This window comes from Lissotriton vulgaris, chromosome 2_1, assembly GCF_964263255.1.
Source record: "Lissotriton vulgaris chromosome 2_1, aLisVul1.2, whole genome shotgun sequence".
NCBI lineage: Eukaryota > Metazoa > Chordata > Amphibia > Caudata > Salamandridae > Lissotriton > Lissotriton vulgaris.
The window spans coordinates 432571906-433148621 of NC_141687.1; the positions used below are offsets into that span (position 1 = coordinate 432571906).

A 576716-nucleotide genomic window follows, 5' to 3' on the forward strand; every position below is an offset into this window, starting at 1 on the left:
GTCTCCATGTACACGCTTAAAGTGCATGTAACTTCCCTCCTCGACCTGCTATGAAGACACAAATACATTTGCGTCCAACGTTAACATGTCCTCTTTCAGATCCACCGTGAATGGATTAATAATTCAGTTCCTAAGTATGCCGTGCCACCGTCTTTACATGGTGCACTTTCACGTTTTCCTAGCCCTGCAGAGCTAGGCCCTGATTTCTGCCATCGAGCTCTTTTCTGCTTTCTGCTCTCTGCCTCCTGAAAGCTGCAACGTGGGATACATCTCTGACCTCTGTCCTACTCCCTGCGCGGCGAGCGGTGCCCGTCTCGGCCTGTTTGCCTGCCAAAGACAGTATTTTGCCTTCAAGTTATCAGTATAGCCGAGCTCAGCTCCTCGAAAACACATTCCAGTCTAGTAGAGTAGATAAACAATCCCCGGCTGCAGAGCAAAGGGCCCGGCCTTTCTGTCTCCATGCAAGTAATTCATCGCTCCTGTTACCATGGTAGGCCCATGGCCCCTCGCATTACACGTAGACACGTAGTCGCATATGCACACATTAACAGTCAGTATAGAGTAGCCTTTGCCCAAGAGACCTTTCCTTCTAGATAATATAGTTCCCCAAACACAAGATATTAGATATGATTTAGGAACAAGTCGATCTGACATGCCAGACTTCTGTCTCTTTCCTCTAGTGCTAAATGTCAAGTCCCCTGCACCCACCAGCCTTACGTCAGTCACACGTCATGCTGCTGCGCGCGCATCCTTGCTACAGATTTCTGCTGACATTGCAAGATTTCCCTATGTATCCACCCACTTGTGACATTTTCATGTGACGTTTCTAGCACACACCTCTGTGTACGCCCTAGTGCACGCCTTCTGATTACGTATTGCTACGCACATGTGTTCTTATCTCGTTTTCCTCAGCTGTTACGCCTTCTGTATCCATCACCATTATGTGCATTAACTATAAAAGTTGTGTTCTGTCAATAAAGTATGCTCTATCCCTTCCTGATCCTTTATGGTGAAAGGAACATGATACCCTGTTTCGAACCATTCCATTTTATGGAATAAAACCCATTTTGAAACTCAGATGCCACGGACTTTGACTCTTATTTCCGATTGAGTTATTTTATTGAACTTTACTGCATAGAAATTCAGCCGGTAAATATTTATTTACCACATTAATTTGGCGCCCGAATAGGGACCCCTCCCCCACCCCACGCGCCGGTAGGTGCGTTGCAGGCTTTGCCCCCTGCCCCAGCCAAGACGGACAATTACGCGTACCCGCAGGATTTCCTGTATCTCCCTCAGGCCTACGGAGGTGACGGAGACTGCGATCAGCACCCAGACGAGGCGGTGAGGAGTGCGGAGGATCCCGACCAGAGCCCAGCCAAAGAGAACAAGGTCCGAGGTATCTAGAGGCCCTCCAGTTCCGAAGTATCTACGTCACGAGTCGAGTCGAGTCCAGCCCGGTCCAGTCCAGTCGAGTTTCCGAGGCCTTCCGTTCCGTGCTTCCCGGTGAGTACCGTTGCTGGGGACGCATCTAGACGGGTGCATTACTATGTATCCGGTCAAGACGGGTTTGGGTACACAGACCCGGTCTGCACTGTTTTAGCAGTGTATCTGTACTGTTTAGCAGTATATCAAGTATATTCAAGTAATTCATGTTTTCAAAGGTTCGATTTTGTTTTCGTTATAGAATTCAAGCATAGTCAATATGTGTTCAAAGTGTTTTTATGTGATTAATGTCGTGGTATGAGTGACTGTTTGATATACATTACTGTGTTTCTGTGTCAAAGGTGTGTTCAGGTTCAAGTAAGTATCAAGTACCGAATATCAAGATGCCACTGTTCAGCAAATTAAGACAGATAGGAACCAGGAAAGGGATACTAGAGGAAGCGATTCCTGTCCCACCTAGGGACACTCCCGGAAATTTTATGTACAATAAGCATGGCTTCGAGGCCATACTGTACCTGGATTTATGGACCGATTATACTAAGAACCTAGAAGAGAAATATAGATGGCCCGTTACAGGGACATGGGATGCAGATTGCATCATGAGAGTAGAAGAAGCCCTATCGAAAAAGAAAGCCAGACAATCTCAGAAAGATGCCATAGAATTGTGGCGTAAAGAATCGCATAGACGTACAGAGAAAGAATTCAGACAAGCAGAAAAACGTAGAGAAGATTCAGATAAAGCCCGAGAAAACATACTAGTTGAAGAAGGTATACAAGTTAAAGCAGAACAAGTAGACCGACAGCAAAACACTCTCGTAAATGGTATGTATCCTCTTTTGGCCGAGGGCTTACCTAAGGCCACTCCGGAAATACCAAAAGATCTGCCCCCTCCATTAGTTCCGACTAAAGTACGTCACAAGACCGCAAAGGACATATTCCTTTCTTCCTATTTAGACGATGTAGCTCCCGCATATACCGATGCACGTGCCCAGGTACCACCTGCTAATAACCACTTGCCACAAGATCATCAGCTCCCGGGTCCGCAACAGCAAACTCCTCCTCCCGTTCTACATCCTGCGCCTGTTCCCCCAGCCCTTCCTGCACCTATTATTCCTGGCATTAATCCACTAAATCCTTTTGGACCTGGCACCTCAGGAGGTGCGACAGGAGGTTTTCAAACACCGCCACCAACACATCGACTGACTTATAGGGATTTAGCAAAACAACGTACCCCTCAAACAGCGAGTTACGACATACTTAAAGAACCTCTCACAGACTGTAGATATGATCCAGTACCCGGTAAAGACGACAGAATGATGCTAGCATCAGTACGTCTACGGCGAGTTGCAAACTATTTAATGTTACTACCAGGAATGATTGATCATCTAGACAGAATATATCATTTTGTCCAAACGGGGGAAGGTCCTGAAAGTATTGGCGAGGCCATGGCATACCAGAAAGTGGACACTCAAAGTATGATATTACGCTTCTTCATAAACTGCCTGATAAGAGATCAAGATAGGCCTGGTGTAGACAAGGAAGAGATGAAAGCACTTAACAAATGGGGTCAGAATATAGCAGACGGAAAGCATGATAAACAGAGTTGTATAGACAACATGTACAGAAGGATCCGAAAAGCAGTAGTACAAATACATGAAAGAAGACAGCCTGAAAGAGAAATAGATACAGACAAGAATGAATCCTCAGAGGAGGACGAACAACCAGAGACCACAGCAGAAGCATTGCAATTACCAGCTAGAGAAATGATAGCATATGTAGGTAAGGGAAGACCATTTAATAATACAGTGCGTCCGATACGCCCAGATAGCAAGAGACTTTTTCAAGCTGCCATGTCAAATCCAAGGACCCCTGAACATTTGTTTCAGGCTACCGATAAAATACTTCAAGAACGAATGGGGTACCATGTACTCGATTCCATGGATGAACAAGAACTAGCCCGGTCCGCCGTACAATGGGCTGACAATTCTAGTACGTATAATGATGATGCAGTAGGTCAGACGTTTTTGAACCTTTCCCCTGATGAACAAAAATTAGCTAGTGTATACATGATTCAGCATCTCATTACGTTGTTTAAAAGCCAACATTCTGATCCAGGTCCCTTACCGGATATATTAATAGAATTGCTCTCTAATAGATGGAGAGGCCTAGGTACTGATTTAATTAAGGAAATTCTAGAACATAGACACAAGTATAGTACTTTTCTGAAACCACAGTTTATGTCAGTTCCACCACCCCCAGAAAGAAAAATGTTTTACTTTGATAGACAGAATCCCTTACGGGAAGTACATCCGGTCAGAAAGGACGACAACACACTAGAACGTGTATTTGTGTATACACCCCTCACTAAAATAGAATTGCTAGAAATGAAGAAACTAGTACCCTGTCACGATAAAGACCCTGCAGGTTTTCACCGAGAAATTAAAGATATGCTACTCATGGGTGACTACACGTACTCAGATATTATGAAGATGTTAAAAGTACTGCTGCCTGCAGGCATTTACGAGAAACTCAAAGAGAAAGAATGGGAGGTGGGAGATAAAAAGATTAATTGGACCGAAATAGAAGACGAGGAAAATGGTCGCACTCCAGGGTTAGGCCTTGAGGAAAAAGCTAAAGCATTACCAGGATTAATTGTACAGGTTTTGCCAAGATTATTGACAACGAAAAAGGAAGACTGGGACGCAATCTCAGCCTGTAAACAGAAACATGATGAAGACACTAGTGATTTTTATTCTAGATTCGAGAAATGTTTTATTATTAATAGTGGCCTGAAACCAAGTAGCGAGTCATACCCGCACCTTTTTGTAACCAAATTAGTCGAGAATTCTCTGCCCCAGGTCAAGAACCGTGTATATAAAGTCGAAAGCACATGGCAAGCAAATACGCCATCCCAAATGTTACAAATGTTACAGTATCACCAGAATAGAATTAGAGAAGAACAAGATCACGAACAAAGACGTATGAAAGATACGAAAATTAAAATATTAGTCGCTCAATCAGTCCCAGCTGACGGTCAGAAACGGGGTATGACACAGTCTAATAATTCGGCAGCTCCCGTTAAAGGGACATGCAACTATTGTAAACAGCCAGGTCACTATGTAAACGAATGTACAGTCCTGAAACACAACATAGCCACAGGTAAAACTAAAGAGAGACCCCGTCAGCCTAGACAGGATCAGATTCAACATCAGGTCCAGCAACATGTACCACAGAACACCCAGCCAATACATGCTCCCCAACAGACAGTACAGACAGTAGCGGTACCACAGCCACAGCCTATTGCCGCGACACAGCAAGTTTCACAGCAGATGTACCAGTATGCACAATCTGATTACCCCGATTATCAGCGATACACATGAAACAGCCTAGAGAGGGAGGTTGGCTTGCCTCTTATTGAAATACCTGTAGATCAAGAGGGTCCTTATGTACATAGTCAAGTGTTAGGAAAGGATAGAAAGTTTTTGATTGACACAGGGGCAAGTCGAACGACCATAAGTCACGACGAGGTTCCAGGGGCACCCCTCTCAGGCTCACAGAATATTTCCCTTGGTTTTTCAGGACAGCCTATTGTTAATGAAGTATCGAAACCTGTTCCCTTAGCAGTTGGTCCATTGTCACGCACTACAGACTTATTACTTACGAAATCATGTCCAGAAAACTTGTTAGGTATCAAGACGCTAAAAGCTCTAGGAGCTGTAATATGTTGCTCTCCGGAAGGAGTTAGACTTTTTTACGTGACTTCAAAGGTCACTATGTGTTACGAGATTTTGATGTCAGATTGAAAAGTGTACCAGAACATTTGTGGGCGAAAGGCCCAACTGATGTAGGTTGTATGCACATTACACCATATCGAGTTACAATCAAGCCAGGAGCTGTATTACCCCGCATCCGACAATACAAGTTACCACCTGATGCTGTAGCGGCTTTACTGGAAATCATTGAAGAGCTCATTGCACAAGGAGTGGTTGTCGAAACCGACTCTAATCTATGTAATTCCCCTATCATTCCGATTCTTAAACGTACTGACCCAAATGCGCCACCAGTTTATCGGTTGGTGATCGATTTGCGAGAATTAAATAAATGTATTGTACCACAGTATCCTGTGGTCCCAAACATCTCATCATTATTGACTGCTATTGATTCAGAGGCAACATTCTTTACTGTAATTGATCTTAAGAACACCTTCTTCAGTGTCCCCATTGATCCGGAAAGCCAATATCTTTTCGGATTCTGTTTAAATGGTCGTAGCTTCAAATTTGCACGCGCACCTCAAGGATTTACAGAAAGCCCCAGCATCTACAGCCAAGCATTGAAAAGACAACTTGACAGTATTCACATGCCAGTAAACACTGCCCTACTACAGTACGTCGATGATCTGTTGATCACCGCTCGTAGCGAACCTGAATGTGAACATGCATCACTGACGGTTTTGCATTTCTTAGCTGACAAAGGACACAAGGTGTCCCCTTCAAAGCTACAATTCTGTGTTCAGCAAGTAGTGTACCTTGGGCACTTGCTGAACAAATGGGGTAGGCAGCTAACACCTGACCGCATTCAGTTAATTGCACACTTACCGCAACCCAAAACACAAAAGGAAGTGCGGGCCTTCATTGGCCTCACCTCTTACTGCAGACAATGGATCCCCCAGTATGCATTTCTAGCCAAGCCACTTATACAGTTGACAACACAGGAGGCAGCGACTTCGACTGTCCTCCCTTGGACTCAGGAACATACACAGGCTTTTGATGAATTAAAGAAAGCATTATGTCAAGCACCAGTTTTAGCGACACCATGTTACAGTAAACCTTTTACACTCTTCGTTACAGAACGTGATGGCACAGCATTATCTGTCCTCACACAGGACCAAGCAGGTTCACATAAGCCGTGTGTTTATTTTTCAAGTACATTAGACCCAGTAGCCCAGGCCCTGCCTGCGTGCTTAAAATCAGTGGCAGCAACAGCCTTAGCAATCAGACAAAGTGATTCCATAGTGTTAGGACACCCATTGACAGTACAAGTTCCACACTCGGTGGAAGTTCTGTTAAACAGAACCCAGACTCAACACTTGACTATAGCACGATTGACAGGTTATGAATTGACATTGTTCCAACCACACATAGAAATCAGACGCTGTAACATACTCAATCCTGCCACATTGCTACCTTCGAACATTACAGATTCAGTTCCACATGACTGTATAGAGATCATTAATGCAGTAACAAAGCCCCGACGAGACTTAACAGATGTTGCACTGACTAACCCAGACCTGACACTTTACGTGGATGGTTCATGTATGAGAACAAGTACAGGAGAATTAGTGGCCGCATATGCAGTGACCACTGAAACTGAAGTTAAAGAAACACACCTCATTGATACGCTGTCTGCTCAAGCTGCAGAGCTCATCGCTCTGACCCAAGCCTGTATAGTAGCCAAGAACAAGAACGTTAACATATACACAGATTCACGTTATGCATTTGGAGTCGTACACGACTTCGGTGTACTCTGGCAAGAAAGAGGTTTCTTGACCTCTCACGGGGCCAAAATCCAACATGGTCCCCTCATTCAAGAACTATTGGAAGCAATACATCTGCCTTCAGCCATAGCCATCATGAAATGTAAAGCACATACTAAAGTCATAGACACTATTTCCCAGGGTAACGACCTGGCAGATCGGACTGCAAAACACACAGCTCTGACTCACACACATGCAGCTGATATGACAAAGACAATAGTTCCGACACCGACACATTGCATGACAGTTAAGGATCCCGCACTAGATGTAATTGACATACAGACACATGCTACTCCAGACGAAATAAAGAAATGGAATGAACTAGGAGGGATCCAGACAGATCAGGGATGGATGACGAAGGGAAAAGCCATATGGTTCCTCCCCGACTCTATGGTTCAAGTTATGATTAATACAGCACACAGTCCAGCACACTTAGGAGAGAAAGCCATGTTAGACAGTTTACAGAATCTCTGGCACAACAAACATTTACGAGCAGCAGCAAAACAGAAAGTGCGTACTTGCATGATCTGTTGTCAGTTCAACCCAGGTAAAAGCATTCCGGTAGAGCAAGGTGGATTCAATCCTCCCGATTACCCTTTTGAAGTCCTCCAGATGGATTATATCCAGATGGAATGATGTCGAGGATTTAAATATGTCCTCGTAGTTGTATGCGCACTTTCCCGTTGGACCGAAGCATATCCAGTCCCAGATTATACTGCTCCGACCACTGCCAAACAGCTGGTTCGTGAATTCTTCCCACGGTACGGTTTGCCTCGTGTCGTGTATTCAGATAACGGCCAGCCATTCTCATCCGAATTAATGAAGCAGGTTTCACTCCTGCTAGGATATCAGTGGAAATTTCACTGCGTCCGACATCCCGAGGCAGCAGGTCTCGTGGAACGCCACAATCAGACACTGAAAACACGCCTTGCCAAGATCTGTGCCGAGAAAGGGGTAGACTGGATAGTCGCCTTGCCAGTTGCATTGTTTTACATGAGAATGGTTGCACACTCTAGAACAGGGCTATCCCCGTACGAGGTGGTCTTTGGTAGGCCACCGAATATGTGGGGGACGCCTGTGCCTCATAAAATTACAGATGTTGATAGTAACATGTTGACATATTACCTTGCCTCCTTGATGTCTGCACTACAATCTTGTCGTTCACAGGTAGCTGCAGCCTTTCCCGACAATACCGAGGTGAAGCCGCACGAGATTACACCGGGGGACTTTGTTTTTGTGCGTAATTTCGACAGGAGAAGTCCGCTGGAGCCCCGCTGGCAGGAGCCGAAGCTCGTCTTATTGACCACGAGGACGGCTGTGAAGTTGGAGGACCGCAAGGGATGGGTCCACATGAGTCATGTTAAAAAACTTTATGGATCGCCGCCAGAGACTGACTCTTCCTCCCCCTCTAAGGACTGCCCAGATTTCAGTGACTCTAAACTTCCCCTATTAGAGAAAACTCCGTCTCAAGAATACAAAATGAAACTGAGGTCTAGCAAGTCAGACAGTTTAATTGTTTAAGTCCTCCCCTAGGTGAATCGGTTAGACAGTTTCTGACATGTACCCGTTAGACCCCACTAGAGAGAGAGATAGACAGAAACAGCTCAGGAAACGAGAATATTGCAAATCTCTTCGTAGTCACTGTATTGTGACATTATTGATTATGTTTTTTCTGAGTCTTACGATTATTGCTGCCAGTTTTCTGCTACACATGTATTTCCCTATTTCTATACATGCACATTTCTTTCCGAATAGCACTGTCGAGCATACTTTCAGTGAACTACCCCCGCATGAGTTGTCTTACAGACTTGCGCTGCGCAACAATACTTTTATCAGTATGTTACATCATTCTCATCAGACCAGCAATGCTACCAATTGTTGGATATGTGGCCGACTTCCTCCCTATCAGAAATACAAGGGAGTCTTGCCCCTCTTCCCGTACCCGTTCACGCATAATGGTTCCTGTGGTGCCTGGTTCAGCCTAATTAATTCTGTAAACACTGATTCCATAGTCTACAAAGGCAGTTGGGTATGGGGAAATCTGAACACAGTTCTGCATAAAGCATGTTACCCTAACAAGGAGGGTCTTCCACAAAGGACAGGGACCGACCTAGAAAATGAAGTATATGGATTAGGTAATTATACACTCAACCTCGTGATTCTAAATGTTCAGTCTGATACAGGACCAGACTTACCCTCTATGTCAGTGTTACCCATCAAAGGCGAACTATGTATCAGAAAGAATGGTTCAGTACCTTTAGGTCATAGTAAATGTACTACTGTGATCGAATTCAGTGATAAAGGAAAGTCTACATTCAAAGCTACCCGCCATTCCTATTTCATTTGTGGTCATACAGCCTATATACGTTTGCCACTAGATTGGGATGGGACATGTTACATTGCATTCCTTCTGCCACCTGTTTTTCTAGCTCCACCTGATTATCATAGAAACTCCCATCTAGTTCATAGACCCAAGAGAGATCTCCCGATTGTCGACTATACTGAAACGGCATGGGAGCGATACACAGATTTTAATAAAGGTTTCTTCCCCTATTTAGGTGCTGTCTTTAATAGTAAATCTATACGTCACTTAACCAGAACCCTCGAAGCAGTAGTGAATGAAACTACTTCCGCCCTAGGTAACTTGACCGAGGAACAGTCTGCTATGAGACTTGTCGTTCTTCAAAATCGTCTCGTCCTTGACGTCATCCTGGCCGATAGGGGCGGGGCCTGTAAAGTCCTCGGATCGAGCTGCTGTGTTTTCATTCCTAATAATGCACCGTCAGTATATAAAGCCATTACACGTCTCCATAAGATTGCAAGTCAGATACATCAGAATCCTGGTACCTGGACTTGGTCCGGTTGGTTCTGGAGCGTGTTGTCAGCCTGGGGTTGGAAAGCCCTATCCTTCCTCGGAATAGCCCTTCTCATAGTATTCAGTTGTTGCCTATGCATACAATGTGGGCCGGCGATTTGCGGCTTGTGCACCACATCCTGTTTTCCTCATCCAAGTCCACGTTCTAAATCCCGCCTGAGAAAGGATGAGCAAATGATGTTATATGAACAGATAGATGGATTAATGAAGATTGATATATCATGAAGGGTCCGTAGGGGACAAGGAGGGAATGAGGTAATATAAATTTTTATAGTCAATTGTGTCCCCTAGCGTGAACCCCACCGTCTCCATGTACACGCTTAAAGTGCATGTAACTTCCCTCCTCGACCTGCTATGAAGACGCAAATACATTTGCGTCCAACGTTAACATGTCCTCTTTCAGATCCACCGTGAATGGATTAATAATTCAGTTCCTAAGTATGCCGTGCCACTGTCTTTACATGGTGCACTTTCACGTTTTCCTAGCCCTGCAGAGCTAGGCCCTGATTTCTGCCATCGAGCTCTTTTCTGCTTTCTGCTCTCTGCCTCCTGAAAGCTGCAACGTGGGATACATCTCTGACCTCTGTCCTACTCCCTGCGCGGCGAGCGGTGCCCGGCTCGGCCTGTTTGCCTGCCAAAGACAGTATTTTGCCTTCAAGTTATCAGTATAGCCGAGCTCAGCTCCTCGAAAACACATTCCAGTCTAGTAGAGTAGATAAACAATCCCCGGCTGCAGAGCAAAGGGCCCGGCCTTTCTGTCTCCATGCAAGTAATTCATCGCTCCTGTTACCATGGTAGGCCCATGGCCCCTCGCATTACACGTAGACACGTAGTCGCATATGCACACATTAACAGTCAGTATAGAGTAGCCTTTGCCCAAGAGACCTTTCCTTCTAGATAATATAGTTCCCCAAACACAAGATATTAGATATGATTTAGGAACAAGTCGATCTGACATGCCAGACTTCTGTCTCTTTCCTCTAGTGCTAAATGTCAAGTCCCCTGCAGCCACCAGCCTTACGTCAGTCACACGTCATGCTGCTGCGCGCGCATCCTTGCTACAGATTTCTGCTGACATTGCAAGATTTCCCTATGTATCCACCCACTTGTGACATTTTCATGTGACGTTTCTAGCACACACCTCTGTGTACGCCCTAGTGCACGCCTTCTGATTACGTATTGCTACGCACATGTGTTCTTATCTCGTTTTCCTCCGCTGTTACGCCTTCTGTATCCATCACCATTATGTGCATTAACTATAAAAGTTGTGTTCTGTCAATAAAGTATGCTCTATCCCTTCCTGATCCTTTATGGTGAAAGGAACATGATACCCTGGTTCGAACCATTCCATTTTATGGAATAAAACCCATTTTGAAACTCAGATGCCACGGACTTTGACTCTTATTTCCGATTGAGTTATTTTATTGAACTTTACTGCATAGAAATTCAGCCGGTAAATATTTATTTACCACAAGACGCCGGTTGAACTGAAACCTCGGTAAGCTCACTCGCCGTTATGGCAATCCTCCTTATGTGGTAAATCATCCTTTACAAATCCGATTACGAGCATGCCACTTACTCGATGCTCCATTCTTTCTCCCCAGAGGGTGACTCTTGATTCACGCGCAGCGCCTGCCTGCTGCGTGGGGACGACCGAATATCATTCTAAACGCCCTGGTAAGCCGCTTTTGGCGTACTTCAAAATATATACTTATCTGGGTCTCCTTTATGACTATTAACAAAAGTCCCTTATACCTCTAGATAAATCGTCGGATTTCCAGTGTCCAGCGTCCCCGGGCCTGTTTTCGATTCCCGCCCTAACGCTAATGTCTACAATTAAGATGTAAGTTTCAATAAGTTTTGATCCTGTAAAAATGGCTTAGCTCTCAATGTAACTCAATCCGCATTTTGAGGACATTATTTTGAAATAATGTTGTTATTGTTTGTTAATACCCCGCAGGAATTCATGTTCTTCACACAGAGGTTTTCCAATATGATAATATGACGATGAGCACCGATCAATTAGGTATGCTCTCTCCAATTGTGTGCTTATTTTAATTATGTAACTACGGTATAACTTGAATGGGTTAGTAATCTGTACCCAATCATTGACATTATCAGGTTGCTAGTCCCCTACCTGTCCTGATGAAGACCCCGCCGCAAGGGTTCCACTAATTCCTGCACCATCTGTGGGTCGAAACGTCGACAACGTTCTTCCTTGCTCCAGCCCCCCATTTGCAATTGTTACATATAATGTATTACGTGGGGCATGTGTTTGCTTAAGTGATGCATTTGGATTCATGATCGTTTTGTACATTTGAATTGATTTATAAATGCGTCAGATACATGTCTGATTTTATTGTCACTATTCCCTACCTGCACTACCCTCACCTCATCACTTCTTCCTTACTCCCAGGGGCACTATTCAACCTTGTTCAAATGAGTAATGTAGGATACTATATCCTGGTTTGGTCTATAGTGTGAATAAAACATTGTAGACTCATTAAGTGTTTTATAATTTCATTTAACTTGTGGTAATTAGTCATTTCTCACTGGGACCCCTTCCCTCTCAGTAACATTATGACCCAGGTCCGAGTGACTATTCTTGGGTAAACCCCTCCTTGATACCCGACCACTATGGAAGGCAGGCTGGCTACAGGACCCATGCAGGGACCCCTGGAAAAGTACCTTGTACGGAGCAGGCATCTCTATCAAGGACTCCCTGTGTTGGTTCCGATTTACACAGTCGGGTCAATGCACCAGAGTCGAGTCTTGCAGTCAGTGTAGAAGGGCCGGCGCTGCGTCGGAGTCACGCTTCACAGCAGCGTCATCGGATCGGCACTGCGTTGTTCTTTGACATCGCCGTCGAGACCCGTGTAGGCGTCACATCAGCACTGTATTGGCACCAGAGGACACTGCATCAGTTCCAATAGCCGTAAAGTAGTCACGGCGTCAATATTTTCTGAAAGCAGATGGAGAGACCTCTTCTAAGGCCCAGGAATGGAGGAGGCACCTCAGGCAAGAGTACGGCTCACAGATGGCAGAGTCTAGCAGCACCAGCAGAGTTGCACAACATCCTTTCTGAACATGAGACTTCAGAGAACAGGAGGCAGGCCAACAAGCCCTTGGAGATACGTGGGTTGAAAGATATAAAGAGAAGGTCCAGTAACTCTCACTCCCAGGCAAGAAGTATAAGGCAGCATTTCTACAAAGCAGAGCATGTTACAAACTGGTAATCTCTCCTCCAGCACATAAGCTCTTCCTCCAGGCAGAATGTCCTTGGTTCCAGCAAAGTTCTGATTTGGTGGTGTCACAGGTTCATTACTGATACCGAAATGTGCCTTTGAAGTGGGGGAGACTTCAAGGAGGCCTTTGAAGATCACGAGGTTCCTGTCTTTCCTTCCCTGGCTGCAGACTCACTACAGCTCTTTGTCTGGGAACAGGCACAGCTCTATTCAGGTGCAAATGTCAGCTCCTTGAACCCAATCTACTTCAGGAAGGCCACTCAGCTGTCTAGAGGGTATACACACAGCCCAGCTGTCACCCAACCAGACACGTATTCAGAGGCAGGCAGAGGCACAGAATGGTGAAAGTAAGAAAATGCCAACTTCTGAATGTGGCTTTTCAGTCTAGCATTTTCAAATCTGACTTCACCATATTTGTGATTAATTTAAATTGTGTGTCCAGAGACATCAAACTCCAAATCTGTATCTTTTTCCAAATTTGAAATTACACTTAAAATTTGTTCTAAGGCAATCGGAATTTTAACTTATGGGAGAGATAAGCCTTGCAGTAGTGAAAAATGAATTCAGCAGTTTTTCACTACCTGGACATGTAAAACCCAAAAGTACACATATAACTTTTTAAATATAATGCACCTTGCCCATAGGGCTGGCTAGGGCCTACCTAACTTAGGGGTGACTTTTATGCAATAGAAAAGAAAGGTTTGAGCCTGGCAGGTAGGTGCAGTTCCACTAATAGAGTGTAATTTGTAGACATAGGGCACATATAATACACTTCACGAGGGACTTCTCAGTAAATTAAATATGTCAATTGTGGATAAGCCGATGTTACCATGTTTTGAGAGGGGGCACATGCACTTTAGCACTGGTTAGCAGTGGTAAAGTGCCCGGAATAGTAAACCCAACAAAAACGAATTCAAAGAAAAAGGGGAAGAGGAAGGCAGAAACTTTGGGGGTGACCCTGAAGAAAGGGCCATTTCTAGCACCAATCTATGTAGGCAGAACTGTGGTCTGATTCAAAATATGAATGAAACTTTGCGCAACAAATGGCTGAAGTGGACTCACCCAAGACCTTTCTCATTGTATTATTTTTTTCTTAATCTTTAGAGGTTAGCTGTTGTGCTAGGCGTAAAAATATGTGACTCCTCATGGTAGGCCTCATCAGAGGAGCTCAGATTTATCACAAGTCCTGCGCTAGCAAGTAAGGATGCTTCAACATTCAAACCATTGATTTAGAGGATTATAGCTGAAGATAGTAACCAATAGCAATGCCTCACATTAATGGCTGTGTGTAAAATCGTGATAAACGTGTTGGGCTGGATGGCCACACGGACCTTACTCTTTTATTTCAGCTCAACATGAATTTACTACAGACAAAATAAAGCTGCCTAGGGTAGTGGCAGCACTTCACATGCAACTGTTTTTCTGTGTTATCTAACTTAGAGACACTTTACATTCCAGGGTAATACAAATAAGTGGATAGCCATAGCAATCAAAATGTAATACAATTGCATATTTTAACTACTGACCAACCTTTATTATTTCCCTGATTTTCTCTTTTTAAAAAATATTTTTTTATCAGCTTTTTGTTATAAAAAATACACAACAGTCACTATCATGTCTCAGCAAAGTTGGGCAAGTAGTTAGGAAACCGTATTAGGTGCAATGACGAGGAGAAAGAACAGCTCACTGGCCACAACTTGCAGGGTTCATGAGTGAGCCCAAGAAACATAAATCTCACTCGTCCATATTCCACTTAACATGATCCCTAATTTGGGTCATCCCTATTGTTGTGTCGACAACCTGCCTTAAGACCTAAGCATTGTGTCTATAACTGAATAGTGAGGCCCAAATGGCTCGGGGTCAGGAGTGAGGGGAAGGGGGGGGGGCATGGAGGGCAGATGAAGTAACACGCATTGAATGGGGAAAAAGAAATAAAACAATGTGTCTCAGGGTGTGTAATTCCTTAACAGCAGGAGGATTGTCAGGGGAGGTGCAGTTAATTCAACATCAGAGGGCTGTGTGTCCTAGAATGCCTAAGGTTTGACTCGTCTTGCCTTTTTTAAAATATTTATTGTATGTACTGCTTTTAAGATATTTTAATGTATCGAAATAAAGCATATCAACCAACCAACCAACCAACCATGACTTGTCACATCCGGGAGGATTGGGAAGAAGAGGGACATGGGGCACATGGGGGGCACAGGAGTAGGCAGACGACCCAGCATGCGGGGGTTGTAAGTAGTCTGATGTCAAAGGTGTTTATACCCTTCAGTGAGTGCACTCCCTCACCCGTACCTGGGTCTTCACCTCTAGTTCCCTATCTCGTACCCACCTGTTTTCCCTGTTCTGATTCCTTGTCTCCCTCTGGGTGTTCCGAGCCCCTTCATTACGTCTGTCGTAAAGCCCACTATAGGGCTTCCCCTCTTCCTCCCTGCATCTTTCCTAAGCTGGACTCTTTCTTCGACTCTGACCCAAGTGGTGACATCTCTTATCCAGATCTCAAATACGGGCCCCTCACCGACTTCCATACCATTGCTATCCTTTACCAGTATAAGGGCTAGGTTCAAAAACCTGATGCCCACCTGCTGAGCCTTGGACCTGGAGAGCCCCCGCCTCCCCCCGAAGGCAGGTCTCAATCATGCATTGAAGAGTGCGATCAAGTGCAGTATTGAATCTGAGAAGGACTACTTTCAAAAACAGCTGAGGGATAGGGAAACCCCAACTCCTGTGTCAAAAGTCTGCATCTGGCTATTAACACCGGGGACATTCACGAGGTTCTCCCTCATAAATTACCTGCAGTCTATTCAGTGTGAGATAGCTCATGTTGTCAAAATCAATTTGGATATACTTCATTCTCGTAATCCGAGATACCTTCATAGGGCAGGCAGTATCTTACTCCATTCCCTGTCCGCAATTTCATGGTCTAGTATTCCATTCCACCTGGCCCTAAGTGCTATTAGTGGTCTTCACCCCATGTCATTCAGGGCCCCATAGAACCACTTCCCAAGGTGCTGCGCCAACTCCATTAAGAGCAATAACTGGAGTACTGCGCAGGGCGATAGTTCATTCCGACTCCCATTCCATAGTTCCACAAAGGTACTTACTAGAGCTTTGTAGGTCAGAAATTGACCCTGAAGCAGAGTGTGCTGCTCCGTCAGCTGTTCTAGTGAGGTGAGAGTGCCCAGCTGTAAGCAGTTGCCCAACAACCCCAGTCCCGTCTCTGTCCAGTACAAAAGCTGAGGGTCAGTGAAACAGGCAGAGGGTCGCCAATGGGGCTGTTCCATCAACGGAAAGGCAAGGGCATAGAGCCTTGACCTCCGGGTCTGCACTATACAACTTCACCAAAACTGCCGGGCCACTAACATCAGGATGCCTGGTTGCGGAATAACCACTGAAGGACAGAGGAGCAATGCTAGTAGCACGTTCTGACAGGGGGTGAGGCCCATAAGTTCCAATCAGTCCCAACAGGTTCCATGGAGTCAAAGGGCCAACCATTGGAGATGCATCCAAAGGAAGTACAGCTCAATGTCGGACCCCCAGTCCTCCCACCCCCGGTGGGTGTCAAAGAAACCAGAGTAACACTCTATGGTGCCCCCACCCCATATCACAGAGCAGGCCATCTAACTGGCAAAATCATGCAACCGGTATCCTAACAGGAAGATTTGTGAAGTAGAGCAAGGATGCATCACGTATTTGGAAACCGATATCCGGGCCATGAGAGGCAGCTTTAGGGACCGTCAGAAAGGGACACATGCTTAAAGAGTTCAGATTGTTCCCCCCCAGGTTACCCTCTCTCAAATCATCCAGGCAGTGTTCCACCTGAATGGCCAAATATTTAAAGGTCGTAGGTGACCATGTTAGACCAGGAGGAAGATTTGGGGCTGGTGAGTTCCCTCTTTGTTGGACCTGTTATCCTTAGGGTGGTCTTACCCCAACTTTCTACCTGCTTACCTCCACTTGTTGCTGTATCTTTTTGTTGGCCTTAGTACTGCGGGCTCTTTGGCAATGCTAACCAGTGCTAATGGGCATGTACCCCTAAACATGTTATCATTGGTGTATACCTGATTGGCCTATTTAGTTTACCTGTAAGTCCCTTATAAACTGGCATACCATGTCCCCAGTGCCTGTAATCTAAATACTACCTGTGGGCCTGCAGCACTGGTTGTGCCACCCACACACGTAGCATTTCAAACATGTTGCAGGCCTGTCATTGCAGGTCTTGTGTGTGCAGTTTACTGCCACTTTGACTTGGCATTCAAAAACACTTGCCAAGCCTTAAACTCCCCTTTCATTACACATAAGCCACCCCTAAGGTAGGTCCTACGTGACCCTAACAGCAGGGTGCTGTTTAACTAGAAGACAGAAGATGTTCTTTAAGTTTCACAACTCATAACAGCTAAATTAGTTTCTCACTGCTGTGAAGCCTACTCCTTCCATAGACTAACATTGAGGATTCCTTAAAACACCTTTTAAGTTGTAAATCCGGATTAGAAAGGAGTAGCTACTTCATGTTTAATGTCTTTCGAATGGTGATGATAAAAACTCTTTAATGGGAAAGCTGGATTTAACATTACCTTTTTAGAAATGCCACTTTTAGAAAGATTTCTCCGCCATGTGAGCCTTCAAGCCTGTCTCCAATACACATATTTGCAGGGTGATAGCTACACTTTGTGCATTCTGTTTAGGCGGCCACCACACAGCAGGGGCTGGGTATGACAGCAGATTCATCAGCATTCATCTGCATACTGATAGCCTTCATGGGCAAGAAGGGGGAGAGGTGGCTCACATTTTCAACTGAATAAGTTGCATCCTGCCCTCTCGCAAAGGACTGATGTACCCCGTATGGGTAGTCCAGAGCCAGGGCTTGGCTGTAAGGGATCCTTGTGTACTTCAGAGGGATCCTTTGAAGTCACCCCCTATATCAAAGGCACTCTTTGGTATAAGTACTAGGGCTCTGGCCCTAACAAAGTAGTACACTATAGGACTTGGGAAGAAGTCTGCACAAGTAAAGGCTGCTGTGCTGGAAGCATTGCCACTTTGCTGTGACTGACTATTCCAAGGTTCTGCTTCTCTGCTTTGCTGAGCTTCCTTGCTCAACCCAGAGTGACTCCAAGGGCTTGCTGGCTTGACTCCTGTTCAGGACCTCTCAGGGCCAACAAAGGTTTCACCTTATTGCCACTACAGTGAAACTCTGTCACTAGTGAGTCCGGTAGCTGGCTGTTGACAAGGATCGCCAACCCTATTGTGAGCAGAACAACTAATTTTTTACCTACTGCAGTCCTTTGCCGTGCAAACAGTGATCTGGCACTCTACTCAGTACTACATGTATTTATAACAGAAACATTTTCAGAGACTGATCAGCAGGTCGTTGTGTAACTTCTTTATTCAAGGTTCTTCTTTTTAAAAAAAATATATGACACGGAGTAGCCAACGCTTTTTTTCCAATCTCTAAATGGCATTTCATCCGAACGATAAAAGGCGTGGAAAATGCAATGGCGGGCGGACTTTGCCATCCTCACGGGGATTGGGACTGCCCGCCAAGTGCGGGGGTCCCGTGGTGGGGATTATGATTCGCCATGCCACAGTGGCGGGTGCATCGCTCATTTTTAACATTGTCGCGGGCGGTGCTCTCGGCATCTAACCAATCCCATTGTAATATGGCTGGCGGTGTCTAATAGACACCGCCACCATATTGATCCTTTTCTGCCCCAGCCGCAAGGCGACCGGGCGGAAAAGCGGCAGACAGTCTTTCCGTCCACCTTGGTCACCCCCGCCATGCTAATATTTAGGTGCGGATGGTGGGCGGCTTGCCCACGCCAGGGCGGCAGTGGCTACCGCCAGACTGGCGGGGGCAATCCGCCCGCCATTCTATTGGGCCCCAATGTGTCAATCGCTTCCAATAACCCTCTCAATAGGAATGATGTGATGAAAGAATCCAGTGCGCTATCTTGGTGAGCTCTACAGTGTCATCCATCAATGATATAGGTATAGTATTTATACCTATACCAATTTGTAAAACAACACCATTTCGGTCCTAAGCTGCGAACGTTCCGGACGTATTTCGCGTTCTCAAACTCTGAAAAAGTCCGTAAGGATGAAACGCGCTGGCTACTCCGTGTCATTGTTTTTTTTTTAAAGAAGAACCTCCAATAAAGAAGTTACACAACGACCTGCTGATCTGTCTCTGAAAATTTGTCTCTATTACTGAGTAGAGAGTTTTCATTGTGTTACTCTGTGTGTGTGTGTGTGTGTTGCACACATATTTTACACATTGCCGCTTAAGTTAAGCCTGACTCCTCTGCGCCAAGCTACCTAAGGGAGAGTACAGGTTATTCTAGGGTGGTGTTTCTTACTTACCCTGACTAGGGAGGTGGTCCTTACTTGTACAGGGTGCAAACCTCTGCTAACTAGAGACCCCATTTCTAATGCTCTGTAATCAGAAACATGCAAGTTGTAGCTCTATTGACCCGTAAGACTGAAAGTGTACCAAATTCCAGCCTTTGGAGTGCATATGGGGTGCCAGAAGGTCCATCAGACTAGTACAAAAGGAGGTCCTCTGCTTACAGTGAGATGACACGTTAAGACCATCCACCACAAACCGCTGCCTCTGCCTCCCATCTAAAGAGCTCCGCCAGAGGCTCAATGACCAAGGCAAACAAGAGGTGAGACAACGGACAATCCTGCTTCATGCCCCGAATTATAGCATATGAGTTAGAGATCAGACCCTGTCTTGACTCTCACCATCGGCCAGAGTATAGTAGTGAGTCCCATTTAATACAGCTCTCCCCAGTCCTATGCAATGCATGACTACTGTTAGAAAGTCACAACGAACCAAGTAGAAGGATTTTTCAAGGTCCACCTCCATGAGCATGGCCGCAACAAGGCCCGCACTGCCGGGTGATAAGGTACATGATATAGCCGTCTAAGATTGAGTGAGATACGGCAATTCAGGATGAAGCCATTTTGGTCTCTATGTATAAGCGCTGGCATGTGGGTCAGTAATCTAGTCGCAAGTACCTTACTGAGAATCTTGAAGTCCATGTTGAGCATAGACAGATGCCTGAACGAGGATGATAGGCGGACCGAGGTTTTGGTCTCCGGGAATGGTTGTTCAGATTCCATTCACCTGAAAAACAGGTACTGCAGCAATGGAGAATGTCTAACCTCTTCTTGAGTGTTTCGCCCTCAACGCTGACTGGAAAACAGCTGTGGGTGGAAAAACACCAGGGGTATGGAGGTAAACAGTGAAACAAGGGGAGGATTCTGAATGTTCAGAAAGCTGGAGTCGTGGATAGATGAAGTTTTCTGTGGCCACCGTTCTTTCATCTAAGAGGAGGTGATTAACATGGAACTCATAAAGAGAAAGACAAGAAAAACTTATATACATGAAAATAAGTACATTTTGTTTCATGGAAAATATTTGGAGAATAATGGACTGCTATCCCAAATGCTTTTTTTAGAACATTCACATGAAAATCAAAATACAAAAAGAAATTCCAAAAGTTCCAAATAAGGCAGATTCAAAAGATAGGTCTCTCTCTCTCTCTCTCTACCCAGACAGGAAAGACTGAGAGAAAATGGAATAAACACATCAAGGCTCAATGAATTCCACAGTAGTATGAAGAACAAAGGGAACAAAACAGTGCGCAGACCCCAAAAAGGAAAAAAGATATATACTTCCACAATAGTATCCCACAGCAAAAACTTGAGGAGACAAGTAATGGCAAAAAACAGTATTACATATCCTGTAGATGGAGAGCAAAGTGGGATGAGGCCACTGATGAGGAGGCGGAAGTAGCACCAATACTTCTAGGAAAAAGAGCACTAAAGACAAGGATCAACTGCGTTCAAGACCCCAGCATGGTGAAGAGTCTTCCCTGGATTATGACACATCCAGGCAAAGGAACAAGAGGACAGATAACCAGCAGGACCGCTTTTCACAAATTGCAAAGGAAATCATGTGCATAGTTACGAAGAGCTGCTTCTAAATAGTACCCACCTTTGCAACCACCATGCATCACCGGTCCCATGAGGTCGCTCCACCGTTCCACGAGTTTGTGACTCTCAAGCCCAGAAAAACCAGAGAGACGTGTGCATACCACTTAGCTAATTATTGAAGGAAAGGGGAAGTAAATGATGAACATTACAGAGAACAAGGTAAGTGTAAATGCGAAGGGCCGGGTGAAAAAACAAGGGTAATATCAGAAGGATTTTCTAACCATGAAACTCAGGAAACAATTTGAGGCAGAGCCTTCACCCAACTACTAGTTAGAGAAGACAGGAGACAGTAAAGATACTGTTCCATTGACTGATTGGTCCGGTCTGTTTGTTCATCTGACTGCGAATGACAGACAGAGGACAAACTCAGTACCATGTGCAGGGTAGAACATAACTCCCTCCAGAAACAGGACACAAATTGTGCCCCCCTGCCTGACACTATAGCAGATAGGATACCATGCAACTGAATAACCTGTTGAATAAACGTGTATGCCAATTCTTTTGCTGTAGGAATCTTTGGTAATGGAACAAAGTGAGCCATCTTAGTAAATAGCTCAACTACTACACGGATCGAGGTATACCCTGCATCTTTTGGAAGATCAGTGACAAAAATTCATACCAATGATGTGCCATGGAGAAGTTGGTGTAGCAAGCGGAAGGAGCAATCCGCAGGAGAAATATGTGAAGCTTTGTAGATTGCATACATGGGGCAAGAAGACTCAAATGGCTGTATATTAGGGGTGGGCAGAGCTCATGGAGTTGCACTATGTGGAATTCCGCAGAGTTGCATAACAACTTAGTGGAATTCAATGGAGTTATGTGAGCGGGCATAGTTGTTCCACTCACCCACCCCTAACCTGAATGCACTGGAATGAGTCATTGTTAGAAGACTATAGCACTGAGTTGTGCAGCACTAGAATGAGGCTTCATCAAAATACAGCTTTTGCTGGAAAAATGCAGCACTGGGGTAGCCTGCCCTAGAACAAGTGAGAGCTGGAATGAGACTGTAGAAAGACATGGCTGTTGTAATAAATAGCGACAGTGAGCAAGGTAGGTTGCAACAAACTGAGGAAGTAATGGAGGAAGACTGAAACGGAACTGCACAAACTGACGCTGAACTGGAAGGAGGCAGTGTTACAATAATGTACTACTGAGTAAACTGACACTCTAAAAAGACAACATTGGAAAGAAATCTTTTTGTAACATCCAGAAGACGCCCTAGTCCGAAGTCTGGTTGTCCCAACAAGGCAGCACTTGAAGAGTAAGCACAACAATGAGGCATCACCGAGAAGACTCAGGTCAGATCCATGCAGTACTAGAATAAGGCGACATTGGATGCAGCTGCAGCTGCAGCTGCTTGTGAATGATGCTTCCCTGGAAAAGGCTACATTATCAAAGCTGCACCATCCGTAAGGCTGCACTGAAAGGCACCACCTAAAGCAGACTCAGACTGAAACAGCATCAAATGAGACAGCACTGGATTACGATTGTACTGCAATGAGGCTACGTTAACTGAGGCAACAGTTTGCAACACTCACCTCATTGAATGCAAACAGCTCCTGCATAAGCCTCTCCCGCTGAATGTCCACTCCTCCTTCTCTTGTGAACTGCGCTCCACTATGCTTGCAGCCAGAGCAGAGGCCCATCAGTTTCTTTTTAGCCACTCTCTCTGTTTTTGGGCACTGCCATGTTTAGCTTCTCCCAAGATGCCGGCTCCCATGGCAGTTCCCTGAGTTTAATGGTAGAAGGTTGGTGCAAACTCCCCTAGTGGCGAAATTTGAGCTTTTTGCTGAACTCCATGCTCTCAGTGGAGCATGGAGTTGCAAAATTCCACAAAGTCAGTCTGTGGAGCAGAGTTAACTGCCTACCCCTAATGTATATTGTTGTAATGTTGTCCTTCTTTTCACCTCATCCTCTTGGTACATTCCACCACCTTTCCCCCCTCCCTGTTGGTATGTTCTGCCAGAGCTTGCCATGGAATGTTGGCATCCCTCTGGCAGTCTTGGAGAGTGGGTGACAGAATAAATACTGTTCTTACCTTCGCTTGCTTCAGAGTGACTTTTTTTTACAACATATATCTTATCCAATATTTTCCCACAAAAAAATCTTAGGCATATCTCTTGAGTTTTTGTCATACCAGGATGTCCAACCAATGCTGAGGAATTATACCACTTTAATACCTTGTCTCTGAGTTCTGGAGAAATAAAAAGCTGAGTATCATGATACAGCACCCCCTCCTGTTGTTTATACACTGGATTGGATAACCAAGGAGTCAAATTCATTGTTTTTATGATTTGCTTAACCTCAACTGGGAATTAATTAAAGGAGCAACCCCCTATGATCCGATCTTGAGATTTGATGGGTATATTGTCTGATGACGAGGTATGATGCAGATGGGAAACCTGCATACAAGATAGGGCATCTGGTTTTATTTGTTTAGCAGCAGGCCGGTAAGTGATAATGCAATCAAATTCATTAAAGAACAGAACCCATCTCATCTGTTGGTAGGTTAGAGCATGTGCTGAGCCAAATAACTCAAGGTTTTTGTGGTCCAAACAAATGGTAATGGGATGTCGAGCTGATTCATAGGTAATTTTCTCAATTTTTGGAATGCCAGTTTAATGGCCAATACTCCTTTCCAGCTCCAGTATAGTTTTTTTCTGCAGGGAGCAGTTTTTTGAAAAAATGGCTATGGGATGCATGAGTCCTGAGTCAACGTCTTGTTGAGACAAAACCCCTCCTATGGCATACTGAGAAGCACCTGCCTCTACATAAAATGGCGATGCAGGATTAGTTTGAATCAGAACCAAAGCAGGCATACTTTTAGGGATCAACAGATCAAAGGCTTGCTGGTCTTCAGTGGACCATTGAAAGGGTACACCTTTTTTGAAAAGTTTAGTGATAGGAGTTCTTATATCTGGTAAGTGCATGTTGAAATGGGGGTATAGGGCCTGTACATTTCTTACATGTGTGGGGCTAGGCCAAGAAGTTATGGCATTAGTCTTCTTGAGATGCATTTGGATGCCTTCAGAGGAGATGACGACTCTCAACAAACTCAACTCTGGAACTTAAAACATACATTTGTTACGTTTCACAAACAAGTTATTTTTTTCGTAGGGTATGTAACACTTGTCTGACATAGTGCTCATGTTCTGTTTGGGATTTGGAAAATATCAATATACCGTCAATGTAGACAATAACACTTACGTCAAGAAATTCCCTGAGTACTTCATTGCTAAAAAAGTGGAAAGCTGGGGGGCATTGCATAGACCGAAAGGCATGACACAGTATTTGAACAAAGCAAACTTTGTGCCCAAGGCAGTTTTCCACTCATCTCCCGCATGAACGCAGTCGCGAAGATAAGCCTCACAAAGATCCAATTTAGTGACTACTGTCATAACAATGTCATTTCTATCTCAGGGAGTGGAAATCCCCAAGGAGCTGGGCCAAGTAATGGGGAAGACCAGCAGGTACAGGGTGCACCCGCCCCTATAGAGCATCCACCGAGCACTGATGTGTGCTTCAAGCAGAAGGGGCAAACCAATAGTGCACACAAGGCTGCGGCCCTACCTCTGTGCTCCTCACCTGCACTGGTTGATGCCTGCAGGGCTAATGTCTATGGGGATGCAAACCCCTGTTCAGTATTCCCCCGCCTGTCAGGTGCTCTGCTTGGACAGCCCGCAACTCCGCCAAGGGCAGTCCACAGGCCCAACATCTTGTTGCATCAGGTGAAGCTGGCATCCAAGACTGGGTCTCATAAGCAAATGACTAGACCACGTCGGGTCCTCCAGGAATCTACAATGCTCAGCATTATCAGGAGTCCATCAAGTCCTCCTCGGGTGTCCCCATCCCAGTCCTGGAACAGGTGTCGGGCTTCAACTAAAGCTATAAGAGGGGGGCATCAAGGAGAAGCACCACCAGGAGGCATGCAGCAATTACCCCCACTAGCAGCCCCAGCAGCCACTGCTAACTGAAAGGGCCACAGCCCATGTCACCTGCTCTCACCAGCCAGACATCCGCTACCTTTGGCTTACAACCCATGTCCCTCTTTTCCCACTAGGGGTCTATGAACATTTGATTATGCTAACAAAGTCTCATGTAAATGGCAGATAGTGGCCTTTCCTTCTTTTCCTGCTTTAACAGGAGGGCACAGTGTATCTACTCATATGGGCAATATCTTTTTGCAAGTGCAAGTTGGAGCTTGAAATGGGTGCACCATATTCGCATAAGGTCACTTTAAACCATTTTCTTTGAGACAATGAAATTGTAGGAATACTTGCAGCATATTTCAAAGAATGCAACTAGATAAGGAATGTAAAAGTTTGCATTCTAACATAAACACCAACATGCAAAACATTTTGTGAGCTAGGTAAAGTGGTCATGTTATTCACAAAACCTCTGGAAAATGTGTGATATATAAAAACTTCAAAACATCACTCCCCTCTACATGCTACCCTGTGGCTGACCCTCATAAAACATTCCCCATTATCCACGTTTAATGGAAAGTTCTGTTGACAACCAATTGAACTACTGATGCTACATGGTAAAGGCAAAAGCGACTTATGCAACAGCTTAAAACGAAGGAAAAGGAAGAGAGATAGAAAATAAGAGATGATAAGTAGTGCATTAGCTTATTCAAGATCCATACATCTAATGGATATTGTTTTAGTGGGTTCACTGATAGAATATCGATGACAAAACAATATGTGTTTGAGCCCACCTCGTCCAAATCTTGGATTTGCCAGGTTCAGTAGAAGATATATCAGCATTATCCGACTAGGATCAGAAGAGTAGCAACTGGTAGTATCCCCTACTCTTACAATAAGGGCACCACCCCATTTTTTGTGCTGTACTGTTGATTTAGATTTCCGCCTGTCATTTCTCCCTAGGTGTTATATAAGCTTAAGATCTAATTCAGAAATGCCCATGATTAGGTTCTCTTAGAAGTTGAAAAAGTAACACTGCTTGTGCTGAATTTATTTTCTGATGTCCCAATCCAAACACTTGGAATCTTTTTTTTCCAATGTTTTAGTACCTATATTTTGGCGTCAGTTCTCTGGTCTGTGCCACATAGAAATAGGTTATTTGAACTCTAGCTCTGGTGGTTTACCTAGAACTAAAGTTAAGGCTTAAATCATCCATGTCAGTGGCTATTTCCTCAGTACTGGTGCTTGCATGTGAGAAATCAATGCTTGTCTCTGCCAAGTTCCACAATTCATTGATGGAGGTTCCCTAGGTAATGACTGATTGTTGCAAAAATGTATGTAATTGAGTTACAAGTTGAGCTAATTAAGCACTTTTCATAATTTTTTCTGATGGTAGCGTATCTACCTAAGTATCATACCATAGCGTTTCTACCTAAGTATCATACCATACTTCTATGTACCCCTTTTGTGTTGCTGAAAATATCCTGGGCACCGTTCTGTGGGTGGATCTTATACAAGTAGTTGTAATTCGTTACTATGCAATGGATCTGTTCAATAAAACTTTGAAGACAAATATTTAGAGGATCCCTCCATTACATTGCTTTATTTATCACTTTCTACATCTAAAGTCTCATTCCAAGGGAAAAACTAATTATTTTCCCCGGTGAAAATAGTAGGCAGATTGCCTTCAAGACTTCAAGGTGTGATTTCCACATTTTTCTTTACCTTTAAGGTATCATGAGAACATTTCTGGATATCTTTTTATTGGAACCTGAGTATACTGTTTGCCAAAATAGAGACAGATGTCTTGGATGGCCAATGGCTATTGCTCAATCCTCAAATTCTGCTGTAACTACCCCTGTATATTACGACCTTGTTCAGATCTTTACTCCTGCCACCTCCCATTCTATGCATTAACTAGGGTGAGAAGGAGGTCGGAAGTCGGTAGGATCATTTAGTTGGTTGAATTGAGATTTCTCATCCTTATTCGACAGAACAAGTACAGCAAATATTACAAGCACACACCCTAGCGAGATTTTGCAAAGCCTAGCTGCGGGTGTACCAACAGCAAGGATAAGAGAAGAAGTAGTCTTGCCTGCTGCTAGATATTGCTAGCCCCCTCTGCAATTCACTGGGTGTGTTGTAAATATCTATGAAACTATGTTTGACTATTTGTCAACAGGCCAGCCACAGGTCACGATCTTGCATTTTTCTTTTTATACTTTAAACTGAAATTAAATGGCAACATCTTCCATTGTCATTACGTTAGTTAATATTGTGATCAAAATATGTGTACCTCTTTCATACTCTACCAATACATGATGCTAAATAATTTTTTAGTAGTGAAAGATACATACTTCAAGGTTTATCTCGGGTATAGAAGAAATAGATGTGTGTGACAATATTTAATGCTCTCCCTCTTGAATAAGGGCGAAACCTTAGCAGATTTTGAAGACTGCAAAATATTAATGTTGCTTACCCAAACTATGGTTTTTGGCACTTGCTTCTTTGTTCCTAAAGAACTGTAATCTTGATCCCATCTGAGATATTGTAAGAGTGCATCATATTCATGTATTCAACATTCAAATATATTTCTGTTTAATTAACGTTACTAAAGTGAGTTGAGTATCTCATATTCCAAAATATTCCCCAAAGTATACTGTGTATTGTTATGTTCAACTTGTTAGGTTTTGTTGTATGGTATCCCTGGCAGCTTGGGGTCCCTAGCAACCATAGGCGACCACTACTGGAATGTGGGCTGTGGATTCCAGGAGAGAGTCTGAGGGAGTTGCAGGGAAGCCAGCTGCTGGGGATCATTTGTATTATCTTGAATAAAGCTACTCTTTAATTATTACTGAGACCTGGCATGTTAAAATTAGTGACGAGGATGGGATGCCCTTTTTGAAGAGGACCAGTGGACAGTGTCAGGAGTAGAACTCACAAGGAAAAGATTGTGCCAGTTGCAGTAACTTAGCAAAATTGCGAGGCAGATTGTGAGCGTGTGAATCGTCGAGGACCCCAGCCGCGAGCAGCACCGCGTTGATTTATCAAGACATTTGGGCATCAAGCGGTCTCAATATCAGCATATAGAATAAGAGATGTGGGAAAGGTTACATTTGACCTGGAGGCAAAGTCTACGTTAGAGTGTGACATCACAGTGAGTCGCATTCAAAGGATAACCACTTGAAGTGGTCATCTAAAGAGAAGTGCTTCAGTGAGATCGTTAGCCGGCATTGTTATGACCGAACCATTCTTATACGGAAGCGTTCCTAAGCTTCATTCTTCCTGACATCGTGTAGACTTCTGGTGTTGTGAAACCTCTGCATTATTAGAGAGTTCACCTGGGAGAATTTACGCGGCTGTACGTGCCGCCATCTTGTGTAAGTGGAGCAATCAGAGCACACTAATCCAATTAGTGCTGCTTAGTGTGTCAGTTGGCACATCCTTACTGGTGGCAACTAGGGAGAACATCGAGACATGATCTCCACCTGCCATCTACTCTGAAGGCTGCTGCAGAGAGACATCAGTGATGGGAATACAACCTGTCATCAGTGGGTATATAATTACATTTTTCTCTCCTACGCTTGTTTTCTTTGCTCTGAAATTATTTGAAATTCCAACATTAGGACACTGTGTTTATGGTTTGATTGTCGACTGTGATCTGCAGTAATTCCACCACATTGAGATTCCATATTGTTGGATCACAATTTACAATGATGACACAGTCTATTCATCCACCTCCTACGTTTTTACAAGAAGCAGGTCTGACTTGCAAGGACTGGGAAGACTGGAAGGAGTCATTTATCACATTCCTTGAAGCTATTGGAGGGATGTGTGCATAGAAAAGAGAAAACTTGGCATCCTTAAACACAGTCTGGGAGTGGAAGGTAGAAGAGTGATGAATAACCCCCCAAGCCATCCTTGGAAAGAAGAAATGCAGACGCAGGGTCAGATGATGAGGAAGAAGACGTGTATGAAAATGCAATTGCAGCATTAGCAGAAAACTATCGAAAAAAGTTGAGAATTGTGGTGGAAAGACATGAATTATTTTCTTACCACCCAACTGCAGGTAGAGAAAATTATAAAGATGCAAGAAAGGTTATTAGATCTAAAAGATTCTAAATTAGACAAAGGTATAGAAGAAACCAGGAGCATTGACAACACTTCTCAATATGTGAAGGAGTTAGCGGGTTCAGGATCTAAGATTGATTCAGACACACACAAAGTTTGTGAAATGTGTGTGTGGACGAAGGAAACAAAAGCATCAGCAAGAAACAAGAATAGGGTTTTAAGAGGGTGTGTTTCAGGTGCGGAAGTAATAGGCACATACCTGAAGCCGCTCATTGCCCTGCTGCAAAGAGCAGATGTTTCAAATGGAGGGTAGGCAAAGTTGATGGATTTCCCCGGGTAAAAAATCTGTAAATGTGATAAAGAATCTGATGGTAGCAAACTCAGAAGATGAGATTGATGTGGAAGTGCTAGTTGTTAGCGTTGCAGAAAATGTTTATTGTCCCCCCAAATGCAATATATGTATTGACAACAAATATGTACAATGTGAGCAGACTCATGTTCTCCATTTACTGTAATAAAAAAACTTGGGAGAGTTTAGGTGCAAGAAAGTTGAATATCTCTGACATAAAAATTGACCATCCTAGGTTATTTTACTTCCAATATTATATTTCAGAATAGAAATACTCCTGCCAAAATATATGTTGTGGAAAAGGGTAGATATTTGTTAGGTTGGAGGGAATAAAAAGCTTTTGTAATAGTTCTTTTTTATCAATCTTTTTATTAAAAAAATAAACCAAATAATATCACAAACAAAAACACAAAAAACTAAGCAGTCATGATATTACAAGATGAAGTTAAAGGAATGCGGCAGAAAAAAACCAATACTAAGTGATACAGAAAAAGGGGGGGATCTTGTGTAGAGCAGATTATTGTCGGGCATCGTCAGTGGAAATGCGGTCATAGAACGCCAGATTATAATGTTTCCGCATCTATCCCGAATGGGGAGGTATCACCAAAGGGGGTGCACAACCAACCTCCACTTTCATTGCTTGGGGCCCAGATGTTTGTCCACTTCCCCAGGCAGACCCACTCTCATACACCTCCCTCTAAGCCCTCATACACCAATCCAAATCAGATTCTAAATCCAAGCCTTTCAAATCAGTTCCACCTTTCCACGTCCTGGCAATATTGCGTTTGGCCACCATGCATCCCAAGGAGACCCACAGACGCTCCGGCTTTGTCAGGTCGCGGCTTCCCAAATATTCAGAAGGCAGAGTCTCGGAGAATTGTCAATTTCTTTCTTGCAAGTCTGGGACAGAGTCGTAAGAATCTCTCCCCAGTACTTCTGAAGGAGCGGGCAATCCCACCATTGATGTAAATAGGTGCCCACCTGGCAACAAACCCCGCAGGGAGATGGGGATATTCATAGGACCCATTTTCACCGGGACTGTGCTCATATAATAAATCCTATGAAGTAGTTTAAGCTGCACTAGCTTGAACAGGGAACGGATCGGAGCCTCTCGGGGTGAGCCGAGGGCCGCCCTCCAATCCTCATCATCAATCTCACCCACAATCAAACACCACTGTGCTCAAATCAAATCAGATACCATTTGTCAAAACTAGGCTGACGCCAAAGCAGACCAAGACGACCAGAATCCAACAAAGACGTCACCTGCATGAGCTCACCTCTCTAGCCGAGGGCTGCGTTCGCCATATGCCAAATGGAGACGCTGAAGTAAACCGAGGCTTCAACTTTGCCCCACCATAGAGCGCCCTCAGATAAGTGCTGGGCAACATATTTTGCCTGCCCATTCTGTACAATGGATCGGTACATTCAATAATTAAGAACCGCATGTTGTGAAACCCAATGATAATGCCGAATTGCCGGCAACACAATCCCACCATCGTACCAGCTCTTGGTTAATTTGACCAGTGCAATTCGGGGCGGACCATCATTCAACAGCAGACTACTCACCTCCGACTCAATGGACGTAAATAATGGGAGGGGACTGGGTGAGGCGTATTCTGCAGAGCATATCGGAAGCGGGGCAATGCCATCATTTTATAAAGGGCTGCCCTTCCCAAGAGTATAAGAGGGAGCGTCTTCCAATGTCGGACGTTGGCTCTGAGACGCAATAGGAGGGGGGCCACAGATTACATTGATATGTGTTGTGATATATTTACCAAGGTACCAAAAGCCCTCAACAACAACATTGGCCCGCAACCCGAGGGGAGCAGGGGCGGACGCCCACAAAGGACATTTATAAGGACTTATCAGTCAGTCAGTCAGTCAAAAGCTTTTATTATCGGTAAAAAAACATAAAAATAGATAAATACATAATTACAAAGAAAAAAAATACATAATTATAGCTAATAGAGATTTTAAAACGATCATACATTACAATCCTAGGGCAGAATAATTTCATAAAGGGTTAAAAAATGCAACATATTAGTTATTTGATGCATTAAGATAAAATGACACACCCTAGCCAAAGTGTTAACAGTGAGCCACATCCATTAGAATGCTGAAACTACTGCAATGTTTATAGTTTGTGGGCTTCCAGCTTTTAGTTTTGCACATCTTGTGTACCACATGGACAGGAGGAATCTTGCGGTTGCAAAGACTATCAAGGGCATGGTGTCATATTTAAGAATTCTGAATACCTCCCTATAATCCCCTGGACTTACAAAGTTGAATGATCCATTTAGTTCTTGCCTTAGAGTAGAGAGGGCAGAAGAGCAGAACGTGCAGGTCTGTCTCTCTGCTACTCGCACACCCAGGGCAAGAAATCACGGTTTGTGGGGCGTTTAACCACTTATGTGTTACGTCCCTAAGAGGCAATGAACCATGTCTAAACTGAATGTATAGTTTCTTAGCCAGGGGAGGTTGGATATCATCCAGAAATTTCTCAAAATGGGGATGGATCTTAATATCCAGGAAAGTATTAGTCAGCCTACCCATGTACGAATGTGTTGTTATAAGTTCCATTCGGTAGCGCTTAAGTGCCACACTTAGTATTTTCTTAGAGTACAGGGCACAGGTCTCCTCAGGGGACGACCACATATCCCCTCTTCCTGAGGCGTAACAGAGTTGCTTGATGTTGTTTAACCAAGGGATTTTCCCCACATTCCCCCTAGATAGAAGATCCATCCAGATCCTCCCTATAGCTCAAGAGCTCGGGGATCGACCAGAGGCGTCTCCAGTACAGGAGGGGACAATTTGATACAATCTCATGGATAGTTACCAAACTTAAATCCAGCCACAGGGGTATCAAGGGGGTACTCTTAGGGAGCCCCATAAGGCACATAAGAAAGCTATTTTCAGTCAGGGACAGGGAGGCAGCACTAACATGAGTCTGCACCATAAAGCGCTCCTCCTCTCACCTGCACTTTATAAATTTCCGAAGGTCGACCCAGCAGTTTAAACGAGGTGTCATTAAAAACTTTTAAAATCCCGCCAGATGATTGAGCCAGCTTCAGGTTAGCCGTAGCCATATGTGACCCCCAGTCCATTCTGTCATTAAGTGTGACCCCCAGATAATCAAAGGTGGACACTCGATCCAGTACCGTTCCATCCAATTGGGGGTGAGGGCAGTTGGCTTGTTTGGCATTATAAACCATGTACTTGGTTTTAGAGAGATTGATCTCCAAGTTCCTCAATTTACAGAAGGAGCAGTATGCCTCAAATGTGCTCTGTATGCCCATAGATGATTTTGACAATAGGAGGGTATCATCAGTGAACATTAGGGCAGGTATCTTATGCCTGCTAAGCTTGGGGAGTCCAGGTCTTTTGCTCCCAATAGATGATCTATCAGCCTGTTAAGAAAAAGGGAGAAGAGCGTGGGGGCCAAAAACGCACCCCTGCCTCACTCCCTTTTTCACCGGGAACGGGGCTGAAAACCCCCTCAGTCCTCCCATATCTCACCCTTGCGTATGTACCTTGGTGCATACGTTTAAATAGATGGCACAGGTTGGCCGGGGCACCCATCTCCAGCAGTATTGCCCAGAGCTTGTCCCTATGGACCAAGTCAAATGCGGAAAGGAGGTCCACAAAAATCAAGTACAAGCTACCTGCCCCAATAGAAACCGCCTTCCAATAGACCAACTGTAATCTAAACAGTTGGTCGATAGTAGAAACCTTTGCTCGAAAACCCACTTGCAGGGAGGTTAGGATGCGGTGTTCATCCATCCAGCTCTGCAACCTTGTTAGAAGAAAGCGGGCAAATAATTTCTGGAGGACGTCAATCAAACTAATAGGGCGGTAGTTGGCTGGGTCGGGTTATGAATAGGGATGATTTCTGCTCCCAATCATGTAGGGGGGATCTCCAGTCCCTGTAGGATGGCGTTGAAATAGACCCGAATGTAGGGGGCCCAAACCTTTTGCTCAATTCAATAAAGGTCACCAGAGACCCTATCTAAGCCCGGAGCTTTCCTCAACGTCAACCTTCTGAGGGCCTCCTGGACTTCCAGGAGGGTACACGGTGGGCAATCAAGGCCCAAGTCCTCCGGTGCACTGGTTCAAGGGTATTTATTTGGGCCACTAGATCTACTCGAGATTCGGGATTGCTAAGTGAATAGAGGGACTTAAAATGGTTTAGCCAGACCTCTTCACTAAGGTTGGGAATGATGGCAGGCGATCCTTCCACCGACCCAACACGAACAAGGTTCCAAAATGACCTGTAGTCTCCAGCTTCGAAGGCAGTTTTAATGCTTTCCCACCTTGAGGCCTCCCACTCAGACCTAGCCTCCTTGATCAGGCTTTTATAAGTATTCCAAGCATATCTAATGCTAGACTGGGACCCCAATATTACCTCCTTTATCAGGTTTTTTTTTGCCAGCCTGCAATTTTTATTGAACCAATGTTTACGCTTATTTTCCCTTGGCTTTTTGGTATTGGTAGTATAAAAAAAAACGGCCAGGGAGCAAAGAAGCTTATTGTGGATGTGCTGAAAACCCTGAAAATGGGGGCGGGGCAGGTCGCAATTAAAGCTCAAGAGGAGAAAAACCTCAGTTAAGGTGCGTGCGACATGGCAGTATACCTCGGCTAGCTTTTCAGGAGCTAATGCGACCTTCGCCCACCTAATTCGTCTACCACCTGCCGCTGTGACAAGATTCAAATTATCAATAATCTCCTCTCCCCCCAGAATATTTTGGTGGCCCAGGATATTTACTAGTTCTAATGACAGAAGATTGTGATCGTTGTCAAACCTGGGATTGACAGGAAAAGCTCTCAAACGGGCCCAGAATTCTACGTTTGCCATGACATAATCTATGGACGTACTTTTCCCTGGTCTATGAAAGGTGAATGCACCCGGGACGTCTGGGAGAAGTCTGCCATTACAGGCTCTAAGTGAGTGTGATACAAACAACTTGTTGATCGCAAGGGCCAAGGGCAGTAAGCGCTTTTCCGGGTACATATTACAATCCGGAATTAGCCAATTTTCATCCTCGTCCGAAGTTACCAAGGGGATTCCCCAGAGTGGTTCAAAGTGACAAATAAGGTCAGGGCCAATAATTTTATGATGCGACGAGGGGAACGAGTGGAGGAGAAACTCTAGGGCATCCAGGGTTGATAAACCCAACTGGTGTAATTGGGGACTTAAGTAAATATTAATCACTGCTAACGAGGGACCATCCGGGAATTAAAGTACAATACATAGGATGTCTGGGCCTCTCTGGCAGCAACAGCAATGTGGGACTGACTGCTACAAGCTATCACATTAGACTCCAATGTGGGGCTGACCTTCTCCAGACCCCCTGCTGGCCCTACTGCTTCTGTTTCTATTGTTTCTACTGAACCAGGACCTACCAGTGTTGATGCCACCAGCCACAAGCCACACAAAAAACCAGCCCCTCACGCCTCGCTCCCGTGTCTCAGGCGTCCGTGAGCTCCATGAACCTCGTGATCGGCAGACAGACTGGAGGTGTACCGGTCTCTATGCAGGTAATCCGTGTGCCAGATGGCCTCAACGGACCGAGTATGCATGCAATCCACAAGTCTCAATAACCTCGACTCCGAAGATAGCAGCGGATAACAGCGGCCCCCAGCTCGGGCCCAAAGTATTCTGAGTCAACGGTTTTCCCGCAGCACTCTGTGTTTCAAGTAAGCATGGGCGAATTTTGCGAATTCGCGATTCGCGAATTTGCATACTCACGAATTCGCAATCTGCAAAATCCGCGAACTTTCACGAATTTGCGCATTTTTTCTTTTTTTTGTGTTTGCAAGTGTTTCTGCCAGTTCGCGAGGGTTTTTTACCAGTTCGCAAACCCGAACTTACATATCGGGTCGCGACCAAGTTGTTTCTATGTCTGGTTCATCACAGCACCCTCTGTTTCACCACTGCCACCCTCTGTCTCACCCACGCCACCCTCTGGTACATCACTGCCACCCTCTGGTTCAATCACTGTAGATTATGGGGGGAAAAGCACACCTGCCCTGTCTCAACTGACATGAATGAATTAGGGTTTGATTAATGTGTCACTGAATTTGAACTTCCAGTCTGGTACCTGCTTCCTTATCTGTAATTGCTTTCTGTTGCAGTGTAATTTTTTTAACAGGACCTTTGTGGCATACTTGTAGCTATTCTCTGAGCCTGCTGTGAGGGTGAGAGCAGGGTCATAGAATAGTTGCAAGTAGGCAACTGAACTCTGGAGTGGGACCTCAGGAAGCACTACAGGGAATGGTTACTAATGATGAGCTTGAACTTTTGCACCTGCTGAGTGCTTTCAGTTTGGCAAAAAATCGTTTTTCTGCAATTTCGCGGGATTCATGGGGCCAAATTTGCACGAGATCGAATTCGGAAGCAGCGAATTTGTGCGAATATGCGATTTGTTTTTTTGCGGCAGTTAGTTCGCGTGGCTTTTTGCGTTTTCGCAAGCCGCTGGTAGCGCCTTAGCGGTCGTACATGGGTGCGGCCATCTTGTTTGCGTGATGTTTTTCCGTTTCCGGTCGCTATGTGTAATGTCGCAAAGTGTGCGGCTTGCTAGTACAAGTTTGCATGTGATCGCGAGGAAACTCTCGCGCAAACTTACCCGCGCGGTCGTGAACGGGCGCGGCCATCTTGTTTTTCATTCAATGGTTCTGGGCATGCTTTCTGTATCCTCTTTCAATCTCTGCCATCCTTTGCTTATTTTAAGTTTTTTTTAATCTATTTTACTTATGATCTATCCCTCTATTTTTTTAGCTCTATATTTTTGTGTTTTCTGCTACTTTTGGTTAATTTTAAACTACTTTTTTAAACTCTTTTCTTTTCTTCTTCCCTATTCTATTTCTTATTTCTTATTTACCTTCCTTTCTGCCCAGACCATGGTAAAGGGAGCCGGGAAGCAGCCAGAGAAGGGGAAGGGTCCCGCACCCCGTGACCGGCTCCCGTGCGGGCGTTTGAGGGGGGAGCTAGTGATGCCACTGGAGATCTTTAGCGCGGAGGAGGTGGCCGCACTAGTGTTTTATGTCCAGCATCGCCTCCCCAGGACCATCATGGCAGGCGGCAAGATCGCTAGCGGCTACGGGCTCCGGGAGCGCAGGCAGCGGTGGGAGAAGGTGTGCCGGGCCATGTATCAACACTCTCGGGTCCGGCGCACCTACAACGAGACCACCCACCGTTGGACGGATCTCCTGGACCCGGAACGCGACTTGCTCGAACTGCTCGGCATCGAGATCCCCGGGCTTGGTGAGTAGTAGTAGCTATTTCACCACTACTCTGTTTTCTCCTGCTCTGTGTGTAAATATATTGCATATTTTTGGTTTTTTCCAAGAGCAATAATGCTGCCGATTACATTGTAGGTAAATTATATTTTAAAATCTTCTGTGCATTTCAGGTGCACTGCTCTCCTTCTCAGTAGCGTTGTTACTATGGTTATTTGTTTTCGATTTTGTGTTCATTTCATTGGCCTGAGAAATTATGTATGAGTGTAGTTTAAAGAACTGCGTAATGCGAGACACTAAGGGGCAGATTTGCAATTACCGGCGCATCTCTGCAAAGTAGCAGGGATGAGCCAGTAATTGAGCGCCACGCCACCACCACCCATGGTGCGCCATATTTACAATGCGGCGCACCATGGGCCGAAAATGTCACCGAAGCGTTACGCATCTGTGCCGTAAAGGCGGCGCATTGCTGGAAATGCGTCGCGACGATGGCGCAGCTCCAGCAATGCTCTGGGGTGCCCTATCTCCCCAATGCTGCGTCAAGCCATACGTCTGCTTCAAGCAGGCGCAGGGTTTGAGTCACGCATCATTGTCCTAAAAGTGACTGATTGAAATCTTGTAGATTTTCCTCAGCCACTTTTAGGATGCGTTCCTGCGCAGGAACGCCCTCCCTTGTGCCAGAACGCCCCCTGATGGCGCAGGGCTTTACAACGTGATGCATCTCCCATATGCGTCACATTGTTAATACGTGCACCATGGCGCCTCTTTTGTTCTGCCGCTGCGTCACAAAAGTCATGCAACAATGGAGCATAAGAGCCGCAAGGGGCTTGTAAATCTGCCCCTACAGACTCAAGTCCAGTCCTTCCTTTGTACACCTGGCAATAAGAGGAAATAGTGGCGGTGGATTGATAGTTTGAGTATTTTAATGACTGGTTAATGTAGTAGGAAACTTTTTAGTGTTGTCGCTGATTTGCAATCACGATGGAGTTTGCCTGTCACTTTGCGTGCTGCGGACGGCTGCCTGCCAGTCCTAGGCGAACCTTTTTAGTAGTTTGTTTAGTGAGTTACATAACTTTCCAAATCGACGGTCCGCAAATCAAGCAATACTAATATCGTAGTAGACCTCATGAGATAGGTCAATTTATCCCTTGGAATAGTTGTCCATTTGCTATTTAGTCAAAATATTTTGTTATTGTTCTTTTGAAATGTTTGAATTGGTTGACAACAATCATCCATGTTTTCTGGTCTTTCTTTCTTTCATGTTGTACATCAGCTCCCCCCAGGGGCAAGACGACAGAGGAGGAGGGGTTATTGGCTGCTGCTGCTGTTCAAAGCCAGTATCGGTCCTTTGCTGGCCCCGGTAAGTTTTAATTTTAATGTAGAGTACCTATTTTTTCCTAGCGGTCCTCATTCAATTTTTTCTAAATCGTCTTTGATCTTCTTGTAGACTGTATCTAAATTCTTATCCTGCCTCTACTATGACTCCCTGTGGTATTACTAGATTATTCTTATTAGTCTGTCTGTGTAGCTAACTAAGATTGCACATTTGGCAAAAGGTGTTAAACGAAACTCCCATTCTAGTCAGCAATAGCTCTATGCACTGAGTGCAGTCATCTGGGATTGTCCATAATGTCTTTTCAAGTCTTCTAAATGTTTATGCTTTGACAATTACCAACAATAAAAAGGTGAATGACCACCAAAAAAGAATAAGATACTACTTTACTTTTGGTTTGGATAGGAGGACAATCCATTCTACCACTGTTGCAGGGACACATCTGCACAAACAGAACTATGGGCACTAAATAGTGCATTGTTTATCAATTATAATAGACACAGGTAGACTTTCCACATACCTCAGTGATATCAGACTTTGAAGAACCTCCAATCTCCTTACTGACTAGAAAGTGTGGCAGAGTCATTTAGCTCCCGAATTCATCGATGATTGATCCCCAATGATAATTATCCAACGCAGGACAAGAGTACGGAGTCAGAGTCCAGAAGTGTCAGAGGCATGGACTCATGCTTGCAACTTGCAAAACCTTTTGCTCATTCACTCTTGACCAAAAACCACAGTCTATTTAAGTTTTAAAGCTTTATTAAATGTAAAAATATTTATTAAAATCAAGCTTGTCATAAAACATAAACGGTTGATTAAAAATGGAAAAGTGCTTAGTGATTTACTTCACACATTTATTGTGGGCAAGCCGAGCCCTCACCTGGTTTGAGCTTTAATTTTTCTTTTTGGTGCTGAATCGTTGGTCACTCCGTCCTAGTGATGATGATTTGTTCATAGAAGTGAAGGTTCTGTCTGTCATGAGAAAAATGGTGCGTGTTAAAAAGCAAGCATTTATCAGTTGTGCCAAAAAGTGCAGCAAGACAACACCCTTCCCTGGAAAAAGGGACATTTTTACTTTAGAGTAGACAGTCACAAATTATTAGATTGGTTTCTGTATTCACATTTCTTCATTCCTATACAAAATACTAGTGAGTGGTGTATGTCTATGACATCTAACATTCTTAAATGTACTTTGTAGGTGGAACATCTGGTGCCGGGCCCAGCGCGGAGGTGGAGGAGGACACTTCTGGGGAGGAGGCGGTGCAAGTGCCGGACGAAACTGCTGTGCTGGTTGCCACGGTAGTGGCGGGCAGTGGTAAGCTCTTATATTCCTTACTTATTGACATTGCAGACTGCATAGTCTGCTCTCTGCACAGGTGTAGTATATATGTTCTACAGTTAAGTTACTATACTGTTAAGCAAACTTTCAAATGTAGAACAAAGTTTTTATCAACCAGGTAGTAGCCTCCTTTAAATTTACTTCAACTCAGCAGTGATTTTTTTTTCGAGAATCCAAATCAGATCTGAGATGAACTTGATGGATGGGATGAACGAAAAGCGAAAGAAGGGTGTAAGTAAGTGTGGAAGGACGAGCAAGTTAAAAGTAATGATGACTGACAAAGAAGAATGATACGTGTTTGATTGGTGCCTGAGGTGGCTGGGAAGGAATATGATGCACGGCTGGGTGAAGGATGAAGCAAGGATGGGTGGAAGGAGAATAGCCTGGGTGGGTGAAACAGAAACTGTATGTGTGTGCAATATATGCTTTGGTTGAAATTCAAATGCAAGTCAAGCACAGATGTATGGCTTTCGGTTTCCCAAATGAAATGAAAAGGTTTTTTTCCCGTGAGAAAATGTAAGGTTTGTCCAGATGAGAGACATGAAGAAGAATGATTGACTTATAGTTTGAATGGATGGATGCCTGGATCATGGTACTATCTTACTCTTATATAGCATATGTGTATCTAGAGAGAGTAGACGGTCACTGGATGAAATTTAAAGAGCATGTAACACCGCACCAGCACATCCGTCCCAGTGTAGGAAAGGCAAGGAAAAGAAGTTTTAATTTTGTCCGAATACTACCATGAATAGTAGCAATAGTTTGTATTGCAAGCACAGCATATATCCGGCTATTACGATGGCCAGTCACTACCTCTGTTAATAAGTTTAGTAGAACTCGGACATTCATGTGTGGATGTATCACTGTTCACTCAATAAAAAGCAAAGCACCTAAAGTCATCCCATATGTAAGCAAATATGTAACATGTGCAGTGATAGATAATCAGATTATTTATATTCTTCATTTTCCTTTTCTAGTATTCATTGGCACTGTAGGGTGAAAGTTAAATTAATTAAGCAGTAACCCTTGTAACAGAGTATTCTCAGTGCCACCCATAATAGAAAAGTAAGAGCATCACCACCTGCATATACTGGACTGGTACAGTAACGCAAGTCTGTCTCACTCATCATGGCGGGCGTCTGTTTTTCTCGGGTGCAAGTTGACTGCCCTGGCATTATGCCGGCTTGCAGAAGTTAACGTACCAATTTTGTTAAACAAGAGAGAAGAAGAAGAAGAAGACTGGTGTACTGTCATAGTCGACTCTTATGGAATGAGTCCGTAGTGCTTGTAGAATTGGTTCCTTAAACTCCCACTAATGTTAGAGCAAGGATGAAGAAGTGGGAGGTTAGATAGATACTGGCCACAATAGTTATGTACTGCGCTTGCAAGTTGCTAGTTCTACTGTGACACAACTTTCTGATGAATCATTTTGTGTTAATCTTAAAGATCATTGGTTACAGACTATGTCTTTCTTTCTTCATATAGATGCTCCTTCCAGAGTATGTCGACAACATCCACGGCGACACCTGAATCCTCCTCCGTGCTCCCTGGGTCAGCCAGTCAGAGCAGCAGGTCTCCAGCGGTACGGAGCCGGGGTACCGCAGCCACCCACCACCGCCGAGCAGCAAAGAAATCAGCTGCCCCCCACAGAAGGCGCAAGGCACGCGTGCACCGCCTTTCACTTAGGGTGTCCTACCTCGAGCAGGAGCTCCTCAACACCAAAACCCTGCTGGAGAGCCTCCGGAAGGAGCATGCCGACCTGGCCCGAAAAGTCAACAGCAGCCAGCAGTAGGAGGAGACTGTCCCTTGCCCCTTTTTTAAAGACTTCTGGGGGGTGGGAATTGGGAGTTGGGTTTTCTATTTTTTTGGACTTAGTTTTCACAGACATTCGTTGGGGTTCAGGAGGGGGGTTGGGTTGGGTCTTGCGGGAGAATATTTATGTTAGGGATATGTAAATATACTTTAAACTTTATCTTAGCATATGTGTTTTTTACTGCTTTTGAGGCTGGTGGGTGGGGGTTTAACAGTAAGTTTGTTTTCCTGTAACTTAAGTGGCATCTTGATTCAAGTTGTGTAAGTACTAATTGCCCAAATGTTTTCAAAACTAAGTGCCTCTCACAGAGTAAGTGAATTCAATAGTCCTAGGACCATCAGTCTCTTGTCTCTCTTAATACTCCATTATACTACCTCCCCCCAAACGCTTATCTTACCTGTAATTTGTGTTTGGAAATAGGGCTAGGCACAGGGCTGGCTGCACGGGAAATGGCGATTAAGGTTGGCAATCCTGGGCGGATGAAATGTCATCATTGCGGTGGTACTTGTGGTGTTACACAGTGGCAGTTGCAGCATCTGAAAAAAAAGAAAATGAAACCTTGTTTGTCCTTACTGTAGCATTATTTAGAACGGGACGATAGAGAATATAGCAGGTGACAGTACACTAGAACAGTGCCACAATGTAGCCTAACAAATGGTAAAGTATTGGAAGTATAACTAGTACTTGCGTTGAATTTCTTTGGCATTGGCTACTACTACAAGAAATAGTACTGAAGGTGAAGGACACAGCAGCGTAATAATTTGCCACGTCTAGGAGGAGGATGTTCTTGATGACCAATCAAGTTGATGGCGCACATGAAAATCTGCTTTCATTTGCCAATAGTGACTCAGTGTCAAGCTGAGTAAGAATATATCCTCGGATTCCTTCACCAGCCTGTTGCTATGACCTTATCCCCCCAGCAAGTGTGTGGAATTATTGCTGTCATTTAGTCACACATCAATCAAAACCACACAGCCCGGGGGAAGAGGGTTAGGGTTTGGAAAATGGATAGGAATGGGGGTTTTTGGGAAAGTTTTGTTGAGAGAACAAAAAAAAAGCACAGCATGGACAAACAATAATTGAAGATAAATACATCTTTGGGTACAAAGCTATCCATAAATCTTTTAAGTGACATAAAGGAAGTGCATGCACTACTGCATGCATGGTTACTGAAAAGTAAGTAGTACTTTCGACAACCGTGAATGAAAGAATGCGACAGTACAGGGCTGCAGTAATAATTATGCGTTTTCACTTGCCTATCTCTGCACTCAGAGAAACACTTCGTACATTAAATTAGGTTTGAAAAATAGCAGAAGTAAAACCTATACAATGGCTGTAGGGATGAATTTAGAAGCAGAGATCAAAGAAATGCAGTCACACTCATAGAAGTGACCGCTCTGAGATCCTCGAAGATGGTTTCTCCCCACGCTGCTCCCAGCCCTGACCTGGTATTGTAGCGCTGCTCGCACTGCTACTGCTGCACTCGTTTGGGTTAAGCTGCTCTGCTCTGTGACCTGGAGGCATCGCCCTCGCACTGCCATTGCCTAATTTGAGACTGTGCATTGTGTATTGATTAATTGTGCATTGCTGCCTCTGCCTTCGATTTCATAGTCCTGCTGTGCTGCTAGACTGCGCATTGTTTAATTATTTATTAATTGCACATTGCTGCCTGCTTGCCAATTTGTCCCTGATTGTGCTGATTTCACTGGTGTTTTGACCGCCATCAGCCTCACCTGTGCCCCAATCTCCTCCTGGTCGCCTTTTGGCTTGCAGCCATTTTGTTGTTGTTGTTGTGACCCCCAGCCCGGCTATCCGCCCGCTCCCGCCTCCCAGCTGATCCTCCCTACCACTGAAAGTATTGAGCCCGTTCCCTCACACTAAGCGTTGTGACCGCTCTGAGATCCTCGAAGGCGGTTTCTCCCCACGCTGCTCCCAACCCTGACCTGGTATCGTAGCGCTGCTCGCACTGCTACTGCTGCACTCGTGTGGGTTAAGCTGCTCTGCTCTGTGACCTGGAGGCATCGCCCTCGCACTGCCATTGCCTAATTCGAGACTGCGCATTGTTTATTGATTAATTGTGAATTGCTGCCTCTGCCTTCGATTTCATAGTCCCGCTGTGCCGCTAGACTGCGCATTGTTTAATTATTTGTTAATTGCACATTGCTGCCTGCTTGCCGATTTGTGCCTGATTGTGCCGATTTCACTGGTGTTTTGACCGCCATTAGCCTCACCTGTGCCCCAATCTCGTCCTGGTCGCCTTTTGGCTTGCAGCCATTTTGTTGTTGTTGTTGTGACCCCCAGCCCGGCTATCCGCCCCGCTCCCGCCTCCCAGCTGATCCTCCCTAGCCCCTCCTCTTCCCACTATCCACATATGACAGATGTCTTTCCGCGCAGCGTTCACGCGCAGCGGTCGCGCCCCATGTGCGCCAAAGGTAAGCCCGTCTTCGCCCGTCCGCGCCTGGACCGCGCCCAGCACCAGCCCCCCTGGTCCCCGCAAACTCCGCCGCATAATGTACGACACCGCTACCCTCTCTGCCCTTAACCCCGGATGCACACCACAATGCTACAAAGCTGCCCCAGGACACACCCATGGACCCTTCGCCTGCCACTCCTGAAAGTTCGCCTGCATCAAGACCTACACCAAACCCTCTAATTCCAAACACAGTTCCGACTCTAACAACCTTAAGTGTATTCTGCTGAACACCCGCTCGGTCCACAGACACGTCACTGAACTCTGGGACCTACTCGACACGGCATCTCCGGACGTCGCCTTCCTTACAGAAACCTGGATGAACGCCTCATCAGCGCCCGACATCGCCATAGCCATCCTGGACGCTTACAAGATCATCCGAAAGACCGCACCAACCAAACAAGAGGAGGCATCGCCATCGTCCATAAGAACACCATCCGAATCATGACCAGCTCCGACGATAACCTCGCTGCCGCCGAACACCTCCATTTCCAGATCCACACCGACCCCAGGACTACACTTAGAGGCACCCTCATCTATAGACCACCAGGAACCCGCACACAATTCAATGAAGACATCACTGACTTCATCAGCCCACATGCCCTCAACTCCGAGAACTACATCCTACTGGGAGACCTCAACTTCCACCTGGAAAAGAAAAACGACAGCAACACCACCACCCTTCTGGACAACCTGGCCAATCTCGGACTCAAACAACTAGTTGACACCCCCACCCACCTTGCCGGACACACACTGAGGTTCCGTGACAATTGTAAGTGGTGTTTTCGACTCGCCCGAATATGGTCGAGTCTGGTATCTATGAACCGCAAATGACGAGTTTAGTGGGTGTACGCGTTTTCGCTGTGCTAACCTAAACCGTTCGTCTGTTTCGTGGGTTTCTTCATCTGAACCCACGTGTTCCATTTTAGATACGGCATCCATTTTGTTTCTTGCCCTCAAGTAGCCAGCAAATGGACACTGTCCGCTTCGTGACCCTGGGATTCCCAAACTCTTGCAGAAGACAAGTGTTCCTTTGAGGGTGTCTTTATGACGAGGGGGATGACACTGCAAGGCAGATGGCCCCGCTCAAGGCTCATCTTGCCATGCCGGTCTATTGTTTTAGATGTGCATTCATTAGGCACGTCTCCTTTGATCCCTGCAATCGTGTTTTCTGATAGCACCCCCCCTTACACTCTTTTCAATCTGTTCGCTGTCCTCGTCTTCCTCTACACCTGTTTCTGACTCTTCCTTGATTCGTTTACTGCCGGAATGGAATGCACTAATGGTGAGAAGATGTACTTTTACAGTTGGGAACCGGCAATGCTACTGTAATTATGTTCCGGGACCCTGAATCCATGAAAGCGACCCCCTATGAAATTTACTGTGGGAACCAGGTTGTAACCTTTTGTTTGCCATGTTGTCGTATGACAAAAAACTGTATAAAAGGAGCGATCCACAGATACAATTCGAAGCAGTCTCCTTGAACCTACATGCTATGTACTTCTTGTGACTTCTGTGTTCCCTGCAGTAAATAAACCTCGAATCTTTGATGCGGAAGGAAGTGTCCCGTGTCTCTGTCATTTGTACGCCGGAACAGGTAACCCACAAAGGTTTCAGGTGTTGTCCCTGGCACTGCTGGGTCTTACGAAAACCCAGTCCTTCAGTTGGCGCCCAACGTTGGGCGGCATCAGCGGTACCGGTCCAAAGCCCGACGATCGTGAGGAACTTCGTGTGAAATCTCGGAGGGAAGGTGCACCCCGCTTCATCGATCCTGTTGTCGAAATAAGTGGCCCGAAGACTTTTCCCGCGAAGATCCCCGCCTCCTGACGGCTGCGACGGACTGATGCCCTGACTGTCGACCTGTTTTGGCGCCTGGCGTAGACCTTGGTACAGCGAGACGATTGACGGGCCTTCCTGGTGACGCCATTGACCTTTGAGTTAAGTATTTGTGGGTCGCTCCCAGAATCCTTAGTTGTTGTTGGTGCTTAGTTGTTGCATGGTTCCATTGCATTTGTGGTTCTTCGTATTTTGTTCTTAGTTGTTCTATTTGACGACTGCAGTCGCCAAAAACCGAGGGTTTTTGCATTTTGCGGGGACAGTGTAATCCAATAACCCTTGAAGTCCGTGAAACTCGGTTAGTGTGCACGATGCCTGGCCGTAGTACTTGGTTTAGTTGCTTTAGAGGTTGTGGTGCGGATTCCCAATTGGAGGACTCATGTCCGATACCTCCAGTTGGAACTCCAATCTATTAATTATATAGTCGCCATGGTGTGGGTCCTATCACATTTAATGATTGCTGGGTTCGCTACACTAAAGATGACGGTGTCCTTAGTTGGCCACCTCATGGTAGTTTTGAGACCCCTATTTTGGATAATCTTGAAGCTAAATTGTTTCAAAAGAAAGCAAGGCCGGCCATGTTTGATTCCTTTCGGTTATGGCGTAAAGAAGCCAAGCAGAAAGAAATCAAACAGCTAAAACGTAATAAGAGAGAAGGTATCGTTACAACGATGAGAAATGCAGAGCAGTTTCAGCGAGACAAAGAAGAGAAGGAAAAGGAAATTTTTGATAGATTACAACGTATGACAGTGGATAAATGTTATCCCGCTTTACCGACGGGTACTGATAAGAAAGGAGAGGAAGCAGTAGAGGACCCTTTGTTGTCCTATGTACTGAAGTCGCCACCTCCATATGCACAGGATACCACAGCCCCTGTGGTTCCCCCTGTTCCTCAACCTGCTGTTCCGGCAGCTGTTAATCAGCCTGTCGCTGGTCCTGTCTTTGCGAATCCTTCTGTCCCTATTCCTCTACCTGCTACTGTCCCTATTGCTCCACCGTCTATACCTTCTCAAGCTGTTGTTCCCGCTACCTCTGCTCTTGTGGCTACTCCTACTGCTCCTGCTGCTCCTGTATTTAGCTCTCATGTTGTTGCTCCTGTACTTTTTTCCTCTTCTCCGTCTGTTCGAAGACGCATTCCTAATGCTGTTGCTAATCTTTACTCTCCTTTTGGACCGATTCTTGGGTCCGATGATTCTGATGTTCCCCAACGACGAAGTCAGCTTCCTGGTGGTAGGGAACGTGATACGTTAATCAAAATGGCGCATAATTGGATTAGGTATCCCCTTAAAAATCCCCCGCGCATAATTGTTGAGACTTTCTCTCAATTCAATGAGCCAACGCAGAGATTCGTGTTTGATGAAATGTGCAAATTCTTACGTGAAGCGATATCAAATGATGAGGTAAACGAAGTACCGGTTGACATAGCTGAACTTCAGCTTCAGTTTTCGAGTGGTATACTTGTGGGTAGCAATGCTCGACGTGCTGTAGAACATCTTCTATCTTTTCGTCCCACTATAATACCTCGAGCATTGTTTAAAGATGAATCTGAGGAATGGATGGCAACGCCTGGTCAGTATTCCATGCGTGAAGTTCCACCAGTGTGGATGCCAGGTGATGCGAATGCTAATCCTGTTATTCCGCCACACTTCCAGAGAGTGTGGATACACCTCCCATGGAAGCGATCTGAAGTTTTGCAGGTGAAGCAAACTTTGCCTGACCCCCGTAAAAATCCTGCAGGATATTATAAGGAGTTATCCCAACTTGTGGATGCTACTATTATGAACCTTGCCGACATTGATATGTTGTTTGGTAACGTGGTTCCTCAACCGGTTTGGGCGAAAATTTGTCAAGAGAATCACGCAGCCGAGTTAGGCGGTGATTGGGCTGCTCTTGTGGCGGCTGACGTGCGACAAGTTGGTGGGGCTAAGCCTGAGCAGTTAATTACGGCTTTGCCTCAGAGAATAATTACATTAATGAAGACACTTATGCCAGCAATGAAAGTTAACTGGGATAAACTGTCTGCCTGTAAGCAAAAGAAGGACGAGAGTGTCTCTGATTTCTTTACGAGATTTGAGGAGGCATTCATCGACCACAGTGGTCAAGATATGAGCACTGAGGGAGATCAGAGGTTGTTTGTGGATAAATTTGTATCGAATTTGTTGCCTGAACTTAGCAACAAATTGAAAAATTCGGAGAGTTCGTGGGCCGTTTCTACCTCTGCACAGATATTGGCCACGGCTCAGTATTATGAAAGTAGAGAGAAGGAGGAAAATGATCGTGCAGATAAAAAGACGAAAGATCTCAAAACAAAAGTTCTGTTACAGCAAGCGTATCCTCCGCGCTCGAATCAAAATGATTCTCAACAGCGGAATAGATCACAATCGCAGTCCGCTAGGTCACAGTCGCGGAATGATTCTTCTTCGCAGAGATCTATGCTTGGGTACAATCAATGTGCCTATTGTAGAGGTGAGGGTCATTTGAAATTTGATTGTCCGGTTCTGCGCAATCGAAATAATGGCAATTCATCTAGAGGAGGTCGTAGTGGTCCTCAACAGGCTTCGCGAGGTAGAGGTCGTGGTGTTACTCAGAATCAAAATGAGCGTTCTAACAATTCATCTGATTCCAATAATTGTTTTGATCAGCGTGGTTCATCATCAGGTAGATCCGCGCAGTACCATGTGGACGATTTTTATATCGAGCAGGGTACCGAAGACGGTAATTACTAGGACAGCCATAGACAAAGAGAGGGAGTAGTATCAGTTCCGGTTGATCAGAGAGGGCCTTACGTCGCAGTTGCCACATCGGGCGTAGTTGAGCCTTTTCTGTTGGACACTGGTGCAGCGAAAAGTTCCATCATGCATTCGAAACTCCCTGGCGCACCTTTGTCTGGCTTAACAAATGTTTCTGTTGGATTCTCCGGCGCCCCTGTTAGCAATCCGGTTTCTCGCCCTTTGCCCCTTACAATTGGGCCTTGTGAGCTGAAAGCTCCTTTGATTTTGACTACTGGTTGTGGTGAAAATCTTTTGGGCCTGGATTTGCTGAAACGTTTGTATGCGACTTTGTATTGTTCTCCTGCGGGAGTAAAGCTTACATTGGGTGAGGGAGTGATCTCTCCTATGTACTTGTCATCTGATAAGCTCCCACCGGAATTGAGTTCTCTTCCTGCATCTTTGTGGGCAACAGGTCCCAATGACGTGGGCCTGCTTGACATCTCCCCTTATGTTGTCCAATTGAAATCAAATGTGCAATTACCACGTATCCCCCAGTATCGTATCTCCCTTGATGGTGAGCGAGCATTGTTAGCGATCATCTATGATCTGATCGAGAAAGATGTTATCGAGGAGACTCGGGGAAACGTGTGTAATAGTCCTGTGTTACCTATTTTGAAACGCACTGATCCATCTAAGCCTCCTGTTTACCGTTTTGTCATTGATTTACGGGAGGTGAACAAAATTGTGGTTCCTCAGTTCCCTGTGGTGCCTGATATTACGGCTTTACTGACTCTGATTCCAGCATCTGCTTCTTGGTTCTCAGTGATCGATCTGAAGAATGCTTTCTTTAGCATTCCGATTGCTCAGGAAAGCAGGGACCTATTCGGTTTCTCGTTAGGTGGTCGCAGCTTTAGGTTTAAACGCGCTCCTCAGGGCTATTGTGAGAGTCCATCGATATACAGTCAAGCCCTGAAGAGTCAACTTGATGCGTTTGTGTTACCGGCTGGTGCGGCCTTGATCCAATATGTTGATGATTTATTGGTGGCTGCGGACACACGAGAAATTTGCAAAAATGCTACAGTGTCTTTGTTGCAACATCTCCGTGACTTACATCACAAGGTGTCACCTTCTAAACTGCAATATTGTTGTCAAGAAGTTGACCCCAGAGAGAATTGCAGCGATCGCTCGAATGACTGTGCCAACAACTCAGAGAGATGTGCGTGCCTTTCTAGGTATCACGTCATACTGCAGGCAATGGATTCCAAATTTTTCATTGCTAGCGAAACCATTGGTAGCCCTCACGTGCAAGGATGTTCCAACTCCTTTACCATGGACGGAAGAGTGTCAGAAAAGTTTTTCTGAATTGCGTGATGCGTTGTGTTCGGCCCTTGTGTTAGGTACTCCTGACTACAGTAAGCCGTTTACACTATACGTTCACGAGAGGGAAGGCTGTGTGTTGAGTGTTTTGACGCAACAATTTGGCGGTAAGCAGCGTCCATGTGCATATTTTTCCTCGACCTTGGACCCAGTAGCTAGAGCATTGCCGAGTTGTCTAAGAGCGACAGCGGCAGCTGCGATGTCCATCCGACAATCTGCAGGATTGGTCATGGATAATATGCTTACGGTGATGGTTCTGCATGCAGTTGACACTCTCTTGAATAGTACGAAAACCCAACACTTGACGAGCGCAAGGTTGTCCGGTTATGAGTTGACGCTTTTGGCAAGTCACATTCAAATAAAGCGCTGCAATGTCCTAAATCCGGCGACGTTGTTGCCTATCAATATGGAATCAGATGAGGTATTACCATATGATTGTTATTTGCGAACTGAGGAAGAAACGAAGGGTCGTGTTGACCTGAAAAACACTCTATTGGAAGACCCCGATGGTACCTTGTATGTGGACGGTTCGTGTTTTAAGTTGCCGAATGGTGATGTGACGACTGCGTATGCTGTGGTAACGTTGAGTACGGTTGTGGAAACTGCGAGATTGAATCAGAATTCTGTGCAGGCGGCAGAATTAATTGCATTGACGAGAGCGTGTGTTTTGTCGAAGGGAAAGCGAGTGAATGTGTTTACTGACAGTCAGTATGCGTTTGGTGTTGCACATAGTTTTGGTCGATTGTGGCGAGAGAGGGGTTTTATGACATCGCATGGTACGAAGATCCAGCACGGACAGCTTGTGAATGATCTTTTGGACGCACTCACATTGCCTAAGCAGGTGGCGATTATTAAGTGCAGTGCGCACCGTAAGGTGACGGATGATGTTGGTCGTGGCAATGCGTTTGCGGATGAGATTGCTAAAGACACTGCTAGAAACCTTGCAACTAGAATGTATGTGACGAGTTCGGTAAGGTGGCCTCCAGAAACTGGTATGTGTGAGGATACTGTCGAAAGTGTGAAAGCGATTCAGAATGAGGCCACCGAAACTGAAAAAACTAAGTGGAAGGAGAGCACAGGAAAGTTGGATGCGAATGGATGTTGGATTGATTTGTCGGAGAATAAAAGATGGATGTTGCCGGATGCATATGTGCTAGCTGTTGTGACCATGGCACACGGTTTGTCACATATTAGCGCGAAAGGTATCTGCAAGTTGTTGTCCCCTGTATGGAAGAATGATGGTATCGCCAAGCGTGCTGAGAGATTGGTCAAGAATTGCATGGTATGTATGATGTACAATCCTGGCAAGGGCACTCCTACACCCCCTGGCCATTTTGCTCCTCCTACATGTCCCTTTGAGGTAATACAACTGGATTTCATCCATATGGAGCGATGTAATAACCTGAAATACGTTTTAGTTGTGGTTTGCGCATTCTCCCGATGGATCGAAGCTTATCCTCTCAAAGACAATACCGCCCTGTCCACAGCGAAAGTCCTACTGAAGGAATACTTCCCTCGGTATGGAATGCCACGAATTGTATGGTCTGATAACGGAAGTGAGTTTGTGGGGAGTGTGATGAAGAGTGTGTGTAAGGGCCTTGGAATTACACAAAAATTCCATAGCACCAATCATCCCCAGTCAGCAGGTTTGGTTGAGGGGTACAATGGTACTCTAAAACTAAAACTCGCAAAGATTCAGGCTACGACTGGTCTCTCGTGGCCCGATGCTTTGCCTCTGGCTCTTTTGTCGACTAGGGCGACTGTGCACTTTCGGGTAGGGCTCAGCCCATATGAGATTGTGTTCGGCCGTCCTGCAAATATTTGGGGGGTTCCTAGACCCAGTGCATTCACAAATCTTGAATATCCAATGCTGATTGATTACCTTCATGATCTGACTGCTAAACTGAGGCTAATTCATCAACAGGTCTTTGAAGCACTGCCGGCGCAGTCGGAGGGTCCAGGCCACTAGCTCCAACCCGGAGACTGGGTGGTTACCAGAAACTTTGGCCGGAAGCGAAATCTCAAGCCGAGGTTTGTTGGACCCTTCCAAGTGCTACTCGCCACGAGGACCGCTGTTCGTTTGGAAGGCCGTAAGCATTGGGTGCACGCCACCCACACCAAAAAGGTACCAATACCTTTACCAGCTGACTCGTGGGTGAGGACTGGCATCGCTGCAACAGAAACAGAAGCTTTGCCGAACTTTGTGCCGTTCAGTGACGCTCAGCCTGTGGGAGATACTTCAGTTCAGCCAGAGAACTTTGTTGAACCTTTGCCATTGGAGAATTCAAGATCTGAACTATCGTCTGACCGACAGGACTCTGTTCTACAATCCGACCAATTGTTTGAAGAGCAGACTCGTCCTGGAAGAAGCAGATATTTCCTTCGTTCCAATACCAGAGACAAATAAAATTATTTTTGCTTTTTTTTCCTTTTTGAAATCCACGTTACCCCCATTATCACTCTGAACATTTTTGAACAACTGTGCTTTTTATTAAATTCTGAGTTCTTTTCCACATATGTGTGTTTTTCCACAGCTAGGAGATTTTGTATATATTGTTTGATTACAAGAACCTTACATTCGGGTTGACCGTAGGGCCGTGCGGGTACTTCCTTCTGTTTAGTAGGTCCTGACACTAGGTCGGAGGCCGTCGATTCCTAGGAACTCCTGGGGATTGACCATTGCTACACAGAACGAAGTGCGTCAAGAACGTTGCGGACGGTTTTAGAGGATGGCATTCTCAAAGTTGTCGGAAATGGAGAAGGCTCAAGCACAAAGATTCGAACTGCATAGGGTTGTACGTACCAGATGTTTTATGTTTCAGGTGTTCCTACTGTTCCTAACTGTTTCCTCGTTACTGGTGGGTGGAGTATACTATGCGATACAATCATTATTGCCTTCTGCTTCACCTACCGCTTCCTCTGAACCCAAACCTACTTCCACTGTTTCCCCTCATTCCTTTCACATTTTACCCCAACACAAGCAGGTTAGACGTGCGGAATTCATGAACAATTCCTTCGTTCAGCTCCTTCATCAGCATCAGTTGGTGATGAACACTACCAACTGTTGGGTGTGTGGGTTAATGCCACATACCATGGATAGGGGAATTCCGTACATGGTCCTTCCTTACAGTTCCCAGGGTTCAGCTCGAGCATTCCAAACTATGTTTCGTAGCGCACTAGATTCCTACCCCCATCGAGAGCCACGCACTGCAGATCATGGTCCTGGCCCGTACCACAAGCCTTTGGCAAGAGCGATTGCCGATTTAGATAGGGATATCTTCCACGCATCGCTTATCCCAGAGGAAGAGGTGCGAGCATACAGAGATCTGAGTGAGGCTGAGTATAGCATGTCAGTGGGTGATCGGCAGCTTAAAAGCTCGTCTCCGATCTGGATCGTACCCAATCTCGGTAATTTCTGTCTGAAAGGCCTTGGCCGAAGCCCGCGAGCTCAGCTTGGGAGGAGTGCCTGTACCGAAACGTATGTTTTGCCGTCGGCCTCTTCCCCTGTTCTTCTGACTGCCAAGGTTACTTACTTTGTTTGTTACGACCACGCATATACATGGTTGCCTCGTGACTTCTCAGGCACATGTTATATTGCGAATTTGTTGCCACCGACCTTTACTGTTGGGTCGGATTATCACAAGACCAGAGTTGTGAGAGGCGTGATTAGCGAAGAGGACACTGCCGGTCAAGAAGCAGGAGACTTCTTCAAGGGTTTCTTGCCGTTTTGGGTACCTATGATCAATAGTAGGAACCTGAGACAGTTGACTCGAGTGGTGGAATCGACCGCTAATATCACTGCGAGCGCCCTTGGTAACATCACAGCAGAGCTTCAGGCTGACAGGCTTATGACGTTACAAAATCGTATGGTTTTAGACGTTGTCCTTGCAGACAGAGGTGGAGTATGTAAGGTGATCCATTCGAGTTGCTGCATTTTTATTCCCGACAACGCTCCAACTGTCTATCAAGCCATCTCGAAGTTGCATAAGATCTCTGAGTCCATACACGTGGACGTAGGTGATTGGACGCTACTAGGGTGGTTTTGGGGCTTGATGTTGACGTGGGGTTGGAAAATTCTGATGATCATTGGGGTTGTTGTAGCATTTCTGTTCACGTGTTGTCTTTGTGTGCAGTGTGGTCCTGCCTTATGTGGCTTCTGTGCTACGACGTGTATAAGACGGCCACCTGTTACCAAGGAAGCACTGATGGATAGAATAATGCTGAAGCGACATCTGGATGGTCTGATGAATATCGAGATCGATTCCGATTCCGACTAGTGCTTGCCTACATGAGGGCAAAAGGAGCGTCTGAGGTTCCGTGACAATTGTAAGTGGTGTTTTCGACTCGCCCGAATATGGTCGAGTCTGGTATCTATGAACCGCAAATGACGAGTTTAGTGGGTGTACGCGTTTTCGCTGTGCTAACCTAAACCGTTCGTCTGTTTCGTGGGTTTCTTCATCTGAACCCACGGGTTCCATTTTAGATACGGCATCCATTTTGTTTCTTGCCCTCAAGTAGCCAGCGAACGGACACTGTCCGCTTCGTGACGCTGGGATTCCCAAACTCTTGCGGAAGACACGTGTTCCTTTGAGGGTGTCTTTATGACGAGGGGGATGACACTGCAAGGCAGATGGCCCTGCTCGAGGCTCATCTTGCCATGCCGGTCTATTGTTTTAGTTGTGCATTCATTAGGCACGTCTCCTTTGATCCCTGCAATCGTGTTTTCTGATAGCACCCCCCTTATACTCTTTTCAATCTGTTCGCTGTCCTCGTCTTCCTCTACACCTGTTTCTGACTCCTCCTTGATTCGTTTACTGCCGGAATGGAATGCGTTAATGGTGAGAAGATGTACTTTTACAGTTGGGAACCGGCAATGCTACTGTAATTATGTTCCGGGACCCTGAATCCATGAAAGCGACCCCCTATGAAATTTACTGTGGGAACCGGGTTGTAACCTTTTGTTTGCCATGTTGTCGTATGACAAAAAACTGTATAAAAGGAGCGATCCACAGATACAATTTGAAGCAGTCTCCTTGAACCTACATGCTATGTACTTCTTGTGACTTCTGTGTTCCCTGCAGTAAATAAACCTCAAATCTTTGACGCCGAAGGAAGTGTCCCGTGTCTCTGTCATTTGTACGCCGGAACAGGTAACCCACGAAGGTTTCAGGTGTTGTCCCTGGCACCGCTGGGTCTTACGAAAACCCAGTCCTTCAACACTCGACCCCATCTTCACCTCCATCAAGCACATCTCCTTCGACCACACCACAGCTCTCCATTGGACGGACCACAGCTGCAGATCACTTCAACTACAAAAAGTCCTTGACCCTCAACCCCACCACAACATGTTCCTCGAAGAAACTGGAACAAAATCGCCGCCGAACAACTCTTCACATATCTTAACCAAAACCCTCCTGCTATATCATCGGATCCAAACCAGCTGCCTCCAAACTCACACAATGGATCACCCACAGCGCTCACGAACTAGCACCCTTGAAAAATCATCAAATCAAACTAGGCTGCAAAAAGGCCCCCTGGTTCAATGATGAACTCAAGAAATCCAAGAAGTTATGTCGTACTCTCGAGAAAACCTGGAGAAAAAACCCAACCACTAACAACCTGACCACCTTCAAGGCCGCCACCCGCAAACACCACCAATTGATCCGATCCACCAAGAAATCAGCATTCAAGGACCGACTCGACAACAACGCCCACAACAGCAAGGAACTATTCAACATCGTCAAAGAATTTACCAACCCCACCGCCGGCACGAACGACATCACTCCCTCCCAAGACCTCTGCGACTCCTTATCCTCTTTCTTCCACATCAAAATCACTGACATACATAACAGCTTTGAAAACTAGTCCGTAGAATAGTCCTCTCCACCCACCCCCGAACCAAAACAGAACTCTCACAACCTTCGCGCCTGGAACCCAATCAATACTGAAGACACCATCCGCCTGATGAACTCCATCCACACAGGATCGCCAACCGACCCATGCCCCCACTACATTTTCAACAAAGCAGACTCCATCATTGCACCCCATCTCCGGGATGTCATCAACTGCTCCTTCAACTCCGCCACCTTCCCAGAAAACTGGAAACATCCCAAACTCAGCGCCCTCCTGAAGAAACCCACAGCAGACCCCTCAGAACTTAAGAACTACCACCCCATCTCACTCCTCCCATTCCCTGCCAAAGTCATTGAGAAAGCCTTCAACAGTCAGCTCGCCACCTTCCTTGAATCCAACAATTCCCTCGACACCTCACAGTTCAGCTTCCGAGCTAAACACAGCACCGAAACAGCCCTCATCGCAGCTACAGACGACATCCGAACGCTACTGGACAACGGAGAAACAGTTGCCCTCATCCTTCGTGACCTCTCCGCCGCATTCGACACAGTCTGTCACAGCACCATTATACAACGCCTCAGAAACATCGGAATACATGGAAAAGCATTGGACTGGATCATTTCGTTCCTCGCCTGGAGAACCCAGAGAGTCCGCCTCCCCCTATTCAAATTAGAGGCCACCGAAGTCATCTGCGGAGTACCACAAGGATCATCACTCCGTCCCACCCTCTTCAACGTCTACATGAGTCCCCTCGCATCCATCGCACGACAACACAACCTCAACATCATCTCCTACGCAGACGACACCGAGCTGATCCTCTCCCTCACCAAACACCCTAACACCGCCAAAACCAATCTTCACTAAGGAATGAAAGAAGTAGCAGAATGGATGAAGAACAGCCGCTTAAAACTAAACTCGGACAAAACAGAAGTCCTCATCTTAGGATCATCCCCCTCTGCCTGGGACGACTTGTGATGGCCACCGGCCCTGGGTACAGCACCCACACCTACAGACCACGCACGTAACCTGGGCTTCATTCTAGATTCATCCATCTCGATGACCAAACAAGTCAACGCCGTCTCATCCTCATGCTTCAACGTACTTCGCATGCTCAAAAAAATCTTCCGATGGATCCTCACCGAAACAAGAAAGACTGTCACCCACGCACTAGTCACTAGCCGACTGGACTATAGAAACACCCTCTACCAAACTACAGAAAAAACTCCAACGCATCCAAAACGCCTCAGCCAGAATCATATTGGACATCCCCCGTCAAGCTCACATTCCCAATCACCTGAAAGACCTCCACTGGCTCCCCGTCAACAAGAGAATAACGTTCTGTCTCCTCACTCACGCACACAAGGCCCTCTACAACCTAGGTCCCGAATGCCTCAACACATGTCTGTCCTTCTACACACCCACCCGCCAACTACGATCATCCAATCAAGTCTTCGCCGCAAATCCACGCATCCACAGATCCACCATGGGAGGAAGATCCTTCTCCTACCTAGCGGCCAAAACCTGGAACTCCCTCCCCATTCACCTCTGCCTTACACAGAACCACCTTTCCTTCAGAAAGCAGCTCAAAACCTGGCTATTTGATAAGTAATGCACAACCCTCCCCCAAGCGCCTTGAGACCCTCTGGGTGAGGAGTGCGCTATACAAATTACTGAACTTGAACTAGAAGTTCACAGCAATAACATTACTTAAAAGATAATTAGAAAAGAACAGATACTGTATCTGTATGTTGTTGTAGTTGTCCTGTTGAATTTGGTAAATTGCATGCATCCAACCATTCCTCTTATCAGCGGGACTCCTCCATTCCATCTGACGCTCCGTCCATCAATGTTGGTGACCAGAAGACACCCTGTCCACTGCCTGCTTGGCGGATGCTGAATAGCGGCTCGCTAATGTGCAGTCTGACTTCATCCTTTTTTTTCCCATTGCACAGGCTGAAACCCGGCCTCTAATTATTGATGGAAAAACAGGAAGTGATATTAGAACATCACTGACAAATAAATATAAGGTGTGTACGCTGTGTAGTGCAAAAAATCTCAATTTGAGTTTCCTAATAGACAGTACAATATTTTTGAAAGTGCGTACTCTGTCTGAGTTCCCTTTTGAAGGATAAATAGGTATGGGCGAATTAATTTAGAGGATCTTTCCCCTCAAGCTAGGTGTACTGTAAACTGTGTTTTAGAACAAAATTAGACCTTCCCAGCAGTGCTCCCAGACCCTTACTAAACCCAGTCACAAAAATGTTGAAGACCCCCAATCAGATCTCCAAAAACGAGGCCTAGTAGAAATTGGTGACAAAACGTACTTTGAAAGTAAAGTAGGCCCAAATCCCCCCTTACCCACCATGGATTGTATTCAAACCACTTGCAAGCAAGCAAAAGTATCCATACCCAGCATTGCTCCAAGAACTCGCAAACCCCCCCCACAAACACCAGGAACCCCCACAAACAGCCCCCCAAAAACTGTAGAGTGAGCGAAATCTCAGAAAATGCAAAAACATTTTCCCCAGGGATTGTCTCCAAAACACTTTCTTTCGGGTATTTGACCTTCCCAGCAATGTCCCCAGAACTGTCAACCCGGGAGAAAACAAGTTTAACCCCCCCAACAAGCCAAAGGGCAAAACCCGGGAAAAGCCACACTTTGAAAACTTTGGGCCTACCTGGAATTCAGTCCAAATGCGCTGTGCAGCTTGGCCCAAACTCCCCTTTTCACCATGGATTTCCTGAAAAACAAATGCAATCAACATTAGACTGTGCCAGCCGTGCTCCCAGACCCCAAAACCCACCCACAAGCACCCAGAACCCCCCAAACAGCACCTCAAAGACAAGCAAGTCAGCAAAAACGCAAAAAATATTTTCACCTCCGATTTTGTCCAAACCACTTTTAACCGGTATTAGACATCCCCAGCAATGGCCCCAGACCCGTCAACCCAGGCAGAAAGAAGTAGAAGACCCTCAAACAGCCAAAAAGCAAAACTACAACAAGCATTGGAAATGCAATAGGGCTCGCATTAGGAAAGTTTGAGCTATTGGTGTTATAAATGATTTTTTTTTATTTATGTGTTTTTTTTAATAGCTAAATTAATAGCTTTGTCACTTACAATGCCAATAGTTATAACTTTCGCAAATGTGACACCTAAAGCATTTGTAATGCAACATGTTTTGCATTTACGTGACTTAGATGTATTGATATTACAAATAACAATGTCTTTTAATTTTTTCAAATAATTAATACTTAAATAATTTATTTAATTTGTAATGGCAATAGCTTAAACTTTTGTAAATAACATTTGTGAAGATTATGTTCAGTGTTTTTTATTGTGACGAAAATCCAAGAACAGAAGTGAAATATTAACATCTTTTTGTGATTTGTAATAAAGCGTGAAAGCTTGAAAACAACATTGAAAGAACATATTTGAACCAGTGATGCTGTGGTTGCGCTGAGTGATGCTGTGGTGGTGCTGAGTGATGCTGTAGTTGCACTGAGTGATGCTCTGGTTGCGCTGAGTGGTGTGTGCATCGGTGGAGCTGTTTGGTGGGTGCATTGGTGGAGCGTAATTGGAGCATCGGTGGAGCTGTGTGGTGGGTGCATCGGTGGAGCTTGGTGGGTGCATTGGTTGAGCTGTGTGGAGGGTGCATCGGTGGAGCTTAGTTGGTGCATCGGTGGAGCTGTGTGGTGGGTGCATCGGTGTAGCTGTGTCGGTGGAGCTGTGTTGTGGGTGCATCGGTGGAGCTGGGTGGTGGGTGCATCGGTGGAACTGTGTAGGTGGAGCTGTGTGGTGGGTGCATCGGTGGAGCTGTGTGGTGGGTGCCTCGGTGGAGCTGTATGGTGGGTGCCTCGGTGGAGCTGTGTGGTGGCTGCATCGCTGGAGCTGTGTGGTGGGTGCATCGGTGGAGCTGTGTGGTGGGTGCATCGGTGGAGCTGTGTGGTGGGTGCTTCGGTGGAGCTGTGTGGTGGGTGCTTCTGTGGAGCTGTGTGGTGGGTGCCTCTGTGGAGCTGTGTGGTGGGTGCCTCTGTGGAGCTGTGTGGTGGGTGCCTCTGTGGAGCTGTGTGGTGGGTGCATAGGTGGAGCTGTGTGGTGGGTGCATAGGTGGAGCTGTGTGGTGGGTGCATCAGTGGAGCTGTGTGGTGGGTACGTCGGTGGAGCTGTGCGGTGGGTGCATCGGTGGAGCTGTGTGGTGGGGGCATCTGTGGAGCTCTGTGGTGGGTGCATCGGTAGAGCTGTGTCGGTGGAGCTGTGTGGTGGTTGCATCAGTGGAGCTGTGTAGTGGGTGCATCTTTGGAGCTGTGTGGTGGGTGCCTCTGTGGAGCTGTGTGGTGGGTGCATCGATGGAGCTGTGTGGTGGGTGCATCGGTGGAGCTGTGTGGTGGGTGCATCGGTGGAGCTGTATGGTGGGTGCCTTGGTGGAGTTGTGTGCTGGGTGCATCGGTGGAGCTGTATGGTGGGTGCATTGGTGGAGCTGTGTCGGTGGAGCTGTGTGGTGGCTGCATTGCTTGAGCTGTGTGGTGGGTGTATCTGTGGAGCTGTGTGGTGGGTGCATCGGTGGAGCTGTGTGGTGGGTGCCTCTGTGGAGCTGTGTGGTGGGTGCATCGGTGGAACTGTGTGGTGGGTGCATCAGTGGAGCTGTGTGGTGGGTGCATCGGTGGAGCTGTTTGGTGGGTGCATCGGTGGAGCTGTGTAGGTGGAGCTGTGTGGTATGTGGCACTTTTTATAAATCATTAGTAAAAGAGATCAATAAAATTCAACTAAAACCCATATATAGCAGAAGAGTAGAAAGCTCTAGTAACGGGATGCAGGATGAATGTATTCCTTTGAAGCAAATCGCCAGCATGTGAAAGGTGTAAAATAGCAATCAGCATAAAACGAAAATGCCAGCAAAAGACTTTATAAAATTCTGTGTGGCTCTGAAAAAATAATTAGAGCGTTTAAATATATCATGACCAACAACAGTTATTGTTTCAAGAGCAGAGTGCGAGATGGTTAGGCTGCAATATAAACAATCCCTCGGCATTGCTGTGGTGAGAAGGGGGGGCGGGGAGAGGCAAGAAGGGAAGAATAGGGGCCGGGAGCAGCAGCCTTTGATTTGTTGGCCTGCGGGCCCTGCATTGCATAATTAAGGGAGGAGAAAGGCCGGATGGGGGAGGCTTGTGATGCCTGAGGAGGCTGGTGGCTTTGATGTGCACGCGCTTCGGGCACTGCAAAAAATCGCTGAGTTAGGTAAACTCTGTTTAAGCTGCAATATAGCTCCCAGCTATGCGCATGCGCATCAGCAGGCGAGCCCTAAATATGGGGACTTAGACATTTTCAGGCAAATTTCCAAAATCACTCCACGCGCGCTCTGCAGCTAGGCCCTAGCTCCCCTTTGCCACCATGGATTTGCTTCAAACCTCTTGCAATCAAAAGTATCCATACCCAGCAGTGCTCCCCGACCCCAAAACCCACCCACAAACACCCGGAACCCCCACAAACAGCACCTCAAAGACAAGCAAGTCAGCAAAAACGCAAAAAAAAATTGCCTCCGATTTTGCCCAATCCACTTTTATCCGGTATTAGACATTCCCAGCAATGGCCCCAGACCCATCAACCCAGGAGAAAACAAGTTTAACCCCCCCAACAAGCCAAAAGGCAAAACCCGGGAAAAGCCACACTTTGAAAACTTTGGGCCTACCTGGAATTCAGTCCAAAAGCGTTGTGTAGCTAGGCCCTAACTCCCCTTTTCCACCATGGATTTCCTGAAAAACAAATGCAATCAACATTAGACTGTGCCAGCAGTGCTCCCAGACCCTAAAACCCACCCACAAACACCCGGAACACCCCCAAACAGCACCTCAAAGACAAGCAAGTCAGCAAAAACGCAAAAAATATTTTCACCTTCGATTTTGTCCAAACCCCTTTTATCCGGTATTAGACATTCCCAGCAATGGCCCCAGACCCGTCAACCCAGGCGGAAAGAAGTAGAAGACCCCCAAACAGCCAAAAAGCAAAACTACAAAAATGGGGACTTAAAAATTTCCAAAATCACTCCACGCGCGCTCTGCAGCTAGGCCCTAACTCCCCTTTGCCACCATGGATTTGCTTCAAACCTCTTGCAATCAAAAGTATCCATACCCAGCAGTGCTCCCAGACCCCAAAACCCGCCCACAAACACCCGGAACCCCCCCAAACCACACCTCAAAGACAAGGAAGTCAGCAAAACCGCAAAAAAATTTTGCCTCCGATTTTGTCCAAACCACTTTTATTCGGTATTAGACATTCCCAGCAATGGCCCCAGACCCGTCAACCCAGGCGGAAAGAAGTAGAAGATCCCCAAACATACAAAAAGCAAAACTACAAAAACGGGGACTTCAAAATTTTCAGGCAAATTTCCAAAATCACTCCACGCGCTCTCTGCAGCTAGGCCCTAACTCCCCTTTGCCACCATGGATTTGCTTCAAACCTCTTGCAATCAAAAGTATCTATACCCAGCAGTGCTCCCAGACCCCAAAACCCACTCACAAACACCCGGAACACCCCCAAACACCACCTCAAAGATGAGCAAGTCAACAAAAACGCAAAAACAATTTGCCTCCGAGTTTGTCCAAACAACTTTTATCCGGTATTAGACATTCCCAGCAATGGTCCCAGACCCGTCAACCCAGGCGGAAAGAAGTAGAAGACTCCCAAACAGCCAAAAAGCAAAACTACAAAAATGGGGACTTAGAAATTTTCAGGCAAATTTTCAAAATCACTCCATGCGCGCTCTGCAGCTAGGCCCTAACTCCCCTTTGCCATCATGGATTTGCTTCAAACCTCTTGAAATCAAAAGTATCCATACCCAGCAGTGCTCCCAGACCCCAAAACCCACCCACAAATACCCGGAACCCCCCCAAACAGCACCTTAAAGACAAGCAAGTCCGCAAAAACGCAAAAAATATTTCACCTCCGATTTTGTCCAAACCACTTTTATCCTTTATTAGACATTCCCAGCAATGGCCCCAGACCCGTCAACTCACCAGGAAAGAAGTAGAACACCCCCACAAGTGCAGAGTCTTTCTTCATTGGGCGTAAGGCAGCCATCTGCTTTGAGGGAAATAGGAGTCTGGAGGAGGAGGATAGAGGAGCATGTTCTTGTGAACTTGTGAACCTGAGTAATGCAGACTGCGGCACCTTCAAATCAATAAGCAAATAAGTGAAGACAGTTCTGCTAATGGGCTTGTTTTTGTGATTATGTGATTAAAGTTTTTATTTTTTTTATATAGATTTTGCAAAACAAAGAAAGACAGACACACAGGAATAAAAGTGAATAAGGACGAAAAAGAAAGTTAGTGATTCATTGACTCAGGTGGCCTGGGTATCCTTTTTAGAGACACTTTTACTTGTAGTACTAAGCCTCTTTCTTTACCCTCTGACAAGTTTGAGGCTCTGTATTTCGCTATTAATTTCCTTCCCTCTGCCTCTTTCTCTGGTATTCTCTGTTACAGACCCCCTGGCACCAGAACAACCTTTGCCCATGACATCCTTAAACTGATAGCCCTACGTTGAAAAGCCTCACTTTAGCATTCTTGGCGATTTTAATTTTTATTTAGAGGCCATAGAATCGAAGGATACGGCAGTACTTGTAGATGGTCTAGGGGCATGTGGCTTGGGTCAACTGGTCAATGGCCCTACACATTTGGCCGGCCATACGCTGGATGGTATCTTTTCAAATGATTCAAGACTTTTGATGGGAACTCCCATTCCTCTTTCATGGTCCGACCATCTTAATGTTAATTCCTCTTTATCTAATAATCCCAAGAGCAGTGCATGGGAAATTAGAAGGAATTATAAGGCAATCAATGATGACACGATGTCACCGTTTCTGAATGCCCTTAGCTGCCCTCTCCAGGGTGATCCCAATAGGGCTGCCCTTCACCTTTCAAATGCCCTAGTCAGTGCTATAGACTTTCTGGCATCAGCAAAACGGTACCACTCAGCCCGCAAGAACCCTTCGCAACCCTGGTTCTCTGACCATTTAAGATCTATGCGTCAGCAATGTAGGAAATAAGAGAGGTCTTGGACTGCTCACCCAGATCTACTGGGGAAAGCCCAGCATAAATCTCTCAGAGATTATAAGAAGGCGATTATGGAGGCAAAAAGGGTTTATTTCACCAACCTTACATCTTCTCTTAAATCCCCCAGAGATCTTTTTAACATACTTGACTCTTTGTCAACACCTAGATCAGTTGATCCTACTATTGAAACCCAGAAACTGTGTAACAACATAGCAGGTTTCTTCCATTCTAAGATTGCCGATATATATAGGGCTCTTGAAATCAACAATCAAGAACTTGATGCTTATGTGGTAGGCTCCCCCTCTTCAACTCCTTGTACTGTTGAGAAGGCGGATGTCCCGCCTATACCGCAGCTCTTAGGTTTTCCCCTTCTGTCTTTAGAAGACCTCAATCTCCTTCTCGATGCTACCAAGGCTTGCTCGCCTCTTGACCCATGACCTTTAAAAACTTTGAAGACCTGCAGAGGCTCTGTTCTCCCTCCTTTATTAGAGGTTATGAACCTGGCAATTCGTGAAGGGATTTTTCCCTCCCCTTGGTAGACTGCCGTTGTCAGACCTTTGCTAAAAAAGCCCTCCCTGGACCCAGGAATACTAAAAAACTATTGTCCCATCTCTTAACTTCCGGCTCCAGCTAAGATCCTGGAGTCCTATATAAACCGTCATCTATCTGTTTTCATTGAGAGTTCTAACTATTAGACATCTCTCAGCATGGGTTGCGATCATCTCATAGCACTGAGTCGGCTCTCACGGTCGTGATTAATACAATCCGAGCTGAGGTTGACAGGGGACACCCATCGCTGCTAGTGTTATTAGATCTCACAGCAGCGTTTGACACATTGATCTCCCCGTCAATATTTATGTCTAGGCTCAGGGATATCGGAGTAGGGGGCTTGGCCCTCAGTTTACTCTCTTCCTTTCTCCATCATAGGGAGCAGAAAGTTAAAATGGGCAACTTCCTCTCCGATTCTCAAGAAGTGCAATGTGGGGTCCCTCAGGGCTCTTCATTGAGCCCTTTACTATTCAACATCTACGTCACCCCACTTGCCAAGGTGATAAGATCCTTTGGTCTGGATGTGTTATTGTACGCCGATGACACCCAGATCCTGGTATCTATCACCCAGCCAGCCAGTGAAATTGCCCCTAAGGTTAGAGCCTGTATGGAAGCAGTTGCAAACTGGAAGGTTCCTAATTTTCTAAAATTAAACGGTGACAAGACCGAAATCATGGTCTTTGGTGGGAGCCAGAATCTTTGGTCTAAGGAATGGTGGCCTCTGTCCCTGGGAGATTGTCCTCGCCCTACTTCTGTTGCTAGGAACCTGGGTGTCCAAATCGACCCGGCCTTATCTTTTGACTCTCAGGTAAACAGGACGGTGTCAACCTGTTGCGGCATCATCAGAATTCTTAAGAAGATAGCCCCCTTCTAATCCCTGGCAGTTCGGAAGCAAGCCACAGCTGCCTTGGTTCTATCAAGGCTTGATTACTGCAATGCCCTCTACGGTGGCATTAGCAAAGCCTCCATTTATCATCTCCAAATGGTACAGAATGCCGCGGACAGAATGGTTTTAACTCTCCCTATGCGAGCTTCTGCTACTATGGCAAGAAAGGACCTTCCTTGGCCTCTGATCCCCTCTAGGATTGCCTTTAAACTCCTCTGCTTAGCCCATGGTGCTTTTCACAGCGCAGGCTCAGAAGGTATCAGGGCCCTTCTGTGTGTTTATTCCCCCAGCAGAACCCTGCGGTCTTCCTCCAAGAATTTACTTGTGGTTCCCAAGTTCACAAAGGCAAAGTGGGGAGGCAGAGCTTTTTCTGTCTTAGCTCCCAAACTCTGGAACTCTCTCCATCTAGAGCTCACTAGCCAACCTTCCTTAGCGGTCTTCAAAAAACACCTGAAGACCTGGCTTTTCTCCCAGGCATATTAGGGAATACGCCTTTAGTGGCTTCCTGGTTCATCTATCTGGTAATGTGGACCTTCTGCTTGTTTGTTTGGCGCCTTGATGCCCCTTGGGGCTAAGTTTTGCGTGATATAAAAATGCTATTCATTCATTCATTTTCAGGGCTCAGTGTCAGGGAAGAAGAGCTCATCCTCAAACTCTGCGAATTCATGCGGGAGTAGGTCACCTAACAGAGAAGAACTTCCCTCATCTAAGTTGGTGTCCTCCTCGTCTTCTTCCTGCGTGCATTCTCGTATTTTGTAATCTGGTGGTATGAGGTGCTGACTCATCTTGATCATTGTTAACCTCTCCACATTTTTGGGTGAGAGGCGGGTCCTTTTGCAAGTTACAATACCACCAGCAGCAATGAAAACACATTCAGAAGACACGCTTGCGAGTGGGCAAGACAAGTAACTTATAGCCAGGTTGGTGATCTCTGGCCACAATTGTCTTTTACACGTCCAAAAGAAGGGGAGGTAGTGGATCAGGATATGATCCAAGGGCTCAAATTACCATTCACGGAAAATTGAGAATGGGAGGTCCAGCCACAGTCAAAGCCCCAAAGACAGCAACTGACAAAAGCGACTAGGCCGTTCCTAGAAGAGGAAAGCACTGTTACGAAAGGGTCACTTGTTGTCACTGATTTATGGTAATGATTTCTTTTGTCTTCCCCTAGGCAAGAGCAGTGCCATACAGGTAGTGCAACTGATAACATAAACTGATACTTTGTTAGGTCATGTTTGTTTGTGATAGTAGTTACTGATTAGGTCCTGAAGAATCACAGCCATTGTGCTTCAATCAATCAATCAATCAAAGCAGTTGTATAGCGCACTACTCACCGGGAGGGTCTCAAGGCGCTGGGGGGGGGTCCGCTACGGCTCGAACAGCCAGGTCTTGAGCTGCTTCCCGAAGGCGAGGTGGTCCTGGGTCAGGCGGAGGTGGGTCGGGAGGGAGTTCCAAGTCTTGGCGGCGAGGTAGGAGAAGGACCTACCCCCTGTGGTGGCTCTTCGGATGTAGGGGACGGCGGCGTGTGCGTGGCCGGTCGATCGAAGCTGGCGTTTGGGAGCGTAGAAGTTGAGGCTGCTGTTGAGGTATCCTGGGCCTTGGTTGTGCTGAGCTTTGTGTGCGTGGGTGAGGAGACGGAAGGTGATTCTCTTGTTGACCGGGAGCCAGTGCAGGTCTCTCAGGTGTCCGGAGATGTGGTTGCGACGGGGGATGTCCAGGATGAGTCGTGCTGAGGCGTTCTGGATCCGCTGGAGTCTCTTCTGGAGTTTGGCGGTGGTTCCGGCGTAGAGGGAGTTGCCGTAGTCCAGTTGGCTGGTGAGGAGGGCCTGGGTGACTGTCTTCCTGGTCTCGGTGGGGATCCACCGGAAGATCTTGCGTAGCATGAGTAGGATGTTGAAGCACAACGAGGACACGGCGTTGACTTGTCTGGTCATGGAGAGCGAGGAGTCCAGGATGAAGCCCAGGTTGCGTGCGTGGTCTGTTGGTTTGGGTGCGCTGACTAGGGCGTGGGGCCACCAGGAGTCGTCCCAGGTGGAGGGTGAGGATCCCAGGATGAGGACTTCCGTCTTGTCCGAGTTCAGTTTCAGGCGGCTGTTCTTCATCCATTCGGCTACCTCTTTCATCCCTTCGTGTAGGTTGGCTCTGGCGGTGGCGGGGTCGTTGGTGAGGGAGAGGATCAGCTGGGTGTCGTCAGCGTAGGAGATGATGTTGAGGTTGTTCTGGCGTGCGATGGCTGCGAGGGGACTCATGTAGACGTTGAAGAGGGTTGGGCTGAGCGAGGAGCCTTGAGGAACGCTGCAGATGACTTCGGTGGCTTCTGATCTGAACGGGGGGAGGCGGACTCTCTGTGTCCTTCCGGCGAGGAAGGAGATGATCCACTCCAGTGCCTTCTCCTGGATTCCGACGTTGCTGAGGCGCTGTACTAGGGTACGGTGGCAGACAGTGTCGAAGGCCGCGGAGAGGTCTAGGAGGATGAGGGCCGCTGTTTCTCCGTTGTCGAGCAGGGATCGGATGTCATCGGTTGCTGCGATCAGGGCGGTCTCGGTGCTGTGGTTGGCCCGGAAGCCAGACTGCGGAAGGTCGAGGGATCCGTTGGTCTCGAGGAAGGCGGCCAACTGCTTGTTGACGGTCTTCTCGATGACTTTTGCGGGAAACGGGAGCAGCGAGATGGGGCGGTAGTTCTTGAGGTCGTTGGGGTCGGCTGATGGTTTCTTTAGTAGGGCGCTGAGTTCGGCGTGCTTCCAGCTCTCCGGGAAGGTAGCGGTGTTGAAGGAGGTGTTGATGATGTCCCGCAGGTGGGGTGCGATGACAGCGTTGGCTTTGTTGAAGACGTGGTGAGGGCAAGGGTCAGTCGGAGATCCGGAGTGGATGGAGTTCATCGCGCGGATGGTGTCTTCTGTGCTGATCGGGGTCCAGGCGCGGAGGGTGGTGGTGGGGGGCGGTGGTTCAGTCGTGGCATGCGTCGGTTGAGTGCTGAAGCTGTTGTGTATGTCCGCGATCTTGTTGTGGAAGTAGGAGGCGAGGGAGTTGCAGAGGTCTTGCGAAGGGTTGATGTCGTTGTTTCCGGCGTTGGGGTTGGAGAGCTCTTTAACGATGTTGAAGAGTTCCTTGCAGTTGTGTGCGTTGTTGTCCAGTCTTTCCTTGAATGCAGTTTTCTTGGTGGTGTGGATCAGTTGGTGGTGCTTTCGGGTGGCGAGCTTGAGGGCAGTCATATTGTCCGGTGTTGGATCTCTGCGCCAGGCATTCTCAAGGGCTCTGCAGTTCTTCTTGGAGCTCTTGAGTTCGTCGGTGAACCATGGGGCTTTCTTGCTGGCGGGTCTGCTAGGCGGGGTCTTCAGAGGGGCGAGGTCGTCTGCGCAGTTGCTGATCCACTTCGTGAGGTTGGTGGCCACTTGGCTGGGGTTCGTTGCGTTGGTGGGTGGGTTCTTGCTCAGGGAAGTCGCGAGCTGGTCGGCTGTGATCTTGTTCCAGCTTCTGCGTGCAACCTGTTGCTGTTGTTGGTGGATCATGGTCCTTTTGAAGCTGAAGTGGACACAGCTGGGGTCCGTCCAATGGAGTCCGGTGGCGTGGCTGAAGGTGATGTCCTTGCTGGATGAGAAGACGGGGTCGAGTGTGTGTCCGGCGTAGTGGGCGGGGGTGGTCACCAGTTGCTTGAGTCCGAGGTTAGCGAGGTTGTCCAGCAGGGTGGTGGTGTTGCGGTCGTTGTTGTTCTCCAGGTGGAAGTTGAGGTCCCCGAGGAGGATGTAGTCAACGGAGGGGAGGGCATGCAGGCTGACGAAGTCAGCGATGTCCTCGCTGAATTGTATGCGTGGTCCCGGGGGTCTGTAGATGAGGGTGCCTTTGAGGGTGGTCTTGGGGTTGGTGTGGATCTGGAAGTGCAGGTGCTCGGCTGGTGCGAGGGTGTCGTCGGTGTTGGTCGTGATGCGGATGGAGTTCCTGTGGATGATGGCGATGCCTCCTCCTGTCTGGTTGACGCGGTCCCTCCGGATGATCTTGTAGCCGTCCGGGATGGCGATGGCGATGTCGGGCACTGAGGAGGCGTTCATCCAGGTTTCCGTGAGGAAGGCGACGTCTGGGGCTGTGGTGTCGAGCAGGTTCCAGAGCTCGACGGCGTTTCTGTGGACGGAGCGGGTGTTGAGCAGGATGCACTTCAGGTGGCTGCTGCTGTTGCTCGTTGAGGTCTTGGGCACTGCTGGAGTGGTGCAGGTGAGGCGAGAAACATGTTGACCACACGATATGCACTGTAGTCCTGGATCGTGACGTGGACCACCAGAATAAATTGATCTCCGGTACCTTGTGCCATATTTTAAACTCACTCACACTATCCCTTCTCTCCTGGCCCCTCACCCGTACTTCACCCATAGGCAGTTGGATAAAAGATCTCCGCCAAAGAGCCCCTCTTTGAGGTGAGCCCGTTGGGCATTGCACCGCCTGCCCAACGAGGAGCATTGCCGATGATGAAGCATGACACTCCCAAGGGTGTGTGAGGCCATTACATTCAACAAATTGGATACCCAGGGTAGCCCTCCACTGAGCACTATCCCTGCCCTTCCCGTGACCACTTTCTTTCCCTTCTTTTCTCTTCTAGGAACGGCCTAGTTGCTTTTGTCAGTCACAGTTGTCTTTTCCCATGCCAATACGCCAATGGGTCATCATGAACATAGACCTCTGTTGAACATTCATACAGTCCTACACCATCGATTCAAGGTTCTCCAGGGTTCCTCCACTTTGCTTACATTTTTGCTGGGACCTTTTGAGAAGCAAATCCAAGCTGAGTTAGCCAATCCTCTTCTTCACACAATGTTACTGTTGTGTCTGGTGCAGATGATATGGTTGCTGGTGTCTTTAACGGCTGAGAAGGAAAATCACTCACTTCTGCCACAGCCACAGATGCAGAAGTGTATTTTTTTTACTCCGGATGGCCTGCTGATGCTGATGTACTGCCTTTTCCTTCAGTTTCCTTCCGTTTTCTTTCAAACCGACTGGCTGCCACAGCTAGCCAATGATTGTACTTTGTAACATCTGCATCATCAAAAGGAAAGAATACTCTGCCTGCCAACGCCTTTTTGTACCGTGGATACAGAATAGTAGCACAAATGTAATGCTGTTCTGTGTGGATCTTTTGAAGACGTTAATCGCAAAGTAGGCGCTGTAATAACTTCTCCGCCAACTCTAATGCTTGTTCCTTTTTTTCCTCTTTTTGAAACGTAGAAGACACCGCCTTCAGTTGGTGCTCTAGCATGCGCAACAATGGGATAGCTTTTCCCAAATTACAGTCCTCCCTGCTGACTGCATGCGTGAAGACCTCAAAAGGACGAAGCATGTCTGTCAGGCTTTTAACTAGCTTCCATTGCTCCACCTGTATCCTCAGGTCCTTCATAGCTGAACCCTGTGTAAATAAATACTGATCGACTACCGCATACTGCTCAAACAGACGCTCAAGCATGTAGAAGGTTGAGTTTGAACGTGTTACCACCTCCTGGATGAGTGCTTTCACTGGCACTTTATATCCATATTGCAGGCACCTCAGCTGCTTCCGGGCCTTAAAAGAATGGTTGAAATGTGTGCACATTCTTCGGCAGGTGGTCAGTAACTCTCACACTGGACTTTCTTCACTCAAGAAGTTTTTTTAACAACCAGGTTTATACAGTGCGCCAAACACGGCACTCTGAAATAGTTACCCTTATCCATGGCCTTAACTACATTGGCGCATTATCCATGGAAATATAACCGATCATGCGTTTTCTTGGGGACAGCCATTGAAAGACCTTTGTGTTAAACTCATGCAAAATGTTTTCTCCTGTATGACTTTTCTCCATGGCAAACATGCCTTTTGTTGCATGTTTCCGAGCAGCTTTAAAAAAGTTGTCCGGGTCAACACCTGCGGTTAGTTTTGCATTAACCCCTGAAAAAGAGACCCAGTGTGCAGTGATGCACATGTAATCAACGGCTTGGCATCTGGTCCACATGTCTGTTGTCAGATGTATAGTGTGAACAGCACTCTTCTGCAAAGCTGCCCCAATCACCTCCAGCACATCTTCATGTAGTGCTGGAACCGCAACTCTGGCAAAATAGAACCGGCTAGGAACCTTCCATTTAGGGAAGAGCGTTGCCACTAATTCAAGAAAACCAACACCTTCCACAAAAGAAGAAGGGAGAAGGTCCAGCGCTAGCATTTTAGCCAGCTTAGTGTTATACAGACGCGTCATTGGGTGGTTGTGTTCAAATGGCGCATCTGAAAACAACATGCTTCTAATGGTGGGCTGGACCATTTTACGGGATGATGATGACTTCTTCGACCCAGTTACGCTCGGTGATGATGAACTTTTTCGCATTGGTGTCTCACTCTCTCCCACACTCTTAGTGTGGCTCATATATCTTGCAGGGGGTGTGCTGCTGACAGGGGTACTGGGTGTCAGTGAAGAAATGTTTGACGCTTCTTCCTCCTCATCATCATCAGATGAAACATCAACGGATACAGTTTGTTGACTTGCAATTCGGGCTTCCTTGATCTCCTTTAGGTGTGCATGCCATTTGACAGTGTGCTGTCTCTCAAGATGACCTCTCTGGCCTCCGGTACCATAGTTGGTACCAAGCTTACCACGACTAACTCGAAGCTTACAAATGGTACAAATGGCTATGTTTTCCCTTGTTGGGCTAACACTAAAGAAGTCCCAAACTGCGGACTTCAAATGTCTGTGGGGGGCGGAGGAGGCGATACTGGGAATGCTAATGCCAGATGAAGTGGAGGATGTGTGTTGCCGAACTTTACTATGTTGTGCACTTGCAGCACCACTAATTGAGGTCGAGGTGGATGGAGGTCCATTCTGGCGAGAAAATATGGAAGCGGTAGGTGGTGGTGTACTAGTTAACTGCATTGGTAGTGGTCCCATTCCCACGTCGCCAACATCACGCTCAGCAGCATTTCGGGCTAGGGAAAAAATGTCTGTTTGCTGCATGCCCGCTGAGCCTGGAGTGACGTTTATGATGACTGCGTTGTCATCGTCAGAGTCTTCATCAGCAGGAGTATACGCCACTTCTTGTTCAGCGTCATCATCACACTCCATAACTATGAGACTTTTGGGAACCTTCCTTTTACGCCTAGCTACCTTTGTCAGATCATGGTGTGCCTCACTCTCAGATGGCTGTGCTGGTTCCCAATTGTCATCCATATCATCAGAAGGAAGGATGCTTGAAGAAGATGTAGACACCATCCTTGATCTTTTCCTTGCTAGGGATCTGGAAGACAATGAATGAGCAGGAGGAGTGGCTTCCGCAATTATACCTCGGCTTGAATGTTGATTTCCTGATGTGCCCCTACTTCGGGAGGAGCAACTATTGTGGGCACTTGTGGGCTCCATGCACCTCTGCTTGCGCATCTCCTTGCGCCGCCTCTCCTTCCACATGTACTTGCGCTTGTACTTGCACATGTGGTTGTTGTTGCGGCTGTGGTTGTTGAACACTCGTCAGATGAGTTACAACAACCTGTGTTGATTGAGGGATGCTGCTACTTTCTTGCGATGAGCCAGCATCACTGGTCAATTGTGATTGAACAACTAGACTGGCTGCCTGTGCAGCACTCAAGGGCTTGGACTTAAGTTGGCGTGGTGGTGGTGGTACTGAGCCCAATGGAGCGGGGGTGCTGCTCCCAGCTTGGTCCCCAGCAGACCTCGCTGCTGCTGAAGGCGTACTTTTTTTTTCCCAAAAAAATGCGGCGGTCGGCACACCAGTCTCCTTGTTAAGTGGCACCACTTGCTTCTTCTGCTCCTTACTGGCAACTTTCTTGCTAGAGGAGCTACGGGCAACTTTTTTTGGGGCCATCTTCTTCAGATGTCAGAACAGCTGGCCGCAGTTGCACAAGTTGCAGAGTTGTCTGTGGCCACAAGTGACGTTGTGCTGCACACAGCGCAGCAGGACTTGTTCCTGGCACTGATGAGGAACGATGAGGCTGATGATTCGTCTTTCTGCACCTAAAAGCAAACGAAGCCAGAGGAACATCAGTTAAATAAATGTTGCATATGTAGCGCTTCAATTAATAGTTTGCAAGTAAGAATTTTTATTATACCCACCCCCCAAAATGGAAAGACCAATAAAATGCACCACTGACAGAGTACCCCTGGGCATAATGGATGAAAGCATGGCAGACTGGGTTCAGGCCTATGGCACAACAAAGCACACTACCTGTCTTCAAAATTGTCCCTAGACCCCTACCACATGGCCAGGCCCTGCCTATACAAGTCCTCAAAATGGCCCCCACCCACATGGACAGGCCCCATCAACACCCCAAAAAATCAAAAAACACACAAAAATTACCACAATCCATTGCCATCCATGTCCTCCATGATGTTTACATTAAAGAGACCCCACAGAAAGACTCAGTCCATGCACCACTGAGTACCCCTGGGCAAAAGGCCCCAACACCACCCCCAAAAATCGAAAAACACACAATAATCACCACAATCCAATGCCTCCCAAGCCCTCAATCATGTTCAAATGCAAGACACCCCACAGAAAGACTAGGCCCATGCACCACTGAGTACCCCTGGGCATAATGGATGAAAGCATGGCAGACTGGGTGCAGGCCTATGGCACAACAAACAACAATGCCAGGCTTCAAAATGGCCCATAGACCCCCACCACATGGCCAGGCCCTGCCTGTACCAGTCCACAAAATGGCCCCCACCCACATGGACAGGCCCCATCACCACCCCCAAAAATTGAAAAACACACAAAAATCACCACAATCCAATGCCATCCATGCCCTCAATCATGATCAAATTCAAGACACCCCACAGAAAGACCAGGCCCATGCACCACTGAGTACCCCTGGGCAAAAGGCACCAACAACAGCCCAAAAATCGAAAAACACACAAAAATCACCACAATCCAATGCCATCCATGTCCTCCATGATGTTTACATTAAAGAGACCCCACAGAAAAACTCAGTCCATGCACCACTGAGTACCCCTGGGCAAAAGGCCCCAACAACAGCCCAAAAATAAAAAAACACTCAAAAATCACCACAATCCAATGCCATCCATGCCCTCCATGATGTTTACATTAAAGAGACCCCACAGAAAGACTCAGTCCATGCACCACTGAGTACCCCTGGGCAAAAGGCCCCAACACCACCCCAATAAATCGAAAAACACACACAAATCACCACAATCCAATGCCATCCATGCCCTCAATCATGTTCAAATTCAAGACACCCCACAGAAAGACTAGGCCCATGCACCGCAGAGTACCCCTGGGCAAAAGGCCCCAACAACAGCCCAAAAATCGAAAAACACACACAAATCACCACAATCCAATGCCATCCATGTCCTCCATGATGTTTACATTAAAGAGACCCCACAGAAAGACTCAGTCCATGCACCACTGAGTACCCCCGGACAAAAGGCCCCAACAACAGCCCAAAAATCAAAAATTCCAAAATTGGAGTTTCAGCAACTGTAATGCCCCAAACAAACTTACTTGTGAAATTTCTAAACCAAAAGTGATCCAAAGAAAGTCAAAAAGGCCTCAAATCCAAATATCCAGCAGCAGCCACACAAAGTAATCCTTCCAGGTCAAGATCCAAATCAAAGTGACAAGGACATGAACAAAGCACTGGGAGGAGCCTGCTGGACAGGAAGAGGAAGTTAGACACTGTGGGTAAGCATGGGCGAATTTTGCCGATCTAGCGTTCGCGGATTTTGCGGATTTGCGAACTCGCAATCCGCAAAATCCGCGAATTCTCGCGAATTTGCGGATTTTTTTTTTTTATGTTCGCACGGGTTTCTGCAATTTCGCAAGGGTTTTGTACAATTTCGCAAATTGCGAAATTGTACAAAACGCGTGCGAACTTGCAGCATGCGAGTTCACATGCCTCTTGTGTGCATAAAAGGTCAGAGAAAGATCAGTTCAGCAGATGAAGACAAAAAGCTCCACAGGAAGGGTCACAGGAAGGGCATTTGTAAATATTTTAGGATGGCGCCGGCAAGCTGCCAGCGCCATCCTAAAATACTTACTAAATTAGCTTCAACAGGAAGCTCTAATAGATAAAATAAAGCAGTTGCAAGCACCTGCTTTATTTTATCTATTAGAGCTTCCTGTTGAAGCTAACTTAGTAACTATTTTAGGATGGCGCTGGCAGCTTGCCGGCGCCATCCTAAAATAGTTACAAGCAACAGGGCAGGCTTGAACTTTTGCCCCCGGAAAAATCCGCCGCTCGCGGATTTGCGGATTTTTGGTAAATTCGCGGGAGTTCGCGAATTTACCGAAAATCCGCAAAATCCGCGAGCGGAACGGATTTTCCGCCCATGCTTAACTGTGGGGCACTTCCCTCCCCCCACCCCCAAAATGGACTCCTTGCAATAAAAAGTGCAGGCAAATGTCAACCTGAGGAGTTATTCTGAAAAAAATCATCATTTTCAGAAGGTTTATGCTGCTTGCTTGTGGATTTCTTGTGCAGAATTGCAAATTTAGCAATTTCGCGAGTGCGAGATTGTTGCTGCCCGCCGCATCTACGTGTTCGCAATTGTTTACTCCCGCGAGGCATGATCACGGGCCTTCATGACGTACTCGCGTTGACAAACTCTCGCTGTGCAAGGTGGCAAGCCGCGATGACGTAACCGCGGTCGACAAACTCCCGCGGGATCCCGCTGCAAGATCCAAAATGGCGCAGCACACGCAAAACATGGAGAAAAACAACTGTGCAAACGCTGAATGACGGTAAGTGAACGCCGCTCGCCGCAATATTGTATCACCAAGCAAAAAAATCCGCTGCGTGGGAATTTGCAAATTTTCGGGAAATTTGCGAGAATTCGCGGATTGCGGATTTGCGGAAAATCCGCAAATTCCGCGAGCGGAACGGATTTTACGCCCATGCTTAGTTTCAAGCACCGCTCTGCTCGAACGTTTCACTGCTCCACTCTGCTCCCTGAATAATGTAACTGTTGCTCATGTAAAGCACTTCGATTAGGCCTAGCTTTGACTTATCCTAATTGATGGTATAGCTGGAATATTTTTGGAAAAGGGTGAAAACGTGAAGGACCTCATTATTTGAGTATCGGGGCTTTGCCAAATACAGCAGAATATCATTCACGTAGAGGGATAATAAGTCTCTCCAGTCTGGTGTCCAGTTAAGCGCTCGGATCGCAGGATCACCTGTGAGCCATATTGCATGGGGTTCAAGTGTGCGAGCAAAGAGCAGGGGGGACAATGGACACCCCTGTCTTGTGCCTGCCCCAACTCAAAAACCGCCGTCCTACCCCCTTTCACCGCGACGCGTGCCAATGGTGCGGAGTATAGAAGTCGCACCCAGGATAAAAACCGGGTCCTAAAGCCATACCTCTCTAGGGTCGCAAATAGGAAAGGCCACTCAATCATGTCAAATGCCATTTTAGCATCCAAGAACATCATAACTGCGTCTTCTTGAATTGTGGCGCTCCGCCCCAGTACCCCGAACAAGTGATGCAGGTCAAGCACCGTATTTTTGGTTGGCATAAAGCTATTTTGATCCAGTTGAATCAACTTTTGAAGATGGGGAGAAATTCGACGAGCCAGGATTTTTACCATAATTTTAACCCCCGGGTCCAGTAGTGAAATAGATCAGGGGGCTTTCCCGGGTCGTGGATAACCACTATGTGTGCCAATCACTGCGTGGTTGGTAGATCACTGACACCCACACTCTCATTGTACATACGCAGGAGAAAAGGGGTAATTTCTGAGGTCACTGCTTTATATAACTCGATTGGGAGTCCACTAGGCCCCATAGCCTTACCCAATTGTAACAAGGAAATGGCCTTAGAGATTTCTTCTACCGTAATTGTCCCCTCAAGATCCGCCATCTCTTGCAAGTCCAAGCTCGGCAATGGCAGTGTCGCTAACAGTTCACCTGCCTCCTCCTGAGTGGAGGCAGCAACTGGAGAATATATCTGGCGGTAGTAAGAGGCAAAGACATTGGCAATACCGACTCTATCATGATGCATTGTCTCATCAGCGTCCTCAATTCCGGCCACCCACCTATTTGCCAGTTTCCTCCTATCAAGCCAGGCCAGTAGTTTGCTTGCTTTATCACCAATGTTATGAATCCTATGTTTAGAGGCCGTATAGTAGGCCTTAGCCTCTTTGCCCGATTTGTTCCTATACTCCTTTTGCTTGATCACCAACTTATGTGAAGTATCTGGAGACCCGCTCAACACAAAGTCGTGTTCAAGGGCTGCAATCTCCGACTCAAGAGCCTCCAGCTGGAAATGCTTTTCTTTCTTATGGCCCGCTACGGCCACCACTCCAAACCCCCGAATCACCAGTTTAAAGGCCTCTCATAGTGTTTCATATGACTGCACCGACCCATCGTTTTCGACGAATTATTGTTTAGTAACCTCAATCAATTTAGAGCGAATTTCGGGAATTTCAAAATGCCATGGATTGAGGACCATAGAGCGCTGGATAGCGGTGGTAGTGCTGGCGTAATAGGCCAGAATAGATGAATGGCCCAAAATAAAGCTGGGCAGAAAGGACAGTGCAGAGAACAGGAGGAGCTGCTCTGCCTTACAGAAAAAATGTTCAATACAGGACAAGCTACGGTGCACACTGGAATGGAAGGTGTACTGTTTCTTAGTTGGGTTACAAACATGCCAAACGTTGATAATACCAAGGGCCCTCAATAACTCAGATAAGCTCTTCCCCACTTATTCAGTAGAACGGGGAGGCATAAGGTCCCACGACCCATCCAACGCTGCATTGCAGTCATCACCCAAAAGCATGTCCCCATCAGGCAGACCCAACAAATGCACACCCAATTTACTCAGGGCAGTGGAGTGGAGGCTCAGGGGAATATATAAGGACGTAACATTAAGTGACCTCCACTCCCAGGTCCCGGAAACGGACACAAATCAGCCCAATGGATCATGCACAGTGGTTTGGATCTGGAAAGGAAAGGTGCAACGGGTCAGGATTCCGACTCCTTTGGATCCCCAAGTATACCCAGCATGGACGACCAATTTATATCCCCATCTATTGAGCGCACAATAAGCATCGCCTCGAATGTGGGTCTCCTGAAGCAACACCAGATCAGGGGAATGGCGTTTTAGATATTGAGGTACAACACCCAGCTTAATCCTATCTCCCAAATCATTACCATTCTAGGAGAGGCCCTTAAGGACATTAGATGGTGGACCAACAGGATCAACCGCACTCATGCTGGAAAACTGGTTGGAGCCAACAGACCCCCATCGGCTTGGATGACAGAACAAACCATACAAAAGCACACCTTAGTCGAAAACTCAACACGGCTTTCAGCCAATGCAATATAAAGGAAACTAAGGCTCCCACCTCCACTGCACGACATACCCAAGTACAACCCCCACCGTAATATTCATACAAATAGGCCGCTAAGATAAGACTGCTAAAATTAAACAGAAAAACACAAATAACACACAAACACAATCCCCAAAACTACTGTGTCATACTTTTCTCCCTGCCTCCCTGCAACGTTGACTTAAAACTGCCCACACCCCAACTATGCAAAGTGCCTGTACACCCAAAAACAAAGAGACAATATATAGGGGAACGCTTCTCAGGCTAAACACCCAGGAGCATCGCCCATCATAGAGTCTCAATCTCCCCCCAAGTCAACCCCATATGTATGCTCCATAGCAGATGAATCTACAGGCTCCACCTCTTAACAGAACCACCACTACCACCAGGGTGGAGCAACCCCACCCCGCAGCCCAGTCACCCCGGAACCAACCCAACCATAATGAAAAAGGGAGAAGGTCATTAAATGTCGAATGAATCAAACAGTCCCACAAAACCACTGTAGTATACAGCAATGCTACCCCTTGCCAAAGCCCACCTCATTCCCATCCGGCACATTTCCCTTACACATACAGTTGCGTCTAAAGCACGTTGACAGTCAACCCAGAAGGTCATCCAAAGTTTCATTTCTCTTTGGTACGCCGACGGGGAGGAACGATTTCGCGCCTCCCTGACCTCCAACTCTCGAGCCAGTCCCAGGTGTCCTCCGGGGTTTGGAAGAACCAAGTCTTTCCAGCATCCTTCACTCAAGAGTTTCGCTGGAAACAGCATGGTATATTATGAGTTATGGCCCCTGAGAGCCCGCTTGACCTCCAAGAAGGACCGACATTGCACCTGTACTTTGCACTTAAAGTCCGGGAAAAAGGTGATTGTTGAATTGTCCCACTTAAGTGGCGCCACGGAATCGCACCTCTATCCCTAAAGTTGAAGATCTTAGTTAGGAAGGGATGCAGCAGGGCCCTCGTCTTCGGCGGCCCAACAAGGACTCTATGGGCCCACTCCATAGAGAAGAACTGTGACAGAGATTTTTGCTGCAAATGTTTCAGTACGAGGTTTTCCACAAAGAATTCTGCCGCCTGCACCTCCACACGTTCAGGGACCCCCAAAATGCAAACGTTATTCCATTGCGCCTGCCCCTCATACTCCTCCAGCTTCGCAGCCAAATCCGTGGTTTGTGTATGAAGGCATTTCATACCACTTTCTATCGATTTCGTGGACTGTAGAAGTGTGGTAATAGAAATCTCGTTTTGTTTGACCCTGTCACCCATATTCCGTAGATCAGCTCGGATCAAGATGATCTCAGTAGACACTGTGTTGATCTTCCCCTCCAGTGCAGTGCAGACTCCCTGGATTGCCGCCATAACATCAGCTAGAGTCAGGGCTTCATCCTCCAACCGCTGTTTTGCCTCTGGGGAGACCCACTGCCCTTCTGCTCCGTCTGTCTTAGTTTTGGCGAAACTAGCCAATCGCGCAGCAGGAGGCTGCTTGGTGCCCTTTCTCAGTGGCCATGGCGACCGGATACAGGCCTCTGATGGCTACAGTCTCTTTGCAACTTTCTCAACAAGGCTCAGCACCAATGTCGATGAGGACGGCCAAAGTACACCACAATGGACGAGGGGGGCTGAATCGGAAAGCGGGCAGAAAAACCTTCTGACTGCCCCGTTTCCGGTGTTAACTGCTGTCTCTGCGGCGGCCTCCACCAGAGTAGCCCCCACAAATCCGGGCTGTTTTGAACTATCACTTCAGGGGGCTGGAGGAGCTTTACAGGGCCCAGCGCGCCTCAGTGCAGGAAGGAGGGTACAAAATGGCGGCTGAACGTTACCGCAGCCCTTGGTGTCGCAGTGCATAAACACTGAGGGGGGTCGTGGGAGCCCAAGTCGTTCCCCCTGCCCCTACGCCCCCACGAATATCCAATTGCCAACTGACCAACAAGCTGGTGCGAAATTCGCCTAACGTACCGCACCATCCTCCAGCCACCACAAACGCCGGAGCTGCTCGTAAAACCCTTATGGCAGCTCTACCCGGGCCCCTCCATCCTCTCTACCACAGGGCACCTGGAAGTCACCGCCGATGCGGTTTCGGAGTGCCACCGAGCCTCAGGTCGCTGCTCGCTGCAGAGGTCCATGTGACCCCAAGGTCGATGCTATGCCTCCACCACAGCACGGGACGTTGGGACCAATATCTTCAGTTCCTGACCACCGATCGTCTTCAAACCAACACCGGGGGAGACCACGTGTCTCAGGGGTCTCAGATGCTCACACCAGAGCCTGAAACGGATATTTGTGACGAATGTGGGGATTATGGCTGTTGGGCCTGTCTGAGCTCTACTCAAAGGAGGCCATCCTGGATGCAGGCAAGCCACGCCCCCTTGGAATAGTTCTTAACTCTAACCATCCTCTACAGGTAGTATTAAGTAAGTATGAGCATAAAATTCATTCCGCTCGCGCAAATTGCGGATTTTCGGCAAATTCGCAATCCACGAATTCTCACAAATTTGACGACAATTCGCAAATTTGCGCGTAGCGGATTTTTTTGCTTGGTCGCGCTTGACAAATACAATATTGCGGCGCGCAGCGTTCACTTACCGTCATTCAGTGTTTGAAAAGTTATTTTTCTGCATGTTTGCGTGTGCTGCGCCATTTTGGATCTTGCTGCGTGATCCGGCGGGAGTTTGTCGACCGCAATTACGTTATCGCGGCTCGCCACCTTGCACAGCGAGAGTTTGTAATTGCGAGTACGTCATAAAGGCTCGTGATCACGTAACGCGGGAGTAAACAATTGCGAACTCGTAGATGCGGCGGGCAGCAACAATCTCTCACTCGCGAAATTGCAAAATTTGCAATTCTGCACAAGAAATCCACGAGCAGGCAGCATAAACCTTCTGAAAATGATGATTTTTATCAGAATAACTCCTCAGGTTGACATTTGTCTGCACTTTTTTTTGCAAGGAGTCCGTTTTGGGGGGGTGGGGGTGAGGAAGGAAATGCCCCACAGTCACCAACTTCCTGTTCCTGTCCAGCAGGCTCCTCCCAGTGCTTTGTTCATGTCCTGATCACTTTGATTTGGATCTTGACCTGGAAGGATTACTTTTTGTGGATGCTGCTGGATTTTGGGATTTGAGGCCTTTTTGACTTTCTTTGGATCATTTTTAGATTAGAAATTTCCCAAGTAAGTAGATGTTGTTTGTTTGGGGCATTACAGTTGCTGCTACTACAATTTTTGAACTTTTTCAGACCATTACATAAAATATATTGTGGGTAGCCACAGTATCCAGTAGGACCAGGGTTAGTTATGGGTGCATGATACAATTGTTTTGCTGAATTTTAACATCATTTAGGGCATGGATGGCATTGGATTGGGGTGATTTTTGTGTGTTTTTCGATTTTTGGGATGTTGTTGGAGCATTTTGCCCAGGAGTACTCAGTGGCGTATGGACTGAGTCTTTCTGTGGGGTCTCTTCAATGTAAACATCATGGAGGGCATGGATGGCATTGGATTGTGGTCATTTTTGTGTGTTTTTCGATTTTTTGGCTGTTGTTGGGGCCTTTTGCCCAGAGGTACTCAGTGGTGCATGGACTGAGTCTTTCTGTGGGGTCTCTTTAATGTAAGCATCATGGAGGGCAGGGATGGCATTGGATTGTGGTGATTTTTGTGCGTTTTTCGATTTTTTGGGGTGGTGTTGGGGCCTGTCCATGTGGGTGGGGGGCATTTTGAGGCCTGGTCCAGGCAGGGCCTGGCCATGTGGGTGGGGGTCTAGGGGCCATTTTGAAGCCAGGCAGTGTGCTTTGTTGTGCCATAGGCCTGCACCCAGTCTGCCATGCTTTCATCCATTATGCCCAGGGGTACTCAGTGGTGCATGGACCGAGTCTTTCTGTGGGGTGTCTTGAATTTCAAAATGATTGAGGGCATGGATGACTTTGGATTGGGGTGATTTCTGTGTGTTTTTCGATTTTTTGGCTTTTGTTGGGGCCTTTTGCCCAGGGGTACTCAGTGGTGCAAGGACTGAGTCTTTCTGTGGGGTCTCTTGAATGTAAACATCATGGAGGGCGTGGATGGCTTTGGAATAGGGTGATTTTTGTGTTTTTCGATTTTTTGGCTGTTGTTGGGGCCTTTTGCCCAGGGGTACTCAGTGGTGCATGGACTGAGTCTTTCTGTGGGGTCTCTTTAATGTAAACATCATGGAGGGTATGGATGGCATTGGATTGTGGTGATTTTTGTGTGTTTTTCGATTGTTTTGGCTGTTGCTGGGGCCTTTTGCCCAGGGGTACTCAGTGGTGCATGGACTGAGTCTTTCTGTGGGGTCTCTTGAATGTAAACACCATGGAGGGCATGGATGGCATTGGATTGGGGTGATTTTTGTGCGTTTTTCGATTTTTTGGTTGTTGTTGGGCCCTTTTGCCCAGGGGTACTCAATGGGGAAATGGACTGAGTCTTTCTGTGGGGTCTCTTTAAAGTAGACATCATGGAGGGCATGGATGGGATTGGATTGTGGTGATTTTTGTGTGTTTTTCGATTTTTTGGCTGTTGTTGGGGCCTGTCCATGTGGGTGGGGGCCATTTTGAGGCCTGGTCCAGGCAGGGCCTGGCCATGTGGGTGGGGGTCTAGGGGCCATTTTGAAGCCAGGCAGTGTGCTTTGTTGTGCCATAGGCCTGCACCCAGTCTGCCTTGCTGTCATCCATTATGCCCAGGGGTACTCTGTCAGTGGTGCATTTTATTGGTCTTTCCATTTTGGGGGTGGGTATAATAAAAATGCTTACTTTTAAACTATTAATTGAAGCGCTACATATGCAACATTTATTTAACTGATGTTCCTCTGGCTTCATTTTTCTTTTAGGTGCAGAAAGACGAATCATCAGCCTCATCGTTCCTCATCAGTGCCAGGAACAAGTCCTGCTGCGGTGTGTGCAGCACAACGTCACGTGTGGCCACAGACAACTCTGCAACTTGTGCAACTGCGGCCAGCTGTTCTGACATCTGCAGAAGATGGCCCCAAAAAAAGTTGCCCGTAGCTCCTCTAGCAAGAAAGTTGCCAGCAAGAAGCAGAAGAAGCAAGTGGCGCCACTTAACCAGGAGACTGGTGTGTCGACCGCCGCATTTTTCGGGAAAAAAAAGTACGCCTGGAGCAGCAGCTGGTTCTGCTGGGGACCAAGCTGAGAGCAGCACCTCCGCTCCATTGGGCTCAGTGCCACCACCACCATTTGGAGCTCATTTGGACTGAATTCCAGGTAGGCCCAAAGTTTTCTAAGTGTGACTTTTTCCGGGTTTTGCCTTTTGGCTTGTTGGGGGTGTTAAATTTGTTTTCGCCCGGGTTGACAGTTCTGGGGCCATTGCTGGGAAGATCTAATACCCGAAAGAAAGTGTTTTGGAGACAATCCCTGGGGGAAATGTTTTTGCATTTTCTGAGATTTCGCTCACTCTACCGTTTTCGGGGGGCTGTTTGTGGGGGTTCCTGGTGGTTGTGGGTATGGATACTTTTGCTTGCTTGCAAGTGGTTTGAATGCAATCCGTGGTGGGTAAGGGGGGATTTGGGCCTCCTTCACTTTCAAAGTACGTTTTGTCACCATTTTCTTCTAGGCCTCGTTTTTTGAGAGCTGATTGGTAGTCTTCTACATTGTTGCGACTGGGTTTAGTAAGGGTCTGGGAACACTGCAGGAAAGGTCTAATTTTGTTCTAAAACACAGTTTACAGTACACCTAGCTTGAGGGGAAAGATCCGCTAAATTAATTCGCCCATACATATTTATCCTTCAAAAGGAGACTCAGACAGAGTACGCACTTTCAAAAATATTGTACTGTCTATTAGGAAACTCAAAGTGTGACTTTTTGCACTACACAGCGTACATACCTTATATTTATTTGTCAGTGGTGTTCTAATATCACTTCCTGTTTTTCCATCAATAATTACACGCCGGGTTTCAGCCTGTGCAATGGGAAAAAAAGGATGAAGTCAGGCTTCACATTAGCGAGCCGCAATTCAGCACCTGCCAGGCAGGCAGTGGACAGGGTGTCTACTGGTCAGCGACATATCTTTAAGTAATGTTATTGCTGTGAACTTCTATAAGTGTGACTCTGCATTGCCTTGATCTCTGCTTCTAAATTCATCCCTACAGCCATTGTATAGGTTTTACTTCTACTATTTTTCAAACCTAATTTAATGTGCGAAGTGTTTCTCTGAGTGCAGTGATAGGCAAGTGAAAACGCATAATTATTACTGCAGCCCTGTACTGTCGCATTCTTACATTCACGGTTGTCGAAAGTACTACTTACTTTTCAGTAACCATGCATGCAGTAGTGCATGCACTTCCTTTATGTCACTTAAAAGATTTATGGATAGCTTTGTACCCAAAGATTTGTTTATCTTCAATTATTGTTTGTCCATGCTGTGCTTTTTTTCTTCTCTCAACAAAACTTTCCCAAAAAACCCCATTCCCATACATTTTCCAAACCCTAACCCTCTTCCCCCGGGCTGTGTGGTTTTGATTGATGTGTGACTAAATGACAGAAATAATTCCACACACTTGCTGGGGAGGATAAGGTCATAGCAACAGGCTGGTGAAGGAATCCGAGGATATATTCTTACTCAGCTTGACACAGACCCATGACTATTCGCAAATGAAAGCAGATTTTCATGTGCGCCATCAACTTGATTGATCATCAAGAACATCCTCCTCCTAGACGTGGTAAAGGATTACGCTGCTGTGTCCTTCACCTTCAGTACTATTTATTGTAGTAGTAGCCAATGTCAAAGACATTCAACGCAAGTAGTAGTTATACTTTCAATACTTTACCATTTGTTAGGCTACATTGTGGCACTGTTCTAGTGTACTGTCACCTGCTATATTCTCTATCGTACAGTTCTAATGCTACGGTAAGGACAAACAAGGTTTCATTTTCTTTTTTTTCATATGCTGCAACTGCCACTGTGTAACACCACTAGTACCACCGCAATGATGATATTTCATCCGCCCAGGATTCCCAAACTTAATCGCCATTTCCCGTGCAGCCAGCCCTGTGCCTAGCCCTATTTCCAAACACAAATTACAGGTAAGATAAGCGTTTGGGGGAGGTAGTACAATGGAGTATTAGGAGAGACGAGAGACTGACAGTAGTACTAGTAAAGTCCTAGGACTATTGAATTCACTTACTCTGTGAGAGGCGCTTAGTTTTGAAAACATTTGGGCAATTACTTACACAACTTGAAGATGCCACTTAAGTTTCAGGAAAACAAACTTACTGTTAAACTCCCACCCACCAGCCTCAAAAGCAGTAAAAAACACGTATGCTAAGATAAAGTTTAAAGTATATTTATATCCCTAACATAAATAATCTCTTCGGCAATACCCAACCCACCCCCACTCCCTAACCCCAACGAATGTCCGTGAAAAGTAAAAAAAAAACAACTCCCAATTCCCACCCCTAGAAGTCTTTAAAAAAGGGGCAAGGGACAGTCTCCTCCTACTGCTGGCTGCTGTTCACTTTTCGGCCAAGGTCGGCATGCTCCTTGTGGAGGGTCTCGAGCAGGGCTTTGGTGTTCAACAGCTCCTGCTCGAGGTAGGACACTCTGAGTGAAAGTCGGTGCAACCTTTTTTTGGTACTGCTGTGGGGGGCAGCTGATTTTTTTGCTGCTCGGCGGTGGCGGGTGGCTGCGGTACCCCGCTCCGTACCGCTGGAGACCAGCTGCGCTGACTGGGTGACTCAGGGAGCACGGGGGAGGATGCAGCTGTCCCGTTCGATGTTGTGGTCGACTGCTTGTCCCCCTCCTCCTGGGCCACCAGCCGCCGATATTCGGCGACAGTCGCCTCCAGCCTCTGTTGCCGGGCCCTTTTAGTCAGCTCCTTCCGTGTTGGTTTGGAAGGAGCATCTATGAAGAAAGAAAGACATCGTCTGTAGCCAATACTCTTGAAGATTAACACAAAATGATTCAGCAGAAAGTTGTGTCACAGTAGAACTAGCAACTTGCAAGCGCAGTACATAACTATTGTGGCCAGTATCTATCTAACCTCTCACTTCTTCATCCTTGCTCTAACATTAGTGGGAGTTTAAGGAATCAATTCTACGAAGCACTATGGACTCACTCCATTAGAGTTAACTATGACAGTACACCAGTCTTATTCTTCTTCTTCTCTCTTGTTTAGCAAAATTGGTACGTTAACTTCTGCAAGCCGGCAAAATGCCAGCGCAGTCAACTTGCACCCGAGAAAAACACCACCTGCATGTACCAGTCCAGTACATGCAGGTGGTGATGCTCTTACTTTTCTATTACGGGTGGCACTGAGAATACTCTGTTACAAGGGCTACTGCTTAATTAATTTAAATTTCACCCTACAGTGCCAATGAATACTAGAGAAGGAAAATGAAGAAGATAAATAATCTGATTATCTATCACTGCACATGGTATCTATTTGCTTACATATGGGATGACTTTAGGTGCCTTCCTTTTTATTGAGTGAACAGTGATACATCCACACATGAATGACAGAGTTCTACTAAACTTATTAACAGAGGTAGTGAGTGGCCATCGTAACAGACGGATATATGCTGTGCTTGCAATACAAACTACTGCTACTATTCATGGTAGTATTCGGGCAAAATTAAAACTTCTTTTCCTTGCCTTTCCTACACTGGGACGGACGTGCGGTTGCGGTGTTACATGCTCTTCAAAGTAACACTTAGTTCATCCAGTGACCGTCTACTCTCTCTAGATACACATATGCTATCTAAGAGTCAGATTGTACCATGATCCAGGCATCTATCCATTCAAACTATATGTCAATCATTCTTCTTCATGTCTCTCATCTGGACAAACCTTACGTTTTCTCACGGGAAAACAACCTTTTCATTTTATTTGGGAAACCGCAAGCCATACATCCGTGCTTGACTTGCATTTGAATTTCAACCAAAGGATATATTGTGCACACATACAGTTTCTGTTTCACCCACCCAGGCTGTTCTCCTTCCACCCATCCTTTTTAGCTCTTGCATGTGCTGCCCCCATTCCCATTGCCTGTCTTGCGTAGCCTTACATATGTCAGACCGAATTCTAAAAGACCAGTTATCCTTGTTTTGTGTTCCACTTTTTAGACCCTCGCTTAAAATGTTCTCTTTCAGGGTATAGGTCTTAAAGTTAATTAAAATTTTTCTTGGGGCTTTTCTGTCTTTACTCTTCCTGAAGGGGTCCCTGTGGACCCGTTGGATGTCCTCTGTCAGGTTGCAGTCTTTCGTCCATGGGAAAAACTCTTCAAAGAGGGAGACAATAAAAGTTTTTATATCTGCCCCTTCCAGGTTCTCGGGTACATTTAGCACCCTGAGGTTGTTTTTTCTTCCTTGATTCTCCAAAGACTCGAGTTTCTCTTTAATAGATCTCTCACTTTCTTTCAAGTGTCTTATTTCCTTTTGATTTATGTCAACCTTTTTGCTAAGGGTCCCAACTGCCATTTCCACTGCGGTGACCCTCTCGCCCAGGTTGTTTAGTTTTTGGTCCAGATTTTCACATACCTCACGTATCTTGCATTGTTTTCCCTCAGAGATAGAGAATTTTTCCCTCATTTCTCCCATTATTTTGTCCATAAATGTCTCCATCATTTTTCCCATTTGATTTTCTACCAAGGGATCATTGCTTGCTTGTTCTGATGGACGATCGGGAATTTCTATTTGAGGTAATGTAGGGGTACCTTCATTTGTGACTATAAGTGGCGTTGTAATTAGTGGGGCGGCTGGAGGTATAGTCGACATTTCACCTTCGTGCTTCTTTACTGATCCATTTGATGGTGTAAGTTCCGGTTCCAGTTCCCCTTCCGACGTGATAACTATGCTTTGGTTGTCAGGGTTTATGAGTGGAGAGTGGGTTTCGATCTGCGAAGAGGATTGACCTACTCTCACTTGTACTGATTGCTGAGCTTTGAAGTAAGACCTTAGAGAAGGAGTTACTTTGATTTTTTGCTTTAATCCACTTGACCCCTGTGCTTTTGGTTTCGTAGATCTTGATTTAATATTTTCAGATAGTTCCACTAAGTTGGGGAGCACCCTCTGTTTTCTTTTTGTGCTTCTTGGGGTCACATTCTTTTTCTGGGGAGGGATGAGGTTCTGTTTTGCTAGCTGGTGGTTTCTAAGACAATGTGAAGACCTACCTCCACTTCCCAGCGGTTTTTCTGGCTCTAGCTGGGTGACCTTATCCCCCTCAATTTTTCCGGACCTTGTGATGTAGAGATGTTTTTATACCTGTGAAAGGGTACCTCTTTCTCCCTCACCGCTGCCTGCTTGTGTTGCCGTGGGTTGTTGGTTGCAACCTCTATTTAAGTCTGGGGCTAATTTCACAATATCAATATCAAAGTCAATCCCCCCCGCATCGTACCTGTCTTTCATCTGCACTGTACCGCTCTCGCTCTCAGAACACTTCGATTTGTTGCCCAGGATGTGTCGATGCTTCTTCTGCCTCCAACTCAGCTTCCAACTCAGCCTCAAGTTCTAGGGTCAAGTGGGTTCCCCTCCCGCTACTCATCCGATTCGGGGATTCCGGGAAACTCATACCCAGTATTGCTTCTCTCTGCATCATACGCTAGCGCCTCCCCAGGTTCAGCATGCATCAACAACCGCTGTGCTGGCTTCTGTCCTGGGAGTGAAGTCAATCTCTCTGTTTTTAGCAGCACGTCTCCCTGACTGGAGGTTGAGCCGCTGACTCTGTCGCTCGTGCCCCGGAACAGGAAGGAAATCCTGCGGTACGCCCTATGGAAACTCCGTGTAGCGCCCAGCGCTTTTGCCCAGACTCTAGTGTATGGCGGCAGCGGCAGCGGACCTTCAGGTGCGTTTATGTTTCTCCCCCACAATATTACCTAAGCAATGTTTGTGCTTTGTCTAAGCTTTGTCTAAGCAGTCTTTTCGTAGGATCGGTAATCCGTTGTCCGCTGACGGCAATCAGGTCGGCAGGGAGTTGGAAGTAGCTCGTCGAGTTCTCGGATGGCGCTTTTTCAGGCTGGTTCGGGTCTATATTCCGACTCCGCAACCAAATGCAATATTATCTTTTATGCGAAATTCTTACTCTGCATTGTTTAATCCTGGGATTTAGTGCCTCAAATCCCCTGGAGAGTGATCAACATGCCTAATTGTGTGCTGGTGTATCGGAGCTCGCGACCGAGTGTCTCTGCCGGCCGCCATCTTCCTCCCAACCGGCGAACCCTCCTTCCACCCATCCTTGCTTCATCCTTCACCCAGCCATGCATCATATTCCTTCCCAGACACCTCGGGCACCAATCAAACACGTCACATTCTTCTTTGTCAGTCATCATTACTTTTAACTTGCTTGGCCTTCCACACTTACTTACACCCTTCTTTCGCTTTTCGTTTATCCCATCCATCAAGTTCATCTCAGATCTGATTTGGATTCTCAAAAAAAATTCACCGCTGAGTTGAAGTAAATTTAGAGGTGGCTACTACCTGGTTGATAAAAACTTTGTTCTAAATTTGAAAGTCTTCTTAACAGTATAGTAACTTAACTGTAGAACATATATACTACACCCGTGCAGAGAGCACACTCTGCAGTCTGCAATCTCGATAAGTAAGGAATATAAGAGCTTACCACTGCCCGCCACTACAGTGGCAACCCTCACAGCAGTTTCCTCCGGCACTTGCACCGCCTCCTCCCCAGAAGTGTCCTCCTCCACCTCCGCGCTGGGCCCGGCACCAGATGTTCCACCTACAAAGTACATTTAAGAATGTTAGATATCATAGACATACACCACTCACTAGTATTTTGTCTAGGAAGGAAGAAATGTGAATACAGAAACCAATCTAATAATTTGTGACTGTCTACTCTAAAGTAAAAATGTCCCTTTTTCCAGGGAAGGGTGTTGTCTTGCTGCACTTTTTGGCACAACTGATGAATGCTTGCTTTTTAACACACACCATTTTTCTCATAACAGACAGAAGCTTCACTTCTAAGAACAAGAGCAAGATCAGATCATCATCACTAGGACGGAGTGACCAACGATTCAGCACCAAAAAGAAAAATTAAAGTTCAAACCAGGTGAGGGCTCGGCTCGCCCACAATAAATGTGTGAAATAAATCACTAAGCACTTTTCCATCTTTAATCGATCGTTTATGTTTTATGACAAGCTTGATTTTAATAAATGTTTAACTTTTAATAAAGCTTTAAAACTTAAATACACTCTGTGATTTTTGGTCAAGAGTGACTGAGCAAAAGGTTTTGCAATTTGCAAGCATGAGTCCGTGCCTCTGATACTTCTGGACTCTGACTCCGTACTCTTGTCCTGCGTTGGATAATCATCATTGGGGATCAATCATCGATGAATTTGGGAGCTAAATGACTCTGCCACACTATCTAGTCAGAAAGGAGATTGGGGGTTCTTCAAAGTCTGATGTCACTGAGGTATGTGGAAAGTCTACCTGCGCCTATTATAATTGATAAACAATGCACTATTTAGTGTCCATAGTTCTGTTTGTGCAGATTTGTCCCTGCAACAGTAGTAGTATGGATTGTCCTCCTATCCAAACCAAAAGTAAAGTAGTATCTTATTCTTTCTTGGTGGTCATTCACATTTTATTGTTGGGAATTGTCAAAACATAAACATTTAGAAGACTTCAAAAGACATTATGGACAATTCCAGAGGACTGCACTCAGTGCATAGAGCTATTGCTGACTAGAATGGGAGTTTCGTTTAACACCTTTTGCCAAATGTGCAATCTTAGTTAGCTACACAGACAGACTAATAAGAATAATCTAGTAATACCACAGGGAGTCATAGTAGAGGCAAGAATAGAATTTAGATACAGTCTACAAGAAGATCAAAGACGATTTAGAAAAAATCGAATGAGGAACGCTAGGAAAAAATAGGTACTCTATATTAAAATTAAAACTTACCGGGGCCAGCAAAGGAGCCCTCGCCTGACCGATCCTGGCCTTATATAGCAGCAACAGCCGATACCACCGCCTCCTCTGTCCTCTTGCCCCTGGGGGGAGCTGATGTACAACATGAAAGAAAGAAAGACCCGAAAACATGGATGATTGTTGTCAACCAAATCAAACATTTCAAAAGAACAATTACAAAGTATTTTGACGAAATAGCAAATAGAGAACTATTCCATGGGATATATTGACCTATCTCATGTGGTCTACTATGATATTAGTATTGCTTGATTTGCGAACCGTCAACTTGGAAAGTTATGTAACTCACTAAACAAACTACTAAAAAGGTTCGTCTAGGGCTGGCAGGCAGCAGTCCGCAGCACGCGAAGTGACAGACAAACTCCATCGTGATTGCATATCAGTGACAACACTAAAAAGTTTCCTACTATATTAACCAGTCATTAAAATACTCAAACTATCAATCCACCACCACTATTTCTTCTTATTGCCAGGTGTACAAAGGAAGGACTGGACTTGAGTCTGTAGGGGCAGATTTACAAGACCCTTGCGGCTCTTTTCCTCCGTTGTTGCGTGACTTTTGTGACGCAGCGGCAGAACAAAAGAGGCGCCATGGTGCGGCGTAGATTAACAACGTGACGCATATGGGAGATGCATCAAGTTGTAAAGCCCTGCGCCATCAGGGGGCGTTCCGGCGCAAGGGAAGGTGTTCCTGTGCAGGAACGCATCCTAAAAGTGGCTGAGGGAAATCTACATGATTTCAATCAGTCACTTTTAGGACAATGATGCGTCACTCAAACCCTGCGCCTGCTTGAAGCAGATGTACGGCTTAACGCAGCATTGGGGAGATAGGGCACCCCAGAGCATTGCTGGAGCTGCACCATTGTTGCGACGCAACTCCAGCAATGCGCCACCTTTACGGCACAGATGCGTAATGCTTCAGTGACGTTTTGGGCCCATGGTGCGCCGCATTGTAAATACGGCGCACCATGGGTGGTTGTGGCGTGGCGCACAATTACTGGTGCATCCCTGCTTCTTTGCAGGGATGCACCAGTAATTGAAAATCTGCCCCTTAGTATCTAGCATTACGCAGTTCTGTAAACTACACTCATACATCATTTCTCAGGCCAATGAAATGAACACAAAATCGAAAACAAATAAGCCTAGTAGCAATGCTACTGAGAAGGAGAGCAGTGCACCTGAAATGCACAGAAGATTTTGAAATATAATTTACCTATAATGTAATCGGAAGCATTATTGCTCTTGGTAAAATGAAATAGCTACTACTACTCACCAAGCCCGGGGATCTCGACGCCGAGCAGGTCGAGCAGGTCGCATTCCCGGTCCAGGAGATCCGTCCAATGGTGGGTGGTCTGGTTGTAGGTGCGCCGGACCCGAGAGTGAGAATACATGGGCCGGCACACCTTCTCCCACCGCTTCCGGCGCTCCCAGAGCCCGTAGCCGCTTGCGATCTTGCCGCCTGCCATGATGGTCCTGGGGAGGCAGCGCTGTACATAGAACACTAGTGCGGCCACCTCCTCCGCGCTAAAGATCTCCCGTGGCATCACTAGCTCCCCCCTCAAACGCCCACACGGGAGCCGGGCAGGGGGGGGCGGGACCCTTCCCCTTCTTGGGCTGCTTCCTGGCTCCCTTTACCATGGTCTGGGCAGAAAGTAAGGTAAATAATAAATAAGAAATAGAATAGGGAGGAAGAAAAGAAAGGAGTTTAAAAAAGTAGTTTAAAATTAACCTAAAGTAGCAGAAAACAGAAAAATATAGAGCTAGAATAATAGAAGGGTAGATAATAAGTAAAATAGATCAAAAAAAACTTCAAATAAGCAAAGGATGGCAGAGATTGAGAGAGGATACAGAAAGCATGCCCAGAACCATAGCAATGAATGAAAAACAAGATGGCCGCAGGTAAGTTTGCGCAAGATTTTCCCCGCGATCACACGCGAACTTGTACTAGCGAGCCGCACACTTTGCGAGATTACACATAGCGGCCGGAAACGGAAATACGTCACGCAAATAAAATGGCCGCGCCCATGTATGACCGCTAGGGTAACTTCGCGTTGTTGCGCTACCAGCGGCTTGCGAAAACGCAAAAAAACACGCAAACTAACACGCCGCAAAAAAACAAATTGCATATTCGCACGAATTCGCGGCTTCCGAATTCAATCTTGCGCAAATTTGCACCCGCGAATCCCGCGAAATTGCAGAAAAACGATTTTTGCAAAACTGAAAGCACTCAGCAGGTGCAAAAGTTCAAGCTCATCATTAGTAACCATTCCCTGTAGTGCTTCCTGAGGGGCTGCTCCAGAGTTCAGTTGCCTACTTGCAACTATTCTATGACCCTGCTCTGACCCTCACAGCAGGCTCAGAGAATAGCTACAAGTATGCCACAAAGGTCCTGTTAAAAAAAATTACACTGCAACAGAAAGCAATTACAGATATGGAAGCAGGTGCCAGACTGGAAGTTTAAATTCAGTGACACATTAATCAACCCCTAATTCATTCATGTCAGTTGAGGCAGGGTAGGTGTGCTAACGAATTTTGCAAAACTGAAAGCACTTAGCAGGTGCAAAAGTTCAAGCTCATCATTAATCAGGAAGCACTTACAGCTAAGGAAGCAGGTGCCAGCTCAAATTCAGTGACACATTAATCAGCCCCAAATTAATTCATGTCAGTTGAGGCAGGGCAGGTGTGCTTTTCCCCCCATAATCTATAGTGATGAACCAGAGGGTGGCAGTGATGTACCAGAGGGTGGCATGGGTGAACCAGAGGGTGGCAGTGGAGAAACAGAGGGTGCTGTGATGAACCAGACGTAGAAACAACATGGTTGCGACCGTTGCGACCCAACAAGTAAGTTCGCGTTTGCGAACTGGTAAAAAACCCTTGCGAACTGGCAGAAACCCTTGCGAACACAAAATAAAGAAAAAATCTGCGAATTCGCAAAAGTTTGCGGATTTTGCGGATTGCGAATTCATGAATACGCAAATTTGCGTATCGCGAATTCACAAAATTCGCCCATGCTTAGTATTACCGGAATCACAAAGTGAAAATGAATGGTTCTCAATATTTCCTAATCTCTTCAGGAAAGAGATGGGGTGCTTTGAAAAATTCAAATATCATATTATTCTTAAAAAGGATCTTACACCCAAAGTACACAAAGTGCGAATTGTACCCATAGCTTTAATGGGTGAATTAAAAGATGAATTACAAAGGCAGTGCAAGGAGGGTTTTATAGAACTAACAGAGGCTTCAGAATGGTTAAGTCCCATAGTTATCACACGCAAACCCAACAGCAGCATCTGTGTGTGTATGGACTTGAGGGATTTGAATGAGTGCATTTGGGTAGATCTTCATCCTCTGCCCCGTATAAATGAGTTGTTGGCCAGTGTGGATGAAGGAAAATTCTTTACCACATTAGATCTATCCAGTGCTTATCATGAGGTGTCATTGCAACCTGAACCTAGGCATTTGGCATCCTTTATTACACTCTGAAGGAGCTTTTCAATGTATTTGCTTGCGCTTTGGACTGGCTTCTGCCTCAGCCATATTCCAAAGAGTAATGCAAGGTGTTCTAAAGGATCTGTCTAATGTGCTAGTATTCCAAGATAATGTTTTGGTTTGGGGAAAAGACAAGGGTCAACACAACAAGTTCCTGAAGGATGTACTAACCAAGTTAGAAGTAGCTGGGCTCACGATTAGTCAGCAAAAAAGCAAATTTTGTAAGTCAGAAGTAGATTATTTGGGGCATACCTTGTCTCGTGAAGGGAGTAACCACATTTTAATCTGGTGAATGATTTGGAGAAAGCCCCACATGATAAAGACTAGCTGAGGTCATTTCTTGTCTTAGCTGAATATTATGCCGAGTTTGTGCATCATTTTTCGGATTGAGTATATCCTTTGTGAGAGTTAATGAAGAAAAGTGTAACATTTCAGTGGACAGAATATTGGCAACAAGCTTTTGACGCAGTGAAGAAAGCCATAGTGGATGCAATTGCTTTGAGACCTTTCATTCCTAAAGTTAAAACCATTATTGTAACAGATGCTAGTGGTTATGGACTGGGAGCAGTGGTGATGCAAGAACATGAGGGAAAAGCAGTGGCTTTTGCTTCATACTTTTGCTCAAGGGTGCAGAACGATTCAGAAAAGGGGGTGGTGATGAACAGAAAGCACATATTCTACAATAGAATAATATGCTGGTGGGGTGTGCAACATTTTCATGTTTTTTTGTGGGGCACTCATTTTAGACTTCGTACAGACCATAAGCCTCTGGTCGATATATTTACCACGGTGCAAGCTCGTAGAGTGACTCCCCACATAGCAAAGTGGTTGTATCGGTTACAGAAATTTTCATTGACATTGAAATATGTGCCAGGAATTAATAATATAAATGCTGTTTGTTTATTTTGCTTCCCAGTGGGAAAACAAGAAAATAATGACTTGTCAATCAATAGGAGAAACTGAATGGAAAGAATCTATATTGGCTGACGTTGCATTAGTGAGATTGATGGAAAAGTTACCTGTAGTTGGTGGATGGAAATCAGATGATGATGTGTTACAACATAAGGATGTATGGGAGGAGCTGTCGGTGGGAAGAGGTATTTGGAGGAGAAGCAACAAATTGGTTGTTCCTTTTGGATTGAGAGTAAAATTATGGAACTATTACATGAGGGTCATGGTGGCATGTCAGCTATGAAAAGGAAAGCTAGAATGGATTTTTGGTGGCCAGGGATGGACAGACAAATCACAAGATTTGTCAGAGAATGTGTTGCTTGCATGTGCAGTGTCAAGTTGCATGTGTTACAAGATACTGCCATTGTGAATTGGCTACGAAAGCATGAGAAAGAGTTGCTATTGATATATGTGGGCCTTTTGAGATTCTAGGAGTGGGTGAAAAATAAGCATTAGTAATGATGGAATATTACTCCAAGCGGCCGGAGGTAGCTTTTGTGAAAGTAGTCATGACAAATAATGTGATTCCTTTTTTTGAAGAAATCCTGTGGAAATGTTGAATGGCAATGGTCCCCAGTTTGTTCTGGAAGAGTTTTGTGAATTCCTTAAGAAGTGGGACATCGGTTGCAGAACACCAATATATCACCCTAAGGGAAATGGTTTAATAGAGCGCTTCAACCGTGTTTTGTGAGAGACTGTCCAAATGGCAGTACAAAAAAAAGAGTGTTGGAAGAGTCACATAAAAAAAATAGTTGTGAAGTTACTGGACAATACCGCATTCAGTAATGGGTGAAACAACTTTTTGCTTGTTAAAGGGAAGAGTTCCATGTACGGTGGCTGTACCAGCCTGGATGGAAAGATGTGGAAAAAGATTATTCGATAAAAGTGAGTTGCAGAATAAGGTGGGGAGATTCCAGGACACTTATGCACAAAGGCATAATTATAAAATAAGTAAAAAGGTCAGAGTTTTTGAAGAAGGGATGTTTGTGAGAGAGTTCACAGGTGCAACCATAAGAAAAGGGAGTTCTAAGCTATCTGAGCTCAAGAGAATAATCATTGTCAAGGGTGATTTACTGAAGCTAACAGATGGCAAGTGGGGGAATGCCAGACGTGTAGCCAAGTGTAGTGATGTAGAAGCGCAAGAGTAGTTGAGATTTAGACCTCTGGAAACGTAGAAATTACAAAATGTATGTATGAGGGAGCCAAGCATCCATTTGAAATTGCAACCAAGGAAATTGCATGATTACATTTACACATAATGTGGTCATCTTAACATTATTTGATGTAATGGGATTTATGCATTTGTTCAGACTAAAATTATTTTGTTATTAAGGAAGGGGATAAGTTATGTTCTCCTTGTTATGTTTTGTTGTATGTATCCCTGGCAGCTTGGGGTCCTTCGCAACCACAGGCTTCCACTACTGGAATGCGGGCTGTGGATTTCAGGAGAGAGGCTGAAGGAGTTGCAGGGAGGCCAGCTGCTGGGGGTCATTTTTATGATCTTGAATAAACCTACTCTTTAAATATTACTGAGTCCTGGCATCTTAAAATGTATAGACCGTTATTAATAAAGGTTTATGTGACTTCCTCATATTAATGTAATCGGATAAGGTAGTATAAATGTGTGATATTGTGATGTTATTAAATTAGAATGTGTGTAAACTATTGTTTGAACATTTATACGTGTAACAAATTAATTTCATGCAGGTGCATTTAAAATGAGATCCTCGTAGGTCTTTACAATTTATACATGTAATAAGAAGTTGCATTTATTGTGTGTATAGTAATGTGCACATATTCTGTAAACATGTGAACTGCTAGCTTGACCAAAGTAGGCCTTGAGAATCCAAATCGATCCACTCACGTTTAGAGTTTAACTTGTAATTCACACTTAAACTTCAATGTAGAATGTAGTTTCCTTGTATTTTGTTTCCACTGCAGGTATGACGAAAGGCTCATCAGTTAGAACACAGGAGGGTTTTGTTTTTCTTAGATAGCAATGTATGAGAAGAGGAAGTTGGCAAAACAGATGCGAAGAAATGAGCGAAGAGCCTAGTTCTCATGGGAGAGGAGAGAAATGACCAATGACGAGTGAAGTTGCAACTTATCGATGTGGGAACGGTGGTGAAAGTATCCACTTATGCCAGAGCTATGAAAATTTACCCGTTAAGATCATGTGGAATTGTCTGCTCTGGCTGAAATTGATATTTTATCTGAGGTTTTTCACAGAGAGTAGACCTATGTTTCTGCTCGTGTAGCTTTATGCTACTTGACCTGTTGTTGGAGTGACCTCTACTGAAAACTCTGACAGTTGACACCTTTCTGATTTTACCCTTACAAAATGCTTCAGCTTAGGGTTGCCCTTTTAAGGTAGAGTAGGGAAAGATAGCTTGCTCGTGCTCATTAAGTAGAGTCAATTGATGCAATTTAATGCTCAATTCTTTCTCTTAATCATCTGCATCATCATCTTAAAGTTAGTCATCTGCTTTCTATTTTATAGGGTAAAGATCTTCGGGAGATTTATATTAGTCTTTCTTATTGCTAAATAGTAATACACAAATAGATTTACATCTATTTGTTTCTAAATTTATAATTACACCCTACTAAACTCAGAATAAGTTTTTGAGTGGATTATTGTGTGTCCACCTTGGTTGCACTTTATTGAGATGTTAGCCAGTGTTAGATTTCTCCCTTCACCCCTCATGCTTCTAGAAAAGTTGCCCCTTTGGAGATAATTTTTGAAATGGGCCCAAGCCCCAGCAGTCCAGATGTTAGTTCCATTTTAGATTTGCCAACCTCGTTTTTTTAAAGAAATTCAATTTCACATTTTTCGATGTCTAATAGTTTACCATGTCTGCAGTGAAATACTCCAGTATTTTGATTTTTTGTAGGTGCATTGGATACCAGCCTCGTTGCACCATTGTAACAGATGGAATTCAGTTTATTTCTATAGTGTGGCTCAATTGTACAGAGGAACTAAAATTCAAGTCAGTTTCACATATAGCCTTATAATTCTGAATTTCAAGTGTTGTTTTTTTAATGACCTTAAACGTTCATGTATTACTGACCAATCAAATTTTTTAATAATCCCACTTTTATCAAACTGATTATCAGGTCTAAAATCCTAATATATTTTCAGCTATGTTTTCCTCAAATGCAGACAGATTATATGGAGAAATTGTCATCTCAGAGAGGTGATCCTTTCACCGATGAGCTTCTTTGCCCCTCTTTGTCCAACATTGTCCCCCAAGTTGATATAAATATTTATTTAAGTTTTCTAATACCGCTAACCACATTTTCAAATTGGACAATCAGGGAAAGTGGGCGTGCTCCATCTTTACTGCATCTCATGTAGACAGAGAGAACGTTTTCATCAACTTCATATGTATCAGGAGTCCTGGGAAGCAATTTTCAAGTGCCTAAGAATGCTACACAGGGAATTGTGAGTTGAAATATGAGCTATATTTCACAGCTACAAATGCATGCCCACAGTAGGTACATTTTATGAATTGATTGGTGCCTGAATGGTACTTCTCTAAAAAATATGTACAAGCAATCCCCTTCACACTTTAAGTAATGAAATAAAATCAGAACTTTTTTGGCAAGAGTGTGTTGTATTGTCTGGGTGTCTCAATAGCTATCAAAAAGAGTTGGCCACATTTTACTAGGGTTTTTACGTTGGGCTTCATTTTTATTTTCTTATTTTATTTCATTGATGTTACTAAATTTGTAAAATTATATACCTATATATTAATTATGAAGAATCTAAATATTCTATTTTTGTATAATTTACTGATCCAAAGTGTGTTTTTTTAGCCAGAGTTCCATGTAAGCCACGTCTCTCTGAAAAGCAATAGAACTTTTTTTTGGGCGAATTCCAAGTATTAGTTGGATGTCTTTGAGGCTGGTTGGCCCCAAAGCAAATAGTGCAGCCACTCTCATAGGAAGTGTGATGAATCTTTGTCATCACTGTCGGACATGTTCAGCTGCATCACCAGCTTTCAGAAATGCTCGGCGTTGGCGATGCTTTTTGGGAGTGGTTTACCACCGGGTCCATATGCATCAACCATCCTGATGGAAATTGTGTTTTTATTACTATAGTTAACATCTAGAGGACATTGTAGATGAAAAAAAGTGGTGTTATCCTTGGACCCTTTTCCGCTATACATTTCCCTGGGCCTTAAGCTTTCAAAAATGTATTGTTGTTGATACAGTTCCAGTTGTGCAGCAGTCACAATGGATAATATTTTGAGAATTTCGAATTTTTTTGTTACAATAGTTTGAAGTTTGCAGGCCGTTATGGGTAGGAAGAAGTGGTGAAAGTCATGAATGCAAGACACACCTCCCTTGATTACCCATGTATTTTATTTTCAGAAGCATCAATAGTTAGTAGGGTTTCTTGTCTGCCAGTAGTTTCTGTAGCCAAATACTGCAGCTTTGCTACATGGGAATTCTGTGTACATTTTGTTTTTGTAGCTATTGTTTGATCTTTTCAGGGTATGCCTAGCAGTTAGATGCAGGGGAATCTATTTACGTCCCTGGATTTCTTTGGCCTCAAGAGTTCAATATTAACACCAAAACAGGAGCATTAGATAAGATTTAGAAAGGCAGAAATAAACTCTTCCTGCTGTGATGAAATAGAATATTTATATCTTTATAAAGTTTTATATAGCGCGAACAAGATCCCAAAGGATATCGGAGTGCTTTACAAAAATGATGGAAGGAAGGACATAAGAGCAATGACGATATTGATTAAAAATACATCAAAAAAACAAGGAATAATCACATAATTGTAAGGTTACAAGGCAGATAAGACAGGATGAGTAATACAATAAACAGGTATATAGCAGGCTACGCAGGAAGGCACATTATGCAGTAAAGAAGAACAGCATCAAATGTTTGTACAGTGAATGTAGGATCACTAGCTTCGAGCAGGAGAAACCTAGCCGAATTATGGTAAAAATGTATTCATTAGGACTCTTTTGGCTTCCAGTTTGAAAGTGGCCGTTGAGGAGATTCTGCGAATTTCCGTGGAAGAGAGTTCCATATTTTTGGGGCCGTGCCGGAGAAGGCTTGGTGACAAGTTCTCCTTTTGCTAAGGATGAGTGGTTCCAGGAGGAAAGTGATAGCGCTTCTTGAGGCTCTACCACCACATGATAATTTAAGCTTTTGCGCTAGGTATCTGGGAGTATTGAGATGCAGAACTTTGTGGACCAGAATGGCAATCTTTAACTGAATTCTAGCTTCCTAGGGCAGCCATTTAAGAGATGTTAGGACTGGGGATATGTGCTTATTTAGTTTGGTACCAGATACCAATCTAGCCGCAGTATTCAGTGATGCCCTTAGTGGAGCAAGAGTGTATTTGGGAATGCCACAGAGAGTAGCGCTGCGGTAGTCCAGCCTCGGCCAGAAAAGCACTTGGACCACCAGCTTGAAGTCAGATTGTGGGAGGAATGGTTTGATGTTTCTAAGTGTCCTCATCAAGTGATTAGCTCCCTTACACACATTGTTGATGTGATTTTTCATATTCAGGTGATTGTCCAGGGTGATTCCGAGGGATTTGGCAGATTCTATGATGAGAGGGGTGCAGTTGAAAGCAGTGAGGTGATTTAACCAAAGGTCTAGTTTGGGGATGTGGTTTGGAGGTGAAATAAGAAGGAATTCAGTTTTGGAGGGGTTAAGCTGGGGAGGGTTCTCCATTAACCAATTTTGCGTAGACATAAGAGTAGAATTTAGTGAGATGATGTCATCCGGAGATTAGATTTCCAGATAAAGTTGTGTATCGTCCGCATACATATGGAAAAAAATGTTCATGGAATTTAGAGAATAAGCTAATGGTTCCAAGAAAAGGTTGAAGAGGATAGGAGATAGGGCGGATCCTTGGGGGACACCCATGAGTACTGGAGAGGCATGGGAGAGGGAGTGGTTTGCCTTGACTCTTTGTGAACTGTGGTGGAGTAAGGACGAGAACAATTGTAGCAGCCGACCAGAGAAACCAATCCTATTCTTCAGAATGGATAGGAGGTTGTCACGATTACAAAACAACAAAAGAGTACCAGAGGGTCTGGAAGAGAGGTGGGTTTACAGTGTGCGAAGAACAGGCAAACAACAAAAGACCCTTAAACTGACCTCTAAAACATGGTATTCAATGACAACCTGATAGATGGCCAGAGATACCCATCAGTCACCACTCTGAACCGCCCTTCATCATTAGGGATTTTTCAAAACTATCTATACAGATATGTTTTCTTCAGACAGAAAGAGACCAATGTCAATAGATCTCTTCCACTGAACAAACAATAGAATGGTCTACCACTCCTTGAGACTGGTGAGTGGTCAAGTGTAGTTTGACTGGGGGAGTGCAGTGCAGAAAAAGCTTTTGCGTGAAAAAGTAAAAATAAAGAGGTGTGTTTAAAATTGGATGATGGAGCATAGAACAATCTTTATTCGGATAATGCTCACTCCGCCAATGTTAAAAATTTGTTTAAGACAGTTTGAGAAATGCGCTGTCTAGAAGTGGAACCAGGTCGACATGTTTCAGCAATAAGTGGACAAGTTGTCCTTGCTTTCTTCAAGACCTTACAACAAATAAACGCTACTGCATATATAAAATAAATATTAAGTGACAACTAAGAAACAAAGTTGTCAGACAAGTACAGAGATCACCTGCAGTCTCCAGGTGAAGAGTCTTGTCTTTTGCTTACAGCTTATGTCGTTCACTAAAAAGGTCAGAACAGAAAGGGTCAAATGTCAGACAGACTGACTACACACACAAAAACTCACATGAAAGCTAGGCCTAATAAATGTAGACCTTAGACTGAGCCAAACTAATAGTGCTGACTATGGACACTCATAGAAGTAGTGTGGTTGATATGCCATGTCTGTATATATAGGTTATATGCCAAATATATGAAAGTACATCTTACCATAGCTTGTAAGAAGTGAAGACCTCACCCCACCTGGCAGTGGCTCAGGAGTAGAGTGAAGCACCGCTCTATATAACACGTAAAAAATTGAGAACATGTTTTTCCAAAGTGTACAGAAACCTGCATGATAAAAAGCCTTCAATTGACTGAATGTGTAAAGGAAGTTTAAAAATACGGGATATGTAGAGTCGTATAACACAACTCCGCATCAGTATTGTGAGCCTCTCGAAGATAGTTACAAATTTAGCGTTACAGAATATCCCCAAAAGTATGGCCCGTGTATCGATAAAAAGGTGCACACTAGTAATCTATCACTTAATGTCTTATTCGCTATCGCATGAAAACGTGGCAATCTTACCTAACCGTTGGTACTTCGTAGCCGGCGTCTGAACCGACTTTTTGGTTGTCACGATTAACAATGTCGAATGCTGAGGAAAGGTCAAGGAGGATCAGGAGGCATGACTCATTTTGGTCAAGCATTTTAAAGATATCATCCATAACGTGAGCAAGAGCCGACTCGGTACTGTGTCCCTTCTGAAAACCAGATTGATGCTGATCTGAGTTGGAAGTTTTCTATATGAGCACAAAGTTGGGATTTCACACATTAGTCTAGGAGCTTATCTAGGGTGGGGATGTTGGAGATAGGGCAGTAGTTATTGAGGTCAGCTTTATCTGCGTTAATTTTTTTCAGTATAGGTGACACCTGAGCTGCTTCATCCTTGGTTTGCAGCCGTTCCATACAAACAGTTCAGATTGGGTCTGTTTGATCCAACCTACTGAAGGGAGAGGGGGGGAGTGGTATGGTATGGAATAGGATTGGAATCTGGGGCAGGATGGTCATCTTGATCACCGCTATTTTAGCAAGCCAGGCGAGTGGGAAGTACTTCCATTGGCTCAGTTCTATGCTTATCTTCTGCCACGGTCTTGTGTTGTTGGTGAGCACTGTACCTGCTAGGGACACAGACAGCTGAATCCCCAGGTATGTGATCGAGACAGGCACGAGTGGCAGGCAGGAGGGAGAGGTAAAGAGCAATCGATTTACCCTGAATGCCGATGCCAACGCAAACGCATCCAGCTCTGCGAGGCAGGCCGTTAATGTGAGGAGGGAGTTAGAGAGGGAGATCAGGACGTCTTCAGCATACAAGCTGACCATGTGAGTGTAGCCCCCCGAAACAAATCCCTGTGATTTTAGAATGTGTGCGGAGGCGGTGGGCCAGTGACTTCATATAGGAAGCAAAAAGGAGCTAGGATTATGTGTGGCCGTTGACCCGCACTGTAGCAGTTGGGAATTTATAGCATTGAGGATAACATCCAGAATTTCTCTTCCAGTCCCACCCAGGCCAGAACCTGTTCTAGGTAGGGCCAGTGGACCCAATCAAAGGCCTTTTCGGCGTCGATGGCAAGCAGCACATATTCCCTTTGTGTCCTAGAGGCCTTCTCAGTGAGTTGTAAGACCTGTTCTGTGTTGTCACTTGTCTGCCATTGAGGGATAAACCCGGCTTGGTCTGGGTCAATGAGCTCAGGCATATATGGCAAGAGACGGCCCGCAGTATCCCAGTGTATAACTTAAGATCAGTGTTGAGGAGGGAGATGGGTCGATAGGCCCAACAGGCCGTCCTGTCTTTTCCCGGTTTTGAATGACCACTATGGAGGCCTCGAGCATCTCCACAGGGATCGCACCGAGTTCAGGGAATGAGTTAAAAAACTTGGTAAGCACTGGGGCCAGCAAGGAACGAAATGTTTTATAAAATATGTCGGACAAATCATCGAGTCCTAGAGCCTTGGCGGGTTTGAGCCGCGACATAGCCGCAATGACCTCCTCTATCCTTATGTCGCGATCTAGGTGATCTGCCTGAACCTTTGTCAGGGTGGGCAAACTGTCTGGTGAGAGATAGGCGCACCGTCCTGGAGGGAGAGAGGAGAGCTGGTATAGAGCCGGGCATAGAAATCCTGGAACGTCTCCGCAATTTCCGAGTCTGCGGTGGCTCGCCTGCCGTCATCGCGTTGGATCTCATTCATCCACTGCTTTTGGCAGGTCTCTCTTAATTTCTGGGCGAGTAAGTGGCTGCACCTGTCTCTTCCTATGTAATAAGCGCGACTGCGTACTCCGCTCTGACCTGGTTTAGAGCGGCTAGCTGTTGCCACATAGCTTTAAGCTGGTGCCAGACGCGGGGCACGGGAAACAACCTTTGCAATGCAACTTTTAGAACGCACTACCTTTACAACTAAACTTTTACAACGCAACATCCATTACAACGCATGCTATTACAACGCAACCATTACAACGCATGACACTACAACGCATACCACTACAACGCATGTCATTACAACGCAGTCATTACAAAGCATAACATTACAACGCATAGCATTACAACACATAGTACCCTTACACTATGCAACACTTATCCCACTATTGCACCCCCTGGAGTTAGAATAGTAACTTTTACCCCTACACTATCCAACACTTACCCTACTGTTGCACCCCCCTGGAGTTAGTTAGAATAGTAATTTTTACCCCTACACTATCCAATACTTACCTTACATGCAATGTAATGTTATGCGTTGTAATGGTATGCGTTGTAAAGGTAGTAGGCAGTGTAATGGAATGCGTTGTAAAGGTAGTTTTTAAAAATTCGTTGACATGGCATGGGTTGTAATGGAATGCGTTGTAATGGATGTTGCGTTGTAAAAAATGCGTTGTAAAGGTATGCATTGTAAAAGTATGCGTTGTAACGTCATACATCCGCGGGGCACACCCGTCCAGTGATGTATTTGTTCCACTTCTTTCGTCTTTTGGGAAAGGTCGTCTCTCTTATGTCTGCGGTCTATGTTCTGCGCAGATGAGATGGCCACAAGTTCCCCTCGAAAGACTGCCTTAAGCGCCGACCACTGCATGGAGAGAGAGGTGTCGGTGTTCGTCTTATTGGCAAGGTAGTCTTTTATGGAGCAGAGTACCTTGTCAACCACTGTGGCTCGGTGCAATAGAGTGTCACGTAGGCGCCAAACCCTCGGAGGACACTGCAAGGGGGGAAATGTGAAGATGGCAATGAACGGTGTATGGTCCAATAGAGAGGCCACCCCTTTCTCCACAGTTGTCGTCAACGCCTGCAGAGGTGTGGATGCCAGCAGGTAATCCAATCTAGCATATGTTTTGTGGGCATTGGAGTAGTAGGAACATTCATGGCTGTGAGGGTGTGCGCAGTGCCAAAGGTCATTAAGGTCTAGTTCACGCAGTCGAGTCAGGCCTGTCGTGGATAAAACACCCGTCTGGTTAGTATGCTGCAAGATCTATCTGCAGTTTTATCAAAGACAATGTTTAGGTCACCCCCCAGGAGGATCCTATTCTCCAATTTGGTCGTTGCCTTAGTGAGTGCTGTGTGTAAACAACTTCTCAGTCCCTTCGTTGGGGCCGTATACTGAGCCAATAGTGAATGTGAGACCACCTAGGGCATAGCGGTAGGTAAGAAGTCACCCTTTTATTTCTGCTTCTCTATGGAGGACTTCTCCATGGAATCTCTGCGTGACCAAAATAGCCACCCTTGCTGTTGTAGTGGGGCCAGAAGAGAAAAGCTGTATCGGAAACCTGGGAGATTTGAGGCGATGGCAGTCCTTAGGTAGTAACTGCGTCTCCTGGGGTAGGCATATACCTGCTCCAGAGTTTTCCAGACAGGACCACCTTATGTTTAACGGGGTTGTTAAAACCCCGCACATTTAGGGTATCTTAAGTGTGGAAGGGGTCATACAATCAGGAGAGGGTGAATGGCCTTCGATGAGATCCAGTATCCCTTGTGCAGCGGGTTCATGACAGCTGTTCCACGAAGAGGCACTGCCTGAACAAGAGTGTGTAGCGGATTAAAAAAGGTGGACAAGGAACCCCAAATACCCCAAAGAAATGATAACCCCAACCAAATGTCAAATGAGCGTCCTTTCGTAAAATGTAAAACTGAAGAAGAAAAATTGGAAGAATTAACTCGTAGTCCATCATCTCTTGATGGTCGGAAGAAAGTTAACATGAGGGCAACATTGTGGACAAAGGTGGACCTACCCCCGCCAACAGCCCAAGGCACACAATGGACCAGCAAATCGAACTATCGGGGTCGTGAATGTCAACCAGGCTGTGACCTAGCGAATTCTGTGGAGACGGTCTCAAGGGCCGACTTCTGGCCGGGGGGTCCACTCCACGCAAATGGCAGGCTTCGGAAAGGGAGCATAGCTAAAACAGTTTGCCATCCATGCGAAATACCAGCCGGAAGGGGTGACCCCAGCTGTATGAAATGTTACGTTGCTGAAGATAGGTTGTGATAGGCTTGAAGGTTCTCAGTTTCTGTAAGTTGAGGGCTACCAGGTCCTGATAGAGGACAGGAGTCTGACTTCGGAAAGTCAGGGGGTTTAATTGTTGCGCTTTTTGTAGTATTTCTTCTTTGGTTCAGAAGTCTTGCATGCAGACGAGGATATCAGGTGGCGGGGCCGTCACAGCAGTGGCACGCCCACTCTATGTGCTCTGTCCAGGCGTAACTCAGTGTCCAGTGGTCTTCCCAGAATGTGGGTGAGGAGTTCCCTGGTGCACTTAAAGATGTCGCATGCTTCCTCGTCAGTTTTCACTACGCAAATCTGAATGTTGTGGCAGCGGGAGCGATTCTCCAGGTCCTAGAGATGAGACTGTACGTCTACCTGTTGTTCGTGAATTCTTGTTGGAGTGCCGCCATCTCCGTGTCCTTCCCATCGCATTTCTTCTCTAGTTCGGCAACTCTCTCTCCAATGCTGTCCATCTCTCTGCAGACGTCTTTGATTTCCCCGTGAGGTCTTGCAGATCTTCCCGCAGCGCGATGAAGAGAGACTCCAGGAATGCATTGGTGATCGGTTCTTTTCTGTCGGTCCCCAGGGGCACAACATGCTTGGGGCCCGTCTCCATGTCGCCTGTGTGTTGATCGGCCTGTGCCTTCGCAAAAAAGTCTTTGAGGGTTCTGTCTTTATGCCCTTGGGAGGAGGACATGTCGTACCCCAGTCAGTGCACTGACCAAAAGCTGATTGACCCTGCTTGGGCTCACCCTGGACTATGGTGGCAAGGCAAGGCAAGGCGCCCGTCAATGTGGTGCGTGGGCCGGTGCGCTGGTATTCGAGGTCTCCGTGGCCAAGAACTGGTGTTTACCCCAGCCGATGGGACGTGATGATGCAGCTTTGCAGCAACGTGTCTGCCTCAAGGCTTGCCTCTCAAGTTATGCCACTCAGCGAGACCACGCACTGGACGGCAGGGGGTGATGGGCTATGATGGCCGCTGAGAGGGGGCGGAACCACAAAGTCTCTCTGCTGCTCTCAGTTAATTCCAGGCCCCAGGTTCAACCTCCCTGCCGCCAGTTGTGAGTGACCAATCCAGCGCTACTGCGGTCCACCTCAGGAAGACTGAAAATGGCCTCTGGGGCCCACATGGTACCGGGGGCCACGCTGCAGAATGTCAGGTCGTGTCTTGCCTCACTGCCACTGAGTCAGCTGAGCTCGGATTCTCTGCGGCGCTCTGGGGGCCTTAGACCCAAATGCTATCTCTCCTCCATGTTGCGCTAGCTCCGTGCTAGCAGCCTGCCCCCATGCTCCTCCCTCAGGGCCCCGCTCTCTCATGGCCAGCTGCCACCCAGCTCCTAGTTCCTCCCGCCGATCTCTCTGCCTGCGCGTCATCACCCAGGGAGAGTCACTTGCTGGTGCTTGGGAGTCCCGGTTAGCTCACTGGGCCCTCAACCCACCCTGAACTCACCTGGTCCTAACTAGGCTAACCAAAGATTGCGGATGGTCCCCCCACCACTGTGGTCTCTACTTTGCCCCACATTGGGAGCAGTGTCTGCCGTGTTTAGGTGGGCAGGAACCTTGGTCCTTCACAAACCGCAGGTCGGCGTGTCAAACCAAGCCAGCAATTGGTTTCTCCTGGACCCCTCAGGCCGTTTCCCGATCTCAGCCGCTGCTGTCCTGCACTGCATCTCCTCGCTGTCCGGCTGCAGCACCACCGGGACCCCACTTTCAGCATGAGAACAAGCCTCGGCAGCCAGCAGCACACTGGGACACAACACCTGCGGGTTCCCCCTCTCGAGCTGGTCCGATGAGCCGTTGGCAGGAGCGACCGAGCAAGACGTCTGCTCACACCGCCATCTTGGCTTCGCCCGGATATTAATTTTTAAAGAATATACTGTAAAATAGTGTTTAGAAGCAATACACGCCTATTTAGAAAATCTGATCGCGCCGGACCAGGTCAAAATCAAAAGTTCACGCTGATCGTGGGGGAGTGCAGGCCAGATACAGGGACCCAGTGAGGCCAACTGAATAACAAATGCCTTGATCCGGGTTGTGTGGATGTCGAAGAAGATGTGAGCTGCAGTGTCCTGAAAAGCGACACAGCATTGATGCGTCATCTCCGATTGGTGTAGGAGCTGCGATGCAGAGCTCTCTCCATTGTCATTGAAGCCACAATTGAGTCAGATGCATTGTGCTGTTCTGTTCTGAAGGCAGAGAGGTGTCCCTGAGCCACAATGCGTTGGTTCTGGTTCTAGCAACAGAGGTGACTGCGCTGGTTCAGGTCACACAATCAGGGATGATGCACCAGTTCTGATCTACGCAACTCAGCTATGTGCCAGTTTGAGAGCCGATGCATGGTTTTGACTTGAGCAGGCACCTTAGGCCTCACTAACAAGGGTCCAGGAACAGAGGTGGCACCACTTGACAGGGCAGACACACAATTAGCAGAGTCCAGGTGCCTGTCAGGGCTCGGGTGGCCTGTGGTCTAGGGCCCGCCCCACTCAGCATTCGGGGGCACCCGTGTGGTAAAATGCATCAGTCATCTGTGGGAGGGCGTTGGTGGTTGTTGTGTTCTAAGCCTGCTTGTCCATCTGTCTTGCATCCTTCTTAGAATGGCTGTGCAGATTGCCTGTCCTTTACCTGCTGTCTACTGCCGTTCCGCCTAATGCGTGAGGTTTGGCATGTGGAAAGCGTCCGCCTAATGCGTGAGCTTTGGTAGCCTGCGTCCGCCTAATGCGTGAGCCTTGATAGCCTGGTCGCATACGTAAGCGCCGTAGGCACGTTAACTTGCGCGACCGCGCCCTGTCTCCTGTGCTCACTATTCTGGTCCTTTCTGGGGAGTGGCTGTGGTCTCTTCTTGCTCCCTCTCCAGATTCATGCAGACCCAGCTGTTTGGAGTAGAATTTCACCGGAGGCCTTTGGAGATCGTTCTCAGGGGGCGTGGCAGTTTCCAGCTTGCTCCGTGTTCAAGTTTCCTGGATAGAAGAGTCGTTTTGAGGATTCAGAGGGGACGTCTTGTCCTTCAGAGAAGTAGAGTAGGTCGTACTCTACAGGTAGGAAGTAACAAACCACAGCTCTTGGCGCAAAACGCTGAAGTTTACTTTCTTGGTTTAGAGGTGTTAAATCAGACTGCTAATTTAAAAAAGGAATATTTAAAAGCACAGAAAGTCTGAATCTTTAACGTATTTTTTCTTTTGAACTGTGAATAGCATCTCATTGCTGGCAAGGGATGTTTAATGTTTTCTGAGAAGCTCAAAACTAATGAAAGTGCGTGAGTGCATTTCTATCACAGATTATCTAGGCGCAATTCGTTCTTGTGATTGTTTTTTTGATGAAAAGGCCTAAAAGGGTTCTAGCTATAGCTCATTTGAAAGACAACAGTGTGATATCTAATTCGGTTGCTCTTCAACTTTGGTAAAGAAGTCTATTTATTAAAGTTTGGTGTTTTTTTTCTTTAAAAGGAGAATCTGTCGCAATTCACAAGAGAAAAGAGAATAACAATATTGTGAAAAGAATGTGTTTAATGACTTTGTATTTACTTACAAGAAGTTGATTGAATTAATAGAGAGTTTGATTAAGGGCTTGAGTTCTAGAGAATTCTCTGTCTTGGTTCTAAGGTCTATAGTCAACTTTGGATTACGGATTACTTGGTTACTAACTTTTCCTTTTCAGATCTCCTTCCCTGCTGTCCCCTTCCTAATTCCCTTTTCCCCCCCGCTTGATCACTCCAAGATTCTGTGTAATAATTACATTCGGAATTGGAGGTATCGAGAGGTGGGTCCTTATTACTTCACGACAGACCCTGAGGAAGACGTCGCCTTGACAGAATAGTGAGCCCACGAATTATTTTCCTCCTGGTCTGTACGTGAAGTCATAATGACCACCATCAATGATATAATGTCAGCAATCATGCGTATGCAAGCAGACTTAAAGGAAACCATGAGTGCAACCGCTTTGTTAGCAGCTAAGGTAGACAATATTCAATTACAGAGTACTCCTCTTCCTGAAGAGGTTCAAGAAACTGGTGCTAGCAGGGGAAATACGAATATAGCTGTTACAGTGCCCCCCCAGATTCCTTTAGCAGCTCCTGAACGTTTTTCTGGGGACCCCTCTAAGGTGCAAATCTTTTTGACTCAGATTGAATTGCATTTTGCTTGTAGACCAGCTGCGTTTCCAACCCCACAGTCTTCAATTGCCTTTTTAATTTCCTATTTGACCGGAGATGCCGCAAACTGGGCAGTTCCTTTGGTCAGACAAGATGACACCTTGTTATACAACTGGAAACGATTTGTGGAAGAATTTGAAAAGGTTTTCGATCGCCGAACTGTAACTTTATCTGCAGATCGAGAACTACTTCAGTTGAAACAAGGTAATAGGGACCTAGTTTCTTATTTGTCTCACTTCAACAGATTGATCGCTGAAACTTCTTGGCCAGAGGAAAAAAGAGCCGCTCTCTTTTATCAAGGTTTAAAAGATGATCTAAAAGATGTTTTGGCACAAATTGATCCTCAACCAGTAATTTGTTCTGAATTGATTAATCTGACGCTGCGTTTAGATCACAGACTCTCTGAACGAAGATCAGATAAAAAAAGAACAGACAAACCTAACTGGAGATCTGAAGCTAAATCCAGGCCTCAATTCACAAACCCTGAAACTGGTTCGGAGCCAATGGAAATAGGAACTTTAAGACAACCATTGTCAAAAGAGGAAAAAGACAATCGTCGAAAGAATGGACAATGCCTTTATTGTGGTCGAAAAGGTCACTTCGTGAAGGACTGTTTAACTAAGCCTAAAGGAAGATTTCCTAACTCTAGTAAGTCAGCAGCTCTGGAAAAAACAGATCAAAAATCGGAAAACTAACTGGCCCAAGATGTTTGAAGGGAGATCTCTTGGGAACCATTGCCTTCCCTTCGGTGAACTCATGTGTCTCTAACTACAAAGCACATTTTAGATTAGCCGTACAAATCAGGTTAATTCGTGAAACATGCCAAATGGAAGTTTTAGTTGATTCCGGAGCTACAGGAAATTTTGTAGAGTTAGAAACTGCCCAACGCCTAGGAATCATCTGCGAGCAAAAGGAGACTCCAGAAATTGTCCAAGCAGTGGATGGAAAAATTCTAGCTGGAGGGCCAGTAACCATGCAAACTTCTAAGGTTGTTATGTTCTGTGAAGACGCTAAGCAACAAGTACGTAAGGAGGAGCTTCAATTTGATGTTATCCAAGCACCTCCGTATGGTTTTATTCTTGGAATGCCTTGGCTTTGTTTACACAATCCAACCATAGATTGGCGGAAGAGAGAACTGGTTTTTCTGTCTGACTTTTGCCATTCTTCTTGTCTAAACGCCTCAAAACCAACTCTAGGTCATTTGGCCACAGCAGAAGAAAAAGAAACATTTTTGCCTAAAATTTACAAGGAATTCGCAGAGGTCTTCAGTGAAGCTAAGGCAGCCCTCCTACCTCCTCATCGTAGCTATGACTGCCAAATTGATCTTGTACCAGGTTCTAGTGTTCCGAACTGTCGCATCTATGCTCTGTCTGAAAAAGAGAACCAACATTTGAGACAGTATCTTGACCAATATTTAGAGAATGGGTTCATCCGCCCCTCCAAGTCTCCGGCAGCGTCTCCTTTGTTCTTCATTCCGAAAGCAAATGGGGAATTGAGGACTTGCATCGATTATAGGGCATTGAATAAAATCACTGTCAAAAATAAATACCCATTACCTCTCATCCCTGTTCTGTTGGATCAAGTTAAAAGGGCAGAAATTTACACTAAATTGGACCTTAGAGGGGCCTACCATTTGGTTCGTATCAGGCAAGGTGATGAATGGAAGACTGCTTTCAAAACTCGATATGGATTGTTTGAGTACTTGGTAATGCCATTCGGGTTGTGCAATGCACCAGCGGCTTTCCAGTTTTTTTTGAATGATGCCTTGAAAGAATTTTTGGATCTTTTTGTTATCGTCTATATAGACGATATTTTGATCTATTCCGATTCTGAAGCTGAACATGAAGGTCACGTCAAGAAGGTTTTGAGCACTCTTCAATCTCATAACTTGTACTGTAAACTATCCAAATGTGATTTTCATGTTCGTGAAGTTGAATTTTTGGGAGTGCTCCTCACTCCAACTGGGATGAAAATGACTGACAGAAAGATCAAAGCCGTTGCTGATTGGCCCACTCCGACATCAGTTCGAGACATACAATGCTTCTTGGGATTTGCGAATTTCTACCGTCGCTTCATTGATCACTTTTCTGCTGTGGTGGCTCCCATCACATGTTTGTTGAGGAAGAAGGTGAAATTTGAATGGTCCTCAGAAGCTGAACATGCATTCCAGAAGCTAAAAAGGGCCTTTACTGAAGCTCCCGTTCTCATGCATCCCAACGTAGAGGAACCTTTTATCATTGAAGCTGACGCCTCTGATGTAGCCATAGCAGCCATTCTTTCTCAAAGACATCACACTACTGGTCAAATGCATCCGGTTGCTTACATGTCTCGAAAATTAAATCCCGCAGAGCAAAACTATGTTATAGCTGAAAAAGAACTACTAGCTATACTAGAAGCCTTCAAAGAATGGAGACATTACATAATGGGAGCAAAATTTACTGTGACTGTGTATACTGATCATAGAAATCTTCAGTTCATGAGCTCAGCTAGAATGTTAACCCCGAGACAACTCAGGTGGATGATGTTCTTTGCCGAATATGACTTCATAATAACTTTTCGTCCAGGTCAAGACAACAAGAAAGCTGATGCCCTGTCCAGAAAAGACTCTTCTTTGCATCGCTTTGAAGGAACTCCTCAACCTATAATCGATCCTGGCAAAGTAATCAGTGTGCTCTCGGCAGATCAATTTTTGGAGAATATTCATGAAAGTTTTCCTTCTTCTGAGTGGAAATAATGGTTGAACTCCAATGTTAATCAAACCATCAAAGAAGGGATACCTTTCCATGGAAAACAAGTATATCTGCCCTCTTTGCAATTACAGGAAACTGTGTTCAACTGGTTACATTCACATCCTATGGCAGGACATCCAGGCCCCCGAAAAACTGTGGAGAAAATACAAAAGATGTTTTGGTGGCCAACGCTGCAAAAAGATGTAATGAAAATGGCTAATGATTGTGAAATCTGTGCAAGATTTAAATCCGATCACACTAAACCAAAAGGTTTTCTGCAGGTTCTACCTACACCAACTGAACCATGGAAACATATTTCGTTGGATTTCATTACTGATTTGCCACCAATCCATCAGCATACTGTGATTCTAGTAGTTGTGGACAGTTTAACCAAATATGCACATTTCATCCCTTGTAAGCAACTACCTTCTGCTGGACAATTAGCACAACTATTCTTGCAACATGTGGTGCGCTTACATGGCCTGCCTTCAGTTTTGCTTTCAGATCGTGGTTCTCAGTTCTCTTCCAAGTTCTGGCAACAATGGTGTAAAAATCTACACATCACTTCCAATATGTCCACCAGTTATCACCCTCAAACTGATGGGCAAACTGAAAGATTGAACCAAACTTTGAAACAATACTTGAGGTGTTATGTTACGGACTCTAAGAACTCTTGGTTAGATTTACTTTGGATTGCTGCATTTGCATACAACACTTCGCCTCATTCATCAACAGGATCTTCTCCGTTTGAGGCACTCTATGGCTATGAACCTAACACCATTCCGGTGACTTTGCCCAATGACGGGAGTGGTGTGCCGGCAGTTAGAGACTCTGTACAACTTATGCAAAATATCCATCGTCAGGTTCAAGATCGCTTGCTGCAGAGCAAGAGGAAATATAAAGAGCAGTATGATAAAAGGCATCGTTCAGGTCCTAAGTATGCCCCTGGTGACAAAGTTTGGCTGTCCACAAAGAACTTGAACTTTAAACACAAGAGTATGTTTCAACCTAAATTCATTGGTCCTTATCCAGTTCTGCGTCAAGTGAACCCTGTGACATTCAAGTTGTTGCTGCCCAGGTCTCTACGCATTCATCCAGTGTTTCATACTTCCCTTCTTAAACCTGCTAATCAAAATCTGGCTCCCCGTCCTGCACCGATTTTAGTTCATGGTAATTGGGAATATGAAGTGCAGAACATTTTAGATTCTAAACGTCGGGGCTCCAAGTTGTGGTATCTTGTCTCCTGGAAGGGATACGGTGCTGAAAGTGATTCCTGGGAGCCGGCTGACAATGTTCATGCCCCTCGCTTGGTACGCCGTTTCCACCTCCTCCACCCTCTAAAGCCGGGCCCTAGACCACTTTTGGGAGGGGGGAGTACTGTCAGGGCTCGGGTGGCCTGTGGTCTAGGGCCCGCCCCACTCAGCATTCGGGGGCACCCGTGTGGTAAAATGCATCAGTCATCTGTGGGAGGGCGTTGGTGGTTGTTGTGTTCTAAGCCTGCTTGTCCATCTGTCTTGCATCCTTGTTAGAATGGCTGTGCAGATTGCCTGTCCTTTACCTGCTGTCTACTGCCGTTCCGCCTAATGCGTGAGGTTTGGCATGTGGAAAGCGTCCGCCTAATGCATGAGCTTTGGTAGCCTGCGTCCGCCTAATGCGTGAGCCTTGATAGCCTGGTCGCATACGTAAGCGCCGTAGGCACGTTAACTTGCGCGACCGCGCCCTGTCTCCTGTGCTCACTATTCTGGTCCTTTCTGGGGAGTGGCTGTGGTCTCTTCTTGCTCCCTCTCCAGATTCATGCAGACCCAGCTGTTTGGAGTAGAATTTCACCGGAGGCCTTTGGAGATCGTTCTCAGGGGGCGTGGCAGTTTCCAGCTTGCTCCGTGTTCAAGTTTCCTGCATAGAAGAGTCGTTTTGAGGATTCAGAGGGGACGTCTTGTCCTTCAGAGAAGTAGAGTAGGTCGTACTCTACAGGTAGGAAGTAACAAACCACAGCTCTTGGCGCAAAACGCTGAAGTTTACTTTCTTGGTTTAGAGGTGTTAAATCAGACTGCTAATTTAAAAAAGGAATATTTAAAAGCACAGAAAGTCTGAATCTTTAACGTATTTTTTCTTTTGAACTGTGAATAGCATCTCATTGCTGGCAAGGGATGTTTAATGTTTTCTGAGAAGCTCAAAACTAATGAAAGTGCGTGAGTGCATTTCTATCACAGATTATCTAGGCGCAATTCATTCTTGTGATTGTTTTTTTGATGAAAAGGCCTAAAAGGGTTCTAGCTATAGCTCATTTGAAAGACAACAGTGTGATATCTTATTGGGTTGCTCTTCAACTTTGGTAAAGAAGTCTATTTATTAAAGTTTGGTGTTTTTTTTCTTTAAAAGGAGAATGTGTCGCAATTCACAAGAGAAAAGAGAATAACAATATTGTGAAAAGAATGTGTTTAATGACTTTGTATTTACTTACAAGAAGTTGATTGAATTAATAGAGAGTTTGATTAAGGGCTTGAGTTCTAGAGAATTCTCTGTCTTGGTTCTAAGGTCTATAGTCAACTTTGGATTACGGATTACTTGGTTACTAACTTTTCCTTTTCAGATCTCCTTCCCTGCTGTCCCCTTCCTAATTCCCTTTTCCCCCCCGCTTGATCACTCCAAGATTCTGTGTAATAATTACATTCGGAATTGGAGGTATCGAGAGGTGGGTCCTTATTACTTCACGACAGACCCTGAGGAAGACGTCGACTTGACAGTGCCGCAGCAGAAGCGTTGGAAGTCTTCTATGTCCCTCAGACTTCAGATCAAGACTCAAGCCAGCAAGCCTTTAGCATCACTCTCGGTTCAAGTGATGCCGGTCCAACCTTATTATCCAGGCTGGGGCACAGCAGGCAGCAGGGTAGCACAGCAAAGCAGAAGTTCAACAAAGCAGAAGTCCAGCAGAGTGGCAGTCCTTCAGCAGTGCTTCTTCCTGGCAGAACATTTACAGGTCCAGAAGTATACTGAAGTGGTGGTGTTAGAGGTCCAGTACTCAGTTGTGCCTTTGGAGTGGGAAGACTTCAGAGACAAGTTTTTGAAGTGCACCAAGGTCCTCTCTTCCTGCCCAGGCTCCATGCTCACTAAAAGGGTGTAAGTAGCCCTGTGTGTGTAGAGAGGACACAGCCAATTCAGGTGTAAGTGTGAGGCTGTGCCAGGCTACTCCCCCCATCTCAGGACAGCCACACACCTATTGTGTGTGGCTGTCTAGGCAGAATACACAAAGCCCAGCTGTAACCCTCACTAGATGTGTATCATAGACATGCGGCAGGCACCAAATGGCTAAAGTTAGAAAATGCCAATGTTCTAATAGTCAATGTATCTTAGGGCGCTTTTTCGCACCCCAACTGCCACACTGCGATATGGGAAACTTCCCCCTTTTATCTACATCTTCCAATTTTATCCAATATCCTCTTAAGACACCAATTTTACTCAATGTTTTAGACACTTTTCAATGTTCATTAAAACGGTAAACAGACAAAATATCGACTACAAAATATCGAATGGACATAATATCGAGTTCAAAATATAGGCTAGACAGAATATCGAATGGACAGAATATAGACATCAAAAATTTCGTTTTGAAGGTAAGTAATGTAATATCAAAATTTCAAATATAGATAGTCAAAATATCGAAGTACATAATATAGGTAATTTAAAATATCGAAAATGTAATAATATCGAAATTTTTTATAGTGTATTTTATGTGTTAAAAGTGTTTATTTATGTTATAATATATTTAAATTAACGAATGTAATGGTATTTAAATTTTGCATAATTTAATTCTGTAGCGGGTTGTGGGTTTATAAGGGAATAGGGTGGGAAGTAATTTAATTATAATTAATTAAATATGTAAATGTATTCATTGGTATTTGTTTATCAATAATTGTTAATTAATTTTTATTTTGTAATTAATTACATTTTAATTGCCAATTAATTTTATTTAATTGATTAATTGATAATTATGTTAATTTAATTAATGTAATTCTCGTAGCGTGTTGTGGGTTATAGGGGAATAGGGTGGGAAGTAATTTAATTATAAATAATTAAATATGTAGATTTATTTATTGGTATTCATTTATAATTAATTGTTAATTAATTTTTATTTTGTAATTAATTACATTTTAATTGCCAATTAATTTTATTAAATTGATTAATTGAAAATTATGTTAATTTAATTAATTTTATTTTTGTGGTGGGTTGTGGGTTGATAGAGGAGTAGGGTGGGAAGTAATAATTTATAATTACTTAAATATGTACATTTATTTATTGGTATTTGTTGCACTCTTCCGAGTGGGAATAGTAATTTTTACCCCTACTCTATCCAACGCTTTCCCTAATGTTGCACTCTTTGGAGTGGGAATAGTAATTTTAACCATACGCTATCCAACGCTTTCCCTACTGTTGCACTCTCTGGAGTGGGAATAGTAATTTTTACCCCTCCGCTATCCAACGCTTTCCCTACTGTTGCACTCTCTGGAGTGGGAATAGTAATTTTTACCCCAACGCTATCCAACCCTTTCCCTACTGTTGCACTCTTTGGAGTGGCAAAAGTAATTTTTACCCCTCCGCTATCCAACGCTTTCCCTACTGTTGCACTCTCTGGAGTGAGAATAGTAATTTTTACCCCTACGCTATCCAACCCTTTCCCTACTGTAGCACTCTCTGGAGTGGGAATAGTAATTTTTACCCCTACGCTATCCAACTCTTTCCCTACTGTTGCACTCTCTAGAGTGGGAATAGTAATTTTTACCCCTACGCTATCCAACGCTTTCCCTACTGTTGCACTGTCTGGAGTGGGAATAGTAATTTTTACCCCTATGCTATCCAACGCTTTCCCTACTGTTGCACTTTCTGGAGTGGGAATAGTAATTTTAACCCCTATGCTATCCAACGCTTTCCCTACTGTTGCACTCTCTGGAGTGGGAATAGTCATTTTTACTCCTACGCTATCCAACGCTTTCCCTACTGTTGCACTGTCTGGAGTGGGAATAGTAATTTTTACCCCTACGCTATCCAACGCTTTCCCTACTGTTGCACTCTCTGGAGTGGGAATAGTAAATTTTTACCCCTACGCTATCCAACGCTTTCTCTACTGTTGCACTCTCTGGAGTGGCAATAGTAATTTTTACCCCTACGCTATCCAACCCTTTCCCTACCGTTGCACTCTCTGGAGTGGGAATAGTAATTTTTAGCCCTCCGCTATCCAACGCTTTCCCTACTGTTGCACTCTCTGGAGTGGGAATAGTAATTTTTACCCCTACGCTATCCAACCCTTTCCCTACTGTAGCACTCTCTGGAGTGGGAATAGTAATTTTTACCCCTACGCTATCCAAAGCTTTCCCTACTGTTGCACTCTCCAGAGTGAGAATAGTAATTTGTACCCCTACGCTATCCAACGCTTTCCCTACTGTTGCACTGTCTGGAGTGGGAATAGTAATTTTTACCCCTATGCTATCCAACGCTTTCCCTACTGTTGCACTTTCTGGAGTGGGAATAGTAATTTTAACCCCTATGCTATCCAGCGCTTTCCCTACTGTTGCACTCTCTGGAGTGGGAATAGTAATTTTTACTCCTACGCTATCCAACGCTTTCCCTACTGTTGCACTCTCTGGAGTGGGAATACTAATTTTTACCCCTACGCTATCCAACGCTTTCCCTACTGTTGCACTCTCTGGAGTGGGAATAGTAATTTTTACCCCTACGCTATCCAACGCTTTCTCTACTGTTGCACTCTCTGGAGTGGCAATAGTAATTTTTACCCCTACGCTATCCAACCCTTTCCCTACCGTTGCACTCTCTGGAGTGGGAATAGTAATTTTTACACCTACGCTATCCAACGCCTTATCTACTGTTGCACTCTTTGGAGTGGGAATAGTAATTTTACACTTCCGCTATCCTACGGTAATAATATTGGACATTTTTTTAATTATAATATGTTACCATATATATATGTTTTAACAAATATGATTGTAAAAAATTTTTTTATAACTTTAATTCATTATTATAAATTAATTTAAGTATTTTTAAGTATATTATAGTAAATAATTGTTAATATTAATTTAATTTAACATTGTTTTTACTAAAGTCGATATTTTTACAAACTATATTTTAGTAAACGATATTTTTTACTCAACATTTTTGTACTTACCTGTTTGTAGATACAAAGTCGATATTCTGTCTGTCGATATTTTGTCAACGATATTTTAGGTAGTCGATATTATGTCCCTCAATATTATGTCAGTGATCCCATTAAAATACAGCAGAGACAGCATCTTTTCACATTCCTTCTTTATTTTAGCATCTTCAAATGTTTACTGAGTGCCCATCGAGGTTTTTTCACAGAAACACAGTAATCAAAGGTAAAGCAAAACAGAGTTGGCACATCACATAATGTACCCAATGCATTCTCTTCACGTTTTTCTAACTTTCTAATAGTGGGAAATACTCGCAATGGGAAATACTCTTACAAAATGTAATAAGGTAATCCTCATGTTAACCTAAAGGAAATTTAGGCCTTGCAGTAGTGAAAAACAAATTGGAGAGTTTTTCACTACCAGGACATGTAAAGCTAAAAGGTACATGCCCCGCATTTTAAATACTTTGCACCCTGCCTTCTGGGTTGCCAAGGGCCTACCTTACGGGTAGCTTATATGTACAGAAAGGGAAGATTTGGGCCTGGCAAGAAGCATATTGCCAGGTCGAGTGGCAGTGTAAACACACACAGGCTCTGCAATAGCAGGCCTCAGCCATGGTTAGAAGACCACTTAAATAAGTGGCACAATGAGTGATACAGGCCCACTAGTAACATTTAATTTACAGGCCCTGCTATTAGGGATTTTACAAGTGCATTAAATATGCCAGTTAGGATGAGTCAATATTATTATGTGTAGGGGAAAGACCACAAGCATGTTAGCACTGGTCAGCAGTGGTAAAGAGCAGAAAGCCCTAACCCCATCAAATACAAGATCAGAAAAGAGGAGAAGGTAGGCAAAAAGTTGGGAGGAAGGCCAACCTAAGACTGTCAGGTCTATCAATTTTTTACCCCATAAAGACAAGGAACAGGCAAATGTCCCACTCTCAGATCTCAGCTCTCAGGAGGAGGAGAAGCCTGCAACCCGCTTCCCCCGCGCTCAAAATCGCTGTTCATCTCCTGCGGCATGGGACGCTTGCAGCTGTTTGAAGTGCAGGATATTTCGGCCAGCTAGGGACTCTGTCTCCCAGAAATCCATGAGGCGAAGGAGGAGCCTGCATCCTACTTCCCTACGTCACTTGCTGAAAATCGCTATTCATCTCCTGTGGCGCAGGACACATGCGTACCCACATGGGCAAAGCTCAGCCCAAGAGCGGGCTCGTCCGTGCCCTTCAGAGACAGGAGGAGGCTAGGCTGAGCCCCACTCTTGGCCTCTTGGCTCCCTGATTTCCTGATCTTCCGGAATTTGGTCGGTAGACCCATGGTAGATGTGGCATCCAGAAAATCCTAACAGCAAGGACCTTGTGTGTTAATATTTGGACAGGCCAGCAATACCGGGTAGTAGGCCACTGTTTTACCCCCTGCTTTTTTTCTTGCTTATCTAAGCACTTTGGTGAAAGTCTGTTGTCACTTTAACATCTTCCTCGGCCTTGGAAATCCAGCTCACTGGTATGGTTAGTAGTTTGCTTTAACACATCTCATCACTGTAGTTTTTATTGTCATTGTTGGACAGTCATGGGGAAACGCTGGACAGCCGTGGCAGCCTCCATGGTCCTGTGGTAACCATGATTGGCTCTTTTTTACAGAGAGCAGCAGGGGTCTTAGATACAGAGATAGAATTGGTGGCTGGACGGCTCTCTTGCTCTCCAGTAAATCACCTATTCCCTAGTTCCCCAAGAGTTCCACCATCGCAGGTCTCCAAGCTGGATCTTGGATGCTCTGTCTTATCTATAGGGCAGGAAACAGGCGGAGAGGCAGGCCCACCTATTACTTTGGACAATGCTGCCAGGGATGAACCAGATCTTTCTTATGCTGGGAGTAAGGATACCATCAAGACAACGGTCACTCATCCCCTAACCTCATTAGGGGCACCAGAGTGTGAGTAGGGACAGGAAAAAAAAGAAAGTGTTCCCAGACTGGGGGTAAAGCAAAGCGCTTAAGGGTCAAGGACACATAGCACAGTGCACACAACATACAAGCCCTGACTAAGGAGGATATAATGGTCATGATGGAAGAGTTCTCGGGTTCCTTGCTGGCCAGAATGGACTCAAAACTGGTTCCAATCAAGCAACGTATAGCTACAATTGAACAGGAACTTCTCAAACTTAACCAGCATAATCTCATGGATGATATTGTACCTCATGATGGACTTGTGGCTTCACAAGGCAAAGAGGCAAAGAGGGTTGCAGCCGGGTTGGTCCATGTACAATGAGTCAGGAGCAGCCATCATCACCAACCTTTGTGCAGGAGAGTGCAACCCATCCTACACGGCCCCCATCGAAAATAGTCCATTCGGAAGCAAGACAAGGGGGGAGGGGGTGGGGGATCTTCAATGAGGAATCCCAGGTCATAGGACTGCCCGGGAATTGCCAAGTCCTCCACATGGAAGCCAATGAAAGGAGGGGATAATAGCTCAAGGTCCGGGGTATTGGGTACTCTGAGACAGGGACTTATCACTCTTCATCTGCCACCAAAAGCCACACCATGTGTAGTTATCTGAGGGAACGTACCTGTGCTCCTGTTGGATGTCTCAGAAAACTTCTGCCAACTAAAGAACAAAGTTTGGTATTAGTTGAACTCGAACACAGTATTGGGAATAAGGGTGGAGAGGTACATCAACATGGTGCGTATAGTTGCTTGGGTAGGGAGGTCTAGGAAGAAATGTGAAGGTGACTGTGTCATTATCAACTTCTATAGACCCTATGTGGCAGAGAAAATCCTTTCAGTGGTCACCTCGAGTACCCTCATAGGCCCCACCATGACCATCATGGCACTTCCTCTGGGTTATTTTTCATAGACCTTCAGGTATTGTAACATCTCTTAGCGAAAGGAACCCTAGGAGGTTCCCTGACCAAGTCCAGTATAGGCGGCAGATAGCAACTTCCAATATACCCCCTGTCAATGGTTTTGCACTTCTGGTTTCATTGGACAATTGGACAATTGTGATTGACACTCGGCGGCAGTCCCAGTGGAGTCAATAATTTCCACACACCTGGTTGTCCCTGGATACCCAGGTAGTAGGTCACTGGATGGCAAGGACTGTAAATCCATCTTGTGGAACATAGCTGGGTTGGCAAGCAAGTTTTGTTACCCAGGATGAACTTATTTCATAAAAAGGATTGACGTGATATACTTACACTAAACGTGGACTCTCAAGAACACCTTTTTCATAGATGGGTATAACTCCTTTTTTGTACCTGCCACCCGCTTGAGGGCAGGTAGACCCATGGGGGGTGTAGTTGTTTATGTTTCCTTAGCAGTAAAATGTAGATCAGTTGTGTTGCCCACAGATAATTTATGCTTATAAACCTTGTCACTTACTGACCAGGTTCCGGTTTACCTCTTTCATTTTCTTCTTGTCCACCCATGGGGGCAGAGCAAGGGTCAGACTTTGTCGCACTGGGGCTGAAATTGAAAGTCTCCACAAAACATGCTCCATTTTTTTAATGTTATGTAGTTTTTATGAGCTACCAAGGAAGACATATGCAATCCCTATCCTAAAAAGGGCAAACTTTAGGCAGTTGCATCCTGCTAGTTATCTGTTTATCAGCGCTCTCAGGTAATACTGTATTTTATGTTCTTAGCTTTTTAAAGTCCCCTCTTAGGTTCAGATCTAGCAGTTGAGGGTGTTTTATGGCTGGTTATGAGCTTGGTATCACTTTTTTATTCTGTATTTAGTTTCATGTACCTTTTTAATCGGAAAAAAAAATCAAATACGTACAGTTATAATATTCTTGCAGCACTTGATGTGGCAGATGTTTTATAGACTTGATTTATTGTATATTTTTGCCAATCTTACTTTTATGTTTTTATGCAAAAGTCGAATGAAGATGTGTTGTTGTTGTTCTTTGACACCCGATAGCAGTATTCGGTGAGCTGCTGGGCCCTCGCCTCAGTAAAAAATGTGTTGTATAAAAGCCAAAATATACACATTTTTTTTTTAACGTGTAAGTACTAATTGCATCAGTAGTCCATGTAAGAGAAGGTGGGACCTTATTGTGCAGATGTGCACAATGTGCAAGAGCAGAATGCCATCACTCACAGTCAGACAAAGCCAGTAACTAAAGTAGACTGGACTTGTGCCCCATACTGCATGCTGTGGTGGGTGGAAGCAACATTTGAATGACCCTGCAGCAGAACAATGGATGAAGAGGGCTTGCTGTTAAGTATATATATTTTTGCTAAAAATAAAATGTCTAGGATAACAGCAGACATAAAAATGCATCTGTCTAACTTGATTGTGCAACTAAATGTTAATGTAAACATAGCCTTTGCAGCTCACTAAATTGTTGGTGTTTTTCCTCATTCTGGTGACCATACACCTCGTCATGACGGATCGAGGTGCGAGCACAATGTCTTCAAAAAGAGACAGGAGCATAGGAGTGTGCAGCCCTGTATTTCTCCTCATAGTCAGTGCCAAAAGCAGAGGAAACATCCAAACATGATGCCCATCAGTCAAAATAGCTGCTGATTATTTATTGGGTTATTGCTTCATTGAATTCTTTCATGTCTGATCTTCATGTAAAAATTAGAGATTGAAATGAAAGACTTCCCAGTTATGTGTATGTGTACTGCCTATATAGTCTCAATTACATTTATAATACATGAGAGCCTGAAATCCTTGTATAAGAACCAGTCTCTAATTTCTTTATTATATTCAACTTGTGACATCTTTATTCACCTGTAATAACAAAATGATGCATTTGCTCAACTGATGTAGTTGAGTTGTGATGTCTAATACCTCCTGCCACCAGTCAAGGCCAAAGGCAGGTCACGGACCTTTATAACCGCTGCAGGTTAAACAATACAGAGAAAATGAAAACTGACTTTTCATTCAAGTTCTTTGTTTTACTAATTATGCGTCTCAGCACTTTTTAATCTGACTAACATTAAACTGATTCTAATATCTTAATCAAATTATTAATTGCTACCTGATTTGTTTATTTTCATAGTAGGTTCCTCTTTTATTCTTTATGGCTGGAGCTATACTACCTCTTTCACATGGGCATGTCACTAAGGATTTGTGCTTTACAGGAAGAGTGAAGGTGTGACCATGTATTATAAGGAATAAAAAACCCTGAGCAATCCATTTTAAGGATATTGCAAGTCATTGCAAAGTTCCATGACCTCTACATGGTCAAATAACACCTCAGTGACTTGCAATACCGTAATAATGTACAGCATGGGTGCTTTATCTTAGATATTATGGTTTTGTAACACCAAAAGTATTCATCTCACTTTGAGTGACTATATGCACAGAGGATATACTACAGAAGTGGACCAATATTTGTAGCATGAGAGAGGAACATGTTAAAATGTATGTGTTCCTGTCTGCCAAAATAGATGTCCTTGGATATGATATGGCTAGAACAGAAATATTGCACATTCTTATTAGTATGGAAGCAGGAATGCACACAAATGATATAGAGCAGGGGTTTCTAACCTTTTGTGTTCTTTGAAAATAATCCCAAGCCACTAATGTGATGATTGTTCTAAAGTGACCCTGGTAAACACGGCTACATCAGTGGCCAGGATTACCACCACCGTTCGCCTCAGTGCATCAGGCAGGGTTGTCAGCAGTAATACAAACAAGGCTGTATCAATATGGAATGCCTCTGCTTGGGTAATGAAAAAAAAGCCATAGCTGCCATGCCATTGGCACCCAGTTAATATTATTAGTAATTTCTCCCCATTGTGCATAATCTGTCACTTAAATATCAGCCCTAAAATTATTTTGAAAAACAATTTTTCTCCAATCAATCAGCATATGAATTTTGACAGTACACACGTTTTCTTCTCGAATGCTCACTTTTTTTTATTTCGGTTTATTCAATGTTAAATAAACCATGCAAAAGGTCTAATTGATAGCATTGGTTGCACACAGGAGAGCTATTTACATGCAGCTAGAGCTACTCGTTGGAGAAGCCTGTTATGGGCCATGTGTTGCTGCCTGTCCTTATCATAACTGTCCAGAGAAGTGAACTAAATGCCAAAGATAAAATGATGTGGGAGGCGTACTCATGTACCGAATGGACAGGAAGCACTTACTGGCGACCCTGAACTACTACAGCGGGTTTATTTCACAATATTTGGGGTCAGAAATATTGGTAAGATATATTGAGTGTATGACTACTTATTGAAAATAATATGGAGATATATTCTAAACTTACTGACAGCTATTGAAATAATTTTTTGAACTCATGAGACAGTTTATAAATGTTGTGTCTGGACATATAGTAATGGAGGTTTATCAGTAATAAGACAGAAGCAATGCTATGAATGAATACGTTTTATTAACAGTTCTTGGAAACAAATTTAAATCTTAGAAACTTTTGTGGAATTCCATTTTTCTAAGGGAGCCAACTTTGCTGCTCATGGATCCCCAGTCTAAGTATCTTCTGTACTCCCCGGGTCTAAGGAAGTACTGCCGCCCCCTGAAGTTTGGCTGCTCATAAAAGATCCAGTATCCCTCATGCACAGTGCAGGAGTGGATTTCATGGTATTTGAATTCTTCATGTAGATCAGGGCAATCCTCAGTAAACTCCATCATCTGCCCTCTGAAGTCCTCTCTCTCGTAGATCTGGATTCTGAACGTGCCTCGATACTGTGGGATGAAACAGTAAGGAACAGTGTTATGTTAAGTTATGTTATGTTATAGGAGATAGCTTCGATATCACGTAGAAGCCCCAGTGTACATTTTACATGGAGTGCATATTTGACCCCCAGCTGCTAGTTATAATTGCTGTAATAAACATTTTGGCAGAAAAAGAACCCAAGGTTGTGTTCTCTGAGAAACAGAATCCGAACTATGGATCATTAATTGTAAATAAATGAATTGAAAATAAAACACAGACAGAAACAATTGAGAAAGGTTCAGCGAAATGTATTATTAGGCTCAAGAGTGGACAAATCAGATAAGACTGAACACTCTAAACTGCCTTTACATTTGCTTGTTTCTACTGTTTATTTGCCTTTTTTCTAAACAGATGCTTAACCCAACGTATTGAACTCATATATAAAGTATACAATAAGACAGCAAAATAACTGTCATGATTTAATCTGCAGAGGAATCTAAGGAAAACCAGCAGGAAAGGGTTATTTTCAATTAGTTTGAATTGATTTTCATTATGCAAGAAAATGCAATTCATAAGCAGAGTTGTAAAATCATTGACTATTGCACAATACCTCAAGTGAAATACCATAACCAGGCAAAGTGCGTGTTGTACAGGTGCATTAGTAATAACAGACAGCCATAAACAATAGTCGTTTTTGGCGAACACAGTAACGTTAATGGAGGTTCAAAATGTTATTTCAAAAAATGGTCTGTCTGCGCAGATGTCAATGGCGTTTTGACCCTGTGGAAGTATAACAGGGTCTCATCAGGACTGGTGATAACCCGGGGAATTGCAAAGCGGATTACAAACAGAGAGGTTAGGTCCCTGTGAAAATTTAATCCGTGCCAGCATAAAAGTGCACAGCAAAATAAAGTAATACTCACAGGGCAGTTCCTGGTGGGTAACTCAAGTATTCTCAATGAGCAACAAACTCAAATGTAGGATTTGGAGGATTTCTGCGAGTGAATCCCAAAGCCACCAGAGGTGCGTAATAATTTGAATGCACTCACGGGTCAACGGTCCAATAGACCATCAGTGTCTCAGGGTTCTGAGACGCTGCCAGTCTATTGGACCAGTTGACGGTCCATCGGAGCGCTGTGAGTGAATCTCTCATTGAGGAGTTCACATCCTGATCCCACATCCGGCACTAAGCTGGTTATGAACAAGTTTTTGGTCTGTTTATACGACCTCCTCCCTGCCCCCCCACTGGGGTCCTACGTATATTCAGTGCGCTTTTCTTATTCGGCACAGCCTTGTAAGGAATTTCTCATTATTGCAGCAGTTTTGTCTGAAAAACCCCACAACCTGGAAGCTTTTCCCATTCACTTTTAAGGGCAGTGAATAGGTAGCTGTTTTTAGGTCCATTTGATTTTATTAAAATTATATGTATAAGATACTTAGATAAAGGGGTTTCAACCTTGTTTTTTCATCCAATGGTATATTCACATGTTGCTTCCTTTCACTACAGCATACAACATGATGCAATGGATCAACCTACTTCAGCCAAAGGCTTACATCACATCACTGCATTTAGGTGCCAGTGTTTTTGTTTTTACTATATTATTACTTTAGCCTTGGCTTTGTTTGCAGAGCCTGATGTGATAGCAGGACACCTACTGCCAGATGAGAATGCAGGGCATATTCCATATTTATATTTTCCTCTTTCCTTCCAATGCTGTACAGTTCTTTTAAAGTGGTCTTTTTTTCACCAGATTACTGTTTTTTTACGCCATACCAGCAGCTCGCATGGACTCTTTTTGTCCTTCTTCCTCTTTCTTTTTCTTCTTTCCTTCTATCTTTATTCTTACTTCTGTCATTTTTCCTTCTTTGCCTCTTTCTTTCTTTATTCCTTTCTTTCATCTTCCCTTCTTCCTTTCAGTTTCTTTCTTTCCTTGTTGGGGTGTTTCTGCTTCTTTTTATTTCTTTCCTTTTTTGCTTGTTTGTTTCTTCATCTTGTTCTTTCGTCCCTTCATTCTTCATTTCTTTCTTCCTCCTGTTTCCTTTTTTCCTACTTTCTTTTCTTCTATTTAATTATTTCCTTCTTTCTTTTTCACCATCTTTTCCAAATGTAAGAGGAATTTTTTCTTTGTCTGTGTGAACAGACTTAAAAAATCAAGACCTTTTGATTTTACTCTAATTAGGGGTATAACGTAGTTACCTACAGTGGTTCTCAACCAGATTTTGTCAATTAGTCTTTGGTTCTCTCACTCACATTTTCCTTCCACACACTTCAGAATTCATCAAGGTGCAATGTGTCAGCCCACTTCAGCCATTAGTTGATTTCTTTATAAGTTATGGGTTGCTGCCCTTTCACATCAACACACAAAGTAGTTCATTTCAGTGCCAGGCAGTACTATGCATATTGTTTTCGACCAAAAACAACACTTTTGCCTTTAGTCAATTGTTTTGATTACATTGATAAGTGCCCAGCAGCTTCCTGAATAATAAAGTTTGGCAAAAACATGACAAAACAAAACAAGAATTTCCAAAAGGCTGGAGGCCAACACCATAATTATTGGCTTTGCCATGTCATGGGAATTATGTCTTTTGCATCCTTATTTTGCTGTAGGACAGGTTTGGCAAAGATGAAACTGTCAGTGCAGACGCATATGGGAACAGTGTGTTTTTTTTAACCAAAATTGGCCTGCGTGCTGCATGTACAGTAACTGGGAAGATCTCCAAGTTAGTTGATTGGCCACAGACATCACAACTTGGAAAGTTGGAGCAGTAATAACCTCTTGGGCCATATCATGAACTGCACTGCTCCCTCACACAGTACACAGTGGTTATCTTGAATACTCTGTCTACAGTGTATATGTTTTACTAAAAATGTCTATGAATTAGAACATTAACAGTGGACAGCACTGCTTTTAATCAGAGAGAGGCAACCAAAAACAGCACTTCATGCATGCACTCAGAGAAATACAGAAATAAATGCACTTCCAGAAAACCAGTTGCAGATAATATAACCCTCAGTGTTTCCAAACTGTACTCTATGCAGTGCAGATATTAACTAAATGATTTTCAGAGATTATATATGTGCCACAAGTGCAGCACTATTGGTAAAAAACACAAATGGACAGATCCCCATTTGAGAACTGAATGGCATCATGATACAGCATATATTTAGATTGTTGTATGCAGAATGCACCACTTTTTGTCTCTGCATGGTGAATATACTGTGACCTAATTCTTACGTTTGGGGGTTTGACTAGTGTATTGGCAGTGTAAAAATCATTAAGCTCGTGTGATTATGCATTGTTTGTCAGTGTAAGTACCAAGGAGATGACTACATCTCCTACTGTTTAGATGATTTAAGTTCGGGTAAATCTGCCCCATTTGTAGTTGGGCTGGCAGAAGACATCATTTGCCCAACCAACACTGTTCAGATGGCAGTACAAGTGGTAGTACAAGTGCTGTCATCTGTCTTAAATGCGTATCAGTTTTCTGTGTTACTACCAACGAGGACTATGAACCAAAATCAGCCCTGGCAAAATGTTCAAAACAGCCCACTAACATTCCTACGGTGTCTCTGCCAAAATCTCTTTTCCATTCAACCACACTCTGTCTCCCACTCTATTTCTTTTCGCTATCCCACCTTCTCCCCTTCTGTTCTCTTTGGCTCATGTCTATTGATATGACCCACCTCTCTCTCTCTCTCTCTCTCTCTCTCTCTCTCTAAGGGGCTCATTTTGATGTTGTGACATTCGCCACCTCCGATCCGGCAATGGAAACTGTCCCGACATCGTAACAAGTGAAACCCACCCACCATATTACAATGGCGGGGGTTTCGCGGCAGATGCAAAGTGTGCCCACAGCTTTTCTTCGGTCGGCAAACGTTCCTATTGCCAGCCGGGCGGAATTGGCCCCTAATATGGTGGCGGTACCTAGCAGGCACCGCCATCCATATTAGGATAATGTGTTGTGAAAGGCTGGTGGAATGTTCTTTGAGGGCCCTATGTGGCATTTGGGGGGTACCCATCGTACCCCCCTCCATTTGCATGCACAAAGTGGTAGGCACCGCACAGTGACTGCCACTTTGTGCATGCAAATGCACTAAATGCCATTTTGGCATTGTGGCGGGTGCTGCTGTATGCAGCACCCGCCGCAATGTCAAATATGCAGGATGTGCCACCAGGGTTGTGGGCGCATCCTAAACAGGGCTGCGGCATGGCCGCATGTCTGTCGGCTGGTCCCATTTCCACTGGGATGGTGGGTGGACTAAAGTCCGCCCGCCATCCTAATAAGAACCCAAGTCTCTTTTTCTCTCCCTTGCACGTCTCATATGCTTGAGCAATGGACCCTGGAGAGCTGTGAAAAGTGACAGTGACTCCAGCCAGAGCAGTGAGTAATCGAAAACTGGTCTCCAATGGCTCCAGCCCCTGGCAAATGCCTAATGAGATAAATGGCTAATCCAGATCTTTTTCTACAGAAGAACTTACTGGTAAAATAAATCGGCAGGAACGAATAGTGTCGTTGTAACCCATCCACCGCTGGAAGTCAGGGTATTCTCCTCGTCTTAGAATGTACTGGTAGCCCATGTAATTGGGCCGCTCATATAGAACCCATGGTCCGCTTTCCACGCGGATGGAGTTGCACCGACTAAAGTAGGAGGAAAGGTCTGAAGAGTCAGTGCTGCACTCATAAGAGCGTCCCTGAAAGTTTCGATCCTCATAGAAGATAATCTGCAGTATAAAAAGGAAATGTGTAAGTGAGCTCATTGATTTTATACACCTATTGGCAAGATATATATGTCTACACTGTGGGCTTTTTTCAAAAACTGTATTTACAGTACCACTTACTTATTACATCATGCAATTCACAAATGGGTGTACAGAGAGGTTTAGAGAAAGATAAGGAGGGGTTTAGGGGTGGGCAGACACCCACCCACCAAAGGGAAAGCCCATTGCTATTCACAAACTTTACTTCTAAAGTTGTTACAGTCAAAAAGGACACACATCAGTGGTACATGTATTGCAACTCAGACCTGAAGAAAGTTCAGTACTACAAATGGCCAATCACTTATTTTATATATCTTCACAACTGCTCTCATATTCCAGTAGCCCTGTAGCAAATGTGTGTGTCTGGGTGAGGAGCACGCCAATCTCACCTCTCTGAACACCCAGGATTACCCGTGTTAAGGAAAGAATACTGAGTACTGCTTTAGCTATGAGGTCCTTATCTACTTTGGAAATCCCACAGTTAAGATATTATCAGACATGTCGGTGGCAATAGCCCGATGTAGAAAAGGGTTTGTTAAAATGATCAATTTATTCAAAGCGAAGGGGGCTCAAGCATTGATAGTACAATCAAAACTTAAAATGTTAGCCACAGGAAGCTTTCACATATTTACTGATATTCAGGATGCTCAATAGATGTTATCAAATTTGTCTGCAGGGGAAAAGTGTGGTTAGCTCACAGTGCTGCAATTTACTCAGTAAAAGTAACACATTGCTGAAGGCTGGAGGAGGGGTAGAGGGGTGCTTAGGGCATTAGTCGTCGATGGGGGAGCTGGAGTGCGCAAAGGATGCAATACAATGGCATCCAGTGTTAGAAGGGGAGAGGGAATAGTGGGTGATTCCATCTTACAGGGAGGGCACAAAGAGTTTGAGCTGTTTAGGGTGGTGGGGTGAGGCAAAACATAAAAGGAGAGTTCAAATCTAAGTGCTTAACAATTTCAGGGGCTGTATCAAATGTACTATATAGGTCATATCATCTGTTGTCATAAGAAACTAAAAATAGAAAGCATGGGGGAGAATAGAAATTGCACAGGACACTTTATCTTTAACAGAGCACTCGATGCACTTTAATACCTGCTAAATGCTTGCGTCACTTTACGTATATTTGCTGCACTTTTGATTTATATGGGCCATATTCTAGCTGCTACTAATCCTGAACGGATGGTATACAGTTATAATAGGAAGCAATGCACACTGCACTGATCAGTTATCTGCTATATTATCTGTTTATATTAGTACGAGTCACTTTAGTCATTTTAGGTAAAGAGGTTCTGAAAGTAATCTATTTTAATACTAATGGACTGAACAATAAACTAAAGGCCCAGACAATATAAAGCTGGCTGAGAAGCCATAGCCCCGATATCATACTCCTGCAGGAAACTCATTTTAAAAACACAAGCAAGCCGAGTAGGATTTCTCAACAATGGGCTGTTTTTTATTGTCTATCTAAGGCCAGCTGCGAACAGAAGGAGCTATTGATTTACATAGGTAAACATGTATAATTCCAGGTGAAAACCACACAGACAGATTTGAGGTGGAGTTGGGCCTTTGTAAATGGGAGTTTCAATCAATTCAATTTTACCATAGCAACAAATTACGCACCGGTCTTAGACAACCCGCTCCCTTTGCTCCAGCTCAAACAGGTTTTGACCAATATCCCTGGTTCCATCATATTGGGTGGAGACTTACATTTTCTCCAAGAGCCCCTAATCGATTCCTCCACTAAAGCTCGAAAACAAAAGAAGCCACAGATGGCTATTGCTGTAGCTAATTGCAAAAGAGATTTAGATCTGATAGATCCATAGAGCTCTCTGTTCCCTAGGAAAGAAGCTTTTTCATGTTTTTCAGCAAAATATAATAGCTCTAGAATAGACTACTTCTGGATCCCATATGGTCTGAAAATGGTCTCTTACGAGGATATATCAAAAAACGCTTTTTCAGATCATTTAGAGAGAGAGGAATGGTGTACAGAGGTAACAAATTACATTGATAGATTTTTTTTAACCTCTTTCCTGAGCTGCTAATTCTGCCGTGGCGTGGGGGAGCTAGAGGGTGGGAGTGGTGCTTCAGTGCTCATGGCGGCTCCACGCCGTCATGAGTCACGGGCGGCGTGACCCCTCCCGCTCATTAATTCACCCGCACAGGCAGGGAAATAGTGCTGCGTTGGCGGAGCGGCAGCGGCATGACAGCTCCATGCCATCATGAGCACACGCCTACAGTGACTCATGATGATGTGGAGCCATCATGAGCACCCAAGGGGTTAATAATGCAATGCCTGAGTAAGCATTGTTGGGATGCCTTTAAGGTGGTATTACCGTATTTTATCACATCAAAAGAATCCAACAGCAGATAAGTAAAAGGGAAATAAGATCCAAGCTCAAATTTAGGCTTGGGCAAGCACTTAGAGACCAGGCCAAAAATAGGAATTTAATTACAAAAAGTAACTTCCTCAGGCAAAGTTGGATATGCAGAAATATTACTATCTGCAGGGTAACATTGCTAACACTACCTACCTCCAGAGTGTATATGAGGAGAGTGAATACACGGGGAGATTACTGGTGTGGCAGGCAAAGAATAGACAAACTCAAAATAGAATACTTTCACTGATGGATATGGATTCTGACACACAGATAATGAGTTCCTTGGAGATTTGGAAGTCCTTTTTAAGTAATTATGAGATAATCTATCAGACGGATCCCCAAATAACAGCAGATCACATTATAAGGTTCTTAGATAAACTGCCATTTCCATCCCTATCCAGAGAGCAAAGCGAAATGGTAGCGGCTGAGTTCTCCCTTGAGGAGATAGATACAGTAGTAAAGTCAATGGCTAATAGCAAAAGAGCTGGGGAGAATGGACTACCAGTAGAAATATATCAGAGGTTTGCCCCAATTTTTTTAAATATGCCAGCACCCCCAGCATCCTTCCACACCTCTGTGATAGTTAGTATATTAAAAAAAGACAAAAATAAGCCTTTTTGACATTGATTACAAAATCTTTACAAAGCTACTTACCAATAGGCTCAATAAGATCATGGGATCAAGGTGGTTTTGTAGCAGGCAGGCAGCTCTCTTCAAATACAAAGTTTTTAATAGAAGCTTTGGACTATTTTACCCAGAACAAAATAGAGACACATGTTTTATTTTTTAGTCGCTGAAAAAGCTTTTGATTTGATGTCCTGGAAATGTATTTTTTTAATTCTTGGAAGATTTAGGTTCTTGGAAAAATTCATACATATAGTGAAACACCTATCGAGGACTCTTCAGCACAAATAATTATTAATTCTAGAAATATAGGTAGCTGTAGAATAAATGGGGAGACAAGGCAGGGATGTCCTCTAGCCCCAATTTTGTTCGCTTTATTCATAAAACCTATGGCAATAGCTATTAGACAAAAAGAACTACAAACAGCACCTTTGCAAGGCATGTCCAACATAAAATTATACGTCAATGTTATTGTTCTATTTCTATTTCTCAGGCCGGGGAGAGTATTCAAAAGAAAATTTTAGCAATTTTTGCAGAATTTCAAGTACTGGGAGGTTACAAAATAAATAATGCTAAGACGGAAATCTTACTCTGCAACTGTCCAGGTCACACACTAATACCTAATCTCCAGCAACTACATAATTTGAGGCCTAGGATATATTTAGGTGTATTTGTGTCAGAAAATGTGAACAAACTATATACATTGAACTATGTCCCCCTAGTCCAGAAATTCAAGCGTTTATTTGCTAAATGAACTCAACTCCCAATCTCAATAGTTGGAAGGGTAGCATTAATACGAATGTCTATTTTACCATTATTTAATTTTCTATGTGCAGCAATCTCCTGTGCATTACAAATGTCTTTAAAAAAAAAGAAATTGATGGTCTATTCTCATCCTTCATATGGCCAACAAGGTATCGAGGCCAGCACAAGTTACTTTAAGTAACCCACATGAGGAGGGAGGGTTAGCTCTTCCAATTTTTAGGGAATACTATTGTGCAAATTTTGCAGATAACACATATACATTTTTTTTAAACTACAGTAATCCTCCAAGTACAGATAACTTTTTTATAATAAAGAGTCAGAAAGAATAAAACATTTTAGATCCTATGAGGCTGGTGAAGAATCCCAAAAAAGTACGCTAAAAGGTCTTCTAGTGGATTTTAAAGCATTAAACTCAACTACTTAACTATTTTAAAATACCTAAGTTAAATGGCTCTGCACGTTCGGCGGACCTTCAGGGTGGGGAGTATAGGCTCATCCAATCTAACATATTAAAGAAATGGGAGGAGAACGCATATACTTATGTGGCAGATTTTCTCAGCTCTGGACAGAGATAGAATGCAGTCTGAGTCATTGTAAAGATATACTTAAATGGCCCTTTATCCAAATAGGCCACCTTTCAGAAAGTATTGATCCGTCCGCATTAAGCCAATAAGTAGTTGGGTAACAATTTTTAATAAACACAAGACTGTAAAATTGTAAGAAATGTATGAGAAAGAAGGTCTAGAGATTTCGAGGATGGTCTGGAATAGAATTAATAATTTCAACACTACATTATTAAGAGGTGCCAATTTCAGGAGAATGCAATTCTCCACTACACGGCTGATATATAGGAATCCATCCTTTCTCCATAGAGTATATCCTCAGATAGAGGATAGATGTTTTTGGTGCTTAGAAGCAGTGGGAGGTACCTGGACTCACATTGTTTGGGATTTCCCAAAGATTAAGGAATTTTGGGAAGAAATTGAGAAATAATGCAGAATGAAGCTTGGTCATCCACTAGTTATAGATAGATATATTGAAACTCTTGGGTGTTTCCCAAACATAACGGTATATATTATACAAGAAGATGTGCTTTATATACTGGCGACTAATCCTCCAGAACTGGCGAAGTGAGATCATACTTACTTTTCATTGTTGACAGGCTAAATAACATAGAGTAAGAGCGCTGGAGAGACTATGGGGCATATTACCAAGCAATAGCGATAATTATCGCTATTGCTTGGTTAGAGACAAAAATTTACCGCTGCGCTGCGACGATTTTTACCGCAAATAAACCTTGGTATTACCACGGTTTATCGCAAATGCGATAAAAATCGCCGCAATGCATGAATATCGCTGAAAAGTGAGCGATATTCATGCATTACCGAGCTAATGCTTTTAGCCATGTTATCCACCTCCCATTGGATAACATGGCTAAGAACTGCTCTGGGCAGGTGTTAGCTTTTGGAGATATTCACGCTTAGCGCGAATATCTCCAAAAGTTGGTAATAGGAGATAGCGATGTTAGCGACTGTTTTCAGGCGCTAACATCTTGGCACGCCATCTTTGCATATCATTAGTGATAAATATCACTGACATGCAAAGTGGGGCCCAAGATGGTCGCTATCTCCTACTAGCTGTCGCTAACTGGTGTTAGCGACAGCTAGGTAATAGGTAGATAATTTTATCTCCGCTTTCTTGGCTTTTAAAGCCAAAAAAGTGGAGATAAACCCCCTTGATAATATGCCCCTTTATGCCCTAAGGTCGGGCTCGTACACAAAGTTTGAGAAACGCTGGAAGTCCATAGGAAGCTAGCCAGTAGATTAGATAAGTTAAGTTATGAAGGACAAATGTGCAATATGTGTTTTCTATCGGTTTTTAAAGTATTACCCTCAGAGATACATCTGGAATATATACTTTATTGTATATTTATGCTTTGTGGATGAGATGGGCCAATCAAAATCGGGTACTGTAAGCACTTTATTTTTATACAAATAATTGTGTAATAAACTCTCAATAATTAAAATATAAATTTTTAGATATATAGATCATGTTATTTCATTCTGGGGTACACAATCCATACAATTGTCATAGTTACACTTGTGAAGGATTTGCATCAGATTTCACCGACTGCAAACTTTAGGTGCAAATACAATGTGATGACTTTCTGGGACAAACAACGTTTGTGCTCAAAGCAGGGTTATCAGACCCATCATAATTGGTGCCGAAATATTTGATAAAACAGGTTGAATTATTAGCAAGAGGATCTATTTCTTGTGTCAAGTACAGGCATGACGGCACCGAGTGCTGCACAAAGCGGTTGTTTTCCAGTATGTGCCAAATCTGCCCTGGAGTGACAGGTTAATTCAAAATATGTAGTCAAACAGCCTCGGGCCTCTCCCTCGAAACAGCTAATAAGGGTTGAAATCAGTGTTAGCTGTGGCAGTGTTGTGCACGTCATTGTACATGTAGCCAGACGAAACTGGTCTCAGAACTCAGCCTTTTCTTTTGTGGATGCTTCCGACTCCGAATCAAAGAGAGGATGCCTGACATCTGTGTGTCAAAAGGCAGGTTCTTTAATTTCCCGTTTAGTGTATACTTTCTACCCTACCCTTGTTACCGAGACCATTTTATGTAGATATACTTAGTCTTGGGTTTGAGGACAGATGGTTCACGATTAATGCTCTATAACACAAAAAGCGAATCTGTTACCCAAAATGCGAAAGACTAGTTCATCAAGCCCAAGTTTCAAAACCTCTAACTGTGACAAACATTCTGCAATTCAGGTCATAATTAATAAGAGGGTGGTAAATTTCAGTTTGAGATTATATTCATTGGGCAGCATTGGTTTAATCTTGCCTTGTAGTGACAGTACGCCCCTCGGCAGCACAATACTCGAAAAAAGAAAAACACTGCAGTTTGAAAAAACTATATGTGAAACAGATAATCAGCCTTACCTTCCCCATGGTGGCTTGTGTTACGTACGCAGTCGATGTATTTGCTTGTGCTCTCTGGCAGCAATCCATGTAGCTCTTATATACGTTCACCCGTGAAAACAGTTCAGGAACCCAAACAAAGGAACTTTTTGTGTGGAATCACAAAAGAATGTATTTCTCTTTCACTCTCCATTTAGCTGCCCTTTTCATTGTGAGTTTTTTCCTTTGTGGATTTAGATTGTCAGAATTGCTTACTGGAGGTCAATTTGCAGGGTAGTGAAAAATACTGATCTTCATACCACTGTGCTCTTCTCCATGTTTGTGTCTGTGCATCATGTGTTATGTGAAAATGTTTACTGCATTCCATACCTTTGAGGCATGTCACTGATTTTCGGTGACATCCCTCAAACGTATGGACCTAAAGCATCCAAACATGTCATATGGTAGATTCATAGGCCCCCCACATTCAGATGGGACACCATACCACTTAAGGAACTAGAAAGTCATTATATCACTTGCAATGGAAAGAAATAATAACAGTCTCTACTGCAAATTATGAAATGAATGGGCAAACAGTTAAGAAATGCATGGGTGTGGGATTCATAGTGTAAACTATCATATTGTGTAGGGTTATAGCTACAACTGCCAGAGAACCTTAATCTCAATACCACCTATTTATTGGTGGATGTCTCAAATAGTAATTTCTGATCACATTAATTTAAATCATTTTTCCACTACATGTGCTCATTTTGTGGGACAGCGACTCGGAGCTAAAGTAATGCCTTAATGATCTCATTAACCCATACTCCCTCCTGATTAAGGCCTCCGTGAATGACGTCAAAACAAAAACATCAATGTTTTGGATCTAGACTGTTTTTTATTTTGTCCTCCTTTGTCAGTTTATGTGAGGGTTTCAGAAAAGATCTAACCGTCTGGGGCAAAGAGTACCCGGTCTCTCCATGAAGGAGGGATGTAAAGAGCCAACCCGGGCCAAGCAATGACCTCCTGCCCAGTCGGAAGAACTGACTTCTCTGTACAGGTGCAAAGTAGGGGGCCACAAACCTGTGCAACCTGTATAGCATACTGCTAATCATTGGACCATGGGTTTTCCAGCATAAGAAGTAGAGATAGAAGAGAAGGGAGGAAGAGCAAATAAAAGAAGTATTAAAAACTTAGTGGATTAAATTAGTAACATATAACTAAACTCAGTCTTTCCAGACTTCCCAAAATTGTGTTCTCTTAACTAACTTGGTAGCTTGGTCGAGAGTCGCTATTTTTTGTACTGATCGGATCCATTCTATAGGGGGACAGGGAAGAATCCACTTAATACACAACACTTTGCGTGCAAGGAGAATTAAAACAAAAATTGGGTCTTTATGAATCTTAAGAAGGCCCCCATGTCCTCCCCTCCTGAAACCACCTCAAAAATTACCAAAAGACAGACTCACCTTAATCTCTTGAGCCAGGATTCCCGAGACAGCCTTGCCCACTTTGTGCCAAAAGATCTGGATTGAAGGGCACTGCCAGAACATGTGGACATTGTTTGCATTGTCTTCCCCACACTTAGGACACTTCTTCACTTTCCGACTTCCCAACTTTGATAATTTCCATGGCGTCCAATAGGTTGTATGAATTGTAAAAAGATGGGTCTTCCTCAGTGGAGCAGATTTCAAATATGACCACAAGTGATACATAGATACTTGCCAGAATGATACAAGATCTTAATCTGGTAAGTTCCTGCCTCTAGATCTCTGTCAGCACATTTTGCACTTCTTCTCCGGACTGGATTAACATCCAGTACCATACTGCAAACTTCTTTCTGCAAGAAAGGTCGTGAGCGTATCCTAGCCTCCAATTTTGGATTCCCTTCACCGTTCTTTCCAAAGGTATTTGCCCAGCTTGCTATTTGGTAATATTTGAATTGTGAGACAGAGCCCTCAGAGATCTCCAGCAGTCATTGCACTGAGGTTTCTTTAGTGTCTTCTATAAGCTGTCCCCAGCTGTGAATACCTCATCTCGCATGTGAGTCACTAGGGAATCTAGAAGGCAATCGGGGTACTAGGAGAGTCCCAGATAGGAGTTAGGTCACTGTGGTAAGGTATTTGTAGGGAGCGTTTTACTTGGTACCAGATCTTAGATGTACCTATAAGGATTTTAACCTGACTTTAAAAAAAATCTGGAATGGCCAAATTTAAGGAAGAGAAAGTCTGCCTGGTCATGGGGGCCTGCGTTGAGAGCCCAAAAAACAGGGACAGGCAATCACTACTCATTAGAAGCTGTCAAAAGTTCTTCAACTGGAAGGCATGATAATACTGATACGGATCTGGACTAGCAATACCGCCATGTTTTTTCTTTTACTAAGCTTCTTCCAGGTAATTTTAGGGCTTGTTTCCCAAAATAAAGCTAGAACGCTCCCCTTGCACTTTCGTGAACCAAACCCTCTTAAAAACTAATGTATTGGCATTAAACAGAAAGGTGAACTTCGGGAGGATTGACATTTTCAAGAGATAAGATCTACCTAGAAAGGACAATGGGAGTGCTCCCCATGCCTGTAGCTGTTTTTATCACCGGAGACTACCTTATCAAAGTTCACCTGGGCTGGCTTCTCCAAGTTGTGTACTATTTGGACCGCCTAATATTTTATTTCTTGTCTTGTTAGGTTACTCGTACACTGGGTGTTCCACTGCATCAACTCAGTTTTTTGATGATTAATTGAATACCCAGATACCTTTCCAAACCTTTTCAAAGTCTCCCGAATTGCAGAGAGGGAGTTAGGTAAGTCTCCTGTAAAGATCATCAGGTTGTCTGCGTACAAGCCTATTTTTTTTGACCAGCTATCCAAATAAAGGGGTAGATGTTCCGGCATGCCCTTAGTTTACAAGCCAATGGCTCAATGTAGATGTTAAAGATGAGGGGGGAAAGAGGGCATCCCTGTCTGGTCTGCCTACCAATGTTTATTAACTTAGTGAGGCACCCATTCACTAAGACCTTTGCTGATGGGTTTTTATGTAGTGCATTGATTGCTGCCAAGAAAACTTCTCCTAAATTGAAACGTTGGATCATCTTGTGCAGGAACTACCAGCTAACCCTGTGGAAGGCCTGGGCAGCATCAAACGTCATCACTGTTAATGGGTTCCCATATTCCCTTGCCAGGTCAATTGCATCTATTATTTCGAGGGTTAACTCATGTAGTTGTATCCCCTTCAGAAGGCTTTCTGAAGGGGATACAACTACAACTTCTTGGTCAGTGTGGATTAGAGTTCCCACCACCTTATCCAGACGTTTGTTATAATCTGGGTATATACTTTATAATCGCTGGTTAGAAGGGGGATGGGTCTATAGGACTCGCAGGCCCTTGGATTTTTATTTTGTTTAAGGAGTATAGTTATGGTGGCAACATCCCAGGAATACCGGAGACTATGTCTGCAAATAAAAGCAGAGTTAAATCCTTAAAACATGGTCAAATTTGGTCTACACCTGCTTTGCACATTTAATGTAATTATAAATCCCCAGCAAAGTGGTACAGCATGTACTCAGGGCATGCAAATGAAATGCTACTAGTGGGCCTATTCCTTGCACTACTTATATTTCTAAGGACCTGACTCAGCCATCCTGAAGTTCATTTCAGAGCCATCTGTGGAGAGGAAGGAGGGGGGGGATAGACTCTTCCACTTCAACACTTTAACACCAGCCCCAAATAAAAATAGTACCCACAGACCTACTCCTTCGTTCACTCTTGGACCTGCTGAGGACACTCAGAAGGCATGTGCTGTACTTCAGAGGACTTCCCTGTTGTTTGATGCCTGATTTGTACTTAAATGGAGTGCCCTGCTGCTCCCAAAGAACCGACCTGCTGCTTGAATCCCGAGTGGATCACCCTGATGCTTGAGGACTGCCTTGCTGCTGGGACCCAGGACTATCAGTGTGACTCAAATGGCTAGCTGGCTCGCCTCCTGTTGTGAGCAATAAGGACACACAAAACGCCAACTTGAGCCCTGCACTTGGACCCTGCCTGAAGTGAGTCCTTCCCTCTAAATGGTGCTCACCCAGTCCTGGACCTTGGAAGTGGTGCTAGAAGGCCCCAAACAGCCAAAACCCAAAACTTGGGCCTTACCTGTTCACGGTTCTGCCCAGGTGCATGTTCTGACCGGCTTTTTGTCTCCCTTTTTGAGTGAAGGTGACTTTAGCCTGCTATCATTCTAATAGGAGGATTAGAGCCTCAGACCTGACCTATTTACAAGGTGTTTGACATAATTCCCTATTCTTTTCTTTATTCTAGGGCCTATAAGTTTATGTTAGGGGATCGATTCCTTAGTATTAGTATTATTGCGTCCATTTGTAAGGCTACTAGTATATTTCTGATGGAGTTATGCTTATTTCGGGCCTTGTAGGCCTCGAACGAGAGAGACTCCATCTTTCTTTCTGCCTCGGCTGCTTGAGACGCTTTTAGGTCAAATGTAATGTTTTAGTTATAAGGTGTTGTTCGCTTGGAGAGAACTGGCTCGAGCTGGCCCTTATCGAAAGATTGTATTTTTCTTCGTGTCGAGGACATAACATCAGGCCGTCCGGCTGAGAACGTGTCCTTGGCACGGGGTGGTACAAGAATTTGGTGGGCGGCAGGTTACTGGCTGAAAATTTCCATGCATGAACAAGGTTCCATGTTAGCGAAAGTACAGAGAGGTCAGAGAGTCAGTTAGTAGACGGCAGCTAGTCGTTAGCATCATTGCAGTTAATCAACTTAAAGCAGACAGTCGCCATTTTGAAGTCTGAAAAAGACCGAAGGCTGATAACCTCTCAGAAAGATTGAAGTTACTTTAGTTGGAACAGCTGGTGAGCTTTGACCCTGAGATCAGAGCATGCAGAGTGAAAAAGTCAGCGGAGCGTACGAGTACTAGAGCAGCGGAAACTGATTTATAAGATCGAAGTTGGAAGGCAAAGATAGTCCATGGTCGAGAGTAGAGAAGAGTAGTGCAGAACAGCGAGAGTACAGCAGATGAAACAGAGAACAAGAGGGAGGTTCCAGTGACTTTGAGGGGAGCAGATGAGACAGAGCATAGCGGTGCAGACGTGTATCCGTAACTGCAGGGGTGACCCTGTGACGAGCCAAGGCACAGACGAGAAGGGAACCCAGATGACAACAGAGTCCAGACTTCGTACTCATAAGGTGACGTCGACCCTTTCTTATTAGCGTGCACACACATTCTAATTCTTTCCTTTGCTTTTCAGGCTATATATTATATTGCAGTATTATATTGTTGTTATAATTTGTTATTGCATAATAAAGGGACCCCAGTTCTTAGTGAACCATTGTGTAATTGTTATTTGCTTGAACAGTTAACCTTTCTTCTAGTCAGATGCTGTTATGTGGATGGATGCGTTTCCCGTCCGGATAAGTGGTAACTGAGCAAGGGAGCAGGGAGCACTTGAATCAGGAAATAACCTTTGCATATCGTAATTCGGCCATTCTTGTGTGAAAGGATTAAACTGTACATTTTCAGTAGTATATGATGAAACTTCCCAACAGAGAGAGAGAGAGCTGAAGGTATTCATAGGACAGAGATTGCCGCAAGAGATAGTGGCATTAGTGAGAACATTGATTGTGGTCAATGTGTATACTCACAGGATTGTGGCTTGTGAGAGCACCGGAAGGATACGGTGTGTAGTGCGATTGCCGCTAGAGAGAGTGGCATTAGTGAGAACATTGATTGTGGTCAATGTGTATACCCACAGAATTGTGGCTTGAGTGAGCACTGATTGTGGTCAGTGTGTAATGGTAAATAATCAGAACTGCCCCCTTCATTATGAGTAGGAGGGCAGCCTAGTCTGGGCCTGAGTTGCCGCAAGACTATGAGGTATGAGTGTGGAGTGGAATATGGAATTCCTTAGTAAATAGTGAGTATTCCTAGTAATCCTATAGATTTAGTGGTGTTTTTGATGATATGAGCTTGTATATTGCTAATTCCCCATCCTCAGGTAGGTACCCAGGTGCCTTGGTAAGTAGGTTCTGAGGAGGGAGGTGGTTATGTTTCGGCTGGGTTGGTGGTGTCTTGGTGAGCTGATTCTATCTGGTCAGAAAATCCGGTCATTAGATCTGGCGTCACGAACCGTTTACGTAAGCCTGTTTGCGCAGTGTTGTTTCTATCTTGTTGGTTTGCGCTTGGCGCGTACGGAGTACATTTTGTATATTATTTGTTTATAGTTGTATATATCTTTTTCTTTTGGCACAATGTTTTTGAGAAAGTCTAAATCTACTTTTAAATTGCCTGTTGAAATTCCCGGCTGGGATCAACGCCTTACGAGGCATTGGCCCGTGAGAGGGCTGATTCTACTGGTTTAAGTGAAAATTGGAGTTCTTGTTTGGAACTGGCGGACCCGACTAATGTGATTGCTTGTTTGCAGAAAGCGCCAGTTGTGAAGGGTGATGAGCTTCCTATTTTGGGTTGTAGAGGTTGGATTGTTTTATCTGCGTACAGTATTGTACATGAGAAGTTTTTGAAATTACAGAAATAATATGCTGAGATTGAAGAGAAGTTTGTTGAAGTGCAGAATGCTCACACTCTTTTGAGATGTCAGAATACATGCTTGCCGACAAACTCGAGACTTATCAGACAATTGCTGAACCAGCTGCTGTTCGTATAGCTAAATATAAATATAAGAATCGTCGTGGTCGAGTTTGCAAACGGAAAGTGTGTCTGGTCGTGGCGAAAGCCGGACTGGACTGGAATCCTGATGAATGGGACGGTAATATCTGGGACTCGAATGATTCTGGCTCCTCGGCTAAGGAGTCTGACAGACGCGAGTATTCTCGCACTGGACGTGACTGTAAATCTAATACTTTTGACAAACTTGATGATTCCGGCGACCATGGTCGGTGTTCTATGTCTGATGACATTTCTCAATCTAAATGTCCCTCTAATTCTACTGATCGAGCTTCTTCTGCTGCTCGTACTGAAATTTCTGCGCATCCGGTTTTATGGCGAAAATTACAGCAGGCTCCTGGTAATCCAAATGGTATTCCTTTGGATAGTTTAGAAGACTTTACACAACAGGAAGTTAGTGACATTTTGCAATGCTTTCGACAGTGGCCCGGTGAGGCCTTACTTACATGGATGGTACGTCTCTATGAACTGGGTGCTGCTAGCATCATGTTAGATGCGGGAGATGCTTTGACATTTTGTTCTTTGAGTTCTGATTCTACTGTTAAAGATCATTTCCGAAATTATAATGGTGCTGGTCAAATTAGTTTGCTTCAGTTAGCGACTGATGGTTGTAATCACAAATACCCTACTGAATCTGATTGGCCTCTGAATGATAAGCCATGGTATACGTTACGCGATGCGACACAAAGACTGAAAGAGGAGGTGATGAAAACCGCAATTTTTCTGAGTACTTCTGACAGATTGTTGGATGGCTTGTTGACATCTTCCGTGCGAAACCGCATTATCCGTTCTTCCCCTGTTGCTTATAAGCAAGTTATGATGACTTTGTTGATCAATCAGACTGGTAATGCGTTGTCCTTAGTGCTTGAATCTGTACGTCAGCTTGGTGAATTGGGCGAATGGCTTAAACCTGAAAGACAGTCCAGACCTGAGGGTCGTACTGCTGGAAATTATAAGTTTTCGAGACGTGATATGTTTCTTGCTTTGCTGGCTGACGGTGTGAAGAGAGAAGACATTGATAATGAACCTAATAATCGCTTGTGGGATATGTTTTGCAAGCATGGTTTGGATCGGAAGGAGGGTGCTCGACGTGTACGGAAGAATGAATGTGATCGTGAATATTCTGATGACAGTGGGGATGATAGACGTCGTAATGATTCTGATCGGCGTGATAGACGATGGAATGAGCGAGATGTGTCCCCTTGGCGTGAAAGAGAGAAGGGGAGAGAGGGGGAAATAAAGAGGGGGAGAGACAACCGTGTTGAAAGCAGATACAGAGATGAAAGGGATCAGTCCCCCGAGATGAGGAGAAGAGAGGATCGACATAGATTTTCTGAACGAAATTCACAATGCTATGTAGATGACAAAAATCCGTTTCGTAATGGGGATGGATATGAACAGGAAATTACATCGTCCAAAAAATTTGAGAGTATTTACCCTGATTTGTCTTGGTTGTCAGAACGCAAAAAAAATGACTCGGAAATAGGTCAAGCTCCAGTACGCAGTTGGGGTCACAAAGACAATAGACCCTATGTAGATATTGAAATTTTTTGGAGACATTGTAATATACAAAGGGCCCGAGCATTGGTAGATACAGGAGCGGAGGCCACTCTAATTCATGGGAAGTCAAAGAAATTTAAAGGACAATTTTTCACAATTACTGGTTTAGGTGGAAAGGAGACCCCCGCAGTACAAACAAATGTTGAGATGAAAATAGGTAGAATTCCCCGAAAAGAAAATTCTGTTTTAGTTGTGCCACTTTTGGAATTCATAATTGGAATCGATATCCTAAAAGGTATGACATTGCATTTAGATGATGGTTGTTATCAATTTGGAAGTAGAGGTTATATATCATCCAGATCTGTGCGAGTTGGCCGTTTGAGAATGCCTCCTATAAAGATTCCCCAGGCTACAAAAGTAATTTCCCAAAAACAGTACCGTATTCCAGGTGGTCACGAAGAAATCAGTGCTACAATTCAGGATCTAGTGAATGCAGAAGTTATAACTCTGGTTACTTCTGCTTGGAATAATCCCGGTTGGCCTGTGCATAAAAGTGATAATTCTTGGTGTATGATTGTTGATTACCGCGAATTGAATAAACTAACACCCCCTTTGACTGTTCAGTACCAGACATGATTACTTTAATTGAGAAAATCTAGAAGCATCCCGGAATGTGGTATGCGTCTATTGATATTGCCAATGCTTTCTTTTCAATTCCAATTGCCCCTGAGTGTCAGGAACAATTCAGTTTTACATGGAATGCACGTCAAATGGCGTTTAGAAGTCTTCCTTAAGGCTATGTACACAGTCCTATGATCTGTCACCGGCTGGTGGCGGAACATTTATCTGAAATACCCATAAATCCACAAATACAAATTTGCCATTATATTGACGACATTTTGATTCAAGGTGAGACACAGGATCAAGTTCAGACTCAATTAGATCAGGTTATCAATCATTTACGAGAAAAGGGTTGGGAAATCAATCCCGACAAGTTACAAGGTCTGTCACATAGTGTAAAATTTTTAGGCATCAATTGGCATAAAGGTAATAGAGAAGTGATTGCACACGTGAAGCAGAAAATTCTTGATTTTGCGGTTCCTCAGAACCGAAAAGAAGCCCAGAGATTTATTGGTTTATTTGGTTTTTGGCGTCAACACATCCCACATTTGAGTCAGATATTAGCCCCTTTGTACAGAGTCACTCGTAAAAAGAATGCGTTTGAATGGAGTAAACCGCAGTAAGATGCATTTGATTTGGCGAAAGAAGCGATCCAGTATGCTTTGGATCTGTGGCCCGTGCGTGATGGTGATGTGGATTTGAATGTGTCTGTGCAAGGTCCTTATGCAAATTGGAGTTTGTGGCAAAAACGAGGCAGAAATAAAGTACTGCTAGGTTTCTGCAATTAGAGTTACCGGATGCTGGTGATCGTTCAACACCTTTTGAGAAACAGTTATTTGCATGTTATTGGGCTCTGGTGGATACCGAGCAATTGACTTTGGGACATGATGTAATGTTGAGACCTGAAATTCCTATTATGAAGTGGGTTTTGAGTTCCCCGAAAACTCATCGAATTGGACATGCTCAAGAGGCGAGTGTGATTAAGTGGAAATGGTACATACAAGATAGGGCACGCGTGGGTCCGAAAGGTGTTGCGACGTTACATGAGCAAGTGGCACAGGTGCTATCGAATGAGACTGGGAGTGATTTCTCCGTACCTATAGTACAGGAATCCCCTGTTAAGTGGGGTAAGCCATTTGATGATCTGTCCGCGGAGGACAGAAACCATGTATGGTTTATGGATGGTTCAGCGAGGTACATAGGAGAGAAAAGGCATTGGAAGGCAGTGTCCCATAATCCTATCACAGAAAAATTGCTGAGTACAACTGGTGAAGGAAAAAGTAGTCAATTTGCTGAATTGTATGCTGTTTACCAAGTTTTAAAACAGGAACTACCTGGTACGTGTCACATTTTTACTGACTCCTGGTCCACTGCTAATGGACTGGCGGTCTGGTTACCAACATGGCATGCTCGTAATTGGGAATTGCATTCTATAGAACTTTGGGGTAAAGAGTTATGGCAGAAATTTGGGAACTGCTTCCGCAAAGTACTGTTACAATCTTTCATGTGGATGCTCATACACCAATAGACTCCCTTGACAAATTCTTTCACAACATTGCAGATGAGAAATCTAAAATTGCTGAGGCAATGGTGGACATGCAGGATTCTGATTTGGCGGGATTGGCAAAATGGGCCCACCAGAAAGCAGGACATTTTGGAGAAAGAGCCCCTAGCAGGTGGGCTGCTGATAGAGGAATTTATATTCCTCTAAATTTGATCAAAGATACTATAATGCATTGTCCTATCTGTCAACATTCCAGACATCGAAAAGTACCCCAAATTGTCAGAGGACAGTTACACCGAGGTAAATTACCTGCTCAGATTTGGCAGATTGATTATATTGGTCCACTACCTATGAGTAAAAATTGTCAATATTTATGCACCATTGTCGACACGTACAGTGGTCTGTTAGTGGCCTTTCCTTGTAAACGAGCTACCCAAGTAAATACCATTAAAACATTGGAATTGATTATGCTATATTATGGTGTCCCATTTCAAATTCAATCTGATAATGCATCCCACTTCAAAGGAAGATTGGTACAGGAATTTTGTGTGGAGAATAACATTGAATGGGTGTTTCACATACCGTACTACCCACAGGCAGAACGCCTTGTGGAGAGAATGAATGGTTTGCTAGAAGATCAATTGCGTAAATTAACTGATAATAAATATAAAAATTGGAGAGAATATTTGTTTCAGGCACTGTTGATTTTGAATAATCGTCCCTTTTTAAATGCTGATTCCTCATTAATGCGTTTATTTCCTCCAGCTGTTGATGCTAAACCAAACACAGTCAAAAATACTGTAATGTATTGGGAAATTTCCCCTGGAGCCCTGGCTCCATGCAGAGCAACCCCAGGTTCCGCAGGCTTAGACCTGCATGCCATGAATGACATTACTGTAAAAGGCAGAGATCGAGTTATCATTGAAACTCATTGGCGTCTGTATACCAATTGGAAATGTTGGCTTAATCGCCCCGAGATCAGGCCTGGCCTTAAAAGGCATTCAAGTGCTTGGAGGTGTCATTGACAGTGATTATCAGGGTGAGATTAAGGTACTCTTGCTAAATAGCAGTGAGATTGATTTACTGATTCATAAAACTGACCGAGTTGCTCAATTATTGATAATGCCTGTTTTCAGAGGTGAGATTCAAAAAGGCACCACCCCAACTTTGTTAACTGTTCGAGGACAAAAAGGTTTTGGCTCCACTGATAATCCAGGAGCAAGAGTGTGGGTGCAATCGCCTAAAAATCCCCCTGAACAAGCTGAGATTATTGCAACCGGTCATGATAATACAGTACTTGTCATGAGACCAGGGAAAGATAGCTGGGAAGCTGTCCCAGCTGACAAATGGTATCTACGAGAATGAATGATGCCTGTGTTTGATTTTCTTTCAGATCATTCTCTGGACTGCTGTTGCAGGATGTGCCGGCGTTGGACTCCTTTTGGCCTGCTACGTCGGGAGAGGAAGGAACCCCCAGACTCTGGTTGATTGGAGAATCAGAGTGCCACGTTCCTTCACTGCGTGGGATTCATCATCTAACTTTTGGTCTACCCTGGCACGAAGGGCGACAAACTCCCCACATTTCTGTTTAACACTGATGCGTTCGGTGACAGACATATTAGCAACCTGTTTGGTTGCCGTCCCGGCTTCTTTGGAGACCCTTGCCCATATTTTTAATATATCAAATGCCCGTCCTAATAATATTCTTGGGGATTTCGCGACCCATGAATACTGTCCGTATTGTGCTATTAGATCCAGTACCACCGATTCATTCTCAAATAACTACATATAATATCACGCAAGGTGATTTATGTTTCTTCCTTACCTGTGATCCAAGCGCCATAATTGAATGTGTTCGTTTAAAACTAAAAGGTGCTACTTCATTTACGGATCATAAAAGAACTTTATGTTCCCGGAGATCATTGAAGTCATGTATTTCCGTTAAAAATAACATGACCTGCAAAAGTATTATAGTTACCCCTAGTCACTATCGTACAATGCTATTACCTTCTGGATGGCTTTTCTCTTGTGGCAATACATCTTGGCCTTACATTCCTGCAAATATTACCGGAGGACCCTGTGCTATTACTAGATTAAGCTTGCTAATGTTTTCTTCTCATCCTAATGTGAATTCCCGTGTTGTCCGTGATGCAATATTGTTAAAGGACAATTGTGATTCTACACTACATTTATTTTCTGAATCTGAATATCTTAGTTTGGCTTTCTCTATTTTGGGTGTCCCTGCTCTAGCAGTATACAATGCTAAATCTATTGGAAAAATGGCCTGTTGGATGGTTAAATCCATCAATCACACTTCTACTATTCTATCTGACATGCTAATGGACTCCCAGGGTGAAAGTAGAGCAATTCTACAAAACAGAGTCGCTATTGACTACCTTTTACTTCAACATGGACATGATTGTTCTGACTTTGAAGGTCTTTGTTGTTTCAATTTATCAGACCACACTAGGTCCATTCAGGCTCACATTGACAAACTACACGACTTAACCAAAGAAGTTAGAAAACACATTGACCAGTGCTGGTTTGACTGACTCTTTAATTGGATACCAGATTTACATTCCTTACGTCAGCTATTAGGGGGTATCCTGCTTACTATTTGCATTTTAGTTGCTATTTGCTGTTTTATTCAGTGTATTCCTTCTTTACTTCAAACTTGCAGATGTAGTACCAGAAATAGATCTGTCAGTTTTGTTTCATATTATTCTTCGACAGATGTTAGTTCCATTTAGCGAATGATTAGTAGTCTAAAGTCAAGGGTGAAATGTTCTGACCGGGTTTTTGTCCCCCTTTTTGAGTGAAGGTGACTTTAGCCTGCTATCCTTCTAATAGGAGGATTAGAGCCTCAAACCTGGCCTATTTACAAGGTGTTTGACATAATTCCCTATTCTTTTCTTTATTCTACGGCCTATAAGTTTATGTTAGGGGATAGATTCCTTAGTATTAGTATTATTCCGTCCATTTGTAAAGCTACTAGTATATTTCTGATGGAGTTATGCTTATTTCGGGCCTTGTAGGCCTCGAACGAGAGAGACTCCATCTTTCTTTCTGCCTCGGCTGCTTGAGACGCTTTTAGGTCAAATGTAATGTTTTAGTTATAAGGTGTTGTTCGCTTGGAGAGAACCGGCTTGAGCTGGCCCTTATCGAAAGATTGTATTTTTCTTCGTGTCGAGGACATAACAATAGGCCTGCCGGCTGAGAACGTGTCCTTGGCACAGGGTGGGACAAGAATTTGGTGGGCGGCAGGTTACTGGCTGGAAATTTCCATGCATGAACAAGGTTCCATATTAGCGAAAGTACGGAGAGCTCAGAGAGTCAGTTAGTAGACGGCAGCTAGTCGTTAGAATCATTGCAGTTAATCAACTTAAAGCAGACAGTCGCCATTTTGAAGTCTGAAAAAGACTGAAGGCTGATAACCTCTCAGAAAGATTGAAGTTACTTTAGTTGGAACAGCTGGTGAGCTTTGACCCTGAGATCAGAGCACGCAGAGTGAAAAAGTCAGCTGAGCGAACGAGTACTAGAGCAGCGGAAACTGATTTATAAGATCGAAGTTGGAAGGTGAAGATAGTCCGTGGTCGAGAGGAGAGAAGAGTAGTGCAGAACAGCGAGAGTGCAGCAGACGAAACAGAGAACAAGAGGGAGGTTCCAGTGACTTGGAGAGGAGCAGAGGAGACAGAGCATAGTGGTGCAGACGTGTATCCGTAACTGCAGGGGTGATTCTATGACGAGCCAAGGCACAGACGAGAAGGGAACCCAGATGACAACTGAGTCCAGACTTCGTACTCATAAGGTGACGTCGACCCTTTCTTATTAGCGTGCACACACATTCTAATTCTTTCCTTTGCTTTTCAGGCTATATATTATATTACAGTATATATATTGTTGTTATAATTTGTTATTGCATAATAAAGGGATCCCAGTTCTTAGTGAAACATTGTGTAATTGTTATTTGCTTGAACAGTTAACCTTTCTTCTAGTCGGATGCTGTTATGTGGATAGATGCGTTTCCCGTCCGGATAAGTGGTAACTGAGCAAGGGAGCAGGGAGCACTTAAATCAGGAAATAACCTTTGCATATCGTAATTCGGCCATTCTTGTGTGAAAGGATTAAACTGTATATTTCCAGTAGTATATGATGAAACTTCCCAACAGAGAGAGAGAGAGCTGAAGGTATTCATAGGACAGAAATTGCCGCTACAGATAGTGGCATTAGTGAGAACATTGATTGTGGTCATTGTGTATACCCACAGGATTGTGGCTTGTGAGAGCACCAGAAGGATACGGTGTGTAGTGAGGTTGCCGCTAGAGAGCGTGGCATTAGTGAGAACATTGATTGTGGTCAATGTGTATACCCACAGAATTGTGGCTTGAGTGAGCCCTGATTGTGGTCAGTGTGTAATGGTAAATAATCAGAACTGCCCCCTTCATTATGAGTAGGAGGGTAGCCTAGTCTGGGCCTGAGTTGCCGCAAGACTATAAGATATGAGTGTGGAGTGGAATATGGAATTCCTTAGTAAATAGTGAGTATTCCTAGTAATCCTATAGATTTAGTGGTGTTTTTGATGATATGAGCTTGTAGATTGCTAATTCCCCATCCTCGGGTAGGTACCCAGGTGCCTTGGTAAGTAGGTTTCTTAGGAGGGAGGTGGTTACGTTTCGGCTGGGTTGGTGGTGTCTTGGTGAGCTGGTTCTATCTGGTCCGAAAATCCGGTTGTTACATCGCATCGCCGATCAGCCTCACTTCATAGCAACTTCCACTAAGTTCTATTCTGCAGCAGCAAATCTTGTTCAGGAGCTCGTTGTGGAAGGGGTTTCTTCCTCATGGACCCCTGGTCAGCTACAGCTGCAGTTTCATCTTGCTGAAGATTTTTGATTTCTAAAAAAGTAGCAAAGTCCAAACATAGAAATCTTTACCACAACTTCATCTCGAGGGTCCCGGATGATGGCGCCTCTTCCTTGGACACCACCAGATGCTTTGCCCCGCTGAACTTTACCTTCTCAGCCATTTGTCTTAAAAAAATGTCTAGGCCTAAAGGTAAGCAAACACTGAATCCAATCAACTCTGTGTATCTAAACTGTGCTCCGTTAAGGTTGGCCATAATGCCATAACTTTCAACTTTGTCCCAGTCTTGCACATCTAGATGCTTGCAATCGGCGCTTTGATTTATAGGTGAGAGTTTTTACTGAAACCTTTAAATATTCATAACTCTGGTTCTACTAGTTAGATTTTTGTCATGTTGGTGTCAACTAATCTATTCAAAGTTCCACTATTATTCTAAATGGGTGATGGATTTTACTTGTTTTGTGTATTCACTTTTCGTACCACTTATGGCCTAGATAAATACTTACACATTGTCCTAAATTAAGCCTGACTGCTTCTGCGCTGTGCTACCAGAAGGTTAAGCACAGGTTAATTCAGTGACGTTTGTGGATCAGCATGACAAGGATTGTAGTTCATTAAAATCTGACCCAATTACACACCTGCTGCCAAAAATGTTCTCATTAAAAGAAAAATAGACTGTTAGGTTTCCTTGACCTCACAAGTGTTCTACACCACCATCTAAAAGGTCAGTCTGTAAAAGTGGTGAACGGAATCACTCAACCTTTGTGAACAGAGGTTGATCCCTAACACACATCTAAGCAGGGCTGCTGGCACACCATAAAATAGTTCTCTATTAGGAAGATCCTTTCCTGACTGTCTAGGGAGAGCTAGGCTTGATTCACCAAAACAGGGAGTACAATGACTAGCTACCACTCTGGGTATGGAGAACTACACAGGGGGGCACTCTACAAGCATGCAGGACAGAGAAGGCAAGGAACCAGACCGCACGGATCAAAAAGCAACAGCAAGCAGGCCCCAGAACAGAAAGCAGCAAGCTGGTCTAAACACACCTAGACTGCCCAATGGACAGCCAAGAGTGAGAGGGAGCAAAAGCCAAACAGAGGAACCGAAGGAACAGAGGGCATCCCCACCACAGTGACCCAACAAAAAAACTACAGCAGAAAGGAGACGCAGCCCGACAGAAACACAGCAACACCGCACAGTGGACCACCAACCGCGAGAAAGCCGAAACCACCAGAGGAACAGAGCAGCTGAACCAGACGCAATCAAACAGACTGGCAGGAGCCGTAAGAATAGAGAGGGGTGCAAAAGGAACCCAGCACGCCAACCAAACAACCAAAACCACGAAGGTCACCACAACCCCACCCACAAGGAAAGAAACAGGTGGGACATGGACTCCAAGCACCAAAGGAACCCCCGGGAGGGAGCGCAACACCAAAGAGAGAACCCAGGCAGGCACAAGGTAAATTATCCCCAAGAAGGTGCCGGAAACGGCACCGAAGAAACCCGGCCACCAAGGGAACCCAACCGGCCAACAGCGAAAAGCCCATAAGGCTGCCCATGGAGCCCGATGAGCGGAAGGGACCAGGCCCAAGGCCAAACCACCAGATTAGAAGCAAAAGTCTACCAGAGGTCCTCAAGTAAAAGAAATCACATAGAGCCCGGCAGGGAAGAAATGTAGCACGGAAGTGCGAGACCGCCCCACTCAGGGACCAAGCAAACCGACACAGGAACGTACCACAAGAAAGAAGCAAGCTGCCAAAGCAGATTCAAACACTCCCAGGGAGCCAACTGAGCAAGCAGGCCCCAGGTTCAAAACCAGGGACAAAGAAGAAGAGGAGACAAAATACACACCGGAAGCACAAGGCCCTGCCTGGGAGAGGAGAACCGGGAATCCCAGCACCCCTGGACAACCAAAAGCACTGCTGAAAACAAATACCACCAAGGTAAAACCAGAAAGCAGGGGCAGGACACAAAAACAGGTGCCCACAGAGGCATAACACGGTCCAACAAGCAACAGTACCCAAGACCACCAACAGTACCAGGAGATCTCCCATCCAGGTACGTGGGAGGCTCGACCCTGCTTAACTACTGAGATCAAATGAGATCACGTGCTTTCAGGGTGGCATGGCCGTAGCCATAATAAAAGAGACCCATGCAAGGACAGCACCATCGTGACAAAAAATCAACATGGACGAGCACCGCAAGCCCCCTGGAGCACGAGGCAAGGGAGAAACCACCCAGGAGAGCAACAAGAAGCCCCCGCAGGGCCGGGGCAAATCGCCGAGAAGCCAAGGAACGGATGACAGAAGGCCGACCAACCGACCCAGCACCGACTGGGAACCTACGCACGCCCCAGAGGACAGCAAAGGCCACCAACACCCGGGAAGGGGAACCCAGAATAGAAAGACCACAGGCCCAAAAAAGAAGTGTCCGAAGACCCGGAGCCACAAGACACACAAGACATAGGCCCCACTGGAAAGGCAGCCAACATCACTAAATAGACCCAAGCAGACACCCATCAATGTGCTAACCAATCCAGACTCAACCCAATTTCTCAAACAGACGAGATCAGAAGCTCTCACGGTAGGAAGGACATAGGGCCCTGGAAGACCATGTGCAGGAGGCAGGAGGATCCATCCAAATGCCAAGGCGCAGCACTCCAATACTGCGGCAACAAGCCACACCTCAGTGTACAAATATACCAGAGAGGGGTGTCATAGAGAGGAAGGAAGGGTACACCCAACTACCCCACCAGATCACCCGAATGCAACCCAGTCAACAATGGGAGAAGGACACCCAACTCAACCAGAATCCCCCACAACCCCGTGAAGGGGACAGTAGAAAAGGATGTGAACACAAAACCAGTTGAGTAATAGACATCAACCACTAGGCCACAGCGACTCAAGGACAAGGGAAGGAACAACAAGGGCCCAGCATGAAAGCGAGCCCAGGGGAGCGCAAACAAAAGTCCAGACAACAGACACAGAGGCAGCACACCAGTGGCCACCACAATCCAGGCTTCCGAAACATACCCACAAAATGCCCAAAAACATACTCTGCCATACTGGAAGACAGAAGCACCCTCCGGGATGAAGGGTACCCCCTGAATCGGGGTCAAGGAGTCCAAGAATAAGCTGCACAGAGGAGAGCCACACTCCTGCCTCAATTTAAGCAGACGACGAGGAGGGCAGAAAAAACCACACAGCGCGACCTCCAAGGTACAAGGACACCCGACACTTACTTAAAGGGTGATCCCCAGCCCCAACCTGAAACCAGGGGACCAGAGGAAAAACCAATGAAGACTGCCAGGAACAGGAAGAGCCCCAAAACCCCGCCCGAACAGGCCTACCCAGATTGGAACCGGGAAGACCGACAACAAAGTGGCGCTGCAGCAGGCGGGAACCACAGAACCGCCACAGAGGCCACCCAAGATGCAAGGAGAGGCTACAAAACAGCCCCCCTCAGAGCCCCAAAGGCCAGGAGCTGAGGAGAAGCCCAACACGGACAAGAAGCAGAGCAGCCATATGCAGAGCCAAGAATCCGGACGAGAAAAGGGGGGTGCCAAGGCAGCTGACTCAAAGGAGCAGAAGAAGAAGCAAAAAACACACACGGAGAGGACTGAGGCAAAGGCCCCAAGCACACCTGCATCCACTAACAACCCCTCGAAATCCCCAGGAGGACACCCAACCAGGGCCCCACCAGGCCAGACCCCACACCCAAAGGAGATCAGGCGGGAACAGGGGTTCACCTGACGGAAGGACCATAGGCCAAAGCCAGGAAGGGAAGAAGGAGCCCGGGACAAACACAGTCAACAATAAAGCCGTGGCCCGCGAAACACCCCAACCGTCCCAGTAAAACACCAGGGCCGAAACATGCAACCGCAAGGGAATGCATGAACAGCAACCCTCTCGGGACACTAAGCAAGCAACGGCCGGACATCAACCCCGGACCCACGGTATCCCATGCACCTGAGGCACACAATGCACCAGCGAGTCATAGCCCCGGGTAGAAAGCACAAGGAGGAGCCAAGCGCGTGACATGCAGCACACGCAACAGAGCACACAACGCCCCAGGAAGCTGCAGAAAGAAAAACAGAACAGCGTGACCAGAACCACAGGAAGCCGAGCGTCAGCGCAGAGACCCGAACCGACCGCACCAGCTTAAAGGCCACATCCCCACAGCCCCCCACCTACACACTGTGAATAAGAGCAGGGCCGGACACACAAGTGACAATGGGGAAAACCTAGAATGTAACCATAATCCACTTATGAATGCAGTCAGGCAAACACCTACCAACCGGCAACCGCAGGAAATTTGGCTGTCGGGATGAATGCTGAGGCCGAGACGTGAACCCCAAACACCGGATCCCAAAGTCCTCAGTGCTGCTACCAGACAACATCTGCCTCCCAGAACAACAGGCTCACACGATTGTACTAGTGACCACAAAAGTATGAAGGAACCTCGCATATTAACAATGAGGTCCAGGAAAAACATATAAATACAGAAACAACACACTCACCCAGAGTACGATGATCCTGCATAACCAAGTTGCCCCCGCAGTGCTAGAGAGGCAGAGCCTGAAATGAAACAATGCCCACACAGTATCGCTGCAGGATATTAATGTAGCACGCATGCGCGTGTGAACACACCCAAAACACAAACAGAAGCCACAGGAAGGAAGGTGAGGATGCACGCCCTTGGCCCGAGGGACGGGTAAGTAATGCAGACCTAAAATTCAAACATTTCAGAATTCTACAGGAATAGCTACATGGCAGGCCTCGCTGTCTCTATATCATGTAGCCAGTGGGCTGTCAGCAGAGCCATCACAGACACCTCCCATCCCCCCTTTAGGGAACATCTGAGGCCACGGCCGCAGTGCGCGGCAATAGGGTAATGTAACTGCACGCGGCACCAGGCTATTCGCGCGCCCACTCCTGGAGGAAGCTTGCCCGGAACCAATTCATCTGAGAGACAATTCCCAGAAATCAGACCAACTTAGCAAGCCCAGAGTAAATGCACGATGGGTTAAAACTGCCCAACCGAGGCCCCCAGAGGAAGCAAATCCCAGCAGCAGACTGCGCCCCACCAGCCCCACAGGACAGCATAGTTCACAGCGAGGCCCCTTGTGGACCCTGAAAAATCAACAACCATGAGGCAGAGGTGCGCCTAGGGAACGCATAACAGGCCGCCGGGCGCCCCCACCCCCAACACACAAGCCCCAAGCTGTCCCTGTAATGGGAGACCGCGGGCATCAGAGTGCCACCAACAGAAGTGAGGGAGGGGGAGGGGGCCTGGGCTTAAGGATAAGCTAAAACACTGCGCCCGGACGGACAAGGGGAGAGTAAACATAAGGCTGCTAGGAAGAGCCCCAGACCTCCCCCTCCATCCTCCTGTACACCTTACGCTCGCTAAAGCAGAGCCTAACTAGCCCAGAACAGACACCGGGGGAAGGAAGGAGGATGGTCCCTGAGTCCTAGGCCCCGCTAGAGCAGGGCCACCAACCAGGGACCCCAGTTCGAGTTATACCAGGAACAACTTACTTGAAAGAAGCTTTGGAGAGAACTGCAGCGCAGAATCAAAAAAACAGGCTGATGGGTTGGGCCGGCCGACCTCTTATAGAGGTCAAGGGTGTAATAGGTCGGCCATATTGGTAAGGGATGGGAAGCATAGAAGGCTGACTTTTTTGCTGTGGAGGGTTCTGGTGTGGAGCTGAAGTTCACTTTGTTAGTCATGTGGCGAGGAAGACTAACGAGGAGGGAATGGCGGCTTTAGTTTCACTCTGCCTGTCTCCATTAATTTATGCACAAATAAATCACGTTTGCAGGTGTGTGAACTCCAAGCTCTGCTTAGGGAACTGCAGCAAAAAAGATGTTTGGGCCTAGAAGAAGCTATTCTCCCTACCTAGTGCTTAAATAACTCTGCCGACTTCTAGTGCTTCAGAGTATAAAGTTCATACGAATCTGCGTTCTTTTCTACACTCTTTACGGCCAGGACCCAAATGCTTCCCATCAGCTGTCCCTGCACGCCTGACCCTTAGAAACACGCAAGAGTAGAGCTAACATGACCTCACAAACCAGACACAATAGGACAACTGTTTGTTTATCTCAAGGCCTGAAGCGCGGGTGGCTGTGCACAGATGTAGAGCGACCTGGGGGCTCAGGTTCCAACCCAATCTCATCCTCCCGAGGTAGATACGAACCGCAGCCATGCGTGTGCATCAGCATGTTCCAGTTGTGGAAACCGGTAGAGACGTGTCTCCTGACGTTCTTGTTCATGCTTCAAGTTTCGGTAAGAAGAGAAATACAGAGCAATGGCGGCCCAGATTAAACTGCCATGTGGCAGCTCTGTCTGTTGTATAAACGCCCCTGCACTCTTTATACGCCTAAGACCCTCAAGCTCTGAATAAAATGCTGTGTTTGATCTTGTCATTACCACTTAGGGACCATTGATATATATTACTGTTAATCAATTTACACAACCTAAAATTAACCAGCATTAGTCAAGCATGAAACAGCTAAGCACAAAGGCCTGCAGGCAAAAGAGGCCCACACATTTATTTAAGTCAAGATGGATCCCAAGGCCCATCTGTTAATTTAAAGCTCACACAGGGGAAAACTGCCTTCCTTGAGCAGCAGTCTTCTCGAAAAACCTTTTGTAATACAGTTTCTGTGACTCCCATTTCATACCTCTAACCTGCCTTTCCAAGTTGGGCTCCTTTGTAGACAGATTATTCCCTGCCCTACTGGCCTATTTATAGAATCATATTTTCTCATTGTGGTTATTATCCCACAATAAATATGTTGTATACTGTGCCACACACCTTTTGACCACAAACTGCACATAAACTCCTACGTAGGTTTCTTTGGAGCCCTTGAACAGGTGGGTTGAAGGTCGGTGTGTTGGTGGGTGGCAGTGATTGATTTGTGAAAAAGTAAGAGGAAAAAAGTGATTACCATCCTGCTCCACCCATTGCCCTGTTGGCTCTGCCAATGAAGGTAACAACACAACTACTAACCATCACACAAGTGAGACAATTCAGACGTGAATGGAGAAGTGTGGCTCAATGGCTAGAGCGGCAGACCCTGATGCAGAGTTCGGGCCCGGGACCAGGGTTCAATTCCCCGCCTCGGCGGGTCTTGGGCTCAAAAATTCCACGGACCTGATAATTCTCGTCTCGGTGCCTATTCCAATCTTGGAGTCCCACTCTGCAACTCTGGGCAATAGCTTGCTTAATCCAGCCCCCACAATGCTAAGGATGCCTGGCCTCCACTTTGGGGGTGCTCAGGAGTGGACGCCTAACAGGGAAAGCCAGGATGGGTTCCACAGCGGTATTCGTACAAGCGTCTTGAGACCCTTGCGGGTGAGTAGTGCGCTATACAAGTATCAATTTACATTTACTGTTTCTAGGCCACTTAAAGCTATAATAAATATGATTTACAGGTATTTTTTTTAAATTGTATATTGATTTATTAAACATTGTTATGCTCATATCAGAATTAGACAGAGCGCGCCACCATGTGGGGAATGTCACTAGAGCCAGTGCAGACAATTAATTGCAGGTGCCGACTAGCGGAAACTACCGGCTCAAATTGAGCACTAGTGGGTTGGTTTCTGATGTCTGGCATAGATCTGGCTTGTGCTCCTTCATGGGAGTGTGGTTGTGGTGGTGCATTGTAGTTATCCGGACCTTAATCTTGCAGCATCTCAGGGTTTTCTGTTGCTGATGGGTAGATTTATTTTAAGCAGATTTAGATTTTATCTTGTCCCTTACTTGAGAAACACTCTCTGTTCATTCCTTGGCGGTGTTCTGAACCTTAGTACACCTACGTTATTGATTTGATTTACTTTTGGAATGTCCATAGAAAAACCTCAGGGGGGAGAATGCAAGAACATGCTTGAAACCAAGATGATTAATTAAGGGCAAATGAGAGATTCAAGCATAGACGTGGGTGCTGCTCACCCTTCTTCTTGCCCTGCTAATCCCAGGCCAGGTGCAAGTAGTTTTATGTTTCCAGGGCTGAATACTATTTTTGCGCCTCCCTACCTCTATCAGCAAGGCTTGTTTAAAGGCAGGTGCAATATGGCGCCCTCTTGTGGTCACTTCTGTAGCCAATGTTCCACATCAGTCCCGGAAAGGCATATCTCCTGTAAAAGCACTTGCTGCATCTCTACCTCACAGTGGCATACCTGCACGAGCTACTCACTCAAAACAAGCATTGACATAGCCAGTAGGTCTCGCCTTTGGGACCTTATAAGTGGTTAGCCATGCAACACTTGATGTTGTTGCACCAAGGATATTGTGCCGGATAACTAAACACTTATAAGGTACCAAAGGCAAGACCTATTGACTATGCCAATGCTTGTTTGTGGCTGATGAGGGAGTCCCTCATTATCATTTAAGACAAGCAAGTCCTTTTGTTGTGAAGCCTTGTGAGTGCAGCAGGTGTAGTCCTTATGAGTGCAGTCCTCTCTTGTGCAGTCCACGAGTCCACCAGAGCAGTGTTTCTTCTCTGGAAATTTCTTTTGGGTCTTTTAGGGCCCACAACACCAACTCAAGGTTCCAGAATCTCTGAGTTGCTCCATTGGGAAGTTGGGACTACAAGACCTACAATGCATCTGGCCAGATAAAAGTCCGCTGAATGCTGTCTAGCTAAGTTCCCCTCGTCGAGATGGAGCAAGTGGAGCTCTTTTAATCTGTTGCTTTCAGGAAGTCAATCCTATCAATAGTTGTACTATATTAAAGTATTCCCATGTTAGCCTATGTTGCCAATGTGCTACAATGGCAATTTGGCCATTCTTCCTTTATCAGGGCATATAAAACATATTTTAAAATGTTCCTGCTTATAGTTACAATGCACCCTACTGATGGAGCACTCAAGGGATACCTTAGGGGTGACATTTAAGACTTTGGAAGAACCTTTAATTCCAAAGTCAAATTTGCATATCATTTAATTTTAAATGCAGCTTGCAAAGCAGGGCTTCCTTTAAATTGACAGCAGGCAACACAACAGTGCACACTTAAGAGCATTAAATCTGCAGGCCTTAAACCAACATGCCCTACCATATACTTGGTACTTACAGTTAGGTTATCGGTACCAATTTTAACTATACCTAATTACCATGTGCCTTTAATCGGAGCACAGGCCCTGGGTATGGTTAGCAGAGCCTATGGCACAATCAGAGCCAGAAAAACTGCATCTAGTAGTCAAAATGGGGACAAAAAGTGGGAGGACACTGAAAAAAGCGCTGGTTTCTCACACTTAGCAAACTTGTGCTTTTTGTTAAAATTAGACAGTTGGGGGGACACCAGGAGCTCTCACCGGGTGTTTTTTTTACCCAGAATCCCTTGCAATCCTCAAACTTTGACTAAAAACACACATTTTCCTCACATTTCTATTATGGAAAGTTGTGGAATCTGTAGGGAGCCACAAATTTCCTTCCACCTGGAATTTCCCCGTGTCTCCTGATAATGGTACCTCACTTGTTTGTATAGGCCTAATGCCTGCCACAGGAAATAGGCCAGGATGCAATATGGACGCATCACAGTAACCCTCTGAAAACTGACCCTTTTTCACTTTGGGTAGCTGTAGATTTTTGACCCTAGCTCAGCCTGCACCTAGGTTAACTAATTCTAGACACCTAGGGGTATCCAGGCAGGGGTGCCTTGCATGGCTCTCACCAGTTCTTTTTACCCAGAATCCCTTGCAAACCTCTAACTGTGACTAACGTAATATACCTTCCTCACATTTCTGTGATGGAAAGCTCTGGGATGTGCAGTGAGCCACAAACTTCCTTCCACTCAGCATTCCCCCAATATCCAATATAAATGGTACCTCACTTGTGTGGGTAGGCCTTGGGTAGGCCAATGGCAGAGGTCGGAAATGGGCCAAAACACAACAAGGATACATCACATTTTTCTATTCAAAACGTACCCTTTTTTTCAAAATGGGTAGCTGTGGATTCTGGGCCCTAACTCAGCTAGCACCTAGGAAAACATAGCAAACTTGTGCATTTTTTAAAAACTAGCCATCTAGTGGTATCCAATGTTAGGTGACCTGTGTGGCTTGGACTGGGTATTTCTACCCGGAATCCCTTGAAAACCTCATACTTTGACTACAAAAAGCACATTTTCCTCACAATTCTGTAATGAAAAGTTTTGATATCTGTAGGGAGCCAGAAATCTTCCAATAAACATTTCGCTAAGTCTTCTGATAAAAATGGTACCTCACCTGTGTTGGTAGGCCTAGTGCCGGCAACTGGAAACAGACCAAAATGCCATATAGATACATCACATTTTCCAGTCAAAACAGACCATTTTGTTTGCAATGTGGGTAGCTGTTGATTGTGGACTGTAGCTCAGCCAGCACCAAGGAAAATCTGAACATTTCTGAAAATTAGACAAGCAGGGGCATCCAGGGGTGCATGACTTTCATGGCTCTCTCAAGGTAAATTTACCCAGAAGTCGTTGCAAATATAAAAATTTGATGAAACCACATTTGACTACCCTTTATGGGGGAACAGCATTTACAACGCAACTTTTACCACGCAGTACCATTACCACTCAACTTTTACAACGCAATTCGTTACAACAACTTGCGCTGGGGGGCGCTGTAGGATAGGGAATAGTTTAATTTACTATTCAAAATCTTTCCTACTATCCACGGGGACTGGAGTTGAAATAGTAAATTAAACTATTCACTATCCAGCGCCCCCCAACGCAAGTCGTTGTAACGACTTGCGTTGTAAAACCTGCGTGGTAAAAGCATTTTTTGGGACCGCCACTTATGTTTCCCCATCATACATTTCTCAAGAGCAAGAAAGGCAAAACACACAAAATGGAAAGACAGAGGAAGAAAAATACCCAAAAAATATTGCAAAGGAGGAAACTGTAGGATTAACTTCTCAGCAGAGCTTTAAGCACAAGCACTTCTTCTGCCAATTAGGTACTGAATGACTTAAGTATGTTGTGTCTAGGGGGAGGCGCTAGGTGGCGCACAGCGGAATGGCTGTGTGATCCGCAGCTCCGTCGGTCGACCGCCAACATCACATTCTGCGGCTGCCTAAAACCCGCCGATCTAACGTCAAAATACATCCAGTGGGCTGTGAAGTATTCGGGAACAATCGGATGTAAGATGAGGAGCCTAGAAGCACTACAAGAGCCTTAAATCGGCATCATGAGTCGGTGACGGGACTACGCGGCGGCAAAGATGGCGACGGACGCAGCCACTATCCCATAAAAAGCTTCATCGTCCTGTAAGTAAGTGACCTGAATACTCTATTTGCGCTGCCGAGTGTGGAGAGGCGAAATCACTGTGACATAGTCAGCAATCACGCTTATGCATGTCGTGCTACGTGCCCCGACCGATCAAACACCCCAGTGCATTGATGGGTATGTGGACAAGATGGCGGCGCCCAGTTACCGGAGCCCGTAAATCACTACGATTATCCCCGATCAACAGCAGCGCTGGGCGAGTGGAAGGAGGGATTACTGCTATTGTGTACACCCTGAAGAGCTCAGCCCTGGGAGATATTTAAGCTGCTTTTCTCCACGAGCACGTGTGTTATGACGCCCGATCAGTGGGGGCAAGACGGCTGGGGACTTGAAAGAGAAAAAGGCGCAAATTTGTGTGACATGCCCGCTGACATATACACGCATTTACTGAGATGGAGCTTAACACCAGAGGTGATTGAGGAGTGTGACACACAAGGTGGTCGCTAGCAGTCGCATGTCACTGAGACATTGAAAACACCTTCTTGAACACGGTTCGACTCCACTGCAGCATATCACGTGTATACAGATCACAGGAGTACACATCCAGTACAACTGATAGAGGCTGTTGTAAAACGCAGGCACACTGCGACCAGTTCGGGTGAGATCTGAGCGGGGTGAGTGTCTCGTAGTGTGGCTCGGAGCCTAAGCCAAGGAGGTAGAGACCCCCCTGAATAGCTGACCTAAGTGTGGATTCCAGACACATATCCCACCCCGGCGGTCAAGACAGCTACGCCAACTAGGACCACTAGGTCCTCAGTCAAAGTGCCGAAAAAACCAAACGCCACGGCCTCCAACGATGGTGAAACCTGATAAGCAACCACAGAAAATATCATTTGAAAGCAAAAAAGCACCCAAATCTACAGACATAATGGCGGAGGGTGGCGGCCAGGCTGACCCTGCGTCCGGCAGCAACATGGAAAAAATATTACTGGCTATACAAACAAATCTACAGGACATTAATGGCAAGTTGGACAATTTAACACGCAGGATGGGCAGCATGTCTGCCAAGCAGGAAAAACATGGTGAGAGGTTGGACACGGCCGAAACTCGCATATCGGCCGTAGAGGACGAATCGCGTGTGACCACCTCCAAATGCGCAGGCATGGAACGCGTCATGGAGGTGATCAAGGCGAAGGAGGAGGAATTGGAAGCGCGCTCAAGATGCAACAATGTACGCATCGCAGGCCTTCCAGAGTCGACCAACACTGGCAGAATGGAGGTATACATGGAGAAACTATGCAAGGACCTCTTTGGAGAAGAAGCGTTTCGCAAATCTTTATAGTGGAACGTGCACATAGGTCACTCGCGCCCGTTCTGCCACCGGGAGCAACACCTAGACCGATAGTGGCGAGAATACTCAATTACCGTGACAGAGGTACCATCTTACGACTTGCCCGCGAGAAAGAAAAGGTGACCTACCAAGGGAACACTCTGGAATTTTACCCGGACCACACCGTGGCAGTGCAACAGGTGAGAAAGGAATATACCTCCGTAAAGGCCAAGCTTAGGGACCTCAACGTCACTTATTCCATGCTGTATCCGGCCAGGCTACGCCTGATGTGGGAGGGCAAGCCTGTGCTGTTGACCTCTCCTAAAATGGCGCAGGACTTTGCGAAAAAAAGTTTTGAAGCACAATAGAACCAATGCTCAGGAGGAGAGACAACAGGACTCAGACTGAATACACTAGGGAGGACTTCTAGTTACATTCGGTAAGATGTCGAGTGGCTGGGTGATAACTGTAGCATACCTCAGGATTGAGAGATATCACTCCCTACATCGTAAGGTGAGAACAAACACTGCAACAAACATTGTGTTGTTATTATACCCAGTAATTGACACTCCTTCTACTGGAGTCCTGATGTGTTTCACATTATTAGTTACAAATGCTTATCACCGAATTGAACTGCCTGCTGCTTCACATTCATTACCCCGCGCAGGGGGCCGCTAACTCCCCACTCCCAGACTGCTTAACAGACACCTAATGTGATGTGCTGGACTCTGGGAGGGGGCTTCCACTCACTGCCCGTACTAATGGGGGTCACAAGTGAACACTGCCATGATTATGTAAGGTTCGAAATATTACGACACGATGATGGTGACCTTACTGCTGTAGCATACGACCTACATGTTTATCGTCCACAAATGTAACTTTCACATGTGTCTGCATGGTCTACGATTCGTAACCAGTTTAAGACGTGAAGCTAGACATTGGATGTTGGGAGCCGGGGGCGGGAATTGACTAACGTTGCTGCAGTATTTCAGATGTAATGCTGTGTTTTTGTCGGGAGATAGATATTATGGATCACAGTCTTTAACCAAATTGTTGTTGACGGCGGTTGGGTGATAGCAGACAGATGCACGAAACATGGTTGAGTATAATTGCTGTTAGAGTCGTCCGCATCCATTAAGTTGGATGATATGCTGCACCCCCAGTGGACCTTCAGAAGGGTATCCCCCGGAAAAGTTTTGTTCTGATGGGAGCTGTCCTGGAACTCTATGGTTTGCAGGGCACATATGTTAAGGGTAAATGGCTTTGGCAGAGTTGGGTTTCTGGAGTGGGTGGGGGGAGAGGGGGTTAGGGACTTGTTTATGTTAAGAGACCAGTAGATTTCGAAACCAGCAAGGTCCGGTATACAGGTTGGAAATGGACCAATCCATCGTATACGAACGCTCACATGACAGTGAGCCTGTATTCTGAACCTGTTCTTTATCTGCCATGGCCCAGTGTTGAGCACCCTTTCAGATGACACAGGGTAGTAGTAACCGTAGTAGAACACATCTAAACTTCCTGACGTGGAATATTAGAGGCTTCACACAACCGAAGAAAATACGACAAGTGTTTACTTTCCTGAACAGATGGGAAATTGATGTGGCTGTATTGCAGGAAACACACATGGCACCTAACTCACGGCAACATATAGGCAAACGGTGGGCGGAATCATCCTACATGGCCACGTACTCCTATTACTTGAGAGGGGTGATCACACTAGTCCGGAAGGGAGTGAACTACACGATCAATAAGGTGATCCAGGACCCAGGCGGGAGGTATGTTATAGTGTCGGGTACACTACGTGGACAACGGCTGACGCTCCTCAACATATATGGTCCAAATGTGGATGCACCCGAATTCTTCCAGGAAGTGTGGAGACATTTACAGCCCTTAACTGACACGCACATTATTTGTGGGGGGGACTGGAACGTGACGAGAGTAGACGGGGTAGATCGATCACCTCACTCATCAGAGCAACACCAATAGGCAAGGTCTAGTCTAGGGCATATGATGACAGACCTATCACTAACAGATATATGGAGACACAGACACACTCTCACGCCAGGCGCTACTCACATTTCAGCGATACACAACAGCTGGTCGCGCCTGGACTACTGGCTGGGCACAGATAGCATTGCTTTGTGGACTAAAGATATATCCGTTCTACCACAACCCTGTACTGTTGAAACTCACGATACCACATTACACTCCACCCCCATTTCATTGGAGATTTAACTCCCGTGCTCTAACGGATGCTGTCTACGCGGACACCATCCATAACTCAATTAAAGAATACTTTCAAATAAACGCACCAGTGGTTGAGGACCCGGGCCTACTATGGGAGGCCTTTAAGGCCACTATAAGAGGCATGTGCATGAGCACTACAATAGGAGTGCTGAAGGACATCAGGCAACAAATAAGACGCTGTGAAACACGCATGAAAGAGTTGGAGGTGGCCTATGAGGCCAATCAAGATACTACACTACTGGGTGAATTACGCCACATACATACTGAACACCAAACATATATTGAAGATGAAATAAAATACCTAGACCGAAAACACACGGCAGATCTTTCGGTGGGGGAGGCAGACCTGGCAGCGTACTTGCGAAAAAAATTTGTGAAGGCAAAGGGACTACGACTATATTGCGCGTCCAATCGGGGGAGGGCGTACTGCAGACACAGGCTGCGGGCATTCTGGACAGTTTTGTCACCTCATACGAGACACTATACAATGGGAATGCGACTTGTGCCCGACGGGTACCCAAACGAGTTTTACAAGCAGTACGTGGAGATTCTTGCCCCCTGGAAATGTATGGGGCATCTTTCGATCAGTCTGAGCTGCCCCCCACCCTCCGGGAGGAGGTGATAATTGGACTTTTAAAACCTTCTAAAGACCCGGAGATATGTGACTCTTACAGACCACTATCACTCATTAACGTGGATTCAAAAATACTCGCGAAATTACTGGCGATTCGGTTGACCCCGCTGATGACGCAGCTGGTCCTCCCAGACCAGGCAGGATTTATCCCTACAAGGACCACATCCCACAACACCAGGTCGCTGTTTGCCCTTTCACACTATCTCAAACCTTCCATGAAGGCAGTGGTAGTAATGCTCGATGCTGCCAAAGCCTTCGACTCCATTGAGTGGAGGTATCTAATTACCATTTTAAACAGAATGCGTTTCCCCAAGCGTTTCGTCCAATGGGTGTCATTGCTTTACACCAGACCGTGTGCCCGGGTTCGTGTGAATGGATACATGTCAAATGTCTTCTAGATAGAGCGAGGCACGAGACAGGGGTGCCCACTATCACCCTTATTTTTCGCGCTGGCACTCGAGCCACTTGCTTGCATAATAAGGCAGAACATCAAATCTTCAGCACTACAGTTCCGCTCCAGACCACTTCATATTTCGCTCTACGCAGGCGACATGTTATTATATGTTCGCGATCCTGACACCCACCTGTACAGTCTGCTCCGAGAGTGCATCAATTTGGTGGTCACACGGGCTTGGCCATAAACTGGTCCAAATCTTCCATTATCCCACTAACGGATACCACGATTCCCATTGATATCGAATACCCACTGGAAAGGCAGCGAGATCCCATACGATATCTGGGTGTGATGTATCACAGGGACCCTGCGGTAGTGATAAGGACAAACTACGGAACAGCGATCTCCAAACTAGAAGACAAGGTACAACGCTGGATACAACTGCCATTGTCTCTGGCCGATCGCATAGCGATAGTGAAAATGAATGTATTGGCTAAACTATTGTACCTATTTAATAACATTCCTATTACGCCCCCGGGACAGGTTTTCCGCCGCATCAAATCACTGGTACTGAAATTGATTTGGGCGGGCAAGCAGGCCCGAGTCGACCTCCAGACAATGACTCTTCCTTATACTCGAGGAGGTTTTGGGTTCCGGATTTTCTATTATACTATCTGTGTGCTCAGGCGCAATACGCGGCTTACTGGTATGACGAAATACCATATTTGACCCATACTGCTATTGAAGAAGGAGACGCGGAACCGATTCCAATAACAGCAATACTATCACATGTTAGACAGCCTCTGCATGCCCAAGATATCAATACCATTGACACAACGATCAAAGCCTGGCGAAAACTGGGTCAACTGGCATAAAACCCTGCTATACGCACCTGCTATGCCATTGAATCACCATCAAGACTTATCAGTCACAGGGGAAAAAGTGGGCATGTCACTACTGCAGCGAGCCGGCATCAATACCATGGGGGACCTGTTCCATGAGGGCACGTTTGTGGATGTAGGTCAATTGACATATGTCCACAATAAAACGCCCATGTTCTGTTTCACCTATTACAGACTAAAACACGCGTTGAGAAAACTCTATCCCACGTTCCCCGACGAGCCAGACAGTCTACACACACTTCAGATGATCATCACAACCCAAGACTTATCGCATTTAGTGTCCAGGCTCTACACCACAGCGCAGGCTGAAATCCCGCACACCACTGACAGGGCCAGAGCAAGATGGGACGCAGCACTAGTAGACCCATTGACAGAGCAAGAATGGCACCAGACATGCGCTCTAACACAGCTCCTAACTCCTAATGGCAACCTTAAACTCATACATTTTAAATTCATACATCAGATATACTACACACCTACGGGCATGCTTAAATTTGGCTTACAGGATGAAGATCGGTGCAAAAGATGTTGCAGAGAAGGCGCAGATTTCATACATCTGGCGTGGTCCTGTATTAGGTTGCAGGAATACTGGGGGGAAGTCAGCACCAAACTCTCTACTATGCTGCAGACGGAGGTAGAATGCACGATAAGAACATGCTTACTGAGTATCACACCACGACTCAAAGCCACCAAACGTAAATTTTGTGCGATAGCCCTGTTGCTGGCCAAGAGGCAAATTGCGCAGTGTTGGCACAGTAGGAAGGTTCCACAGACAACTAGGTGGCTGAGCGACATCTCCAGCTGCAGAGATAAATTAGTGACATTTGAGGAAGAGCTCCCAGCGAGATCTAGACCTAAAGATGTCTGGAGCTACTTCACCGACTACATGCTCATACTGCAAACTGTCACGGACGAATGACTTGGCGATTCTGCAAGAGATATACGTTCTGCTGTTGGGGGAGTGGGGCACTATATTGTCCAGTCGGGAAGGACAAGATAAGCCTTGCAGGATCCGTAATGCTAGATCTGAATATGTATACTAGTTTGCTTCCTAGGTCTCTAATTTGTACTTAAATGTTCATTGTTGCCAATTACGAAAAGTACAAAAATGTAAGACTTCATTTACATGATAATGCCGCCGGACCTAGTGTTGTCGGCTGAAGGGCTGTGTGACTACTATTCATACTCAAATTCATTCCTCGCAGCCAGCCCCAGGGTTGTAGGCCCATGGCCGTGTATAACTCATTGACAATACAATAAAGGTCTTACAAAAAAAAAAAAAAGTATGTTGTGTCTAGAAACTGGACTGGTGTTTCTATATTGGAGATATACATATATATTTTCTAGGAATTCAAAAGTGTCATAATAACATTTGTGGAAGATATCTGTGGGATCTTGAATTACCAAATCCTATTACCTCAGTTTAACATATTTGGTTATCGAATAAAAATGGTATGAAAACCTTTAATTTAGGGATTTAAGGATAGACTAACAAGGTATCAGACCTCGCTATGACAAAAAAATAAATGTTTCCCTTAAAGCTCTATGAACACATTCAAAATATGAAAGCGTTCTCCATGTGTTAGGCTTCCAGAAATATTTACCATTGTTTTGCTCAGGAGCTGACAAAATGTTTCCAGAAACCTGTATTCTACGCAGAGTGTCAGCAGTTAGGTTTAACCCACAATAAGCAAAAACAGAAAAAGAGAGTCTGAAAAAGAAGACTGTTCCCCTATTACAGTGCAACAATACAGAAAGCTATACATTCCCTTCCAGGGCTTGACCGAGGTCCATTGTTTCCAGACTTCCGCGTTTGTGCCCACGGTGTATAAAAGGGCTGGGGCCTCCGAGCACTGAGTACACAGCTTCTGACTGACACCAGCCAACATGGGAAAGGTAAGGCAACATGTCGGGCTTCAGCTTTAGAAATTCCACAAGTCTTATTTTCCCGGGTGTCGCTATAATATCAATTACTCATTTGTTAGGATCCCTCCAGAGTTTGACAAACAGAGTTAATTGTTACCTTATGTAGTAATACAGACGACTGAGATGGATTAATTTGCTTTGAACAGTTCATTTGTACACTTTTCTGATGTAGGTGCTCATAGCTCAAAGAAAAACGTATTTAGCCTTTCCTAGAGCACTGTGCCATAGTTGCATTATTTGTTACAAACGTATGGACAGGTGGAAGCAGGCCAGGATAGGCTGCAATGCTTGTGAGCGACAATTTTTCTAAATCACCAATGAGATTGACTGCATACGTTCCGGGAAAGATCGATCTTTGTATTTCTCCCAGTATCTCCTTTCATACCTGCCAAATACACAGGGCCCCATTTATGAGAAATGACGCATCGCTGTATGAAAGCAGCGATGCACCACTTCTCAGTGCGCACTCCTTGCGACATACCTGATGCATCATATTTAATGTATGACGCATCATGTCGCAAGGAGTTACAGATACGTCAGTATTTCTGACGTACCTGTAAGCGCAAAAGTGACGCATTGCTGGAGTGTGTCACAAAAGTGACGCAACTCCAGCAATGCGTCCTTTCACATGGGGCAAGCCCCATGTGAAAGGGCCTGCGTCAGTCTTACGCTTGCTGTGAGTCAGGCGTAAGATTTCACTGCGTCACTTCTACAAGGGTTTTTGCAGGGGAATGCCCCCCTGCATACATTATACCTGACGCAGGGGTTTACGAAGTGACGCATCTGCTTAGTGCGCAAAAGGAGGCATGTTTTACGCCGCTGATGCGTCACAAAAAGTGACGCACCGAAAGTGCAAAACTGACGCAAGGCCTCATAAATTAGGCCAACTGTTTTTAGAATTTTCCCCTCACAGTTTTCACCTTCCTGGCTCCTCAATCCCCCCTCCCAACCACCATCCCTTTCTTTGTCTTCAGGGAGATGTAGCTTTCTGAGTGACTGACTTAAGCGGTCAAAGAGTGCTTGATATTTTTGGCATGTCTTATTTTTCTGTACATTTAATTATTTAAATGTGGGTTGTAGATTATCTCATTCATTCTTTCAATAAAAAAGTATGGAAAAAACTAGCAAAAACAAAATTAAATCACACCATTTAACACTTTCCTTCAAACAAAAGTTCTACTGTGAGTATTTTGGAAAATCATTGCTGAGAGGGATCCATTTGTGTTCCACCGTTCTTGTAAATCCAACAGGTCTGGTTCAGATAGTGATTTATAAACCAAACTCACTGGAGTTACCAATGCTCTTTTGCAGCGGGCAGCAGCTGCTAGGATGTCTCAGTAGTAGCCGCTGGCAGGGGATAGAAGGCACCAGGTGAGGATTAAAGCAGTGCCGCGGGTACACAGTAAGGAAGCAGTGACCTGAGAGCATTCTGGTGGTAGGGTAGAAGGGTAGTCAGGTGCAATCACAATGTTAGCTGCGGCTCAGTGGCAGGGCAGATGTGTGATTGGTTACTGTGCTTATCAGAAATGGATAGTGAATGTATGATGAATGACCAAGCATTTTAGATGTACAATAGCCCCTCATGCATCCCATTAGAGGAGAGAGAATAGTTTCAAACAGCCAGTAGAAAGACGCTGAGACTAAAATACGCTTGTGGGATGATTGACAATGCCCCAGCCAATAGCCGAAGGGTCCTGAGTCTAAGAAGTCAAAGGATGACCTGTATTCCCCTATATATTTTTAGTTTGTTGACAGAAAAAAAGTCTTAGCTTACCAATGTGCTTAGCAACCGGCTGATCAACCCTAGAAATAGTCGTGTGGTAGGGTGTTGAGACACAACAGTAATTGATGCTTCATTATTAGGGATCGGCTGCGCTTTCTATAGTTAACATTGGCTGTGACTTCTAGTGCACTCTAGGCTATATACTATACATGTTAATTTCATTCACAATGTATTCACACATCTAAGTGATGCGTGAAGGACAGAGCATGCGACAATTTTTATTGTATTTCATGGTGACCCACTCACTAGGAGATGAGTTCCATCATCAGCTTTTCAATAATACCGAGCCTCAGAGCTATACACGACCACAATGCTGATGAACACAATTTTTAAGCAAAGTAATGCAGAAATATCAAAACTGGACAACACATTGTCTATTTAGAAATGTAGTTAAATAGATCTCAAAATATTTGGTGAAATTATGGAATGCATCGATGTACATGAATTATGTTTCATGTAAAAGATAGGTGCCTTTCAAGGTGTGTAATGGTGACAATATCACTTAAAAAAAATTGTGGTATGAAATTCTTATATAGAGATGCCTATGCCAGAAGAAGTGGCCTTTAGCTATGATCACTGGCTATTGCCATTTACCCACCTAAGCAAACATGAGAAAAAGAAGTCTTGTATATAATTTTGAAATGTAGCTCACCCCATAGATAACGGGTGAAGTCAGGCAGCCAGTACAGCTCAAAAGATTACTCTCATTTCCCTTCTACCACTGACTGAATAGGTGACCAGTGATGGACTTTACTACTACATCGTAGCATAGCCTCAGTTTACCAAGGATCTGAGACCAGGCTGATAAACGATGCCTTGTCCTTCAGAAGAGCAAAACCAACATGATGAACTTTGAAATCATTCCCCTCATTGCCAAGGTCATTGCGGTTAGTGCTCCCTTGCAGGGAAAAGTTCCCCTCAGCTCCAAGCCACCCAATCTCCCTCCAGAATGGTTTCTACTGATTCATTGCAGTAAGCCATGCGCCTGGGGCCTGCTGCTCGGGCACTGCTAATTGCACATCATAATAATTTTCCAAATGCTATGCAGTTAAGTGTTTAAGCACAAACGGACAATTCATCTTCACTTTGCACTTGGTATGAGTCACAAAACAGACACAAACTGGTGTGAAGTTTTGATTCGGGATTTGCTTTTCATCGAAAAGCAAGTTTTGTGATGGAAAGTAGCCTCGAAGTAACAAAAAGCAACAATTTGTGCTAATTGTGTCAACGGCGCGTATCATGGGTAGTGCATGGGTATTTGATGCAAGTGTTTTGATGAAAATCCCTACCCACTAACATTGATAGACAGTGTTTTGGCAAACATTTACACCTTCTTGAGGCTGACATGAATTTAGGAATAGGTTTTCACAAAACATATATACATTTGCATCTGTGATGTACTATGTCAAAGTTTTTATATTTTGTACTGAGAGGTTCTCCTTCCTGTACAAAATCTATTCTTCACATCAGAGATACACCCATGGTTCCCTGCTGAATTTTTTGGCGTAGGACCGCTGAATGTGTGCTAACACAGGGAGAACGAAAATCTGTGCCAAATTTGGGATATGGTGTTGTGCTGCTTTCACCTTTTCCCATAATGCAGTGCAGCACAGCACAGCACCTTTGGTTGGTGTACTGCATTGCATGAATATAAATTTACCCCAAAATGTCCTGGCTCACAATCCAAATAAATATATGTAAGAGTTTGGGTATAATACCTACTGTCATCTTGGCATGTGAAAAGAGATGTTTACTAGAGGATATGTTTAACCATCCTTTTTATGAAGAGGTGAGTGGATCTTGGGAAGTTTCACTCAGTGGAATGCTGCAGAGTTACATAAAAACCCTGTGAGATTTTGCAGAGTGTAAGTGTGGACAGGATTTGGCATGTTGCATTGATTTCACTGATTTTGTAGCACCAGGAGCTTGTTTGGTGCTTTACAATTAGCATTTTCGACACCACATGGCATGCCAGAGGGTACTGCTTCTTTCTGCCACTCGAGTAGATTTTCTACTCGAGTGGAAGCTTTATCAATGAGAACGGTCACGACCTGCCACTACTGCCAGTGTTGCTAAATCTCCCTGGGAGCCGTTTTAGAGCCCGAAATCCATGCTAGGGGATGCAAATTCTCACATGCAAGAACAAAACACTGACATGTGGTGGTTGGAGGAGTTTTGCCGGAAGTCCACATTCCAAGCGGAATCTGGTGTAGGCAAAACTCTGCAAACTCGGCAGGTGGAAGGGAATTATTCACCCACTCCTACTTTATGATGCATGCTCTCTTTGCTGTGAGCACAATCATCAGATTTAAATTTAACCCTTTCGATGCTCATGACGAGCTCAGCTCGTCATGATGCACAGTTGAGCTGTGCTGATGACGAGCTGAGCTCGTCATGAATAATGGGAAAACAAAGGATCAAGCATGGGAGGGGAAAACGCCTAGCAGCCAAGGTGTTAAGAAGCTCAGAAAAGCATTTATGTGTATGGGACTAGTGCAGAGGTATCTGTTCACTGTTGTGACATTGTAGTTGTGTGCAATGAATTTCCCTTAATCTACTGATGACAACAAGTACTTTCAGCCAGAAACTGTGTCTGTTGACTGCATTACATTACTTGCATCACTATAATCACAGGAACATGTGGACAGTGATTGCTCTTTGTAATGCATTCCACTGTGTGACTGGGTTTCTGACCGGAGGACTAATGGAGGCGGTGCCTGACGGCAGCGACTCAATCAGACTGACCACTGCCTAGCAATGCTTTATTTGCTTTTTTGAGGGGAAGGCAGATCTCTGATGAAGGTTGAGGAGTAAGCAATAAGACAGTTTATTTTTAATCTCTGGTGAGGACCTCTCAATCCGGGTTCAGAGCCAATTTCTCTACTGAAACTTCTCTGCTTGGGGTCACTTAGAAATTGTGCCAACATCTTGACCATGGGGAAACAGCGGCACTCAGTCAGTCAGTCAGTCAGTCAAAATACACTTTATTCGATTTTTGTTAAAATCATAAAAGGCAAGAGAAATACATACATTAAAAACATTTCAAAAATACCCACAATTCATTTTGTTTTTACACAGTGTCCGTAAAAGAGTCACTTAATTAATCACCATGATATATAAAATAAAGTTACAGTTAATATATTGGGTTTTAGTTTAAAACAGTACAGTTCTAGGGATTCTTTTGTTTCTTCCTCTATATGCGGCTGTTAGAAAACTTGCTACACAAAAAGTGACGTGTGCATCCGGTAATCTTTGAAGATAAAGCAAGGCTGGTCTCACTTGTATGAAGCCAAGAATTTTCAGGAGGGGAATTAGATATTTTCTCCTCTCCGTGTTATGAAATGCACAAAAAAACAGAAAATGGAGAGTGTCCTGATTAGAAAACTGGTCACACTCACACGGTGGTGCATGCTCCGGTTTACCCCACGTGGGGAAGGTGCCTAGTGAATAGTGGATCAGGTTCATTCTAAATCTGGTTAGCAAAAATCTGTGCAAGGGTTTAGAAACATATTGCAGGTATGGTTCCATCGAGGGGGAAGAGGACAAAACCAAGTGTGCTCTTACTAATGGTTTGTTAACTTCAGACTCCTCTCTCTCTAAGCGTGTCCTCCCCTGGAATTCCTTCTTGATCCATGCAATGTCTGCTTTCCTAATTATTGACGGTGTTGTATATAGGTCAGGTCTCCCGAGGGCAGTGAATGATGACTTTATGTATCTCAACCAGGGTATGTTCATTGCCCCCTCCCTTGCAGTCACGTCTTTAAGAATTGTATGGTTTAAAGACAACTCAGTATTTAACCAGGTATTGGCCCAAAAAAGTAAAGGGGCCAATTTCAATCCATCTATAATATAGGGTATGCCAACTTCTTCATGTATGGAGTAAGTAGGTGTGGAGTTTGGAACCGACAAGATTCTTCTAATAATCTTATTCTCTACCCTCTGCATACTGTCCAGGTTGGTGTAACCCCACAATGCTGCACCATATGAGGCTATAGAAATGCATTTACTTTTGTAAACTTTTAACACAGCTTCCATTGGTTTAGCCCCTAGTCTTTTAGTGAAATCCATCAGGGCTGCTGTGGACCGGGCTAAAGAAATATGCTTGGCCTTAATTTGCGGAACCCAGGAGCCCTTCTCATCAAACAGGACCCCTAAGTATGGAAAAACAGGGACCCTGGAGAGAACCTCGCCTTTACAGAAAAAAGTTTTTGTGTGTGATTTATTTTTCTGCGGACCCACGATCATTGTGTGCGATTTGGTCACATTGATTTTTAAATCTAATTTAGCCATAAAGGAACCAAAAAGCTCCAAAAGGGTCTGTAGACCAATGCCCGTGCGGGCGATGAGAACAGCATCATCCGCATATAGGAGAGCCGGAATCTGCTTCCCACCTACCCGCGGGACATCAGCGTTGCCTGCTAACAAGAACTTTCCTAGATCATTAATATAAATGGTGAATAAAAGTGGGGCCAAAATGCAGCCTTGTCGGACACCCTTATTTGACCTAAAGCTGTCGGAACATCGCCCATCCCTGGTTACCCGGACCTTCGCAGTAAGTCCTTGGTGCAAACTTGCTATGAGGGCCACCAAGGAATCCTCGATACCAAGCTCACGGAGTATAGCCCAGAGCTTGGCCCTATTAACCAAGTCGAAGGCCGAGGAGAGGTCCATAAAGGCTAAATATAGTGAGCCCTCCCCGGCCACCGTGTACTTAGATATTAGGAGATGTAAATTTGAGCATTGCTCTAAGGTTCCCCGTTTTTCCCTAAAGCCATATTGAATCTCTGCGAGGCCCCCACAGAGCTCCAGGTTTGATCTCAATTTAGTCAATAGTACTCTGCCCAGGATCTTAAAGGCAGAGTCTATTAAAGAAATTGGGCGGTAGCATCCCGGATTCTCCCTATCTCCTTTTTTAAAAATGGGTACTATGACAGATGTATTCCAAGTTTCTGGAAAACATCCATCATTTGTTGCCCTAAAAACATTTGTGAGGACTTTAGACCAGGTGGTTGGGGCGTATATAAAAAAGTCTACCGGGACTCCATCTGGTCCCGGAGCCTTATTCTTCGTGGAGTCCGTTATAGCTTTATATACCTCCTCCTCGCAGAATTCTACTGCCGCTAGCCCACTGGTCAGTCCTATATCGTTTCCATTCACAGAGTCATTACCGCCGTATATGTTTTTAAAATGATCAACCCATTTCTCATCACTGATAATGCAGTCCGAGATAGTGTTAATCTCCCCAGAGAAGAATTGGTTATTTATAATGTCCCAGAATCTCTTACTATTACGTAGTATATCCACGTCAAGCAAGTCATTCCAGGCATTTTTTTTAATTGTGTTTTTTCTATTTTTGATAGCCAATTTATACTCCCGTCTTAATTTAGAGATTAAGGTTTTATCCCTCGGCTTTGCTTTAAGTGCATTTTTCAGGTCTTTATGGGCTTTAGAGCAATTTCTGTCAAACCATTTATGAGGCTTGGGTGGCAAATTGGATTTGGGAACTGTGAGTTCTTTAGCTATTTGTGAGCAAATAGAGTTAAAAGCTAAAACAGTCTCTTTACTAGTGGCATTTTGGTCTAGACAAATACACATGGGTTCCTCTATCTTTGGGCACAGGGAAGCGATGAAGGTTTCCTGGACCACCTTACCCCACTTAAGCCGTCTGCCCTGGTCACTGGGCACCGTCGATGTGCAAGCCCTAGGAGTACCCAGGTGTTTGCTCCATAAGTCACTCCAGTGAACCTGTGCAGAGACTGGATTGTGGTCACTATGTGGGGAGGCAGTTACCTCATATATCCCCATCTTAGAGGTTAAGCCCTTAGAAACAAAAATGAAATCTATCACAGACCCACGTTCAGACCCTTTATAAGTGGGCAAAGATTCGTCACTACCAGTGCTGAGGGGTTCAAACATATTAAGGCTAGCAAGGAAAAATTCAAGCGCCTCCCCCGCTTTGGTGTGAGCAAAGTGCAGATTGCCACTTTCAGTCTGACCCTCCAGGTTGCCTAAGTTACATTTTAAAACACATTTTTGAATGTTAAAATCACCTAAAATTATGAGATCGAAATTAGTGCAAGATTTTTGACTGTAATCGTTAAGAACATTTTCCAAATGATCCACATGGGCTGTGTCTGTTTGTCTAACCCAGGAATTATAGAAATTTGAGACCACTAGGACCCGCCCTGGTGAGATAGTCCACTCTACCATTAAAATGTTTGGGGAACCAGACTCTAGTTGTTTAAACGTCCCAGCGGCACTCATTCTATTAGACCTGAGTGCCGCAATCAATACTGTGTCACATAACATCTTGCTTAATGCCCTCAGGTCACTTGGGCTCAATAGCATCGCCTTATCTTGGTTTGCCTCAATTCTCAGTGGTCGCACCTTTCAGGTCTTTTCTGCCAAGTCATCATCTAAGATCTGCGCATCAGCACACAGAGTCTCACAGTGGCCCGTTTTAAGCCCCTTGGTTTTTAACATCTACGTTAGACCCCTGGCTAAAATCGTGGAGGAGGCAGGATTATCCCTCTATTCGTATGCTGATGATACCCAGATTGTTTTTTCATTGTCCACCACCAAAGACACTACAACATCTGCCCTTCAGTGCGGCCTACGGCAAGTGACAGAGTGGATGCCCCTCAGTTATTGAAGTTGAATGGGGACAAGACGGAGGTTGTTATCCTAGGTAAGCATAAGGACCTATGGGGCCCTCACCATTGGCCTCACGAAATGGGTCCCTTTCCCGTTCCTGTCACTCATGTCAGCAATCTGGGCTTCATCATTGATGAAAATCTTTCCATGAGACAACAGGCGGCTAATGTGGCTGCCATCTGCTTTACGATCTTGAGATGGCTTCATAAGATCATCCGGATGCTCCCCGTCTCTACCCAACGCACGGTAGTCCAGGCACTTATCACCTCTTGCCTCGATTACAGCAACGTTCTTTACCTTGGTAGTTGTCAAACGGTACTGTGAAAGTTACAGGTAGTGCAGAACTCTGCAGCACGCCTTCTCTGCCAAGTTCCTAGACAGGCTTCCATCTAGCTTTATCTTTGTGACCTCCACTGGCTACTAATCAATCAAAGAATTAAATTTAAAACTTTGTGTTACATCTTTAAAATCAATAAGGGGGTTGCACCACCGTATCTGCAAGAGCTCATCCATCCATAAATTCTTTCTCGCCCCCAGTGCTCTACAGCTCATGGGGACTTTGTTATTCCCAGATTCAAATTAACAAGAATGGGAGGTTGCTCCTTCTCTTGTCTCGGCCCCAAAATCTGGAATTCTCTTCCTGTGTCTTTGAAAAATGACTTGTCTTATCTGAGCTTTCAAAGAAATCTTAAAACTTGGCTTTTTTAGCGGAAAATGTGCTTTTAACCACTCGCTTTCTAGCAACTTGCGTGCTACGTGCCGGGAAACACTTTTTGGGTATTTGCGCGCATTACAAATTTAATTTAATAATAATAATAATAATAATAATAATCATAATGACCTAAGTATTTTTTTGTTTTTGTGGAAAGAGAGCCAGAGAAAAGATGGCTGAAGAAGCACACAATAAGGTTAAGTTGAACTTATATAGATTTTTGGTTAAAATTCAGTACCCTATGTTATTCTGGTCTGTGGTATCTTCCTTTCACTATGTGTTTACTATTTGACTTTGTATTTTTCCTACCGTGCGGGCCTAGACATCTCAAGTACACTTGACAAGAGTTTGTTTTTGCAATTGCTCCTACTAGTGAAGTTGAGTACTCGGCTACACAATAGGGACCAAGAGTGCACTCACTGCTAATGTAGGGTGGTTAATATACATTTGTGAGTTTGATGATTGGTGGTAGCTAAAAAATAAGCACAGTGGCAAGTGCCTTTTCATTCCACACATAGTAACATTTGATAAGCCACTCAGAATGAGGCAATCTTCTGTTCTCTGAGTGCTGTGCATTTTGCATGTGGTGATTGTGAACCAAAGTGCAAATTCAGATGAGATGATATAAAGGCTAGTCCATTTCAACTCCCATTACACAATGCCCCTATAATAGTGATGTAATTAGCTGGATCCTCAGATACCCCGTTTTCTCTCCATGATTTCCTGTTCTTCTACTAGCCTGGATTCCCAATATAGATAGCCCAAAGCCTGTCCATCATATGCACACCTCGTATACTGAAACGTTCCTGTGCACTTCACTCTACCTATGGACATGAGAAGACCAGGAGCATCTGCCATGTAAAAGGTAGCTGGGAAAGTACTCACAGATTCTAGTGGCTGGGAACCATTTATAAGACCTGTGGTAGAGCCCCGAAAAATGCACTTTTTAGTGCTTTGACAGTCCTTTTAAGCAGTGTTATGATTAGACACTAGTATATAGCTGCAGCCTAAGCCTGCAGAAATATATTGCCCTCTACTGCCATCAGGAGAGAACCCATTTCACTTCGGACGAAGCTCTCTGTGCTTACATAGAAGAAGGCATGTTACTGTAATAAGGAAGAGGAGAGGCGCTGCCCTGGGAGAGAAAAGATGTGCACCTGCTTCTGTAAACCATACGTATAACCTGTGTAACAAAGACCTGCTGTGAGCTCCTGCTGGATGAGAAAAAGCACATCCAAGATCCCAGAATCATCTAACTAGCTGCCCAGTCAGACCAAAAGCAGGACCATTAGCAATTACAACAGAGACTTTCAGAACAGCTGCAGATGACAAAGCCTGTTTTGAGAGACACCACCCCTGCTCTGACCCTGAAATACACCATGGGGAAGAGTATATCTGAGCTTGTATCTGAACACTGAGTACAATGAACTAGTTTATGCTGGATTTCCTTAGCAGCCTCTACATATCTCCATTGGCGGAAAATTACATAGATTAAAGTCAAGGAACACTGGACATCAAAAATGTCACCCTCAACATTGCTCTAATGCCATTTTCTTACCAGACCTATTCCGCAGGAACGTCTTTATGAGTGTAATGTGTAGTCTGTAGTGAACTTCGGAGGACACTGTCACAGATATGTTACTAATGCATCAGTTTGTAGCACATTGTCACTAGCTTCAGACTGCATATTTACTATTGAAATTTCGAGTACATTTGCATAGACATGCATTTTGACAGATAAAACTATACAGCGCACAACCGATAATGTACGGGAATTCGGTTTCTGCATATTTTTATCATGTGCACATCACCAAGTAAAGTGTCTTGATTTGTTATGAGTATTAACATTTCTGTTACCATTACTCTTCAGAATTATAAAACGTGTATTTTCCCAACCGCTGATATATTTGAAATATTTGAAATATTCGTACAGTTCATTTACAGGTATTTAAAGGTTCTTCTGTGTTCGAAAGAAACGTGACATGCTACAGCCTTGCCGTTCACACTCACTGTTTCCCAGCAAGATTGTCACATAGTTCACTTTAGAAAGTCCTCAATCAGAGAAAGAAAAGTAAACACTAATCTCCATGTTAAAAGGATAGCACGCAATTTGTCTGAAGACATAGCCTGCCATTTGGACTCTCTCTTTGAACACAGAGCAAATGTGACAAGCTAAAAACATAATGTAAAGGAATCTTCATTATTGATTCACCTTCTGAACTCAAGCATGGACTTTGTTGGGGGTGCTGCAGTTTCCCCCACACCCATACTTCCCGCGCCATAAAGGATAAATTATGCCATGCAACCTTAAGTTGAGACTGTGGATTGCTTTACACCAAGACACTTTGAGAAGTTCCCATGTGAAGTCACGATTGTTAGGAAACATGAAACTCAGTTTCTCACGTGCACGGATTCTTCAAGAGAATAGCTGTGAGTAACAGATGTTTTGTCTGCCTGAGCTCAATCCTGTGCCACACAGCACTTCCTACTGAATGTTGCTTTTAATCATAATTCCTCTATAGTTAACATAATATATCTCACTCAGTGCTACAGTGTCTGTAGCATGTAGAGGTGGTAGCACTACAATAACATGTATCGTTTAATCATGGGCCTAGAAATTGTTAGGACCTTCGACTTTGCCTTGTTGATCACCATTTTACTCCTCTATTAATGCATTTTGTAAAGAAAAAGACAAGCATTCGTAGCTATATCTCTTTCCTGTGATTGGTGGGCCATTTTGAGTGTTATTTCATTGTGCCAGACTGTATCTGAGTCTCTGTTGCATAATCACCTCAAAGAGCAGGCCCGGAGTTCCTGACTTCACCAAGAAAGTGATGACCATGGTAGGAGCCCATGGTACTTTGGAGCAAAGCAACAGCGCTTAATTTGGAAAAGAATACGTGGTGTGCCTCAATGTTTTGCTCAGAAACCTGAGGATGGATCTATTGAAGGTCGGAGCGCTGAATACCAATGCTTTTTAGGCTTGATTGTTCTTGTTACCCCCTACAGTACGGTTCCAGTCGTCAGCGTACGGCACAGAGATTTCTCTCCCACCAGAAGTGGTCTGAGCACCATTTGGAATACCCCTTGCTGTTTCTGCATCCTGTATGTCTAGTAACTTTCATTCATCAAGTAAAGAGGCACCCGTAATTCATATTCGCGGACACTTATAAGGGATGCAATGCGATATGAGAAGCGCACGCACTTCTTTGCTGCTTTTTGTTCGTTGAGGTCTTTCGCTGTTTAAAGAAGTGCTGGAGTTCAGTTTCTATATGCAATGGTACCAAGTAATCAGATATATTTTGGTTGCGCTTCCACTCATGAACTTTTATGGTGTGTGCCCTGAGGAAGGTGCCCGGCCCTTCGGTCGCTTTGCACCGAAACGAGCGTCGGCACCTGCAAACACTTGTGCTTCATCAAGAAGAGTTGCCGGATAATTTAAGAGGTTGGATGTAATAGATATACATGAAGACTTCATATCTAGTAAAAAATCCTGAAAAAATCTTATAATGAATAGGATATTTGACTCTATGTTATAAAGGAATTTGATATTTGAACTCATTTTACGTGATTATATTTTTCAATCACATAAATATATGAGAAAAATAAATTTTTTACATATTTTGGTTACGAAATGTTGGAGTACAGTGTATTCAAAAAACGAATTTCAATAATAGTATTTGAGTGTATTTATTGTTTTACAGGGGGTATGGTAGTTCTATAATACATTGAGGGAAATTATATGAGGAACATTTTTTTTTGGGAGAAATATATATATACTGTTAGAAATGGGATTCCTGGCTGGCCAGGGCTTGCGCCAAAGTCAGTCAGAGACCACCACTCCTAAGTCAGGGCAAGGGAGTTACACGCCAAGATAACCCCTGCTCACCCTCTAAGTAACGTGGCGCGAGCAGCAAGGCTAAACTTGGAGGCGATGTGAGTTAAGTATTTGCGCACGCACCCCAGCAACAACACCCAAGGCCCACCACAAAGGAAACTCCACACAAGGTTATATATAAAAATAGCCTTTGTATTATACCAAACACATTACATAAAAACACACAGTTTACAATGTGCCAACAGGCACGGGCAGAATTTACAGGGGATCTGTACAAGACAGGGCCACCTGGACCACTGTCAGGAATCAGCACTTAGTAAAGAAATAGCACTTTTAGAACTTAGAATACAAATCACTGTAGCACAAAAATAGAACATAAAGTACACAACCAGTAACTACTGGTAACCAGGACCTCACTAGCACCACCTGTACTAGAAGAACAACCACCTAAGTATCATAATACAAGTAGGGGCATAGGCACATTACACATGATGCATCACTATACATTCAGCGGTGTAAGGGAGGAAAACACATGATGCAGAACCTACATTCAGCGGTGTAAGGACAAGGCACATGACGCATAAAAACACATTCAGAGGTGCAACACAGGAGAACACATGATGCCTAAAAACATTCAGAGGTGTAAGAGAAACACATGATGCATAAACACACATTCAGAGGTGTAAGGAACAAGGCACATGATGCATCTACAACACGTTCAGAGGTGCAGCAAAGAACACTTCACATAAATCACATTAACACAGAACTTACATCAAAAGTCCAGGGTCCAGGTTGCGCCACTGCGCCAAGACCTAAACGTGGCAGCTGCCCACTACATAATGGGCAGCTGTGTAAGGAATGAGAGGGCCAACGTAGGAGCCTTCCAGGCTATAAAGAAATTACTGCCCCACACGAGCCTCTCTGGGCTCTAAATACGATTGTGGGCTGGAAGCCTCTCGGGCTCAATCAACAACTTCGGCGCCTATGGAGTCCCTCCTGGACTCAAGAACGAAGGAAATGCTGCTTTGAGCCTCTCTCAGGACTGTAAGGGCAAATGCCGCCTTGAGCCTCGTGGGCTCTGCTTATATCAAAATGCCCCCTTGAGCCTTTCAGGCTCAAACACAAAATGCGGCCGTTGGAGTCCCTCCGCGACTCAAGAGAACAAATGGCCCGGGCGTTGGAGCTCCCCCCCTGGGGGCTCGAGCTCCAGGAAATGCCGCTGAAAGTTGGAGTCCCCCCCTCCTGGGGAACTCGTGGCACCACAATGCCGCCTTGTTGGAGTCCCTCCCGACGGACTCAACCTCTCAATTGTCCCCAGGTCACTGTTCAGCGGGAAGGGAGAAGGGGTCCCAGGTCGAGGGGGCGGCACCGAAAGCGTGCCCGACACCCCCCCCCAACTGCCTCACTCAGAGCCCCACTCACCGGTCTCTGGGGGGCGCTCCCTGGGTCTCCAGACTCCTTCTCTTAATCGGCAGCTGCGGGGCTCTCCCCACACCACGGGGGCCCCGCTGCTGGACAGAAGGCTTCTCTCTCCTGGGCGAGTGCACCGGGGCGTAGAGTAGGCTCCTGCCAGCCCCGGTGCTCGTGCAGCCGCGACTCTTCTGTGGGAGGCGGGGTAGGCTCCCGCCCTCCTACTTCCGGTTTCCGGTTGTCCCGCCCGGCCTGCCTGACTTCCTGGTCGCAGGTCGGCGGCGATGTTTGGTTTGTCCCGGGCTGCGCGGTGATGCGGGGGGAGACACGAGGGGTAGGCTCCCTCCAGAATTTAAATATAAAGCGAGGTGACACTCGCTATGGGGGCAAACCAACGGCACCAGGTCCCTGGCGGGGTGGGCACCTGCTAGGGGTGCAAAAATCAGCAAAAAGCGGCGTGGGCAGCAGCAAAAGGGAAAGTATCGCGCTCCCAGCGCTCAAGGACAATTTACAGTGCTCCCAGGTGCTAGGAACAGGATCACAGCGCTCCCAAGCGCTGGAGGGCAGGATCAAGCGCTCTCAAGCGCTATAAGGAAAATAAAAGCGCTACCAGGTCCTAAAAGTCCAGGCACCAGCACAGAGGTTCCTTTAAGCGGGCAGGGGGGCAAGGCTGGGCCCAGAGCCAGCTCACTGGGTCTCCAGGCAGGGAGACAGTCCAAGTGGCGGTCCTCTGGCCCAGCAACAGCAGCAGCCCCCTCAGGCAGGATCCTGGAAGAGAACAATTTCTGTGGGGACACAGCCCCATTTTTATACACCACATTCCTTTGTCTGTAGGCGCAGGGTGGGGGAGAAACCAGTCGCAGCTGGTTTTGGGGCACCCTTGATGTGCTCATCACCTCACTCTATTCACTGGCAGGGCTAGGGTCATCAGTCGCACCACAGGGGGCAGAGCCAGCATTGTCTGGGGAAAATCTAGCCTCATTCAGTACACAGGTACACTCCTCCCCAGCCATCAGCATGCTAATCTCCACACTCACCACCGGGCGGACCCATCATGACTCATGGAGCCTGGCATCCCAGCCAGCTCCAGCCAATCACACGCCAGCACCTTCACAGCACATACACAGCCATGTCTAGAAGTCACACTCATGCCACATACATCATTGCAAAGCATTCACTCTCACGAGTTCGCACATACCAAATTCGAGCATGCAGACCTCACGCATCAGGAACTACCAGGGACACCGACATTCCCCATGCATTCCTATGGGAGGGCAGGCCAACCTTACTCCACGCACTCAGAGTGCGCACGTACTTTCCACTGGGACACAGTGAAAGTGCGCAGAACCCAAAAATCACCATCACCAGGTCACCATTAAAAGCAAGAAGTTCAGGGGTGAACCTGCCAGAAGGGCCATTTATATGTTTATTTTTTAATAAAGAAAAATAATTTAGAGAGTATTTCATGCCAGAAGGATTGTCTGGTCCCGCAATCCAAAGTCATGTGCAGGAAGTCTGCGTCTTCCCGGCTGCATCTCGAGCATCCCCTCGGCCCTGCCCAAAAAGTGACAAATATCCTATGCGGTGTCAGGTATGTCTTATGCACATAATTGAATTGAACATATTTCAATCGTGTATTCCGTGATACTTTCTTAGGGGATTTCAGGACTCTGCTCCATTCCTTATCGGTCATTTCCCTTCTCAGATTCCTTTCCCATTTACCCCTCAGTTTCAGTTGTGGAGACAGCAGGGATGCTTAGAACCATTTAATTTGGTGTCTCCCTGTGACCCAGGGTGATCAGACCCCGCTCGTTCCCTGTTCCTCTCTACTTTGACCCCATAACTGCCCAAATGCTCATTGCAAAGTCTCATATATAAGGAACTGGCTGGGGGGAAGGCCACATCCCTCCACCAGTTCTGCAAAGGGGAGCAGCATTCCCTCTTGATGACAATCCCTCACGTTCTCAAGTCCCACCGCCGCCCATGGTGGCATCTGTTCCGCAGCTATGACACTCTGCGACTCCTCGTGTGGCAGCCCCACCAGGGGTAAACCCAGAGAGTACTTTGGGGTATCAGTTACTTTCTTGATGCAATGTTTCTAGCACCGTAGTGTTGTGGTCTGCAATATCGAGGTATAGGGAACTTTTATTGTATGGTCCAAGAGTTTGGCCAGCAGCAGCAGTGTGGGATTTTGACCGGGCTCCATTAAAAAGGTCCCTTCCGTATTTACTCCTTCCAGCCATTGGGACAGCCACTGCAGCTGGGCTCCTATTGATAGAGCTCAAAATGTGGCACTCCCAAGCCATCTGCCTCTACAGGATGCCTCAGAGTCTGGAGGGACACTCTATGTGTACCGTAGACTAAGTCTCGAGTTAAGGAGTCAAAAGTGTGTAACCATCCCGCAGGCATCATTACTGGCAAGTTTGCGAAATAGCATAATAAGCCGGGTAACTTGACCATTTTCACCAGGGAGAACGTAGCCATTATGGGAAGGACTAACGTACCCCAGAATTGAACGCTGGACCGGAGTGATCCAAGTGCTTTATGCAAGTTACCACCCCTTAGATCTTCCAATTACTAAAAGACCTGAATACCTAGCTATTTAAACATAACTGGTGCCCAGTTAACATCCGCAAGTAGATTGGGAGGGCGCTCTAATGGTCCAGCCACAGAGAACAAGTATGTTTTACATTTATTAACCCGTAGACCCAACAGCTCCTCAAATGTCTCCAAGCAATGTAGAGCTGTCGCCACACCCCTAGTAGCATGGCAGAGGTAGACCAGAAGGTCACCCGCATAAATGGACATGATATGTGTCCTCCCTTCTTTCGCCAGGCCCATGACTTCCCCTCTTTGTCAAAGTAGCTCAGCCAGGGGCTCTATCGCCTAGGCAAATAGAAGCGGCAACAGGGGGCATCCCTGTTGGGTACCTCGCTCTATTTGATATTGTGGTGAGATATTTTTACTAGTCTTGACTCTGGCTGTGGAGTGCGTCACACCCAAGCCACCCAGTCATCTCCCATACCGAAGCACCTCATAACCACTAGCAGTAAGTCGCACCACACCATATCAAAGGCCTTTTCCAGGTCGATGGACAGAATAGCGGCCTGTCAGAGGGAATGTGCCTCTGGGTGATACCGTACAAGTATCTGAGGTTGTAAGATATATTGCTGGAAGGCATAAATCCTTTCTCATCGGCATGGATTAGGTGCAGCATATATGGAAATAGTCTAAGCGCCAACACCTTGCTTAATATTTTAAAGTCAGTGTTGAGCGTGGAGAGGGGCCTGTAATCTTCAACCCCAGCATCAGGGGCTGCAGTCTTGGGGAGTGGGATCACCAGTGCATCACACATGCTCTCTGACAAATGACCCACCTCTGCATACAAGGTAACCAATCTTGGAGCCTATCGGTCCAAAACTTCTGATAAAACTCCGCCGGATGGCCATCTGGCCAGGAGTGTTTCCATTGGCCATAGTGGTGATGGCTCCCTGCACCTCCTGTAGGGTCCAATTCCTCTCTTGCCTCTGCATTTAAAATGTGGAGGTTCAACGGGCCAAGGAAAGCACTTATAAGCGCGCTGAGGGCCCCAGGGGGAGCGGCATAGAATGTCTTATAATAGTTCCTAAATTTCTTTCTTTCTTTCTTAAGACCATTGATCTCCTCCGGGTCATGTACAGTCAAGCCAGCAGCCGTCCGAACACGTATAACAGGGGACCCATTTATTTCCGGCCTAATTAACCAGGCCAACAATCGGCCAGCTTTTCCCTCCCTTGCACCCTGTCCATATATGTGTTATAGTCGTAAAACCTAAGCCTTTCCAAGGTGTCAGCGTATTGCTTGCGTCTATCCAGAAGACGAGTGTGGGCCTGCCCATATTGTCCCTGGAGGTTATCCAGTGCCCGGATTTTTCCTCCCTAGCCAAGAAGTCCTTGTGGAGGACCTTACACACTCCCACAGTTTGCCCCACACAGTGTCCTCCCACCACCACCTTATGCGCTTCCCACGCAGAGGAAGTGGATTGTTCATTTTCAGTGAAGAACTCTCCTACGAGGGAGTGCAAGGTGCTAGTAAACAGTGCATCTTCTAGAGACATAGGATTGAGGTGCTATGTAGGTATCGGAAGTCTATCTCCATGCGGCCTGTATTTCAGCAGCAATGGACTGTGATACGACAGGGTCCGCCCTAGATATTCCGTACCCATGATAAAACCGCTGAGGGAGGGGGAGAACCAAAAGGCGTTTAGTTGTGTGTGCAGTTGCTGCATTGGGGAGTAAAATGAGTATCCTCATGTCTCTCTATGTTGGATTTTCCAAATATCTTTCAATTCCCAATGTGACATCCACTCCTCAATCCAGTCGCCACTCGTCGGGTTTTAACCCACTGTAAGGGAGGGTGAGAACGGTCCAAGTCTACCTCTATCACTATATAAAAATCAGCCCCCATTATAACCCTACCTAGCATCATGTCCGCTATTTGAGTAGAAAGGTTGGCCATATAGCCTCCCCAGGAGAAAGACACATCTGCCCTCCTTATCTATTATGGACCTTGTCAGCTCAAAGGGTACCCTGGATCTAACCCAGACTAACACCCTTGTGCATATGCTGAGAAAGATGTAGCATGGACCTACCCTCCCCAAAGCCTACACATTCTTTCTACCTATGCTCAAACCAGATGTGCCTTCTGCAGGAGAGCTATCTGCACTCCCTGTCTCTTTAAATAATTATGTATGTTATGGCATTTGGACATGGACCCCATCCCCTTAATGTTCCACGTAAGGAACTACAGTGCTTGGCAGTGTGTTGACATCACAGGTGAGGCAGTCCATCCCCTTCCACCACCCTCCAACCCCCTCCCAATCCAGCTAAATGCAAAAGCAGTCAGTTATCCACCGTACAAATATGCCAAGCCTTGCACAACAAAAAATAACAGAAAAAAGGATCCCAACATGGAAAAAAGCCCCATTCCCCAACAGTGGGGCAACTGCTGTCCGCCCAAACCCTTCATATGACTATAAAAGACAATCAATGCCCAAACCAGCTACGGTAATGTCCTTCAGAGGGTCATGGCTTTATTCGATATCTCTCAAGAGCGTGTCAAATATCAGGGCCTTTGCCGTGCACGATCCTCAAAATTAGTCCAACCAGGGCGACATCGCCTCCTCGGGCTCAAGGAGAGTCCGCTGCTACTGCAGCGGCAAGGCACTGAGCCAGTGCAATTCCTCAGTACAGGCTCAGCTATATGATATTATATGCAGTTTTGGGGTTACTTGTGGAATGTTGAGGCTGTCTCCATTAGAGGAGTCTGAGTCCGAACCCCAAGTGCCCTTCTGGGAGCATGACCCCACTTCAGAGTGGGACTTATCTTCCCACAAAATCTCAGCCCCTGCCTGGTGTGACGCTGCCCTTTCTCGCTCTGTCTGTGAGGAACACTTTCCAGCCCACCTATTCTGGCGGATCAGCGCCTGTTTTTGCGCCACCCGAGGGGTTTCGGTTTGATACTCTTCCAATCAGTCCCATGCAGTTGAAGCGTCTTCACAGAAATGTGTATTACCATCCACTACTATGCGAAGTTGGGCAGGAAAAATAAGAGTGCTGGAAGCCTTCTGATCTCAGTGCCTTCTTAACTTCCAAGAAGCAGGCTCAATTTTGTTGCACTTCAAGGGTATAGTCCGGGAATATGGAGACAAGACTGTAAATTACGTCAAATTGGCTATTTGATCATGCCTAGTGCAGTAAGATGTAATGTAATAACCAGGCCACTACTGGTCTCGGGGGTCGGCCCCGCACCAGCAGGCGTGCTGGGTTCCGGTGCCCTCTACAGGGTGTAGAACTGCGTTAGCCCTCCGGTGCAACCACTGTGCAGAGCCATTGTTCCAAATAGGCCATCATGTTGCCATTTTCAACCTCCTCTGGAAGGCCGAAAATGCGGATGTTGTTTCGTCGGCTATGCCCTTAACTATGTTCTGCCCCGCGTCCAGTGTTTTAACCCTGTCCTGCCACTCTGCTACCTGTTTGACCATAGCCTGGTGGGCCGGGGACAGCTACTCAAGTCTTAATATCAACACTTTCACCTTTTCGTTGAGCTTCTGGTGCTCTGCATGGAGTAGGCCAAACCACACCGAAACTGTGCTTATATCTTGAAGCAGTGTCTCTCTTGAGTCTAAGATTGCCTCTAGAATCTTAGCCAGTTGTTGTTGTATGAGGTCTTCAAGCTTCTGCGCCCCGCATTGCTCTGCACATGCTCCCATTGTCCCTCCTTTTGTTCTGTGGCAGTCTCCACTGGTTTTGCCCTATGTTTGCCCATCTGTCCCGCTCGGTTATGATATTGTCCTGAGGTGTCCCTGATGTCGCCTCTGCTCGGCCCTCACAAGGGTGCCCTCCACCATACCGCCAGAATGCAGTACTCTGCTGTCGAGATGTGCATGCGGGGGGGACCCCTCTGGTCTGCAACACTTAAGGGTTCAGCACAGTGCACCGCAGTTCCCACAGTATTAACTGGCCCCTCTCTCCTGTGGCTCCCGCGTCCCAGGTGGCAGGCCTCAGTCAGGCAATGGCCAGGTCTACCAGCTCTGTGCTGTGGGATTAGAGGTAGTGAGGGGGTAGTAAATCCCCAGTGCTGGGAATTAAGTGGCTCTCACCTGCTTGGCACCAGTCGTGTGCTGGATCAAAGTTTAAAAGAAATAACTCATTGTCCTCAGAATAGAGCTACCACAGGTTCAAATTAACCACTGATAGTGTTCAAAGCCCACAGACAACAATTGGAAACAAGAGAGAATCTCTTGAGAACTTTTTGGTGACCCCTACCCTCGCCTTGTGAAAAGTCCTGCAAATGGTACACAATTAATTCCCTGGCATACCACTTATCAACATCGTTTTAGAAGGGGCAGTTCTGGGGTTGTGTGAGGCGAATAAAGATACACAACCCTAACAACTGTATGAAGTCACCATCCACATGTAGGTGCTTTAGGTTTTTATTTTCTGATGTTACTGCACAGATTTAGAACCACTCTATGTACAGCAGTTCTTTTATAGATGGTAGATTATCTAGACATTGGTAGAATATTCTAACATGTGTCCTCCTATTCAGGATTAAAAGAAACGGCTGAAAAAGTGTGATAAAAAGAGTGATTGGCTCAATACTTTTCTAAAGTTGGATCTCTCAACAGCCAGTTGGAAAACTGGATGTGTCATAGGTCAATTTACCCATTCTAAGGTCTTGAAAAATGCTGCATTTAGGAATGATTCACCTGGTCACTTTTTAGTATTAAGGTATGTGATTTTAACAGAAAGTGTAAATATGAGATTTGATAGCAAGTTTGAGGATTATGACAAAAGTCTATCTTTCATCGAGGTCAATGAGAACAGAGTTATCTGCTACGGGTGCAGCACAGCATAGCCAATAGCTTATATAATGTTTCATTTTATCATCCTTTTTACAGATTATTTTCTACGAGGACAGAAACTTTGGTGGCCGCTCCTATGAGTGCAATTCTGATAGTGCAGACCTGCACTCCTACATCAGTCGCTGCAACTCCCTCCGTGTTCAAAATGGAAACTGGATGCTTTATGAGCACCCCAACTACAGGGGGCGCCAGTACTATCTGAGGATGGGGGAGTACCCCGAGTACCAGCGGTGGATGGGATACAATGACACTATCAAGTCCTGTCGAATGATCCCTGAAGTAAGACCAGGTTCATCCCATATGCTTTCAGCTTTTTAAACAACTTTATTTTGGTTTTTAAAGACACAAATATTGAAAATGTATACTTTATGCTTCTGTCTAAAATAGGTTACTAATGCAACAAGTGCTTTTCTAGAGCATCCACATTTCTATGTCTCTCTCCAAACAGTTTTAATAATTAAAGCCCTGCCCATCCTTTTTAGTATGGGGGGAGACGTATCAAAATCCATTGATCAACCATGACACCCTGTTCTTTTATGTATGTACATATGTATGTAGTATTTATATAGTGTGCCCGTAGCTGAAAAGCAGAGGAGCGCTGTATATGGTATAAAGCAAAGACTCAGTCAACGTGTGGGATGGAGGAGTAGTAGTTGGTTTCAAGAGGCAAATCGGACTGTTGCTGCATCATGAGTCACACACACAATGCTGATGGGACTCCACGTCGACTCCGAGTGTACGCTCACCAGGCACTCCTTTCTGCAGTCTCAGTTGGCACCAAGAAACGCACACCGCGCTGCATGACACTGTGAGTTCATACATACTAAACTTCACCTCTGCATTTTAAACTTATAGGAAACTAGGCTAACAAAACACAATACCCAGCCTCCCCCATTCTGTCCTATGGGCAGGATGGCCTTTCACCAGTGAAAAATGAAATGGAGTGTTTTATAGCACAAACCTCATTAAATGTCCTGCCTTTTACTTACACTGCACCCTGCCCAGGGGTTACCGGGACCTACCACAGGGTTGCCTACTGTGTATGCAAAAGAGAAAGTAAGGCCTGAGAAGTGGTTGCACTGATCAGGACAACATGCTAACTTAGCGAACTGCACGCAGGCCCTACACTGCAGGCCGGAGTTTCCTTCTCCGCGCGCCTTTGCATTACTAGCCCTGGCACACACACTGCACATCACTAGGGACTTTACTAGTAAGGCAAACAAACTAATCAACCAATTACCATTACAATTTACACAGGGAACTCTTGTACTTTGACACTGATCAGCAGTGGCAAGGTACCCAAAGCATCTAAATTGGCAACTCTGTCAGAAAAACGGTCCAGGGGGGGAGCAAAATGTTTAGGGAACTTTAGCCAAAAAGGCCAAGTCCCACAGAGTTGCACTATAGAACAGCATTACATTGTTAATTTTTTATAATATGATCAGACCTGAGTCTATTTACAGTGTGTTGGGCAGGTATTATCTACTACAGGTTGGATTTTGTGAGTAAATAAATCATAGCAATTATTTATGAAAAACCTATGAAAGCATGCAGGAATAAATTGTAGAGATTGTGTATGATACACATGACTTGTCCTTGTGTATCCAACAAGGCACATATATACTGAGAGGTTTGTATTCTGACTGTGCTAACATGATCTTTAAATATTCAGCAAACAAATTGATGGCATATATTTGCCTCTCTGACTCTTTCCTGTCCAGTCTCAAGTGTGAAGTGCTCCCTAGTAGAATGGAAAGAGTAGCTGGGCTAGGACACCTTTAGCTGTTACAGCAACTTGTATGGGCATTGAAGGCTGTATTTCCTTCCTACAAGACACAATATTGTCCTCCTTCCTGGAATGAGGTGCAAGTTTAATACTTAACACTGCTAAGGCATGGTTTAAATTGACTGTGAACTTGACTCTTGGTGTGATCAACAGCATGGCATGTATTTAGAGTTTGACAGATGGGATACTCAATCACAAACATACAGCTATCCCATCCATCATATTACAAGTGCATTACAGCCTATGACACTTCCAATACAGTGGATGGAATATCTGCATCATTAGTATCATCTCAGAATAGGCTGGATTACATCACTTAGGGCAACATTACATCCCTTTCTCTTGACTAGCAACATTATTTATAGGTCTGTCATCATTTTCACCAATATTCCGTTTACCATCATTTTAACTATATGGATGTTGTTTGCTAAATGAAAGTCATGTGTGATTGTCTTGCATTTAATTTTGTGTGGGTCAGAGTTATATTGTAAGGTAGCAGAGAGCAAAGAAGCAACACCACACTAGGCAGTTTGGATGGTCTAGATCATCATATTGTAAGGCCACACATTTTAAATGCAGTGCTTAATTTACAATGCAGGGTCTCTATCACCAGAACCCAGTGTTCAGAATAGTCAATGAATCTAAATAATTCTCAGCATAGTCCATATAATGATTTGTAACACCGTGGAAACCTTGAAAAAGTAGTTTAGACATACCTACAATCATTGGGGTGCAGGTATCCTACCTGATGTGATGTGTCCCCTTGTTATCCATTCTTAATTTATCTGCTTTTGGTAATGGAAGACCTAACTCCAGTTAGATAATCCACCTTCTGGTAAAACATATCTTTATAGTGTTTGCTGTCAAGCTATCTTTCTGTTTGATGAAAAGAAAATAATACAGTTTCCTTTTCAGAATGAGACGTGAAATAACATTTTGTATAAATATATACAGGGTGAGTCAATACCATTTTAGTCAAAAACACCTGTTTTGTTAGTGGATCAGTTGTATGTCAGAATATTGAGTAAAAAAATATATTGATGTGTGGAAATATCTTGGCCTGAATATTGGGAACCCAAATGTCATGAATATAAGGTACATAGATGTACAATTCTTAACTTTACCTCTATGTTATCTTTAAGGTAACATATATTGTCAAATTACATATGTGTGAATCAAAGAGTAGCTAATCTATGCTTACTGATATATACTTACCTTCATACTTTCACAATAATTTAATAGCAGTTATTTAGGACCTGATATTTTGCCATCATGATATTTTAAAACTCGATATTCCAGTGGTATGCCATGTTGATCTAAAAATTGATCTTTTGCATCCCTTCTTTTCTTTTCACTTTCACAGTACCGTGGCACCTTCCGGATCAGGCTGTATGAGGAAAGTGACTTTGAAGGGCAGATGATGGACTTCACAGATGACTGCCCAAATGTCTTTGACCGATTCCACTTCAATGACATCCACTCCTGTAATGTGTTTGAGGGGCACTGGATTTTTTATGAAGAGCCCAACTATAAAGGACGTCAATACTACCTGAGGCCTGGGGAGTACAGGAGATACACTGACTGGGGAGCCATGAGCCCCAGGGTTGGTTCCTTCAGAAGAATGGGATATTTGTAAACTACTGTAGGTAGTAACTTTGTTTAGACTGTATTAATAAAAAAAAATTAAAATACCTTGATTTCAAAGTGTATTTTTCCTCCCCTCAACAGTTGAAAATAAAGATCCTCACTGCTTTTCTTAAAACATATGGAATCTATATAGTTGCTTTTGAAAGGTGGTTACTTATTAGATGTAGGTAGGCACCTACCCCAGTAAAAAGGCCATAATCAAAATATAAGGTCCAGTCACGATCTCAATAAATTATTCCCTTGCTCAGCCCTTGGTAGCTGGCTGCGAATAGGCAGGCTTAACTTAGGAGACAAGGGTTTAAAGCAATTAAAAAACAGCAATACGTTACATACCTGAGACACAATAGAAATCCAACAGCAATTCATAAAAATTGGAAATATTTTTATGATTTAAATAACACCAAAATGGAAAAAAGTCTACTGTAGGAAACCAGAGATGTGAATTTTTGAAAAATAAACACTTTTTAGTGACTAAGGGCCATATGTATCATTCAAAATTGCGATCACAAATGCCAACATTCGAGAACAGCCTCGCAAAATAAGGAATCGCATATTTGCGATTCCCTATTTTGCGATTGCATCTAAGGAATCGCAAATTGCGATTCTTTAAATGTAATGTAAGAGGCCCAGAAAAAGTGCAATTTGGCCATAAGGAATCGCAAATTACCACCAACTTCAAAATTCTTTCAAAAATGCACTTTCTTGCATTTTTCAAAATGCCATGTGGCAACATACATCCCCTTGGTGAATGTATGTGTGCACATGTGCACACATGCACATTTCAGGGATGCAACACAGTGTCCTTTTGACACCCTGGCCCCCTTGAAATTGCATTCTCAATTTGCAATTCTCTAATTGAGAATCGCAAATTGAGAATGTCTTCCATTAATTCCTATGGGCCTCATTCCTATGGGCCTCTAGGCCCATAGGAATGAATGGGGAGGTATTCCTTAATTTCGATTCGCAATTAAGGAATATGTAGGATTCACAAACTTATTTGCAAATCCTACATACATGGTGTTTTGCGGTTCTTAAATAGCGATTCAAAAGTGCCACTTTGTGGCATCTGGACATGCTGGACCCAGGATTTTCCATTGCTGTTTCACTGCACATTCTCACATTTCTCCTAATTAGCATCTCTGAAGATAAAGTTGTTACCTGTTGCATGACACCTTGGTCCTTCAGCTCCTTTCCCCATTTAAACAAATGCCAGCAGTTCAGAATACCTTTTTCTATTTCTTATACATACTGTAAAAAAAAGCTTAATATTAGGAAGTGAGCAACATGATGCACACACGCAGGATTGTCCTGTTATTTCCTTGTAAAGATGATGGGGTTGTGTTCTTGATAAGTCATTTCTAGTTCGTAGTCTTTTTGAACCATTCAACGTGTGAGTGGTCTGTGTGATACATTTCATTGAGCACTCACCCCTCAGTCACAGATTTGGGTTGAATCTATCATCATTCTTTATCGCACTTCCCCACCCCCGTTCAGACCCAGTCATATGCAAATCAGTCTTGACCCTGTTCCTTTTGGGAGCAGTCCTGCCCGAATTGACAATCCAGGTTTTGCCTGGACTTCAAACAAGCATCCCGAGACCTGTTTTGAAGTAAGTTTGAATCCAGTGGAAAAGTTAGCAAGGAACCCATGTCTGGGCATACCCTGCAAATTTAGGATGAACAAAGCTAACACAAGGAGATGAAGGACAGAGCGTTAAAACTTTCAGACACTCACCTTCAGTCACAGATCTTGGTTGAATCCACCATCGTTCTTTAGCTCACTTCACCACCCCAGTTCAGACCAGCCATATTCAAGTAAGTCTTGACCCTGTTCCTTATGGTAAAAGTCCATCCCGAACTGAAAAGCCAGGTCTTCACTGGACCGGAAACAAGCATCCTGAGACCGGCTTTGGGGTAACACCCCTCATCAGCCAGGCTAGCTTTGAATCCAGTGGCAAAGTGTGCAAGGGACTCACGTCTGGGCATACCTTGCCAACTAAGGGTGAACAAAGAAATCACAAGGAGATGATGAACAGAGCACTGAAACATTCCAGACACTCACCCCTATTGACAGATCTGGGTTGAATCCATCATTGTTCTTTAGCTCACTTAGAGAACACCAGTTAAGACCCAGCCATATGAAAATCAGTCTTGACCCTGTTCCTCATGAGAGCAGTCCAGCCTGATCTGCTAAGCGAGGTCTTCCCTGGACCAAAAACAAGCATCCTTGGACCGGCAAAGTGAGCAAGGGACTCATGTCTGGGCATACCCTGCCAACTTCGGGTGAACGAGGCAAACACAAGGAGATTATGGACGATGCGCTGAAAATTTTCAGACACTCACCCCAGTCATAGATCTGGGTTGTATCCATCATTGTTCTTTAGCTCACTTCACCTCTCCAGTTCACACCCAGCCATATGCAAATCATTCTTGATCAGTTTGCGCTGGACTGTTCCCATGAGGGACAGGGTTAAGACTGAATTGTGTATGGCTGGGTCATAACTGGGTTGGCATAGTGAGCAAAAGAACAATGGATTCTGTGACTGTGGGTGAGTGGTTCAAATGTTTCAGCACTCCATTCATCTTCTTGGTGTGTTTACCAAATAAACACCACAGCTTTTTATTTGCTACTCTCTCGCCTACATGCAACTGTGTCTGGTGCTTTTCACCACCATGGGACTCTCATAATATTTCTTGTCTTGATTCTGAAGTCCAAGCCAAAGTTAAACCCTGTAACTGCACAAGGGCACATTAGCTGCCCAGACACGTCAGATATTCCTCTGTATTCACATACTTAAACACAGCTGATTTATAATTTTCCTTCAGCTGAGCAGAAAAAATTAGTTCAGATTAGCGCAGGTTCAAAAATATTAGCTGCCCAAACTAGAAGTATCAGTTTAATGAAATAGAGACTGGAAAGCAGCTGTTGTTTCCCAAGCATGCCTGATGTACACACACAATCATAGGATAGGACTGCTTGAGTGTTCTTGAGTCACCACCCCATATACTTTTGAAGGGTCTGTCCTGGAGTCAGTGAGTATATAAGGTAGCCTGAGCAAGAATGAGTGCAAGAGACTTTGTGCATTTATACTGAGGCACTAAAAATAGCATCAATCTACCGAAATGAATGTCATTTTAATTTTCAAAGAAACACATGTATTTACAAGAAAATAGATCTGGAAAGCAAATACTGTCTAGTATCTTGAGAACAACTGCCAACTCTTTTTAGGTTAAACAAAGAATTGTTTGCACTGTAATACTTTTGACTTTTAAAATGTGAATAACCACTCAAATGTTACCACCTTTCTAAACATAGTTACGTGTTATATCCATAGGAAACCATTTATAGGAGGGGTTAGATTTGGGGGTCTCTAGTTGGCATAGGTAGGTACCTGTGACTAATAGGGACCCTTGCATCTAGTTAGGGTAAGGGGGAACACTCCTAAAATTACCTCTGCTCACCCCCATGGTAGCTAGGCACAAGCAGACAGGCTTATCTCATAGGCAGTGTGTAAAGCATTTGTGAACACATACAGTAACCCAGTGACAACACTACAGATGGACATCACACAAGTTATAGTATAAAAATAAGTATTCTTTATATAGATTTAACACAAGACCATAAACGACAAAAATCCACAATACTGTACTTAAAATGGTAGAATTAGCTTAGTTCTCTTTAGTTGTTAAAATGCGACACTCTGAGTCAATGTACCTTGGGATGCGTAACACGATACAACAAAAGTGTTGCAGGGAAGGTGATGCGTCAGTCCCTTACCCGTAGTGACAGTGATGCATCGGTTTCTTACTGCTCTTTCGTGGCGATGCGGCTCGCAACACCATGTTGCGATGAAGATCCGGTGCAATGAAAATGATTATGGCGTCTTCTCCTTGATGCGACACGATGCATGCACGCCTGACGGCCATGTGGTGACTCAACGATTCTTCTGAGCCGCAACAGGCCCTGCGACACGCTTCTCTGGTGATGCGGGACGCTCTGGCGAGGGGATGCACCAACTGCAGGGGCGACACCCTTGTTCAGTGATGCAATGACTCCGGCTGCGGCACATTCTCCGGTGATGCGAGACGCTTCTGCGATGCGATGCGACAGCTACAGCGGCGTCATCCTTGTTCAGTGATGCGACAACAGTGGCTGCGGCGGCGACACTCTTTTCTGGTACTTTCTAAAAGTGGTATTTTCTAACACAGAATGTTAAAATCAACTTCACTAAAATATGTATTTTATCATTCTGAGTTCAGGCATACTAAACTCGAAGTTCTACCTCCTTCCTTGAGTCAGTAGAATGTTAAAATGTAATAATCAAACTACCCATTCTGGCCCATGGGGAACAGGTTGCCTTGCAATAGTGAAAAACGAAAATGGCTGTAATTCACTATTAGGACATGCCACACACATCATGGCGTGTCCTACCTTACCCTTATAATGCACCCTGCCCATGGGCCTACCATAGGGGTGTCTGATATGAAGAAAATGGAATGTTTAGGGACTGCCAAGTGGGTGCACTTGCCCAGTCAGCATGGCAGTACCAGACTGCATACAGGCTCTGCAATGGCAAACCTGAGACACATTTTACAAGGCTGCTTCTGTGGGTGGCACAACCAGTGCTTCAAGCCCACCAGCAGCATTTGGATTTTGCAAGGCCTGGGCATAATCAGTGCACTGTACTAGGGTCTGACAAGTAAACCAAACCAGTCAATCATGGAGTCACTAATCCATATATCAATTTACAGTAGGGAGAGCATATGCACTTAGCACTGATCAGCAGTAGTAATGTGATCAGAGTCATAAAACCAACAAAAACAGGTCAGACAAAATACAGGAGGAAGGTAAAAAGTTCAGGGATGACCCTGCAAAAAGGGCCAAGTCCAACAGTAGGGTAGCAGGAAACAAAGAAATCATCGTTTCAGCATGTTAGTACTGAAGGGAATATACCACCGAATGGATTGTGGTAGGATCGGGTGCTTTACTTGAAAATACTGCTTTTCTTTGTTTTGTGTATGACACCCATGTGGAAGCCACAGTCTCTTTCCCCTGCTCATGAATACTGGCCTAACATCAGTCCAAATTACCGGAAAGCCACATAAACCATCTTGCAACAGGCAACATAGCTATATAATCATCCCTCTTTCGTTTTCTGTCCCTATGAGGGCTCTTTAGGTGTTATGTGGGAAATAGCTGTTGACTGCTTCAGGGTGTAGGAGAGTAAAAGAGCTGTTTGAGTTGAATTTCTGGTGTCAGCATATGTTCATGCACTGAGTACTCGCTGTCCCCTGCATACACCATTATTTTAAGGCTCATGTTGTAATGTTGTAATGTAGTACCTCAGTACGACATACTGAGCGTTCTGGGGGGGAAAGTTTTTAGTAGCATGATAAGACCGGAGTCAGTTGTCCCACGGCTGGTGAAGGGAGAATCAGGCCATTTAATATTGAAGAGTAAATTAGGGTTTCAGCTTGATATCATGCTGATTTTGGTGACGATCGCCAGCCGCCTGTCGTGACACCGGTAACAGCAATTGACGTGAGGAGCATAGGCAGTTACGAGAGCCCTGTGTTGTGGCTCGGTATATGGCGCATGACGGCACTGCTCTTTGTGTGGAAGGTATCTGTGTTCCCCACCCAATGCAGGGGCAGGAGATGTCTGCCAGTGTGAGTCCTATGACTTAATTCTGTAGTGTTGCTATCGTTTAAAGAGACTGATGTTGGAGGAATGGATCATGTGCACACAGTGGAATCTGGCGCGCTCGTGGCTGGGCTCTAGTCTAAGACAGTCTCACAACACCTGATAGCCTTCCAAGCGCACTTTCTGTTTGAAAGGATCGGAGGGTAAGTGCACATTCTTTTGAAGGCACCACGTTGTGGCAGAAATATCTTGCCCTTTCTGTGACACAGAAACAATTACAGCAGTAAACCCGAGGACCCAGGTGAGACCGGGCAAAGTTTGCACCATACAACAATGTCTCAGCTGGAAATCATTGACTAGGGCAATAAAACAGTGAGATAACATAACATAACATAATATAGGGTAGGAGAACAAAAGGAAGGGGACCACAACAGAAAGGACAAGGTGAAGGAGTTATTATTTGTAAGTAGTTATGACAGCACTACAGCACAATTCAATATACTGTATACACAACATAACACACAAGTGGGCACTGGGCGTGCTACTGATAGTGAGCGGCACAGTGACACAGGGGTGAAAAATAACGGCGTGAACCATGCAAGGCGTCAGGAAAATTACAATGTGGTCAAAAATACAAGCTAAATATATACAATATTAGTATGTAGAATTCGGGATAAATTAATTGACCACAACAGTAGCAAAGTTCTATGCTGGGTAGTCGAATGCGATTCAACCTGAATTTTTTTTTTGGGTCCTCAGTTTCTACCCCGGTCGTGCCATTAGAATATAAAGAGAGCAACATACTGTCTCAGAAATCTGGATAGGAAGGCTTGTTTTTTCAAACGGCCTTACCAATCAGTGCTGTCACAGTTTCAAAGACCCACATTCAGAGACCATAGGGGCAATATTTTGCTGCACAGGTATACCTGCAACCTGGACAAGGTCTAACAAGTCTGGGTATGCCAGCAGAGGAAAGGAAAACCGAAGGCAGCGTAATCATTGGACCGAGGGGGAAAAAAACCAAGAGAAAAAAACAAAAAAATCATACGGTTCAAAGTTGGTCCCACTTCAAAAGGTACCAAAAGTCTCTTTTGTTTGGATCACCTAATCTCATTAAGTCAAGCTTTGAGACCTGCAATATTGATGCCCGCCAATCAGAAAAAGAGGCTGGTGTTGAGTCCTTCCATTTTTTTGCAAATGTCTCTCCTGGCCAGGAGGATGGAATAAAAAAGAGGATGTTTAGAGGGGCCCATAACCCCCTCCATAATGCCGAAAATTACGAGTGCAGGATTTATCATGATTTGGCAGCCCATAGAAGTTGAAAGTGAAGTACTTATTGAGTCCCAAAATAGAGATAAAAGTTGACATTCATAAAACATATGTAAGTCCGAGGCAGCTATTGCCCCACACTTCGCACAAGCTACCGGTAGGTCTTTGGAGAATTTTGAGAGCCTTTGTTGTGAGTAATAAGCCCTATGCAAAGTAAAGAGATGGTTTCTTCGGAGCCATGCTGGTTTAACAATATCCCACAATAGCTTGAAAGAATTAAGCCAAAGGCTACCAACATCACGGTCTAGAAAGGAGCTCCCCCAAAGTTTCTAGGCCAGTTAAAATTCACTGTCAATCTCCTCTAGAATTGAGGGGTACCAGAATGATATCTCCTTTTTGGCCTGAATTTTATTGAGAAGTTGAAACTCCAGGTGGTTACCTCCCCCTAGTGGGAATCTACTCTTAATGGTAGCCTGTGCGTGAGCCCAGATGGCTATCTGTAGGTATTTAAATCTCGAAAGGTTAGGGTCAGTTCTAAAGCTGAGGGATTCCCATGGTATCAATAATCCCTCAACAAACAGATCCCCCCAAACTACCAACAAAGCTTCTCTCAGGGCAAGGCAAAGCTATCCTCAAGCCAACTTGGGCCCCCAGGTGAATCCCACAGAGGTGCCTTACTTGAGAAGTAACCTAATTGTATGGAGCTGCTAACCCTGGCCCATGTTCTAGCCATACCCTGCAAGACCTTCAGTTTTTTAATTTTTTTTATTTGGCATCTCCAAATTTGAACAAAAAACCCTCCTGTGCTAAACTTGCCCCACTAAGCATGGCCCTAAATATGCAGCCAATCCCGATGTTGGTGGGTGTCTTCAATAGCATGCGGGAGTGGGTGAGTTGAAACGCCCAATCATACAATTGAAGATCCGGGGCTGCTAGCCCTCCCTTTTCTCTTCGGTGCCTTAGTTTTTTCCAGGCTGAGCCCAGATGAATGAATTAATGTCACTCTGTAGTTTAACTACAAATAAAGGTTCAACATAAAGAAGAATAGTATTAAACAAAAAAAGTGATCTTTGGTAAAATAGACATCTTTATAAGGTTAACCCTTCCCAGGATGGACAGTGGCAGCGACGACCATGATCTCATGAGTTTACGACAATCTTTCGCTATAACGGAAAAATTTGTCTCAACAGTTTTGTTAACATCTTGGACGATGTCTATACCCAAGTATCGCATTCTTAAACTGGGCTGGACCCCTGCAACTAACTCCTTATGGTTCCAGGTCATGATCTTTGTTTTTGAGGCATTAACCTCATAGCCAGAGATTTCTCCAAAATTATGGACCAATTTGATTACAGAAGGAAGGGCTGAGCTTAGTTCTGAAGAAAAGATCAAGATGTCATCCACGTACAGGGCAACCCTCTTCTCCCATCCCCCATACCTAAAAGGCTTGATGTTATTATCGTCCCTCAGCCGTTGGGCAGAGGGGAGAGAGGGCAGCCCTGACGTGTTACCCTTGTGATGTTAAATGGGTCTGTCAGTGATCCATTCACCAGAAGGCAGGCTGAAGGATTCCGGTATAACAATCTCACCGCTCGGTGAAATCCATCTCCGATGTTAAATTTACCCAAGACCCCCGACAGGTATGACCAGTTCACCCTGTCGAAGGCATTGGGGGCGTCGAGCGTGAAAACAGCCAAGGGTAAGCAAGCAGAGGATGCAATATCAATAGCCCCTATAAGATCATAAGTCACCTCAAAGAGTTGACGGCCCTTTGTTAAAAGTTAGGCCGCAAACGTCAACATTATCGGCGCCATCTTGCCCTTTTCGAGCCCACTCGTGCGCGTAAGCGGCAACCATTTTGAGCACCACGGCCTCATTGCCCCTCCCTGATAGCCAGCGCGTCTCTCTCTCTCCCTCCTGACCTTGCAAAGCATCCCCCCCGCACGCTGACAGCCCCCGCTCTCACATGTCTTGGGTCATAAACCCCTCTACCACGCTGCCTCGGAACCCCGTTCTGTCCCCAGCGCAACACCTCCCTCCATTCCTTTCGTGGTCCCGGATCCTTTTGATAACACCCCCCCTTCCCTTTTGTGCCCGTTTGTCTCACTCGTTCCCAGGCCGCCACCTGGCCCTGCGGATACTGTTATTGCCCCCCCTCCTGTACAGTAGGAAGCTTCCCTCATCAAAGGATCCATGAGTTGATCAAAGCCCACACCCCACGAGATCCGATCAACCTCACACATTCCGTGAATCAGCGGAATGTCCAGCTGCGCGATAATCATCACCTGTTGCGACCGGGGTGGGAACTTCAACTGTAAATGTGTGTGGGAACGGGCCTGAAGCGGGGATTCCGAGGATGTCTTTCCGTACATCAGAGGGTTGACAGAGATGTGTTTTATGCAATAAAGTAATAAACTCGTGTATAAGAGGCCGGGCCTCAGAGATGCGGGTAGAGCACCTCGAGAAGATACCATGTTGTCTGATTTGATGTGTTCTGCTCCGTCGGAAGAAACCTTCTGTTTCCTGCCTTCCAGTCTCCAGCGCCTGCCTCTTTGTTTGGTAACTTGAGTGGGTATAGAGGCGGTTACGCCGGGCAACTGCGGAAAAAGGTCTTCTGCCCGTACCTTTTTTCTACAATTGGCGTCCCAAACGTGGGGCCCATCAGCGACTCGTGGATCCAGTGGGAGAGGTCCTGACGACAGAGTGAACGACTGCAACGATCGGGAGTGCACCTGTCCGATAGACCCTCGTCTGACAGCCGATCATCCGAACTTCACTGGTTCCGAACAGACCTCTCTCGAGCGATCTACAGTCCTGACTGGGAACCATCAGGAGTGCCGCGAAGACTACGAAGAATAGAGGACGATCGGGCGCTGGATTCGGAAGACAAGAAACTGTCCATGCGGTCCGGGTAAGGTCGTGTAAACACGACGAATTGCGAAATGATTGTTTGATTGTTTAGAAAATACTAGTATTACTCTTTGTTGATTTGTTTTGGAGATTCGCTGTCTGCAAACGGAGAAAAAACAGGCTCTCTCTTTGCAAGCAGTGAAGGATAGGTAACGCAGACTTTTTTCTCTCTTTTTCCCCATTGTAGTCCGTCGTGCCTATTTTTTTCTCCCCCACTGATTGATTGTTTTGGACCCGAACTACTGTTCGCGGATCGTTTTTTTTTGGAGATTCTCTGTCTGCAAACAGGAAAGAACAGGTTCCCTCTTTGTAGATAGTGAAAGGGTAGGTAACGCAGACCTTTGCGGGCCTACTTATTCTCCCCACTGATCGTTTTGATTGACCGAACATTGACTGTTTGGTATTGGTTCATGAGGTATTCACTGCCTGCAAACAACGTAGAATAGAAATATTCTGTCTAGTCTTTGCACACAGTGATAAGATAGGTAGTGCTGACTCTTGTCCCCATTTCCGTCATGCCTGTCTTCTCCCCACTGATTGGTAGCCTGTTTAGCCCGGACCGCTTATTAGAGATGAACCATCCGGCTCCGCTGGAAGGCACCCCTAATAAGGACATGTTCATGAAGCATGGATTGACCGCTATAGCTTATAGCAAGCTGTGGCATAAATATACGAAAAAGGATCGAGAAAGTCAGTGGCCACTGATAGGATCCTTCGATGATGATAAAATGAGCGCGCTAGAAACAGCCCTTGGTAAAAACAAGACAACGCCCACTATGCTCGATAGTTTCGGCATGTGGCGCAAAGAAACCGAACAGCGTAAGAAGAGAAATGAGAATAGGTTGGGAAAAGAGCTGCGAAAGGCAGCCCACCTATCTGCTAAGAAACTAGAAGAAGAGATCAAGGAAAGAGAGGAAGCCAATCAGAAACCAGAGATAGAAACATCAAACCAGTGTCCGGTTAGAACGCCCTCCACGCTCTACCCTGAATTACCCTCGAAACAGCGAGCCAACGATGATCTGTTGTTAGGTCCCCCGATCATCTACATGCCCCCTCCATATGCCCCTTCCCAACCCTTAGCACAGCACCCACCATCCCCAGGCGCAAACGAGAGTAGCGCCACAGTTTCGGCCCCCATGGCCTCTGTGCCGGCCGAACTCCTTGTATTAGATACTACGCAAACGACACCGTTAGGCGACCCTGAGACCCGAAGGGCTGGTTCTGCAAGAACAAACAGATTAAGCAAAGATGAGCGGGCAGGGATTGACCAGATAGCAAGAACACTGGTAGAAAGAAAGGAAGATGAAGAGTATATCACGGATATGTTTAGCTCGTATACAGGAAGTCACAGACGACATTTTACCGTTCGACTGTGTTACCATACCTTGAACGCATACGAGGACCGATATCGAGACAAAGGTCCCGAGAGCCTAACGACTCTATACCGGAAGGTCGATATCGGGGATGAGGGCGAGTGCGATGTGACGGCCCTCCTTATGCGAACGCTTGAGGTTTTCCGCCACCTCACTGAACAAGGATCGGGAGCTAAACCCACGACATCCGAAGCAACCGAACCACAAACTGAGCAATCTAACGCCATGATGCCGATACGAGAAGCTGCCCCTTACTGGGTTCCTCCACGAGGTGAAGGGACTAACGACGATGCAAACCACAAAGATGCAAAAGGAAGGGTAGTGTACAACTGGGTCTACCAGCCGTGGGACCGGCAAGAGATTCTGACTTTTCGGAAATCTCTGCCTGACCTACGTAAAAACCCCACTGCCTTCTATACTGAATTAGGTACAGCCCTAGGTTCAACGATTATGACCCTGGCTGACATCGATTAGTTCTTCGGGTTATGTCTACCAGCTGATGTGTGGAAGCAAATCCGGAAAGTCGACCACCTTGAGCTGTTTGGACATACCTGGTCACAACTCGATGGCGTTGATAAGCAACGAGAACCTGGACAAAAACCTTTGAAATCCATTTTAGACTTCCCAGACAAAATCGTACACAAATTAAAAACCCTGATTCCAGAAAAGAAAGTGGACTGGTCGATAGTAACGGCCTGTCGCCAGAAACCCCAAGAGGATGTATCGGATTACTTCTCCCGGTTTGAAACGGTGTTCTCCGACTACAGCGGGCGAAGAGTCTGGAACCCCGGTGGACGGGCCGCTGGCAAGTATTGCTCACCACCCGGACGGCTCTTCGTGTGGAAGGGAAACGGCACTGGCTGCACGCACACCACTGCAAGAGGATCTCCTCGACTTTGGCCACAACAGAAAGCATCAACAACCAAGAAGAGCTCCTGAACAAGGACCGACCGTCACTAACCTGCTATCCTGATACCGAAACCCTTGAACTTTCAAAATTCTCAGATCCCACTGTGCCATCCAGAGAAGGGTATTTCCTGCGTCGAAAGGAGGGAGCTTCGGCTAAGTAGACCACGGACTAAGTTAAATCTCAGAACAGTGACCTAAACACCACCAAGGGTCATCTGGAGAGAAGCTAAACGAAGTCTGTGGTTCTGCCTGCTACCGAGCACCTTGAAGATGATGGAAGCGCCAAATAAGAAGATGATGGAAGCGCCAAATAAGAAGATGATGGAAGCAACAGGAAATACCCACTACAGAAACCCAAAAACAGACAGACTCCACAGCTCAAAGACAATTGCACTTTTCATCACAATCCTTTTCTGCTTTCTCCTCATGACCACACTCTGGATTGTGGAAGAAAGTGCCCCTGCTCATCAGATACTGTTAACCACTGCTCAGCCTACGACCGTGAAAGAACATTATTTGATCTCACTATCTCCTCAACTCAGAGAAAGGCGAAAGGAGTTCTGGAACAACTCTTTTGTGCAGCTACTCCACCAGCACAATCTCGCCACCAATGCCACCAACTGCTGGATCTGTGGGTTGCTACCCCATGCCACTGGACACTCGATACCTTTCATCCCTTCACCCTTCTCAGTTCACGGCTCCTGCCTCGCTTGGCTGATCCTCCTGCAAGAAAGCTATAAGGACAATGCCACCTCCGACAAAACCATGGCACACTTCTATCATGGGGTCTGGCGAAACCAAACAAAGACACACTTCTGCCCGCAGACCTCCAGCGATTCAATCCACATGGACATCCCTGCTAAGGAACAAATTGAAATGCAGGTGTTCAACAATCCAACCAGACCCGCCTTCTCTTACCTGCGGAAACGAACGGCCGCCACTCTGACGGTGGCCCTGTCAGTCATCAACGTCACGGGCCACATGTGCATAGAAGGGCTTGGGACACAGCTGGTAGGCCGCAGCGCCTGCCGTTTCACCAGAACTTTGGACTCCACCGATCCACCTCCCTTTGTATCCTCTCCAAATATGTATTTCGTTTGTGGCACAAAGGCTTACACCTGGCTCCCCAAAGGCTGGGGGGGCACTTGTTTCATCTCCTTCATCCTTCCTCCGACGTATGTGGCTCCAGCGAATCATCACAGACAAAAACGAGCCAAGGACATTGAACAAGCCGACTCAACAGGAGCACAGTTCCTCGATGCTATGAAGGGACTCGTTCCACTCTGGGGCCCGATGGCAAACAGCCGTGCCATCCGACATCTGACTCAGGCAGTTGAGACAACAATGAACATCACAGCTGGTATCCTTGCTAACAACACTGCCGAGCTTCAAGCGGTCCGCTTGGTGGCACTTCAGAACCGCCTTGTACTATATGTGGTTCTTGCGGACCGTGGTGGAGCATGCCGCATTATTGGGTCCAGCTGCTGTACATACATACCGGACACTTCACCCTCAGTATATAAAGCCATCGAGCACCTCCACCGACTCTCGTCAGAAGTCCACCAGGAGCAGGAAGAATGGTCACTAGGTGGATGGTTCTGGAGCACCGTTAAGAACTGGGGCTGGAGACTGTTTACCATTATCTTGATTCCTGTAGTAGCAATATGTGGTCTATGCTTAGGAATTCAATGCCTGCCACCTCTATGTTCATTATGTACAAATTGTATTTGCCCTAAGACTGTGGACTTTGGAAACGAACGCATGAGAGCATTATATGATGCCGAGGTTAGAAATTTGATGAAGATTGACATTGAGTAGGCAAGTTGGCTAGATATGTTGAAAAGGGAGGACTGTTAAAAGTTAGGCCGCAAACATCAACATTATCGGCGCCATCTTGCCCTTTTCGAGCCCACTCGTGCGCGTAAGCGGCAACCATTTTGAGCACCACGGCCTCCCTGCCCCTCCCTGATAGCCAGCGCGTCTCTCTCTCTCCCTCCTGACCTTGCAAAGCATCCCCCCCGCACGCTGACAGCCCCCGCTCTCACATGTCTTGGGTCATAAACCCCTCTACCACGCTGCCTCGGAACCCCGTCCTGTCCCCAGCGCAACACCTCCCTCCATTCCTTTCGTGGTCCCGGATCCTTTTGATAACACCCCCCCTTCCCTTTTGTGCCCGTTTGTCTCACTCGTTCCCAGGCCGCCACCTGGCTCTGCGGATACTGTTATTGCCCCCCCTCCTGTACAGTAGGAAGCTTCCCTCATCAAAGGATCCATGAGTTGATCAAAGCCCCCACCCCACGAGATCCGATCAACCTCACACATTCCGTGAATCAGCGGAATGTCCAGCTGCGCGATAATCATCACCTGTTGCGACCGGGGTGGGAACTTCAACTGTAAATGTGTGTGGGAACGGGCCTGAAGCGGGGATTCCGAGGATGTCTTTCCGTACATCAAAGGGTTGACAGAGATGTGTTTTATGCAATAAAGTAATAAACTCGTGTATAAGAGGCCGGGCCTCAGAGATGCGGGTAGAGCACCTCGAGAAGATACCCTGTTGTCTGATTTGATGTGTTCTGCTCCGTCGGAATAAACCTTCTGTTTCCTGCCTTCCAGTCTCCAGCGCCTGCCTCTTTGTTTGGTAACTTGAGTGGGTATAGAGGCGGTTACGCCGGGCAACTGCGGAAAAAGGTCTTCTGCCCGTACCTTTTTTCTACACCTTAACAAAACCTTTCTGGTCTTGGTGCAGGATGCCTCCTGCAACCGACCCCAACCTGTTAGCCAAAATAGAGGCAAATATTTTATAGGCAGCGTTTAGAATGGAAATTGGACGATATGACCCACAAGATGATTCTGGTTTACCCGGTTTTAAAATTAAAGTTATTGACGCCTTATCCCAAGAGACTGGCAGTGACATCCCTTCCTGGAGAATCTGGTTAAATAAGGAAGTGAAGAAGGGGATATTCGCCTGCTCCAAGACCCTGTAAATCACAGCTGGGAGGTCGTACGGGCCCGCCGCCTTCCCCGACTTACTACTCAAAATAGCTTTTTTGACCTCGTCCTGTGTAATCTCTTGATCTAAAGAGGCTGATTGTACTGAAGTCAGTGATGGCAAATATATCTCATTCAGCCACTCTTCAATAGAATCCTGATTAATACACTTATCCTCATTATAGATACCTTGAAAGAATAACCAAAAGATTGTTCTTATGTCTTCATCTGAAGAGTAAACCACGTTATCATGGGTAATTGAACTAATATTGTTCCGAACCTGTTCGGTCCTAGATTTCCAGGCTAAAAGTCTCCCTGCACCCTCACCATATTGAAAGAGGGCGATTTTTATTGGCTTCCCACCTTTGTAGAACACGTGCAGTCAGCACTGAGTCCAAGTGCCTGTTTACTCGCACCAACTTATTTTGTAGTTCTTGCAAAAGGTTAGGCGAGGCGGCTGATTGCAAGTCGATTTCCCTTTGTAGAATACCAATTTCAGCCTCACTTGAAGATACCTCCTCTCTATATATCTTCCTCCTGTAGGCAACCCTACTAATAATTTGGAATCTAAGAAAGGCCTTGAAGGAGTCCCAGACACATCCTGGTGTGGCAGAGCCAATATTAAGATTCATAAAGCACTTGCTTTCCTTTGCCAGAAAATAAATCTCATCTTGTGCTGAAAGCAGTGAACAATCAAACAACCAGCTTCTAGGAGCTGATTTGGGGAAACCTGCCATTACCATCGATACAGCTGAGTAATCTGGTTTTTACTAAGCTTTTCAGTGTCTGTCAAATCAAAACTAAGTCCTTGATTGATGGTGATATTTATAATTTCTGAATGAGACACTCAGTTGTTGCCCAGACATTATTCTCCAAATATCTAAATAGCCATACTGTTTCATGTTGGCCAATAAAAGAGCCCTAGTTTTAGAAGGAGTTCATCATCATCATCAAAGGATCTTTATCAGTGATTAAAAAACACCATAAAAGCACATAAAAGCACATATATATATATACACAATTTAAAACATAATTAGATGTTATCTAGACCCCGACTAATGTTTATACAAATGAATTAAAAAGCTTTACAAAGTCCACCATCAGGCGGACCTTCTTGTTTTCCCTAATCTAAAAGAAACTTTCAAGAAATTAATTACACAGCACAATGTACGAGGGTCATTCGCCCTTGGCAAGAAGAGTAGAGCGGCTTCAGCATGTCTCAACTTGGCCTGTTTTAAGATGTCCACCAGAAATCTACGCCTAGGTGTTACATAAACAGAACACAAAAGTACAAAATTAAGGGTGTCCTGCGGAGACCTATTGTCGCAGCCGCAGGCACCCTTCTGCTCAACTAATGAGGTAAAACCTGATGGATCAGCTAATAAATTAGGTAAAAGGTTGAGCCTAAAGCGAAACATTAAAAACCTCACCTGGGCATTGTACATGAGATAAAGGTAGGGTTCCATTCCCTCCGTGCACTTAACAAAGCCATGGGCAGTTACTGACCGTTTGGTCCCTTCAATTGCTGCTCTACAGGTGGTTCTCCAGTCCAAAAACGCTCTCTTAATTTTAGGTTTGTCCAGTGGTAAAATTACTGTAGGGTTTATAAAAAAGATCCTTCTGGTCTAGGTCTTCCAAGGTGGTCTTCACATATTTCAGCCACGGTATTTCCAGGCCTTTATCCCTATCCAAGCAGACTCTTAAAATTTGTCGGCTCAAAACTGCCTCGGGATTTGCCCAGATTTTTATCCATGCCATAATCGGTCTGAGTTTAACCAGGTCCTCAATATATGGCCTCCCTAGTTCCCTGTGAGCAATTATAGCAGGGGTACTCCGAGGTATTTTGAAAATCGATCGCAAGTATTTATTTTCCTCCCGCTGCAATTGGTCAAGATTTACAAAACCCCACACTTCGAAACCATACGTAGCTTTGGAGCAGCATATAGAACTATTCAAATTCATAATTTTTTCAGGGGACCAACGACCCAGCCTACGCTCATAGCCTGCTATAGCACCATTTGAGGATACCAATCTGCTACATCGTTCTTCCACCAGGGAATCAAATTTTAATGACCCGTCATATAACAGACCGAGATAGGAAAAAGACTGCACCCGTTCTAATGTGTGGTTCCCTATTCTATAAGAAAACCTTTTGCATGGTTTTGTGCCAGCCAGCATTACATAGGACTTACTTAGGTTCACAGAGAGATCTAATGTTTCCATGAATTTGGCAAATCCGTCAATTAGGGTCTGTAAGCTCTTCGGGGTGCCGGCCAGTAGGACCGCGTCATCCGCGTACAAAAACACCGGGATGTGGTGCGTTCCTACTCTCTGGCAATCTGTCTTCAAAGTAACCAAAGCCTGCTCTAAGTTGTTAATATAGAGCAAGAAAAAAAGGGGGCAAGAATACAACCCTGCCTCACCCCGCTAGTGCACGGGAAGGGTTCAGTATTCTCCCCCTCCATGTTATAGCGGACCTTGGCGGTGGTATCCCGATGTAGTTCTCTGAGGATATTGATCAGGCCTGGGTCGATTCCCAGATTATTCATCAGGGCCCATAGTTTTTCCCTATTAACATGGTCAAAAGCGGCTGCCAAGTCCATAAACCCCAAGTAAATCGCTTTGTTGCTGGTTTTAGTGCATTTTGCCACCAGCAAATAAAGGTTTAAGCATTGATCACTTGTGGACCTCCCTGTCCTAAAGCCGTACTGAGTGTCTGAGATGATGTCATGTTCTTCGGTCCACTCTGTAAGACGATTAAGGATTACCCGACCCAGAACTTTGGCGGAGACATCAATTAATGAAATAGGCCGATAACACTGGGGGTTGTCCCTATTGCCCTTTTTAAAAATAGGGACGATTATTGCCGTGGATCAAGAGCGGGGTAAACCCCACCTAATAGCCGCATTCAGCACTCTAGTAAGAATAGGGGCCCATAGGTCTACATCACTCAAGTACAAATCTGGAGGTGTGCCGTCAGGACCTGGTGCTTTATTTCTTGTCAAGCCGTGGATTCCCACAGTAATTTCCTCTAAGGAGAATTCCACTACTTGGCCCTGCCGGCCCACCCATTCCCCCTCCAGTGTAATGTCCTGGCTGTGATTATACAAGCCCCTAAAGTGTGTGAGCCATTGTTCTGGTAGGATATTTGTCCTGGAAAAATGGTTTGTTAATTATTCTCCAGAATTCTGTCATGTCCCTTCTATCTGCGTCCTCCCTTAAATCTGCCCATGCATCTGCTTGGAGGGATCATTTCCTCTTCTTTATTGCGCTCTTATATGCCTGTCTGCACTGCACTACACTACTCTTTGTTTGTCCCTAGGATTGTTTTTTGAACTAATTTTTAACTCCTTCAGGGCACGCAAACATTCCCTGTCAAACCATCGTGGGTGGGTGATATTTTTCCTGGGGGAACTTGTCTTCATAAGCCCCTCAATTGAACTAGTTACTAGCCCAAATGCCCTAACCACCAATGGCCCCTCAACCGCAAGATCAAGACACTCGCCAATATGTACTTTCCCAGTGACCATTAGTGATTTATAGAAAGCCTCACCATCAATTTTTGACCACCTGAGCCGTCTTCCCTGATCCGTTACCCTCACAGAGGTCCCAACCATGGGTCTTATCATAGGTCGACCCAGGTACTTGAGCTCTAAAACCAGAAGATTGTGGTCACTGAATGGGCTCCTCTCAATTCCCACCGATCTAATCATGTTTTGTGATAGCCTGGACGCTAAAATATAGTCAATATATGACGAGCACCCTCTCCCTTTAAAAGTTGGGGCGAGGGTTCCCTCTTTCTCCAGTCTAATCATATTGATGGTATGTTCCAGGACATGTGTCATTTACTAAAGGCCATTCCCTTTGTTGTGTGTTCAAAATGGGGGCCTTTCTCTACTGGACAACAGGACCATTCTGCATTCAGGGGGAACAACGTTGGACATAAGTGGCAATTACAATCACCCATGAAAAAAACTGTGGGTTCCAAGGCCCCTTTCCTTTCGGCTAGTTCCTGGTTAAGTCTATGGTCTAATTCCTGGGGTGTGGGATTATTTTCTCCGAGGACTCCTTCGTTACATACATTAAACAGGATCAGCCTTAGCCCGCTACCCCTAAACCCCAATGCCTGGAGATTATGAGATATCCAGGATGGGCTTTTCCATGTTCCTTCCTGGTTTAAATCTACATATACGGATAGTCCTCCCATTGATCTCCCAGGTCTTAAAAGATCTGCGGGCACGAAAAAACATTTGTACCCTGTCTTATGGAAAAGGCTATTATCCACCACCCAGGTCTCTTGTAAACTAATTATCTGGAACTTGTATATGTATTGCCGCAATTCAATATTATCAAATTTACTCGCTAGGCCGGCTACATTCTATGAGATTAAATTTTAACCCCTTTTCTAGTAACTGATCACAAGCTGGTCCTTGAGCACTTAGGCTTCCAGTATCAGACCCGTCATCTGCCCTTAAAGACATTGCTTGAGCCCCCCGGCACTGTAGTGAGAGCAGGGATAAATCATCCCTTAACTCACCTCACAGCTAATAGCTCCCGATGCGGGCCCGATCTTGTGTTCTGGCGTACTGACTGGTTTCACCCCAAAAGCTCCTTTTACTATATGAACCTCTTCTATAGGGGAATAATTTGTGGGGGCAACCTGTGGCACCCTCGGCCCCACACCTTCGTGTTCGTGTTCCCATCTCCTCATGTTACTGCCTTCTCTGCTGTGAGGGGGAGCCTTATCAGTCAATCATTTTCCTCTAGGGATATCAAGGGGCTAAATCTATTGGTCCATTTAGATAGTTCCCAATCTCTTGCTACAGACCCACACAAAGTGTGGTACCGAGCCTTATTTGTATTTGGACCTTCCCTGGATTTCCCAAAGAGGTAGGCTGGATCATAGGGGGCTATTTGTCTGGGGTAAAAATAACCTAAAGGCAGAGATCTTATGCTACTTGCTTGGTTGACCGTCCCACAAGTTAAAATGTGCTGCACTACACTTGCGTCCCTGAAATTCCCATTATTACAATTCCCCACTTTATCTTTACATCTGGTGCCAATCCAGCTCACCCTTCTAACGTGGAGAATTTCCCAGTTTTTTCCTACCTACAAGAGGCCTGTTCTGATTCAGCCAGTGTGTGGTCTTATTTCTCAGTTCAGTGTATGACTCACTCTGTTCTTTCTTTAGGTCTGGGACCCCCGCAAGTACTACTACGTAGGGGCACGCTTCAGGTGGTAAATTTATGATTGGTAGGGTTTCACTAGTTGATATATTGGCCACACCCCCAGTCTGGTTGGCCACTACTACTTCAGGTTTGGGGGGATGATTACTTGGTCGTTCTATTGATGGCTCGGGAAGTCCCGCCCCTGGCAGTAATACCCCCACTCCAGAAGCCATGCCCCTATCCGAATGCAGGGGAATACCTAGTAGACTAGGGGCCTGTGTGACTGTAGGTATCACACTCGACATCCTGCTTGATTGTATAACCGTCTGTTGATCTTGACAAGTATCAATAATAATCGGGTTATTCGTGGTACCAGTATCCAGGGATATACCCTGCGCCCTACCCCTATTCTTTAGTTCATTTAAAATGTTATCCAGCCTACTGGCTAATGGCTTTTTCTGACTGACAATAAATACTTCTAAGTGGTTTTGTAAGTCTAAGACTATTTGGGCCATCAAGCTCGGGGGTGAGGGGGCTACCGGCTGAGGTGCCTGCTCAGCCCTAGTTCCTTCCAACGAACTTCCTGGTTCAGAAGGGGGAAGGCTAATTTTAGTTTTCTTAATTCTTGGTTTCTTTGGGCAAACTCTTCTTTTCCTACTAGTTACAGCTTTTTTGCCGGGCATAGGGTCCACCCTATCTTCAGCGGTACCCCGCTGCGAACAGGTGATATCCTGATCAGAGGGCTCTAAGGAGGTGAGTGGGGAGGTGGCCATAACCTCATTCTCTAGTTCCTGGGGCAGAGTGGGACGGTCGAATATTGGTGTGAGTAACAAGCATCTTTCCGTGCGCTCTATTTCACTTGATAATACCCCAATGGCTTTCCGCAACATACGATCAATTGTGGTGGGCTGTGCAGTAAAAAGGTGCGGTATACTTTTGTCATGTGGGTCCACCCGAAGGGTGGGAGGGAAGTTCAGCTTTGCTTTAGTTGAGCGGGTTTTTACTTTACTGGCCATACTGGGAGAAACCAATACAAAATACCCAGGATGAGACTTATTTAACAAAGTCCACACACTCAGATTGATTCTCCTCCCCTACCAGAATACAATCCAACATGAGAGAGAAAAAATAAAGAGCACAATCCGACCCCCCAACACAGTCCCTCTCAGTCAACTTGCGTTTCGCTGGGCCCAGTGCCACTATACAGTCTGCCTCACCTCTGGTCTTTCTTCTTTCTCAGTCACCGATTGTCCACTTACTCCGATGCCAGTTACCAAAACCACGAGGGGGGGCCCAGCCTGGCCTCCCATGACCCCTGACGGCCACAGATGGCCCGCCCTTTGCCCGGGCTTTGCCCGGCACGTCCTGCGCAAGTCCCGCGACACAGGGCTCTCGCTACCTTTTCACTGCCTCCTGTGGCGTCCTAGCGTGGTAGCGTGACACATGCCACCAGGGACGCTGGGAAAAAATAGTTGACTCCTGGCGGTGACGGCTTCCAGCAAACAAGCCCCCGGTAACTGTAATGCTCCCTCTCAGATGAGGGATTCAGCAGTGCGTGCCCTCCGTTTTTGAGGATAGTGTGCAAGAGTCTCCCCCTCCTGCTGGGGCTCTTGCTGCCTTTTCACTACCTCCTGTGGTGTCCTGGTGCGGTAGCGTGACACGCGCCGCTAGGGTCGCTCGGAAATATAGTTGACTCCTGATGGTGGCGGCTTCCAGCAAACAAACCCCCGGTAACTGTAATGCTCTCTCTCAGATAAGGGATTTAGCAGTGCGTGCCCTCCGTTTTTGAGGATAGTGTGCAAGAGTCTTTAACAAGGAGTTAAAGCCAGACTATTTGGTGACTTATCTAGCAGGGAATCAAAAACTATATTGAAATCACCTGCAAAAATAGTGGGTTCTGGAAAAGAAAGTAGGTGAGAGAAAACAGATTCCAAAACCGAAGGGTCATCCTGATTTGGACCACAGTATCCTACTGTAGTAAGTTGTGCCCCTGCAATATTAACTATAGCAATAACCCATCTGCCACCTGGGTCTGTTAACTTAGATATAAGACAGGCCTTTACAGATTTTTTAAACAGTATTGTGACTCCCCTATTGTTCATAGATTGTGTTGTAGTAATACAAAAATTGATCCATGTATTTATTTAACAAAGGAGAGCAACTCTGGTTCTGTCAAATGCGTCTCCTGGAAAACAATGACCTACACATCAAAATCACGGAGATATTGCAAAATCTTGTCCCTTCTCGGACTGGTGCGGAGGCCATTGATATTCGAGGAGAGGATCCGCAAGCTATTCACGGAAGGGTTGCCTCTCTCCTACAACTGCCCAAAGAGACCAGTCTCAGCTGGCAGTATAATCATACCAAAGATCACTTTAATAAAAAATAGAACAAGCACTGCCAAGAAGGAAATAAGGAACTTTTTTGATTTTTTCCCTTGCAACACCCACTCACTTACCTGTGCCCTGTTCTACCTCCCCCCCCCCTTGGGAAACCCTTGCCCTATCTATCCGGAACATGTCCAGAAATAGTGCCCCCCTCCGGGCTCCCGTAATGATACCTACATTTTACGAAGATCCCAAGATGCCTAAGAGTTTAAAGGTTTACCCGCTGAATTGTTTAAAATTTAGAGTATGCAAACCCTTTTTTTTAATAAGTTTTTCTCTTTCTCTTTTTTTATTATTTATAAAGTTTATTCCCTTATGTCTTTCTATGTTTTTTTTAAAGAATATAGAGAGACAGCATTTTATTCATTTAAAGAGATGTGAATATCAACCTAGTCACGGGGCTAATTTCCCCAATACAAGTTTTAATGAATGGAATAAGAGACTCTATTCAATGGCCAAAATCAAATCAAAACAAGGCAAAAGTGGAACCACGGCTAACATAATGGACCCTCCTTATTACCCAAAGCCAACAGCAATTCGTTTGCTGCCTGAACAGATCTAATGTTGTACATTTTATTGTTATGCATTATCTTTAATGCGGCAGGAAACTTGAGTTGGGCGGGTGCCCCTGGATGCCTAAAGGCGTCTAGTCTCATCCCCAACTCCCATTGTTTATCCAGGGTTACCTGAATAAATCTCATCTTATCTGGAAAGTGAAGCCCTTGCCGCTCAAAGATTTCTGTTTAAGGGCTTCATTAAGAATAAACTCTTTAAGGGAGTAAGTAGGGAAATTAACTAGAATTTTTCTAGGTTTAGACCTTTGTGGATTTTTCCTAAAGGGATCCCTATGAATTCTTTGGATGTCATTACCCAGGTTTTCCGCTGACTGCTCAAGCTCTAAAGAATCTCTTAAAATCAGTGCCCTCACTCCCCTCGGGGACGTTAAGGATTCGGAGGTTACTGCGCCGGGCATTGTTCTCCAAGTCTCCATTCTTTTAAAACGGGCAATATCTTCTTTTCTAAGGTTCACAATGTCAACCTTGGCCTGATCCATGTGTAATGAGAGTCCCGCCACCGTTTCTTCTAATACCCCTGTTATGGAGTTCAGTCCATCAATTTTACCATCTAGATTCGCAAAAGTTCCTTATTTCTTACTGGGTAGCAGCAGAGACCTCGAAACCCTTTTTTATATCTAACGACAGAGATGAAAACATCGATTTCAATGAGGTTTCTGCCAGACTGCCGCTAGTATCTCCCTGCGAGCTATTTGCCATAGTCTCCTGCAGAGCCTCTCCCGGCCTTGACACCTCTAGTTTCATCAATGCCTCTAATACCTGCAATGGTTGTTGCTGTAGATCAATGCTTTGATCATCTGGACTACTTGTATGTATGTATGTATGTATAGGCATTTATATAGCGCACTACTTACCCGGAGGGTCCCAAGGCGCTTCGACCGCTGCGAAACCCTTCCTGGCTTCCCTGAGAGATGGTCCCTTAATGGGTATCTCCAGGGTGAGACCAGGCATCCCCGGCGGTCTGGTGGGGCCGTTAGTGAAGATGAGGCAAGCTAATGCCCAGAGTTGCCGAGTGTGATCACTGATCAGAGTGGGCACCGAGGCGAGAGAATTTTCGAGTCCGCTGACCCTGGTCCAGAAACCTGCCGCGCCGGGAATCGAACCCTGGTCCCAGGCCGTCCTCTGCTCTCGGGTCTGCCGCCTCTAACCAGTGAGCCACACTACTTCACTGGCTTCTAATCCATTGTCAACAACCTCCATCAGAGCTATGTTACTAGAAAGCTTGCTGTTAGTACCAGCCTTCTTACCCTCCAATGAAGAGCCCTCTAAATCCATTAAGGAAAGAGGGACAGGAATTAAAGGAATAGTGAGCTCAGACACCGGTGCCTCTTTAGCCGGGCCTAAGATTTGCGGGACCCTTTAAAATACGATCTTAAAGAAGGTGTTACTCTAAAACTCGAACTCAAACCAAAAATAGTAGCCTTAGTAGCTTTTGCCGATTTACACCCTTTTGAGGGCTTGGCTTTAACCTCAGCGCATAGAAACGTGGAAGATTTACTTATTTTACTAGCCCCGATGGAACTATGGCTCAGACCTTGTGTCTGAACATTTACACCTTATGTTGGTTAATGAGGGGTCATTCTCACAAAACACTTCTTGTTTCCTGGTTTGTGCTTTAGCCCCTCTCTTTCCTTTTTTCTTTACTACAAATGGTCCCGCAACGATTCAACCTGATTGATTTCAAGTCATCATCAGGACAATGGTCACAAGTTTCAAAATAGTGCTGCATAAGGGGGGAAGGGAGAGGAAAATAGAGTGAGCAGGAAAGTGGCCCAACTACATGAGAAATTAAAGAAAGGAGAGGGTCCAAGTGATAGACAATTACCAGAGATAAGCAAGATCAATGCATGCGTAAAGGCGAGAAAGATCAATCTGGTTGTTTCACTAGGCCCGAAGATGTGAGACGTCAAGGAGAAGTTAATCCATAACTGGAAGAAACAGGGGACAATTTGCGCATAAGTAGGGTGCCAATTGTGGTGCCAGGAGTAGGTATGTGGGCGGCGCTAGGTAAGAGCTCAGTATAATTACTCATTCGGAAGGCGGTCCGTTTATCCACCTGATTTTAAGGAGCAGCGCACAAATGTGGAGATCTGTAATGCCGAGATAATTAAATAAAAGGCATTAGGAATTGAGCAGACCTTAGGGGTAGCCTCTATAGTGGGTGTACGGTGGCCACAACATACCTAAATGAACCTCACTTGATTGTTCAGTGCCTCAGTAAATAAATGCAGGAGCGCCTGTTGGAAGCAAAAAAATCCATAAATGAATGATTCCATTGCAAAGGTTGATGAGAAATCCGAGAGATGCATGAAAGAGTTAGGCACAAAGGAGATGGTGGATGGCCAGGGTGACGCAGTATGCAAAAAAAAAGGCATGTCTAAAGGATAATCCAACAAGGTTTCGACGAGACCTCAGAGAGGGGGTAGATCAAAGGGCTGTTCACTCTGTGGTAGTGATTTCCACACCAGTGATTCAAAATGGTGTTTTGCGTCTAACAGGGAGTGCAGAAGGTTTGGGCGCCTTTGCTATTATGTTTGTGTGTTCAAGGATTTTTCTAAGTCACATGTGGCTGGCACTGGGGAAACCTTATGGGAAGGTGATAACCTGGATCAAGTATGGCTCAATGGTTAGAGCGGCAGACCCTGATGCAGAGGTCTAGCCCGGGACCAGGATTCAATTCCCTGCCTCGGTGGGTCTTGGGCTCAAAAATTCCACGGACCTGATAATTCTCGTCTCGGTGCCTATTCCAATCATGGAGTCGCACTTCGCAACTTTGGGCAATGGCTTGCTTAATCTACACAACGCTAAGGATGCCTGGCCTCCACCTTGGGGGTGCCCAGGAGTGGACGCCTCACAGGGAAAGCCAGGATGGGTTCCACAGCGGTATTCGTACAAGCGCCTTGAGATCCTTGCTGGTGAGTAGTGCGCTATACAAGTATCAATTTACATTTTTTTACATTTTTGATGGTTTGGCCTGAGGTGAAGGAAGGAAACTAGAGAGACGCACCTAAAGCCTGGTTTGGGACTCGGGGCAAACAAGTCCAACTCATGGTGGACTCTGGCTCATTGTAGAATGATTGGCCGCTAGAGTCTCTTCTACCTAAAGACATCAATAGAAGGGGCTACCAGGGATAACATATTGATGTTTTGAGGTATTTTTCTTCTCCCATTGTGTTCAAATGTTAACCGGTCGAAGGGAAAGTCAATGTGGTGGAGGATGGGCCACCTATTTTGGGGTAGGAGCATCAATGTGATTTGTATTTTATAATTGATCGCCATGCTCCAGGTCAAGTGTTGCCAGTCACGGATGTTAGCACTGAAGAGGTGTTGCTGGAAATTAAGGATGTATTCTATGAGAAGCTGAGTGAGATGAAGGGCTATGTGAAATTGTGTTGGAGGAAGATGCCATTCCTGTTAAACACAAATTGAGGAGGGTGCCGATTGTACTGAGGGGTGAGGTCAAGAAACTTTTAGATAACATGCTCAATGAGGGAGTCATAGAGACTGTTGAGGCTTTGGGATGGGTCTCTCTAGTAGTTATTGCAAAGAAGGTGGATCTATGAAGCTTAAACCAGCATGTGGTGACAGATATTTTCCCCTCCCAATTATAAATGAGTTGTTCTTGCTCAAGCGTGGTAAGTACTTTCATAAGCTTGACTTGAAAAGTGCTTACCACCAGATCAGGTTATATGAAGATTCACAGAATATATGGAGGGAAATTTTAGAATTACAAGTATGCCATTCAGGTTATCCTCAGCTTCTAGCATTTTCCAGCGGATCATGTCTGAGGTGTTCAGGGGATTGCATAATGTAAAATTATTTCAAGATGATATCTCGGTTTTTGGTGTGTCAGTCCAGGAGCATAACAACATCTTGAGGTCTGTGTTGAGTAGGCTTAGTGAGGCGGGGCTCACTTTGAGGAGGAAAAAATGTAGGTTCTTGGTGGAAGAAGTTGAATACCTTGGCAATACTTTATCCGGACAAGGGGTTCATCCCAAGGTGGACTTGTTGAAAGTTATCAGGTCTGTACCAGTTCCCCATGATAAGGGTCAGTTATGGTCATTCATGGGTTTTAACGAATATTATGCTAAGCTTGTGAAAAAACTTTGCAGGCAAGACTAAATATCTGAGGATATTGCTACAGAAGGGGTATACGTTCGTATTTGGTGAGGGTCAACAGAGAGCATTTGAAGTGGTGAAGAAGGACATTTGTGAGATGGGTGTCCTTGCACCATTTGAAATCCAACTCAAAACATTTTTAATTGTGGATCCAAGTGCATGTGGTCTGAGGGCTGTTCTTTCGCAGGTACATTATGGTTCAGAGAAAACTAGCATTTCCCTCACGTTCTCTGATGAATTGTGAGAGCAACTATTCAGTCATAGAGCTTGAAGCTTTTGCAGCTGCTTGGTCAGTAGAACATTTTAGGACCTTCTTATGGGGTCTCAGTTTTTGCATTCATAAAGATCATAAACCTTTGCTCAAACATTTGAGTCCTGCTGGAGCAGGCAAGGTGTCGGTTAGGCTGGTTAGGCTGGTTAGGCTAGCTTCCAGGCTTCAGGACTATAGATATCAAATTGGACACATACCAGGATCAAAAACGCACAAGCTGATTGACTCTCATTCTTATCTTTGGAGTGGTCAGAGGGGGATAGACATGGTACTTTAGCTTGGGAAAAGGAAGGGGCTGTGACATCATTGTGTGATGTCAAAAAGTGTGTTGGAGATTCATTCGCAGCTGAGGAGTGGCGTAAGTGTATGGATTTTGATCTTGTTCTCCAAAAAGTAGGTGAATGGGGGTGTGTGGGGGCATAGCGAGAGTACTGTCGCTCCGTCTTTTAGGCCAATTGTGAAAATTCTGGATTAATTTACTTTGACTGACAAGGATGTTCTGATGAGCAATTACAGATTTGCGCCACCTGAAGGGTTGAGGGAAAGAATTTTTAAGGTGGCTCACAAGGGTCACTTAAGACAAACTATGACCAAAAATGCTTAGGTGGCCATGAATGGACTAGCAAATCATTTCTCGGGTAGAAAACTGTGAGGTGTGCAGAGAGAGTGAGAAGAGGCTTAAGACAGATGAACACACAGCCCAAAGGCATATTGAGGACCCAGGGTGTCCATGGGGTATAGTGTGCTTAAATTTTATTGGACCAATGCAATAGCAGGATGAGGAAATGAGAAATACTCTGGCTTTGGTGGCTGTGCATTCCAAATGGTTGGTGGTAAAATTCTTACCTGATGTAACCACCAGAATGAGTGCGGAGACTATGAAGAGTGTCTTTTCGGAGGAAGGGCTACTTCGTATGCCTATCACTGATAATGGACCTCAACTAGTTTTTCACGACATAAAACGTTTTCTAGAAATAATTTGGCATTAAACATCATCATACTGCACTGTACAACCCCCAGGTCAATTACATGGTGAATCGGGCTTACCAGTTGGTTAAGGGTGCCATATCTATACTATCCAAAGTGGAAAAGATGTCAGAGCGATGGTGGATTATATGGTATGGGCTCATTGCACCACAATTCAATGTGTGATCAATGTTTCTCCTTTGAGAAAATGTGTGAATGAAAGCTGGGAACTAAAATTACTGTGGCTCATTAGTACTTGTTGAGAGGAGAGTAGTGGGGTGAGTGGTGTCAGGAGAGAGAGAGTGAGTGCTGGTGACTGGGTCGAAATAAGGCATGGAATGTTATGCAAGGGATTGAGTACATTTTGGGGCCCATTCAATGTCAAGGAGATTTGTGACAGGTATGTGGTGTTGGAAAATGGTAACAAGTGGAACAGACGCAAAGTGCCATTGTACCAGAAACGGCAGTTTGGGGACAGGAAAGAGTGTACTGTGTAGGGACCTCAATGGCTTCATGCTTCATGAAATACCATAACTCATGATGACTGACATTACAACAACAAATGGATGTACTGTGGGATATTGCAAATTCCACCCTTCATAAATAAATGATTGAGTAAAGCTGAACTATTACACTAATTGTTAGAAATTGGGTCTCTTGTTGGCCGAGGTTATCACCACAATCCTAGGCAGGATAAGTCAGATACAAAACCTGAATTAACCTGTGCTCATCCTCTGATATCTTGGCACAAATCAGTCAGGCTTAACTTAAGAGGTAATGTGTAAAGTATTTTTGCAGCACTTAAATGAAAGTAACACAGTGAAAACACCACAAAAAAACTCTGCAGAAGATTTGAATAAAAGAGAATATTTATCTAAGTAAAACAAGACTGAAATAACAAATATCCTATAAGTAGTTCTCAAAATATTATTTTTAAAGATTAAATTCCAAAATAGCACTAGAATGTTACTTGAGGTCGTGCTAGAACGGGTAAATCTAAAACTCAAGCCAACCACAATGGAGGATGTTGAACTTGGCCCTTTTTGCACGGTCATCCCTGAACTTTTTGCCTTCCTCCTCTATTTTTTCTGACCTGTTTTTCGATATTTTAAGACTCTGGGTACTTTACCACTGCTGATCAGTGCATTTGCTCACCCTATTGTAAATTGATGTATGAATTGGTGATTCAATGATTGGCTGATTTGGTTTACTGGTCAGACCCTAGTACAATGCACTGAGTGTGCCCAGGGCTTGCAAACCAAATGCTGCTAGTGGGCTTGCAGCACTGGTTGTGCCACCCACAGAAGCAGCCTGTAAAAGTGTGTCTAAGGTCTGCCATTGCAGAGCCTGTGTGCCATCTGGTACTGCCATGCTGAATGGGCAAGTGCACCCACTTGCCAATCCCTAAACCTTCCCTTTTATTCACATCAGATACCCCTATGGTAGGCCCAAGGGCAGGGTGCATTGTAAGTATAAGGTAGGACATGCCCTGGTGTGTGTGGCATGTCCTAATAGTGAATTACATCCAGTTTCGATGTTCCCTATTACAAGGCAACCTGTACTCCATAGGCCAGAATGGGCAGTTGAATTATCACATCTTATAATCCTAACTGACTCAGGGAACATGGTAGAAATTCGAGTTTAGAATGCCTGAACTCAGAATGATAAAATACATATTTTAGTAAAGTTGATTTTAACATTCTGTGTTTGAAAATAGCACTTTTAGAAAGTAGGCATTTTCCTGTCTAACTATCCAAGCCAGCCTCTGATAGGTTGTGTATTCCTTGTCTGGAGCTTGAGTGACAGGGCTGGGGGATTCCAAGAGACAGGATGAATCAGCCCAGTGGTGAATATAGAAATCTGCATCTAGATGGGAGGGAGGAGTTGCACCTGGGACCTGAATAGGGCTGTGCCTTCCCTCACAATGCTGGCTCCACCTCCTGTGGTGCGTCTGATGCCTCTGCCTCTGTGGAAGGAGAGAAGGAATCATGTCAACAGAGTGCTCCAGGGCTGTGCCTTTCCTCCACAAAGCTCGCTCCACCTCCTGTGGGGCATCTGATGTTTCTGCCCTGCACTGTGAAAGGAAAGAAGGAGTCATGTAAACAGAGTGCTCCAGAACTGGTTTGGACTAGGCAAAGGCCCCTCTGCCTCCGAGGATGAAGGATTTTGGGGTATAAATATTGGTACCATGATCCCAGGAAATTAGATCACTTTTGGACTACAAGAAGAAACCTTTGCTGAGGAGAGGAACCTGAAGAAACTGAGGAGAGACTATCCCTAAGATGAAGTGCTGATTGGGGGATTGGCCTGCAGTGGTTTCCTGACTGCCAAAGAAAGGAGAAAGGACTTTGTGTGCACTTTATTCAACTTGTGAAGGATTTCCATGGGCTTGAGAAAAGAGCTTGCATCCTGCTGAAGACTCAGGGACAACAGACTTCAACGCCCAGCTCCCCAAGAGTTCTTTGGAAGTGCCTGCATCTGTTTTGGGTCTTCTTAGTGTCACAAGGAACTGGAAGCACGACTCAAGAGGAAGAAGCGTGTCACCGTCGCAGTCGCTGCCGTCGCATCTCTAAACAAGGGTGTCGCTGCTGTAGCTGACGCATTGTACTGCATCGAGAGAAACGTTTTGCACCGCAGAAGCGTTTTGCACCGCAGAAGAAGCGTTTGGCCGTCGCAGCCGCTACCGTCGCATCTCTGAACAAGGATGTCGCCGCTGTAGCTGACGCATTGCACCGCATCGAGAAAAGCGCCTCGCATCCACGGAGAAGCGTGCCGCCGTCGGAGCCGCTGCCGTTGCATCTCTGAACAAGGGTGTTGCAGCTGCTGCATTCAGTGGAAGCGTCTCGAATCGAGGGAGAAGAGTGTCGCCGCCAAACATGCTGTCATCGCATCCCTGTACAAGTGTGTCGCCGATGCAGCTGATGCATCGAGTTGAGACTTCTCGCAACATTGTAGAAGCATTTCGCATCATGAAGAACTTGACATCTTTATTTCTTTGCACCGGATTGTGCCGCATTTCCATCATTGCGACACTTTCGTTGCCCTGAGTGTCGCATCTTAAGGTACATTGACTCAAAGTGTCGCATTTTAAGAACTAAAGAGAACTAAGTTAAAACTACCATTTTAAGTACAGTATTGTGGATTTTTGACGTTTGTGGTCTTGTGAATGGTCTATATAAAGTATACTTATTTTTGATATAAAACCTTTGTGGTGTCCATCTGTAGTGTTGTCACTTGATTACTGCATGTGTTTACAAATGCTTTACACATTGCCTCTGAGATCAGCCTGTCCGCTCGTGCCAAGCTACCAAGGGGGTGAGCAAGGGTTATTTTAGGAGTGTACCCCCTTACCCTGACTAGAGGCAAGGGTCCCTATTTGTCACAAGTACCTACCTGTGCCAACTAGAGACCCCCAAATCTAACAGAGGGCAGGCCGGCTACAGGACCCATGCAGGGACCCCTTGTATGAAGCAGGCATCTCCATCAAGGACTCCCTGCATCACTCCCTGCGTCGGTTCCGATTTACACAGTCGGGTCAATGCATCACAGTTGAGTCTTGCAGTCAGTGTCGAAGGGCCGGTGCAGCGTCGGAGTCGAGCCTCACAGCAGCGTCATCGGATCGGCACTGCGTCGTTATCTGACATCGCCGTCGAGACCATTGTAGTTGTCTCATCAGCACCGTGTTGGCACCAGAGGACACTGCATCAGTTATAATAGCCGCAAAGTAGTCAGTGCATCAATATTTTCTGGAAACAGATGCACAACCTGCTTCTAAGGCCCAGGACTGGAGGAGGCATCTCAGGCAAGAGCACGGCTCACAGATGGCAGAGTCTAGTAACACCAGCAGAATTGCATGAGATCCTTTGTGACCATGAGACTTCAGAGAACAGGAGGAAGGCCAACAAGCCCTTGGAGAAACGTGGGTTCAAAGATGTATAGAAAAGGTCCAGTCCCTCTAACTCCCAGGCAAGAAGCATAAGGCAGCAGTTCAACAAAGCAGAACATGCTGCAAATTTGTATTCCATCCTACAGTACAGTAATCAGAAGGCAGCAGTCCAGTACAGCAATGCAGGTAGCAAAGTGGCAGTCCCTCTTACAGCACAGTAGCTTTTCTTCCAGACAGAATGTTCTTGGTTCCAGCAAAGTTCTGATTTGGTGGTTTTAGGGGATCAGCACTGATACTGAAATGTGCCTTTGAAGTGGGGGAGACTTCAAGGAGGCCTTTGAAGATCACAAGGTTCCTGTCTTTCCTTCCCTGGCTCCAGACTCACTACAGGGGGGTATGCAGCTCTTTGTGTGCAACAGGCACAGCTCTATTCAGGTGCAAGTGTCAGCTCCTCAATCCCAATCTACCTCAGGAAGGCCCCTCAGTCTGTCTAGAGGGAATACACACAGCCCAGCTGTCACCCAACCCAGACACGTATTCAGAGGCAGACAGAGGCACAGAATGGTGAAAGTAAGGAAATGCCAACTTCTAAAAGTGGCATTTTCAGACTAGCCTTTTAAAATCCGACTTCACCATGATTTGTGATTAATTTAAATTGTGTGTCCAGAGACATCAAACTCCAAATCTCTATCTTTTTCCAATTAGAAATTACACTTAAAAGATGTTTTAAGGCAATCCGAATTTGAACTTATGGGAGAGATAAGCCTTGCAGTAGTGAAAAACGAATTCAGCAGTTTTTCACTACCTGGACATGTAAAACTCATAAGTACACATCCTACCTTTTAAATATAATGCACCCTGTCCATAGGGCTGTCTAGGGCCTACCTAACTTAGAGGTGACTTTTATGCAATAAAAAAGGAAGGTTTGGGCCTGGCAAGTAGGTGCAGCCTCATTAGTAGAGTGTAATTTGTAGGCATAGGGCACAAATAGTACACTTTATGAGGGACTTCTAAGTAAATTAAATATGCCAATTTTGGATAAGCCAATGTTACCATGTTTTGAGAGGGGGCATTTGCACTTTGGCACTGGTTAGCAGTGGTAAAGTGCCCGGAGTAGTAAACCCAACAAAAATGAATTCAAAGAAAAAGGGGAGGAGGAAGTCAGAAAGTTTGGGAGTGAGCCTGCAGAAAGGGCCATTTACAGCACCAATCTATGTAGGCTGTGCTGTGGTCTTATTCAAAATATGAATGAAACTTTGAGCAACAAATGGCTGAAGTGGACTCACCCAAGATCTTTCTCATTTAATTATTTTTTTCTTCATTGCATAATCCTTAGAGGTTTACTAACGCTGTTGTGCTAGGCGTAAAAATATGTGACTTCTCATTGGTAGGCCTCATCAGAGGAGCTTAGATTTATCACAAGTCCCGCGCTAGCAAGTAAGGATGCTTCAACATTGAGACCATTGATTCAGAGGATTATAGCTGAAGATAGTAACCTATAGCAATGCCTCACATTTAGGCTGTGTGTAAAATCGTGATAAACGTGTTGGGCTGTATGGCCACGCGGACCTTACTCTTTTATTTTAGCTCAACATGAATTTACTACAGGCAAAGTAAAGTCTAGGGCAGTGGCAGGACTTCACATGCAACTGTTTTTCTGTTTTATCTAACTTAGAGACACTTTACATTCCAGGGAAAAACAAATAAGTGGATAGCCATAGAAATACAAATTTAAAACAATTGCCTATTTTAACTACTGATCAACCTTTATTTCTCTGATTTTCTCTTCCCACTCTTTTTTAAAATAGTTTTTAATCAGCATTTTGTTATAAAAAATATACAACAGTCACAATCATGTCACAGCAAAGGTGGGCAAGTAGTTAGTAAACCGTATTATTCACAATGACAAGGAGAACGAACAGCTCATTGGCCACAGGGTTCATGAGCGAGCCCAAGACCATAAATCTCACTCATCCATATTCCACTTAACGTGCTCCCTAATTTGTGTCATCCCTATTGTGGTGTCACCAACCTGCCCTAGGACCTAAGCATTGTGCCTATAACTGAATAGTGAGGCCCAAATGGCTCTGGGTCAGGAGTGAGGGGAAAGGGATATCCTCTCAGTAATCTACTCAGTGCAGTGTCACCAGCGCTTGGAGTCCCTTGCAGAATTGACACCCCCATCATTAAGATATAGTGGGTAGCGGGGGCCACAAAGATGCCCGTAGCCTGCTGGTGTGAGATTGTGAGCGACTGAACTTGGCTAAGTATTCCAGTCTCCACAGACACCTCGCCATGTTCTTCTGTTCTGGCTAACTGGGCGAAAGATTATTTCACGATCCCTGGTGGGGATCCTTTGTCAGATACCCTGGTCTAGGGTCACTGTACCTAGCCCACTAGGTGCCAGTGCCATGCTAGCACTGGGTTAAGGTCTAACTTTGAACTCATATATCTTGCACAGTGTACCTTAGATTTTTATCCTTTTTCAACTGAACTCCCTAAATGGAAAGTATACATTTTATTTTGTATTGTTGGCAATAATGGATTTATAATATAATAACCTATTTTTATATAAATCGGTGAGGAATCTTTTTGTGGTGTTTTCATTGTGTTACTGTGTGTGTGTGTGTTGCACACATATTTTACACATTGCCGATTAAGTTAAGCCTGACTGCTCTGTGCCAAGCTACCAGAGGGAGAGTACAGGTTAATCTAGGGGGTGTTTCTGACTTACCATGACAACGGAGGTGGTCCTTACTTGGACAGAGTGCAAACCTTTGCTAACTAGAGACCCAATTTCTAATGCTCTGTAATCAGAAACATACTAGTTGTAGCTCTAATAACGCGTAAGACTGAAAGTGTCCCAAATTCCTCCAGCCTTTGGAGTGCATATGGGGCGCCACAAGGTTCATCAGACTAGTACAAAAGGAGGTCCTCTTCTTACAGTGAGATGACATGTTAAGACCATCCACCACAATACCACTCCCTCTGCCTCCCATCTAAAGAGCTCCGCCAGAGGCTTAATGACCAAGGCAAACAGGAGGTGAGACAACGGACAATCTTGCCTCGTGCACTGAAATATAGCATATGCGTTAGAGATCGTAGACCCTGTCTTGACTCTCAACATCCGGAAAGAGTTTAGTTGTAAGTCCTATTTAATACAGCTCTCCCCAATGCCATGCAATGCATGACCACTGTTAGAAAGTCCCAGCGAACCAAGTAGAAGGATTTTTCAAGGTCCACTAACATGAGCATGGCCTCAACAAGGCCAGCACTGTCAGTTGATAAGGGACATGATATAGCCGTCTAAGATTAAGTGAGATACGGCAATTCAGTATGAAGCCATTTTGGTCCCTATGTACCAGCGCTGGCATATGGGTCAGTAATCTAGTCGCAAGTACCTTACTGAGAATCTTCAAGTCCATGTTGAGCATAGCATGATTTCCGAACATGGATGATAGACGGACTGAAGTTTTGGTCTTGGGGAATGGCTGTTCCGACTCCATTCACCTGAAAAACAGGCATTGCAGCAATGGAGAATGTCTAACCTCTTCCTGAGTATTTCACCTTCAACGCTGACTGGAAAACAGCCGTGGGTGGAAAAACACACAGGGAATGGGGGTAAACAGTGAAACAAGGGAAGGATTCTGGATGTTCAGAAAGCTGCGGTCATGGATAGATGAGGTTTTCTGTGGCCACCCTTCTAGCATCTAAGAGGAGGTGATTAATATGGAACTCATAAAGAGAAGAACAAGAAAAACATATATACATGAAAATAAGTAAATTTTGTTTCATGGAAAATATTTGGAGAATAATGGACCGATGCTATCCCAAATGCTTTTTTTTAGAACATTCACATGAAGATCAAAATACAAAAAGTTTCATGTTGCGCACACACATGCCTTAGGGCATGTGTGTGCGCAACATGAAACTTTGAAAAATGCACTTTTTTTTTTTTGCAAATTACCATGCAGTTGTACGTCATGGTAATTTGCGTGCCCTATTAGCGAATTCGCTATTTTTGAAACTTTCATCCACTGCATTTAAGGAATCTCAATTTGAGATTCCTTAAATGCCAAAAATCGCAATTTAGCGATTTCTCAATTTGCGATATTTGCATTTGGGATGATGCATCCCAAATGCAAAAATATCTGAGAATCTGCCCCTTTGCGAGCGGATTTTTGTTTGATGCATCTAGCTGTATAGCACTGAGTTGTGCAGCACTAGAATGAGACTTCACCAAAATACAGCTTTGCTGGAAAAATGCAGTACTGGGGAAGCCTGCCCTAGAACACGTGAGCGCTGGAATGAGACTGTAAAAAGACACAGCTGTTGTAATAAATACCGACAGTGAGCAAGGTAGGTTGTAACAAACTGAGGAAGCAATGGAGGAAGACTGAAACGGAAATGCACAAACTGAGGCTTAACTGGAATGAGGCAGTGTTACAATTATGTACTATTGAGTAAACTGATACTCTAAAAAGACAACATTGGAAAGAAATCTTTTTGTAACATCCAGAAGAAGCACTAGTCCAAAATCTGGTTGTCCCAACAAGACAGCACTTAAAGAGTATGTGCAACAATGAGGCATCACTGAGAAGACTCAGGTCAGATCCAAGCAGTACTAGAATAAGGCAACATTGAATGCAGCTGCTTGTGAATGATGCTTCCCTGGAAAAGCTGCACCATCCCTAAGGCTGCACTGAAAGGCATCACCTAAAGGAGTCACAGACTGAAACAGCAGCGAAATGATACAGCACTGGATTACGACTGTACTGCAATGAAGCTACGTTAACTGAGGCAACAGTTTGCAACACTCACCTCATTGAATGCCAACAGGTCCTGCTTAAGCCTCTCCCGCTGTATGTCCACTCCCCATTCTCTTGTGAACTGCGCTCCTCTATGCTTGCAGCCAGAGCAGAGACCCCTCCTTTTTTTGGCCAATCACTCTGTTTTGCGGCACCACCATGTTTCGCTTCTCCCAAAATGCCGTCTCCCATGGCAGTCACCTGAGTTTAATGGTGGGAGGTGGGTGCAAGCTCCCATACGTGGTGAAATTTGCAGCTTTTTGCTGTACTCCACGCTCTCAGTGGAGCACGGAGTTGCAAAATTCCACAAACTCAGTCCGCGGAGCAGAGTTAACCGCCCACCCCTACTGTATATCGTATCCAATATCTTCCCCAAAAAAACTTCTAAGGCATATCTCTTGAGTTTTTATCATACCCAGATGTCCAACCAATGCAGAGGAATTATACCACTTTAATACCTTGTCTCTGAGTTCTGGAGAAATACAAAGTTGAGTATCATGATACAGAACCCCCTCCTGTAGTTTATACACAGGATTGGATAACCAAGGAGCCAAATTCATTGTTTTTATCATTTTCTTAACCTCAACTAGGAATTAATCAAAGGAGCAACCCCCTAATGATCCGATCTTGAGATGTGATGGGTATATTGTCTGATGTAGAGGTATGATGCAGATGGGAAACCTGCATAAAAGATAGGGCATCTGATTTTATTTGTTTAGCAGCAGTCCGGAAAGTGATAATGAAACCATATTCATTAAAGAACAGTACCCATCTCATCTGTTGCTGGGTTAGAGCGTGTGCTGAGCCAAATAACTCAAGATTTTTGTGGTCCAAAAAAAATGGTAATCAAAATCAAATCAAATAAGGTGTTTGTTAAGTGTGACTACTCACCCGTAAGGGTGTCAATGCGCTGGGGGTTTGAGGGGGGTTTGCCGGTTCCAGTCCATCAAGAAGGGGGTCCGTCGAAGAGCCAGGTTTTGAGTTTTTTTGCGAAGATGGGAAGCGATGTTCTCTGTCTGAGGTGGAGCGGAAGGTCGTTCCAGGCACTGGCCGCGCGGAAGGAGAAGGAGCGCCTCCCAATCTGGTCTTTCTGGTGCAGGGGACTACGGCGTAGGAGAGCTGGGCTGGTCATAGGGTCCTTTGGGCTACGTGGAATTTGAGTCGGCTGTTCAGGTTTGCTGGTCCGGTGTCGTGGAGGGCCTTGTGAGTGTGGGTTAGCTTCTTGAAGGTGACTCTAACTTTGATGGGGAGCCAGTGGAGTGTGTACAGGTGCTAGGAGTTGTGGCAGTGGCTTGGCAGGTTGAGGACCAGTCTTGCGGCAGCGTTTTGGATGTTCTGTAACTTGCAGGTGAGGTTTTTGTTTATTCTGGCATAGAGTGCGTTCCCGTAGTCGAGCCTGCTGGTGACCAGGGCGTGATTGATGGTCTTTCTGTGTTCGAGGGGGATCCATTTGAAGGTCTTACGTAGGAGGCGGAGGGTGCGGAAGCAGGAGGACGAGACGGAGTTCATCTGGCAGTCCATTTTGAGATCTGAGTCCAGGATGATTCCCAGGCTGCGTGCGTGGTCCATGGGGGTGGGCGAGCTTCAGAGGGCGAGGGACCACCAGTTGTCGTTCCAGGCATCTGGGTTTGGGCCATGATGAGTACTTCCGTTTTGTTTGTGTTTAGTTGTAGGCAGCTGTTTTTCATCCATTTGGCGACACTTCCATGCCTTCTCGAAAGTTGTGTCTGACGGTGGTGGGTTCGTTGGATAGGGAAAGGATGAGTTGGGTGCCGTCTACGTATGACACAATGTTGAGTCCGTAGGTTCTGACGATGGGGGCGAGTGGAGCCATGTAGACGTTGAAGAGCATAGGGCTGAGGGAGGACCACTGGGAGTCTCTGCAGGTGGTAGGTGTAGGGTCTGAGAGGAAAGAGAGGAAAGAGAAGAGTCTGACCTGCTGCGTTCTGCTGGAGAGGAAGGAGCGGATCCAGTCGAGGGCCGTCTCTTGGATCCCTGTGTTGTGGAGTCTGCGTATTAGGGTGCATTGAGAGACTGTGTAGAACGCCGCTGAGAGGTCGAGGAGGATGAGGGCGGCTGTTTCTCCTTTGTCCAGTAAGGTACGGATCTCGTCTCTTGCGGCAAGGAGGGCGGGTTCCGTACTGTGTTTTTTTCTGAAGCCGGATTGGGAGGAGTCGAGGATGTTGTGCTCTACGATGAATGTGGCAAATTGGCTGTTGATGGCTTTCTTGTTGACTTTAGCTGGGAACGGGAGCAGGGAGATGGGTCTGTAGTTTTTGAGGTCGGTGGGATCAGCCAAGGGTTTCTTCAGGAGGGGTTGATTTTGGCATGTTTAAAGTCGTCAGGGAATGAGGCGGTTGCGAGGGAGCAGCTGATGGTGTGGCAGAGCATGGGTGTGATGGTGTTGGCCGCTCTGTTGAAAATGTGGTGGGGACAGGGGTCCGTGGGGACCCCGGAGAGGATTGACTTCATCGTCTTCAGTGTGTATTCGGTGGTGAGGGCTGTCCAGTTGTCGATCGCTGGCTTAAGGGTGTCGGGGTGGTTGGTGAGGGTTGAGTGTGTTGGTTGTCTTCGTCGAACTTGTCCTAGATGCTCTTGATTTTGTGGTGGAATAAGGTGCTGAGTTTGTCGCGATGTCTTGTGAGGGAGGGATGTCGGTGGACTCGCTGGTGGGTTGGGCGAACTCCTTGATGATGTTGAAGAGTTCTTTGCTGTTGTGTGCATGAGTGGAGATTCTGTCTTCAATCGCTTTTCTCCTCGTTTTTCTGATGACTTGTTGGTGGGCGTTGGAGGCGGCTCTGAAGTTGTTGTGGGCTTCTGTGGATTTGGTGTTCCTCAGGCCTTTTTGAGGCAGCGGCAAGTGTGTCTGGACTCCTGAAGTTCGGTGGTGAACCATCTAGCTTTCTTGGCGTGGGTGTTGTTGTTTTTCTTTAGGGGGGCGATGGTATTGGTGTTGTTATGTTGTCTGTGCAGGGTTCGGGCTGCGGTGTTATGTTATGTTAAAATGTTTATAAAGCGCTCGAATACCCGTAGGTGTCTTGCCGCTGTTTGAGTGGAGGTCAGGTGAGGGTGTTGGCGTCGTCGTTTTCTGCTTGGGGTGGAGTTGCTGAGTGATGAGGTTAGCTGGTCGACAGTGATTCTGGTCCAGATTCTTCGTGGACGCATCGATGGTCAGTCCTTGGGAGTTCGGTGGTGTGGCTAAAGGTGATGGATTTTCCTGTGGTGAAGAGGGGGTCGAGGGTGTGTCCTGCTGAGTGCATGGGTTCGGTCATGATCTGGCGGTGTCCAATGTTGTGGAGAATGTCCAGGAGGGATGTGGTGCCCGGGTCCAGTTGGTTGTCGAGGTGGAAGTTGAGATCTCCCCGTAGGGTATAGTTGGTGGACGCGATGGCAGGCAGGGAGATAATGTCTTGATGGAGTTGGCAAAAAGTCAGCGGGGTCCAGGGGGTCGATAGATGGCGGCTCCACGGAGAGTGGAAGTAGGGCTGGCCAGTATCTTGAAGAGGGCCGTTCGTACTGGTCGTGCTGGGGGAGGGGTCACGGGGCAGTAGCAGCAGGGAAAAACAGGTTAAAAAAGCCAAAAAAGAGAGAGAAAAGTAAAAATAAGGCAGCAAACGTGCAAGAAAGAGGGGGGCGTGGCTTGCCCAGCAACGATGGCGGTCGAGTAGAGCGAGAGCTCCGACCAGCCGATCATTATCCTGATATAATATCCTGGCCCTAGGCATCCAAAGTGCCGTGGCTCATCCTACCGAGATCGCCTGCCCCGGGTGGATCCTCCAGTGTTGGTTGTGGCAGAGTATCGGCTCCAGTGAGGCACGTGGAGACCTGGTGCCGTGGAGAGGCCTGCTGGGAGCTGGCAGAGTGTAAGCCCAGGCCTCTAGTACCTCGCCAGTCCGGCGAGGTGCGCTTGTTGATCGGCGTGGAGGGGGAGGTGAGGCCGGTACGGAGGGAGCGACGCTCGATCCAGTGCCCCAGAGGTTGAGTGGCCCCCTTGGCCCGGCGGACTACAGGGAGGCTTTGCTGCGGCAGCCGATCAGCGAGTGTTGTGGCGTCTGAAGGGGTCGAGCCGAGTGACTCTCTGGAGCGGCCCGGCGGGAGTGGCCGCCATTTTGGGGCATATCAAGCACCCTGAGGAGGCGGTGGAAGAAGAGTGCCCGCCATACTACTGACCGGGGCTGTGTGACTCTTGGCGGCGGCGTGGAGCTGGGTGGCACCCCCGTGAGTTCTGGTGGTGGCGGATCAGTCGGACTTACCGATCTTGCCCAGTGAGGTATGGGACTGCGGGGACCTGCTGGGGGAGCCCTGAGAGGCGAAGGAGCTTGGCCTGGACCATGGTGCAGTGCGGTGAACTGAATAGGGCCTAACTTGGACGATGAAAGCACCCCGGCCTTCCCTCCCCCTGCCTCCCCTCCTTGGCTGACCTATCGTTGTGGCTGCTGTTGGCGGCAGTGGGGAGGATCGGTGGACGGAGGGGCTCCGTGGTCTAGCAGAGAGGTACCTGAGCAGAGACGCATCGGCGGCGGTGTTCCGGGCCTGACGGCCGTGTCCTTCTTGTGAGGGAACCCCTGTGGCCTTCGGCTGGTGCGGTATTCACACTTGGTGGTCTTAAATGGAGTGGGGCTTGGACGCACGACCCCTGCATGGCAGCGACTGGGGGACCGCTCCCGCGACCCCCCACCCTGGACACGGTGTAACAGTCGTTCTGCCTGGCCTCGGTGTTGCTGGTTGCGGCTGACCCGGTGAGGAGGAGTACTATCGCTCGGGGGGACCCGCTGCGCCACGATGACACGGGAACGCACATTTGGCGGCCACACCAAGCAGGGAACTATTGATAAATTCACAGAGGCGGGCCTTTCAGCCGGAGCTGCGGGGTCGCAGAACCAGGCACCTGACAAAGCAGCGCTATTGGCGGCGATAACCTAGTCCAGGGACATGTTGGGCGCTAAGATCGGGGCGGTGGGATTGGACGTTATGTTGCTCCATCAGGACCTGAGGAACGCAGTTGAGCGCATTACTGGCACGGAGACCCGAATCTCGGAGTTGGAGGATGATGTGTCCATCCTAAAAAAGAAGGTTGCGGACATGGAGAAAATACAGAAGGGCCTGGCGATTTGTGTCGAGGATGCCAAAGGGCGGGCTCGGCAGAGCAACCTACGCTTCGTGGGTTTTTCAGAGGGCTGTGAGGGGGACAACGTGGAGCGCTTCCTTACCCAGTGGCTGGAGGGCTGGCTCCCCCTGGACGTGCTGTCTCACTGCTTTGTGGTGGAGCGGGCTCACAGAGCTCTGAGGCAGAAGCCCCCTCCAGGGGCACGCCCCGGCCGATCATCGCCAAATATCTGAATTACTCGGATCGCGACACCATTCTGCGGCAGGCGAGGGTCAAGGCCTCCCTCACATGTGGCAACACCACCATCCTCATCTTCCCGGACTATACACGCTTAGTGCAACAGCAGCGACAATCCTTTCTTGCTGCAAAGGCCCGCCTGCGAGGCCTTAAGCTTCAGTATGCCCTGCTGTACCCGGCTCGGCTGAGAGTCATCTTCCAGTCCCACACTCTATTCTTCGACTTCCCAGAGGAAGTGTTTAAATGGACAGACGAAACAGTAAAACTTCAAGTCAACATGCCGCCGGGTAGAGACTCGGACTCTTCCTCGAGTGGAATGGCCCGCTAGGGCCTCAGGAGCCAGCAGCGACACAACATGAGATCGCGGTCCAGGCGCACCTCTCGTTCTGGCTCCGCGCTCCCGCAGAAGGATCCGTCACCGGAGCAGCAACCTGGGGGGCAATAACACGTGGGACTTCCGAACTGATCCCAAAGTTTGGTATGATTGGACGTCTAGATGGGCTAGTTTCTTCAGGGCTGGGAGCCTGGCCCTGCAGGAGTGGGTGGGTGGGAGTGAAGTCCTTAAGTTGTGGGTTGGCAGTTGAGGATTCATTGGAGGGGGTGGTTTTTGTTCCCCTGTTGGGGAATAGGCTACGGTCCGACCACAACAGGTGCTTCCATGTTGGTGAGGTATGGGGTTGGGGGTGGTGGGGGGGTTTGGCTTGGGGGTTGGGGGGATTGTTTGCTCATGTTTTGATGCTGCATATATGCCACACAGTTTGCGCGCTGAGTTGCAGAGACACCTACAGCTTACATAGAGTACTTCCATAATGTCTAATGCAGAGGGGGAGGGTGGGTATCCCCCGGCTCCCTGTGCATAGGTAGCTGGAATGTTCGTGGGGTGTTGGATAAGGTGAAACAGGGGCGGTTCTTCCGTTTGACAAAAGAGCCGGGCTGATGTACTCCTGCTCCAGGAGATCCATTTGCTCAGTACAAAGGCGCTATGCCTTCAACATTTTGGGGCCCATCTACTAAACTTTGTGCCCTGGCCACAGGATTCGACTGGACGGATGTCTGGAGATAGGGAGTATACCTACTTTTCCATGGTACATGACTCATTCTCCAGACTGGACTATATTTTTGTCCCCAGGGGACTGACACATAGGATACTATTGGCCACTATTCTGCCGAGAGCCCTGTCCGACCATTCGCTAGTGGCCCTCACATTCAGAATAGGCCCAGGCAGGCAGCCTTTTAGGTGCCGTATGTCGGGGTGGCATCTGCTGAATGACGAGTACAGGGAGCACTTGACCAAAGAAATAGATCATTACCTAGTTTCTAACTCAGGTTCTGTAGAATCCACAGCTACCCTTTAGGAAGCTTTAAAACCCACGTTGCGGGGTGTCGATATATCCTGGTGTGCGGCGGCGCGTAGGGAGCGGCAGCTGGACGTGGTGCAAAGGGAGGCGGATTGGAGGCGCTGGAGCGTAGGGGTCGTGAAGTGGGCGGCGGACCTGCCAGATGACAGCTCATGCTGGCTCAGCATCAGTACACTGCGATATTGATAGAGGAGGCACGGCAGGCCTGGCTAGCCACGCGTAGTCCGGTGTATCAGTGGGGTGACAAATCTAGCAAGATGTTGCACCGCTTGTGTCAGGGCACGCTCCACGCCCAGCCGTTTCCCCAAATATTGGATCCGGAGGGGTGGCTATTCTTGAGCCTCCGGGCATTGCTGAGAGCTTCACGGCATACTATGAGGAGCTGTATGTGCCCAGGGAATGCCTGGCGGAAGATGTTATCCAGAGGTTCATTGACGATCTTCCCCCACGGTCGGTCTCAGACGAAGTGTGGGAGCAATCCGATGACGAATTGGGCGCAGCCCTGGGAGAGCTGAACCTCAGAAAGGCTCCTGGCCCCAATGGCTTTCCGTGCAAATTTTTTAGGCGGTTTTATGTGCAGCTGGGCCCACATCTTCGTCCGGTTGTGGGGGAGGCGTGTGGTGATTGCCTGCTTCCCCCATTTTGGAGGCATGAGGAAGTAGTGGTCTTCTTGAAACCGGGTAGACCCCCGAGAGCTGCGCTTCCCACCGCCCTATCTCCCTACTCAATACTGAGGCTAAGGTACTGGCTAAGGCTTTGGCTAATAGGCTCAAGCCCCACATTGCGGACTTAGTCCACCCCGATCAGGCGGGGTTTATGCCTCGGAAGGCGACTCGCCACAATATTAGACGCCCCCATATCGCGATATCGGCTTGGGAGAATTTGGGAGAGCAGGCGGCGCTATTTCTAGCAGACATGGACAGGGTCTTCGATTCCCTGACCTGGGTATATCTGTTTGCCCTGCTGAGGCGCCTCAATTTTGGCCCGCGCTTCATGGCTTATTTACAGTTACTATATACAGACCTCACGGCGTCCGTACGAGTGGGGGGAGCAATCTCTCACTCCTTTCAGGTCTGGCGGGGCACGCAACAGGGCTGTCTCCTCTCTCCCTTCTATTCGCGCTTGCCATGGAACCCTTGGCAGCGTGGGTGCGTCTAGACGCCCAGCTCAAGGGCTTTAAGTGGTCGCCGGACCTTACCGACAAAATATCATTATATGCTGATGACGTCTTGTTCTTTCTTACTGATCTGGATCGGTCGGGACTGCGGCTGCTACATATTCTGCAGATCTTTGCTTAAACCTCCGGCCTCTATATGAACCCGGGCAAATCGATGTTGTGGGTACTGGGTGGACAGCGGCGGGTGGGAACATGAGCCTCTGGTCTTCAGCTGGCGTCTGGAGGGATGAAATACCTGGGGGTGTACCTGTCGTAGGAGGCGGCTGCCTCCCGAGATCGCATCCTCACTCCAGTTTGGGACCCCACGCACGAGGATTTGAAGGTTTGGGCCCGTATACCTCTAACGATATATGGCAGGTCGGCCATCTTTAAAATGGTGGCGCTCCCCCACCTATTATACCAACTACAAAATCATCCATACCGGATACCGCCTCGCTGGTTTCAACAGGTCAATGCGGCGCTGGGTGGTTTCCTGTGGGAGGGGGGATCACACGGGTGACTTTGCAAACTTGTTTTTTATCCTCCTACACTATGGGGCTTGCTACATCGGATGTTCTCTCCTACTATCAGGCGGCGCACTTGCTAGCGCTCAACGAGTGGTGGTATGGTGATAGGGGAGACCCGGCCTACACAGTAGAGCGGCACCTAATGGGCTCAGCGTCTTTGCATACACTGCTGTACTCCGCATCGCTTTGAAAGTGCCTTCCTTCCGCTAGGAAGGTGGTATTCTGTGACTGGAGGCAAACACTGGGCAGGATGGGGTGGTGGAATGTGCTCACCCGAGAAATGGTCGTCTTTTCCGTCGAGACACTTTGCAGGGTTTTCGGGGTTGGTACGCAATAGGAATCTCCTCCCTGGGGGATGTAATGTTGGGTTGTACCCTGAAGTCTTTTCAGAACCTGCAAGACGAATATGGGATGCCACGATCCCAGTTCTTTAAATACCTACAGTTTAGGCATGCATTGATGCTATACCTAACCGACTTACGGCCGCTGCCCGATTTTAGTCCGCTAGAGGCCAAAGTGTTTATGGGCGAATTACCAGATAAGAAAATTTCACGTATCTACCAAATGTTAGTTTGCCATTGCTCCACTGACCTACACAGACTTAGGACAGCGTGGGGGGGGGATGTAGGGGACCTGGAGGAAGAGGACTGGGCAGAGGCCTTGGCAAGTCCAAGGGGGCGGCTATTTCCACACGCCTAAGCCTAGTACAGTTTAAATATCTACCTCGCACATATTTTAACCGGGAGCGCCTATGGAGGGCGGGCATGATTAGCTCCCCTGATTGTCTCCGCTGCAGAACAGAGGAGGGTACACTTTTGCATACTGTCTGGGGGTGTTTGGCGTTGCATAGATTCTGAAGCGGGGTGTTTCCCTGTTTGTCCGAGGTGTTGGCATGGGAGCTCCCGCGCACGCCGAAATTGGCTTTGTTGCATGTGATGGACGGGATTGGGGGCAATAGGTACAAGCGCCACCTGTTATTGTTGGGCCTTACACTGGAAAAGAGGGACATTGCCAAGGCGTGGAAGGCACCTCAAGCTCCGCCATTGACTGCTTGGAAAAAATGGCATGGATTTTTCTATGGGACTTGAGCAACGTATATTTATGGCTAGGGGGTGCCCCCGTAAGCACGTTAAGATCTGGAAGAGGTGGGCGGACTACCGTGGACTGGACTTGGGCCCGCCGCCAGAGAGGGACGCCCTCCTGATGATTTGACAGGTGGTTCATTGGTGGAAAGGATGAGTGTCTCAATGGACTTGGTATGCTATTTTAAGATTTTATACTGTAAATAAGTGGCAGCATCAGTGCAAACGGAGGGTGGGGGGTTTGTTAGTTTCTCGATAAAAAGTCTACGTTGGTATTGCTGATTTATTGATGTGTGCAGCAGACTCCGGAGCTATGCAATATATGTGAACTATAACAAACAAAATCTGTTTTAAAAAAAAGAAAAGTTCAAGAAAGAGTGGAGGAAAGACACAGGGACACATGAGAGTGAAAGGGGGAGATTGAGATGAGGGTAAAAAACTAGTGAAAAACAGAGAAAAGACACAGGAGAGTGAAGGGGGAGCTTGAAATAAGGGGAAAACGATAGAAAATGGAGGTTAAGACCCAGAAGGAGAGTGAAGGGGGAGATAAAAGTGAGGGAAAGAAACGTGTAAAAAAGACAGAGGTCCACTGGACCACCAGGGGTGGAGGGGGGCCTCGACCACCAACAATCGAGAGTGCAGGGGCTCAGGGAAAGGCCTCAATTAATGGTGGAGCTGCTAAGGGTGGAGGGAGAGCAATTTCACTGACAATGAGTCAGTGGTCTTGCCCGCCTGTCCCCGCATTGGCCGCCATTTAGTAGGGGTCGGGGAGGGCTGGACAGCTGGGAGGCGGGAGCGGTGAGTGGAGCTGGATTGGGCCGGTCGCACTGGTCGTGCTGGGGGGGAGGGGTCGCGGGGGCAGGAGCGGCAGGGAGAAACGGGCTAAAAAATGAAAAAGGAAAAAGGCAAAACGAAAGAGAAAGAGAAAAGTGCAAATAAGGTATCAAAAGTGCACGAAAGAGTGGAGGAAAGACACAGAGGACACAAGAGAGCGAAAGGGGGAGATTGAGATGAGGGTAAAAAATGAGTGAAAAACGAAGGAAAGACACAGGATAGTGAAGGGGGGCTTGAAATGAGGAGAAAACAACAGAAAATTGAGGTTAAGACATAGAAGGAGAGTGAAGGGGGAGATAAAAGTGAGGGAAAAAACGAGTAGAAAAGGAGCTAAAAAGTGGCGCAAGAGCTGGAGACAGAGGTCCACTGGACCACCAGGGATGAGGCGCCGGTGAAACCTGCAGGTGGAGGAGGGCCTCAAACACCAACACTTGAGAGTACAGGGGCTCAGGGAAAGGCCTCGCTTAATGATGGAGGTTCTAAGGGGGGAGGGAGAGCCCACCTGTCCCCGCAGCAGCTGCCATTTAGTAGGGGATGGGAGGTGTGGACAGCGGGGAGGCGAGAGTGGGGAGGGGAGCTGGATTGGGCCGGTTGCACTGGTCGTGCTGGGAGAGGGGCCGCGGGGACAGCAGCGGCGGGGAAAAAACAAGCTTAGAAAGGAAAAAGGAAAAAGGCAAAAAGAGAGAGAAAATTGCAAATAAGGCAGCAAAAGTGCTAGAAAGTGTGGAGCAAAGACACAGAGGACACAAGAGAGTGAAAGGGGGAGATTGAGATGAGGGTAACAAACGAGTGAAAAACGGAGGAAAGACACAGGATAGTGAAGGGGGGAGCTTGAAAAGAGGGGAAACAACAGAAAATGGAGGAAAAGTGAAGGGGGGAAATGAAACTGAGGGAAAAACGATTAAAAAAGGAGCTAAAAAGTGGCACAAGAGAATGGAGACAGAGGTCCACTGGACCACCAGGGATGAGGTGCAGGTGAAACCTGCAGGTGGAGGAGGGTCTCGAACACCAACACTTGAGAGTGCAGGGGCTCAGGGGAAGGCCTCACTTAATGGTGGAGCTGCGAGGGAGGGAGAGCAATTTCACTGACAATAAGTCAATAGTCTTGCTCGCCTGTCCCCGCAGTGGCCGTTATTTAGTAGAGGTAGGGGAGGGCTGGACAGCTGGGAGCCGGGAGCGGGGAGGGGAGCTGGATTGGGCCAATTGCCCTGGTCGTGCTGGGGGAGGTGCCGCGGGTATAGCAGCAGCGGGGAAAACCGGGCTAAAAAAGGAAAAAGGAAAAAGGCAAAAAGAAAGAGAAAAGTGCAAATAAGGCAGCAAAAGTGCAAGAAAGAGTGGAGGAAAGACACAGGGGACACATGAGAGTGAAAGAGGGAGATTGAGATGAGGGTAAAAACTAGTGAAAAACGGAGGGAAGACACAGGAGAGTGCAGGGGGGGAAAACGACAGAAAATGGAGGTTAATACCCAGAAGGAAAGTGAAGGGGGAGATAAAAGTGAGGGAAAAAAAGAATAAAAAAGGAGCTAAAAAGTGGCGCAAGAGAATGGAGACAGAGGTCCACTGGACCACCAGGGATGAGGCACAGGTGAAACCTGCAGGTGGACGAGGGCCTCGAACACCAAACACTTGACACTGCAGGGGCTCAGGGAAAGGCCTCACTTAATGGTGGAACTGCTAAGGGGGAGGGAGAGCAATTTCAGTGACAATGAGTCAGTGGTCTTGCCCGCCTGTCCCCGCAGTGGCCACCATTTAGTAGGGGTCGGTGAGGGCTGGAAAGCTGAGAGGCGAGAGCGGGGAGGGGAGCTGGATTGGGCCGGTTACACTGGTTGTGCTGGAGAAGGGCCTGGGGACAGCAGCGGCAGAGAAAAAACAAGCTTAGAAAGAAAAAAGGAAAAAAGCAAAAAGAGTGAGAAAATTACAAATGAGGCAGCAAAAGTGCAAGAAAGTGTGGTGAAAAGGCACAGAGGACACAAGAAAGTGAAAGGGGGAGATTGAGATGAGGGTAACAAACAAGTGAAAACGGAGGAAAGACACAGGATAGTGAAGGGGGGAGCTTGAAATGAGGGGGAAACAACAGAAAATGGAGGTTAAGGCCCAGAAGGAGAGTGAAGGGGGGAGATAGAAGTGAGGGAAAAAGCGAGTAAAAAAGGAGAGAAAAAGCAGAGCAAGAGAATGGAGACAGAGGTCCACTGGACCACCAGGGATGAGGTGCAGGTGAAACCTGTGGGTGGAGGAGGTCATCACACACCAACACTCCCGAGTGCAGGGGCTCAGGGGAAGGCTTCACTTAATGGTGGAGCTGTGAGGGAGGGAGAGCAATTTTACTGTCAATGAGTCAGTGGTCTTGCTCGCCTGTCTCCACAGTGGCTGCCATTAAGTAGAGGTCGGGGAGGGCTGGACAGCTGGGAGGCGGGAGCGGGGAGGGGATCTGGATTGGGCCTGTCGCACTGGTTGTGCTGGGGGAGGGGCTGCGGGGGCAGCAGCGGCTGGGAGAAACAGGCTAAAAAATTGAAAACAGAAAAAGGCAAAAAGAGAGAGAAAAGTGAAAATAAGGCTTCAAATGTGCAAGAAAGAGTGGAGGAAAGACACGGGGACACACGATAGTGAAAGGGGGAGATTGAGATGAGGGTAAAAAACGAGTGAAAAAAAAGAGGAAAGATACAGGAGAGTGAAGGGGGGGCTTGAAATGAGGGGAAAACAACTGAAAATGGAGGTTAAGACCCAGAAGGAGAGTGAAGGGGGAAATAAAAGTGAGGGAAAAACGAGTTAAAAAGGAGCTAAAAAGTGGAAAAAGAGAACGGAGACAGAGGTCCACTGGACCATCAGGGATGAGGCGCAGGTGATACCTGCAGGTGGAGGAGGGCCTCGAACACCAACACTTGAGAGTGCAGGGGCTCAGGGAAAGGCCTCACTTAAAGGTGGAGCTGCTAAAGGGGGAGGGAGAGCAATTTCACTGACAATGAGTCAGTGGTCTTGCCCGCCTGTGCCCGCAGTGGCCGCCATTTAGTAGGGATTGGGGAGGGCTGGACAGCTGGGAGGCGAGAGCGGGGAGGGGAGCTGGATTGGGCCGGTCGCACTGGTCGTGCTGGGGGGCGGAGCTGCGGGGACAGCAGCGGCAGGGAAAAAAAGGCTTAGAAAGGAAAAAGGAAAAAGGCAAAAAGAGAGAGAAAATTGCAAATAAGGCAACAAAAGTGCACGAAAGAGTGGAGAAAAGACACCGAGGACACCAGAGAGTGAAAGGGGGAGATTTAGATGAGGGTTACAAATGAGTGAAAAACAGAGGAAAGAAACAAGATAGTCGAGTGGGGGCTTGAAATGAGGGGAAAACAACAGAAAATGGAGGTTAAGACCCAGAAGGAGAGTGAAGGGGGGGAGATAGAAGTCAGGGAAATAGCAAGTAAAAAAGGAGAGAAAAAGCGGAGCAAGAGAATGGAGACAGAGGTCCACTGGACCACCAGGGATGAGGTGCAGGTGAAACCTGCGGGTGGAGGAGGGCCTCGACCACCAACACTTGAGAGTGCAGGGGCTCAGGGGAAGGCCTCACTTAATGGTACAGCTGCGAGGGAGGGAGAGCAATTTCACTGACAATGAGTCAGTCGTCTTGCTCGCCTGTCCCAGCAGTGTCTGCCATTAAGTAGCGGTCAGGGAGGGCTGGACAGCTGGGAGGCGGGAGCGGGAGGGGAGCTGGATTGGGCCGGTCTCACTGGTCGTGCTGGAGCGGAGGGGCTGCGGGGGCAGCTCCGGCGGTGAAAAACAGGTTAAAAAAGGAAAAAGGAAAAAGGTAAAAAGAGAGAGAAAAGTGCAAATAAGGCAGCAAAAGTGCAAGAAAGAGTGGAGGAAAGACACAGTGGACACAGGAGAGTGAAAGGGGGAGATTGAGATGAGGGTAACAAATGAGTGAAAAATGGAGGAAAGACACAGCAGAGTGAAGGAGGAGCTTGAAATGAGGGGAGAACGACAGGAAATGGAGGTTAAGAACTAGAAGGAGAGTGAAGGGGGAGATAGAAGTGAGGGAAAAAACAAGTAAAAAAGAAGAGAAAAAGTGGTGCAAGAGAATGGAGACAGAGGACAACAAGGGATGAGACGCAGGTGAAACCTGCGGGTGGAGGAGGGCCTCGAACACCAACCCTCAAGAGTGCAGGGGCTCAGGGGAAGGCCTCACTTGATAGTGTAGCTGCATGGGAGGGAGAGCAATTTCACTGACAATGAGTCAGTGGTCGTGCTCGCCTGTCCCCGCAGTGGCTGTCATTAAGTAGAGGTCGGGGAGGGCTGGACAGCTTGGAGACGGGAGCGGGGAGGGGAGCTGGATTGGGCCGGGCGCACTGGTTGTGCTGGGCGGAGGGTCCGCGGGGGCCGCAGCGGCGGGGAGAAACGGCTGAAAAAGGAAAAAGGCAAAAAGAGAGAGAAAGGTGCAAATAAGGAAGCAAAAGTGCAAGAAAGAGTGGAGGAAAGACCAAGGGGACAAATGAGAGTGAAAGGGGGAGATTGAGATGAGGGTAAAAAACGAGTGAAAAACGGAGAAAAGACACAGGGGAGTGAAGGGGGAGCTTGAAATAAGGGAAAAACGACAGAAAATGGAGGTTAAGACCCAGAAGGAGAGTGAAGGGGGAGATAAAAGTGAGGGAAAAAACATGTAAAAGAGGAGCTAAAAAGTGACGCAAGAGAATGGAGACAGAGGTCCACTGGACCACCAGGGATGAGGCACAGGTGAAACCTGCAGGTGGAGGAGGGCCTCGAACACCAACACTTGAGAGTGCAGGGGCTCAGGGAAAGGCCTCACTTAATGGTGGAGCTGCTAAGGGCGGAGGGAGAGCAATTTCACTGACAATGAGTCAGTGGTCTTGCCCGCCTGTCCCCGCAGTGACCGCCATTTAGTAGGGGTCGGGAAAGGTTGGACAGCTGGGAGGCGAGGTCGGGGGGGGAGCTGGATTGGGCCGGTCGCACTGGTCGTGCTGGGAGGCGGAGCCGTGGGGACAGCAGTGGCGGGGAAAAACAGGCTTAGAAAGGAAAAAGGAAAAAAGGCAAAAAGAGAGAGAAGATTGCAAATAAGACAGCAAAAGTGAATGAAAGAGTGGAGAAAAGACACAGAGGACACAAGAGAGTGAAAGGGGGAGATTGAGATGGGGGAAAAACAACAGAAAATGGAGGTTAAGACCCAGAAGGAGAGTGAAGGGGGGAGATAGAAGTGATGGAAATAGCGAGTAAAAAAGGAGAGAAAAAGCGGAGCAAGAGAATGGAGACAGAGGTCCACTGGACCACCAGGGATGAGGCGTAGGTGAAACCTGCGGGTGGAGGGGGGCCTCGAACACCAACACTCGAGAGTGCAGGGATTCGTGGGAATGCCTCACTTATTAGTGGAGCAGCGAGAGAGGGATAGCAATTTCACTGACAATGAGTCAGTGGTCTTGCTCGCCTGCCCCTCAGTGGGCGCCATTAAGTAGGGGTCGGGGAGGGCTGGACAGCTGGGAGGCGGTAGCAGGGAGAGGAGCTGGATTGGGCCGGTTGCACTGGTCTTGCTATGGGGGAGGGGCCACGCGGGCAGCAGCGGCATGGAAAAAAGGGGTAAAAAAGGAAAAAGGCAAAAAGAGAGAGAAAAGTGCAAATAAGGCAGCAAAAGTGCAAGAAGGAGTGGAGAGAAGACACAGAGGACACAAGAGCGTGAAAGGGGGAGATTGCGATGAGGGTACAAAATGAGTTAAAAATGGAGGAAAGACACAGGAGAGTGAAGGGGGAGCTTGAAATGAGGGGCAAACGACAGAAAATGGGATAAGGCGCAGGTGAAACGTGCAGGTTGAAGTGTCCCTTGAACACCAACACTCGAGAGTGCAGGGGCTCAGGGGAAGGCCTCACTTGATAGTGGAGCTGCGAGGGAGGGAGAGCAATTTCACTTACAATGAGTTAGTGGTCTTGCTCACCTGTCCCCGCAGTGGCTACCATTAAGTAAGGGTCGAGAGGCTGGACAGCTTGGAGGCTGTAGCGGGGAGGGGAGCTGGATTGGGCCTATTGCCCTGGTCGTCCTGGGGATGAGGGGCCATGGGGGCCGCAGCAGCGTGGAAAAATGGGCTAAAAAGGCAAAAGGAAAAAAGCAAAAAGAGAGAGGAAAGAGCAAATAAGTCAGCAAATGTGCAAGAAAGAGTGGAGGAAAGACACAGTGGAAGGCCTCACTTAATGGTGGAGCTGCGAGGGAGGGAGAGCAATTTCGCTGACAATGAGTCAGTGGTCTTGCTCAATGTCGGGATGTCGAGCTGATCATAAATAATTTCTCAATTCTTGGAATGCTAGTTTAATGGCCAAGAGTCCCTTCCAGCTACAGTATTGTTTTGTTCTGCATCGAGCAGTTTTTTGAGAAAATGGCTATGGGATGCATGAGTCCTGAGCAAACATCTTGTTGAGACAAAACCTCTCCTATGGCATACTTATAAGCATCTGCCTCTACATAAAATGGCAATGCAGGATCAGTGTGAATCAGAACCAAAGCAGGAGTACTTTTAGGGATCAACTGATCAAAGGCTTCCTGGTCTTCAGTGGCCCATTAAAAGGGTACACCTTTTTTGAAAAGTTTAGTGATCGGAGTTCTATATCTAAGAAGTGCATGTTAAAATGACAGTTAAAATTGTCAAGACCCTATAGGACCTGTACATTTCTTACGTGTGGGGCTAGGCCAAGAAGTTATAATATAACCTTGGAGGAGAAAAAAGCACTGTTTACCTTAAAATCAAACTCTGACTTAATCATTAAGTCTGCAGATAAAGGCGGCGGAATTGTGTTGCAAAATCTTGACACGTATAAAGCAGAAGTTCTCCGTCAATTGAACAATCCCTCACACTATGTCAAACTTCTGAGGAACCCGATAGTTGAGATACAAAATTTGATACAGATGGTCACTAAGGAAGGCCTAGATTCAGGCTTTCTAAGCAAAAAAGAATATCTTTTCCTTAATGCCAAATCTCCACGTACCCCGGTTATTTACACGCTACCGAAGGTGCATAAACATGTAGAACATCCCCCCGGTAAGCCCATCGTGTCAGGCTGCGGGTCAGCCTTAGAGCCTTTGGGCCTTTTTGTGGACCATTTCATTAAAGATTTTGTGCCGGCCACCCAATGCTACATACGTGACAGCACACATATGATTAATATGATAGAGGAACATCCATTTGACTCCACGTCCAATGTACTTTGTACTTTGGACATGGAGTCGCTATACACAAACATACCTCAAAATGACTCTATGTTAGTCATTGAAAGAGTTCTCAACAGCCGCCCAAGACCCCATTTTATACCAACATTATTCATTCTTCAGCTTTTGGAAATTTGTCTTTCCAAGAACTATTTTTTGTTTGATGGCCAATATTATGGCCAGATCAAAGGTACATCCATGGGGGCTGTTTTTGCTCCGAATCTGGCAGTATTGTACATGGATAACCTAGAATGTGGGCGTATTTTGACCCCGTCTAACCGTTTCCATAGTGGCATTGCCCTATGGAAAAGGTACATTGATGACATTTTTATGATCTGGAATGAATGCGAAGACCTACTACCCCCATTCTTACACTGGCTTAATTGTAACTGTAGTGGTTTGACTTACATCCTAACCACCAGTCGCACAAACATTTCCTTCTTAGATCTAAACATACAGGAGAAGGAAGGTGTTCTCATTACTAGCCTCTATAGGAAACCTACTGAGCGCAATACTTTATTGTGTTACAAGAGTAATCACCCAAGAGCACTCCGTGATTCTCTACCGTATTCACAATTCCTAAGGCTTAGGAGAAATTGTTATCTAAAAGAAGATTACTTCAGAGAAGCTCATTTACTTAGTGCTAAACTCAGTGCCCGTGGCTACCCTCGCAGATTGATAACAATTTCGTTAAAAAGAGCGTGGTTTTGTCCAAGGGAAGTATTATTGGAATCCAAACCTAAAAAGACACAGAACCGGTTGGTCTGTGTTACCACCTCACTAAGAGCATTAAAAACATTGGTCCGTGTTGAATGCTGACCAACTACAACTAGAAAAACCTATGTTTGCCTTTAAAAAGTCCAAGAACTTAAAAGACCATCTGGTGCGGGCAGCATTACCCACCTCTGCAGAAATGACCACCATTGATACACCCTGGGGACTGCCAAGACTCACTGGGCATGTCAGATGTGGTAATTGTTCCATGTGTGATAGCACTGTAGAAGGCAAGGAGTTCATGTACAAAGATATCAAATATGAACGTGGAGAATTTTCTAACTGTAACAGCTCAAATGCCATCTATGCAATTTTCTGCCCTTGCTCTATGATTTATATAGGACAAACAACACAAAAGACACAAATGAGGATGTGCCAACATCGGAGCAGGATACGTTGCAGAACTGCGAATGCCCCCCTTGTACAGCATTTCACTGAACAGGCCCACACAGAAATGGACTTCAAATGGACTATCATCTGCTTGGCCAAACTCCCTAGCCGTGGTGGCAACCTACAACAACTTCTGAATAAAGAGGAACTACGTTGCATTTTGAAGACAAAAAGTCTTCATACTGGTCTTAATCGGACTGAAGATTGGACCTCTTTGATCTAACTGCCTTGAACTGACTCTAAGGTCTGAAACTGATTTTTCCTTCAGATACTCTGACTGGCGCCTACAAACACAATTGTCTTTCCCTTTTTGTTCATATGCAAATAATTCAAATTATTATTGCTAGAAATTGTGAACATATGGTATAAATTTATTAATTATGTTTGCACCCTGTCACTGCATGTCTAAAGTGATATGAACGTACCGGCATGCATTTCCCCGTCCTTCACTCGGCTAAATATTAATGCACTCCCATTTCGCCCTGCTTTTCCCAGTATTGCAGCCCTTTCTATGGTTCCTTTTCCCATTCCAAAATGGCTGATAGCTTTTCCGTATGCCGATTGGCTCACAGTACCCATGTGACACCTTTTGCTCACTACATCGCGTCCTGCCTTTGTAGTTGACGCCGCGCAGATTCCCCCTGCCAGCAAGAACCCCAATTGTGGACTTGCGTTCTGTATTACCAGGTGAGACCGAGCACCACTCGCTGTTTGCTCCCATTCCATGTGGCTAAGAGATACCGTCACTCACGCCGTCGGCTTATTTGTTTACTTTTTCAGACCCGGATATCGAGAACTACTTACTTCGGGTAAGCTTTATTCTCTTGTCAGCGTTATCTTTAACGCTATCACCTTATCATCACCCTAATTATAATTCGTCCTCTTCACTCATAGATCCTATTCTACCCTGGACATTTTTCAAAGGTAGGATTCGTTCTCATCGACCTGCAACATTTGCAACAGTCCGAGTCATTTCAGTTTCTTTTTTCCCCCTCATTAGATTAATTACGGTTTTTGCCCTGGAGCAAAATAAAACCTGTTCTCTCAAATTGAGTGCAACACAATTGGTAAGCAGCTCTTTTTTGAGACCTCACCCCATTCCTTCACATCCTAGTGTTTGCACTTAACGGCACTCCTATTCTGTCGCCGATTCACCATCCGTACGATTATTCACCACCACTGCACCCCGGTTTGTACCACCCAGAGTTATCCACAATCACTGTTGATACGCCGTGCCACTAGCCTTGCTCCTTCCGTTGTTTACACTGCCTGCACCTAGCATGTACTACACTCCGCTGCCGTCAGCACTTTGGCATGGTATGAGTCATGCAATCTATGCCACAGTTTTAACAATGCTCTAATAACATGTCTTTATCTTTTTTATGTCTCCCTTCTCTTCCTATGGTATGGCATACTTATCTTTACATTAGTGATATTTTTACAAATGTGTTTTCTTAAGGCAATTACCCTCTGTCCTGAGGATGAACCTATATTGTTTGTGGTTCGAAACGTCGTTGACACTATTACACTAAATGCATAAGTTGATTTACACTTTTTCTTGCATATGTGTATGTTACAGATTGTCTGGTTTATGATTTACCCTAATCAGATGTCCTGCTATTGCCTGCTATTTTCTTCATTTTGTATGTTTTCTTAGTGTGTTAGTCGGACACCGGCTGGTGTCCGCTTCTATCACACTCAGTGTTTTACTGTTTTATGATTATTCTTGTATCAGGGTAATAAATTGTCCGGCTGGACATTCCCCCCAAAAAAATATAGTTCCATTTGGTCTATATTTATTTCTCTTTATAGTTTCTTTTTCTAAGGACCCCTGTTCTTGATAATAAAGGCCAAGAAGTTATGGCATTAGTCTTCTTGAGATCCATTTTGATGCCTTGAGAGGAGATGACGGCTCCCAAAAAACTCAACCCTGGAACTTGAAACATACATTTGTTACATTTCACAAACAAGTTATTTTTTTCGTAGGGTATGTAACACTTGACTGACATAGTGCTCATGTTCTGTTTGGGATTTGGAAAATATCAATATACTTTCAAAGTAGACAATAACATTTACGTCAAGAAATTCCCTGAGTACTTCATTGCTAAAAAATTGGAATGCTAGGGGGCATTGCACAGACCGAAAAGGCAAGACACAGTATTTGAACAAACCAAACTTTGTGCCAATGGCAGTTTTCCACTCATCTCCCTCATGAACACAGATGAGATGATAAGCCCCACAAAGATCCAATTTACTGACTACTGTCATAACAATGTTATTGCTGCCTCAGGGAGTGGAAATCACCAGGGAGCTGGCCAAGTAATGGAGAAGACCAGCAGGTACAGGGTGCACCCGCCCCTAAAGAGCACGCACCAGCACTGATGTGTGCTTCAAGCAGCATGGCCAAACCTATAGTGCACACAAGGCTGCGGCCGTACCTCTGTGCTCCTCACCTGCACTGGTTGATGCCTGCAGGGCTAATGTCTATGGGAATTCAAACCCCTGTTCAGTAGCCCCCCGGTCAGGTGCTCTGCTTACTCAGCCCGCAACCCCGTCAAGGGCAGTCCACAGGCCAACTTCATAGTATACTATTCACTTATTGTTATCAACTATAGGTTTTGTGCCCAACATCTTGTCGTATCAGGTGGAGCTGGCATCCAAGACTGGGTCTCATAAGCAAATGACTAGGCCCCATCGGGTCCTCCAGGAATCTACGATGCTCAGCATAATCAGGGGTCCACCAAGTCCTCCTCGGTTGTCCCCATTCCAGTCCCGGGACAGGTGCCAGGCTTCCACCAAAGCTATAAGAGGGGGGGAGTCAAGGAGAAGCACAGCCAGGAGGCTTGCTGTAATTACCCCAAATAGCAGCCCCAACAGCCACCGCTAACTGCAAGGGTCACAGCCCATGTCACCCGCTCTCACCAGCCAGGCAGCCATTATCTTTGACTTACAACCCACGTCCCTCTCTTCCCACTTTTACAACTGTAACTAGGAGTCTATGAACATTTGATTATGCTACCAAAGTCTCATGTAAATGGCAGATAGTGGCCTACCCTAGCCAAAGACTTTGCTTCTTTTCCTGCTTTAACAGGAGGGCACAGTGTTTCTACTCATACAGGCAATATCTTTTTGCAAGTGCAAGTTGGAGCTTGAAATCGGTGCGCCTTATTTGCATGAGGTTACTTTAAACCATTTTCTTTGAGACAATGAAACTGTATGAATACTTGCAACATATTTCAGAGAATGCAACTAGATAAGGAATATAAAAGTTTGCATTCTAACATAAAAACAAACAAGCGAAACATGTTGTGAGCTAGGTAAAGTGGTCATGTTATTCACAAAAATTCTGGAAAATTTGTGATATATAAAAACTTCAAAACATCACTCCACTCTACTTGCTACCCTGTGGCCGACCCTCACAAAACATTCCCCATTGCCGACATTTAATGGAAAATTCTGTTGATAACCAATTGAACTACTGATGCTACATGGTAAAGCCAAAAGTGACTTATGCAACAGCTGTGTAACCATTAACCTAAACATAAAATGAAGGAAAAAGAAGAGAGGTAGAAAATAAGAGATGAGAAGTAGTGCATAGGCGCAATCAAGATCCATACATCTATTGGATATCTTTTCAGTGGGTTTACTGATAGAATATCGATGGCAAAAACATTGATATTAAAAATAGCGAGAAAAAAATATAGAACACAAAAATATTGACTCCCATACCTACACAGGTAAGTACAAAAATATTGAATCAAAAATATTGATGTAAAACATATTGATTTAAATATATATATATATATATATATATATATATATATATATATATATATATATATATATATATATATATATATATGTATATATATATATATATATATATATATATATATATATATATATATATATATATATATATATATATGTTTTACATCAATCTTCTGTGGTAATTTAAGCTGAGCGCTCGATGGGACTCCGTTTGCTTTGTGATATATATATATATATATATATATATATATATATATATATATATTATATATATATATATATATATATAGATCTATATATATATATATATATATATATATATAGATCTATATATATATATATATATATATATATATTGAAAGCTCTGCAGGTCTGCGACCGGCAACCGGCAACAGATCAACAACAAAACGGCACTCGCAGCAGAGATTTAAACCACGTACGGTTTCTTTTGCGCAAAAAACAATCCAAACAGACGCGTTTCAGCACTTGCCTTCGTCAGTGTCAGCTGGCGACGGCAAGGCGGAAGTTGATAAGGCTCATTTCATTGAAACAAAAAACGGATCATAACACAAATGAAAGCGCCATCTTAAAGAGATGAAATAACGCTATTTACAATACAAAATGATAAACTTACTCGAGCAATGAATGTAAGCTGTACAATTAATCATCCTTAATCCTGTAAACTCTCCAGAATATATGTTTCAAAACATCAAGCCCTTGATGGGCAATTGCTCTAACAAATTAAACTTGAAATCACAAACCAGCTTACAGCTCACTGCTCGACTGGTCATATTAACATGTTGGTGTACAGTTCAAGTATCCCAATCCCCATGATCTCCAGAAAGATTGGCAATGATTGAGGCCTGTATGGCCATAAACATAAATGCCACAATTTACATTGCCTCACTAAAATAAACCCTAAATCTATGGAATAGACAAAGGGGGTAGGGTAGGAGGGGGGCGGGGGGGTTGTTACTGTAAACCAAATAATATCAAAGCATTTCAGTATAAGGTAGATGTACTACAGACAGTGACGTAGTTCAGGAAATGGGGATTGTGTTTATAAGTGTGATAGTAGCTCTTCCCCTGCGTTGAGTCCTCCTGGTGACTTGGTTTGGAGGTCGATAATATATCGTGACTCCAAACGTCTAAGTCGCCTTTTGAGATCTCCACCCCTAATGTCTTGAGGGATGCAGTCTAAGCTGAAGAAGCTGAGTAGTGTCCTGTCGCTATTGTGGTGGCTTGCAAAATGCCGGGCCATCGGATAATTTTCATCTTTGTTTGCAATGGCCCGTTGGTGCTCTAAGATCCTAAGCTTAACTGCTTTCGTAGTGCTTCCTACGTACATCCGTCCACAGGGGCACTTCAAGCAGTATACCACAAATGTGGTTGAACAGGTGATGAACTTGTTGATTTCGATCTTAGAGTTCCTATGTGGCACCTGATAGCTCAGTACCCTCTGGCTGTTACTGCAGGCCTTGCATTTCCCGCATGGGTACGAGCCATGCATTGTCTGCAGTTCTCCTTTGGACTTCCCCTTCTGTAGGTGGCTAGTGACCAGTCTGTCTTTTAGTGATCTTATTCTTCTAAAAGTTATCATGGGATGTTGTTGTAGGTCCTTCCCAATTACATTGTCAGATTGGAGGATCCCCAATTTTTAACCATGATGGCTCTCACTTTGTTAGCTGCCACTGAATAGTTGGTAATGAGTCTTATAATGCCACTCCCACCTTTGGGAATGTCAACCTTCTTATCCTGTAGGAGGGTATGTCTTACGACTTTCTCTGCCTTCTTCTCAGCTTGTTGGAGGGTAAATGTAGAGTAGCCGCGAGATTTAAAGCGTTTCACGCTTTGTTGCGCGGCCTCTGCATAATCTCTCTCCAGAGAACTGTTGCGCTTGATCCTCAACAGTTCCCCGTAGGGGATGCTTTTGATCAGGGAGGTCGGATGGCTGCTGCGTCCGTGGAGGACAGAGTTACCCGCCGTCTCTTTTCTAAAGAGGGCGGTTTGGATTGTGCCTGAGTCAACGAAAACCCTGAGATCTAAATAGTTAACCTCTGTCTTACTCATTGTACAGGTGAAATGCAGGTTAAGATCCTTTTCATTGAGAATCCCAATATACTCTAATGCTGAGAGCTCGGACCCCCTCCAGATAAGGAAGAGGTCATCGATATACCTCCTCCAGCATATCACCTTGTCCACCCAAGGGGTTTTGTCATCTGCCCAGGCCACCTGCTTCTCCCACCAGCCCACGAAAAGGTTCGCGTAGCTGGGGGCGAAGCAGGTGCCCATCGCAGTCCCCCTTACTTGCCTGTAGCGCTGATTCTGGAAAATGAAAATATTGTTATTTAAACAAAAAGATATAAAGTCCAAAATCATTTGACTGTGCTCGGGCGGGTCGTAGATTCAAAAAAGTCTTAACTGCTGCAATTCCGTCATGGTGTCTAATACTCGTATAGAGGCTCGAGATGTCCATAGTGATCATTAATAAATCCTCCTCCCACTCCACGTCTTGTATTTGCCTCAAAAAGTCTTTGGAGTCCTTAGTGTAGGAGCTCAGCTGTGTGACCCATGGTGCCAGAAATGAATCGATGAATTTCGACATTTTTTCAGTTAGGCCACCGATGGATGACACGATGGGTCTCCCTGGTGGTTGCGTGGAGTGTTTGTGAATCTTCGGGAGGTGATAAAAACTTGGTAGTCTCGGTTGTTTATTCTGTAGGAATGAGTATTCCTCCCTGCTTAGTATGCCTTTTCCATACCATTTTTCAACAAGGGAGTGGTAGTTCCGGATACTCTCCTGATACTCACGTTCCGTTGTAGGCATGTAATTGTTACAGTCTTGTAGTTGACAAAGGGCTTCCTTGCAATACTGTTCGCGACTCTGAATAACAACGTTCCCGCCCTTGTCGGAGGGCTTGATCACTATAGAGTCGTCTTGTTGTAAGCTAGTGATTGCTTTTCGTTGTTTAAAGGAAAGATTCCAATGGATGTTCTTTTTCTGTGATTCCTCAAGTTTTGAAAGCCTCTGTAAGTCCTGGTTCACAGCTTCTGAAAAAACATCCAATGCATCCATTGGTGTCTGTGGGAGAAGGCGGGAGGGTGGCTTGAAGTTACTTGCTTCACCAGTCTGGATTATGCCTATGGACGTGCCCCTTCCAGCTGTATCAATTGCCGGTACGGCTTGACTCAGTCCTTCTTCCAGCAGGTCTTCAAGCACAGCTAAGCTCTCCAGATCACTGATGCTCATCTCAGTAGGATCAATGTGAGTTGTGTCGGTCCCCCTCAGTGTGCCTTGTGCTTTCTCCTTAAGCGCTTTCTGTTTAAAATATTTCCAAAGTTTTAATTTGCGAATGAATAGGAACAGATCTATTCGTGTCTGTGCATACTCATAACGGCCTGTAGGGCAGAAAGAGAGTCCTAGCTTTAGGCAATTCTCTTCATCCTTAGTGAGTACTCTTTCTGAAAGATTGATGATGTTTAAATCTTCCATTAATTCCTCTTGGACCTGGTCTGTCGGTTCCTCTGTTTTCTGATTTCTCCTTCTCCGCTTCCTCCCGCCGCGTCTCGTGATACGTCTCCGCTTCTGCCTTCGGTAGATTCCGGGGGACGCTTCTTCCCTCCCCTCAGCCAGTTGCTGCAGATTAGATCGCATTCCTCGTGAAAAGAAGGCGTTTCACTTGCTTGTGCGCTCAGTTGCGCTCTGTTTTGTGCCTCGTTCTGTTGATAACCAATTGAACTACTGATGCTACATGGTAAAGCCAAAAGTGACTTATGCAACAGCTGTGTAACCATTAACCTAAACATAAAATGAAGGAAAAAGAAGAGAGGTAGAAAATAAGAGATGATAAGTAGTGGATAGGCGCAATAAAGATCCATACATCTATTGGATATCTTTTCAGTGGGTTTACTGATAGAATATCGATGGCAAAAACATTGATATTAAAAATATCGAGAAAAAAATATAGAACACAAAAATATCGACTCCCATACCTACACAGGTAAGTACAAAAATATTGAATCAAAAATATTGATGTAAAACATATTGATTTAAATATATATATATATATATATATATATATATATATATATATATATATATATATATATATGTTTTACATCAATCTTCTGTGGTAATTTAAGCTGAGCGCCCGATGGGACTCCGTTTGCTTTGTGATATATATATATATATATATATATATATATATATATATATATATATATATATATATATATATATATATATATATATATGTATAGATTATATATATATATATATAGATCTATATATATATATATATATATATATATATATATATATATATATCGATACACGCTCACTTTTTTAGAAGAAAGCAGACGGCACTCCAAGCTGATGGTATTTCGTTGTTTTTATTGACAGACCCCCTACCCCATAAAAAGACAAACGCGTTTCGCCGTGAAACGGCTTCCTCAGTGTCAAAGTGCATAACAAAACACGCCATTTTATCTCCACCTCCTCATTGCCATAAAAAGAGGACTGTGCCAAAAACTAGTTAGAATTGTGGCAGACATCTTATAATGTGCAAATATACGTTATCTTTCAGTAATATGCGGAGAATGGCGATAATAAAGTGCTCGTGCAATTAAAAACAACGGGTGAAACCCATGTAATTCTTTCGTGTCATGTATGACTTGTTCAGAAATTGGAAAAGTTTGCATATGATCTCAGTAATAAGTTCATATATATACACATAGACCCGGTGCAAACATTTTTCAAGTAGTCTCAGACTTATTACAATGTCAGGAGTTAGCTTATAGTGCATATATTTAGCAAAAATTCACGTAACTCTCTATGTTCTATACAAGAAAAATTAGACATTTGTATGCAGTTTGTATACATGGACATACTATTTATGTGCACCGTGTGTGTTGGATCACTTTTTCTACGTTATTTATACGTGTTTCGAGCAAGTCATTTTTCTTGTAGCCCTGAATGGGCGTATTTACTTGTTTTTCTGCTCTTGCCCTGTATGGGCTTAGGCCTCCCTAATCCAAATATATCGATTACATAATCAATCAGACACAGCGTGTGAGGGAGAGTTTTACAGATGATGGTATCTCATTTATGTTTCAGATGTTACATGTTTACTAGTTTACAGTTAACTCCACTATGATGTTAATCCAGATGTACCCAAAGTTCTTCATCATTGTTTAAACCTTCCGGCTTCATGGTTTGGAGGTCGATGATATATCTCGACTCCATTGCCCTGAGAGTTCTGATTTTGTCCCCACCTCTCTCCTGCCTTTCCAATTGATCTATCAGGTAAAAGGACAGTAAGTCTCTGTTGCTGTTATGGTGGGTTTCGAAGTGGCGTGCCACCGGGTAATTTTTGTCCCTGTTGGTGATGGCACGCATGTGCTCCAAGATACGCTTTTTTGCTGGATTGATCGTACTTCCAACGTACCTCTTGGAGCACGGACAGACAAGACAATATATCACAAATTCCGAATTGCAATTTACGAATTTGTTGATGGTTCTTATAGGCCGGGGGTCATTGGGTCTACCCTCATATTTGATCTTCTTCTGACTATATTTGCATGCTTTGCAATGCATGCAGGGGTAGAAACCCTGGATGGGCTTGGATCTGGATTGTTTTGGGGGGTCCCTGTAATGACTCCTAGTTAGGTGGTCACCTAAGGATTGACAACGCCTATAGGTAATCATTGGTCTAGGCGATATTCTGTTCTTTAGGACACTGTCAGTTTTCAGAATATGCCAATTGTTGTTAGAAATCTGGACCAACTCCCTTGATCTCATGTTGTAGGTCGTGATCATTCTTGTCACTGGTTTTGTCTCTATTCTTTTACTCAGGTTTTTGTTCACAAGGAGATCTTTTCTATTTTTAAGTTCCACTTTTTTTTAGGCCTCTAGTAGTGATGATTTTGAATAGCCTCGCTCTTGGAATCTAGAGATTGCTGCTTCCTGTGCCTGTACGAAATCGCTGTGTTCTGAGCAATTACGTTTCAGGCGCAGGAGTTCGCCATAGGGTATATTTTTAACCATAGATCTGGGGTGGTGGCTAGCAGCGTGCAAGACGGCATTTCCTGCCGTCGGCTTGCGGTAGAGTTTGGTTTGAATAGTGCCCCTTGCCGCAAATACCTCGAAGTCTAGATAGTAGACCGATTTATCGCTTATCTCACTGGTGAATCTCAAATTGAGATTGTTGTCGTCTAGTGTTGCCACAAACCTCTCGGCCGAGGGTCTGTCACCCCGCCAGACGACGAACAAATCGTCAATATACCTGGTCCAGACCATAATGTGGTCTAGCCAGTGTTCGTTGGTCCCCCCCCAGGCCACGTGCTTCTCCCACCAGCCTACGAAAAGGTTCGCATAGCTGGGGGCGAAGCACGTGCCCATGGCGGTCCCCCTGATTTGACGATACAATGTACCTGAGAAGAGAAAGATATTATTGTAGAGACAAAACTCAGTCATTTTCAATAGCATGCAATTGTGTTGATGAAATTGCATGCTTTTCTTTTTTAGGAACCAATCAATAGCTTGGAGTCCATCTTGGTGCCCAATGCAGGTGTACAAGTTGGCGACATCGAGAGTGATAAGGAGCATATCATTGTCCCAATGTATGTCGTCAATAATCCTAAGGAAGTCCTGAGTGTCTCTTACAAAAGAGGGAAGATCTTTGACATAGGGAGATAGATAGTTATCAATAAATCTGGAGGTTGCTTCTAGGAGGCTTCCGATGGATGAGACGATTGGTCTCCCTGGTGGGTGCTTGATGTCTTTATGCACCTTTGGCAGGTGGTAAAAAGTAGGGATAATTGGATGCTCGCAATGCAGGTACTCATGTTCGCTTTTGCTCAGCATGCCTTCATCCAACCAATCTTTTAACAATCCATGGTATTCTGAGATGCATTTTTCAAAGTCAGTTCTGCTTATCACCTCATAGCATTCTTTGTCCTCTAGTTGTCTTAACGCTTCCAGTTTATATTGTTCCTTGTCAAAAATCACTATATTTCCCCCCTTGTCTGAGCATTTGATCTCTATCGAATTGTCTTCCTTAAGTGATCTTCTGGCTTGCCATTCCATGCTGGAGATATTGGAATTGTTTTTGGTGATTTCCACTTTTCTGGTGGTGAGTTTGTCTAGATCTTGTAAAATTGCATTGTTGAAGACATCAATGGCGTCATGTGTTGCATGCAGTAGGAATCTAGATTTTCTTTTTAGGTTGCTTGGGTCTCTCTTCTGTGTGATTTCTTCTCTCCTGAGTACTTCACTTGAGCTGGGCAAATCTTCTGTGCCAGCTAAGGAGTGCGTGTTTTGAAGGAGAGGTAAGTCATCATCAATGAGATCGTTGGTCATTTCATTGATTGTTCCAGTATTCATTGCCATTTCTGGTTGGGGGTGGTTAGCAAAGATTTTATCCAATTTTAGTTTCCGTACAAACTTGAAGATGTCGATTCTTGTTTCCACAGGATCAAATTTGGCTGAAGGGCAGAAAGTCAAACCTCTTTTCAGTACTTGTTCCTCATGGGTTGAAAGTTTTCTCTGAGAGAGGTTGATGATGGTATTTTCTTGTTTTATCGTCTCCCCCTCCTGCCCTTGCTCCGGGTAACCATTGTTGTTGTGTTTTGTGCGGCCCCTTCTGCCGCGCCTGGTTTTCCTCCTTTTTTTGTGGCTTTTTTCGCCATCTGGGACTGTGGGCGTTGTCGTGTTTCTTGCATTACTTGAAATTCGTCTAAAAAAGGCTCAGTTATGCTGGGTTCCACGTTTGGTCTTCCATTTGATCTGGTCGACTCATCTTCTGATGTTGAGACTTCTGATTCTGAGGTAACGTTGGTATTAGCTCGTTGGGAACCCTGAGCGAGCCTTTTTCTTGTAGCGTCAAATTTCTTCGCGAAGGTGAGTATTCTACCCGTTAGATAATCTTGCTCGTCCCTCTGGAACTTCGTTTGCTTCCTTTTCTTGATTCCGTTTTTGTATTCCTTGAGTCGTTTCTGCATGTTAACACGTAGATCGTCAGTGGTCTTCGTGTCTTTTTCTTTTGCAATTAGATCTTCCAATCTTTGAATCTCAGAGAGGGCTTTGTCCCTATCACTCCATGCGTATTTTATGAGCAGTAATAGCATGCCCTTACTCGAATCAGCTGTATATGCTGCCCAGTCTTTTAACAATTGCGGATCCGGGTTTTCGTACGATGGAACGGTGAAAATACGCAAACCTCTGGGGACTCTGTTGCAGTCCACGTATTTTTGGAGTGATGTGGCCTCCCACCACTTCCTTATCTCTCGTTCTTGGATTTTCTCTAATTGGTGAATTAGAGTCTGCAAGTTGCTCATGGCTGTTTGTGGCAAGGCCAAAGTCTCTGTTCTTTTTGTCACTGTATTAAGGCTTTTAAATACATCATCCGCCTCTCTCTCCCTCTCTGCAATTAGGGACATTTTGTCAAGGGAGTCCGTGGCACCAGCGTTGACCACTGTGACGATCTCAGCGATTACTTAAAACGGGGTAACAAAAGGTTGTGTGGGGGTCTGTCAGGTTAGCTTATGACCGGACAGAGGTAAAGTTATTGTAAAGCGTATTGCCGGGTACTTGTGCATGCAGCGCTTACCCTCTCCAGACGTCCACAGTAGCCGACGTCTGGAGAGGGTAAGCGTAAAAAAGCGTAAAAAAAAAAAAAAAAAAAAAAAAAAATATATATATATATATATATATATATATATATATATATTCACTGAAAAAACCATAGGTTATACACTATATATAGTTAGGAATTAGCCTTTAAAAAACCTTGGAAATTCACTGAAAAAACCATAGGTTTTAGGCCTTATATAGTTAGGAATTAACATATAAAAAACCATTGAAATTCCTCCTATATAGTTAGCTGGACATTTAGTGATATAAAACCAATAAAATTCGACATATAGTTAGTTGCACTAACTATATATTTCGCGCATCCGCAATCCAATGCTGATGATGCCACATATTACATCATTCATGACATGGTCAGTGACATCACTGATGACATCACTGATGACAGCTCATTTAACATCAATAATCACACCACTGATGATATACTTCATGTGTAATACAATGCACCTCCTTACACTCTAATATAACCTCTGTTACACCTAGTGTAAAATACAGAGTATCATTTTTGAAACTATTGACACACCAATACCATTTACTACATACCCACTCACTGATTCCTACGTCTACATGCACATTCATTCATTCACCCATAAGGTCAACCGTACATACTGTCACTCATCATTGCAACACTATCATATGCACGCATACACCTATGCAGACACTCACACACTGCCACTTATCCATGGAGTTACTCACACACCTACTCAGTCCTGTAAAGAATCAATCACACTTTGATTTCTTCATCTATACAGTTAAACACAGAACAGCTTACATTTTCACAGATATACTAACACATACTTACTCACTTATACAATCAAATCCTTCATCCATACTCTTATACATCCTCTCATTCTTCAATATGTAAAACATATTTGAACTTTACAAAAACATACAGACACTGGATGATGTCATCAGTGATGTCATCAGTGATGTCACTGACCATGTCATGAATGATGTAATATGTGACATCATCAGCATTGGATTGCGGCTGCGCGAAATATATAGTAAGTGCAACTAACTATATGTCGAATTTCATTGGTTTTATATCACTAAATGTTCAGCTAACTATATAGGAGGAATTTCAATGGTTTTTTATATGTTAATTCCTAACTACATAAGGCCTAAAACCTATGTTTTTTTCAGTGAATTTACAAGGTTTTTTAAAGGCTAATTCCTAACTATATATAGTGTATAACCTATGGTTTTTTCAGTGAATTTCATTGGTTTTTTAAAAGCTAATATATATATATATATATATATATATATGTAAATGTAAATGTACATGTATTTATATAGCGCAAATCACCCACATCGCAGGCATCTATGCGCTTGCTTAGGGAACCCGCCCTGGTATTCCCCTGTGAGATAACCCCGGCAGGGTCTCCACAAGGTGAAAGCCAGGCATCCCGCCACGAGGGGCCGTTGTGGAGATTAAGCAAGCTATTGCCCAGAGTCGCAGAGTGTGAACCCGTGAGTCGAGTAGGCACCGGGGCGAGAATTATCGAGTCCGTGGAATTATTGAGTCCAACCCCTGTCGAGGCGGGGAATTGAACCCTGGTCCAGGGCTGATCTCAGCTTCCGGGTCTGCCGCCTCTAACCCCTGAGCCACACTTCTCCACATATATATATTACCAGGGGCGACTAGGTTAAAAAGCAGACTTTGTGAACATGTCATGTTAAATATTGGAAGTTAAATATATATCAGATTTCACACAATGTAATTCAAACTAGGTAATGATGTATTTAGCTGTACATTTAAAGACATATTTTTCTTTAGCAAGTGTATGTTAGGAAACCTGACACAGCCAATTAACCACGTTTCTAGACAGAGATTTCCTGGATCTTGTCTCATTCTTACGTGGATTTTCCCCTTTACACCGTTTGCAGAGCGGCCAGAATCCCACTCTGAATACCTGTGCACTCCCCTAAAGACCTGAAGCTTTGGCCTTTTCAAACCATTGTAATGTAGTAAGCCATCATACTTGTTTAGAGTGTAGTCTTCAAGAGTTACAGCTTCTTAGCACATGGACACGTGCATTGCCTGTAATATGAGACTTTGAATGCAACCTGTTAACCTAAAATCCCCCAACTCGAAAATGTCTTTATTCTTGTCATGGCATGAACAGAAACTCTGGTCTATCTTTGAAACATCCCATTAAAATGTGTTTTAGATATTTTGCAGCCTAGAGCAGCAGGTACCCTAATTAGTGCTGGCATCGGGTTTCTAGGTGTATGAATCGGGAGGCGGGAGACTAGCCTTCAAATCGGTAGTCTCCCGCCTGAATCGGGAGGTTGGCATGTCTGGGCGCTTCCCGCGGCTCCTCGGCCTCCGGCTGAGACCTGCGGGGCTTCCTGTCCGAGATCAGGGACTCCACGCTGAACGAGAGGCTGGCAGTCGGGGGTTTGCGCTTGGTCAGCGGAGAGGTCTCCGGTTCCTCTTCCCTGCCTCGTGGTCCGAGGAAAGGTCCCGGAGAAAAATTCATGGTGAGCGAAGAGGGGGCCATAAAGGTGCCCTGTCGCACAGTCCCCCAATTTGTGCCGGAGCCCTCCAGGGCCCTACAGGAGTGTTGGGGCTACCCAGGGACCCGAGCAGGCTCGGGGAGAGTAGGAACTGCTGACCCAGAGGTTCCTGCAAACTTTATGAGAGCTGTTGCTGCTTCCTGACCAAATGACTCTCGCAAGCGGGTAAGAGTAGGAGTTGCTCCTGGCCAATGGTCCTGCAGGCTGGAGGAGAGTAGAAACTATTAATGACTCAGTGGCTCCTGCAGGATGGTGTTGGGGGGGGGGGGAGAAACTATTAATGACTCAGTGGCTCCTGCAGGCTGGAGAAGAGTAGGAACTGTCAATGACTCTGCGTTCCTGCAGGCTAGAGGAGAGTAGAAACTATAGATGACTCAGTAGCTCCTGCAGGCTGGAGAAGAGTAGGAACTGTCAATAACTCTGTTCCTGCAGGCTCGAGGAGAATAGAAACTATTTATGACTCAGTGGCTCCTGCAGGCTGGAGGGGAGTAGGAACTGTCGCCGATCCATAGTTCTTGCGGGCTGGAGGAAAATTGTAACGATCACTGATCCAGTGTTCCTGCAGACTAGAGGAAGGTAGAAGCCGTCACTGTTCCTGATGCTCCTGCAAACTGGAGTGGAATAAAAACGGGCACCCAGTGGCTCCCACAGGCTGAAGGAGAGTTCCAATTGCTCTGTAAAAGTGGATTGGAGTGGAAACTATAATCTGGTGGCGTCTGGAGACTGGGGTCTGAGCCTGGCTAGTATGCAGACTGGGGAGAGAGCTGCTCCGGTTCCAGTAGCTTCTGCAGACTGGAGAACAGGATTACCTGCTAACCCACTGGCCACTCAACACTTCTCTCACTCGTGTCACTGCCCCCGGAGTCCTATCAACAGCTATTAAACTTCTGCCCAGTGCCCTTTCATGTCCCCGTCTGCCAATGGGAGATCCGGCTACCCCAAGACATCAGAGGATGAAAACACGCCCACCCTAGCCCCTCCTAACCCTCCCTGTTCCTGAAAGGCACCACGGTTCTGATTTGGGTTGAAATGAGCAGTTAATCACAGTCATCCTGCTGGCGCGGGTCTGTCGGCCACTGAACCCAGAGCCAGCACAGCCATCTCAGGGTAATTTACACAGTGGGGCAGCTCTTTGGGAAAAGAAATCCCTCGCAATTACTGCCTAAATGATTGGTAGTAGAACAAAAGAGGGCCCTCTCCTCCATACAGATGATGTTGGGATAAAACGTAACTATAGAAATGGTGCCCTCTCTCCGCAGGCCTGGCTGTGGTTAATATTTATATAACTGGACTTTTCAAGACGCGTACTTCCGTGAAAAGAAAGGCAGTTTTTAAGTGCATTTTAACTTCTCCAATGTTAGGATTTTTTTTTAGTGTTATTTTCCTTCCACTCTTGACGAAAACTCCCTGTGCCCACCACTGCGTTTCCTAGTAAATGGCACGAGATCTCCGGCTGATCGGAGTAATTACTAATTTTGTGGTGGGCGGGTGGGGGATGGGGTTGGTCCTCGCTGGCTCCAGCTTCAGCGCCCACTCTGCCATTCCCCTCCACCAGCGGTCGCTCAGTTCAGGCGCTGCCTTTAATAAGCAGACGAGCTATGCGGGGCGAGGCGCCAGCCCGGCGGATCAAACGGGAGCCAGCCCCCGCCGTGGGCTGAGGAGCAGACGGGAGGCAGGGCGGGAGAGAATTGGGTTGGAGGCTACTCTTAGATGCTGTAAAGATGCTGGGAGGAGCCTGCCTGCGCACTGTGGCACGGACAGAAATGATATGAAGGGGCTAAACTAGCACTAGGACAATAAATAGACTCGGGCACCTAAGTAAAAGTGGCCCCATTCGCAAACCAGAGCACTAAAAAAGTGGCCCAGATTTGCAATTCAAGCCAGTTTTGAACTTGTAAAGACCTAAAAGATGAGTTAGTTTTTATTTTTATTTATATTTAAAGTTTTATACAGCGCTAGCTTGACCGGCAGGTATCAGAGCGCTTTACATACACACTGTCGCGGGGGAACAAGGCAACTCTGGAAGGCTTCTCCGGTTGGCGGCGCGGGCTCCTCTTCCACAACGGAGCCCCGCCTGCACCTTCAGGCGCCGGGCCCCTCGTCTCTCCTCAGACTGCGGGGCGGGACTTCTGGCCACCTCTCCTAGGGCCGCGCTATGATTGGCCGGCGGGCCTGAACACTTCCGGGTCGTCGCGGGCAGCGCGGCGGCCCGTTCCAGGCACTCATAGGCGGGGGATAAGCAGCAAATGCCGGGTGGGCACCGGCTCTTTTAAAAAGACAATAAATCGAGGTGGGCACTCGATCTTAGAGCGGCCATGTCCCTGGCAGGGTGGGCACCTGCCAGGGGACTTCAAAATCGTCCTCCCTGCCCCGGCCACAACCAGGCGGCGGCCATCTTAAGGCAGCTCGGGCGGCGGCGGTGATCTCGGGGTGCAAAACGAGGGGTGGGCACCCTCGAAATTAAATTAAAAACATTGAAATGAAAGAGAGAAGCCCCCCAAGCCCCCCCCCACCAAGCCCCCCCCCCAAAAAAATCGCGAAAAATCGCGGGGTGCGCGCACCCGTGCGCGCTTATAGATATATCATTGATTTCTCTTCTAATTTTCTCAGGAACCACTGGAGGGATTTACACTATTTTACCGAAAGCGTGATCTGCATACCAGACACTACCATTTTGACAAGTTTGGTGTAATTCCCTTCAGTGGTTCAAGCTGTAGCTGAGTCTAAAGGTCCTATGGAAATTAACATGGGGAAAACACGTTTTGGGACCCCCCTTTTTTCTCAGCCCCCACTTGACGAATCCCCCCCAAACTTTCAGGGAAGGAGCGGAGCGAGCCATCTTCTTTGAGAAATTTGCGAAGATTCATCAACCAGGGCCAAAGTTTTTCCCAATAGAATGTTGGGGATTTCCTATGGAAACAGGTCCTAACTATATATACCTACTGGCTACCCCAGTAGGTAATATATATATATATATATATATATATATATATATATATATATATATATATATATATATATATATATATATATATATATATATATATATATATATATATCAAACATCAAGGTTGCCCATGTGGGGAGATACACACCTCAGATTCACACCACAGCGAAGCATGAACAGCAGACGCTCCGCATTTCTCTTCGCCATACGCGTTTCAAGCAACAGCTCTTGGTCACTGGCACAGAGGGGCAGGGATCAGGTTTGGAAGAACACTTTATTTAAATGATATGAGTCCCGCCCCAGTGGGCGTTGTCAATAAGGCATGTTGGTCATCGTAGTCCATCTTTTTGCCCAGGACTCACAACAGTTCTCTTTCCAAGTGGCCCCCGTCCTGCCACTCATTATGATAAAATTTCCCTGTTGGGTAAAATGTTCGAAGCGCCCCTGTTGCACGCCTCCAATATCTCCACGTGCGAGGCTCTGTAGGTCCCAAGGAGCGCCGGTGATTTCCTGCACTCAGGATCCGCCTTGCAGCGTCGGACCTCCCCGCGGCCGAGCGAGCCGCTTTTAACATCAAACATCAAGGTTGCCCATGTGGGGAAATACACACCTCAGATTCACACCACAGCGTGGGTGGGAGCATGAACAGCAGACGCTCCGCATTTCTCTTCGCCATACGCGTTTCGAGCAACAGCTCTTGGTCACTGGCACAGAGGGGCAGGGATCAGGTTTGGAAGAACACTTTATCTAAATGATATGAGTCCCGTCCCAGTGGGCATTGTCAATAAGGCATGTTGGTCATCGTAGTCCATCTTTCTGCCCAGGACTCACAACAGTTCTCTTTCCAAGTGGCCCCCGTCCTGCCACTCATTACTCATAGAGCTTCCTGCTTCTTTCCACGCCAGTGACCAAGGCCTCATGGGAGCCCGAAACGCGTATGGCTGCAAGAGAAGGGAGGCAGCCTGCTTTCGACTTTGCTACCTGCGGTGCCGAGTGCAGTAACCCTGATGTATGCAGCATCCTCACTAAGGGCAACCTTGTTTTTTGTATAATATGCGGCCATGCCTGGTCGCGAGGATGCTCTGACGCTAATGGCGGATCCTGGCGCTTGTTAATTACAGGTGCTGTTTGGACATCGGGGGCCTGAGCCGCAGGAAAACAGTGGCAATGAGAAGCGGTGCCGCCGTAACTTTTCTCCTGACTAGGAACATTTATTGACTGAAGTTGCAGAAGCGGTTTCCACTTGGTGAAAGGAACGGCGAGTTCTAGGGTAGCAATTTGAACTACCATGTCCAGCATGCCCTTGGCCCATATGGGCGGAACTCTATTTGTGAATAAATAACCAAATTCAATGGTTCCTGTTTCCGCTTCCTGCTTCTTTCCACGCCAGTGACCAAGGGCTCATGGGAGCCCGAAACGCGTATGGCTGCAAGAGAAGGGAGGCAGCCTGCTTTCGACTTTGCTACCTGCGGTGCCGAGTGCAGTAACCCTGATGTATGCAGCATCCTCACTAAGGGCAACCTTGTTTTTTGTATAATATGCGGCCATGCCTGGTCGCGAGGATGCTCTGACGCTAATGGCGGATCCTGGCGCTTGTTAATTACAGGTGCTGTTTGGACATCGGGGGCCTGAGCCGCAGGAAAACAGTGGCAATGAGAAGCGGTGCCGCCGTAACTTTTCTCCTGACTAGGAACATTGATTGACTGAAGTTGCAGAAGCGGTTTCCACTTGGTGAAAGGAACGGCGAGTTCTAGGGTAGCAATTTGAACTACCATGTCCAGCATGCCCTTGGCCCATATGGGCGGAACTCTATTTGTGAATAAATAACCAAATTCAATGGTTCCTGTTTCCGCTTCCTGCTTCTTTCCACGCCAGTGACCAAGGGCTCATGGGAGCCCGAAACGCGTATGGCTGCAAGAGAAGGGAGGCAGCCTGCTTTCGACTTTGCTACCTGCGGTGCCGAGTGCAGTAACCCTGATGTATGCAGCATCCTCACTAAGGGCAACCTTGTTTTTTGTATAATATGCGGCCATGCCTGGTCGCGAGGATGCTCTGACGCTAATGGCGGATCCTGGCGCTTGTTAATTACAGGTGCTGTTTGGACATCGGGGGCCTGAGCCGCAGGAAAACAGTGGCAATGAGAAGCGGTGCTGCCGTAACTTTTCCCCTGACTAGGAACATTTATTGACTGAAGTTGCAGAAGCGGTTTCCACTTGGTGAAAGGAACGGCGAGTTCTAGGGTAGCAATTTGAACTACCATGTCCAGCATGCCCTTGGCCCATATGGGCGGAACTCTATTTGTGAATAAATAACCAAATTCAATGGTTCCTGTTTCCGCTTCCTGCTTCTTTCCACGCCAGTGACCAAGGGCTCATGGGAGCCCGAAACGCATATGGCTGCAAGAGAAGGGAGGCAGCCTGCTTTCGACTTTGCTACCTGCGGTGCCGAGTGCAGTAACCCTGATGTATGCAGCATCCTCACTAAGGGCAACCTTGTTTTTTATATATATATATATATATATATATATATATATATATATATATATATATATATATATATATATATATATATATATATATATATATATATATATATATATCACAAAGCAAACGGAGTCCCATCGAGCGCTCAGCTTAAATTACCACAGAAGTCCAGGTTCTATGCCAAAGAAAAGAGGTTTATTAAACTCATAAACCTTTGTGACGCGTTTCGCGCTTAAAAAGTGCTTGTTCACACAAAGTTTTGTTGAAAATAATCATGCTTTATGAACACAGACATTTCCCGAAATCCGGAAACATAGAAAGTGGACTGTTTATGTATCGGCCATATTTGAGTATCATACTGTTGTTTACGTTCACTAAACAAATATCACAATCAAAATTCGTTCAGATAAAACAGATAAATTGCATAGTTCAGACATGTACAGCGATGCTGTTACTATCATGTTCAGGCATATTCAGATATAATCGCATATGTCAAATCATATATCAACAAAAACCCACAGTGGTGCATTCTGGTATTGGTATTAAATGAGTCTAAATAGTGCAAAAGAACGTTATTATCATTGCGTCTAATTAGAAGTTCGACAAAGTTGGCGCAAGAACTTCAGATTTCAACTAAATTTATCAGTGGCTGGTTAGTGCTCAACACATCTATATCAATTCTTATGTATTAAATACCAAATCACAGCTCGCGCTCCAGGTAACTTATACATCTCAGAAAGCATTAATTCATCGGTAGTTAGTGTGTGATGATTATCGTCCAACTTCATAGTATACTATTCACTTATTGTTATCAACTATAGGTTTTGTGCCTCAAAAGTATCACAGCCAAAAGACAGTCCAAATCCTAGCTTGTCCATATAATAGCAGCACTTCATAAACCTCATGTAATCAGAGTTACAAGATCCAAACTTGCAAATATAAACAGTGCTTCAGTTAAAAACATGAAATCGTACAGTACATTTTGTGGAAGATAATAGATGAAACACGGAGAAAGGATTAGGGTATCTCTTGTCACAGGCCTGCGGCAAGGTCCCTCCCTTCCTTCCTGTGAGAGAGCAAGAGAGATAGACAGAAAATTAGATGGAATAGGGGTTATCTCATAAGCAACGAATACAACATTCTTGTACTAATACAGGAACAGAAATATTTCAATCTAATCTGCATATAAATGTCTAACCATTTCTTCGTCCATATTATGTCCTTTCGGGTAGCGTGTACATAAGTTAATAATATACTTGGATTCTCTTTGTCTTCATTTTAGAACACGGTTGCCACCTCTTGGACCCAGTATCACCTGTTCTACAATGATACAGGACAATTTTGTGGGATCCGAAAAATGATGACTTTCAAAGTGGCGGGCAACGGGATACTGTTTGTCGTTTTTATTTATGGCTCTCAGGTGTTCTAAGATTCTTTTTTGGCCATATGTGTTGTGTTCCCTACGTATTTTAGGTCACAGGGGCAGACTAGTACGTAGATAACAAACATACTGGTACACGTTAGAAATTGTTTGATCTCCATCATCTTCTTGGAGATTGGGCACCAGTATTCTTTTACCATGTGGCTTTTATTACAGGCGTTACAGTGCCCACATTGGTAAAATCCACATAGGTCTATACCTCTTTTGGTTTTCATGCTACCTATGTCATTATGTACTAGTAGGTCTTTGAGATTTTTCCCTCGTCTGTATGTGATAATAGGTCTTTCCGGTAAACTGGATCCTATGATGGGATCCCCCTTCACTATGTTCCAGTTTTTAACCAGGATCTTGCGGATCATATCAGAATTCCCACTGTAATTGAAGATGATGCGGGTCTCATTTTCTTTGCCATCATCTGAATATTGTGGTTCAATGGTATTCAGTAATTTTTCATGTTTGACCTGTTTGACCTTATCACTCGCTCTTTGGATAACCCATTTAGGGTATACCCGAGCCTCACATTGTTTGGACATGATTTTTTCTTCCAAAAGGTAATCAGTTTCAGAGCTACAGTTCCTTTTGGCCCTGAGTATCTCACCATAAGGAATGCTCCATTTTAGATTTTCCGGGTGGCTACTCAGTCCATGAAGTAGGCTATTCCCTACCGTACTTTTTCGATAAAAAACTGTGTATATGGTTTTTTCTCTGATTTGTACGTTGGTGTCCAAATAATCTACCTCCTTGTCGCTTATATTGGAAGTCAGGGAGATATTGAGACTGTTGTTGTTCAGTTTGGTGATAAAATCTAAGGCTTGATCTTTCGAACCTTTCCAGACGATAAAAATATCGTCTATATATCGCAGCCAGACTTTCACCCTGGGTAAGTCATCAGTCAACCTGCTGTCATTCTGTATGTTATTTTCTCAGGCCCCCATGAACAAATTAGCGAAATTCGGGGCAAAACATGTTCCCATTGCGGTGCCATGCAACTGTACAAAGATTTCATCATTGAAAAGGAAAAAATTGTTAGTCAGACAATGCATCATCATGTCCAAGATCATAGCTGTATGATCTAAGAAACACAGATTCCGTTTCTTTAAGAATCTGGCGCATGCTTCTATTCTATTTTCTAATACGCTTCCAATGGATGAAATTATTGGTCTTCCGGGGGAATCTATTCGGCATTTATGGATCTTGGGTAGTAGATATAGGATAGGTAGCATGGGGTGATCTCTTTTGAGGAAACAGTACTCCTCCAATTCAATAAGTCCTCTATCCTTCCATTCACCTAGCTTATCCCATATCTCATTAATACTGAGATTGTATTCAGTTCGATTAGATCTTTTGTATGTCTTATTGCATCCCAATTGTCGATTGGCTTCTTTTATGTGTAGTTCCCTTGGTAGAATAACAATGTTTCCTCCTTTATCGGCGGGTCTGATTAGCACAATTTCATCTGCTGCTAATTCGCACATGGCAGTTTTTTGTGCCAAAGTCAAATTGTGTGTGAACTTTTTCATTCTTTTGGGCCAGTTCTTACTTCTTAGTTCCAATAGTTCATTCCCCACAACGTCCTGAAAAGTGTCGATATTATCGTGATTCATCTTGGGCATGAACGTGGATTTCATGCGAAAGGCAGTGCCGGCAGATAGATCTTGCCTTATTTCCATTGCATCTAAGATGCGTAGTAATTCCAAGTTGCCATCTATGTAATCATTCTCGTTGCCCAACATATCTAGTACCATCATGGCATCGATGTATCCTATAATTAATTCATCATCGTTAGCTCCTCTATTGGCAGAGGTAGGAGATTTATTTTTTGTAGGTTTCAGTTTGTGCCATTTCTTCAATTTTGGTTTCCTACAGAATCTAAAAATATCAATTTTATTGTCAGCATAATTCATAGGTGTAGCAGGGCAAAAGGATAAGCCTAGGCATAATGTTTTTTTATCCTTATCACTTATTTCTTTCATAGATAGTGTAACTATGGTTTGGTTTACCTGTTCATCATCCATAATTATTTCTTCTTGGTTTGAGCTTTTTTGTATCCCACTTGCTCTTGTCCTTTGCCTCTGTTGTTTTCTCCTCTTCTGTTTGAGTTTCTTCCTCCTCTTGAGTTGGTACCCCTTGGTCTTCCTCTGCGGTTGTTGCCCATGTTGTCCTGTTTCTTCCTTAGGCTTGATGATGACCGCGTTGCTTGCCTGCTTTCCTTCAGCATACGGTATTCGTCTAAAGAAGTACATCGCCTAGTCTGGTTTTCTGCATCGGAGTTAGAGATTTCAGATGATCTTGTTAGTTCTGATACCAGTGAGGTAGGACTGATTTTCTCATCACTATCTTCATCATCCAGCATTTGTACAGTGAGTACATTGGAACCGGAGGTGCTTGCACTTGCGAACAGATGGTCATACTTGCGACTGTGGGTTAGGATGCGTCCTGTCTCGTGATCTCCACAATCCCGGTGCAGTTTGTATAGTTTGCGTTTTTTATCTCTTCTTCTGTTATTTTAGGTCTTAGTTTCATTTCCTCAATGAATTTACTGATTAGTTCTTGTTCCATATCTTTATCCAGTTCTTCTGCCAGTGTTTCTATTTCTTTTTCGATGTTACTTTGATCTGACCAAGCGTATTTCAACAGAATCTGTAGCATATTTTTTGAACTTGTTGCAAAGTTTTCAGACCACTCTTCAAGCATTTTTGGGTCAGGAGAATCATATGATGGCATGATATAGATTCTTAGACCTCTTGGGACCATGTTTTTGTCCACGTAGTTCTGCAATGATGTTGCTTCCCACCATTTCGAAATTTCTAGTTTGTGCAGATTCTCATATCTTCTTAACCTTTCCATAATGGTTTTATCTGTTTGTGCTGTTGTTTTTACGATTTTACCTTTGCCTGGCGCTCTAGCAAAGAGCAATTGCGCTGCTTCTCTTCTCTCCTGATCATCTTCCATATTAAACTTGGACCTCTCACTCGGATCCCTTTGGCAATCGAACCTTTCCCTTCGTGCGAAAAAGCCCCTTGAAAATTTCAAAGTTCCTCTATAGATGTGGGTGAGTAAGCGTCTCTTGTTCAAATATCCACCCTCATAGGGTGTATGTTAGATTTAAAGCAGTATTTCCAGTTCGTACTCGAAAAACAATCCCACAATGTTCTTACCTTCACGCTGTACCCCACCTGGGGAATGGTGAAGTTCGATACCCTCGTTGGGATGTTTCTTCTTTCAAATCCGAAAAAATCACTACATCTCCCACATCTGCATAGATTGCCTCGTGTAATATTTCCAATGAGTTACTCCCTCTGGCAATCCATCGCGTCTCAAGAGGTGGCTCAAATCCGGCGGAGCAGCCGGAAATAAATATCACAAAGCAAACGTAGTCCCATCGAGCGCTCAGCTTAAATTACCACAGAAGTCCAGGTTCTATGCCAACGAAAAGAGGTTTATTAAACTCATAAACCTTTGCGACGCGTTTTGCGCTTAAAAAGCGCTTGTTTACACAAAGTTTTGTTTAAAATAATCGTGCTTTATGGACACAGACATTTCCCGAATTCCGGAAACATAGAAAGTGGACTGTTTATGTATCGGCCGTATTAGAGTATCATACTGTTGTTTACCATTGATCCACAATGGTATAGACTCAAGATGTAATTCTAAGAAGTTGAAAAGGTAACACTGCGTGTGCTGAATTTCTTTCCCGATGTCCCAATCCAAACACTCAGAATCTTTTTTTTCCAATGTTTTAGTACCTATATTTTGGCGTCAGTTCTCTGCTCTGTGCCACATAGCAATAGGTTATTTGAACTCTAGCTCTGGTAGTTTACCTAGTACTAAAGTTTAAGGCTTAAATCGTCCATGTTAGCGGCTATTTCCTCAGTACTGGTGCTTGCATGTGAGAAATCAATGCTTGTCTCTGCCAAGTTCCACAATTCATTGATTGAAGTCCCCTAGGTATTGACTGATTGTTGCAAAAATAAATGTAATTGAGTTACAAGTTGAGCAAATTAAACACTTTTCATACTTTTTTTCTGATGGAAGCGTATCTACCTAAGTATCATACCATAGCGTATCTACCTAAGTATCATACCATAATTGTATGTACCCCTTTTGTGTTGCTGAAAATATCATGGGCACCGTTCTGTGAGTGGATCTTATACAAGTAGTTCTACTTCGTTACTAGGCAATGGATCTGTTCAATAAAACTTTGAAGACACAAATTTAGAGGATCCCTCCTCTACATCGCTTTCGTTATCACTTTCTTCATCGAAAGTCTCAATTCCAAGGGAAAAAAGACTTACTTTCTCTGGTGAAAATAGTAGGCATATTGCCTTAAAGACTTCAAGGTGTGATTTCCACCTTTTTTCTTTACCTTTGAGGTATCATGAGAATCATGAGTACAAGAGTGTAGTCTATATATAGATTTCTTTCTATTGGAACCTGAGTATACTGTTTTCCAAAATAGAGGCAGGTGTCTTGGATGGCCTATGGATATTGCTCAATCCTCTAATTCAGCTGTAACTACCCCTGGATATAACAACATTGTTCAGATCTTTACTCCTGTCACCTCCCATGCTATGCAATAATTAGGGTGAGGAGGAGGTGGAAAGGCGGCAGGATCATTTAGTTGGTTGAATTGAGTTATATCATCCTTATTCGACAGAACAAGTACAGCAAATATTACAAGCAGACACCCTACGGAGATTTTGCAAAGCCTAGCTGCAGGAGTTCCTCCCCATGCTATTGACATTGACATTGTTAGTGAGACAAATAATTCCATTCACAAACTTGATACAGTGTGTTCCTTTATTATCTGAGACCAACAGCAAGGATAAGAGAAGAAGTAGTCTTGCCTGCTGCTAGATATTGCTAGCCCCCTCTGCAATTCCTTGGGTGAGTTGTATATATCCACTAATTGTCAACAGGGCAGCCACAGGTCATGATCTTGCAGCTATTTTTGAATACTTTAAACTGAAATTTAAAAGGCAACATCTTCCATTTTCATTGCGTTCGTTAATATTGTGACCAAAATATGTGTACCTCTTTCATACTCTACCAATACATGATGCTAAGTAATTTTTTAGTAGTGAAAGGTTTATCTCGGGCATAGAAGAAATAGATGTGTTTGATAATATCTAACGCTTTTGCTCTTGAATGAGGGTCAAACCTTCGCAGAATTTGCAGCCTGTAAAATATTCATGTTGCTTACCCAAACTATGGTTTTTAGAACTTGCTTCTTTGATCCTAAAGAACTATAATCTTGATCTCATCTGAGATATTGTAAGAGTGCATCATATTCATCTATAGTCAACATTCAAATATATATTCTGTGTAATTAACGTTACTAAAGTGAGTTGAGTATCGCATATATCAAAATATTCCACAAAATATATTGTGTATTGTTATGTTCAACTTGTTATGCTTTGTTGTATGGTATCCCTGGCAGCTTGGGTTCCTTAGCAACAATGGGCTTTCACCCCCTGGAATGTGGGCTGTGGATTCCAGGAGAGAGGCTGAAGGAGTTGCAGGGAGGCCAGCTGCTGGGGGTCATTTGTATCATCTTGAATAAAGCTACTCTCTAAATATTACTGAGTCCTGGCATCTTAAAATTGGCGATGAGGATGGGATGTCCTTTTTGAAGAGGACCAGTGGACAGTGTCAGGAGTAGAACTCACAAGGAAAAGATTGTGTCAGTTGCAGTAACTCAGCAAAAATGCGAGGCAAATTGTGAGTGTGTGAATCGTCAGGGACCCCCAGGCGTGAGCAGCACCGCGTTGATTCATCAAGATATTTGGAGATCAAGAGGGCTCAATATCAGCAAATGGAATAAGAGATGTGGGAAAGCTTACATTTGAACTGGAGGCAACGTCTACATTACAGTGTGACATCACAGTGAGTCCCATTCAAAGGATTACCACTTGAAGTGGTCATCCAAAGAGAAGTGCTCCAGTGAGATCGTTAGCCGGCATTGTTATGGCCGAAGCATTCTTGTGCGGAAGCGTTCCTGAGCTTCATTCTTCCTGACGGCATGTAGCCTTCTGGTGTTGTGTGACCTCTTCATTCTTAGAGAGTTCACCTTGGAGAATTTACGTGGCTGTGCGTGCCGCCATCTTGTGTAAGTGGCGATCGGCTGACCAAAAGCCGAAGGATTGCAGGTGTTGCAATTAGAGCACGCTAATCCAATTAGTACTGCTTAGTGTGTCAGTTGGCACATCCTCACTGGTGGTGACTAGGAAGAGACATCGAGACAGGCTCTCCACCTGTCATCTACTCTGAAGGCTGCTGCAGAGAGACATCGGTGATGGGCACACCATCTGTCAGCAGTGGGTAACTAATTGCATTTTACTCTCCTACATTTATTTTCTTTGCTCTGAAATTGGTTCAAATTTCAACATTAGGACACTGTGTTTATGGTTTGCTTGTTGTCTGTGATCTGCAGTAATTCCACCACATTGAGATTCCATATTGTTGGATCACAATTTACAATGGCAACACAGTCTATTTCTCCACCTCCTACGTTTTTACAAGAATCAGGTCCGACTTGCAAGGACTGGGAAGACTGGAAGGAGTCATTTATGACATACCTTGAAGCCATTGGCGGGAATGTGTACATAGCAAAGAGAAAACTTGCCATCCTTAAAAACAGTCTGGGAGTGGAAGGTAGAAGAGTGCTGAATAACCCCCTCAAGCCATCCTTGGAAGGAAGAAATGCAGACGCAGGGTCAGATGATGAGGAAGAAGAAGTGTATGAAAATGCAATAGGAGCATTGGCAGAAAATTATGGAAAAAAGTTGAGCATTGTGGTGGAAAGACATAAATTATTTTCTCGCACCCACCTGCAGGGAGAGAAAAATGAACAATATGTAGCAGCTTTGAAGAGGTTAGCTGTTACATGCAGTTTCAGGGATGAAAATATTAGGGACCAGCTAATAAACAGAACTAATATTTTAAAGATGCAAGAAAGGTTATTAGATCTAACAGATCCTAAATTAGACAAATGTATTGAAGAAACCAGGAGCATTGACAACACTTCTCAATATGTGAAGGAGTTAGCGGGTGCAGGATCTAAATTGATTCAGACACACACAAAGTTTGTGAAGTGAGTAATGCTAAGAAAATGTGTGTGTGGAAGAAAGAAACAAAAGCATCAGCAAAAAAACAAGAATGGGGTTTTAAGAGGGTGTGTTTCAGGTGCGGAAGTAATAGGCACCCACCTGAAGCCGCTCATTGCCCTGCGGCAAAGAGCAGATGTTTCAAATGTAAGAAACTGGGCCATTTTTGGAGGGTAGACAAAGTGGATGAATTTCCCTGGGTTAAACAAACTGTAAATGTGATAAAGAATCCAATGGTAGCAAACTCAAAAGATGAGATTGATGTGGAAGTGCTAGTTGTTAGTGGCGTAAATGACAAATCTGAAGATGCAGACAATGTTTATTGTCCCCCCAAATGCAATATATGTATTGACAACAAAGATGTACAAATGTTACCAGACTCATGTGCCCCATTTACTATAATAAACAAATTTGGGAGAGTTTAGGTGCAAGAAAGTTGAATATCTCTGACATAAAACCAGGTTATTATGGCAAAAAAATGCCCATCCTAGATTATTTTACTGCCAACATTACATTTCAGAATAGAAATACTCTTGCCAAAATATATGTTGTGGAAAAGGGTAGATCTTTATTAGGTTGGAGGGAACAAAAAACATTTTGGAATAGTTCTTTTTTTTATAATTTTTTTTATTAAAGAAACAAACCAAATAATATCACAAACAAAAACGCAAAAAAGAAAGCAGTCGTGATATTAAAAGATAAGTTAAAGGAATGTGGCAGAAAAAAACAATACAAAGCGATACAGAAAAACGGGGGGATCTTGTGTAGAGCAGATCATTGTCAGGCATCGTCAGTGGAAATGCGGTCGCAGGACGCCAGATTATAATGTTCCTGCACTTATCCCGAATGGGGAGGTATCACCAAAGGGGGTGCACAACCAACCTCCACTTTCATTCCTTGGGGCCCAGATTTTGGTCCACTTCCCCGTGCAGCCCCTACTCTCATACACCACCCTCTCAGCCTACATACACCAATCCATATTGGATTCTCAATCTGAGCCTTTCAATTCAGTTCCACCTTTCCACGTCCTGGCAATATTGTGTTTGGTCACCATCCATCCCAAGGTGACCCACAGACGCTCCGGCCTTGTCAGGCCAATGCCTTCCCAAATATTCAGAAGGCAGAGTCTCAGAGAATTGTTAATTTCTTTCTCGCAAGTCTGGGACAGAGTCATAAGAAGCTCTCCCCAGTACTTCTGAAGGAGCGGGCAATCCCACCATTCATGTTCAAGTTCAAGTTTAAAATTTGTATAGCGCACTACTCACCCAGAGGGTCTCAAGGCGCTTGAGGGAGGGGGGGTACTTAACTTATCGAATATCCAAGTTTTTAGTTGTTTTCTGAAGGAGAGGTGGTTTTGTGTAAGGCGGAGGTAGGTGGGGAGAGAATTCCAGGTCTTGGCCGCTAAGTAGGAGAAGGATCTTCCTCCCATGGTGGATCTTTGGATGCGTGGAATATCGGCGAGGGCTTGATTGGACGAACCTAGTTGGCGGGTGGGGGTGTAAAAGGACAGGCGCGTGTTGAGGTATTCGGGTCCTAGGTCGTAGAGGGCTTTGTGTGCGTGGGTGAGGAGACGGAACGTTATTCTCTTGTTTACGGGGAGCCAGTGGAGGTCTTTCAGGTGACCGGAAATGTGAGCATGGCGGGGAATGTCTAGGATGAGTCTGGCTGAGGCGTTCTTGATGCGTTGGAGTTTTTTCTGTTGTTTGGCTGTGGTTCCGGCGTAAAGGGTGTTTCCGTAGTCCAGTCGGCTTGTGACCAGTGCATGGGTGACCGTCTTTCTTGTTTCGGTGGGGATCCAACGGAAGATTTTTTTGAGCATACGTAGGATGTTGAAGCATGATGATGAGACGGCGTTGACTTGTCTGGTCATCGAGAGGGAGGAGTCCAGGATGAAGCCCAGGTTACGCGTGTGGTCCGTTGGTAAGGGTGCTTTTCCCAGGGCCGGTGGCCACCATGAATCGTCCCAGGCAGAGGGGGATGATCCTAAGATGAGGACTTCCGTTTTGTCCAAATTCAGTTTTAAACAGCTGTTCTTCATCCACTCGGCTACTTCTTTCATCCCTTCATGTAGGTTGGATTTGGCGGTGTTTGGGTCTTTGGTAAGGGAGAGGATCAGCTGGGTGTCGTCTGTGTAGGAGATGATGTTGAGGTGGTGTTGGCGCGCTATGGATGCGAGGGGACTCATGTATACGTTGAAGAGGATTGGACTGAGTGATGATCCTTGTGGTACACCGCAGATGACTTCGGTGGCCTCTGATCTGAAAGGGGGGAGACGGACTCTCTGGGTTCTTCCGGCGAGGAACGATATGAACCTGTCCAATGCTTTTCCTTGTATTCCGACGTTGCTGAGGCGTTGTATAAGGGTGCTATGACAGACTGTGTCGAAGGCTGCGGAGAGGTCAAGTAGGATGAGGGCAGCTGTTTCTCCATTGTCCAGTAGAGTTCGAATGTCGTCTGTTGCTGCGATGAGGGCGGTCTCGGTGCTGTGTTTGGCTCGGAAGCCGGACTGTGAAGGGTCGAGGGATTGGTTGGATTCGAGGAAGGCGGCAAGCTGACTGTTGACAGCTTTCTCAATGACTTTGGCAGGGAATGGGAGGAGCGAAATGGGGCGGTAGTTCTTAAGTTCAGTGGGGTCTGCTGTGGGTTTCTTCAGGAGGGCGCTGAGTTTGGCATGTTTCCAGCTTTCCGGGAAGGTAGCAGTGTTGAGGGAGCAGTTGATGACGTCTCGGAGATGGGGTGCGATAACGGAGTCTGCTTTGTTGAAAATGTGGTGAGAACAAGGGTCGGTTGGCGATCCTGAGTGGATGGAGTTCATCAGGCGGATGGTGTCTTCAGTGGTGATTGGGTTCCAGGCGCAAAGGTTGTTGGAGGGGTGTTTTAGTTCGGAGGTGGGTGGGGTGGACTGGTCTCCGAAGCTGTTATGTATGTCAGCGATTTTGTTGTGGAAGAACGAGGCTAGGGAGTCGCAGAGGTTTTGTGAGGGAGTGATGTCGTTGGTGCCGGCGGTGGGGTTGGTAAACTCTTTGACGATGTTGAATAGTTCCTTGCTGTTGTGGGCGTTGTTGTCGAGTCGATCCTTGAATGCAGATTTCTTGGTGGATCGGATCAGTTGGTGGTGTTTGCGGGTGGCGTTCTTGAAGGTGGTCATGTTGTTAGTGGTTGGGTTTTTTCGCCAGGCTTTCTCGAGAGTGCGACAGATCTTCTTGGATTTCCTAAGGTCATCATTGAACCAGGGGGCTTTTTTTCTACCTTGCTTGATTTGATGTTTTATCAAGGGTGCTAATTCATTAGCGCTGTGGGTGATCCATTGTGTGAGGTTGGTGGCTGCTAGGTTTGGGTCCGATGATTTGGCAGGAGGGTTTTGGTGAAGCGATATGAAGAGCTGGTCGGTGGTAATTTTGTTCCAGTTTCTGCGGGGAATTGGTTGTGGGTCATGGTCTTTTTGTAGTTGAAGTGAACGCAGCTGTGGTCTGTCCAATGGAGAGCTGTGGTGTGATTGAAGGAGATGTGCTTGCTGGAGGTGAAGATTGGGTCGAGCGTGTGCCCGGCATAGTGGGTGGGGGTCTCAACAAGTTGTTTGAGTCCGAGATTGGCAAGGTTGTCCAGAAGGGTGGTGGTGTTGCTGTCTTTGTTCTTTTCCAGGTGGAAGTTGAGGTCTCCCAGTAGAATGTAGTCCTCGGAGGGGAGGGCGTGTGTGCTGATGAAGTCCGTGATGTCTTCGCTGAATTGTGTGCAGGGTCCTGGTGGCCTGTAGATGAGGGTGCCTCCGAGTGTGGTCTTGGGGTCGGTGTGGATCTGGAAGTGAAGGTGTTCGGCGGCTGCAAAGTTTTCGTCGGAACTGGTCGTGATGCGGATGATGTTCTTATGGACGATGGCGATGCCTCCTCCTGTTTGGTTGATGCGGTCCTTTTGGATGATCTTGTAGCCGACCGGGATGGCTATGGCAATGTCGGGCGTTGATGAGGCGTTCATTCAGGTTTCTGTAGGAAAGGCGACGTCCGGCGATGTGGTGTCGAGTAGGTTCCAAAGTTCAATGGCGTGTCTGTGGACCGAGCGGGTCTTGAGCAGGATGAACTTCAGGTGGTTAGTGTTGGAGCTCTGTTTGGAGTTTGTGGATTTGGTGTGGATCCTGATGCAGTCGAATTTGCAGGAGTGGCAGGTGAAGGGTCCATGGGTGTGTCCTGGGGCGGCTTGGTGGCAGTTTGAGAGTCGGCCGGGGTTAAGTCCGGAGAGGACTGCGGCGTCGTACGTTATGCGGGTGGAGTGGGTTTTACGGGTGGCAGGGGGTCAGGCCCTGGGCACGGTCCAGGCGCGGACGGGCGTAGACGGCCTTACCTTTGGCGCACCTTCGGCGCGCATAGGGCGCGCCCGCTGCACGTGAACACTGCGCGCAAGTGCATCTGTCATAATTAGAGAGTGGAGGGGGGGGAGCGAGGGAGGAGCAGCTGGGAGGCGGGAGCGGGGTGGAGAGGACAGGTTCCGAGGCACAACAACAAAATGGCAGCAAAAGCAAAACCGAAACAGGTTGGGGCACAAATTGGAATTACGCTGTGGGCAGTGGCACCGGCACAATCAGGCACTAATAATTAATTTCTATCATGCAATGCGAGTGCTACGATACAAACTGGCCCAGACACTCTTGAAGGCAATTCGAGCAATGTACAGAATAGCAAAAATACCCCAAGAGGCAATGCAAGCAATGCACAAATGAGCAATAGAACGCTACGGAACACAAGCAGGCACCAATTCTTTAAAAAGCAACAAAGCAATGCGAGCAAAGCACAACGATACGCAGGAGAGACCAGGGAGCGTGGGGAGCGACCGCTTCTGATGGAGTCAGGACGGTCACAGCGCTTCTGAAGACGGGGCGAGCCTTAGCAGTCAGTGGGAGGAAGGAGCAGCTGGGAGGCAGGAGCGGGGTGGAGAGGACGGGCTCCGAGGCACAACAACAAAATGGCAGCAAAAGTAAAACCGAAACAGGTTGGGGCACAAATTGGAATTACGCTGTGGGCAGTGGCACCGGCACAATCAGGCACTAATAATTAATTTCTATCATGCAATGCGAGCGCTACGATACAAACAGGCCCAGACACTCTTGAAGGCATTGCAAGCAATGTACAGAATGGCAAAAATACCCCAAGAGGCAATGCACAAATGAGCAACAAACCCCGCAGGCAGACTGGGGAATTCATGTGTGCCATTTTCGATAGGACTGTGCTCATATAATAAATCCTATGAAGTAGTTTAAACTGGACCAGCTTGAACCGGGACCGGATTGCAGTCTCTCGGAGCGAGGCGAGGTCCACCCCCCAATCCGCATAATCAATATCACCCACATCGAAACACCACTGTGCCCGAACTTTGACCATAAGGTCAGGCGCGTTATTCTGGAGCTTATGGTAAGTTAGCGAGATGGCCTTCTTATGGATATAGTAGTCAAGAAGCCTGTCTTCCAAAGGAGAAGACACCAGTAGAACCTCGCACCTGGAGAGCACTCTAGACAGTGCACTACACACTTGAAGATAACGGAAGGTTTTGTTTTTGTGCAAATCAAATTTTCGCTGCAGGTTGCCAAACAGAATGTCTGCGTCTCCCACCCAAATATCTCCCAACTTCGATAATCAAATCAGATCCCATTTGTCAAAACCAGGCTGATGCCAAAGCAGACCCAGACAACCAGAATCCAACAAAGGCGTCACCTGCGTGAGCTTACCTCTCCAGCCGAGGGCTGAATTCGCAGTATGCCAAATGGAGACAATCGTAGAGGGCAGAGCAAACCGAGGCTTCAACTTTTCCCCACCATATAGTGCCCTCAGATAAGTGCCGGGCAACATATTGTGCCTGCCCATTCTGTACAATGGATCATTAGATCCAATAATTGAGAACCGCATGCTGTGAAACCCAATGATAATGCCGAATGGCCGGCAACACAATCCCACCATCGTACCGTCTCTTGGTTAATTTTGCCAGTGCAATTCGGGGTGGACCATCATTCCACAGTAGACTACTCACCTCCGACTCAATGGACGTAGCTAATGGAAGGGGACTGGGTGAGGCATATTCTGCAGAGCATATAGGAAGCAGGGTAATGCCATCAGTTTATAAAGGGCAGCCCTTCCCAAGAGTGTAAGAGGGAGCATCTTCCAATGTCGTACTTCGGCGGTGAGACGCAATAGGGGGGCAACAGATTACATTGATATCTATCATGATATATTTACCAAGTTACCGAAAGCCCTCAACCACAACCTTGGACCCCCAACCCGAGGAGAGCAGGGGCGGATGGCCACTAAGGACATATATAAGGGACATATCCCAATTGATGAGATAGACGGAATACTTTGGGAAAAGGGTGAACACGTGAAGGACCTCAATAATTGAGAATCGGGGCTTCGCCAAATACAGCAGAATATCATCAAGCCTTAGTGGCGTCGGGCTGATTGAGGGTGCTCACAGGCGGAGGACTTATTCACACCGAGGGGTGAAAAACAGCAAAGCCTTATTAACAAGTAAAAGCTCTTTTAAAGCCCTGTGAAGTACTCGGTGTGGTGCGGCTTTGTGTGTGTCCCTGAAGGTGTTTCAGCCGGGCTCACACACACGAGGGGGGGAGATCTGGGGGGCAGCGGAGGGTGGCTAGGGGAGGAGGCTGTAGCCCTTTGAGTTCCATGGACTTTGCGCGCCTGGAGCTGAGGGTCCGGCCTGTAAAGCACAAAAGCACGAACCCTCATACCTGGCGCCTGTGCAGGAGAAATGTACCTGAGAGTCTGTTCTTCATAGTGAGATGTTGTTATAGCCGGTCTGCCACCCTCCAACCCCTGCCCTCAGCAGGGAGGCACAGAGATGCCCTCCCATGAGAGAGGAAGAAGAAGGAAGAAGAGGCAGAGAGATACTGACCCCCCCCCCCCATGAGAGAGGCACAGAAAAGGTGGGTGGATGAATGGATGAAAGGGTGAATGGACGAAGGATGAATGTATGGATGTAAGGATGAAAGGGTGGATGGATGTATGGATGGAAGGATGAAAGGGTAGATGGATGAATGGTGGATGTATGGATGGATAAAAGGTTGCATGGATCATGATGGATGGATGGATGTGTGAAAAGGTGGGTGGATGAATGATGGGTGGATGGATGGATGAAAGGGTGGGTAGATGATGTATGGATGGATGGATGAAAGGGTGGATGGATGAAGGATGGATGTATGGATGGAAGGATGAAAGGGTGGATGGATAAAAGGTTGCATGGATGAATGAATGATGGATGGATGTGTGAAAAGGTGGGTGGATGAATGATTTATGGATGGACTCGGTCTCTTCCCTAGCGTGTATAACACCGAATTTCACGATATTGGGAGATTTAAATCTCCATCTCGACGACTCCTCCAGCAAACCGGCGATGGATCTCAAAGCCGACCTTTGCTCACTCAGCCTCGAATTGCTTAACAACGTCCCCACTCACATCAAAGGGCATCTGTTGGATCCCGTGTTCTCCAACCTCCCGCGTCTCACAGCTAAGCCCCCCATCCCCCTTCCATGGTCGGACCACTTCTTGGTCCCCTTCGAGCTACAGCTATCCACCAAGCCTCTTGGTAAACCTCCCACCCAACCCCCTGATCGCCCATGGAAAAAACTGGATAACATCGCCTGGGCCCAGGCTCTATCCTCCACCTCCCCCCTCCTGGATGATGACCCTTCAATTGCAGAAACTCAGCTACAGGATTGGATCCATCAATCCTTATAAACCACTTTGCCACTCAAACAACTCCCTAGCAGGAACAAAACGACCAAATCTCCCTGGTTCACCCAGGAACTCCGCACCCTAAAAAAGAGTTGTAAAAAACTCGAACGCGCCTGGAGGAAAACCTGGTCGACAGCCTCCAAAAACTAATATAGAGCCGCTATCAAGCTCTATAAAAATGCAATTAAATCTACTCAGGCCACCTTCTTCGAAGGAAAGATTGCTGCAGCGGCTAACTCCGCGAAGGAAACATACCGGATAGTACGGCTCCTTACCAAAATCCAGGACCCCCCCCCCCAGACCCCGAAAGCGTGAGATGCAATTAAATGGCCAACTTCTTCTCCGCAAAAATTGATAAAATACTTATTTCACTCCCCGTACCCTCCGCTTCTCTCCACTCCATGCCACTTCCCCTTCATCCGGAGGCTCCGTACTTGCGAGCCTTTGACCAGATCTCCACGGAGACATTCTTAGACACCCTGCAAACTGTAAAAAGTGGCTCACCCGCGGATCCCGCTCCCATCAGCAAGCTGAAACTGGTCGCCCCTACTGTAGCTCAACCCTTCACCAATCTCATAAATGCCTCCTTTAGAAAGGGCGCCGTTCCAGCCAATTGGAAAAAGGCTACTGTCAAAGCCCTCCTGAAAAAACCTCACCTGGACCCATCGGACCCCTCCAACTTCAGGCCGATTTCACTCCTACCAGGGATCAGTAAAGTGGCTGAACGAATAGCTAACCAGCAGCTATCCACCTTTCTGGAGTCAAATCACTTATTGCGAGACTCCCAGACCGGCTTCAGACCGGGGCAAGGCACCGAAACCGCCCTGCTAGCAGTTGTCAAAGAGGCTAGAGCCATCATAGACGCAGGAGGATCAGTGGCAGTGATCCTCCTCGATCTAAGTGCCGCCTTTGACACGGTGGACCACGCCATCTTGGTCCCCGGCTGAGTCAAGTGGGAATCACTGACTCAGCCCTCGCGTGGATTAAATCCTTCCTTGAGGGAAGATCTTTTCAGGTGTCAGACGGCTTTTCCACGTCCAAACCCCTGACCATGCAGTGTGGGGTCCCCCAGGGCTCCTCCCTCAGCCCCACACTTTTTAATGTTTATATGTCTCCCCTCGAAGACATTATCACTCCCTTTGGTTTCAAGACAGTGATGTACGCTGATGACACCCAGCTGGTGGTGTCCATCAACCACTCAAACAGTAGCCTAGGAAACCTGGCCAGTTGTCTCGAAGGGATCTCACAATGGATGTCGGACTCAAGGCTTAAGCTCAACGGCGATAAATCCGAGATCCTCTTCCTGGGCAACCAAAACAAATTACCTGCAAACCTTTCCTGGCCACCATGTATGGGCACCTACCCTACTCCGAAAACCGAGGTTAAGAGTCTAGGTATCTGGCTCGACCAGGACCTTAACTTCAAAACCCAGGCCAGGAAAACATCAGGGACCTGCTTCGGCCTAATCCGTATGGCCCGTAAGATCCTCCACTTGATCCCTTTCCATTCCAGAAAGCTACTGATGCAGGGACTGGTCAACTCAAGACTGGATTATGGTAACATCCTGTACCTGGGAGCCCCTGCATCAGTCATTCAAAAACTTCAGGTGGCTCAAAACGCCGCAGCTAGAGTCCTCATGGGAACCAAAGCACGGAGCTTGGCTAAACCTGCCCTCAAAAGCCTACACTGGCTCCCAGTGAAGGAGCGCATCACATTCAAGACGCTCTGCACAGCGCACAAAATCCTGCATGACAAAGGCCCCCCAATACTCAGATCCCTGATGAAACCACACCAATCTAACAAACACCTTAGATCGGATTCACTTGCCCTGGCCTCCATCCCTAGAATAAAAAAGGCAAGATCTGGCGGCCGCAGGTTCGCCTACAACGGGCCAAAGCTCTGGAACTCCCTCCCACTAGCCATGAGGAATGATCATAATCTACTATCCTTCCGTAAAAAATTAAAAACTTGGCTCTTTCCTTAAATTACCCTCCTGCACTGACCCCTTTTGGAATAAACTAGGTCCTCTTAGCGCTGGGATGCCCAAGGGTAGCTATGCGCTCTATAAATCCACTTCCAAATTCCAAATTCCAAATGGATGGGTAAAGGATGTATGGATGCAAGGATGAAAGGGTGGATGGATGAAGGATGGATGTATGGATGAAAGGGTGGATGAATGAAGGATGGATGGATGTGTGAAATTGTGGGTGGATGAATGATGGATGGATGGATGGATGTGATGAGGTCTAACAGCACATTTATGGTTGTCGATAGTTGTTGATGATGAGGAGTACCAGTTTCTGGAAACTTTTGTTGGAAGGGGGTCCTTAAGCCTAAAAAGGTTTTACAAGGGGGTCTCGGCATCAAAAAGTTTGAAGACCTCTGACGTAGAGGGATATTAAGTCTCTCCGGTCTGGTGCCCAGTTAAGACCTCGGATTGCGGGATTGCCTCTGAGCCATATCGCGTGGGGTTCAAGTGCGAGAGCGAAGAGCAAGGGGGACGATGGGCACCCCTGTCTTGTGCCCCGCACCTACTCAAAAACCGCTGACCTACCCCCATTCACCGTGACGCTTGTCAATGGTGTGGAGTATAGAAGTCGCACCCAGGATAAAAACGGGGTCCCGAAGCCATACCTGTCCAGGGACGCAAATAGGAAAGGCCACTCAATCATGTCAAACGCTATTTTAGGGTCCAAGGACATAATAAGTGCGTCTTCTTGAATTGTGGCGCTCCTCCCCAGCACCCGAAACAAGTGATGCAGGTTAAGCGCCGTATTTTTGGTTGGCATGAAGCTATTTTGATCTGGGTAAATCAACTTTTGAGGATGGGGAGAAATTCGATGAGCCAGGATTTTCATCCAAAATTTTAACCTCCGGGTCCAGAAGTGAAAAAGGTCACTATGAAGAGCATCTTTCAGGGGGCTTTCCCACCTCATGGATAACCACTGCAGGTGCCAATCGCTGCGTGGCCGTGAGAACGCCCTCACCCACAATCTCATTGTACATACGCAGGAGAAAAGGGGCAATGTGTGAGGTCACTGCTTTATATAACTTGATCTGGAGCCCACTAGGCCCCATAGCCTTACCCGGTTGTAACAATGAAATAGCCTTAGAGATTTCTTCTACCGTAATCGCCCCCTCAAGATCCGCCATCTCTTGCAAGTCCAAGCTCTGCAATGGCAGTGTTGCTAACAGTTCCTCTGCCTCCTCCTGAGTGGAGGCAGCCACCGGAGAATATATCTGGCGGTAAGAGGCGAAGACATGGGCAATACCGAATCTATCATGACGCACTGTCTCATCATCGTCCACAATTCTGGTCACCCACCTATTTACTAGTTCCCTCCTATCAAGCCAGGCCAGCAGTTTGCTAGCTTTAGCACCAATGTCATGAATCCTATGTTGAGAGGCCCTATAGTAGGCCTTAGTATCCTCGCCCGATATGTCCCTATACTCCTGTAGCTTGATCGCCAACTTTTGTGAAGTATCTGGAGACCCGCCCAACACGAAGTCGTGTTCAAGGGCCGCATTCTCTGACTCAAGAGCCTCCAGTTGGCGATGCTTTTCTTTCTTATGGCCCGCTACGGCCACCACCCCATACACCTGAATCACTGTTTTAAAGGCCTGCCATAGTTTTACATATGACTGCACCGACCCATCGTTTTCGATGAAGTATTGTTTAGTAATCTCGATCAATTTAGAGCGAATTTCGAGATGCCAAGGATTGAAGACCATAGAGACGCTGGATAGCAGGGGTAGTGCCGCCATAATAGGTCACAATGGGTGAATGGTCCGAAATACCGCAGGGCAGAAAGGACAGTACGGAGAACAGGGGGAGCTGCTCTGCCTTACAGAAAAAATATTTAATACAGGACAAGCTACAGTGCCCATCAGAGTGGAAGGTGTACTGTTTCTTAGTTGGGTTACAAACATGCCAGACGTTAATAATACTAAGGGCCCTCAAGAACTCAGACATGCTCTTCCCCGCTCATTCAGTCGAACAAGGAGGCATACGGCCCCACAACCCATCCAACGCTGCATTACAGTCACCACCCAAAAGCATGTCCCCGTCAGGCAGACCCAACAAATGCGTACCCAAAAGACTCAGGGCAGTGGAGTGGAGGTTCAGGGGAATGTATGAGGACATAACATTGAGTGACCTCCCCTCTTTAGGTCCCGGAAACGGACACAAATCAGCCCAATGGATCATGCACAGTGGTTCGGATCTGGAAAGGAAAGGTGCAACGGGTCTGGATGCTGACCCCTTTGGAGCCCCAAGTATACCCAGCATGGTCGACCAATTTATATCCCCATCTATTTAGCGCACAATAAGTATCGCCTTGAATGTGGGTCTCCTGAAGCAACACCAGATCAGGGGAATGGTGTTTTAGATATTGCAGTACAACACCCCGCTTAATCCTATCTCCCAAACCATTGACATTCCAAGAGAGGAGCTTTAGGCAATTAGATGGTGGACCAACAGGATCAACCGCACTCATACTGGAAAACTGGTTTGAGCCAACAGACCCCCACTGGCTTGGATGACAGTACACACCATACAAAAGCACACCCAGTCCAAAACTCAACATGGCTATCAGCCAATGCAATATAAAGGAAACTAAGGCTCCCACCTACACTGCACAACACAACCAAGGACGACCTCCACAGTAATATTTTATTTATTGATTTATTTATATGTCAGCGCAACAGCTACCCAAAAAGGGTTTCCCGGCGCCATTCACACAAATAGGCGGCTAAGGTAAGACTGCTAAAATTAAACAGAAAAACACAAAAAACACACAAACACAATTCCCAAAACTACTGTGTCCTACCCCCCTCCCTGCCTCCCTGCAACGTGGACTTAAACCTGCCCACCCCAGAGTGCCTGTATACCCAAAAACAAAGAGACTATATATAGGGGAACGTTTCTCAGCCTAAACAACCCAGGAGCACCGCCCATCATAGAGTCTTGATCTCCCCCCAAGTCAACCCCATATGTATGCTCCATAGCAGATGAATATACAGGCTCCACCTCCTAACAGAACCACCACTACCACCATGGTGGAGCAACCCCACCCGGCAGCCCAGTCACCCCATGAACCAACCCAACCGTAATGAAAAAGGGAGAAGGTCATTAAATGTCAAATGAATCAAACAGTCGCATAAAACCACTGTAGTATACAGCAATGCTACCCCTTGCCAAAGCCCACCTCATTCCCATCCGGCACATTTCCCTTACACATACAGTTGTGCCTAAAGCACGTTAACAGTCATCCCAGAAGGTCATCCAAAGTTTCATTTTTCTTCGGTAGTAAGGTCCGCTGACGAGGAGGAACGATTTCGCACCTCCGTAGACCTCCAACTCTCGAGCCAGTCCCAGGTGTCCTCCGGGGTTTGGAAAAACCAAGGGGCATATTATCAAGGGGGTTTATCTCCACTTTTTTGGCTTTAAAAGCCAAGAAAGCAGAGATAACATTATCTCCCTATTACCTAGCTGTCGCTAACACCAGTTAGCGACAGCTAGTAGGAGATAGCGACCATCTTGGGCCCCACTTAGCATGTCAGTGATATTTATCACTAATGACATACAAAGTGGGCGTACCAAGATGTTAGTGACTGAAAACAGTCGCTAACATCGCTATCTCCTATTACCAACTTTTGGAGATATTCGCGCTAAGCTCTCACCATCAGTAGAATCGCATCTCTATCCCTAAAATTGAAGATAATAGCTAGGAGGGGGCGTGGCAGGGCCCCGGGCTTATGGGCCCATTCCACGGAGAATAATTGCGACGGAGATTTTGGCTGCAAATGTTTCAGTACGAGGTTTTCCACAAAGAAGTCTGCCGCCTGCCCTTCCACACGTTCAGGGACCCCAAAAATGCAACATTATTCCATCGCGCCCGCCCCTCATACTCACTCTTCCAGCTTTGCAGCCAAATCCGTGGTTTGTGTCTGAAGACATTTCATAGCACTTTCCATCGCTTTCGTGGACTGTAGAAGGGTGGTTATAGAAATCTCGTTTTGCTTGACCCTGTGACCCATATTCCGCAGATCAGCTCGGATCAAGGTGATCTCAGTAGACACTGTGTCGATCTTCCCCTCCAGTGCAGTGAGGACTTCCTGGATCACCACCATAACATCAGCTAGAGTCAGGGCCTCATCCTCCGACCGCTGTTTCGCCTCTGGGGAGCTCTGCTGCCCTTCTGCTCCATCTGTGTTGGCGAAACTAGCCAATTGTGCCACAGGGGGCTGCTTGGTGCTATTCGCAGTGGCCATGGCGACCTCATCTAGGCCTACGATGGCTACAGTCTCTTCGCAACTTTCTCAACAAGGCTCAGCACCAACGTCGATGAGGACGGCCAAAGTGCGCCACGATGGACGAGGGGGGCTGAATCGGAAAGCGGGCAGAAAAACCTCCTGACTGCCCCGTTTCCGGTGTTAACTGCTGTCTCTGCGGGGACCCCCACCAGAGTAGCCTCCTCAGACCCGGGCTGTTTCAGATTACCAGTCAGGGGGCCAGAGGAGCTTTTCAGGGCCCAGCGTGTCTCAGGGCAGGAAGGAGAGTACAAAATGGCAGCTGAGCATCGGCGCAGCCCTTCATGTCCCAGTGCATAAACACTGAGGGGGGGGTCGCGGGAGCCCAGGTCGTTCCCCCAGCCCCTATCCCCCCACGAATGGCCAACTGACCAACAAGGTGGTGCGAAATTCACAGTACGTACCGCACCATTCTCCAGCCACCACAAACGCTGGAGCAGCGCGTAAAACACTTATGGCAGCTCCGCCGGGACCCCCTCCAGCCTCTCTACCACAGGGCACCTGAAAGTCACCACCAATGCAGTTTCGGAGTGCCACCGACCCTCAGGTCGCTGCTCGCCGCCGAGGTCCATGTGATGCCAAGGTCGATACTATGCCTCCACCACTGCGCGGACGTCATTACCAATATCTTCGGTTCCTGACCACCGATCATCTTCCAACCAACACCGGAGGAGACCGGGTGTCTCAGCGGTCTCCGACACTCACACCGGAACCTGAAATGGATATTTGTGACGTATGTGGGGTATTATAGCTGTAGCGTCTGTCGGAGCTCTACTCAAAATATTTAACAACAAGGGGTGGTGCTGGACAGAGTTTCTGAATTAAGCAGAATACTCTCACCCAGTCAAGAGATCAGGGCTAGATCCAACACCGTTTTTTAGCTCACTGCACCATCCCAGCTCAGAACCTGGCTATATGCAAATTAGTCTGTTCCTGTCCCAGTGCATTATGGGAACAGGGCAAACCAAACTACCAAGCCAATTCTTACACTGGGAAGGAAACAAGCTTCCGGGGACCGGTATCTGGCATTTCAGCCGTCGTCGGCCCGGCTTGCTTGAATCCTGATGGTGCAATGAGCAAGGGACTCACATCTGAGTATACCCTTCCACGCTTATGGTGGACAAAATATTTAACAACAAGGGATGGTGCTGGACAGAGTTTCTGAATTAAGCAGAATACTCTCACCCAGTCAAGAGATCAGGGCTAGATCCAACACCGTTTTTTAGCTCACTGCACCATCCCAGCTCAGAACCTGGCTATATGCAAATTAGTCTGTTCCTGTCCCAGTGCATGATGGGAACAGGGCAAACCAAACTACCAAGCCAATTCTTACACTGGGAAGGTAACAAGCTTCCGGGGACCGGTTTCTGGCATTTCAGCCGTCGTTGTCCCGGCTTGCTTGAATCCTGATGGTGCAATGAGCAAGGGACTCACATCTGAGTATACCCTTCCACGCTTATGGTGGACAAAATATTTAACAACAAGGGGTGGTGCTGGACAGAGTTTCTGAATTAAGCAGAATACTCTCACCCAGTCAAGAGATCAGGGCTAGATCCAACACCGTTTTTTAGCTCACTGCACCATCCCAGCTCAGAACCTGGCTATATGCAAATTAGTCTGTTCCTGTCCCAGTGCATGATGGGAACAGGGCAAACCAAACTACCAAGCCAATTCTTACACTGGGAAGGAAACAAGCTTCCGGGGACCGGTTTCTGGAGCTCTACTCAAAGGCGGCCATCCTGGATGCAGGCAAGCCACGCCCCCTTGGAATAGTTCTTAACCCTAACCATCCTCTACAGGTAGTATTAGCAGAATCACAAAGTGAAAATGAATGGGTCTCAATATTTCCTAATCTCTTCAGGAAAGAGATGGGGTGCTTTAAAAAATTCAAACATCATCATGTTATTCTTAAGAAAGATGTTACACCCAAATTGCACAATGTGCGAAATGTACCCATAGCTTTGAGGGGTATATTAAAAGATGAATTACAAAGGCTGTGTAAGGAGGGTTTTATAGAATCAATAGATGCTTCAGAATGGTTAAGTCCTATAGTTATCACATGTGAACCCAACAGCAGCATCTGCGTGTGTATGGACTTGAGGGATTTGAATGAGTGCATTTGGGTAGATCGTCACCTTCTGCCCCGTATAAATGAAATGTTGGCCAGTGTGAATGAAGGAAATTTCTTTACCATCTTAGACCTATCCAGTGCTTATCATCAGGTGTCATTGCAACCTGAATCTAGGCATTTGACATCCTATTTTACACCTGAAGGAGAGTTTCAATTTATTTGCATGCCCTTTGGACTGGCTTCTGCCTCAGCCATATTCTAAAGAGTAATGCAAGGTGTTCTAAAGGATCTGTCTAATGTGCTAGTATTCCAAGATAATGTTTTGGTCTGGGAAAAAGACAAGGGTCAACACAACAAGGTCCTGAAGGATGTACTAACCAAGTTAGAAGAAGCTGGACTCATGATTAGTGAGCAAAAATGCAAATTTTGTAAGTCAGAAGTAGTTTATTTGGGGCATACCCTGTCTAGTGAAGGGATTAACCAAATATAAATCCGGTGAATGATTTGGAGAAAGCTCCACATGATAAAGACTAGCTGAGGTCATTTCATGGTTTAGCTGAATATTAAGCCGAGTTCGTGCATCATTTTTCAGATTGAGTATATCCTTTGTGAGAGTTAAAGAGTTAATGAAGAAAAGTGTAATATTGCAGTGAACAGAATATTGTCAACAAACCTTTCATTCCTAAAGTTAAAACCATTATTGTAACAGATGCTAGTGGTTATGGACTGGGAGCTGTGCTGATGCAAGAATATGAGCAAAAAGTACTGGCTTTTGCGCCATGCTTTTGCTCAAGGGTGCAGAAAGCACATATTCTACAATACAATAATATGCTTTAGCATGAAGGTGGGGTGTGCAACATTTTCATGTTTTTTTGTGGGGTATTCATTTTAAACTTCGTACAGACCATAAGCCTCTGATCGATATATTTTCCACGGCGCGAGCTGGTAGATTGACTCACCGCATAGCGAAGTGGTTGTATCGGTTACAAAAATTTTATTCACATTGAAATATGTGCCAGGAATAAAAAATATAAATGCTGACTGTTTATCTTGCCTTCCAGTGGAAAAACAAGAAGATAATGACTTGTCAATCAATAGGAGAAGCTGAATGGAAAAAATTTATATTGGCTGACGTTGCATTAGTGTAATTGATGGAAAAGTTACCTGTAGTAGGTGGATGAAAATCGTATGATGAAGTGTTACAACATAAGGATGTGTGGGAGGAGCTGTCGGTGGGAGGAGGTATTTTAAGGAGAAGCAACATATTGGTTGTTCCGGTTGGATTGAGAGTAAAATTATGAGGGTCATGGTGGCATATCAGCTATGAAAAGGAAAGCTAGAATGAATTTTTGGTGGCCAGAGATGGACAGACAAATCAAAATATTGAATAGAAAAAGAGAATGTGTTGTGTGCACATGCAGTGCCAAGTCGCATGTCTTACAAGAAACTGCCATTAGTCCTGTGAAATGGCCACGAAAGCGTGGGAAAGAGTTGCTATTGATATATGTGGGCCTTTTGAGATTCTAGGAGTGGATGAAATTTATATGCATTAGTAATGATGGATTATTACTCCAAGTGGCTAGAGATAGCTTTTGGGAAAGAAGTCAAGACATGTAATGTGATTCATTTTTGTGAAGAAATCTTTCTCTGAGAAGGATGTCCTGCGGAAATGTTGACTGCCAATGCTCCCCAGTTTGTTTTGGAAGAGTTTTGTAAATTCCTTAAGAAGTGGGACATCAAACATTGCATAATGCCAGTATATCACCCTAGGGGAAATGGTTTAATCGAGCGTTTCAACCGTATTTTGGGAGAGAGTGTCCAAATAGCAGTGCAAAGAAAAGAGTGTTGGAAGAGTCACAGAAAAATTGTTGTGAACTTACAGGACAATACCGCATTCAGTAACGGGGGAAACAACTTTTTGCTTGTTAAAGGGAAGAGTTCCATGTACGGTGGCTGTACCAGCATTAATGCTTCAGCTTAGGGTTGCCCTTTTAAGGTAGAGCAGGGAAATATAGCTTGTTCGTGCTCATTAAGGTGAGTCAATTGATGCCACTTAATGCTCAATTCTTTCTTTTAATCGTCTGCATTATCATCATAAAGTTAGTCATCTGCTTTCTATTATATAGGGTAAAGCTCTTTGGGAGATTTATATTGGTCTTTCTTATTGCTACATAGCCATGCACAAATAGGTTTACATCTATTTGTTTCTAAATGTATTAATATACCCGACTAAACTCAGATTAAGTTGTTGAGTGGATTATTGGGTGTCCACCTTGGTTGCACTTTATTGAGATGTTAACCAGTGTTAGATTTCTCCCTTCACCACTCATGCTTCTAGAAAAGCTGCCCCTTTGGAGATAATTTTTGGAATGGGCCAAAGCTCTAGCAGTCCAGATGTTAGTTCCATTTCAGATTTGCCAACCTCTGTTTTTTTAAAGAATTTCAATTTCACATTTTTCGATGTCTAATAGTTTACCATGTCAGCAGTGAAATACTGCAGTATTTAGACCCTCCATCTTGTTTACGTGTTCCCTGGCCTGCCCCTCCTCCCCGCTACCGCCTCCCAGCTGCTGCCCCTCCCACGCTCCGCCCCCTCCTATCTCCATTTATGTCAGATGTCTGCACGCGTAGCGTTCACGCGCAGCGATCGCGCCCCAGTCGCGCCGAAGGTGCGCCAAAGGTAAGCCCGCCTACGCCCGTCCGCGCCTGGACCGTGCCCAGCGCCAGACCCCCTGGCCCCCTTCCCTCCCACCCACCCCGCATTACTTACGATGCCACCACCCTCCTAGCCCTTAACCCCGGCCGACTCTCCAACTGCGCCCAAGCCGCCCCTGGCCAAACCCATGGACCCTTCTCTTGCAATTCCTGCAAGTTCGACGGCACCAAGACCAACTCCTCATCCACGAACACCAAACAGAGCTCCGACACTAACCACCTTAAATGCATCCTGCTCAACACCCGATCGGTCCACAGGCACGCCATCGACCTCTGGAATTTACTTGACACCATTTCTCCCGACGTCGCCTTCCTAACAGAAACATGGATGAACGCCTCATCAGCCCCAGACATCACCATTGCCATCCCGGAAGGATACAAGATCATCCGTAAGGACCGCATCGACCAAACAGGAGGAGGCATCGCCATCGTCCACAAGAACTCCATCCGCATCTCAACCAGCTCAGACGTCAACCTTACCAGCGCCGAACACCTTCACTTCCAGATCCACACCGACCCCAAGACCACACTCAGAGGCACACTCCTCTACCGACCTCCAGGACCCCGCGCACAATTCAGCGACGTTATCACTGACTTTATAACCCCACACGCCCTCCCCTCCGTGGAATACATTCTGCTGGGAGACCTCAACTTTCACCTGGAAAAGAGCAATGACAGCAACGCCACCTCCCTCTTGGACAATCTCGCCAACCTCGGACTCAAACAACTTGTCTCTACGCCCACCGACACCGCAGGTCACACACTCGACCCTATCTTCACCTCCAGCAAACATGTTTCCTTCAGTCACACCACTACTCTCCACTGGACGGACCACAGCTGCGTACACTTTTTCTACAACAAGACCACAACTCACAACCATCCTCAACCTACTCTGCGAAGAAACTGGAACAAAATCACTATCGACCAGATCTCCTCATCGCTTCTTCAAAACCCCCCTACCCACTCCTCAAACCCCGACCAAGCAGCCATTAACCTCACCCAATGGCTATCCAACAGCGCCGACATCCTAGCACCACTGAAAAAATGTCAAATCAAACTAGGCAGCAAAAACGCCTCCTGGTTCAACGATGATCTTAAGAAATCGAAGAAACTCTGTCGCTCCCTCGAGAAGGCCTGGAAAAAAGACCCAAACACCAGCACTAGGGACGCCTTCAAAAATGCCACCCGCATACACCACCAACTAATCCGATCTGCCAAGAAAACCGCATTCAAAGACCGACTAGACAACAACGCCCACAACAGCAAGGAATTATTCAACATCGTCAAAGAATTTACCAACCCCTCAGCCAACTCCAACGACATCACCCCCTCTCAAGCCCTCTGCGACTCCCTAGCTTCGTTCTTCCACAACAAAATCGCAGACATCCACAACAGCTTCGACAACCGACCCGGAGACCAACCCACCCAACCTTCTGCAGGACCTTAACCCCCCTTGAACATCCTTAATGACTGGAACCCAATCTCCACTGAGGACACCATCCGTTTGATGAACTCTATCCACTCAGGATCCCCCACAGACCCATGCCCTCACCACATCTTCAACAAAGCAGACTCCATCATAGCACCACACCTCCGAGACGTCATCAACTGCTCCCTCAACTCCGCCACCTTCCCGGATAGCTGGAAACACGCCGAACTCAGCGCCCTTCTGAAAAAACCCACAGCTGACCCCACCGAACTCAAAAACTACCGCCCCATCTCACTCCTTCCATTCCCGGCCAAAGTCATCGAGAAAGCCGTCAACAACCAGCTCGCCGCCTTCCTCGAAACCAACAAATCACTCGACTCCTCACAGTCCGGCTTCCGAGCCAAACACAGCACGGAGACCGCCCTCATCGCAGCAACAGATGACATTCGAACTCTACTGGACAATGGAGACACAGTCGCCCTCATCCTCCTCGACCTCTCCGCGGCCTTCGACACAGTCTGCCATAGCACCCTTCTACAGCGCCTCAGTAACATCGGAATCCAAGGAAAAGCACTGGAATGGATCACCTCGTTCCTCACCGGAAGAACCCAGAGAGTCCGCCTCCCACCATTCAACTCAGAGGCCACTGAAGTCATCTGCGGCGTACCCCAAGGGTCCTCACTCAGTCCCACCCTCTTCAACGTATACATGAGCCCCCTCGCGGTCATCGCTCGCCAACACAACCTCAACATCATCTCCTACGCGGATGACACTCAACTGATCCTATCACTCACCAAAGAACCTAACACCGCCAAAACCAACCTACATGAAGGAATGAAAGAAGTAGCCGAGTGGATGAAGCACAGCCGTCTGAAACTGAACTCAGACAAAACAGAAGTCCTTATCTTAGGTACCTCCCCCTCTGCATGGGACGACTCTTGGTGGCCAGAGGCCCTTGGAAAAGCACCCATCCCGACGGACCACGCACGGAACCTGGGCGTCATCCTGGACTCCTCACTCTCTATGAACAGACAAGTCAACGCCGTTTCATCATCTTGCTTCAACATTCTTCGCATGCTCAAAAAAACATTTCGCTGGATCCCCACCGACACCAGAAAAACGGTCACCCGTGCTCTGGTTATCAGCCGCCTGGACTACGGAAACACCCTATACGCCGGTATCACCGCAAAACTCCAGAAAAAACTCCAACGCATCCAGAACGCATCAGCTAGACTCATACTAGACATCCCGCGTAAAGACCACATCTCTAGTCACCTGAAAAACCTCCACTGGCTCCCCGTCAATAAGAGGATTACTTTCCGCCTCCTAACCCACGCACACAAAGCACTCTACGTACTTGGACCCAAATGCCTCAACACACGACTTTCCTTCTACACCCCCTCCCGCCAGCTACGATCCTCCAACCAAGCCTTTGCTACCGTACCTCGCATCAATAAAACCACCATGGGAGGTAGATCCTTCTCCTACCTCGCAGCTAAAACCTGGAACTCACTCCCCACTCACCTTCGTCTCACTCAGAACCACCTAGCATTCAGAAAGCAACTTAAAACTTGGATATTCGACAAGTAACTCCCCACCCTTCTTCAAGCGCCTTGAGACCCTCCGGGTATGTAGCGCGCTATATAAATTCTTTGACTTGACTTGACTCGACTAAGTGCATTGGATACCAGCCTTGTTGCACCATTGTAACAGATGGAATTCAGTTTATTTCTATAGTGCAACTCAATTGTACAAAGGAAATACATTTCAAGTCAGTTTCACAAATAACCTCAGAATTCTGAATTCCAAGTGTTGGATTTTTTTAATGACCATAAACGTTCATGTTTTATCGACCAATCTCATGGATGGAAAGATGTGGAAAAAGAATAGTGGATGAAAGTGATTTGCAGAATAGGGTGGGGAGATTCCAGGAAACTTATGGACAAAGGAATAATGACAAAATAAGTAAAAAGGTCAGAGTATTTGATGAAGGGATGTTTGTGAAAGTGTTGACTGGTGCAACCATAAGAAAAGGGAGTTCTAAGCTATCTGAGCACAAGAGAATAATCGTTGTCAATGGTGATTTACTGAAGCTATCAGATGGCAAGAGGGGGAATGCCATACGTGTAGCCAAGTGTAGTGATGTAGAAGTGCTAGAGTGGTTGAGATTAGGACCTCTGGAAAGAGAGAAATTACAAAATGTATGTATGAGGGAGCCAAGCATCCATTTGAAAATGCAACCAAGGAAATTGCATGATTACATTTACACATGATGTGGTCATCTTAACATTATTTGATGTAATGGGATTTATACATTTGTTCAGACTAAACATTTTTTGTTATTAAGGAAGGGGATATGTTATGTTCTCCTTGTTATGTTTTGCTGTATGGTATCCCTGACAGCTTGGATTCCTTAGCAGCCACAGGCTTCCACTACTGGAATGCGGGCTGTGGATTTCAGGAGAGAGCCTGAAGGAGTTGGAGGGAGGCCAGCTGCTTGGGGTCATTTGTATAATCTTGAATAAACCTACTCTTTAAATATTACTGAGTCCTGGCATCTTAAAATGTATAGAATTTGATTAATAAAGGTTTATGTGACTTCTTCATATTAATGTAATCGGATAAGGCAGTATAAATGTTTGATATTGTGAGGTTATTAAATTAGAATGTGTGTAAACTAATGTTTGAACATTTATACGTGTAACAAGAATTAATTTCATGCATGTGCATTTAAAATGACATCCTCTTAAGTCTTTACAATTTATACATGTAATAAGAAGTTGCATTTATTGTGTGTGTAGTAATGCGCACATATTCTGTAACCATGTGAACTGCTATCTTGACCAAAGTAGGCCTTGAGAATTCAGTTTGATCCACTCACACTTAGAGTTTAACTTGTAATTCACACTTAACCTTCAATGTAGAATGTAGTTTGCTTGTATTTTGTTTCCACTGCAGGTATGAAGAGAGAAATTCTCATCAGTTAGAACACAGGAGGGTTTTGTTTTCCTTAGATAGTAAGGTATGAGAAGACGAAGTTGGCAAAACAGATGCTCAGTAATGAGCGAAGAGTCTAGTTCTCATGGGCGAGGAGAGAAATGACCAATGACGAGTGAAGTTGCAACTTATCGATGTGGGAACGGTGGTAAAAGTATTTACTTATGCCAGATGATGTCACCAGTTAAGATCGCATGGGATTGTCTGCTCTGGCAGAAATTGATATTTTATCTGAGGTTTTTCACAGTGAGCAGACCTATGCTTCTGCTTGTGTAGCTTTATGCTACTTGGCCTGTTGTTGGAGTGACTTCTACTGAAAACTCTGACAGTTGACACCTTTCTGATTTCACCCTTACCAAATGCTTCAGCTTAGGGTTGCCCTTTTAAGGTAGAGTAGGGAAAGATAGCTTGTTCGTGCTCATTAAGGTGAGTCAATTGATGCCACTTAATGCTCAATTCTTTCTCTTAATCGTCTGCATTATCATCATAAAGTTAGTCATCTGCTTTCTATTATATAGGGTAAAGCTCTTTGGGAGATTTATATTGGTCTTTCTTATTGCTACATAGCCATGCACAAATAGGTTTACATCTATTTGTTTCTAAATGTATTAATATACCCGACTAAACTCAGATTAAGTTGTTGAGTGGATTATTGGGTGTCCACCTTGGTTGCACGTTATTGAGATGTTAACCAGTGTTAGATTTCTCCCTTCACCACTCATGCTTCTAGAAAAGCTGCCCCTTTGGAGATAATTTTTGGAATGGGCCAAAGCTCTAGCAGTCCAGATGTTAGTGCCATTTCAGATTTGCCAACCTCTGTTTTTTTAAAGAATTTCAATTTCACATTTTTCGATGTCTAATAGTTTACCATGTCAGCAGTGAAATACTGCAGTATTTAGATTTTTTGTAAGTGCATTGGATACCAGCCTTTTTGCACCATTGTAACAGATGGAATTCAGTTTATTTCTATAGTGCAGCTCAATTGTACAAAGGAAATAAATTTCAAGTCAGTTTCACAAATAACCTCAGAATTCTGAATTCCAAGTGTTGGATTTTTTTAATGACCATAAACGTTCATGTTTTATCGCCCAATCTCATTTTTTTTCAATCCTACTTTTATCAAACTCATTATCGGGTCTAAAATCCTAATATATTTTCAGCTATGTTTTCCTCAATTGCAGACATATTATATGGAGAAATTGTCATCTTAGAGAAGTGATCCTTTCACGGATGAGCTTCTTTGTCCCTCGTTGTCCAACATCGTCCCCCGAGTTGATATATAAATATTTATTTAAGTTTTTTAATAACCCTTAAAGCATTTTCAAATTGGATATCGGGAAAGTGGGCTTACTCCAGCTTTACTGCATCTCATGTAGACTGAGAGAATTTTTTCATCAACTTCATATGTATCAGGAGTCCTGGGAAGGAATTCTCAAGTGCCTAAGAATGCTAGACAGGGAATTGTCAGTTGAAATATGAGCTATATTTCACGGCTACAGATGCATGCCCACAGTAGGTACATTTGATTATTTGATTGGTGCACGACGAATGGTACTTCTCAACAAAATGATGTACAAACAATCACCTTCACACTTGGAGTGGTGAAATAAAAGCAGAACTTTTTTTGGCACGAGTGTGTTGTATTGTCTGGGTGTCTCAATAGCTATCAAAAAGAGTTGGCCACATGTTACTAGGGTTTTTGCGTTGAGCTGTTATGTTAAAGGTGGGCTTCATTTTATTTTCTCATTTTATTTCATTGACGTTACCAAATTGGTAAAATTATATACATATATATTAATTATGAAGAATCTAAATATTCTATTTTTGTATTATTTACTGATCCAAAGTGTGTTTTTTAGCCAGAGTACCATGTAAGCCACGTCTCTCTGAAAAGCAACAGAACTTTTTTTTGCGAATTCCAAGTATCAGTTGGATGTCTTAGGGGCTGGTTGGCCCCAAAGCAAATAGTGCATTGACTCTCACAGGAAGTGTGATTAATCTTTGTCATCACTGTCTGACATGTTCAGCTGCATCACCAGCTTTCTGAAATGCTCAGAGTTGGCAATGGTTTTTGGGAGTGGTTTACCCCCGGGTCCATATGCATCAGCCATCCTGATGAAAATTGTGTTTTTATTACTATAGTTTAACATCTGGAGGACATTGTAGATGAAAGAAAAGTGGTGTTATCCTTGGACTCTTTACTACTATACATTTCCCTGGGACTTAAGCTTTCAGAAATGTATTGTTTATACAGTTCTGCTTAAAATGCAGCAGTCACAATGAATATTATTTAGAGGAAATTTTTTGTTGCAATAGTTTGAAGTTTTCAGGGCCATTATGGGTTGGAAGAAGTGGTAAAAGTCATGAATGCAAGACACACCTCCCTTGATTACCCATGTGTTTTATTTTCAGAAGCATCAACCGTTAGTAGGCTTTCTTGTGTACCAGTAGTTACTGTAGCCAAATACTGCAGCTTTGCTGCATGGGAATTCTGAGTACATTTTGTTTTTGTAGCTATTGTTTGATCTTTTCAGGGTATGCTCAGCAGTTAGATGCAGGGGAATCTATTTACGTCCCTGGATTTCTTTGGCCTCAAGAGTTCAATATTAACACCAAAACCGGAGCAACAGGTAAGCTTTAGAAAGGCAGAAATAAACTCTTCCTGTGTGATAAAAGAGAATATTTATTTATTTATAAAGTTTTATATAGCACAAACATGATCCTGAAGGATATCAGAGCGCTAAACAAAAATGATGGAAGGAAGGACATAAGAGCAATGATGACATCGAGATCGAGTAAGAATACAAAAAACAAGGAATAATCACATATTTACGAGGTTACAAGGCAGATAAGACAGGATGAGTAATACAATAAACAGGTATATAGCAGGCTACGCCGGAAGGCACATTATGAGGTATGGAAGAACAGCATCAAATGTTTGTACAGTGAATGTAGGATCACTAGCTTCGAGCAGGAGAAACCTATCCCAATTATGGTAAAAATGTATTCATTAGGACTCTTTTGGCTTCTAGTTTGAAAGTGGCCGTTCAGGAGATTCAGCGAATTTCCGGAGGAAGAGAGTTCCACATCTTTAGGGCCGCGCCGGAGAAGGCTTGGTGACAAGTTCTCCTTTTGCTGAGGAGGAGTGGTTCCAGGATAAAGTGTTAGCGCTTCTTGAGGCTCTACCACAACATGATAATTCAAGCTTTTGCACTAGGTATGTGGGAGTATTGAGATGCATAGCTTTGTGCACCAGAAAAGCAATCTTTAACTGAATTCTAGCTTCGTAGGGCAACCATTTAAGAGATTTTAGGACTGGGGATATATGCTCCTTTCGTTTGGTACCAGACACCAATCTAGTCGCAGTGTTCAGTGATGCCCTTAGTGGAGCCAGAGTGTATTTGGGAAGGCCACAGAGAGCAGCGCTGCCGTAGTCAAGCCTCAGCCAGAAAAGCGATTGGACCACCCGCTTGAAGTCGGAATGTGGGAGGAATGGTTTGATGTTTCTAAGTGTCCTCATCAAGTGATTACACACATTGCTGATTTGATTTTTCATATTCAGGTGATTGTCCAGGGTGATTCCGAGAGATTTTGCAGAGTCTACGATTAGAGGGGTGCAGTTGAAAGCAGTGACGTGATTTAACCAGAGGTCTGGTTTGAGGATGTGGCTTGGAGGCGAAATAACAGGGAATTCAGTTTTGGAGGTGTTGAGCTGGAGATGGTTCTCCGTTAACCAATTTTGCATAGAAATAAGGGTAGAAGTAAGTGAGATGATGTCATCAGGAGATTAGATTTCCAGATAAATTTGCGAATCGTCTGCATACATATGGAAAAGAATCTTCATGGAATTTAGAGAATAAGCTAATGGTTCCAAGAAAAGGTTGAAGAGGAAAGGAGATAGGGCTGATCCTTGGGGGACACCCATGTGTACTGAAGAGGCCTGGGAGAGGGAGTGGTTTGCCTTGACTCTTTGTGATCTGTGGTGGAGTAAGGACGAGAACCATTGTAGCACCCGACTTGAGAAACCCATCATATTCTTCAGAACAGATAGGAGGTTGTCATGATTAACCGAGTCGAATGCTGAGGAAAGGTTAAGGAGGATCAGGAGGCATAACTCATTTTGAGCAAGCATTTTTAAGATATCATCTATAACGTGAACGAGAGCCGACTCAGTACTGTGCCCCTTCCGAAAGCCAGATTGATGCTGATATAGGAGTTGGAAGTTTTCTATACGAGCACAAAGTTTGGATTGTACGTATTTCTCTAGGTGTTTAGCTAGGGTGGGGATGTTGGAGATAGGGCAGAAGTTATTGAGGTCAGCTTTATCTGTGTTAGTTTTTTTTAGTATAGGTGACACCTGAGCTGCTTTTAGGCAGTCAAGGATCATGCCTTGTGATAGAGAAGCATTTACAATTCTTATCCAGGTGGGGATGAGTTCATTCTTGATTTCTTTGAAAATAGCAGGAGGCAGTGAGTCATTGAAGTTGTTAGATTGGTTGATATTCTGAAGAATCTTGTAGATGTCTTTTTCACTGAAAGGAGTAAAGGTAACCCATGAAGCGTTGTTCTTAGTGCTCGGGCTAGTAGGTATGCATTTTTCTAATAGGGCAAGGTGTGATGAGGATCCTGAGGATGGCAGGAGATCCTTCTTAGAGGTGAGATCAATGGATATGAGTCTTTATTTTTCAATGAAGAAAGCAGCAAGGTTTTGACCTACTACTGATTGCTGTTTGAACAATTCAAAAAGTTTCTTGGGGCGGTTTGCAGCTTGATCAAGTTGGTGTCTGAAGTAGTCAGCTTTAGCGCAATTGATTTGTTTGTTGTAGAGATTCCTAACTTCTCTAAGGAGTTTTAGTTGTTCCAAGGGTTTGGATCTCCAGGAACGTTCAAATGCCTTGAGGTTGCGGCGTTCCGTGTTTAGATTGTTATTGTACCACGGTTTGGATATTTTTGTTGAGGCATTTTTTTGTTGGAGTGGTGCAATGTCATCCATGATGTTGGAGATGGTCGAGTTGTAGGAGTCGGTGAGTAGCTGCACTTTAACCAGGTCAGCTTGGAGGAAAGAGTATATTTACAATTGACTGCTAGTTCAACTGAGTTTATTATCTGAGGTCAGTTTTTCCAGATCTTTGATTTTGTTGGTTGACCCTTTGCTATCGATACCTCCCTGTTGATTTAAAAGAGGATGCAGTGGTAGTCGGACTAATCGCAAGAGGTAATGGAATCAAGAGTGATGGTCTGCCCTTTCGAGATAATGAGGTCTAGAGTTTCTCCTTTATTATGAGTGGGTTGGTTACAGTGCTGAATCAGGTCTTGAACATTTAGGAATGATTTAAGGCAATTTACCACTAGGTCCTTGAGGTTGGATCAGTGAAGGTTGAAGTCATCTAGGAAGATTTGCAACACAGCTGAGTCGACATTACCAGAGATGATTTCCATTAGTTGCTCGATGAAAGGGAGATTGTCTCCTAGGGTGTGACAAAAAGTGTGGAGTTTGCAAACTGGCAAGTTATTACTTGAGATGCTGAGACAAAGGTATTCACAGGCGGAGGGCGACGAGGACTCCGTGTGAGAAATCAAGAGTATGTTCCTGTGGATACAAGCTAGGCCATCACCAAGCTTCTGAGGTCTGTCAAGTCTAATTATGTGGTGCGTTGGAGGCACTAGGAGGTCTAAGATAGGAGTGGTGGCAGGATTTAGTCAAGTTTCAGTGAGGATGATAATGTATAAGTAATTGTGTTGGATGCAGTCGAAGAACGAAGATATCGGAGGCGTGTTTATTGACTGACCTGAAATTGAGTAGAACACAATTAAGTCGTAACAGATTTATACAGGAAGGTGACTGGATGACTTTCACTCTTGTGAGGTTGTCTTTATCAATGACTCTAATCTTGTGGGGAGGTTCTCGGTTCGGATTAGAATGGATGGTTTGCATTAGTTTCGGGAGAATGTTGGGGTTTGAGCTGTTAAGGTATGATTTGTGAAGGTCGTTGAGATCATTGGATGTCAGGTAGGTCTCAAATCTTCTTGGGAGAAAGGGTGCATTAGATAGGGGTATGGTTTTTGTGACCGGGTAGGTTAAAGGCTGGCCCATACAATCACTACTCCTAGGGGGGACTCTGGGCAGATTTGCAGGGGTGAGGAAGGAACTGATCATGGGTAAAAGATCAATTGAGAGGGCTTTCAAGTCATGTAGTTCAGTAGAGAGATGGTGCAACTGGAGAGATATATCATCCAGGCATGCAATCACATCTGAAAGGGGTAAGGGTTGTGTTAAGAAAGCAAGCGGAGAGGGGGGCCTCGGTGTGAGCCTGTGGGGTCCATGGTGATGGTGAGTAGTTCCTGGGGAGGGAGTTGATCATTTGGGACTAGCTGAGCTTCGTGGCCGTTGGACATCAACGCAGAATACATTCCCAATTATTAGAGCCTCTTTATTCTTGTTAATGACGTGAATTAAGCATGCCTAGCATGAATGATGGAATGGCTGCCGCTGTTTGACTGCCCATGTATCAGTAAACAGACATCAAACCGTCTAGCTGAATGCTTTTTTGCTTGTGTGGGTCACAGTGAATATTCCACCTTTCTGTGCGAATCACCTTTGAACTAGTGAGACCACCTCTCTACACTAACCTTGTCTGCTCTATTTTGCAAATCTATATGCAAGCTAAGTTGCTTACCCAGATCTGTGCCAGATGGTCAAAGGTGGACTTCGATTATGATCTATGAATGTATAGCAGAGTTTGTTAAAATTGATACCTCCTGCACACACTGTGTAGCAGGTACATGAAGAAAACGTAGTCATTTACATTAACATTCCTTGCTCTAAAAATATTAGCATTTTGCTAAATTCTCATATGCTTAAAAGATCTCTTATTAAGTGCTTTAAAGAGAACTTTGAAATAGGTACATTGAAGAGATCTTCCCCATCTAAAACCTCATATTTCAGCTCATGCAGATGTATGACATCACAAGCATGCTTTTACAATGCATGCTTTTACATCGCATGCTTTTACATCGCAAGTTTTTCAACGCATGCCTTTACAACGCATAGTGTTAAGGAGTGCTGGATAGTGAATAGTTTAATTTACTATTCCTACTCCAGTCCCCGTGGATAGTAGGGAAGGTGTTGGATAGTAAATTAAATCTATTCCCTATCCTAGAGCGCCCCCCAGCGCAATGCGTTGTAATGGTTTGCGTTGTAAAAGTTGTGATGTAAAGGCACTGCGTGGTAAAAGTTGCATTGTAAAGGATGTTTCCCGCTCATGCAGTTGTAACAAGGATTGACAAAACCAAATGTCTGGCAATGGCTGTCAAACATTTAGCTTTGCCAATTCCTATTGTGCTTGTGAATGTTTGTTAGAAATTAGGTTGTTGGTTGACTAGGGTATGAGCCCAAGACAGCCAGAAACAAAGATCCTAGTCAGGGTAAGAAGCAGGCAAACCCTACATTATCTTGTGCTCACCCTTTGGTAGCTCAGCACAGAGCAGTTTGGCTTAACTTAGAGGCAATGTGTAAAGTATTTGTGCCATACTGTAAAAAGCACACAAAGAGATTCCACACCAGATCAGAAAAATAGAAGTTAATACAATGAATAAAACAATACCAACATGATAAGAATCCTAATAGTAGAACTCGAGATTTGAATTTATTATGGTTTATATATTTTATTGCATTTTCCAACAAACAATACATTCCACAATGTCAGGCTGAGACACGGCCCTCGGAAGATGTACTACAAGCCTAATCAGCAGGCCGATGCAAGTAAGGCAAGGAATGCATGAAAAGGATACAGAACAGAACTCATATTATGTGGGTAACATGTCACCCCCTTCCAACCCTCCCCCCACCCCGTCCCTTGTCCACCAAAGAAAGAAAAGTGTTCAGTTTTAAGATCTCATGTTGAAACTCAGGCCTCCCCCCTGTCTCGCTGGGGTCAGATATCCGTAAAAGACAAAGATACCTTGGACAGGTGACTCCCCTAAACTTGGAGGAAAGAAGGGTCAAAAAGGCTCGCCACAGCTCTCAAACGAGGAGCCCATCCCCGCCAAAGTCAGTGTCAGCTTCTCCATCCCCAGTACATACCATAGTCGATGCAGCTAGCCTGTGAAGGAGGGGATCTGGGAGGTGCACCAGTGTAGTAAGACGTTTTTCTCTGCCGAACCCAACGCTATTGCCTTGAGCGGGCTCCAGTAGGATTTCAGTGGGAAGGTCACTGGATTTGTGAGGCACAAAAGAACATAAGTGGAATTTGCGTGTCCAAGTGGTGTCTACCTCATCAAGAATTTGAGTCCAATATTCCTGGATGGGCCTGCAGTCCCAGAGCAAATGTACCATCGTCCCCGCTCCCTCACCAGCAGGTAGCCTCCTGAGAGGGGTGTATAAAGTGAAGTCTTTCAGGGGTATCGTACCAATAAGTGACGAGTTTAGTAAGGGTTTACATCAATCCCATGTGGTCGGCCGAATGGCAAGCTCTGTAAAATATCCCTTCCCATTCTTTATGGGTGTGTGTTCTGACCAAGTCCCTTTCCCACCTCGCACGGCTAGCATTGTACATGTGGGTATTCCGGGCTAGGAGCATTTTATAAAGGTCCGAAGTAAGCTTCTTGTCCGAGGTACACGTGACGGGCCATTTTTCATATGTGGTGAGGAGCCTACTGATGGAAGGCTTCATATGGGAGTGCAGGACCCAGTGACGAATCTGACAGTACCGGAGTCTCTCAGACTTGGGAAGCCCATAGTCTAATTTAAGCCTGTGAAACTGTATAATTCCCTCCAGATCGAATAAGTGCCCTGCCGAGCAGCAGCCTGAGGACCTCCATCGAGCAGCGATCGCAGCGACTGCCAAACTCGGCTTGATCTGGGTCATTGAGCTCGGGCATATATGGCAAGAGATGGGCCGCCAGTATCCCAGTGTATAACATAAGATCAGTGCTAAGGATGGGGGATGGGGTGATACGCCCCACAGGCCGTGCTGTCTTTTCCTGGTTTCCGGATGTCCACTATGGAGGCCTCACGCATCTCCGCAGGGATCTTAACCGGTTCAGCAAATTCGTTAAAAAGCTTGGTAAGCACTGGGGCCAGCAAGGAACAAAATGTTTTATAAAATATGGTGGAAAAACTGCGGGTCGCAGAGCCTTGACGAGTTTGAGCTGCAATATAGCAGTAATGACCTCCACTACCCTTATGTCGCGGTCTAGGTGATCTGCCCGAGTCTTCTTCAGGGTGGGTAAACCATATGGTGCGAGATAGGCGGCATCATCCTCAAGGGAGAGAGGGGAGCTGATTTAGAGACTGGCATAAAAATCCCGAAACGCCTCCACAATTTCCGAGTCTGCGGTGGCTCTCCTTCCTTCATCGCGTTGGATCTCCTTTATACCCTGCTTTTGGTGGGTCTCTCTTAATTTCTAGGCGAGCCAGTGTATGCACCTGTCTCCTCCTACATAATAAGCGTGACGCAGCCAAATGACTGCGTACTCCGCTCTGTCCTGATCTAGAGTGGCTAGCTGTTGCCGCATAGCCTTAAGCTGGTGCCAGCTAGAGGACTTACACCGTGTCCTCGCCGCGGAGCCTTTAGAACCTTTGGTCGACGTTGACACAGGCTACGATAGGTTCTGCTCCTGGATCTCCAAGGCGCTTGACGCTCTTATTCCCATCACCGCTCGTAAGATCAGCTCCAGGGACTCAAGTCCGTGGTACGATGGCGCCTTACATACACTCAACGGTAGTTGTCGGCGTGCAGAGAGGGCTTGGCGGAAGGTGTACGATAACGGTAAAAAAGCTATATATCTCGCCGCCGTCAAAACTTACCATCGGGCTTTTTGTCGAGCGCGGGCAGCCTACTATGCCGCTGAATTCGGCAACAGCTCTAACCCCTCCAAAACCATCTTTAAAGTGATGAAAGATCTTCTAGCTAAGCGAGCCTGTGCCCCAACGACTGGCTCGACCACTCACTGTGAGGCTCTTGCTACGTTTTTCCAGGAGAAGGTCCAGAACATCTACAAGACATTCCCTTACACAGGGCCTCCAGTTGAGTCTCCGATTAACATCTATGGAGGTACCTCGTTGCACGTGCTGCCCTCATTGACATTCGAGGGGTTTGACCTCCTGGCTCAACAGGTTAAATCAGGGTCCCCCGCTGATCCGCTCAGACCGACTGTTTTCAGAGATCAGGAGTTCGTGGGCCGGACTGCGGTACACTCTTTGATTAATATCTCACTGGAGTCAGGTATGGTACCTGCTAGTTGGAAGCGGGCGGTGGTTTCTCCCATCTTAAAGAAACCCTCCCTGGATCCAGAGAAACCCGAAAATAATCGGCCCATCTCCCTGCTCCCGTGGCCGACCAAGGTGTTGGAGGCCCACGTCAACAAAGTTCTTTCAGCCCACCTCATCCATGCTAACATCTTGGATCCCACCCAGAACGGGTTCCGTGCTGGGCACAGCACGGAGACCGCCCTTCTCTCCATGGCCGAACACCTTCGCATGGTGATGGATGCGGGGCAGACAGCGGCGCTTGTTTTATTAGATCTGAGCGCCGCGTTTGATACTGTCTCGCATCCCATCCTATTGCATCGCCTGGAGGAGATTGGTCTGAGTGGTTTGGCTCTCCAATGGTTCCGGTCCTTCTTAGACGATCGTTTCTTTAGCGTTGCCATCCCACCGTTCCAGTCCCAATTCCATCCTCTGAAACAGGGGGTGCCGCAAGGCTCCTCGCTGAGTCCCACGTTGTTTAATCTTTACGTGAGACCGCTGGCTGAGGTCGTCAAGCATTGGGGCATGACTATGGTCTCATATGCCAACGACACTCAGCTAGCGGTTACGATCAGCGGGGATGCGGACCAGGATGCCCCCAGGTTTCAGAGCGGACTCAGGGCGGTGGCGAGCTGGATGAAGAACAACTGTCTCCAGCTCAACGCAAAGAAAACGGAGATCATGATCGTCGGTAGGAGGCCGGAACTCTGGGGGGACAGATGGTGGCCAGTGGAGCTGGGCCCAGCCCCCATTCCGGTTACAGAACTGAAGAACCTTGGAGTATGGATGGATCCCTCTCTCAGCTTTGTGGGCCATACAAAGAAAACCGCGGCCTGTTGCTTTGGCATTCTACGGTCGCTGCGCCCGGTTTTGAAGTTTTTTGACCATCACACTAGGCAGCTGATAGTCCAGGCTACAGTGCTATCTCGCCTGGACTATGCCAGCTCGCTCCTGGTAGGGGCTAACGTGGCGGAGGTCACTCGCCTCCAACGCGTTCAGAATGCCGCGGTGAGAGCCATTGTTGGCCTACCTCGAGCCTGTTCCGTCTCCAGCACATTGAGATCCCTGCACTGGTTGCCCATCAGGGCAAGAATTCAGTTTAAAGTGCTGTGTCTGGCGTTCAAGATTCTGAGGGGTGGGAGCCCTCAAATTCTTGTGAATCTTCTGTCTTGGTATGTGCCTACCCGGTCCTTGAGATCCCTGGGCCAAGCTCTTACGGTGATTCCCCGATACAGGCTGTGTCGGGTTGGCGGCCGCTCTTTCAGGGTTAGAGCGGCCGAGCTTTGGAATTCTCTTCCTGTTGAGATGCGGTTGCTCGTTGATCTTTTAGCCTTCCGCAAAGCTTTAAAAACTTTTCTGTTTGAATAAATTTTGCCTCCGTCCCTTTCCTTGTTATGTTCCCTGTAGGTGTTGCTTGTTTCTTGCCATGCGCCAGGACGCCCCTTAGCTGGGACAGCTGTGCACAATACAAAAGCCTATAACATAACATAAACATAACCAGACGCGGGGCTCACCCATCCGGTGATGTATTTGTTCCAATTCTTTCATCTTTTGGGAAAGGTTGTCTCTCTTATGTCTGTGTTCTATGTTCTCCACAGAGGAGATGGCCATTAGTTCCCCTCGAATGACTGATTAAGCGCTGCCCACTGTCTGGAGAGTGAGGTGTAGATGTTCGTGTTATGGGAAAGGTAGTCTTTTATGGAGCACTGTATCTGGTCAACCACTGTGGCGCAGTGCAATAGAGTGTCACTGTGGCGCCAAACCCTCGGGGGACGCTGCAAGGGGAAAATTGTGAAGGTAACAATGACCGGGGCATGGTCCGATAGAGAGGCCACCCCTATCTCAACAGTCGTTGTCAACACCTGCATAGGTGTGGATGCCAGCAGGTAATCCAATCTAGCATATATTTTGTGAGCATTGGAGTAGTAGGAAAATTCACGGCTGTGAGGGTGAGCGCAGCGCCAAAGGTCATTAAGGTCTAGTTTGCGCAGTCGCATCAGGCCTCTCGCGGATAAAACCCTTGTCTGCTTAATACGCTGACAAGATCAATATGCAGTGTTATCAAAGACAATGTTTAGATCACCCCCCAGGAGGATCCTATGCTCCATTGTGACCGTTGCCTCAGTGATTGCGGTGTGTAAACAATTCCCAGACCCTTCGTTGGGGTCGTATACTGAACCAATAGTGAATGTAGACCAACTAGGGTAAAGCGGTAGGTAAGAAGTCACCCTTTTATTTCTGCTTCTCTATGGAGGACTTCTTCACGGAACCTCTGCGTGACCAAAATAGCCATCCTTGATGTTGTAGTGGGGCCAGAGGAGAAAAGCTGCGTCAGAAACCAGGCAGATTTGAGGCTACAGCAGTCCTTAGAAAGTGAGTGTGTCTCCTGGAGTAGGCATATATCTGCTCCAGAGTTTTCCAAACAGGACAGGACCACCTTACGTTTAACAGGGTTGTTTAAACCCCACACATTTAGGGTAAGTATCTTAAGTGTGGAGTCATACAATCAGGAGAGGGTGAATCGCCTTAGATGGGATCCAGGATCCGTTGCGCAGCGGGTGCATGACAGCTGTTGCGTGAAGAGGCACTGCCTGAACAAGAATGTGAAGCGAATTAAAAAAGTTGGACATGGAATCCCAAATACACCAAAGAAATGATAACCCCAACCAAATGTCAAATGAACGTCCTTACGCAAAATGTAGAACCGAAGAAGAAAAAAGGGAAGAATTAACTCGTAGTCCATCATCTCTTGATGGTCGGAAGAAAATTAACATGAGGGAAACATTGTGGACAAAGGTGGACCCACCCCCGCCAACAGCCCAAGGCACACAATGGACATAGCATATCGAACTATCGGGGTCGTGAATGTCAACCAGGCTGTGACCTTGCCAATTCTGATGAGATGGTATCAAGGGCCGACTTCTGGCCGGGGGGTCCACTCCGAGCAAACGGTAGGCTTCAGAAAGGGAGCGTGGCTGAAACAGTTTACCATCCATGCGAAATTTCAGCCGGAAGGGGTGACCCCAGCTGTATGAAATGTTACGTTGCTGAAGATAGGTTGTGATAGGCTTGAAGGTTCTCCGTTTCTGTAAGGTGAGGGCTGCCAGGTCCTGGTAGAGGACAGGAGTCTGACCTCGGAAAGTCAGGGGGTACAATTGTTGCGCTTTTTGGAGTATTTCTTCTTTGGTTCAGAAGTCTTGCATGCAGACCAGAATATCAGGTGGCGGGGCCATCGCAGCCCGCAGTGTGCCCACTCTGTGTGCTCTATCCAGGCATAACTCAGTGTCCAGTGGTCTACCCAGAATGTGGTTGAAGAGTTCCCTGGTGTACTTAAAGATGTCGCCTGGTTCCTCGTCAGTTTTCACTACGCGAATATGAACATTGTGGCGGCGGGAGCGTTTCTCTAGGTCTTCTAGATGAGACTGTAGGTCTGCCTGTGGATCGTGAATTCTTGTTGGAGTGCCGCCATCTCTGTGTCCCTCCCATCGCATTTCTTCTCTAGTTCGGCAACTTTCTCTCCATTGCTGTCCATCTCTCTGCGGAGGTCTTTGATTTCCACCGTGAGGTCTTGCTTAAGGGTTTGCCCATCTTCCCACAGCGCGATGAAGAGGGACTCCAGGAATGCTTTGGTGATCGGTTCTCCGCTGTCGCCGCCCAGGGGCACAGCATGCTCGGGGCCCGCCGCCTTGTCGCCTGTGTGTTGACCGGCCTGTGCCTTCGCGAACAAGTCTTTGAGGGTTCTGTCTTTATGCCCTCGGGAGGAGGACATGTAGGACCCCAGCCAGCGCACCGACCAAAAGATGCCTGACCCTGCCTGGGCTCACCCATGACCAGGGTGACAAGGCATGGCAAGCTCCTTAGGCCTCACTTACAAGGGTCCAGGAATGGAGGTGGCACCACTTGACAGGGCAGACGCACAATTAGCAGAGTCCAGATGCAGCAGCAGAAGCGTTAGAAGTCTTTTATGTCCCTCAGACTTCAGATCAAGAGGCAAGCAAGCAAGCCCTTAGATAACTCTTGGTTCAAGTGATGCAGGTCCAACCTTCTTATCCAGGCAGGGCAAAGCAGGCAGCAGGGCTGCACAGCAAAGCAGAAGTCCAACAAAGCAGACGTCCAGAAGAGTGGCAGTCCTTTAACAGCAGAGCAGTGCTTCTTCCTGGCAGAACATTTGCATGTCCCAAAGTATACTGAAGTGGTGGTGTTAGAGGTCCAGTACTTATACTCAGTTGTGCCTTTGAAGTGGGGAGACTTCAAAGACAAGTCTTTGAGGTGCACCAAGATCCTCTCTTCCTGCCCTGGCTCCATGCTCACTAAAAGGGTGTATGTAGCCCTGTGTGTGCGGACAGGACACAACCAATTCAAGTGTAAGTGTAAGGCTGTGCCAGGCTCCTCCCCCATCCCAGGAGGGCCCATCAAGTCACACCTCAGCGCCTATTGTGTGTGGCTGTCTAGGCGGAATACACAAAACCCAGCTGTAATCCTCACCAGATGTGTATCATAGACATGCAGCAGGCACCAAAGGACTAAAGTTAGAAAGTGCCAACGTTCTAATAGTCAATGTATCTTAGGGCGCTTTTACGCGCCCCAAATGCCACACTACGATATGGGAAACTTCCCCCTTTAATCCATATCTTCCAATTGTATCCGATATCATCTTAAGACACCAATTTTACTCAATGTTTTAGACACTTTTCAATGTTCAATAAAACTCTGCGGAGACAGCATCCTTTCATCTTCCTTCATCATTTTAGCATCTTCAAATTTTTACTGAGTGCCCATCGAGGCTTTTTCACAGCAACACAGTAATCAAAGGTGAAGCAAAACAGAGTAGGCTCGTCACGTAATGTAACCAATGCATTCTTTACACATATTTCTAAATTTCAGATAGTGCCAATTTCAGAATTGCAATGTAAAATTCAACTAGATCGTAAGTTGTAATTTTAAATTGTGATTCCAGAGACACCAAACTCAATACGTCTCTCGCTTTGCAATGGGGAAATACACTAATAAAATGTAATAAGGTAATCTCCATGTTAACCTGAGGGAAATTAAGCCTTGCAGTAGTGAAAAACAAATTTGAGAGTTTTTCACTACCAGGACATGTAAAGCTTAAAAGTACATGCCCCACATTTTAAATACATTGCAACTTGCCTTCTGGGTTGTCCAGGGCCTACTTTAGGGGTAGCTTAACTGTACAGAAAGGGGAGATTTGGGCCTGGCAAGATGTATATTGCCAGGTCGAGTGGCGGTGTAAACACACACAGGCTCTGCAATATCCGGCCTCAGCCATGGTTAGGGGACCACTTAAATGGGTGGCACAATGAGTAATACAGGTCCACTAGTAACATTTAATTTACAGGCCCTGGGCAGAGGTAGAGCACGTTATTAGGAATTTATAAGTGCATTAAATATGCCAGTTGGGGATGACTCAATATTATCATGTGTAGGGGAAAGAGCACAAGCATGTTAGCACTGGTCAGCATTGGTAAAGTGCAGAAAGTCCTAACACCAGCAAATACAAGGTCAGAAAAGAGGAGAAGGTAGGCAAAAAGTTGTGAGGAAGACCAACCTAAGACTTTCAGGTCTATCAATTATTTTCCCATTCCCACTCTCAGCTCTCAGGGGGAGGAGAAGCCTGCAACCTGCTTCATCCCGCACTCAAAATCGTTGTTCATCTACCGCGGCGTGGGACGCTTGCAGCTGTTTGAAGTGCAGGATATTTCTGCCAGCCAGGGACTCTGTCTGCCAGAAATCCATGAGGCGGAGGAGGAGCCTGCATCCCACTTCCCTATGTCACTCGCTGAAAAGCGCTTTTCCTCTCCTGTGGCGCAGGCCGCATGCCTACTCCCCTGGGCAAAGCTCAGCCCAAGGGTGGGCTCGTCTGCACCCTGCAGAGACAGAAGGAGGCTAGGCTGAGCCCCCACTCTTGGTTTCCTGATCTTCGGGAGCTGGGTAGGTAGACCCATGGTAGATGTAGCATCAAGAAAATCATAACAGCAAGGACCTTGGGAATATTTGGACAGGCCAGCAAGATCAAGTAGTAGGCCACTGTTTTACCTCCTGCTTTTTTCTTGTTTATCTAGCCACTTAGGTTCAATACTGTTGTCACTTTAACATCTTCCTCGGCCTTGAAAATACAGCTTACTGGTACGGTTAGTAGTTTGCTCTACACAGCTCATCACTGTAGTTCTTAGTGTCATTGTTGGTCAGTCATGGGGAAATGCTAGACAGCCGTGGCAGCCTCCATGGTCCTGTGGAAATCATGATGGGCTCTTTTTTTACAGAGAGCAGCAGGGTCTTAGATACAGAGATAGACTTGGTGGCTGGACGGCTCTCTTGCTCCCCTGTAAATCACCCATTCCCTAGTTCCCCAAGAGTTCAACCATCTCAGGTCTCCAAGCTAGATCTTGGATCCTCTGTCTAATCTATAGGGCAGGAAACAGGCGGAGAGGCAGGCCCATCTATTACTTTGGACAATGCTGCCAGGGATGAACCAGATCTTTCTTATGCTGGGAGTAAGGATACCATCAAGACAACGGTCACTCATCCCCTAACCTTATTAGGGGGTACCAGAGTGTGAGGAGGGACAGGAAAAACAAGATAGTGTTCCAAGACTGGGGGTAAAGCAAAGCGCTTAAGGGTCGAGGGCACATAGCACAGTGCACACAACATACAAGCCCTGACCAAGGAGGATATAACAGTCATGATGAAAGAGTTCTTGGGTTCCGTGCTGTTCAGAATGGACTCAAAACTGTATCCAATCAAGCAATGTCTAGCTACAATAGAACAGGAACTTCTCAAGCTTAACCAGCATAATCTCATGGAAAATATTGTACTTCATGATGGACTTGTGGCTTCACCAGGCAAAGAGGCAAAGAGCGTCAGGAGCAGCCATCATCACCAACTTTTGTGCAGGAGAGTGCAACCCATCCTACACGGCCCCCATCGAACCTAGTCCATTTGGAAGCAAGGACAAAGGGGGGGGGGAATCTTCAATGAAGAATCCCAGGTCCTCGGACTGCCCGTGAATTGCCAAGTCCTCCACATGAAAGCCAATGAAAGGAGGGGATGATAGCTCAATGTATTGGGGTATCGGGTACTCTGAGACAGGGACTCATTACTCTTCATCGTCCACCAAAAACCACACCATGTGTAGTGGTCTTAGGGAATGCACCCGTGCTCCTGTTGTATGTCTCAGAAGACTTCTGCCAACTGAAGAACAAAGTTCTGTATTGGTTGAACTCCAACACGGTATTGGGAATAAGGGTGGAGAGGTACATCAACATGGTGCGTATAGTTGCTTAGGTAGGGAGGTCTAAGAAGAATTGAAAAGGTGACTGTGTCATTATCAACTTCAATAAACCCCATGTGGCAGAGAGAATCCTTTCAGTGGTCACCTCGAGTACCCCACACGCCCCACCATGACCATCGTGGCACTTCCTCTGGGTTATTTTTTATAGACCTTCAAGTATTTTAAAATCTCTTATGTAAAGGAACCCTAGGAGGTTCCCTGACCAAGTCCAGTATGGGCCGCAGATAGAAACTCCCAATATACCCCTTGTCAATGGTTTTGCACTTCTGGTTTCGTTGGACAATTGGACAATCGTGATTGACTCTCGGCTGCAGTCCCCGTGGAGTCAATATTTCCACACACCTGGTTGTCCCTGGATACCCAGGCAGTAGGTCATTGTATGGCAAGGACTGTAAATCCATCTTGTGGAACATAGCTGGTTTGGCAAGCACGTTTTCTTACCCAGGATGGACTTCTTTCATAAAAAGGTTTGACGTGATATACTTATAGGAAATGTGGGCTCTCAAGAACACCTTTTTTTATGGATTGGTATAAGTCCTTTTTAGGTTTCGACCTGGCCGTAGCACTGCGAAGCAGTGCTCTGCCCAGGCGAAAACTTTTGTTTACAGTATGGAGGAATTGAATCCGTCCCTTCTTCCATTGGCTAGCTCCATAAATGGAGGCTAGCCATTGGAAGAGATTGGCTGTCAATCACGCTTTCCCCGTGAAAACGCGATTCAGGGGCGTTTCCGTGTCTTTTTTTAAGTCCTGCCCTCTCCTCTTCCCATTGGCTGGAATTTTACCTTCCAGCCAATGGGAAGGGGATAGCACGAAAAACATGCCCACAAGGAGTTGTTGTGCCTTGTTTATCCCCCGCCCTCCCTCCAGTTGTCCGTGCCTTCTTATGTTTTTATAAAATTGTTTGCCCTGATGGTTCGGCTAAGGCTTATAAGACAGACGGCTGGCTCAGCTCTTCCCAAATGTGTCTAAACATCCTACCACCCCCCTCCACCGAAATTGAATGTTTCCTACGCACATGGATTTCGTATTTCTCCTACTTGTAAAGAGCGCAGTGATTAGCGTAGGTTTTCTTTGATGTATTGCCATTTGTGTATCAATTAGTGTACATTTCTCCTGTTTTCAAAACAATTGAAAGTCACCTGTACCGGCCGGGGTGGAAGCTTTCCGTCCCGTTCTGTCTTGGGATTTGTAATTTCGCTGTGACGCCACTAGCCCAGGCAGCGTGATTAGTAAACTACAATTCCCAAAGGATGCTAGCGAGAGACACCGCTCAATGGTAACTAGACGCACAGCGATTGGCCGGCTGAGATGCAGTCAGAACTTTGCTGACCAGCGAAAACCGAGCGTCTGAAGGTGCGAGGAGGCTGCTGGATCGCGGGGAGACCGGTAAAGACGCCGTGAGTTTTAGAGCTGCTTTCGAGGTGAGTGAGGGTGCTGTGGCAACGTCCACTGTACAGGAATCAGTCGGAGGGAGTTAATATTGGGTGATCACGCTTGTGGTTTTTGTGAGTCCCCGGACAACCCGAAGAGGTCTTTAGTCGCAGTGCAGGCGATGGAGGAATAGGTGGTTATGTGGATTTGCTTCCATGTATGACACGTGCATCTGAATGTTCACGTGCTTACCCCGAAAGACTCCCTCCACCCCACACCTTTATATTGGTTTTTAGGGGTTTGTAATCACTTCGAGGGATTGAGGACCCCGCCAGGAAGTTCTTTAGTCACTGTAAATTTGTCACGTATATTTATGTTTTTGTTTGTACAGTCTGTGCTTGCTGTACTTAAGATTGTGCTTTTTGCCTGCATCGCTTTGATTCTATGGCATGCTATTTTTGTTTTACCATTCCTGTAACAGTTCTCTCATCAAGGTAACTGGTTCTATTGTACAGTGCTCGGACACCTTCGGATAAAGTCCGCGCTTTATAAAAATGCATTAAATAAAATAAGGATCAACTCCCCGTTCAAGCACAAATTCTTCCCACAAATCCCTAATTGCATGCTCGTTGTTTTAGGAGACCATAATCTTCCGGTCTGCCTCGAAAACGTGTATGTCTGCTTGACCTATTGTTGCCGATTCCTAACCGTATAAATATTGGGCCTTGACTCCACCCCTCGAAGTATTTTTGTCGCACCTAATGCTATTGGCTTCTGGTGTACCAGGCCAACTGCCCTCGTGTGTTGCCACAGCAGGGCACGGGGTCTATTTTGCATCTCAAAAGTACACTGAATCTTCACAAATTGAATGTTTTTGTTTTTTTCTTCGTTTCTTTATTTTCAGAAAGTAAACAATTATCTCGCTGCTGCACACTTTTCAAACACATTAGTGTAGAATCTATGCTAAGCCTCGGCTATTTGCTTTGTGTGTGTGTGGGGGGTCTCTTCTCTCCCCCCCTCTTTATATTTTTTTCCCCCATTCTGACCGGACCGCAAAGGGTATATCTTCTGCAGTGTGGGACTGCAGATGACACATCACTGTTACAGTCCTTGTTATCTACTGCTTCTCTGTGGAAAGGAACCTGCTTGGGTTTGTTGCACTGGCCATATTAGCAAATCATGCAAGTGCGAGACCCGTATGAGCTAATGATGCCCACTTGTACTACTAATCCTCTTAAAAATACTGTGGGTCAGATTCCTCAAGCATCGTACTGGTAAAAAAAGATGAAACCTATTACTCTTTGGCTATTGACCTTTTCTGCAAGAAGATTGTTTTATAAGGTACTAAAACCTTTGTCTCGAACCACAAAATAGAGTACAAAGGGTGGGCTGGATGGAGTTTTGCCAGCCTATCCGCGGTCAATCTGTAAGAACAGTAGTTCCATTTTCACACTATCTCAAAATTGTCCTGGTCTGGAGAACCCCCAGCACCCCTGTGGACCAACCAGCTTGCCACCACTGGAACCAACGGCTGCCAGCATCTCTCAGCAGTTCCCTCATTAGTAGCACTTGCCCCAAAAATGACTATGAAGTGGCTGGGCGAGCTCTGGAGATGAATGGGAGTAATCTGACCCCTCCCTTAACACGAGATTCTTCAGTTTCTCTTCTACTGCAATACGCCTACAATCTGTACCAGTAAGTTCCTGGGCTGACAGTAGACATTTGGTTGAGGAATGAATATGCCAGAGTTTCTAGGTGTAATCTGGTATCCTCTTGCATGATGAGAATGGACAGGGAATGGGGTACTTAATACCATTAGAGCAACTTTGCAGTTGAACCCAAGGTACTGTAGCTCATTTACTTTGTATCTAGGCATTGGAGAGTGACGCTTTTAATGGGTATCTGCTCCTATGGAGACAGTGTTTCTATGAAAGTCCACAAGTTCTGAAGTGGGCTCGGATGAGGATGAAGTCACGTCATGATAGTCAACTTCCTTGACAATAAATGCAGGACAAGAGAGCATCAAAACACCTTTGGTCTTATACTAAGTCAGACAGGTCCTATTTCCTTCCTTTAAGTACAGGTCATGCACAGCATTGGTGTAGCAGTAGCTTAATTCAAGCCACAAATGTTCAGACTTACTGATTCTTTCTCCTGTGCCTTAACGTAATCCTGTTATTGATGCCAAGCTGCAAGCTTAAAGTAGAAGCCCATGCTTCCAGTGGTGACCCCAGGTCTTCGTTCCTCTCCCTTGGTTGAGGCTGAAACGAACCAAAGACTGCTATATTTCAGGTACCATCAATTCTTGCCAATAAGTTAGATGTATCACTTTTCACTGATGGTGTCAAAATTGGCTGGTATCTGTAACCACTATCCAAAACCTCTTGTCTGTTGTGAACCTTGTATATTCCACCTGAGGTTCCTACAGGATAAGAGCCACCCCTAACCTCCATGGGGCCTAATGTAATACTGCGTCCTTATAGTTATCCAAAAGTCATGTGGCATGACTGTTCAAGCACCACATCCTCTCACAACAGGCTCTAGAAGACTGGCTCAACAGTTGCTAACCAGCCTGAAACCCTTGTGTAACCCCCTCGTCGACCATTTCTGCAAAGGATTCACTTCAAAGGCAGACGCACAAACCTAAACAAGGGTTGGTGAAAACTATTTGTTTTCAACTGCTGACTTCACACATGAAACTTGATTACTAGGATTTCTCTCACACAAGCTTGCTTCCCTGCCCCCTCGCTGTGCTTGCTCTCCTGAGTGTGTGGCTCTGGGTGGGTGTGTGTGGCTCTGGGTGGGTGTGGGTGGCTCTGGGTGGGTGGGGCTGTGGGTGTGTGTGTGGCTGTGGGTTGGTGTGTGTGTGTGTGTGTGCGTGTGTGGCTCTGGGTGTGTGTGTGTGGTAGTAATTGCGGTCTGCTGAGCTCGTCCGTAGGGTACAATAGGTCTCACATTTGCGAGAGATTAAGCTAATGGCAATGTAAATGACAATGCCATTTATTTATCTGTTTTCAAAATCAACACAAATACAAATTTTTGTCATTTACAATGCCAATAGCTCTAACTTTTCCAAAGGCGAAACCATTGCATTGTAAATGCTTGTTTGTACCTGAGACCCACTTGAGGGCAGGTAGACCCAAGGGGGGTTTGGTGGTTTATGTTTCCTTAGCATTAAAATGTAGATCAGTTGTGTTGTGCACAGATAATTTATGCTTGTAAACTTTGTCAATTATCAAGTTCTTATGATCGTTTCCAACTGACCAGGTTCCGGTTTGACCTCTTTCATCTTCTTCTGGTCCGCCCATGGGGGCGGAGCAAGGGTCAGAGTTTGTCGCACTGGGGCTGGAATGGAAAGTCTCCACAACACATGCTCCGTTTTTTTATGTTCTGTAGTTTTTATGAGCTACCGAAGAAGAAAAATGTCATCCCTATCTTAAACAAATTTTAGGCAGGTGCGTCCTGCTTTTATCTGTTTATCAGCGCTCTCAGGTAAAACTGTATTGTATGTTCTTAGCTTTTTAAAGTCCACTCTTAGGTTCAGATCTAGCAGTGATTAGCAGTTGAGGGTGTATCATGGCTGGATGTGAGCTTGGTATCCCTTTTTTATTCTGTATTTAGTTTCATGTACTTTTTTAATCAGAATTTTGCCAATCTGACTTTTATGTTTTTTTGCACAAGTCGAATAAAGTTGTGTTGTTGTTATTGTTGTTGTTCATTGACACATGGCCCAATAGCAGTATCAGTGACCTGCTGGGTCCTTGCCTTAGTAAAAAATGTATTGTATAAAAGCCAAAATATACACATATTTTTAGAATGCGTAAGTACTAATTGCATCAGTAGTCCCTGTAAGAGAAGGGGAGACCTTATTGTGCAGATGTACACAATGTGCAAGAGCAGAATGTCATCACTCACATTCAGGAAAGCCAGTAACTAAAGTGTACTTGTGCCCCATTCTTCATGCTGTATTGGATGGAAGCAAAATTTGAATGACCCTGCAGCAGAACAATGGATGAAGAGGGCTTGCTGTTAAGTATATATATTTTTACTAAAAACAAAATGCCTGGACCAACAGCAGACATAAACATGCATCTGTCTAACATGATCTTGCAACTAAATGCTAATATAAACTTAGCCTTTGCTGCTCACGAAATTGTTGGTGTTTTTCCTCACTTTGGTGATCATACACTGATTTTATGGCACAACACGATGGCCAATATTATGTAATACTCCTTTATTGCCACAGCTCAGTAGCAACAATTGAAGAACATGGAACTTCAATCAACATTCTAAAGAAGTATAAAGTCCCTTGGAGACCATCCATCATCTTTCTTTGTTGCTGCTGCTCAGAAAGATAAGTATCTCTTCGACATCCCTTTGATCTTCTTTATTTATTTCACACTTATATGTGTGTGAATAGCATGTTATCTCTTATGGGAGGTTCTTATGTGTTTCTAACGTGGCAGACTTTCTTTACAGGGCATGAAAAGGACATTTTTGAAATGTAATGTTAGATTGAGTTTGTTTTTAATTTTTTGTGTGCTCTTAATAATGCCTATGCTCTTGATAGTGCATGTCTCGCGCTGGTGATCGGCCCCCACGTCTTTCACCCTAAAACGCTCACCTCCGATTCTATTTTGGACCTGATTAGGACCTCGGTTTACTTTTGAAATCCGGCGCGAGGATTGCGCTCACACGCTCCTACCTTAGCGCCTTTACACTCGCCTTTACCGCCGGCTCAATTCCGTCGATTAAACGCTTGCAACACCCGACGACACGGTGTGGCCCCACATCGCATCTTTGGACAGCTTCTCTGGCCCCCTCAGCGTGCATGGCTACGCTCGGAGGGGGCCAGATTAGAGGATTTGACCTTAATAGCAGCCGACACGCGTCGTTTGCGTGCGTGGCGGCCATTTTGGGAGCTTGGGCACTCCCCATTGCTTAACATTGAGCGTCCATTTTAGGAAGTTGGGTTTAGTTTTCTGTGACTAATCCCACGATCGGAGTGACGGTTGGGTCGTCTTTCACCAGGACACCGCCAAATTGCAGCGTTTCGAGTCACTGGCCCAACTTTATTGTATTTTGTAGCAATAACCACTACTCTTGTGGAAAATATCATTCTGATATCATAGCTCATAGATAACAACAGAAGTAGGCTCCAAATATCATTTTAAAATCTTAGCTCATCGATAGCTTTAGAAGCAGGTTCCAAAATATCTGAACCTGTGTCTAATATTGAAGGACACCTGGAGAAACTGGTTAATAAGGTCTTTGAGGAGGTCCTTGGTTCAAATGATGAAACAATTAACAAGAGACTAGAATCCTTAACATCCCCACGCCCTTCTACAAGTAACTATCAATCAGGAGCAGTTAAGGCTCCAAAGAAACGGGCACTTGGAGGAAAGGAGCACAAGGACTCTATGAGGACTAAGACCTCCTACGCCCCTTCTCGCCCTCGTGGCGGTGATAAAAACGGTGCCTTTTGCACCCCATATGGGCAAGGTGAAGGCTCAGAGCCCCCTATCGACATTGCTAGTGATAATAGCTCAGACCAGGAAATCGATTTATCCAATTCCTCTGATTTTAATACTGATGAAGAAGAGGCACAAGCAAGGGGAACGGGGAGCTCAGAAGGAGCATCCAAGGCCCCAGATAAAAGCATGGGTCTACTGGACCCTTTTGGAAACCTTATGTTTGACCCCCTGATGATCAAACACCCTTTGTCGCCGGAGTGGACCCCCTCCCAGCATGTGGGAGATTACCTTTCCTTCTGGTTAGGAAGGGAAATACCACAAGAGGTCAGAGCTAGGCTTCGCTCTGAATGTCCCAGGCCCTCCCTCCCTAATAAGATAGCTGTGACACCTGAGCTTGACCCCAAAGTAGTAGCCTTTATATCCAAGACATCACAAGACCCAAGAAAGGGCTTAGACAAGGGCTTGAGATCCTGTCAGGACCGCCTCCTTGACACAGTGGGTTCTATTACAAAGATATTTGAGATGGAATCAGTTTACTTAGAGGACCGCCAAGTCGACCCAAAGGAACTCAGGGAGTGGGTCCAAAGGGCCATATGCCTTATCGGCAATGCTAATACAGCCTTGTCTATAGAAAAGAGGAAAGGGGTCCTGTTTAAGATCAATCCCAAGTTGATTGAGTTTGCAAAGAATGATGGTGGTCAAAATACTCAGGGATTCCTCTTTGGTGAGGAATTTATTAAAGATATGGCCAGATATATCGGCGCATTTAGTTCTATACAGAAATCCCAGAAGGATATTAAAAGAGTTTTCCAAGATCGTGATTTTACTCGGGCCGGGATAATGTGGGCTTGTTTCCCCGGCCATGGAAACTCAAATACGAGACCCTTCATGTCCCGTGAAGGCGGGAGATTCGGCAACACCTCAAGCGGCTTCAATCAGTTCTATCCCTAGAGACAGAGGACCCGTGGTCGTCCCTTCCGAGACGAACAGAGACAACAATCTTTTTCAACAGGTAAGAACTTCGTCAGACCCTTTAGCTATCCCCCAATGGTGGGGGGAGGCTACTCCAATTCGCTGGAAACTGGAATTTGGTGACCATAGATCCTTGGGTTCTCAATACAGTGAAAGGGGACCGAATAGATTTTATCGACACTCCTCTTCAGACGAGATCCCCCTTAGAAATCACCTTCTCTGTCAAGGACAGGGCACTGGTATCTCGAGAGGTTCAAGAACTTCTCAAAAAAAAGGTGCGATCATAGAGAGTACTCATGTGGGCTTCCTCAGCAATATATTCCTTGTAGAAAAGAAAAACAAAGAATAAAGGCCAGTCATAAACCTGAAGGAATTAAAACAATGGGTGGTCTACCAACATTTCAAAATCATTACTGATCGAGGCACAGTGTCTTCAAAAGGAGATAGGATCATAGGAGTGTGCAGCCCTGTACTTCTCCTCAATGATCACAACTTCGTCGCTTCCTCTGTGCTCATAGTCAGCGGCAAAAGCAGAGGAAAAAGCTAAACATGATGCCCATCAATCACAATAACTGCTGATTATTTATTGGGTTATTGCTTCATTTAAATCTTTCATGTCTGATCTTCACGTAAAAATGAGACATTGAAATGAAAAACTTCCCAGTTATGTGTATGTGTACTGCCTTTATAGTCTCAATTAAATTTATAATACATGGGAGCTTGATATCCTTGTATAAGAACCAGTCTCTAATTTCTTTATTATAGGCAACTTGTGACATCTTTATTCACCTGTAATAACAAAATGATGTATTTGCTCAACTGCTGCAGTTGAGTTGTGACGTCTAATACGTCCTGCCACCTGTCAAGGCCAAAGGCAGGTCACAGACCTTTATTACTGCGGCAGGTTAAACAATGCAAAGAAAATGAAAACGGACTTTTCATTCATATTCTTTGTTTTACTAATTATGTGTCTCATCTGACTTACATTAAACTGATTCTAATATCTTAATCAAATTATTAATTGCTACCTTATTTGTTTATTTTCATACTAGGTTCCTCTTTTATTCTTTATGGCTGGAGCTATACTACCTCTTTCACGTGGGCATTCTACTAAGGATTTAAGTGCTTTGCAGGAAGGGTGAAGGTGTGACCATGTAGTATAAGGAATAAAAAACCCTGAGCAATCCATTTTAAGGATATTGCAAGTCATTGCAAAGTTCCATGACCTCTACATGGTCACATAACACCTCAGTGAGTTGCCATACCCTTCTAATGTACAGCATGGGTGCTTTATCTTTGATATTATGATGTAACATCTAGATGTAGGTAATTCTATTTTACCACTTCTAAAATACCGAATTTTACCGATTCGGTATTTAAGAAGTTGTAAAATAGAAGGGGGCACATGTAGGTATTTCAGAATCGGTAAATACCGAATCAGTAAGATTCGGTATTTACCGATTCGGTAAATACAGAATCGGTATTCCCCATTGATTCCTATGGGCCTTGAAGCCCATAGGAATCAATGGTGAATACCGAATCGGTATTTACCGATTTGGTAAATTCCGATTTTTGCAAGGGTGCAGGGGGTGTCACTTTGACACCCTCTGGCACCCCAATTCTGGACTTGTGTGCCATGTGGCACACAGACATGCTCTAAGGGCATGTCTGTGTGTCACATTGCACAGGTGTGTATGCACAGATGTGCATGCACACCTGGATTCGGTATTTTACCACCTAATTGGATTGGGTGGTAAAATACCGAATCTGAAAGGCCTGCGGCACTCAAAGATGTGCTACCTACATGTGCTATTACAGAATCGGTATTATTGCCAAGTCTGTATTTACCGATTCGGTAATTTTACCGAATCTGTAAATACAGATTCGGTAAAATACCGATTCTGTAAAGCATGCTCCTACATTAGAAAACCCTAATACCGGTCGGAAACGGCCGAAATCGGCCGTTTCCGACCGGTATTAGGGCTCCTACATCGGGCCCCAAATGTATTAATCTCACTTTGAGTGACTATATGCACAGAGGATATATTACAGAAGTGGACCAATATTTGTAGCATGAGAGAGGAACATGTTAAAATGTATGTGTTCCTGTCTGCCAAAATAGATGTCCTTGAACATGATATGGCTAGAACAGAAATATTGCACATTCTTATTAGTATGGAAGCAGGAATGCACACAAATGTTATAGAGCAGGGGTTTCCAACCTTTGGTGTTCTTTGAAGATAATCCCGAGCTACTAATATGATGATTGTTCTAAAGTGACCCTGGTAAACACGGCTACATCAGTGGCCAGGATTACCACCACCGTTCACCTCAGTGCATCAGGCAGGGTTGTCAGCAGTAATACAAAAAAGGCTATATCAATATGGAATACCTCTGCTTGGGTAATGCAAAAAAAGCCATAGCTACCATGCCATTGGCACCCAGTTAATATTATTAGTAATTTTTCCCCAATGTGCATAATCTGTCACTCAAATATCAGCCCTAAAATTATTTTCAAAATTCAACAATTTTTCTCCAATCAATCAGCATATGAATTTTGACGGTACACACGTTTTCTTCTCGAATGCTCACTTTTTTTATTTTGGTTTATTCAATGTTAAATGAACCATGCAAAAGGTCTAATTGATAGCATTGGCTGCAGATTGGAGAAGCCTGTTATGGGCCATGTGTTGTTGCCTGTCCTTATCATAACTGTCCAGAGAAGTGAACTGAATGCCAAAGATAAAATGATGTGGGAGGCGTACTCATGAACCGAATGGACAGGAAGCACTTGCTGGCGACCCTGAACTACTATAGCGGGTGTATTTCACAATAATTTGGCGTCAGAAATATTGGTAAGATATATTGAGTGTTTGACTACTTATTGAAAATAATATGGAGATATACTCTAAACTTACTGACAGCTATTGAAATAATTTTTTTAACTCATGAGACAGTTTACAAATGTTGTGTCTGAACATATAGTAATGGAGGTTTATCAGTAATAAGAAAGAAGCAATACTATGAATGAATACATTTTATTAACAGTTCTTGGAAACAAATTTAAATCTTAGAAACTTTTGTGGAATTCCATTTTTCTAAGGGAGCCAACTTTGCTGCTCATGGATCCCCAGTCTAAGTATGTTCTGTACTCCCCGGGTCTAAGGAAGTACTGTCGCCCCCTGAAGTTTGGCTGTTCATAAAAGATCCAGTATCCCTCATGCACAGTGCAGGAGTGGATGTCATGGTATTTGAATTCTTCATGTAGATCAGGGCAATCCTCAGTAAACTCCATCATCTGCCCTCTGAAGTCCTCTCTCTCGTAGATCCGGATTCTGAACGTGCCTCGATACTGTGGGATGAAACAGCAAGGAACAGTGTTATGTTAAGTTATGTTATGTTATATGAGATAGCTTGGATAGCACGTAGAAACCCCAATGTAGATTTTACATGGAGTGCATATTTGACCCCCAGTTGCTAGTTATAATTGCTATAATAAACATTTTGGCAGAAAAAGAACCCAAGGTTGTGTTCTCTGAGAAACAGAATCCGAACTATGGATCATTGATTGTAAATAAATTAGATTGAAAATAAAACACAGACAGAAACAATGGAGAAAGGTACCGCGAAATGTATTATTAGGGCTCACGACTGGACAAATCAGATAAGACTGAACACTCTAAACTGCCCTTACATTTCCTTGTTTCTACTGTTTATATTGCCTTTTTTCTTATCAGATGCTTAACCCAATTTATTGAACTCACATATAAAGTATACAATAAGACAGAAAAATAAGTATCATGATTTAATGTGCAGAGGAATCTAAGGAAAACCAGGATGAAAGGGTTATTTTCAATTAGTTTTGATTGATTTTAATTATGCAAGAAAATGCAATTCTTAAGCAGAGTCATAAAAATCATTGACAATTGCACAATACCTCAAGTGCAATACCATAACCGGGCAAAGTGCGTGTTGTACAGGTGCATTAGTAATAACAGACAGCCATAAACAATAGTCGTTTTTGGCGAACACAGTAACGTTAATGAAGGTTCACCAGGGCCGGACTGGCTACCGGGCGTTTTGGTGTGCTGCCGAGCTGGGGGCTGATTTCGTTGATTGGGACCTGCGTGTGCTGAACAAAATTTGTTTTGCTTATTTCAAAACACACGCAGGTCCCCATCAACGAAATTAGCCCCCACTGCAGTGAAATAAGCTCCCAGCTCGGCAGCACACCAAAACGCCCAGTAGCCAGTCCATTCCCGAGGTTTACGAAATTTTATTTCAAAAAATGGTCTGTCTGCACAGATGTCAATGGCGTTTCGACCCTGTGGAAGAATAACAGGGTCTCATCAGGACTGGTGATAACCAGGGGAATTGCAAAGCGGATTACAAACAGAGAGGTGAGTCCCTGTGAAAAATTAATCCGTGCCAACATAAAAGTGCACCGCAAAATAAAGTAATATTCACAGGGCAGTTCCTGGTGGGTACCTCAAGTATTCTCAATGAGCAACAAACTCAAATGTAGGATTTGGAGGATTTCTGCGAGTGAATCTCAATGCCACCAGAGGTGCATAATAATTTGAATGCACTCACAGGGTTCTGAGACACTGGCAGTCTATTGGACCAGTTGACGGTCCATCGGACCGCTGTGAGCGAATCTCTCATTGAGGAGTTCACATCCTGATCCCACATCCGGCACTAGGCTGGATATGAAACAAGTTTTTGGTCTGTTTATGTGACCTCCTCCCTCCCCAGGTCTGGACTGGGAACCGAAACCGGCCCTGGCAAAGTGCTCGGCCGGCCTCCCCCTCCCCCACCAGTGGGGGGTATTGGGGTGCGACCGTGCTCTTTTCCATGGCCGGTTTTCGGCCGATTTTGTTACAGGTCCGTTTTTGCAGCTATCCTGCAAAAAACAGCCCTGTAACAAAAACGGCCCCCTGGGGCCCAAAACCGGCCCCCACCCATGCGGCCGACTGGGGGATTGCCCGGTGCCCGCAACGGCCAGTACGGGCCTGTCCCTCCCCCACCACTGGGGCCCTACGTATATTCAGTGTGCTTTTCTTACTCAGCATGGCCTTGAAAGGAAATTCTCATTATTACAGCACTTTTGTCTGATAAACCCCACAACCTTGAAGCTTTTCCCATTCACTTTCAAGGGCAGAAATTAGGTAGCTGTTTTTAGGTCCATTTGATTTTATTAAAATTATATGTATAAGATACTTAAATAAAGGGGGTTCAACCTTGTTTCTTCATCCAATGGTATATTCATATGTTGCTTTCTTTTCACTACAGCATACAACATGACGCAATGGATCAACCTACTTCAGCCAAAGGCTTACATCACATGTGATAGCAGGACACCTACTACCAGATGAGAGTGCAGGGCAAATTTCATCTTTATATTTTCCTCTCTCCTTCCAATGCTGTACAGTTCTTTTGAAGTGGTCTTTTTGTCACCTGACTGCTGTTTTTTTACGCCATACCAGCAGCTCGCATGGACTCTTTTTGTCCTTCTTCCTCTTTCTTTTTCTTCTTTCCTTCTATCTTTATTCTTACTTCTGTCATTTTTTCTTCTTTACCTCTTTCTTTCTTCATTCCTTTCTTTCATCTTCCCTTCTTTCTTTCAGTTTCTTTCTTTCCTTGTTGGGGTGTTTCTGCCTCTTTTTATTTTTTTCCTTCTTTGCTTGTTTATTTCTTCCTCGTGTTCTTTCTTCCCTTCATTCTTCGTTTCTTTCTTCCTCCTGTTTCCTTTTTTCCTACTTTCTTTTTTTCTTTTTGCTTTGTCTGTGTGAACTGACTTAACAAATCAAGACCTTTTGATTCTACTCAAATTATCTGTATAACATAGTTACCTACTGTGGTTGTCAACCAGATTTTGTCAATTAGTCTGTGGTTGTGTCACTCACATTTTCCTTCCACACACTTCAGCATTCATCAAGGTGCAATGTGTTCGCCCACTTCACCCATTAGCTGATTTCACTATAAATTATGGGTTGCTGCCCTTTCACATCAACACACAAAGTAGTTCCTTTCAGTGCCAGGCAGTACATTCCATATTGTTTTCGACTAAAAACAACACTTTTGCCTTTAGTCAATTGTTTTGATTAAATTTATAAGTGCCCAGCAGCTTCCTGAATAATAAAGTTTGGGAAAAACATGACAAAACAAAACAAGAATTTCCAAAAGGCTGGAGGCCAACACCATATCTATCGACTTTGCCAATGCTTGTTTTTCCAAGTCAAGGGAATTATCAGCCTGATTCATGTACGGGCCGTTTTGCGTGTCCCTAATAGCGAATCATAGCGATTCGCTATTGAGGACACGCAAAACGGCATTCATGTAGGAATTGCTACTTAAATAGCGATTCCTACATGTTCTTTATTTGCGAGTAGCAATTTGCTACTCGCAAATACTCCCCATTCATTCCTATGGGCCAAGAGGCCCATTGGAATGAATGGGGATTTGTGAGTAGCAATTTGCTACTCGCAACTGAGATAGCGATTTTAAGGGTGACAGGGGTGTCCAAAGGACGCCCTGTAGCACCCCTAAAATGCACTTTTGGACAGGTGTTGCGCACACACATGTCCAAAGGACATGTGTGTGTGCTACATGCAACTTTGAAAAATGCTTTTAAAAGCATTTTTCTGAGTTTTTGCTATTTACCGACAGGTCTGACCTGTCGGTAAATAGCGGCCCCAAAAGTCCAATATCGCTATTTTGTTGTGTGTCATGAATAGCATTTAAGGAATCTCTATTAGAGATTCCTTAAATGCCATTCCACGCAAATATGCGAATTCTTAAATAGCGATTTTTGCATTTGGTATCATGAATACCAAATGCAAAAATTGCGCTCGCAAAGGGCCAGATTCTGAGAATCTGGCCCTTTGCGAGTGCAATTTAGCTACATGAATCAGGCTGTATGTCTTTTGCCTCCTTATTTTGTTGTGGGACAGGTTTGGCAAAGATGAAACTGGTCAGTGAAGACGCAAATGGGAACCGTGTGTTTGTTTTGACCAAAATTGGCCCGCATGCTGCACGTACAATAACTAGGAAGATCTCCAAGTTAGTGGATTAGCCACAGACATCACAACTTGGAAAGTTGGAGCAGTAGTAACCTCTTGGGCCATATCATGAACTGCACTGCTCCCTAACACAGTACACAGTGGTTTTCTTGAGTATTCTGTCTACAGTGTATATGTTGTATTCAAAATGTCTATGAATTAGAACATTAACTGCGTACAGCACTTCTTGTAATCGGAGAGAGGCAACCAAAAACAGCACTGCATGCACTCACTCAGAGAAATACAGAAATAAATGTGCTTTGAACAATGCATTGCCAGAAAACCAGTTGCACATAATATAACCCTCAGTGTTTCCAAACTGTACTGTATGCAGTGCAGATAATAACAAAATTATTTTCAGAGATTATATATGTGCCACAAGTACAGCACTATTGGGGAAAAACACAAATGGACAGATCCCCGTTTGCGCACTGAATGGCATCATGATACAGCATATATTTAGATTGTTGTATGCAGAATGCACCACTTTTTGCCTCTGCATGGTGAATATACTGTGACCTAATTCTTACGTTTAGGGGTTTGCCTAGTTTATTGGCAGTGGAAAAATCATTAAGCTCATGTGATTATGCATTGTTTGTCAGTGTAAGTACCAAGGAGATGACTACAGCTCCTACTGTTTAGATGATTTGAGTTAGGGTAAATCTGCCCCATTTGTAGGTGGGCTGGCAGAAGACATCCTTTGCCCAACCAACACTGTTCAGATGGCAGTACAAGTGGTAGTACAAGTGTTGTCATCTGTTTTAGATGCGTATCAGTTGTCTGTGTTACTACCAACGTGGACTAGGAACCAAAAGCAGCCCTGGCAAAATGTTCAAAACAGCCCACTAACATTCCTCCGGTGTCTCTGCCAAAATCTGTTTTCCATTCAACCACACTCTGTCTCCCACTCTATTTCTTTTCTCTATCCCACCTTCTCCCCTTATGTTCTCTTTGTCTCATCTCTATTGATATGACCCACCTCTCTCTCTATCTCTCTCTCTCTAAGGGGCTCATTTTGATGTCGTGACATTCGCCACCTCCGATCCGGCAATGGCGACCGTCACGACATCGTAACTAGTGAAACCCCCCCGCCATATTACAATGGTGGGGGGTGTCGCGGCAGATGCAAAGTGCGCCCGCAGCTTTTCCTCCGGTCAGCAATAGTTCCAATTGCCGACCGGGCGGAATTGGCCCCTAATATGGTGGCAGTGCCTAGCAGGCACGGCCATCCATATTAGGATAGTGTGTTGTGAAAGGCTGGCCGGATGTTCTTTGAAGGCTCTATGTGGCCCGGGGGCATGGGGGGTGCACTTGGGGGGTACCCATCGTACCCCCCTCCATTTGCATGCACAAAGTGGCAGGCACAGTGCCTGCCACTTTGTGCATGCAAATGCACAAAATGCCATTTTTGCATTGCGGTGGGTGCTGCTGTATGCATCACCAGGCGATATGTCAAATATGCAGGATGTGATCGCCAGGGTGGCGGGCGCATCCTAATCAGGGCTGCGGCACTGCCGCATGTCTTTCAGCTGGTCCCGTTTCCACTGGGATGGCGGGTGGACTTAAGTCCGTCCGCCATCCTAATAAGACCCCAAGTCTCTTTTTCGCTCCCTTGCACATCTCCTATGCTTGAGCAATGGACCCTGGAGAGCTGTGAAAAGTGACAGTGACTCCAGCCAGAGCAGTGAGTGTTCCAGCCCCCTGGCAAATGCCTAATGAGATAAATGGCTAATCCAGCTCATTTTTTACAAAGGAACTTACTGGTAAAATAAATCGGCAGGAACGAATAGTGTCGTTGTACCCCATCCACCGCTGGAAGTCAGGGTATTCTCCTCGTCTTAGAATGTACTGGTAGCCCATATAATTAGGCCGCTCATATAGAACCCATGGTCCGCTTTCCACACGGATGGAGTTGCACCGACTGAAGTAGGAGGAAAGGTCTGAAGAGTCAGTGCTGCACTCATGAGAACGTCCCTGAAAGTTGCGGTCCTCATAGAAGATAATCTGCAGTATAAAAAAGAAATGTGTAAGTGAGCTCATTGAGTTTATACACCTATTGGCAAGATATATATGTCTACACAGTGGGCTTTTTTCAAAGACTGTGTTTACAGTACCACTTACTTATTACATCATACAATTCACAAATGGGCGTACGGAGAGGTTTAGAGAAAGATAAGGAGGGGTTTGGGGTGGACAGACACCCACCCACCAAAGAGTAAGCCCATTGCTATTCACAAACTTTACTAAAGTTGTTGCAGTCAAAAAGGACACACATCAGTGGTTTATGTATTCTAACTCAGACCTGAAGAAAGTTCTGTACTACAAATGGCCAATCACTTATTTTATATATCATCATAACTGCTCTCATATTCCAGTAGCCCTGCAGCAAATGTGTATGTCTGGGTGAGGAGCACGCCAATCTCACCTCTCTGAACACCCAACTAAGAGAGACATACACTCTGCAAATGAATGCTGCATTTAATTCACATTTCGTGTGGAAAGCACCATGCAGTACAAAACACCCAATGCATTTGGGCATTAATAACTAATTGGTCACAGGTAAATATCGTTTCCCAGAAAAATAAATAAATACACCTCAGTGTGGATAAAATCAAAGAAGGACAAACGTACCAACATTGATCATCTCATATTTCGGCCATCTTGGAGTGTAACAAAGGTATTATGTGTGTAAAGTCGAATAGCTTTTTAATCTTGCCTAAATGTTAATGGGCATGGCAAATCCTCATCCAATGGTCTTATACTTGAAAGCTATAATTCATGACTCATGCAAACTGCAATTCCATGAATGGCCAATATGCAAGAAAAATATAATCAATACATGATAAGTACATCATCCTTCTTATACCTCCTATTCACAAAAAAAGCTAAATCAACAAAAGGGCAAATTAAACCTACTTCAAACAACATAAAGCCCAAGGGAACTTGCCCATACTAGAATAGGTAATCACGTGTTATCAAACAATATTTGACCCTATACTATCTTAATTATAACACAGTAACATTATTTATAGCCAATGCCGCATTCCATATTCAGGACATCATTAACTGAGCAACAACTGAGTACTTGTCTCTCTTGACTAGATGTTAAGGGAAGTGAATTGGAAGCTGGTGATTCAGGCTACGGTTATTTCCCGGCTTGATTACGCCAGCTCCCTCCTGGTGGGGGCCAACCAGGCAGAAATCATCCGCCTGCAGCGTGTCCAAAATGCTGCAGCTAGAGCGATAGTCGGCCTGCCCAGATTCTGTCCCGTTTCCAACGTTCTTCGCTCCTTGCATTGGTTACCGGTGAGGATGAGAATTCATTTTAAGGTCCTATGTTTGGCCTTTAAAATCCTGAAAGGCACTGCCCCTCAGATTCTGTCCAATCTTTTGTCCTTCTATGTTCCGACACGCTCTCTCCGATCCTTGCGCCAGGCCCTCGCCGTGGTCCCCCGGTTCAAGCTTTGTCATGCCGGTGGCCGATCCTTTCGTGTGAAAACCGCGGGTATCTGGAACTCTCTCCCGGTGGAGATTCGTTTGTTGGAGGATCTCATGCAGTTTCGAAAAGCCATTAAAACCTTCTTGTTTTAGTTTTGCCTTTTAGCTGCTCCTTTCTGTTTTTGTCTTTAGTTGTGTTATGTTCTACCTTGTCGGGCGCCAGGACTCTCCTTTGCAGGAGCAGCTGTGCGCACAATAAATAACTATAACATAACATTACATAACATAACATAACATATAAATAATTTAACTTTTAAAGTACATAGATACAAATAAATATTTTATGATAACATATTTTAATAACATTTTAGATAAAAAATAATTACAACTTCAATGTACTAATAATTACATTGATCTTAATAAATTATATACATATTTCTTGTAATTTTTATTATGTACAAAATAAATATGAAGTAATCTAGTGACAAAAAAGTAAAATTGATATGTGAGTAGATCTACACAAGTCTATGACATTTTGGATGTCAGCGCAAGCTAAAATAGCCTTATCAATGAATTGGGTTGGGTAAAGAAGATAGAGAACCAGCTGTGTGATATGGATAATATATTATAAATTCATAATTACAATGTTTAATACCCCATAGCCTCCTCAAAAAGGGAATTGTCTGAATGGGGTTTGATGATTGGGAGAGAAAAACATTTCCGATACCTGAGGCAAAAGCAAGCAACAGCAGATCTGTGTGGATCATGGGAAATATTTCTTCCTTCCAGTATTTATATGCCCTTTCTAATCATCTAATGTGGAACAAAATCAAATGTTTAGACTAGGACGCCATCCTCTCTGGAGAATCTTCCTTTAGGAAGTAAGATGGGCTGGGTGGATATGGATTGAAGATACAGTGTACAATGGCTCATATTGTATTATATTGTTTTTATTTTTTAATGTGTGCTGCAAAATCCTAAACGATTGAAAAATATATATAATATCATATAAGTATCTGTGGAAATACAATTCCTATTTATTTATGCAATATATGGATGTAACCTGTGCAATGGCAAGATTTTTATTGGTTTTCAATGATTTTGTACTCTGATCATGGATATTTTCTGTATTTTGATTATCTATTGTTTTAGTCTATTGTACATTTTAATGGGTCTTTTTAAAATTGATATTGTGGTGTTTAAGAGACATTTCTCAAACAAACTTAAGTTTTTGACCTTATACGGAACATTAACAAAAGTAAATTTACTCTTAAACGTAGGGACTGATTACGATGTGGGGTGGACAATACGTTCTTGTAAACAGGACCAACCAACCTCCGGTCAGTGGTCCTTATCACCTGATTTGGATGCGACGTTGGATGTTTGGTTGCATTCAGACATTCTAGCAGGTGTTACGGCCGGAAACCGACCATAGTACATGCTCCCAAAGGGAAACTAAAGGCCACGCACACAAGGGTGCCCTTCTAGGGCCCCCCAAACATGCTTTCCGATGAATAATGGCATGAAAACCCTGCCTGAAACCATGTATCTTCATCCCAAGGGCGAAATGACCGCTCTTTGCGATTACAGGCCGGCATTCGACTGGCTGATGAGCTCCTTGAATGACCGATGAGTTTTCATAATCAGCTGGTTGGAATTGAAACCGATGATGACGGTCGGAAAGCCTCTGATGTTTGGTCAGAGCTTTCCGACAGCAATCGTAATAAGCCCCTTTGTAGTAAATGTTCAGCTTTTGTCTGTTTACCATTTCGGAGTATAAATTTACTATGAGGTGCAGACTTAAATGTCTCTTTCCCCTGTATGTGTGCTTTAAGCAATTTAAGTCAGTAAAGTCAGGTTAAAGTTGACATTCCTTATTTAAAATATCTGGGGCCAGATGTAGGTAAATCATACTTACCGACTCTTAAATACCGAATTTTACTGATTCGGTATTTAAGAGTCGGTAAATATGAAGGGGGGAGATGTAGGTAATTCCAAATTGAGAATTACAGAATCGGTAGGATTCGTTGTTTACCGATTCGGTAAATACCGAATCGGTATTGCCCATTGATTCCTATGGGCCATGAAGCCCATAGGAATTAATGGGCAATACCGATTCGTTATTTACCGAATTGGTAAATACCTTATCCTGCAAGGGTGAACGGGGTGTCACTTTGACACCCTCTAGCACCCCAATTCCGAACTTGTGTGCCATGTGGCACACAGACATGCCCTAAGGGCATGTCTGTGTGTCACATTGCACAGGTGTGCATGCACACCTGAATTCGGTATTTTACCACCCAATTGGATTGGGTGGTAAAATACCGAATCTGTAAGGCCTTTGGGACTCAGAAGAGTCCCACCTACATCTGGGTTTTACCGAATCGGTAAAATTAACGATTCGGTAGTTTACAGAATCAGTAAATTTACCGATTCAGTAAATTTACCGAATCTGTAAAATGATGCCCCTACATCCCAATCACCAAATACCAGTCGGTAACGGCCGAATTCGGCCGTTACCGACTGGTATTTGGGCTCCTACATCTGGCCCCTGATGTCTGTGCTGTGCTTTAATGCACTTCAGCTTGAGGTCTATGCTATTTGACAGGTACTTTATTTCTATTGTCAACCTGCTTCGGAATATAGAGGGCAAGTTAGTGTATTTGCCTTCGATTTATTTTCTATGGTGTGATACTACTGTTAAATGTATCTTCTTCTTACGTGAAATGGGGAATAGTGTCCAATCATGATCGGACTGCAAAATATGGGTGTAAATTGTGCACCTGCCACTTTACATTATTGCATACTGCACAAAATAAAAGGTGCTTAATTTACTTACGTTTCCAAGTTTCACTCATCGGAATGAGGAAAGAGCACATATAGGTCATGTTATTTAGTTGACTTTACGGATTAGCAGGCATTGCCCACACAGGTAGCTGCTAGCACGACAGCTCCCCCCCTCCCTCTGCCCACTTCCTTTCTCGCTGAGACGCTGCTGAGATGCTCTGGAGGAACGAGATACGGAACCATGGCAGCCCAGGCACGGATAGATGTGCCAATTCCCTGTGGTTGGTTCGAGCAAGGGCAGCGCTGAAGTGGGGAAAGATACCCGCTATTCCTGGACTTTGAAAACGGTTCTGGCGGCCGGTCTGAAGCGGTAACAGCACTTGAATCGTGGATCCTGCAACCACTCTGTGTTTTATATGGTGGAAAACACCCTACAGAGCTCAGGGGCTGAATTAGGGGAGGCTACGGCTGTGTTTCACATAACCCCGCTGAAGAGGCTTCTTATTTGTACATTCAGGAGGAGGATGACTTTCAGCTGCCTCCTCCTGCTTTGGCTTGTTTTCCTGAGGGGTTGAGATATCAGAATGGGCACAACCAATCTGAAACAGCGAAGAAAGATAATAGTGAAATGCCAGACCACCCCTTCACCAGCCCCCAGGTCGATACGCAAGGCCCAAAAAACACCCAACACAGGGTGGAGCTTAAAACTAATGCACTTTTTGAGTCAGACAGGCAAGCTTGATGACCCCTCAGACACTGAGAGAACGCCTGAGATAGAGAATAATAAAGATCTCTCTGACCCTTTGTTGGACCTGCAGCTGGATACAACCTGCAATGCGGAATCTGAGGCCAAGTTCTAAAAAGAACAGAGATGCAGGGAGCTAACACTGGTACAAGCAGGAGCCCCAGCCCTCCTAAACCATACCTCATCTTCCAATAATATTAGAAGCAACAGAACACAACCCTGTCTGTTCCAGACAAGGCTAGGCTCACTAGAGAACTGGCTAGGTCTCAGCCTTTGGCACAACCACAAGAAAATATTCAGCCGGGGCTGTCTCTAAATACCTCCAATAGCCCTCTATCTCCTCAGGGCATTTAACTACTAGCTAGGACCTCACAGGTTTCAGTCAGTGAAAATGAAGACCCACCAGTCGCTTTACCTGCTGTCCGTTGTGGTGTGGCAGCTCTTTCCTTGCGGATTGTGTCAACTTCTTGCCGGACCCGCTCCGCGGGTCCCGCTTCGCTGTTTGGCCCAGAGGAGCATTGAAGATAGACTGTGCAGGAGCTAAGGGCGCTGGTAAGTCTTGCAGGGCTGCGAGCAGTGTAGTCAGGGACTCGATATCCCAGGAGTCCCTGATAACCCGCCAGCAAACACCTGGGCCGCTCTCCCTGCAAGCCACGCCCCCTCACTCACGAAGTCAAAAGCCCTTGCTTTCACCGCCTCCGTGGGACCCACCAGTCGCTTTACCTGCTGTCCGTTGTGGTGTGGCAGCTCTTTCCTTGCGGATTGTGTCAACTTCTTGCCGGACCCGCTCCGCGGGTCCCGCTTCGCTGTTTGGCCCAGAGGAGCATTGAAGATAGACTGTGCAGGAGCTAAGGGCGCTGGTAAGTCTTGCAGGGCTGCGAGCAGTGTAGTCAGGGACTCGATATCCCAGGAGTCCCTGATAGCCCGCCAGCAAACACCTGGGCCGCTCTCCCTGCAAGCCACGCCCCCTCACCAATTACTCTCTCTTAAAAGAACGCTTGCTCCACCGCTGCGCGGGAGCGCGCAGGAGCGACCGGGAGAAGCCCGGGACAAGGGCGGGACCGTCTGTGGCCGTCAGGGGCCGAAGGAGGCTGGGCTGAGCCACTCCCCTGATATTTGTTTGACGGCATACCTCTAAGTAAGTGATATTCAATCACTGTACTTCTGTTGGTGTATATCAGCGCAATGTCTGCCTCCACTAGTAGTATCAGTCCGCCAATTCCTCCTGTTGAGACTGGCCCTTTGGCAATTGGACCATTGGATAAGTTTTTCTTCAATCGTTCATCTTTATCCATAGACAAAGAAATAACACTGGCTGAGAAGCGCGCTGAGCGCAGACTTTCGATTGAACTACTGAAAAACATTCCAGACAAGCATTCAATCCAAACATATCCCACTTTGGTAACACCATTATCCTCGGTAAACCTCCCATCTGTAAACGAGCAATTCGAGGTATCCGCAAATGTTGTGGAGAAAGACAATGTTACTGAATTGGTCTTACCCGGTAGGAGTGATATTAACACTACGCTGCTCCTTGGTTCAGGTGCCCAGGCTGTCCTGGGTCAATCTAAGCATGGTTCTAAGCGGAAAAGACCTACTACACCGAGAAAATGTAAACTTGTTGTGAAACCCCTTCAAAAGCATAGGAAATTACATAAATCTATGTGTACTAGAGAGGTTAACATTGAAGCAAGTTGTAGCACTGAAAGCGTATCGAATGGGAATGCTGTTCTATTGGATAGTCCTGTACCCGCTAGGGACATTGTTTCTGAGCCAGGCCCCACAACTGAGGATAAGCTTTCACCGCTTTCAAATCTGATCCCTGAGTTGGAAAAGCTGCTGAGAACAATTCTTTCCCCAATAGAGGATAGAATTGCTAAGCTTTCAGACCGTCTAGACCATTTCGAGCAGGCAACGCTAGACAACTTTTTTTCCACAAAATCATTGATAAAAACGACCGCTAGGATGGACGTAAGTGCCAAGCATCAGGGCAATACCAACATTATAACACAAGATAAGGGAAAAAAGCCACAAACAAACCCCCAATTACCATCTAAGTCAGGTAGTGCACCTGTAAATAGAACCTCCAATCCTATTGAATTGGTACATCTAGGGATTACCCAAACTACTGTGAATTCTGCCCAGTCTGTGGTGCTCCAACCAACAACAATATCAGTCCCTCCTTCTACAGCAGGGTCAGGGGCTAAGGCATGTTCCACAGTGGGTAAAACTATTGCACCTACACAATCAACAAACACCCAGGTGGTTCTAAGTGATGCAGTAGTAGGGCCAGGGGTTAATGCATGTTCATCAACGGGCAAAGTTATAGTACCTGCCCAACCTACTAACAACCAGTTGATATTAAACAAACCTGTACCCCGCCCTGTTTTTTCAGTTCCCAAACCGATCCCTCCACCGTTGACAAAGCCACCGCACAGGAAACCCCCAGTGAACCTTACTCCAGACTCTTTCCCCTACGTAGCTGTTCTCATAAATGTTCCACCTTTATCTGTAGGACAGAGAGAAACCTTCCAGATGCTTAAAAATAAGATCATGCACTGGTTAAGGGAGAATCGTCCTCTTCCCGGAGACGTTGATGGGCTAATCATAGGGGTTAGAAGAATAGATTGGTTAGGGTACACAACTTAAAGTCTGGGAGTGGATTGTATTGTGGTGAATTTCCAAGACCCAAGGGTGGCTGGATGGATAACTAGACAGGGATGGGGCACATCTAAGGGAGGCATTGGAATCGTCGATCTGACCTTTTTCTACCCTCGCCCTACCAGTGTATTGACTAGCCTGCTCAATGAACCCATTCTACCTTTGCATACCATCCCTACAACAGCTCCCCCTCCACTGTTCCATAATTATACTGCATGTACGAACTATAACCCTCCTGTCGGATGGCAGGATCTGAGCTGGGGTTGTTGACAAACTGTGTATGACTCGTACAGTTGTATTGGAAGATGTATCAACGAATCTATAGGGAGTTGTGACGATTACGATGATATTGCGGGTACAAACACATTTGTTGAGAAAACTGGAAATGGGAGTTCCAATGTGGCAGGAGGTGATGGGATGGTGAATACAAATGCCAGTGCTGGGGAATTAACTATACCAACAGCAAATGCCTTTTGTGTGAACGCTGCCAATACTGTCGAAAATCTAATGGCCCCCCAATCAAGTTCCAAAACTAGCAATTCTGGTGGGATTGTGGGTAGTTCTGGTATGTTTTTATCTTGGAATGTTGCTGGGTTGGGTAGTAAGCTAGCCTCACCATCCTGGGTAGAATTCATCAATGGGTTCGACGTATGTTGTTTTCAAGAAACCTGGGCTTGTGAACCCGTCTTTTTCTGTGGCTATTTAAACTTTTCTATACCAGCCACCAAAGGCGGAAGAGGTCGACCCATGGGAGGTCTTACTGTCTGGATAAGTCAGAACCTGTGCATCTCTGTTAAAACACTGGATTTGGGAATTGGTGACCTGCAACAGTTAAGAATTTCACCAGTAAAGGGGGCTTCAATTGACTTGTATAATGTTTATGCAAGAGGGAGTAATTCAAGCAACTCCTCCACTTTAGAGGCGTTGTCTGCTGCCTTAGAAACCAAGTTGCAAGATAACAGGGTAATAGTAGCCGGGGATCTTAATAGGACCTTTGAACCCCTTGACTGTACAAATGACCCCCTAGGGAGGGAAGAGGATAATCTTTGGGGAGTACCGCTTTTAACTCTAAATTCTATTACAAGGTGGACAAAGGATATCCTGTTAATAAATGCTATTTGTATGGAGCATGGTTTAAGGGCCCTGAACGGGAGAACCCCAGGGGACAGAGAGGGTGGCTGTACTTTTGACAATGGCACTAGTAGGAGCAGGATTGATTACGTAATATGTAGTCTCCAACTGTGGCAGGGGGTTATTGACATGGCAATTAATCCTAGAATTGAAAGTGACCACAATCCCCTCTGTGTGACCCATAGGTGGTGGAATGCTGGACCTGAAAATTTGCATTCAAGGAACGTCCAGACCCCAGTTATGACTAATGATGGACGTAGGCTAAAATGGCCAAGGGTACTGGCAAACAATGAAACAATGACCTATATTAACCTAGCGGTGGATAATGCAATTTCTGCCATGGAGGTGGTAGATTCAATAATCCCAGGGGCTAGGGACATCACAGACATCCACAATAAACTATTTTCCCTCCTAAAACCATGTTTTCTGACTAAGACCAACAAAGGGAGGAAAAATTTGGACGTTGGTAGATGGTATAATTGCCAGTGTAGATCCGCACGACTGCATTTAGGCCAAGCTATCAGAAATAGGGATAATGTTGCAATCAGAGCGGCAAGGAAAGCGTACAAATTAGCTATTTTTCGGGCAAAGAGGAAGTGGGACGAATACCACTGGGCTGAGCTTAAAGGGGCTTCTAATAGCAAGGATTCCAGGCTGTTCTGGAAAATTATCAAGTGGGGCAGAGGAGGTTGCCCCGCAAGACCTGATAACAACGTAGCTGAAGAAGCATGGGTTGAGTACTTCAGACCACAATATTCTGAAGTTATGCAACCCGGGGTAGGGGAGGGCATAATGCCAGTTTTTGCGACTGACAATTTGTTTACTCACAAAGAAGTTGAGAATGCTATTAGTTCGGTAAAATGTGGGAGAGCGCCAGGGTTAGACGGGATTCCCTCGGATATTTTTAAACATGACACGAAGAGGTGGGCGAAATATATCCTTCTGTTAGGAAATGCCCTAGCCAAGGGAGGGGTGGTTCCAGAGTTATGGAAGGGAGCAATTATTATTCCTATTCATAAAAAGGGAGACCGTTTACTCCCCGCGAACTACAGGCCCATAAGTTTGATAGCAACCGTGCAAAAAGTAATGGGGAGGATGGTTACGAATCAACTCATGGACTGGGTGGAAGACAACAATGCTCTCTCACCATTTCTAGCAGGATTCAGGCGAGCGACCAGTACTATAGACCAGGTCTTCCGCTTTACTATATTACGGTGGAAGACGGTCTTGCTTAGTAAGGGCTGCCTGTACGTCGCATTTGTCGACCTACGGGCGGCGTTTGATTTGGTCCCCAGGTTTAAGTTATGGCTGGTCTTGCAAAAATTGGGGATTCCTCCTGAACTTCTTACCCTGATCATGCGCTTGCATGAATCTAACTTTGCAAGAGTACAGTGGGGTGGGAATGGTGAGTCAACTATGGACTTCCCAGTGGAAAGGGGGGTCCGACAAGGCTGTGCCATGGCACCCTTACTGTTTTCATTATTTATCAATGGGATTGTTGAGCAAATGTTGAAAGCATGCGTAGACGCTCCATCGTTAGCGGACACCAGGGTCCCCATCCTGATGTTCGCTGATGACACCCTGATTATGTCAAAAACTCCCGCGGGGTTACAACGTGCACTAAATATATTTGATGCTTTCTGCAAAGAGCACGGCCTGGAAGTAAACGTGGGGAAAACGAAACTAATGGCTTTTACCCCTCGCTGAAAAATCTATCCTAAGGTATCCCTGAATAATAGTAAGTTAGAGATTGTTAAAGAGTTTGTATATTTAGGGGTACAGATAGCAGAGGGCTCTGGTTGGTCACGTCACTTGGAAAAAGCGGCCCTGAAACATCAACAACTATCAGGAGCTTTGCGGGTGGAGCATCGCAAATCCAAGACGAAACCGATCAAACCCGCTCTCATGGTATATGACGCAAAGGTCTTAGGCGCGACCTTATACGGTGCAGAGTTATGGGCCTGGGACAATCTCTCGACTTTACAGATATCTGAGAACAAGTTTCTCAGAGGGATTACAGGACTCCCACAAAGTACCCCCTTATTGCCACTGTTCCTCGAGTTGGGTAGACGTCCCATTGGTGATAGAGTGAGGTTGCGTCCTGTTCTCTACTGGAGACGTCTATGGACAACTCCGGAGATTAGGCAATATGCGGAGGGATTCCTCTCAATAATTAGGGAAGACAACTTCCACAAGATAAAGTGGTTAAAAAACTTAAGGTCCATGCTATTTAATCTTGGGTTTTCCAATCTGTGGACCAATCCTCTTGGGGAGGTCTTCCCTAGCAAGGAAGCCCTCAAATTACAATATTGGGACTGGGTGGACAGTAATCTGATGAGAGGCGTTAGGTCTGACTCTATGGCGGGTCGCTTCTTGGAGACTAAAATCCATCCTATTCTGGAAGACTACTGGGATACCATTACGGTCCCACTGTCTAGGAAGCTGGTCTTTCAGGTTAGATCTGGCTCTATTCCCCTAAAAAAACTAACCGCTGGGTGGCAAAGGTCGACCAACACGCTATGCCCGGCATGCGAAACAGCTGAGGAAAGTCTAGGCCATTTTCTATTTGCTTGTAAAGCCTATTCTTCACCCAGGAGGGTATGGCTTACTCCTGTATGCAAGAACCTCGGGACAGGTGATAGTGCTGTGGCACTGAGAATTTTGTGCACTTCAACCCAAGAGCCTATAGTTATTGGGGTGGCCAAATATTTGGGGTGGGCCTGGGCAATCAGGCGGCAATTTCTGTGTGGGTCCTCTTAAACATGTTTTTTAGACTGTTTTATAACATTTAAATTTATTGTGATATATATGTAAATCTTTTATAGAGGTATTGTATGAGCTTGCACAAATGTTATATGAACTTGTATTTGCCAATTGATATGTTTTTTTATTGTCATGTTCAATTTTATTCTGTGCTTTTATGAGAATTTATCTCGAATAAAGCTTGTACAAACGAAAATGAAGAGAGGAATGAAACATTAAGCCTGAAACTGTTACCAAGAAGGATGCCGGAAGATGGAGAGTTATTCATTCAAAATATCCTGGCTACCATACTGAGCGAAATCGGGGATCTAAAATAGTCCCAGGCTCTAGAGATTGGTTCACTGCATGAACAGCTGTTCAAGTTGGAGGAGAGTATATCCAATACACCCAAAAGAATTGGTGAGGCAGAGAGTCGCATCTCAGAACTGGAGGATAAACAAGAACCAGATAGAGCTGAAACTCCAAGATTTAGAGAACTACAATAGGCACTCAAACCTTCACCTAGTGGGAATCCCGGAAAGGTGTGGAGATGCTCAGGTATCAAAATGGGCGGCATCGTTACTGAAAAAATAAATACCGGAACTAGAAGGGGATTTAACAATTACAAGAGCTCTCAGAGTCCCCACACAGCCAAACGCAAGATTCCCATGGACAATATTATTGAACTTCGTGGACTACGTGTTAAGGAAAGAATACTTAGTACTGCTACTGCTAAGAGGTCCTTCTCTACTTTGGAAATCCCACAGTTTAAGATATTCTCAGACATGTCGATGGCCACAGCCGTCCATAGAAAAAATGATCAATTTATTCAAAGAGAAGGGGGCTCAGGCATCGATAGTACATTCAAAACCTAAAATGTTAGCCAAAGGACACTTTCACATATTTACTGATATTCAGGATGCTCAATTGATGTTATCAAATTTGTCTGGAGGGGAAAAGTGTGGTTAGCTCACACTGCTGCAATTTACTCAGTTAGTCTCACAGTAACGCATTGCTGAAGGCGGGAGGAGGGGTGGAATGGGTGCTTAGAGCTCTAGTCGTCAATGGGGGAGCTGGAGTGCGCAAAGGATGCAATACAATGGCATCCAGTGTTAGAAGGGGGAAAGGGAATAGTGGGTGATACCATCTTACAGGGAGGGCACAACAAGTTTGAGGCGTTTAGGGTGGTGGGGTGAGGCAAAACATAAAAGGAGAGCTCAAATCTAAGTGCTTAACAATTTCAGGGGCTGTATCACATATACTATATAGGTCATATCATCTGTTGTCAGAAGAAACTGAAAATAGAAAGCATGGGGGAGAATAGAAATTGCACAGGACATTTTATCTTTATCAGAGCACTCGATTCACTTTAATACCTGCTAAATGCTTGCGTCACTTTACGTATATTTGATGCACTTTTGATTTATATGGGCCACATTCTAACTGCTACTAATCCTGAACGGATAGTATACAGTTATAATAGGAAGCAATGCACACTGCACTGACCAGCTATCTGTTATATTATCTGTTTACTTTAGTACGAGTCACTTTAGTCATTTTAGGTAAAGAGGTTCTGAAAGTAATCTCTTTTAATACTAATGGACTATACAATAAACGAAAGGCCCAAACAATGGAAAGCCGGCAGAGAAGCCACAGCTCCGATATCATACTCCTGCAGGAAAACTCATTTTAGGAACACAAGCAAGGCGAGTTGGATTTTTCAACAATGGGCTGTTTTTTATTGTCTATCTAACGCCAGCTACGCACAGAAGGAGGTATTGATTTGCATAGGTAAACATGTATCATTCCAGGTGAAAACCACACAGACAGATTCCTGGTGTAGTTGGGCTTTTGTAAATGGTAGTTTCAATCAATTCAATTTTACCATAGCAACAAATTACACACCGGTCTTAGAGAACCCGCTCCCTTTGCTCCAGCTCAAACTGGTTTTAGCCAATATCCCTGGTTCCATCATATTGGGTGGAGACTTTAATTTACTCCAAGAACCCCTAATCGATTCCTCCACTAAAGCTCGAAAACAAAAGAAGCCACAGATGGCTATTGCTGTAGCAAATTGCAAAAGAGATTTAGATCTGATAGATCCATAGCGCTCTCTGTTCCCTAGGAAACAAGCTTTTTCATTTTTTTCAGCAAAATATAATAGATCTAAAATAGACTACTTTTGGATTTTACATGGTCTGAAAATGATCTCTTATGAGGATATATCAAAAAACACTTTTTCAAATTATTTAGAGAAGGAGGAATGGTATCCAGGCTAACAAATGACATTGATAGTTTTTTTTAACCCCTTCCCTGAGCCGCTAATTCTGCCGTGGCGTGGGGGAGCTAGGGGGTAGGCGTGGCGCTTCAGCGCTCGTGATGGCTCCACGCCGTCATGAGTAACGGGCGGCGTGTGCTCCTGACGGCACCACGCCGACGCCGACACCTCCCGCTCATTAATTCACCCGCACAGGCGGGGAAATAGTGCTGCGTCGGTGGAGCGGCAACGGCATGACAGCTCCATGCCATCATGAGCACACGCCTACAGTGACTCATGATGGTGTGGAGCCGTCATGAGCACCCAAGGGGTTAATAATGCAATGCCTGAGTAAGCATTGTTGGGTTGCCTTTAAGGTGGTATTACCGGACTTTATCACATCGAAAGAATCCAACAGCAGATGAGTAAAAGGGAAATAAGATCGGAGCTCAAATTTAGGCTTGAGCAAGCACTTAGAGACCATGACAAAAATAGGAATTTAATTACAAAAAGATGCTTCCTCACGCAAAGTTGGATATGCAGGAATATTACTATCTGCAGGGTAACATTGCTAACACTGCCTACCTCCAGAGTGTATATGAGGAGAGTGAATACACGGGGAGATTACTGGTGTGGCAGGCAAAGGATAGACAAACTCAAAATGGAATACTTTCACTGATGGATATGGATTCTGACACAAAGATAATGAGTTTCTTGGAGATTTGGAAGTCCTTTTTAAGTAATTATGAGAAAATCTATCAGACAGATCCCCAAATAACAGCAGATCACATTAAGGTTCTTGAATAAACTGCCATTTCCATCCCTTTCCAGAGAGCAAAGCGAAATGGTAGCGGCTGAGTTCTCTCTTGAGGAGATAGATACAGTAGTAAAGTCAATGGCTAACAGCAAAAGAGCTGGGGAGAATGGACTACCGGTAGAAATAGAGGATCGCCCCAATTTTAAATATGCCACTACTAATGCTTTCCAACCACATAGTAAAAGGAGGAGAACCGCCAGCATCCTTCCAAACCTCTGTGGTAGTTAGTATTTTTTTTAAAGACAAAAATAAGGAAAACATCACTTCCTATAGGCCTTTCAGCCTTTTTATCATCGATTACAAAATCTTTACAAAACTACTTACCAATAGGCTCAATAAGATCATGGGATCAAGGTGGTTTTGTAGCAGGCAGGCAGATCTCTTCAAATACAAAGTTTTTAATAGAAGCTTTGGATTATTTTACCCAGTACAAACTAGAGGCACAGGTGTTATTTTTTAGACGCTGAAAAAGATGTCCTGGAAATGTCTTTTTTTAATTCTTGGAAGATTTGGGTTCTTGGAAACATTCATACATATAGTGAAACCGCTATCGAGGACTCTTCAGCACAAATAATTAATAATTCTAGAAATATAGGTAGCTATAGAATGAATAGGAGGGACAAGGCAGGGATGTCCACTAGCCCCAATTTTGTTTGCTTTATTCATAAAACCTATGGCAATAGCTATTAGACTAAAAGCAGTTATTAGGTAGTACCAGGACAATTCTCGGGGTTGCTAGCTTCCTGGTCGCTGCCATGCGTACAAGGATCAGGATGCTATTCCCGAGACAATTGGAAGGGTGATTTTATCACCCTGTTTTCCTGCTATTGATCTTTTAACCATTTTTTACTTTTTAACTTTTTGCACTGTGTAAGATTTATACTAACATGAACCCTCATATGTATGTACAGTGGACACCTTGACAGATTTGAACCCCTGATTGCTTGCTTTCTTAACCTCCATGAATTTTACTAAATTGTTTGCTTTTGTAACTCTAACGAATCTTATCAAATTGTAATTAACTTTTAAATATATGCTGTTTTGTTGCTTTTATGATTTTAAATGTAATCGAATAAAGCTTGTTTTGACTTGACTTGACTTGACTAAAAGCACTACAAACAGCACCTTTGCAGGGCATGTCCAACATAAAAAAATACGTCAATGTTATTGTTCTATTTTTCAGGCCAGGGGAGAGTATTCAAAAGGAAATTTTAGCAATTTTTGCAGAATTTCAAGCACTGGGAGGATACAAAATAAATAATGCTAAAACGGAAATCTTACTCTGCAACTGTCCAGGTCACACACTAATACCTGATTTCCAGCAACTACATAATTTGAGGCCTGGGATATATTTAGGTATATTTGTGTCAGAAAATGTGAACAAACTGTATACATTGAACTATGTGCCCCTAGTCCAGAAATTCAAAGCGTTTATATGCTAAATGGATTCAACTCCCAATCTCAATAGTTGGAAGGGTAGCATTAATACGAATGTCTATTTTACCATTATTTAATTTTCTATGCACAGCAATCTCCTTTGCATTACGAATGGCTTTTTAAAAAAAAAAAGAAATAGATGGTCTATTCTCATCCTTAATATGGCTAACAAGGTATTGAGGCCAGCACAAGTAACTTTAAGTAACCGACAAGAGGAGGGAGGGTTAGCCCTTCCAAACTTCAGGGAATACTATTGTGCAAATTTTGTAGATAACACATACAGATTTTTTTAAACTACAGTAATCCTCCAAGTACAGATAACTTTTTTATAATAAAGAGTCCGAAAGAATACAACATTTTAGATCCTATAAGGCTGTTGAAGAATCCCAAAAAAAGTCGCAATAAGGTCTTCTAGTGGATTTTAAAGCATAAAGCTCAACTACTTAAGTATTTTAAAATACCTAAGATAAATGGCTCTGCACGTTTGGCCGACCTTCAGGTTGGGGAGTATAGGCTTATCCAATCTAACATATTAAGGAAATGGGAGGAGAACGCATATACTTATGTGGCAGATTTTCTCAGCTCTGGACAGACATTGAATGCGGTCTGAGTCAGTGTAAAGATATACTTAAATGGCTATTTATCCAAATAGGCCACCTTTTTGGAAGTATTGATCCGTCCACATTAAGTGCAAGACCAGAATTCACTGAGGCTCTATTAGAAACAGCTAGACGCAGACCAATAAGTAGTTGGGTAACATTTTTTAATAAACACAAGACTGTAAAATTGTAAGAAATGTATGAGAAAGAAGGCCTACAGAGTGCCAATTTCAGGAGAATGCAATTCTACACTACATGGCTGATATATAGGAATCCATCCTTTCTCCATAGAGTATATCCTCAGATAGAGGATAGATGTTTTTGGTGCTTAGAAGCAGTGGGAGGTACATGGACTCACATTGTTTGGGATTTCCTAAAGATTAAGGAATTTTGGGAAGAAATTGAGAAATAATGCAGAATGAAGCTAGGTCATCCACTAGTTATAGATAGAAACTCTTGGATGTTCCCCAAACATAACGGTATACATTATACAAGAAGAAGGGCTTTATATACTGGCGACTAATCCTCCAGAACTGGCAAAGTGAGATCATACTTACTTTTCATTGTTGGCAGACTAAATTACATAGAGTAAGAGCGCTGGAGAGACTATGGGCCAGATGTAGGTGGCCGTTTGAGGCCATTTACCGAGCGGTAACGGCCGATTTTGGCCGTTACCGATCGGTAAATGGGTGACAGGTATGTAGGGGGCATTATTTTACCGAATCGGTTAAATTACCGATTCTGTAATTTTACCGATTCGGTAAAATAAAAATTCGGTAATTTTACCGATTCTGAGGCACCCAGATGTAGGTGGGACTCTTCAGAGTCCCAGAGGCCTTACCGAATCTGTATTTTACCATAAAATCCAATTTGATGGTAAAATACCGATTCTGGTGTGCATGCACATGTGTGCATGCACACCTATGCCACGTGACAGGCAGACCTGCCCTTAGGACATGTATGCCTGCCACATGGCACCAGAGCCTGTTTTGGGGGTGCCAGAGGGTGTCAAAGTGACACCCCCTGCACCCTTGTGAAAATCGGTATTTACCGACTCGGTAAATACCGAATCGGTAATGCCCATTCATTCCTATGAGCTTCAAAGCCCATAGGAATGAATGGGCATTACCGATTCGGTATTTACTGAATCGGTAAATACCGAATTCTTCCGAATCGGTATTCCAGCACATCTGGAATACCTACATATCTACCCCTTAGATTTACCGATTTTTAATTACCGAATCGGTAAAATTCGGTAATTAAAAATCGGTAAATCTATTTTACCTACATCTGGCCCTATATGCCCTAAGGTCGGGCTCGTACACAAAGTTTGAGAAACGCTGGAAGTCCATAGGAAGCTAGCCAGTAGATTAGATTAGTTATTAAGGGACAAATGTGCAATATGTGATTTCTCTGTGTTTTTAAAGTATTACCCTCAGCGATACATCTGGAATATATATCTTTTATTGTATATTTATGCTTTGTGATGATATGGGCCTATCAAAATCGGGTACTCTAAGCACTTTATTTTTATACCAATAATTGTGTAATAAACTCTCAATAATAAAAAAATATATATTTAAATATATAGATCATGTTATCTCATATTCTGGGGTGCACAATCCATACAATTGTCATATTTACACTTGTGAAGGATTTGCATCAGATTTCACCAGCTGCAAACTTTAGGTGCAAATACAATGTGATGACTTTCTGGGACCAAACAACGTTTGTGCTTAAAGCAGGGTTACCAGACCCATCATAATTGGTGCCAAAATATTTGATAAAACAGGATGAATTATTAGCAAGAGGATCTTGTAACAAGTACAGGCATGACGGTACCGAGTGCTGCACAAAGCGGTTGTTTTCCAGTATGTACCAAATCTGCCCTGGAGTGAGGTTAATTCAAAATATGTAGTCAAACAGCCCTGCGCCTCTCCCTCGAAACAGCTAATAAGGGTTGAAATCAGTGTTAGCTGTGGCAGTGTTGTGCAAGTCATTGTACATGTAGCCATACATGGTCTCAGAACACAGCCTTTTCTTTTGTGGATGCTTCCGACTCCGAATCAAAGAGAGGATGCCTGACAAGTGTGTGTCAAAAGGCAGGTTCTTTTATTTCCCTTTTAGTGTATACTTTCTACAGTACACCTGTTACCTAGACCATTTTATTTAGATATACATAGTTTTGGGTTTGAGGACAGATGCTTCAAGATTAATGCTCTATAACAAAAAAAGGGAATCTGTTACCCAAAATGCGAGAAAACCCAAGTTTCAAAACCTCTAACTGTGACAAACATTCTGCAATTCAGGTCTTTAAATAATGAAGGGGTGGCAAATTTCAGGGTTTTTTTCTTCTTTTTTTTTGTTCAATAAGTTTATTAAATTTTAAGAAGCGTAAAAATAGTTAAATTCAATACAGAATGATACATTCGATGGAGAAAAAGAAAAATCCCGAAATACAGTATAATATTTAGTTTAATGACAGACCAATTTTCTCAAATAATATATAGAAAAATTATGAAGAAATACCAGGGGGGTTATGTAAATGAACCACAAAAACCATCAAAGGTATCATCATCGGAAAAGAAAGAAATATAGAGAAAGAAGAAGGAAACTAGGAAAGAAGAAGAGAGCGGAAGTGAGGACAGTAAGAAAGAGAAAGAGAAAGAGAGAAGAATGAAAGAAGTACAAGGGGAGAGGGGAAAGAGGTGGACGGAGGAAGAGGAAAGGAAGGATCTGCTGTAGTGCTACAAAAACACAACACAAACAAACAACAATCAGTTAGACGACACAAAGGAATACTGGTCAACCAACCCCTTTGAGGCCAAATCCATATACGTGTCCAAAGCTCTCCAGACATTACTAGAGATAGCGGGGGTAAGATGACCTGCATCAACAGAAGTGTGTGCACTTCTTAAAAAAGAGACCCATGCCAGCCATGTATGATATGATACGGAAGAAAAAGACTTTCCATAAGAATCACCTTAAAAGCAACAGTCAATAAAAGATCCAACAGTTGCAAATCTAAGGCATCCAACGGTACAGGCTCTCGGGAAGCTAATGGCCCCAACATAATCATGGGAAAGGAAAGCTGGAAATGAGTTTGGAAGATTAACATAAGATGTTTATGTATGAGACCCCAGAAGGGTTGCAAAAGTGAACAATGAAGGAACATATGTGGATAATCCCCAGACGCCAGGCCACAACACCAACAAAGATCATCATCCTTTAAATTCAGAGAGTGCAAACGCACAGGAGTCCAATGAAGAAGATTGATGGAGAAGAATTTAGATTGAAACAAAGAAGGAGCAATTTTATCACGAAGAGAAAGCTTGCCAATCAACTGCCATGTTTCTGGAGAGATATGCTCAGTAAATCCCTTATCAAAGTGATGTAGGCAAATTCCAGTTTGAGATTATATTCATTGGGTAGCATTGGTTTAATCTTGCCTTGTATTAACAGTACGCCCCTCGGGCAGCACAATATAAGAAAAAAGAAAAACACTGCAGTTTAAAAAACTATATGTGAAACAGATAATCAGGCTTACCTTCCCCATGTTGGCTTGTGTTACGCAGTCGATGTATTTGCTTGTGCTCTCTGGCAGCAATCCATGTAGCTCTTATATACGTTCAGCCGTAAAAACAGTTCAGGAACCCAAACAAAGGAACTTTTTGTGTGGAATGACAAAAGAATGTATAGCTCTTTCACTCTCCATTTAGCTGCCCTTTTCATTGTGAGTTTTTTCCTTTGTGGATTTAGATTGTTAGATGTGCTTACTAGAGGTCAATTTTCAGGTTAGCGAAAGCTACTGATCTTCATACCACTGTGCTCCTCTCCACGTTTGTGTCTGTGCATCATGTGTTATGTTAGAATGTTTACTGCATTCCATACGTTTGAGGTATTTCACTGATTTTCGGTGACATCCCTCAAACGTATTGACCGAAAGCATCCAAATATGTCATATGGTAGATTCATAGCCCCCCACATTCAGATGGGACACCATACCACTTAAGGAACTAGATAGTCATTATATCACTTGCAATGGAAAGAAATACAAACAGTCTCTACTGCAAATTATGAAGTGAATGGACAAACAGTTAAGAAAAGCATGGGCGTGGGATTCATAGTGTAAACTATCATATTGTGTAGGGTTATAGATGCAACTGCCAAAGAACCTTAATCTCAATACCACCTATTTATTGGTGGATGCCTCAACTAGTCATTTCTGATCACCTTAATTTAAATCATTTTTCCACTACATGTGCTCATTTTGAAGCACAGCAACTCAGAGCTAAAGTAATGCCTTAATGATCTCATTAACCCTTACTCCCTCCTGATTAAGGCCTCTGTGAATGACGTCAACACAAAAACATCAATGTTTTGGATCTAGACTGTTTTTTATTTTCTCCTCCTTTGTCAGTTTATGTGAGAGTTTCAGAAAAGATCTAACCGTCTGTGGCAAAGAGTACCCGGTCTCTCCACGTGGGAGGGATATAAAGAGCCAACCTGGGCCAACCAATGACCTACTGCCCAGTCTAAAGAACTGACATCTCTGTACAGGTGCAAAGTAGGGGGCCACAAACCTGTGCAATCTGTATAGAATATTGCTAATCATTGGACCATGGGTTTTCCAGCATTAGAAGAAGGAGAAAGAAGAGAAGGGAAGAAGAGCAAAGAAAAGAAGTATTCAAAAAATGAGTGGATTGAATTAGTAACATATAACTTAAACCAGTCTTTCCAAACTTCCCGAAATTGTGTTCTCTTAACTAGCTTGGTAGCTCGGTCGAGATTCGCTATTTTTTGTACTAATCGGATCCATTCTGCCTCTATAGGGGGACAGGTAAGAATCCACGTAATACACAACACTCTGTGTGCAAGGAGAATTAAAACAAAAATTGGGGCTTTATGAATCTTAAGAAGGCCCCCATTTTTCTCCCCTCCCGAAACCACCTCAAAGATTACAAAAAGACAGACTCGCCTTAATCTCTTGAGCCAGGATTCTCGAGATAGCCTTGCCCACTTTGTGCCGAAAGTTCTGGATTGAAGGGCACAGCCAGAACATGTGGCGATTGTTCGCATTGTCTTCTCCACACTTAGGACACTTCTTCACTTTCCGCCTTCCCAACTTTGATAATTTCCATGGCGTCCAATAGGCCTTATGAAGTGTAAAAAGACGGGTCTTCCTCATTGGAGCAGATTTCAAATATGACCACAAGTGATACATAGATACTTGCCAGAATGATTCAAGATCTTGATGTGGCAAGTTCCGGCCTCTAGATCTCTGTCAGCACATTTTGCACTTCTTCTCTGGACTGGATTAACATCCAGTACCATACTGCAACTTCTTTCCGCAAGAAAGGTTGTGAGCGTATCCTAGCCTCCAATTTCGGATTCCCTTCACCGTCCTTTCCTAGGGTATTTGCCCAGCTTGCTATTTGGTAATATTTGAATTTTAAGACAGAACCCTCAGAGATCTCCAGCAGTCATTGCTCTGAGGTTTCTTTAGAGTCTTCTTTAAGCTGCCCCAGCTGTGAATACGTCACTCTTGCATGGGAGACACTAGGGAATCTAAAAGGCTATCAGGGTACCAGGAGAGTCCCAGATAGGAGTTAGGCCATTGTAGTAAGGTATTTGTAAGGAGAGTCTTACTTGGTACCAGATCTTAGATGTACCTATGAGAATATTTAACCTGACTTTAAATTTTTTTTATAATGGCCACATTTAAGGAAGAGAAAGTCTGCCTGGTCTTGGGGGCCTGCTGTAAGAGCCCTAAAAAACTGGGGCAGGCAAGCACTACTGTTTAGAAGCTGTCAAAAGTTCTTTAACTGGAAGGTATGGTAGTACTGATACAGATCTGGACTAGCAATACCACCATGTTCTTTCTTTTACTAAGCTTCTTACAGGTCATTCTAGGGCTTTCGTTTCCCCAAATAAAGCTAGAAAACTCCCCTTGCACTTTCGTGAACCAAACCCTCTTAAAAACCAATGTAATAGCATTAAACAGAAAGGGTTGTATGACATGACAACTCGGGCTTTTACCCCACATGCCATTGCGACGCTGTTTTTACAACGCAAGTCCTTACAACGACTTGCACTGTAAGCGCTGGATAGTGGAATAGTTTAATTTTTTATTCCAACTGCAGCCCACGTTACAGTAGGGAAGGTGTTTGAATAGCAAAATGAACTATTCCTTTTCCAACAGCGCCCTCCAGCGCAAGTCGTTGAAACGACTTGCGTTGTAAAAGCAGCGTCGTAATGGCAGCGCATGGTAATGCCCGCGTTGTGATGGCTGCTCACGACAGAAAGGTGAACTTCGGGAGGATTGACATTTTCAAGAGATTAGATCTACCTAGAAAGGATAATGGGAGTGCTCCCCAGGCCTATAGCTGTTTTTAACACCGGAGACTACCTTATCAAAGTTCACCTCGGCTGGCTTCTCCAAGTTGTGTACTATATGGACCACCAAATATTTTATTTCTTGTCTTTTTAGGTTACTCGTATACTGGGTGTTCCACTGCTTCAACTCAGTTTTTTGCTGATTAATTGAATACCCAGATACCTTTCCAAAACTCTCCAAAGTCTCCCAAATTGCAGAGAGGGAGTTAGGTAAGTCTCCTGTAAAGATCATTAGGTTGTCTGTGTACAACCCTATTTTTTTTGACCAGCCATCCAAATAAAGGGGTAGATGTTCAGGCATGCCCTTAGTTTACAAGCCAATGGCTCAATGTAGATGTTAAAGAGGAGGGAGAAAGAGGGCATCCCTGTCTGGTCCCCCTACCAATGTTTATTAACTTAGTGAGGCTCCCATTCACTAAGACCTTTGCCGATGGGTTTTTATGTAGGACATTGATTGCTGACAAGAAAACTTCTCTTAAATTGAAACGTTGGATCCTCTTGTACAGCAACTGCCAGCTAACCCTGTGGAAGGCCTTGGCAGCATCAAAAGTCATCACTGTTAATGGGTTCCCATATTCCCTCGCCAGGTCAATTGCATCCTTTAATTTGCGGGTTAACTCATGTAGTTGTCTCCCCTTCAGAAAGCCTTCTTGGGTCAGTGTGGATCAGAGTTCCCACCACCTTATCCAGTCGTTTGTTAGAATCTGGGTATATACTTTATAATCGCTGGTTAGGAGGGAGATGGGTCTATTGGATTCGCAGGCCCTTGGATTTATTTTTTTGTTTAAGGAGTATAGTTATGGTGGCCACATCCCAGGAAAACGGGAGACTATGTCTGCAAATAAAAGCAGAGTTAAATCCTTAAAACATGGTAAAATTTGGTCTACACCTGCTTGGCACATTTAAAGTACTTATAAATCCCCAGCAAAGTGGTACAGCATGTACTCAGGGCATGCAAATTAGATGCTACTAGTGGGCCTATTCCTTGCACTACTTATATTTCAAAGGACCTGACCCAGCCAACCTGAAGGACATTTTCAGAGCCATCTGTGGGAAAGAAGGGGGGGAGAGACTCTTCCATTTCAACACTTTAACACCAGCACCAAATAATAATAGTAGCCACAGACCCACTCCTTCGTTCACTCTTGGACCTGCTGAGGACACTCAGAATTTTTTAGTATGAAGGAGTTCGGTCCTTAAAGTGGGAAGGCTGGACCTGAAATCACAATTTTACATCAAAAAATGCCACCCACTGTTCATTTGAACCAGCTTTTAGTTATAAGCCACACATCTACTTGGGTTAGAAGTGTTTGGTATATTTATTTGTACCTTATATTCATCATATAGTCAAAATGTTCAAAGATTTACATGTCAGACAAAAAACACTACAAATATAACACATACATATATCAGTATGAACACAGTTTTACAAATGAAACAATGAGACAAATCAACAAATCAATATGTGCATGTACTATACACAACCAAGCGTTCACATCTAAGTGCAGCCTATTGAAAATTACAGTAACCAGTAATGAAAAACTTGTAATTGGGACAATAATGGACAAAATCACACATGAAAGGAGATATCACGACAATTGAATTATAATATTCATTACAAAACGATAGTTCCTGGTCGTGTTAGTTATTTTTTGTAAATGAAAATGATTTCTATCCCCTTCCTTGCCGACGCGTTTCGAACTTCATACATGAATTACGAGTTCTCTTCAGGGCCTTGTCAATACTATCTTCAAAGCCTTGCCATTGCTATCTGCCTGTGTATAGAGTAAAAAAGATTCTGTCAATGTCGAATAGTGTGCCTCATCTCTTACGATCTCTCGCATTTTTAACAAAAAGTACCTGAGTGTTAGCCAGAATTATTATTATTGAGAAAATTCTGGCTAACACTCAGGTACTTTTTGTTAAAAATGCGAGAGATCGTAAGAGATGAGGCACACTATTCGACATTGACAGAATCTTTTTTACTCTATACACAGGCAGATAGCAATGGCAAGGTTTTGAAGATAGTATTGACAAGGCCCTGAAGAGAACTCGTAATTCATGTATGAAGTTCGAAACGCGTCGGCAAGGAAGGGGATAGAAATCATTTTCATTTACAAAAAATAACTAACACGACCAGGAACTATCGTTTTGTAATGAATATTATAATTCAATTGTCGTGATATCTCCTTTCATGTGTGATTTTGTCCATTATTGTCCCAATTACAAGTTTTTCATTACTGGTTACTGTAATTTTCAATAGGCTGCACTTAGATGTGAACGCTTGGTTGTGTATAGTACATGCACATATTGATTTGTTGATTTGTCTCATTGTTTCATTTGTAAAACTGTGTTCATACTGATATATGTATGTGTTATATTTGTAGTGTTTTTTGTCTGACATGTAAATCTTTGAACATTTTGACTATATGATGAATATAAGGTACAAATAAATATACCAAACACTTCTAACCCAAGTAGATGTGTGGCTTATAACTAAAAGCTGGTTCAAATGAACAGTGGGTGGCATTTTTTGATGTAAAATTGAGGACACTCAGAAGGCATGTGCTGTACTTCAGAGGACTGCCCTGTTGTTTGATGCCTGATTTGTACTTCAATGGAGTGCCCTGCTGCTCCCAAAGAACCTCCCTGCTGCTTGAATCCTGAACGGATCACCCAGATGCTTGAGGACTGCCTTGCTGCTGGGACCCAGGACTATTAGTGTTACTCAAATGGCTAGCTGGTTCGCATCCTGTTCTGATCAATAAGACACACAACGCTCCAACTTGAGCCCTGCACTTGGACCCTGCCTGAAGTGAGTCCTTCTCTCTAAATGGTGCTCACCCAGTCCTGGACCTTGAAAGTGGTGCTAGAAGTACACAAACAGCCAAAACCCAAAACTTGAGACTTACCTGTTCACGGTTCTGCCCAGGTGCATCGCCGATCAGCCTCACTTCACAGTAACTTCCACTAAGTTCTATTCTGCAGCAGCAAATCTTGTTCAGGAGCTCGTTGTGGAAGGGGTTTCTACCTCATGGACCCCTGGTCAGCTACAGCCTGCAGTTTCATCTTGCTGAAGATTTTTGACTTCTAAAAAAGTGGCAAAGTCCAAACATAGAAATCTTTACCGCAACTTCATCCTGAGGGATCCGGACAATGCCACCTCTTCCTTGGACACTACCAGATGCTTTGCCCCGCTGCACTTTACCTTCTCAGACATTTCTCTTAAAAAAATGTCCAGGCCCAAAGGTAAGCAAACACTGAATCCAATCAACTCTGTGTATCTAAACTGTGCTCCGTTAAGGTTGGCCATAATGCCATAGCTTTCAACTTTGTCCCAGTCTTGCAAATCTAGATGCTTGCATTTGGCGCTTTGATTTTTAGGTGAGAGTTTTTACTAAAACCTTTAAATATTCATAACTCTGGTTCTACTAGTTAGATTTTTGTCATTTTTTTGGTGTCAACTAATATATTAAAAGTTCCACTACTATTCTAAATGGGTGTTGGGTTTTTCTTGTTTTGTGTATTCACTTTTCGTACCACATATGGCCTAGATAATTACTTTACACATTTCCCTAAATTAAGCCTGACTGCTTCAGCGCCGTGCTACCAGAAGGTTAAGCACAGGTTAATTCAGTGACGTTTGTGGATCAGCATGACAAGGATTGTAGTTCATTTAAATCTGACCCAATTACACACCTGCTGCCAAGAATGTTCTCATTAAAAGAAAAATAGACTGTTAGGTTTCCTTGACCTCACAAGTGTTCTACACCACCATCTAAAAGGTCAGCCAGTTAAAGTGGTGAAGGGAATCACTCAACTTTTGTGAACAGAGGTTGATCCCTAACACACATCTAAGCAGGGCTGATGGCACACCATAAAATAGTTCTCTATTAGGCAGACCATTTCCTGACTCTCTAGGAAGAGCTAGACTTGATTCACCAAAACAGGGAGTACAATGACCAGCTACCACTCTGGGTGTGGAGAACTACACAGGGGGGCACTCTATAAGCATGCACTTGTGTTGCTGCCCGGGGCACTGCATTTTTATTATGCCGATACTGTTCAATTTATTGGAGCCAAAGCGAAAATGATCATAGACAACTGCATTGTAATAAGTGTGTAATACCTGCTACAATTCACAGACAATCAAACATTAATTCTAACAAATCCAAAAGTAAACTACTAAAATCATTGCTCATTTTACAGAAGGCCTAAATACTCAGTAGAAAGAAATGCTCTGAAGGAAAGCTGGGGGTACTTGGGCACTCCAAGGGGTTAATGCCCCGGTTACTTATCAGTACTCTCATTACTCCGAGTATAGTCTTCCTCACCACATGACTAACAATGTGAGCTTCAGCTCCAAACCAGAACCCTCCAAAGCAAAAAAGTCAGCCTCCCATCCCTTCCCAATATGGCCGACCCATTACACCCTTGACCTCTAAAGAGGCGGACAGGCCCAACCCATCAGCCTGAAACTACCAAGCACAAACATGAAGCCGAAAGTCAAACAGGGAGGGAGGGATGGGAACTCATGTGGCGAGATAGACTAAACTCGGAGTAATGAATATTACCAGTAAGTAACCAGGGCATTACCTCCTCGTTAGTCTTCCTCCCCACATGACTAACAAAGTGAGCACATACCAAAGCCAAGCGGCTTCATGGATATTCACAAGAAACCAACGGACCAGAATGGGACGCCGATGAAAGAGGGCAAACCCAACAGACCAGACGAGTGGAAGAGCCACCCAAGAGAGAGGCAACCACGAGAAGGAAGAACCAGTCTGGGACAGAAAGACCCCGGGAGGGCCGAAAACACGGACCCTGAGACACAAAGTGCAGCCAAAAAATCTGCTCTATCCAAAAGTCGAAGGAGGACAGAGAAGGCATGGAACCAGACCGCACGGAGCAAAAAGCAACAGCAAACAGGCCCGAGAACAGAAAGCAGCAAGCTGGTCTAAACACCCCTAGGCTGCCCAATGGACAGCCAAAAGTGAGAGGGGAGCAAAAGCCCAAACAGAGGAACTGAAGAAACAGAGGGCATCCCCACCTCAGTGACACAACAAAAAAACCACAGCAGAAAGGAGATGCAGCCCGACAGAAACACAGCAACACCGCACGGTGGACCACCAACCGCGAGAGAGCCAAAACCACCAGAGGAATAGGGCAGCGGAACCAGACACAATCAAACAGACTGGCAGAAGCCGTAAGAATGGAGAGGGCTGCAAAAGGAACTCAGCATGCCAACCGAACAACCAAAACCACGAAGGTCACCACAACCCCACACACAAGGAAAGAAACAGGTGGGACACGGACCCCAAGTGCACAAGGAACCCCCGGGGAGGGAGCGCAACACCAAAGAGAGAACCCAGGCAGGCACAAGGTAAAATAGCCCCAGGAAGGTGCCGGAAACGACACCGAAGAAACCTGGCCACCAAGGGAACCCAACCGGCCAACAGCGAAAAGCCCATAAAGCTGCCCATGGAGCCCGATGAGCGGAAGGGACCAGGCCAAGGCCAAACCACCAGAAAAGAAGCAAAAGTCTACCAGAGGTCCCCAAGCAGATGAAAACACATAGAGCCCGGCAGGGAGGGAATGTAGCATGGAAGTGCAAGACCGCCCCACACAGGGACCAAGCAAACCGACACAGGAACGTACCACAAGAAGGAAGCAAGCCGCCGAAGCGGATGCAAACACTCCCAGGGAGCCAACCGAGCCAGCAGGCCCCAGGTTCAATACCAGGGACAAAGAAGAAGAGGAGACAAAATCCACACCGGAAGCACATGGCCCTGCCTGGGAGAGTAGAACCATGAATCCCAGCACCCCTGGACAACCAAAAGCACTGCTGGAAACAAACACCACCAAGGTAAAACCAGAATGCAGAGGCAGGACACAAAAACCGGCACCCACAGAGGCATAACAGGGTCCAACGGGCAACAGTACCCAAGACCACCAACCGCACCAGGAGATCTCCCATCCAGGTACGTGAGAGGCTCGACCCTGCTTAACTACTGAGATTAAATGAGATCATGTGCTTTCAGGGTGGCATGGCCGTAGCCAGAATAAAAGAGACCCATGCAAAGACAGCACCATCGTGACAAAAAATCAACATGGGCGAGCACCGCAAACCCCCTGGAGCACGAGGCCAGGGAGAAACCACCCAGGAGAGAAACAAGAAGCCCCCGCAGGGCTGAGCAAATGCCAGAGAAGCCAAGGAACGGACGACAGAAGGCCGACCAACTGACCAAGCACCGACCGGGAACCTATGCACGCCCCAAAGGACAGCAAAGGCTGCCTACACCCAGGAAGGGGTAACCAGAATAAAAAGACCACAGGCCCAAAAAAGAAGTGTCCGAAGACTCGTAGCCACACACCGACAAGACATGGGGCCCAGAGGAAAGGCAGCCCACAGCACTAAATACTAGACCCAGGCAGACACCCATCAATGTGCTAACCAATCCAGACCCGGCCAAATTTCTCAAACAGACAAGATCAGAAGCTCTCAGGGTAGGAAGAACATAGGGCCCTGGAAGACCATGTGCAGGCGGCAGGAGGATACATCCAAATGCCAAGGCGCAGCACTCCAATACTGTGGCAGCAAGCCACACCTCAGTGTACAAATATACCGGAGAGGGTGTCACAGAGAGGAAGGAAGAGTACACCCAGCTACCCCACCAGATCACCCGAATGCAACCCAGTCAACAATGGGAGAAGGACACCCAACTCAACCAGAATCCTCCACAAACCCGTGAAGGGGACAGTAGAAAAGGATGTGAACACAAAACCAGTGGAGTAATTAACATCAACCACTAGGCCACAGCGACTCATGGACAAGCATGAAAAAAAGCCCAGGGGAGCGCAAACAAATGTCCAGACAACAGAGAGGCTTCACGCCAGAGGCCAACACAATCCAGGCTCCTGAAACATACCCACAAAATGCCCAAAAACATACTCTGCCATACTGGCAGACGGAAGCACCCTCCAGGATGAAGGGGACCCCCCTGAATCGGGGTCAAGGAGTCCAAGAATAAGCTGCACAGAGGAGAGCCACATTCCACTCGCAATTTAAGCAGACGACGAGGAGGGCAAAAAAAAACCACACAGCGCCACCTCCAAGGTACAAGGACACCCGGCACATACTTCGAGGGTGAACCCGACCCCTACCCAAAACCAGGGGACCACAGGAAAAATCAATGCGGACTGCCAGGAAAAGGAAGAGCCCCAAAACCCCACCCGAACAAGCCTCCCCAGATTGGAACCGGGAAGACCGACAACAAAGTGGAGCAGCAGCAGGCGGGAACCACAGAACAGCCACAGAGGCCACCCAAGACGCAAGGAGAGGCCACAAAACAGCCCCCCACAGAGCCCTAAAGGCAAGGAGCTGAGGAGAAGCCCAACACAGACAAGAGGCAGAGCAGCCGCATGCAGAGCCAAGAATCCGGATGAGAAAAGGGGGGTGCCAAGGCAGCGGACTCAAAGGAGAAGAAGAAGACACAAAAAAGCAACACGGAGAGGACAGAGGCAAAGGCCCCCAGCACACCCGCATCCGCTAACAACCCCTGAAATCCCCAGGAGGACACCCAATCAGGGACCCACCAGGCCGGACCGCAAACCCCAAGGAGATCAGGCGGGAACAGGAGTTCACCTGACGGAAGGACCATAGGCCCAAAGCCCGGAAGGGAAGAAGGAGCCTGGGAAAAACACAGTCAACAATGAAGCTGTGGTCCCGCGAAACACCCCAACTGTCCCAGTAAAACACCAGGACCAAAACATGCAACCGCAAGGGAATGCATGAACAGCAACCCTCTCGGGATATTAAGCAAGCAATGGCAGGACATCAACCCCGGACCCATAGGATACCATGCACCTGAGGCACACGATGCACCAGCGAGTCATAGCCCCCAGTAAGAAAGCACAAGGAGGAGCTAAACGCCATGACAAGCAGCACACGCAACAGAGCACACAAGGCCCCAGGAAGGTTCAGAAAGAAAAACAGAACAGCGTGGCCAGAGCCACAGGAAACCGAGCGTCGGCGCAGAGACCCGAACCGACCGCACCAGCTTAAAGGCCACATCCCTACAGCCCCCCACCTACACACTGTGAATAAGAGCAGGCCCGGAAACACAAGTGACAATGGGGAAAACATAGAATGTAACCATAATCCACTTATGAAAGCAGTCAGGCAAATACCTACCAACCGGCAACCGCAGGATATGTGGCTGTCGGGTCGAATGCAGAGGCCGAGACATGAACCCCAAACACCGGGTCCCAAAGACAGCAGTACTGCTACCAGACAACATCTGCCCCCCAGAGCAACACGCTCACACGAATGAACTAGTGACCACAAAGTATGAAGGAACCTTGCATATTAACAAGGAGGTCCAGGAAAAACATATAAATACAGAAACAACACACTCACCCAGAGTACGATGATCCAGCATAACCAAGTTGCCCCCGCAGTGCTAGAGAGGCAGAGCATGAAATGAAACACTGCCCTCACAGTATCGCTGCGGGAGAGTAATGTACCACGCATGTGCGTGTGAACACACCCGAAACACAAACAGAAGCCACAGGAAGGAAGGTGAGGTCGCACGCCCTTGACCCGAGGGACGGGTAAGGAGTGCAGACCTAAAATTCAAACATATCAGAATTCTACAGGAATAGCTCCATGGCAGGCCTCGCTGTCTCTATATCATGTAGCCAGTGGGCAGTCATCAGAGCCATCACAGACACCTCCCAGTCGCCCTTTAGGGAACGTCCGAGGCCAAGGCCGCAGTGCGCGGCACCAGGGGAATGTAACTGCACGCGGCACCCGACGACTAGCGCACCAACTCCTGGAGAAAGCTATCCCGGAACTAATTCATTTTAGAGACAATTCCCAGAAAGCAGACCAACGTAGCAAACCCAGAGTAAATGCACGACGGGTTGACACTGCCCAACCGAGGCCCCCAGAGGAAGCAAATCCCCCGCAGCAGACTGCGCCCCACCAGCCCCACAGGACAGCATGAGGCAGAGGTGCGCCTGGGGAACGCATAATGGCTGCCGGGCATTCCCACCCCCAACACACAAGCCCCAAGCCGTCCCAGTAATGGGAGACCGGGGGCATCAGAGCGCCACCAACAGAAGGAGCACTCCCAGGGAGGGAGGGGGAGGCGACCTGGGCACAAGGATAAGCCAAAACAACGCGCCTGCACGGACAAGCGGAGAGGAAAAATAAGGCTGCTAGGAAGAGCACAGACCTCCCCGTCCGTCCTCCTGTACACCTTGGGCTTACTAAAGAAGAGCCTAGCCAGCCCAGAACAGACACCGGGGGAAGGAAGGAGGATGGTCCCAGAGTCCTAGGGCCTCCTAGAGCTGGGCCACCAACCAGGGACTCCAGTTTCAGCTTTACCTGGAACAACTTACTTGAAAGAAGCTCCGGAGAGAACAGCAGCGCAGAACCAAAAAAAAAGGCTGATGGGTTGGGCTGGCCCGCCTCTTATAGAGGTCAAGGGTGTAATAGGTAAGCCATATTGGGAAGGGATGGGAAGCATGGAAGGCTGACTTTTTTGCTGTGGAGGGTTCTGGTGTGGAGCTGAAGCTCACTTTGTTAGTCATGTGGAGAGGAAGATTAACGAGGAGGGAATGGCGGCTTTAGTTTCTCTTCGCCTGTCTCCATTAATTTATGCACAAATAAATCACGTTTGCAGGTGTGTGGACTCCAAACTCTGCTGAGGGAACCGCAGCAAAAAAGATATTTGGCCTAGAGGAAGCTACTCTCCCTACCTAGGGCCTTATTTATGAAGGACTTGCGCCGCCGGTGCGTCACTTTTTCCCATGTTAAAAGTGACGCACCGGCGGCGCAAGTCCTTCATAAATAAGGCCCCTAGTGCTTAAATAACGCCGCCGACTTCTAGTGCTCCAGAGCATAAAGTTCCTACCAATCTGCGTTCTTTTCTACACTCTTTATGGCCAGGACCCAAATGCTTCCCATCAGCTATCCCTGCACGCCTGACCGTTAGAAACACGCAAGAGTAGAGCTAGCATGACCTCACAAACAAAACACAATAAGTCAACTGTTTGTGTATCTCAAGGCCTGAAGCGCGAGTGGCTGTGCACAGATGTAGCACAACCTGGGGGCTCAGGTTACAACCCAGCCTCATCCTCCCGAGGTAGATACGAACCGCAGCCATGCGTGTGCATCAGCATGTTCCAGTTGTGGAAACCGGTAGAGACGTGTCTCCTGACGTTCTCATTCATGATTCAAGTTTCGGTAAGAAGAGAAATACAGAGCAATGTCGGCCCAGATTAAACCACCACGTGGCAGCTCCGTCTGTTGTATAAACGCCCCTGCACTCTTTATACACCGAAGACCCTCGAGCTCTGAATAAAATGATGTGTTTGATCTTGTCATTACCACTTAGGGACCATTGATATATATCACTGTTAATCAATTTACATAACCTAAAAATAACCAGCATTAGTCAAGCATGAAAGCAGCCGAGCACGAAGGCCTGCAGGCAAAAGAGGCCCACACATTTATTTAAGTCAAGATGGATCCCAAGGCCCATCTGTTAATTTAAAGCTCAAACAGGGGAAAACTGCCTTCCATGAGCAGCAGTCTTCACGAAAAACCTTTTGTAATACAGTTTCTGTGACTCCCATTTCATACCTCCAACCTGCCTTTCCAAGTTGGGCTCCTTTGTAGGCAGATTATTCCCCGCCCTGCTGGCCTATTTATAGAATCATATTTTCTCATTTTGGTTATTATCCCACAATTAATAAGTTGTATACTGTGCCACACACCTTTTTACAGCAAACTGCACAAAAACTCCTACGTAGGTTTCTTTGAAGCCCTTGCACAGGTGGGGTGAAGGTCGGTGTGTTGGTGGGTGGCAGTGATTGATTTGTAAAAAAGTAAGGGGAAAAAAGTGATTGTCATCCTGCTCCACCCATTGCCCTGTCGGCTCTGCCAATGAAACTAACAATACAACTACTAACCACCACACAAGTGAGACAATTCAGACTGTTTCTAGGCCACTTAAAGCTATAATAGATATGATTTGAAGGATTTTTTTTTTAAATTGTATATTGATTTTTTAAACATTGTTATCCTCATATCAGAATAAGAGAGACCGCGCCACCATGTGGGGGCGGTCACTAGAGCCAGTGCAGACAATTAATTGCTGGTGCCGACTAGCGGAAACTACCCTTAGTAATAATGGGGTGGCCTGTGACCCTCAGAACCTGGGTTCTAAGTTAGTGTATGCGACAGTGGTTCTTTTGGGAGGATAGGATTACTTCATTTGTCCCAAGCACAGATTATTCTCATATGACATTTGTAATATTATTTAGAAAATACAAATATCCAATAAAAATTGAGCAAACACACCATTTTTGAATTCAATCCTGTGTATTCATTATTTCATAAACCATAAACTGTATCAAAAACCGTGCTATACATTTATCAATGGTTGTCCTAAATAAACCTTTTACAAAAACATCGAATAGACTTACATGGAATATAGTGAATGGAAGTGAAACAATGACATATAAAACAATTCATACAAGGACATACATGCTGGGGGGTCGCGTAACTAGTAATAATATTACAAATGTCATATGAGATTAATCTGTCCTTGGGACAAATGAAGTAATCTTTTCCTCCCAACAGAACCACTGTCGTATACACTAGCGGAAACTACCAGCTCAAATTGAGCTCTGGTGGGTTGGTTTCTGATTTCTGGCATAGATGTGGCTTGTGCTCCTTCGTGGGAGTGTGGTTGTGGTGGTGCATTGTAGTTATCTGGGCCTTAATCTCGCAGCATCTCAGGCTATTCTGTTGCTGATGGGTAGATTTATTTTAAGCAGATTTAGATGTTATCTTGTCCCTTACTTGAGAAACACTCTCTGTTCATTCCTTGGCGGTGTTCCGAACCGTAGTACACCTACGTTATTGATTTGATTACATTTTAGAATATCCATAGAAAAACCTCAGGGGGGAGAATGCAAGAAAATTCTTGAAAGCAAGATGATTAATTAAGGGCAAATGAGAGATGCAAGCATAGACGTGGGTGCTGTTCACCCTTCTTCTTGCCCTGCTAATCCCAGGCCAGGTGCAAGTAGTTTTATGTTTCCAGGGCTGAATACTATTTTTGCGCCTCGCTACCTCTATCAGCAAGGCTTGTTTAAAGGCAGGTGCAATATGGCGCCCTCTTGTGGTCACTTCTGTAGCCAAGGTTCTGCATCAGTCCCGGAAAGGCATATCTCCTGTAAAAGCACTCGCTGCATCTCTACCTGGCATACCTGCACGAGCCACTGACTCAAAACAAGCATTGGCATAACCAATAGGTCTCGCCTTTGGGACCTTTTAAGTGTTTACCCATGCAACACTTGATGTTGTTGCACCAAGGATATTGTGCTGGATACCTAAACACTTATAAGGTACCAAAGGCGAGACCTATTGGCTATGCCAATGCTTGTTTGTGGCTGATGAAGGAGTCCCTCATTATCATTTAAGACAAGCAAGTCCTTTTGTTGTGAAGCTTTGTGAATGCAGCAGGTGTAGTCCTTATGAGTGCAGACCTCTCTTGTGCAGTCCACAGGTCCAGCAGCGCAGTGTTTCTTCTCTGGACATTTATTTGGGTCTTTTAGGGCCCACAACACCAAATCAAGGTTCCAGAATCTCTGAGTTGCTTCATTGGGAAGCTGGGACTACAAGACCCACAATGCATCAGGTCAGATAAAAGTCCGCTGAATGCTGCCTAGCTGAGTTCCCCTCAGACGAGATGGAGCAGATGGAGCTCTTTTAATCTGTTGCTTTCAGGAAGTCAATCCTATCAATAGTTGTACTATATTAAAGTATTACAATGTTAGCCTATGTTGCCAATGTGCTACAATGGCAAATTGGCAATTTTTCCCTTATCAGGGCATATAAAACATATTTTAAAATGTTCGTGCTTATAGTTACAATGCACCCTACTGATGGAGCACTCAAGGGATACCTTAGGGGTGACGTATAAGTATGACGTTTAAGACTTTCGAAGAACCTTTAATTCCAAAGTCAAATTTGCATATCATTTAATTTTAAATGCAGCTTTCAAAGCAGGGCTTCCTTTAAATTGACAGCATGCAACACAACAGTGCACACTTAAGAGCATTAAATATGCTGGCCTCTAAACGAACATGCCCTACCATATACTAGGGGGCAGATTTATGATGCCCTTGCGCCGCAATTGTGTCACTTTATTTGACGCAACTGCAGCGCAAACAATGCGCCCTATTTACAACGTGACGCATCTAGGAGATGCGTCACGTTGTAAAGCCCTGCGCCACAAGGAGGCGTTCCTGCGCAGGGGGGGGCGTTCCTGCGCAGGAACGCCTCCTGAAAGTGGCTGAGTGAAATCTATGAGATGTCACTCAGTCACTTTCAGGCCAATGCTGCGTCAAAACCTTGCGCCTGCTTGAAGCAGGCGTAGGTCTTGATGCAGCATTGTGTAGATGCGGCACCCCTGAGCCTTGCTGGAGCTGCGTCGTGCTTGCGACGCAACTCCAGCAATGCGCCACATTTCCGGCACAGATGCGTCACACATCTGTGCCGTTTTTGCACCATGGTGCGCCGCATTATAAATGCGGCGCACCATGGGTGGCGGAGCTGTGGCGCACTGTTGCGCACGTTAACTGGCGCATCCCTGGGGATGCGCCAGTTAACATAAATCTGCCCTTAGTACTTACAGTTAAGTTTTCAGTACCAATTTTAACTATACCTAATTACCATGTACCTTTAATCAGAGCACGGGCCCTGGGCCTGATTAGCAGAGCCGATGGCACAATCAGAGCCAGAAAACCTAGTAGTCAACATGGGGACAAAAGGTAGGAGGACACTGAAAAAAGTGCTGGTTCCTCACACTTATCAAACTTGTGCTTTTTTGTTAAAATCAGACAGTTGGGGGGACACCAGGGGCTCTCACCAGGTGTTTTTTTTACCCAGAATCCCTTGCAATCCTCAAACTTTGACTAAAAACACACATTTTCCTCACATTTCTATTATGGAAGGTTCTGGAATCTCTAGGGAGACACAAATTTCCTTCCACTTGGAAATTTCCACGTCTCCTGATAGAAATGGTACCTCAGTTTTTTAGATAGGTCTAGTGCCTGCCACAGGAAATAGGCCAGGATGCAACATGGACGCATCACATTAACCCTCTGAAAACTGACCCTTTTTTTTCACTGTGGGTAGTTGTAGATTTTGGACCCTAGCTCAGCCTCACCTAGGTCAATGTGTGGGTGAACAAGGCCCCAAGGACTCATGTTGGATTCCCTACCTGTTTGAGGTTGACAAGATAGCTGTTACTGGATCATCTTCGCTAACATCCTATTTCCATTTGCTCAACAATATTCTGATCGGACCCATTGCATCAGGATAGTGTGCACACACATTTCAAATGGGACTCAAATATCCCATAGAATGACATGAATTGCTTTTTATCTTGAGGATGTGGTGCCTCAACTATTACCTTTACAGAGGATTCCTGAATGGGCAGGCTGCTTAGGGCCTGCAAAGCCATGTTATTTCTGGGCGGACCCAACATAAATCAAAAGCCTTGCCAGTGGAGCAAACCAGTAGGCTTTCTGCATTGAAGGTTTGCACCTCTGCTCCAGAGAGTTGAAAATACTGTATTTATACTATTTCTAAAACCCTTGCTGAGAAACTAACCTAGTGATTCATGATTCAGTGTTGATAGAAAATCCTGGGAATTTCATATTTCATGCTGGGGACAGCTAGGCCTAAGCTAAACTCTTCACTCATATGAGTACGTGGAACTCAAGATCTCATAGCTCTGGATGTAAAAATGAATAAACCACTGATTAAGCTTTCCTAAACATCCACCTTTAAGCAAAGGTCATTTTTAATACCTGTAGTGTCCTGCCAACCCCCAGGTGTTCGCAAATAATCAAGCCACAGATAGAGAGCAATTTTACACATCGTTATTTTGCTGGGTGTAAGTCAGAACTCAACATTCAAAGCCTGCCTTTAACTTATCTTTCCAAACACTTACGTCACAGGCCTACAGTGTACAGTGGGGGCCAAAAGAGTTCCAGCATTCTCTTATTTACAAGACACTACATTCCCCACAAACAGTTTTGTTACATGTGGAAAGACTTCAGTGCATAATGTGAGTTGGTGGTTGCCAGTCATTTTTTTATGTTTCCCCATCATACATTTCCCAAGAGCAAGAAAGGGAAAACACACAAAATGGAAAGACAGAGGAAGAGAAATATCCAGAAAATTTTGCGCAGGAAGAAACTGTAAGAGTGAAATAAAAAGGCAGGGATTGTTTGGTGGTGGATTAAAGAGGCATGAGGTGTATTCCAGACAACCAACCTTCACATTCAAGAGTCAGTGCCAGCTGTTGGCTTCTGAGCACAGCTTTAAGCACACGCACTTCTTCTGCCAATTAAGTACTGAAAGACTTAAGTATGTTGTGTCTAGAAACTGGACTGGTGTTTCTATTTTGGAGATATACATATATATTTTCTAGGAATTCAAAAGTGTCATAATAACATTTGTGGAAGATATCTGTGGGATCTTGAATGACCAAATCCTCTTATCTTAGTTTAACATATTTGGTTATCGAATAAAAATGGTATGAAAACCTTTAATTTAGGGATGTAAGGATAGACTAACAAAGTATCAGACCTCGCTATGACAAAACAATAAATGTTTCCCTTAAAGCTCTATGAACACATTCAAAATATGAAAGCATTCTCCATGTGTTAGGTTTCCAGAAATATTTAACATTGTTTTGCTCAGGAGCTGACAAAATGGTTCCAGAAACCTGTATTCCACGCAAAGTGTCAGCAGTTAGGTTTAACCCACAATAAGCAAAAACAGAAAAAGAGAGTCTGAAAAAGAAGACTGTTCCCCTGTTCCCCTATTACAGTGCAACAATACAGAAAGCTATACATTCCCTTCCAGGGCTTGACCGAGGTCCATTGTTTCCAGACTTCCGTTTGTGCCCACGGTGTATAAAAGGGCTGGGGCCTCCGAGCACTGAGTACACAGCTTCTGACTGACACCAGCCAACATGGGAAAGGTAAAGCAACATGTCGGGCTTCAGCTTTAGAAATTCCTCAAGTCTTATTGTCCCGGATGTCGCTATAATATCAATTACTCATTTGTTAGGATCCCTCAAGGGTTTGATAAACAGAGTTAATTGTTACCTTATGTTGTAATACAGACGGCTGAGATAGATTAATTTGCTTTGAACAGTTCATTTGTACACTTTTCTGATATAGGTGCTCATAGCTCAAAGAAAAACGTATTAAGCCTTTCCTAGAGCACTGTGCCATAATTGCAATATTTGTTACAAACGTATGAACAGGTGGAAGCAGGCCAGGATAGGTTGCAATGCTTGTGAGAGACAATTTTTCTAAATCACCAATGAGATTGACTGCATACGTTCCGGAAAAGATCGATCGTTGTATTTCTCCCTGTGCTCACCCTTATATCTCCTTTCGTACCTGCTAAATACACAGCGCCTCATTTATGAGAAATGACGCATCGCTGTATGAAAGCAGTGATGCGCCACTTCTCAGTGCGCACTCCTTGCGACATACCTGATGCGCCATGTTTAATGTATGACGCATCATGTCGCAAGGAGTTACTGATACGTCAGTTTTCCTGATGTATCAGTAAGCGCAAAAGTGACGCATTGCTGAAGTGTGTCACAAAAGTGACGCAACTCCAGCAATGCGTCCTTTCACATGGGGCAAGCCCCATGTGAAAGAGCCTGTGTCAGTCTTACGCCTGCTGTGAGTCAGGCGCAAGATTTCACTGTGTCACTTCTACAAGGGTTTTTGCGGGGGAATGCCCCCCCTGCATACATTATACCTGACGCAGGTATAATGTAGCGCACAGGTTTACAAAGTGACGCATCTGCTTAAGGCGCAACAGGAGGCATGTTTTACGCCGCCGATGCGTCACAAAAAGTGACGCATCGAAAGCGCAAAACTGACGCAAGGCCTCATAAATGAGGCCTACTGTTTTTAGTCTTTCCCCTCACAGTTTACATCTTCCTGGCTCCTCTATCCCCCCTCCGACCCACCATCCCTTTCTTTGTCTTTAGGAAGATGTAGCTTTCTGAGTGACTGATTTAAGCGGTCAAAGAGTGTTTGATATTTTTGGCATGTCTATTGTTTTTCTTTACATTTAATTATTTAAATGTGGGTTGTAGATTATCTCATTCATTCTTTCAATAAAAAAGTATGCAAAAAATAGCAAAAACAAAATTAAATCACACCATTTAAAACTTTCCTTCAAACAAAAGTTCTACTGTGAGTATTTTGGGAGGGGATAGAAGGCACCAGGTGAGGATTAAAGCAGTGCCGCGGGGACACAGTAAGGAAGCAGTGACCTGAGAGCATTCTGGTGGTAGGGTAGAAGGGTAGTCAGGTGCAATCACAATGTTAGCTGCGGTTCAGCAGCAGGACAGATGTGTGATTGGTTACTGTGCTTATCAGAAATGGATAGTGAATGTATGATGAATGACCAAGCATTTTAGATGTACAATAGCCCCTTATGCATCCCATTAGAGGAGAGAGAATAGCTTCAAACAGCCAGTAGAAAGACGCTGAGACTAAAGTACGCTTTTGGGCTGATTGACAATGCCCCAGCCATTAGCCGAAGGGTCCTGAGTCTAAGAAGTCAAAAGATGACCTTTTTTTCCCCTATATATTCTTAGTTTGTTGACAGAAAAAAAGTCTTCGCTTACCAATGTGCTTAGAAACCGGCTGATGAACCCTAGCAATAGTCGTGTGGTAGGGTGTTGAGACACAACAGTAATTGATGCTCCATTATTAGGGATCGGCTGCCCTTTCTATAGCTAACATTGGCTGTGACTTCTAGTGCACTCTATGCTATATACTATGCATGTTAATTTCATTAACAATGTATTCACACGTCTCAGTGATGCGTGAAGGACAGAGCATGCAACAATTTTTACTGTATTTCATGGTAACCCACTCACTAGGAGATGAGTTCCATCATCAGATTTTCAATAATACCGAGCCTCAGAGCTATACACGACCACAATGCTGATATACACAATTTTTAAGCAAAGTAATGCAGAAATGTCACATTGTTTATTTAGAAATGTAGTTAAATAGATCTCAAAATATTTGGTAAAAATATGGAATGCATCGATGTACATGATTTATGTTTCATGTAAAAGATAGGTGCCTTTCAAGGTGTGTAATGGTGACAATATCACTTTAAAAAATTAGTGGTATGAAATTCTTATATAGAGATGCCTATGCCAGAAGAAGTGGCCTTTAGCTATGATCACTGGCTATTGCCATTTACCCACCTAAGCAAACATGAGAAAAAGAAGTCTTGTATATAATTTTGAAATGTAGCTCACCCCATAGATAACGGGTGTAGTCAAGCAGCCAGTACAGCTCAATAGATTACTCTCATTTCCCTTCTACCACTGACTGAATAGGTGACCAGTGATGGACTTTACTACTACATCGTAGCATAGCCTCAGTTTACCAAGGATCTGAGACCAGGCTGATAAACGATGCCTTGTCCTTCAGAAGAGCAAAACCAACCGGATGAACTTCGAAATCATTCCCCTCATTGCCAAGGTCGTTGCGGTCAGTGCTCCCTTGCAGTGAAAAGTTCCCCTCAGCTCCAAGCCACCCAATCTCCCTCCAGAATGATTTCTACTGATTCATTGCAGTAAGCCATGCGCCTGGGGCCTGCTGCTCGGGCACTGCTAATTGCACATTGTAATAATTTTCCAAATGCTATGCAGTTAAGTGTTTAAGCACAAACGGACAATTCATCTTCACTTTGCACTTGGTATGAGTCACAAAACAGACACAAACTGGTGTGAAGTTTTGATTCGGGATTTGCTTTTTATCGAAAAGCAAGTTTTGTGATGGAAAGTAGCCTCGAAGTAACAAAAAGCAACCATTTGTGCTAATTGTGTCAACGGAGCGTATCATGGGTAGTGCATGGGCATTTGATGCAAGTGTTTTGATGAAAATCCCTACCCACTAACATTGATAGACAGTGTTTTGGCAAACAATTACACCTTCTCGAGGCTGACATGAATTTAGAAATAGGTTTTCACAAAACATATATAAATTTGCATCTGTGCTCAAAGCTTTGTATTTTGTACTGGGAGGTTCGCCTTCCTGTACAAAATCTATTCTTCACATCACAGATACACCCATGGTTCCCTGCTGAATATTTTGGCGTAGGACCGCTTAATGTGTGCTAACACAGGGAGACAGAAAATCTGTGCCAAATTTGGAATATGGTGCTGTGCTGCTCTCACCTTTTCCCATAATGCAGCACAGCACAGCACCTTTTGTTGGTGTACTGTATTGCATGAATATAATTTTACCCCAAAATGTCCTGGTTCACATTCCTAATAAATATAGTTAAGAGTTTGGGTATAATACCTACTGTCATCTTGGCATGTGAATAGAGATGTTTACTAGAGGATATGTTTAACCATGCTTTTTATGAAGAGGTGAGTGGATCTTGGGGAGTTTCACTCAGTGGAATGCTGCAGAGTTACATAAAAACCCTGTGAGATTTTGCAGAGTTTGAGAGTGGACAGGATTTGGCATGTTGCGTTGATTTCACTGATTTTATAGCACCAGGAGCTTGTTTGGTGCTTTAAAATTAGCACATACAACACCACATGGCATGCCAGAGGGTACTGCTTCTTTCTGCCACTCGAGTAGATTTTCTACTCGAGTGGTAGCTTTATCAATGAGAACGGTCACGACCTTCCACTACTGCCCGTGTTGCTAAATCTCCCTGGGAGCCGTTCTAGAGCCTGAAAATCATGCTAGGGGATGCAAATTCTCACATGCAAGAACAAAACACTGACATGTGGTGGTTGGTGGAGTTTTGCCGGAAGCCCACATTCAAAGCGAAATGTGGTGTGGGCAAAACTCTGCAAACTCTACAGGTGGAAGGGAATTATTCACCCACTCCTACTTTAAGATGCATGCTCTCTTTGCTGTGAGCACAATCATCAGATTTAAATTTAAGAAGCTCAGAAAAGCATGCAGAGGTATCTGTTCACTGTTGTGACATTGTAGTTGTGTGCAATGAATTTCCCTTAATCTACTGATGACAACAAGTACTTTCAGCCAGAAACTGTGTCTGTTGACTAAATTACATTACTTGCATCACTATAATCACAGGAACATGTGGGCAGTGATTACTCCTTATAATGCATTCCACTGTGTGACGGGGTTTCTGACCAGAGGACTAATGGAGGCGGTGCATAGACATGCATTTTGACTGATAAAACTATACAGCGCACAACCGATAATGTACGGGAATTCGGTTTCAGCATATTTTTATCATGTGCACATCACCAATTAAATTGTCTTGATTTGTTATGAGTATTAACATTTCTGTTACCATTACTCTTCAGAATTATAAAACGTGTGTTTTCCCAACCGCTGATATATAATATTTGAAATATTCGTACAGTTCATTTACAGGTATTTAAAGGTTCTTCTGTGTTCGAAAGAAACGTGACATGCTACAGCCTTTGCCGTTCACACTCACTGTTTCCCAGCAAGATTGTCACATAGTTCACTTTAGAAAGTCCTCTAACTTTCCAATCAGAGAAAGAAAAGTAAACACTAATCTCCATGTTAAAAGGATAGCCTGCAATTTGTCTGAAGACATAGCCTGCCATATGGACTCTCTCTTTGAACACAGAGCAAATGTGACAAGCTAAAAACTTAATATAAAGGAATCTTCATTATTGATTCACCTTCTGAAATCAAGCATGGACTTTGTTGGGGGTGCTGTAGTTTCCCTCACACCCATTTTTCCAGCGCCATAAGGAAATGGCATCAGTGATTTGTTTAGGTGGCCAGCACAATATTGAGATTTGTGATGGTTGGATAAATTATGCCATGCAACTTTAAGTTGAGACTGTGGATTGTTTTGCACAGAAACACTTTGTAGAAGTTCCCATGAGAACTCACAGTTGTTAGGAAACATTAAACCTGCACGGATTCTGCAAGAGAAAAGCTGTGAGTAACAGATGTTTTGTGTGCCTGAGCTTAATCCTGTGCCACACAGCACTTCCAACTAAATGTTGCTTTTAATCATAATTCCTCCATAGTTAACATAATATAGCTAACTCAGTGCTACAGTGTCTGTTGCATGTAGAGGTAGTAGCACTACAATAACATGTATCGTTAAATCATGGGCCTAGAAATTGAAAGGACCTTCGACTTTGCCTTGCTGATCACCATTTTACTCCTCTATTAATGCATTATGTAAAGAAAAAGTCAAGCATTCGTAGCTATAGCTCTTTCCTGTGATTGGTGGGCCATTTTGAATGTTATTTCATTGTGCCAGACTGTATCTGAGTCTCTGTTGCATAATCACCTCAGGGAGCAAGCCAGAGTTCTTGACTTCACCAAGAAAGTGATGAAAATGGTAGGAGCCCATGGTACTTTGGAGCAAAGCAACAGTGATTAATTTGTAAAATAATACATGGTGTGCCTCAATGTTTTGCTCAGAAGCCTGAGGATGGATCTATTGAAGGTCTGATTGCTGAATATCAATGCTTTTTAGGCTTGATTGCTCTTGTTACCACTTACAGTACGGTTCCAGTCGTTCCAGTCATCAACGTACGGCACAGAGATTTCTCTCCCATCAGAAGTGGTCTGAGCACCATTTGGAATACCCCTTGCTGTTTCTGCATCCTGTATAACTAGTAACTTTCATTCATCTAGTAAAGAGGCACCCGTAATTTATATTCGCGGACACTTATAAGGGATGCAATGCGATATGAGAAGCGCATACACTTCTTTGCTGCTTTTTGTTTATTGAGGACTTTCGCATCTTTAAAGAAGTGCTGGAGTTCAGTTTCTATTTGAAATGGTACCAAGTAATCAGATATATTTTGGTTGCCCTTCCACTCGTGAACTCATTGTTTTATAGGGGGTATGGGAGTTCTGTAATACATTGAGGGAAAGTATATGAGGAAAAAAATGTGTTTGTGAGAAATATATATACCCATTTATATGTTTATTTTCGAGTAAAGAAAAACATAATTTAGAGAGTACTTCATGCCAGAAGGATTTTATGGTCATTTCCTTTCTCAGATTCCTCTCCAATTTACCCCTCAGTTTCAGTTGTGGAGACAGCAGGGATGCTTAGAACCATATACTTTGGTGTCTCGCTGTGCCCAGGGTGATCAGACCCGCTCGTTCCCAGCTCCTCTCTACTTCGACCCCATAACTGCCCAAATGCTTTTTGAAAAGTCTCATATTTACGGAACTGGCTGGGGGGCAGGCCACATCCCTCCACCAGTTCTGCAAAGGGAAGCAACATTACCTCTTGATAACAATCCCCCACGTTCTCAAGTCACACCGCCGCCCATGGTGGCATCTGTTCCGCAGCTATGACACTCTGCGACTCCTCGTGTGGCAGCCCCACCAGGGGTAAACCCGGAGAGTATTTTAGGGTATCAGGTACTTTCTTGATGCAAAGTTTCCAGCACTGTAGTGTCTGCGATATCGAGGTATAGGGAACTTTTATTGTATGGTCCAAGAGTTTGGCTATCAGCAGCAGCCTGGGATTTTGACCAGGCTCCATTAAATGGTCCATTCCGTATTTACTCCTTCCAGCCATTGGGCCAGCCACTGCAGCTTGGCTGCCAGTTGATAGAGCTCAAAATGTGGCACTTCCAAGCCCCCTGCCTAAACAGGATGCCTCAGAGTCTGGAGGGACACTCTATGTATACTGTTTCCCCAGACTAAGCCTCGAGTTAAGGAGTCAAAAGTGTGAAACCATCCCGCAGGCATCATCTCGGATATCAAACCTAATAACCACTATAATGACCCACTCCCCTCTAAATGTCTTAAAAAATCAACCACATCGTCATCCCTATATGGACTAGAATAATAAATGTCTCACTATCACAAGGGATCCTGCCGAATTGCCTAAAAACAGGCCAAGTCATCCCCATAATCATAAAACCTACAGCGGACCCAGCAGATCCTAATAACTTTCACCCAGTTACCAATATTCCAGTACTTGCCAAATTAATTGAGAAATGTGTGCAAAATAAATGGAGCCAACACACCGCTAACGTTATGCTACTGGACGACTGCCAATCGGGATTCAGAACAGGCCACAGCACGAAACAGCGATCCTACATATTGTCGATGATGCGTTACAGGCCCTAGATAGCAATAGAACATGTCTATGAATCCTTCTCGACCTATCATCTGCTTTCGACACAGTTCATCACGCAAAGATTTCTGGTCAACCAGACACTATCCCCATCGTGTCCTAACTCAATTGGAGTCCCTCAAGGGTCTACCGTATCTCCATCTCTTTTCAACCTTTATGTCGAACCACTGACAGAAATTCTCCGAGACGCAAACATATCCTATTACATGTACGCAGATGATACGCAGATTTACATGAAGATCGCATCCCTGGAAGACATCAAGGTAATGAATAAGGCCCTAAAACTGTGACTTTGCTGGTTAAGTACCATTCATCTGAAACTAAACGAACAAAAAACAGAATTCATTTAATTTCACCACCAAAGAACCACACAGAAGTGAAGGAATGGACCAAAAAGATCACAGCACTAAACTGCACCCCTACGCTAGTGGATTCAGCAACATCGCTAGGAATCACGCTAGATAAGAAACTAGACATGAAAGCCCACATCAAATCAATGGAAAAAAGTGCCTGTTTTCACCTGAACTACATTAGGAGAGTGAAACCATTCATTTCTATGGTGGACCTCAAACTGGCAGTACAATCATTAGTAGTCTCAAGGATTGAATATGGATACACAACCTTAGCAAGCCTACCAAAAATTTCCACAGCTCCACTAAAAGCATGCCTCAATGCAGCTGCAAGACTCATCACCGGAGCGAGGAAATTCAATCATATCTCTCCACATCTGAAATCTTTAAACTGGCTACCGTACAAAGCCAGAATCCAACTGAAGATGGCATGTATTACCCACAAAGCGCTCCACTATAAAACACCAAGATACCTGGCCCAGAAAATTGAGTTATCTGGAAGAGGCAGACCAGCCAGGAGTGACAAGGAGCTGCTGCTGAGACCACCCATGTTCCTGAAGAAGAAAACGTATAACAGAGCTTTCTCCGGAGCAGCCCACAGAATTTGGAACTCACTCCCCTCAAATATTAGGAAAATCACAAACACTGCTACATTCAAGAGGTAAGCTAAGATTTTCCTAATGAGTAAGTTCCTCAAATAGACAGGACAGGGCATCATCACCACCGGAACATAGATGTTCCAAAATAGTTCAACAAATGGAAAAGAAGAGAAAATCCCATTCTATGCTAAGGATAACCAATGTCGATACAATACTAATCCAGAACTACGGATGCAGAATGCACAGAATAAGACAACTCAAAACTATTGATACTGGAGTCACAATACACCAAGTACAGCTCAGTAGACTAGTCCAAGAACCTCCATTGAAACTTTTAAGTCAGACATTTACAGGAATTATACAGACAAATGTTATTTCCAAACCTTAGTAAGATATATGTAATTTCTGAAACTACCTCATACCATGTGAAATTCTTATTATATTGCTTTGCACAAAACTTACCTCATGCCAGATAAAATGTACATGTATATCGAACCTACCTCCTGTGAATGTGAAGAGCTCTGATACCCAAGGGTCACGTTCTCACTGTATAAAACTCTCTAAATAAATAAATAAAAATAAGTAAATAAATTACAGGCAAGTTTGAGAAATAGCATAATAAGCCGGGTAACTTGACCATTTTCGCCAGGGAGATCGTAGCCATTATGGGAAGGAGTAACGTGCCCCAGAACTGAACTTTGGACTGGAGTGATCTAAGTGCTTTATGCAAGTTACCACCCCTTAGATCTTCCAATTACTGAAAGACCTGAATACCTAGGTATTAAAACATAACTGGTGCCCAGTTAACATCCGCAGGTAGATCGGGAGGGCGCCCTAATGGTCCAGCCACATAGAACTGGAATGTTTTACATTTATTAACCCGTAGACCTAACAGCTCCCCAAATGTCTCCAAGCAATGTAGGGCTGTCGCCACACCCCTAGTAGCATGGCAGAGGTAGACCAGAAGGTCATCCGCATGAAGGGAGATGATATGTGTCCTCCCTTCTATCGCCTGGCCCATGATTTCTCCTCTTTGTCAAAGTAGCTCAGTCAGGGGCTCTATCGCCTAGGCAAATAGAAGCGGCAACAGGGGGCATCCCTTTTGGGTACCTCGCTCTATTTGATATTGAGGTGAGATATGTTTACTAGTCTTGACTCTGGCTGTGGGGTGTGTGAACAATAGTCACACCCACACCACCCAGTCATCTCCCATACCGAAGCACCTCATAACCGCTAGCAGGAAGTCCGACCCCACCATATCAAAGGCCTTTTCCAGGTTGATGGACAGAATAGCGGCCTGTTGGAGGGATTGTGCCTCTGGGTGGTACAGTACAAGTATCTGAGGTTGTAAGATATATTGCTGGAAGGCATAAATCCATTCTCGTCTGCATGGATTAGGTTCAGCATATATGGAAGTAGTCTAAGCGCAAACACCTTGTTTAATATTTTGAAGTCAGTGTTGAGCATGGAGAGGGTTCTGTAATCTTTTACCCCAGCATCAGGGGCTGCAGTCTTGGGGAGTGGGATCACCAGTGCATCACACGTGTCTCTCTGACAAATGGCCCACCTGGAGCGACTCTGCATACAAGGTAACCAATCTTGGAGCCAGTTCGGTCCCAAACTTCCGATAAAACTCTGCCGGATGGCCATCCAGGCCAGGAGTTTTCCCATTGGCCATAGTGGCGATGTCTCCCTGCAACTCCTGCAGGGTCATAGATCCTCCCAATTCATCTCTTGCCTCTGCATTGAAAATGCGAAGGTTTAACGGGTCAAGGAAAGCACTGATAAGCGCACTGGGGGCCACCGGGGGAGCGGCATGGAGTGTCTTATAATATTTCCTAAACAGACCACTGATCTCCTCCGGGTCATGTACAGTCAAGCCAGCAGCAGTCCGAACACGTAGAACTGGGGACCCATGTATTTCCGGCCTAATTAACTAGGCCAACAATCGGCCAGCTTTCCCCTCCCTCTTTGCACCCTTTCCATATCTGTGTTATAGTTGTAAGACCTGAGTCTTTCCAAGGTGTCAGTGTATTGCTTGCGTCTATCCAGAAGACGAGTGTGGGCCTGCCCATATTGTCCCTGGAGGTTGTCCAGTGCCCGGATTTCTTTCTCCCTAGCCAACAAGTCCTTGTGGAGGACCTTACACATTCCCACAGTTTGCTCCACACAGTGTCCTCCCACCACCACCTTAAAACTTCCCTGTCTATTATTGCAGAGGGAGTGGTGTGTTCATTTTCAGTAAAGAACTCTCCTACGAGGGAGTGCAAGGTGCTAGTAAACAGTGCATCTTTTAGAGACATAGGATTGAGGTGCCATGTAGGTCTGGGAAGTCTATCTCCATGCGGCCTGTATGTCAGCAGCAATGTACTGTGATACGATTGGGTCCGCCAAAAGGTGTCTAGTCATGTGTGCTGTTGGTGCATTGGGGAGTAAAATGAGTATTCTCATGTCTCTCCATGTTGGATTCTCCAAATATCTTTCAATTCCCAATGTGACATCCACTCCCCAATCCAGTCGCCACTCGTCGGGTTTTAGTCCCGTGTAAGGGAGGGTGAGAACGGTCCAAGTCTACCTCTATCACTATATAAAAATCACCCCCAATTATAACCTGTCCTAGCATCATGTCCGCTATTTGAGTAGAAAGGTTGGCCATATAGCCTCCCTATGAGAAAGACATATCTGCCCTCCTTATCTATAATGGACCATGTCAGCTCAAAGGGTACCCTGGATCTAACCCAGACTAACACCCCTGTGCATACGCTGAGAAAGATGTAGCATGGACCTGCCCTCTCCAAAGCCTACACATTCTTTCTAGCTATGCTTGAAGCAGATGTGTTTCCTGCAGGAGGACTATCTGCACTCCCAGTCTCTTTAAATAATTATGTATGTTATGGCGTTTGGACATCGACCCCATCCTCTTAATGTTCCACGTAAGGAACTACAGTGTTTGGCAGTGTGTTGACATCACAGGTGAGGCAGTCCATCCCCTTCCACCACCCTCCAACCCCCCTCCCAATCCAACTAAACGGAAAAGCAGTCAGTTATCCACTCTACAAATATGCCAAGCCTCGCACAACAAAAAAAAACAGAAAAAAGGATCCCAACATGGACCAAATCCCCATTCCCCGAGCAGTGGGGCAATTGCTGTCAGCCCAAACCCTTCGAATGACTATAAAAGACAATCAAGGCCCAAACCAGCTACGGTAATGTACTTCAGAGGGTTGTGGCTTCATTCGATATCTCTCAAGAGCGTGTCATATATCAGGGTCTTTGCCGTGCACCATCCTCAATAATAGTCCAACGAGGGCCATATCGCCACCTCAGGCTCAAGGACAGTCTGCTGCCACCGCAGCGGCAAGGCACTGAGCCAGTGCCATTCCTCAGTACAGGCTCAGCTATATCATCTCATATGCAGTTTTTGGGGTTACTTGTGGCATGTTTAGGCTGTCTCCAGTAGAGGAGTCTGAGTCCGAACCCCAAGTGTCCCTCTGGGAGCATGACCCCGCTTCAGAGTGGGACTTATCTTCCCACACAATCTCAGCCACTGACTGGTGTGCCGCTGCCCTTTCTCGCTCTGTCTGTGAGGAACACTTTCCAGCCCGCCTATTCTGGCAGGTCAGCGCCTGTTTTTGCACAACCCGAGGGGTCTCTGTTTTATTCTCTTCCAACCAGTCCCATGCAGTTGAAGCGTCTTCACAGAAATGTGTCTTTCCATCCACTACTATGCGAAGTTGGGCAGGAAAAATAAGAGAGTAGTGGAAGCCTTCTGATCTCGGTGCCTTCTTAACTTCCAAGAAGCAGGCGCGATTTTGTTGCACTTCAAGGGAATAGTCCGGGAATATGGAGACAAGACTGTAAATTACTTCAAATTGGCTATCTGATCATGCCTAGTGCAGTAAGATGTAATGCAATAACGAGGCCACTACTGGTCTCGGGGATCGCCCCGGCACCAGCGGGCATCCTGGTATCCGGTGCCCTCTCCAGGGTGTAGAACTGTGTTAGCCCCTCCGGTGCAACCACTGAGCAGAGCCATGGTTCCAAATAGGCCATCATGTTGCCATTTTCAACCTCCTCTGGAAGGCCCAAAATGTGGATGTTGTTTCTTCGGCTACGCCCTTCACTGTGTTCTGCCCCGCGCCCCAGTGTTTTAACCCTGTCCTGCCGCTCTGCCACCTGTTTGACCATCGCCTGGTGGGCCGGGGACAGCTCCTCAAGGCTCGATACCACCACTTTCACCTTTTCATTGAGCTTCTGGTGCTCCGCACGGAGTAGGCCAAACCCCACCGACACTGTGCTTATATCTAGAAGCAGTGTCTCTTTTGAGTCTGAGATTGCCTCTAGAATCTTAGCCAGTTGTTGTTGTATGAGGCCTTCAAGCTGCTGCTCCCCGCATTGCTCTGCACCTGCTCCCATCGTCTCTCCTCTTGTTCGGTGGCAGTCTCCACTGGTTTTGCCCTATGTTTGCCTATCTTTGCCGCTCGGGTATGATATTGTCCTGGGGTGTCCCTGATGTCGCCTCTGCTCGGCCCTCACAAGGGTGCCCTCCACCATACCTCAGGAATGCAGTATTCTGCTGTTGATTGGTGAATACAGAGGGGACCTCGCTGGTCTGCAAAACTTAAGGGTTCAGCACAGTGCGCCGCAGTCCCCAAAGTATTAACTGGCCCCTCTTTCCTGTGGCTCCCGCGTCCCAGGTGGCAGGCCTCAGTCAGGCAATGGCCAGGTCCACCAGCTCTGTGCTGCAGTATCCGAGGTAGTGAGGGGGGTAGTAAATCCCCAGTGCTGGAAATTAAGTGGCTCTCACCTGCTTCGCACCAGTCACTTTTACGTGGCTCAGGGCCTCCTCTTTACCCAGTCCAGGTGGTCTCAGGGCATTGTACCATCCTCCCCAGGTGTCTCAATGGGGCTCCACCAAGGTGCCACCCACCGAGTCTCAATATCATAGATCGTCCCACTGCAGCTGCCCGGTCCAGGGGGCACAGTCAAGAAGGGCCCCACCCCAAAGCAGGGCACCTCGCCGCACTAAACTATGGCCAGCTGCACAGATCAGGCCTCTCAAGCCCAGGACCCAGACCGGGTGCCAACGCCAGCTGTCTTGCAGCTCTACATCAAGCCATCACACCACTTGGTTCACAGTAACTCTTGCCTCCACATGTCTTTTCAATTCTCGGGCAGGATAAGGCTGGATGGAGGCTGCGGGCACAAATCAGGCACACTGCTCCTTAGATTTGTCCCAGGCCTGCCCTTGGGTCAGCGATCTCCCAGGTCTGGGCCCAAAGTTCTTTTGCATTCGTGGTCCAACTGCCTAGCTTTGTCCCCCAGGGGGACCACAGTGCCACCGATCTCGCCTGGCCTGCGCCGCCTCCACAGCAACTGGCTCAAGCCCCCAGTGGGTACGCGGTCACCCGTCCAGGGCCAGAATCCACCTCTGCAGTCCGTTCATCTCTCTCTGCATTGGTAGGCTCCGGGACCGACTCGTCCCAGCCCCCAGACCAACGTCCAATGCAGCAAGCTCTTTCTAGCAGGGCCCGTCAGAGTCATGCGCAGGGTCAGAGCATTCTATCAAAACTCGATCTCCGGGATGCTGTGGTTCCCCTCCAGCAGCGGCAGACCCCCAGGCAGCAGCTTGGCGTTTGGTACAGCGTCAGGCCACCCGTTGCAGTGTCTTAAGTGAATAATTGCCAGGTCAGTGCAGAGCCTCTCACTCATGTGTCTGCCATTGCTGGCTGCTAAGCCACGCCCCTAATATTTCACTTGTTTTGAGCACTGGAGAAGGTGAATTTATGTTTGCTTTAGCCCTGATTCCACTACAAGCCCCTTCGTCCACCACCAGACAATCCCTGTCCTTTCCTCTCACTCTTCCAGGTTCCAACTTTCTCCCTTTGTCAGTTTTTTTTTCTTCAACTTCTACCTTATTTCCTCCCTTTTGTGTGCTCCTCTCTCTCGTGTGCTAGATCAAAGTTTAAGAGAAATAACTCATTGTCCTCAGAATAGAGTGCTGGTGAGTCCCACATTCTACCACTGGTTCAAATTAACCACTGATAGTGTTCAAAGCCCACAGACACCAATTGGAAACAAGAGAGAATCACTTGAGAACTTTTTGGTGACCCCAACCCTCGCCTTGTGAAAAGTCCTGCAAATGTTGCACAATTAATTCCCTGGCCCACCACTTATCAACATCGTTTTAGAAGGGGTCGTTCTGGGATTGTGTGAGGCGAATAAAGATACACAACCCTAACAACTGTATGAAGTCACCATCCACATGTAGGTGCTTTAGGTTTTTATTTTGTAATGTTACTGCACAGATTTAGAACCACTCTATGTACAGCAGTACTTTTATAGATGGTAGATTATCTATATTCTTACATGTGTCCTCCAATTCAAGATTTAAAAAAACGGCTAAAAAAGTGTGATAAAAAGAGTGATAGGCTCAATACTTTTCTAAAGTTGGATCTCCCAGTTGGAAAGCTGGATGTGTCATAGGTCAATTTACCCATTCTAAGGTCTTGAAAAATGCTACATTTAGGAATGATTCACCAGGTCACTTTTTAGTAATAAGGTATGTGATTTCAACAGAAAGTATAAATATGAGATTAGATAGCAAGTTTGAGGATTATGACAAAAGTCTATCTTTCATTGAGGTCAATGAGAACAGAGTTATCTGCTATGGGTGCAACACAGCATATCCAATAACTTATATAATGTTTCATTTTATCATCCTTTTTACAGATTATTTTCTACGAGGACAGAAACTTTGGTGGCCGCTCCTATGAGTGCAAGTCTGATAATGCAGACCTGCACTCCCACCTCAGTCGCTGCAACTCCCTCCGTGTTCAAAATGGAAACTGGATGCTTTATGAGCACCCCAACTACAGGGGGCGCCAGTACTATCTGAGGATGGGAGAGTACCCCGAGTACCAGCGGTGGATGGGATACAATGACTCTATCAGGTCCTGTCGAATGATCCCTGAAGTAAGTCCAGGTTCATCCCATACGCTTTCAGCTTTTTAAAAACTTTATTTTGGTTTTTAAAGAAAAAAATATTGGAAATGTATATTTTATGCTTTGGTCTATAATAGGTCACTAATGCAATAAGTGCTTTTCTAGAGCATCCACATTTCTATGTCTCTCTCTAAACAGTTTTGATAATTAAAGCCCTGCACATACTTTTTAGTATGGAGGGAGACGTATCAAAATCCATTGATCAACCATGACACCCTGTTCTTTTATGTATGCACGTATGTATGTGGTATTTATATAGTGTGCCCGTAGCTGAAAAGCAGAGGAGCGCTGTATATGGTATAAAGCAAAGACTCAGTCAACGTGTGGGATGGAGGGGTAGCAGTTGGTTTCAAGAGGCAAATCGGACTGTTGCTGCATCATGAAGGGGCGCTCTTTAAATAGGTGTACCTAAAGCTGTTTCCCAAACCTAAGCAGGATTGGACAGTTCTGATGCTAATGAGGTTGCTGGTTCAAATGCTGGCCTGAATCATATATTTTTGGGAGATTGTTGGAAGCCGGAGTCCCCGCCCCGCACCACTGTCACCAAATGCGAGACCTGGGACTCCTCACTCAACGTTAGGCCAAGTAAGGACACCGTTTGAGATAGTCCTGCTCACCCCCTTAGTAGCTTGGCACAAGCAGCCAGGCCCATCTACAAGGCACGAGTATACAGTATGTGTAACCACACCCAGAGTAACCCCCTGCTGACACCACAAATGGACTCCACAAAAGTTTGATAAAAACGAGTATGAACTTTATATAAAAAGACATACGATCAGACCACACAATACAAAAAACAACATACAATAAAGGGTAATATTCGTTCCGGCTGGCTGGTAGGTTTCATCTCCAACCATCGCTTTCAAAATGCTACTCTGGTCGCAATGCTGGTGAGTGTGCATATACAGGGTCTTTCAATACCATTTTAGTCAAAAACACGTGTTTTGTAAGTGGATCAGTTGGATGTCAGAATATTGAGTAAAAAAATATATTGATGTGTGGAAATATCTTGGCCTGAATATTGGGAACCTAAACGTCATGAATATAAGGTACATAGATGTACAATTCTTAACTTTACATCTATGTTATCTTTACGGTAACATATATTGTCAAAATACATATGTGTGAATCAAAGAGTAGCTAATCAATGCTTACTGATATATACTTACCTTCATACTTTCACAATAATTTTATAGCAGTTACTTAGGACCTGATATTTTGCCATCAAATTTTAAAAACTCGATATTCCAGTGGTATGCCATGTTGATCTAAAAATTGATCTTTTGCATCTCTTCTTTTCTTTTCACTTTCACAGTACCGTGGCACCTTCCGGATCAGGCTGTATGAGGAAAGTGACTTCGAAGGGCAGATGATGGACTTCAAAGATGACTGCCCAAATGTCTATGAGCAATTCCACTTCAATGACATCCACTCCTGTAATGTGTTTGAAGGGCACTGGATTTTTTATGAAGAGCCCAACTATAGAGGACGTCAATACTACCTGAGGCCTGGGGAGTACAGGAGATACACTGACTGGGGAGCCATGAGCCCCAGGGTTGGTTCCTTCAGAAGAATGGGATATTTGTAAACTACTGTAGGTAGTAACTTTGTTTAGATTGTATTAATAAAACTTAAAATACCTTGATTTCAGAGTGTATTTTTCCTCCCCTCAACAGTTGAAAATAAAGATCCTCACTGCTTTTCCTAAAACATATGGAATCTATATAGTTGCTTTTGAAAGGTGGTTACTTATTAGTGTAGGTAGGTACCTACCACTAGTAAAAAAGGCCATAATCACAATATAAGGTCCAGTCACGGTCTCAATACATTATTCCCTTGCTCAGCCCTTGGTAGCTGGCTGCGAATAGGCAGGCTTAACTTAGGAGACAAGGGTTTAAAGCAATTAAAAAACAGCAATACATTACATATGTAAGACACAACACACAATAGAAATCCAACAGCAATTCATACAAATTGGAAATATTTTAAGATTTAAATGACACTAAAATTGAAAAAAGTCCACTTTTGAAAACCAGAGATGGGAATTTTTAAATAAACACTTTTTGGTGACTAAGGGCCATATGTATCATGGGGCGTGGCTTAAGCACCACCGGGCATGGATGCGTGAGTGAAGGGCTCTGTGTCGGCCTCATCCATTATCTTGTTTTGGAGACCCCTCTGGTGGCGTTGGCGGCTCTGAACGGGCCCCCCCGGCGTTGTGGGGCACATGTGTTTGCCTTTCCTGAATTACGGGGGCTCTGACGGCTGCCCCGCAGACGATCGTGGTGGCTCCGCCGAGAGGGAGCTCGCCATCTTGCCCACGGCCTGCACTAGGCCTCACAACCCCTGCCTTGCGTGACCGGCAGGCCTTCGAAGCGGAGCGACTGCCCTGGGACGGCGGAATTCGGCGCTACGGTGAGGCGCGGGCCTACCTGAGCCGGGAGCAATGATACCGGCGGGAGTGGACCAATAAGATAGCTGGTGTCCTCTGGAGGAGACACTGCGATGCAGTGAACAGGTGGCGAATTCCCGACGGGGCAAGGAGAGCAGCCCAGACTTCGCCGTTGCAGTGGGCGGCCACCCCTACTCCTGAACGCCGGCAGCGCCAGGGGCCGAAGAGTGCAAGGAGGCCTGCGCCCTACTCCCGGTCCTGGCGGTGAAGATCGCGGAGACCCTCCCGACGCTAGCAGTAAGCCCTCGCTCCCTGGGTGACTGCTCTGTGAGGGGCCTGGGTCACGGCGGTCCAACGCAGAATGAGGCTGCCATTTCCGTTTCTGCAATCTGGACAGTGTTGGAGAGGCCCGGGAGTGCTAGCAGCAGCAGTACGGTGGAAGGGTGAGCACTGTAGAGACGGCGCTTCCTCCCCCGCGTCATAGGGCACCTTCTCTAGTACTGACTTAATTCAGAAGAGTGGGGACTGGCTGGTCCGCCTAGAGGTGGGTACGAAACCCCAGCAGGGATGGACTTGGTGCGTCTGGCGCAGAATTTGGAGAAGGAGGGATCGCAGTGGTGGTAGCATCCCGGTGATGTTTGCCCTGGCTGGGAAGCAGACGGCCACAGTGACGTGGACGCCGGTGCAACAGGGGGACATCAAACCTTGAGGTACCCCGAACGATGACTGGTGGGGTCGCGACCCTGGCCGACAGTGACGGGCAGCTCTAGCTCGCAGTTTGCACCCAGCGGGCTGGAGGATCATCCTATGGGGACGTTGATCGTCCACGACTGTGGAGCCAGTTGAGGATACTCGGCGCCACTATCCTTGTGCCTGGAGAACGGGACTGAAGGTGACTAAATCTTGCTCTTAGAGCTGGAGGCCTGCCTTGGGTCTGGACTATGGGGAAACCACGCCAGAAACCGGGGACAACACCATCTGACCCAGCTGAGGACTCGCTCGAGAAGCAGGAACAGGTCGCAACTGGGGGTCCACCCTCAGGGCTGCAACAACAACAGCTTGACCAGATACTACAAGCCATCTCAGACACGAAAGAGGCACTGCGCAACGATATCGCACAAGTGTCGACGAGTCTAGGATTACTGCAGGCGGATCATGGCAAGCTCGCCGACCGTGTCAAAAGTGCGGAGCTGGCACTTGAGGAGCTGGGACCGGCCCAGAAGGCGGCGGATGCCACAGTGGGCGACCTATTGCGCAGAGTGCAGAAGCTGGAAAAGAGGGCCGAAGATGCGGAAGGACACAATAGGCGCAACAACATACGGGTAGTGGGCCTACCCGAAAAAATCGAGAGGGACAATATGGTCTCTTATCTGGAAACATGGCTGCGCGATGTGGGGGGCCGGTTAGGGGGGGCCCCTGTGGGGCGGGATGCTGCTAGGGGGGGAAGCTGTGTGCGAGGCTTAACCAACACGCAGAGACGCTGAGATTGTTGTTCGGCTCGGTTGGTGTAGAGCCACCTCCTCTACCTCACAATAACTGTGAGACTCTGGTTGCTATCAGGGTGTTCCCCGTTAGTTGGGATTGCGATTTGGATGGGTAACAATGGTTTGGCACCTGTTCTGGGGAAGGGTGGGTTGAGAGTATGTTGGGGATGTTTTGCATTTTTTGCTTGGGGATGTTTGGGATCTGATAGCGCTGCCAGCATGCCTCCTTGGAGGAGGAGACAATTGTGTCTTTGTGGATTCAAATATGGGGACACGCCTTGAACTGAAATGCATCACCTGGAATGTGCGGGGGAAGCGATACAAGGTCCATGCGTATTTGGTGCGCAGAGGGGTTCAGGTGGCCTTTTTGCAAGAGACCCATATTGTTCAGGCTGAGGGACGGGCGTTGCAGCGTAGATGGAGGGGCCAATTGTTTTATACTACTTATTCTGCATATGTGTGAGGTGTTTTAATCTGCATACGGGCGGGTGTTCTTTTCCAGCGTTTGACTACAATGATTGACCCAGAGGGACAATTTGTGGCGGTGCAGGGGAGATTGGATGGAAGAGATGTGGCCCTGTGCAGTGTGTATGCCCCGAATGTTGAACAATCGGCCTTTTTCTCGCCTTTGTCTGGAAAGCTGGCGTACCTCCTGACTGGCACAGTGTTCTTGGGGGGTGATTTCAACTCTGTCAACGATGTGGATTTGGACCGTTCGCAACCTCCGTTGGCCGAATCAGTGGTATGTCGTAGAGCGAAGGTGAGGAAAGATTGGCAGACCACCTGGACCTGGTTGATACTTGGCGGTCGCACCATCCGACTGATAGGGACTACTCGTTTTATTCCGTATCACATGATCTGCATGTGCGTATTGATAGTATCCTCTGTTCCCCGGAAGCCCAGGGGATGACCTACCATAGTGAATATCTAGCAAGGACGATCTCGGACCACAGCCATTGTCTGATTGCGGTGTGTGGATGGCGCAACTTCAGGTGATCCCCACATGGCGTTTGAACCCTCTGACTCTGGAGGACCCCGTCTTTAGCACCGAGGTCCAAGATAGTATAGAACACTACTTCACTGAAAATGCGGGCACGGCGTTCAGTAGGGCCCATGAGTGGGACGCATTCAAAGCCGTGGTGAGAGTCGTGTGTATCTCCTCTACGACGGGCGTCCGCAAGACTTTACTGCAGGATATTGGCTGGGAGGAGGATCGGTTATGCCAGGCGGAGAAGGCGAGCAATGCCGATGCAGCGGACAACGGAGCAGTCACACAGGCGCGTGAGGCGGTGGCCACTCAGGTTGAGCGGTTACGCTGTCTTGGTTATAAGGAGTATTTGGTGCGGGCTCATTCGGAGAGGGACAAGGTGGGGTCTTTACTAGTGTGGCTGGCGAACCCGGCGGCCCGGGGTACGCCGATCTTATCTCTGTACACAGCAACTGGGGGCCTAGTGTATTCCCAGAAAGAGATTAATGAGCAATTCCTTAATTACTATACTTCACTGTACCAGAGCACGATGCCGGACCTGCCGGAGGGGCTTCATGATTTCCTTTCAGCAGCCCAGCTTCCCCACTTGGACCCAATACAGAGAGACAAGTTAGGCGAGGCTGTCTCCCTGAGTGAAATTAGGGCCGCGATTAAAACCATGGCGCGGCGTAAGACGCCGGGAGCCGATGGTCTCCCGGTAGAGTTTTATGCGAAGTACGTCGATCTCCTAGCGCCGCGGCTGCAATTGATATACCAGGAGGCATGGGAATTGGGCAGGCTGCCTACAACTACCAGAGAAGCGATTATTATACCGCTGTTGAAGAGGGGTGGGGATGCCTGCTTACGATCCGCATACCGGCAGCTCTTGATGCTTACCGTAGACTACAAGATTCTCAGTAAGATCCTTCCGACCCGGCTCTTAGAACATATGACGACCCTGGTGCATCCGGACCAGGTGGGCTTCATTCCCACTAGGAACACGGCGATGTGTATACGGCGGCTGCTCAGGGTTATGGAGGGAGGCTACGATACTGCCCTGAGCGCGGCAGTGCTTTCGGTTGACATAGAACAGGCCTTTGATAGCGTAGAGTGGCCCTATCTGTTCCGGTTCCTGAAGGAGTTTGGCCTGGGAGACCAGTTTATACGATAGACCACGCTGTTGTATAGCTCTGCTACAGCCAGGGTCAGGACGGGATCGACCATATCGACAGCTTATCTGGTGGGAAGGGGCACCCGGCAGGGCTGTTCTTTATCCCCGTTGTTGTTTGCTCTGGCGATTGAGCCGCTGGCCACACATGCTCGACTGGGGAGGTCATACGAGGGGCTGTCGCTGCGGGGATCAATTATATTTCCCTGTATGCTGATGATCTACTGATGTTCTTATCGGGAGTGGGCGAGTCACTGCGAGGTTCCAGAGCGCTGCTTCAGAGGTTTGGGGACCTGTCGGGCTTGCGCGTCAATTGGAGTAAAACTTGCCTAGTCCCATTGGCCCCAGACAACCGGGAACCTCCAGAGGAAGACTGTTTCCGATTAGGAACCCCATTGTCTACCTTACTTGGGCACGCGTATTCACCACACACAGTCTTATCTAGTGGAGGGTAGCGTGGGCAAGGCGATAAGAGGCCTCCAGGGGAACATGGACTTTTGGAGGGCCCTCCTCTTGTTGCTGGACGGGTAGCACTCTTGAAAATGGTGGCGCTGCCGCGCTTGCTTTACTTCCTCTGTACTTTACCTGTGTGGATTCCAACCTCGGTCTTCCGGACGCTCAGGACCTTGATCACAGGTTTTATCTGGGGCTCGGGCAGGCGGCGAGTGGCACTGAACACCCTAACGCGATCGCGGGCGGACGGGGGGTTGGCGGTACCTGACTTCCTTCCAGTGGTATTATTTGGCGGCGCAGCTGCAATGGCTCACACACGCAATAGCTCGGGAGTTCCGAGGTCCCGAAGGTCCGTGTGGCAGGGCGATTCCTCGACATGTCTTGTCATTTATAGTCCTTCAGCAGAAGCTCGATCTTAACTAACTCACCCTTGAAGAGCGCACTCTTCGCTTGTGCTGGAGTCAGAAGCGGGTGGGTTGCTCTCAGCCGTACGCCCCGGAGATACCTCTAGGCATGTGCACGGCCCTTCCTCATGGGGGAGATTGGTCCACGCTAATGGTTTGGGAGGACCCCGGACTCCATATGGTGGTAGATTTGTACAGAGATGGTTCCTTGTTGTCCTTTCGGGAATTGCAGGAACTATTTGAGCTCCTGAGGGGAGATTATTTATTGCACGACGCGTTGGTGGGGAGACTGCAGCGCCACTGGAAGATGGGGCTACAGGAGCCGCTGACTTCGCCGGGTTGTCAATATATCACAATGGTGGAGGGTACCTTTAAGGCTGTTATGTGCCTCTATCGACGCCTGTCGAGTGTACAGCTTCTGCCCCTGGATACCCTGAAAGGCAAATGGGAGGCGGACATCGGCAGACCCATACCCGAGACGATGTGGCCTCAACTGTTGCATCGCGCCTGGAAGGGTACGCGCAATGCCCGGTTCCAGTTGGTACAGTTTTTTACGCTATATAGGGCATACTTGACCCCGGCCAAGATCTTGCAGTATTTTGGTGCATCCCACTCAACGTGCCCGCGGTGTGCCACAGACGGCGCTGATTTTATGCACATGTTCTGGTCGTGTACTGAGTTGGGATCCTACTGGGAGGAGGTGGTGACGTGCCTGAATCGAGCGACAGGGCGGACATTAGAGGTGGAGATGGCGACTTGCCTGTTGCTCTAGTTCCCGCACACTCCTGCAACTAAGGTCACTAGTAAGTTCTATGACCTGGGACTAATCATGGCAAAAAGGGAACTTACCATGCATTGGAAATCAAAGCCGGGCCTAGCTATCGGAGATGGCGGATGAGTTTTTTGGCCTGGGCGAGCAGCGAAGGGACGCTCCGCCTGCAACTCGCTAGGCGCTCCGCTAATGAAAAAGCGCTGGAAACAGCTAGGGCATGGGAAGCTCTGGTGGTCGAGCTCCACGCTCCTTCTGCAGAGTCTAAGGAGGAGGGGGGGGGAGAGCACACGGAGCCTAGTCAGGGGGACTAAGCGCCAGCACCAGACGGATAGAGAATGTATGATGCAAGGCTGTGACGTACGGATGAGTGGATAGGGCATTCTGCCACGAACCAGGGCTGGTGCTGTTTGTGGATTGCACTGTGAATTTGTGGACCCATCTGTCTTCACGGAGACACTCCGATTTGTTCCTTCACCTACATCTTCTTTGTGTAGCGGGATGTGCGACAGGATAGTCGGCTGCACTTATTGAGATCTACCGAAGGGGGGCACGCTGGCAGGGGGTGGAGGTGTGGGGGAGGGATTGTTGGACTGAAGGGAGGGAGGGCCAATCATTTGCTACTAGTTTATTATCCTATGACAGCATGAGCCATCTGCGAAATGGCGGTCCTGGGACGATTACCTCAAGTGGTTTAACTGCGAAGAAAACTAATAAAAACGTTTTTAAAAAAAAGGGACATATGTATCATTCAAAATTGCAATCACAAACGCCAACATTTGCAGAATTATGGCTTTTGCGATCGCAATTTAGCTAAGTTGAATGTATGAATAGAGAACAGACTCGGAAAATAAGGAATCGCAAATTTGCGATTCCCTATTTTGGGATTGCATTTAGGGAATCACAAATTGCGATTCTTTAAATGTAATGTAAGAGGCCCACAAAAAGTGCAATTTGGCCATAAGGAATCGCAAATTACCACCAACTTCAAGTTAGTGGTAATTTGCGATTTCTTTAAAAAATGTACTCTCTTGCATTTTTCAAAGTGCCATGTGGCGCACATACATGCCCTTGGTGAATGCATGTGTGCCACATGTGCACACATGCACATTTCAGGGATGCAACACGGTGTCCTTTTGACACCCTGGCACACTTGAAATTGCATTCTCAATTTGCAATTCTCTAATTGAGAATCACAAATTGAGAATGCCTTCCACTCATTCCTATGGACCTCTATTTCTTGTCTTGATCCTGAAGTCCAAGTCAATGTTACACCCTGTAACCACACAAGGGCACAATAGCTGCCCAGACACTTCAGATATTCCTCTGTATTTACATACAGCTGATTTATAATTTTCCTTCAACTGAGCAGAAAAAAAATAGTTTGGATTAGCAGAGGTTAAAAAATATTAGCTGCCCAAACTAGAAGTATCAGTTTATTGAAATAGAGAATGGAACACAGCTGTTGTTTCCCAAGCACACCTGATGTACACACACATTAATAGGATAGAACTGCTTGAGTGTTCTTGAGTCACCACCCCATATACATTTGAAAGGTATGTCATGGAGTCAGTGAGAATATAAGGTAGCCACAGCAAGAATGAGTAAAAGAGACTTTGTGCCTTTTCAAAGAAATTGTCAAAGATATGTTGCCAAAACATGCAGACTCTATTCTACTCTATTCTGAAGACTGTTCGCACCATGGTAGGGCAGAATAGTGACTGCACGTGCTGACAAAAAGTTCTAAATCTTTTATCAAGAATACATATTAAATAATTTCATAGATATGAAAAATGTAGCTATCTATTTATTTTGTTATGTTTGTTTGTTACTAACTGTTTTGCTAGAAATCCAACTTTCAAACCTGTATCCATTTAATTTTGACACAAATCTATGAAAATGCATCTGCTCATCCAATTTGTGTTAAACACAGTTGGCCTGATTCACGAAGGGTGACTTAAACATTTTTGTAAGTCTATAGATGTATAACATTCACAAACTATGTGCAGAATTTAATAACTCCACACTCCCTCTAAATATGTGTGTGTAGTTCTCTACACCCCGAGACTATGCATTTAGGGCAGAGGACGCCACACACAAAAGAGTAGGAAGTACGTCATTGAAAAACTCTGCCCATAGTATGTGAAGAGTGAAAAGTTGTAAAATTAAACAAAAGTGTAAGTTTATCTGTGCGTTTCAGTTCTTGATTTAAGTGAGACACATTTACTAATATTTCAAGTGGTGCAGAGAGGCAGATGTCTGTGCTGCGTTGTGTCACATGTATAGAGCAGAAATATTCCATGTTTACTAATATAGAGAACATTTGTGATCTGTCCCTGCACTGGTGCACTGTGTGCTGCCTATGGCCATTGCAGGCACTCATGCACCAATTTATTGAGGCATATTACAATTTGTATATGTGCTGCAGAATGCAGCACACAAGGATGGCTGAAGTCACAAGGACAAATAAATACATATCTCCTTGTTAGACCTATGTGGATTGGCTCACCTTCATTGTGCAAACCAAGGTTTACAGATATATATAAATCTGGGTTTCCATCTAAATTGATGGGTGGATGCATGGGACCACCTTTGCACTACCCAAGTGTTAGCTACCCAATGCATAGTAATGCAAGGCAGCACTTTTTATGTGGCTTTGTAAATGGATAAAAGAGTCCTCTTTTTGTGGGAGATACATGCTCCATAATACATATTATCTCTATATATTAACTCTTAGGAATACCATCCTGCACAGCAACTATGCAGTTTTTAATGCAGACGCATGGTGTTTACAATAGATACCCTCAAGTATGTCAGTGCATGTTGAGAGAGGGAAATCCAATAATGTTTTTTGATAATTTGCGTTTCTGCTCTCCACCTTTGACACAACACAATGCAGCTATTTACCTTGCAGAGTTATGTTGTGCCAACTGTTACGAACTCTGGGTCACAATCTTTATTACCTTCTGACGATGTCCTTATGATAAGGACAAATTATATCTAATCATATATAATCAAATAATGTTATATTTTAAACATTAACTCATTATCATACAAAACAAATTATGTATTTTTGAAGCTTGCAATTTCTCAGTCCTCAAATGGATGGTGACCACCTAAAAATATATTATACACACAGGGTTATTTTATTATAAAATGAGAACACATGGCAAGATATTTCTGCCTTTACACATACATAATATGTACAAACATAGCATATATTACAAAATTATTTTTAAACATTAAAATCTATCAACTGGATCAGCAATTTCTAAGCCAATGGATCTGCTGCACCGTTCTGTCAGTTTTGCCGACTTCCTGGAAATACCTCAAGGCTTTCTCCTAAATCAAATGTGGCTCTTAGAATGTAATCTACCACCAGCAGGCAACCAATGAGAGAGGTAGTGCATAACAAGCCATACTAACGCTCCTACCTCGCTCTCCTCAATATGTTGGGGCATATTATCAAGGACAGGCGATACATTATCGCCGCTTTTATCGGTAGGAAACTGCAGATAAAGCGGCGATAATGGCCTTGATAATATGCTCCATGAATTCCAATCGAAGCCCATGTTAGATGTGTTCACATCGAACATGGGCTTCGATTGGAATTCATAGTGCATATTATCAAGGCCATTATCGCCGCTTTATCAGCAGTTTCCTGCCGATAAAAGTGGCTATAATGTATCGCCTGTCCTTGATAATATGCCCCGTAATTTCCTCGGTCTTTAACTCATTATGCTAACAATGTATAACCGAGTCCTAATCCTACAACTATTCCCCTAAAAACTCCAAAGAACAACTAAACTATCTGAATACCACTACAAAGAACAGACAGAGAGGCTCTCACAAACACCTTCACAAATATCACAAACACTGACAAAACTTCTTGAAAGATCACAGGGGCATATTATCAAGGACAGGCGATACATTATAGCCACTTTTATCGGTAGGAAACTGCCGATAAAGCGGCGATAATGGCCTTGATAATATGCACTATGAATTCCAATCGAAGCCCATGTTCGATGTGAACACATCGAACATGGGCTTCGATTGGAATTCATGGAGCATATTATCAAGGCCATTATCGCCGCTTTATCAGCAGTTTCCTACCGATAAAAGCGGCGATAATGTATCGCCTGCCCTTGATAATATGCCCCACAATTTATAAGAGCACAAAGGGCAAAAGACACAACTCAAAAACATACTTCTAACAACATACTCCTTTAAACTTTCAATCCACAAATCACACCCATCCAAATCAGAAAGTAAAAGCAGTGACTTAATCATGCTTCCCCTACTTCCTGACATTGTCATTTGTGTTGTGCTTCATGAAGTATTGCATAAAATTGCGTTATTTTTCCTGGGCAATGCTGTGCAACAATGTGTAATTAAAATCAATGCAAACAAGCTTTCAAAGTGTAACAATGTCAAAAATTTGAAAACTTAAAATTTTGAAATAGACTTTAACACTAAACATATATAAATGTATCAAGCTAAACTACAAATATATGCATTTAATCAGTAGTATATTATTTATAAAAATATATCCCACAGCTAATCTTTTTCAGAAAATGTATATACATATCACTTGTGGTATAAACGAATTTGACTTTAATTGAATACATTATTTACTGTTAATAATAATATAAATAATAAAGAATAAAACATTAGAAATAAAAAATAAACACAATTTGAGTTTATTATAAAACTGGAAAAGACAATGTTTTTTCATTTATTTGATAGATAATTTTAATATGTATTTAAATGTAACAGTTATTTAGTAAGGTTAATCATGTTAACGATGAGGAGAATAGATATGAAGAAATGTTAAGGAGGCTCTGAGGTACACATCAAGTTAAATCATGGTATTATCAAAACTATTTAGTAAATATAAAATCAACACATTATATGTGCTTGCATCATGAACTACGCTTCTCTCTCATCGTATCTTTACTTTTATTGTTTGAAAAAGACACGATGCAGTACTAACATATTATAATTAATTATTGCATTATAGGTAATGTTTATTAATTATACATTTTTCAACATATTGGTTTATTGAATATGTGAAGTCTTACTTTACAGTGTAATTTGAGAGCTGCCTACTGTAATACACATAGGTCAAATACACTGTTGTGTTCTCTAATGAGGCTCGTTCTGAATCTACACATATGATAGTGGAACACTGCATGAATGCTTGTACCCATATTTTTCAAATGTGTGTTTAATAACATGAATGTATCATTTTGTGTGTCAATTTTAAAACATACTTGAGTGCCTGTGAAAGTTAAATATAAGAGGAGCATGGGTATCCCATATACTGTCATTCATAAAGTAGTTAGAGAAACATCTCAATTTATACGAGTGCAACAGACTGATTTTACAAAGGATGCACAGTGGAATTATGTGTGTGACAGACATTAGAGGATGAAGAGCCTGACTCATTGTTCCAAATCATAAGGTGCTTGTTGATTCTGAAAGGACGTAACTGGTGAAACTTTGGACATATCTGAGTAATGGGATGTGCTAATAAGGGATTCAGGCATTCTGAAAGTATTTTAATTTGGTCCAATTGCTCTCCACGTCACTAAGGCTGACATCCATGTGTCAACCGAGACTGACTACAATCTCCTGTGATTGGAAATATCCAGATTGTAGACTGTCTCAAGGAAGAGTCCACCAAAGAAGAAAACACTTCTTAATAGACAACCATCAGAAGAGAAAAGTAAAAAGAAATTCCAAATAATCACAAGTGTACCTTGAAAGTTAGTACAAAAAAGAGGCGATAGAGACTCACAAAAGAATAACATGAAACATTATATGAATGTGGATCAGCTACACACTCAGTATGAGTTTTAGGCCAATTAAAGCTGGATAATGATCTGGTATTTTCAATTGCTTAGCGAGGAAACATAACACAGGAGAATCACATACAGTAGTCTGAAGCAACAGCTTCTGAGTTATAGAGCACTAGAGAACACTGTGATGAGAAGCAGATAGTCCTGGAGTGTTGAACATGTAGTGGTTATGCAGTCACAAATGGCACAACAATTGTCCTGTTGGTCCTTCTGTGTACTCAATGTCCCCCCTTTCAAGGTGTGTGATGCATGTAAAATGTTTACACTTAGTCCTGGTGCTTAAGCTCCACCACTGGTCTTAACTCACAACACACCTAAGGGACATGCACTGGTTCCCAGTACATAAGCACCCCCAATTAAAGCTTCCCACCTATATAACACATGCACAGGCTAACTGAGCAGCCCCCTGCTGTTCCACCGACCCATATGAGTGTTCATCTCAGCTATTCTCTCACAAGAACATGTCCCACACATATGGTAAAGAAGATCATGAAATTGTGCATTTTTAAACATATCTCATGGGGCATGAAACAACCTCCTACTCCACATTAGTGCCTACTAATACTTTATAGAATTGGTGAAGAAGGTGAGACCCGGCTCTTCTAGTAAGTTCCACCAACGCTAGCCACACACATTTGCAAAAGCACAAGGATGGTGTCATGGTTGATAGTCCACTAAAACAAAATATATAACATTACAATGAAGAATATACTAGATATATTATGGACAATTGCTAGTGTAATAGTTTAAACTGAGTGTGTAATTTCCCTGTGTGTGTGTTGTTCAAATAGCCTGTACATCTAGAGAGTTTGCATGAAGTACAGACATGGCTATTGCTTTTGGCAAGCACAACCATGACAAAAGACTGCACAGTGCACTCAGGGTGGGCAAACAAACATTATACAATCCTCATTGAGCAGAAACCAAGACCTGCAGACAGACACCAAGATACATTACCACTTAACAGAGGATCAACGTAGTTGGATGTCATCTCTGTCACAGCATACACACTTATATAGGTGGTGTGCCATAGAAGCACTACAAATAACATTGTCCATGAAGACATGGCTATTGGGTAAGTGAGGTTGAGTAGCTCAGTACAGCACTGAAACACTTTGGATGCCACAAGTCCATTGTACAATGTTGCTTGGTTGTTGGCTCACATAAATATTGATTGAGCACCTTCGGTACTATATTTCAACTCAAGAACTAAGCACTGTTAGAAATTGGAGTACTGGTTGACTGAGGTATAAACCCTGGTCAAGCAGCAACCTCAACTGTATTCAGGATAAGGTACAGGCAAACCCTAAATTAACCTGTACTCATACTCTTGTAGCTTGGCACAGAGCAGTCAGGCTTAATTTAAATGCAACGTGTAATGGGTTATGCCAAGCCTATTGTCACAGTTTGGAACATGTATTGCAATATGGCAGTGCAAGGCTGACTTCAATACACACTTCTTCGAAGAGGCTAGAAGCAAAATGCTATTAAAATGCTCAATGACTAAGGCTCATTCAGGGAGCCCAAAGAGCCCACGGAGCCTTTGGCTATATCTTCAGAGCCCAAGTAGCCCAAATCATCCCATCTGAGAGGAAAGGAACTGACACCACTGGGAGACCCCTTAGCACTTCAATATGTAACCGAACCTGAAGCTAAAAACAATGGCATAACAGGCCACACTCCATAGGAGTGTGGCCTCCGGTGGGGCAATTTCATAGCCAGAGCAGAGGGATAATGATCCAGTATTACATCCTGTGGAGCTGCAAATAGAGGGACTTAAATATTCATTATCACTGAAGATATGCGCCTGCCCCATCCCACACTCGGAAGCAATTGGTTTAGTTTCTTGGGGGGGGGGCTACAATGTTGGGTACAAATGACTTAAATATATCTGCCAATGTTCTTTAAGCCCTTATCATACCTGAACTAATTGAATCCACTATACTATTTATGCCATCCATTGTGCCAAATATGTCCTCTAAAACCGTGTCCTCAGTTAGCTTGGTAGGACCGTGACCTACTCGGGCCTTTTACTGGCACTGGCAGCTGCATTACCCAGGGAGATATCACTAAGGATGTACTGTAGTACCAACAAAATTAAGGGTCAATGTAAATACAGAACAGGCACCATGAGGCGAGTCCCTGACAAATTCCAGTACAGGAATGTGGAATCTCATGATAATCAGGAGGTCTTGGGGGCTTTTTTTGTTATCAAATCAATTGAAGACTGGCAACTTACTCACGTCTGATTTAGACAAGGAAATTGACTTTAAACCGATCTCCCCGAGCACTCAAATGTATATTCCTAACATGTATCCAAAATCTAAAACGTAAAAATAGTAAATTGACACAGTCAAGAAATCCGTAGTCCATATAATGATCCAATATCCCAGATCTTTTTCATCAAGGCTGATTTAAATCTCAGTAGTTCTTGTCTTCAGAAATTAGTGTCCATATTTTTTTTAAAGTAAATCAAGCACTGACTTCCCCCCAGTAGTACTTATCTTTCTGCGCGATGCGATGGCTTCCTGTCTCGGGGTGATAGATGTAGACACTGTAGGTTGCTGTCTCCTCGATTTTGATCTTGCTGCTCTAGCAGGGGCACCATCAGATTCCCCTCCATCCTGCAAGCCTTCTTGTTGCTGCCTCTCAATTTCCTTGCGTAGTGCTCTAGCTGCCTTTGCCACTCGCGTTCTGGTAGCAGCTGCTGAGGCACTTTTCGGGGGCATCCTTGTTATTTTCCTAATTCTCGGCTTCTCTTTCCTTAGCGGATGCTTTTCACTGGATAGATCCTCACACAAGCTGTTCGTAGTGAGCAGGAACACGAACACAGAGTCTCTCTGAGACGGCGGCTGCTGCACTGCCTGACACGCCCTCCCCAGCTGAATGGTCTCAGGCAGAGCTTGGAGCGGAGCTTGTACTCCGTTTGAACGGGTGCGCGAGGAAGCCAGGTCCTTCCGTATAAGCCCAAGTAAGTTTGTGAGTGTCTCGGGGGCTCTCGTGTTCCTACTAAGATATACTACCCCCTGTAGCATATCGATCGTATTTCATTCACAGAAGCGGCAGAAAAATCAAAGCGGGAATGTCAATTAGAACGAAAGTTCTCCCGGGCTTGATTCATTGTTTCGTTCGTATTTCTGCCTCGTAAAACAGCCGCCAGCCGGAGGCTCCTTTTAATTGAATCACAGGGAGCCTGTCGAACAGAAGCTCATTTCCAGTTAACTCGTCCTTCAGTAAACATATTGAAAGCAATCTCTTTTCAGCAGGAGTTGATTCTTCGGCGGGTCAGTTAACCATGATCTTTTACTGAAGCGGAGCGGAGCTCAGCGAAGTGCTGCTGATCGGTCTAACGCTCAGACCGCCATCTTGCCAACCGCAATTTGTGAGCTCTTACATACTGTTCAGCCTAATCCTCAGGACGAGACTGAATCACCATTGCCTCTATCCTTTATCGATGATCAATGTAGTAGTCATGAGGTGGCCCCCCCTGTTTTACCTGTTACTCAGACAAATGATTCTCTGGGTGTTAACAATGCAGTAACAGAACCTCTAAGCGCTCCCCCCGTTCTTCAACCTATTGGGAATGTATCAAACAATTTGACCGCTCCGGAAAATGAATTATTTTCTGAATCAGATAAGACTTCTGAACCCATACAAACCAGCGAAATCGTAGATGGGTTAGAAACTAACAGAAAGCAGATTGAGGAGGGGCGTTCTATGTCCTTCACCGGCCCAGGTGGAAGCATCTTAGGAGTGCAGAGTGAGCTGGCCAGCGGTTCTGGGGAGACAGCCATAAATCAGACTTTACTAACAACACCGACTCATCTGTTAATTACCTCCGAAGAATTAATACCTGGAACTCTACACTCTGGGCAAACTGCAGTAAATGTAAACCCATTCAGATGCAGCTCAGATGCAGCTCAGATTTTGGAGATTGAGAAGGATCCTAGTGAGTTCTACTCATTTTCGGATGAAACTGGGGAGGTCGGAGCTGATGTAGTAGGGGAATGGTCAGAGAGCTTTGTCTCTACGGAAGAAGAAGAGGAAGATGTTGAACTGGAATCTCACCCCTACTCCTCAGAAGACAGCTATGGGGATGAAAGAAGGAACATTAATACAGTTAAATCTAAAACAGGCACTAGAACTATGCAAAATAGCTTAGCTAAAGAATGCTCTGATAGTAACTTTGGTGCCAATTCTGCTTTCTCTGAGATTCCTCCCACTGCGGTTGAGACTATACTACAAGCAATCGCCGCTCATAGGGAAGAGACAGCGCTAGATAGTAAAAGATCCCAGGCAGCCCTTTGTAAAATGCAGGGGGTCGTCAAGAAACTCTCTAAAGCATGCAGCAATATTGGTGAGAGAGTTACTGAAATCGAAACAAGGGTTATGACAGCAGAAAAAGAGTCCACCGAGAATTCAGAGAAAATAAAGCTACAGGAGGCAGAGCTAATGGATATAAAATGGAAGCTGGAGGATTTTGAAAATAGGCAGCGTCGCAACAATCTACGCATCCTAGGAGTGCCGGAGAAATTGGAGGGGGAGAATATGCGAGCCTTCATTGTTAAACTTTTTAGTGCTTCTATGCCCGAAGTACAAAATTGGAATTGGGAATTAGAAATACAGAGGGCCCATCGAGTTCCATTTAATCCACCACCCAAGCCAGGGCTGTACCCACGAGCCATATTAGTATATTTTGGGAACTTTTTGCTCCGACAAGTGGTGGCTGAGAAAGCGAGACCAGATCATAAACTCTCTTTCAATGATGTCTCTTTTTTTTCAAGGCCTGACTATTGTCATGCAACTGTTGAAAGACGCTGGCGGTTGCGTCTACTAATTAAACCTTTCCAAGAAAAGGGAGCCCTGGCTTACCTGAACAATCCTGCTAAACTTAAAATCATTCATGGTAGCACAACAAGGTTTTTTCAATCAGAAATTAAGGCAAAAGCTTTTCTTGATGAAATATCGTAGATGGACCCTAGACAATCTGTAGTCAATTTTGGAAAGCAATCCTGATTGTTTAATTTAGAATATCTTGTTCTTATGAATGAATCATCTTTTGCAATTAACCATGGCTAATTCTATAATAACTAGTTGATTGGACTGAGAAGCTTTATTAAGGTTTGACAAGATACTGGACTTCTCTGAGTAAGGTCATGGTACATAATGGCTTGTATTCAGTATTTAGTGTTTTTTCTTTTCTTTTTATTCTTACATCAGGGAAATTTTCTTTTCTTGTTTATTTTCTAATTTAGGAAGCGAGAGCTCAGCAGAAGTGCAGCACTCCATCACACAGACTCCAAGTGGAGTCTGAACGCCTACGAAAAGGGGAAAGGGGAGGGGGCAGTTGGGGGGGACCAGGGGAGGGATTGCAGGGGACGTGGGAAGGGGAAGGGCAAAGGGGGGAGTGGGGGAAAGGGGGCAAAAAATTAAAAATGAACCAGGATCAGTGACAGGAGCATTGCTAATTTTCATATTAAAGAGAGAGGTGATACTGCAGGACAAAGAACACAATATGAATAAGTATAAGAATATCTTTCAATCTTTTCATATCGATAATGGGTAAATTTACTGTGCAATCCTGGAATGCAGGGGGGCTCCTATCCAGAGATAAACGTAATAGATTGGCTGAGTTAATTAAACTAAATCCCGTAGATATTTTGTGCATTCAAGAGACACATATTCCATGGAACAAAAGAGCCTTATTAAGTCTTAAGGGGTATAATCTGTTGATAACAACATCCCAATCCTCAAATATAAGGGGAGTAGCAATTTTTGCGAAATCTTGCTTTGGCCAGGGAATTCGCTTCTTATCGGATACACATGGAAGGTGGGCAATTGTTAAACTCGCCAATGGAGTTACTATTTGTTCCGTTTACGGAGCTAACCATGACGATCCTGCAGTATTTGATTTTTTAGAAACAGAACTAGCTACATGGCAGGGTCCGTTAATTTTCTGTGGTGACTTCAATATTTCATTACCTCCGGTATTTATAACTCAAGCACCGGAACAGAAATATATGGGTCGGAAACCGAGAGTATATCGTACAGTTAAGAGCTTAATATCCAGTATGGGATTGATCGATATATGGCTTTTTAATAAACCAAATGATCTTGGATATACATACTTTTCCCATCCACACCGAAAACATGTTCGGATAGATTATATCTTCACTTCCAGAGAATTAGCAAATCATTCTAACATAACCAAACCACCTAAGATAATTTCGTATCATAACTCATTAGTATTACTAACCACATATGTTAATAATCCCACCCAAACGCATTCTTGGACCTTTGATAGGAAACTGCTAGTTAATAATGAATATATCAATTACATTAAAACCTGGACCAATTAATTTTTTAATATGAATCGTTATAGTGCACCAAGAAACATTGTTTGGGATTCGTACAAAGCTGCATTAAGGGGTGAGACTATTAGCTACCAAAATAAAGCTCGAAAAATCTTGAAAGTGAATTTTGATCTGAAAATTGCTGCCTTAGCTAAAGCTGAAGAGGAACACACTGTTAAAATATTGCAAAAGCAAGAAGCAGGGAATTTGTTGACCCAGATAGCAATATTAAAATCAGAGTTAAACACCAGCCTCAGCCAGAAAGCGGCCCAAACGTATCAAACACACAGAAAGTTAATTTATGAAAGCGGAGAAAAAGTGGGTAGACACTTGGCTCTTTCTACATGTCAGAGAAATACAAGGAATAATATTTCCTCAATAGTAGAAAATGGACAGACCTTCACCCATGCGACAGATATCAACTACCAATTTCAAAGATATTATCAGAATTTATATACAGAAGATACTCCGGCTACCGAAAGGGATATAATAGACTATTTGGATAATTTTCTTACTAATACGGAGACTACGAAGTTGTTAGATGATTCCAGCAAGGAAGATCTTGAAAAAGAAATTTCATTGGCAGAGGTGGAGGTTGCACTATCCTTATTATCTTCTTGTAAGGCAGCTGGTCCTGACAATATTCCAATTGATTTATATAAGATTCTTAGTCAACAGCTGTGCCCTATTTTACATGATTTAATCCTTGGTATTCAATATAATGGTGCTCCACCAACATCTTGGGATGAAGCTAAAATAATCGTTTTTCCAAAAAAAGGAAAGCCCCCCGAACAATTAACCTCATATCGTCCCATATCCCTGATTAATTCGGACTCCAAATTGTATGCAAAAGTTATAGCGCTCAGACTCAGTGGGGTATTTGAACGGCTTGTCTCCCCGTGGCAACATGGTTTCATCCCTGGTAAAGGAACTACAGAACACACTCGTCGAGCAATTACCCTATTCGACGCCATGGTTGCCACGGGGGGTCAGATGTCAATGATCCTATTTGACGCTGAGAAAGCATTTGACCGCGTCTCATGGAACTTCCTGTGGGAAACGTTGAAACGTAATAATTTCGGCCCCAAATTTATTAAATCTATTAAATCAATGTACCTTCAGCCCAAAGCAAAAATACTAGCGGCAGGACTTCTATCTGAAAATATTAATATTGCAAGGGGTACTAGGCAGGGTTGTCCTTGTTCACCCCTGCTTTTTGCTTTATATATTAACCCCCTTATTTTGAATCTATTAGAAAACAATATTATTAAACCGGTCATTAGCTGTCAATTCGAAACTAAAGTATTGGCCTATGCCGATGACATCGCGGTTATTACAACAGACCCGATTGAGGCTATACGTGAAATAGAAAAGCTGACTACTGAATTTGGACGCTGTTCGGGCTATTCACTTAACAAAGGAAAAACGATTATCTTGTGTACGGATAATAGCATCTGCACGGATCAACGAAGAGCCAGAAAGGCTACGTATCTAGGAGTTGTTATGTGCGCAGATACTACATTACTGTCTAAAGTTAATTCTGATCCATTACTGGCTAAGATTAAGAATGATTTTGAAAGAGTCAATAGTCTACATCTGTCTATCATAGGCAGAGCCAACTATGGTAAAATGAATACACTGCCTAGATGCTTGTATCTCTTTCGGGCTATTCCTTTAGCTATCGATCAGGAAACGTTAGAGGTGATTAATTCATTTATTTCTAAATTTATGTGGCAGAATGGTAAGATTTGGAGATCCTTGGCGCTACTATCATTGCCTTTGGATAGAGGTGGCCTGGCAATTCCCGATATTGCTTGGTATTATTGGGCAGCATTTTTAAAACAACTCACACCTATGATTAATGGCTATAGTCCAGAAGGAGTTGAAAATATTCCCTCAATTTATGAACTTCTTATAGGTCAGGAGGCTAAGGGTTTACTTCTACGGAAAACTGAGGCAAGAAATTATAAGGCTTTCAAGGGAGAAGTTATAAATAGCGCATGGAGGGTTTGGAAGAAAGTGACTAAATATTTGCACATTTCCAAGATTAATCGATATACGCCTCTTTGGCGTTCAAATGCCATTGCGGGTAAGGAACTCAATGTTGTCCTAAAGAAATGGGCAAAGGTTGGAATAAGAACAATCGTGAATTTTTCGTAAATAATTTTGACTCCACCTTTTTTGATTTAAAAGTTACATTTAAGTTAACTAATGGAGACTTTTTGAGTTACGCCCAGATATTCGCTAAATTAAAGGCCAAAGAGTCCTTAATCTCCCTATCTAAAGTTGAAATTTTGGATGCAATTCCCAGAATAAACACTAGGATTGGAACCCTTTATAACATTCTTCTGACTCTAAAACATGATGAGCTTGACAAAATTGAAAATAAATGGAACACAAAATTAAACAACCATAATGTCGACATTGATAGAGTCTTGGAGATGAGCCAGAAGTTATTTATGGCTAGCAACCTCAAAGCACAACTCTATAAAACTGTATTTGACCTGTATTTTACTCCCGCCAAATTGTTTTCATGGGGGAAGCGGGAGAATGATTTATGTCCTAGATGTAATCAAGGACCTGCTTTGCTAACCCATATGTTTTATAATTGTCCTGATTTGATGGTAATCAAAAATATGATTTCAGCTTTTTGGGAAGAGGTATTCAATCATAAAATACAAGAATCAGAAACTGTATTCTTACTAGGACATGATTATTCTCTAAATTTAAATAAATCTGAAGAAAGATTAATTTTCATAGGTACGGCAGTACTAAGACTTATCTTATCAACCCACTGGAAAGAAAGAGATCCTCCTAGCTTTCAGATGTGGCTAGCGCGCTTCCTAGCAGTTTATAGGTTTGAAACAGCTATTTTTGAAACAAGAGGAGCCAAATCAAGGGCTCGTGGGGAGGCACTTTGGCGTCCAATAACTAGATGGAAGGCAGGCATTATACCTAGCGGCATTGGTTGAGTCAAAAATTAATGTTTATATTCTACTTGTCTGAAACATTTATTGCTGTACTTATGCTGACTTTGTTTAACATATTGTTCCTCTTTTGTTTGAGTAATGGTCCAATTTGTAGTACCTGCTGTATAGTTAACACCCTATTCCTTTCTGTCATGGTGTGTTTTTCATTTTTTGTTTCTTCAGTAAAATTGCTCCTGTTTTTTCCTGGTTATAAATAAAAAAATAAATTAAAAAAAATAAATAAATTAGTGTCCATAAACAGCAGCCATCCAAATACAGCAGCCAACACGTGTTTCGTCGTGTCTGGTAGCACACATTGACTTCCTCAGGGCTGCAACCACAATTTAAACATACATATGTGTAAAGTTCTATTCCGTATTACCACATTATATAAATGAACTAAAAAGGAGAGTAAAAAGCAGAGTAAAAAGAAACCAGTGATGAAGAATAGAATTGAATCATAAATATTCAAACCAACACATTTCCCGAATATGTGTACATACAAAAAGTCAACCATCACCCAGTAAATAGTAAGGGGACAGGTGGTATACCACAGAAGATATCCAATTTAATCCCCCCAATACTCCAAAGTCTAATATCTTGCCTAAAGAGATTTACCATGATCCATAATCCAGCATCAATACTCAAAAAAAGCCCTAATATGTTCCTCCAGATAAAGCCTTCACATATCACCCATCTACTTGTAGGTCGCCCCACTGCTAGTATTAAAATGTTTTGGGAATATTAAAAATCTGAGTGACTTGACAATTGAAGGAGTTAATGCTACTAGATTACTATTATCTATTACAGAGAATGAAGAAGATCCCATTACGGTAGCTAAACTACTAGATTACCTGGAGGTGAACAGGTTTTCGAGTGAGAGCTCAGGTCTCAAATTGAAATCTAAGTGGACACCTCAATCGACAACAGGGAATACTATAGATGTGTTTTACAAATCTTTGAACCTTGAAATAGATAAGATCATAAATAAAAGCAGAGAGGTCAAACCATATAGGAAAAAGGATAACTTGTCTGTGGGTGAGAGACACGCACTTAAAGTACTGACGGCCAACAAAGACATAACCATTCGTATGGCAGATAAAGGGGGAAACGTAGTGGTAATGGATACGGAGATATATAATGAAGAGATATTATCTCAAATAAATAATGAGATATATTATGAATCCTTGTGTATAAACCCACTTGCAGACTTGGCAACCAAGATTAACGGACATTTGAAAGTATGGTATGACCAAACTCTTCTAGATTTTGATGAATATAACTATCTAGTGGTGTCAACTCCCCGATCACCGTGTTTATATACACTCCCTAATGTGCATGAAAATATAAAGATAAAAAAAGGTAATTTGGGTCCAGGCTTGTGGCAGATAGCAGACAAAGCGTATATCCTGCTTTGAGAATAGTGAGGAGATGGGACATCTGCTGGCTTTTCAACTTAAGGAAAATAGTGAGATGAATGTAATATCAGGCATAAGAGCCACCAAGGGTAGGGGCATTAATGGCATAACTGGGAGTGCCAAAATACTATCTGTTTTTGAACTGTTTTATACTGATTTGTATCGGGAAGACTGCTACCCCTCACAGGACATGTTTGACAGCTATCTATCAAGCACAACAGTTTATATCCAACAATAGCTCTTAGGGCCATGCTGGAGGCTAGTTTCACAAGCACAGAGATTGATAAGTCCTTTACACACTTAGCGATGGCCAAATTGGTGGCACCTGATTCTATACCATCAGAATTTTATAAACAATTTATAGATTTTTGAGGCCTCTCTTCTAGTTAATCAACCTCCCTTCTTGGCATCTTCGCTAACGTCTTGAGCTGAAACCTACAAAGCTATATTTGATAAGAAGAAGAAGGATCAGCCTAATTGTGGTTCATACCATCCTATCTTTGTTAATTAGTTGCGACTCCAAAATCTATTCTAGAAGTAAGTGTTATAACTTCACTGGTAGACCCAATGCTACATTGTTTTGTCCCTTCCTGTGATTCCACTTCACAATGAAATCTAGCCATAACTACTCTAGAGGTGGCAGAGAGATTGGGATGCCGGGTCAGAATGATCATGTTGGATGCAGAAAAACATGTGACAGGGTGTCCTAGCAGTATTTGTGGACAGTTACGGCATCTATGAGGTGTGGCCCCGGGTTCCTTTCCAGGAATAAAATACTCTACTTATCTCTCACATGAAGGATCACATGCATGGGAATGCTGTCTGCACTGATTTGTTATGGTATGTTATGTTAGTATGAATTTGTAGAGTGCACGTTCACCCCAGGGTTTCTTGGTGCTGTGTACCGCTGCGGAACCCGTCCTGGCTTTCCCTGTGAGATGGTCCCTATTGGGCATCCCCAAGGTGAAGCCAGGCATCCCTGGCAGCGAGGGGGCGGTTGTGGAGATTAAGCAAGCTATTGCCCAGAGTTGCAGAGTGGGACCCATGGTTAGAGAGGCACCGAGGCAAGATTTATCGAGCCCGCTGACATTGGTTCCGTACCCTGCCGCGTCGGGAATTGAACCCTGGTCCCGGGCCGACCTCTGCTTCTGGGTCTGCCGCCTCTTACCGGCGAGCCACACTTCACACTTCTTGTATTTAATGGAGTAGTAGGCAGGGATGCCCTCTGCCTCTATTTCTGTTCAATTTGTATATAGATCCATAGGTCTAGGCTTTTAAAGTTTCTTCTGCTATTCCACCCCTGCTCTTGCATGTATGGGAAGCCAAACTGTTGGCACACGCTGACAATATCACCATTAATACTGCTTCACCTGCAAAGGCATTGAGGGCAACAGAGGACGTGGTCAGTAATTTTGGACACGTTTCTGGGTATTCACTTAAAGTGGACAAAACTGTGATTATCACGAATAGGGACAGTGGCCAAGCTGATTCTCAATATGCTACATCCACTTGGTATTTGAGGGTTAAAAGTTTGTGATATTCCTAAATTATGATGCACCGTTTTCGGAGTCTCAAGCTCTGCTCAGACAGTGGGATATACTGCATATTGGTATAATAGGTAGATGAAATCTAATTAAGAACATAATTTTACTACGGTATATCTATCTAGTTAGATCCATTCCCCTATATCCGTGTTAGAGTATTTTTAAAAGAATTGAAAGCTGCTGGCAGAAATGCATATGGCAGTACAAGAAGCTCAGATTTTCAATAAGATAACTTCAGCTACCACATAGTGAGGGTGGATTAGCACTTCCAGAACATCCTCTCACACTATCAAGCAGGCTTTAGACAGAAGGTGGGTACGATGGATCAGGTCTTCAGATTCTTCATGATCCACTGGAAAACAGTGTTGATTGGGAAAGGCAGTTTATATCTGGCCTTCACAGATCTGAAGACCGCCTTTGACCTCGTTCCACGTGTAAAGCTCTGGGAGGCCCTGTACGAATTAGGCATCCCTCCTCTGATCTTTGATTTTATCAACCGCCTCCACGTGGATAATTATGCCAGAATCAGGTGGGGCTCACAGGGACAGTTGACAGAGAGGGTCGCGATGAATAGTGGGGTACGCCAGGGTTGCGTGTTGGCTCCAACACTGTTTTCTCTCTTTGTGAATGGGGTGGTAGACCATTTAAGAGAGGATCCAGCGGATGCCCCCACCCTGGCTGGCAAAGAAACTCCTACCCTCCTATTTGCCGACGACACCCTTCTAATTTCTAAAAATACGGGTGGCCTGCAAAAACTCCTAAACAGGTTTAGCTTGTTCTGTGCATCAACACCAGCAAAACAAAGCTAATGACACTATGCCCATCGAAGCGTTTCAAAAATGGCATTACCCTTAATACCACCCCACTTGAGACTGTTGAGTCCTTCGACTATTTGGGATTCCGGGTCACCAATTCAATGAAGTGGAGTTCCCACATGGCCATGATGCTCCTCAACCATAAACGGGTGTCTGGGGCTATTCTAAGAGAACAACAACTCTCTGTAAGTAGGCCAGTTGCCCCAGCCCTTGTGGTTTACGATGATAAAGCGCTACCCTCGGCCCTTTACGTGGCTTCGAAAATACCACCGATCTCCTAAGATCTGAAAATAAGTTTCTTAGAGGCTTAGTTTCTCTTCCTACTTCTACATCAACGAAGCCCCTATACCAGGATATGGGTAGACGCTCTATTTAAGGACATTGCACGCCTCCGCCCCCTACTGTTTTGGGCACGTATAAGAAGGACCCCTGAGCTGGCCAATTATGCTGCCGCCCTCACTGAACTAATGGCATCTGATACAGGAAATAAGATCAAATGGATCTTTAACTTGAGGCAGCTCCTATCAGATATAGGGTTTGGGGAGGCTTAGGCCAATCAGACACCACCATCCAAGCAGGACCTAAAAAATGCATACTGGAAGTGGGTGCAGATAGAAGAGATGAGTAATTCCAAACTGGGGAATCTTACTGAGCGGTTCATGGATCACAAACCTGTCTGGAAACTCGAACCCTTTCTAGACTTCATCCAAATTCCAAGGGACAGAGCGCTCTACATGAAATTGAGAATTGGGACTCTTCCGCTAAATGAAACGACAGCAGGCTGGGAGAGGAGTAACCCAACAACTGCTTCTTGTCCAGGCTGCGCAGCTCCTAATGAGTCCTCCGCCCACTTCCTTTTCGCGTGGCCAGCCTATAGGACGGCTAGAACCAAATGGCTGAAACCCGTTTGTAAAAACCTTGGTTCTAAGAATTATCGGGTGGCACTACATATTTTAAAAACTGACACTTCCTCCCTTACCTTGGTCTGCGGAGTAGCAAAATATTGGGGTTGCGCCTGGCTAATAAGATCTAAGCTTTTAGCGAAAAGTAGTAGTAGCCAGGTACTGCCTATGCTCACCCTTTGATGCATTGCTTTTATCGTTTTTATGTCGGTTTTATAGATATTAAATGATTTTGTAATATATGTTTTAAGATGGTGTATAATGTTCAGTCGGATTTACCACTATGTTGTATTGTATAATGATCCTTTTTTTAAAAAAAATTATGAATTTAGGATGTATAAGCTTTTATGATAATTCTTATCGAATAAAGTACATAAAACAACAACTTCCAGTTACGAGTAAGCTATTTCTTAGCAGCTTTTACATTTAGACTGTTCAAGGTTATTGGGACAGGTGCCTGGGAACTTCCAAATTATTTCACGAATATCTGACATCATCCCAACTTGTAGATAAGGCTTACTTTAGGCATTCACAGTTCAAGAGTCTTTTAGTCTTTCACCAGGTGTGGCGGGACATTCAGGCAGTATGCCACATACTAAGGCTTCACTGTTATACCTCGCTGGGAAATAACCCCTGCCTCCCTCGCCCACTGGAAGATGCCTAGTATATGTGTTGACAGGAGGATGGCCTATGATCCCTTGGTCAATTTTTTAGGAATGGCAATTATTTTTTTTTAGACATGATTGGGGGGGAATCCACTTCCCCAAAATAGTCTTTTACTGTTACCTACAGCAACAAGATTTTCTATCACATCTCCCACCAGCGAAATTAGCATACGCCATAACATATTTCTACAATATTTTTGTCAAGGTATCTAGACATGTGTACATTTACACTTTTTATCAGATTTTCTGGGGTCAGCGATAGGCGATCAATATATGTTGTGCTTTTTCTGGTAGATGGTCAAATGCCTTGCATTGTAACGTTTCTGTAGCTGACCTCAGGCATAAAAATGTTCTTGCACCGAGTACCCTTAACGTATCCAGGCTTAAGAACTCATGCCTTCAAAAATATGTATAATCTTTATTACATTCCAAATAAGCTTTTTCATTAGGGCCTTAGGATAACGTCAGACTGCTTTAGGTGTAATGCTCCAGAGGCAGCCACAATACATAGTTTTGCTACTTGCAACAGTATTACTCAATATTGGCATGGGGTCTTTAAATGTATTAATCAACTCCTTGCAGACTAATGTTAGAACTCAGCCATTCTTGACACTCCTTGTTCATACCCATAGTATTCTGCATGATGTGGGAGGGGCTTTCTTCTTTGCAATCACATCAGCTAGGCTAGTTATTACCCGTGCTTGGCTTCAGAAGCAAGCCCTAGATCCGGTATCTCAATGGCAGAAGTTTGAATGCCTCTGAGGACTGGAGGAACCTGTCATTCAAAATCACCCTAATCCCCGTAAGCTGTATAGTATGTAGGAACCAGTCAGACAGGGTTTCCTGGAGATTGGACCTGGAAGTGACCTTGAAGTTTGATCGAAGTAAGCTACTTAATTTATTTCTAGCAGATAATTTTTTCTCTCCTTTCAATCTTTGTGTACGGATAAAAAAATTGTACTTGCTGAATTTGCCTATGCCGATATGATGGATTCTGATCAGGATTATTGTTTTCTTCTACTCTCCGTCTGTTTGGTATGGTACATATGGTTTCGTACTATGGTCTGTTTCTTCTCAATAAAAAAAAGAGGTAATGTGTAGTGTATTTGCAAAACACTTCAAGCAGTAAATCAGTAAATATACCACAGAAAAGGGATCCCACATCAGGTTAGAAATATAGATCTTAGTTTAATTAATAAAACAGGACCAAAAACTACAAAAATCGAATTAATAGAACTGGAATTATTGAGGTTTAAAACTATAGTGAGAAATAGCACTACAAAGCGCTAATGGGGACATCTGGTCGGACCGGATGGGGATAAAGTCACAAGTACAGGCCACATGCGATGGAGCGCAGGCCGGATACAGGGACCTAGTTAGGCCCACTGAACAGAGTACCTTAAAGCATTGTTGTGGAGGGTTGGCTGTATCTGTGTTGAAGATGCGTTGAGGGGCAGAGGCGATGCATCAGTTCCAAAATGCGACGATGCTGCCAGGTCCTGTTGCATCGGTGTAGAGGATCCTGTCAATGGGGCTTTCGAAGTGAAGTTTGACATCAGGTAATATGTTGATTCGGATGAGTGGTGAAGCTACGATGTGGAGTTTCAGCATCTTCGCCTAGGCTGCCGTCAATGAGAGATGTAAGGATCTGGTCTGGAGAAAGTGTTGTACAGTGGCACTGTCAAGAGTGCTGTGTCATTCCCAAGAAACTGGTCATGCCACAATGTGAGTCTTTTGCGATGGGTCTAATCCACGCAGTAGTGGTGATGTATGATGTATCTGTTCTACTGGCGGATGCACCGCTAAACCGAGAAGATGAATCGATCCTGCTAGTGGGTGTGCCACTTATCAGAGACAATATGTTGGTTCTGCTGGGAAGCACCTTAGGCTTACTTCCAAGGGTCCTGGACTGGTGTGGCATTACTTGGCAGAGTATACTCATAGATGACAGTGTCCAAGGGCAGTGTTTGTAAGTCTGTTATGTCCCTGAGGCTTCAGATCTGGAGGTCAGCCAACTAGCTCCTGGAATCACTCTGGGTTCTGGGGTCAAAGGATGCAGGTCCAGTTCTTCTCACCCAGACTATAGGGCAGGAGGCAGCAGATCAGCACTGCAAAGCAGAGTGGCAGTCCTTCAGCAACACAGAAGTCCTTCTTCCTGGCAGTGTATCCAAAGGTCCAGATGTGTACTGAAGTGGTGGTGTCTGAGGTCCAATATTTTATGATCAGTGATGCCTTTCAAGTGGGGGAGAATTCAAAGACAAGGCTTTGAAGTCCATAAATGTCCTGCCTTCCCTGCCTCGGCTCCAGGCTAACTCCAGGGGTTATGCACCCTCTGTGTGGGGACGGGACACAGCCTATTCAGGTGTAAGTGAAGCTGTGCCCAGCTCCTCTCGCACATCCTGCTAGTAATGGCCCATTGGGACACACCTACGTTCCCATTGAATGTGGCTGTCTAGAAGGAATACACAGAGCCCACTGCCAACTACACCCAGGCAGGTGACCAGAGACAGGTGGCAGGCACCAAATGGCTAAGGAAAGAAAATGCAAACTTTCCAAAAGTGCAATTTTCAGAACTGTAATTTAAAATCTGACTTCACCATAAGTAAGGATTTAAAATTAACAAACTTGAGTCACTTATATCTTCCCATTTGGAAATCACTCTTATAAAATGCAACCAGGTAATCCCAATGTTATCCTATGGAAGATACAGGCCTTGTGGTCACTACCGATTCATTTAAAACTTAAAAGTATATGTCCTGCTTTTTAAATACATTGCACTCTGTACTCGATCTGTCTAGGGCCTACACTAGGGGTAACTTGTATGTATTGGAAAGGAAGGTTTGGGCTTTGCAAAAGATTTATTTTGACCAGGTTAAAAGGACAGTTTAAATTGCACACACAGGAGCTGCGATGGTAGGCGTGATACATGTTTGAAGAGCTACTTAACTGGGTGGCACAGGTAGTGCACATGTAGTTCAATTTACTAGGGACTTATAAGTAAATTAAGTATGCCAATTGGGTATGAGCCAATATTACCATGTCTAGAGGAGAAAGTACATGCACTTTAGTACTGGTTAGTGGTGGTAAAGTGCTCAGAGTCATATGGCCAGCAAAAAGAAATTCAACAACAAGTAAGTAGAGGATGACAAAAGGGCTATTTTCAACAATCATTAATCATTATTTTAACTGCCTTTTGAATAATTAAGATGTATTTTGTGGTGATAAAACTATTTATGTTCGTAGATACATAATACCATTTTGAGAGGAGACATTACAATTGTTACAAATTCAACATTACTCTATTTATTGGATACATTTTGCAGTGGTGAGTCTGCATTGGCCCAACACCTGCATAATACAAAAGAAGAACTGGAGTAGTGGACTATCAATCACAGTCCAGTAATGAAGGTGCATTTGTAGAATTTCATCCTAGACCATATTGTACGCAATCAAGCTACTTGATGTCCAAAAGGAAGGGCATCCATTTCCAATAGCATAGTGCATTCTTTCAAATAAGTAAAATCTATTTTTCGATTTACAATAGCTTTGTAAAAATTATGTACATTTTAATAACATAGCAAAACAAATGTCAGCTAAGAGCACTCAAACCTTAATATTGTATGAATGTTTGTTCTGTTTTTGCCAGTTGACATGCATTGTTCTGAATTGGTTGATGGGCACTTACATTGAACCGTACCACCAATAACAATGCTAAGAAACTAGCAAATATTGTACAATTTAGATTTGTTACTTTTTGTGTTCATTGTCACAAAACAGAATAAAGTCAAGTTTACAGAAAAGGAAAACGAGCACTGAAAACTAATATTACTTAACAAACACAAATATATTTGTAAGAAAAAATATAAATCTTCACATTAACACTACCTAAAAAGGATGCCTTCTGACATCAATAACCTGACAAAATAAACACCATGACAATAATAGAGGAATGAAGATGAAAGCAAGTAGATGGCGTGATGACTAACACAGGACCACATACATAATTGGCCAACAGTAACTCCCTAATAGTCATCTCACAGATCTTAACCGAAAACTAGAGAACACTACTTCTTCACCCTCTGATGATTCTGCTGCCCCTTTGGTTGTAATGGTGCTAGCAATTGAGGAGCTGGCATACTTTTACCTGCAAGCAATGCAGATTCAGCAGAGGTAGAAGATGTGGTAAGCAAGGTGGAGATAATATTAATGAGTGCACTACATCACAAATCCAGGGAAGGTTCCTCATGATTTTTCAATACTTCAACGGCATTGCTGGTTAAGGGCACTCTGGATAGAAGTGGAGGAGTTCAGCTTGGACTCCATTCTGTGGTTGAAAGACTCCAATCCTTGGTGGAAAGGCTGGACGAAGGAGCTTATGACTCACAGCTGGGTGATTACATCAGTAGTGCAGGATGAAGAAGGCTGTTATTTGATTCATATTCTCCATCATGACATCAGCAATGTCAGATCGGGAGACATCAATTCCATCAAACCAAAAATGGGTTTCTTTAATAGCCTGTGTCAAGAATTGTTGGGTTTGAGATATTTACGGACTCCTTTTAGGGTTCCCACCAATGTCTCCATTCCTGCCTTAGCTTCTTCCTCATACGTTGCTGTACCCTACATACTTTTCTCTCAAAATGCACTTGAACCTCATTTGAGAGCACATTACCCCCAGGTCCCTCCGTCCTAGACACCTTCATAATTACAAGTGGAGATACCTATGTCCCGACAGAAAAACAGAGCAGAGGCATGCTGGGACCCTAATACTGCCCCTCCCACCTGGAGTACATAAGCAGTACTTACCCAGTATCCCGTCTGTTCTTTTTTCTGTCTGTCGACAGATATTTGCTGTGGTTGCTGGTGCTGCTCCTGCTGGGCTTGAGTGGCTTACCTTCCTTGGATCTCCCTGTCTAGCTGCCTGGCTGTGCGGTAGGGGTGTCTGCTGTCCTGCCTCCCGGCCTGCCGGGCTTGCTGGGAGGCTGGCTTCTTCGTGTCCTTGTTCCTCCTGTTTTCATTGTGATACGATAGTAGGCGGCCCATCCCTTTGCGGCTGGTGCGCCGGCCTCCGGATCTTTTCCGGGTCGGGGGCGCATCTTCCTGGTTCCTGCTTTTTCCTCCGGGTGCCTGCTCGGCCCTGGCGTGGATGATTTGGTGCGCCTTGAGCTGGTGAGGAGAGGGTGGGCTCTTGTTGGTGTTCCGGCCTCCCTCCCGGGTTAAGTCCCGCCTAGCGGTGATTTCTTTCTTTTTCGCATTGTGGGTGCTAGGGGCTGGATTGTGTGGCTCCTCTACACTTGCCCATGGGTGTGCTTCGGGGATGCGATGTCTCCCGTATTTGTCTGGGCCGCTGTTGTGGGCTGACTTATTACACCATGTACTTTCATATTTGAGACAGCCGCCTTGGTTTCCTTGCATGTTGGCTTCTTCCTGAGAGCCAGCCTAGCTTTCTGCCGGACTCCGAGTTGAGAGTGGTGAGAGTCTAGGGATGCCGGGGATTGTGCCCAGGGCCTCATACATGCACTCTGCCACTGAGCTGTCTCCCTATGTTTTTCTGACCAGGTTGGTCAGGTGTTCCTGTCGTTTCTCCTACAGTGAGCTTCAGTGGCACATTCGGTTGGCGCGCAGTGCTTCTTCAGCTGTACTTATAGAGCAGTACTTGACATGTGCCAGGCCGAGGTTGTGAGTTCGTGCCTCTCCTGGAGCTGCTGAGTGGTTTTTCATACACCATTTCGCTTTGAGTGGGGTTTCATCTCAGAGTAGCTTAGGCCCGATGTTGAGTCTTGTCCATGTGGTGGCTGAAGATCTCACTGGACATGGGTTCGGATCCTGCTGACGCAGTCGTTGTTTCCTGCGGTGGCCATTTTCTGATCCTGCTTGCTCCTCCTGGGGTTGCGGGGGTATGCTCTTGGTGCCTCTTGCATTCGCTGCCTGCGGTCCGCCGCTGTGTTGGGTCCCCGCTTCTGTCTGCGCCTGCGTGTCCTCTCCTTGCCCTGGTCGTGGGCTTTGGGTTGCGACTACGCTTCCAGTGGGTGCCCGTTCTGTTGGGTTGCCTGCTGTGGCCTTGGTGCTCTCCTTCCTGGTGTTCTCTGGGGTTCTTTGCCCCCGCCTCCCTCCTTCTGATCTTGGGTGTCTGTCCCGGGGTCTGTTTTGGTGCGGGCGCTTTCTCTGCCTGTGTGGTGCCTGTGTCCTTGCGTCTGGAGGGCTGTGTTTCCTCTGGGTTTCCCTGTCTGAGCTGCTTTCCTCCTCCTTCCGGCTGGCCTGCTGAGTCGCTCTCCTGGGGCTGGGGTGCGTTGGTCATTTGCCTACTGCTGGTTCGCTTTCTTCTCTTGGTGTGGTTCGGGGGCTCTTTTTCTCGTTGTTGTTGGTGCTGTGTCAGATGGCTTGCGTGGGGTTTTCCCTCTACTGCCTCTTCCTCTTCTCCGGCTCCTCTTCTCTGTGTTCTGGGGGCTGGGGGTTGGGGGGATGTCACTCTGCTGATGCTGCTCGCCCCTGCTCCTTGTTTGGTGCGACTGGCCTGTCTTTCGGGTTGCTGGCCTGTTTCCGGGTTCGCTGCTCTTCGGTCTGTGCTGCCCCTCGGTGACCTTTGGCTTTGGCGCTGGCTTCCTTGGTCTGGGATGGGGCTTTTTTTGTTCCTTTCTGCGGTGCCTCCTTTTTGTGCTCCTCTCCTTTGGTCTGCGTGGTGGGTGTTTTCTGCCACTTGGCTTCTCCCTTTGGTTTGCTCTTCCTCTCGGGGGAGACGGCTGGGCCTGCCGGTGCCCATGCGTCTGCACCCTCTCCACACCCCTTCGGCGAGCCCTCCCGCCCAGGTGGGCGGGCTCCTTCCCCGGACAGGCTCTTGAGATACGGAGAGGCACGCGATGGTGGCCGGTCGGGGAGATGGGCACGGGGCTCCCACCCCATCGTCAGGTGCAGCAATCTCCTCTGCCTGGCGTTCGTTGGCTGCTTCTGTGTTGTTGGCCTTCGCTCTTACCGTTTGGTGGCCTGCCTCTGTTTGGCGTGGGTTCCTGTCGCCTCTGTGGTGGCTGTTTCCCTTTTATTTTACTGGCTCTCTTTGTGCTCGCTCCTGGGGTTCCCGGTGTTGTTGGGGGTCTCTCCTGCCTGCATCCGCCTTGCCCTATGTCAGGGTCCTGCTCTTGTGTCAGGGTTGCCTTTCTCTTCCTCGGCGGCGGAGTCTGTTGGGGTTGCGATTCTGTGTCCCCTTTTTCTGGTTCCTCTGCGCCTCCGTGCCTTCGGCTGGTGGTGGGTAGGTGTTCCGGCTCCTTGGGGGTCTACATGGGGTTGGGTTATGTTAGTCCCATGGTTTCCAGTTTGCCTGCCGCGGGTTTCCCGCTTTTCTTTCTCTCCCTCTGCGTGCTTCCTACTCTGGCTCTCCCTGTGCTTGCCTTTTGGCTTGCTTTGGGTGTTTTCCTGCCTGCTCCTCCTGGTGCTGCCTGGGTTCCTGACTGGTTTGTTCCCGGTTGGGTGCCTCCTGTAGGTATGGCTTCTCTGTCGGGGGTTGTGGGGAGCCTGCTCTTCTTGCCCTGGTGCTTCCTCCCCCCCGGGTTTTCTTTCCGGTGGTGTTTTACCTTCTAGGCCCTGGTGTTCATGCCGCTGCTATTTGTGCCTAGCTGTCTTTTGCTGGTGCCGCGCCCTTGGCGGGGCTCCTGTTTTTCCCTCTCCGGGTCTCCTGTTCTCCCGGTTGGTGGCCTGGAGGTGTGCTGCCTTTCTGCGCTGGCTGGGTGTCTGCTGGGGCTTTCTGCCCTTGCGTGTTGGTCTTCTTTTGGGCTCTGCATCCTTGCCTGGGCTCTCTGTGTCCTGGCGGGGCGCTCTGCTGTTGTGCTACGCCCTGGTGGGTTCTTCAGGGCTTTTTTCCTGCTGACGGTTCTTGGCGGTCTTCTTTCGCCTGTGTTGGGGCATTTGTGGGGTCCTTTGACTCTGGTGGTCTGTGGCCTTCCTGCTTGTTCTGGTTGTCCTCGGGCTGTGCCTCCTGGGCTTCCTTGCTGTTTTGCCGGCTCTGGGGGTGTTCTTCTGTGCGTTTCCTGGTTTTGGCCTGGTTGGCTTCTGCCTCCCCTGTTTCTCCGGCTTTGGTTCCCATTGTGGGGCTGTTGGGTGCCCTCCCCCCCTCTCTCTGAGTGGGGTGTGGTTCTGTGGTGCTCTTGCCTCGGTGGGGTTCTCCCTCCTGGCTGCGGGTTGTCTGGGGTCTTCTGCTTGTTGGCCCTCTGCTTCCTCTGGCGGTTTTCTCTGTTCTTTTCCGCCCTTCTGTGTGGTTCGGGCAGTGGTGTGCTGGGGGTTCCCGGTTCCTCCCTGCCCTTTTGCTGTGCCGTGTGCGCTGCGTGGGCTCGTTCCTGGGTTTTGATTGGGCCTACGGGTCCTCCTGCGTGGTCGGGTTGCTTGGCTCTGGTCCTGGCTTCCCGGTTCTGTTGGCGTTTGTTGGCCTCTTTTTTGCGGTTTGCATGGCTCCTCTCCGGCGTTGCTCGGTTGAGGCCTTGGGGTGTTGGTCTGGGTGCTGTGCTCCTTGGGCTTTCTTTTTCCTGCTGCTCCTGCCCTTGCTGCTGGCCTGGCCTGGGTGTGGGGTTCCTGGGCGGTCCTGTGTCTTCTGGGCGCCTTCTTTGTGCTGCACTTTGAGCCTCGTTGGGCGGTTCCTGGTGTTTCCTGGTTGCTCTGTGCTCCCCTCCTGCCTTTTGTTCCATCCCTTTGGGGTTGGGGTTTTCTGGGCTTGTGGTCGATTTCTCTGTTCCCGACCTGGTTTTGTTTTCTTTGTTGCTGGTTTCCGGTCTTGATGGCCTCCCCTTGTTTGGTGGGCTTTCGGCTTGGTTGTTGGGTTCTTCCTCATCCCTGTCTTTTGGGTGGGGTTCTTGATCGTGTTCGGCTCCTGGGTGCTTGTTGCTTCCTGGGTCTCCTCGGACGGGTTTTCTCCTTGGGTCTCTTGGGCTCGAGTCCTTTCTTTTTGGGTGTTTGGCCGCATTTCTAGCCTGTGCTTCTCCTTCCTTTTGGGCTGGGTGCTTGTGCCTGCGCTCTGTTGGCCATTTCTTTCTTTGGCTTTCTTCCGGGTTGTCTCGTCTTCCTGGTGGGTCTGCCTGGCCCTGTGTGCCTTCCTGCTGGTTCTTAACTTGGCGGTCTTCTCTGGTGGGTTGTTTTGGCTGGTCTTGATGTCCTGGTCCGGGTCCCGGTTGCCGGTTTCTCGGGTTGGCGGCCTCCTTTTCTTGGTGCCATGGCCTTTTTCTTTGTCTCCGGTCCTTTTCCCTGCTGTCCTGTTCTGGGTTGCGGGCCGGGGTTTCCTGCGGTCTTCCTTTCCTCCTTCTTGGTGCTCCCTTGGGTGGCTGCTTTTGTTGTGGTTTCCTGGGTGTGCTTGTGCGTGCGGAAGGCCGGGTTTCCTGCTTTGGTATTCTCCACTTGTAATTATGAAGGTGTAGAGGACGGAGGGACCTGGGTGTAATGTCCTATTACTTACTGGTAATCTTCATTACTCCGGGTCCCGTAGTCCTCAACACCTTCATATGCCACTCCCTCCCCGGCGGCCGGCCTTCCTGTCTGGGTTTGGTAGTACAGACGGGATGCTGGGTAAGTACTGCTTATGTACTCTCAGTGGGAGGGGCAGTATTAGGGTCCCAGCATGCCTCTGCTCTTTTTTTTTGTCGGGAGCTAGTTATCTCCACTTGTAATTATGAAGGTGTCGAGGACTACGGGACCCGGAGTAATGAAGATTACCGGTAAGTAATAGGACAATGTGCAGCAGCTGGCTGGAAATCAGTCTGGGTCTCATCATTTAAATACACAACAATGTCTTCATCCCTTGCCGGGATTGGGGGAGAACTTTTGATAATATCCAAGATTTAGTTTAAAGTTTCATCATCCATGAACAGGCAGGATTCAAGGTCAGGAGACACATCAGAGACAGGCTGCAGCTCAGGAGACCTTTGCTCCTCCTCTGATTTAAGTCAAAATATACATTATTATTTTTTTAATTGTTTTTCTATATTAACCTATACCTTTTTGGTTTTAACACATTTAAACACTGGGATTAATAACAGAACTAACAGCATTACATCATAATGTTATTTTAGTAAAAATTTGTGGTCAGATTATTTCACCACCGTATTTAAATGTTCAAAATTTTGGACACATCAAAAACAATGAATGGTTTTGTGAGTCACATTCGGGACTTAATTCACATACAATATATATTTTAATGTATACACATTGGAAGTAAAGATGAACTATGCAGTCCTTTTGTTTACTTAGCATCAAAGTGAAATTCAGTGCTAAAATAGATAATGCGAAGTAAGCCGTTAGCCGTTCATAGCTGTAAGATGGCCGCACGAAGTAACGATTGACCGGTGTATGCAATACTATGATACACCTATGCCCCTTGACTGTTCCAATATGGCCGCGTAATACAGGCGCATGATTGGCTATTCCTGGGTCACATGACTCTGCTTCACTTACTTCCTGGTCTTCGTTTTTCATGGTTGTGTGGGCAATTTCACTTGTGGACGCGGATCGCATCGACGGCCCGTCCCTAGCCACTTCACGGTAAGAGCGTGTCACTGATTCTACTTTCCCAACCACCCCGCCCCCCCCATAATCCCTTGATGCTGGCAATAACGGAATAGTAATTACGGCATTTCTCCTTCCAGCAAATTTCCTATCAGCTGTGGCTGTCTTCCTGTCAATTCGGTAAGCTGATATCGGCTTGGAATATTCTCGTTAGCGGTGTGACCACTGCTTTATCTTTTGCTAAACCATCTCTAATCACTAATTTTTATAGTTTAGGCAGACCAGTTCCCTAATACTCAGACTATCGGCCTTCATACCAGCCTTGCAGGTACACTTACTCCCATTGGTATTCACTTTTTCAGGTGTCCGTTGCATGGTGCAGGGCTCTGTAGAACTCCGGTAATGGCTCTCTTAAATATCTCTCGCTGGCCACCTATCACCTTCTGCCGTGTGCACTGCACTATGACAATCGAATTTCACTGGGTACATTTTGCGTCGCTAAGGCACTTGCTGCACGAATGGTCCTATGACCTAATTGTGTTTTTATCTCACGTTTGACTAATGTTCACGAATTCTCTGCTACAATTGAATGGTTCTGTTCGGTCCTTAACGGGTAATAACTGGTGTAACAAACTATTCGTATACTTTGTGTGTGTGTTCATCTCTTTTTGAAGAAATGCCCTAATCTGTGTATTTTGTTTTGTTCCTCTCCCCCTTATATTCGCGGGTCCCGCTTTGCGGGATAAAGAGAAAGAGCATCTGCACCCGGAATAGCGTCTGAAGCGCCGAGGATTTGGAGAAGTGAGGGCTTAAACTGCAGGAGGGCTGTGACCGCTGCTGCAGGGACTCCGTATTCCAGGAGCTCCTGTGCGACCAATTGACACCACCTGGTCCGCTCTCCCTGCCTGCCCCGCTCCCTGACCACTTAGGTCTAAAAACTCTTGCACTCATTGCAACTGTGGGACACTCTTTGATGCTGACCTTGCCCTTAGAGGAGGAGTAGCTGAATTGAATCACCGCCTGTTCCTTATTGTTCACTACCGGTCTTCCCTGCTGCTCGCCGGACCCGCTTCGCGGGTCCCGCTTCGCGGGATAAAGAAGAAGAGCGTCTGCACCCGGAATAGTGTCTGAAGCGCCGAGGATTGGGAGAAGTGAGGGCTTGAACTGCAGGAGGGCTGCGAGCGCTGCCGCAGGGACTCCGTATTCCAGGAGCCCCTGCGCGACCAATTGACACCACATGGTCCGCTCTCCCTGCCTGCCCCGCCCCCTGACCACAGAGGTCTAAAAACTCTTGCGCTCATTGCAACTGTGGGACACTCTTTGATGCTGACCTTGCCCATAGAGGAGGAGTAGCTGAATTGAATCACCGCCTGTTCCTTAGTGTTCACTGCCGGTCTTCCCTGCTGCTCGCCGGACCTGCTTCGCGGGTCCCACTTTGCGGGATAAAGAGGAAGCGCGTCTGCACCCGGAATAGCGTCTGAAGCGCCGAGGATTGGGAGAAGTGAGGGCTTGAACTGCAGGAGGGCTGCGAGCGCTCCCGCAGGGACTCCGTATTCCAGGAGCCCCTGTACGACCAATTGACACCACCTGGTCCGCTCTCCCTGCCTGCCCCGCCCCCTGACCACGGAGGTCTAAAAACTCTTGCGCTCATTGCAACTGTGGGACACTCTTTGATGCTGACCTTGCCCATAGAGGAGGAGTAGCTGAATTCAATCACCGCCTGTTCCTTATTGTTCACTGACGGTCTAAAGGCCCATAGGAATGAATGGGGAGTTATTCCTTATTTGCGATTAGCAATTTGCTAATCGCAAATAAGGATGCGATTTCAAGGGTGCCAGGGGTGTCCAAAGGACACCCTGTAGCACCCCTGAAATGAAAATGTAGACTGATGTTGCGCACACACATGTCCAAAGGACATGTGTGTGTGTAACATACAACTGAGAAAAATGCACAAAAGTGCATTTTTCTCAGTTTTCGCTATTTACCACGAAGTCAGACTTCGAGGTAAATAGCGGCCAAAAATAGCGATTTCGCAATTTTTAAATGCTTCTTGAATTGCATTTAAGGAATCTCTAATTGAGATTCCTTAAATGCAATTATTCGCAAATATGCGATTTCTAAAAATGCGATTTTTGCATTTGGGATGATGAATCCCAAATGCAAAAATAGCGCTCGCAAAGGGCCAGATTCTGAGAAGCTGTTTTCGGCTTGATGAATCTGGCCGATAGTGCCTATTTAGTCTATATTTATCTCTAAAAAAAAAAAAATCCTTTTGTCTAGGGACCACTGTCCTGTATAAAGATAAAAAAACAGGACAATTCTGCGGCTCACTCCTAGAAAACTCATTGGCGTTGGCCACCACTCTCTCCAACTTCATTATTCTAGGGGATTTAAATATCCACCACTTTGATAATGGTGGAGACAAATTAGCTTCTGAACTGTCACTGGACTTAGCAACATACCAGCTTCAGCTGGAGAGCCTCCATCCCACCCACAAGCTGGGGCATCTCTTGGACCCTATCTTTTCCAACATTCCCGACCTCAGAGTTCCCACTCCCATTCCGGTACCGTGGTCGGACCACTTCCTTATACCGTTTAGTTGGCGATTTCCTACCACCCATGGCCCTAGACCAGTACCCAGTAGGATCGCGCGTCCATGGGCTAAACTTGACCCGGAAGAATGGAAGTATACTATGGAGCTCTCACCTCCATCTTGTGAGTCGGATCCCCTAGCAGCAGATACTCTCAATGTGGATTGAAAAGGCACTGGACATAGTTCTGCCGAAGAAATCCACCTGCAAACCTCGAGGCAAAACCACCTCGCCGTGATTCACTAAGAAAGTTCGACTCCTAAAAAAACTTTGTAAAAAATCTCAAAGGGCATGGAGGAAGAACTTCGAACCCCTTAAGAAGCAGACCTATAAGTGCATGATCCTTAATTATAAAAAGGCCCTTAAATTGGCACAATCCACTTTTTTCGAAGAAAAAATTAGATCTTCTGCTAATTCGTCGATGGAAACTTTTCAAATTGCAAAAAACTTTTTAAAACTATCGACCCCACCTCAAATGTGGATCCCTCGATCAGTCGTTGTAATGAACTAGCTGAGTTCTTCGATTTAAAGATCCAAAAAATCCTTAACCATCTCCTTCTGCACACTACTGACACCATTGACCTACAAAATTCGTCTAGATTAGCAATTCAGCCACTCGAGTCCAATCTGGATAGGTTTGCCCCAATAACAACAGACACGCTCTCCTCTATTTTTCAATCAATTAAAAGCGGCTCGCCGTTAGATCCTGCTCCATTGAATATCTTAAAATTAGTGACTCCCACCATTCTTCCATATATGGCGAACTTGATAAACACCTCGCTCTCCCACGGCATTGTAACTCTGAGTTGGAAAAAGGCAATCATTAAAGCACTGATTAAAAAACCTAACTTGGACCCACTGGAACTGAACAACTTTCGGCCAATTTCTTCACTGCCAGGCGTCAGCAAGGTAGCAGAAAAATGTATTAACCGTCAGCTATCTGACTACCTTGAAATAAATGGTTTACTTAAACCCTCACAGATGGGCTTTAGGCCGGGCCAGAGCACGGAGACCGCAATGGTTGCGGTAGTGGAAGAGGCCAGAAAGATCATAGATGCAGGAGGATCAGTGGCAGTGATCCTCCTGGATCTGAGTGCGGCCTTCGACACCGTTAACCACTCTACGCTGGCCCACAGGCTTGAGGACTTGGGTATCTCAGGGTCAGCCCTGTCCTGGCTTAAATCATTTTTACACAGCCGCTCTTTTCAGGTGGCGGACGGTAATCTCATCTCTAAAATAACACCTATACACTGTGGCATCCCCTAAGGCTCTGCCTTGAGCCCAACCCTTTTTAATGTGTATATGTCCCCCCTTGAAAAGATTGTCACCTCATTTGGTATCAAGCTCCTAACTTATGCTGATGATACCCGGCTGGTTGTATCCCTAAGTCAGCAGGACCTCCCCCCTACCAATCTTCATTCCTGTCTTGGGGATATAATCAAATGGATGGACAGGTCCCATCTTAAGCTAAACAGCAATAAGACAGAGATCTTGGTCCTGGGCAACCAATTACATTTTCACTCGGAGACCTTGTGGCATCCCTGTATGGGTCCACCTCCAATTCCAAAGTCTGAAATCAAAAGCCCGGGGATATGGCTGGATGAAGGCCTTACACTTACCACCCAAGCCAGAAAAACCGCCGGAAACTGCTACGGCCTCTTACGTACCTCCCGAAAAATTCTACCCCTACTTCCTACTCAATCTTAAAAGCTTCTGATTCAAGGCCTTGTACTGTCCCGTTTGGATTACGGCAATGCCCTATACCTCGGAGCCCCCAACAAAATGATGGCAAAGCTTCAGGTTGTGCAAAATACTGCTGCCCGGCTTCTCACGGGCACAAACAACCGTTGCTCAGCCAAACCAGCCCTTGAGTCATTCCATTGGCTTCCCATATGGGAAAGGGTGCATTTCAAGGCCCTCTGCACTACCCATAAAATTTTGCACGGCAAGGCCCCCCATCCTAAAGGATCTTGTCATTCCCTATAAAACTAATAGAACTCTTTGCTCCACACATCTCCACCTGACGTCAATACCCATGATTAAGAGGGCCAGATCTGGAGGCGTCTCTTTTCGTATAACGCCTCCAAATTGTGGAACGCACTGCCATTAAACATTCGGGCTCAGCCTACACTCCTTTCATTTCGCAAACGTTTGAAGACGTGGCTGTTCCCCTAATTATCTCCCTCTTCAACTTCATCTGCTCTATCACTAGCGCTGGGACGCTCACGGGCAGCCATGCGCTTTACAACTCTGTAAACATAAACATAAACAGTATCAGTTGGGATACAGCACGTTGCGCAACATCAACAACAACTGGACTCAGCTATAAAGCTTGCAGGGAGAGTTGTCTTAGAGTGCCTCTTAACGTGGGTCAGGGATACTGATGCGCTGTTGGAGGTGCAATTTCGGGATGCATGAGGGGCTTGGCACGTGGAGCAATGCTTACATTTGCATTTGTTAATTAGCACATATACCTTTGCTAAGCAGGGCTCCGTTTGCCTGGCATTCATGGATATGTCCTGCTCCTTGACAGTGTAGTGATATCTAAACTGTGGGTGATCCGGACTACCTAGGGGTGGGTGGTGGCCGAGTGTATTTTTTGCATCCTCAGTAAGGTATGGTCCATCAGGTGAACGCTCTGATAGTTTTAAGTTGGCGAAAAGGGTACGACAGGACTGTGCCCTGGCCCTGACATGGTTCCTTTGATACATTAACAATTTGAGCATAGCCTTGTCTGAAAAAGCTTCAGACACCCTCTTAATTTGCAACAAAAAGGTCTCAGTCCTTCTCTATGAGGACAACGGTGTTTTACTCTCCAGAAGCTTGAATGGTTTAAATATTCTGTTTCAGGAGTTTGTCATCTTTATGGTTTCACTCAGCCTTGCCAACACCAATCCAAAACTTTTACTATGGGATACTAAGATGCGAGTGGTGCATCTACAAGGACATCCTGCTGCAGCTACATAGTAATTTTCACACTTGGGCATTATTTTTGATGAAAGGTGTAATTGGCATCCCTGTACTGCTAAAGTTCGCCAGAGATTTGTGAGTTTGTTAGGGTATATTTCTAATCTAGCCTCCTGCATTGGAAAAAAATGATGGCCCCTTAGTTAGAGGTGTACACTAGTAAATGGATCTGGCATATGGGGCTATGTCAATATTAATGCCCTTCTGGGTGAACATGATGGGGTGCTTAGGCGGTTGTTGGTTGTACCTCCTACATGCCCAACCTTCATCATGCGCCAGGAGCTCGGGGTTCAAAATATGGCTGATAGCAATAAAATGACCTCCCTGGTCCTCTGGTGCTTTATCTGGGAGAACACACATGCCTCATTTAACAGGGTGGTCACTTCTGATTGCCTCTCATGCAAAAGAGCACTGAGAATTCCCTGGCTCAAATACATTAAGTCAAAATTGATGAAACTGGGAAGGCCGGCACACTTATCTAATCCCACTGCCATGACTGAACAGAAACGGTCTGGGTAAGAAAAAACTTTTAAGGCATCGAGGCACTGCCAAGAGGAGGAAATCTAAATCTCAAAAATGACTATAAGGGAGTATTTCATGCTCCAAGACACACCAGCCTTGGAGCCATATCAAGAATGGGTCAATAGTACCTCAAATAAAATACAATTGTAATATGCCCTTATAATGAATCCTACCCCCAGAGCCTGCTTCATTTAGTTTTTTTTTCAATTGTCTGTTTTCACTAAAAAGTTTTAAATTCGAATTATTAGGGATAGGGGAAATAGAAGATGCGATGCTGCCCTGGTCTACCTGCAACAACCCAATTCTCCATTTAATTGTGTTTTTTAAAATACACTGTTGATAGAAGAAAATCCATGTATCCATACCCCACCTTTCTCAGCCAAACCATACTCCACAAAAGCAGGGGTCCCTCAAGGCTCTAACATCTCGCCCATGCTTTTCAAAATCTACATGAAGTTTTACTGGAACTGATCAATCAATTTCACCTCACGAGCTAGAACTGTGCAAATGACACGCAAATACTCCTTCAACTGGAATGCCCCAAAGACATTGGAAAATCACCAATTTCCAGGTGTCTCAGAGCTGTGGATCAGTGGATGTCTTGAAGCCATCTCAAATTGAATGCCTCCAAAATGGAAATACTCATGTGAGGCAATAGGAAACATTATGACCTGCTTGCCGCCTGGCCTGATGAACTGTGATCACCGCCTAAAGAATCGAAGGAAGTTAGAAACCTCAGAATGACCATGGACTTCAAGCTGTCGATGAATGCCCAAGTGGCCAAACTAGCAAGATCAAGCTTTGTCACTAGAAAAACACTGTGACAAATTTCTATCATTAGGATTTCCACCCAAAGTCCCAGCTACCATCTCCCTTGTTCTATCCAAACTCAATTACGCCAATAGCCTCTACCACGGATCACTTACAACCAGGAAAAGACTACAACGGATTCAGACCCCGCATGCCAGACTACTCTTGCATATCAAACCGCGAGACCACATCTCACCTTCTTTGAAAGCCCTGCATTGGTTACCAGTTGCCAGAAGATCCATGATCAAGCTACTTTGTATCACCCACAAAGCAATACATGGAGTGGGACCACTCTTCATCAGGAATAAATTCACCAAACACATTCAACAAAGGAACCTCCGCTCTAAAGGGGCATCTCGCTTCAAAATCCCAAGATACAAGAAAAAAACTTGGATGGCACATACTTTTCTGTTCAAACAGCCAAACTATTGAACTCTTTACCGCCCAACATAAGATCCACCTTCAACCTCATTATCTTCAGAAAACTACTCACGAATTGGCTCTTCCCCACATAAGTGCCATACGCAAACAAAAATTTACATCATATCCCTCTGTATATTAGCATTTATTTTCACTATGGATATGTGCCTATCTTTGTGTATTGCTTTGTATAAACATGTAGAATAATTATGTTGTTAAAGAAATCATCTTTGGTCTACATGTACTTGCCTCCATTGTGCATATATGTACCTCCATGTACTTGGATCTGTGTGACTGTTACTTTTCTCCTGAAAAAGCATATCCAATGCACTACCTCATTCCTTAACCTGTACCTCTATCAATATCTTTAATCTACATATACCTACCTCCTTTATGCATCTATATACTTTCAATGTACTTGTGGATCTATATATTTATCACTTTCTTCTAATTTAGTATTTCCAATCTACTACCCTATTTCTCAGACCATACTTCTCTCAAGATATCTTCTAGCCCAACTTTCTTACTCATATCAAACTGCTTTCTACTACTCGTTCCAATGCACTACCCTATCTTTTACCCTATACATCTATCAATATATCCTCTACACCCACTCTCTCATTTATCCCAAACCCCATACCACTACTATGATCCCCAAAATAACCCTTTCTAGACTCTCTCCTACTCTACCCCTCCTTGCATCATCTGACACCTCTTTTACCATAACGATCCCTCAAAACAAACCTTTCTAAACTCTTCCCTTTAACTCTTCCCTTCCAAAAACCTTTTTACTCATCCAACTGCCTCCTCCTACTGCTATGACCTTAAAAAAGAAGAAAATAAAAGCCTTTAATCTTCTATCCCTCCATTATCCTTTTCAATCAAAATAACAGACTAACATGTTCACTTCTCAAATTCCGTATTCCACTATACTAATTCACCACTAATCCTTAATGGGTTCTAAAGTAGCGTGCTACTCGCCAATAAAGCGTTTCAACAAACCATCAGGGTTATAAGCGCAATATAAATGCAAACCTTTACCCCTTTTCTACCCCTCCCCAACCCTTCTCAATCCAAATAACTGACTATCATATCCACCACTCAAATTATTTCATGTTTCAACATACTAATTCAACACTAATCCTTATAGTTTCCAGAGTAGCGTGCTGATCGCCAAAAAAGGGCTTCAAAACCCCATCAGGGTTAGCAAGCACTATATAAGGACAAATCTCTTTCTCTCTTCTATCACACCACCTACCTTTCTCTATCCAAATAACTGAGTAACATATCCACCACTCAAATTACTTCATATTTCACTACACTAATTTTCAACACTAATCCTTTATGGATTCTAGAGTAGCGCAGTACTCGCCAGAAAAGCGCTTCAGCATACATCAGGGGTAACAGGTGCTATATGAATGCAAACATTTCTTCCCCTTCTATCCCTCCGCTATCCTTCTCACTCCAAATAACTGACTAATAACCACCACTCAAATTACTTTCATATTTCACAATTTTAATTCATCACTAATCCTTTATGGGTTTCTGTGCTTCAACACCCCATCAGGGTGTTGAAGGGCTATGTAAATACAACCCTTTTTTCCTCTTCGATCCTTCTGCTATCCTTCTGAATACAAATAACTGACTATCCTATTCACCAATTAAAATTTACTTGCACGTTTCACTATACTAATTCAACACTAATCCTCTATGGGTCCTATATGGGTCCCGGAGTAGAGTGCTACTTGCCTAAAAAATGCTTTGACGCCTCGTCAGAGGTAGTAAGCGCCATACAAATGCAATTACAATTACAATTACAATGTTCTAATAAGTGGGGACCTTCTTCCAGGCTGGCACCAATACAAAAGTGCTCTTTTGGGATATTTTGTGGCTGCCTTATATCTAGGAAATGTTTTTGTGTTGGTTTTTTGGATTTTTTAAGTTACTGTTTCACGTATACCCAAATTGCTTTCCTGGTTTCGTGCAATTTTTTGTTACTCTTATAGGAAGCTGGCACTTTATATAGTACCAAAAAGAGTACATTATGCAAAGAGTCCATGTATCCTGAGTAGACAGGGGCTTGCTCTAGCAAATCCCAATGTGTACTTCTAAAGGGTAGTGTGTTTGAGCAGCCTTAGGCTTATCAGAGGGGAGAGTTAGACATCTGCAATATACACACAGTGACTTACAGGACAAATCTCCTGGACTTATAGATAGTACCGGCCAAGCGTTATAATCCGGCATGATCCTGCGGACCTGCGAGGACTTGACTACCCTCGCACAGTGATTCGGGCTCCCTGCTCCCTGGGGCACAAGTTGAAAATTTCGCGTGCGAGCCACTGCACTCACTGAGGTGAGGAGAACAAATGGCTGACACATGGCGGGGACCTATGCACGATCGAGGGGCAGGTCCGGCGAAGTTGCAGCAGAGGTGAAGTGGCGAGATTCCGGAGTGCGCCATAATAATAATAATAATAAGGGAAATTTGTAAAGCGCCTGGTTACGCGCAACGGCGTGTCCCCGCGCTGTAGTGAGTGGAAACAGCAGAGTCACAACCGCCTTGTCGGCCCGGCTTACTGCGTGTAAAGATAAGTCTTTAACTTCTTCCTGAAGCCGAGTTCAGTGGGCTCCATAGGAAGGTCCAAAGGTAGGGCATTCCAGCTTTGCGCGGCCAAGTATCTAAAAGACCTACCCCCATGCCATCCGTCTGAGTGCTGCTTTACCTGAGCCCTGGACTACCGACATTGGCCCTGCAGAAGCGGCGCCCTCCAGTACCAGACACCAAGTGAGTGGGGCGGCTGCTGTGGGGGACAGCTGGTGGCAGGATGGGGGCACGGGTGTTGCACGGCGGGGCCCAGGGCAGTGGGGTGCTCTAGCGGGGGCTCCGGTTTAATTGTGATTGAATGGGGACTTCCTCTGCGGGTTCCAGGCTATGTGACAGAGGCGCTGTGCCCTCTTCATCTCTCCACCATCGTCTGTCCCCCCGGAGGCAATTTGCCCTCGCTGATAACTCCCTGAGGCCTGCAAGAGCAGGCGGTAAAGGAGATACGGTGCACGGAGTCGGACAGCTATCAGGCCACACAGAGCTTCTAGACCCGGGCCTGCTGTACACCCGAAGAAACACCCCGCTACCTCCAGAGTGCTCTGTGCCTCATTACACCCACAGCTCTTCCTGTGTGGGGAGCTCTCCAGCTTGTTGGCCCCATGAATAAATCACCTAATGTGGAGCAGCCTACGCTGCATCGGGGGTTGCTCATCACTGCACGGCTGCAAACCAGCATCAGGAGCATGCCGTGATCAACACACCCTTGCTAGAAGGGCAAGCACTGCCTGCGCCCACTCTCTACACAACCTGGATAAAGGCAGCGGTCTACGCATTGGTGCCTCTAGTGCAGACATTGGGAGGCCTGGCCAGCCAGCTTGGCCGCTGGGCAGTTTTAGGTGCCGTTTTACTTGCTGTGGGCCTGAACTACACTAATGAGGTCTCCATATTCACTGACTTAGCCTTTCCTATGCCCCCACTCCATCGGCGCAATCTGGTTGCCCCTCAGGGCTCCTAACTGGTGGGTGGTAATCCCACCTTGCTGGGTTTGTTGGTGACATGGGAAAGGTTGATGCTAAACAATCAAAGCTTGCCTTTGAACAACACAGGCAGACCAGGCAGGAGGAGTCGGCCCCCGAAACTGGTGAGCTTGTAACCCAGACTGAACCTGGCACAGCACGTGATGACGACCTATAGGCGATCCTGCTGGACGTCAAGGCTAGCTTTGGTGGCATAGCATCTAAACTTGACCAGCTGTCGGCCAGCCTAGACAGCGTTAAGACCAAGGTGGACACACACAACTCGCAGATCACACAATTGGAGACAAGGGTGTCGAAAGCGGAAGACACAATCACCGTCAACAAGCAAAAGCTGCTCCGAATGGACAGAGTACTGGAGCTAATCTAAGCCAAAAATGAGAATTTGGAGGCACGCTCCAGCAGCAGCAACCTCCGCATCACAGGCATGCCTGAGTCCTTCAACGTCTCAAAAATAGAAGACTTTGCTAAGGAACTACTGCAGGACATCTTCGGAGAAGTGCTCTCCCCTGTCTTTATTGTGGAGAGGGCACACCAATCCTTTGGACCGAGGCCTCCCCTGGGAAGCCACCAAACCAATAATTGCAAAGCTCCTGAACTACCGCCCCGGGGTCTGCACACTTCTTGAAGCGAAGGCAAGGTGCGACACCAAGGTAACACATTGGGATTTTACCCAGAGTTCATGCTGGGGGTGCAGGCCGCCCGGTGTGACTTCCTCCCGGCCAAGAGGCTGCTCCAAAAGCAGGATGTCTCATATTGCCTGTTCTACCCCGCCAAGCTGAGAATAAAAACGAGGGTGCAGATGCAATTCTTCAATGTCCTGAAAGCCGCCCTGGCATTTGCCAAAAAACTGGAGAAGCAACATTGCCACACACTGAGCAATTCACAGCAAACTGAGGGCAGAGGTATAGGTGATAATGATTAACGTAAGAGCACAGTTCTGTCCTTGCCATTCTCTCTGCGGGACAAAGATGCCTTAACTGTTCATTGCTTATCCGCATCTCTTTTGGTACTAGCACCTTGTATATTCCCTAGGGTTGTATTTACCAAGGCCTGACTACCTGAGCAGCCTGGCTCCCTGTGTCTGCTAATGTACTCCACAGTGATAATGATTGACTAACTTGTGTGGTGCAACTCATTGCTTCTGCATTACACTGTATTCTGGTTATTAGGCCTGTTGAATTGACCTTGATTTGACTGGAAGCTGCTTCCCCTGGGGGCAGGTTGCCTCTATGCTTCCCATTGCTTTGGTCACCAATGTCTGACTACCACTGTGGCTTGGCCACCCTTTCCAAATGGCAGGGATGTACTCCAGGCAGAACCTCGCCCCCTTGAGATGATTCCCTTTCTCTTTTGCATTGCTAATTCTCCAAGTTGGTGATCCTTGGCAAGGCTTGGTTTGGCTGCTCAACCTAATTGGGGGACTGGAGTGGGGGGTTGGAGGGGGGAACTCCTGTTCGGGGTTGATGCATCCCTCAAGGGGCTTGCTTCCTTCATTGTTTGGTTTTGTTTTTGACAAGCTGTTGTGGTAGTAATTTTTAAATCACTGTATATCACAACACCTACTGCAGTCACTCTTGCATCAAACCTTGCGCTATCCACTACTCAACATCTCCATGACACCACATGATGGATATGGAACATTAGAGGTCTAAATGACCATCGTAAGGCACGGCTCATGCACGTACAACTTATCAGACATCAGGTAGACATTTGTTTCCTCCAGGAAACCCCCTCCTCCCTGCTACCGCTTCCAGTTCACAATCACGGCACTGGGGCGAATCCTACTCCTCCTTCTATTCAAATTACTCCCGTGGCATTTTTATCCTCTTCCGGAGAGGTCTCTCTTGGCACAACCCCTATTCCATTATTGACTCTGAGGGTAGCTATGTTATCCTTGCTGGCACTCTCTTCTATCAGCCCTTAGTCCTGGCAGCACTCAACGGCCCCAATTCGGAGGACCCTGACTTATTCACACGAGTCTGGCAGCTCATATCTTCCCTGGGACCCCACTCCCTGATCTGGGGAGGTAATTTCAACATAGCTCCCACGCTAGCGTTAGACCCCTTTGGAGATCGCGCCCTACACCCTCAGGCAACTTCCCTTCTCCACTCCATCATGTCTGACAACTCCCTGCTGGATGCATGGTGGCACACACACCCTGATAGGCACGAGTGGACCTGTGTCACAGGCTTACGGGGCTCATGGTCTAGCCTCAACCTTCGGATCACTGCCAGAGACGTCTCCTCCTAGACTACATCCGTGAATCTCATAGCCCATACCCTCTTCGTTCATACCCCTGTACGCCTGTGCTTCCGACTCCCACTCACGCTGCACCAAACATTCACGTGGCATTTGCCCCCCAATGCCCTCTAAGATGCAGTTTTCCGTAACAAAATTTGCATCGCCATAATTGCCTACTTTGAACAGAATGTCGGCTCGGTGGAGTCCCATTCGACCCTTTGGGATAGCTTCAAAGTTGTGATTCGGGGAAAGTGTATCGCCAAGTAGTCTGGGGTGTTGAGATCTGTCCGGGGTACCCTCGAGCATCTGGAGAAAGAGATTAAAACCTTAGATCTCCTGCAGTCCCAAGATTCCAGCGCTGCTGATCAGAGCCAAAATTACCGACTTTCACAAAAAGGCTGATAGGGAGATTGCATGTCTGGGCAGAGAGGTGCGCGCCCATCGGTATGGCGAGGGTGATCACCCCGGGAAAACCCCTGTGAATCATCTCATACAACCGTGTGCCTCCTCCTATATTATAGGTCTGCAGGATGAGACATCGGGCAGAAAGACATCCCCATGGGAGATCGTTGCTAGGATCTCATCCTTTTACTCCCAGTTTTATACTGCTGGCAAGGTGGCCCCACGCAAGGTTATGGGCCAATATTTTGACACCATTGAGATCCTGTGGCTCAACAACAACTACCGGGACTACCTGGATGAACCATTCACTCAGGAAGAGATCTCCACATTTAGCTGGACCTGCATTTTGCCGCCATCTATAATGATTCACTCGAACACAGTAGCTTTCCTCCATCTCTTTGCGAGGCTTTGCTCACCCTGCTTTTGAAGCTGGATAAATCCCAGAGCTCTGTGATTCATATCAGCTTCTGTCCCTTATTAACAATGATAATAAAATGCATGCCAAACTGCTGGCCACCCGCCTTCTCTCTCTCATGTCACTAATTGCTTGCCAGGAACTATCCGGTTTTATTCCGGGGCGCGCCACATCCCACAACCTTCGGACCATCTTCTCAGTCCTCCACCAGATTAATCTCTCTCTCCCGGCTGTGGCTGCACTATTGGATGCAACCAAAGCCTTCAACACTCTTGAGTGGACTTTCCTCTTCTACCTCCTCCCGCACCTAGGATTCATCCCAGACTTCGTGCAAAAGATACGACCACTATACATGCTCCCCATGGCTCGCATCAGAATGAGCGAGCAGATCACTGACCCCAGTTCCATCTCGAGAGGCACCAGACAGGAATGCCCCATCTCCCCCATGCTTTTTGCCATCACCATGGAACCCCTGGCAACTTGTTTGCGTCAACACCACAGCCAGCGGGGCATTGGCTTCTCGGCCCGTGCCCATGCCATTTCCCTGTAAGCGGATGATGTCACAATCTTTGTCCGCGACCCTCAGGAAAATCAGGCATCGGGCCCCACCAGATACCTCGATATCTGGCTGAGTAGGGACGTGGCCAAGCCCTGGAAGATTCATTTTGGCTAGGCAATGGATTGGCTGGAGACCAAGATCTGCTTGTGGCAAAAACTCCCTTTATTGATAGCCAGACGCATTGCCATTGCCAAGATGGTGGTGCCCTCCAAATTCTTGTATCCCTTTCTAAATATCTCCGTCCCTCTCACGTCACATTTCTTCCACAATTTACGCACCAACATCATAACTCTATTCTCGGCATGGTGGCAACCTAGAATCGTTTATGACATTTTTACACTACCATTGGTCTGAGGCGGAATGGGTGCCCCAGATTTCAAGCTGTGCGCTCAAGCCACTTTCTTCCATTTTTGGCTCCATCCCACGCCTTTTCAGCCCTATGTGGCGGTTGAGGCAGACCTTGCTGCCCCATGGCCACTTCGGACAGTGCTATTTCTCCCGCCTAGTCCCCCGTCCGGTGAGATCGATACAGTTGAATGCCTGTGTTGGGCTTGGGATGGGCTGCGCAAACACACAGGCGCTGCACACTGTATGCCCCCTCCATGAACCTTGCCAGCAATTTAGTATTCGCCCCACTGCAGACAGCAGGCATGGCCCACCACGCAGCCCTCTTAGGACTGTACACTATAGCAGACGTATATCCTGAAAATACGTTTTTCACCATTCACGAAAATGCTGCTCCAATGGATTAGAGCGATTTACGGAAAAGATAACCCTGCATTTCCCCGGGCTCCACAAGCCAATGGCGCCCTCAAATTGGTCCATTCCTCCAGCTCCCCGTGCAAGCTGGTCACTAGACTGTATACCCTCTCACTTGCCGCCTCTTCCACCAGCACAGAGCTCGCCCGTACTACGTGAAGTGTATACTTGGACAGGGACCTCCCTCTGGAGCACTGCCACTATTGCTGTAACCAGACCAAGCGCCTCTCCCCCAACTATTGCCTGCGGCTAGTACATTTTAAATATTTGCATAAACTCTACCGCTCGCTTATATCACTACATAAGATGGGCCTACTTTGTCCACCTGGCCTGGCTGTGCCCCATGGTTTACACCTTCTGGCAAGTGGTGTGCGCAGCCATTAATGCCATCACACTTGAATATATCACTCCCCATCCCCTGGTGTGCCTCCTAGGTTATGTAAAACAAATATCTGACGCCAACCGCAAAGTCACCGAAATGCTTCTAGTGCTTGCAAAGCGCAGGCTGTCCATTGACTGGGCGCGCAGAATGGCACCCATGGTTAAGAATTGGTTAGGTGAAGCAGCTCATTGCCAGACACTGCTTGGTGAATTCTGGGATTTGATGCCACCAGCCAGCAGACCCCAAGACATATGGGCCCCTCTCATTTCTTACCTGCAAAGTTTGGCTACCCCAGACGGGTCACCAATGGACTCCCCCATCATCGACACGCCAAACGCCAGATATAGTGCAGCAGATAGCAGATAGCACCCCCTCACCGAATCGGTTTATTTGTGCTTCCCAATTGTGCCTTAATTATCACCTGTCAGGGATGGGCTGTGTATTGTGATTAGTTTGGCCCATCTTCATTTTCCAATGTGTAATGTAAATGTAAGTGTAACTGTGTCTGCATTACTGCTGCAATGACAAATTGTAACATATTGTGATTTCCTTTTCAAAAAAGGTTTTGGAAAACAAAAAAACAAAAAGTATGCGTCAAGCTCCAAGATAGCACCAACAGGTCACCTCGGGCGACACTGGTGAGGCTGGGTTCAGAGGTGCCCTTTAGTGTCGGATTCCTAATGCTATCCTATGAGGAAACCATGCACTGCATTCTGGCACTTCACAGCGACTTACGAGACAAATCTCCTGGACTTAAGGTGAGTATGGGGCAGGGTCCAAAACCACATCAACAGGTTGCCTTTGAAGTCTCCGAGACATCTGGGTACAAGATATGTTTCAACATCGCGTGTCCTATTCACTTTAATGGGGAAAGGTCTGGTTGCAAAGAGGCTGCAAGCTGAGACTGGGATACCAGTTAGGTTGAACTAACAAGGGGTCTCAGATCTCATGATGCTTGGAAACATGGGGACAACTTTGGTCTTCTTCTCTTGGGCCAGGGCAGCCAGGAGCAGAGAAGCTTTGGGTTTTCATAACTGGAAACACTGGGGCAGAGGGGGCATTTACAAAGGGGCTGCAGCCAGCAACAGCAACAGTGAGTCAACTGTGGGCAAACCCAAGGTGAGCTTTGTATCTGGAGGGTTGGGGGCCATGCTGGCACTGTTGGCCCACTTCAACTTGCTGAATTTCAGACCTATTTCATTGCTGCCCATTCTATCAAAAATTTTGGAAAGGCATATCAACTCACAATTAACCAATCTTGTGGAGAGCTCGGGATTTTTGCATCCATCTCAGTCAGGCTTTACAGCGCACCATTCGACTGAAACCACACTTTTAGGAGTCACCGAGAGTCTGCGACACAGTGTCGACTGCGGAGAAACATCCGCCCTCATTCTTCTCGACCTGAGCGCGGCTTTCGACACTGTGTCTCACTGCATTCTTCTTGCGACTCTTTGGTCCCTGGGTGTAGAGGGTGCTGCCCTTGCTTGGATAGCCTCCTTTTTAAGAGACCGCACTTTTCACGTTTTCTCTGCATCTGCCTCCTCTGTAATTTGTCCATCGGACCATGGCGTTCCCCAAGGGTCGATACTCAGCCCCTTATTATTTAATATCTATATAAGACCTTTGGCTACTATTGTGGAGAAAGCCGGCCTTATTTTGTACTCTTACGCCGATGATACACAAGCCATTTTCTCTCTTTCCAATGAAAAAAGTAATGACACCTCTGCTTTGAAGGAAGGTTTGATTTGTGTCTCTAAGTGGATGGAGAGCAATTTCCTGAAACTTAACGGCGATAAGACCGAGGTTGTGATACTAGGCAGGGATAAGGACCTCTGGAGCCCCCACCATTGGCCCAAGGACATGGGACCTACCCAAGAGACTTAAAACTTGGCTCTTTCAACAGTAATTTGTAGCCTCTCCTTAGTAAAATCAGCATACAAGTTGTTCTTCTTCAGTCTATCCCTGAGCGCCGGGAAACCCACTGCGGGTAGCTGTGCGCATTATAAGTTTAAATAAATAAATAAAATAAATAAATAAACTCAAGCTAGGGGGCACGGGTGCAGTTCTAACATCAGTAGAGTTCATGATGAATTCATGGGCAAAGGAAAACTGGTTCCGTTACCTGGCTACCCTACCAAACCCGTGGTTTAGACAAGAGATCCTAAGGTTGCGCATTGGGATTATCCCATGGCTAATAAATAAAGAAATTAAAACCAAAATTCTGGATTCTAATGGGTGTTGTAAATGTAGGCTGGGTACAAAAGGGGATTCAGTGCACATTCTATTGGACTGTATAAATATCTTAGATCTGTGTAAACTTTGGCTGCTCCCTATATTTGTAAAATATGGTATCAGAACTTGGGTGCAAGCGATTGAGCTCATTACAGAATTGCCTAGTATCGACATTGCAATTGCTCTAGGGAAGTTCATAAAGGTAGTACAGAGATTCATAATAAGTCAAGAATAATATTTTAAAATTTTATAACAAATGAATTTAAATCTTGTCTAGGAGAATTGGTTGGTTTTATTAACCCATACAGGGTAAGGATTTTACTAAAGAAACAATTGTATGAGCATCCATTTCTAAATGCCATGCACCTAGGGGGAGATCATCTTATAAATTGCGGTAGAATATTTGGATGTATGACATTACAACACATGCTTTTACCACGCATGCTTTTACAACGTAAGTATTACAACGCAAACTTTTACAACGCATAGGGCCATATGTAGGTAAATGGCATTTACCGAATCGTAAATACCGAATTTTACCAATTCGGTATTTACAATTCGGTAAATGCCATGTAGGTAATAATTCTTTAACAATTACCGAATCGGTAATATTCGATAATTACCGAACGGTATTTACCGATTCGGTAATTGCCATTGATTCCTATGGGCTATGCTGGCCTGGAGGATGAAATCCTTGCTTTGATGCACAGACATGACACAGTCACAGCCGAGTCCATTGTGAAACTTACATTTGTACAATACACATAAGGTGTCAGGCCAGTGAGGCTCTCTGCAAACAGCACGCCCTTCACATGAAAAAAAGTATTGATGTGCATTGTGCAGTGGTCTGGTTTTCAATGAATGCCCATATGAGGCACAGATCCACCAGCAGCCGGCCAGCGTAGAGCAGAATATGCTTATGGTGAATATTTAAACAATTTGTAGATGACGTGAGAAAATGAAAACCATGTGTTCTATTGGTCTGCCTGCCTGGAAAAGTACATTGTCTCGCTCTTAAAACATTTAGCATTCAGAAGCTAGACAAAAGGTGGAGACTACCACCCCAGCTAAGCAGGGTTGGATTGGGATTAAAAATCGACCGGGGCACGCATAAAAAAATCGACCCACATTTGCATAATGCCTTCCCTCAAATCACTGCTTCAGCGTAATTTTACATAAAAAGGGAGGGGGGGAGGGTGGAATATGCACGCATCAGTTTACACTAGTGAAAAACCCCTGAAAACAAGTGAGGCCACTTCTGCACAGGCCCCCTGCCCCGCTCAGTATGCCTACATTAATGGGAGACCCAGCGAGAGAAAAGGGGTGACACCTCTACCTGTTGCTGCTATACGGGAGGTAATGAGCGCCCATCTCCCTCCAGAAAGGCTACTTAGACACCCACTGGGCCGCTGGCGGTGTAATGATGGATGCACATACACTGGACACTAGGACCTGCCCGAGGGAGAACGAGGGCGGGCGGATAGGGAGGAGCCAAGGGCTGGGGACGGCAGTTTGCCGATGACCCATGAGGACGAAGGACGTGAAATAAAGAAGCTCCCACATAACACCCTGTGTCCGTGTCTCTTTATGCACAAGGACACTACAGGCGGTATAGTCGAACAACAGAAACACCGCCCAAATCAGCCCCCAAGCTGCGCAAAAGCAGCCCTCAGGTGGGATTCGCACCCCGACCCTTCGGGCATTGCCTGAATTCCCCCGTTACCAATTCAACGCTGCAGCTAAGTCAACCCCCAACTTCTTTACAAAGGCAATTCACTGCTGGGGACTAAAGATCACCCAGCGACAAAAGACGACTTGCCTCAAGGCACATGTTATTTGCATAGTGCCTGCCACTGTATTCCCCATTTACTTGGCCTCTAACCGCTGCTGTGGCGTTGGCTGTCGTCTGCAGGGCTGCCAGCTGGGGCGTCTAATTACTCACCGAGTGAATACTAGAGCAACTTCCATAGGTGACTGCTTCAGCCGAATTGGAGTCAGTGAGTGAGACAGGGAAGGCAAACGGATGATGAGGCCATGCGACTGAACACGTGATGTGGTGAAAGGGACTTGCCTCAAGGCACATGTTATTTGCATAGTGCCCGCCACTGCATTCCCCATTTACTTGGCCTCTAACCGCTGCCGTGGCGTTGGCTGTCGTCTGCAGTCTCAGCTTCCAGACGCCTTGTCATATGCGAATTGCTCAGTAGCAGCATGTGGCACAGTGGCAGATAGAGTTGGGTGAGCCTGGAAATGTAAGGAAGGGAAGGGCAGTTTGGCCTGACTCTAGTGGGAGCCGAAATAGTAGGGATATATTTAAAACAGAGTTGGGCCATGACGTATTCAAGAGTTGCAGCAGTATCCCTGTTCACTGACTTCAGTATGACTTTTTTTGCATGATTTATGGGTTGACAAGTGTTGTCAAGCTTTACATACCTACAGATGTTGCAACATCAGTTCCAATTCTTTCTCCATCCAATGGCTTGCTTTATTGCCCTTATCTCGCCCCTTTCCTCAGCTCCCTACTCGCCCTGTTGACCTCTAATTTTTCCCTCCCAGTTTGACTCCTCCATTCTCTTCTGTCTTTTCTTCTCTCTCTTTATGCTCCATGTTGCCACTCTCTTTTCTATTAACTCTCCCTTGTCTGCATACCTCCATTTTCTCTCGCATCGCCCTCCCTTCTTTTTCCGCAGTGTCTTGACTCTCTCTCTTTCATTTCCTCACCTCTCAACCTCCTCTCTCACTCTCTTCAATTGCTACCCCTTCACCTCTTCGTGGTAACCCCTCCCTTTTCTCCTTTTATCTGTATGGTGTCTCTCCTTCTGCTCTTTCAGTTCCTCAACTTTACTCTTGCTCCTTCTCTGAATGTCTTTTTCCTCCTTCTCTCGCCACTCCTCTCTCCTTGCTATGCTTGCTGTCTTTTATCTTTCTTTCTTTTTTAAAAATCTTTTTCTCCCTTTCCCTCCCTGTTCTATTCTCTCCTCACTCTGTCTCCCCTCCCTTCCTTCTTCCCTTTCTCATCCACTTCTAAATCCCTTTGCAGCCTATTTTGTATTGTTTCCCCACCCTTCTCGCACTCTCCTATCCTTTCATTTTTCTCTCTCATATTGCTTCTTCCTCTTTTTGTCCTTTATTCCCCTCTCCTTTTTAATTGGTTGCTCTCTTTTATCCCTCCCCAATCCTCCTCATTTTCGCTGTGCCCTTCCATTCTTAGCCTCTACTCTCACCCTCTTTTCTTCCAGTCTCCACTCACTCATCATTCCTTTACCCTGGTCCTTTTTAGGTTGAGCCTGGTTAGCGCATTCGCTGCTGCGAGGCATGCTGTATTGGAGTATCAACTAGAAGCTTTGCCCACTCTTCTCTCATATTTTTAATTGGCTTGTGTCATTGTCCTCGGTAAACACTGGCTTCTGATTAAATATTAGGCTTGTTAGTCCCTCTTTGGTAACCCCTTGTCTGCATTTGTTACCTCCCATAACAACTGGACCTTTTACTTGTCTTGTTACAAGGTCTTCTTTATCTTGGCTGTGATCCGGACCTGAACTGATCACGACTGACCAGGGCCGTTTCTAGGTGTTTTGCCTCCCTAGGCGAGAATTGAAAAATGCCAACCCCTCCCTTTTACTACCATCACTCTCTCCCCTTGTCATCCAGGGCAGAAGAATGAATGCATTAGATATAAAATACCTTTTATTCAACATTAAGCAATATAACACATCAAACATTAAATACCTAAATAAGCACTGTTCATGATATTTTATTTCGTTTTAAAATTTCTCTCTTCTAACTTCAATGGTGTTTTCTAAAGCCATTGCACTCTATGCCACAACACTGCACTCTACGTCAGTGCCACTCTAGTTTATCCTGAACCGCACTACAACGCCCTACTCTACCCCACTCTACTTTATGACACTCCACTATGCTCTACGCCACGTCCCTCCACTCACTATATTCTGCTCCACCCCACACCACTCTAGTCTAACGCATTTCACTCATTTCAATTCTATACCACACCACGCGACTTTACTCCATGCCACACCATTCTACATCACTCTACTCCATGTCATTCCACTCTACTGAACTCCATGCCACACCACTCTATGCCCCTCCTCTCCATTCCACGCTGCTGTACAACATGGCTAAAAGACACTGGCATAGCCAATAGCTCTCGCGCAGGTGAAACCTATTGGCTTTGAAAATGCGTGTTTAGTTGAGAGGGCAAATATAAAGGATTCCCCGCCTCCATTTTATTTATGCTAGAAGTCATTTTCCTGATTAGAATTGTTCCATTAGTGCGGCCTCAAGCGAAAAGTAAAGCTTGACAAAATACAAATCATTTGCTATGCATAAAAAATGACAAAATAGGAGAACCCTGATAGTTCTAGCCTTCTACCAACCCACCAGCTAAGGGTAGTCCAGTAGGTTCCACACCAGCTGCTAGGGTGCATGCATAGCTTGAATGTACTAGCAATGGATCATTTAGGGCCTATTCAGACTATAAGCTGTTCTGGGCAGCTAACTTATGCAACACGTAGCTGTGGGAATCAAAATAAAAACCCATGAGCCAGTGCGCTTCTAAGCTGCAGGTCCTTGGCTGTAGGCGCTTTATAATTACATCATAATTGCTATGCTTAACTGCACATGATGCACATGTAGGCGGACACGTATTACTTATGGTGCAAATTTTGAAGTACTTCAAAGAGAGGCGCTGATTTTCTTTGTGCGTAAAAGTAAACAAGCCTTTCACTGCACTTAAAGTTCTGTGCAGCACAGTCAGTTCCCCCGCCCACTTCCCACCACCAACACCGCAGAGTCGAGGACACAGAAAGCAAAATTGTCCACTGCTTTGAAGAGAGCACTACATTTTTCATTACAATCTTTCTCCCGGGGATTGGCTTTTAATAATTTGTGCTTTGCAGAAGTCTCCATCTTCGTGCGCGCACAGGGGCAGCTTCAAGGCAAAGAAAGTAAATACTTATTTTGCCGCCCTAGCCATTTTGCCGCCCTAGGCAGCCGCCTAGTGTTGCCTAATGGTAGAAACGGCCCTGCGACTGATGACCCCCAAAGGATCTTTCCCCGGACCTCTGTTGACATTCATTATTCGACCTATCTATACCCCAAGTTCCTGGATGTTTCCCATCAACGCCGGCCTCAGACTACCAATTGGATCTAAGATGTATTACCTTGCGCCGTTGGATGATTATCCCTGACTCCGATGATTGGATTAATCTAACAACCGCATGGTGACACCGATCCTTCTATAACCTCGGGATGGTGAGTCACCATTGTTTCACAGTACCCTGACAGCCTAGTGCACCCATTACTGTACCCTCCCAGTTGGGCCTACATCTGGACCCATGGACTTGCTGGATCATACCCTGTAATCACGTAATACTTCCATCCAGTTTCCATTTACACTGTCCTGAAGATGACCCTAAATTGTGGCAGGTCGAAACGCCGTTAACTTTTCAGCGCAACTTTTGGCTCTACACTCTTGTTCACAAAAAATGTTACACCCACTGAAAACTCTTGTAAATAATTTCCTGTGAGCCATAAGTACTTTGTTAATACTATCACTAATGATCACCATCGGTATATCACTTATCACTTGCGCCATCTGTCCACCCGGTGTGTCACAAGCACTAATGTCCACAAAGTTATTCTAGTTACTCTCACATTTACTGTTAACAGTGCTGATACTACTGTTTTCATTTCTGAGTCTCCCCGCTTGTTCCTTTTGCAACTATGTGTGCATGTTTATTTACTAGTCTATCAAATAACACCTGTTGAGATATTGTTTTTGCTACACATTATCTTGGCTGTGAGCACTATATTGTTTAATGATTTGCCCCTTTTTCACCTACTATGTCGCAGCACGCCACCAGCTTTTATTTTATTTACTAATGGCGGTCCACTTAAACTAGAGTGGTGGTGCTTCTTTATTTATTTATTTTAGCAGCGCGGTCTGCTTTAACCCCTTCGCTGCGGCGGCTATTCCGCCGCAGCGCTAAAGGGGCGGGGCGGCCACGCGGCGGCCGCATGCTGGTGACAGAACCGCTCCGTCACCAGCCGCGGTTGAGCTATGCTGGTGACGGAGCGGTTCCGTCATGACCCGCCCCGCTCATTAGAACGCCCGCGCAGGCGCGAAATCAGCGCCGCGCAGGCACGGCGGCTGGGCCATGACGGAACCGCTCCGTCATCAGCACAGCTCAACTGTAGCTGATGACGGAGCGGTTCCGTCATCAGCAGGGGAGGGGTTAAGTATAGCAGCCATGCTTATTTATTTATTTATTTGTGTTTTTACTAGCACCCATATGGTGCTTTGACATTCATGGAGGCTGTGCCCCTTTCTTTAGACAGGCGCGCACAAAGAAAGGTGGGCGGGCACTATTAAAGTGAAAGCGCAGGCATGGGTGCTTTTACATAAAAAAAACATGGGTTTGTCCAACTTGACAATCAGATGATATTTTTTGTCAATGCGTCCCATGCCGCGGTTTCACTTTAATGTCACCACCACGCCCCTTTCTTTAGACGCAGCTTGTCTAAAGAAATGGGCACAAACTCCATGAATGTGCACTAGTAAACAAACAAATATTCGAATGCCATAGGTCTCACACTTGCAAGAGTTTAGGCTATTGCATTGCCAATAGCTCAAACACTTGTAAACGCGAGACCTATTGCATTGCAAATGCTTGTTTACCTTTCGTCTCCCTCTTTCCCTGTTTCCCATCTCTCATCCTATCCTCTCTTCACCTTCTCTCTTTCTCTATTCAGTCTATGGTCTCCATAACCAAGTTTTCCCTCTGGTGAAGTTGTATCCACCCACTCTCCTCTACCGTTCGATGCTGCAGGCTTTGAGCACCCTGACAGGACATACAAGCTGAGCCAGCAAAATCATCATCATGTGTGAGACAGGCTGGGGTACAAAGTATGAGGGGGTTGGAGGGAAGCAACAGCCTGAACCATTGGTGACTAGTGGCTACAGACAGACATAGCAGGCTGAAGGGGTAGGGACCTTGTGGGGTGCAAGGGTGGGTGGAGGGGTGGAGGGGTAGGGAGTAGGAGAGGTGCAAGGTCTGGGGGGTTGAGGCTGGAAATGCTCTGATTGTTTCAGATAAATAACTTGGCACTCCTCCCTGCAGCAAAGTTTTGACTGTGTGGACCACATTCAAGATAAGATGCTTCCTTTTAGTAGTACGTTTTCAAAAGGTGATTTGTTTCCTGTTTGCTTCCAAATACAAGAGCAGTAAAGAAGTGTTCACCTCCAGGGCTTGTTGTGATAGAATTTCAAAACGATTATCTGGACAGAGAACGGAAAGAAAGTGGTTAGTGAACCATTTGTTAAGGTCCCTTTATTGTATACCTCTTTAAAAGAATGCCCTGGCTGTCTGTCCAATGGCTGCAATATGTGGGATCTGCCTGTTAGTGTGGAGGCATGGCATGGTATCAGGATAGTTTAAAAGGCGGACAATGTATATTATGACAAAAAAGATTCCCATGACGATGCCCGGCATGCCCTATGTACATTAAAAGAGCTGAAACGTTCATGTATGGGTTTTCCGTCACCACGTGTAGGCTGCCATTGCGGTGATAACAGGGAGTAAACAAAACTGGCAAAAAGAAAGCAATCTCACTTGTAGATGATCTTAAACAGGTGGTTGAACAAGTGTCCGGTTTGTAGGCCGGGCCGGACTGGGAACAGCAACCAGCCGTGGCAGATTGCTGCTCGACTGGTCCTGAGAGGGGGAGTGGGGTGTTGGGGATGCTAGTAAAAAAAGAACAGCTCCTGCTTTTGATACAGGGGGACGATATTGCAGCACTGCTCCAAAACGTCCCCCAGTGACAATACAGGCCGCCATGGCCACAAAAACAACCCCAACCCTCCAACTTACCAGTGAAACCTCTTACTCTTACAACACACAGGCACGGATTTACTTAGGGAGTGCACAAGGGCAATATTATATAACCATAGCAGAGCTACAGTAACTTTTTAAACTATTAATATTATGTAACAAATTAATAATTACACCACCACCAGTATTTAATTTTGTATGTACTCGCTGGCCAGACACTGTTTCAGCAGGGGCATTTCATTAAATTGCTTGCAATTGTGCGATGCCCAGTTCAGGAGAGGCATCGCAGCTTTCGTAATAAATGTATAATTACATGAGCCACCAGTATTTAACTTTATTGGTACTCACCAGACACTGTCAGCACTTAGCCAAGCTCCTCAGAGTCAGAGAGAGAGCAGGGCAATTTAATTCAATTGACGATGATGATGATGATGATAATGACGATGAATGCATTGGTTGTGACTGTGCGAGGCCTATTCCTGGGGAGGAGCAGCTCACATCAGAGGATAAGACCACGGGGTGCTAAGGTGTAGTCTTGTCAACATCTCCTCTTGAGTCTCTCGCTCCATGTTCCCTTGTGTGCAATGCCGTTACTAGCAAGGCGCCTGAAGAGGGGAGAGAGAGAGAGGCTGAGCAGCATGGGTAGAATGGCCAATCACAGCATGGCTTCACAATAAAACTATACAGTGGTTGGTCAGTATAGACACTGCTCCCTTGTTGTCAATACAGCATGTGAGCAGCACCAGGTGTTGGCCTGGGCAGGCCAATTTTCCGCTCATTTGGAGACCAGAGGATCGCGGCTTAGATCCCCCAGGCTCTACAAACTGTAGGTGTGACTCCTTCAGAATGAGCTTGTTGTGCTGGCCAGGAAAAGGCACCAGTACAAATGACATGCACACTTCGTTGTTAACTTGTTGTCCCTGAGCAGAGCACTGTCTGCTCTGCTCTGCTGTAATGTCAATCATATTCTGAAGCCTCACCCCCCAGCCCTTCAGCACGAAAGGGTTAAGAAACTGGCCCGTGGCTAATAGCTCACTGCTGCGGGCTAAATAACCCCTTTTTATAGTCTACTTAAATTAATTTAGGACCAGGGGGCACAAATATCAGGGGGGTAGATGCCCTAACACCCTAAGGAAGGAACCGCCCCTGCCCACCACTTGTGCTAAGGCCACAATCACAATATAAGGTCCAGTCAAGGTCCCAATAAATTATTCTCTTACTCAACACTTGGTAGTTGGCTGCGAAAAGGCAGGCTGTACTTAGGAGACTGGTAAGACACAAAACACAATAACAATCCAGCATCAATTTATGTAAATAGGGAATATTTCTATGATTAAAATGACACCAAAACAAAATAAATCCAAATTAGAGAACCAGAGATATGATTCTTTAAAGGTTAATAGAAAACAAAGTGCTTAGAAACAAATAGCGCTCAAAGGGTTAAAAAAGGTCACGCTGGACCGTGACAAAGTCACGAGTTCAGGACACCTACGATGTTACACTTTTACACTTTGTTCCCGAAATTTTTCTTGATCCAGAAAAGTGGTCCACAGTACAAGCTAAGGGTTCAGAAGCTCTGGTTTGCTTCTAGAGGTCTGGGACAACAACTCCCACAAAGCACCTTGTCAATCCAACTAAAATCCAGGTGAAGCTTGTCAGCTGAAGTTGTCCTCATTTCTTATGTTGCAGGTAGTCCTTCAGGCACGTTCCTATCTGTTGCTGATCAGGGAGTTCCTCATTATCCTTTAAGACAAGCAAGTCCTTATGTTGTGAAGCCTTGTGAGTGCCGCAGGTGTAGTCCTTATGAGTGCAGTTCTCTCTTGTGCAGTCCACGGGTCCAGCAGAGCAGTGTTTTTTATCTAGACATTTCTTTTGGGTCTTTTAGGGCCCACTACACCAACTCAAGGTTCCTGAATCTCTGAGTTGCTCCTTGGGAAGTTGGGACTACAAGGCCCACAATGCATCTGGCCTGATAAAAGTCAGCTGAATGCTGTCTAGCTAAGTTTGCTTTGGTCTAGATGGAGCAGGTGGAGCTCTTTTAATCTGTTGCTTTCAGAGAGCAATCCTATCAATAGTTGAAGTACATTAAAGTATTCCCATGTTAGCCTATGTTTCCATTGTGCTATAATGGCGCACATTAAATTGGCAATTTTTCCCTCATCAGGGCATATAAAACATCTTTTAAAATGTACCTGCTTATAGTTACAATGCACCCTACTGATGGAGCCCTCAAGGGAGACCTTAGGGGTGACGTATAAGTATGACGTTTAAGACTTTAGAAGTACAATTATTTCCAAAGTCGAATTTGTGTATCATTTAATTTTAAATGCAGCTTGCAAAGCAGGCATTTCTTTCAAATAACAGCAGGCAACACAGTAGTCCACACTTAGAAGCATTAAATCTACTAGTCCTCTAAACCAACAGTTTAGGTTGTCGGTACCAATTGTAATTATAACATGTACCTTTAATCAGATCACAGGCCCTGGGTCTGGTTAGCAGAGCCCATGGCACAATCAGAGCCAGAAAACCAGTATCTAGTAGTCAAAATGGGGACAAAAAGCAGTGGGTTCTCAAATTAGCAAACATGTGTATTTTTTTTAATCAGATACGTCGGAGACCGGGGGCTCTTACCAGGTGTTTTTTAATCAGAATTCCTCGCAATCCTCAAACTTTGACTAAAAACACACATTTTCCTCACATTTCTATTATGTAAGTTCTGGAATCTGTAGGGAGCCTCAAACTCCTTCCACCTGGCATTTCCCCAAGTATCCTGATAGAAATGGCACAGCACTTGTTTGGATAGGCCTAGTACCCGGCACCGAAAATGAGTCAGGATACAACATGGATGCATCACATTTATCCTCTGAAAACCGACCTAAGTTTTCACTGTGGGTAGCTGTAGATTTTGGACCCTAGCTCAGCCTGCACCTAGGTCAACTAAGCAAACCTGTACATGTTTTAATTCTACATACCAAGGGGTGTCCAAGCAGGGGTGACTTGCATGGCTCTCCCCATGTGTTTTCACCCAAAATCCCTTGCAAACCTCTAGCTATGGCTAAAATGACAAATTTTCCTCATATTTCTGTGATGGAAATCTCTGGAATATGCAGGGAGCCACAAACTTCCTTCAACTCAGCATTCCCCCAAGTCTCCAATATTGGTACCTCACTTTTATGGGTAAGCCTTGAGAAGGACAATTGCAGAGGCAGGGAATGGGCCAAAACACAACAAGTATACATCACATTTTTCCATTTAAAACGTACCCTTTTTTTGCTGTTTGTGTCATGGCTCTAAAGTGCTACGTTGAGAGATCAATCAATCAATAAATCAATCAAAGCATTTAAATAGCGCACTATTCACCCGAAGGGTCTCAAGGCGCTAGGGGAGGGGGGGGTCCGCTACTGCTCGAACAGCCAGGTCTTGAGCTGCTTCCTGAAGGCAAGGTGGTCCTGGGTCAGGCGGAGGTGTGTCGGGAGGGAGTTCCAAGTCTTGGCGGCCAGGTAGGAGAAGGATCTTCCTCTGTGGTGGCTCTTCGGATGCGGGGGATGGCGGCGAGGGCGTGGCCGGTCGATCGAAGCTGGCGTGTGGGAGCGTAGAAGTTGAGGCGGCTGTTGAGGTATCCTGGGCCTTGGTTGTGTAGGGCTTTGTGTGCGTGGGTGAGGAGACGGAAGGTGATTCTCTTGTTGACCGGGAGCCAGTGCAGATCTCTCAGGTGTCCGGAGATGTGGCTGCGACGGGGGATGTCCAGGATGAGTCGTGCTGAGGCGTTCTGAATCCGCTGGAGTCTCTTCTGGAGTTTGGCGGTGGTTCCGGCGTAGAGGGAGTTGCCGTAGTCCAGACGGCTGGTGACGAGGGCCTGGGTGACCGTCTTCCTGGTCTCGGTGGGGATCCACCGGAAGATCTTACGTAGCATGCACAGGATGTTGAAGCACGACGAGGAGACGGCGTTGACTTGTCTGGTCATGGAGAGGGAGGAGTCCAGGATGAAGCCCAAGTTGCGTGCGTGGTCTGTTGGTTTGGGTGCGCTGCCCAGGGCGGGGGGCCGACAGGAGTCGTCCCAGGCGGAGGGTGAAGATCCCAGGATGAGGACTACCGTCTTGTCCGAGTTCAGTTTCAGGCGGCTGTTCATCATCCACTTGGCTACGTCTGTCATCCCTTTGTGTAGGTTGGCTCTGGCGGTGGCGGGGTCGTTGGTGAGGGAGAGGATCAGCTGGGTGTCGTCGGCGTAGGAGATGATGTTGAGGTTGTGTTGGGGTGCGATGGCTGCGAGGGGGCTCATGTAGACATTGAAGAGGGTTGGGCTGAGCGAGGAGCCTTGAGGAACGCCGCAGATGACTTCGGTGGCTTCTGATCTGAACGGGGGGAGGCGGACTCTCTGTGTCCTTCCGGTGAGGAACGAGATGATCCATTCCAGTGCCTTCTCCTGGATTCCGACGTTGCTGAGGCGCTGCACTAGGGTACGACGGCAGACAGTGTCGAAGGCCGCGGAGAGGTCTAGGAGGATGAGGGCCGCTGTTTCTCCGTTGTCGAGCAGGGCTCGGATGTCATCGGTGGCTGCGATCAGGGCGGTCTCGGTGCTGTGGTTGGCCCGGAAGCCAGACTACGAGAGGTCGAGGGATCCGTTCGTCTCGAGGAAGGCGGCCAGCTGCTTGTTGACGGTCTTCTTGATGACTTTTGCAGGAAACGGGAGAAGCGAGATGGGGCGGTAGTTCTTGAGGTCGGTGGGGTCGGCTGATGGCTTCTTTAGTAGAGCGCTGAGTTCGGCGTGCTTCCACCTCTCCGGGAAGGTAGCGGTGTCGAAGGAGGTGTTGATGATATTCCGCAGGTGGGGTGCGATGACAGCGTCGGCCTTGTTGAAGACGTGGTGAGGGCAGGGGTCGGTCGGAGATCCGGAGTGGATGGAGTTCATCGTGCGGACGGTGTCTTCGGTGCTGATCGGGGTCCAGGCGCGGAGGGTGGTGGTGGGGGGCGGTGGTTCAGTCGTGGCGTGCGTCGGTTGAGTGCTGAAGCTGTTGTGTATGTCCGCGACCTTGTTGTGGAAGTAGGAGGCGAGGGAGTTGCAGAGGTCTTGTGAAGGGGTGATGTTGTTGTTTCCGGCATTGGGGATAAGGAATAGAGTAGCTTCTGTATTTGGAGCAGTGCTGTTGCACCACCCATGCAAACCTATGAAGCAGGGGAGTCCAGGGTGGTGTGCCTTGGATGGATCCCACAAGGTTTTCTTACTCACAATGTTCTGCAATCCTCAATATTTGCCTGAAATCACACATTTTCCTTCCATTTATGTGATGGCACCACAACACAACCCCAAATATAACAGCCACCCCTATTGCTTATCTCTCAACATAGCACCTTCATGGGAGGCGTGAGTAGGAGATTATACAGAGGCATCTGTTAGGTGAGGTTGTGTGGAGGTGAGTAATGCATAGACAAAACAAGCATTCATAGCTGCTTAGCTAATAGCTGTAGACTAGCAATCTTCAGAATTGATTCTGGGAGAAAATGCTGCCTAGTTAAGTGGACTTTATGGAGATTTTCTGCATGGTGGAATGTCTTCCTCCTCATCAGGTCATTCTCCTCCTCAGTACGCTCCTGCTCCTTTTCTCTTCTCGAGCAGTGTTGGCCACTGAGGTAGTACATCACAATCATCCTATTACCCTTTCCTCAACAATATTCTGATCAGATTCATTGCATCAGGAAAGTGTGCACACACATTTCAAATGGGACTCAAATATCCCATAGAATGTGGTGCCTCAACTATTACCTTTACAGAGGATTCCTGAATGGGCAGGCTGCTTAGGGCCTGCAAAGCCATGTTATTTCTAGGCGGGCCCAACATAAATCAATAGCCTTGGCAGTGGAGCAAACCGGTAATCTTTCTGCATTGAAGGTTTGCCCCTCTAGTCCAGAGAGTTGAAAACACTGTATTTATACTATTTCTGAAAACCTTGCAGAGAAACTAACCTAGCGATTCATGATTCAGTGTTCATAAAAAATCCAGGGAATTTCATATTTCTTGCTGGAGACAGCTAGGCCTAAGCTAAACTCTGCACTCATATGAGTAAGTGGAACTCAAGATATCATTGATCTGGAAGTAAAAATAAATAAGCCCCTGTTTAAGTTTTCCTAAACATCCACCTTTAAGCAAAGATCAAGTTTAATACCTGTAGTGTCCTGCCAGCCCCCAGGTGCTCGCCAATAATCACACCACACATAGAGAGCAATTTTACACATATTAATTCAACTGAGTGTAAATCAGACCTCAACATTCTAAGCCTGCCTTCAACTCGTTTTTCCAAACACTTGTCACAGGCCTACAGTATACAGTGGGCGCCAAAAGAATTCCAGCGTTCTTTTATTTACAAGACACTACACTCCCCACAAACAGTCTTGTTAAATGTGGAAAAACTTCAGCGCATATTGTGAGCTGGTGGTTGCCGGTGGTGCCAATGGGCACTCATTTTTTAGGGCCACCACGTATGTTTCCTCATCATTCATTTCCCAAGAGCAAGAAAGGGAAAAAACACAAAATGGAAAGATGGAGGAAGAGAAATACCCACAAAATATTCTTAAGAAGGAAACTGTAAGAGTGAGATAAAGCGGCAGGGGTTGTCTGGTGGTGGATTAAAGAGGTGTGAGTTGTATTCCAGACTACCAGCCTTGGTTTTAGTGAGCCTTTGCCAGCCGCTGGCTTCTGAGCAGAGATTTAAACACCAGAACTTCTTCTGCGAATTAAGTACTGAAAGACTTAAGTATCTTGGGGCAGATTTATGAGGCCGGTGCGCCTCTTTGCACCGCAATTGCGTCACTTTATTTGACGCAACTGCGGCGCAAACAATGCACCCTATTTACAACGTGACGCATCTAGGAGATGCGTCACGTTGTAAAGCACTGCGCCGTAAGGAGGCGTTCCTGCGCCGGGGGGGCGTTCCTGCGCAGGAACGCCTCCTGAAAGTGGCTGAGTGAAATCTATGAGATTTCACTCAGTCACTTTCAGGGCAATACTGCATCAAAATCCTGCGCCTGCTTGAAGCAGGCGTAGGTCTTGACGCAGCATTGTGCAGATGGTGTACCGCCAAGCCTTGCTGGAGCTGCGTCGCGCTTGCGACGCAACTCCAGCAATGCGCCACATTTCCGGCACAGATGCGTCACGCATCTGTGCCGTTTTTGCACCATGGTGCGCCGCATTATAAATGCGGCGCACCATGGGTGGCGGAGCTGTGGCGCACTGTGGCGCACGTTAACTGGCGCATCCCTGGGGATGCGCCAGTTAACATAAATCTGCCCCCTTGTGCCTAGAAACTGGACTGGTGTTTCTATATTGGAGGTATACATATATATTTTCTAGGAATTCAAAAGTGTCATATTAACATTTGTGGAAGATATCTGTGGGATCTTGAATAACCAAATCCTCTTACTTTAGTTTAACATATTTGGTTAGGGAATAAAATTGGTATGAAAACCTTTAATTTAGGGATTTAAGGATAGACTAACAAAGTATTAAACCTCTCTATGACAAAACAATAAATGTTTCCCTTAAAGCTCTATAAACACATTCAAAATATGAAAGCGTTCTCCATGTGTTAGGCTTCCAGAAATATTTAACATTGTTTTGCTCAGGAGCTGACAAAATGTTTCCAGAAACCTGTATTCTACGCAAAGTGTCAGCAGTTAGGTTTAACCCACAATAAGCAAAAACAGAACAAGAGAATCTGAAAAAAGAAGACTGTTCCCCAATTACAGTGCAACAATACAGAAAGCTATACATTCCCTTCCAGGGCTTGACCGAGGTCCATTGTTTCCGGACTTCAGCGTTTGTACCCACGGTGTATAAAAGGACTGGGGCCTCTGAGCACTGAGTACACAGCTTCTGACTGACACCAGCCAACATGGGAAAGGCAAGGCAACATGTCGGGATTTAGCTTTAGAAATTCTTCAAGTGTCATTGTCCAGGAATTGGCTATAATTTAAATCACTCATTTGTTAAGAGCCCTCAAAGCTCTGATAAACAGAGTTGTGTTTTACCATATTGTGTAAGACAGATGACTAAGATAGATTAATCTGCTTTAAACAGTTCTTTTGTAGACTCTTTTGGTCTACATTCTCATAGCTCAAAGAACAAGCATTTGCAATGCAATCGGTCTCGCCTTTGGGACCTTATATGCATTTAGCTATGCCGCGCATTTCTCTGGGTGTTGAAACATCTACTGTTCTTTAATATCGAGGGAAAGTAAGCACCAAACTGCATGACACGCCTGGTATGGGAACACATGGAGAGAAATATTGCCCTTCAGCAGGAAATGGTATTGTCCAAGGCTCTGTTTTTGATATAAAAGCAGGGTCTTTGGTGTCTTATCTCTGAAAATACAAGATTTGAATTTTTTTTTATTGTCTACGGGTGCTCGTGGAAGACAATTTCTATGGACTGGAATCTAGAAAATGCTAAATTGTTTCTGGTATTTTACTGAACTCTGCTGGTCGTTTTCTATTAAGAAAGTTAAATAGAGACAGTTGCCAGAGAGAAAGAAAGTACATCAGCAGAAAGCAATTCTGGTATTTTAATGACACCTGCTGGTCGTTTTCTATCTAAACCGTTAAATTGAGGCAGTTGAACAGAAAAAAGTCCCAAAGTGGAAGCAGACAAGTCCTAGGGCTAATCTCTAGAGCCCACAATGTACATACACATATATGTACATACTAAAGTATATTCAAGAGGTCTTGAATGCTTGACCAAAAAACGTATTTAGCCTTGCCTAGAGCACTGTGTCATTATATACATAACTGCATTATTTGTTACAAACTTATGGACAAGTGGAAGCAGGTCAGGATTTGTTGCAGTGCTTTCGAGAGACAATCTTTCTACATCACTAATGGAGGCCGACTGCAAGCGATCCGAGGAAGATCGATCTTTGAATTTCTCCCAGTGTGATACCTTATATCCCCTTTCCTACCTGCTATATAACTGTTTTAAGACTTTCCCCCTCACAGTTTTCACCTTCCTCGCTCCTCTAACCTCCCCCCCCACCTTCCCTTTCTTTGTCTTTAGGGCAATGTAACTTTCTGAGCAACTGACTTAAGTGGTCAAAGAGTGTTTGATATTTTTGGCATGTCTTTTGTTTTTCTGTTAATTTAATTATTTGTTTGTGGGTTGCAGATTATCTCATTAATTATTTTAATAAAAAATGTATGCAAAAAATAGCAAAAACAAGATTAAATCACACCATTTAACACTTTCCTTAAAACAAAAGTTCTACTGTGAGGATTTTGGGAAAGCATTGCTGAGAGGGATCCATTTGTACTCCAATGTTCTTTTCTAACCCTCGTAGCTCATACAAACACGTACTGGTAAATCCACCAGGTCTGGTTCAGATAGTGATTTATAAGCCACACTCACTAGATTTACAATTTTCTTTTGCAGCGGGCAGCAGCTGCTAGGATGTCTCAGTAGTAGCCCACTGGCAGGGGATAGAAGACACCAGGTGAGGATTAAAGCAGTGCCGCGGGTACACAGTAAGGAAGCAGTGACCTGAGAGCATTCTGGTGGCAGAGTAGAAGGGTAGTCAGGTGCAATCACAATGTTAGCTGCGGCTCAGCAGCAGGGCAGATGTGTGATTGGTTACTGTGCTTATCAGAAACAGATATCGAATGTGTGATGATTGATCACGTATTTCAGATGTATAAAAGTCCCTCATGCAATCCATAAGAGGAGAGAGAATAGATTCAAACAGCCAGTAGAAAGACCCTGAGACTAAAATACTCTTGTGGGCTGATTCAAGCTGTGATTGACAATGCCCCAGCCAATAGTCGAAGGAAGGGCCTGAGTCAAAGAAGTCCAAGGATAACCCGCATTCCCCTACATGTGTAGATTGTTAGTTTGTTGACAGAAAGAAGTCTTAGCTTATCAACGTGCTTAGCAACCAGCTTATCAACCCTAGAAATAGTCGTGTGGAGGGTGTTGAGACACAACAGTAAATGATACTTCATTATTAGGGATCGGCTGCCCTCTCTATAGTTAACACTGGCTGCGGCCTCTATATACCATGCATGTTAATTTCAGTAATAATGTATTCACACATCTCAGTGATGCATGAAGGACAGAGCATACAAAGTAAGCAGGTGACACATTTTACACTATTTCATGGTAAACCTCCCACTATGAGATCATTTCCATCACCTTTTCAATTATATTGATCCTCAAAGCTAAACACGGCCACAATGCTGATGATTGCTATTTTTAATCAAAGTAATGCAAAAATATCGAAACTGAACAACACATTGTCTCTTTAGAAACGTTGTTAAGTAGATCTCAAAATATATGGTGAAATTATGGACTGCATCAATGTACATGAATCATTTTCATGGAAAAGATAGGTGCCTATCAAGCTGTGTAATGATGACAATATTACTTTAAAAAGATTAGTGGTATGAAATGCTTATATAGAGATGCTTATGTCAGAAGAATTCGCCAACCAGCCCTTTAGCTATGATCACTGGCTATTGCTATATACCCACATAGGAAAACATGAGAAAAATAAGTTGTGTATATCATGTAGAAATGTAGCTCACCCCATAGATAATGTGTGCAGTCAAGCAGCCAGTACTGCTCAATAGATTACTCTCATTTCCCTTCTACCACTGACTGAATAGGTGACCAGTGATGGACTTTACTACTACATCGTAGCATAGCCTCAGTTTACCAAGGATCTGAGACCAGGCTGATAAACGATGCCTTGTCCTTCAGAAGAGCAAAACCAACCGGATGAACTTTGAAATCATTCCCCTCATTGCCAAGGTCATTGCGGTCAGTGCTCCCTTGCAGTGAAAAGTTCCCCTCAGCTCCAAGCCACCCAATCTCCCTCCAGAATGGTTTCTACTGATTCACTGCAGTAAGCCATGCGCCTGGGGTCTGCTCCTCGGGCACTGCTAATTGCACATTTGTTGTAATATTCCAAATGCCATGCAGTTAATTGTTTTAGCCCAAAGGGACACATTTATCAACACATTGAATTGGGTATTAATCACAAAACTGATGCATACTGGTGTGAAGGGTTGATTTTGATATTTGTTTTACACTGAAAACCCTGTTTTGTGCTGGAAAGTAACCTCAGAGCAACAAAAGTAACAATTTGTGCTACTTTGTGTCCAGGAAGCGTACCACGGGTACTACATGGTTGTTTAATGTAAGTGTTTTGAAGTAAATCCCTACCCATTAACATTGATAGACAAGGATTTGCCAAGCAGTTTCACCTTCTCGAGGCAGACATACATTTAGCAAAAGGTTTTCACAAAACATATCTAAATTTGCATGTGTCCTGTACTATGTCAAAACATAATATGTTGTACTGGAAGGTTATTCTTCCTGTACAAAACCTCTGCTTGGTATCACACATACACACATGGCACCAGGCTGTGTCTATTGGCGTAGGACAACCTAATATGTCATAGCGCAGGAGAAAGAAAAACTGGGTCAAATTTGGTTGATGCACTGCATTGTATGAATATAAATTTGCCTCATAATGTTTTGGCTCACAATGCAAATAAACATATATAGGAGTTTGGGAATGATGCCCACTGTCATCTTGGTATGCAGTTTACTAGAGGATATGTGTAGCCCTTCTTTTAAGAAGCGGTGTGCAGAACTCGGGGAGTTTCACTCTGGAATTCTGTGGAGTTACATAAAAACCCAGCGAGATTCCACAGAGTTCCGCGAGCGGGTGGAATCTGCACTTTTCGCTGCTCTCGCTGATATTTTGGCCCGAGGGCTTGTTCTGCGCATTAAAATCTGCATGAACAACACCACACGACTTGCCAGATAGTGCTGCTTCTTTTTGCCACTCAAGTACATTTTCTAATTGTCCTGTATCTTTCTCAACGTGAACGGTTGCGACTGCCCGCATTGAAAAATATCTCAGAGAAGCGTTCTAACACCCGAAAATCGCCCTGGGCGATGCAAATTTCCAAGCATGAGAAAAACTCTGCCACATGGTGGTTAGCAGAGGTTTGCCGGAACTCCCGATTCTTGAGGGGAAACACAGAGTGGGCAAAAGTCAGCTGTCAGATGGAATTATTCACTTGCACATACATTTAAAATGCATGCTCTCTTTGCTTTGAGCACAAACATCAGATTTAAATTTAAGAAGCTCAGAAAATCATTGATGTGGTTAGGACTAGTTCAGAGGTATTTGTGCACTGTTGTGATATTATAGTAGTGCTCAATTAATTTCCCCTACTCCAGTGATGTCAAATAAGTACCCTCATCCAGAAAGTGTGTCTGTTGACAGCATTACTCACTTGCACCCATAGAATCCCAGGGAATATGTGGGGAGCAATTGCTCCTTGTACTACATTCCACTATGTGACTGGGTTTCTGACTGGAGGACTAAATGAGATGGTGCCCGTGGGCAGCTGCTCAATCAGACTGACCATTGCCAATGATTGGGGGAATGCATTATTAGTTTTTGTGTGAAGAAGGCAGACCTCTGAAGGAGGTTGAGGAGTAAGGGATAAGACAGGCAATGTTTCGTCCCTGGTGAGGGGCATGAGGAATCTGCAGCATCATTACATGACTTAAGCATGTATGTGTTTTCGTGACCAGAGAGCAAGCGAAAAGGTATCTAAACGAGCACACAATAAAGTTAAGTTACAAGATTAAGTTACAATTAGATATATAGATTTATGATTAAAAGTCAGTACCCCGTGGTGTTCTGGTCTGTGCTATCTTACTTTCACTATGTGTGTACTATTTGACTTTGTATTTTTCCTACCTTTTTGGCCTGGACATCTCAATCTCACTTGACAAGCGTTTGTTTTTGCAATTACTCCTAGTGAAGTTGAGTACTCGGCTACACGATAGGTACAAAGAGTGCACTCACTGCTACTGTAGGGTGGGTAATACACTTTTGTGAGTTTGACAATTGGTGGTAACTCAAAAATGAGCGCAGTGGCAAGCGCCTTTATCCTTGCACACATTGTACAATTTCAAAGCCACTCATAAGTTAGGCCATCCTCTGCTCTCTGAGTGCTGTGCATTTTGTATGTGATGATTTAAAGGCTAGTCCATTTCAACTCCCTTTACACAATACCCCTGTAATAGTGCTGTCATTAGCTGTAGCCTCAGAGGCCACGTTTTTTCTCCAAGAATGCCCTCTTCTTCTACTAGCCTTGGATTCCCAATATAGATAGCCCAAAGCCTGTCCATCATATGCACACCTCGTATACAGAAACGTTCCTGCGCACTTCCCTCTACCTATGGACATGAGAAGACTAGGAGCATCTGCCATGTAAAAGGCAGCTGGGAAAGGACTCACAGATTCTAGTGGCTGGGAACCATTTATAAGACCAGTGGTAGAGCCCCGAGAAAAATGCACTTTTTAGTGCTTTGACAGTCCTTTTAAAGCAGCATAGTCATTAGACAATAATAAATAGCTGCAGCCTAAGCCTGCAGAAATATATGGCCCTCTACTGCCATCAAGAGAGAACCCATTCGACTTTGGATGAAGCTCTCTGTGCTTACATAGAAGAAGGCATGTTACTGTAATAAGGAAGAGGAGAGGCGCTGCCCTGGGAGAGAAAAGATGTGCACCTGCTTCTGTAAACCATACGTATATCCTTTGTAACAAAGACCTGCTGTGAGCTCCTGCTGGATGAGAAAAAGCACATCCAAGATCCCAAATTCATCTAACTAGCTGCCCAGTCAGACCAAAAGCAAGACCATTAACAATTACAACAGAGACTTTCAGAACAGCTTCAGATGACAAAGCCTGTTTTGAGAGACACCACCCCTGCTCTGACCCTGACATACACCTTGGGGAAGAGTATATCTGAGCTTGAATCTGAACGGTGTGTATTTAGGGCTAGTGGATGCTGGATTCGGTATTCACCTGTTACACGCAACTTTTACTCCGCACTACCATTACAACGCAGGCATTACAACGCATACCATTACAACGCATTGCGCTGGGGGGCGCTCTAGGATAAGAGGTAAGTTTAATTTACTATCCAACACCTTCCCTAGGGTCCACGGGGACTGGAGTTAGAATAGTAAATTATACTTACCACTATCCAGCACCTCCAAGCGCTATGCGTTGTAGTGGTATGCGTTGTAAAAACCGCGTTGTAATGGTATGCGGAGTAAAAGTATGCGTTGTAACGACATACATCCGCTGGATTCCCTTAAAAGCCGCTACATATCACTGACTGGACATCTCAAATTTCGCCCATAACATTGCCCTAATGCCATTTTCTATTCAGCATGAGCGTTTTTATGGGTTTAGTGTGTAGTCTGTAGTGAAAACTGCCACAGATATATTACAAAAGCATGATAGAATAGAACACTGTCGCTTACGAACTGCATATTTACTATTGAAATGTCCTGTAAATTTGCAGAGACAAGCAGTTTGACTGATAAAACTACACAGCGCACAACAGATAATGTGTAGAAATTTGGGTTCAGCATATTTTTAAAATTTTCACACCACCGAATAAAGCGTTTTGATTTGGTATGAGAGTATTTAACATTTTTGTTTCCATTACTCTTCAGAATTACAAAACGTGTTTTTTCCCAACTGCTGATAAATTTGAAATATTTGTACAGTTCAATTACAGGTATTTGAAGGTTCTTCTGTGTTGAAAAGAAACGTGACATGCTACAGCCTTGCCGTTCACACTCACTGTTCCCCAGCAAGATTGTCACATATCACACATTAGTAAATACTCTAACTTTACAGAGAAAGAAAAGTAAACACCAATCTCCATGTTCAAAGGATAGCCCGCAATTTGTCTGAAGACATAGCCTGGCATTTGGACTCTCTCTTTGAACACAGAGCAAATGTGACAAGCTAAAAACATAATGTAAAGGAATCTTCATTATTGATTCACCTTCTTAACTCAAGCATGGACTTTGTTGGGGGTGCTGCAGTTTCCCCCACGGCCATACTTCCCGCGCCATAAGGAAATGGCATCAGTGATTTGTTTAGGTGGCCAGCACAATAGCGAGATTAGTGATGATTGGATAAATTATGCCATGCAACTTTAAGTTGAGACTGTGGATTGTTTTACACAGAAACACTTTGAGAAGTTCCCATGTGAAGTCACGGTTGTTAGGAAACATTAAACCTGCACGGATTCTACAAGAGAAAAGCTGTAACAGATGTTTTGTCTGCCTGAGCTCAATCCTGTGCCACGCAGCACTTCCAACTGAATGTTGCTTTTAATCATAATTCCTCCAGAGTTAACATACTATATCTAACTCTGTGCCACAGTGTCTGTTGCATTTAGAGGTGGTAGCACTACAATAACATGTATCGTTAAATCATGGGCCTAGAAATTGTTAAGATCTTCGACTTTGCCTTGCTGATCACCATTTGACTTCTCTATTAATGCATTTTGTAAAGAAAAATACATGCATTCGTATCTATAGCTCTCTCCTGTGATTGGTGGGCCATTTTGAGTGTTATTTCATTGTGTCAGACTGTATCTGAGTCTCTGATGCATATTCACCTCAAAGCGCAAGCCTGGAGTTCATGACCACAGTAGGAGGCCATGGTAGTTTGGAGCAAAGCAACAGTGCTTAATCTGTAAAAGAATAAGTGGTGTGCCTCAATGTTTTGCTCAGAAGCCTGAGGATGGATCTATTGAAGGTCGGAGTGCTGACTCCCCCCCCCCTCCTGGAGCACCCCTCCTTGCCCCCGAGACTTCAAGACGGGGTTCTCACTCTCTTTCCTCTCCTTTCTTTTATTTGCTTCCCTGTGAAATGGATCCACAAAAGAAAGACGCTTTTGCTGGAAATGTCGTATTTTTCTGACATTTTAATTCCAAAGTGCAGCTTTGGGAATAAAAGGCTAAAATTATGAAAAATAGATAAATAACTAAATAAAGTAAGCCAGAGTGGTAGCAAACTGGCCAAACTGATTTAATTCACACTGAACACATTAGCACCACTTTTACAGAGTTTGCCAGTGAAGCGCTATTTTTGTTGTTTTCTTGTCGTTGTTTTACCTGGACTTGGACCTAGTGCACCAATCCTCGAGGTACTGCAATGTGTGGATTGGAAAACAGCATGTGGGCAGCGGCTCTGCGTCCAGGGATGTGGTCTTTTTACCATACTGCTTACGTTTTGTAAGGATATAAGCAATGGCCATTGAAATGGGTCCATTCAGGGCCCTGTAGTTGTGTCCCTTGCTTTTCAGGCAAAAGCACTCACTGATTTTCTGAATAGTGAGTGTAAAAGCATTAAGGTAACCATGTTATTCCTGCTTACATTTCCCATGGTTTGCTAAATGTTGCATTCCCTATAAGTGTTTGCTTTTTCCAGAATATTGCTCCTGTCTAGTGCGTAATTTAAATTGAGCAGCATCCAGGTGTTTATAGAGGGCAACAAATGGGTTGTAGTTGAAGACAGTGGGAGTTTTTCTCAGTGGGGCAGTACGGTGTTCAGTGGGGGAGAGGATGTGGCACTATGTTCAGAACCGCTGAATTTGGAACTGGGAACCAGGTTCAGCCTTAATAACCAGTCCACCAGACCAGTCTCCTGCGAGAGCACAATCACATGCTAGACCTGAGAAGGCTTCGCAACACCTTAGAAGCCCTGGTGTCTTCGCACCAGCAGGTGGACCCTAGCATGACAAGTGTAGGTTGTCCTTCAAGGCTTGTCCACCACTATCCATACTGAAGTTCACTTCCAGTCTTGCGGGCAGGCCTATGAAGCAGCACACCCTAGAACAACAGTCACTGAGGTCAAAGGAGCCTTGAGAAGGGCCAGCTCTAGGGCGGTGCAACCAGTGTGACCGCACCGGGTGCTGACTTTAGGTGGAGGCATCATGTTTGCAAGTATATTATGGTTTTCAAAACGCTTGCTGCCTCCTACCTGGCCTCCAGCAATGTTCGGCAACAATAAAAATGTCATGGTGACTCTGGTGATTAATGTTCTTCCTAGAGAGAGATCAGAATTTTGTCTAGTGAAAGTTCTGACTCATGGAAAGGTAGTTCAGAGGGTTAATGTACCGACTGCAAAAAATATGTGCCATGCAGATCACAAAGTGCACATAATGTAAATAGGTCAGTGGGCTACTGCTTTTGTCTGAGAGATCCTTTTGTTACTTGCAGTTTATAAGTTAAAATCCTAACTTAGAACAGTGAGCTATTAACTGTCATCTAAGACCTGCATACAAACTGCAAGCTATAATTAGAGAGTTATGCCCCCCCTCCCAGTCTTTGATTCTCCTAATGTCCCAAAATGTGTTCTTTTGGACAGAAATCAATTTTGATTATTAAGGAGAACCTCCCAACCATGGTATTACGTTTTGAATTCCGGGTATTGTGTTTCTCCAGACCAATCACTATAAAACTATAGTGGCTACTAATATGGTTATCATGTGACTCCTACACCTTGTAGTCCTTAGTCTTGTGTAACATTTTCTATACAGTGATTTACACACATGTTGATTGTCTATGTGTAATGTGTGTGATGTAAAGCGCTCTGACACCCTACAATGGTATGAGTGGCGCTGTGAATCAAATTAAATGCATCCGAGAGAGAGTGGATATGGAGACTTGGGGTGCACAGTTAAAGGGTGGTAGTGAGGGAATCCATGGCAGAGGTGGTCATTGGGAGGCACTAACAAACATTAATGCACAGGACACCACCAGTGCTATGGCTGGCCCTGCCCTTGAGGCCAGTCTGCCTCACTTATAGGTACCTCCATTGGCCTTGTTTCAGCAGTAGTAGCTGCAACTCACCAAGGATTGACAATGCAGGATTTGCACGCACATCAAAATAAGTTTGCAAACTTCAGAGTCCCCCTGCTTCATTTACAATCACTTTTAACATGTGCTGCCTGCTGTGGGGCCACTGGAATTAATTATGCAGCAAAGATTGACAAAATTATGCCATAGTGTTGACTAAATTATGCATTTAAAAACAGGCTGCAGTGTAATGCAGTATATTTTCAGATATTTTATTATTTTGACGTGTGTACACATGCTAACAGTCTCTGAAAAGATGTTGCCTTATTAGTACCAGTGTAACATACAAACGAAGCAGTGAGAAAGGTGACAAGTCAACCTTTGCAATAGGCCATCCACTCCGCAGCAACACAAGTTACATTTTTTATTAACTTTTGGTATGTTTGAGCTACAAACAATTTATTAGTTTAAATGGTCAGATCATGCAGCAGATCTTGCATTATGGGGCAACTATGGCAGAGCCATATTTTTGGAAAAACATTTGCAAACTAGGATATTTTACCATTCATGTTTAAACTGCTGTTGTGGAAAAAGGGAGAAGTGCTGATGACAGAAACTCCATGGCTCGGAGACAAATGGCTTGTGTTTCCACATTTTATCGTATTTGGTACATTCTGTGATTAGAAGCATATCCAACTTTGTGAATATATTTTAATGTCAATACCTCATCATAACCTTAAATAATCATGTGTATCCATTGGTTGATTAAACTGGGCAGTGAAATGCTAAAAATTGGGATGTCTGCGCATTCTTGCCACACCTCTGGCTCCACCCACAGATCCAGTCCATGGCTTATTCCCGCCCTCTGATTCTCTGCCCACTGTTCCCCAACTTTTTCCCCCCACTTCGACCAATGTGTAAGACTCAGCATCCCTGGACCTGTGATGTGCCGCCGCTGCGGGCGCCGCATGTGCCACACATTTACGGTGCAGGGCTTCCGCATAAGGGAGCTGGCTATTATTGTATCCCTAAACGTGCGCACATTGTCAGTTTGACATTGACTACACGTAGAGGGACTCTAGGTTTCTTTTAAAAAATATAGTTAACATTTGGACCTATACATATTATTTTGTATAAATTAATTGAATGTGTGTAAAATTTAGCAATGCCCGGGGAAATCTAGTAAAGGGAGCACCCCTTGGCGAATCACTAGCCTGTGTGATTGCTGCATTATTTATTACCGACTTTGACGTTGTGCTTTAACTTTGGATAAAATTTATCATGAATTCTAGCACCAAGAAGCCAATATTGGTAAATATGTCTGCTACAAATAATCCCTAACATACACTGTGCATACAGTATATTTAATCTGGTGCTTTAATCATAGGCTGTTTTAAAGTATTCAGTGATGAAGACAGCCTTCATTGGTGTTGGATCGAGGACCCGGAAGTCTGCACACCTAGCAGACAGAGATAAAGCAGCTTGTCAGAAAGTTTAGCGTTTTCCCTACAGGCGGTGTTTGTTGACCTGTGGCAGGGTCAGTCACATGTCCTGGATTCCTGTCATTTAATTGAGTCTATCCCAGTTCTGCACCCCAGTGTTTCTTGTACCCCACCAGGCACACATCATGTTGGAGGATGGTGATGACGTTAACATTTTGCCCCCCCCCCGCCCCTGGAAAAATGTCTGCCGACGCCCATGGTGATGCAAATCGATTTGAGCAGCGCACACATTTCTTTGCTGCATTTTGTTTATTGAGGGCTTTTGCCGCTTTAAAGAAGTGCTGGAGTTCAGTTTCTATATGGAACGGAACCAAGTAAGCAGATATTTCTTGGCTGCCCTTTCACCAGTGAAATTTCATTGGACAGTGTGTGCTCTGAGTAAGGTGCACACCCCTTCGGTCTCTTTGCACCAAAACGCGCGTCGGCACCTGCAAACACTTTTTCTTCATCAAGAAGACTTGCCTGATAATTTAAGAGGTTGCATGCGACAGATATGCATGAAGACTTCATATCTAGTAAACAAATACTACAACATTTGATATTGAATAGGATATTTGACCCTATGTTATAAAGGAATTTGATTTATGATCCCATTTTATGTGGTTATGTTTTTCAACCAGTTATATATGAAAAAAATATTTTTTTACGTATTCTTGTTAAACAGTGTTGGAGCACAGTGTATTCAAAAATAAATTTCAATAGTGGTATGTATGCAATGTGAGTGTATTTCATGTTTTATATGGGTTATGTCAGTGCAGTAATACATTGAACAAAATTATATGTGGAAAAAAGATTTGTGAGAGGAAAATATATACCCATTTATATGTGTTTATATTCGAATAAAGAAAAAATAAATGTTGTTTATTTAAAATATGACTTTTTTTAGCATTGGAGGTGGTGAGTTGTGCGTTTGCTGTAGCCTTGATGCTACTACATGCCCCTTTCGTCCACCACAGACAATCCCTGTCCCTTTCTCTCACTCTTCTAAGTTCCAACTATCTCCCTTCGTCACAATTTATTTTGTCTTCAACTTCTACCTCATGTCCTCCCTTTTGTGTTTTCCTCTCTCTCTCATGCACTGGGTCAAAGTTTAAGAGAAATAAATCTATGTCCTTAAAAATGAGTGCTGGTGAGCCCCACCTGCTACCACTGGCACAAATTAACCCATGAGAGTGCTCAAGGCTCAGAGACACCAATTGGAAACAACAGAGAATCACTTGAGAACTTTTTGGTGACCACTACCCTCTCCTTGTGAAAAGTCCTGCAAATGTTCCACAATTAATTCCCTGGCCCATTACTTATCAACATCTGTTTAGAGGGGGCAGTTCCGGGGTAGCATGTGGCGAATAAAGATATGCAACCCAAACAACTGTATAAAGTCACCATCCGCAAGTAGGTGCTTTAGGTTTTAATTTTTTTTATTTTACCTCACTGATTTAGACCCACTCTGTGTAAAGTTGTACTTTTATAGATGGTAGATTATCTATATTCTTACATGTGTCCGCCGGTTCAGGGTTACAAAATACGGCTGGAAAAGAATTATTTGGCTCAATACTTTTTTAAAGTTGGATCTCTCAACAGCCAGTTGGAAAGCTAGATGTGTCATGGGTCATTTTGCCCATTTTAAGGTCTTGATTAATTATACATTTCGAAATGATTCAGCAGGTCAATTTTTTAATATTATATGTGGGAACTATTATTAATAATATTATTAAGCATTTATGTAGAGCATAGCTACCGTCTGGCATCTCAGCGCTAGCAATCAGGCAGATAAACATTAGGACTTATGGGGCTATTTGTTGGAAGAGTCAAGTTTTTAAGAGTTTATGAAAAGGCAGGATAAGGGCTTCAGCGCGAATATGTAGAGGCAAAGAATTCCAGAGCTTTGCCACATTATAAGCAAAGGACCTTCCTCCACTTCTTGTCATTCTAATTTTGGGGACAACTACCAGATTGAGGATAACAGAGTGAAGCTCCCTCGACGGCCGATAGGGTGTGATGAGGGATATGTTGATTTCCGTGCCCGTTCCCCATACAGTCTTATGGGCAAAAAATAGGGCCTTAAATGTTATTCTTTCCAGAATAGTTGGCCAGTGCAAGGCTTTTAAAGCTGGCTTGGCTGACTGGGATTTAGGGATGCACAGCAGCATCCTGGCAGCACAATTCTGCATAACTTGGAGTTTTCTCAATGTTGCCTTAGGAGCTCCCAGATAAAGGGAATAACCATAATCCAGACGTGATAAAACTAAGACTTGGACCAGGATTCGGTTAGCGTTCATTGGCAGCAGTGTGAGAATTTTCTAAAGGGATCAAAGTATCCCAAAGCAAACCCCGGTCACCTTCACCCCCTGGTGGTCACACTTGAGAGTATTGTGTAACCAAGCACCCAGGCTCTTTATCTTAGTTTTAGGCTTTGGAGGGGGGCCAAGGCACTTGGCCAAATCTGGCCAAGGTTGAAGTTATAGTGGTTACCTAGGAGCATGAGTACGGCGTTACCTCTGTTGAGTCGAAGACAGGAGTGCTCCATCCAGGCGTGGACTTTCTCTAGGCAAATCTCAAAGTCCAAGGCGAAGCTGCACGCCCCATTAAGAGTTATGACCAGCTACGAATCATCAGCATAGGTCACAATTTTGATGTTGTGACATAGTACAATGTTGGCCACTGGCTGCATGTAAACATTAAAAAGTGTGCGGCTAAGTGAAGAGCCCTGCGGGACTCCACAGTTGAGTTCGAATTTTTTAGATGAGACGTCCCCGGAAAAAACTTGAAAAGTTCTCTTATCGAGGTAAGATTGTATCCACAAGTTCACCTTATCTTGAAGCCCCAGCCTCTTAAGTCTCTCCACCAAGTTGGAAAAGTTGACTGTGTCGAAGGCCGAGCTTAGATCCAGGAGGACGATGGCAACTGCTCCTCCTTGATCCAAGATCTGCTTGGAGTCCTCAACCACAGCCAGAAGGGCGGTCTCAGTTCCGTGATTAGGAGGCAACCCAGTCTGAGTTGCATGCAGGAGATCATGAATTTACAGGAAATTAGAAAGAATGGAATTCACATATTTTTCCAGAGTTTTTGCAATTGCAGGCAGCAGCGAGATTGGGCGATAATTGGCCAAATCTGCTGGGTCGAGGCTCGGCTTTTTCAATAGAGCCTTGACCATTGCGTGTTTCCATGGACCTGGAACATATTTTATTTATTTTATTTATTTTATTTATTTGAGTCTTATATAGCGCGTGGTTACCCTTGGGCATCCCAGCGCTTGTCAAGGAGTCCGTCAGATCAATGCGAAGCTATCCAGCGTGTTAAGATGGGAAAAGGTGTGTTTTCAGAGACTTCCGAAAACGAAGGATGCAAGTCTCACAACGCAGTTGCAAAGGGAGCGAATTCCAAAGGGTGGCTTTATGCACCGAGAATCTTCTGCCTCTAGTGCGAGCTTTGTGAACTCTGGGGACCTGTAGCAAAAGTTTTTGATTGGAGCGAAGAGCTCTGTTGGCTTTATAAGGCACCACTAGCTTCCTCAAAGAAGGGGGTCCTTTCCCTTGAAGAATCTTGTGGACCGTACAGAGAGCCTTAAACTTGACCCTCTCTCTCACCGGGAGCCAATGCAATGCTTCCAAGGCGGGCTTAGCTGATTGTCTCCTTGATGTGTTTGTCAACAGCCTAGCCGCAGCATTTTGCACCTGCTGCAGCTAACTGAGCGTGGCTTCCGGAGCACCAATGAATATGGCATTGCAGTAATCAAGCCTGGAGATAATTAACCCCTGGATGAGTAACCTCCTCGATGGCAAGGGGAGGAGGGGCAAGACTTTACGGGCTGAACGAAGAAGCCCAAAGCAGACCACCGCCGTTTTCTTGGCCTGAGTTTTAAAAGAGAGATCCTGCTCCAGCCATACTCCCAAGCTCTTGATCTCCTGCTTGGGGCTGGGGAGTTCCCCCAGGCAGCTGGGCCAAACGGTCAAGGAGAGAGAGGGAGTCTTGTGCCCTAACAGCATTATCTCCGTCTTGGAACCGTTTAGTTTAAGCGACGATTCACACATCCAGGTGTGTACATTGGTCAGGCATAGGCGCAGCGCGTCTGGGTTCTTCTCCAGTTGAGACAATTCAACCACCATCTGGGTATCGTCAGCATAGCTGACAATTTTTATCCCAAAAGGGGCCACCAAATCCTCCAGGGGGGCCATATAGACGTTAAACAACGTAGGGCTCAACGAGGAGCCCTGTGGCACACCGCACTGGAGAGGGATAGATGGAGACTTCTCGCTGCCTTCCCAGACCTGATAGGTACGACCATGCAGAAATGACCTAAGCCATTGCAACGCCACTCCTGTGACCCCCACATTGGACAGCCGTTGGATCAACACTTGATGGTTTACAGTGTCAAAGGCAGCACTGAGGTCCAGGAGGATCACTCCACTGACCCTCCTTGCTTCCTCAACAACTGCCAAGAGGGCGGTGTCTGTGCCCTGCCCTGGCCGAAAGCCCGTTTGTGAATCTCTCAGCAAGCCATTGGATTCCAGAAAGACGGATAGTTGTCGATTAACCAGTCTCTCAGCGATCTTACCAAGACCCGGTAGCAGAGAGATGGGCCTGAAGTTAGCCAAATCTGATGAATCCAGATTGGGTTTCTTCAGAAGAGCCTTTACAACCGCTCTTTTCCAGCTCGGCGGCACCACACCCTGGGTAAGGGATGCATTAATCAAGTTCGCTATAGGAGCCGCAACCACAGATGTTGCCTGTTTCAAAAATCTCATTGGGGCTGGATCCTCTGGTGAACCACTCTTCATGGATTCTAGCTCCTTTGCGACCTCAGCTACAGGGATTGGACCAAAGGTATCCAGGCGGGAGCCTTCTCCTGTTAACTGATTGCCTATCTGTGCAACCTGTACGATTTGGGGCAGGGCAGCTATGATGTTTTCAATTTTTAGATGGAAAAATTCTGCTAGCTCTCTACACTTCTCAGCAGGATTATCCTGAGTCGGTGGGGGCTCCGGGATTTTGAGGAGTTCCTTTACCACTGTAAAGGTCTCTCTCGAACAATTAGAGGCACTTTTTATCCTTTCTTCAAAGAATTGCACCTTAGCGCTGCGAAGGGCGTTTTTATATGTTCTTATTGCGGTGCGATATTCATCCCGGCTTGCCACCTACCAGTTTTTTCTCCAAGTTCTCTCCAGCCTCTTGCATCCTTTCCTAAGGATGCGTAAGTCCGGCGAATACCAAGGGGCGGAACCCATCCTTTTACCCCTCTTTGCTGCTCTTTTTTTGGGGAGAATGACGTCCAGGGAGTTGGTTATCCACAGCTCAAAATCTGTATCAGCTGTAACCGGATCTGCTGCTACAGGGGGGCATGAGCTCTCAAGTCTCGCAATCCAGTTATCAACTGATAGCCTGGACCAAGCTCTCTCCAGAGTACAAACTCTCGGAGAGGTGGCCACTCTCGGGTCAACCTGCAGACTGACCGGGACCAGGAAATGGTCAGTCCAAGGCAACGGACAAACGGGCAGAGCTGTAAGGTATGGAATATTTGAGAAGATAGGATCAAGAAGGCGACCCTTGGAGTGGGAGGGTCCCAGGTTTTTTAGGTTAAGATTATAAGCTTTAAGATCACTCAGCAGATCCGCCGCCACAGAATCCGTTGGGTCGTTAAAATGGAGATTCAAATCTCCTAACAGCATAAAATTAGTCGTCGAGGAAGCCAACTGCGTAACTGTTTCCATCAGAGAGCCAACAAAACTCCCTAAGACTCCTGGTGGACGATAGATCAAGATGCCTGACACAGTCACCGTAGGAGATACCTGTACAGAGAACTGACAGCTCTCACAGTCCAATACGTCACTGTTCTGCGCCTTACACACCAAGGTCTATCAAGATGGTATATCAAAAAACCAGGGGGAAGGGCTTGAACCATGTCTGCGCCTGAGCTGGCAGCAATCAAGTCTCCGTCAGGAACAGGATGTCCAGTTCGTGATCTTGTATCAGGAAATTAATTTCCAGAGCATGACACGGGAGGGATCTACAATTAAGCAGCGCCATTAGGAGGGTGCTTTTTCCCTTATCGAGTTGCATAGTGAGGCATGTCTTACAGGCAGTGTAGGGTGACAAATCCTTATAGATGTACTTACATGATGGCTTTTTAGGAGCGCGCAGCAACATAATGTCCTCTCGGGAGTACGTTATCAGCGTTTCTGAGGAAAGAGCGAGAGGTTTAGGCCCACGGCCCGTCTGGGCCCGGACGGGCACAGACGGGCTGGACTCTGGCGTGACTCCGGCGCGATTACGTTGCGCCCGCTGCGCGTCACCGCTGCGCGTTTCCATGTGAGGATTAAGTAGGGAGCTCGTGTGTCCAGGCGAACACTAGACTACTAACTCGAATGGTCAGTCACGTCCCAACCTCCACCCAAGATGGCCGACACGCTTTCCCAAAGACCAGCAACCAGCTAATGGCCCGCCAAACAGCAGTGAAGATCACCAAGTTAGAGTGCAGGTAGGCGCTCTAATAGCAATGCAAAAACTGCGATTTTAACAGCAAAGATGGCGCATTTAAAAACTGGGGCAAATAAATCAATATAACTAAGATACAAAACAGGGGAAACAATTTAAAAAAGCGCGAACGCCTTAAATGCAGTAGCTGTAATACTAATAAAAACGCTGGGAAGTACAGGGCAGCGTCATGCAGGAAGCCTTGACCAAGGCCGACTCAAAACACTAACTCGCCTTAAGTAGGGAGCTCGTGTGTCCAGGCGAACACTAGACTACTAACTCGAATGGCCAGTCACGCCCCAACCTCCACCCAAGATGGCCGACACGCTTTCCCAAAGACCAGCAACCAGCTAATGGCCCGCCAAACAGCGGTGAAGATCACCAAGTTAGAGTGCAGGTAGGCGCTCTAATAGCAATGCAAAAACGGCGATTTTAACAGCAAAGACGGCGCATTTAAAAACTGGGGCAAATAAATCAATATAACTAAGATACAAAACAGGGGAAACAATATAAAAAAGCACAAACGCCTTAAATGCAGTAGCTGTAATACTAATAAAAACGCTGGGAAGTACAGGGCAGCGTCATGCAGGAAGCCTTGACACATTTACCATTTCCAGGAAACTGGGAAGGATCGCATTTCCTGCTTTGTGTAAGATATGTGGTATGTGATTTCACAGAAAGTGTAAATATGAGACTAGACAGCAAGTCTGAAGACTATGACAAAAACCTATCTTTCATCGAGGTCAAAGAGAATAGAGTTATCTGCTACGCATACAACACAGATTAGCCAATAGCTTATATGTTTCATGTTATCATCCATTTTTCTTTACAGATTATTTTCTATGAGGACAGAAACTTTGGTGGCCGCTCCTTTGAGTGCAATTCTGATAGTGGAGGCCTGTTCACCCACCTCAGTCGCTGCAACTCGCTCCGTGTTCAAAATGGAAACTGGATGCTTTATGAGCACCCCAACTACAGGGGACGCCAGTACTATCTGAGGATGGGGGAGTACCCCGAGTACCAGCGGTGGATGGGATACAATGACTCCATCAGGTCCTGTCGAATGATCCCTGAAGTAAGTCCAGTTTCATCACTTAGGGCTGGATTAACTCACTTTCCTTGACTAACAACATTATTTATAGGTCTGTCATAATTTTCACCAAAGTTTAGTTAACCATCATTTAACTATATGGAAATTGTATGATATATGGAAGTCTTTTGTAATTGTATTGCAAATAATTTTGTTTGGGTCAGAGTTATATTGTAAGGTAGCAGAGAGCAAAGAAGAAAGACCACTCTAATCAGTTTGGGTGATATAGATCCTCATATTGTAAGGCCACACATTTGAAATGCAGTGCCTCATTTACAATGCAGTGTCTCTATCACCAATAACCAGTGTTCTGAATAGAGTCAATGCATTTAAAGAATTTTCGCCATAGTCCATATAATGATCGGGAACACTGTGGAAACATTGAAAAAGCTTTTTAGACACACCTAAAATCAATGGGGTGGAGGTATCCTGCCTGATGTGATGTGTCCTCTTGTTACAAATTCTTACTTTGTCTGCTTTTGGTAATAGAAGACCTAACTCCAGTTTTCATCTTCTGGTAAAATGTATCTTTATAGTGTATGCTGTCAAGCTATCTTTCTGTTTGATGAAAGGAATATAATACAGTTTCCTTTTCAGAATGAGACATGAAATAACATTTTCTATAATTACTGTATCAATATATATAGAGTCTTTCAATACCATTTAAGTCAAAACCACGTGTTATGAAAATGGATCGGTTGTATCTCTGCATACTGAGTAAAAATATATATTGATGTGTATAAATATCTTGGCCTGAATATTGGGAACCAAAACATCTTGTATATAAGGTACATAGATGTACAATTCTTAAGTTACATCTATGTTATCTTTAAGATAACATATATTGTGAAAATACATGTGTGTTAAACCCAAGAAAAACTAATCTATGCTTACTGATATATACTTACCTTCATACTTTCACAGTAATTTCATAGCAGTTATTTAGGACCCAATATTTTGCCACCATGATATGTAAAACTCGATATTCCAGTGATGTGCCACGTTGATCTACAAATTGATCATTTGCATCTCTTATTTTCTCTTCATTTTCACAGTACCATGGCACCTTCCGGATCAGGCTGTATGAGGAAAGTGACTTTGGAGGGCAGATGATGGACTTCACAGATGACTGCCCAAATGTCTATGACCGATTCCACTCCAATGACATCCACTCCTGTAATGTGCTTGAGGGGCACTGGATCTTTTATGAAGAGCCCAACTATAGAGGACGTAAATACTACCTGAGGCCTGGGGAGTACAGGAGATACACCGACTGGGGAGCCATGAGCCCCAGGGTTGGCTCTTTCAGAAGAATGGGATATTTGTAAACTACTGTAGGTAGTAACTTTGTTTAGATTGTATTAATAAAACTTAAAGTAACTTGATTTCAAAGTGTATTTTTCCACCCCCTAACAGTTGAAAATAATGATCTTCACTGTTTCTTAAAACATATGTAATCTATATAGTTGCTGTTGGAGGGTGGTTACTTAGAAGTTGTAGGTAGGTACCTACCACTAGTAAAAAGGCCACAATCACAATATAAGGTCCAGTCACGGTTTCAATACATTATTCCCTTGCTCAACCCTTGGTAGCTGGTTGCGAGCAGGCAGGCTAACTTTATAGACAGGGATTTAAAGCATTTAAAAACAGCAATACGTTAAATACTTAAGACACAACACACAAATAAAAATCCAACACCAATTCATAAAACTGGAAATATTTTTATGATTTAAATGACACCCAAAAAAAAAAGTCTAATGTAGAGAATCGGAGATGAGAATCTTTGAAAAATAAACACTTTTTAATGCCTAAAAGCCAAACGTGCCACTTTGAGACATCTAGACATGCTGGACCCAGGTTTTTCCATTGCTGTCTCACTGCACTTCCTCACATTTCTTCTCATTAGCATCTCTGAAGATAAAGTTATTACCTGTTGCATGACACATTGGCGCTTCAACTCCTTCCCCCATTTAAACAAATGCCAGCACTTCAGGAAACCTTTTTCTATTTCTTATACATACAGTAAAAAAGAGCTTAGTATTAGGAAGTGAGCAACATGATGCATACAAGGAGGACTGTCTTTTTATTTAATTGTAAAGGTGATGGGGTTGAGTTCTCGATAGACCATTTCTTGTTTTTAGTCTTGTTGAACCATTCAACATGTGAGTGGTCTTTGTGACACATTTCATTGAGAACCAGCCTGATTAGAAGGAGGTCAGCTGGGGTTGTTCATCAATTAGAGAGGCATATCAAGGGGACCTGTGCTTTCTGCCCAATGGGAGACTATATCTACCAAATAAACACAGCAAAGACATGGAGATGATGAACGGAGCACTGAAACATTTCAGACTCTCACCCGCAGTCACAGATCCGAGTTGAATCCATCATAGTTCTTTAGCTCCCTTCGCCACCCCAGTTCAGAACCAGTCATATTCCAATCACTCTTGACTCTGTTCCTCACGTGAACAGTGCAGCCCAGACTGCCAAACCAGGTCTTCCCTGGACCGGAAACAAGCATCCTGTGAACTGTTTTGGGGTAACACCCCCCCATCAGCCAGGCAAGCTTGAAGCCAGTGGCAAAGTGAGCAAGGAACCCATGTCTGGGTATACCCTGCCAACTTAGGGTAAACATAGGAAACACACAGAGATGATGGATGGAGCGCTGAAACTTTTCAGCTACTCACACTTTCAGACCCAGCCATATGTGTGTATCAGTTTTGACCAGTTTGCGCCGGACTGTTCCCATGAGTAACAAGGTCAAGACTGATTTGTGTATGGCTGGGTCCAAACTGGGGTGGCATAGTGAGCAACAGAATGACGGATAAAACCCAGATCTGTGACATGGGGTGAGTGGTTGAAATGTTTCAGCACTCCGTCCATCATCTTGGTGTGTTTTCTATGTTTGCCATAAGTGGCCACGGGTATGCCCAGATGCGGGTCCCTTGCTCGCTTTGCCATTGGATTCAAACTAGTCTAGCTGATGAGGGGTGAAACTCCGAAACCTGTCCCAGGATGCTTGTTTCCAGTTCAGGGCAGAGCTGGCCTAGCAGTTCAGGCTAGACTTTTCCCATGAGGAATGGGGTCAAGACTGATTTGCATATGGCTGGGTCGAACCTGGGGTGGCATAGTGAGCAAAAGAAGAATTAATTAAACCCAGATTTGTGACTGAGTATGAGTGGTTGAAAAGTTACGGCACATCCATCATCTTGGTGTGTTTACTAAATAAACTCCACAGCTTTCTATTTGCTTCTTTCTCACCTACATGCAACTGTGTCTTGTGCTTTTCACCACCCTGGGCCTCCCACAATATTTGTTGTCTTGATCCTGTAATTCAAGTCAATGTTACACCTTGTAACCGCGCCAGGGCACATTAGCTTCCCTGACACTTCAGATATTTCTCTGTATTTACATATTTAAATACAGCTGGGTTATAATTTTCCTTCAGTTTAGCCGATTTTTTTTAGATCGGATTAGCACTGGTTTAGAAATATTAGCTGCCCAAAGTAGAAGTATCAGTTAAATAAAATAGAGAATGGAACGTAGGTGTTGTTTCCCAAGCATGCCTGATGTATAAACACATTCATAGGATAGAACTGCTTGAGTGTTCTTTAGTCCCCACCTCATATGCATTTGAAGGGCCTTCCCAGGAGTCAGTGAGCATATAAGGTAGCCCTGGCAAGAATGAGTGCAAGAGACTTTGTGCTTTTATACAGATGCATACAAAAAATATATCATCAATCTACCGAAATGAATGCCATTTTCCTTTTCAAGGAAACAAATGTGTTTACAAGAAAACTGAGATCTGGAAAGTAAATGCAGACAGGTATCACGAGAACAACTGACGACCCTTTTGAGGTTAAACTAAGAATTGTTTGCACTGTAATACTTGTGACCTTCAAAACGTCAATGCCCACTCAATCAATCAAGCAATCAATACATTTGTAGAGCGCGCTACTCACCCGCGAGGGTCTCAAGGCACTGAAGGGAGGGGTGGAGACGCTACTGCTCGAATAGTCAGGTCTTGAGGTGTTTCCTGAAGGTGACATGGTTCTGGGTCAGTTGTAGGTGTGCGGGGAGGAAGTTCCATGTCTTGGCGGCCAGGTAGAAGAACGATCTTCCTCCGGTGATGGCTCTGTGAATCCGTAGGACGGTTGCGATTGCGAGGCTGGCAGAGCGGAGCAGGGGTGTAGAAAGAGAGGCGGTTGTTGAGGTATTCGGGGCCCATGTCGTGGAGCGCTTTGTGTGCGTGGGTGAGAATCCTGAATGTGATCCTCTTGCTGAAGGGGCGCCAGTGCAGGTTTTTTCAGGTGGGCAGATATGTGGCGAGGGATGTCGAGGATGAGTTGTGCGGAGGTATTCTGTGTGCGCTGAAGTCGTATCTGAAGTTTGGCTGTGGTTTCTGCGTAAAGGACGTTCCCGTAGTCCATTCAGCTGGTGACGAGGGCCTGGGCGACCGTCTTTCTGGTTTCTGTGGGGATCCACCGGAAGATCTTTCGGAGCATGCACAGGGTGTCGAAGCATGAGGATGATATGGCGTTGACTTATTTGGTCATCGTGAGGGAGGAGTCCAGGATGAATCGCAGGTTGCCTGCGTGGTCTGTGGGTGTCGGTGCGGTGCCCAGCGCTGTGGGCCACAGGAGTCGTCCCAGGCGGATGGGGATTGTCTGAGAATGAGGACCTCCGTCTTATCGGAGTTCAGTTTCTGCCGACTGAGCTTCATCCATTCCGCGACGTCTTTCATTCCTTCCTGGATGTTGGTTTTGGAGGTGGTTGGGTCTTTGGTGAGGGAGAGTATCAGCTGGGTGTCGTCGGCGTAGGAGATGATGTTGAGGTTGAGTTTGCGTGCGATGGCGGCGAGGGGGCTCATGTAGATATGGAAGAGGGTTGGGCTGAGCGAGGAGCCTTGGGGTATGCCGCAGATGATCTTGGTGGCCGAGGAGTGGAACAGTGGGAGGCGAACTCTCTGGGTTTTGTAGGAGAGGAACGAGGTAATCCAGTCCAGTGCTTTTCCTTGGATCTAAGTGTTGTAGAGGTGGGTTATTAGGGTGCGGTGGCAGACAGTATCAAAGGCAGCTTGGAGGTCTAGAAGGATGAGGGTGGTCTCAGTGCTGTGGTTGGCTCGAAATCTGGATTGGGATGGGTCGAGCAAGTTGTTTGCTTTGAGGAATGCAGTCAGCTGTTTATTGATGGTCTTCTCGATGACTTTAGCCGGGAAGGGAAGAAGAGAGATGGGGCAGAAGTTCTTGAGGTCTTTAGGGTCAGCTGTGTGTTTTTTTCAGAAGGTCGTTGATCTCTGCGTGCTTCCAGCTCTTTGGGAAGGTGGCTGATGCGAAGGAGTTGTTTATGACGTTCCGGAGGTGGGGTGCAATGATGGTGTTGGCTTTGTTGTAGATGTGATGGGGGCATGGGTCAGAGGGAGAGCCAGAGTGGATGGTGTTCATGACGTGGGTGGTGTCTTCTGTGCTAATGGGGGTCCGGTCGCTTAGTTGTGGTGGTGGGGGTCGTTGGTTTGGTGACTGGAGGCGGAGTCTGGATATCAAAGCTGTTGTGTATATCTGCGATCTTGTGATAGAAGAACGTGGCGAGGGAGTTTCAGAGGTCTTGCAACGATGTGATGTCGTTGTTGCTGGCACTGGGGTTGGAGAGCTCTTTTACGATGCTGAAGAGTTCTTTGCTGTTTTGGGTGTTGTTGTCCAGCCACTCTTTGAACAATGTCCTTTTGGTGGTACGAATCAGCTGGTGGTGTTTGCGAGTGGCGTTCTTGAGGGCTGTCATGTTTTCTGTCTTCCGTTCGTGGCGCCAGGTTTTTCGAGAGTACGGCATGTTTTCTTTGAGTCTTCGAGGGCATTGGTGAACCATGTGGTTTTCCTGTTGCTGGTCTCAAACACAACCTTACCTCGAAGCCACCTTTCTAAACATAGTTAAGTTTAATTTCCATAGGAAACCATTAATAGGAGGATAGCAGAAATCATGGTTTCAGCATGTTAGTACTGAAGGCATATGCCGCCGCATTAATCCTGGTAGGATTGGGTGCTTTGCTTGCAAATACTGCTGTTCTTTGTTTTGTGGATCGCACCCATGTGGAAGCCACAGTCCTTTTCACCTGCCCATGAATGCTGGCCTAACAACAGTCCAAAGTACCGGAAAAACACATAAACCATCTTGCTGTAGGCAGCATAGCTATATGATCATCCTCTTTTGCTTTCTGTCCCCACTAGGGCTCTTTAAGTGTTAGCTGGGAAATGGCTGTTGACTGCTTCAGAGTGTAGATGAGAAGAAGTGCTGCCTGAGTTGGATTTCTGGTAGCAGCATAGGTTCATGCACTGAGTACTCACTGTCCCCTACACACACCTTTATTTTAAGGCTCATGTTGTAATGTAGAACCTCAGTGCGACATACTGAGGTTCTGGGGGGGAAAGTTGTGGTAGCATGATTTGACCAGAGTCAGTTTACCGCGGCTGACGAATGGAAAATCACACCATTTGCGATTAAAGAATAAGTGAGGGTTTCAGCTTGATCTCTTGCCGTGTTTTAGTGTCTTCATTACATTTTGGTAAAGATTCCCAGCCACCTGACTTGACGCCGGTAACAGCTATTGGTGTGAGAAACATAGGCAGTTACGAGAGCGCTGTTCAGCAGCTCGTTGTTTGGCGCACAACAGCAGTGCTCTGTATGTGTAAGTCTTATGGCTTCATTCTGTAGCGCTCCAATAATTTAAAGGGACTGGCGTTAAAGGATTGGAACACGGACACACGGTGGAATCACACACGTTCATGGCTGGGCTCTAGGCTAAGATGCGTATGAGGATACCTGATAGTCTTCCACAGGCCAGGGCCGTTTCTAGGTGTTTTGCCGCCCTAGGCGAGAATTGAAAAATGCCACTCCCCTCCCTTTTTATACCATCACTGTCTTCCCCCTTCATCCAGCCTAGAAGAATAAATACATTAATACTCTCCCAGCATCATCACACACATGTTCACAAGTCTCACTAGGAGTGCAGAAACTAAAGCCACGGTCCTTCCTTCACCTCGGGCCTCTACCCCAAACTTGCCAATAGTTTGGAACCAAGGCGAGGGCAGAGCAGTTGAGTGTAATTTCACAAAAGTACACCCACTACGAGTGCTTAATTTGTACACAAAAAAAGTGCCAGGGCAGTCGCCAAGAGACCACTGCAGCTTGCACCACACATTGCCACTGCCAGCACTGCCAACGGCCGTCCTGCACCTCCAGTTCATCTGCAGCACCCTCCCATGCAAAGTGCTTTGCCGCCTCTGCCAATACACAATTAACACATTGCACAACAATGTATTGTTGGGTGGAGCATGATAAAATGCAGCCCAACTGGTCATACCTGATGTATAAGTCAAGTACACACATACTAATTTAAGAAGACCCCAGTCCCACCACTCTCTGCCGAACCGTACCTCTGTTCCTAGATTACTGTATAAAATGGCGGATGAGCGCATGCTTGACATGGCCCCTGAGAATTTTCCCATGGAAAAAAGCCTGTGTGTAAAATACTGCACGTTTGTTCAGTAGCGCTCACTGTTTTGCAATTGCTATTGCTAGGAGACCTCTATGTTCACCAATTCTGTGATTCACTGATACATTTTTCTTTTGCTAATAAACATTTTAAGACATCAGCTGGCATTAGTGCAGAGCTTCCTTGCCACAGGCAAAAGACATCTACAGAATTAACTGTGTCTGAGAACTCACTTTATTATTAGGCTATCTAGAAACGAAGCCTACCAATAGCTGCGAAGCTCATTTAGGCATTAGACAACTTCTATCATTCATGATGACACCGCTTTTTAGTTCGCTAGTCTCAGCGGCTGTGAGGACGACTCACAGGCCTCATTTACAATTACAATACCAGGCCTTAGTCACAGTGAACAGATTAATGCATTGTAGCATCCAAAATATTTATATTTTTTTACACCCATGTTCGCAGCGGCGGCGGTGGCCTTTGCTGACTGCGCTGACTCACCGGTGCACTGCTCTCGGGGTGAAACTTGTCACATACGGCGATACGTCCAAGGCATTGTGCTGGAGGCAGTAAAAGAAGAGGTCCGGGAGTTGGGACAAGACTGTGTGGCAGGTGGTAGCAGCAGTATTAGTAATAAATTAATTTACCTCACCATCCACGTGACGTCCACCAAGAGGCATCAGAGCAGCGCGCCAGCCGACACACACACACAGTCCGTCCCCGCACGCCGAGGGAGAGCGTGGTGTGCGTCACCGTCACTGCCAGCAGAAGCGCTGCTCATGGATTGCCCACAAAAGTTGCCCAGGGCCGTCATTGGTAGCGCAATCTTACGCTACAAGATTGATGGCCCTGGGGACCCACACTTACACTGTTAGTGTGTCCCGAACCGCTCGCTCCACACATGCCACTATTCTAGGGTGTGCCGCCAGCCCACTCTGTACTAGGGTGCACTCTAAGCTGCGTGCGCAGCAGCATGGACAAGCAGCAGTACACAGTGCACTCCACTCGGTGCAGCTGCCCGGATGATTTTTGCCGCCCTCCTCATTTTGCTGCCCTAGGCGACCGCCTAGTGCTGCCTAGTGACAGAAACGACCCAGCCACAGGCACTTTCAGTTTGAAAGGATCAGAGGGTAAGTGGACAGCAGTTTGAAGGCACCTCGTTGTGGCAGAGACATGTTGCCCTCTCTGGGAAACAGCGCTTACCATTTAGCCTTGTGGGGCCACGAACTGGAGGGGGTTTCTTCTCTTCCGCTACGGAGTGCTGCTGTCCTACTTTTTGGCCTGGAGGAAGGAATATGCTGGTCTATCTAACTCCTTAAGCCGTTCCATGCTCGTGACGGAACCGCTCCGTCACGAGCCTCGGGTGGGCTGTGCTGGTGACGGAGCGGTTCCGTCACGGCCCGCTCGCTGCGCCTGCGTGGTGCTGATTTTGCGCCTGCGGGGCGCATTCTATGGAGCGGGCGGGTCTGTGACGGAACTGCTCCGTCACAAGCACAGCCCACCCGAGGTTCGTGATGGAGCGGTTCCGTCACGAGTATGCGAGCGCTGTACTCCCCCCCTCACCCCTAGCGCTGCGGCGGAATAGCCGACGCAGCTACGGTGTTAACCCCTTGCATGCTGATGACGGCCCCCAGCCGGTGCTAATGTGCTGATGACGGCTGGGGCCGTCATAAACCCGCCCACTGGCGCAGAATCGCGGCCGCATGGAAAGGGTTAAAGGAAAGTCCCTTAGGTCTTTCTCTAGCATCTATATACTGCTGTTATACATTTCCTGGCTTGTTCCTCAGCATCTATATTTGTTCATGATGACATCCTCTTCTATTGTCATTCCAACTGCATTTTTAGCACAGCATTGTTATTAGGCAGCATTGGTAAGGAGGGGCATCATATTTTTAAGTACTTAACTCAGAAATTAGGTAGCAACAACCTACCCATTGAGGATTTGTAAAAGGCGGCAAATTTGCGATTAGAGAAAATATTTGCAAAAGAGGAGAACATAGTTTTGGGATGGTGTAAGTTTTACCCTAGACCACAAACAACATATGAATCAATGGATGACTTTGTCTCAGGTCTGCGTCAGCTGTCAATTAAGTGTAAATTTGGTCAACTGCCTGATGAGATGATCAGAGATAAACTTTAGTGGCACAGCAATTAAATGCAGGAGCGGCTGTGGGTGGCAAAACATCCATCACTGAATGATGCCATCGCAATTGCAAAGGTAGATGAGGAATCTGAGAAATGCATAAAAGATTTGGGCAAGATGGAGGTGGTGGATGGCCAGGTTACAGCAGTATGCGAAAAATAAGTAGTGTCTAAAGGATCATCCAACATGGTTTCAACAAGACCTCAGAGAGGGGGTAGATCGAAGGGCTGTTCATGGTGCTGGAATGATGTGTGGCTGACATTGAGGGCATCTTTTGGGAAGATGACAACCAGGATCGAGTGTTGATGGCTAGGCCTGAGTTGGAGGAAGGAAGCAGGAGAGTCAGACCTAAAGCCTGGTTTGGGATTCAGGGCAAACAAGTGGAACTCATGGTGGACTCAGGCTCATTGTATACTATCATACCATAGAGGGAGTGGCCGTTAATGTCTCTTCTGCCTAAAGACATCTATCCCAGGGGCTACCAGGGAGATGTTTTGGGCTATTTTACTTCTCCCATTGTGTTCTAATCATGGCAGGCCAAAGGGGAAGTCTATGTGGTAGAGGATGGGCCACCTATTTTGGGGTGGGAGCATAAATTGGATTTGCATATTATAATTGTTCCCCATGCTCCAGGTCAAGTGTTGTCAGTTACAACTGAATAGGTTTTGGGGTAAATGAAGGATGTATTCAATGTGAAGCTGAGTGAGACGAAGGGCTATGCCCACAAAATTGTAGTGCAGAAAGGTACAATTCCTGTTAAGCACAAATTGAGGAGGGTGCCTGTTGTAGTGAGGGGTGCGGTCAGGAAACGTTTGGAGAACATGTTCAATGAGTGTGAAATGGAGCCTGTTGAGGCTTCGGAATGGGTCTCTCTAGTCCTTATTGCCAGGAAGAGTGATAGCAAGCTTAGATTCTATGTGGATCTACACAGCTTAAACCAGAATGTGGTGACAGATATTTTCCCTCTCCCCCCAAAAAAACGAGTTATTGTTGCTCAAGCTTGACCTGAAAAGTGCTTACTACCAGATCAGGTTATATGAAGATTCACAGACTATATGGAGGGAAAATTTAGGTTTACAAGGAAGCATTCGGGTTATACCCGGCTGCAAGCTTTTTCCAGTCGATAATGTCTGAGATGTTCAGGGGATTGGGCAATGTAAAATTGTTTCAAGATGACATCTTGGTTTTTGGTGGGTCAGCCCAGGAGCATAACCACACCTTTTGGTCTGTGTTAGGTAGGCTCAGGGAGGTGGAGCTCACTTTGAGGAGGGACAAATGGAGGTTCTTGGTGGAAGAAATTGAATACCTTGGCCATACTATGTCCGGGCAAGGGATTCATCCCAAGGTGGACTTTTTCAACGATATCAGGGCTGCACCAGTCCCCCACAATATGGGCCAGTTAAGGTCATTCATGGGTTTGATCGATAATTATGCTAAGTTTGTGAAAACACTTCGCAGGCAAGACTGAAGATCTGAGAATGTTGCTACAGAAGGGATGTACGTTGATATGCGGTGAGGGTCAACAGAGAGCATTTGAAGAGGTGAAGACGGACATTTCGGAGGCGGGTATCCTTGCACTCTTTGAAACCCAACTCAAAACACTTTTAACTGTGAATGCAAGTGCATGCGGTCTGGGGGATGTTCTTTCACAGGTACATTCTGGTACAGAGAATGACTGAGGTGTTCAGGGGGTCGGATAATGTAAAATTGTTTCAAGATGACATCTTGGTTTTCGGTGGGTCAGTCCAGGAGCATAACAACACCTTTTGGTCTGTGTTCGGTAGGCTCGGGGAGGAGGGACACATGTAGGTTCTTGGTGGAAGAAATGGAATACCTTGGCCTTACTATATCCAGGTAAGGGATTTATCCCAAGGTGGACTTATTGAAAGCTATCAGGTTTGCACCAGTCCCCCACGATAAGGGTCAGTGAAGGTCATTCATGGATTTGATTGAATATTATGCTAAGTTTGTGAAAAAACTTTGCAGGCAATACTGAAGATCTGAGGATGTTGCTGTAGAAAGGGGTGTACGTTGATATGGGGTGAGGGTCAACAGAGAGCATTTGAAGAGGTAAAGAAATACATTTCTGAGGCGGGTATCCTTGCACTATTTAAAACCCAATTAAAAAATGTTTAACTGTGGATGTAAGTGCATGTGTTCTGGGGGCTGTTCTTTCCCAGGTACATTCTGGTACCAAGAAAACTGTAGCATTTGCCTCGCATTCTCTGTCGGATTGTGAGAGCAACTATTAAGTCAGAGAGGATGAGGCTTTAGCCATGGCTTGGTCAGTTGAACATTTTAGGACTTATGGGGTCTCACATTTTTCATTCCTACCGGCCTTTAACCCTGGGCAGTGACCTCTGCTCCGACCGCGGAGTGTGTGGAGATTTGCCTCCTCTGCATTCCGCAGAGAACGCGGAGAAGGCAAATCTCTGCACACTCCGCAGCAGAGCGGAGTTGGCCAGCCCCCGCCTCCACCCCTCCTATATTAACAAGTACATCTACATCACTTACTAGTAAAATAAAACCACTTACCTGGCATGCGGCATCCCTGGGCTGCCCTCCTCCTCTTCCTCACCGTCTGAGTAATCCTTGATAAAACTGCACATGTGCGTGTGCCCACGCATGCGCATTTCCCACAAGAAATGCGTTGGCGCTAGATAGATAGATAGAGGTGATAGAAGGTTACTTGAGGTCCCCTGGAAAAGTACCTTGTGCAGAGCAAGCATTGCCATCAAGGACTTCCTGCGTTGGTTTCGATTTACACAGTCGGCGATGCGTCAGAGTCGAGCCTCACAGCAATGTCATCGAAAGGTACTGCGTCTTTGTCAGACATCGCCGTTGAGACCTGCATCATCGTCACATCAGCACTGTGTTGGTATCAGAGGACACTGCATCAGTTCCAATTGCTTCAAAGGGGTCACTGTGTGAATATTTGCAGAAAATGGCTGCAAAACCCACTTCTAAGGCATAGGATTGGAGGAGGCACCTCAGACAAGGGGGTAGACTCACAGATGGCAGGGTCTAACAGCACCAGCAGAGTAGCACAGCATCCTTTGTGACCCTGAGAGTTCAGAGAACAGGAGGCAAGCCAACGAACCCTTGGAAAAATTTGGGTTCAAAGATGTAGAGAGAAGGTCCAGTCCCTCTCACTCCCAGGCAAGAAGCAGCAGTTCAACAAAGCAGAGCATGTTGCAAAGTGGTATTCCCTCCAACAGCACAGCAATCAGTAGGCAGCAGTCCAATGCAGCAATGCAGGTAGCAAAGTGGCTGTCCCTCCAACAGCACCGCAGCTCGTCTTCAGGCAAAATGTGATCAGATCCAGCAAAGTTCTGACTTGGTGGTGTCAGGGGTTCAATACTTATACCCAAATATGCCTTTGATGTGGGGGAGACTTCAAGGAGGCCTTTGTAGATCACAAGGTTCATTCCCTGGCCTTTAAGCTCACTACTGGGGGTTATACAGCTCTTTATGTGGGGAAAGTCACAGCCCTATTCAGGTGCAAGTGTCAACTCATCAATCCCACTTTACCTCAAGAAGTCCCATAAGCCTGTCTAGAGGGATTGCACAAAGCCCATCTGTCACCAACCTGGACATGTATTCAGAGGCAGTCAGAGGCACAGAATGGTTAAAGTAGGAAACTGCCAACTTCTCAAAGTGGCATTTTCAGTCTTGCATTTAAAAATTGGACTTCATCATAATTTGTGATTAATTTAAATTGTGGGTTCAGCGACACCAAACTCCAAATATCCATCTTTTTCCAATTGGAAATTACACTTAAAAGATGTTTCAAGGCAATCCCAATGCTAACTTATTAGAGAGATAAGCTTTGCAGCAGTGAAAAATGAATAAACAGTTTATCAGTAAAAGGACATATAAAACTCAAAAGTACACATTCTACCTTTCAAATATACGGTGTCCTGTCCATAGGGCTACCTAGGGCCTACCTACATTAGAGGTGACTTATATGTGATAAAAAGAAAGGTTTGTGCCTGGAAAGTAGGTTAACTTACCATATCAAATTTGCAGTTTAAACGGCACACACAGACTGCAGTGGCAGGTCTGAGCCAAGTTTAATGAGCTACTGCAATGGGTGTCATAATTGCATATTTTAACTGCTGACCAACCTTTATTATTTTCCTAATTTTCTCTTCCCACTCTTTTATTTTTAAATATATTTTCATTAGCATTTTGTTCTAACAAATACACACCAGTCAGCATCAGGTCTCAGCAAAAGCGGGCAAGTAGTTAGGAAAAGGTATCAGGCACAAAGACAAGGAGAAAAAACTGTTCATTGGCCACAACTTTAAGAGTGAGCCCAAGAAACATAAATCTCACTCATCCATATTCCACTTAACGGGATTCCTGATTTGGGTCATCCCTATTTTGGTGTCACCAACCTGCCATAAGCATATTCCCTATAACTGAATAGTGGGTGTTGTGTTCCATGGGGTCCAAATGGCTCTGGGTCGGGAGTGAAGGGAGGGGGGAAACATGGAGGGCAGATGAAGTAACACTCATAGAAAGGGGGAAAAAGAAAACAAAAGAAAAAAATCGAATGTGTCTCAGGGTGCCTAATTCCTTAACAGTGGAAGGAATGTCAGTGGAGGTGCAATTAATTCATTATCAAAGGGCAGTGTGTCCTCGAATGCCTAATGTTGTACTTCCCACATCCAGGGGGAAGAAGGAGAGGAGGAACATTGGGGGCCCAGGGTAGGCAGAGGGTCCAGCATGCAGGGGGGGTTCTAAGTTGTCTGATGTCAAGGGAGCATATACCCTTCAGTGAGCGAGCCCCCTCACCTGGGTCTTCACCTCTAGTTCCCTCTTTCGGGTTATTCTGTTCTCCTGGTTCTGTTTCCTTGTCTTCCTCTGGGTGTTCCCAACCCTCCAGTACTTCTGTCCATAGCCCAGCTACAGGGTTTCTCCTTGTCCCTGGGCATTTTCCCTAAACAGGACTCTTTCCTCGAGTTTGACACAGGTGGTGATGTCTCTCATCCAGTTCTAAAATACGGGGCCCCTCACCGACTTCCACACCATTGTTATCATTGAGTTGGCCAGTAGAAGGGCCAGGCCCAAAAACCTGGTACCCAGCTGCAGAGCTTTGGGTCTGGGGAGCAAAAGCCCCCCACGAAGGCAGGTCTCAATCATGCATGGAAGAGTGCGATCCAGTGTGGTATGTAATCAGAGAAGGACTGCTTTCCAGAACAGATGAAAGGTAGGGCAACCCCACATCATGTGACAAAAGTCTGCATCTGGCCCACCGGGGACATTCTCGAGGTTCCCCCTAATAAATGACCTGCAGTCAAGCCTTCAGCGTGAGAAGCTCATGTGTAACAAAATCGTTTTGGATTTACTTCAGTCTCATATTACTAGATACCTTCTAAGGGCAGGCAAGTATCTTACTCCATTCCCTGTCTGTAAGCATTGCCACTTTGCTGTGATTTACTGTTCAAAGGAACTGCTTCTCTGCTTTGCTGAGCTGCCCTGCTCAACCCAGAGTGACTCTAAGGGTTTGCTGGCTTGCCTCCTGTTCAGAAACTCTCAGGGCCAACAAAAGTTTCTCCTTATTGCCACTGCAGTGAAACTCTGTCACTCGTGAGTCCGGTAGCTGCTGTTAACAAGGATCAGAGCATGTCTGAACACCATCTCCATTTTGAGCAGAACAACACATTTTTCACCTACTGTAGACCGAGCGCTTTGCCGTGTCCAGAGTCAGCGCTTCACTGTGTGCTCTCCCCGCACCCGGGTCAGAGTTCTATGATAACCACCTTTCCTGATGCTGGACCAGTGCCTTCCTGTGCTGCGTTTCCGTGGTGACTATAGGCGTTCCCAAGACGCATGGCTCGTCAGACGTATAGACCCTCAGGTGCCACAGGATCACCAGCCGGCGTTCCCTAGAGAAAGAAGTATTGATGACGCGGGCCCTGAATCCGAGCCCTGCCGATATCCTCACAGCAAGCGACTTTGTGCCTTGACACCAGCGATTGGGGTCACTTGCTGAATCAACACCCCCATCATCAAGATATAGTGGATAGGGGGGTCCACAAAGACGCCCGTAGACGGCTGGTGTGCACTTGTGAGTGGCTGAACTTAGCTAAGTAGACTGAGCTCCAGAGACCTCCCAATGCCCTTCAGTTTTGGCTAACTGTGCAAAAGCTTGTTTCACTATCCCCAATGGGGATCCTTTGTCAGATACCCTGGTCTAGGGCTACTGCAATTAGCCTACTAGGTACCAATGCCATGCTACCACTAGGTTAACTTCTAACTTTGAACTGGTATATATTGCACAGTTTACCTTAGATTTTTATAGTTTTTCAACAGTTTCCCTCAATGTAAGGTAAAGATTTATTTTTTAATATTTTGGCAATAATGTATTTATAATATAATAACCTATTTTTATATACACCAGTGGGGAATCTTTTTGTGGTGTTTTTATTGTGTTACTGTGTGTGTGTTGCTCAAACATTTTACACATTGCCTCTTAAGTTAAGCCCAACTGCTCTGTGCCAAGTTACCAGAAGGAGAGTGCAGGGTAATTTAGCATGTGTATCTGACTTACTGTGACTAGGTAGGTGTTCCTTAATTGGACAGGTTGCAAACCACTGCTAACTAGAGACCCCATTTGTACTCTCTGTAATCAGAAACATGCAAGTTGTAGCTCTATTGACTCTTAAGCCTGAAAGTGTCACAAATTCCTCCAGCCTTTGGAGTGCATCTAGGGCACCAGCAGGTCCATCAGACTAGTACAAAAGCAGTTCATCTGCTTACAGTGAGATGACATGTTCAAGATCATCCACCACAATACCACTGCCTGTGCCTCCCATCTAAAGAGCTCCACCAGAGGCTCAATGTAAATGTCCAGTATTTGTAAAGCGCAATTACTTTCCCGAAGGTGTCAAGGCGCTGGGGGCCTTTGGGAAGATTAAGCAAGCTATTGCCCAGAGTCACATGGTGCTGGGCTGATCTGCTGCCGGTACCGGGGAACGAACTGTGAGCCCCTGGATTCCGGCATCAGTTATCCTGGCCACTGCACCACACCTCTTCCACAATGACCAAGGCAAACAGGAGGTGAGACAACAGGTAACCCTGCCTTGTGCCCTGAAATATAGCATGTTTGTTAGAGATCGTAGACCCTGTATTGAATCTCACCGTCTGGTCAGAGTATGGAAGTGTGTCCCATTTAATACAGCTCTCCCCCAGTCCCATACGATGCATGACCTCTGTTAGAAAGTCCGAACGAACCAAGTAGAAGGCTTTTTCAAGATACACTGACATGAGCATGGCCTCAGCAAGGTCCGATCTACTGGGTGATAGGGGCCACAATATAGCCATCTAAGATTAAATGGGGTACTGCGATTCGGGATTAAGCCATTTTGGTCCTTACGTACCAGCGCTGGCATGTTGGTCAGTAATCTAGTATCAAGTACCTTACTGAGAATCTTGAAGTCCATGTTGAGCATAGACAAAATGCATAAATGTGGATGATAGGCAGACCCGAGGTTTTGGTCTTGAGGCGTGGTTGTTCCAACCCCATTCACCTGAAAACCAGGTACTGCGGCAACAGAGAATGTTGGACCTCTGCCTGAGTATTTCACCCTCAACACTGACTGGAAAACAGCCATGGGCGAAAGAAACATCAGGGGAAAGGAGGTAAACAGTGAAACAAGGGACGGATTCCGATGGTCAGTGAGCTGGTGTCATGGATAGATGAGGATTTCTGTGGCCATCCTTCTAGCATCTAAGAGGACGTTATTAACATGGAATTCATCAAGGGAAGAACAAGAAATAGCATGGTAGACAAGAAAAACAAATATACATGAAAATAAATACATTTGTTTTCATGGAAAATATTTGGAGAATAATGGACAGCTGCTCGCCCAAATGTTTTTCGTAGAACATTCACAAGAAGGTCAAAATGCAAAAAGAAATTCCAAAAGTTCCAAATGAGGAAGATTTAGATGATATCCCAAAAATAGGTCTCTTTCTCTTTCTACCCAGACAGGAAAGACTAAGAGAAAATGGAATAAACACATCTAGGCTCCATGACTTCCAGAGAAGAATGAAGAACAAAGGGGAAAAAACAGTGCACTGACCCCAAAAAGGAAAAAATATATATACTTCTGCAATAGTACCACACGTCAAGAACTTGAGGAGAAAAGAAATGGCAAAAAACAGCTTTACATATCCTGCAGATGGAGAGCAAAAGGGGATAAGGCTACCGATGAGGAGGGGGAAGTAGCACCAATACAGCAGGGAAAAGGAGCACTGAAGGCAAGGAGCAGCTCCAAGCAAGCCCCCAGCATGGAGAAAAGTCTTCAGAGGATTATGAGACATCCAGGCGAAGGAACAAGAGGACGGATAACTAGCAGGACCTCTGGCAGAAGGAAATCCTTCCGAGTTGTACAAAAGAAACCAAGCGCAGAGGTTGCAAAAAGCTGCGTCTAATTAGTCCCCACCTTCGCAACCACCACGCATCACTGGTCGCATGAGGTCGCTCCACCATTCAGCGAGTCTGTGACTCTCAAACCCGGAAAAACCACAGAGACTTGTGCAAACAAGATGGCCAATCATTGAAGGATAAAGGGAGAAAATGATGAACAATACAGAGGAAAAGATAAGCGTAAGTGCGAAGGACCAGGTCAAAAAACAGGTGTATTATCAGAAGGATTTTCTAACTGTGAAGCTCTGGAAACATTATGAGGCAAATGTGGAACTGTTAAAATCTAGTTTGCGACATCAACATTATCGGCGCCATCTTGTCTCTTTTTAGGCCCATTCGTGCGCGTAAGTGGCAGCCATTTTGAATGCCCTGGCCTCTCTGCCCACTGCCGATAACCAGCGCGTCTCTCTCTCTCTCACTCTCCTAACCTCGCAGGCATCCCCCGCGCGCTGACAGCCCCCGCTCTCACATGCTCGGGCCATAAACCCCTCTCCAGCGCAACCCTGCCTCGGAACCCCATCCTGTTCCCAGATCAACACCTCCCTCCATTCCTTTCATGATCCTGTATCCTTTGATAAAACCCCCTTTCCTCTGTGCCCGATTGTCCTGCTTGTTCCCAGGCCGCCACCTGGCCCTGCGGATGCTGTTTATTGCCCCCATACAGTAGGAAGCTCCCCCATCAAAGGATCCACAACTGATCAAAGCCCCCACCCCATGATATCCGAACAACCACATGCATTCCGGGAATCGGCGGAATGCCCAGCTGTGTAACCATCATCACCTGTTGTGACTGGGGTGGGGACTTCTACTGTAAATGTGTGTGGGAACAGGCTTGAAGCGGGGATTCTGAGGATGTCTTTCCGTACATCAAAGTGTTGACAGAGATGTGTTTTATGCAATAAAGCAATAAACTTGTGTATAAGAGGCCAGGCCTCAGAGATGCGGTTAGAGCACCTCGAGAAGATACCCTGTTGTCTGAGTTGACGTGTTCTGCTCCGTCGGAATAAAACATCTGTTTCCTGCCTTCCAGTCTCCAGCACCTGCCTCTTTGTTTGAAAGATTCGAGGGGTATGAGAGGCGGTTAGCGCCGGGCAATACTGAAAAAGGTTCTCGTTCGACATCAGCCCTGCCTTTTTCTACAGAACAGGTCATATGGGGCTTGACAGTGGTATCACAATGACATTTCTCATGGAGTCAGGTAACCCTCCCAACCTCAGGAAATTCTGTATGGGTCACATATTGACTCAACCTTATGAGGGAAACAGTGAACAGGTCATACAGGGTGTGACCATACCCCTTCATAAAGGCCAACCAACTGGACACAGGTGGTGTACATGGATAACGCGCTCAAGTTGTGGGGCATGAACATGGTGGGCTGGGTGCCAGGTATGTTTTCTGGGGGATAGCCCTACCAGTTCAATGGGTAAAACACCCTGCACTGATGCCTTTTGGAATCAAGAATGCTCTTAACCTCATATTCCTCTTGACCACCAATCACAAGTGGAGGTGGTGGTGGTAAGGTCTGTGTAGTAACAGAATAAAGCTTAAGCAAAGAGGTATGAAAGACAGGATGGATTTTTCTCATCTGCGGGGAGTTCCAGTTTCATAGTTACTGGATTGATGACCTGGTTTACTTTTTGGAAGCTAACCAGACCAAATCACAGGGAACATATGATGGAGCAGATCGCTGATATTTGGCTGCCTGGTTTTTCATACTCTCATTAGCTTCCTGTCAATGTATCTGCACTGTTTTCCAGTTTTCTTTTACGGCACTACATGTGGTTACCTTTTCTGAAGGGCTGTATGGGCAAAGCCTAGGGATGGAAAATTATACAACAAAAAAAAGGAGACATCGCTAGTGCTGAAAGATGACTGTAATTATAAGCAAACTCAACCACATGCAGAGCCCTCACCTAACTGCTAGTCAGAGAAGATAGGAGGCAGCGAAGATTCTGTTCCATTGACTGCTCGGTCCATTCGGTTTGTCCATCTGACTGTGGATGATAGACTGAAAACAAATGCAGTTCCATGTGCAGAACATAACTCCCTCCAGAAACAGGACACAAATTGTGCATCCCTGTCTTACACTGTAGCAGATGGGATACCATGCCACTGGATAACCTGTTGAATTAACGCTTATGCCAATTCTTTTGCAATAGGAATCTTTGGTAATAGAACAAAGTGAGCCATCTTAGTAAATAGGTCAACTACTAGAAGGATCAATGAATACCCTGCAGCTTTTGGAAGATCAGTGACAAAATTCATGCCAATGATGTGCCATAGAGAGGGAGGTATAGCAAGTGGAAGAAAGAATCCAGCAGGAGAAGTATATGGGGTTTGGTTAATTGCACAAATGGGGCAAGAAGACACAAAATGGCTGTATATTTGAGATGGGCGGAGCTCGTGGAGTTGCACTATGTGGAATTCTGCAGAGTTGCATAAAAACTTAGTGGAAATCCGTGGAGGTCTGCAATCGGGCAGAGTTGTTCCACTGGCCCACCCCTAACCCAAATGCACTGGAATGACTCAGCGTTAGAAGACTACAGCACTGAGTTATTCAGCACTGGAATGAGGGTTCACTAAAATACAGCTTTTCTGGTAAAATGCAGCACTGAGGAAGTCTGCCCCAGAACAAGTGAGCACTGGAATGAGACTGTAGAAAGACATGAGCAAGTTAGGCTGCAACGAAGTGAGGAGGAAATAGAGGAAGATTAAAACAGAACTGCACAAACTGAGGCCGAACTGGAATGAGGCAGTGTTACAATTATGGACTACTGAGTAACCTGACACTCTAAAAAGACAACAATAAAAAGAAATCTTTATGTAACACCCAAAAGAAACACTAGTCCGATATCTAGCTGTCCCAACAAGGCGGCACTTAAAGAGTAAGTGCAACAATGAGGCATCACTGTGAAGAGTCAGCTCAGATCCATGCAGCACTAGAATAAGGCAACATTGGATGCAGCTGCAGTTGGTGGTGAATGATGTTTCCCTGGAAAAGGCAACATTGCCAAATCTGCACCATTCGTAAGCCTGCACTGAAAGGCACTACCTAAGGCAGTAACAGACTGAAACAGCAGCAAATGAGAAATCACTGGATTACGACTGTACTGCAATGACCCGGCATGCTCACCAGAGACGCCACATTCCCGATTTCTGTACCTACGATACTGAAAAATATCAAGCTGCGCTGTCGATCCAATTGATTCGATAACTGTTCAGTGGAAGGCTCTCTCTACAATATTATACTCAAGACCTGATTGTTTCAACTTGATGCCCTTGCCGCCCATTCCAATTGGGAATTACCTTTTGTGAAATTTCAGGGAGTTTGTCACAGCAATGAAACGCTCTGTCCTGAAGATGGTCTTCATGACGACTGCTTAAAAAGACAGAAACGTCGACACTCCCATCATCTCCAAAACGTTGCACTGTCACCAACTGACGACCTTTGTTTATTAATTATATTTGGTTGTTTGTTATACTTATCAGGAGTTGATGGTTTAGCTGCGAACTGAAGTGTTATTATCATCTAACCTCTGTTCTTAGCTCTTTGCTTAGATTTATTTCCATATATCTGTCTCCCAAGATGTCAATTGATTTTTTCATCATCAAATATATATAAACATATTTCATAAATATAATCCAATATCTCCGTTCTCTTCCTTCCATTGATTAACTCTTATTTTTGATTGAATGTGATAGTCTGTTGATACATCAGAGTTTGTTACATATGTACGACTCACAACTATGATTTAATGTGTCTATTAATGAATCCCTTGTAGCACACTGTGTTTTCATGTACTGCAATGAGGATGCTTTAATTGAGACAACAGTTTGCAACACTCACCTTATTGAATGTAAACAGCTCCTGCTTAAGCCTCACCAGCTGTTGGTCCACTCCTCCTTCTCCTACGAACTGCGCTCTGCTACGCTTGCAGCCAGAGCTGAGCCACCTCAGTTTCTTTTCGGCCGCTCTCTCTGTTTTGTAACACTGCCGTGTTTTGCTTCTCCTAAGATGGCGGCTTCCATGGCAGACACCTGCGTTTAATGGTGGGCGGCGGGGGCACTCGGTAAAGTTGGGATTTGTTGCTTAACTCTGCACTTTGAGCGGAGCGAGGAGTCTAAAAATTACACAAACTCCATCCGGAAAGCACAGTTAACTGCCCACCCCTACTGTGCATCATGTCCAATATTTTCCCACCAAAAACCATCTAAGGCATACCTCTCACGTCTTTGTCATACCTGGATGTCCAACCAATGCAGAGGAATGACACTACTTTAATACCTTGTCTCTGAGTTCTGGAGGAATAAAAAGCGGAGTATCATGACACAGAACCCCCTACTGGAGTTTATGCACTGGATTGGATAACCAAGGAATACAATCCATTGTTTTTACCATTTGCATCACCTCAACTAGGAATTCAACAAAGGAGCAACCCCCTAAGATCCGATCTTGAGATGTGATGGGTATGTTATCTGATGTAGAGGCATGAAGCAGATGGGAAATGTGCATCAGATTTTAGTTGTTTAGCAGCAGGCCGGTAAGTGATAATGATGGAGCTTGAAATGGGTGCACCATATTCTCCTGAGTTACCTTTAAACAATTTTCCTAGAGACAATGAATCTGTATGAATACTTGCAATCTATTTCACCGATTGAAAATAAAAATGGAATGTGATGGTAAGCATTTTAACATGAAAACCAACATGCAAAACATTTTGTGAGCTAGGTAAAGCGTTCATGTTATTCACGAAAATTCTGCAAAATGTGTGATATATAAAAACTTCAAAACATCGCTCCTCTCTACTTGCCACCCAGTGTCCGACCCTCACAAAACATTCCCCAATGCCCACATTCTGTGCAAAGTCCTATGGACAGCCAATTGAACTACTGATGCTACATGGTAAAGTTAAAAGTGGCATCTGCTACAGCTATGGAACCATAAACCTAAACATAAAAAGAAGAAAAAGAAAGAAAGATAGAAAATAAGAGATGATAAGTAGTTCACAAGCTCAATCAAGATCCATACATCTACTGGATATATTTTTTGTTGCCAACCACATCTCTGCCAATTCTTCCTTAGGAGCTGGTTTGGGTAACTGTAGTCAGGTAGGACAGCTCTCTATAATTATTCTATACGAGAAGCTCAATATGTAAATCAGAAATGTCCAAGCCTATTTTCTCTCAGAAGTTGAAAAGGTAAACAATGCGTGTGCTGAATTTCTTTTTCGATGTCCCAATCCAACCACTCAGAAAATGTTTTTTTCACCAACGGCTGTTGGTACAGGATGGGTAGGATCAAAGCAGGCATTTCTCTTTGACAAATGTGTGATTATAGAAGGTGCCCCTGCAACAGACCATGAGGCAAAGTGCTAGAAAGCACTAGATGAATACTACATGTGCTTACCTTCAGAGATGTAAGTCCCCTCTGTTTTTCCTAACAAAATTCCTTGCCCTCACTTTAATGTAAAGTTAGGGCCCAACCATTATTAATGTCTGAGACCGCCTAGGCTCTTAGAAGGGCAGAAACATGTTGGTTAAATCCAAGGGTGTGCAAGGATCATAGTATGCACCTACATACCCTGCCAATATGTTACAGTATTTTTTTTTTAATCATGCCCAGGTTACCACCTTATTAAAAGGATACTTTTGTGGTATACCCTGAGTTTTTTTTTTAGCAGAACAACTGGACCAAAGTTATCCGGAAAAAGGATTACTATCTAAGAACTCCCTTTGGATAGTTTTTCCATAGGTTCATGTCCGCCCTGGTAGCACCATCTTACCATGGTGGGACGATGTGCCCTATGATGAAGCATGTCACAATAGGTGAGTAAGCCCACCTCGTCCAAATTTTGGATTTGCCAGGTTCAGTAGAAGATATATAAATATTATCTGACTAGGATGAGATGAGTCGAGACTGGTAGTTTCCCTCAGATACACTTAACATAACGGACACCACAGCATTTTTTGTGTTGTACAGTTGATTTAGAGTTCAGCCTTTCATTTCTCCCTCTGTGTAATTCAGAAATGCCCAAGATTAGGTTCTCTCAGGAGTTAAAAAGGTCAACATTGCATGTGCTGAATTTGTTTTCCGATGTCCCAATCTAACCACTCAGAAAACATTTCTTTTCAAAGTTCTAGTACCTATGTTTTGGTATCAGTTCTCTTCTCTGTGATAAAGAGAAATAGTTTATTTTAGCTCTAGCTCTTGTGGTTTACTTAGTTCTAAAGTTTAAGGCTTAAATCGTCCTTGTCAGCACCTATTTCCTCAGTACAGGTGCTTGCATGTGAGAAATCAGTGTCTGTCTCTGCCACGTTCCACAATTCATTGATGGAGTTCCCCTATGTATTGACTGATTGTTGCAAAAATTAATTTAATTGAGTTAAAAGTTAAGCTAATTAAGCACTTTTCATACTTTCTTTCTGATGGACGCGTATTTACCTAAGTACCATACCAAATATAGGCTCTTCTATGTACCCCTTTTCTGTAGCTGAAAATATCCTGGGCACCGTTCTGTGGTTGGATCTAATACAAGTAGTTCTACTTCGTTACTAGGCAATGGATCTGTTCATTAAAACTTTGAAGACACAAATTTAGAGGATCCTCCTCTACAACGCTTTCTTTACCACTTTCTTCATCTGAAGTCTTATTCTAAGGGGAAAACTATTTACTTTCCCTGTTGAAAATAGTAGACTGATTGCCTTCAAGACTTCAAGGTGTGAATTCCACCTTTTTTCTTTACCTTTGACTTATCATGAGAATCATTAGTACAAGAGTTTAGTCCATACATAGCCTTCTTTCTATTGGAACCTGAGTATACTGTTTGTCAAAATAGAGACTGAGGTTTTGGATGGCCTATGGCTATTGCTCAATCCTCAAATACAGCTGTCACTTCCCCTGGATATTACAACCTTGTTCTGGTCTTTTCTCCTACCACCTACCATGTTATGTAAGAATTAGGGCGTGATGGAGGTGGTAAGGAGGTAGGATAATTTGGCTGGTTGAATTCATGTATGTCATCCTTATTTGACAGAACAAGTACACCAAATATTACAAGCACACACTCTAGGGCGAGTTTGCAAAGCCTCCCTGCAGGAGTCCCTCCCCATGCTATTGACATTGTTAGTGGGCCAACTAGGAGGATCCACAAACTCCCTATGGTTTGTTCCTTTATTATCTGAGACCAATAGCAAGGACAAGAGAACAAGTAGTCTTGCCTGCTGCTAGATATGGCTAACCCCCTCTACAATTACTTAGGTGGGTTGTACATATCTATCCCCTTCCCTGCTCATGACGAGCTCAGCTCGTCATGAGGCACAGTGGAGCTGTGCTTATGACGAGCTGAGCTCGTCATGAACAATGGTAAATTTGGAGTAACAGCACAGGAGGGGAAAATCCATAGCAGCCAAGGTGCTATAAAACTATTTTTGACTGTGTATCAACGGGCCAACCACAGGTCACAAACTCGTGAAAGATACAGCCCCAAGTTGAAACAGAGCAGAGGAGTGGGTACAACATAAAAAACTGGAGTAGGGGATTTCTTCCACTGATGGTCACTTGGTGCTGTCATGGGGTCCACAGCTTTAACCCCTTCCATGCATCAATTGCACGGGTGCCGCCTGAGGCAAAACAGCTCATGTACGTCGGACATCTTCTGAACATCCAATGCCATTGCACACGGAATCCCTCTGGTGCAGGCACCAGAGGGACTCCCTTTCCCCTAAAAAGCCTTGGGAGCTGGGGAAGAGCTTTTCCAGCTCCCAAGGATGTTTAGTTGGTTTCCCTGAAATGACGATCAGCGCGCACGTCGCGCTGAGGTCCTTTCAGTGAAACCGAAACTGAAATAAGTCTATAGGCTCATTTGAGTTTCACTTTCTATGTGCTTGTGGGGCTATCTCAGCCACCCAATTACGTAGAAAGACAGGAGAGGTATCATGGTAAAGGGGAGAATCTCCCCTTTCCCATAGTACCTCTCCCTAGTGGATCCCTGCTTTGAGATTGCCTCAGGAGCATGATTCCTAAGCAGGGATATACCCACTGGACCCCAGGAAGGGTCGAGCAGGCCCTTGGGCAAGGGCCTTAGCTCTCCCAATTACATTTAGCCATATTCAGGCTTTCTGCCCCCCGAGGAGGAGCAGATAGGGGCAATAGCCCCCAATCAGCATACAAGGCACCAGGGATTTATTTGTGGGGGCTGCTCGAGATGGGCTTGCCAATGCCCCCCCCCCCCCCCCCCCCCAGAAAATTCAACAGTCTTTCTGCTTTCCGGGGAAGAGGAAAGCAGACTAGACACCAGGGATTTTTTAAATTTGTATAGAGGTGGAGGCTGCCCAAAATGGGCATGCCAATGCCCCATCCCCTCCCCAAAAATCCAACAGTCTTTATGTCCCCCAAGGAGGCAGATGGGGCAATAGCCCCTGATCTTCACCTGGCAGGGCAGAAAGCCCACTAGGCACCAAGGTTTTTTTTTTTTATAAATAGGGGTTCAAGCTGCCCAAAATGGGCATTCCAATTCCCCAACCCCCCCAAAAAAAATTGGCACAGTCTTTCTGCCTTCCCTGAGAGGCAGAGAGGGGCTATAGCCCCTGATCTGCCCCAAGGGTGGCAGAAATCACATTAGGTACCAGGTACTGTAAGGTAATGTATATAGGGGTGGGAGCAGCCCAAAATGGGCATGCTAATTCCCTCTAAAAAATGGCAATTTTATTTCTGCCGCCCAGGAGGCAAATGGGGGCATTAGCCCAGATTTGCCCCTTGGGGTGGGAAGAAAGCCCCCTTGGCACCAGGGATTGTGTTTTTTTATACTTAGGAGTTGAGACTTCCCAAAATGGGCATGCAAATGCCTCCACCCTCCCAAAAACGTAACAGAGTCTTTCTGAACCCAGCCGGGAGGCAGATGGGGACAATAGTCTCGTATATCCCACCTCAGGGGGGCAGAAAGCTCACTAGGTACCAGGGATATGTTTATGGGAATGCCAGTGAGAAGCCCCATAGGTAATGGTCGCTCCCTTTTTTTAGGCACACATTTTGCCTGTTTCAGTGATATTTTTAGTCTCATCCGCACCCAAGTGGGGGCAGAAAACCAGTAGAAACCAGGGAAAATTTGTGTGTGTCTAAACTGGAGTTTGGCTTACAGTCCATGTGCACTGACCTTTGGCTGGCATTTTGCTGGTGGTGTGTGTGGACCTGCACTTGACTAATGGTGTGGGTGGACTCGTGCTTGTTGACGTGTGTGTAGATTGCTGCTTGTCTGGTGGTGTACATGAAGGGGCGATTGGCTGGCAGTGTACCTGAGCTGGGGCTTGGCTGGCTGTGTGCATGGATTGTGCTTGGCTGCAACGGCGGACTGGCCGTAGTGGGCACAGAGCATTTCTCCTGTGAGCTGGAGAGTTTGGGGCTGTTTTTCTGGCTTTGGGTGCCAGATTTGTCACTATGGGGCTGTTTTGAAGCCATGCTGCAACATCCCCCCCCCCCCGTAACAAAAGCGGTAGCAGTGCTTTTTACTAGCACACCACCCCCTTCCCAGGGCTGGTCGAGCAGCAATCTGCCAGGGCTGGTTGCTGTTCCCAGTCCATCTGGCTTGCCTGGTGGAGTGCGGAGATGGTGCTTGGCTGGCGAGTACATGGGCGGCACTTGGCTAGCAGTGTGCGTGGATAGTGCTTGGCTGACTATGTGCATGGATGGCATTGGGCCGGTGTTGTAAGTGGATGGCGCTTGGCTGACTGGGTGCATGAATGTCACTTGGCTGGTGGTGTGTGTGGATTTCGTTTGGCTTGCAGTGTGCATGGATGACGCTAAGCTGGTGGTGTGCTTGGATGGTGGTGTGTGTGTACTGACTCCTGGCTGGCAGTATGCATTGCATGGATCCCCAGCATTTTCTTACCCACAGTTCCCTGAAAACCTTAAATTTACTTACAAAGTTAAATTTACCCCACATTTCTGTGTGGATAATCTGGAGGATCACTGCACAGGCACACATTTCCTACCACCCAGCATTCCCCTTGGTCCTTGGGGAAAAATGATATCTCACTTGTGTGGGTGCCCAAAGTAGCATCAGCCTAAAAATTTATAAACAAACTGACCTTTTGGACCCGCATTGGGCCCCCGCAATCTCTGCCCGTTTTGGCCCTTCCATGTTAGAGGCAGTTAGCCCATCCACACATGTATGGTATCATTTTTATCGGGAGACTAAGGGGAACGGTGAGTGGTAGGAAATTTGAGCTGCGTAATGATCCTACAACTTTCCCATACAGATATTAGAGGAAAATGTGACTTTTTAGCTAATTTTGAGGTTTGCAGCAGATTCTGGGAAGAAAGGGGGATCAATGCAAGCCACACCTCCCTGGACTCCCACAGTTGTCTAGTTTACAGAAATGTCTGAGTTTGGTGGGTTTCCATAGATGGCCGCCGAGTCCGGAGCCAAAAACGCAGGTGCCCACTAATTTATCACAAAACAACCTGTTTTTTCAACATAGTCACCTGCGTTTTTGGTCCCAGGCTCAGCTGCCATCTAGGGAAACCTACCAAACCCAGACATTTGTGAAAACTAAACAGGGGAGTACAGAGAGGTTTTGCTTGCATGAACTCCCCAGGTTTCCCCAGATGGCCGCTGAGCCCAGGACCAGAAACACAGGTGACTCCCTCACAAAACCAGGTATTTTTGCGATGGATATGTTGAAGTCTCCACTGTATGATTTGGCCCTTGCCGGAGTGAGGTACCATTTTTATCAGGAGAACTGGGGGAATGCTGGGTGGTAGGACATTTTTGTCATCCCGATGATCCCACAACTTATCCGCACAGCAATGTGTGGAAAAACTAATTTTCAGCAAAATTTGAGGTTTGCGGGGGATTCTGGGTAGGAAAATGTTAAGAGAACCATGTAAGTCATACCTCCCTGGACTCCCCAGGGTGTCTAGTTTCCAGAAATGTCTGAGTGTGGTAGATTTCCCTAGATGGCCACTGAGCACGGGGCCAAAAACCCAGGTGCCCCCCTTGCAAAACCAGGTCGTTTTGTGATAGGAAATCTTGATATCGCTACAATACTTTTTGGGCCCTTGCCGATCATGGGTACTTTGCTCACCCACACAAGTGGCTTACCATTTTTATCGGGAGACCTGGAGGAACGCTGGGTGGTAGGAAATTTGTTTCAGTCCGGTTATCCCACTACTTTCCCACACAGAAATGGGTTGGAAAATGTGACTTTTTTCAGCTACATTTGATGGTTTGCCCGAAATTCTGGATAGAAAAACATTGGGTAAACCATGCAAGCTATACCACCCTGGACTCCATAGGGTTTCTAGTTTTCAGAAAGGTGTGGGTTTGGTAGGTCTTCCTAGATGGCCACTGAACCCATGGCCAAAAACCCCAGTGGCCCTCCTTGTAAAACCAGGTTGTTTTGATGTCTCCACAATACGTTTTGGGGCCTTCCCTGCCACGGGCACGTGGCCGACCCACACAAGTGATGTACCATTTGTATCACAAGACTTTGGAGAATGCTGGGTTGGATGAAGTTTGTGGATCCATGCAGATTCCAGAACTTTTCCTCACAGAAATGTGAGGAAAATTAGTTTTTACAAAGTTTGAGATTTGCAGAAGATTGTGGGTGACAGAACCTGATGAGAGCCACACAAGTCACCCATCCTGGATTTCCCTGGGTGTCTAATTTTCAAAAGTATATAGGTTTGCTAGTTGTCCCTAGGAGCTAGCTGAGGGTCAGTTTTCACGTTGAAAAATGTGGTGTGTCCAAGTTGTGTGTTGGCCCGTTTCCTGTTGTGGGTACTAAGCCTACCCACACACACAAGTGAGGTACCATTTTATTGGGAGGTATTTGGAAATGTGAGGTGGGTAGAAATTTGTGGATCCATCCAGATTCCAGAACGTCACAGACATGTGAGGAAAATGTGTTGTTTGACAAAGTTTTACATTTGCAAGGGATTCTGGGTAACAGAACCTGGTGAGAACCACACAAGTCACCCCATCCTGGATTCCCCTGAGTATCTAGATTTAAAAAATGTATAGGTTTGCTGGGTTTCCCTGGGTGCTAGCTCATCTATGGTTCAACATCCGCAGCTAGGCACTTTGCATAAAAAGGCCGGGTCAGTTTTCACTCTGAAAAAAGGTGGTGTGTCCATGTTGCGTTTTAGGCCTTATCCTGTCGCGGGCACTAGACTAACCCACACATGTGAGGTACCATTTGTATCAGGAGACTTTGGGGAATGCAGGGTGTGTGGAAGTTTGTGGAGCCATGCAGATTCCAGAATTTTCCATCACAGATATGTGAGGAAAATGTGTTTTTTTGACAAATGTTGAGATTTTCAAGGGATTCTGGGTAACAAAACCTAGTGAGAGCCACACAAGTCACGCCATCCTGGCTTTCCATGGGTGTCTACTTTGTAAAAATGTATAGGTTTGCTAGGGTTCCCTAGGTGCTGGCTGAGCTAGGGTTCAAAATCCACAGCAATGCACATTGCAAAAAAAGGGTCTGTTTTCACTGGAAGAATTTTATGTCCACATTGCGTTTTGGGACATTTTCTGTCACAGACGCTAGGCCTACCCAGACAAGTAAGATAGCGTTTTTATCAGGAGACGTATGGTAACCCCTGGATCTACAGTTTTCGAAAAGATTTGATAGGTTTCCCTAGGTGTCGGCTGAGCTAGGGACCAAAATCCACAGGTAGACACATTGCAAAAAAGGGTCAGTTTCAACTGGAAACAATGTGATGTATCCACGTTGTGTGAGGGGTTATTTCCTGTTGCAGGCACAAGGCCTAACCACACAAGTGAATGTGGGGTGGGAAGAAATTTGTGGATCAATGCAGATGCCAGAACTTTCTATCACAGAAATCGGAGGCACAAGGCCTAACAACACAAGTGAGGTACCATTTTTTTCAGGAGACTTGGGGGAACAGAGAATTGTAGAACAAATGTTATTACCATTTGACTTTCTTTGTATTTAGGCCTTCCAAATGTAAGACAATTTGTAAAAAAAAGAAGTCTTTGCCAAAAAATGACCTCAAATTCACATGCTTGTATGGGTACCCACAAATATGGAGATGTGCAAATAAACTTTGCTTCTAAACTCTATATTTTGTTTCTTTTTCGTAAATATATGGTTCCTTGGTACCTATTTTTCACTCTTTATATTTAACTAAATGAATTTCTATATACCAGGTACACAATGAGAACCCATTGCAAGACGCAGATCAGTTATTGGCTCTGGCTTCCTCAGGTTCTTGGTGAACCTATAAGTCCTATACATCCCCACAACCTGGAGGCTCCAGCAAATGTGACGATATATTGCTTTAAAAAATCTATCATACTTAGAAGAAGTTACAGGTGAAAACGTTGGCCCAAATGGCAGTTTTTTTCAACTTAATTTCAATATTTTCTATTTTTGACTGTGAGATTCTATAAAAAAAACTAGAAGGATCTACAAAAATGACCCCTTGATGAATTCAGAATGTTGTCTAGTGTTCAGACACATATAGCTTTCTGGGATCCGTTATTGGTTTCACACCCATTTCTACCTGTAACTGGAAGGAGGTTGAAAGCACAAAAGATAAAAAAAATAGGCTATGCGCCACTAAATTGCCAAAACTGTATAGAAAATGTTGGCTTTCTGGCAAAAGTCTGCCTGTCCCTGAAAGCTGAGAAGATTGTAATTTCAACACCACAAACCCTTTGTTGATTTCATTTGCAGGACAACAAAGATGCTTTCTTCTGCAGCAATTTTTCCCATTTGTTCCTGAAACTAAATTCAGCTGCATTTTGGCTAATTTCTGGGTCCCCCCCCCCTGAGGAATCCACAAACCCTGGGTACCTTTAGAATCCTCAAAGTATTGGAAAAAAAGGGCGCATATTTGACATGGATATCTAATGTGGACAAAATGTTACAGAGGCCAAAGCACAAACTATCCCAAACAGCCCTAAAAAAGGCGTAGCACGGGAGTGGGGAGAGGCCCAGCAGCGAACGAGTTATGGCAGCATGCTAAAGACAGGAGAATCTACCGGGACTTAGAGAGCTGCAAAAATCTGGGTGACCACCTTTCCCAGTATGCATTGGGATGGTTCAGACAACATTCAGGCAACGGTCTAAATGTTTAAAAACCCCAAAATCTTGAGGAAGGGAAATAAGCATTCTACCATCTCCGAATTAGAAGGGTATCTCACTTACATTGTGGAAAAGTCTTCCCTTTAGTAGAATATTCATGTATAGTCAACACTCAAATATATATTCTGTGTAAATAACGTTACCAAAGTGAGTAGAGTATCGAATATATCAAAGTATCCCACTGAAGTTTCTCGTGTAAAGAACATGATTAATAAACGTTTATGTGACTTCTTCATATTAATGTTATAGGATAAGGTAGCATAGATGTTTGATATTGTGAGGTTATTAAATTACAATGTGTGTAAACTAATGTTTAAACTTTTACAGTTTATGAATGTATTAAGAAGTTTCATTTATTGTGTGTTTAGGAATGTGCACATATTCCATAACTCTGTGCACTGCTAGCTTGTCCAAAGTAGGCCTTGAGAATCCAGTTCGATCCAGTCTCACGTTTAAAGTTAAACATGGAATTCACACTTAACCTTCAATGTAGAATGTAGTTTGCTTCTATTTTGTTTCCACTGCATGTATGAAGAGAGAAAACCTCATCAATTAGAAAGTAGGGTTTTGTTTTCCTTAGATACCAAGGTATGAGAAGATGAAGTTGGCAAAGCAGACGCGCTGTAGCGAGCAAAGAGGAGGGCGAGTTCTCATGGGAGCGGAGAGAAATGACCAAGGACAAGTGAAGTTGCCACCTATCGATGTGTGAAGGGTGATGCAAGTATCCACTTGTGCTAGAGCTATGAAAATTCACCAGTTAAGATCACATGGGATTGTCTGCTCTAACGGCAATTGATATTTTATGCTGAACGTAGTGAGTGACAGGAGAGTCATCTTAGGTTTTTCACTGAGAGCAGACCTATGCTTCTGCTTGTGTAGCTTATGCTACTTGATCCATTGATGGAGTGTCTTCTACTGAAACCTCAAACAGTTGATACCTTTCTGATTTCACCCTTACCTAATGCTTTAGCTTAGGGTTGCCCTTGTTAGTTAGAGTAGGGAAGGATCGCTTGCTCTTGCCTAAGCTTATTAAAGTAAATCATTTGATGCAATTTAAAGCTCAATTCTTTCTCTTAAATGCCTGCATCATCTTAATAACGTTAGTTATCTGTTTTCTATTATATAGGGTAAATATCTTCAGGAGATTTAGAGTTATATTGGTCTTTCTGTATTTCTACATGATCATGCTGAGATTGATTTACATTGATTTGTTTCAAAATATATAATTAAACCCTACTAAACTCAGATTAAGTTGTCAAATGGATCATTGTGTGGCCATCTTGGTTGCACTGTATTGAGATGTTAGCCAGTGAAAGCTTACTCCCTTCGCCCGTCATGTTGTTAGAAAGGTCGCCCCTCTGGAGATTGTTTTTGGAATGGGCCCAACTCCAGCAGTCCAGACGTTAGTCCGATTTCAGACTTCCCAACCTGTTTTATTTTTTAAGAAATTCAATTTCTCATTTTTTCCATGTCTAATTGTTTATCATGTCTGTACTGAACTGAAATACTGCAGTATTTAGATTTTTTGTAGGTACATTGGATACCTGCCTCCTTGCACCATTGTTACAGATGGAATTCAGTTTATTTCTATAGGGTCGCTCAATTGTACAAAGGCACTACATTTCAAGTCATGCCCAGAGTAGGTAGATTTTATGAATTGATTGGTGTGTGAATTGTACGTCTCCACAAAATGAAGTATAAACAATCACCTTCACACTGGGAGTGGTGAAATAAAATCAGACCTTTATTTGGCAAGAGTGTGTTGTATTGACTGGGTGTCTCAATAGCTATCAAACAGAGATGGACACATTTTACTAGGGTTTTTGCTTTGAGATGTTATATTAAAGAAGGGCTTTATTTTTATTTTCTTCTTTTATGTAATTGATGTTACCAGATTGGAAAATTATATATATATATCCACTGAAAACAACATAGGTTTCAGACATGTTATAGTTAGGAATTCACATTTAAAAAAACCTTAGAAATTTACTGAAAAAAACATAGATTTCAGGGTTGTTAAAGTTAGATGGACATTTCACTCGTACAGAACCATTGAACTTCATCCGTTATAGTTAGCTCTACTAACTAGAACTTGCGCATCCGCAATCCACTGCTGATGATGTCACATATTAAATCATTCATCACATGGTCTGTGACATCACTGATAACATCTCAAATGACATCACTGATGACATCACTGATGACATCATCCAGTTAATGTGGTTTGGTTTGATATTTAAATATGTATTATTATATAAATAGCAATCTGCATTGAAGAATGAGTGGATGTATTAGTGTCTGGATAAAAGATTTACTAGCTGTGTGATTGACTGTTTAAGTGACTAATTTAAAGTTTCTCACTAAATATATGAGCTAGTGCCTAAACTGTGTGAATGGCTGTATCACTCTGTCTGGTGTTGTGTAAAGTGCTGCATCAGTTGGTTACTAGCTACATGAAAGTATATATTAGATATTGATCAGTTAGGTAAGTATTTGTATGGGACAGTGAATGTCACAGAAATCAATGCACCTTAAACTCTTACAAGAAGGCGGGCTCGGACTATGGAGGAGTCGCCTGGGTGGTGCAGGCGTGATCTGTGGGGGTGACCAAATCGGATCGCAGCAAGGTACCGGCGCTTTTCAGGCAAGTGCTTCAAAATTCTGTGCAGTGTGACTGATGATGCTCGTGCGCACAGTAATGGGCGCTGGCTCGGGGACAACTAAATGGTGACCGCTGATACCCGGAGCTTGTTCCCGAGCAGAAAAAGACTAAGTATTGGTTAATGACCGCCACACTAGCATCCGGAGTATGCGGGGTGTGCTCCGATGCATGGGCAAACCGCGAATCACCCAGCAACATTGTAAGTGTGAGCAAGGAGGTCATACCAAACCGAGCTGGTTACTTTGTTCCCTTCCTCCTGGCCAGAAAATGATAGTGGGGGATCTTCACCCTCTTTTTTGCAAGACATTGTTTGTTTCCTTCATGTTCTTAGCCCGACCATGATCGTGCACCATTAAGTGCCTGACCCTAAGATGGCGGCTGAGAGGAGGGATAGTCTCCATTACACCAAGGCGCCCCCAGGACATCGTTAACTCTGACTCTGCCTTGGAGTGCCATCAATGCTGTGGCAGTCCTGGAGAAATGTGTCATGGGAGTGCTTTTGTGTGTGCGTCTTTGCATGTGTGAGGGTGTGTGTGCGGATGCACATGTGTGTGTGCGCCTGTGCATGTATGAAAGACTATGTTCACATTTGTGGTGTGCTTGTGCATGTCTGTGCGTGTGATGGTGTGGACATGTATCTGGGTGTTTTTGTATTAGAGCATGTGATTCTATGTGTGCTTGTGTTTGTGCGCGCAGATGTTCCTGTTTGTGTGCTTATGTCTGTGTGTGTGATGTGTGTGCATTTATTTATTTTGAGTGTTTTTGTATAAGAACATGGGATTGTATGTATGCATGGGCGTGTGGATGTTTTTGTATGTGTGCCCTCTGTTCGCATATGAGTGTGTGCGCACATTTGTTGTGTGCCTGTGCATGTCTATGCGTGTGATGGTGTGTGTGTGTGTGTGTGTGTGCATGTATTTGTGTGTACGTCCTTGGGTATTTTTGTTCTGGAGCATGTGATTGTATGTGTGCTTGTGTTCTTGATAGTTTCTGTATGTGCATGTCTGTGTGTACATGAGAGTGAGCGCATTTGTGCGGGATTGTGTATGTCTGTGCATGTGATGGTTTTTGCGCGTACATGTATATGGGTGTTTTTGCATTAGAGCCTGAGATTTTATGTGTGTTTGTCTTCTTAGATGTTTCTGGCTATGTGCTTGTCTGTGTGCGTCAGTGCACATTGGATAGTGTGTGCTCTCATTGGTGGGTGCTTGTACATGTCAGGTGCAATAAACTGAGCAGATAACAAGAAGACCCCTGAAAGGCTCAGTAATTGGACAAGCTCTATCCTGAACAGATCTCTTAAAGACATGCAGACCCTGGCACTGCTCATCATGCTGATCCTATGATTAGTTTGCACCACCTTTCATCCGGATTATAGAAAATTAGGGGGACCCTCAGAATTCGTATATGAAGGACTCATCCCCCCCTGCTTGTCCTCAAGACGGTTGCCCCAGTCATTGACTCCATTAACCCTCCATCGACAGCGGAGACCCAGCCTTTTTGACTGAAGCCCGGTGGAGCTACCTCGCCAGCTAAAGAGGAAATGGGCTATGGATTCCCTCCTTGGCCATCACCTACCCAGCCGGACTTTAGGCAAACGCTCCTGCGTCTCTCCTGACCTTATCTTCCCCCTCTCCCTTCCCTCACCCCTCTCCGCTCCTACTCTCTCCAACTTCTGTCCTTTGCCTTACCTACCCTTGCCCTTTGTCCTCAACCTGTTTTTTTTTAAACCTTCTCCCCTCGCCACTTCAGACTGAACTATTTTGTCTGATGCCCGATGGAGCTACCTGGTTTAGCTATAGGGGAGATGGACCATGGATTCCCTCCTTCGTCGTCACCTACCCAGTTGGTCTTTAGACAGACTTCCTTTCGTCTCTCCTAGTTGTCTCTTCCCTTATGCTCCCCCTCTCACCTCCCCTGCCCCTCCACTACTTTTCCATCTCCTTTCTCTCCTCTCCTAATGTATTGCCTATTTTTGATGCAATGTGTAATTGTTGATCTTTGTCTGTTACATTTTTGATTCTCATGTAAAGCGCTCTGATACCTTCGGGTCTAGCCAGCGCTATATAAAACTCCTTAAATAAAATAAATAAATACATTAAAAAAAATATGTGACAGAGGTTGTATATAAAAAGCAATACATGAGAGTCAGTGATTGTGTAAATGACTGTATGGATGACTGTATACTTGTAATAATGATTTTATAAGACACTAAGTACGAGTTACTACCTGTATAAATAAATGAAGTAGTGTTTGTATAAGTGTGTAGCTGAGTAAATGTAAGTGTGATCAATAGTTTACATAAGTGAGTAGGATGTCCGTATAAGTGAGTAGGATGTGTGCTGGTGTGTCAATGTCGATATATAGGTGTATAAGTGCATTTGATAGGGTTCTGTTAATTTGTAACATCGTGTATGAGTCAATTTATAGGTGAGTGTTAAGATGTGTGTGTAGACCTAGGAATCACTGAGTGGGTTTTTAGAAACTTGCATTGGTGTGTCAATGGTTTAAAAAATGGTACTTTGTATTTTATACTGAGTGATTAAAGGTTATACTACTGCGTGATGAGGTGTATCAGATTGTCACATGGATGATGTCATCGGTGATGTGATTTGAGATGTCATCAGTGATGTCATCAGTGATGTCACTGACCATGTCATGAATGATGTAATATGTGACATCATTAGCTGTGGATTGCGGGCGGGCGAACTAAATATAACGGACGAATTTCAATAGTTTTGTGCAAGTGAAATGTCCAGCTAACTTTAACAGCCCTAAAACCTTTGTTTTTTCAGTGAATTTCTAAGGTTTTTTAAATACTAATTCCTAACTATAACATGTCTGAAACCTATGGATTTTTCTGTGAATTTCGAAGGTTTTTTAACCCCTCCCATGCTCACGGTGGTCGTGTGCTCATGATGAACTGAGCTCATCATAACTACCAGAACGCCCTCATGCAAGGCTAATTCCCCCGCTGTGCTGAACATTCTATGAAAATGGGTTTGGCCGTGATGAGCTCAGCTAATAATGAGCACCGGGGTGCTGTGCGCTACCCCTGCAGCACAGCGGTGGAATAAGCCCCGCAGGCAAGGGGTTAAATGATAATTTTTAAATGTAATAATAGTTATAGGGATTTTTTTGATACTGATGTTCTACATATTTTATTTTTTAGATTACATTATATATTTTAAATATAAATGGAAAAAAATATTTTTTAAATATTGAAACTCAAAGATTGTTTTATTTTTTAATTTTAATATTTTAATATTATTTTCTTTATTGTTTTTTTCCAAATTATTTTGGGGAGTCGCGCACCCAAAGCTTACCTTTCTCGATCACTGTGCGGAGCCTAGCCACCATTTTTGGAATGTTGTGAAGGATCTGCGTAGGGTGTGCAACGGGTGCGTATTTTCATGCGCAATTGCCATGCGACCTGTACACGACTCCAGCTCCCGCGCATTCACGACACATGTGCATGACTGTACGCAACGCTCGCGCGCTTCTGCGAGACGTCATATACATGTTGGACATTGTGGGTGCATAACTCCCCCTCAATTTTTTATTGTCTAAAATGATATATATATATATATATGTCTTTAATATACATATTAGGGCAAGACGTTATCTAAGCTATTCATAAAAATAATGCTTTTTTTTTTTTTTTTTTTGGTGTAAGATTTTTATTGACAGTTAACATCATAATAACAGTAGCACATTTAGTCGGTATCACATGTCTTGCAATAAGGCAGTAGTTTGTACTTTTACACAGCTATTCAGCCGACAACCCTCCGGTTCGGCAGCGAATGTCAAAGATGATGTGGAGTGCCAGCAGGATACAATAGTCGAAGGCATGAAATCTTACATTTTCAAGTCCAGTTTTATATTTTTGTAAAAAAGAAAACAAACAAAACAAATTCGATGGCTCATCTGTGTTGAATAGTCACAAAGCACAAGGAAAAAAATGCTATCAAGGAAGTATGCCGATCCCAACCACCCAGGTAAGTACCCCTCCTCCCTCAAACACCACGCTAAGTCGAAATCCCCATCTGAAGGTAACATTTCCGTTCCCTACCCAAAGCACACCCTCGATTCAGTCAACCAAGTCCTCTTCATCCTCCGAATCGTCTTCATCATCCTCCGGCAGCGGTTCACATATGTCCCCTCTGTATCTATTCCATGCCTCCCATACCTTGTTCCATTTCTTGGGGTTAGCTCTCATTTTATATACAGTTCTTTCAATTAACATCAATTTATCCATATTTCTGCACCACAATGCCAATGTAGGTACCTCCGCCACCCCCCAACTTTTTGCCACTTCGCGCTTGGCCACCATTGCACCAATCGTAACCCACTGCTGTTGTCTAAGATTAAGGTCAGTACCCTCCCAGATATTCAGTAGACAGAGGCGTGGCTCCAGCGTAAGGGAAGAGTCAAGGGCCTGGGATATGGTTCGCATGACCTGTTGCCAATACCTGCTAATGAATGGGCAATCCCACAGTGTATGTAATAGCGTATCATCCTCCCCGCATCCCCTGAGACAATGTGGGGTGTCAGCCCTATGTATTCTATGTAGGGTGGTTCTTGTATAATATACTCTGTGCAATATTTTTAGCTGTATAAGCCGGAGCCTGGCCGATACCCCTGCCTCCCTCGGAGATGCCATGGCAGCATTCCAATCCGTCTCGTCCATAGCTCCCAACTCATTTTCCCACTTTTCTCGTAATTTCTGCAGGGGATCCGGGAGATTGTTCAGCAGTTTGCGATATGTGAGTGAGGTGGCATGTGTCTGTAGGAAGTCCGTAAGAAGCCGGTCTTCTAGGGGTGAGGATTCCGGGACGATGGTCCCCGGTTCCAGCACCGCCAGCAGAGCGTGCCTTATCTGGATGTATCTATATGTTTCAGTGGGGCCTAGGGCATATTGTTGTTGTAGTTGTGCAAAAGGGAGCACCCCTGAGGAAGTCCAAAGATCCACCACCGTTTAAATGCCTATATTATCCCATTGGGTGAACCCTTTGCTAGATCTAAGGCAACCCAGTTTTTTGGTGTCCCAAAGTGGGGTGAGTTTCGTGATGACCCCCTTCCACTTCAGCCGAGTGAGCGCCCTGTACCACAGGGCAACTGTGTGTTTAGTAGGGCCAATCAGTCCCTTAAGGAGACTCGGGTTATATAACGGGGCCAACAAACTTTGCGTCCCCAGTTGGGCCCTGTCAGCCAGATATGCCGGGTCATCGTGTGGTGCATGGAGCCATTGGTTAAGTACCTTGAGTTGGGATGCCCAGTAGTAAAGTTGCATGTTCGGTAACGCTATTCCCCCATCGTACCAACCACGATTAAGTTTAAGGTGGGCAATTCTCGGTGGACTTTCACCCCACAGCAGGGTAGTCACAACTGCGGTGACTTTATGGAAGTATGAGGGCGGAATTACATCCGGGGTGTTTTCCAGAACATACAGGAGGCGCGGTAACGCCATCATTTTAAATAAGGCAGCGCGTCCCAGTAGTGTGAGTGGCAGGGTTGTCCAATGTCGGGCGTCTGCTTTCAAACGAAGGAAGGGGGCGCCAGGTTTTGGTCATAGAACATGGCCGTGTCGCCGGTGACATGGATGCCCAAGTATTTAAAGGAGACGTCGGTCAATACCAGAGGACAGTGTTCAGGGAGGACTGGCATAGGGCCCCTCAGGACATAAAGGACCGACTTCGCCCAATTAATGGTATAGCCGGAGGCAGAGCCATGCTTATCGCAGAGTGCCAGCAATATCGGGACAGTCGACTCGGGAGCGGACAAGTAGACCAACATGTCATCAGCATATAGTGATACTCTGTCTTCCCAGGCCTCCGTCCATTTAATACCTTTCAGTAGTGGTGTCCTTCTAATAACAATGGCGAGCGGTTCAAGGACCAACGCGAATAACAGCGGGGATAAGGGGCAGCCCTGACGAGTCCCATGCGCCAAAGGAATTGCTCGAGAGATGTGGCCATTGGCCGCCACGTGGGCTACCGGATCTGTGTAGAGAAGTCTAACCCACGATAGAAATTTCGGTCCGAAGCCCATCCGGGTCAGAACTGCAAACAGGTATTGCCACGCTACCATATCAAAAGCCATTCTGGCGTCTAACGACAAAATGGCCGCCGGCTCCTTCAGTAAGTGTGCCCGAGCCAGTGCGCCGTGCACCGTACGGAGATTTAGTGCCGTGCTCCTATGCGGCATAAAGCCCGATTGGTCCGGGTGAATCAAGTGGGATAAATGCGGAGTCAGCCTATTTGCAATCATTTTCGCCAAAATCTTCGCCTCCGCGTTGAGGAGCGAGATTGGGCGATACGACGTACAGTCCTCAGGAGGCCTGCCTGGTTTTGGGATAGCCACTATTGTCGCCAAGCGCTGGTCTAAAGGCAACGTTCCGGTCCCTCGGCAGTTCTCAAACATGGCCAACAGAGGTGGGCCCAATGCATCCGCCATCGTTTGAAACCATTCGATCGCTTTACCCGTACGCAGCGCACCTATTGCCATATGGAGCTCCTCCACCGTGAGGTCTGCTTCCAACTCAGTTACCGCCTCCGGCGACAGTGTCTCTACTTCTACATCCTGGAGAGCTAGCTCCGCTGCCTCTGCCGTGACTACCATCTCTGGGGTATAAACCCTCTGAAAGTGATCCGCTAATAGGTCAACAATTTTGGAAGGGTGCGTGTGACACGTCCCTTCTTGGTCCCGCAGTTGTAAAATGTGCCTGCCACCGTCCCTTTTCTTGTCTAACCAGGCCAATAGTTTGTTAGCCTTATCGCCCACATCATATACCCTACTCGCAGTCGACTCTATATGTTCTAGTGTCCGTCGTCGAAGAAAGCTGTCATGTCTTTGTTGGCAGAGATGTAATGCGTGTCGAGTGTCGTCCGACGGCGCATCCATATGAGCTACGTTCGCCTGTTCCAACTGCAGTTCTAATTCTACTAGTTCCTGTTTTTGCTTACGTTTATGGTCGGTTACAGCCACGATCGCTTGACCTCTCAGCACTGTCTTATACGCCTCCCACAGTGTTGTCGGGGAGGACACCGAGCCGGAATTCTCCTGGAAGTAATGTTTGGTGGTCGTTTTTAGGGATTTTCGAATTGGGGGAAGTTTAAGATAACCAGGGTAGAGAGGATAGAGCCGCTTGCGGGCCGCTATTGTGCAGGACAACGTAACGGTCAAAGGGGAATGGTCCGATATACCCCGGGGCTTAATCTGCACGTCAGTAATGGTGAGTCTGCCACCCCCCAGTGTGAGAAAGTAGTCAATGCGAGACAGGCAGTCATGAGTGGATGAATAATAGGAATAGTGGCGATCAGTAGGGTGAAGCTGCCTCCAGACATCAACCAGACCCTGTGCCTCCAGAAAGTCCCCGAATTTTGTTAGGCCAGTGAGGGGGATGCGGACTGGGAATCTATCCACATCAGTATTGGCCAGTGCATTGAAATCTCCGCCCACCATCAGGTCCCCTTCTGGGAGTTCCAGGAGAAATTTGCCCAGGTCCGGAAATGCCGATGAATGTAGCGCCGGCGGGATGTACACAGACACCACATTAATGGGCACACCTTCCCATTGCCCACACACCGCCGCGAAGCGGCCATGTTTGTCAGTTCTTGTGGAGTGTTGTATAAAGCGCGATGTTTTTTTCACCCAAACGCCCGTCCCCCGGGACCCTGAAGTGAAGTCCGAATGTACTACCATGTGGTAACCTCTCCTATCCAGAGCTTTGTTAGCCGCCCCCACCAAGTGTGTTTCCTGAAGAAGGGCAATGTCGCAATTCAGTCGCCTAATACATTGCAAAACTAGTCCCCTCTTTACTTTGTCCCCCAACCCCCGAACATTCCATGACATTATTTGTAGCGGTGGCACAGGCCCCACCCCAGAGTCAGTTGTTATGTTGTTAGGTCGTGGAGGAGTCGCCATTGTGTAGACGCGCGTGTGAGTCGGTGTTCCATGAAGGAAGACAGAACCACAACAGCCGAAGAGCCTCCCCGCCCTTTGCAACCATTCGCAAGTTGGTGCCTTTGTAGTGCTAGAAGATCAGAGATGGCACACCCGGTATAAGGAATGCAGCCATATGTGACTATAAGTGATTTCCATACGGTGAATAGAGCCAAACAGTTCAAACAAGCAAACCAACGAAACCCCCCATTCCCAAAACCCCCACCCGCCCTGCTTCCCTGCTACAAGGACTCAAAACTGCCCGCCACCCCAATTTAGCAGAGTGCTTAGACCCATCCCAAAGAAAACACACAGTTACTTGCTCGTTGGGGGTGAGGAGTACTCCGGAATTAGCGACCCCTCATACCCTCTGCAGAGGCCCTCGGCCCAGTGTCCATGGCGGTTCCAGCCGCAGTCCCGAACAACAATGCCTCATACCTGTCGAGTGTTCATGAGTCTATCTCCTGGTTCAGGTCGCCATTATCTCTTGTCGGTGAGCTTCTGCCACTGTTCATACCAGCTTCTCCAGCGCCGTCCCGGTCGTTCTGATGTGAGCCATTCTTAGTCCGTCCAGGGCGGCGAGAGTGGGAGGCAGGACGCCAGCCGTCGAGCCAGTCTCGTGCAGTCTCAGGGTTATCAAAAAACCAGGTCCTGTTCTCTGTCACCACCCGGAGCTTGGCAGGAAAAATCATGGAATAAGGGAGTTCTCGTTTCCTGAGTTCCTTTTTAACGTCCAGGAAGGTCTTCCGCCGCCTGGCCACCTCCGCCGTGTAATCCGGGAAGAACGCCACCGTAGAGTTGAGGATTTTCACTGGCGGTGAAACCCGCGCCGCTTGAAGGATGACATCCCGGTCACGGTAATTAAACATTCTTGCAAGGATCGGCCTGGGCGAGGCCCCTGGCTTAGGTTGGCCCCCCGGAACTCTGTGCGCACGCTCCACTGAAAAGAAGGCACACAGTCCCTTAGGTTGAAGGTGTGTTTTAATAAGGTCTTCCACGTATAAATCCATCGCTCTCGTGCCCTCTGATTCCGGAACACCAAGAATGCGCACATTGTTCCGCCTGGAGCGGCCCTCCTGGTCATCCAGCTTATCTTTCAGGATTTTGTTTTCCGCCATGACCGCTTCCATGGCCGTTTGCAGTTCCGAGACATCCTCAACCAGCGATTTCGTGACCAATTCCAATGAGCCTACTTTTTCGGCCATTTTGTGGAGATCCGCTCTGATAAGGGTGATTTTGGTCGAGATGGTACCCACCGTCGTTTGGACCTGCGAGAGAGCCTTCATAACATTATCTAGCGTCGCCTTCTTCGTCCCTGCAGGCTCGCCTGGTTTCATGGAGGAGTGTTTCCCATCCGCCGAAGGGGAAGCGGTTCTGTCGTTCGTGTACCGCTCGATACGGGTCTGGGTCGTACCGCCTTTAACACCTTTCCCGGCCATAGTGCGTGCACGGAGATTATACAGTTCGTCGGCGCGATAGGACACCAGGAGCAACCACCGTCACTGCGCGGTCCTCAGTTTAATTCAGAAAGGAGCTTTCGCAGCAATGGGGGAAACGCCCCGATGTTCTCAACGGAGCAGATGGCAGGAGATTGTGCTTATGGTCTTCCTAAAGATCTTCGGTCACCTCCTTCGACGAACTGCCGTCCGTTATGGCAAGTGTTCTGTCCCTAGATAGGGATCTCGTCCGCCGGCCGTCACTCGGGGTGGTCCCCAGCACCGATCACTTCCTGTCTGTGGTAGCCGAGCAGGTTGCACTTCCGGTCGGCTTCACTCGCCACCAGAGTCCCCGGAGGCAGGCCTGTACTTTGATCGGATCAACACTCGACGATAACTCCGTCATCCAGTCCTCGATTCCTGTCCGGAAACGTGCCGCCAGTTCCGCCCGGTCTCGGGCGTTCGGTGCCTCCGTTGGAGGTAAGATTTAGCCACGGATTAGCGTGCGGATAGATGGAGAGGCCGCTTCCCTGCCGGAGCTAATCCTCTATGCTGCCGCCATTTTCGGCCGCTAGCCACGCCCCCCCCCAAAAAAAAAGAATACATTTTTACTTGTAATAAACATATTATTTTTAAATGAGATTTCGGGAAGTCGCATTGGGAAGTTCTTAATCATCCAGCTCGCAACTGCTTCCATGCAATTCCTGAAATTAAGGGCCGTGATGTTCACTGATTGAGAGAGAGATACCATAATCTGGGTGTCGTCAGCGTACGACAGTACTTCCAACCCAAACGATCTTACTAGCCTGGCAAGTGGGGCCACATAGATGTTAAAGAGTGTGGGGCTCAAGGACGAGCCCTGAGGGACCCCACACTGCACAGGCTTAATGGGGGAGAGGAAGTCACCGAGCTTGACCCTTTGTTTACGCTGGTTGAGAAAAGACGTCAGGAGGCTCAATGCTGGTCCCTCCACTCCCATCTGACTAAGGCGGGTAGCCAGAATGGTGGGGGACAGGGTGTCAAATGCAGCTGTAAGGTCAAGCAGGACCAGAAGGGTGGTCTGGCCACTGTTGACCTTAGCGTGAATGTTATTGATCACCACTGTAAGGGCGGACTCAGTGCTATGCGCCTTCCGGAAGCCGTGCTGAGCGGGGTCAAGCAAGCTGGAATTATCCAGGAAGGCGCTCAGATGATGATTAAGGTGGGCCTCGAGCATCTAAGCCGGGGCAGGAAGCAGGGAAATGGGGCGAAGGTTTTTCAAGATCGCGGGGTCTAGAGTAGCCTTCTTCAAAAGGAGCTTGACAATCGCCATCTTCCATGAAGCAGGGAAAACACCTTTGGAGATTTCCAGATTCATCACCTCCAAAAGAGGTGGCAGCAAAACCTCTCTACACTCCTTAAGAATCTTTAGAGGACAAGGATCCAAGGAGAATCCGGATTTAAGCTTATCCAAGAGTCGATTCAGGTGTTCACGAGTGAGAAAGTTAGAGAGGTTGTTGCGAGGTCCATTAGCCGGGCCTTCCAAAGGAGGAACAGCCAAGAGGGGCACAGCCTCTAGATCAAGATTAAGGACTTCTAGGGCTGTGTGAATGTCCATAATCTTGGTGTAGAAGAAAGTGGAAATCTGATCACACAGATTCTGGGTTGCAACAATAGGATCAGGTGGCTGAGAGAGTGGCAGAGCATCTACGATTTTAAATTGTTCTCTGGGGTAGCTAAGGGAGGCAGTCATTTTAGTAAAATGTGCTTTCTTTTCTGCCAATACCGCGGCTTTGTACCCCTTGAGCGGACTTTTATATTTAGCCCTTTCCTTCGGATCAAGATGGGACCTCCAGAGTCTCTCTTGTTTCCTACAATCCTGCCTTAGCAGTCTGAGGGAGTCTCAAAACCAGGGGGCCGAAGGACGTTTCCTGGCAGAATAAAGCTGCTTAGCCGGGGCTAAGATATCAATAGCATTCGAAATAGTATTGGCCAGATCAAGGGCAGCCATGTCAGTGTCAATTGTCGGAGGGGGCTTGAGATTGGTCATCACAGTGGCAAGGGACTCATTATTCAGGCCCCTGTAGTTCCTTTTCAGTTCCCAGTTGTTGGGGTCCACTATGGGCCCAGCGAGAGGTCGAGGTGTGAACTCAAGTGGGACGGCCATATGATCTGACCAAGATAAGGGTAGGGGGGGCCTATTTCCAGCCTGGGGTCATTAGTAAATACCCCATCCAAGGTATGGCCGGCTGAGTGAGTGGAGCTTCCGACCCCTTGCGACAGGCCACAGGCCACCAGAGAGTCTAACAGGAGTACGGTTTCATCCGAATTCGAATTTTCCAAATGGAAATTGAAATCACCAAGGATAGTCAGGTTTGGCTTATCAATATACGGTTCCAAAATTCCCAAAAGGTCACGGTTAAAAGCAGACCTAGGGCCCGGAAGTCTATGGATCAAGATGCCAGCAAATAACACCGTAGGGGAAGAGTTTAAGATGAAATGCATGGCCTGGAAAGAGTCCAGAGGGGAGGGGAGGTGCTCGGTCCGGCATCTTATAGAACTTTTATAAAGTATGCCAAGACCCCCCCCTACAACCCACTCTATCCATTCTTGAAAGGGCATATCTCTCAGGGATGGCATTAACAAGCTCGGGCCCCGTGAACTCTGAGGCCCAGGTTTCAGTGACGAAGGCCCATGAAGGTTTCCTATCCGAGATAAAATCTCTGAACGCAATATTGTTCTTGACTAGAGACCGGGCATTAATAAGAAACCCAGTTTCATTACTGAATGAGGAAAAATGTTGTTTCTTAGTCATGATAGGCTTACACGAGGAATCAGGAGAGATGTAATGGCCTACCCTCTCGGTGCATCGGCACTCAAAAGCATCCAGCAGCCTCTCAGGTAAAAACCTGTGATGGCAGGGCTGCCAATATGGTTTCAGTGTTTGTAATGTACGTAGGGAGTAAAAAAGACTTACTGGGTCTTGGGTAGAGGTAACAAAAATGTGATTCCTCCCACACAAGATGGCTGCTACGAAATTTCAGCGCCCGGGTCCCTAGGACTCAGCGCCTGACTCGGCTGAGCCTAGCCCAGAATGCGGGATAATGATTTTAAGAGTTAAAAGATCGCTGAAAATTCAGCACAGTGCAAGGTGAGTTAAAACAGAGATTTAAAATCCGTGGCACAACAGGGAAGTAATCCACGTAGGGATAGAAACACACACAGCAAACCTCCAGGCTTTCTGTCTCAGGAGGGAAATACAAACAACAAGGCCTCGCGCCTACCCTGGTTTGCCCCTTTTATGCTGTCGACTAGAATGCACAAATGCGATTCCTCCCACCCAAGATGGCCGCTACGAAATTTCAGCGCCCGGGTCCGTAGGACTCAGCGCCTGGCTCGGCTGAGCCTAGCCCAGAATGCGGGATAATGATTTTAAGAGTTAAAAGATCGCTGAAAATTCAGCACAGTGCAAGGTGAGTTAAAACAGAGATTTAAAATTCGTGGCACAACAGGGAAGTAACCCACGTAGGGATAGCAGCACACACAGCAAACCTCCTGGCTGTCCGCCTCAGGAGGGAAATACAAACAACAAGGTTATAATATTTAAATATTTATGCAGCACTAGATGTGGCACATGTTCTATAGACTTGATATCTTGTATATGTTTGCCAATCTGACTTTTATGGGTTTTTTACAAAAGCCAAATAAAGGGGCCTATTAAGATGGCGGATGGGCCTGCGTCCGTCCGCCACCCTAGAGGAGGAGGGACCGTCCGCAGGGGCAGCGGCGGTCCCTCCGTGCGAATTAGGATGTGACCGACACCCTGGCGGTCACATCCTGTATTTTTAACATTGCGGCGGGTGCTGCTTGAAGCAGCACACTCTGCAATGTTAAAAAATGCATGTTTACCTTTGCATGCACGAAGCGGCAGGCACCGCGTGATGCCTGCCACTTCGTGCACGCAAAGGCAGGGGAGTACCATAGGTACCCCCCATGTGCACCCCCCACGCCCCCTTGACGCCTGGGGTCCCGCAACGGGACCCCAAAGAAAACACCGTATGCCTTTCCACTGCGGAAATGCCGCTGTGGAAAGACATAGGAGCGCTGCCATCCTAATATGGCTGGCGGTGTCTGATAGACACCGCCAGCCATGTTAGAGCTTTTCCGCCGCGGTCGAAAGGCGACCGCGGCAGAAAAGGGGCGGTCGGAAAAAAGATGTCTCAGCCATCCTAATCTGGCGGGGGGTCTTTTCTCAGTCCACTGCAGTTAATCCACATCCTCCGGGCCGGCGGTGGCTTCCGCTGGCCCGGAGGATGCGGATTATCCGCTATCATAATTGGCCCCCAAGTTGTGTTGTTTTTGACACATGGCCCCATATCAGTATTAGGTGGCCTGATGCGCCTTCGTCAGTTAAAAAGTCTTGTATAATTGCCAAAATATACACATATTTTTTAGAATGCATAAGTACTAATTGCATCAGTAGTTCCTGTAACAGAAGGGGAAACCTTATTGTGCAGATGTACACAATGCGCAAGAGCAGAACGCCATCACTCACAGTCAGGAAAGCCAGTAACTAAAGTGGACCTGTGCCCCATACTTCATGCTGTGGTGGGTGGAAACTCAAAACTTTCCTAATCCCTCGCAATTAATTATTATTTCCTCCCTTGCCCTGTTTGGATCTACCTGTGTTCTTTCCTCTGAGCTCTTATTGCAGTTTTCAGCGCGGGGACACTCTGTTTTTGAGTAACCAGGCGCTTTACAAATGGTTTCTATTCTATTCTATTTTATAACAACATTTTAATGACACTGCTGCAGAACAATGGATGAAGAGGTCTTTTGGTTAAGTATATATATTTTTACAAAAAAATACCTTGGCTAGCACCAGACATAAAAATGCACCCGTCTAACATGATTTTGCAACTAAATGCTAATGTAAACATAGCGTTTGCTGCTCACCAAATTCTTTGTGATTTTCCACACTCTGCTGACCAAGCACTGATTCTTCAGTCATGACTGATCGAGGTCGGAGCACAGTGTCTTCAAAAAGAGCTATGAGCTTTAGCTTAGATATCATGCTGCTTTCACACCGAATGTATTCATCTCACTGTGAGTGACTATAAGGAAAGAGGATATATTACAGAAGTGGACCAATACATGTAGCATGAGAGAGGAATATGTTAAAATGTATGTGTTCATGTTTGCCAAAATAGATGTCCCTGAACATAGTTGGCTAGAAGATAAATATTGTACATTCTTAGTAGTCTGGAGGCAGGAATGCACATAAATGTTGTAGAGCAGGGCTTTCCCACCTTTTATATTCTTTCAAAATAATCCCGAGCGACTAATATTATTATTGTTATAAAGTGCTCATTGTAAACGAGGAGTCAGCAGTAATGCAAAAAAGGCTGTATCAATATTGAATGCCTCTGCTTGGGTAATGCATAAAAAGCCATAGCTGCAATGCCATTGGCACCCAGTTAATAGTATTAGAAATTTCTCCCCAATGTGCATAATCTATTACTTAAATATCAGCCCTAAAAGTATTTTAAAAATTCAGCCATTCTTCTCCAATCAGTCAGCATATGAATTTTGAAAGTACAAACCTTTTCTTCTCGAATGCACACACTTTTGGTTTATGTATGTTAAATACACCATGCAAAAGCTTCTAATTGATAGCATGGGCTGCACACAGGAGAACTATTTACAGGAAACTGGAGCTGAGCTACTCTTTGGAGAAACCTGTTATAGACCATGTGTTGTTGCCTGTTCTTATCATAACTGTCCAGAGAAGTGAACTGAATGCCAAAAATAAATTGAAGAGGGAGGCATACTCATGGATAGGAAGCTCCTTCTGGGGAGATGGTATGCAGCACCCTGCACTACTATAGCAGGTTTATTTCACAATCATTGGGGTCAGAAATATTGGTGAGAAATATTGAGTGTTTGGTTCCTTATTGAAAATAATGTGGAAAAATATTCTAAAATCACTGACAGCTACTGAAATATTTTCTTGAACTAATGTGACAGTTTGCCAATGTTGTGTCTGGACACGCAGTAATAGAGATTTGTCAGTAATACGAAAGAAGCAATGATGTGAATTAATTCATTTTAATAAAAGTTCTTGGAAACTGATTTAAATGTTAGTAACTTTAGTGGAATTCCATTTTTCTAAGGGAGCCAACTTTGCTGCTCATGGATCCCCAGTCTAAGTATCTTCTGTACTCCCCGGGTCTAAGGAAGTACTGTCGCCCCCTGAAGTTTGGCTGTTCATAAAAGATCCAGTATCCCTCATGCACAGTGCAGGAGTGGATTTCATGGTATTTGAATTCTTCATGTAGATCAGGGCAATCCTCAGTAAACTCCATCATCTGCCCTCTGAAGTCCTCTCTCTCGTAGATCTGGATTCTGAACGTGCCTCGATACTGTGGGATGAAACAGGAAGAAACTGTTATGTTATGTTATGGTATAGAAGCTGGCCTGAATAGGACGTAAAAACCCAGTGTAAATTTTGAATGGAGTGCATATTTGACCCCCAGCTGCTAGTTATAATTGCTGTAATATACATTTTGGCAGGAAAATAACCCAAGGTTGTGTTCTCTGAGAAACACAATCCGAACTATGGATAATTGATTGTAAGTAAATTAATTCAAAACAAAACAAATACAGAAACAATTGAGAACGGTACAGAGAAATTGATTATTTGGCTCAAGAGTGGATAAATCAGATAAGAGTGAACACTCTAAACTGCCATTACATTTGTTTGTTTCCACTGTTTATATTGCCTTTTTTTCTAAACAGATGCTTAACCCAATTTATTGATCATATGTAAAGTATGCAATAAGACAGCAAAATAACTGTCATGATTTAATCTACAATGGAATCTAAGGAAAATCAGCATGAAAGAGTTATTTTAAATTAGTTTGAATTGATTGTAATTATGCAAGAAATGCAATTCATAAGCAGAGTTGTAAAAATCATTGACAATTGTATAATTCCCCAAGTGAAATACGATAACGCAGGCAAACATTGTGGAAAAATTGTGTGTAGTACAGGTACATTGGTAATAACAGACAGCCTTTAACAATATTAGCTTTTGGTGAACAAATTAACGTCAATGAAGGTGCTCATAGTGTTATTTAAAAAAATGGTCTGTCTGCGCAGATGTCAACAGCGTATCAACCCTGTGGAAGTATCACAGGGTCTCATCAGGACTTGGGATGACCGGGGGATTTGTGAAGCTGATGATGACCAGGGAGATGAGTCCCTGCGTAAAATTAATCTGTGCCTCCATAAAAGTGTGTGGCAAAATAAAGTAATACTCACAGGGCAGTTCCTGGTGGGTAATTCAAGCATTCTCAAAGAGTAACACACTCAAATGTAGGATTTGGAGGATTTCCGCGAGTGAATCACAATGCCACCAGAGGTGCGTAATAATATGAATGCACTCACAGGTCGGTGGTCGCATAGACCATCAGTGTCTCAGGGTTTTGAGACACCGACGGTCTATTGGACCCATTGATGGTCTATCGGACAGCTGTGAGCGAATCTGTGATTGAGGAGTTTGCATTCTGATCCCACATCCGGGACCAGCCTAACTATAGAACAAGGTTTTGGACTGTTTCTGTGGTAAAAAACGCAAACGAACAGATCCACATCTGCGCACTGAAAGGCATCATCATGATATGGTATGTATTTAGAATTTTTTTATGCCAACCACCCTACTTCTTGCCTCTGCATGATGACTACACAGTGACCTAATTCAGAGGTTTAGGGGTTTACTTAGTGTTTTGGCAGTGGAAAAATCAATCATTAAGCTCATAGTATTATGCATTGTTTTTCCGTGTAAGTACCAAGGAAATGATTACAACTGCTACTGATAAGATGATTCAAGTTAGGGTAAATCTGCCCCATTTGTAGGTGGGCTGGCAGAAGACATCCTTTGTCCAACCAACACTGTTCAGATGGCAGTACAAGTTGCAATACAATTGCTGTCATCTGTCTTTCATGCGCATCAGTTGTCTGTGTTACTACCAACGTGGACTAGGAACCAAAAGCAGCCCTGGCAAAATGTTCAAAACAGCCAACTAACATTCCTCAAATGTCTCTTCCAAAATCCCTTTTCCATTCAACCACACTCAGTCTCTCACTCTATTTCTCTTCTCTTCTCTATCCCGTCTCTCTACCCTTCTGTTCTCTTTGCCTCATCTCTATTACTATGACCTATCTTTCTATTTCTAACTCTGTCTCTATGTCTCTTTTTCTCTCCCTTGTACATCTTATATGGTTGAGAATGAACCCTGGAGAGCTGTGGAACATGACAGTGGCTCCAGCCGGAGCAGTGAGTCTTCAAAAACGGTTCTCCAATGGCTCCAGCTCCCTGTGAAATGCCTTATGAGATAAATGGCTAGTCCAGCTCTAGTTCTACAGAAGAAGAACTTACTGGTAAAATATATCGGCAGGAACGAATGGTGTCGTTGTAACCCATCCACCGCTGGAAGTCAGGGTATTCTCCCCGTCTTAGAATGTACTGATAGCCCATATAGTTGGGCCGCTCATATAAAACCCATGGTCCACTTTCCACACGGATTGAGTTACACCGGCTGAAGTAGGAGGAAAGGTCTGAAGAGTCGGTGCTGCACTCATAAGAACGTCCCTGAAAGTTTCGATCCTCATAAAAGATAATCTGCAGTATAGAAAAGAAATGTGTAAGTGAACTCATTGAGTTTATACACCTATTGTCAAGATATAAATGTCAATATATAGAAAACCTCTATTATCAATGTATTTTGAAACGTAATTTTTATTTATATATAGATATTTGTGTATATATATATATATATAAGATAACTAGTTTATGATAATATGTTTTAATACATTTTTAAATTAAAAATAGTTACAGCTTCAAATTGCTAATAATGACAATAATCTAAATGAATTATATACATAACTTTTTGTAATTTTCAATACATACAAAATAAATATAAAGGAGTCTATTGACAACTGGTAAATTGATATATGCATAGATCTACACAAGTCTATGAGAGTTTGGGTGTCAGCAAAAGCTAAAATAGCCTTATCAATGAATTGAGTTGGGTAAAGAAGATAAAGAACCAGCTGTGGGATATGGCAAATATATTACAAAATATTTACTACAATATTGAATACCCCATATCCCCCTGAAAAAGGTAATTGTCTGAATGGGATTTGATGATTGTGTGGTATCTGGTTTCCAGTGCAATGCATCTTTCCTGCTTCCTTTCCCTTGCTGCTCAGCCAGTGAAGAAGCGCTTTGGAATGTTGGTGTGCATGGTGAGGTAATGGAATGTTGGGATGCCTGGTTGTGGAGTGTCAGTAAAGAGTATGGGCTGAGCAGCCAGGAAGCTGCTCCTGGTGGGGCTCAATACTTTTTTTGGGCTCACTTAATAATCTATATCTATCTGCTATACCTTTTAAGAACTGTATCAATAAACCTTCTTCATTGATCTGCATCTCGGCTATTGGACTAATTTACCTTTATTACAGATTGGGAGGGAACGAAATATCCGATACCTGAGGCAAAAGCTGGCAACAGCAGATCTTGGTGAATCATTCTTCCTTGCAGCATTTATATGCCCTTTCTAATAATGTAATGCGCAACAAAAACATAATGTTTAGAATAGGACTCCATCCTCTATGTTCACCCCTCTGGGGTATCTGCCTCTAGGAAGTGAGATGGGCTGTGTGGATGTGGATTGAAGATACAGTGTACAATGGTTCATATTGTATTCGATTGTTTTTATTTTTTTATTTTGTGCTGCAAAATCCAAAAGCTACTCATAAAAAAGTTTAATATAAGGATCTGTGACAATTACATTCCTATTTATTTATGCAATACATGAATGTAACCTGTGCAATGGCAAGATCTTTATTGGTTTTCAATTATTTTGTACTCCCATCGGGTATATTTTAAGTGTTTTAGTTATCTAATATTTTAGTCTATTGTACATTTCAATGGGTCTTTTTAGAATTGATATTGTAGTGTTCAAGAGCCTCATTTCTCAAACAAATTTTACCTTTTGTATTTAAACGGATGTAAATTTACTCTTACACTAAGGGGCTGATTACGATGTCGAGCGGACGACACCGTTTCGTAAACTTGCCCCGCTACCCTTCAGTCAGCTTCCCCGTTTGCCTGATTTGGATGCGACCGAAAACTGTTTGGTTGCATTCCCACATTTCCCTATGGGAGCATGTGTTCCGGCCATAAACTGGCCATAGTGCCTGCTCCCATAGGGAAAAGGGAGGTGGTGTTAATCCCTGCACCCCTTGGCAGGCACCTCAAGGTGTCTGTCACGGGTGCAAGGATTTGGCCTCCAACCGATGCTGTGCACACAAGGGGGCCCTGCTTAGGGCCCCCAAACATTCTTTCTGACAGGGTTTGCATGTCGGAAAGGCCGGCATGCAAACCCTTCCAGAAATAAAGCATCGTAATACTAAGGGCGAAATGACCACCCTTTGGGATTACAGGTTGGCTTGTCGAAAGCCAGCCGGAATGACCAGCCGGTATTGATTCTGACCTGCTGATTCATATTCAGCCGGTTGGAATTAAAGCTGACTGTGGCGGTTGGATTCCGACCCCTATCGTAATAAGCCTCTTTGTAGTAAATGTACATCTTTTGTCTGTTCATCATTTGGGAATATAAATTTACTACGAAGTGCAGACTAATATGTCTCTTTCCCATGCATGTATGCTTTAGGCAATTTGAGCCAGTAAAGTCAGGTTAAAGTTGATATTCCCTAATAAAAATATATGATGTCAGTGCTCTGCCCCCATGTACTTGAGGTCTATACTATTTGACAGTTACTTCATTTCTATTGTTAACTTGCTTCGGAATATAGAGAGCAAGTTAGTGTCTTTGTCTTCAATTTGTTTTCTAGGAGCTATGGCGTGTTAGTTTTTATACTGTGGAATGCTACTGCTAAATGTGTGTTCTTCATAGGTGAACTGGGGAATAGTGTACCAATCATGATGGGACTGCAAAATATGGGTGCAAATTATGCACCTGGCACATTACATTAGTGCATGGTGCACAAAATAAAAGGTGCTTAATTTGCTCCTGATTCCAAGTTTCACTCATCGGAATGAGAAGAAAGCACATACGGATCATTTTATTTCATATTCTGGGGTGCACAAACCATACAATTGTCTTATTTACACTTGTGAAGGATTTGCACCAGATTTAATGGGCTGCAAACTGCGAGCGCAAACACATTGTGATGACTTTCTGGGGCAAACAAAGTTTGTGCTTAAAACAGGGTTACCAGCCCCAACATAATTGGTGACGAAATATTTGATGAAACAGGTTGAATTATTAGCAAGCAGATCTATTTCTTGTGACAAGTATAGGTATTATGGTACTGATTGCGACACAACGCGGTTGTTGTCCAGTATGTACCAAATCTGCCCTCCAGTGACGGATTAATTCAAAATATGTATTTACACGGCCCTGGGCCTCTCCCTCGAAACAGCTTACAATGGTTGAAATCAGTGTTAGCTGTGGCAGTGTTGTGCACGTCTTAGTACAAGTAGCCAGAACAAACTGGTCTCAGACCCCAGCTTTTTAGGTCCCGCCTAGCATTATAGCGCACATGCGCTGCTCGCTCGGTGAGACATATTGTTAATGAGGAAATTTCAGAAGGGGACTTGAAGCCCCGCCCCTCTTTTTCATTGGCTTGCTTCACCATGTCTGCTAAACGGGGGCCTGTTACTGGAAATGAGTTTTTTTTGTTGCCGCCCTTTCCCCTTTTCGTCTGGCCCATCCGGCCAGGATCGGCTGCTTTGTGGCTGTCGCCAAGCAAATTCTTTATCTTTATCTGTTTCTAAGTAGCAGTATCAGGTTTTTTGTTTTGGTTTTGTTCCGAGTCCGCGCGTACAGGGGTCATTTGTTTTTTCGCAGTTAGTCTTACAGATAGGCATATTTTTTTTACTATTGCGTGGATGTGCTTTTAATTATATATTACCAGCTTTTTGCTATTGTGTGGATGTGCTCTTCAATTATATGTTACGGGCTTTTAAATGTGTATTGTTTTTTTTTATGTCTGTGGGGCACTTAAAGGTTCTGTTTTTAAATTCAATTTTCAGACTGCCAACGAGGGTAGAGGCAGGGGCTAGTTGGTAAGAGGTGCTATACTCCTCATCATTTCTTGTACTGGGGTAACGCTGTGGGGACGGCAGGGGTCTGAGGTTAGATCGAAAGTGACTTTAATAGAAATCACTTGCTGCCTGCCAGACCCATTCCATCAGCACTGTGTCTGCTGATGGCTGTGAGGGGGAGGGGCCAGTCTTCGCTGGGGGTGGCCTTAACAAGATATGCTGTCTCACTGCCGCCTCGGCACCCACTGGCTCATGATGATCCGTGTCCTCCCCCCTAGGAGACTCTGCTGATGCAGGAGGGAGTCTGTGAGGGCCATAGCGGAGGGGTAGGATGGAAGGTGACTGGCGTTGGATAAGTGTTATGTTATAATGCTACCATACTGTGGGATATTAGACATGCTTATGGACTCACAGCGCTATAATGGTACTTTTACTTCTTGATTTCACGGAGTCTGCCACAGACCAGTCTTGGTTAGGGCTACAGTCAGCACAGAGGAAAACATTTTGCGAAAGGTGAAATACGCCCATTAATTAAACAATTTCACTCACAAAATATTATTGTGGAATTTTTCCTCTAGAGCCTTTCCTGTGAAATAGTGAAACATCATGAAATACTATGAACCTTTGCAAATCGGGTAAACCCTGTGGATTTTCAAGTACGTCAAAATCAGGATGAATTTCACCCTCCCCAAAAAAATACCACTGACCCCAGGCTATATAGTCGGTAGATGTTTAGGGTTCATGTATGACATGCCACGGGTGTGTTTAGTAATTTTTATGTGAATGAGTCGTGAAGTTTAGTGTGCGCCTCGCACTGTCATCACAGCAGATGGGCGCTATGTTGGTCATTAGGCTTGCCATCTGCCCACCATGTTGTCATGTCAGCGCCTTAACTGGAGATAGCAGTAGTTTTGCTGAGTCACGATTACTTCATATCTTGGTGAATACCAACCTAGCTAAGCACACTCTTCACCAGTACGATGGAGACATTTGCTCCCTCAGTCCATAACTGTGCACATGCCTGCCGAGTAAATGTCTGGGGTTGAATACAGCACCCAGAAGTTATTGGCTTAAAAATGTTTTCTGCTGAACATCAGAAAGAAACTATGATGTTGCTTTTGTACTTATTATCAAACATTGATTTGATATGGTGTGCTAATATTATGAGAATATAAATTATATTTGACAATTTAATTTAGAACTGCGGTGAAACTATAGAATTGTTGCAAAATGTTTACGATGCGATTGCCATATTTCCCTTGTATGACGGGCACATGCTGATGAACTATGCGGGGGTCAACAAGGGGTAAAAGACATTGTCATATACAACACCATTACTTGATTAATGCTTCAAGAAGGGAAAAAAAAGAAAATAACATTTTCAATGCCAATAGCTCAAAACAATTTCATTGCGAGACCAATTGCATTGTAAATGCTTGTTCTTTTTTGGATGCGTCCAACTCTGAATCAAAGATGCCTGACATCTGTGGTGTCAACGAGCAGTTTTTTTTATTTCCCTTTGCTGGAATACTTTCTATCCTACTCCTGTTACCAAGATTATTTTATTTAGATATATATATTCTTGGGTTTGAGGACAGGTAATTCAAGATTAAGGGATAAACTGCATATCTCCAAACAAATAACATATAAATATTAATTTCAACATCAGTACAATGCTCCATAACAAAAAAGAAAACAGTCACCCAAAATGCGAAAGACTAGTTCATTAAACCCAGGTTTCAAAACCTCTGACTGCGACAAATATTCGACAATTTAGGTCTTTAATTAAAAAAAGGGTGGCAAATTTCAGCTTGAGATTATATTCACTGGGCAGCATTGGTTTGTTCTTGCCTTGTATTAAAAGTAAGACCCTTTGTCAGCACAATATCTGAGGAAAGAAAAACACTGCAGTTTGACAAAAACTATATGTGAAGCAGATAATCAGCCTTACCTTCCCCATGGTGGCTTGTGTTACGTACGCAGTCGATGTATTTGCTTGTGCTCTCTGGCAGCAACCCATGTAGCTCTTATATACGTTCACCCGTGAAAACAGTTCAGGAACCCAAACAAAGGAACTCTTTGTGTGGAATCACAAAAGAATGTATAGCTCTTTCACTCTCCATTTAGCTGCCCTTTTCATTGTGAGTTTTTTCCTTTGTGTAACTAGCTTGTTAGATTTGCTTACTGGAGGTAAATTTGCAGGGTAGCAGAAGCTACTGATCTGCATGCAATTCTCCTCTCCACGTTTGAGTCTGTGCATCATAGGTTATGTGCGAATGTTTACTGCACTCTACATGTTTGAGGTATGTCACTGAAAGCATCCAAACACGTCTTAGTTTAAACTATCAAATTGTGTGCGGTTATAGCTACAACTGCACAAGAACCTTAACCTCAATACCTCCTATTTATTTGGTGAATGCCAGAACTAGTCATTTCTGCCCATATTAGTTGAAAAAGTATTTCCACCACATGTGCGCAGTTTATAGGACAGCAACTCAGAGCTAAAGCAATGCCTTAATGATCTCATTAAACCTTACTCCCTCTTGATTAAGACCTCTGAATCCCATCAAAAAAGAAACATCAATTTTTTGGATCTAGACTGTTGGCCCAGCGTGGTGGCGGAAAATGTACATGCAACACCACTATATAATCTGACTATCAAGATAAAAGCACCCTACTATGAGAATGATTTCCATTTAAATCTATTTAATTTAAATTAACCATATTTGCATATCTGAAAATCTGACATGAATCTGGGCCCCTGGTCCTATGCTGGACACACCTCCCCTAGAGCAACTGCTGGTCTCTAATCTAAATATATACAGTATTATTAGACCTGTAAGCATTAGAGTGGTCTTTACCCAAACGTTTTAACTACTTCCCTTCAATTTGCTGAAATACGTGTTTGTTGGCTTAAGGACCCTGTGAACTTTACCACGGTTAACAAGTGCTAAAGTGGCTTTGCTAGTCGAGACCGGGAGGAGTGTTATGTTTCTAGGGATCCTCACCAATTGTAGTAAGTACTTTAATATTTTCACTCCTCGATTTTCAATCATCTATAGGGGTAAAAAAAAAAATCTGCATAATTTATCATCTCGATAATGAAGAGTGTTATTTGGACCTATTCCGGAATGTATCCCCACATGCGTGCAAACGTTTACGGGAACAGGGCACTGCCCAAAAACTTTTGACCCATATTTTAACACAAACATACCCCTTTTTTTAAAATATGTGATTCCCTATCTGCTGTTCCAATTTCAGACGTCCAACGAATGTACTTTACTCTGATTGTGAAGGTGGTACCCATTTGCGTGTATTCATTTATGGGAACCGGGCTCCTCCTCTCTGGGAGATATATTTCAACATGAACCGAACCATTTAAAACTTTTTAAAATATTGCTTCTCGCCAATCGGTCTCTACCCATTGGCTTTGTGCTTTCGCCTGTTTATGTGACGCTTGTCTAGAGAGTAATGATTTAGACCCTGGAAAAAATAAACAAAAACAGCTAGAGTCGCAGTCCGTTGTGACATGATGAGGTCGAGCCCTAACATATATCTAAGCAGGGCTGCCAGCACACCATGAAATAGTTCTCTGCTAGGAAAATCTGTTCGTGGCTGTCTAGGAAGAGAAAGGCTTGATTCACCAAAACAGGGAGTACAATTAACAGCTACCACTCTGGATGTAGAGAACTACACAGGGGCGCACTGAATAACCGTGCACTTGTGTTGCTGCCCAGGGCACTGCATTTTTTAATATGCCAATCTGGTTCAATTTCATGGTGCCATTGCGAAAATAATCGTGGCCAAGTGCATTGTGATAAATATGTAATACCTGCCACGATTCACAGACAATCAAACATTAATTCTGACAAATCCAAAAGTAAACTACCAAAATCATTGCACACTTTACAGAAGGCCTAAATACTCAGTAGAAAGAAATACTCCGAAGGAAAGCTGGGGGAAACACTATTTCCTAAATGTAATAATCACAATTCACAAGCAACTATCATCTAACCAGAGAGTTCTAGAAAGCATGTTTAAATAAGAGGGTATTTGGTTGGGCAAAGCTAGACAAAAGAGAGCCAAGGGCAGTATGGGATCGAGGGCAAATATTCCATCAATGAATGCCTGAGGGTGGGGTCGTGATGACTGTTTAGATGATTCAGCTGGTTTTGAAGATGGTATAGGCTGAAAGTGACATTCCATGAGGGCTTAGTAGACCAGTTTAATATCTCATTAAAATGACTGCACATCTCCCAAAAAGTGCTATTCCTCTGCAGCTTTTCATAGTTTGTTAATACCTTCACCTGTAAGCATTTTTGCTGGTAGGCTTGGAAGGACCCTGAAGGAGTTCAAGAGTAAAGTTAATAAGTATTTTCAGGTTCACTGTAGGAAGTTCATGAAAAAACCACCCCAATGATGGAGTTGTTATAAAATAGTTACATTAATTAAAAAACTAAGCTAAACACGGAAGATCATTGCTTATAATCAACGGTAGACTACATGGACATCTTTTCTGCCATCAAATTCGGATTTTTTTGTCATTGTGGTAGAACTTTTTTTTTTTTTAGCTAATGCGAAGGTGTGCAATTATTACAACAGAGTGTAAGTTTAGAACAGGGCCCCTTGCTACTGATGAGGAGTTCCTCTAGGCAGGGAAATAATACATAATGTAAATTCCTAGGGCAACTCCAGATTAATACAATCCACATTCTCTAACACAAGGAGAGACGAATTTATGCAAAAACAACAGTTGATGGACAGAATGCAGAACAATGTCATACATTCACCCCAGTACAGAGATCTGGGCCTAAACCCATCGTTTTTTTGCACTCCACACCACCCAAGTTCAGACATGGCCATATGCAAATCAGCTCTGACCCTGTGCCTCATGGGAACAGTCCAGCCGGAACTGTCAAGCCATGTCTTTCCTGGCCCTAAATCAAGCATCCTAGGACCGGTTTCTGGCTATCAGCCATCTTCAGAATTTATGACAAAATTTTTACAAAAGTACAAAAGTAATTGTTATTGAAATCTTAGAAACCAATTTAAAACAGTCCACATACACACTCTATCCATGTCATCATTCATACTAGTCATTCATGGTTTATACATTAAAGAGTCAGTAGACACATGTTAATATATATTTCATGTTCATTTAAATATTCATTGATCACAAGCAATAGATTCAGGCTACTGTGCATTCATGCAAGCATTGTGCAGAATGTATTCATGCACATATGACAAATAATAATACTTCCTAGTCAGCAAAACCACAAAGAGAATCACACAAAAGTAGGAAAATTCCATACAGTGTCAACAAGTCCGCTTGTAAAGTTACATTCATGTTTTTCGATAATGCGAGAAGCTGAAAGAAGCACTTTCCTTTGTAACCGAGCTTTGCCCAGCACAGGGGCGATCTATATACAAAGCCTGTGGTCTTTGAGTACAGAGGCATCAACATCTCTCACGACAAACAGTCAGCATGGGACACGTTTGTTTTTGTTTCTCATGTATTTTAGAGAATGTAATTTAATATTGTACGCCTGCTTCTTTACAGTCTAGGGCAGACGCATCATGTGTGTAAACGTATTGCTGTATGCCATTGATGTATTTGATGATAACTATATCGTCATGTATAAAAGGTGTTTATGTGCTTTAATCCATAATGCTGTCTAATGACATCACCAAGGCCCTCTTTATGAGTGTCGGGCCTTAGACTACCGAATTGCCCATGCGGCGGAAAGACAATGCAATCCACGCTGCATTTTATGTTGTTTTGTAGATTTTATGGGGATTTCCGAAAAAATATTTTAAAGCCCCTTTTTTTATCGAATGAACTTTTTACTTATAAAGAAGCTTTTAATTTTATTTGTAGTCTGGGAAATTTGAAAATCATAAATTCTCTGATTAGATATGTGCAACTCGCTGTTAGGAAAAGAAAGTATTATACACATTTAGATGCACTATTGTATGAAATAATGGATGAAAATGTTTAGACACTCCCACCCTAGTATTTAAATAGAATTGAAAACGTATTTGTATTTTATGTAACTTTGTGTCTGCATTTTCCCCTATATTGTTTAGCTGATGTTCACAGGATAAGACTAGACACTTCTCCCTTTTTTATATGCATTTTCATCAACATATGCAATAATATTATAAATTAGTATGAACCATTTGTTTACATTGATTTGTATGAGCTGACTAGACCCTAAAGACTGTTTTACAATAGCTTGATGCCTCTTTTTGCATGAATATTAGTATTAAATGTTATGAAATGTTGTCTCTTTTTAATTTGTATAAACATAATCTGATATTTGTATGATCTTAATTGTGATTTAATATGCTTTTTTGCAATGAATAAAGCTTATTTTGACTTTGACTTTGAGTGTCCTGGCGATACAAGATTTCAGTAACTCTAGGTATCCATAGTATTTAACCGCGATCTCAGTGCAAAATACTGGGCTAACATTTGGATGGGGGTCGCTAGGTATACTGGGCAGAAATCAGCCCTGCCGTAAGAGTTTTCTGACCTGTAATTCCTCTTAGTGGATATATTTCATGATGAAATACAAAGATGTGCTAGCCTGGGTTCGTTTTCATACCTGTGTTTCTGATTTACAAAGATTGCACTGACGTGTATCAGCATTCAGAGTGCTGTTTTTGCAGTTTTGCATTTTCACAGATGGTATAAATGTTGGTGCATAATTGCATTAGCCTAAATGAAATTGTTTGTAATCTGTCCTGTTATGGTAATGTAAACGCACTTTATAATATTATTCAGAGATGGAGGTCAGCTGACTATACATGTATAAGTTTGCTGATACCTGTATGTTGCTGGTTTCACACAAGCTCCCTCCTCTTCAATGGACTATGTCCATGGCTGATGATGCTACAATGACATTTTAGACAACTGCCTACGAATTAAGGAACTGATTTGCACTGAGAAGTATGAAATATGGGCCAGCTGCCTAGGCTGGGGCAGCACATGGGGCCAGATGTACATGCGGGCCGTGCCTGCATGCAATGCGTTCAGTAAAAGCGATTGTAATTGGCTCACTGATTTGTACCATATGCATTGGATGTTGGGAACCGACCTGCGTACCGGCGTTTGTTGGAGGCGGTGGCAGCACCTCGATATTTCGCTTAGCGAAGGCGAGCAGATTGCGAGGGTTCTCCTCTGCTCTCTCCCACTGAATTACCGAGTCATTTGTAAAATTACCTACAATCGATTTTATGAATTGTGTGTAATAATTGTTGTGCCTTTTAAAAATGTTAAAACTGTTACCTTCATAGCCCTTGTGATTTGGCCCCCCTGTGCCCCGTTCCACCGCGGCTCCCTGGTGCCGATTGTTGTGGAGGGCTAGACGGGCGCCATCTTGAGTCAGGCTCGGACCCGGCTGGACCCGAGTTAGCGGTCCAGCGGAGGGAGGGGCTGTGGCTACAAATAAACATGCACTTCAAGACGCGCAGCGGGCGCGCCGTCTGCGCGCCGAAGGAGCGCCAAAGGAGGGCCCGTGTGTGCCCGTCCGTGCCTCGGACGGGCCCAGGGCCAACCTCCCTACTAACACTCCCAGGCGCCCCTATAATAATTCCATGCGGTACTCACGCGGATACCTCATGACGCTGAAATCCAGTCCCTGCTTATGCAATACCGCATGGGAAGTGGCAAACAGTGCATCTCGGGTCTGCCAGGTGTGTAACTTTCGCTTTCAGCCTATGCTCAACTATTTGCCCCTTCGTCCCTCTGACTCTCCACTGGTTCAAGCGGGTTTGATCAATGCTAGGTCATTGGTCAAACATGCAGCAGATATTTATGAGCTGCTGAGTGAAAGTCAGCTGGATTTACTTTTTATAACGGAAACCTGGCTCAATGAAACCTGTGCCCCCTCTGTTGAATTGGCCATTCCACGCGGTTTCAAGATTTTTAGATCTGATCGCCCTCTAGGTAGAGGTGGTGGGATTGCGGTTGTCTTTAGAGAACAGTGGGCCTTTTCTTACGACTCCCAACAACAACTGCCTGAAGCCGAGATGCTCCACTTTTCCCTAAAATTCAACGCTCATTCCTCCATTGGTGGCACGCTGGTCTATCGCCCTCCTGGCCACGTTGGTAATTTTGTGCAGGTCCTAGAAGAGTTAATAGTCCCTTGGATCTTACGCCACTCCCGGTATCTCCTTCTGGGGGACTTCAATATTCATGTTGATAGTTCGGACCTGCCAAAGGCGGCCCGCCTTGCAGAAGCTCTCTCTATGGCCCAGCTAAGACAATGGGTGGATGCTCCAACCCATCTAGGAGGGCATATCTTGGATCTGGTATGCTCAAATTTTGATATCACTATGGCCCAACCTGAGCCAGTAATCTGGTCGGACCATAAGCTTGTCAGATTCTCTTGGCCTATTTTGACTTCTGCTGCGGTTCATCCCCAAACCTCCCACACACAGAAGATTAATCTTAATACCCTCTCTGAGGGACTTGTTGCGTCTCGCCCTTTGCTTCCCCCTGATATTGAGGCTGCAGCCAGCGCATTTAATTCATGGATGGAATGCGCGACTGCTGCATCAACCAATAGCAGTCGGGTCTGCAGGCTCCGTTCTACCCCCTCCAAACCTTGGTTTTCCCATGCCCTCCGCGACCTCAAATCAGGTTGCAAAAAGCTTGAGAGGTTGTGGAGACAAGCCTATCTCCCTGAGGCAAAAAAAGATCTGCGGGCTGCGCAAAAAAAGTATTTTGCAGCCATCAGATCTGCCAAGCGTAGCTACTATGCAGGACGTATTAATGAAGCGAACAACAACAGTAAGGAAATCTTTACGATTGTAAAAAGTTTTACATCTCCCTGTGCGTCTCAACCTATGTTACCTGCATCAAAGGAATGGTGTGAAGAACTATCTGAGTTCTTTATTGAAAAAATCGTCAAAATCCAGGAGGACCTGCAAAGTGTTTGTAATGGCTCCACATTACCTCTAACTACCCTGCTTCCCTCAATGCCCCCACGCACTGAGCAGCTGGCTGAATTCACCCCCCAACTAAATTCTGACATCAGCTCTACTATCGCTGCTTTAAAATCAGGATCTCCTTCTGACCCTTGCCCGGCTAGAGTATTTGCGGGTTTAGCGGAAACAGTGGGAAATGAGGTTACCCAGCTTATCAACCTTTCACTCCTTACGGCTACCGTCCCCGCTTGTTGGAAGCAAGCAAAATTGCTCCCATTGCTTAAAAAAAATGGACTAGACCCGGCCACGCCGTCTAATTTTCGGCCTATATCTTTGCTCCCAGCTCTTGCAAAAATCTGTGAAAAGACTGTCTTCAAGCAGCTGGATAAATTTGTCGAATCAACAGAGGCCCTACATCCAGCTCAGTCTGGTTTCAGGGCCGCTTATAGCACCGAGACGGCCTTAGTCGAAATCTCGGAGGCTATTCGGGAGTGTCTTGACGAAGGTGGCAGAGCGGCTCTGATTCTATTAGAACTCTCTGCTGCCTTCGATACGGTGCCTCACTCCCTCCTACTCGCCAGACTAGCCGATATTGGTGTTACCGGCCCTGCACTTGACTGGCTGACTTCATTTTTAAATAACCGCACACAACAAATTTGGCTGCCTCCTTTTGCCTCCACCCCTAAATTACTTTCTACAGGTGTTCCCCAGGGGTCCATCTTAAGTCCTCTACTTTTTAATATTTATCTTACCCCTCTGATTTACCTTGCTGAACAGTTGGGGGCTAAAATTATGGCATACGCCGACGACACACAGCTTTTGTTTACCTGGTCCAGAGATAATTTAGATACGTCGGTGGCCCAACATTGTTTGTCCTCTGTCTTTCAATGGTTAGCACATGCCCAGCTAAAATGCAACGAAAGTAAATCTGAGATCCTGTTGTACGGCTCTTTTCCTGAGGACTTTAATGAGCGTCTCTGGCCTGCTGACCTACCCCCACCAAAAGCCACATCTGGCCCAGTAAAAAACTTAGGAGTTTGGTTCGGTAAGAACCTTAAGTTTGAGGACCACATAAAGAAACTCACGGGGGTTTGTTTTGCTACCCTAAAAACTTTACGTAGGTTCTTCCCTCTCCTGCCGAAAGAAGCTAAAGAGACCGTTATTCGTGCCTTGATTCTCTCTAGGTTGGATTACTCGAATGGACTGTTCGGTGGATTACCGGCATACTTGATTCACCGCCTCCAGGTCATTCAGAACGCCGCTGCCAGACTCTTGTTCAATGTTCCTAGGCGTTCCAGTGCTCGTCCCCTGCTATGTGCTCTCCACTGGCTTCCAGTTGCCCTCAGGATTCAGTTCAAAATTCTAGTGCTGGCCTACCGAGCTATTCATCAAACTGGCCCTATCTACTTGAGGAAAAGGTTCTGTTTGTATATCCCTTATCGCCCTTTGCGATCGGCCAATCTGTGCCAAATGTCCGTCCCCAAATTTAAATACTGTAGACTCGGCGGAAAATCAATTTCGGTAAGAGCAGCAAAATCCTGGAACACTCTTCCCCTTCACCTAAAAACTGCATCGACTCTCAGTGTTTTTAAGAAAGGACTAAAAACTCACCTTTTTAATATAATAGTCTAAATTTGTCCTTTTCCTTTATTTTCTGTTATTAGATATTAGTCCTCTCCCAAACTGTTCTGCCTTCAACGCGCCAGGATACTATTTTTTTAGTAATAGAGCGCGATATAAAAGCCTTTAATAATAATAATAATAATAATAAAGAATTAAACAAATGCTGAACTTCATTGGATCGCAGTTACATTTACTTCATTAATTGTAATGAGGTAGGTTGCAAATTGCGGTCTACTACGATTTGTTTCCATTACAGGGATAGTTGCTTGCGTGAGCCAGCTGACCATGTTGTATGAGGTTGCTTTTGTTTAAAACAATCATATTTTTATTTAAAATGCAACTTGTTTTCATTACAGAAAAAACAGAATAACTTTTTTTTGAAAAACGTTTTTTAGGAGTAAGCAGTGGTCCCATAGACCACTGCCCACTCTTTTTAAAATGTTTTTTGCAACATTCACAAATTTGAAGGGGTCCCTTCTTATGGTACCCCTGCTTGTTTCGAATGGGTTACCACCTCTTTTGAGGGTTCAGCAAAATATTAAGATTTTGTGATCGAATTACGGTAACAAAACATAAGTAAATACCATAAAGAATCGATATATGGAAGGGACACGCTACAGCTGTCTCTTACAAATCCCTTTCAGTACGGTTTCCGATGCAAATTTTAAATTCATAAACGTTCTTCTGAGTTGTTAAAGCGCTTAGCTCATTTGATAAAAGGTTTTAGCGTTCACAAACTCTGATTTATCAAAACAGCGGGTTTGCAAATGATAAATCCCGTTGTACATCTAGCCCACTGTTCTAAACCCCGAAGCCGACTTGCATCAGTCCTCACTGTATCTTATTGACACATCAGAGCATGAGGCAGGTATAAATGCCTTTGGTGCCATAGTGAGGAGTGCGCGCAAAAGAGAGCCAGCAGGCACAAATACAGTTGTCATAGGCATGAGCAGCACAGTTTTTATAACAGCAATGTCAAAATGATGACAGCCATTCTTCACAAGATATGCACAGAGAATGCCTAACACAAACCAGTGCGGTGACTGAAAAGTTGAATAAAATGCAGTTTTGTGATGAGCAAGACAATAAAACACCAAAAGAAAAAGAAATGTGTCCTATCAGGCAGTGGCAGAACTCTTGAAAAGATCTCGCAACCGACAACCGACCCAACAGGCGTAAACTAATACAGGTGACAATGGCGGAGTTGTATTTGTCAGACGGGGGTTCCTCTGTCCAACGCAGGGATGGAGCTGTTTATCCATACCATTTTAGGAGCTTTGGCGGTGGAGCTACAAGGTCCAGCGGTGGAAGGTTGAGATTGCCAGTGAGCTCCTTGCCCTGTGGCAGGGTCCTGGGCAAGAGAAATGGCAGTTTGACGGCGGCTGCCATGGCGACTGGCCGTAGCGGGCACCGGGCAATCCACCGGTGCACCGCACGAGTGGGGGCCGGTTTTGGGCCCCTGGGGGCCATTTTTGTTACAGGGCCGTTTTGCAGCATAGCTGTAAAATCGGCCCTGTAACAAAATCAGCTGAAAACCGGCCCTGGCAAAGAGCTCGGCCGCACCCCCAAGCCCGACGGGGGAGGCGGACGAGCACTTTGCCGAGGCCGGTTTTGGTTCCCAGTCCGGCCCTGGCGGCTGCTTGGTCCCAGAAAAGGGCGCGAGTCAATTGGGGGCTACGGGATGGCAGGAGAGGGGGCTGACCTGCTCGTGGTCCTTGACTCATTTTTCATTTCATCAACTTTTATTCGATTATAAAATTGTATAATCATAAAAAGTACAGTTTTATAAAGAACGTGAAATTAGTAAAATAAGAAGAGGTAATTTACATTGGAACACATGTAATGTTAAAAAACGATTTTACGACGAGTTGTTGTTACTGTTTTTAAAAAGGTTGCTACCAATTTTGCTTTGTGCGGGGTTTTCGGTGATTGGAGGTAAGCAAGTGCTGGATATGTGTGTCTGAGTCCGCTTAAACGAAGGAGGGGCAAAATCCATTTTTTCCTTGCCGGTCTATAATATTTACAAAACAAGATGACGTGTATCGTTGATTGTTTGGAAACCCCATCACAGGGGCAGCATATCAAATTTCGCGACCAGTTATTTAATTCAGGAAATGAGACCATGCGGAAGAAAAGGTCGAACCGTAGTCTTGTCAATAGGAATTTTTCATAGTTCGAAAGAAAGAACGACAAGTAGGGCTGTATCAATTTCTCTGTCTGCAGTATGCGGATTTTCTCATTTTGTGTTTTAACAATCTCGGCTTGATTGCGAAGTTCTCTTAAGTGGCCCATGCATAGTTCTTTCAGCTGTTTCTTTGAAATATCTTCTATTGAAGGTGGTTCTAGAAAATATTGCTCATGATCTAGATCTTGGAGGAATTTGTGGACGTAGTTGAGCCACGGTATTTTTCTCCAGTATGCTAGGCCAAGGCATTCGGTAATGAGGGAACGTGTTATGTGACTTTCGGGGTTACACCATATACGGTGCCAGAGTATGAGGGGCTGGCATCGTATAGTGTCTGTCACATATTCCATGTCCAGCTCCCGATGTGAGGCTAAAATCGGGGAGCTTTGAGGAAGAGCTAAGATATATTTAATGAAGGCGTTCTCCGTAACCTGGAGTTGGTCGATGCATCCGTGGCCCCATATGCCTGCTCCATATGTGGCCACACTGTGGCATTTTGCATAATATATCGTTAGCAGTTCCGCTGGGGCTGGTTTACCTAGTTTCCTAGAGAAAGCACTTAGTGCTGATACTGCTCGGCGGAAGTTGAGGTTTCTGGCTTCGATTGCCTTGTGCCAGGTCATTGTGTCTTCCACTAGTATGCCCAGGTAGGGGTATACCGATGTTTTTTCCAGTCTGTTATTATTAATGTATATGGATTTTGAGACTCCCCGTTTTGGTCCGAGGGTCATTGTGAAAGTTTTTTTGATGTTTACTTTTAGGCCCAGGGAGTCCATGAATGACACATATTTGTTCAACTGTCGCTGGAGTTGGTTAGATGTCCGAGCCAGGATGACCGAGTCGTCGGCATACAGGAGGATGGGTATCGGGCGGCATGCTATCTGTGGGAGGTCCTGGCTCCCTTCCAGCATAGCCTGTTCAAGCCCATTGGTGTATAGATTGAACAGGAAGGGAGCCAGTACACACCCTTGCCTTACTCCTCGTGATATTTTGAAGGGGCGTGATAGTTCGCCACCGATGCCATAACGAACTCGGCCTTCCGCGTTGGTATATAGCTCCCTCAGGAAAGCTAGTATGGGTGGGTCCACTCCGAGGTTTGTCATGATCTGCCACAGCTTTGCATGCTGGACGCAGTCGAATGCCGCGCTCAGGTCTACATAGACCAAATAGATGTTGCCTCCTTTCGCGCGTGCATATTTTCCAGCCAGGAGGATCAGGTTTAGGGCCTGTTCCACCGTCCCAAGCCCCTTCTGGAAACCATATTGCAGGTCTGTGATGGTGTTATTCTCCTGGGCCCAAGATTGTAATCGGTCCAGGAGTAGTCGACCTGCAATCTTGCCCGTGGAGTCCAGAAGGGAGATCGGTCGGTAGCAAGCGGGGTCGTTGCGGTCCCCTTTCTTGAATATTGGCAAAAGGGTAGATGTTGACCATGATGGAAGGAGTCCGATTTCAGTGACTGCAGTCATTACCCGAGTGATTATTAGTGACCAATAATCACTATTATGTAAGAACAGGTCCATAGGTACCCCATCTGGGCCAGGAGCCTTGCCGGTTTTTGAGGCTTTAATGGCCTTTCTGACCTCGTTAAGGGTGAAACGTAGGTTAATGGGGTGAAAGTTGTTCTTTACTTGTTCCTGGTCTTTTGTTTGGGGAAGGTCCGTTGGTAAGCCAAAAATTTGTGTGAAATGGTGAACCCAGTCATTCTCGGTTATTGCCACGTCTAGGTGATGTGGATCAGTGATATTATCTAAAAAGGGTGATCTTATGGTCTGCCAGAATGCGGTACTGTCTTTTCTTAGTGCGCTCTCATGTAATTGACGCCATAGGTCTTGCTTTATCTGTTGCTTACGGTTTTTCCGGGCGTTGTTGTACATTTTCCTCCGGTGTGAAATTATTTGGGCATCTCTTGGTTTCTGTCGAAGGGCTTCTTTGAGGGAAGTGAGGGCCTTTCGACAGTCGGTGTCGAACCATCTCGTCGTGGGAAGTTTTGGTTTATTTGCTGTGTTTTTGAATAGCTCTTCCCTTATTGCTCCTTGGATGTTGTTAAAGGAGATGATGATTGATTCAGGGGATGCCTCTGCAGACAGACAGTCCATTAACCATAAGTGTGTTTTTTCGAGTATCCTTTGTGTTGTCTCTTCAGGGTCGATCTTTGACCATTTAATAGCGTAGCCATTCTTCTTCTTTATGGCCAGCGATTGTTGGTCGAGGGAGCTGGCTTTTATTGAAGATGAACCTGTTTTTCCCATAAGGAGTTCCACACTGAGGGGGTAGTGGTCGCTAATTGGACTGGACCCTACTTTGTAGTTTTTTAATAGTCCTTTACAGGTGTTTGAGGCTAGGATATAGTCAATGGTTGTCATACAGCCTCGCCCGTGAAAGGTGGGTAGAAATTCCTGCACCGGGTTAACTAGTTCGTTAGCAAAATCTAGGTCCAAGGTGAAGAGGATTTCATTCAGCTTATTTCCACCCGGGGTATGTACAAAATGAGGGATGGGGTTTCCAGATTCATTCTGTAATCCACAAATCCCGTTTTTATGATTTGGACATAATGTTTGATTGAAATCACCTGCCCCGATAAAGTTGAGTGTCATGTTATGATTTGCGTTTTGTAATGAGGATATATATGCCACCATTGCATCTAAGTGTGAGCAGCAATCCAGAGTACCAGTGTTATTGTAATAGTTTATGAGTATAAATAAATTTCTCGTTGATGCCGTCTGGTGCGTAATTTGAATGATTTGGAAGATGGATGTTTCCTTTAATAATTTCACTGTGAGTGGAACAGTGTTAGAGAAGTAGATCGTGAGTCCACCTTTTGGCCTTCCCATTGTGCTAGGTGTTGCTTTGGTAAAGAATGTCTTGTAACCCACTAGATGGAGAGGGGTTATACGCCAGGTCTCTTGTAGGCACAGGATTTGTTGGCTCCTTGCTGTGTTCAGCCATAAAGGGCATGTTATTTTTGCGGTGAGGCCTGCAACGTTCCAATAAGCAATACCTATGCTCATGGCCTCTTTTTCTTTCATGATAGCAGGTATTGTCAAGTTGTTAGTATTGACTGCATTGGCTGTATCTTGCTGGGTGCTTGATCCCTGGCTGGTATCTACTTCGGCTGAGGAAGTACTAGTCAAGAGATTATTTGGGTATGTCGATGGTATCTCAAGTGTATGGGGAGACTCTGGAAATGCTATATGCTGTTTATCAGATACAGAGTGTTGTGTAGTGTCGGCTTTGTGGTAGCTAGATTTATCCAGAATGGTCAGTCGACCATTTCGAGGCAATCAAAACGATTTTGGGTTGGGAAGCCCTGCCATCCTTCATATGTTTGATAGGGTCTGTCCTGCCAATAGGGTGTTTGGCGTTCTATGTACCTTTCTCTCGGTCCACCCCTGGCTGTGTATTCATGTGGGTATTCCATCTGATTCCATGGTGTTTGGTACCATGGGTCCTGGTTTCGCGAATCTTTGGGATGATGGTGCCATACCCAAGGTGGAGGATTGCGATGTTGTTTCGCTGGGGGGTAGAAGAAGGAAAGGTGTCGAGCGTCTATCCCCCCTTTTTTATCGAGTTGTGGCAAAGCACAAATATGGTCTACGGTTGAGGGATCTCTACATGTTACGATGATACAGTCACCACGTATTGTTTTTTTCGTTTTGCCTATCCAGGGTACCCTTCGGGCTGCGGTGATCCCTCCCGAGAGATGGGATTCAAGGGGTCTATTGATGCTTACCCACTGCATGGCCTTGTTTTTAAGTGACCATGCAGTTTCTGGTGTATCGTCTGTTAACTCGGGTACTCCTGTTAAAACTATTGTATAGGGAGTAGCTTCCGGGGGCAGATGGGCAGGACGTCTAACTGTATGGGGTTTTTTAGGTGTGTTTTTAGGTGTTTTTTGGGGGGGCAGAGGTTTCGATGAATGGGGTTCAGACTTATTTTCTGGACAGATTCCACTGGAATCTATGTTTGCTGCTGAACATGGGGTGCCTACCGTAACTTTATCTGTGGTTACGGTTTGCTGTACTATTTTGGGAGGTAATTTCTCCTTCTGAGGATGAGGCGTGTTTGCTGTAGGTTTGGTTATTGTAATCGCTTGTTTTAAATTTTTCTGTGCTAAAGATGTTGGGTTTGAGTGGTCGACTGTTTTCTGCGTGTGTACTTGATTTTGTTTTTTGGGAGGGTGCGAGGTGTTGCGCTGCCCCTTTATGTCTATCCGGGTGTTTGAATCTAGGAGGGTGGCCGAGATTATCGTTAGTTGGGCTTCGAGGTTTCTGATACTTAGCTGAATAGGCTTTAGATATTGGTATAGTAAGTCTTTGGTTGTAGTAAGAACTTGCGAAGTGATTCTGCAGGTCTTACATTGGTTTGTAGTATTGTCGTTAGAGATTGCCTTGTGTGGAAGGGTTGACTCAGAGATATGTAGTATACTGTGAGTCGTTGAGGAGTTTGAGTGGGTTGTTGTGTGTTCCTGGCGCGGTGGGCTGGGTGTTTCTTCACTGTTTGCTAGACGAGTTTTCGGAATTGCTCCTTCTCTCTCGCCTTGCTGGGGCAGATTTTCGGTGGGTTGGATGTCTCCCTGAGTTTGACAGCCAGCTAGGTCGGGAGTTGCTTCCAGGTCGTCCGATGTTATAGAGAGATCCGACTCAGAGTGCGTGACCGACAGGTCAACTACCGACGGGACAGTATTTGAGTCTGGTACTGACAGAGTCACAGGAAGAGAGCTGTTTTGAGTGTTAAGGTTGATTGGAGAAGCGGCATTTGCTATAGCGCCTAATGATGAGCGCTTCGCGTTTGCACTCATGAGATCTAATGATACTCTCTTCTCCATCAGAGCTATGCTTTGGTTTATCGTCTCATTGACCCGTGATATGAATAGGTCAATAGGGCCTGTTACTTGTGCTACCTCCTGCGCGTGTTTGGATTTAGGTTTGGAGGCACTTCTTGTTTTAGGTGGCATATTTGTTTGTTGCTGGTTCGTTGTTGAAAGAGGAATGGCCCGGTCCGGTCTCTATCGGGCACTAACGGGCAACAACGGGCCCGCCCTTGGCCCGGGCTTCGCCCCGGGCTGCGTCCCGCGCAGCGGGTGCCGCAAGAAGTTGTAGCGCTTCGCTGGGGGCGGGGCACTGGAAAGGGGCGCGGCTCTAACAGGAAGAGGACCAGCTGAAGGTGGTGAATGCTGGTCCTCGCAGTCCTGGGGCCGGCGCCTCGTCCTCCTCTGCGGCCTCGCGCTCACAATCACTCAGCGGGGCTTTTGGCAGAATAGCTATGCTACTCCTGTAGCAGGGATCGGCAGCAGGAACAGAAAGAGTCTTTAGGCGGTGAGTCTTTCTCCACGAGTGGCACCCGAGCAGCGGGTGCCGCGAGAAGTTGTAGCGCTTCGCTGGGGGCGGGGCACTGGAAGGGGGCGCGGCTCTCACAGGAAGAGGACCAGCTGAAGGTGGTGAATGCTGGTCCTCGCAGTCCTGGGGCCGGCGCCTCGTCCTCCTCTGCGGCCTCGCGCTCACAATCACTCAGCGGGGCTTTTGGCAGAATAGCTATGCTACTCCTGTAGCAGGGATCGGCAGCAGGAACAGAAAGAGTCTTTAGGCGGTGAGTCTTTCTCCACGAGTTGCACCCGCTGCGCGGGTGCCGCGAGAAGTTGTAGCGCTTCGCTGGGGGCGGGGCACTGGAAGGGGGCGTGGCTCTCACAGGAAGAGGACCAGCTGAAGGTGGTGAATGCTGGTCCTCGCAGTCCTGGGGCCGGCGCCTCGTCCTTCTCTGCGGCCTCGCGCTCACAATCACTCAGCGGGGCTTTTGGCAGAATAGCTATGCTACTCCTGTAGCAGGGATCGGCAGCAGGGACAGAAAGAGTCTTTAGGCGGTGAGTCTTTCTCCACGAGTGGCCTTGACTCTCTGGCCCTACCCGAGAAGCCGGCGCTTGTAATAAGCAGTTTGTGAATCTACCTGGTGCTCTGTTGGCCAGTTGGCAGTCAGCACAGAAGAGAGCAGGGTATTTTGGATGTGGCTGCTGGCACAACCCGTGGCAAGGTGCCTCTGGAGATCCAGGAATGTAAATACAAATATGCAACCCATGGCTCAAGAATGTATATTTCATAAGCCTTCTGTTTTACAATGTATGTGTTTTGTGTGCAATAAATGATAACGTTGGCCAAGAGTTGACAGTGAATTTACTGGGAACCAGCCTCCATGGCAAGGGGAGGAGGGGCAATTCGCACGTTGTATGCCACCTTTCAGTACGGTTTCCTATGCAAATTTTAAATTCAGAAACGTTTTTCAGAGTCATTAAATGGGCTTAGCTCATTTGATAAAGAGTTTTAGCGTTCACAAACTCTCTGATTTATCAAATCAGGGGGTTTGCAAATGATAAAACCCGTTGTACATCTAGCCCACTCTTCTACACCCCGAAGGCGACTTGCATCAGTCCTCACTGTATCTTATCGACACATCAGAGCATGAGGCAGTTATGAATGCCTTTGGTGCCATAGTAAGAAGAGCCCACAAAAGAGAGCCAGCATGCACAAATACAGTTGTCATAGTTATGAGCAGCACAGTTTTTATAACAGCAATGTCAAAATGATGACAGTCATTCTTCGCAAGATATGCACAGTGGATGCCTAACACAAACCAGTGCGGTGACTGAAAAGTTGAATACAATGCTGTTTTGTGATGACCAAGACAATGAAACACCAAAAGAAAAAGAAATGTGTCCTTCTGTGTCCTGAATATCGCCTACAAGAATATAATTCCATTGGAGTTAATAGCAGAAAATGTGTATCCTTTGTGAAGACCATTTTGAAAAAGAAATTCGGAAAACAATATTTATATCGGACAATATTTCTTTATACAACATTCTGACATGCAACCGTTTGTGAATGTGTATTTAATTTGCGATGCGACCTTTACACTAATAAGTGGCATCAGAAATTGCACATTCTTAGTGGGTTGAAAATTGACTTGACTAATTAATATTAATCACAAAGGTTGAAATTTGTGAGCCCATGTAAAGGTCTGTGAATGAGGGAACGGTGACCTATAAGAGAAAACAGACCACTATAGTTTCTGCTGCTTTCCCAAATGGTGTTTTATTTACGGTACTCTGAAAGGAAAATGATTACTTGCTTTCCTTTGGTAAATTGGTTATGACATTTTTTGAGCTATTGGTTACTTTTTAATTGTTGTATATATATATATATACAACAATTATATAGCTGACTCTATTCAGTGGTAACGCTGCTCTAGCGCTGCGCGCTTAATGCTCCTCTTGCTGTAACCTTCCTGCTTGTAATTTTTAAACTGTACTAAGCTTCGCTTGTATTTTACTGCGCCGAGCGCTACGCGCTTTTAACAATTAGGACCGCTTAGGGGGAAATAAGGGAGCTCTCACCCGCACTATAACTATCTCATATCCACATTTTGTGGGACAGAAGGGACTCGGGGGCACTGCAGGACCATCGCGCCGGTTTCGAGCGCCATTTTGGAGTGGGGAGTAGTCCTTCCACTCTGAGCGCCATCTTAGGTGAGGGAGAGACACTCGCCCTGCCAGGACCCACGCATTGGAGGAGGAGGTAATATCAGTAGGACCTCCTACCTCGCTCTGTCTGACTCTATTCAGTGGTAACGCTGCTCTAGCGCTGCGCGCTTAATGCTCCTCTTGCTGTAACCTTCCTGCTTGTAATTTTTAAACTGTACTAAGCTTCGCTTGTATTTTACTGCGCCGAGCGCTACGCGCTTTTAACAATTAGGACCGCTTAGGGGGAAATAAGGGAGCTCTCACCCGCACTATAACTATCTCATATCCACATTTTGTGGGACAGAAAGAACTCAGGGGCACTGCAGGACCATCGCGCCGGTTTCGAGCGCCATTTTGGAGTGGGGAGAAGTCCTTCCACTCTGAGCGCCATCTTAGGTGAGGGAGAGACACTCGCCCTGCCAGGACCCACGCATTGGAGGAGGAGGTAATATCAGTAGGACCTCCTACCTCGCTCTGTCTGACTCTATTCAGTGGTAACGCTGCTCTAGCGCTGCGCGCTTAATGCTCCTCTTGCTGTAACCTTCCTGCTTGTAATTTTTAAACTGTACTAAGCTTCGCTTGTATTTTACTGCGCCGAGCGCTACGCGCTTTTAACAATTAGGACCGCTTAGGGGGAAATAAGGGAGCTCTCACCCGCACTATAACTATCTCATAACCACATTTTGTCGGACAGAAGGGACTCGGGGGCACTGCAGGACCATCGCGCCGGTTTCGAGCGCCATTTTGGAGTGGGGAGAAGTCCTTCCACTCTGAGCGCCATCTTAGGTGAGGGAGAAACACTCGCCCTGCCAGGACCCACGCATTGGAGGAGGAGGTAATATCAGTATGACCTCCTACCTCGCTCTGTCTGACTCTATTCAGTGGTAACGCTGCTCTAGCGCTGCGCGCTCAATGCTCCTCTTGCTGTAACCTTCCTGCTTGTAATTTTTAAACTGTACTAAGCTTCGCTTGTATTTTACTGCGCCGAGCGCTACGCGCTTTAACAATTAGGACCGCTTAGGGGGAAATAAGGGAGCTCTCACCCGCACTATAACTATCTCATATCCACATTTTGTGGGACAGAAGGGACTCGGGGGCACTGCAGGATCATCGCGCCGGTTTCGAGCGCCATTTTGTAGTGGGGAGAAGTCCTTCCACTCTGAGCGCCATCTTAGGTGAGGGAGAGACACTCGCCCTGCCAGGACCCACGCGACACCCTGCTGGCCATTTAAGATGGCCGCTAGACAGGTGCGCAGCGACGGTGCGCAGCGGGGGCGCCGTAGGGGCGCCGGAGGTGCGCCAGAGGTAAGCCCGTTTGCGCCCGTTCGCGCAACGGACGCGCTTAGGGCCGCTACCTCTGGCCCCTCCGGTCCTAACCGCTTGGCCTACACTCGGACTGAGCTACTTAGTCTCAGACCAGGACCAGGTCAGCCCTCCAACTTCTAGGCCCATTTCCTGTGGCTTGCTTAATGTTAGATCCCTCTGCAAGCACCACACGGAAATAGCCTTCCTCATCGAGTCTGAACAGCTCGATGTCCTCTTCCTCACGGAAACGTGGACTCGGGAGGACTGTGAGGTCGAGTTGGGCTTAGCTTGCCCCTTAGGGTACAAAATCAGCCATTCTCCGAGCCCTCTTAATCGAGGAGGGGGAATTGGATACATTTATAGGGACTCGCTCACCCTCTCCCAGTTAAAGATTCGAGAGGTACCGGGATTCGAATTGATGGGCTTTTCAGTTAAACAGCAGGAGCTGATCTGCTGCTCGGGTGTCCTCTGCTACCGTCCCCCGGGACCGGCACCTACCATATCTTCTCTCATTGATTTGATTTACGAACTTGCCAGCTCGCACTCCAGGCTATTGGTCCTTGGAGACTTTAATTTGTGGGCAGGCAGTTCGTTGGACCATGCTTTCTTCTCTCTTAGCCAAGCTTGTATAGATATCAACTTAGAACAGCTGGTGAATGCCTCCACTCATCGGAAAGGCCATACCTTGGACTTGGTGTTCGCGGACCCTCAGTGGGCTGCATTAGTCGACATCAAGTGCCAGTTTTGGACGGATCACTCTCTGATTAGGTTTTCCCTTCGCATGGAGGACTCTTCGTTGCGAAAGGCTGGAGTACCCCTGACCAAGCTGGAGAGACCTTGGTCCCGAATACTCAAAACCTCCCCACTGCCGAACATTTTAGGTGAGGATTTCAAGCTTGGCAACACCGTCGAAGAAAGTTATAATCTCTTCTGCCAATCCATATCGAGTACATTGGATAAGTTGGCACCCCTTCGGAAGTCCCGAGGAAGGGTGAACCGAGCCAGCCCTTGGTACACGAGCGAATTACGCCAGCTTAAACTCGACTGTAGACGAGCAGAAAGGGTTTGGAGGAAACAGTACCTAGATTCTGATAAAATTGCATTTAGGTCGGCCATGCAAAAATATAAAGCTCAAATCAAGACGGCGAAAGCGACCTTTCTTGAATCTACTTTGAATCAGGCCCCAAATAAGGCACAGGCCCTCTTTAAAATCGTTAAGGACCTTGCCCACCCCACGTGTGTGGCTAGCGCAGTCCCTTCATCGCAAGCTCTTTGTGACTCACTTGCGGATGCTTTTGAGGAAAAAATCCGTAAAATCTTAACAGGTCTGCAGGATCCACGGATTTCCACCACTGAGGAGGGAGCTCCGGAGGAGATGGCCAGTCGACCCCTGCAGAGGGTTACTCACCTCTGTCAGGAAGCTCCGGCCACGTCCTCTAGTCAACCCCGACCAGATGAGCATCCCCTCAACTTGGGAGCTCCGGCGACGGAAGCCAGTCGACCCCAGTCGAGTAACTCTCCTTCTCCTTTTTTGGATCAGGTTCTCGACTTGGGAGCTCCGGCGAGTGTGGCCAGTCGACCCCAGTTGAGTAGCGCCTCCCTTCCCTCTTTGGACCCGGCTCATTGTCTGGGAGCTCCGGCGACTGTGGCCAGTCGACCCCAGCCGAGCAGTCTTTCTTCTCCTCCTCTGGTTTCAACTCTCTGCTTGGGAGCTCCGGCGCTGGCGACCAGTCGACCCCAGCAGAGTAATTCCTCTCCTCCTCCTTTAGATCTGGCTCTCAGCTTGGGAGCTCCGGCGAGTGAAGCCAGTCGACCCCAGCTGAGCACTTTCTCTCCTCCTCCTCTGGTTCCAACTCTCTGCTTGGGAGCTCCGGCGTCAGTGGCCAGTCGACCCCAGCAGAGTAATCCCTTTTCTCCATCCCTGGATCTAGCTCTCAGCTTGGGAGCTCCGGCGACTGAAGCCAGTCGACCCCAGCTGAGTTGCTTTCCCCTTCCCTCTCTGAAGGAGTTTGGAGACTTAGCTCTTACGGTTTCTTCGGGCTCGCCTTTGGATCCTCTTCCTCCAAAACTCTGGAAGGTGTTTCAAGAGGATCTCTTCCAGCCCTTGCATGCCATCTGCTGCCAGTCATTTGAGACAGGCATTGTACCAAGTTGCTGGAAGAAGGCAGTGGTATCCCCACTTTTAAAAAAACCTACGCTCGACACTGCATGCCTATCCAACTACCGGCCGATTTCCCTGCTCCCTTTTCCGGTGAAAATCATGGAAAAATTGGTCACCCGCACCCTGTCCGGCTTTGTAGAAGGGAACACCTGGTTGGATGAGATGCAATTCGGTTTTCGCCCTGCGCATGGGACGGAATCTGCGCTGGTGACCGCGCTAGACAACCTGCGGGCGCGAGTCGACAGTGGTCGGGCAGCATTTTTGGTGCTGCTCGACATGTCGGCCGCGTTCGACACGGTCAGTCATCCCACCTTGATCTCTAGGCTGGAAGAATGCGGGGTTACAGACAGAGCTAGGGATTGGTTAATCTCCTATCTGGACTGCCGTCAGCAAAGGGTTTCGCTACCCCCCTTCAGTTCAGAGGAGCGGAGAGTGGGACAAGGTGTTCCCCAGGGCTCTGCCATCAGCCCCATACTTTTTAATATCTACCTCCGCCCTCTAGTCCAGCTCATCAAATCCTTTGGTATCTCCGCATTCAATTATGCGGATGATACCCAGCTGGTTTTTTCTCTGGAGGGTCAGGATGCAGTCACATTGGAGACTTTCCACCGGTGTATGCAGGCGACAGCAGAATGGCTCCGTTTGAACTCATTACAGTTCAACGGTACCAAGACGGAGGTTTTACACTGCTCTACAGACCGAATTCCTCGCGATCTGCCGGCCGACTTTTGGCCTCCGTCCTTTTCTGAGACGGTGTCAGCCGCACAATCTGCGCGCAATTTGGGCGTTACTTTTGGGCCCAACCTGCAGCTAGATCTACATGTACACAAGACCACTTCCACATGTATGATGCTTATTCGTATGCTGCGCAAGGTCCTACCCCTTCTCCCGGAGCAAGCCAGGCCAGAAGTAGTGCGTTGTACCATCCTAAGTCGACTTGACTATTGTAACGCACTGCTTCTGGAGGCTCCGGTAACACTTCTGGGCAAGCTGCAAAGGGTTCAGAACATCGCTGCCAAACTTGCCCTTTCTCGCCCTTATCATAGTTCTTCTACGGCAGCGTTGCGAGAACTCCATTGGCTGCCGGTTCACCTGCGGGTTCGCTATAAAGCAGCTTGTATTGTGTTCAGGGCTATTCATGGCCTGGGCCCCATTCCTCTGCGGCAAATGTTTGCCTGGTACTGTCCATCTCGAGCCTTACGCTCCTCGGCGTCCAGGCTACTGATAGTTCCGCGCTTCCAGAGAGTGAGAATGGGTGGCCGCTCGTTCAGAGTAGCGGCGGCCAAACTTTGGAAGTCTCTGCCAATATCCTTGAGAAGCCTTGAAGATCTTCTGGCCTTCAGAAAGGCTCTGAAAACCCATCTCTTTTCCAGGATAGGTTGAGCCACTGTTTTCCGCTGGATCATGGGTCAAAGCGCCAGGATGCCCTTGGTGGTGACAGGTTGCGCTATACAAGTATGCTACAATACAATATATATATATATATATATATATATATATATATATATATATATATATATATATATATATATATATATATATATATATATATATATATATATTACACAACTGGTGTAACAAATGTGTAAATTGGAACTTCTGGGGTCCCCATTTTGCCCACAGACTACATCTACCATAATGCCGTGCAGGGCGATGCCCACTGGGGCGGGACTTTTAATTGCAATAAATGAAGCTCCCTCATACAGCTGCTGTGTTCGAGTCTTAGTGCTACACCAGTGATCAAGGGCTTACCTCCTGAAACGCGTTTGGTGCATTCTGGGAAGTGTTCTGAGCAGCCAAGTTGCCGCCGCCGGTAGTGTCAGTGCGGTAACTCTTCAGTGTGTGATATCACCTTAGGGGCAACCAGTTTGTGTTTGATATATATATATATATATATATATATATATATATATATATATATATATATATATATATATATACATATATATGTACATATATATATACATATATATATTCACAGAAAAAACCATAGGTTTTAGGCCATATATAGTTAGGAATTTGCATTTACAAAACCTTGAAAATTCACTGAAAAAACCATTGGTTATAGACCATATATAGTTAGGGATTAGCCTTTTCAAAACCTTATTTTACTCACACAAAACCATTGAAATTTCATATATAGTTAGTTGCACTAACTATATATCGCGCACCCGCAATCCACTGCTGATGATGTCACATATTACATCATTCATGACATGGTTAGTGACATCACTGATGACATCACTGATGACAACATCCAGTGACTGTATGTTTCTGTAAAGTTAAAATATGTCTTACATATTGAAGAATGAGTGGATGTATAAGTGTCTGGATGAAGGATTTAGTAGGTGCATGACTGACTGTATGAGTGAGTGATTAAATGTGTCTCACTGAGTGCATGGGTTAGTGACTAAACTGTCTTAATTTGTGCATCATTATATATGTTGTTCTACAAACTGCTGCATATGTTGATCAGTAGCTATATGAGTAACTGTATGGGTTATTAATTGGTTGTCCAAGTATTTGTATGGGAAACTGAGTGTGTGTGTATGGGTGGCTGGGAGGTGTGTGACTCTGTACATAGATGTGTGAGTAGTTGATTCACTATATGTATGGGTTCAAAAGTGCATGTGGAAACAGCTGTATGGGCGGTTGACTGTGCATGAGTGTATTAGTGAGAGAATGGATATCTCAGTGCTACATGTCAAAGTAAGTACATATGTAAAACACAGTACATGTGAGAATTGACATATATAAATAACTGTGCATAAGAGCCAGTGAATGTGTGAGTGGCTGTATGGATCATTGTGAACATGTATCAGGGATTGTATAAGAGAGTAAATATGTGTTAGTATATGTTTGAATAAGTAAGGTGTGTATAACTGTATAGTTGAGAAAATGGAGGTGTGATTGATTTTTTGCATAACTGACTAGGTGTGTGAGTAACTCCATGGATGAGTGACAGTCTGTGACTGTCTGTTTACACTGATTGTATCTAAGGTTATATTAGAGTCTGAAGAGGTTCATGGTATTATCACATGAATGATATCATCAGTGATGTGATCAGTCATGTCAAATGAGATGTTATCAGTGATTTTATCAGTGATGTCATTTGAGATGTCATCAGTGATGTCATTTGAGATGTCATCAGTGATGTCATTTGAGATGTCATCAGTGATGTCATCAGTGATGTCACTAACCATGTCATGAATGATGTAATATGTGACATCATCAGCAGTGGATTGCGGGTGCGCGATATATAGTTAGTGCAACTAACTATATATGAAATTTCAATGGTTTTGTGTGAGTAAAATAAGGTTTTGAAAAGGCTAATCCCTAACTATATATGGTCTATAACCAATGGTTTTTTCAGTGAATTTTCAAGGTTTTGTAAATGCAAATTCCTAACTATATATGGCCTAAAACCTATGTTTTTTTCTGTGAATTTCAATGGTTTTTTAATAGCAAATATCAAAAGCTGTCAAATGTCAAGTACGTGATAGGTAAAAACTTTTTCGTGTTTATGCACGCTGATGTGCTTTGAACGCTGCCCCCCACCCCTCCCCTCTTTTCTCTTAATAGTACTCTCTCTTTGCAGATAGTGAAGAGTAGTTAACGCAGGCCTTTACCCCCGTTCTAATCCGTCGTGCCTGCTTGTCTCTCCATTTGATTGATTGTTATCCAAGCATTTACTGTTTTACAATTGATTCTCTTTGGTTCATTCTCTATTTACAAACAAGCACAAAGTCGCAATACTCTGTTTAGTCTTTGCAGATAGTGAAAAATCGTGAAAAATCGTGTAAAAAAATAAAATTAATCGAGCAAAATCAGTAGGCCACTAATTGGATCTCTTTTTGACCTCGCTAAAATAGAAATATTAGGAACAACCCTTCATGAGAAATACGAAAATAGTGAGATGAACTGAGCTCCACACCATGAGGGCTGCAAGACAGCTCGGCTCCGTCACCCACCCCGCCCAAAATAACGACAAACCCTATGCAAATATTAAAAATATATACAACACACCAGCAAAGAAACAGGGTAAAACATTTTATTAAATAACTATTTACATAACTATTTTATACTTTTTATTGCCCGATCCGGCTAGCTCAATCGATGGAGCATGAAACTCATGCACTCTGATAGCAAGCGTTGCTACTGATGCTATGCAGACCAAAACTGGTTTTCAGTTTGTACATTTTTCTAGATTTTTCCATCCAAAGTTGGTTGAGTTTGTAGAACGATTGCTTCAGATTTTCAACATACGGTGTGGTGGCGCGGACTGGGAGGGGGCGGTTCGCTCCTGCCCCCTCCCCAAGTAAGATTTTCATACGTGAAAGTACGTTAATGGTTTTGGTCCCTGAGTTGCTTCGATGTCACTGCCATTCTCAAATGGCATAAGTTCTGGATGTTGGGTGCCATAGTTCAGAGTTCTGAGCAGCGCTTGTAACACTGTCTGAAGCTTATTTCCACCTACTGCAGCTTCACTATTCTCAAAGTAAGTGAGGGTTGTTTGTGGACCTGACTGCATTTGAAAACAATGTGATATGGTACCTCCCTAAACCGCTTGACGGAGGCCCCCGAGGGGCGGTGTGATGGCACGGACTCGGAGAAGACGCTTGGCTCCGACCCCCTCCCCAAGTCTTATAGCACCGGTTTAGCCTGAGATCGCCCCCGACATAGGCGGCCGGCTCCCGGGGTCCGGCGGAACTTTTTGCCTTTTGATGACTCTTCTATTCTGGACCTTGTCCCACAATCCGTTTGACCTGAAGACACGCTGTAGTGGGGCGCCCCTTTACCGTTTTAGTTGCCATTCCGCCCGCTTTTGCTAACTGTGCCTCTTCCGCCATTCAGCTGTTTACCGCCCGCTCTTGCGACTACAGCGTCTCGCTCACCATGTAGTTGAGTTGCTCCCGCTCTTGCGATCCAACAATAAGCGACTGCCACAGGACTCTCAAAATGGCGGCCGGCTCTTCAGATTTGGGCGTGGTCCACTAAAATGGCCCTGGGACACCTTGGAACTCGGACGCTTCCCTGATAGGGCTTGGGTCCCATTCTCGAAAGCGTCCCCTCAGCCGTGAAGATTCTACAAAAGTCTTGGGGGCCCCTGACTCCCGCAGGCTTCTGGTGGGGAGCGGCTGCCATGTTTGCTCGTGGAATGGCCACGGCGGACCTACGAGATGGTAGTGCTCTCATGCTGACGCCAGCTTTAGTCTGAAACATCCAGAAACACTGTAGACTACCAATTCGATCAGTTCCGGTAGCGCCCCAACATGACCCGGTAGAGAAGAACTTGCCCTCCCCTCTTTGACTGATGGTTCTTGTTGCCTGTCCCCTCTGTTGTCATTTAACAGAACTTTTTAGACTGCTGAAAGGGGTTGTGTTCCGAACGCTGGTTGGTGGAGACATTTTGACTATATTCTTGACCTACGTTGTCGCGTAATGCGTTATATGACACGCCGCGTTAGCGCACCCGGAAGTGATCCGGGGCGCGGCGCGCAGCGCGTAACGTAAGCATAACAGGTCATGTGACTTGTTAATAAAACTTTTTATTGGTTCATTTTACTTTTGTTATTTTAATAATGAAAAGCTTGGTCATATGACCTAAAAAATACGCTTTTTATTGATTTCGAACTTTTTTTTTTTAAACATATATGTTATAATATTCCAGGCTAATGTACTCTCCCGGAAAATTTACAACTGTCCTGCAAGTAAAATATATTCCTTTTTCGAGAAAAAGGGCGTTTCTTCGTTCCATGACGGGGCCATTGAGTAAAAGAGACTCGGCCTGCTGTCTTAGTCGCCGATACGCCTGATTATCAGATTCTTATCGATCACTTTATGTTGCAGGAGTGGAAAACACAACTGCCCTTGACCATTTATCTTTACTGCGTTCCTACGTATTATACCTTTTATCCGTCATGTAATTGGACTGCTTTATTTCACTTGCCTTTTACTGATTCGAAAACAGTGACTAAAAGTAAAAACTTTACCAATGTAAATACTACTACCATGTTTTGTTTTAAAAACCTTTATTGTGAAAATGTCAGTATACAAATACGGGCCTATAACCACGTGGGCCGGCCACGGAGCAAACTGAAATCGTATATGATGAGGAGACATTTACATTATAGAGGAACGTAACGAGCGGGCCATAAGGTTGCAAGAACTAAGGTGTCTAACAGTTGCGGAATCGGTGGACGTACATTTTGTAATTAAATTACGACAGGGCCACTTACAAAAAAATCATCTAGATATACATTTGCGGGCAAGTACCATTGGTGACGTTAATTCGAACTTTCAATACTACAGTAATCAATAACACATCAGAACTTAATATCAATAGGGATGTCAAAATATTCAATCAATTCTCGTCCCCGCCCGCCATGAGCATCAAAACTGCATTCATATCTCGTGATATCAAGGTTGTTCAACCAGTACACAACAAGGAGTTACGAGTCCCATTTATACCGGCGCCATTTTGGGCGAGGCCGGGCAGGTGCAAGATATAGTCAAAATGTCTCCACCAACCATCGGCCAGACCAGAACCCATTTCGGCCCTTTATGCTACAAGATGGTGTCTTCCATTCAGAAAATATTGTTGGCAGCATTTTGAAAGGAAAGATAAACAGCCGTTCTCCTAGTGAGTCTCACATTGTTACATTTAGGAAGAATGTTGAAGAGTAGTATGTGGAAAATCTGAAGCCATTTTTCTACAAACTCTCAATCAGCCTTGGATGGAAAAAAAATCCTGAAGAATGTACAAACTGAAAACCAATTTTTGTCTGTATAGCATCAACAGCAATGCTTGAGTCAGCTTTGTGTGAAGCCGCCATTTTGATTCAATCAATAACGTCCCCCTGCACACATTCAGGGACCTGGTCGTGTCTTCAGGTGAAATGGATTGTGGGACAAGAAGCAAAAAGGAAAAGGAAAAAAGTTCCGCCGGACCTCGGGAGCCGGCCGCCTATGTCATGTGCGATCTTTGGCCACACCAGGGCAATAGTGAAGCTGCAGCAGGTGCAAATAAGCTTCAGACAGTCTTACAAGCACTGCTCAGAACTCTCAACTATGGCACTCAACATCCAGGACTTGCCATTCGGATCTTGGTGCCTTGTGCTGGTTCCGACCTATTCACACATCGGTCCACTACTGACATCACCTCATAAGCCAACGGGGCACCCCACGCCGACTTTCGGCGCAGCATTGTAGGATGGCCACACCAGTGCGGCAACTTGCTGGACACCACCTTTGTGCCATCCGGATCTCGGCGCGTTCGAGTCACTGTACCGCAAGAGTGACCGGAACTCAGCTGGACACGCCGTCTTTCGGCGCAGCATTGTAGGATGGCCACACCAGTGCGGCAATTTGCTGGACACCACCTCGTGCCATCCGGATCTCGGCGCGTTCGAGTCACTGTACCGCAAGAGTGACCGCAACTCAGCTGGACACGCCGTCTTTCGGCGCAGCATTGTAGGATGGCCACACCAGTGCGGCAACTTGCTGGACACCACCTTGGTGCCATCCGGATCTCGGCGCGTTGTGCTGCCTTCGGCCTACTGTAGCCGCAAGTGCGGACGCAACTCAGTTGGACGGCGAGTGAAACGCTAAGGGGCGCCCCACTGCAGCCGAGGAGCCTCCATCTTGGGGGAGACGCACAGCCTCCACTGACTGACGCGACCTCACAGGCCAACGGGGCGCCCCACGCCGACTTTCGGCGCAGCATTGTAGGATAGCCACACCAGTGCAGCAACTTGCTGGACACTAACTCGGTGCCATCCGGATCTCGGCGCGTTGTGCTGCCTTCGGCTTATTCGCACATCGGTCCGCTACTGACGCCGCCTCACGTGCCAACGGATTTTCTACGCTTTTTGTAGCCCTATGCCGCATAACAGGTCATGTGACTTGTTTATAAAACTTTTCATTGGTTCATTTTACTTTTGGTTTCCTAAAGATGGAAGGCTTGGTCATATGACCTAAAAATAACACTTTTCATTGGTTTAGAACATTTTTTTTTCCCAAACGATGAAAGCCCCACCTTGTTTCTGGATGATTCAGACTGAAGCTGGCGTCAGCATGAGAGCACCACCATCTCGTGGCTCCGTCGTGGTCATTCCGCGAGCAATCATGGCAGCCGCTCCCCACCGGAAGCCTGCAGGAGTCGAGGGCCCCCAAGACTTTTGTAGAATCTTCACAGCTGAGGGGACGCTTTCGAGAATGGAGCCCAAGCCCTAGCAGGCAAGCGTCCGAGTTCCAAGGTGTCCCAGGGCCATTTTAGTGGACCAGGCCCAAAACCGAAGAGCCGTCCGCCATTTTAAGAGTCCTGTGGCAGCCGCCTATCGCTGCACTGCAAGAGTGGGCGGAAGTCAACTACATGGTGAGCGAGACGCTGTAGCCGCAAGAGCGAGCGCAACTCAGCTGGATGGCCGCCACCTGGGGAGGCCCGTTCACGCCGCCTCCCCCACACCCCCCCGGGCCGCCCCACGCCAATTTTCGGAGCAGCATTGTAGGATACCAAAACCAGTGCGGCAGTTTACTGGACATCACCTGGGTGCCATCCACATCTCAGCGCGTTCTGCTGCCTTGGGACTATTCGCACAACAGACCGCTACTGACGAGGCCTCCCCCCGCACCACCCGGGACGCCCCACGCTGTTTTTCTGAGCTGCATTGTAGGAAACCAAAAACCAGTGCGGCACCCAGGTGACATCACCTGGGTGCCGTCCAGAACTCAGCACGTTGTGCTGCCTTGGGACTATTCGCACAAAAGACAGCTTCTGACCATTGTTGCTTTTTTTTGTCAAAAAATGTTTAAATGTATTTACAGTTTTTGTTGCGTTTCTTATATTTAAAAGTTAATAAAGTTTTATAATCCTACTTTGTTGGAGTGCTATATATTTTTAAAAAATCGGGTGAATGGGGCCTTGAATCGGGTTATTGTCATGTGTGGGCTTTGCAAGTGTACTGCTACAGGATCGGACATTTCAAACTCAAATGCACGTTCTTTTTCTTACCTTTCCGAAGCATGGAGCGCAATAGCAGGCAGAGAAAGGGTGATGCAAGTGTTGAACACTGCCTGGCCTGGCAAGTTGCTGGCAGTGCCCCCCCCCGCCCGCTCCTGAAAGAGGGCACACACACACCACCGCCCCGAGTACTTCACAGATCTTTAAAAGACCATGCGCTTGTTCATGAGGCTTAAATGGTTTATCACCCCTTCTAGAGCCCCTGCATCGACCCTCTGACGTTTCCTGGAAGAATTAGCACGTAACACAATACCAAGCCCTGTCAGCTGAAACCCCCGAGGAATCGTGGGGCATATTATCAAGGGGGTTTATCTCCGCTTTTTTGGCTTTAAAAGCCAAGAAAGCGGAGATAAAATTATCTCCCTATTACCAAGCTGTCGCTAACACCAGTTAGTGACAGCTAAAAGGAGATAGCGACCATCTTGGGCCCCGCTTTGCATGTCAGTGATATTTATCACTAATGAAATGCAAAGTGGGCGTGCCAAGATGTTAGCGACTGGAAACAGTCCCTAACATCGCTATCTCCTATTACCAACTTTTGGAGATATTCGCGCTAAGCGCGAATATCTCCAAAAGCTAACACCTGCCCTGAGCAGTTCTTAGCCATGTTATCCAATGGGAGGTGGATAGCATGGCTAAGAGCATTTGCTCGATAATGCATGAATATCGCTGACTTTTCAGCGATATTCATGCATTGCGGCCGTTTTTCATCGCATTTGCAATAAACCTTGCTAATAGCAAGGTTTATCTGCGATAAAAATCGCCGATGTGCGGCGATAATTTTTGTCTCTAAACAAGTTAGAGACAAAAATTATCGTTAGTTGTTGGTAATATGCCCCCGGGTTTTTGCTTGCAGAAATCGGGAGGCGGGAGACTAGCACTGAAATCAGTAGTCTCACGCCTGAATCGGGAGGGTTGGCATGTCTGGATTCTCTACAGCTGGGGCCATAAACTACATCCGCAGGGCTAGGTGATAGCCTGGGACCGGCCTGGCATCTAAAATGGCTGCCGTGCACGACAAAATTGTGGCATTGGAAAAAAGGCAAGATGGCGCAGACAATGTTTATCAATAAGGATTCATTTATAACAAAATATTTTATCGCACTGACAAATTGGCGGTCAACACTTCCTGATTTCCATCGAATCAAACGTTAACAGACGTCACGCAGCAAAAAAAAAAAAAGCTCACGCACAGCCGCTGGAAGACATGTATCAACATATATGAGCCTCCTCAGCCACCCTCAGAAAACATAAGGGATCAGGATACGTCTCCCGCACCCCCTTATACCTAGTAATTTAATTAAAACAAAACACAAAATGGCGAATTCCCGTTTCGCTACCAGTTTGCGGCCCGGGAAGCGCTTCTACCGTGAAAAAGCAATTTTTTTTTCCCCACGGGACCCTTTAATAACCCCAACATCATTCCTAGGGGGACAAGAGGGGAATACCTTGCCCCCTTTCATTAAATTCCCCCTTCGTTTTTCACCTCTTCTTCTCTCTCGATCCTACCGAGAGACAAGATGGCGCACGCACAGCCGCTGGAAGACATATATCAACATATATGAGCCTCCTCAGCCACCCTCAGAAAACATAAGGGATTAGGATACGTCTCCCGCACCCCCTTATACCTAGTAATTTAATTAAAACGAAGCACAAAATGTCGAATTCCCGTTTCGCTACCAGTTTGCGGCCCAGTTCGCGGCCCGGGAAGCGCTTCTACCGTGAAAAATAATTTTTTTTAAATTTCCCCCACAGGACCCTTTAATAACCCCAACAACATTCCTAGGGGGTCAAGAGGGGTATACCTTGCCCCCTTTCATTAAATTCCCCCTTCGTTTTTCACCTCTTCTTCTCTCTCGATCCTACCGAGAGATAAGATGGCGGCCGCTCCGGACTGTTTAGAATGTTGACAGACACCGGAGAGCCAATCAGCTTCGCATCGCAAAGTTCCGTTTCGCGAAAAGTAAGCGGACCGGAGCGCAGCCCGGAGCGCTGTTACAGATATATATCTTGTTTTGAACGTTAATTTCTCAAAATCCACTGGAGCACATATATTGAGACCTAGCAAAGGCACATCGGGCTAACAGTCCCTACAATTTTGCCAAGTTTCGTGCAAATCCATTCAGCCGTTCGAGCTAAAAGTGAGGCCAACCGCCCTATGGAAATTAACATGGGGAAAACGCATTTTGGGACCCCCCTTTTTTCTCGGCCCCCCCCTTGAGGAAACCCCCCCAAATTTTCAGGGGCTGCTCAGAAACAAAATGTGCCATTTTCCTGAAAATTTCAGCCGATTCCGTCCACAAACGCCAAAGTTATTAGACATAGAATTTTCAAAAATCCCATAGGAAAAAAATCCTAACTATATATACCTACTGGCGACACGCCAGTAGGTAATATATGTATATATATATATATATATATATATATATATATATATATATATATATATATATATATATATATATATATATATCACCAACAGACCACTCCAGTCGAAGAGATCAGGGGCCACAACGGGGAACTTGTGAAGAAATCTTTAATAAGACAAATTGCAAAGCGTAATGCATTTCTGCAGTAATGCCTTCCTGAGACGGTGTAGCAAAAACAGGATGCCACCAAACTCCTCCTTTTGTACTTCTGCGGTCCTCCCCCGATAGGGAAGTCAGCTGACCCCAACCAAATTGCCTGCAGCTGTAGTCAGATCGCTGAGAAATTACAGCTCCCATCATGCAACAGTCAGGTAAGTACCCTGGCGGAGTCCTGGTACAGTGCGCACTGTAATACCGGCAAAAAGGGGGAATAATGTACTTCATGGCAGCACCTGTAAATAATGTCAAGATCCTCCTCGGGTCCCCAATGTTCTACCTCGGTGTACCAGTGCGAGG

At 45.3% G+C, this 576716-nt stretch overlaps 5 protein-coding genes across 6 annotated transcripts; 3 read left to right on the plus strand and 2 right to left on the minus strand.

The window, feature by feature from the left end:
* Positions 1 to 126131: 126131 nt before the first annotated feature.
* Positions 126132 to 359645, minus strand: LOC147730535 (gamma-crystallin M2-like). 2 transcript variants are annotated; one of them, XM_086955339.1, is made up of 3 exons: positions 359610 to 359645; positions 130914 to 131156; positions 126132 to 126461 (listed from the first exon to the last, which is right to left on the minus strand). In XM_086955339.1, exons 1-3 carry the CDS (start codon positions 359616 to 359618, stop codon positions 126180 to 126182), a joined length of 534 nt encoding a protein of 177 aa, XP_086811465.1. In that variant the 5' UTR covers positions 359619 to 359645; the 3' UTR covers positions 126132 to 126179. The 2 variants fall into 2 exon arrangements, with proteins under 2 accessions (XP_086811465.1, XP_086811464.1); XM_086955338.1 differs by lacking the exon at positions 359610 to 359645 and adding an exon at positions 137917 to 137958.
* LOC147730536 (gamma-crystallin-1-like) lies at positions 171635 to 196966 on the plus strand. Its single transcript, XM_086958578.1, has 3 exons — positions 171635 to 171657; positions 193526 to 193768; positions 196639 to 196966. The coding sequence occupies exons 1-3, from the start codon at positions 171649 to 171651 to the stop codon at positions 196909 to 196911; spliced, it is 525 nt and encodes a 174-aa protein (XP_086814704.1). The 5' UTR covers positions 171635 to 171648; the 3' UTR covers positions 196912 to 196966.
* An 18856-nt stretch (positions 359646 to 378501) lies between the features above and the next one.
* Positions 378502 to 395290, plus strand: LOC147730537 (gamma-crystallin-1-like). Its single transcript, XM_086958579.1, has 3 exons — positions 378502 to 378534; positions 393373 to 393615; positions 394961 to 395290. The coding sequence occupies exons 1-3, from the start codon at positions 378526 to 378528 to the stop codon at positions 395231 to 395233; spliced, it is 525 nt and encodes a 174-aa protein (XP_086814705.1). The 5' UTR covers positions 378502 to 378525; the 3' UTR covers positions 395234 to 395290.
* A 53346-nt stretch (positions 395291 to 448636) lies between these two features.
* LOC147730538 (gamma-crystallin-1-like) lies at positions 448637 to 486142 on the plus strand. Its single transcript, XM_086954082.1, has 3 exons — positions 448637 to 448693; positions 484502 to 484744; positions 485815 to 486142. Exons 1-3 carry the CDS (start codon positions 448637 to 448639, stop codon positions 486085 to 486087), a joined length of 573 nt encoding a protein of 190 aa, XP_086810208.1. The 3' UTR covers positions 486088 to 486142.
* A 48911-nt stretch (positions 486143 to 535053) lies between these two features.
* On the minus strand, positions 535054 to 543115 carry LOC147730539 (gamma-crystallin S-1-like). Its single transcript, XM_086958580.1, has 3 exons — positions 543046 to 543115; positions 537402 to 537644; positions 535054 to 535383 (listed from the first exon to the last, which is right to left on the minus strand). Exons 1-3 carry the CDS (start codon positions 543112 to 543114, stop codon positions 535111 to 535113), a joined length of 585 nt encoding a protein of 194 aa, XP_086814706.1. The 5' UTR covers position 543115; the 3' UTR covers positions 535054 to 535110.
* Positions 543116 to 576716: the final 33601 nt, after the last annotated feature.

Bases quoted from the DNA above. Each gene is read 5' to 3' on its own strand.
- LOC147730536 (XM_086958578.1), top strand. The intron at 193,769-196,638 runs GTAAGACCAGGT...TCACTTTCACAG, and splicing joins CCTGTCGAATGATCCCTGAA to TACCGTGGCACCTTCCGGAT.
- LOC147730535 (XM_086955339.1), bottom strand. The intron at 126,462-130,913 runs GTAAGTTCTTCT...TTCATCCCACAG, and splicing joins CCTGCCGATTTATTTTACCA to TATCGAGGCACGTTCAGAAT.
- LOC147730537 (XM_086958579.1), top strand. The intron at 393,616-394,960 runs GTAAGTCCAGGT...TCACTTTCACAG, and splicing joins CCTGTCGAATGATCCCTGAA to TACCGTGGCACCTTCCGGAT.
- LOC147730538 (XM_086954082.1), top strand. From the start codon at position 448,637: ATGCACTGCATTCTGGCACTTCACAGCGACTTACGAGACAAATCTCCT. The intron at 448,694-484,501 runs GTGAGTATGGGG...TTTTCTTTACAG, and splicing joins ACAAATCTCCTGGACTTAAG to ATTATTTTCTATGAGGACAG. The intron at 484,745-485,814 runs GTAAGTCCAGTT...TCATTTTCACAG, and splicing joins CCTGTCGAATGATCCCTGAA to TACCATGGCACCTTCCGGAT.
- LOC147730539 (XM_086958580.1), bottom strand. From the start codon at position 543,114: ATGGGTTGCTGCCAGAGAGCACAAGCAAATACATCGACTGCGTACGTA. The intron at 537,645-543,045 runs GTAAGGCTGATT...TCTATACTGCAG, and splicing joins CACAAGCCACCATGGGGAAG to ATTATCTTTTATGAGGATCG. The intron at 535,384-537,401 runs GTAAGTTCTTCT...TTCATCCCACAG, and splicing joins CCTGCCGATATATTTTACCA to TATCGAGGCACGTTCAGAAT.